The sequence below is a fragment of the Streptopelia decaocto genome (assembly GCF_964273445.1).
Source record: "Streptopelia decaocto genome assembly, chromosome: 27".
Classification (NCBI taxonomy): domain Eukaryota; kingdom Metazoa; phylum Chordata; class Aves; order Columbiformes; family Columbidae; genus Streptopelia; species Streptopelia decaocto.
In genome coordinates, this window is record NC_138682.1 from 1,521,378 (window position 1) to 2,078,705 (window position 557,328).

At 53.0% G+C, this 557,328-nt stretch overlaps 20 protein-coding genes and 1 long non-coding RNA gene across 44 annotated transcripts; 14 read left to right on the forward strand and 7 right to left on the reverse strand.

The window, feature by feature from the left end:
* Positions 1-7,688: 7,688 nt before the first annotated feature.
* Positions 7,689-18,265, forward strand: SLC48A1 (solute carrier family 48 member 1). The gene is made up of 3 exons (XM_082073713.1): positions 7,689-7,855; positions 17,012-17,179; positions 17,794-18,265. The coding sequence occupies exons 1-3, from the start codon at positions 7,717-7,719 to the stop codon at positions 17,928-17,930; spliced, it is 444 nt and encodes a 147-aa protein (XP_081929839.1). The 5' UTR covers positions 7,689-7,716; the 3' UTR covers positions 17,931-18,265.
* Positions 18,266-35,207: 16,942 nt separating this feature from the next.
* Positions 35,208-41,453, forward strand: LOC309450566 (twist-related protein 2-like). The gene is made up of 2 exons (XM_082073522.1): positions 35,208-35,820; positions 41,324-41,453. Exon 1 carries the CDS (start codon positions 35,329-35,331, stop codon positions 35,812-35,814), a length of 486 nt encoding a protein of 161 aa, XP_081929648.1. The 5' UTR covers positions 35,208-35,328; the 3' UTR covers positions 35,815-35,820; positions 41,324-41,453.
* Positions 41,454-46,587: 5,134 nt separating this feature from the next.
* On the reverse strand, positions 46,588-136,587 carry HDAC7 (histone deacetylase 7). 8 transcript variants are annotated; one of them, XM_082073486.1, is made up of 26 exons: positions 136,479-136,505; positions 135,895-136,002; positions 64,761-64,957; positions 63,025-63,115; positions 61,942-62,053; positions 61,269-61,384; positions 60,980-61,102; positions 60,251-60,360; positions 59,130-59,246; positions 58,718-58,916; positions 57,609-57,817; positions 57,117-57,326; positions 55,950-56,175; positions 55,332-55,465; positions 54,362-54,482; positions 54,114-54,163; positions 52,773-52,880; positions 50,853-50,908; positions 50,578-50,665; positions 50,213-50,332; positions 49,155-49,252; positions 48,946-49,064; positions 48,348-48,481; positions 48,159-48,243; positions 47,419-47,557; positions 46,588-46,726 (listed from the first exon to the last, which is right to left on the reverse strand). In XM_082073486.1, the coding sequence occupies exons 2-26, from the start codon at positions 135,911-135,913 to the stop codon at positions 46,681-46,683; spliced, it is 3,027 nt and encodes a 1,008-aa protein (XP_081929612.1). In that variant the 5' UTR covers positions 135,914-136,002; positions 136,479-136,505; the 3' UTR covers positions 46,588-46,680. The 8 variants fall into 8 exon arrangements, 7 of the variants coding, with proteins under 7 accessions (XP_081929612.1, XP_081929611.1, XP_081929614.1 ...); XM_082073485.1 differs by lacking the exons at positions 135,895-136,002; positions 136,479-136,505 and adding exons at positions 100,536-100,715; positions 100,843-100,988; XM_082073488.1 differs by lacking the exon at positions 135,895-136,002 and having other exon boundaries at positions 136,479-136,587.
* Positions 136,588-157,119: 20,532 nt separating this feature from the next.
* RACGAP1 (Rac GTPase activating protein 1) lies at positions 157,120-165,669 on the reverse strand. 3 transcript variants are annotated; one of them, XM_082073759.1, is made up of 17 exons: positions 165,553-165,669; positions 164,185-164,273; positions 163,753-163,955; positions 163,263-163,399; positions 162,988-163,057; positions 162,715-162,768; positions 161,920-161,997; positions 161,665-161,782; positions 161,355-161,485; positions 160,973-161,137; positions 160,222-160,317; positions 159,783-159,981; positions 159,349-159,454; positions 159,005-159,141; positions 158,718-158,849; positions 158,355-158,463; positions 157,120-158,058 (listed from the first exon to the last, which is right to left on the reverse strand). In XM_082073759.1, the coding sequence occupies exons 2-17, from the start codon at positions 164,267-164,269 to the stop codon at positions 157,983-157,985; spliced, it is 1,896 nt and encodes a 631-aa protein (XP_081929885.1). In that variant the 5' UTR covers positions 164,270-164,273; positions 165,553-165,669; the 3' UTR covers positions 157,120-157,982. The 3 variants fall into 3 exon arrangements, with proteins under 3 accessions (XP_081929885.1, XP_081929887.1, XP_081929886.1); XM_082073761.1 differs by having other exon boundaries at positions 164,185-164,269; positions 165,553-165,577; XM_082073760.1 differs by lacking the exon at positions 165,553-165,669 and adding an exon at positions 165,118-165,480.
* Positions 165,670-180,816: 15,147 nt separating this feature from the next.
* On the forward strand, positions 180,817-199,664 carry ASIC1 (acid sensing ion channel subunit 1; the record flags this gene model as incomplete). 3 transcript variants are annotated; one of them, XM_082073449.1, is made up of 11 exons in its annotated part: positions 180,817-181,187; positions 182,128-182,323; positions 196,739-196,889; positions 197,475-197,602; positions 197,788-197,938; positions 198,030-198,086; positions 198,167-198,320; positions 198,406-198,497; positions 198,703-198,782; positions 198,894-198,998; positions 199,215-199,664. In XM_082073449.1, the coding sequence occupies 11 exons, from the start codon at positions 180,823-180,825 to the stop codon at positions 199,317-199,319; spliced, it is 1,584 nt and encodes a 527-aa protein (XP_081929575.1). In that variant the 3' UTR covers positions 199,320-199,664. The 3 variants fall into 3 exon arrangements, with proteins under 3 accessions (XP_081929575.1, XP_081929573.1, XP_081929574.1); XM_082073447.1 differs by having other exon boundaries at positions 180,826-181,187; positions 182,128-182,389; positions 196,688-196,889; XM_082073448.1 differs by lacking the exons at positions 180,817-181,187; positions 182,128-182,323 and adding an exon at positions 195,382-196,008.
* A 6,379-nt stretch (positions 199,665-206,043) lies between these two features.
* Positions 206,044-214,540, forward strand: SMARCD1 (SWI/SNF related BAF chromatin remodeling complex subunit D1). The gene is made up of 13 exons (XM_082073452.1): positions 206,044-206,229; positions 206,342-206,526; positions 208,677-208,719; positions 208,816-208,938; positions 209,789-209,911; positions 210,401-210,517; positions 210,846-210,947; positions 211,028-211,189; positions 211,297-211,394; positions 211,791-211,926; positions 212,271-212,393; positions 212,634-212,735; positions 212,958-214,540. The coding sequence occupies exons 1-13, from the start codon at positions 206,065-206,067 to the stop codon at positions 213,009-213,011; spliced, it is 1,533 nt and encodes a 510-aa protein (XP_081929578.1). The 5' UTR covers positions 206,044-206,064; the 3' UTR covers positions 213,012-214,540.
* An 834-nt stretch (positions 214,541-215,374) lies between these two features.
* On the forward strand, positions 215,375-221,239 carry GPD1 (glycerol-3-phosphate dehydrogenase 1). The gene is made up of 8 exons (XM_082073454.1): positions 215,375-215,491; positions 215,611-215,788; positions 216,314-216,454; positions 216,780-216,918; positions 217,772-217,884; positions 218,546-218,779; positions 219,374-219,480; positions 219,745-221,239. Exons 1-8 carry the CDS (start codon positions 215,451-215,453, stop codon positions 219,839-219,841), a joined length of 1,050 nt encoding a protein of 349 aa, XP_081929580.1. The 5' UTR covers positions 215,375-215,450; the 3' UTR covers positions 219,842-221,239.
* A 2,271-nt stretch (positions 221,240-223,510) lies between these two features.
* Positions 223,511-223,993, forward strand: COX14 (cytochrome c oxidase assembly factor COX14). The gene is made up of 2 exons (XM_082073460.1): positions 223,511-223,590; positions 223,748-223,993. The coding sequence occupies exon 2, from the start codon at positions 223,756-223,758 to the stop codon at positions 223,912-223,914; it is 159 nt and encodes a 52-aa protein (XP_081929586.1). The 5' UTR covers positions 223,511-223,590; positions 223,748-223,755; the 3' UTR covers positions 223,915-223,993.
* A 338-nt stretch (positions 223,994-224,331) lies between these two features.
* Positions 224,332-243,546, reverse strand: CERS5 (ceramide synthase 5). The gene is made up of 10 exons (XM_082073459.1): positions 243,321-243,546; positions 238,393-238,498; positions 234,840-234,970; positions 234,193-234,250; positions 232,693-232,743; positions 232,130-232,222; positions 231,196-231,324; positions 230,814-230,920; positions 228,406-228,562; positions 224,332-225,617 (listed from the first exon to the last, which is right to left on the reverse strand). The coding sequence occupies exons 1-10, from the start codon at positions 243,509-243,511 to the stop codon at positions 225,465-225,467; spliced, it is 1,176 nt and encodes a 391-aa protein (XP_081929585.1). The 5' UTR covers positions 243,512-243,546; the 3' UTR covers positions 224,332-225,464.
* Positions 243,547-246,027: 2,481 nt separating this feature from the next.
* On the reverse strand, positions 246,028-272,461 carry LIMA1 (LIM domain and actin binding 1). 3 transcript variants are annotated; one of them, XM_082073438.1, is made up of 11 exons: positions 272,367-272,461; positions 268,781-268,913; positions 266,652-266,697; positions 262,686-263,132; positions 258,968-259,076; positions 257,502-257,650; positions 255,285-255,392; positions 252,680-252,737; positions 251,907-252,022; positions 249,274-249,407; positions 246,028-248,236 (listed from the first exon to the last, which is right to left on the reverse strand). In XM_082073438.1, the coding sequence occupies exons 2-11, from the start codon at positions 268,897-268,899 to the stop codon at positions 247,234-247,236; spliced, it is 2,289 nt and encodes a 762-aa protein (XP_081929564.1). In that variant the 5' UTR covers positions 268,900-268,913; positions 272,367-272,461; the 3' UTR covers positions 246,028-247,233. The 3 variants fall into 3 exon arrangements, with proteins under 3 accessions (XP_081929564.1, XP_081929566.1, XP_081929565.1); XM_082073440.1 differs by lacking the exon at positions 262,686-263,132; XM_082073439.1 differs by lacking the exon at positions 255,285-255,392.
* A 120-nt stretch (positions 272,462-272,581) lies between these two features.
* LOC309450528 lies at positions 272,582-282,432 on the forward strand. 2 transcript variants are annotated; one of them, XR_014186080.1, is made up of 5 exons: positions 275,327-275,575; positions 275,876-276,005; positions 277,181-277,381; positions 280,333-280,515; positions 282,284-282,432. It is a non-coding gene; the product is annotated as an uncharacterized lncRNA (long non-coding RNA). The 2 variants fall into 2 exon arrangements; XR_014186079.1 differs by lacking the exons at positions 275,327-275,575; positions 275,876-276,005 and adding an exon at positions 272,582-272,685.
* Positions 282,433-283,373: 941 nt separating this feature from the next.
* Positions 283,374-304,413, forward strand: LARP4 (La ribonucleoprotein 4). 5 transcript variants are annotated; one of them, XM_082073444.1, is made up of 17 exons: positions 283,406-283,534; positions 287,914-288,080; positions 288,281-288,428; positions 289,906-290,064; positions 290,386-290,461; positions 290,796-290,932; positions 291,142-291,245; positions 291,961-292,071; positions 292,413-292,466; positions 292,997-293,206; positions 293,642-293,745; positions 296,708-296,941; positions 297,719-297,767; positions 297,960-298,118; positions 298,689-298,810; positions 299,510-299,675; positions 299,840-304,413. In XM_082073444.1, the coding sequence occupies exons 2-17, from the start codon at positions 288,075-288,077 to the stop codon at positions 300,173-300,175; spliced, it is 2,175 nt and encodes a 724-aa protein (XP_081929570.1). In that variant the 5' UTR covers positions 283,406-283,534; positions 287,914-288,074; the 3' UTR covers positions 300,176-304,413. The 5 variants fall into 5 exon arrangements, with proteins under 5 accessions (XP_081929568.1, XP_081929569.1, XP_081929570.1 ...); XM_082073445.1 differs by having other exon boundaries at positions 288,284-288,428; XM_082073442.1 differs by lacking the exon at positions 287,914-288,080 and having other exon boundaries at positions 283,374-283,534.
* Positions 304,414-305,289: 876 nt separating this feature from the next.
* DIP2B (disco interacting protein 2 homolog B) lies at positions 305,290-374,650 on the forward strand. 5 transcript variants are annotated; one of them, XR_014186077.1, is made up of 39 exons: positions 305,290-305,486; positions 333,485-333,556; positions 339,753-339,893; positions 340,836-340,961; positions 342,493-342,705; positions 344,877-345,020; positions 346,228-346,347; positions 346,938-347,135; positions 347,786-347,877; positions 348,352-348,462; positions 349,451-349,574; positions 350,090-350,199; positions 351,470-351,572; positions 352,505-352,569; positions 352,824-352,917; positions 353,583-353,702; positions 354,497-354,611; positions 355,899-356,038; positions 356,242-356,378; positions 356,661-356,741; positions 357,204-357,331; positions 358,064-358,178; positions 359,113-359,314; positions 360,403-360,512; positions 360,642-360,722; positions 361,255-361,378; positions 362,026-362,147; positions 362,698-362,809; positions 363,222-363,331; positions 364,167-364,297; positions 364,824-364,992; positions 365,875-366,045; positions 366,486-366,547; positions 366,636-366,693; positions 367,227-367,301; positions 368,490-368,667; positions 368,753-368,876; positions 370,420-373,665; positions 373,702-374,650. XR_014186077.1 is itself a non-coding variant. In XM_082073432.1 (38 exons), exons 1-38 carry the CDS (start codon positions 305,399-305,401, stop codon positions 370,670-370,672), a joined length of 4,719 nt encoding a protein of 1,572 aa, XP_081929558.1. In that variant the 5' UTR covers positions 305,290-305,398; the 3' UTR covers positions 370,673-374,650. The 5 variants fall into 5 exon arrangements, 3 of the variants coding, with proteins under 3 accessions (XP_081929558.1, XP_081929559.1, XP_081929560.1); XR_014186078.1 differs by having other exon boundaries at positions 373,822-374,650; XM_082073432.1 differs by having other exon boundaries at positions 370,420-374,650.
* Positions 374,651-377,395: 2,745 nt separating this feature from the next.
* ATF1 (activating transcription factor 1) lies at positions 377,396-389,575 on the forward strand. Of its 2 annotated transcripts, XM_082073456.1 has the most exons (8): positions 377,397-377,634; positions 380,893-380,994; positions 382,122-382,250; positions 383,513-383,613; positions 384,998-385,128; positions 385,837-386,016; positions 386,100-386,259; positions 387,088-389,575. In XM_082073456.1, exons 2-8 carry the CDS (start codon positions 380,896-380,898, stop codon positions 387,230-387,232), a joined length of 945 nt encoding a protein of 314 aa, XP_081929582.1. In that variant the 5' UTR covers positions 377,397-377,634; positions 380,893-380,895; the 3' UTR covers positions 387,233-389,575. The 2 variants fall into 2 exon arrangements, with proteins under 2 accessions (XP_081929583.1, XP_081929582.1); XM_082073457.1 differs by lacking the exon at positions 380,893-380,994 and having other exon boundaries at positions 377,396-377,634.
* A 173-nt stretch (positions 389,576-389,748) lies between these two features.
* On the reverse strand, positions 389,749-396,725 carry TMPRSS12 (transmembrane serine protease 12). Its single transcript, XM_082073455.1, has 5 exons — positions 395,526-396,725; positions 394,111-394,309; positions 392,026-392,297; positions 391,178-391,320; positions 389,749-390,355 (listed from the first exon to the last, which is right to left on the reverse strand). Exons 1-5 carry the CDS (start codon positions 395,620-395,622, stop codon positions 390,119-390,121), a joined length of 948 nt encoding a protein of 315 aa, XP_081929581.1. The 5' UTR covers positions 395,623-396,725; the 3' UTR covers positions 389,749-390,118.
* A 142-nt stretch (positions 396,726-396,867) lies between these two features.
* On the reverse strand, positions 396,868-400,655 carry TMT1A (thiol methyltransferase 1A). Its single transcript, XM_082073458.1, has 2 exons — positions 399,139-400,655; positions 396,868-397,485 (listed from the first exon to the last, which is right to left on the reverse strand). The coding sequence occupies exons 1-2, from the start codon at positions 399,640-399,642 to the stop codon at positions 397,249-397,251; spliced, it is 741 nt and encodes a 246-aa protein (XP_081929584.1). The 5' UTR covers positions 399,643-400,655; the 3' UTR covers positions 396,868-397,248.
* Positions 400,656-403,836: 3,181 nt separating this feature from the next.
* On the forward strand, positions 403,837-461,245 carry SCN8A (sodium voltage-gated channel alpha subunit 8). Its single transcript, XM_082073431.1, has 27 exons — positions 403,837-403,949; positions 415,819-416,148; positions 423,515-423,632; positions 424,564-424,654; positions 424,853-424,981; positions 427,565-427,656; positions 431,576-431,797; positions 432,438-432,501; positions 432,901-433,042; positions 433,508-433,711; positions 434,208-434,495; positions 435,523-435,882; positions 437,245-437,380; positions 439,129-439,367; positions 440,025-440,198; positions 441,056-441,412; positions 442,572-443,042; positions 443,400-443,517; positions 445,213-445,367; positions 446,059-446,232; positions 450,979-451,101; positions 454,208-454,492; positions 455,611-455,664; positions 456,420-456,557; positions 457,160-457,264; positions 457,980-458,250; positions 459,130-461,245. Exons 2-27 carry the CDS (start codon positions 415,873-415,875, stop codon positions 460,275-460,277), a joined length of 5,934 nt encoding a protein of 1,977 aa, XP_081929557.1. The 5' UTR covers positions 403,837-403,949; positions 415,819-415,872; the 3' UTR covers positions 460,278-461,245.
* Positions 461,246-472,155: 10,910 nt separating this feature from the next.
* On the reverse strand, positions 472,156-475,923 carry FIGNL2 (fidgetin like 2; the record flags this gene model as incomplete). Its single annotated transcript, XM_082073441.1, has 1 exon — positions 472,156-475,923. One exon carries the CDS (start codon positions 475,921-475,923, stop codon positions 473,722-473,724), a length of 2,202 nt encoding a protein of 733 aa, XP_081929567.1. The 3' UTR covers positions 472,156-473,721.
* A 44,131-nt stretch (positions 475,924-520,054) lies between these two features.
* On the forward strand, positions 520,055-522,826 carry ANKRD33 (ankyrin repeat domain 33; the record flags this gene model as incomplete). Its single annotated transcript, XM_082073705.1, has 4 exons — positions 520,055-520,363; positions 520,631-520,760; positions 521,210-521,350; positions 522,048-522,826. The coding sequence occupies 4 exons, from the start codon at positions 520,055-520,057 to the stop codon at positions 522,824-522,826; spliced, it is 1,359 nt and encodes a 452-aa protein (XP_081929831.1).
* A 4,748-nt stretch (positions 522,827-527,574) lies between these two features.
* ACVRL1 (activin A receptor like type 1) lies at positions 527,575-537,648 on the forward strand. The gene is made up of 10 exons (XM_082073453.1): positions 527,575-527,903; positions 530,910-530,980; positions 532,631-532,855; positions 533,248-533,447; positions 533,558-533,657; positions 533,966-534,112; positions 534,186-534,461; positions 535,150-535,347; positions 536,418-536,548; positions 536,637-537,648. Exons 2-10 carry the CDS (start codon positions 530,914-530,916, stop codon positions 536,769-536,771), a joined length of 1,479 nt encoding a protein of 492 aa, XP_081929579.1. The 5' UTR covers positions 527,575-527,903; positions 530,910-530,913; the 3' UTR covers positions 536,772-537,648.
* Positions 537,649-540,362: 2,714 nt separating this feature from the next.
* Positions 540,363-556,261, forward strand: ACVR1B (activin A receptor type 1B). Its single transcript, XM_082073450.1, has 9 exons — positions 540,363-540,492; positions 548,374-548,613; positions 549,356-549,604; positions 550,731-550,961; positions 551,303-551,470; positions 551,906-552,062; positions 552,536-552,660; positions 553,232-553,362; positions 553,528-556,261. Exons 1-9 carry the CDS (start codon positions 540,381-540,383, stop codon positions 553,651-553,653), a joined length of 1,539 nt encoding a protein of 512 aa, XP_081929576.1. The 5' UTR covers positions 540,363-540,380; the 3' UTR covers positions 553,654-556,261.
* Positions 556,262-557,328: the final 1,067 nt, after the last annotated feature.

The following is a 557,328-nucleotide window of genomic DNA, read 5'->3' on the forward strand; positions in this document are numbered from 1 at the left end:
GAGGAGGAGGAAGAGGCCTGAGGAAGGCAGGAGGCTCTTGGAGCAGCGTGTTCCCCGGGGCAGCTGCGCCCCAGCGGCTTCGGGTGCAGATGCAGCACAGCACGGCGAGGAGGTGACACCTGCCTTGGCCCCAGCAAGGGCTGCGGGCGGTTCCTCCTCTTCCCCCGCATCTTGGCTGATGCTGTCCCCACCCCACCCCAGCCCATCCCACCCCACTCCATACCCAACTCCATCCCACCCCACTCCACCCCATCCCATCCCACTCCATACCCAGTTTCATCCCACCCCATCCCATCCCACCCCACCCCATCCTACCCCATCCCACCCCACTCCATACCTAATTCCACCCCACCCCATCCCCACCGTCCCACCCCATCCCCACCATTCCACCCCATCCCATCCCTTCCCATCCCACCCCACCCCATCCCACCCCATCCCATCCCACCCCACCCCACCCCATCCCATCCCACCCCACCCCACCCCACCCCACCCCATCCCATCCCATCCCATCCCATCCCATCCCATCCCATCCCATCCCATACAGTCCCCACCATCCCATCCCATCCCATCCCATCCCATCCCACCCCAACCCACTCCATACCCAATTCTATCCCACCCCATCCCACCCCACTCCATACCCAGTTTCATCCCACCCCACCCCATCCCATCCCACCCCACCCCACTCCATACCTAATTCCACCCCACCCAATCCCCACCGTCCCACCCCATCCCTTCCCACCCCATCCCTTCCCATCCCATCCCACCCCATTCCACCCCATGCCATCTGATCCCATCCCCACTATCCCCACTATCCCATCCCATCCCACCTCATCCAATCCCCACTATCCCATCCCATCCCATCCCATCCCTTCCCATCCCCACCATCCCATCCCACCCCAGCCCAGTTTAGACCCAGCAATGACAGGTGCCCCCCCCACCAAACCACTCTCCCTGCCCCTCCGCTGCTGTCTCTGCTTCCTCCCACCCTGCATTCCTGGGAACGGCTCCCAGCCCGGCCAGAGTTTAAAAGACTTTCCGAGGTTGTTGCTGGTTCAGCTGTGCTGGCTGAACAGCGCCGAGCGGCCCCGCTCACTCGGGACGCAGAACGATGCGTGGGGTGGGGATTCTCCACATGGACCCCACAGCCTCTGTGGATGTTCCTGGAGGTCCGAATCCCTCAGGAAATCAGGTGTTACCATCCCGTCATGGAGCAGCGCACAGCCCAGCGTCTCCAGGATGTGCGGGATGTCACTCAGGCGGTTCGGAGAAGGGAACGGAGCTGGTGAGGGGCTGGAGCACAAGTGTGATGGGAGCGGCTGAGGGAGCTGGGGGGTTCAGCTGGAGAACAGGAGCTGAGGGGAGACCTTCTGATCTCTGAACTGCCTGAAAGGAGCTTGGAGCATGGAGGGGGTTGGTCTGTGCTCCCAAGTGATAAAACAAGAGGAAACGGCCTCAAGTTGCACCAGGGGAGGTTGAGGTTGGATCTTGGGGAACAATTTCTTCCCCAAAGGGCTGTGGGGCATTGAACAGGCTGCCCAGGGCAGTGCTGGAGTCACCATCCCTGGAGGGTTGGACAGACAGACATGAGGTTCTCAGGACATGGGGCAGTGCCAGGGGTGGGTTAATGTTTGGACTCTATGAGCTTGAGGGGCTTTTCTACCCAAAATGATTCTACAGCTCCATGATTCTATGATGGCAGAGGTGTCTGGGCCAGTGTGGAAGAACCCAGCACCCAGCACCCTGCTCCTGCACCCACACTCCTCCCCTGCGGCTTTTCCAGGTGCAGAAATGCCGGAGGTTTCCTGCCGTGCCGGGTCAGTGGCGGCGGCCGCAGGGACACGTTTCCAACAGGCTGCACCGGCTGCCCGGGTCTGGTTTGCTTCGAGCAGCGAGCTCCTGCCTCGCCGTAAAACGCAAACAGAGCAGCTCTGCGTTATCCAGCTCCTTATCTCTGTATTTAACTTGCTTATTTGATCCGTGCTTGAATAATAATTAATCTCCCGGAGGAGGAAAGCCCGGCCCCATGGAAATGCGCCTTCCGTGCGGAGCGTGTTCAGCCGCGGGGACCTGCTGGTGACTTTGCAGAGGGAGAGTTTTGGGCTGCTGCTCCCGGGTCATTCCCAGTGAAACTGGGGGTGCTGGTGTGGGTGCAAATGGTTGCTTGACCCCATCAGTGCTCAGACCTTCAGTGGGGTGGGCTGGGAATGATGCACATCCCTTAAAATCTTTCAGATCTGTGTGTTTCAGCCGCTGTCACCAACACCCCCAAGTCCTTGTCCACTGGGCAGCTTTCCATCCGCTCTTTGCATCTTGGAGCATCCCCTGGCCAGCATGGGATGCAGAGTCACCAAGGTCCCTCCTCTGTCCCCAAGCACATACGCGATGGCAGGACCCGCGTTCTCACCGCTCAGACACAGCTTTGTGCTGACTAATGAACAGAAATTCATTCTGCAGCAACCAGGGGCGACGCCACAGACCCAGATTTGCTTATTAAATGCTGAATCGCAACATTGGAGATTTGGACCTGGTTGTTAATGACCCCAGGAACATCCTACAGAGGAACCACAGGCGCAAAATGCCGGAAGCTGCGCTCCCTCCTGCAACCGTCACCCCAAATTAGAATTACCATTACCATTACCATTGCCATTACTATTACCATTACCATTACCATTACCATTACTATTTATTACTGTTGCTATTGCTATTGCTATTGCTATTGCTATTGCTATTACTATTACTATTACTATTACTATTACTATTGCTATTGCTATTGCTATTGCTATTACTATTACTATTACTATTTATTACTATTACCATTGCTATTGCTATTACTACTGCTATTACTATTATTATTACTATTAAGTACTATTACTATTAATTGCTATTACTATTGCTATTACTATTACTACTACTATTACTATTACTGTTGCTTACTATTACTATTAATTACTATTACTATTACAGTTTACTATTAGTATTACAGTCTTACTGAGACACTTGGCATCAAATAATCCTTGGATTTATTTGGCATGATTTATAATTTCATAAGAGGTTCCGCTTCTGCACTTTATCTCCTAATTGGTGCCGAATTGGCAGCACTTCTAGAATTAACACAAGCTATCATATGCTTGATTTTTGTTGTTGAAAACAGCTATCAATATTATATTAGCTGTTTAGCTGTAACTATAGCCATATAATCCATTTTAGGATCATGGGTTGTAGCTTGAGCAGGACTGTTCTGGCATGGAAGTGACGCTGCTGTGTAAGGAAGGAGATGGGGAAGGGAGATCTGAGTCTCGCAGGCAGTTGCGTTTCCTACACCTTTAATTACCCTTTCTGAGCGTGATGCGTCTTGTTCACCAGGTATTTCCATACCCGGTTTGCTTCTCCCAAGTCTTCCTGAAACCTGATGCCCAGATTTGCGTCTCGCGGAGCTGTAAGCACCTCAGATCTGGCTCCAGCGAGGGTTTAGCATCAGCCCTGCAGAAAACGGCGGCTTCACCTCCCTTGGCAGCCAAACCAGCTCAGAATGAACAATCAGTGATGCGGTTGGTCTAGAAGTGGCAGATTTCACCTGGGAAAATCAAGATGAAATGAAGTTCTTGGCTGCATTGGGTTTTGCAGGCAGCTCCCCCAGCTCATCCAAAGCCAGCTGGGACACATGGACACAGACCTGGGACAGACTGACACAGACCTGGGACAGACTGACAGACATGGGACATACAGACACAGACCTGGGACACACAGAGACAGACATGGGATGCACAGACACAGACTTGGGACAGACTGACAGACCTGGGACACACAGAGACAGACATGGGCACACAGACACAGAACTGGGACACACAGACACAGACCTGGGACGCACCGACACAGACATGGGACAGACTGACAGACATGGGACATACAGACACAGACCTGGGACACACAGAGACAGACATGGGATGCACAGACACAGACTTGGGACAGACTGACAGACCTGGGACACACAGAGACAGACATGGGCACACAGACACAGAACTGGGACACACAGACACAGACCTGGGACGCACCGACACAGACATGGGACAGACTGACAGACATGGGACATACAGACACAGACCTGGGACACACAGATACAGACATGGGATGCACAGACACAGACTTGGGACAGACTGACAGACATAGGACATACAGAGACAGACCTGGGACAGACCGACATGGACCTGGGACATACTGACACAGACCTGGGACAGACTGACACGGACCTGGGACATACTGACACAGACTTGGGACACACTGACACAGACGTGGGACAGACTGACACAGGCCTGGGTGCTGGGGGACCCCATGGCCAATGTCCCCCAGCTCTCGAGTCTCATCTGGTGGCCTGTTCTTCACACAGGAGAGTCGTTTCCTTCCCATCAGCGGAGGTGAAGGAGCACAAGAGTGGATTTCTTTAGAAATCAGTGCGCATTACATCCAGGAGGCCACTTTATTCCACTTTCAAAGCAGCATTTACTCTTTCCCGGTAGTTACCCACATTGATGTCCTGTTGTTTTCTCCGGGAACAGCTCAAGGTCTCCCAAATGTATCACCCACCCCCCGTTCTACCCACTCGTGATCTCCAGATCCATCCCGCAGCCTTTTAAAAGACACCTTGACCATCTCTGAGGTTGGTCTATGCGACAGACCCACTCCCCAAAACCCGCTCCCCTTATTATATCACCCCAAACCCTTCTGGATGACTTTCTACCCTGGCCTGATCTTCCCTAAATGATCCATTTGAACCTTGGTTGTCTCTAAAAACCAGACTATCTTGTTTCTGACGAGCTAGGAAAGGTTTTCTACCCGTAAAGAATCATTCCACAACATCTATTTGTCTTTGGCAGCAGCCATGCGGGCAGACTCAGCACAGACGAGACATTGCAGAAGTCACCTCCAAATTTCTGCTGGGCAATTGGCAGAAAGTAGGTGTGAGAAGTTTGGGCAGAGACAAAGACGATGGGGCTGATTTTACGTGTTTTGACACGGAATAGCTGACAGGCGTTTGCTGACGCCGCTTATTGTGCTTTCAGGTGTGTGCACACAGCGCCTGAATTACCGCGATCGCTGCGAGGGGTGTCAGGGTTCTGCAGGTCTAAAGGCTTTTATGTCACTAACTTCATGTCCCTCCCCAGCCAAAAAGGTCTTTGCAGCCGTCCATCCAAGGGCACCTGGTATTTGAGTATTTGAAGGACGGTGCTCAGCCCTGGGGTGCGTCAGGATGAGACCTTTTGCTGCTGAACTCAAATGAGCCGCAGGATCGCCCGTGTTTTCACCAGTGACCGTGACCGTGTTCAGCACCTCGGGCGCGAGGTGTGTGCGGGATAACGTCCCGTGGTTCCTCCGAGCCCTGCGGTGACATCCCCCGTGAATTTTCCGGTTCTTCAGCCAAGAATGTGATAAGGTCACACTGCATAAACATGTTCTCTGCTCTCAGAGCCCTTGACCTGCTCTTGAACTGGTGGAGCTGTGTCCTCAGCCACCTCTTTCAAGCCTGGTGAACGTCAACCATCATAGACATGAAATAACTGCCCGCATCATGGCATCCTCCAAAAAATGAGGACCTTCCAGATAGGATCACAGAGTAGTTTGGGTGGGAAGGGACCCTCAAAGCTCATCTAGTCTTGTTCAATCTAAATAAAAGTCTTAGGGATGTGTAACAGCAACCTTGAGCACCTACAAGGAGGTTACGGAGAAGATGGGATGAGGTTCTTCATGGTGGTTCAGGGCAGGGATGGGGTGGGATGATATTGGGTATGGAATTGGGTATGGAATTGGGGTGGGGTGGGATGGGAAGGGGCGGGGTGGTGGGGACGGGGTGGGGTGGGATGGGGTGGGGTGGGATGGGGTGGAATGGTGGGGATGGGGTGGGACGGTGGGGATGGGGTGGGGTGGAATTAGGTATGGAGTGGGGTGGGATGGGGTAGGATGGGGTGGGTTGAATACAGAGAGGTTCACAGAGGGGTTCACCTCGATTTCTGGGGTCAGTTTTGGGCCCCTCATGCCAAGAACGACCTTGAGGTGCTGGAGTGAGTTGAGAGAAGGGAATGGAGCTGGGGAAGGTGCTGGAGAAGGAGGTTGAGGTTGGAAATTTGGGATAATCTCTTCCCCAAAGGGCTGTGGGGCATTGAACAGGCTGCCCAGGGCAGTGCTGGAGTCACCATCCCTGGAGGGTTGGACAGACGGACATGAGGTTCTCAGGACATGGGGTAGTCCCAGGTTTGGGTTATGGTTGGACTCCATGATCTTGAGGGGCTTTTCCAATGAAAACGATTCTCTGGTTCTGTTCTCTGAGTTTCTGGAAGGGAAAGCAGCTGCTGCCACCTAGAGCAGGGACTCCCCCACGGCCGGTCGCAGCGGCCAAGCTGCACTTCCCCAGGCCTGGAAAGATCATCTCGGTAGAGCCTGAACCCGGAAAATTAAGGAAAGAACATTACGAGCCGGACTAGAGCAAGTAATGGGTTCCCAGGCCCTGGGCAGAGCGTCCGTCCTTGAGCGGCAGACGATGCGTCGCTTGCATAAGCGCAATTAATAATTGATTCGAAATGAGTGGAAAACGCCCATTCTCGTCTCCATCCCCGCTGCAAGTTTCTGCCCCCCTGGGTGTGAGTGTGGCCAAACCTGGCCGGCAGAAAATGAAAAAATGGTTAAAAAAACAAACCGAACTCCTCCAAAAATGGAAAAAAAAGAGAACAGAAAACCCCCAAAACTATCTAAGAACTTTTATTAGGTGTCCTCAAAACCACAATCCCACAACTGAGCAGGACGGTGCTGGGGGAAGAAGGAAACTCCCCAAGAGAGGAAGTGAAAGCTGCATGAGAATGTCCCCAAACCCATCTCCCAGTGTCCCCATGTCCTCGTGCCTCCTGTGTCCCCCATTCCCCCCCTGTCCATGTCCCTCCCAGTGCCTCCATGTTCCCCTGTGTCCCCACCTTCGTGTCCCCAATCCCCCAGGTCCCCGTGCCCTCCATGTGTCTTTTGTGTCCCCTGATGTCCCCACACCTCAACGTCTCCATGCCTCCATGTCCCCGTGTCCCCAACTCTGCGTCCCCATGCCCCCATATCCACCCCATGTCCCGTCGTGTCCCCGCACCCCCCATGTCCACCCCGTGTCCCCACTCCCTCCTATATCCACCCTGTCCCCTCAACCCTGCGTCCCCACACCCCACATGTCCCCCTGTGTCCCCTGTGTCCCCACACCCCCCTGTGCCCGTGTCCCTGTGTCCCGTGTCCCCCCGTGACTCCACACTCCCTGTGTCCACCTGTCCCGTGTCCTTCTGTGTCCCCGGGTCCCGTGTCCCCCCATCCCGTGTCCCCCTGTGTCCCCGGGTCCCGCGTCCCCCTGTCCCCATACATTCCCCGTGTCCCCACACTCCCCGTGTCCCCTGTCCCCATACATTCCCCGTGTCCCCACACTCCCCGTGTCCCCTGTCCCCATACATTCCCCGTGCCCCCACACTCCCCGTGTCCCTCTGTCCCCATATATTCCCCGTGTCCCCACACTCCCCGTGTCCCCCCGTGTCCCTACATCCCCCATGTCCCCTCGTGTCCCCACACCCCCCATACCCTCCGTATCCCCCCGCCCCGCCCTCCCCACGCCTCCCCTGGGTCCCCCCGTCCGCCAGGGGGCGCGGGGTGGCGGGGCGGGGCCTGTGCGGCGCGCTGGGCGGGGCCGGGCGGCTCAGCGCTCTGATGGCGGTGAGCCGGGCGCTCGCCGTCCGTCTGGCCTACGCGGCCACCGGCGCCCTCATGGGCTTCTCGGTCTTCTTCACCTGGAGCCTGGCGCCGGCCTTCCGCCAGCCCGCCACGGCGGCGGCCGGGGGGCTCTCGGGTACGCGGGGGCGGCGGGAAGGGCGGCGGGAAGCGGGGGGGGAGGTCGGGGAGCCGCCACCTGAGGTAACTCCCGCCTGAGGTAACTCCCGCCTGAGGTAACGCCCGCCTGAGGTGCTGAGGAGGGTGTGAAGTGGGGGGGGGGCACCCCTATTAGCGCCTTTCTGTGGGGAAAACGGGCTGGGGAGGGCGGGGCGGGCTTCGAGGGTTATTATTATTAAGTGACGAGCAATTAAGGACAGTAATTTAAGTTCAGGTACCCCCCACCCTGCGTGGGACACGTTAACTGTATCTCTACTCATCCCTTAGGAAACAGGAAAGTATTTGGGTGTTTTATAACCTCGGTGCTAGTGAAGATGGATTTGTTCTGGTCTTCACCTTGATCCCAAGAAGGTTTTTGCAACATGTAGCAAACTTGTTGTTTGTGGTGGGGTCGCTTTAGTTCGTAGTTGTGTGTAACTCGCAGTGTTATGGAGGGAAAACCTCTGGAAATTTGAGGCTTAAATTGTGTGTGGCCGGTGTTGGTAATGAGAAGGATTTTATTTTAAACTTACAGTTAAAAGCGTTTCCTGGTAAAAGTTTGGTCTGGCAACCTATATTTACATGTGCTTTGTATTTCCAGGAAAGATAAATACCAGCCTCCTGTTTATACGCACTGAAAGCGTCTGTGCCAGGCGGTGTGAAACAGGGATTTGGGCTGCTTGTACAGGCCAGAAGCTGTAAACTGCGCCTTAAAATCCCCTGAAATCAATGAGATTCAGATGCCCCCATTGTTTTTGAGTCTTGGTTAATTAGTGGGTTGGAGCAGAACATCATCCTCTCTCGGTTTGTCAGCAACTCACGTGTTTCTCTGGCTGAATGCCTGGAGGAAGGGCAGAAAGTGAAGTTAAACTTTGTCAATAATCTGGCTTATTTTTGGTATATGAGCAGCACCAGCGCTCCCATGTATGTCGAGGTATTTACTGCACCATCAGGTGCAGAGTTGTGGTTTTCTCTCTGCTTCCTCTCCCTCCAAAGAGCTTTAATTCCAGCTGGAATTTGACACCTCGCTTTACTTGGTGGCAGGAGGAAAGTGGGACTTTTGTGCCCCAGAAATGCACATGAAAATAACAAATAGTTGTTTTATGCCACACGCATGTGCTGCCTTTGTGTTCACAGAGGAATTTCGGAGGTCTGTGCTCTAGAAGGGGGCAGGTGAGAAAGCAGAGGGACGAACCACCCAATACTTTCCGAGCTGAAGTTTAGAGTGTTGTCTGCAGGGAGAACGAGGTTTGTGCGCTGGTTAATTCAGTCTAATTAAGATAATAAGGAGAAAGGTAAGCAAGAAACCAAAAAAAATGGTCATTCATTAGGTTGGACTCTATGAATTTGTGCGATTTTTGCTTTGAAAGGTCTGAAATGGCTATAGGTGGAGTCACAGTAGGATCATAAAGGCTGAAGAACAGATGAAGAAATGTGTGTTTTGGGGTCAGACAAAGCTGATATAGGGGCTTCCTGTTGTGTTAAATTCTTGGCTGCTTTTTCCTGCCCTTCCACTTTTTCACAGCTTGCGTGGGTAGAAATAAGTGGGTGCTTGTTTAGTCATGGAGGAGTAGCCAAAATAAGAAAGAAATCTACATTTTTTTTCTGTGTATCGAAGCTAAGGCCGCTTATTCGCCAAAGAAAGATTGTTCTAAGGGAAAAATCACAGTGCGTAGGAGGTTTGTTTAATGCTCAGACACTGCGGATACTTCAGTCTCAGGTGTTCAGGGCGTTCACTGGGTTTGTTTCTGGCATTAAATCATCCGTTTTTTTATTGTCGTGTGCTAATTCATACTTATTTTTACTGGCAGAGGATGTTTGCACGTGTTTATCTGTTTTTAACTCTGGTTTTTGCATCCCCTGTGTGTTTGTTGTTGCTTTTCTCTTGCGTGTTGGTGTTGATGGGCCTTTGGTTTGTCTGGGACGTGTGTTTTAATGTGTTTATCCATATATTTCCTCTCTTTAAGAAAGTCCCACTGATTCCTGTCTCATTAGAAGTCTCTTTGTAATCAGTTTCTTTATCTTTTGCTTATCTTCTAGAGAAGATTTCCTGCTACGTTTTGCATTGAAACCCGCCCTCCGCTGCAACTTGTATGAACTCTCCCTCACTCTGATACATCTAAAGTAAAGCCTTAGGTATTTCTGTACTCCAAATTTGAGCATTAAAGTCCTGTGGAGGGAAAATTGCCACATACTGATGAGTCTGTAACTAGAGCCCTGAGTTACCTCTAGTTATAAAACCAGAACCGTGTAATTTAAGGTGCTGAGCAAACGACCTTTCCAGTCTTTCCGGTTGGCTTTTGTAATAATAAACTCGCCACACAATGCTGAGTAAAGTCAACTCGCTCATCCCCCGCATCTTAAACGTGCCTCGGGGGGTGCATACTTGGGAATTTGGGGATCTTCCTAGATCAGACACAGACCTTGTGTATCATACCCTTGTTTCAAGCAGAAACACCCAGTTGAGCACCCCGATAACCTGAGGGACAGCAACTTCTTCATTGACTGATCACAGGACCCTGAAATCATTCCAGACTTAATACCGACTGTCTCAGTGCTTTGCCGTTTCATTTTGATCCAGTCACAGTGACTTTTATAATTTACTGCTTGTTTGTATGTTTGACCTTCTCCCCTCGCTGCCTTAAATTAATATTTTTTATTTTAAGTAGGTCATGAATCTCTGAGCAACTGATGTTTTCATTCTGCCAGAGGCAGTTTAAAAGAGAAGAAAGCAATTAAATTATGCCAGGATGTATCCAGCCCTTTCCTGAGTGGCTTTTAATGTTCTTGTGTGTGTATCTTCTCTTTAAATGTAATAGAAAATTGGGGGGAAGAGTTCTGCTCTAAACAGACTTTATTGGCTGTTTCCAAGCTGCGCAGATATTTCTGGTAAAATATGGAGCTTGTGCTTCGCAAATATAAAGCGGAGCAGTATTAAAGCAGCTGCAGAGGAGATGAAACACAAAACGCGCTTTTCAGATGCTTGAACCTTCAGAAATATGTGATCAGTGAAAGCAGTAAAAGCTTGTTTATGCTGAACACAGTAGCTGTTGTATATAAAAGCAGGGACGCTCTGAAGACTCTGATAATTAATCTACCTTGCAGATAGTTAATATATTTATGGCTTATTCCCTCTCCAGGGCTGGGCTCACGTGGCTGAAAAGCGTGGCGGTTATGTAAAGCAGTTTTAAATGTTTGGATTTGCGTATAAACCACGGTGTATTGTTCGACTAAGGGTTGGTTTGTGACCGCTTGAGCTCATCCTCTTAAGGAATGGAGAAAAGAGAAGAAAAGCACGTTAAAAAATGCAGAAAAGCCCACGCGTGGTTCATGCTTCATCAGAACTCAGTTAAGTTGCGAGGAGAGAATGAGTCCCCCGCAAGTGCTGCTGATGTGCTGGAAAATAGGTTGTTTTCATCTTTACCGTGGCTGGTAGAGGCGCAGAGCGCCCGAAATCTCTCAATCTTGTTTCCTGCCTCCAAAAGCGGCTGCGCACAGTGAACGGCTGCACAACAACAAGCTGCAGCGCCAGGTTTCTCTGTGCTTTATTTCTTCTCCCGAGCTGCTTTCCTCCAAACCCAAACGTCCTGGAATAGCAAAGCCCTCGCTCGCACGTGTTCAGAGGGAAATATTGCCAAGCGCAAACCAGTTTTCACTAGAATGCTCCAAAGGCTCCTTCTCCTCGGAGAGCTGTTTTCCTAAAATATAGTGTTGATCCCCAGCTATTTTGGCAGAGGAGCTGGTGAAGAAAACCCATTTTTAACCTCTTCCAAATCCAGCTGGTTTGGCTTTAGCTCCCGGAAGAAAACATTTTACCCTTTCAGGGAGTCAACCCCACAAGACAAAGTCTTAATAATGTAGAAGTAGCAAAAAAATTGAATTAGCAAAGCTCAGGTTCCTTTTAGAGTCTGTATTTCTAACACGTAATAGTGTGTAAACAGCCGGAAAGTGACCGAAGGCTTTGTAAGCGCTCTGAAAAAGTTACAACTGATCGCGCCAGACTTTATATTTTCCAGGGCTATACAAGTTATTTTTAATCTTAATTTTTATTGTCATTTTGTTTGCCTTCATCTTCCGCCATCAATGCACATTTTGAACTTCAGAGGGTGTTATTGCAGAATAGCTTCAAGTATGTGTTTGCTTGAGTGTTTTTTCTATGTTTTGGCCTCCGTTGCACATTTGTTGTCTTTTCCTAGAATCTGCAACAGCCGTGTGCGTCGTACACGCTGTCCTGGCGCGTTCGGCCGCTCCCACAGCTGGGCTGTTGTTCCCCGTCAACAACGCCACTTGTTTGGGAGCGGAGAATCGCTCCGTGCTGATCGGGGGGCTGAGAAAACCTTTTGTTTGTCACACTTGGTGGTTTTTATGTTCGGAGAAGAGGAAAGTTTTGTTTCCCCCGAGCTCACGTTCTGCCAAACTTTCCGAAGAGCTTATCAAAATATTTAGATATTAGTGGTTTTCTGTGCCAGGTTACTGAGGGCGAGATGGCTTTTGAACTCGCCTTTTAGAATTTATTTCAACTTGTTCCAAGTGTGCTGTAAGGTTTTTTTATGTTATGTCTTTACAAAATACCTGTTAACTGGTGTTTAAAAACCCCTTCTGTTTAAAAACCCATGTCTGTCCCTGTGTTTCAGATGCACTCATGGTTGTTGTTCGGGCCAGTTTCCTTTTCCTGGAGCTTTGTGTCCTTGGGATAATTAGTTTTTGATTTACAAGTAACTTTCCCTTTGCTCTGCACTGGAGATCCCTTGATTGTGTCTTACTGAGCGGCTCTTATTTTAGGGTAATTCCAGCCATGATGTGTGGAGTAAATGCTCCACGACAAACGTTTCTCCGATTTTTTGGATGTTATTTTAAGCAGGTGTAACCGGAGCTACCAAAGCACCGTTGCTGCTCTAGAGCTACATCTGCAGGTTCAGGTTTTGCTTCCATTCTACTGGAGAATACAACAGTAGTTGTGGAGAAGGAGGGGATTTGGGGGAATAATTTGAGGGGAAAGTAACCAAGAACCCCCCCTAAACCCACCAACAATCCCCCAGTTAATAATTCCAGACTTTAAATAAGGCAGAGCTTTTATTTCCTATTCCAGTCAAGCCCGTTTCAGTTGTTGAGCTGAACAAGTTGTTGCTGTGTTACCCATGTGGGTTTGTGTTAAACCTTTGGCTCTTGGGGTCTACAAAGTGCGAGATTTTGCATTAAATAAAAACACTCGTGCGGTTTTCATTTCTCTGTGATAATGAAAGTCTTCTCTGGAAATCTACGACTAATTTGTTCTTCTCTCCCCTTAGCTTATATACATTGGTGAACAAGAGGTGATTTTTCTTTTCCTGAGCCCAATTTCACTTAAATTAAACGTGAATCAAGTGTTCCATTCCAGCGCTCGTGGGCACTTTTCCTCTGGAGTTAATTAGAAATAGTGTGGGGCTTTTCCCTTGTTCTGAGCAGCACTGGTGGGTTTCAGGTGTGATCTCACAAGCTCAGGACGAGCAAATTAAGCAATTCAGAAGCAAGTCCTCCTCTCATTTCTCCTACTTGTCCATGAACACCTCATGCTGATGCTTTTTGTGCCGGCGTTGATGTTTTTCGGTGTTGCGAGCTGCTTTAACTTGTTGGGATGCTTTTATACTATTTTAGAAAAATAAAAAGAAGAAGAATCAACTGAGAGCCTCACCGAAGGACCCAAGAGCTGTAGGGGTGCGAGGGAGAGGAGACAAACGAGCTGGAGGAAACTCCTTTTCCCCCAGTTTCACGGTAACGAACTTGACATTGGCTGAGCTGCCCATGAAAGGACACCCCATGTTTAACAACCATGCGAGTGAACTCCATGGTGAAGTTGTCACAAGGTTGTGGTTTTTTTGCTTAGTCATGTGTGAGGCAGCGAGTGAAGAATTAACCGAACACACGTTTCCCAAATAGCTACATTTTGAGTGCTGGATCAGGCTTTTGGGGCAGGGGAAGGAGGAGGGTCAGGCCTGGCAGCGAGGGGACGATCAAGTGACAGCTCATGTGGACCTGTCACAGCACTTTTGGTGGGAAACACCAGCGACTTGACTCAGCAGTTCCAATAAAATGTGCCAAGTCATCTGAAAGCACCCAGGCCAGGGAAGCAGCTGCTTTGCTGACTGCAGAACGCAAGTTCCCCGTTTTTTTTTGAGGTCGAGCTTGCTAGAGCACGAGCTTAAAGGTAATACCCAGCGGAGGAAGTGGTTGTTTAAGGAGCTGAGCGCTGGGCTTTTCTACCAAATCCTGCGGCAGGATTTTTGAACATTAAAATTTCTGGAGCCAGAAAACGCAATTAGATTTTGCTTAAATACAGCGAGTGCGGCCAGATGAAGTAACGGGCTGATTCTGCTTTTCCTGTTCAATAAGAAGTCCGTGAGCTCCGTTTGTCCTGGATATCAGCACTTTCCCCCCCAGCTTTTTAGTTTTTTAGCTTTTGTCTTTGCTTTTATTTGGTTCTTCTTTTGAAGGTTTGTCTTTTTCCCACCCATCTCTTTTGTGGGCCGCTCCAGAGGGTATTTTAACTTCCTTTGGCCCATCCCAAGACACCAAAATGCCAAAAGCATTGTCAGGATTCTTCTGGAATGGATTCCGTGTGTCCTCAGCTCAATTTGAGGTGCCCCAGCTGTTGTCTGTGTGAGAAATGAGCTGAGAGGTCCTTGGGAGCCAAAAATCCAAATCCAGTGGGTTTGTGCAGCTCTGCTCATCTCTCATTTTGACGCAGTTGTTTTCCTCTGTGCTCTGTTAAGCCTTGGGAAGCTTTGCTTATAATAACCGTATCCAGTATCAAATGAGCTCTGGCAAGACTTGACTGTCCTTAGTATTAAAATATTTATCTTGTAGTGGGCAAGGCTGAGTTTTGCTTCCTTTGATGTCGAGAAGAAGCCGCAGAGGGAGGTCTGTGTTATTGCAGGGTACCATATAAAGCAGCCTGGCATTTTAGCGGTGGCATAATTATTATTATTATATTTATTTATTTTTTTCCCCTGCTGCCTTTAAAATAAAATCTAGAGAGGTGGCAGCAGCAAAGGAGAAACACAAACCGGTTCGTTGCGCCACTGGAGGTTCCAATTTCAGAAGCGCCGCCGCGGTCTTTGCCAAAATGAGTCAAATGTTTTAAGCCTGGAAATGGCTCTAACTATAGATTGAGAGAGTGGCTTACAGAATCACAGAATGGACTGGGTTGGAAAAGACCTCAGAGACCATCAAGTCTAACCCTTGGTCCAACTCCAGTACATTGACTAGATCATGGCACTAAGCGCCATGTCCAATCTGAGTTTAAAAACCTCCAGGACGGTGAGTCCAGCACCTCCCTGGGCAGCCATTCCAATGCCTGACCACTCTCTGCACAGAATTGCTTTCTAATCTCCAGCCTCAATTTCCCCTGGCAGAGTTGAAGCCCATGGCCCCTTGTCCTATTGCTGATGCCTGGGAGAAGAGCCCAATCCCCACCTGGCTGGAACTGCCCTTCAGGTAGTTCTAGAGAGTGCTGAGCTCAGCTCTGAGCCTCCTCTTCTCCAGACTAAACAAGCCCAGCTCCCTCAGCCTCTCTCCATAGGGCTTGTGTTCAATCCCTTCCCCAGTCTTGTTGCTCTTCTCTGGACCCGCTCCAGCACTTCAATCTCTTTCCTGAGCTGAGGGGCCCAGAACCGACCACAATACTCCAGGTGTGCAGAGCACAGGGGAAGCATCACTGCCCCTGTCCTGCTGACCACGCTGGTTTGGATACAGGACAGGACACCATTGGCCTTCTTGGCCACCTGGGCACACTGGTGGCTCATGTTGAGCTTCCTGTCCATTAGTCCCCCAGGTCCCTTTCTGCCTGACTGCTCTCCAGCCACTCTGTGCCCAGCCTGGAGCGCTGCAGGGAGATTTAGTAGCGCTTAAGGAGATTTGGTCATAGTCTTCAGCCCTGCGACTTAAGCAGAGGAGCAGCTTGCTCTAATTGGAGGTGGTGAGGGGTTGTAAATGGGGAATGACAGGTGGGTTATAAAAACCTGGGGCTTCGAAACACAAACAGTTTGTACATTGAGCACCTCTTGGAGGTTTTCTGAAGTGTGGTGAAAAGGTGGCAGGTTTTAGGACAAGTTTAGGGAAGAACATGTTGTTTTTCCCTATATCAGGTGCTATTTATTGTTACTTGGATGGTTTCATCCCTTTTATTCCTCCTTTTTGATGAGAGAGTTGGGATTTGGTTACGGACTAGTCACCTAAGCTTAGGCAAATGCCTTTTGCTCTTCCTACTAAAGCCGTAGTAAATCTGACTCTTCTTAAAAAACAGTATGTATGTATAAACTGTACATGCTCAGATATTTGTCTGGTTGTGTAATCCAGACATTTCTGGCCTAGGCCCAAAAGCACAGCGTTGGATGTAGGCCACCTTAAACCCTTAGTGCTTTGTCATAAGTGGGAATTGTACATACAAATCATCTGGGAGGTGAAATTCTGCGCCTCGTTATGTGAAATTCTTGAAGCATTCGGAGTTTTGTATAAATTGACTCTTTATGAGGTTAATTAGGGCTATGTTGGAGGTAGTGGGTGTGATGTGAGCGCGTAACAGGTCCTGGATGTCTTGATTTGGGTGTCTAAAATGAGCCGTGCTCTTCGTCGTTGTTTCTGTATGTAAAGGGGCCGCCCGGCTGTGGGGGAGAGGTGCAGGAATTCTTGGCTTGTGGCGTGTAAGGTGGTACGGAGAATTAAATAAAAGTGCACTGAGCGTACGTCAAATGGGTCTGCATGAAACAGGAAAACCAACAAGTTATTCCAGGGAATCATTTGATGAGCGAAGTCATTGACTCATTTTGGTTGGAAGGGCCCTGTAAGATCGTTGAGTCCACCCGTAATGTAACTCCAGCGCTAAACCACATCCCTAAGAACCTCAAGGCCTTTCTGTGCTCGTCTGGGATCAGGATTTGTGTCTTAGAGCCTAAAACCTGGGGTATGGGGTGGTCGGGAGAGCGGTGCCTACACAGAGAGCAGTTTACTCTGTATTTCCCCTCTTTGCGGAGGACACGGCCACAAACATTGGCATTATTTGGCACTTTGGGTGGGGGTTTTTGATGAGATTTACATTAATTAGCCAGGTTTGGGTGTTGCGGTGCCCAGTACTGATTGCCCTTGCTGTCTGATCGAGCAGGTGTTCTGGCGCTCTGGGCCCTAATCACGCATGTGATGTATGTGCAGGATTACTGGAGGACCTGGTTAAAAGGGCTGAGGTTCTTCCTCTTCATCGGGATCCTCTTCTCAGCCCTCTCCGTGGTGGGATTCTGCGCATTCCTCGTTCTGGCCATCACCAAACACCAGTGTAAGTATCCGGGAAGAGGCAACTGGGAGAAACAACTTTTTCCAGTGTTGTTTTCCTCTAGGAACTTGTATGAGTATGCTAAAACTTTTTATCAAGTTGCAAGCTTGCTTCTGTGTTCTGTTCCAGTAACCAGGTTGAAGTGCACCAGTGTTACTTATTAAATATCAGCCGCGATGATCGATAAAAGCATTTTTAGGAGGAAGATGTGTTTTATTTCCTCTGTTTTCCTCCCAGATGTGTAGATTTGTCTCCCCTTGCTGTGGTGGGGGAGAAATTAAGGCCTGGGGGTTGAGGTTGGTTTCTTGAGTTGCACGTTTCTGCCATGCAGGAATTTACACCAACTCCATCCTTTGGGCCCCAAGAAAGGAGGTTTTGGGGTGGCCAAGTGGGTGATCTTCATATCCCGAGAGATAACAGTGACTTTGTGAGTGACCAGAACATTCTCCTGTGGCAGAGATGAGGAAATTTTACAGTCGGAGTCGAGAGCGCTGGGATTAAGACACAAGATCTTTACATGCAGGTTGAAAAACTCCCAGGAATGCGGGGCCGAGTTGGGTTCTTTCTAGTGGGATAAATGGGATTTTAAAATGTATCTGTATCCTTTTCTCCCCTAGCCCTGACTGATCCCAGGAGCTACTACCTGTCGTGCGTCTGGAGTTTCATGTCCCTGAAATGGGCCTTCCTGCTCAGTTTGTACGCGTACCGGTACCGGAACGAGTTCGCGGACGTCAGTATCCTCGGTGACTTCTAACACTTGGACTTCAATCCTCGCAGAAGGTGCTGGAGGTTCGAGTTGCCCCCCGAGGGCACGATGCACGCGAGAGGCGTACGAGAGGCGGCGAAGGAACCCACGCAGGGCCGCTTGGTTTGTCTGTCTGCAGTAGGGGGCTTTTCCTAATTGCTTTTACTCACCTCTTTAAAATGTGGCTCACAGTGTCAGTCTCGTCTTTCTGTAACGTCCCGGGGAGTCCCTGTGAGGCGCCAGACGCCGTCTGCTCGCACACGGCACACGCTTAGCGTTGCGACAAAATCCAGGGGGGGCTTTTAGGTGGAGGGAGGTCCCATAGGTTCATGCAGCACCCAAAACATCTCATCCTGGGGAGCAAAGCCGGTGGGAGCCACAGATATGTGCAGCAAAGAACCCTCTGCGTGAAAGTGGGTTCTTTGTGTTGCTCCTTGAAGAGGGAAATGAGCTTTTATTTGCGGCAGGAGGTCCCTGTGTACCTGCCAGCCAGTGCCCCGCGTCATCCAGGGGTTTTTTGACCCGTTGTACACAAAGTCATCTTTCTCTCCTCTGGATGAGCCCCGATGGCCAGACCAACAACAGAGAAACCCTCGTCACGTCGGGGCTCTGTCAGAGGTGGGCAACGTTGCTTCTGCCTGCTGCCCAGGAACATCTTTAAAAAGGAACTTCATACCATATTTAACACTCCAGCGTGTAGTCAGGTGTTTGAGTCAAAGATGTGCCGGGCAAAGCCTCACCTACCCGAGCCTCTGCGGAAATGTGAATATGATTCATCTAAAACTGCAAATCTTTTGGTAGGCAGGGCTGTGTTTCCTTTTTGCTCAGTCTGAAGGAGTCTCCCAGTTCTGCGCGTCCCTGGGCGCTGCTGGAGCCTCCGCAAACTCCTTTTTGGAGGAATTGTTTTGTAGTTGGGTGACAGGTCCTGCTCAGGGGTTTGTGGCCGTGTGAGGTGTGAGCAGAAGGTTCTATGTGCTGTTGCCAGCCCAGCTTGTTCTTGTGCCACACAAAACCCAGCCTGTCCCTTCTCTTACATATCCCAGCATCGCGCTCTGGCTTAGCGGTGACCAAATCCCTCCCTGCGCTCAGAGGTTCCATCCACACCTGTGCTGCTCCGTGTTTTGCAGTGGAAAGTGAGTTCTGCAAGCACACGGCAGTTCATTCAAGCTGGGGAGAGACTTGGGGAGTGTTTGACACCATGGGGAGAGACTTGGGGAGTGTTTGACACCACCCCTCCATCGCATCCCCCCGTTTCTTGGGTAGGAAGATCCTCGAGTGACTTAACTAGACCAAGGAACATCTTTAGGTCAGTGTATAACCCGAGGTCAGAGCCAACTTTTGCCAGGGGACCTGCTGGAGTCACTAAACCCAGACTAAGGCTGCAAATGCAAAAATACTCTTAATTAGGAGATTAACACTCAGCTTTTAAATACTAAAATCCCCCTTCCTGCTGACGTGGGGCTGCCAACCTGCCCGGCCAGGGACGAAATAGCTCATCTCTCTTCTCTGTGAAGTTTGCAAGTGGTTTTAGCGTTGGTCGTTTCAAGAAGCCATCTCTTCGCTTATGTTTCCCCCCACACAACGCTGCCCACGCGTTTGCGGGGCCGGTACAAGCCCCGGTGCCGATATTGGGGTGTCCTTGTCAGGCTGATGGAGCTCTGCTACACCTCACAGCAAAACATTATCCCTCTTTGTCATTAAATGATGCCACTGGCATCTCGTAGCGGCTCCTTTCTTGGGCACGTGTCCCATCAGCTCACCCCGGAGTGTTTTAAAGTTGATTTTTGTGACTGTAAATTCGCCTACAAACAGCTCACTGAATCGAACCTGTTTTCTCCCTGACGTGTTTTAGCACTGGAATTTATACTAGCATCTCAGCTTTTTAAAAGATGGTGTGTGTAAATATCTATTTTTACATTGTTTCTGCTTCATTTGCAAGCTCAGTGTCAGACCCGGTCCTGCGGTGGGGTGGTGGAATTCACAGCGGGGCTCACTTGTGTGTATCCCAGTGTCTCCTTGTACTAAACGACACTATAACCTGTACGTGACACCACAGTGAGAGCAGAAATACAGCGTCTTTCTCACCAAACCGGCGTCCGGCGTGATTTTTCCTTCTCAAGCGGTTCAGTTCTGGCTCTCTCCTTTCCTTGGTGTCGGTCTGCGGGAGCATCGCTCTTTGTGGGAAGGACAGGGCTGAGTTGTACAGAATATTTTGCTTTTTGGGGCCCCAGCCCTGTCGCTCTCTGTATTCGCACCTTTATCAGCACCCTCAGCATTGAAATCCACAGGTGGTGATGGTTTTTTTCTGTCACAAATCCCTTCGCACTTTGGGACTTTAAGCTGTTATTTTTGCTGTTAGAATGACACAGTCCCGGTCTCTTTTATCCTTCTCACCGTCTCTCTCAGAACGTGCTGTAACTGTGTGTTAATTAACCTGGTGACGATCCAGCCACCCGAGGCAGCTCTTTGGTTTATTTTCCTCCGATTTCTCTTGCCGTGTCCGCAGCCTGAAGAGACAGCGCAGGCGCTCGCTGGTCTCATCCGGGTGGATCAGCCACGTTTCAGCCAAGCTCTGTCCATCTGGAGGAGGAGTTGGAACTCACCCATCGATTTCCCAAAGGGTGGAGAGAACGGGATGCTGGAGCTTGTGATTTTTTTCGTGGGATTCTAGTGGTCGCTGGCTGTGGTGAGAGCCTGTTTGGTGCTGGTGGTATCTGGCCAGGCTCAGATTGGTGGGGATGATGCATTTGCTGTCGCAATCTCCGAGCATGGGGTCCTGTACTGGGGGCATCTGCACAGCCGGTGGTGCTGGTGGAGGGACCCGTTCTGCATAGAGTCACAGAATCATTTTGGGTGGAAAAGCCCCTCAAGATCATCGAGTCCAACCGTTCCCCACCCCTGGCACTGCCCCATGTCCTGAGAACCTCATGTCCGTCTGTCCAACCCTCCAGGGATGGTGACTCCAGCACTGCCCTGGGCAGCCTGTTCAATGCCCCACAGCCCTTTGGGGAAGAAATTGTTCCCCAGCTCCAACCTCAACCTCCCCTGGTGCAACTTGAGGCCGTTTCCTCTGCTCCTGGCGCTTGTTCCTTGGAAAAAGGGAAGGACCCATCCTGTGTGGAGGGACCCGGCACTGTCACCCAAGGGTGGAGCAACCTCTCCTGGATTCACACAGGTGTAAATCCCGGCACCTGTAGGTGAGATTCTCAAATCCTCTCCAGCTCTCGGTGCACGGAGACTTCAGCCCGGAGAACAGGAGCTGAGGAGAGACCTTCTTGTTCTCTGCAACTGCCCAAAAGGTTGGAGCCAGGATGGGTCGGGTTCTGCTCCCACTGAACAAGCGATGGGATGAGGCCCGGAGCACCCATGGGTGCAGGGTGGGCAGTAGCCAGCGGAGGGCAGCAGTGGCCCGGCCATGGCTTGGGCAGGGGGAGCTGGGGCCACCCCCAGGACCAAGATCTTCATCCCTGTGACACCCACGTCACCGGGATGTTTGTCCAGCTGAGGGGTCTTTGGGGCTGCACCCCACCAGCTCCCACCCTGGTGACCCCACTGTCCCTTTTCCTGCAGCCTGGGATCTGCAGAAATCTGTGTTTCACACCTGTGCCCCGGCCCAGGGTGACAGGAGGGTCTGGAGGGACAATGAGCAACCACCACGGGACATTTTGGGGCTCCCCTTCCCTCGCCGGGGTCTCGCAGACGGCTCTGGGAGCTGCTCCCGGCACCGCTCCCAGCTCATTTGTGCTGAAATCCCAGCTGGTTTTGTTCTGCTGAGGAGCCACCGAGTCTCTGCCATCGACCGGGAGGTGACAAGGCTGACAGCATGGTGGCACGTGCACCCAGGGACCCCACGTGAGCCCTTCCTGGGTGGACACCAGGGGATTTCTCCCACTAGCCCCGTCTCCTGTGTCAGATCCAAGGGCTGAACTCAGAGCTGCAGCAGGTCCAGCACTGCGTCACCACAATCTGGGGGTGTCCCCTGGGCTGGGGGCTGCGCAGAGGCCACACAGCATGGTCCTGCAGAGCCTCTCGCTGGCTTTCCTGCCATGGGATGCTCAGGAGTGCAGGTGGGATCTAGAATGAGAAGAAATGGCCCCAAGTTGCACCAGGGGAGGTTGAGGTTGGATCTGGGGAACAATTTCTTCTCCAAAGGGCTGTGGGGCATTGAACAGGCTGCCCAGGGCAGTGCTGGAGTCACCATCCCTGGAGGTCTGGACAGACAGACATGAGGTTCTCAGGACATGGGGCAGGGACAGGGGTGGGAAACAGTTGGACTCTATGGTTGTGAGGGGCATCACCCTGGCCAGCGGGCGCTGAGCATCCTCCTGCACCCAAACCCACCTCCGAAGAGCCACGTCCAGCAGCTCCGGCGAGTCTCATCTGCCGAGGCCTCCGCGTCTGGCGGGGCTGCAGCGCTCGAAGCCTTTGAAACGCCGCTTCCGTCCTCCCCACATCTTGAAAGCAGATTGCCAAAATGCAAAAAATCTGTTGTTTTTGTTCGTCTTGCTTTGAATATCTTCAAGAGCTGCTCAGGCAGGAAGGTGGGATCAGGGCCACCGATACGGGCAAGTAACAGACCCTCTGGGAGGGGCCGAGACCCTGAGCCCAGGACGGTGTTGGAGACCAGTGGTGTGCTGGGACTGGGCTGCAGGTAGAGCTGTGATTCGCAGCAGCCTCCTTCCCACACCAAAGCTCCTCTGCGCACCCCAACCCACGTGTCAGACCCAGCAGATGCTGCTTTGAATAATTCCTTTTGCTGCCAGGTGATGTGAAACCTGCTGCTCCTCCAACTAAGTGGAAACCGGGCAGTTGCGTGAAAAAGGTCCTGTTGGATGGTAAAGCCTGGCCTAACCTGAGAGTGGGGTTGGGATCACTTTGGGAGCCTGCAGGTAGAGAAGGGATCTCGTGACACAATGATGGACTCAAGTCTGAGCAGCAGGAGCTGCTCAGGGTTTTAGATCCGTGTGAAACCTCTGCTCTTGTATCCTGGCATTGGAGGAATGAGGAGGTAATTCGGGTTGGGCTGCTGCCCTGCCAGGCTTAGAGCAGCGGCTGGAAACCTCCCCAGCGAGGAGAAGCTTTGTCCTCCTGGTGAGGCCAAACCTCAAATCCTGGGGGCAGTTTTGGGTCCCTCACGCCAAGAAAGAGCTTGAGGTGCTGGAGCGAGTGGAGAGAAGGGAACGGAGCTGGTGAGCGGCTGAGGGAGCTGGGGGGTTCATCTGGAGACCAGGAGCTGAGGGGAGACCTTCTGATCTCTGAACTGCCTGAAAGGAGCTTGGAGCATGGAGGGGGTTGGTCTGTGCTCTCAAGTGATAAAACAAGAGGAAACGGCCTCAAGTTGCGCCAGGGGAGGTTGAGGTTGGATATTAGGAAGAAATTCTTCATGGAAAGGGTTGTGGGGCATTGAACAGGCTGCCCAGGGCAGTGCTGGAGTCACCATCCCTGGAGGGTTGGACAGACGGACGTGAGGTTCTCAGGACAGGGGGCAGTGCTGGGGGTGGGTAAGGGTTGGACTCAATCTTGAGTGGTTTTTCCAAGCAAAATGATTCTGTGCTTTCACAAGTGTTGCGGGTTGTGGGTCGGGGTCCTGAGCGGTGCGGTGTCACCGCTCAGCAGAGCAGCCCAGCCCTGCAGACCCACCCGCATGCCCGGTCGCTGCAGTTCCTTGCAGCAGCGCCGCCCGCCCCGCGAGGAGGGAGCCGACTCAGCACATATTTGCTCTTTGTTTACTGGCTGTTGCTTGTAAAAACAGAAAATCCCCCAAATACCATTTTAATCGCTGCAGCCCTTGCACGCAACGTCGCGCTCGGAGCAGGATGGAGCTGGATGCCATCGAGCGCTGGTGGGGCGAGGTGCAGCAAGCGTGGGGTGGGTTTGGACACCAAGGAGGGGTTGGGTAGCGCTGGATGAGGCTGATGCAGGTGGCAGGGATGGGTCAGCATGGAACAGCATCCCGGAGGGCTGAACAGATGAGGTTCTCAGGGACGTGGGGCAGTGCCAGGGGTGGATTAATGTTCGGACTCGAGCTTGAGGGGCTTTTCCAACCAAAATGATCCTGTGATTCTATGGGACGGTGCTGGACGGGATGGCAGAAGGTCACAGTGGATGTGGTGAGGTGGGTTGGCCTTGGATGAGGCAGGTGGGGATGGTGTGTGGCATGGCCAGTGTAGGTTAAAACAATAAAATAAGGCCAGAAAAGGATCTTTTGGAAGTCTTTGGTCTGGCACCTTCCTCACAGAAGGGACAACTATCCAGCTCCGTTCCTGAGTCTGGGTCTGGATGGGATGGAGAGGACAGGACAACCATGGCAAGGAGGAGCCCCTGCCTGAGACCCAGAGGTGTCCTGTTGCTCCCAGATGCCACATCTCATGTGGGATGGGTGCTGGACGTGATCCCAGGCCAGGTCCTCCTGGGCATCACCCACGTCCTGCCAGGCTGCTGCTCTTCCCAAGGGAACTGATGATCCTGCCTGGTGCTGCTCACGAGCCAGCAGGCAGAGCTGGCGGTTGGTAAAAATTAGCAGTGGGATTAAAAGTCCCCAGCTGAGCTGATTGAGTGTTGGGCTAGGCTCAGCAAAGCCAGAGCTGGGAGGCAGCCATGGGCTGAGGGGGGGAGGTTGAACATCACACACAGAACTGGGAATAGTTATTTTTAGGACATCTTTCAGTTTGGAGAACGACCAAGCGAGTAAAACGGTTCAATATGGTTCCAATATTTAACGAGGAGGCTGAAAATTGCCGGGTCGAAGTGGAGGATCTGGGAAGAGCCTTTGAGATAATATTTATGGAGCGCAACGATGTGCAGCCAAAAGGAGCCAAACCTCAGCTTTGCAAAGAGGTTATTGATGGTCCTGGCACCTCTGTGGAGGTTCCTCTGAGTTCGGAGCTGCCTCGAGGACCCTGCTCCTCCCCTGGGCTTGGAGCTGAGCAGCAGCTCCTCATGGAAGAATCATTGCTTGTCTTCCTCCTAAACCAGGAGTGAAAGAGGAAATAAATGAAGAAAGGCCTAAAAAAGCCACGAATGAGCTGGAATAATCATTGTGGAGTCAAACACAATGGCAAACAAAGCGGCGAGCGATGAAACGGGTGCCCGTCCCCGAGATGTCCCACCAGATCCTGTTTACTCGGCGCGGCTGGAACCGTCCCATGGATCCAGCGCCAGGACGTGGCTCTCGGCCCGCGGCTCCTCCACACGGTTCGGTGGTTTAAAGGCCTCGTGGGGGAGAAATCATTCTGGGAATAATTCTATTAAAAACCCTGTGGGTTGGTGGCGAGGTCCCGAAGCCGAGGGCTCCAGAGCTGAAAATCAACCCTTGAAAAATTCTCCCTTGTCTGCTCTGATCTTTTGGCACATCCAGGTCTTGTGCTCAGATGCTCGGATCCTCCTCTCCTTTGCGTTCTAGTGAATCTGCGTCACTTGCAAATCGCTTTTGGCTTCCTCCTGGTTTTCAAGCAAATGCAAACTGTAAGAAAGTCTGTCCCCAACCAGGCCCTGGGTGACCCCAAGCCAGTGACAATGGCTCCATGACAGCCCCACATCTCCCCTTTCGCCCATTCCTTCCCCAGTTAAAACCCCTTTTCTCGTTAACCTACGGAGCAATTTGTCAAGTGTGTTAATGAAGTCCAGACAGGAGATCTCCTGCACGGCCCGTGTTCAGAAGGCGACTTCTGATCAAAGACAATTATTGAGTGAGCCCAAGCTGAGCTGCTCCTCTGCCGTTTTAATCCAGTTATCTGCCTGGTTTTGGAGATGTGGCAGAGGCGTGACTGACCCGTCCTGGGGACAGAGGGACGCATGGGTTGAACTCTCCAAGTCATCTCAGCTGCAGTTTTATATGACTCAACCTTTTATCACGGCTGAAATCTCTGAATTGAACTCATGACTGATTTGGAAGTGGATGAAGCACAATGTGTCCATGTAGGAACCGCTTGACATAGACACAGTCGGAGGGACTTGGTGGCCAGTCCTTTCTGCTTCTCAATGCTCAAATCAGCTCGGTGACATCCCTGATTCTTCTGCTCCCTTGGGCTCCTCTGCCCATTTAGGTGCCTGTGTTTGCACAACTCTGCTGGTATGTCTCCAAACATTTACACACCTCCCCAGCCTTTATCTCTTGGGCAGCCACGCGGGTTCATACGCCCTCACCAACCCGTTTGATGTTGACTGTGTCTCCATCCTGGGCTCAGACCAGCTCAGGTTTGACGCTGGGTCACCCCATCCCAGGCACAGAGTGGGGAGAGGGGACAATCCCGGGGTGTTTGGGGGTACTGGGGCACTGCAGCCCATCTGTGCATGTGTTCCCGGACAAGCAGTTTGATCCCGTCCTCCTCCTGCTCTGCAGCACATCCCCTTTTTTAATAAACCCCTTGAAGTCATCTCCAGATTTTGCAGCTCATGCCCTCGCCTTTCCCTCCTTTAAATCTGACTTGGAAGCTTTTAGCTGATACATTAGCCCAATAAAGCCCAACAATTGGAGAGAAACCCAATCCTACCCCCACCCTGCCCCCTCCTTCGCCATCGAGATCAAACGGGTTTTAATCGGAATAGAATTTCCTTTGACCAAATGAGTAAAATCTGTCGCTCGCATCCGCCCAGCCAGCCGCTCAGCCCTGGGCTGTGTATCTGTGCTTGGTGCAGGACCCAAAATCTCCCCTTTCTGCTCATCCCATCCACTGCCAGTCCCGGCTGGACAGAACATCCTCACTCGTGGCTTTGTCACCTCCGAGGGACAGTGGGGTCCTGCTGAGCCGCACCCGGAGCCATCCCCCTGGTGATACAGAGGATGTGAGCACCATCCTGAGCTGCTGGAGGGTCTGATGTCCTCGTGGTGCGCTCAGAGACGGGGACACGACGTGCTGTGGGTGACCGGCACATCCTGGCCATGCGGCTACTTAGCAAAGTCCCTCTGCAAGGGAAAGCTCCTGCCATGGCGCTCAGGAAATGGGCCTCAAACCCGGCTCCAAAGCACCAGCAACTCGTTCCAGGCGCAGAGGGGAGAGTTTCCTTTCATCTCCAGCCAGGAGTTTAACCGGCCCTTTCGTCTCCCCCCTAGACGGGGCTTTGAAGGTTTGCAGGGTCCTCCCACATGTGCTGCTGGGGCTGGGAGCGGGAGGGTGGAAAGCGGCACGGGAGAAAAGTGTCCTTCCCATCGGGAGATGCCCAAATGGGGCAACCGGAGGGGCTCCTGCAAACCACCCTCACCCTGGATGCTCATGGAGAGTGTCCAGGGACTGGGGATGTCCATGGGCTGGAGCAGCGGGACACGTCGTCCCATGAGTCTCCTGGTGGCTTTGGAGTTCGGCAGAGTCTCTTCCTCAGGCAGCTTAAAGGTTTTGGAGCTCTTGGAGGCTGAGATGCCACCTCCTGCTTCACCAGGCTTTGGTTTGGTCAATCTGCCTCCTGCCCACGAGTGTGCTGTGGGGATGGCAGAGGTGGTTGCAGAGATGGAGTTTGGTTCTCACCAGCAGCAAAGTGTCACTGATGTGGGGCAGGGTCACAGCTCTGAGCACCCTCTGCTCCAGCATCACTCAACCCCCCTTCTCCAAAGTCCTTCACGCTCTTTTTGGCCTTCCATGATAACCGACCAGGACACAGGGTGGTGGTGATGGAGGGTGATGCTAATGGGTCTAAGAGGCTATGGGTGGGAGAGGGCCCATCCTGTCCTCTCCTATCCCACCCAAGTCTGTCCTAAGATGTTGCTCTTAACTCTGCTTGGCCAAGCATGGCCCAGCTGGGACCTGTAGGAAGCCACCAGGCTCTGAAGTTCAGCCACTAACTCGCTCCAAGATGCCGGTGGTTTCCATGAGCGTGGACTCGCATGCAGAGCCGCGTGATGAAGACCCAACGTGTTGGCTTTCCCGAGACCCCTTTTTCCTCCATCCCTTGGCCTGGCGCGGCTCCGCTTTGGCCTGTGGCTCCAAGGGAGGAGATGCAGAGAACTGAGTCAGCTTTGAGCGCCTACAGAGTTGCTCACATGAGAACAACTCGGCGTTCTTTGGGATGTGCGTCATCGGTGTCATCCGTCTGTCTGATCTGGGCTTTTGTGGCCTTGTCCAGCTGGTGGGCTTTGCGACATTTAGAGGAAAACTGTTCTTAAATGGTTGTGTATTGAATGTGTGTGTCCCTTTTTTGCTTCCCTGCTTCTGCTTGCCCCCAGGAAGAAAAACACACATTTTTTTACCCATTTTCACTCCTTCCCAATTCCTGAACCTGAATCTCTGGTTGATTTACTGTGAGCAGGAGCACAAGGGACCAAGATAGCTTGGTTGCTGCTTAGGAGTAAGACCAAGTGAAATGTCTCCTCCCATCTGGAGAAGATGCTCTGGGACAGGGACCCCCTGGGGCAAATTCAACCTCTGCTCTTCTAACACCTTCTTGCACAGATTTTTCCAGAGGCTGTTTTGCTCACAGATGAAACAAAACCTGCCATAAATGTTTGTCTTGTTGCTAATGGCAGTTTCGAGCTTCGCTTTCCCACAAACGCCTGAGCTGATGCTGGAGGATCGCGTGGCTCTCGGCATGGGACAGATGGAGGTCGGGATGGCTTCGAGTTGCTGGATCTTCTCCAGTTCTCTGCAGAGGGAAATAATTGTAGAGGAGTAGGAGAAGTAACTGGGGGAGGAGACCTGTGGGACACAACACGTCCCTCAGCATCAAGGCAAAGTCCAGCACCTACACAACAAGCCTCTCAGTGCTTCCTGCTCCATTGAGACCTACATTGCACCAGGGGAGGTTGAGGTTGGATTTGGGGAACAATTTCTTCCCCAAAGGGCTGTGGGGCATTGAACAGGCTGCCCAGGGCAGTGCTGGAGTCACCATCCCTGGAGGGTTGGACAGACGGACATGAGGTTCTCAGGACATGGAGTAGTACCAAGGTTGGGTTAACAATTGGGCTTGATGAGCTTGAGGAGCTTTTCCAACCAAAATGATTCTGTATTCTATGATTCTATCTCCCACACCTCTAGACCTGATTAAAGCCAGGCCTGTCCTGACCTCCCAGGAGCTCATCCGGCTGTGACACGGCCTTTCTTTGCTGCCACCCTCCTGGCACCCAGCAAACAGGGAGCAAGGGGCTCTCGAACCTCAATGAGAGGTGCCCAGAGAGGTGGTGGCTGAAGCATCCCTGGAGACATCCCAGGCCAGGCTGGACGGGGCTCTGAGCACCCTGAGCTGCTGAAGATGTCCCTGCTCATGGCAGGGGTGGGTAAGGTGACAGTTGAAGGTCCCTTCAACCCAAACCCTTCTGTGATTCTGTGATTCTATGAAGCTGGATGCACGATAGCCTGAAACAGAGGCATGAGCACAGGGTGAGCCACAGATGAACCATCCTAAGGGTCAGGAAAAGGCAGGAACGGGCTGTCACAGAACCCAGGGGTGCAGCCTCCAAAAAGAAGAATGACTGAATTTCCTCTTGTGAGCTCCCACACTTTGGAAACTGCTTTTGTGGCATTCACAGCTGCAAGACGGGGCTTTGCTGCCTTTGTGGGGTGAAGCAGACCTGGAGCGGGGGGCTCAGGTGGCATTTACACGTTCAGAAAGGATTAAGTCCTGAAGCTCCATAGGAGCAGAAGATGAGCCTTTGGTTTCCCTTCCAGACTGGACTGGAGGCTGTGGGATCTCCCGTCTGGAAGTGACTCATGGCAGGAGCAGCTCAGCTGATGCACGAGGTGATGGGGAGATGCTGCTGACCCAGCCACAGCCCTCAGAGTCCGTTTTCCATCTGACAGTGAGTCACTGGCCTCTCATCCTTGCGTTAATGGTGCTGGCCCAGGTTCAGCTGGGTACTGGGAAGCACTGGGGTGAAATGCAGAGCTCTTGGTCAAGCCCGCACCTGCAAGGTGCCCACAGCACGTGTTTCCTTGGCCTCAAGCGCATGGAGCAAACCTGGGGCATCACGGTTCACCACACAAACCTGCTCTTGAGTCACAAATCTGGGTGGCTCCAGCTGGAGCCAGGAGAATCACAGAAACATGGAAACATTTTGGTTGGAAAAGACCCTCAGGATCATCAAGTCAAACCCTCAACCCAACACCGGCACTAACCCATGGCCTCAAGTTGCACCAGGGGGGTTGAGGTTGGAAATTTGGGATAATTTCTTCCCCAAAGGGCCATGGGGCATTGAATAGGCTGCCCAGGGCAGTGCTGGAGTCACCATCCCTAGAGGATTGAACAGATGGAGATGGGGTTCTCAGGGACTTGGGTCAGTGCCAGGGGTGGGAAATGGTTGGACTCGATGATCTTGAGGGTCTTTCCCAACCAAAATGATTCTCTGATTCTAGGAAGAGCAACAGCTTGTGTTGACCTTTTCTTACCAGCAGGAAAGCAGATCCTGGGAGGGCTGAGCCACTCTGGCGTTGCCTGGGACTGATGCAAACTCAAGGGCAGAGCAAGGTCACAGTCGCAGGCAGTGCTGGGTTTCCTAAGCAGGGCTGTGGAGGGTTCGGCTGGGCTGTGGTGCCCAGGGGGGACCCCATGGCACTTGGCTCCCCCCGAGCACCAGGGCTGGGCTGGAGGTTGCCTTGATGGGAACGATTGGGCTGGTGGGGAGAGTGTGGAGGCTCTTGGCAGTGGGACCCAGAACACGGCGTTTTGCTCCTTTGATGGCCAGATGGAAACAGATGGGGAAGAAAAAAAACCAAACTCAAAAAACTTTCACGTGTAAAAATTAACTGGAACAGGCTGGTCGTCAGTGTGGGGTGGCGGTTGGCATGTGCAGGCGGCACGTGGGACATCCCTCCGTCGCTCAGCCCCAGTGCCGCAGCTCATCCCATTGCCCCGTCCCACGGCTCCGCTCCGGCGATGGGACAAATCCACGGAGAAAACACCACGACTCGCTCCCAGTCTCCCCAGTCACACCACTGGCCAGCCCCATCCACCACCCCCGTCCCTTCTGCCCCCCTGCTCGCGTTGCGTTTTGCTGGGGAACATCTTTTAGTTCTTAAAAAGTTCAGCGAGTTCCAGGAACGTTATGTCACTTTGACAAGGAAATGAACGGCGAGGCCATCAATCAGAGCTGCCGGCGCGGGGATCAAAGGACCCCGCAGCGCTCGAGCCGCCTTTTACAGCCAGAGCCCTGCACGATCCCCCTCGCCCATATTCCCCGCGGTTGCTGCAGCAACAGCACGCTACAGCGGATGCTTCACATTTTTATTCGCACCACACATGTTTCCACTCTAACGCCGCAATAACGAGAAAAACCTGCGAAACCAAAGCTGCTTCCCCAGCCTCCAGGGGCAGCGGCTATTCCTGGCTCCCTTTAATGTTCTCAATTTATTAGCGTTATCCTCTTTTTTTTTTCTTTTCACGCAGGATAAAACAGATTATTTTTGTCCTCCCTAACAAAGAAAAGGAGCTCTTCATCGAGGCTCAGCCTCTGATTTTGTACCCAGAATTATTTGCAGGCGTAACCAGGTCCTGTGCCATCAAAGCGACGTAGTCGGCAGCACCGGGCTCACACATGGACCGTGTTATCCCTGCGCAGCCCCGATTCACCAGCATGTAAACCTGGGGTGGAGCTGGGGGTGGCACTTCCTCAGCTTCCCCGGCTCCAAAATGGCATTTGCACCCAGAGCATGATGTACGTCCTGTCCCAGCCCCGCTCTACCCGCTGAGGACGAGTCATTTGGTCTGTGAAGGTTGTTTGGGTTGGACCCGGCTTTCTCGGCCGCCCTTCTTTACATTGTCATAGCAGATGGTTTATGCACACACAACAAATCATGAGTTTGATGTTTCCCCCAAGCCCAAGGATGCAGAAAACTCCTGCCCACCATCCTTATACTGTGGTGGTGGAGGTTCAGCTCCATACTGGGCTCTTCTCCAGCCTTTGTGAACCCCCTGAGACCTCCTGCCACATCCACCCAGCTCAGTTTGTTCCACAAGGGCAGGGCAGATCCTCCTGCTCTAGATCCAACCCAGAAAAGCCCAAAGATGGGGCATGACCTGTGAATAAGAAGGAAATGTCTATAATTGTTTTCTATTTGAGATGTGAAGTGGTTCCTCTACGGTCCTGTGGGGTGTCCTGAGTGGGACGAGGCTGGACCGGTTCTTCAGACCATGCGGAGAGTAACCACCTCTTGTTCTGATGGCCCATCCCTGAAGACCTGTGGCAGATGGAGAGTGGCCAAGACGTCACAGATGAACAGTCGGACATTTGTGTGAGCCGGTGAGTTGTGCTAAAAGGAGAGGAGGAACCGTTCATGCCAAAGCTCAGCTCTCCTGGGCCCGAAGGGGAAGCCTGGTCCTTCATGGGGACAGCACAGGGTGGAGGGGGGATCTCCAGGGGTTTTGGAGACCAGGTTGTGGAGAAGACCGAAAGGGCTTGGCTGGTTTTACAGCCAAGCAGATCATAGAATAGTTTGGGTTGGAAGGGACCTTCAGAAGCCATCTAACCCAACCCCTGCTACGAGCAGGGACAGGTGGCAGAGGGGGTGGACACATCCAGAACCAAAGGCTGGTGAAGAGCATCTCCAGGCGGTGTGAGGCTCAGAAACAGGCTCAGGCTGACCAAGATGAGCTTCCAGCCCACCAAAGGACGTGGCTTTGAGGGGACCCCTTTCTAAAGAAACCTTGGCTCCCACCTCAACCCCATGAAAGATCTTCCATTTGAGGTCCCACAGTCTCTCTGAAGCTACTGATGTGCCTCAGCCCTGTTTTTCCAGGCCATGGACTTCCTCCTCCCTCGATCTCCTCCCACACTTGGTTTGTAGTACCCTTGCTTGCTTTCTTTCACCTTCCTTTCTTTCCAAAGTGCAAAGTGGCCCCTCAGGAGCCCTACAAACCATCTTCCAGGCTCAGATCTGCTGAGGACAACCCAGCAAGGGAGAAATTTCCTATGAAAACTGAAAAATAAGCTGTTCAAGAAAGATGGATGAGGGGAGAGAAGGTGGGCAGAGGGGCAGGGATATGGTGGGAATTCAAATCTTCCATCTGGTGGCTTCTCACTAGGCTTTTATTTTATTCTCCACATATTTAAGGTCTGAATTTTTCACTGATCTGTCAAAACGAGGACTATAAAACCCCCAGCTAGCTGGAAAAGCAAAGTTATTGAAACCAGTGTGGTGACTCGTGACCTTTCCATGAGAAGTTTATATTAATATTCTTCAAAAAAAAATACACTCATTGAAAGAACAAGTTGAAATGTTTAAGGAAAAAAATACTCTCACCACAAAACATCCAAATCTGGGTAAAAAAAGCAATCGGGGTTGCTTCGCTGATCCTTCCTGCAGATCAAAGCTCATTGTGTTTCTCCTTTTGCTCAAGGATATCAGCAACAATACCAAACCTCACTCCCTTTGGCCAAAACCATTCGCCAGCGAAATTAAATTAAACTTTTCTTTTTTTTTAAAAAAAAGGAAAACAATTAAAATAAAATAAAAATAACCCCCAGGCCCCAGCCCGTGCCTCAGCTGGTGTTAATTGGCAGCTCCCCAGCCCTTGGTAGGGCTGAGCTGCTCCCCAAGCGCGGGATCAGAGGATGCTGGGTCTTGCCTAAATCCAGCCCTCCCTGGGGGATATTTTTCCTCGCCCTTTGTTTTCTCTCGCTTTCCCAGGGTCCTGTGATCTATTGTCTTTCAGCATTACGAACATCTGATATTAGTCGCTGTCTTGACAACGCTCGCGTGTGAGTAACGTGTTGAGCTGACGTCCTGCCGGCTTCGGCGAGGAGAAGGGGCGAAGCCACCAGGCTCCATCCCGCATCTGAATATCAACCTGTTTCTGAGCATTTTTTGTTTCTTTAAGCAATATTGGGTGTTTTTCACAGATCAGTTTGCTGTTAGTTCCCATCTGTGGCTACTGCCAGCTCTGGCAAGTTGATCCTTGGGAAGATGGGGCTGAGACAAAGCCTTGTTGTGTCCAAAACCATAGAATCAGAGAATCGTTTTGGTTGGAAAAGCCCCTCAAGATCATCGAGCGCTGATGGACAACAGGACACACGGGTCAGCAAGGCCGGGCAGGTCTATGGAGCGCGTTTATGAAAAATAACTCATAGCTGAGCTTGAATTGAGGTTTTTCTACTGGAAATAAGTGTAGTTTGCTTGAGCAATGTTGGCCAAATTGCTTGTTCTTATTCAGTCACACTCCAAAGAGGAGAGAGGCCATTGATCATCCATCCGTCCATCCTTCCATCCATCCATCCTTCCATCCATCCTTCCTTCCATCCTTCCTTCCATCCTTCCTTCCATCCATCCATCCATCCATTCATCCATCCTTCCATCCATCCATCCATCCATCCATCCATCCATCCTTCTTTCCTTCCTTCCTTCCATCCATCCTTCCATCCTTCCATCCTTCCATCCATCCATCCAACCATCCATCCATCCGTCCATCCATCTGTCCATCCTTCCATCCATTCATCCATCCATCCTTCCTTCCTTCCTTCCATCCATTCATCCTTCCTTCCTTCCTTCCTTCCTTCCTTCCTTCCTTCCTTCCTTCCTTCCTTCCTTCCTTCCTTCCAACCATCCATCCATCCGTCTGTCCATCCATCCAACCATCCCTCCATCCATCTATCTATCCATCCATCCATCTATTCATCCAACCCTCCACATTTCTGGCAGTCTACAATAGCCCTTACTATATGGATGGAAGCCAATAGCCATGCACCATCATATTCCTCTCAAAAAAATATGGCAGCTACTGCAGATCGAGACGGAGGAACAGGCCCGGACTCTTCCTGGCTGGATCCATGGCCAGTCCTATGCCTGATTTCCCAAGCTCATTTTGAATTATGCCATTGCTCAAGAGCAGTATGGATGCCTATTGCTGTTGCCTCTTCCTCTGGACTCAGAGAATACCCATATGGCTCACTAAAACATCCATTGCTCCGCATTTCCACTTGAATCTCTTATAGATAAAAGTCTCCTATTGCAAACTGGGCAAGTGAATATTTCTGGCTGGTTTTGCAGGGTCAACTGGGCTTAAAAGAGAAAAATAAAATTTAAAAAAAAGACTGTAAATCATAAAAGCCTTCCCTGAACTGCCTGGTGGGCGCTACATTAGCATAGGCGATGTCCCCTGCCATCCGGGCAGCAGGCAGGGGAATCTGTGCCGGAGGGCTTGGGGGTGTCGGTGGAGGAGGGAGGAAATCTGGAACCCATAAGCTCCACTGATGTTTGCGTTACCTTGCACGGCTGCATTGGTCTGCGCCTGGTCCGCCCACGGGGCTCCTTGCCCTATCAGCAAGAGCCCTTCCCCAAAGTTATCCGAACGCCCTCCTCTCCGTAACCCAAAGGAAAAGCCAACCGAGCTCCTTGGAGGGCTCGGCGAGGCTTGGGAGGGTTGGGGAGGCTGGAGGGTGGATGCTCCAGGCTGCACCTCCGGAGCTGCTCCCCAGGCCACCTCGCCGATGCGCTGTGGCCGGTGCATCTCGTGACACCCCAGAGCCCTTCGCCCGCAAGGTGACAAGAAGATGAAAGAAGAAAACATGTGCCCGGATTCCCCAGAAGGCAGCCTGGTCACCAGCGAGGAGGAAGGCGAGCGGCTGCACAAGAAATGTCACCGCAAGCGCGGCCAGGGGCACAAGGCGGCCGAGGAGTGCGGCGTCCCCTCGCCGCAGGGCAAGCGGAGCAAGCGCAGCCCCGTCCCCCCGTCCTTTGAGGACATGCACACGCAGCGGGTGATCGCCAACGTGCGGGAGCGCCAGCGGACCCAGTCGCTCAACGACGCCTTCGCCGAGCTGCGGAAGATCATCCCCACGCTGCCCTCCGACAAGCTGAGCAAGATCCAGACCCTCAAGCTGGCCGCCCGCTACATAGACTTCTTGTACCAGGTCCTGCAGAGCGATGAGCTGGACCACAAGATCACCAGCTGCAACTACCTGGCCCACGAGAGGCTCAGCTACGCCTTCTCCGTCTGGAGGATGGAAGGGGCTTGGTCCATGTCCGCATCCCACTGAGCCAGGGTACGTATCGCCGACACCTCCCTCGCTCCTGCATCCTTTACGCATCTCCCCAGCTTTTTTCCTCGTGGGGAAATGCACAGCAGCCGCCCCCTCCTCGTTCTCCACATGCAAATGATTTGCTTTAACGAACCCCAGACGCTGGTGGTTGGAGGAGGTGGCGATTCCCAACCTCGCTGGGGCTGGTGGGACATTGCAGGGGGTTGAGAAATGGAGCCCTAAAGTGACTGAGCTCATTTAGTGGGGTCTGGTCCAGGGCAGGCTAGTGAAAGGTTTAAAATCAGGGCTTAAAGAGCTGATTTATCCTCCCATGGTAAGCCGGGAGGGGACATAAATCAGCAGACACCCTCCTGAATGTGTTTGGGTCACCGAGGTGTCAAAACCACACGAGCGAGACCAGGGCGGCTGCTGCCGCTCCCCCCGTGTGAAGAGCCCAGCCTTGTCCTTGTCACCCGGTGACGCCGGCAGCTGTTCCCCAAAGCTGTTGGGTGGCCCAGGACCCCCATCCTGCCCGGTTTCCTCCTGTTCCTCCCCTAAAGCACTGCAGACGAGTTGGGATCCGTGATCCCTTTGGATCTATCGGCCTCCGATGCTGCAGGGAATAAAACACCGAGAAAAGATGCTGGGGCAGCGAGGTTTGTGTGCACCCCGTGTTTGATGTGCTCAGCACCACCCAGCCCCCACCTGAGCATCCTTCTAACCAGCAGCAAAGCTGCTGAGAGAGGGTTCAATCCTGTTTTCAGTGGTTTGGGTCCTATTGGGCTGGGAGAAATTTGGGACAGGGAGAGAAGGCTCAGCTACGTCGTAACATTTCCTGCAGCCCGCGAGCGGGAGCAGAGAGCTCTGGAGGATGTTCCCAAGCTGTGGACTTTGGGAACACTTCATGGGAGCCCCTGAGTGTCCCCACTGTCCCCTAAACAGGTTCAGGGCTTCTGACTTTCCTTGTATCCGCTCCGGTGTCAGTGTGAGAGACCCCTGGCTCCTCCGAAGAAACCAACGGCACTCTGATTATTCTTGCACCATTAGTGGTGGAAAGACCTTTTTCTTGTTGTTTTCTGTGAGCTGTTGGGGTCAGCCCCATAGCACCCTCCTTGCGCCCCATTTCTCCTCCTGAGCAGTCTTACTGCAGCCCTGATTCTGTGTATGAACCCGGGTGCAGCATCATTTATAACACAAGGGACACTAGACCCTGTGATGAGAACTGCTGGGGGGGTGCAAGACCCTGATTTAAGCCACGCTGACCCCCAGCCTGGGAGGGACCGGTGCGATGCTGCAGCCCAACGTGACCCCACCGGTCCCCACCTCATCACAGCCGCTCTGGGGAAAAGTAGAGTGTGGAAAAACAAATAATATCTGCTCTCCACCCTGGTCTTCCGTTCTGAAAGACCAGAGGGAGAAGAAAAGGGAGGAAAGTGCCTTTCTGAGACAAAATAAATGGTACTATATTCTGCAAAGTGGCCCAGGTGGTGCCCAGGCACGGGGGGACCCTTTGCTGTGGCCAATGTCCCCTTTCCCAGCACCACTGACCCCAAAGCCTTTGGGCTTTGCCCTGAATTTCAGGCCAGATCTGTAGATGTAGGTGCAGCCGGTGCCAACCAGCTCCCGGGGGGATTTCATTTAAGTATAAGCCTCATTTAAGTATAAGCCACATTTAACCTCTCATTTTCCTACAAACCTTGCTGAGATCTAACCTACAGGAAAGCAGCCAGTTTTCTAAACCCGTGTATAGACCTCAATTATTTGGGGCAGACCTGGTGGTTTAAAACTGCAGGCCTGTCCTAGTTGGGAGCAGGATTATGGCCCTTTTGCTGTGGCTTGGGGCTGCTGGGTCACCTTCCCCTTGGGGACAGACACAGGGACACGTTTGGCCACTTGGAGGGGCCAAGAAGCCGCCAGGAGCAGCCGGGATGCGGAGCCCCCCAGGCAGAGCAAGCGCCCGTGTCCCCCCATCACCTCCATCACCCTCCCCGGGCATCGTATTTTTGCAGCGCTGGGGGTGTTGCAGTTTGCAGCGGGGTGATCCTGGTTTTTGGGATACGGGATGCTCCGTGCCCTCTCCCAAAAGACAGCCCGGCAGGAACGTGGGTTTCTTGGGTGGACGGTTTTGAAGAGCTCCAGCGTTGTGCTGTGCTGATGAGCCGTGCGCTTCATTAAAGCCGCACTAAAGCCGTGGAGAAGGTTTAGGGTTCCTGAGCCTCCTCCCCATCGCCCCCACACACGTGTCGGGTCCCGGTTGCATGTGTGGGCTGATGCACAGCTCCACATCCAGCCATTGACATGTGGACCTGTTTATTTAAGCTGAGTGCTTGGCAGGAATTATGTTCCTGTGATAAAACAGAGGAGTTAAAGACCCTTAGTGATCTTAAAGACCTCTCTGCTAGATGAAAAAGCCTCCGTGTAAAACCCCTCGTGTCCTGTGAACACGATGCTCTCCGTGTGCTGGTTCATATTGACCCCGAGCAGCTCCGGTACTTGCCTTGAGGCACAGCATCCTCCAGCTGAATGGTTATTAATCTGCTTTGTGTCGACCCGCAGCGGTATTCGGGTACCAATTAGCAACTCCCTAACTAGGCAGGGAAGCGTCAGGAGGAGGATTTGCTAAGCAAAGGCCTAAAAGTGGGAATAACCACAGGGGAAGCGATGCTGGGGCTGGAAAGGCTGCGTCTCTCTTTCCCGTAAGTGAATTAACCCAGTGGGACTGTAATTTTATAATGTAAAGCAGCTAATGGCTGCTGCGAGGGCCGGCGTACTGGTCTGCACTGGAACCCAGCCTATTAAATATCAAAGGGCGCTGAATAGCTGGATGTGGATGTGCCCTTGTTAACCAGGAGACATCATCCGGGGAAAGAGGGACTGAGCCCTCAGGCGAGAGAAATAACGTTTGAAGTCTCCCAAGCTCACGCTTTTGCAGCAGAGTCTTGAGCACATTAAGATGGTTTCTTTTCCTGCTGGAGGAGAAAATGAGGCTGGAAGCGCTGGGGGGAAAAGGCTGGTGGAGTTGTAAGGGGTGATTTTCCTTGCCCTTCATTTGTCTGCCTGGATTTATTGTCTTTCTCGCGTTGCCCTCACTTAATTGTCTCTCCTGAAAGACCTTGGATAATCTTCCCTTTGGGGACTCTTGCTTGGAGTCTGCTTTGTCTGGTGGATGTTTCATTTTCCTTTATTTATCAATACGTGTCACTGCAACGTATTAAAGGAGCTTGGGGGAGCTCCCTTCCCCATTCAGATCTGCTCAGAAAAATGTGTATAAAGCATCATCCGCTTCAAAAAGCTGCGATCGCCCTGCAGCCTGGCAGGAAAGCACAGTCCTGTCCCGGCTCGGTCCTTTAAAAGCACCAAGTGGGTCCATTCACTGGTTAAACTGGCCAAGGTAGACCTGGGCCCCCAGGCTGGGTGGCAGCAAGGCTGGGATTTGGCAGGAAACACCTCACTTTTGCTTTTGGTTTGAGCTCTCAGAATGACAACGAGTGTCCCAAATCCTGGGAAATTTGTGCCTGGGCGATTTCTCTTCCTCCCGTTGGGCTCAGGGCTGACGTTACGTGCCAGCCCCGCTCCCATCGTGTGCTCCGGTGGGATGCTGATGGGATTTGCTCCGGTTTAGAGGCCAGAAGTTTCCTCCAAAGGCTGCTCCATCTCCTCCAAAAAGCACAGAGCTGGTGTAGCATTTGCCGCAGCCTCTGCAAGGTGGACAGGTAGGAGAGGAGATATTTGGGGCCTTTAAGGCTCCAGCTTTGGTGCCCCAGCGCAGGAGGAGCTGCCCTGGATGAGGGATGCGGGACAGCCCCCAAAATCCCAGAGCTGAGCTCATTCATCAGCTCCAGGAGAACAGGAGCTGAGGGGAGAGTGGATGATCTTGAGGGGCTTTTCCATCCAAAATGATTCTCTGATTCTATGATTTTGGACATGACAAGGCTTTGTCTCAGCCCCATCCCTCTCCATGTCCCTTGGCGGGAGAGCATCCAGCACAAGGACACGTCAAAGAGGAGATGGAGCTGCCATTAATTTCACCATTGAAAAACCTTTTTTCTAGCAAAAACTTCCACTTTCCTATTAAATACAGAAGAACTCACCCCTGACCCTGCCAGGGGGACCAGGCTCCTGTATATCACAGCAAGGCAGGCTCTAGGTATCACTCAGGATTAGTTAAAACAGAGATAAAATGACACAGCCAGCCCTCAGGAGCATTAAAATGGGCTGGCTGGGTCTCAGCTGCCCTCGCTCAGCCCAGAGGAACAAAACGAGCCCGGATTTCATCGCGGAGTATCAGGGGAAGGCACCTGGGATCCGAGGGGGAACGAAGGGAATGCGTTAACGAGATGGACTTTGCTTTAATTTCCTTTTATAGGGCTGTATGTGCGTGGAGACGAGGGTGTTAATGCAGCGTGGGGAGGAAGGGTGGTCGCGGCCGGGGCGCTGGGGACGGGCTCACCCCAATGTGTCCCCCGGCTCCGCGGTCGGGTCCCCGTGAATGTCCGTCCCCGCGCTTCGCACACTCAGAGCAGAGCTGGTCTCCTCTGGAGCCTCCCGCAACCTTCAAAATCCTGCCGTGAGCGCATTATTTGGTGTTAAACCTCGTTGATTTGAGACATGGCTGTGCCGTGGGGCAAGGGGAGATCATTAAGTTTTATCCGAGCTGGGTTGAGATGCTCGTGGCTGTTTCTCGCACCCCAGTGCTGGGCAAAGTGGGCATGAGCCTTTTTGGCTGCCCGTCGTGCCCTTGAGCACTGGGATGTGCACAACACCCATCACAGACCTTTCGGACCGTGGTCCCGAAGGTTCAGCGATGGGATGTGTCGGGTTTTGGGGGTTTTTGCTCTCTCTGCCCCATCCTGCCGGCCCGTCTGCGTTACCGCGGCCGTGCCCGGGGTGAACTACCAGAGCTTTGTGATTTATTCCTCTCCAGGCTCCTCTCCGGAGAGTTAAATTCTCTGTGATTGCGCAAGGAAGGGCTGGAACAGCAGGAGGCAAAGCGGGGGGGTGGAATAAAACCAGAGAGCTGGGGGTGGTGGGGAGGAAGCCCAGGGATGGCAAAATGAAGCCGTTGCCCCACCAAGCTCCGCTCCCCCCATGCCCGGTGCCTCAAGAGCTGCCGGAGCCGATTCCAACCTCACCCGGCCCTTGCAGACGTTCCCTGCCCGGGGTCGGGATCAGGCTGTGTCTCTGGTTCACCGGCCACGTTCCCGGCTCCATGTTGGTGTCCGGTGGTGGCTGCAGGAAAAGGGATGAGCCGTTCGGCTGTTTCCCTTCTCCGTGCTCGCTCTGCTCCTAGAGCAGCATATTTGGGTAAAAAGCTGTGATTTTTTGAATGCTTACAGTCTCGGGCTCAGGTATGGGGATGTTTCCCTGCGGCTGCGGGGAAGTCTGCGAATGCGAAGCACGAAGGCTCAGGAGCCAGAAACCAAAGGCGGCTCGGCCCCCGCCGGCTTCCCGCTCGAGCGCCGGATTTTGGGATGAGCCAAACCGTGGGTGACTTGGCAACCGGGCTGACCCTTCTGTGTCCCCTCAGGTCGCCTCCGCCTCAAGGGAAACGCGCAGCAGCACCGCGGCGCCCGGCCCGGCCACCCCGCGCTCCTCCAGCACCCGAAAACCAGCGGCAGCGCCCCGGCGAGCAGGAGAGAACCAGCCCCATCTGTCCCCTCCCGTCCCCTCGCCCGGGGCTGCTCTGACCCCCCAAACCCCAGGACTGGGGCAGAGGGACCCGAACCAGGAACCAAACCAGGACCCGAACCAGGAACCAAACCAGGACCCGAACCAGGAACCAAACCAGGATCCGAACCAGGAACCAAACCAGGACCTGAACCAGGAACCAAACCAGGACCCGAACCAGGACCCGGGTGGTTTTGCTCGGAACCAGCTTGGTTGGATGCTGCCTGTGAAATGCTTTAAGGAGTAATTTATTTTTGACTTGTAGGTAAGAAATAGTTGAGTTATCCACCCCCATCCCCAGCCTGCGGGGAAGCCGACGTCCCCATCTCAGTGGCCGATGTCCCCATCTCAGTGGCCAACGTCCCCATCTCAGTGGCCAACGTCCCCATCTCGGTGGGCTCAATCCTCTGTGCATCCCCCCGCTGCCTGCGGCCAGGACACGTCCCGCTGGGACGATGGGGACAACTCGAGCCCTCCCTGGTCCCTGCAGCCTCCCAGAGCTCCCCAGGGACGTGGCGACGCGGCGCCCGAGGGTCCGGCCGAGGATGGAGCACAGACCCCGGCACCGTTTTGCTTTATCAAACCCCGGAGCTCGGCGCCGCGATGACGCTGAATGTCGGAGCTGCTGCCTGGCGAGCAGAGCTGGTTTTGGGGGGCTGATGAACCCCACAATGAGCCCCGTGGCACACGACACCCCCCACTCGTTCGTACCGCATGGACATGGTGTAAAATCAGCCTCTCTGTTGGAAGAAATTTGAAATGATTAGAAAATAAGGCTGGAGATATTATGCAGAGCCCTTCCCTCTGCCCTGTGAGAATGGGGCGGGTTGGGGTAATTCCAGGGGGATTCAGGTTCTTTTGGGGGTGAGAAGGAGTTGGGGGGATGCTGGGGGATGACAAAGGGATGTCGGGGTGTCCGGACAATCCCAATAAATCCAAGGGGGAATTTTCCAGCGTTCCATCCATTCGTTTCCCAAGGAAATGCTGCTGCCACGCGGCCACCCGCACCCTCCATCGGCGCCGCTGCTCCGAGGGTTTTATTCAAATTGGGTGGAGAATCAGGTATTTTTGCTCATTATAGCACAGAAAGCGGGGGGAAAAGTCCCTGTAAGCGCGGCCGCGACAGCGCGCAACCGAAAACGACCCGCGTGGGAGAGAAGTGTTACAAGTGACTCAACAGCCGGGTTTCAATTAGTGCTCAGGCTTAATTAGACACCGGAGAATCCAACGAGAAGCGGCAGCAAGGCTCAGGCTACCTTTTCCTATAAAATCCTCCATTATTAGATATACCAGGAGTGAATTTCATGCTCCGGGGAGCTGAGCGCAGCCTGTAAAAAGATCTGAATGTGCTAAACCAAATAAAGGTTCTGTTCAAAATGGGGTTGCAGAGGGATTCGTGAACCACATCGGTAATTAAACCTCCCTTAGAAACATAAATTTCCTTCCAAAAAAATAAAACGTGCTTTAAAAATAAAGAGTAAACGCCTCTTTCTAGGGTCAGGCTTCCAACGCTATTTTTTTTAAGTATATTTTTTTAAATTATTTTTAAGTAACATTTGGTTGAATCTTTTTATTTATTTATTTATTTATTTATTTATTTATTTATTTATTTATATATATATATATATATATATTGATTTATATAAAAATGAGTGAAATGTCAGCCCTGAGGGAGGAACAATGATTTGAACCAAGGGCTTTTTGATTCTCACAGTCATGATAATTGTTACTATTATCACAGACACAGTGAATTTTGGAGAAAAGGTGTTTGGGGCAAGGAGGGACGGATATAGAGACGTTCTGGCCCTTCAAACCTCCATGGGTTGTGCAGGAAACCCCCAGTAAACCCCGTCCCCAGGGGCCAGGCCCCCAACGTGACACTGGGTGTCCCTCGGCCATGATGCCACGTGGCTTTTCCTGCCACCCCAACAACCTTCACCATCAGCTGGGACAAGCGAGTGATGTTTGGGGTCCCGGTGCCCATTTGGGGGGTCCCGGTCTCCATTTCCCAAATGGAGGGTGCTCAGTTGGGACATTTGGGGATGGACACAGGGACGGCTGCGGTGGGAGCTTCTGGAGCTGGAGATGATCATGATGGGACAATCTGCCTGATGTTCTGCTCTTCAGAGCCTGGTGAGGTTCCTTCCTCCATAGAACCATTTTGGTTGGAAAAGACCTTTAAGACTAAGTCCAACTATTAACCCAACCGGGCTTGGGTTGTCCTGAGAACCTCATGTCCGTCTGTCCAACCCTCCAGGGATGGTGACTCCAGCACTGCCCTGGGCAGCCTGTTCAATGCCCCACAACCCTTTCCATGAAGAATTTCTTCCTAACATCCAACCTCAACCTTCCTTTGCTCAACTTGAGGCCGTTTCCTCTTGTTTTATCACTTGGGAGCACAGACCAACCCCCTCCACGCTCCAAGCTCCTTTCAGGCAGTTCAGAGATCAGAAGGTCTCCCCTCAGCTCCTGTTCTCCAGCTGAACCCCCCAGCTCCCTCAGCTGCTCCATCACACTTGTGCTCTAACCCAGATGCGGGGGGAGCACCCATAAAGTGACACCCCCACCCATCCCTGCACCCATGGGGACCCCATCACCTCCTCCAGCCACCCCACTGGGCAGATTCCACTGAAATGAGTGTTTGTGGGGGACCTGTGGACAAAGAGGTGTCACCCCCCGCAGAGGGGGGACCCTTCCAAGCCAACACATCATTCTGCTAGAACAAAACCCAGTTATGTCATGAACACCCACGTCTCACCAACGTAGCATTTGGTTCCATCTCCGGGGTTGAAGCCGCAAGTGCCACATCCTGGGAGCTGTTGGGGACATTGGCCATGGGGGGGTGACACAGGGGAGCCAAGGGGCTGCCTGGGGATTCAGGTTGGGTGACCCACCACACGGGGGGTGCAGGGTGGGGATATTGGGGCCACCAGCCCAGACTGGGTGACGCTTATCAGGCTGGGATGGGCCAGCCCTTCAATTAATGAGCTTAATTAATCACAATGTTGGGTTTTTTTTTTTTTCCTTTGGTATCTTGCCCAGAGGAAACCTGAAAATGTTAAATGCTGAAGAAGTTAAGATGTGAGGAAATAAGTATTTTGGGGGACATTTCCCCTGATTTAAGGCAATAACAGCTCCCACGGTCACCCAGAGCTTCCTCCTGGGGGAAACTGAGGCACAAACATGGAGCTTTGGGCTCCTTTGCGCCAGCACAGCTCCTGAATGGCACCAACCCACTGGGAGAACTGGGCTGAGGTTGGGACTGGGCTGGGGAGGGAAACTGAGGCAGGGGGACGGAGGGATGGGGGTACCGGGACTGCAGGGGTGGGCACTGGGGAAGGGGTGGTGACCGGCGCCGGTTTGGGGACACCAGAAACACCCCAGTGCCACTTGGTGACGGGTCCGTCCCACCACCCCAGAGCCCACCCGGGTGGGGGACACCCACAGGACAGAGGGACAGAGCCACGGAAGGGGACAGGACCCCCCAAGCCAGGCTGCGGAGAACAAAAGAGGTTTGGGGAGGGAGCTTTTGAACCCCTTCCTGCCCAGGCTGTCCCACCGCAGTGTGACACCCCCTCCTGCAGGGTCCCCCCCGCAGCACAGGACAAGCGCGGCTGCCCCAGCCCTGGGTGTGAGGGTGAAGCCACGGGGGGGGTACCATGGTGTCACCCGCTCACAAAGGATCCCGCGCCCCCCCTGGTCCCTGTGTCCTGCTGGGCGCTGGGGGCCACAGAAATGGTTCATTCTTCCAAGGTCCGTCCTTTTGATTTCTCCTTCTTTGATATTTTTTATTCATTTTTTTACAAAATCTCCCCCCTGTGCCTGCGGCCGGGACTCGGCCACCCCCGAGCCCCCCAGGGCCCAGCGCCCCGTCCGTCCCCTCCTCCCCAGCCCAGCTGTCCCCAAACCCAGCACTGCAACACCCCGCCGGGGACGTGTCCCCATGGGGCGACACGGGGACGGGCTCGTGGAGCAACGAGCCACACGATGCGCTGTGAGATGGGACAAAGGTAAATCGAGAGGGACACCTCATTCTGGGGGGGGTCACTCTGCCGCTGTCACCCCAGGGTGGCCCGAGACAGGCGCCGCATCGCCGGGGTGTCCCAAACCTGAGGGTGACGGGACTCAATTTGAGCTCTGATAGAGAAGAGGAGCCTGTTGGGGTGCTGGGGGTGCAGCTGCAGGATGGGGGGCTGGAAGACAGCTGGGGCGTCCCTGCTTTGGGGATCACAGGGGTCGACACCATCCAGATCCTCAGGGCAGGGGGTGGCGAAAGGACTCAAGGCACCTCGGTAAGTCCACGCGAGGAGGCGCTTGTCCCCGACGTCCCCACGGGACGACGAGCACGACGGGTCACGTTAGCACACGGCAAGTGTGTATAGTGCAAATCAGAGCCCCGCAGCAGGGTTAGTGGTTCGGACGTCCCGCGGGTGCCATCCCGGGCGCTGCGGACGCTCCAGCGCTCGCTCTTCCCCGGCTCTGGGCACCGGTCACAACGGTCCGAACCTCCCTCGTGCACAACGAGGTCACAGCCCATGTCACCGTCACTTTGTGCCCCACCAGAGGAAGGGGAGGCAGGACACAAGACACAGAGTGTCCCCCCCCAGGCAAAACTGCTGCTCAAAGGCTGGCGAGGAGCTCTGGGTGGCTTGAACCGCCTGCAATGTCCATCCCAACGCCCACCCCCTTCCCCAGGTGAGGACGGTCCCAGGAGAAGGGCAGGTGAGGGTGAGGTGACAGTTGAAGGTCCCTTCAACCCAAACCCTTCTATGATTCTATGATGGACAGCATCACCTCTTCTCCACCATCACGGCCACCGAGAGGGAGGCCAAGGCTGTGACTGTCTCCACCTCTTCTGCCTCGTGGTGCTGAGCCTCCAGGGGTGCGGAGGCCTCTCCTGTGTGTCCCCAGAGGGGTGGCAGGTCCCGCCGGTTGGGGACTGATGGCCGGCACGGGCTGGGTTTGCGCAGCCACGCTGTGCAGGGGAGTCCATGGTTCTCCATCGGTCCTGAGCAGGAGGACACCGTGCAGGTGGCCGCAGGAACGTCCCCGCTGGGAGACCCGCAGAGGTGGCAGCTCTGGGCCGGCCGTTTCAGGACCGTGACTTGGGGAGTGAGGACGACGTGGCAAATGGGAAGCCAGGAATGAAGAGCGAGCGCTGGGCTCAGCAGAGTCCAGCCGTGTCCTGGAGGCAGGGGAGCAGAGAATCACTGCTCATCACTGGTTCATGGGCTCCTCTTCCTCCATCGGCTCGTCCTGTGGCCTGAAACGGGGAAATACGACACATGAGAGGGGGAGGAGACCCGTGGGACACAACGTGTCCCCTCAGCATCAAGGCAAAGTCCAGCACCTACACAACAAGCCTCTCAGTGTTTCCTGCTCCATTGAGACCTACATTGCACCAGGGGAGGTTGAGGTTGGATCTGGGGAACAATTTCTTCCCCAAAGGGCTGTGGGGCATTGAACAGGCTGCCCAGGGCAGTGCTGGAGTCACCATCCCTGGAGGGTTGGACAGACGGACATGAGGTTCTCAGGACATGGGGTAGTACCGAGCCTGAGTTAATGGTTGGACTTGATGATCTTGAGGGGCTTTTCCAATCAAAATGATTCTGTGATTCTATGATTCTATCTCCCACACCTCTAGGCCTGCTTAAGCCAGGCCTGTCCTGACCTCCCAGGAGCTCATCCGGCTGTGACACGGCCTTTCTTTGCTGCCACCCCCCTGGCACCCAGCAAACAGGGAGCGAGGGGCTCTCGAACTCCCAGGATCAATGAGAGGTGCCCAGAGAGGTGGTGGCTGAACCATCCCTGGAGACATCCCAGGCCAGGCTGGACGGGGCTCTGAGCACCCTGAGCTGCTGAAGATGTCCCTGCTCATGGCAGGGGTGGGTAAGGTGACAGTTGAAGGTCCCTTCAACCCAAACCCTTCTATGATTCCATGATGGACAGCATCACCTCTTCTCCACCATCACGGCCACCGAGAGGGAGGCCAAGGCTGTGACTGTCTCCACCTCTTCTGCCTCGTGGTGCTGAGCCTCCAGGAAGGAGCAGCCCAGCTTGGAAGCAAAGCGCTGCACGGCCACCCAGTATTTACCTGCAGGAGAAGAAAAACTTGGGAGCTGCCAGGATAGGGATCATCCCAGGTCTCCAGGCTTCCCTGGCAGTGAATGCACACAGGGGTATCACCCTCCCATGAGGAGGAGGATGAAGAAGGGCTCCAGTGGGGTCTCGAATGCCAGATGTCCCCGTGGAAGTCATGGGGATTATTGGAGAGGGAAGAAAATGCCAACATGTGGCCCTTTCATGTTTAGTGTGGAGAACAGGAGCTGAGGGGAGACCTTCTGATCTCTGAACTGCCTGAAAGGAGCTTGGAGCCAGGGGGTCAGGCTCTGCTCCCCAGGAACAAGCGCCAGGAGCAGAGGAAACGGCCTCAAGTTGCACCAGGGGAGGTTGAGGTTGGATCTGGGAACAATTTCTTCCCCAAAGGGCTGTGGGGCATTGAACAGGCTGCCCAGGGCAGTGCTGGAGTCACCATCCCTGGAGGGCTGGACAGATGGACATGAGGTTCTCAGGACATGGGGCAGTGCCGGGGGTGGGGAACGGTTGGACTCCATGAGCCTGAGGGGCTTTCCCAACCAAAATGATTCTGATTCTCTAATTCTACTTAACGGAGCCCTCAGCCCCGGGACACTCACTCTGGACCTGGATCACCGTTTCCAAGGAGCGCACGGCGTTGGGGTTGGGTTTCTGCCTCATGCTTTCTTCTGGGAGAGGCTCCAGCTGCCGAAGGAGGACACCGGGGTCAGCAGGAGGGAGCTGTGCCCGGGGCCCGGCTCACAGCTCCGCTACAGCCCCACGGCCGCCACCCCAGCCCCAGCGCTCACCTCGTTTCCCAGCAAGGCCGACACGCAGGCCTCAGATGCATCGCAGATGGCCGTAAGGTCATGGCCACCTTCCAGCGCGAGGACCACGGCTCCACCAGCCAGACTCATCAGCTGCTTCGTCATGTAGCCAAAGCCTGGAGGGGGAAAGCCCAAGTGACGGTTGTCACCCTCCCTGCCCAAAACGCTGGGGCCTTGGCACTTGCTGCTGGTACAACCCCAAAGATCTCGTGATGGGACAAGGGGAGATGGTTTTAAACTAAAAGAGGGAGATTCAGGCTGGATAAAAGGCAATTGTTGGCCCTGAGGGTGGTGAGAGCCTGGCCCAGGTTGGCCAGAGAGGTGGTGGCTGAACCATCCCTGGAGACATCCCAGGCCAGGCTGGACGGGGCTCTGAGCACCCTGAGCTGCTGAAGATGTCCCTGCTCATGGCACAAGGTGACATTTGAAGGTCCCTTCAACCCAAACCACTCTGTGATTTCTTGATCCTACGATCCTCCCCGGCTCCCTGGGTATCTGCCACCCCTCCACCATGGTCCCAGTGTGGGTGGGCGGTGGGAACGACCCCCCTGAGCCACCAGTGCTGGTTCCACCTCCTTACATTTAGCAGAGACTTTGTAGCCGCCCAGGGGCGGGGGGTGACCGTCAGCCGCGTCAAAGCCGGCCGACACCAGCACCACATCGGGCGAGAATTCGTGTGCGATCGGCATCACCACCGTCCTGCAGGGGCGGGAAATAAGAGGTTTTAAGCGCTGGTTCGGCCTGACACCGAGAGAAAGAGGAGCCGGGCAGGAACACGAGGAATGGTACCTGAAAGCAGCCAGATACTCCGGGTCACCCATGGGGGGGTCGAGCCCTCCAGTCCAGGCTACATTGACATTAAATCCCTCACCAGGGCCAGCACCAACCTGTGAGAGATCCAGGACAGCGGTGAGGGGCTGGATGTGACCCACGAGGACACCGGGACAGCGGCTGGAGCGGCTCTATCACTGCCGGGCTCTGGGGAGGGAGCACCGAGTGTTCCCGACCCCCCGCCCGGTGCCGCGGGACCCCTGGGGTTTGCAAAGCTGAGGAGCTGTGGGTGTTGCTAAATAGGCCGAAAGCCCAGAGCATGAGCCCTACCAGAAAGTTAATACCAGCCTAATAACAGATGAGATGTCTGGGAGTAACGACCTTTCAATCGTAGAACAAAACCTATCCCAGAATTGAGAAGTCAACCGCGGACTGTTGATTATCTAGTGATTAGTGCCGAATTTTGTGGATGTGCTTGAGCTGAAGTCAACTTTACTCTTCATTTTTTAATAAAATCTTAATTTTTACATTTAATTTAATGAATTAATCATTTTAATACCAAAACACAGCTCCTTGTTAAAGGCTGCCTGCCTCCAGAAGACCCCTACTCACTGAGCTTGTGCAGTAAAACCAATGTGATATACCTTGTATGCAAATACTGTAACCGATCAGCCCTACAGAACTGCCCTGAGGGCGGGTATATTGTGGATTTTGTATAAATGATCGAGACTTGGTATCACCGAGATGCTGGTTTGATGCGGCATCCAGACTCGGACAACTCCGTAATAAAATCAGCATCTCCGTGTGCAGAATTAGCGCGCACGCTGGGTAAAGAACCTCGTTTAGGGACAATGTGGGGATGTCCTGACACTTCCCAGACCTCGCAGCCATCGGTCACCGTCCCCGCGGGCTCTGCAGCGAGGGGGTGAACCAGGATGGGGCATCGATGGGAAACGAGCCCCCAAGGCACCGACACAACACCAGCGCTGCTCAAAGGTTTGTGCCGCGCTCTGTCACCGTCACCCGGTGTCCCCATCACCCGGTGTCCCCATGGACCTCGCAGCCTGTCTTTGTACCTCGTCGGCGGCCCCGCTGCCGGGGAAGAAGTTGCCATCATCGTGACGATGCAAAGAGATGTAGAGAACGTCGGGGTCTCTGTAGAAGATCTGCTGAGTCCCGTTGCCGTGGTGAACGTCCTGGAGGGAGAGGAATTGGGAAAACCTGTTTTACAGTCTTCTGGGTGATTTAACAGCCTAAGGGAGCTGGAAGCAGCCGGATCTCTCCCCTGCTCCAGGGTCGCCCGTCCCAGGAGCTGCTCCTGCTCCCCCATCCTGACACCGGGGGGGTCCCGGCCCAAAGGTGGGTTTGATGCTCCCCAGTCCAGCTCCAAAGCAGAGCGGGGAGGAGCCGCGGACGCCCCGGGAGGCGCCGGGGAACTCACCCAGTCCACGATGAGGATCTTGCCGAGCTTCCCTTTCTGTTGCAGCTGCCTGGCGGCGATGGCCACCGAGTTAAAGAAGCAGAATCCCCTGCAAAGAGGGAGCGGTTAGAGCCCTGGGGCTCACAGCCCTGCCACCCAACCCACGTCCTCCCATCTCCCGCTGGCCCACCGGTGGCTCCTGGGGAGGTCAGTCTGGAGCAATCAGTGATTTTAAGGCAATAAACTGCTTTTTGGGGGTTTCAGAACCCCACAGCTCAGGAGGTGCTTATCCTTACATGGCAGTGGAAGGATCCGCGTGATGTCCGGGTGGCCGCACCACAGCAAAGCCGTTCTGGGGACAAAGAGAAGGGGGGTGATCAGAGCTGCTGTCCCCGGTGAAGCAGGGGGATCCCCTTTAAGAGGCCGTAGCCCCTCAAGTGCTGAATAATACAACAGGTGAGCTCACAGAGGGCTCAGCAGGTATGTGCAGGTGTACTTGAGTGTCTCATTGACTATCCAGAGGTTATATATTGAATAACAAGATCAAATATGTATACACTTTTACACAAATAATACCCATGTAAACTGGTACACAAATTCCACTGCTGCCACTATCTGGAGAGATACATATCACAGTATCACAGTATCACAGTATGTTTGGGATTGGAAGGGACCTCAAAAGATCATCTAGTCCAATCCCCCTGCTGGAGCAGGAACACCTAGGTGAGGTCGCACAGGAACATGTCCAGGCGGGTTTTGAACGCCTCCAGAGAAGGAGACTCCACAACCTCCCTGGGCAGCCTGTTCCAGTGCTCTGTCACCCTCACTGAGAAGAAGTTTCTTCTCAAATTTAAGTGGAACCTCTTGTGTTCCAGCTTGATCCCATTACCCCTTGTCTTATCATTGTTTGCCACTGAGAAGAGTCTGGCTCCATCCTCATGGCACTCACCCTTTATATATTTATAAACATTAATAAGGTCCCCCCTTAGTCTCCTCTTCTCCAAACTAAAGAGCCCCAGCTCCCTCAGCCTTTCTTCATAAGGGAGGTGCTCCACTCCCTTAATCATCTTCGTTGACCTACGCTGGACCCTCTCCAGCAGTTCCCTGTCCTTCTTGAACTGAGGGGCCCAGAACTGGACACAATATTCCAGATGTGGTCTCACCAGGGCGGAGTAGAGGGGAAGGAGGACCTCTCTCGATCTACTAACCACCCCCCTTCTAATACACCCCAGGATGCCATTGGCCTTCCTGGCCACAAGGGCACAGTGCTGGCTCATGGTCATCCTGTTGTCCACCAGGACCCCCAGGTCCCTTTCCCCTACACTGCTCTCTAATATGTAATCTCCCAACCTATACTGGAACCTGGGGTTGTTCCTGCCCAGATGCAGGACTCTACACTTGTCCTTGTTAAATTTCATCAGGTTATTCCCTGCCCAGCTCTCCAGCCTGTCCAGGTCCCGCTGGATGGCAGCACAGCCCTCCGGCGTGTCAGCCACTCCTCCTAGCTTGGTGTCATCAGCAAACTTGCTGATAGTACACTCAATTCCCTCGTCCAAGTCGTTAATGAATATATTGAATAATATTGGCCCCAGCACTGACCCTTGGGGCACTCCACTAGATACTGGCCTCCAACTAGACTCCGCACCATTGACTACCACTCTCTGGCTTCTCTCCCTAAGCCAGTTTGCAACCCACCTCACTACTCTATTGTCTAGACCACACCTCCTCAACTTAGCTGTGAGGATGCTGTGGGAGACTGTGTCAAAGATATATGTATGTATGTGTGTGTATATATAGATATCTAATTGTGTGTGTGTATATACATCCATTTTTTAAAACGAATATGCATGTTTCTTCAATACACTGAGGCTTGTAGTAATAAATGAAATCTGCTGTATTAGTATGCATAGTTTTTCTATGCTTTGTTTTTGCTTTCTGATCTGTGAATGATGGGAAAAATCTGCTTAGAAAGTAGCGTCCCATTCTCTGTTTTCTCCTCGCATTCCTTGGTTTGTTGGTTTTATTATGTTATCGGTAACAAGTGAAGCACAGACTGCACCTCTGGAAAGGCTGCGTGACCAGTTGCGCTGAAAAGCCCTGCAAATCTGTATTTAGAACCCAAGGCTACGATGTGTATTCTGCCCAGGTTTTTCCTGCTGATTTGTCTCTCTCTACTTTTCCCCTGTTTTCTCTTGCTGTGGTTTTGGTAGCCCTACCTTCAGCTCCCTGGTGGCCACCTTGAAGGCCAGCTCGGTGACGCTGCCGGCGGCCCAGCGCGCGGCGTTGGAGGAGTGCAGCTCGTTCCAGATGGTATCGCTGTCCACCTACGAGCAAGGGGACCGGTCAGACGGCGACGGGGCACAGGACGTCTCGCCACGGGGCCCACGCTTGGGGCTGGGGGCTGAAGTCCCATCCAGGGCACCGTGGGCAACCTCACGCGCAATGGGGCGAGTTCCCCGGCAGCTGGTCCGTCAGCCCCAGCCCCACACGGAGCATCTCCCCCTGCACCCGGGGGGCTGGAAGGAGTGAGTGCGAAAATGCTCGTTACCTTCTTTATCTTATTTTATTGTTTAACCCAACATCTTGGTTTGATCAGGATCACGTCAAGGGCCGAGCCAGAGCCGGAAAACTCAAGTCTCTTCTGATCAAGTCCATGTGTGTGAGCCAAAGTCAAAGCCCATGGCTGGGGCAGCTCCGGACCCCCCCAGCCTTCGGGGCGCGGGCCAGAGGAGGGCAGGGAGGGGGAGCAGAGCGGGGAAAGTAGATGCAAACGGGGCTGAGAAGAGCTGGTGCCCAGCAGCGGGGGCAAGGAGAGGAGAAGAACCAGAAGAGGCAGCAGGAAGGCAATGGAGTGAGACCCGTCCTGCAAGAGAGAGAGAAGGACAGAGACAGGGGGAGAGAGGAGAAGAGGAGAACGCAGTGAATGGAGAGAAACCAGGGCTGCAAGCTGGGAAAGGAGAGGCCACGACATGTCTGCATGGAGGTGGTGAGATGCTGTCCCTCCCTTAATAGGGACCACGGCTTCCGCCAGCCGTTCTTTCCCCTCTAACGCCTCGGGCTGTTAGAAATCGCTGTGATGGGCTTTGGGTGCTGGGTCCCCTGGAGTAAGGAGGCACGAAGGATCCTGGATGATCTCCAGAGGTCCCTTCCAACCCCAACCATTCTGTGATTCTGTGACCCTCTTTGAGGGGTGTGATGCTCAGGACCATCCCGAGGACAGGGGGAAGCTCTGGTACAAGGACATCTTGCCCGCAGATGGTGTCCCCACCTCAGCCTGCCCAAGCACAGGCTTCGGGAGCTCCTTCTCCACTCAAGCCCACGAGGGTTCAGAAAGAACAAGCCCGTCCAAAACCAGAGATGCTCAGAGGTGGTGGATGAACCATCCCTGGAGACACCCCAGGCCAGGCTGAACGGGGCTCTGAGCAGCCTGAGCTGCTGAAGATGACCCTGCTCATGGCAGGGGGTTGATAAGGTGACATTTGAACGTCCCTTGAACCAAAACTATTCTGTGATTCTAGATTCTATTAAACCAGCCAAAGCAGAGCTGGAGCACTTACCCCCACCCCTCCGCAGGGCAGCATGACGAACATCCGCTGCGACAGGATCCCTGTGAAGAGAAGGGACAGAGCTGAGAATGTGGGGATGGTGGGACAGGGGCGCTCACAGGGGTACCAGGAGGGAGGTTTGGCCAATCCAGCCCCCAGAGAGCTGCTTGCAGGGGTCCCCAGGGCTGAGGGTGCCCCAGGACCCGGTGTGGGTGTGTGGGCAGGGACAGGCAGAGGTGAGGACACAGTTGGGGACTCACCCGCCAGCTTCCCGTTGTCCAGTTTGAGGCGGTTGAGGGGGTTGGTGCCGTAGAGGAAGACGTGGCGCTCGGTGTGGACGCACTGCAGCTCTTCCAGGGTGGCTTTGCGTCCCCGCAGACACTGCGGCACAGAGGGGCTGTGACTGAGCTGCTCTGCCACCCCCGGCCTCCCGGGGTGGACGTGGCACGTCCCCATGTACCAGCACAGCCACGCCGTGTGTCTCCGCAGCCGCGGAGGCAGCTGCAAGGCTGAGCACCCCATTCTTGCATTGGGTTTGAACTTGAGGACCCTACTTCTTGCATTGGGTTTGAACTTGAGGACCCTACTTCTTGCACTGGGTTTGAACTTGAGGACCCTACTTCTTGCACTAGGTTTGAACTTGAAGACTCTACCTCTTGCACTGGGTTTGAACTTGAGGACCCTACTTCTTGCATTGGGTTTGAACTTGAGGACCCTACTTCTTGCACTGGGTTTGAATTTGAGGACCCTACTTCTTGCATTGGGTTTGAACTTGAGGACCCTACTTCTTGCATTGGGTTTGAACTTGAGGACCCTACTTCTTGCACTGGGTTTGAACTTAAGGGTCCCTCGTGTTCAGGCAGAGATCAAGCAGGAAACTGCAGCATGGTCCCTATGTGGACCAGTCAGCCCAGTTAGCGCAGGGCAAGGTTTCTAACAGACTGACTGGTGTTCCCTCAGCTGACAGGGGGGGTTAAGGTGACATTTGAAGATCTCTTCAACCCAATCCCTCCTGTGATTCTCTCATCTGCCACTGGAGCAGCTTCCAGCTGCCATCCCAAGCTGGAGATGGTCAGATCAGCGTACTCCGACTTAGCACTGCCAGCAAAGGACAAGTCCAAGCCCTCTGGATAATGAGGCTGAGGAGATCTGGGAGCAAAAGGGATGGAGGTGGGAGCAGGATTCCCCATCGCACCATGAGATCTGCTCGCCCCGGCATCCCCCACTCACTTCGCACTGGCTGCGCAGCCCCCGCTCCTGCAGCCGCGACCAGATGCTCTGGATCCTGCCCGCGTGCTCCGGGTGGTTGCTGTTGTCGCCGCACGAGCACTGGTGTTTGAGCATCACCGAGTCGTAAACCAGCCCTGCAACGCACACAGAGACCTGCTGGCCCGAGACAGGACCGGACACCCAGCGCTTGACACTTCTGACCCTAATTCAGCTCCTTTTCAGGGGCTGGCTGAGACTTTTAACATCTGGAATGATTTGGTTGGACTGAAACGCCTTCCTCAAACCACAGGAGCCTCTGTCCCGACATGACTGAATATGTAAGCCTCTGTCCCAACCTGCCATGGATATGTAAGAGAGACGAACCTCGCCAGCATCACCGGACCAGGATGGCAGCCAAGGGGTCAGATGGGCAAATCCTCTTGGAAAAGCCACCTTAGATAAGGAGAAGGGGCTCCTCATGGCTCGCTCTGCTCTTTTTGCAGCCAACCAGAGCACTCCCAAGCATTTATCAGTCCAGAAGTGACTGAGACTGATGCTAAGCTGCCCCTGGGCATTGTCACCTCCCGCCCAGCTCTTGTCCCCAGCCCAGCTGTGACAGTCCCACATGAAGGACCATACCTGTGGTGAAGTGCTGCTTGGCTGGCTGCTCCTGCACGGGCAGGGAAAGCGTCTTGGAGGCCGTGTCCTGGGCAGGAAGGGAGATGGTGGCGGTGGCAGGAGATGACTGGGCCCTGGAGAGGGGTCTGTGCCCCGCGTGGATGGTGGGGACCATGGGGGGGTCGGCCAAGGGCTGTCGCTTGAGGAGCTGCTGCTGCACACGCTGGTAGGAATCCCAGAGATAGGCCTGATGGAGAGAGGTGAGGATGAGCACCTGGAGGAAGGCACCAGAGCAGCATCCCCTGGCCTGGGGAAGGGACCCCTGTGCTGGGCACCCTCCCAGGGTCCGGATCCGACAGCCTCCTCCGTGCTGGGGGGCTGGGAGGGGGTTTGCAGGAGCTGCGATGCGTCATGGAGCATCTGCTGCTCTCTGCTGGTTTGGTCCCGCAGTGCTGTGCAGCCCCACTGCGGGCCCAGCAATGTGGGGACAGTATCCAGCAATTTGGGGACAGTATCCAGCAACTGGGGGGTGATATCCAGCAATGTGGGGACAGTATCCAGCAATTTGGGGACAGTATCCAGCAACTGGGGGGTGATATCCAGCAATGTGGGGACAGTATCCAGCAACTGGGGGGTGATATCCAGCAATGTGGGGATGGTACCCAGCAATGTGGAGATGATATCCAGCAACTGAGGGATGATGTCCAGCAATGTGGGGATGATATCTAGAAATCTGGGGATGGCATCCAGCAATTTTGAGACGATATCCAGCAATCTCAGGATGATATCCATCTATCTGGGGATGCTCCCAGCAATTTGGGGATGGTACCCAGCAATTTGGAGATGATATGCAGCAATTGGGGGGGATGATATCTAGCAATTTGGGAATGATAACCAGCAATGTGGGGATTGCTCCCAGCAATGTGGGAATTGCTCCCAGCAATGTGGGGATGATATCCATCAATTTGGGGACGATAACCAGCAATTGGGGGATGATATCCATCAATCTGGGGACGATATCCAGCAATCAGGGGACGATGCCCAGCCTTGCTGACAGCAGGAGTGGCTGCAGCTCTAGTCCCTGGCCATTTTGGCCACCTGGGCACATGCCGGCTCCTTGTGGCCAGAAGGGACAGGGCAGCTCCATCGGGCAGCCCGCATCCTCCCAGCTCTGCCAGCCCTTGGTACCTGCTGCAGCACAAGCTCCTCCTGAGGCTGCATCAGCTTCTGCGTCCTCTCGGGCTCCTTCACGCCGCTCCCCGGCCGTGGCGGCTCCACGCGTGTCCTCGCCGGGTCGCTGCTCTCAGCCCCGGCCTCCGGGAGCGTCCCCTCGGCCTCCATGTCCTCCGAGGAGGGGATCTGCCGCAGACGGGGCTTCTCGCTGGATTTAGTCATGCGCTGCGGCCGGAGGGGTCACAAATGAGCAGAGGGAGGTGGCAGGACACAGGGCGGGCTGAGAGGGTCGTGGGGGTGGTGGGACATCTCGGGGAAGGAGCACGAGGGATGCGGGAGCCAAGGAAGCTGAGCAGATTGCTGCTGCAGGTCTGGTGAGGCAGCATCTCATGTGGCTTGGCCCTGGACATCTGGGACTTGCCACCAGCAGGAGGGACGTCACCCTGCGCCCTTGCAGCATCTGTCACCCGCAGCCTCACAGCCCCAGTCTGGGTGCCCATGACTTACCTTGCCCAGATGCGTCTGCTGCTTGAGCCGCTCCAGGAACTGGGTGTGATGCTGCTGGTACACCAGTTGCTGCTGGATGGCCTTGGGGTTCTGGGGCAGCGGCTCCGAGCGGGTCCTGCCCAGGGGTTTGTGATGGCCCGGGAGCGACAGGCGCTCTGCCGAGATGAGCGAGGGGGCGAAGGAGAAGGGGACGGTCCCCAGACCTGGCACTGGAGGGGACAGGAGGGACAGGTGAGGGGTGGCATTGTCCGCTGGGCAGACGTGACATCCTGCAGAGCTCTCGGTCCACACCATGCAAGCAGCCACTGTTTGCGCCCACACAGACCGTCTCCTGACAGCCCCAAAAATGACCGTGACCCAGCCCCAGAGCCCGATATCTGGCAGGGTAGGATGGGTGGGCTATGTCTTTATGGCTCACATCCTTCTGTCCCTATCGCTTTGGCTCTGGGGACAGGATCTGCCTGACCTCAGTCATCTCAGTCCCTGCTCAGCTTCATCCTCAATGGGAGAAGCTTCCTCCTCTATTGGTGTCACAGAGCAGGGAGAGATGGAGCCAGGAATGAGCATGAAGGAGCCAATTCTCTTCCAGCTACAGTCAAAGTGGATTTTTTCTGTACTTTGAGGTGCCAGAGCCCTGGAACAAGCTGCCCAGAGCGGGTGTGGAGCCTCCTCCTCTGGGGACATTCAAACCCGCCTGGACGTGACCCTGTGTGATCTGCTCCGGTGACCCTGAGTTAGCAGAGGTTGGACTGGGGGATCTCCAGAGGCACCTCCAGAGGGAAGAGACGCTCAAGATCATTGAGTCCAACCCCTGGCACTGCCCCATGTCCTGAGAACCTCATGTCCGTCTGTCCAGCCCTCCAGGGATGGTGACTCCAGCACTGCCCTGGGCAGCCTGTTCAATGCCCCACAGCCCTTTGGGGAAGAAATTGTTCCCCAGCTCCAACCTCAACCTCCCCTGGTGCAACTTGAGGCTGTTTCCTCTCGTCCTGTCACTTGTTACATGGGACAAAGCTACTCCCTCAGCTCCAGCTCACGGGAAGGCAATGGATAAAGCAAAGCTCTGCGCTGAGCCAGTGCTGACATGTGTTCCTGGGCTCGACACTTACCTGCCACCAGCGGAGCGTGGGTGACCGAGGGCTCGAGGATGATGACGGGCTGGAGCCGGGGGGACAAGGGGCTCCCGGCCTCGTGCTGCTCCAAGCTAGGCGGCAGGAACATGGGCGAGTGCGTGCCCGCGAGGACGGGTCCGTTCAGCACGGGCACCCGGTGCGCCAGGCTGGAGAGGGGCCGGCGATCTGCCTCCCCCTGCAGAGAGGAGGAGGAGGACGGGGTTAGCGATGGGCTGTGACACAGCACAGGGAGGGGACGGCGTGTCCTCCCCATGCCCACGGGCAGCAGCTGTGAATGCTCAGAGCCAGCGCACGCTCGGCGTTACCCCAGAACCAAAGGAAAGGGCTTCCCCTGCCCCACAGGGAGACTCTGCCCAGTCCTGGGGCTCCCTACAACCTGGCTACCTACCCTGGCGCTAGTGGTAGCCGGCAATCCCAGCGTGATGGCGGGAAGGGAGGCCGCGCTCTGCAGGGCAAACTGGGCCAGGGAGCTCTCCTGCAGCATCAGGCGCTGGGCCAGGGGTGTCTGCACCAAACACAGTCCATCAGTGTCCTGCTCCGGGGGAGCTCGGCAGGGAATGGGCAGGAGAGGGTGGCTGAGCCCCAGCTGCCCTGAGAACACTTGGGCTGGGGCAAGGGACACTGGGGACCCATGGGGACAGCACACAGAATCATTTCCATAGAATCATAGAATCGTTTTGTTTGGAAGACACGCTCAGGATCATCGAGTCCAACCATTCCCCACCTCTGGCACTGCCCCATGTCCTGAGAACCTCATGTCCGTCTGTCCAACCCTCCAGGGATGGTGACTCCAGCACTGCCCTGGGCAGCCTGTTCAATGCCCAACAGCCCTTTGGGAAAGAAATTGTTCCCCACATCCAACCTCAACCTCCCCTGGCGCAACTTGAGGCCGTTTCCTCTTGTTTTATCACTTGGGAGCACAGACCAACCCCCTCCATGCTCCAAGCTCCTTTCAGGCAGTTCAGAGATCAGAAGGTCTCCCCTCAGCTCCTGTTCTCCAGCTGAACCCCCCAGGTTCCTCAGCCGCTCCATCATACTTGTGCTCCAGCCCCTCACGAGCTCCGTTCCCTTCTCTCCACTCGCTCCAGCACCTCAAGCTCTTTCTTGGTGTGAGGGGCCCAAAACTGCCCCCAGGATTGGTGGTTTGGCCTCCCCAGGTCCCAGCACAGGGACGGTCACTGCCCTGGGCCTGCTGGCCACACCAGTGCTGGGACCAGCCAGGATGCTGGTGGCTTTTTGGCCACCTGTGCACACGCTGGCTCTTGTCCCACTAGGGGACAAGAAATTCACACTGATACGGAGGACAGTGCATCAGGAGCAGCGCTGGGCCAGACAGGACATCCCACCATGCAGGGAGAGCGGGACAAAGGGCAGCAGGGGCTGGAGGGGCACAGGGGCGGGTGCTACATTTCCCTGAGCACAGGGTGGGAGGGGGGGATCAGCACCCAACCCGGGGGTCAGGAAGCCCCAAACCACAAGATCTCTGGGTGCGGGGCTGTCGGAGCTCACCTCGTGGGTCATGCCGGGGGCTGCGGGGAGGGCCCCGTGCTCGGTGGGGAGGCTGTCGTTGGGGGAGCTGCAGCCGGACACGGGGGTGCTGCTGCTGCTTGGGGAGGAGTCTGCACAAGGGAGAGAACCATAGAAGCATAAAGTAATTTGGGTTGAAGGGACCTTCAAATGCCACCTTATCCACCATGAGCAGGGACATCGTCACCAGCTCAGGGTGCTCAGAGCCCCGTCCAGCCTGGCCTGGGATGTCTCCAGGGATGCTTCCTCCACCACCTCTCTGGCCAACCTGGGCCAGGCTCTCACCACCCTCAGGGCAACAATTGCCTTTTATCCAGCCTGAATCTCCCTCCTTGAGTTTAAAACCATCACCCATTGTCCTATCACAACAGGCCCTGCTCAAAAGTCTGTCCCTATCTTTCTTTAGGCCCCTTTTAAGCACTGAAAAGCTGCACTAAGGTCTCCCCGAACTTCTCTTCTCCAGCTGAACACCCCAACTCTCTCAGCCGTTCCTCCCAGCAGAGCTGCTCCAGCCTCGCATCATTTCTGTGGCCCTAAAATACAGGTGATGGGTACAAGAACCCAGAGAAGGGCTGCACAGCCCCAGCCCTCACAGCCTCCCCTCCCTCTAAAAGCTTCTCAGTGCCCCGCAAGGGCCAAACTGCAGCCCAGAGCAGCTCCAGCCTGGCCCCAAGGTCACCCCAACCCATGCCCCGGTGTCACCGTCCTCACCGATGGCCTCGGGCGGCCGCCTCTTCAGCGAGGGGGGAGCGCTCTCCTTCCGCGTCAGGGGGTTCTTGCGTCGGTCGAGGCACTTCCTGGGCTTGCATCGCACCTTCAGGTTGGGCTCGGACGCTGCCAGCAGATCAGGGGGTTAGTCCCAGCCCCATCGCTGATATCGCTAAAGCTGGGCTGGCTTTGTGGGGCCAGAACAGCCCCTTCCCAGCTCCAGCCGTCCCCTGAGAGCGGGCAGTGAGGGCAAAGCGGTGGGACGGGGACGCTGTTGTCCCCAGGGCCTTACCCGTCTTCCGCAGTGGAAAATGCTCCGGGGGGTCAAGAGAAGTGCTGGGGACGGGGGGCAGGAAGGTGCTGAGCACCGGAGGGGACGGGCCCTCGGCGTCCAGAGGCTCCGGAGTCCTATGGGGAGAAACCACCTTGTCAGAGACCTTTCCACCACGGGCCACCCCGTGACACCCTCTGGCCTTTCCCTGGCATGGGACAGTCGCTCTGCCTGTGGCCACAAAGGTTTGTCTTGTCGCTTGCCACAAGCCCCTACAGAAGGGGATCCGGATCTGCCTTGTCTGGGAACTAAAGACATGAAGCCTGATGGTGCTTTTTAGGTCTTGAGTTGGATAAGTCCAACAAAGTGAAGGAAAACAACGTGGGGGGAGATTCATCTACCTCCTGCAGACATGGAACCAGGCTACCTCACCCCACCAGACATGAGCTAAATGGAATCTCTAAGGCCCAGGAAGCAGAAGATATCGAAAAGATCTTGCTCATGATAATGAGGCACCACAGGCTGCCCAGGGCAGTGGTGGAGTCACCATCCCTGGAGGGGTTTAAAAGGCGTTTAGATGAGGTTCTCAGGGACATGGTTTAGTGCTGGAGTTGGGTGAGGTTGTGCTTGGACTTGATGATCCTGAGGGTCTCTTCCAGCTGAAATGATTCTACGGAGGATGCCCTTGTTTTACCTGTACGGCATGGCTGAAGGGTTGGGGTTGCTGGTCCTCTCCAGAGCTGCCTGCTGCTTCTTCAGGATGACCTCAGCCAGCTTCTGCTTCACCACCGTGCTGGCCACAGCACCTGCAGAGACAGCAGAGCACGCTGAGCTGAGAGCCAGCGCAGAGCACGGCAAAGGACCCCGCAGACCTGAGCGTGGCCACACAAGTCACACCAGGATGGCTGGAGACCCCTATGAGCGCAAAGACACCGAGAAAACCCCGTGAAGATCAAAGTCAGGGTTGGCTCAGGGAGATGAAGGTCAGCTGGGACTACTGGAGGTTCCCAGAGGGTCGGGGAAGTGTCACTGTCCCACACATCACCAGCGAGTCCCAGCTGCAGATCTCACAGAATCCCAGAGTGTCAGGGGTTGAAGGGCCCTGGAAAGCTCATCCAGTGCAATCCCCCCATGGAGCAGGAACACCCAGATGAGGTTCCACAGGAACCAGGCGGGTTGGAATGTCTGCAGAGAAGGAGACTCCACAACCCCCCTGGACTGGCACTAGATGGCGCAGGGACATCGCAGCCCGACCGGGTTATCAAACGTTTCTGCCCAGCGGGGGGGGACCCCCCAGCCTCTCCCCACCGCCACGGGGCTCCAGCTCAGGAGGCAAATTCACACCCAGCCACAAGCACCATCTACTCGGGCAGCACCACCGCGGTGGCCACAGGGCACAAACCAAGATGACCACAGAGATTTATTGTGACCACCCGTGCAAAAGGACAAAGGACAAACACCAGCCAGGCCAAGGAGGCCCCAAAAAATCATTGCCAGCTGCTAAGTGCCACTTGCTGCCCAGAGGGACCAGATGTCCCCACGGACACCAAGCTGCTCGCACATTGCGGCTCAGCTTGATGCGCAGGACAGAGCTGCTCAGCGGTGCGGACACCGCCACACACCTTTAGACCAAGAGAAGGCAGAGCTTGGGCTGGCTAAGGGCAGAACCACCTTCTGACACCCTAAACTCCATCCCTCTGTGAGCCGAGTCCCCTTGGTTTGGGGACGCGGCTCTTCGGGTGGCGACGCGCGCTCAGTAGACACACAAGGCTCTTACTTCGCTTGCTCTTGTCCTTATTGAGGATCTGTCGCAGCTCCTGCTCCTGCTGCCCCGGTTCAGCTTCGCGGTGCGGGGACTCCATGGTGACCTGCGAGGGGACAGGGACATCAGCACCAGGGTACTCAGAATCACCCAGAGCCCTCCCACGACGACACGGTGACGGAGCGTGTCTGAAACGTCTGTTATGTCATTTTTGGAAACCCGATGGGCAGCCCTGGCCGACGAGAACATGTTGTTTCATCGCGGCGAAGCGGCCGCATCGTTGTCTCCAGAGACGCTCTCCCCAGGGACATCGTAAAACTCAAACCAGTCTGTTTCAACCTGCTGCCTTTCCTGCGTGTTTTGACAAATCTGTAGCGAGGGCATGTTGTAATTCACCGAAAAATAAAAATATGGTTGACTAAAAAGAGGAAAAAATAAAACACTATACTAAAAGTTCGGATTTTGGTGTTTTCCAGAGCTGAAGATTTCAGGGATGATCCCATCTCACAGGAAGCACAACCAGCTCTAAGGGCACAACCAGCTCGAAGGACACAACCAGCTCTAAGGACACAACCGTTGTGGCAGCAGCAGCATCTTGGTGTGGCCTAAGCCCAGTGGGATCCCCCCGGGGCTCCCAGACAAGGATACTGGGACAGTGAGCCCGTGACAGGCGCTGGGAGCCGGGCTGGTGCTCGGGGGCAGAGCACATGGGTGGGAGAAGTGGATCGAGCTGGGTTTTAGTCCGGAGGAGATGGGGTCCAAATGTATCCTGTGCCACCCAAGGGTCATGGAGCAGATGGAGCCGGGACCCTCCGAGGGGCACAGAGAAAGGATGAGCATCAATGACAGGAGAGAAATCCAAGCCGGACAAGGAAGAGCTTGAGGTGCTGGAGCGAGTTCAGAGAAGGGAACGGAGCTGGTGAGGGGCTGGAGAAGGACGGTGAGGTTGGATCTTGGGAACAATTTCTTCCCCAAAGGGCTGTGGGGCATTGAACAGGCTGCCCAGGGCAGTGCTGGAGTCACCATCCCTGGAGGGTGGGACAGACGGACATGAGGTTCTCAGGACATGGGGCAGTGCCAGGGGTGGGTTATGGTTGGACTCAATGAGCTTGAGGGGCTTTTCCAACCAGAATGATTCTGTGACTCTATGACAGTGACGGGGGGTGATCTCTGTGCTTAGAGATGGTCACATCTCACCTGGACGTGGACCCCTCAAGCTGAGCCTGCTCTAAGCAGGACCCTGCGCAGGAACAATCCCATCTAAACCTTGCTGGAATTCTGTGACAATGCGGAGTCCGGCAGCAGAGGCTGTCAGGGCAGGGGCGCCATTCTGGGTGACACTCAGGAATGTCACTGAAGCCTTCGCAGAAAAGCAAAGGAGCTTGTAGAGCGAGCGAGCTGCGCAGCAGATCACAGATGCCAGGCACAGACCACAGACCTGGCCTTGGCAGGATGGAGATTAGGCCTGAAATAAGGACATAAACCCCCCACCTGACTCCCTAACTGGCCTGTTTGTGTCAGAGAGGTCCCTGTGCTGGCTATAAAAAGCATTACAGGGAAAAGAAGGAATTCACCTATTTTAGTGTTGGGATTTCCAGCCTCTTAATCCCTGCCAGAGATGGGAGCTTGGGCAAAGCCAGCCCTGACGCACAGCACCACGAGCTACATGCTTTAGGGGGGCAAAATGAATTCTTCCAAGTGCCCATTACCCCCCACAGGCACTAGAAAAGCGGGTGCAGGTCCCCTCGTACCCTGACGTGCTGATGGGCGAGCTGCTCCACTTGCTGTTGGTGCAGGCTGGCGAGGAAGAGCTGGTGCTGCAGCTGCTGCGTGTGCTTCAGAGCCAGCAGAGCCGTGTCCGAGCCGGGCTTGACGACGCGCTGCCCGATGCGCAGGTCCATGGGGACGGTCTGGGGCACCCGCGGGGAGGTGCACGGGGTCACGGCAGCTGTGGAGACACAAAGGGGGATACGGCTCAGTCCCTGGCTGGCTCACATCACCCCGCTAAGGAGGGAAAGCATCAGGATGGGGCTCGGGGGCATCCCGATGAAGTGGCGCCTTGCTGTTGAGAAGGTTTGCCGCACGCCATTGAGCGCCTGCAGAAAGCTTCCTCCATCAACCCCCTGCAGCGCTCCAGGCTGGGTGCAGAGTGGCTGCAGAGCAGTCGGGCAGAAAGGGACCTGGGGGACTAATGGACAGGAAGCTCAACATGAGCCACCAGTGTGCCCAGGTGGCCAAGAAGGCCAATGGTGTCCTGGCCTGTATCCAAACCAGCGTGGTCAGCAGGACCAGGACAGTGACCCTTCCCCTGTGCTCTGCACTGGGGAGGCCACACCTGGAGTATTGTGGTCAGTTCTGGGCCCCTCAGCTCAGGAAAGAGATTGAAGTGCTGGAGCGGGTCCAGAGAAGAGCAACAAGACTGGGGAAGGGATTGAACACGAGCCCTATGGGGAGAGGCTGAGGGAGCTGGGCTTGTTTAGTCTGGAGAAGAGGAGGCTCAGAGCTGAGCTCAGCACTCTCTAGAACTACCTGAAGGGCAGTTCCAGCCAGGTGGGGATTGGGCTCTTCTCCCAGGCATCAGCAATAGGACAAGGGGCCATGGGCTTCAACTCTGCCAGGGGAAATTGAGGCTGGAGATTAGAAAGCAATTCTGTGCAGAGAGTGGTCAGGATTGGAATGGCTGCCCAGGGAGGTGCTGGACTCACCGTCCTGGAGGTTTTTAAACTGAGATTGGACATGGCGCTTAGTGCCATGATCTAGTCAATGGACTGGAGTTGGACCAAGGGTTGGACTGGATGTCCCCACAACGACACCGACAACAGCCTCGATTACACGGAGCACCTGCTGCAGCAGGGGGGTTATTTTCACCTCACAAAGCCTGGCTTAATTTACCCTGCATGTGCCATGGTCCAGCGCAAAGTAGAGCTGGTCACTCCAACAAAGGGAAGACAAACCTGCAGAAAAGGCGCCCGGCCAAGGGTGGGAACGGGCGGGTGGGCAGGAAATTCAGCACAAGAAGATGCTGCAAGGGGTATAAGGCCACTGCGCCCTGAGAGCAAATTGTTTTCCAAAAGCAGTTTCAATGAAAAAAAAAAAAAAACAACAAAACCAACAAAACCACCACCAGAACCAAATGCAAATGTTGTTATACAGACGGAGAACCACACCCTGTGCAGTTCAAACCCCAACGGCATCGGGGAGCGTGTGCTGGCGGCTGCAATGTTGCGGGAGGAATCTCTGCAGCTCCCACCCCAGCACGCAGCATTTACACAGCGTTTACACAGCATTTACACAGCATTTACACAGCATTTACACAGCATTTACACATTCCATGTGTCCCAAGCAGGGAAAATCCCCTCTGGATGATGGCAAACGCTTCCCAGCTCGATTCTCCAGGACAGAAACAGCCCCGAGCTCAGAGAAGCACCTGATGTTCCCAGGAAGCCCCGTCACAGGGTTTAGCCCATTCTCTCTCCATCTCGCTGATAACAGCCCGGGATTTAATTTGTCTCTGGCTAATTAGCTCTAATTGCTCCGCCCTGCCTGCCCTGCTGTGATACAGAGATTGAAGGAGATTAACAGCCGCAGCCCAAAAGCCACCGAGCTCCTGTGCCCCGTTGTCACTGAGTCGATGCAACAAGATGGGCAGGATGAGCCCCACAGGCCCCTTCGAGCATCAGGCACCAAAAAAGCAGATGAGCACATTCCAGCTGCGTTTTTATGAGCAAACAAGAGTCTAAAAGTGAAGTTCCCCTCATCAGGAAGCCCCCAAGTCTTCTACCTGCCCTTCGACTCCTGCGCAAAGCCGGGGGTCCCAAAAAGGCCGATGTCCTCCCCGGGGGTGACAATTTGTCCCCAAGAGGCTGCAGCGCTTGGTTCCGTCTCCTCGCAGGAGGCCGGACCCATCAAAAACCTCCCCAAAGGGCCTCAGGTCTTGCTAAACATCAGCGATTCTGAAGGGCACAAGCGATAAGCTGCGCCGTCACCTCCTGCTTGTCACCTCCCGCGTGTTCCCACCTCCCGGTGATGAGGAGGAGGGAAAAAACCCCCTGGGGATGAAGGCAGCGCTGCTAACGGACGTGCCGGGCCGCTGGCAGCCGGACAAGGACAGGCTGTAACGAGCACATTTCGGGGTGGGAAAAAGGGATTTTCTGACAGCTCCCAGCCCAAAGCTCCTTCGCGTGACGCCGCCGATCTGATCTGCAGGGACTTGCAGAAGCTCAGCTGGCCCTCGGTCCCCTCCAGCCAAACGTCAGGGAGCCGGGGAGCGCCGCGGGGACCACGTCGGGGGCGGCTCTGAGATGCTGAGGCTCCTTAAACGCAGGAGCATCATTTGGAGGGGAAAAGTGGGGTGTGAGGAGGAAGGGACCAGCCCACCAAGCCACAGCCGCCGTCCTCGGAGCCGATGGCATCCAGAGCAGAGTTGTCACGGCCATCCTCTGCTTGTCATGCTCACGGGGAGCTCCCGTCGCCTTGTTCACCCCATCAGCAGCATCCTCAGGGCCACTCCAGCACCTCCCTGGGGCAAAAGGGAGCGAGAAGGTCCTGGGGGCAACCCCGGGGATGGAGGGGGTGACGGGGACCGTGGCGCAGAGCCGAGGGGGCAGGCACTGGGAATCTCTCTACCTCATCTGTTCGAGTCTTTTTAAAAACAAACTCCGCAGCAGCGGAAGATGAGAAGTGGGAGGGGACGCGTGTGCCGGGGGAGGCCAAGCGGCCAGAAAAACAACTCTCCAGCGCTCGCCCCGCGCCAGGAAAAAGGCCGTCGAGCGTCCCCGCGGTCAGAGCAGCAGGGCCGGGAGATGGTGGTGGCAGCGGGGACCCTGGTGCCACCGCGGTCCCCAGCGCCGAGCAGCGGTGACACGGAGCACCCCGCTGCGCCGGGCCCTGCGGCGCTGGGGACGTTTTGGCACAACGGGGCTGTTCAGGAGGTGGGACAGAGGGAAGATGGGATGAAAAGAAGGTCCCAGGGGAGCAGGGACTGGCCTGGAGAGCCCTGGGGTGACATGGGCATCCCAGCCTGTGCAAAGCCCCAATTTAGTGTCGCTTTAGCAGGGGCTAAAGCCACAGAACTCAGGGCAGTTTTCCAGAGCTCAGAAACGCTGCTTCACACGCCGAGTGCCAGGGTGGAGAGGGACAAGGACCGGCCCGGGACGGTGGCACCGCGAGCGCAGCCCAGCCCCTGGGCAGGAGCCTCGGCCACTGTCCCCATGCCGGGTCCCCTCGGGCGTGTGGCACCTGTGGGGATGCTCCATGTCCCCCCGCGCCAACCCGGGCTCCAGCACCCCCAGGCCCCTCGCAAAGCCCGTCCTGCCCTGGGAGCTCTTTGTTTCTGCCGTGACCTCCCGCTGCAGCTTGAATTCATTTGGGGTTTGATGCCGGGACCTTCGCCAAGAGTTACAGTAAACAACCCCCCTCCCTGCAGCCTCCGATGCTCACACATGATTCTGGGGCAGGCAGCCAGGCCAGCAGCTCCTCCTCTTCCTCTCACCCGAGGAAGGCCAGAAGCACGGCCCCATGAGGGCTCCTGGGGGGCTGTCCCCCTCCCCAAGCCAGCCAGGTCCTAGAGGAACCCATAAAAACCACCAGCACCATGACACGTGGCAACAGAGAGGCTGGGATTGGGGTGTATGGACTGGGATGGCTGGGCTGAGACTGGGATGCTCAGGCTGGGACCGGGATGCACGGCTTGAGACTGGGATGCTTGGGCTGGGACTGTGTAACCTCATCTGGGTGTTCCTGCTCCATGGGGGGATTGCACTGGATGAGCTTTCCAGGTCCCTCCCAACCCCTGACATTCTGGGATTCTGGGATTCAGCAGCCACCACATCACCAACAGCCACCACGTCACCAGAATCCACCGTGTCACCAGTGGCCACCACGTCACCAGGAGCCAGTGTCACCAGCAGCGACCATATCACCAGTAGCCACCACATCACCAGCAGCCACCACGTCACCAGTAGCCACCACGTCACCAGTGGCCACCACGTCACCAGTGGCCACCATGTCACCAGCAGCGACCACGTCACCAGGAGCCAGTGTCACCAGCAGCAACCATATCACCAGTAGCCACTATGTCACCAGTAGCCACCACGTCACCAGCAGCCCCCATGTCACCAGCAGCCCCCGTGTTACCAACTGCCACCACGTCACCAGCAGCTGTGTCACCAGCAGCCACCACGTCACCAGCAGCCCCCGTGTCACCAACAGCCACCACGTCACCACAGCCCCTGTGTCACCAGCGGCCACCACGTCACCAGCAGCGCACTGGGACGGGGCAGCGCTCACTGCGCAAACGGCTTTGCCAACGACCCTGCCATGAAAACCCAGCAAACTCATCCTCTCTGCAAAGACACGACGCCTCCTCCCTCTCGTCCTTCCTTCTGCTAAATAAATCACTAATTGCAAAGCTGATCTGATCATCCCGAAGATGCCAGGAGGTATTTGGGCAGGATCAGCCCCTCTCCCGGACAGGGGGTGACGATTCCTACTCGCACCACGTGTCCCGGCAGCAAAGCAGAAGCACCAGGGACATCATGTCGGTTGTTCTTCTGGGTCACCTCACGCAGCCAAATCTGCCTGGGAGGAAAACGCCGCAACGCCAGCGAACCGGGAGGTGAAGCGAAGCACAAACCACCCGGCACCAGGGCAGGCGGCACCTTCCTGGTGAGATTGCGACACGGCGAGGAGACGCTTCAGCGCAGGGTCCCACCCCGGCGTGCCCTGGGAAAGCCTCCGGCATCGCCAGCACCAGCGCCAGCCCTGTGCTCACCAACCCGGCGTTTTCCAGGCTGCCGGCGCGGGGAAAACAGCCGAAGCACTCCAAGAGCCCACGTGCTCACCGGAGAGGTGTCGGGGGGACACGGAGCGCGGGTGCAGATGGCAACGGGCGCTTTGCAAACAGACAAACAGCTCTCGGAGTCCTGCTGAGCTTTTGGGCAGGGTGGGAGCTGGTGGGAGCCAGTTCCATAGGCTGGAGAGGGTAAATCCGGTGCTTTGGTTGCTCCCCGAAAGGGAATCACCAAGAGCACCGGTCACGCTGCTGCTCTCAGACAGACAGACACCCCCCCCAAAAAAAAAACAAGCAGTGGAGAAATCTTTCCTTTGGCATTTCCTGATTTTTTTTTAAGAGGCGAGATCAGCCGACAGCTGCGCTTAGAAAAGAGGCAAATAAAGCCAAAAAAGCAAACAAACCAGGGCAGGCAGATGATTAAGGAACAAACCAGTCATGTTTGAACTACGCCTTGCAGAGCATCCCCGCAGCATCACAGCCTGCAGCATCCCTGCAGCATCCCTACCTCTATCCCTGTAGCATCCCTGCAGCATCCCTGCAGCATCCCTACCTGCATCCCCGTAGCATCCCTGCAGCGCCCCTGCCTGCATCCCTGCCTGCATCCCTGTCTGCATACCTGCAGCATCCCTGCCTGCATCCCCGCAGCATCCCTGCCTGCATCCCTGCCTGTGAGGCCACCGCACACAGCAACGAGCTTTGTCTGAGGCCGAGCAGCAGTTAAAGGCAGTTGCTTAAAGCAAAACAAACCAAAACAAAACCCAAGTTTCCCATCTTCTGTTGATTAGCCGTGAAAGGTTCAGAGTTCAGCCGGGTTGAAGAATGCGGGTGATTAAAAACATTCCTCTTTAATAAAAGGAAAAGGTCTTCTCCAGAGCCGCCGCACAAGGAAGAAAAAATTAGCTGGAGGGAATTTGTTCAAATTAAAAACACTTAAAGAAGAAACCACACTAAAAGGACTATGTTGAAATAACACGAATATCACAAAGGCAGAGCTGGAGAAATAGGAAATCCCAGAGTCGGGGTACCTCGCGTAACCTCACCCGGCTCCTGGGGTTTCATTACGAGCCCAAATGTTGCGCTCCCCTCAAAGATGAGCAAAAACAATGACACCCCGGTATCGCTGCTCGGGGATGGTGGGGACCCCGAGCCGGTGCTCCCTACCTCCACCTGCCCCCGCGTTCCTGGGGGGGTTTCTCGCAGGACCCCGCAGAACGGGAGGATTTGGGGCGTTCTCCCGGTTCCCCGGCTGCAGCGAGGGGCGCCCGCAGCGTCCCGCCCGAGCCCTGAGAACAGATGGTGCTGGGGGAAGATGTCATGCTGGAGCGCTCGGTTGCCAAGCTGTGATAACTCTTTCTGGAGCACGTTCGCTGCGAGTTCCAAGGGCTTGAAGAACTGGCCAGATGTGGGTGGATCCCTCTCCTCCCTACCAGACATCAAATTCCAAAACAAGAACAGGCTGATGCTTCTCTATGCAAAGCCCCCGAGAGTTTTTCCACAAGGGTAAAACTGTATTTTTCGACTCCGATTCTCGCAGATTTCCTTCTGCAGCACGTTTGCGGAACAGCTTGGAGCCGGGCGGTGATTCAAGGTTGGCAACGTTGCCGTTGCATCACAAAACCAGCTCATGCACCAGGATGAAAAGCGACACACCTGAAACCACCCAGACTACGCACATCCACCTGCGAGCAAAGCGCATTACCGAGGTATTTCAAGGCCATAAATCAGAAAACGCTCTGTTGGAGCCTGCAAACGAGATGAACATCAGGCCTCGGGAAGCAGATCGGGGCGAGATATTCCCCCGATTACTCGCGCTGGTTATTTGCGGCTCATGACCTTTGAGTCAGACGTTTAATCGCCCTCCCTGCAATTTTCTCCCCGCAAATGTTTGTAGTTAGAGTTGAAATTCATGACTCCGGGACTTATAAAATCTCTGGGTGCCCTCAGGCCAACCCGCGCTCCGGGGACACGGGGGGAAAAGCTTCGTACCTGGATCGCTGATGGTTTTAATGCTCCAGCCCTCACCCCAATATCGGTGTTTGCATCATCAGAGATGCAGGACGCGCTATACGTTCCCACAGCATCCATATGGAGCAGAAAGCTCCGCTGCCGAAGGACGACGCACAGTGAACCCTTCAGCACTAAATAACTCAAGGATGGAAGTGGTCCGGCTGTGTTTCCAGTGGAAATGAGGGGGATTGAATAGACCCTCATTGCACGGCCGGGTCTGCGTGGGGGTTTTGGATGCGCTGTTGGTGGGACCAGCAGATCCACGCAGGTGGGGAGGGTTTGGTGCCTGTTTAAGGCAGGTTTTCCACACGCTCTCAAATCCCCATTGCAAGCGTTTTCCCTCCAGGGCGAAGCTGCTCAAGAGGTTCCCAACCTAACTCTGCATCACGCCAAATTCCCCCAAAGCCCTGAGCCGTAAAACCGGACTCAACTTCACCTCCGGCAGTGCTTAAACCACCAAACACCTTCCTTCACGCTCGTGTACGGCTCCCAGAGGAGACGGAGCAACTTGCAAACGTCTCCTCTCCCAGGGAATCACAGAATCATTTCGGTTGGAAAAGCACATTTGGGTTGGGGACAGCACATAGAATCATTTCCATAGAATCATAGAATCGTTTTGGTTGGAAGACACGCTCAGGATCATCGAGTCCAACCATTCCCCACCCCTGGCACTGCCCCATGTCCTGAGAACCTCATGTCCGTCTGTCCAACCCTCCAGGGATGGTGACTCCAGCACTGCCCTGGGCAGCCTGTTCAATGCCCAACAGCCCTTTGGGGAAGAAATTGTTCCTAAATCCAACCTCAACCTCCCCTGGTGCAACTTGAGGCCGTTTCCTCTTGTTTTATCACTTGGGAGCACAGACCAACCCCCTCCATGCTCCAAGCTCCTTTCAGGCAGTTCAGAGATCAGAAGGTCTCCCCTCAGCTCCTGTTCTCCAGCTGAACCCCCCAGCTCCCTCAGCCGCTCCATCACACTTGTGCTCCAGCCCCTCACCAGCTCCGTTCCCTTCTCTCCACTCGCTCCAGCACCTCAAGCTCTTTCTTGGCGTGAGGGCCCAAAACTGCCCCCAGGATTGGCGGTTTGGCCTCCCCAGGTCCCAGCACAGGGACGGTCACTGCCCTGGGCCTGCTGGCCACACCAGTGCTGGGACCAGCCACGATGCCGGTGGCTTTTTGGCCACCTGGGCACACGCTGGCTCACGTTCAGCCCACTAGGGGACAAGAAATTCACACTAAGCTTTTTAACCTCCAAAGCCTTTTGAAAACCCCCGCAGCACCCAAGCGGAGGCAAAACCTGCCCTGCAAACCTGGCGAGAGGTTTCGAATCCAGATTTGAGCTCATTCGCCCACAGGAACCCACGGGCACCGCGCTGCAGAGGGAGCTGGGCACAGGCAGAGCTGAACCACGCGGCGGCTGCGGTTTCACCAACGATCCCAGCACGAGGAATAGAATAATTTCAGGTGGAAAAGAAATGAACCCCGTCCCGGCCGTGCCCTGATGTCCAGCACCATCCGCCGCGCCTACGCGGGCCGATACGTGCGTGCTCGTGCGCATCTCAAGCAATTAAGTAAATAAATGGTGTTTGTACCGGTTTCTCTGCAGAAGGATCAGGTCCCCGTGCCACACGGCTTGAGCGTGGGCAGCAGGAGGTGGGACTGAGGAGCTCATCTCCTGTAACCACAGCCGGGACACAAGGGACAGCAAGTGGGCTCCATCCTCACCTCTGGCACAGCTGGAAAGCTCTGGCACAGCTGGAAAGCTCTGGCAGTCATTTCCTGGCAGCAGTTGCATCCTCCCACCCTCACCGGTCACAGCCCCATCCCCAACAGCAGCAGCAGCCCCGGGGAGGATGCTGTGCGGAGGAGGGCAAGGTATCCCCAGGAAACCTCGCAGCAACCGCCGCTTCCTCCGAAACGGGGAAATTCAGCACCAAAGGGCTGCGTTGAAGGAAAGCCAAGGTTGGCTGGCGGCACCTCGTGCTCCCCAGAGCAGCGTAGGCAGCTTCTGCTCATGGAAACTCCCGAGATTCGGGAAAAGTCATCACATCCCAGAAGGGAAACATCCCCCATAGCGCACAGCCCACCCCGGTGGGTTCGTTCCCTTCCAACCACCCTCAACTGGTCACAGCCCACCTGGGGAATGAGCTGTTAGAGAGCAGCGTAGGGGAAAGGGAGCTGGGGGTCCTGGGGACAGCAGGGTGACCATGAGCCAGCACTGGGCCCGTGTGGCCAGGAAGCCAATGGGACCTGGGGGGGGTTAGAAGGGGGTGGTCAGTAGGTCAGAGAGGTTCTCCTGCCCCTCTGCTCTGCCCTGGGGAGACCACACCTGGAATCTTGTGTCCAGTTGTGGCCCCTCAGTTCCAGCAGGACAGGGAACTGCTGCAGAGAGTCCAGCGCAGCCACCAAGATGCTGGAGGGAGTGGAGCATCTCCCGTGTGAGGAAAGGCTGAGGGAGCTGGGGCTCTGGAGCTGGACAAGAGGACACTGAGGGGGGACTCATTCATGGGGATCAATATGGAAAGGGGGAGTGTCAGGAGGATGGAGCCAGGCTCTTCTGGGTGACAACCAGGGACAGGACAAGGGGCAATGGGTGCAAACTGGAACACAGGAGGTTCCACTTAAATACGAGAAGAAACTTGTTCATGGTGAGGGTGGCAGAGCCTGGCCCAGGCTGCCCAGGGGGCTGTGGAGTCTCCTTCTCTGCAGACATTCCAACCCGCCTGGTTCCTGTGTAACCTCATCTGGGTGTTCCTGCTCCATGGGGGGATTGCACTGGATGAGCTTTCCAGGTCCCTCCAACCCCTGACACTCTGGGATTCTGGGATTCCCTGCTCCAGAGCCACCAGCACACCGTGCTGTCCCCAGTCAGGCGACGGAGAAGCTGCAGATCCTCCAGGGGCTCCCCAAAGCCTTTCTCTGCAGCGGGTCCACGCTCCCCCAGCCCTGCAACTGCACCCCTGCAGGGCTCCAACCCCATGTCACCGGCGCGTCCTCTCCTTGGGGACACAGGGTGAGGGTTTGCGGCGTGAAACCCTAAATATGCCAAGGCCTGCGGGCAAAGCCGAATGAGGATTATAGGCCACATCTCCAGGCAAGGAAACCTCCCCGCTCTGCCTGAACTGGAACAACATGGTGTCTCTTACCAGCCCCATCTTCTCCCTGGACCAGGCTTTGGGCAAGAGGCAACAGTCCCATCTAGAGCCTCAGCATCACCTCCCTCCCTTCAGCCACCACGGATCTTCTTTGGAGAGAGGCTTTGGCACTTTATCCGGCAAAAGAAGCTCCTCCGGGTCTCTCTTCTCCAAGATGCCAAGAGCGGCAGAGCCGTGCGGCAGCGCCGGAGCTCCCGGGAAGCAGCGAGCACCCACTTGGCACAGGACGCCTTGTCTTTCCCCGCCGGGGCTGGTTACATCAGCACGAGAGGATGCGGCCGGCGTGCCAAGGGAAGCGGAGGAGAGATCAAACGATTAGCCGAACCTCTCCTCAATTACCACCCGTTTGCATAAGCGGAGGAGAACATTCCCAACCGGTTTGGACGGCACGTCGAAGGGCTCGTCGGCAGCTCTGCCCTGCACCGTGGGGCTGGTGGGGGAATCATAGAAGGGTCTGGGTTGAAGGGACCTTCAAATGTCACCTTATGCCATGAGCAGGGACATCTTCAGCAGCTCAGGGTGCTCAGAGCCCCGTCCAGCCTGGCCTGGGATGTCTCCAGGGATGCTTCATCCACCACCTCTCTGGCCAACCTGGGCCAGGCTCTCACCACCCTCAGGGCCAACAATTTCATCCTAATAAGGATAACCTAGTCTAAATCTCGCCTCCTTGAGTTTAAAACCATCCCCCCTTGTCCTATCGCAACAGGCCCTGCTCAAAAGTCTGTCCCCATCTTTCTTCAGGCCCCTTTTAAGCACGGAAAGGCCGCACTAAGGTCTCCCCGGAGCTTCTCTTCCCCAGCTGAACCCCCCAACTCTCAGCAAAACCTCCGTCCCCTCGGCTCAAACCCACAACCTGCTTTGCCTCTCCCCACCAGCGAAGGGTCAGGGCTGCACAGGGGCTGCTGTCACCAGCGCCACAGCTCAGCCCTGACATTAATTCATTTAATTGCTTCGTGCAGCTCAGCGAGAGCCCAGTTTGACTCATACACCTCCAGGGAAGAGCTCGAGGCTCCGAAGCGGCGTCTTGCTTGATCTGCAGGCGCTGAGACAAAACGGCCAGGCTCCCACAATACCCACTCGCAGCCAGTGACTACTCGAGGGGACCTGCCCATTAATTGGAGCCTCTCTGTGTGCTGCGGAGAAGGAAATCCCTTTGGCAAACGCTGGCCGAGCTCCAGGGCTGGGCTGGAAGGCAGATTCGCTCATGAAAAGACAATTTAAAAAGAAAAAACAAACAAAACTTAAGGCCCGATACAATGCAGAGAACAAGGAGATGAGAGAAACCCCGGTGGTCCCAGCAATATGGGAAAGGGGCACAAACAGAAGTTCCCGACTGCTGAACCACCATCAGCAAAGGCACAACGGGAGTTCAGCCCAAACCTTGCGCTGAATTTCAACGCTGTCAGGCTCAGCTTTGCCCTGCGGGGCCTGGGGACAGCGCTGTCCCCAACCACCCCCCGGCCCAGCGTCCCCTCCAGTCAGAGACGCGGGGTTTAGGACGAGGGTTATTTATATGTGGGAGGAAGGAAGCTGCGACATTTGCAGTTTCCTGCACAAACACACTTGTGGCCCCATCGCTGCGGGGCCGCCTGGCGCTGCCTCCCCTACCTGGGTGCTCGTGGAGAGGCCAGGAGAGCACGGCCCTTGGCTCAACATCATCTGTGCAGCTGGGCAAGGCGCAAGCATCCATCCTTAACGCAGAGGGGGCTGGAATGTGCCTGGATCCAACAAGCCCCTCTGCCACACCATGGGGACAGCGGTGACAGCCACCCGGTGGGAAATGTGGGTGCGCGCAAGCTGCTGGGAAGAGATCCGTGATGCTGAAATCCAGGGAATGCCACCCAGGCTGGAAAAGCGACAAGAAACAGCGCAGCCGAGTCATCGGGGAGGACAATAAAGGTGATGAAAGGAGTGGAGCATCTCCCGTGTGAGGAAAGGCTGAGGGAGCTGGGGCTCTGGAGCTGGACAAGAGGACACTGAGGGGGGACTCATTCCTGGGGATCAATATGGAAAGGGGGAGTGTCAGGAGGATGGAGCCAGGCTCTGCTGGTGACAACCAGTGACAGGACAAGGGGCAATGGGTGCAAACTGGAACACAGGAGGTTCCACTTAAATCTGAGCAGAAACTTGTTCGTGGTGAGGGTGGCAGAGCCTGGCCCAGGCTGCCCAGGGGGTTGTGGAGTCTCCTTCTCTGCAGACATTCCAACCCGCCTGGTTCCTGTGGAACCTCATCTGGGTGTTCCTGCTCCACGGGGGGATTGCACTGGATGAGCTTTCCAGGGCCCTTCAACCCCTGACATTCTGGGGTTCTGGGTCTCTGTGAGCGCTGGGGCTGCAGAAACGCCAGGAGGACCCGGTGTCCTGCACGCAGGTGGAGCCCGCCCGGGGAAAACAGGGAAGGGAGGGACCTGGGAGGGGAACGCGGGGGCCCCGAGGCCGCCCAAGCGCCCGGCGGGGACGATGGTGCAGCGGGGTGTGTGCTGACACTGCTAATCCCACAAGGAGAGCTCATTCTGCCGCTGAGCCATGCAAATATATGGGAAAAAAGGAAAATAAATAAACAGACTAAGCACCACGGTGAGCCCAGCGCAGCGGCGTTAACCTCACACACCGAGGAATCAGTGTCGGAGTTGGGATTTGAGCCCTCGGTGCCGCTCTGGGTCAGACCTGGTGTCAGCTCAGCCTCATCCAGGACTCTTAAAGTCACTTTGTGTTGGAACAAACAACAGCGCTTGGCTGGGTGCTCAGTGCAAAGCTGACCGGGATTCACCTCAGAATCCCAGAGTGTCAGGGGGTGAAGGGCCCTGGAAAGCTCATCCAGTGCAATCCCCCCATGGAGCAGGAACACCCAGATGAGGTTCCACAGGAACCAGGCGGGTTGGAATGTCTGCAGAGAAGGAGACTCCACAACCCCCTGGGCAGCCTGGGCCAGGCTCTGCCACCCTCACCACGAACAAGTTTCTGCTCAGATTTAAGCGGAACCTCCTGTGTTCCAGTTTGCACCCATTGCCCCTTGTCCTGTCCCTGGTTGTCACCAGAAGAGCCTGGCTCCATCCTCCTGACACTCCCCCTTTCCATATTGATCCCCAGGAATGAGTCCCCCCTCAGTCTCCTCTTGTCCAGCTCCAGAGCCCCAGCTCCCTCAGCCTTTCCTCACACGGGAGATGCTCCACTCCCTCCAGCATCTTGGTGGCTGCGCTGGACTCTCTGCAGCAGTTCCCTGTCCTGCTGGAGCTGAGGGGCCACAACTGGACACAATATTCCATATTCCACCTCCACGTGAAACGACGCTCATGCATGACCCACCCAACACAAACCGCTCGGCAACGTCCGCAGGGGACGTGCCCGCCCTCTGTCGCACTCACCCCCAGACGTCATCGCGTCCCTCCAAACCCTCGCGGCTCAATGTACTTGCAGAGCAGAGCCCCAAAACGTGACGGCACCAGGCGAGGCACCCAGCGGGCGATGGGAGCCCCAGAATGGGCTCTGCCGGTGGTTGCGAACGCAGGCGCGGCCGCTCGCCACACCCGGCGGTTCTCACGGCGAGCGCCAGCCTTGGCAAAGCGCTGGGCCCGCTGGCAGCCGGCCCCGTCACACTCATTAAACGCAATTAAAGCGGAGCGGGTGTTCCCACCTCCCGCTGCACCCCGCTTTGGGGGATGTATCGCTTTTAGACAAAATAAACAGGGAGGTTTTGCGTGGGCTCGGGCAGGTGGTTGGCACCCGGCAGCAGGTGGAAATGTCAAAGTCTGCGGCGGGGAAGCAAAAGCCACGGCGGAGCGGACATGGAGTCATTTTGGTTGGAAAAGACCCTTAAGATAATCGAGTCCAACCATAACCTGGATCCAGCGCTCAAGCTGGGCGGCTAAACCTTCCACTCCAACCCCCTGTGCTGCGGCATCTCCCGGAGACAAACACAAACCCTTTTCTGCTCTGCAAATGGGAACAGGCAATAAGAGAGACCATAACGCAGCTCACACCACAGTTTGCTCATATTGAAAAGGGGGAAAACTTCTGCCCCAGCCTAAAGTGTTTTATTGCATAAGCTCCTCTGGAGTGATTTCTAAGCTGGTTTAAGGAAGAATTTGCTATCCTGCTGCATTCTCTGCCTCCCTATGACCACAAAAAGGAGGAAGGAGACAGCTGAGCCGTCTCCTCCTCCATCCACGCACCCTCCACTCCCTTGCAAACCCCGCACGGGGCGGCCGATGCCAACACAACGGGACACGCGGGGCCAGAACCTCGGGGAGGATTAAACCGCCGAGAAAACACAAGCGAGGTCGTCACCCCGACCCCCTGGAGCCTGCGGGTCGCTGGTGTTTCTCGCTAAGGCTCCATCGCCCTGGTACCGCCACACACCCCCCGTCAGCTCCCGGGGTTCCTGGCGGGTTACACGGGCTGGCCTGACCCCGGGCTTTGTCAGGGACGTTCGGTAGCTCCAAATTGGGGTGTAGAGGGTGTCCCCGGGGGTGGTACCATGCACAGGGGATGCTGCTCGAGGAGGATGAAACAGCCGCGTCGTGTCCCCATCGACAAGCCAAGGAAACAAGGCAAAAGGGATCCGTGAAGTTTTCTGCTCCCCCATGGAAAAACCAGCAGCGCTGCTGAGTCCTGGGTCTGTCCCGGGACAGACTCAACACCAGCATTTGATATGTGGGATTGAACTGAGACTCTTCTGGCTGTCCCGAGGTGATCGCAGCTGAGCTGGGAGCCAGTGCAGGAAGAAATGGGCTTTTCCCAGTTTGGATCCTACCAGGAAGCACTAATCACCCCAGTAAAACTGGTAAAACTCTCCCATACAATCAAACCCTAAGAGATGCGTCATGGGCGATTCCTCCTCCCTTGAACAAAGGCAGAGGTGTGGCCGAGACCTTTGCTTTAAACGTTTGGGGTTTACTGGTGCTAAAGGGATTTAGCCAGAGCAAATTAAGATCATTTCCCATCTTAATTAATTCTGCTTTCGCTTCCTGGCACGTGGCCTCGTCCGGCACAACGAGGAGGCTCCGCTTTGCACGGCCATAGAGGTCGGTGATGGGCGAAAACACAGGCAGGACCCTGCAGCGTTTCGTTGCCATCATCAGAGCCCTGTCCACAAGACGAAGAACTAAAATAATCCCCCCTCAAAAGCCAGAACCCCCTTTCACGGCCATATTGCTCCATCGCAAAGCGAGGGGTGACATTCCCCATTCCCCAGCGCACACTTCTAATGTGTCCAGAGGCACCTGAAACCATCCCCACCGAGGGTCGTCGCACCCCTGCAGCAACACCTCCACACACACGTCCCCACCACGACACGCAGCTCGGGGTGTTTATAACATCAAGATCCCTCTTTCCCTTCCCAAAATACCTTAATGTTGAGCGCCAGCAATGTCACCACACCGCACCGCTGGGGTGGTGGAGGCAGCAGCATCTCCCCCGGCGTCGCCGAGCACCACGGATCCAGCTAAAAGCCACGTTGCAGAGTTATGTCGACGGAGCTCCGAGCGCGGGAGGACGCATCTGAGCCCGCGGGACAAGGCGCATCTCCGCTGCCAAGACTGTGCAGAGGAGGGGAGACCCCGGGGACGGCTCCGGCCACGGCGCATCAGCCCCCTGACCTGGGCGGAGCGGGACGGCGCTTGGAAAAGCAGCGATTGTGCTTATTGCGCAAGGGCCGGGGAGAAAAAAAAAGCCTCTCCCCGCCCACCCCACATCCCTTTGAGGCAAAAAGGAAGAAGGCTGGAAACATCCTTCCTCTCCTGCGGACAATGCGATGGAAATAGCACGGGAGGAGCGGTGGCGGGGCCGCGGCGGTGGCCGGCGGCAAGGAGCTGCGCGCGGCTCCGGCTTCCTGCCATTGTCCCCAGCGCTGTCCCCGCTGTTGTCCCAGTCACGGCTGAGCCATGCACGGCTGCACACCCAGTCGGCAAACCCCAAAGTTGTCCCTTTGCCCCAAAGGACCGGCCCCGAAATGCAAACCCATCACAGCCGCAGGCACAGCCGCTGCATCTCCCTTTACCCAGGACGAGTTTTAGATTGAGCCTGAAACTCAGGGAAACGCGGCGATCGCCGCTGGAAACCAAAGTCTTTGCAAACGCGGTGATAAAATCCACTCCTGAGACCCGTGGGATTTTCCACTGCCGGGAAATCAAAATAACAAGGCAGCAGAAGATGCTTGATCTGGACACAGAAACAAAGCCCCCAGGGAGCAAGTTCCACCCTAAATTCCTCTTTTCTCCTCCAAATGGGAGGTGCACGTGTCCAGGCTGCTCCAGCACACACGTCAGCAGCCGGAAAAACCCGCGAGGACCAACGCGCGCCCGGGTGTGATGCAGCTCGAGCCGCCTCTTGTCTTGGAGGGTTTTGCAGGACACTGCTTGCAGCCCTTTCTTCATGGTCGAGGTGGTGATAGAAACTGTTTTTCTTATTAAAAAATATATATATAGCTCTATTAAAAATATATATCTATACCTCTATTAAAAAGGCTTGAGATGCTTTAGTACCTGAGCTATTTCAGGACTGGCATCACCTAAATAAGCATCACAGGATTAGCAACACAACATCAGACCCAGCGCTCCCCGCAGCCTCCAAGGGCCACAGCAGGGACAGAACCAGGAGGGAGAGCAGGACGGACGATGCCACACGTCCCTGTGCCCCCCCGGCCACCACCCACGGGCCCCACCGAGCCCACCGGAGCAGGGGGACGAGCCCTGTGCCCACCGGTCGCTCTTTACCTCCCAAAAAGTGGGGCCAGATGCTCCTGGAGCCGCCAGCATCGCTCTGGACCGACATTACTCCGCTCCCCAAAAACTCCCACGTGCATTCTTGCCCCCATTGATGCATTAAAAACCATCATCCTGCAAGCAAATATAGAAATATCACATCCTCGCCGCTAAAAATCCACCCAACAGCGGCGGCTCTAACGCAGACACGTAGGAAAGCTTGATTTTTGGAGCAACCAAGTTAGTTCGCGCAACATCCTTAAGAGTTTTGGTTATCGACTGTGAGAAATGCAGTTGTGATTCGTGCTGAGATGTTTAATGTTTACAGGTAGAACCAAATGGGGCACGGACTCTGAACTTGGAAAAGGGAAAGGTGGTTGAGTTCTATGTAAAAAGTTATGAAACTTGCTTAGGAAGTTATATTAATAGAGGGAACTAAGATTTTAAGGGTTAAGCAACTATATAATAAGGGCCTACTAACAAGCTAACATTTTAAACCACATCATTAATATCTAGTTTAGAGCTGTATGTAACTAATTGTGCTAAAAAAGCAGGATTTCATTCAATGCCGAGATAAGAAGTTTTACAGCACCAGCTGCAACCTTGAGGAGACAAGATACCCAAGATTTACAGCAAAAAGGGGGCGCCAGGCTGGTTTTGGTCAATTTGGCAGCTCGGGTTCCAGCCAGTTCCTCCTAATGAGCCAAAGGTACAAAGTCCACTGTGACGAAGCTGAAGGAGCTTCATCCAAAGACCCCAAAGACCCTCCTCAAATTCACCAAGTGACCCTGCACAGGGAACAGGGGAGGGACAAGGAGGGGAATATGGAAATGGTTCTCTGAGACTCATTTTAATAACAAGCGGGAAAGGTCATGAATATGTAGAGACATTTCTGGGGTCATTATGAATATGTAATACCATACTGTATTTAAGCACACTTCTTATTGTTAAAAGTTGGGGGGAGCGAATCCCCCGCGCACCCAGCGCTGTTTTGCTTATGCTCTAACGAACACGAGTTTAAAGAATACAATTAAGGAATTGGATTAAAAGTTGTTTATCCATAGAAAAAAATGTAAGTTATTTATTTCATCGACGTGCTGCGGCGTTAAACGCCAGCGCTGAACTTGCCTTCCCCTCCTCGCTGCGCTGGGGGGTTTTGGGGCCGTTACGCATCTGCCGGCGCGGGAGGAGCGCGGCGCGGGAGGAGCGCGGCGCGGGAGGAGCGCGGCGCGGGAGGAGCGCGGCGCGGGAGGAGCGCGGCGCGGGAGGAGCGCGGCGCGGGAGGAGCGCGGCGCGGGAGGAGCGCGGCGCGGGAGGAGCGCGGCGCGGGAGGAGCGCGCCGCCGGAGGAGCGCGCCGCCGGAGGAGCGCGCCGCCGGAGGAGCGCGCCGCCCCGGCGCTGCCCTCGCACACGGGACGGCGAGCGGGATCCAGCCTGGGAGGGGCTGCTCACCGGCCTCACTTGACGCGTTCCAGCTCCACGCCAAGCGGCGCCGCGGGAAAAGGGGTCACGATCGCGCCGGGGCGCGGGGAGAACGGCCGCGGGCTCCACCGCCAGGGAAAAGCACTTTGCACGCTCCTTTTGCACAGTTTGCATGTTCCTTTTGCACAGTTTGCACGCTCCTTTTGCACAAGCACTTTGTACGCTTCTTTTACACAGTTTGCACACTCCTTTTGCATAGTTTACACGCTCCTTTTGCACAAGCACTTTGTACGCTTCTTTTGCACAGTTTGCATACTCCTTTTACACAGCTCATGTGCTCCTTTTGCACATGCACTTTGCACGCTCCTTTTACATAGTTTGCATGTTCCTTTTGCACAGCTTGCACGCTCCTTTTACACAGTTTGCACGCTCCTTTTGCACAAGCACTTTGTACGCTTCTTTCGCACAGTTTGCACGCTTCTTTTGCGCAGTTTGCACACTCCTTTTACACAGCTCACATGCTCCTTTCACACAAGCAGTTTGCACGCTCCTTTTGCACAAGCAGCCTGCACACTCCTTTTGCACAGTTTGCACGCTCCTTTTGCACAAGCAGCCTGCACGCTCCTTTTGCACAGTTTGCACGCTCCTTTTGCACAAGCAGCCTGCACGCTCCTTTTGCACAGTTTGCACGCTCCTTTTGCACAAGCAGCCTGCACGCTCCTTTTGCACAGTTTGCACGCTCCTTTTGCACAAGCAGCCTGCCCACTCCTTTTGCACAACCACTTTTGCATGCTCTTTTTGCACAGTTTGCACGCTCCTTTTGCACACCCACTTTCGCATGCTCCTTTGGCACGGTTTGCATGCTCCTTTTGCAATTTGCACGCTCCCTTTGCACAGATGCATGCTCCTTTTGCACAGGTGCACGCTCCCTTTGCACAGATGCACGCTCCCTTTGCACAGGTGCACGCTCCTTTTGCACAGGTGCACGCTCCTTTTGCACAGGTGCACGCTCCTTTGGCACGGTTTGCACGCTCCTTTTGCACAGGTGCACGCTCCTTTTGCACAGTTTGCACGCTCCTTTTGCACAACCACTTTGCGCTCTTGCCCCCCAAGGGAAGAGCCACGGGTGCCCTGGGTGGCAGGAGCGCTGCTGCGCCTCCCGTCCCCCTCCCCGCTCCTGCCCGTCCCCCCTGTGCACTCCGGAGGGGTCTCAGCCTGAACCTCATCCTTGGACAGGGAAGATCTCTACGCAAGCTCGGCCTCCCGTGTTTGTGCTAACGCACTGGACGCTCCCACCCAGCTGGGACCGGGCGCTCGATCCAATTTCGTTGCTCAGAAAATCGCATGGGAGGTGCGAGGAATGCGCCGGGTCCCTTCCAGCTCCAGGCGGGAACCCTGGCTCCTGCCCTAGGAGAGAGAAAACCCACGGGCAAGGGGATGTCGGTCCTTCCAGCAGCTCCCCGGAGAGGTGCCCGATGTGGTGATGCACCCACCATCCAACACAGAACACCACGCTCATCCCTCGCCCCACAGGCATCGCTTTGGGGACCCCTCACCCCCAAATAAACCGGCCTCTGGAGGAGGTTGGGGCTGAGCGGTCACACTGGCATCCCCAAAACGTGGCAAACTCCTGCTTATCACCGCGAAGGCGGCGAGGCTGTAAACACGGCCGCGGCGAATAGACGGTGCATAACTCATTCACCCACCTCCCCTTCTCCCCAAAACAAAACACACACCCAGAAACAGAAGGAAAGCAGTCGGGAACAACCCGACAGTAATTCAACAACTATTTTGAGCGGTTTCAATCCCAGAGGAGGCTGCTCTGCCCTCGGCCGCATCCCCGCGCCGCCCCGGCGCTGCCCGGTGCCCCTTGGCCATCCCGTGCCCGGCGCCGGTGGCCCAGCTTGCCAGGCCCGTTTTCCCCTCATTTCATACCGTCTGCATCTCAGCTGGCACCTCAGTGCGAAGGCAACGCCAGATTTTCCTCCGCTGAGCCAACGCGCTTGGAAACACATGACGACTTCAGCAGATTAATTGGAAACACAGCCTGGGTGTTGCAATCCCAGGAATGACTCCAATTTCAGGAAGAAATGTTTTCATCTCGAGCTGGGAGCAGTCACCCAAGTGGAAGGGCGCATTTTTGTTGCTGTAGCTCACCCGTCCCCGGTGTGCGGGCGGTGGGACGAACGGCGCATCCCAGCCCGGCGGGGCCGATGCGCCGGCGCTTGCGTCACCGGGGACCCGCTGCTGGGATTCCTGACGCTCCCGGCGCGCTGGAGAGGGACAGCCCGAGGTTTTCCAACCTCCACCTCCCTTTGCAGCTCTTTGTTGCTCCTGATGGGGTCTGCAGCCTCCTGTGCTGACAGCAAGAGGTGGGAGAACAAGAGGGGACGTGAGGGTCCCCTGTTGCGGGTCGTCATTGCTCTGCAGAGGGATCTGGACCAGCTGGATCGATGGGCTGAGATCAGTTGTCTGAGGTTCAACAAGAGCAAGTGCCGGGTCCGGCACTTGGGTCACAACAACCCCATGAACGCTGCAGCTGGAAAAGGTCCTGGGGGTGCTGGTGCCAGCGGCTGAACATGAGCCAGCGTGTGCACAGGTGGCCAAGAGGCCACCAGCATCCTGGCTGGTCCCAGCACTGGTGTGGCCAGCAGGCCCAGGGCAGTGACCGTCCCTGTGCTGGAACTGGGGAGGCCAAACCGCCAATCCTGGGGGCAGTTTTGGGCCCTCGCGCCAAGAAAGAGCTTGAGGTGCTGGAGCGAGTGGAGAGAAGGGAACGGAGTTGGTGAGGGGCTGGAGAAGGAGGCTGAGGTTGGATCTGGAGAACAATTCCTTCCCAAAGGGCTGTGGGGCATTGAACAGGCTGCCCAGGGCAGAGCTGGAGTCACCATCCCCGGAGGGTTGGACAGATGGACATGAGGTTCCTTTACTGCGCAACTCTTGCATCTCCCCCACACACACATGGGAACTCTCACCCTGCAGAGTCCCAAACTCGGCTTCTGCTGGAGGACACGGGCTTGGGGAGCTCAAGGATTCCATTTCTGAGGTGACTCTTACTCTATGTCCTCAGCCGTGCTGGAGGAATCACAGAATCACTGGGTTGGAAAAGCCCTCAGAGACCATCCAGTCCAACCCTTGGTCCAACTCCAGTCCATTGACTAGATCATGGCACTAAGTGCCATGTCCAATCTCAGTTTAAAAACCTCCAGGACGGTGAGTCCAGCACCTCCCTGGGCAGCCATTCCAATCCTGACCACTCTCTGCACAGAATTGCTTTCTAATCTCCAGCCTCAATTTCCCCTGGCAGAGTTGAAGCCCATGGCCCCTTGTCCTATTGCTGATGCCTGGGAGAAGAGCCCAATCCCCCCCTGGCTGGAACTGCCCTTCAGGTAATTATAGAGAGTGCTGAGCTCAGCTCTGAGCCTCCTCTTCTCCAGACTAAACACCAACCACCAGCTCAGCTCAGCTCCCTAAAGTCAAGCTCAAGGAATGAACTTGAAGGAAGGACCAATTCCCGCAGTGCAGGTCCTGGACCAAACTTGCCAGAGGCTGAAGATAAATCCCCATAAGACCATTCGCTCCATCTAGTGGCAAAGCATTCCTCTGCTCCCATCTTATTTCCCCCCCGCTTCTACAGCAACAACTCTCCCCTTTCCAAGAGTTTCACCATCAGTTTGCTCAGCCGCCTTTGCTGCCAACCTCCCATGCTCTCTTAGGTGGTCCCTCCGCAGCCATCGCAACTCTTGATCTCCTCCCTTCGCTGCCAAAATTAAAAAGCTCTTTTGCAGCTCGGCTTCCCCGCTCCCAAAGCTCCGGGTGATAAGGGAAGGAGAAAAGCTGGTCTATCCACCCTCGGAGCCCTGGCGGGGAAGTCTGCTCTGATATCACAGAATCCCAGAGTGTCAGGGGTTGAAGGGACCTGGAAAGCTCATCCAGTGCAATCCCCCCATGGAGCAGGAACACCCAGATGAGGTTCCACAGGAACCAGGCGGGTTGGAATGTCTGCAGAGAAGGAGACTCCACAACCCCCTGGGCAGCCTGGGCCAGGCTCTGCCACCCTCACCACCAACAAGTTTCTGCTCATATTTAGTGGAACCTCCTGTGTTCCAGTTTGCACCCATTGCCCCTTGTCCTGTCCCTGGTTGTCACCAGAAGAGCCTGGCTCCATCCTCCTGACACTCCCCCTTTCCATCTTGATCCCCAGGAATGAGTCCCCCCTCAGTGTCCTCTTGTCCAGCTCCAGAGCCCCAGCTCCCTCAGCCTTTCCTCACACGGGAGATGCTCCACTCCCTCCAGCATCTTGGTGGCTGCGCTGGACTCTCTCCAGCAGTTCCCTGTCCTGCTGGAACTGAGGGGCCACAACTGGACACAAGATTCCAGGTGTGGTCTCCCCAGGGCAGAGCAGAGGGGCAGGAGAACCTCTCTGACCCACTGACCACCCCCTTCTAACCCACCCCAGGTCCCATTGGCTTCCTGGCCACAAGGGCCCAGTGCTGGCTCATGGTCACCCTGCTGTCCCCAGGACCCTGCCAGGGCTCCCCACAACCCAAGCCGAGCTGCACGGTCTGCAGAAAGGACACGCCGCTGGAGAAAAAACAAACTGCAAATGGGGAGCACAGGGCTGGGTTCAGCGAGCTCCCAAAAGGGACAGAGGGACAGGAGGTGACCCCAGTCTCCCCCACAGAGCGATGCCCGGGTGAGCTCCTGGCTTGGCTGAGGCACCACAGGGGAGCGGGCAGCGATGCGGAGCTCACAGCGAGCAGGCACAGCCCCTCGGCAGCGATGGAGGCTGCGATGGCAGCTCGATAACAAGTATTTTTATCTTCCCGGCTCAATCAGCTCCTGCAGGCTGGGTTCGTGCCAGCTTCGCCTCCTCCTCCAGCTGCTTGGCCGCTCCTTTCAGCAAAGCTTTGCCAGAGCCGGATACCGACGGGAGCGGGTGCACCCGCAGCACCGAGCTGCACAAACCCTTCCCGCAACCCCACTGCCCCGCTCCGGCCTTCAGTCCTGCCCCAAAACCAATTCTGTGCCTTGTAGCGCTTTTTGTGCCCGAAAGCCACAATCCCAACCAGGTTGTGATTTCTGCTCCCTGCCATAAAGTTCATAACCCCTTTCCGATTCGGTGAAATAAGAATTTCCGGACGTGGAGGAGCTGCGAACGCCACCGTCCCCTGCTCTGCACCCAACGCACCGCGCGGTGCCACTCGCTGCCGGGTCTCCGCTTCCCACATCAGCCACGGCAATTTCAGGGCACTCTTTAATTAAGATTCTTGGAGACAACGTGCCAGATGGCTTCCTAAAAACACAAATCTGCTGGAAACTATTCACCCGTGGGCAAACCCTGGCCTCAAAGTCACGCAATCATAGCCTTTCTGATATTAATTTAGATATTCTGAGCAAATAAAGCCACCAGGTTTTGTAAGGAGATGCCATGTAGGGAGATGTGCTCATCCCAGAGCCTGCTGTGAGATCTGTATTTGGGTATCCCTATCTCTCCAACCGGGAGATCAGGGTGATAATGCTACGTACAGCGGAAAAGCAACGGGCAGCACAGAACTGGGAACGTCTCTTCTGAACTGGGGTGCTGTGTCAGACCGGTCAGTGGGCGGGTGAGCGTTGGCAAAGTCTCGTCTCTCATTCCCAGGGTCAGGAATGCCCAAGAGCTGCTGTGAGGACGTGAACATGGAAGTCATAGAATCACAGAAGGGTTTGAGTTGAAGGGACCTTCAAATGTCACCTTATGCCATGAGCAGGGACATCTTCAGCAGCTCAGGGTGCTCAGAGCCCCGTCCAGCCTGGCCTGGGATGTCTCCAGGGATGGTTCATCCACCACCTCTCTGGCCAACCTGGGCCAGGCTCTCACCACCCTCAGGGCCAACAATTGCCTTTTATCCAGCCTGAATCTCCCTCCTTTAGTTTAAAACCATCACCCCTTGTCCTATCTCAACACGCCCTGCTCAAAAGTCTGTCCCCATCTTTCTTATCAGCCCCTTTTAAGAGCTACAGGGATGACAACATCTCCTTACTCCCACTTGGTGCTTCTTGACATGGTTTAGTGCCAGTTATGGCCCCTTTTAAGGCCCCTTTTAAGGTCTCCAGGTTCTGCAGGATCTCGGGAGGCAGCAGAAGGGAGGACACGCGGATTTGTGCAGATCCAGCACACACCCAAACCCGAAGCAGGCCTAACCCACAAATCCTTCTGCGAGTTTCTCTGTCCCACCTCCAGATGTGCCAGCACCCTGCACCCCTCCCAGGCTTCTCCTCCGACACACCCTCCACCTTCTTCGCTCGCTTGACACGTCGTCCCAGACACGTCTGCGTGGTGTGAAACGGCCGCTCCGTGCCAGCATCCCAAGCGCTCCAGCGGGGCCGCAGCCAAGCGCTATCACTTGTTCCCATCGCCGTCACAGGCCATCGTCATCCAGTCTGGGCTGCGGCAGAAGGGAGACTGAACCTCCACCCAACCAGCGTGGTTACTCACGAGCAAGCCAGGTCCAACAAGACATCCAACCCTGACGGCAAGGTCCCACCAAGGGAAAATGTATCAAAAATCCTCCCAGCTCCTTGATCTCGACAGATCTTTCAAGGGTTCATCATCATCACTGTTACAAACCCACACCTCCAAACACAAACAGAAGAGGCGGCCAAGAAAACAGAGAGGAACCGCAAATGAGACTTGTGGATCTCCGGCCAGGGAAGGAGCAGACTCCAGACATCTCCCCCGGGATTCCCTTCTGTGTCGTCTGACACGAGAAGAGATCAGACGTGGTGGTGCTGGGACTGTTCATGTGTGATGGACGCAGCCAACACAGAACCCACAAGCCGACCTCTGCCCCAACACATCGCTGGTTTGGTCCGTCAGCTCAATGATTGATGCCTTGAGTCTCCTTTGAGGAATAACCAGCTTGAGCTTCACCATCTCCTCTCCCTGCAAGGCAGAACCTACATTTTTTGCAGATTTGAGTCTCCTCCATTGAGTCATCGCCTTTTCTAAAGTAGATAGTACAGTTCTGGCCGCAGCATTAAGACCACTCAAAGCATCACGAGCTACAGGGATGACAACAAACTCCTACTTGATGCTTCTTGACATGGTTTAGTGCCAGTTAAGTTATGGGTGGACTCGATCTTGAAAGTGTCTTCCAACCAAAACGATTCTGTGACTCCGTGGAGCCTCCAACCCTGGTCAGTTCTTTTTGAGGACTTTAATGGATAGGGATGTTCTTTCAAGGATTTTCATGGCTGTTGACCCATGACAAAGAAATGTCTACCAGCAAAAACAGCAAGAAGTCCGCGGTCCCACACATGTAGAGACAGAGGGCAAAGGATGCCCAGGAGAGAAAAGCCATAGGAACATCTTCACTGCTCAGCTGCATCCGCAACCGGAGCACTTTGCAGCTACAGATCATCACCATAGCACTCTTAGTCTTCACATGGACTAAACCCAAGTTTATCCTCGCAGGGAAGAAGATTAACACTCACCTGCGGCATTTACAGAGACACCAAGAAGCGCAGAGCTTCCATCAGAATGGGGTTCCTCAGGGTGCTGCTCACGCCAGAATTGGGGTCACCTTGCAGCAAACCCTCTCGGTGGCAGGTGAGGCATAGAGCCACAACTCCCTTCTTGGTTACAACACTATCTGTATTTATTTAATCAGAGGAGCCACGTGGTGCGACCGAAGTGCCACAGCGTGTCTCAGGAGTCCCTAAAAATGAGCGTGGCCGGTCGGGGGGCAGAACCGGGCGCTGCGGGACACGCTGGGAGGTGCCTGCAAAAGCCGAATGGCACCAGAACCCCCAGCAAGCCCTTATCTCATCTGGGATATACGTGACGTGCCCCATTTCCCAGTCGGTCTTGAAAAATAAAGCTCCGGAGTCAGACTTGAGGGTAAGATCCAAATCCACCAGCTCCAGCTGTGATTCATCTGCCAGAGTCGACATTTCAGTGCAGATGTCTGAGCTGGCTGCGGAGCCGGCAGCAATAATCCCGTCACAGACATCCTAAACCGGGGCAGTTTGTCTGTCCTGGCAGCAATTCCTTCTGCCCAGAGAGCAGCAACGCGTGGGTCAGGCTCAGATGTAAATGCCATCACTCCAGACACCTAAAACTCGGGGAATTAAACCCAAAGTGTGCCGCTCCCAAGAAGCAAGTGGCAGCTGTTGGTTGCACTGATCTCCTCTCCTCCAAACCTATGCACAGCCCAGACGACCGGTGCAGCTCCCTTTAAGCAAAGTGCCCTAAACGCGTGTTGAAATCCCCCATGAAGCATTCCCACCGCGACCGTTTCGTTTGTGACCGTTTCACAACTTCTCCGAGACATAAGGAGTTTAACCAAAGCCCGCCCTGCGATTTAAAGGAACTTTTTAAGGCTCCGAAGCTACCAGAAAACCAAACCCACAGCCTGAAGATGCTTAATGTCCTCCAGGCATGAGAAACCCTGCGGTGTAACAGCACGTGGGGGTCTGAGCAGAAAGATGCTCTGAGCATCTTTGAAAGCTGGAACTGAGTGCAAACTGCCTGTTCCCTCTCTCTGAGCACCCGCAGATTTGGGGGTAGGGCACATGTCATTTTCTACCACAAAACCAGCTCCAGGTCCCATGGCCACGGCCATGTGTCGGGCGCTTGCAGGTGCTCCGTGTCCATACAGGTGTACGCTGGGGATGTTTGCCTTCCCGGGCGTTTATCTCCGGGCTGTGTCTGCACACAAGCTTATCTCCGAGGAGAGGGCGTGTTGCTCCGGCACACACTCGTATCTCGAGGTTCGTGGGCCTTGCTCCGCGTGGGCGAGCGTACCTGCGGCTCGGTATCCGCGCCGGCCTCGGCATCTCGGCGCTGGACCCACAGGAGCGCTCCTGCTCCTCTCCGTCCTTTTCCCAGCTTAGCCCCAGTCTCCCTTTTTCCACTGGAAAATGCAGCAGCTCTTACGCGGAGGGATGGGTGGGAAGGGCAGAGCAGGGATGGTGGGACCTCATGGAGGAGCAGTGACCCCAATGGACGTGTCTGAGGTCTCCCCACAACCTCTCTCGACACAACAACCTCAGAAAGAGCCCAAATTTCTATGTAAAAACCTCATATTTTACCACCTCACCCCAGGTCTCTCGTTCACAGAGGGGACAAGTAATTTGACCACAGAATCATTTGGGTTGGAAAAGCCCCTCAAGTTCATCGAGTCCAACCATAACCCACCCCTGGCACTGCCCCATGTCCTGAGAACCTCATGTCCGTCTGTCCAACCCTGCAGGGATGGTGACTCCAGCACTGCCCTGGGCAGCCTGTTCAATGCCTGACAGCCCTTTGGGGAAGGAATTATCCCAAATTTCCAACCTCAACCTCCTTCTACAGCCCCTTCCCCAGCTCCATTCCCTTCTCCGAACTCACTCCAGCACCTCAAGGTGTTTCTTGGCATGAAGGGCCCAAAACTGCCCCCAAGATTCAAGGCTCGTCTAATGTGACCAAACCCTCCGGAGAAATGTCCCCAGCACATCCCCACCACTGGCCCTGTCCTGGCCCGGGGCTGCAGACCAAGGCCACCCCAGTCCTGGGAAGGGAATCACTTGCTCTCACATCCCCGCAGCGTCGTTTGGAGACTCGTTCTCCCCCGCATGCACCAGCACTGCTCAGCAATCCAGACACGCTCCCCCCAGCACTTCCCGATCGCTCCGCGTCTTCCCAAAACACCCCGAACAAGCCGCGGCGGAGGCTCCGGCGGCGCAGCCGGGGGAAGGACGGCTCCGGGCTCCCAGACAGCGCTCTCGGCAGCGCCCCGGGATGTTTGCTTTTTTCACAACACCGGGAGACTGAGTCACGGGCAGCCTCCCCGTAGCCCGCGCTCGCCCCCGTGCCATCGCCCGGCTGCTGGGGCGCGTCGGCGCTCGTCTTACCCAAAACACAGCTCCGGCTCCCACTGCGCACACTCGACCCTCTCGCCGGGCTCGGCAGCTCTGAACCTGCCGAAACGCGGCCGCCGGGAAACTCCTCTTCTGGCAGAGCTCCCGAGCCAACGCAGCTCGTGGATTCGTTGCTTCAGATCGAGCCGGTCTCCTCTAATTTGCCCAAGAGCCCTCGGTCTCTTACACCCACAAGTTCAGCTGTCACGGGCTGTGGGAAACCTCAGCTTTGGAAACGCTGCATTGACAGTGATGCAACTCGGGAGACATTCGTCGTCTGAAGTTGTTTTTAAGGGGGAGAGGTGGATTATCGAGCCTGGATTAGGAATTGACCCTTAAAGCAGACGGCGGTGGCCAAGTGTTCGCCTCGCAGCCTCCCCGAGCTGTAACCCAACCTCCCTTCCTCTCCCTCCCCCTCAGCCCCCGGCCCTTTGCTCGCACGGTTCCTGCAATTCCTGGCCCTGGGCTCCGATGCGTTGCACAGTTTCCGCCACCATCTGGGCTCCATTTAGGGGAGCTGATGTTTTTCACAGGGCTGTAATCTAAACTTTGGTATTGAGTTTACATCTCGCATACCAGCGTCTCACCACCGAGCCTGGCCACGCAGAACGGGGCGTCCCGGCTGCCAGGCTCCGTCGCACCGCAGGACGACGCCGGTGGCTCCGCGTACCTGGGAATTGTGCTGCCATGAAGGCAGAAGACCGAGAATCAGGGATCCATGTGCATAAACCACATATAGATCCAGCCAAACACTGACCCTGCCGATGGACGTGAGCTGGGAGAGCCCAACAAGCTGGGAATCTGGTCAGTGTCCCCCGGGAGCTGGGGAGGCTGCAGATGGGAGTCAAAGCCCTAGATCAGCATTATCCAAGCTCCATCTCTAGCAGCAGGAAATTCTCCTAATTTTTGGCCTTAAACCCTACCCTTATCTCCATGCAGACACTGCAGAGTCTCTCAGGTCCTGCGAGCGGTGACAGAGGGTGCTCTGGAGGCAGTTAACGGTCACCAAGAGCCATCGGGAGCAGATGAGCATCCACTGGAGCTCTGCTTGACCCAGACCGAGCAGATACAACCTCTGAATCCACGTTCGACCTCAATCTCTGCCAGCAGCAACCCCAAACAGCCCCCAGTGTCCCACCGGAGCCCCTGCAAGCCATGGCTGTGGAGCAAGCAAGGACGATGAGACACAAAGGGACGGTCCCTTCCCGAGCTTGTCCTCTTGACGCACGGGCACGCTCGTCCTCTCTGCTTGCAAACCGACAACCCAGAGCGTGGCTCCAACCTCTTCCAAAGCAAAGTTTGCTTGTGAATTCAACAGAGTACAAGAGGCTGGAAACAGCACTGGTGTCCCCCATTATGTGTCACATTGGCTCAGGCTACGAGCAAGTTTAGTCTCCTCAGTGCCCACCAAGGAGACCAAGGTCGGACATCCCCTTGTGCTGCCACCTCCCGAGCACCTGGTGCCCTCTCCCCATTGCGATTTCTCACCTCCCGAGCACCTGGCACCCTCTCTCCATCGCGATTTCTCTCCCCATCATGATTTCTCACCTCCAGGGGGTTCCCAAGTCTCACCTGCCAAGGCAGCTGGACCCAGGCACCATCTCCAAGGGCCGGAGCTTACGGAGGAGAACAACAGATACCCATATGCTGTTATAGGAGAAGAGCGGATACCCATATGCTGTTATAGGAGACGAGCGGATACCCATATGCTGTTATCTCTGCTGAGAAACCAACTTTAGCAAGCGCTGTTCTAGGTGGAGAAGAAGAGGGGTACAGCTGGGAAAGCCTGGGGGGCTGGAGATGTGAGTCTAGGAAGCAGAAGCAAGTCAGGGCCCGGCAAGGACGCGCTGTGGCTTATGCGCTGTCTGCTCCATCACCGCTTGCCTTCAAAACACAGCACAGACGCCATCGGAACAACTACACTGTTCAGAGAAGGACAAGGTCCTTCAGCAGCACCGTCAAGTTTGCAGCCTGTGCCACAGGGGTGGGACAGCCGGGATGCTTTGGGCAGCAAGATCTGTGCTCCCAGGAGCAGACCAGGACAACTACATAGACTGAGCTGCCACCAGCCTGCTCTCCACCCCCTTAGGCTCCCGCTCCAGCATATATTAAACAGACATCAAAATGCACAAAGCGTCTCCAGCGCGGCACTGCTCAGCGCTCTCCTTTCCCAGACCGGTGCTCTATTAAACATCAGCGTCTCCCATCTCAAATCCACCTATTCCCTGCAAACTGAGAGCAGATTCGCTCAGCCAGGATGACTGACCCACCGCACAAGGCTCCCGACCCAGGGCTGCCTGCACACAGGCAACAACCAGCCACCGGCCCAACGCGGGATGTCGGAGCCACAAGTAAATGCGGGCGGCACAGTAACCCCAGCTGCGTGCAAGCCCTCACCACGGCAGTACATGGGAGAGAAAAGCCAGCCGAAACGCTAAACAACGCGGGCGAGGTGCTGCGTTTGCCCAGGGGCTGGCACGGCGGCTCCTCCGCGAGACACCGGCTCTCCAGCCCCCCCGGTTACCGATGCAGCCGCTGCCAAAACAGTTTGCCAACGGGCACAACTGTTTTTCCAAGAGCAGATCGCGGGCTGTACAGTTGGCCTGAGCGCTGCCCCCAGGGACCCCGCAGGACCCCCAGGTGCCCCCCGGGATCCCGACACGTCCACACCAGCCTCCTCCACCTTCCTCCAGAGCCCCAGGCAGCGTCCCGAGCGGCGGCTCCGCGATCCCCGCCGGGTAGCCAAGATGGCTCGGTCCCAGCAATCCACGAGGCTCAGCCAAACCCAAAAAATAATGTTTTCATACTTTGACTTTTCAGGCAGGATTTAGTCATTTGTGGACACGAGGGCTTGGCAGCACCGCGCTGCCTCCACTTACCTACTCCAGCGAGCAGCTGTTTACAACGGCAGAGCCTTGGAGATGGAAGGATTGTGATTTAATCCAGGTGAATTATTCCTGCGCCCTTCACGGAGCATCCAGCCCACGAGGAAGGGGGGATTCAGCATCCACGCACACCCATCGCGTTCAGCGTGATGGACCCGCCGCACGAGACACGTCGCAGCACAACCAACCTCCCGCAAGCCCAGCCGGGACTTTTGCCCCATCTACCTAATGGCTAAAAAATTAGTTCTAGGCAGAAAAGCCAAACCCTCTCTGAGTACACTCGCTTTAAAGAGGCAGAGTGGCTGAGACCTGGTCTGTCATACTAGAAAAGCAGGTTCCAGCCCTGGCTTTATAAGGGTTGTAACGAGCCCTGTTTGCTTAGCCCTGCCTGGCACAGGCACGGAGACCAGAAGGTGACTGGTAACCAGTACAGGCTCGTGGTGGTTTAGCTGGGGGAATCCCTCAGAAACCCTCTGTGCAACAATCCCACTTCAGCATCCCGCACAACACCTCCAAAATTCCATATTTAAGGTGGAAAGGGTCTCTGGGTTATCTTCCCCTGCATCTCTTCGCTCTCCTCGAGCTCCACGAGCACAGGCAGGTGCCTTCAAGCTCTGGAGAAGATAGACATGCAGTTTATCCATCGGGGTTTGAAGGAAAGAGCTTACACGGAACTCAGGCAATGGCTTCTGCCACCACACAACCTTATTATGCCACCACCATTACCAGCGACTGCTTGGTCCCTCAGCCTGGACCTTATCTTAGGCCTAAACTCACCTTCCAAGCATCGCAAGAGCCTTGGCCAGAGTGAGCCCAGCTCTAGGGAGCTTGGGGAAGAAGGCAGGAGAAGACCTTGGTGACAACCCACGACCCTCCATACACCCCGATACATTGTGCAGGAGCTACCGGCCCAGCTCCGAGCAGCCGGGACAACCTGGGATCTTCTGCAGGGGAGTCAAAGTGCAACGAGCCCTTGAATGAGGAGCCGACGTCTCCTTTAATCCCCTAATTCTTCTTATTGAGTCAACAGCAAGGTTTGCCCTTGCTACCATGTAAAGGACAGAGCCATCTTCACCTCCCAAGGCCTGGCCCACTGGAACGGATGGTTTTGTCCTTGTCGTCGATGTCTTACAGTACAGAAGCCACCACGTCCCTCTATTTGTCACAACAGCCTTGGGTATGGGATGAGACAACAGGTTACGAACACACGAAGGAAGCTCCACCAATACCTCCAGTCTGCAAGAGCGCGGTGGCTCCAGCGTCACAGCAGGCAAATGGTTTTATCCAACCATGGAGCCAAAACCTCCCCGCAACACCTGAGGGATGGGCAGGCTCTGCGGCACAGAATAACAAAATGAAGGGGAAATTGCAAGAAGCTAGGAGGAGTTTATCACCATCGCATCATGAGTGTCCATGATGCTTGGGATGAGCTCTGACAAGCAGAGGACACGAGCTGGGAAGAGGACTTGGCTGCAGGAGGGTGGCCAAGGCTCATCATACCCCAGCATCTCCTCCGAACCACTAAACAACCCCAGATCTGCTGGCACAACCTCCGTTACAGTTAAACAGGGTGCCTCTCCATGCAGAGAGAGGATAAACCGGGTCTAATCTAGAGTGCCAGAAGACAGGAGGGGAGAAAAACCGTCCCGTTCATCTCAGCAGAACATTAGCTGTGGTGCAAGTCCCCACCTTAGTGTCAGATTAAAACTTTTCAGGCACGAGCCCAAGGCTTATCTGCCGCTCCCCTCCCTCCTCCCACGGTTCTGCTATTAAACCAACTAACGCTACTTATCTACAAATCCTGCCTCTTAAACCAGCAAAGCCACACCACGGCTGGCGGTGTTGACACTCCACCGTGTCCCTTTGCCGAAGCGGAGAGCCCAAGGGGACGCTCCCCGCAGACCATGCACCGGCTGCCTTCAGAGCTGATCACCACGATGTGGGGCTCACCACGGCGCAGGTCCCACCGCTATGTGGGTCCCACCATGACGGAGGTCACTCCATGACGTGGGTCCCACTGCCACAATGTGGATCCCACCACCATGATGCAGGTCCAACGACGATGTGCATCCAACCGCCACAATGCAGATCTCGCCACCACATTGTGGGTCCCACCATGACATGGGTCCCACCGCCATGATGTGGGTCCCACCACCATGACATGGGTCCCACTGCCATGATGTGGGTCCCACCGCCATGATGCAGATCCAACAACAATGTGGGTCCCACCACCATGATGCAAGGTCCAACCACAATGTGGGTGCCACCACCATGATGCAGATCCAACAATAATGTGGGTGCCACCACCATGATGCAGATCCAACAACAATGTGGGTCCCACCACCATGATGCAGGTCCAGACACAATGTGGGTCCCACCACCATGATGCGGGTGCCACCACGACATGGGCCCAACCATCATGATGCAGGTCCTGTCACCACAAAGTGTGTTCCACCATGATGCAGGTCCAAACACAATGTGGGTCCCACCACCATGATGCAGGTCCAAACACAATGTGGGTCCCACCACCATGATGCAGGTCCAACCACAATGTGGGTGCCACCACCATGATGCGGGTGCCACCACGACATGGGCCCAACCATCATGATGCAGGTCCTGTCACCACAAAGTGTGTTCCACCATGATGCAGGGTCCCACTGCCACGATGTGGGACCCACCACCATGATGCAGGTCCAAACACAGTTTGGGTCCCACCACCATGATGCGGGTCCCACAGCCACCATGTGGGTCCAACCATCACGATGCAGGTCCCGCCACCACCATGTGGGTCCCACCATGACGCGGGTCCCACCATTATGTGAGTCCCACCACCATGATGCGGGTCCCACTACAATCTGGGACCCACCACAATGTGGGTCCCACCATGACACAGGTCCCACTACAATGTGGGACCCACCGTCATGATGTGGGTCCCACCGCCACGATGTGGATCCCACCACGATGCTCTGCAGCCAGCACCCGCATTTTCACAGGGCGATCAAACCACTCAAAGCATCCCAAAGGCCGAATTTCCACAGGAGCCCATCACAAAGCCGGCATGGAGCAAACCTTCAAGGAAAGGAAGCTATTCCAGAGCTGTGCTTCGGAACCAAGCGTGGGATAAAGCTCGGAGAGCCACAGGAAGAATCAACTGAGGCCGCCCGCGGATCAGCAGCACAAACCCATTAAGGTCCAGCCACTGGCAGAAGTTCTTCACCCAGGAGCCTCCGTGCCCTCCGGGCAGAGTCCTCGCAGCAGTTGTACAGCTGTCCCGAATTTTAAAGACAGATAAGGCTCAAATGATTCATTCAGCGTAAACCTTTATTTGTTCTTGCTTACCCAGAAGGAGCCAGCAGCTGCTAATGCTGAACTGGGCCGGCTCCCAAGCGCAAAGGCCTGCAAAAATGAGCTTAAGGAGGAACCGATTGCCCAAAGAGCAATCCTGGAAGAGGGAGCTAGAAAGAGGGAGCGCAGCGCGGCGCGGGAGGAAGAGGAAGCCAGAGAGCACCTAAAAATAAATCTTAAAAAAAGCAGGCGGGCGCAGGACAAAGGCCTCGCCTGCACGTGACCGCTCCCCGCGGCGCAGGCAGGATGCGGACTCGGCACACAACAGCGGCGCCCCAGCAACCCCACGTACGGAGCCCCAACCGCCGCGCAGCGCACGGCGGAGCCGCGGCCGACACCTCGCGGCCCCGGGACGGGCTCGTTTCTCCCGCGCTGTAAATCCCTGGGGTGCAGGATGCTGCTCCTGCCCGTGCCCTGTGCACAGCATCCTTGTCCCCATGTCCCCACGCTGTCCCCTCTCCCACTTATGGGTGCAGCTCAGCCCCTGCTTGCACAGCGCCAGCAGCAGCCCCCCATCCCCATGTCCCCTGTCCCCATGCTGTCCCTGTCCCCACGCTGTCCCCATGTCCCCACACTGTCCCCTGTGCCACTCACGGGTGCAGCTCAGCCCCTGCTTGCGCAGCCCCAGCAGCAGCGCCGCGCACACGTTGCAATACACGGGCCGGTTAAAATGCTTCAGCCGCCACCGGTGCTGCCCCTCGTCCTTCAAGTGCTGGGGGGGGCACACTAGGGGGGTCAGAGCCAGGCCTGGGGGGGTCACTGCGCAGTGACACCCCCCGACTCACCCCCTCCAGGCCCAGCAGCACCAGCAGTGGGACGTTGGTTACCCCCCCCCGCAGCCACTCAGCCAGGGACACCATCCCGCTGGGTGCAAATCCATCTAAGCCGGCAGCACACAGTTTTAACGATAGTTTGAACACGTTAAAGGCATTTAAACGAAGCCTAGAAAACAAGACGCCTCCCCAAAAGCGCTCTCAAAAATATTCAAGTCCTGCTGAAGGACTAGTGAGGGGTCCCTCTGCAGCCATTTGGGCAGCACCTTCCCCAGGTCTGAGCAAGAGCTGGTGAGTAAATGGCAAGTTCCCAATGAAACAGCCAGAACTGGCTGAGCGGAGAACAGATGAGCCTGTCCTGTGTTTGCTGGTACAACCGGGACCGCTCCGAGCTGGGACTCACAGGCAACGAAAACCACAAAGCCCTTAACCTGTCCCGGTGTTGCCGTGCGTGAACCATCCATCCCGAACCACGCTGCCGTGTGCACCTTCGGCTGACACCCAACGCATCAGGAGCGCACGGAAAGAAAAGAAAATCCCCCAGGGATGGGAAAGGCACTTACGGGACGGGCCGAACATCACCAGCGCGGCGGAGATCTCCAGCGCCGGTAAAGGGCTCTGAGAACACCCAGCTAGTTCCGCTCTCGCGAAGCCGCCGCTCCGCATCCCACATTCACTTCTGCTTCGCTCCCTCCACGCGCGGATCCGCTCATCGGTGCGGCACTAAAACGCATCTGATAAAGCTGCCGGTAGATGGGTCGGATGCAACGGGCCCTTAACAGACTCTTGCGCACTGAGTCATCCCGCTGCTGAGCCTTCTGCCTCCTCCGGAGCGTGTACGGGCTCCGGCAACTCCTATTTCATACTCACAGACACGCGGATCTCTTTTTGAGCGCGTAAGGCTCAAGCCGTCGCTTCAAAGCTGCCTTGAAAAGCAAACAAAGCTCCTGCATGCCATGAGTTTGCTGGTCTTTACCCTACGGTCCTTGAACTCATGACTACTGAGTAAGGCGGCTTGCTCAGCTACCCAGCCAGCTAAGAATAGAGACCTTGAAGTGAAACCTAATGGGATTGGCAGCTATTTTGAGCGCACTCGGCCGGCGGGGCAGCGTGACATAAGAGGATATAAAGAGGAAACTCTGCACAACAACTCTCACCTCACCGAGATAGATTCGGGTAGCAGGAGGCAGAGCCACCGCTGTCTCCGCGCCGCTTCGCCGGCTCGTTCTTCCGAACCGGAGCCATGGGTCTGCAGGGTGACGCCGAGCGGGTCGTCCCTGGCACAGCACCGGCCTCACGGTGCCCTGAGCATCCGCAGAACCGGCTGAACCCATTAAGAAGTGCATCTCCCAGCCTGGCATCCAGCAACATCCCAAACCGCCCGCCGCGCTTCCCACGCCGAGCAGAGCGTGTTCCCACATGTTCAGCCTGCCCAGAAACCTCCGTGGAGCTGCTGTGACCAAGGGCTCGGACACGGCCGAGCCTCAAAGGGAGTTAACACAACCAAAGCAATCAGACCGAGCACCCACAAACCCCAAACTCCCTTTGCTTTCTGCCTTCACGGCTCTCCAGCGTAGACAAAAAGCGTTGCGGCCGTGCCCAGTCACCAGATGTGTTTAAGAAAGATCTGGTCTCGGTTAGCAACCAGCATTAAGATTAATGTAAGGAAATTTAAAGGGCAATCCTCGGAGCGTATTTGATTTCAAGCCTTAGATACTGGGAAAACAAACATACCAGCTACACTTTCTGGAAATCAAACTCGCCACCTGAAACTGGTCCCTGCAGCGGCTCTTTGCTCGTTTGTGCTGCGTCCACCTCGTCATTGCGTGGATTTGAACACTCATGATGCCAAAACCTAAAACTGTGTTTTCTACTGTCTTTGGGACAGGAGCAGGAACTGACAGTCTAGAGTGCTAATAACTGAATTCCCCAAACCCACGAGCCTGGCCTGTTATAAAAACATCCTCCAAAACTTACACAGGGCATCCGAGGGAACGCGGCACCTCCAACCCCGGCGTCATCCAGACAGCAACCGCTTATTAAGGCCTCTGCCCAACCGCCTGTATTAAACCACGCTTTCAAAGAGCCCGAGCGCTCTGAATCAAGATCAAAAGCCGCAGATTTGCTTAATGCTGCAGTTCAATTATCAGAGCGGCGTGAGGCAGCGCTGCCGGCCCCTCTGCCCGCCCCACGGCGGCAGGTGACAGCCGGGTGGCTGCAGGGACCCAGACGGGTCTGGGAGTTTTATGAGGCTTCGATGAGCCACAAAGAACCGCGTCTGCTCTCAGGCTTGGTGTCTGTGGGAGCAATTTTCGAGGAAAATGAACCATACTGTAAGTTTGGCTACCAGCACATCCACATCCTTCTACCGCTGCAGCGAGGGGCTGGTGCAACCTTAGAAGAAGGAAAAAGAGGCAGGCAGGATCCTGAGCCCAGCAGATATGATCCTGAGCCCAGCAGACATGACCCTGAGCCCAGCAGAACCCAGGAGACGAGCCCTGCAGAGGCTCCTGCATCCACATGCTCTGTAGCATCCGCAAAACAGTCAATCCTCCATCCCCTCCATCGCCGGGACTGCAAGGAGCCACGCGCCGGTCCCCACCGCAGCCCTGGGACAAGGACAGTGAGGCCAGAGGACCAAGGCTCAGCCCATGGGATGGCAGAAAGGACACAGCAAAAGCCGTGTCTGCGCAGGGATGGGAAGCAGGATGGTGCTTCTCCTCTGCTCGGGGCTGCGGAGGGAGCAGGGACACGCTCCCACCCCACTGACGGCCTCTCCACGTGAATATCCCCACCCTGCAGCCATGAGAAGATCATCCTGGCAAGCAGGCGCTTCCACTGGCCTCTCAAGTGTTGCTGAAGGCAGCTGGGTGAGGAAAAGAGTCTATGGCAGGAACAGAAGAGACTCTTTTCACTTGGTAGTTGCAGCCCCAGGCTACGTATGGAAACACATCCTCTGAATCTAAGTGCATCAAGCCACGAGCAAAGCTGGAGAATTTACATAAGCCTTGAAGTTTAGGATACACATAAAGGAAGAAATTCCGAGAGCAACCCTCCGCTTTGGCTTGAGCCATCGCTGGGAAGCGACATTCTCCACATTTTCTGTGCTGCCCAAGGCTTCGCTCTTACGCAAGGGCGGCTTTTGAGAAAGCAGCCTCCGCACCGACATTGTTTTCCCCTCCGTTGCGTAAGAGATTCTCCTTCCGTGAACACCCCCCGGGAGAACCGACCCCAGCGCCGCGTCCTGACTCCCCCCTGCAGCACCACGGAGCTGGTTCCTCCCCCCGGCAGCTGTCCCGGTGTCCTGTGTCCACCCTCCATGGAGCTGAACTCTTGCAGGACCACAGGATGCTCCTTGGACCCACTGCTGGCTTTTGGAGAAGCAGGTGACCCAGGTGACAGGCTGACATCCCTCCAGCTACAACCGGAACACAAACCAGCTCAGGACACCTTCCTATTTTATTTCTATCAACTCCCACCACACTCCTCGCCGAGGGCTGATGTGCCTTGGCACGAATTCCTCCTCCAAGGTGAGTCTGGGATATTTCCAATGTCAGTTCAACAAGCGCTATGGGCTCCATTCGCTATTTATAGTTTGACAACTGGGACAATGCCACCCAAGCATCCCAGCTCCGCTTGTTCTGGCTAAACTCAAACCCAAACGGTTGAATCCTGCACAACATACAGAGCTGCCTAAACTCAACACACATCCATTCAGCGTTAGCAACTGCTGCTATATCTGGAAGACACTTTCAAGGGAAGACAGAGCTCTCCAAGGCAGAGAAAGAAAACAAACCCTTTGCCTGCATTCTGCAGGACAGCACCGCTCTCCTAAGCTTCCTCGGCTTGACAAAACCCAAGTTTTTCTGCTAAAAAGTTAACGTTAAAAGCATTAGTGACTCACACCCCAGCAGCTCCTGCACGTCCCATGAACATCCCTCTGAAAGCTTCACGACAGCACCGCGTCACGCAGCAAACGTACCAACCCAGACCTTCTCCAAGTGATGAAATCGCCCCTACCAGCCCTGCTCTTCAGCAAAAAGCCCGAACGCACCCAAAGAGGAGCAGGATGGCACAAAACCAACCACGTGCATCATCACGGCACCAACGGAGGCAGGAAAACGTCAGAGCCATTCGGCGGGGCTGCAGGGTGTCAGGAGTATTTTTAGGGCTGTCTCGCCGGTATATGAGACACCAAGCGGGAGCCGAACCGCACGGGGGCCCAGTCACAGCCCTCCCAGCTGCAACCAGCCCGTTTGAACCCGGCAAAGCCAGGACACGCTTCTCTGGCTGTTTGTCACCTCCCCCATTTTGCCAACGCCACAAAAGTCAGCAAAGAAGCTGCTAAAAGGAAGCTGGCAAAGCCGGAACCGGGACAGGATGCATTCCTGCCTTCGGGGAGCATTGCTGGGTAATGAGACACAGGCAGCGGGGAGGACTCAGCGCCGCGCAGGACTGACTCACCGACCTGCGCTGTCCTGTCCCTCCGCGCAGGAGCAGCTACGGGGCTGGACGGAGATCAAAAGGTAATAAATCAGATCAGAAAAAACAAAGGGCTTGATGTTGGGAGATCAAAGAGGAGACTCGCACACCTCCCTGGCGACTGCAGGCGACGGGGCAGAGGAGCTGCCTTGTTTCGGAGCGTTGCCAACACACTTGTTGGGTTTTACCCCTCCCCAAGGTCCCAGCTGTTAAATACATGATTGCAAGATCTCTCTTAAAAAAGAGCACATACATCACTACTTGAATAGGAAAAAGGCTGAAAATCTGAGCCGCAGACTCCAAACACACAGCGTCTCTTTTTTACTGACATTTTCAAACCTCATTTTTCTTTCAACAGCTTCTAAACGGTTCAGGTTTTGCAGCGCTGGATTTCAGCTTCCCGAGAGTGGTTCCTATGCCAGTGTCCCACGGTGGGAGAACCACTTGTACCCCAAAGCCATTGGTGTGGCCACTCACATCCTTAGAAGACTTTAAGCAACCAACTTGTGTTCCCGACAGCAGATATAACCTGGGTCTTTACTCCAATCCCCAGCACAGCCAAGCGTGAACACAGAAACCAGGGCCGGAGTCATGACGCTCACCCTCCAGCCTCCACAGGCCCGAATTCCCCATCCCTGCCAGAGGCGCAACACAAATCAGGACCCACGATCTCATGAGGACGTGAAGTTTATCGCTTCGCTAGTCGAGATATAACACTGTGTCGCATTGAAATGCCTCTACCGGATCAGAACTGCGCTGGGTTGTGCCAACCCAAAGCACACGCCCCGTGCAGCATCTTCATCCTCCCGCTGTCCTAGGATGAGTCCATGCCCTGTCCATTCCCAAATGACACATCCAAAAGGTTTAGGACCCTGTTCAGGACAGGTCTAACCTCATTACCAACCCATGTACTGAGCTCCCAGCCTCGCTGCGAGCACTTTTGCTGCCATTTTCACGCTCCCACTTCCTGCTCACATCAGGCAGACGAGTAGGAAGTGCTGAAATCCTCCGATCCTCGCTGCAAACCAGGAAGCGCCGGAGATCCCCGGAGAAAGGCTGCGATTTCCAGGCCAAAACGCTCTGCAAACATCTGGTCAGAGGCATCGCATCCGGACCCTCAAAGAGCGGGGCCCACCCCCCCATCCTCCCCGAGCGCGACGCTGGAACAAACACGGGGCAGAAACCACTTACTGCTCATCCAGTTGGGCACAAACTACCGTACGGTCCAAATCCCAGGGCTGTTTGCTTCCCACGACAAGCGACACCGCGTCTCTCCTGCGCACGGAGCCAAGTCCAGGCTGGGAGCGCATCTCAACGCCGCCTCCGCAGGAGCCTCCCCACGTCCCATTACTCAGCGGAGCCTCGCGACGTGCCCAAATCCCAGATAACACCATTACCGTGGAAAAAGGTGTGGGAAGAGCTGCTTTTTGGGACGCTGGGGATTGCCAGCAAAGGGCAAATCTTGGACAGCTCGCTGATCTGTGGGCTGCGTTGGCTGGTACGCTCAGTCTCCAGGCTACTCGGGGTATCAAACAGCTTTTTTCCCAGCGCGGCTGCTCACGCCCTTTCTCAATAAGGTATTTAGTGAGAAAGAGAGATGCCTTTGCAGCAAACGCACCTTAAGGAGGATGAAACGCAGCAGAGCTGTTAGTGCCCTTATAGCCTCGCTCCCCGCAAGCGCCAGCTGATCGTCAGGAGGGAAAGGTGACAGGATTAGAAGAAAAACACTCCAGCAAACAGGCTCGAGTTTACGTATCTAAACACACACTCTGCAGATGCAAAAAGTCGGGGACTCAGGAGCCTGGAGTCTCTCCCTTGGCTCCAGCAGGTTGCCCAGGATGACCCCCCCAGCACACACAGGTGTTGGCGTGGGACAACGTCTCACCCGGGGCGGATCAGCTGCTCCCTAAGCCACCGCCACCCGGTGCGTCCCCGGGCGGCAGCCCCGGCTCTCGGCACCTGGGGCTGTCGGACGCTCCATCGCCCAGAGCTGGGAATGCCACACACCATCCCACGCTACGCACACCGATACCGGAGTGAAAGCCCAGCCAGCACCTCTGCATCGATACGGGGGCACCAGCACCTCTGCATCGATACGGGGGCACCAGCACCTCTACATCAATACGGGGACACCAGCACCTCTGCATCGATACGGGGGCAACAGCACCTCTGCATCGATACGGGGACACCAGCACCTCTGCATCAATACGGGGGCACCAGCACCTCTACATCAATACGGGGACACCAGCACCTCTACATCAATACGGGGACACCAGCACCTCTACATCAATACGGGGGGCACCAGCACCTCTGCATCGATACGGGGGCACCAGCACCTCTGCATCGATACGGGGGGCACCAGCACCTCTGCATCGATACGGGGACACCAGCACCTCTGCATCGATACGGGGGCACCAGCACCTCTGCATCGATACGGGGGCAACAGCACCTCTGCATCGATACGGGGGCAACAGCACCTCTGCATCGATATGGGGGCACCAGCATCTCTGCATCGATACGGGGGGCACCAGCACCTCTGCATCGATACGGGGGGCACCAGCACCTCTGCATCGATACGGGGGCACCAGCACCTCTGCATCGATACGGGGGCACCAGCATCTCTGCATCGATATGGGGGCACCAGCATCTCTGCATCGATACGGGGGCACCAGCACCTCTGCATCGATACGGGGGCACCAGCACCTCTGCATCGATATGGGGGGCACCAGCACCTCTCCATCAATATGGGGGCACCAGCACCTCTGCATCGATACGGGGGCACCAGCACCTCTCCATCAATATGGGGGGCACCAGCACCTCTCCATCAATATGGGGGCACCAGCACCTCTGCATCGATACGGGGGCACCAGCACCTCTCCATCAATACGGGGGGCACCAGCACCTCTGCATCAATACGGGGGGCACCAGCACCTCTGCATCGATATGGGGGGCACCAGCACCTCTGCATCGATACGGGGGGCACCAGCACCTCTGCATCGATACGGGGGCACCAGCACCTCTGCATCGATGCGGGGGGCACCAGCACCTCTGCATCGATACGGGGGGCACCAGCACCTCTGCATCGATATGGGGGCACCAGCACCTCTGCATCGATACGGGGGCACCAGCACCTCTCCATCAATATGGGGGGCACCAGCACCTCTCCATCAATATGGGGGCACCAGCACCTCTGCATCGATACGGGGGCACCAGCACCTCTCCATCAATACGGGGGGCACCAGCACCTCTGCATCAATACGGGGGGCACCAGCACCTCTGCATCGATACGGGGGGTAACAGCACCTCTGCATCGATACGGGGGCACCAGCACCTCTCCATCAATACGGGGGGCACCAGCACCTCTGCATCAATACGGGGGGCACCAGCACCTCTGCATCGATACGGGGGCACCAGCACCTCTGCATCGATATGGGGGGCACCAGCACCTCTGCATCGATACGGGGGGCACCAGCACCTCTGCATCGATATGGGGGCACCAGCACCTCTCCATCAATATGGGGGGCACCAGCACCTCTCCATCGATATGGGGGGCACCAGCACCTCTCCATCGATATGGGGGGCACCAGCACCCCCAGCCAGCCTGTCCGGTGGCTGCAGACCCCACGGCAGATGCTTTGGGGCTCCATTGCCCCCAGGGAGCGAGACCCCCTGATGCAGCCCAGCCAGCTCCTGGTGCCCCACAGGGCCTGGGGTCAGGGTCCCCATTCACAGGGCGGCTTTGGGGGTGCAAGGCCAGGGAGGGGGGTGAGCAGAGGGGCAGACAACTCCCGCCGGGAGCGCGGGGGAAGCGGGGCCAGCCCTGGGGAGGCCGCTGCTCCATGGGGATGGGGGCGCAGCCCCGAGGGAGCCTCTCAGTCCCCAACGGGGATGGGGGGTCGGCGCGGGAGGGGCCTGTGCTGAATGGATGGCGGTTCGACCCCCGGGGAGGCCTGTAAGCCCACCCGGGGATGCGGGCTCAGTCCCGGGGTGGCCTCTAAGCCCTCCCGGGGGTGGGGGGCCCGGCCCGGGGGAGGCCTCCTACCCCCCCGTGGGTGACAGCGCGGCCCCGTCCCCGCCGCCCCGGTGCCTACCTGGGGCGGGCCCGGGCTGCGGACAAAGGCGAGGCCGGGGCGTCCGCGGGCTCCGGCGGCGGAGCGGGAGCGGGGAGGCGGCCCCGGCCGGGCCGCGCTGGGCGGCGGGCGCGGGGCTCCGCGGGCGGCTCGGGCTCCACCTGCGCCGCCGCCGCCGCACCGGAACCGGGCGGGGAGGAGCGGCCCGGCCCGGCCCACGGCGCGGTGTCTGCGGGCGGCGCCGCCCCGCGGCCAATGGCGCCGCCGCCGCCCCCGGGGCTGGGCCGGGCCGGGCCGAACCGCGCCCTCCGCCGGCACCGCCCCGCGGGGACCGGCCCGGGGATCCTGCGCTTCGGGCGGAACCGGCCGCTGAGGACAAAACGGGGCTCGCCGAGCCGTGTTCTGCAGCCGGTGTGGGGGTGTAACCCCCCCCCGCCGGCACCTCCCGTGCACCGGGGTGCCCGTGGCCTTGGCTCGGGCTCTGCCGCTCAGGGCGATGCTCTGGGATGATGCTACAGGGTGCCCGGGCTCATGGTGATGCCCTGGGATGATGCTCTGGGGTACCCAGACACCACTGTTCACGGCAATACCATGGGATGATGCTCTGGGGTACCCGGGCACTGCTGCTCATGGTGATGCCGCAGGTTGATGCTCCAGGGTACCCGGGCACTGCTGCTCATGGCGATGCCCTGGGATGATGCTACAGGGTGCCCGGGCTCATGGTGATGCCCTGGGATGATGCTCTGGGGTACCCAGACACCACTGTTCACGGCAATACCATGGGATGATGCTCTGGGGTACCCGGGCACTGCTGCTCATGGTGATGCCGCAGGTTGATGCTCCAGGGTACCCGGGCACTGCCATTCACAGTGATGTCGCAGGATGACGCTCTAGGGTACCCGGGCACTGCTACTCATGGCAATGCCCTGGGATGATGCTACAGGGTACCCGGGCACTGCTGTTCATGGCATTGCCCTGGGATGATGCTCCGGGGTGCCCAGGCACTGCTCTTCATGGCAATACCGTGGGAAGATGCTCCAGAGTTCCCAGGCACTGCTATTTGTGGCAATGCCCTGGGATGATGCTCCAGGGTGCCCAGGCACTGCTGTTCCATCCCTACAGCCCCTGGGCACCCTCAGCCTTCCCCCATGCCCCATGCACACACCGGCTCGGCGCTGCGAGCTGCTGCAAAGCGGGCAGAAAAGCATCGTCTAGAGCACGAGGAAGAGCAGGGCAGAGCCCCAGCGACAGCTCCGCGGGGTGGACAACACCCCCAAAATCCTTAAAAACATTCGCAGGTGTCTGGTGCCTTTGTAGCGTCGCTCTGCATGAGCTGCGTTTTGCTTGGACATGTGATGCTATCCTTGGTTTACGTGCTTCCTTCAAATGGTGACAAGTTCTATCTTAACGTTTTGTTTCTTTTTAACATCACAAAAAAGCCCCTCAGTGAGGCACTTGCTGAATTTAACCCCTCAAGGGTTGAATGGCTCCAACCCACCACATTTGGTCCCACCAAACTGATCCTGCAGCTGCCAGAGAAGCTTCGCTACCGCCTACAAATCCCAGATAGAGAAAATGTGAGGGGCAGGCTGGTTACATACAGGAACTTAAGAAACTGCCTCTTGCAGCAAGAGCTCTTTGGTAAGAAGCTCTGTCATTTCTGCAGCTTTTAGCTCGCTTCCCAAAGCTCAGGCACGACGCTGCTCTTTGCTAGAGAGTCGGGTACGATTCACAGACTCGTTTAGAGAGGAAAAACTAGGAATTGCACATTTTAAATCTGCAGCTGGACCCTAAGCCCAGACTTATTAAGTTTTGGAAAACACACTTCCACCTCAGATTTACTGACAAACTCCGAAATCTAAAGGATGTAAAGCTGAAAACGCGGGGCTGTGTGTGGCGGATTGGTGGGTTTCCTGCCTGTTTCCTTGGGACTCGGTCACCAATGACAAGTCCTTTCACGTGGCCACATCGTTTGGATTTGATGCATCTGGCTGTTAAAAAATAAGGTGGCTCCAGAAAGATACGGGATGTGCAAGCAGGAAGGAGCCGTGAGGCTTGCCAGCCTTTTCTACTGTGATTTATATTAGTCTTAAGTGTATTCTCTTTGAAAATTAGATGCTATTCACCCATTAATATGTTAATATATAGAGTAGAACTGCTTCAACAGGAGGCACGGTGAGCAGCTTGCTCCAGCAATCCCTCAGCCGAGTGGTTAGAAAGACCCAGGAGGGGTGGGAATATGGTTCAAATCCTTGTTGCTAGAAGCCAAATCCTGACCCTGAGTCTCCTCCATCCTGGGTGAGTGTGCAAGACACCAGACTATGAGAAATGGGGCAGCAAAGATGCTGGCGCAAGGCCCTAACCTGAGGAGAGCTTTGAAAAGCTAATTGGAGATAGGCACATCCGCATAGCCCCGAGGAAAACGCCGAAATTGCATCAAATTGCAGGCTCAGACACACCTTTCATGTTCCCCAGTGACTCGTTCTGCTGTCAGGGCTCTCCCATCATCTCTGCATGAGCTCCTCCCAGGGGAAACTGGGGCTGGGAGGGGGCAAATGAGCCCAAGAGAATGAGCCAAATTCAGAGAGAAGGAGATGACACTCAGGGCCTTCAAATCCTATTTAAAGACGGGGTGATATCACCCCAGGTTTCCTTAGTGAGCGCGGTGCGAGCGGCCGCGACGGTGGTTATTTGGCTGCTCTGCAAGGGGACAGCTGCATTTCCAGGAAATCCAACGCACGGGGAATTCTCTGCCCGCTGAGTGACACTTCTCTTTTCCAAAGAAGAAATCACTTCAGACGCGGAGCAAAATCCCATCTCATCCCACAGCGAGGAGACCCGATGGAGCCGCCGCTCAGCTCCAGCATCCTGCACCTCCGGAGATCAATCGGTGCGGAGGGAGCAAGATAAACACCCAAACACGGGTGAGCAGGGGCTGGTTTGCTGAGCTATTTTGCTCGTTCTTACACTACCAGAACAGAATTTGGGAAGTTACAGATGAAGCGTGCACGCATGCACATGGGCTGGCACGGTCGTAAGCCCCAGTGACCAAGTGGTTATTTTTGCCACTCTCTGAACCCAAGAGGCTCAAACTGCAGCCGCACACGGTGCATCTCACTTTTGGGGCTTTCTCTTTCCCTTTCATTTACGCCAGTTTTCTTCTGGATTGGTGTTTTCACCCCCTTTCATTTCCAAACTCTCAAAATCGCATCCATCCAGAGTTTCCTCTTGGAAACTCTCGGCGGAAGCTCGAGATGCATGACCCAAACAGCACCTGGTAGCGGTTCATCGAATCACAGAACGGTTTGGGTTGAAGGGACATTCAAATGTCACCTTATGCCATGAGCAGGGACATCTTCAGCAGCTCAGGGTGCTCAGAGGGGTCCAGCCTGGCCTGGGATGTCTCCAGGGATGCTTCATCCACCACCTCTCTGGCCAACCTGGGCCAGGCTCTCACCACCCTCAGCATCAAAAATTCCTCCCTCAGTCCGTAGCAAAGACAGAGGGAGGAGACAAAGGCTTTTTTAGTGACTCATAATTACTGAGGTTCCATTTAATGCCTCTCTGATTTGGAAATGAACACCGAGACAGAAGCGCTAGTCATTTAAGATGGTTGCAAATGAATCCCAAACTGAAGCTGGAGGAGATAAGGGGGAAACCTCAGCATCGGAGGGGAAGGAGCATTGACATCCTTCATTTCATGACCTGCAAAAGTGCTGATCATTCCCCAAACTGGCGAAGGAGCCAGGACACGGTTAGAGGCGCAGACCCCCCCACCAAAATATGCATAAATTTGCATATTACTCAGTGAAGCCAACCAAAGGTGGGACCGGTGGGGACTGTTCTCTATGGTTTACATTGCGCAGGGTTTCACCCTCTCCATCGAGCTCTTTTCCCTGTTTGGTGACCTAAATTCCCTTCAATTTGTCCTCCAAGAAGGCTCGAACACACTGGGAAGGGCGAGCTGGGGGTTGGCTCCACCAGCCCCTCCATCCCTGCAGATCGCTCCCCATCCCCGTATAACCCATGGGAACCCACCCCGGGCAGCCTGCAGGAAGCTGGTGTCTTTTCCAAAATAACAGCTCAAATAAAACTTTAGATTTGAGGCGGGCTGAAAACTGGAGCTTTTCTGGTCTTTGTGTTCAGCCTTGAAACCTGTGAATTTTTTCACATTCACATTTTTAAGAAACAGCAGCCTGGCTTCTCCTGTTATAACCCCATTCAAAATTTCCTGTACACATAGAACAAAACCCACCTCCAGGAGCAAAAATACCCCATCGAGCCCTTTCTCCGCCCAGGTGAACAAAGCTCAGGCTGGATCTATCGGGGAATTGAACCAGCTGGCAGCCTGGGGTCACTCCGGATCATTCAACCAAGATTATTTTGGAAGCGCAGCCAGTATTTTTAGCCTGGAAAGCAAGGCGCCGCTTCCCTTTCTTGAGTCTCCCCTCCCTTGCAGAGCAGTGCCAGCAAAGCTGGGGGGGCCATGTGCGGAACCTGCTGCGTGTTGTGAAAGAAACGGGTTATTTTGATCGGCGGAGATGAATGTGCTTCACCCCCACGTGTTGTGCAACCCTCGGGCTGCTGGTGGAGGTGACAAAGACGCTCAAGGCTGCCCGGGCTCGTCTGAGCTCCCCAGCAAGCGGGGACGTTTCCTGCGACATCCCCGTGTGGGCTCGGCCCCAAAGCTCTGGGTGCAGGAGACCCAGGGAAGGTCTTGGTTTGGCTGGGAGGGGGAAGGAGGGTGGGCAGTGGTGGCACTTCCCAACCAAAGCCTTTGCCGAGTGGCTGGATGTGCTTTTTCTAGTGTCCCCCCAGCACACCTGAGTGGTGCAGCCAGGTAGAGAGAGCTGGAAAATGGGAGGAGAGGGCTGGGAATGATGTAGAATCACAATCGTTTTGGTTGGAAAAGCCCCTCAAGATCATCAAGTCCAAGCGTTCCCCCAGCCCAGCACTGCCCCATGTCCTGAGAACCTCATGTCCGTCTGTCCAACCCTCCAGGGATGGTGACTCCAGCACTGCCCTGGGCAGCCTGTTCAATGCCCACAGCCCTTTGGGGAAGGAATTGTTCCCCAGATCCAACCTCAACCTCCCCTGGCGCAACTTGAGGCCGTTTCCTCTTGTTTTATCACTTGGGAGCACAGACCAACCCCCTCCATGCTCCAAGCTCCTTTCAGGCAGTTCAGAGATCAGAAGGTCTCCCCTCAGCTCCTGTTCTCCAGCTGAACCCCCCAGCTCCCTCAGCCGCTCCATCACACTTGTGCTCCAGCCCCTCACCAGCTTCATATATGGGGGTTCACTAGTTTCCCCCAAACCCCCCAGCGCAGGGCTGCCCTGTCCCCCTGCCGCAGCCTCTGTGCCCACGGGAACATCTGGGACAGCGAGAGGCCACGTAGGTGGTGGCTGCGGCAGGTGAGGAGTGACGGCGGTTTCGATCAGACGAGAGCAACGATCCCCGGAGGAGAAGCGTCCTCTGACGTGTGCTTGGCTCCCCGGCCCGCCCCGCTTGATGCAGCCGCGCTGGGAACCTGGGCCAGTGCCAGCGTGTTCCTGGCACGGGGCTGTCCCAGCCCTGGGAACAGAAAACTCCTGGTATCTCCACAGTGGCAACCAGGAGCCCTCATCTCCCGTGTGAGGAAAGGCTGAGGGAGCTGGGGCTCTGGAGCTGGACAAGAGGAGACTGAGGGGGGACTCATTCCTGGGGATCAAGATGGAAAGGGGGAGTGTCAGGAGGATGGAGCCAGGCTCTTCTGGTGACAACCAGTGACAGGACAAGGGGCAATGGGTGCAAACTGGAACACAGGAGGTTCCACTTAAATTTGAGCAGAAACTTGTTGGTGGTGAGGGTGGCAGAGCCTGGCCCAGGCTGCCCAGGGGGTTGTGGAGTCTCCTTCTGTGCAGACATTCCAACCCGCCTGGTTCCTGTGTAACCTCAGCTGGGTGTTCCTGCTCCATGGGGGGATTGCACTGGATGAGCTTTGAGGTCCCTCCCAACCCCTGACACTCTGGGATTCTGTGATCCCCCAGCTACTCCCACCATCCCCCGGGCACAGGGATCCCACTGATCATGGGGAGAAACATGGTAAAATTAGGGAAACAACCTGGTAAAATTAGGGATGCAGCAGCCAGCTTTTCCCACTCCCCCCAGGACTGATAGCATCCCCAGAGCTCCGTTATCACCTACACAAAAAGTCTGTGTCAGCATAAGAGGGGACCCATGGCCTTGGGGACAGCCCAGCATCATGCAGCAGCGGGACCGGCTGACCCAGCAAGCAGGCAGGTGGTGGGCGAGTTGCTGACTTGGGCACAAGAGCATTTGATTCTTTTTTTATGATGTTCTGATGTACGATAGGGGAGCAGCAACTCACACCCTGCATTGGGCAACGCGCGGCCGGGCTGGGCTGGAGGTGCCGAGTGGAGCTTTGGGTAAACAGAGACTGAGCAGTGGGTGATGGATGGGGTCTTTGGGTTTGTGTTCCTTATCTCAGAATCATCTTGGTTGGAAAAGACCCTCAAGATCATCAAGCCCAACCATAACTCACCCCTGGCTCTGCCCCATGTCCTGAGAACCTCATGTCCGTCTGTCCAACCCTTCCAGGGATGGTGACTCCAGCACTGCCCTGGGCAGCCTGTTCAATGCCCCACAGCCCTTTGGGGAAGAAATTGTTCCCAAGATCCAACCTCAACCTCCTTCTCCAGCCCCTCACCAGCTCCGTTCCCTTCTCTCCACTCGCTCCAGCACCTCAAGCTCTTTCTTGGCACGAGGGCCCAAAACTGCCCCAGGATTGGCGGTTTGGCCTCCCCAGGTGCCAGCACAGGGACGGTCACTGCCCTGGGCCTGCTGGCCACACCAGTGCTGGGACCAGCCAGGATGCTGGTGGCTTTTTGGCCACACACTGGGTCACATTCAGCTGGCTGAAGGGACCTTCAAACGTCACGTAGTCCAACCCTCAGCTCTACAATTGAAGGAAATGGGGCCAGACAAGGGGCTGAGCATGTCCTGGCCATGCTGGGCAAGCGTTAGCCCACTCCCAGTGCAGTTTTGACCCCAGTTTTGGCCTGGAAATGCCAGGCATGGATGGAGATGCTCAGCAGAGCCCAGTGTTTAAACTTTGTGACTTCCATTCAGCGCATGTAAAACTATTCATATTTAAATGCAAAAGGCTGGCAGCGTGCAAACACTCTGCATACAGGAACTCGTATAATAAACAGGTTTTCTCCTCCACAGGCCCTTGTCTTGCACCACCTTTGTGGATCCACCCTCTGTACGGATCCAGCTGGGACCATCGGGGGCCCCACAGCCCCAATCAGGCAGCGAGGTGGCTTTGAACTGCACAATAACATTTGTTGGTTTGTTTTAAATAGACACTCCTTGAATAAGACCCACAAAAATACCTTCGCCGCCTTGCTGCCGAGCGTGAAACCACAGCACAAAGAGGAACCAGCCACGTTAGAAAAAATCAGAAATCAAAAATAATCACACTTCTGTTGGCCTGTTTTACCCTCCCGGTGGTGTTAGAGCCGCTGCAGGTTGTGCAAAGGGAAGGGGCGATGCCAGGGGGGGTTTGCTCCGTGCCTACAGCCCCCAAGCCCCACAACCTTCCCCTGCTGCTCTCGTGGGGCTTTCGCCCGGCCCCAGGGGAGAGAAAAACATTCGTTTTAAAAACAGGAAAATGTGATTGTAAAACCACAACAATGGGCTGGGGAAGGAGCCGGAGTAGCTCTCAATTTAGCTTTCGAAACAGCTTTCCAGTTGACTAAATATTTCTGCAGCGAGCCCTGGCCGCGCTCCCGCGCCGCGCGCCCTCTCCCGACTCCGGCAACTAATGCAATAGCTCGGTGGTTTCATCATTTCCCTGAGAGCTGGGTCCCAATTCTGAACCTCCAATTTCAAGCCTCTCCGGTGGGATTTGCATCCCCAGAGTGGGTTCCTCACCGCCCCTTCCCTGCAAAGCAAAGCACAGCCCGACTTCTACTGGATTTTCTGTAGACTTCTGCCTTTTTAACAGATCATTAAAAGCAACTCCAGTGTGGCAAGCACGCGAAAGCCCATCGCATCTATACATCGACCGCTACCCGCTCTTCTTTGCCTCTTTCATTAGAGAAGCTCGGACCAAACAGTTTGACAGAAAGGGGCCGTAGAAGTTTATGGCAGTTTGCAAATGTCACCACCTGAGCGACTGGAAAATGGTTATTTCCCTTTCAAATGCCCAGAGGGTTCGGATCCAGATAAAGAAATAATAGCTGCCAAAAATGTGTTTCCCTAAACACCCGGAGAATGAACAAAACCTCTGGCAGGCTCTGGGTGCTGCTCTGGGCCGCTGGGCACGCTGGCAGCAGAGCTGGTAGCCCACCTTGTGGTGTGACACCCATGGCCACCGGTCCCGAGTCCCCCTGGGTCACCCTGCCAGCCTGTCCCGCACCTACAGCCAAAACCAGCTCTTCTGCTCCCCTCGGGGGGGTTTGGGGACCAGCAAAGCACCCCGGGCTCTCTTCTATGAAAATTCTGCCCATTTCCAACGCATTCCCCAGATATTCTCTACTGCACTTGTCCACGATGGCTGTGAACACTTCCAGTAGAGCTATTTTTAAAAGCTGATCCTTATACAATAAGCAATGTAGTTGAGGTTTCATTGAGCAACGCTCCGGCACACTGTGGTCGCTGTTACACGGGTGCTGCCCTCACGTGCGCTTCAAACACAACACAACCATTTTTAAGGCTTCGTTTTACCAATTGCAACCTCACCATCCCCATGACTGCGTGATTACTCATCCTTCATATTCCAAGTAATCAGTTGAAAACCATCCTGTTTTGATTAAAATAAAGGCCCCCCCTAAACTCCAAATAACAAGATGTGGCTGCAAGATGAGGGTTTGGCTCTGCCCACGGTTGCAGAGCAAGGAGCTGAGTTCAGAGACGCCTTTTCTGGACAACGACAATTCATCCAAACCCGTCATTTCCCAAGAAACACAGAGAAAGAGCAGCTGGGGATCAAGTTCTGAAATCACCACCAAAAGAGCTTTTATTTGCCAAGTCTGCACCTTTTCAGGTTTCCTTTGCTCGAGGCTCCAAGCTCATGCTCAGCCCTAGAAGGGTTTGTTTTCTGACACATGGGATATCAACCCATCAAGAAAGAGTTAAAGAGACCTTTTTAGCCTTTTTATCCTACCCATAGGGACCTTCCAGGTTTTTGGTGCAGAGCTCAAAAACATCCATGGTAAGAACGACCCCGTCTGTGCGGTGGAAGCTTTGACCACCAGCTTCCTGGCTTCACACCTCTAAGTAACGTGGTTTTAATAACATTAAGTACAAGAGCCACCGTCCGTTTCTGTGCCTTCAACAGCCCTGTGAAATAACGCTCTTCAGCCCACATAATATGTAAATTCTGCTTATTTTAGGTATTTTCCATCAAGAACTACAGAGCCCACAAACCCTCCAGAACTGCCCATGGGATCAGCACAACCAAAACTGTTACAAATGCCACAAAGGAGCCTCGTTTTTTTGGAGTTCATACGTGAAACCAACATCCTTCAAAGGCTTCAGCCCTTCTAGGGCCACACTGCTATCCAAGGGTTTGCACCAGCATCTGATAGGTCAAGTGCAGCCCATTAACAAAAGCTGATTACCTCTGATATAAAAGGATTTTCAAGCAAATATCTTGTGCTTATTTTTTCCCTACAGCTTTAATTGAAGCTTTTAATTACCCTGGAGCACCCTCAGTGGCTTGGAACACTTCAGTACTTGCCTTGTGAGCATCTTTGGCTGCTTTTCACACTCAGTTCCTTCCCTATCTCCTCCAAAGAAGCATTTGGCCCCACTGCCGTAGGCGGGGAACAAAGACAACCCTGAAAACAGCTCATAACTGATGATGCTTTAATATAAGAGGAAAGAGTGGGTGAAAGAAGAGAGGGGTTTCTGCATCTCTCTCCTGCTCCTTGCTGACTTTAATTAGCTCTATTTGCACTAATTGTTGACCATGACCAGGCAGTGCTGGCTCCAGCTGTAGATAATCATCATAGAATGTCCTGAGTTGGATGTGACCCACCAGGATCATCAAGTCCAACAGAGAACAACCCCAAAGGTGCTTTCTTGGCCTGGAGGTGGTTGTAGGAACCCTGGGACTGAAAACCTTCTTGCTGCATGAGGTCTACAAAGTTCCTCCACCTCCCTCCTCACTTCTCAACAGCATCTCATCACATGTAGAGCTTGGTTTTCATTTGTGCTGTGTCCTCTCCCCCTCCTTCTTTTCTCACTACCCCGCTCAGAGCCAGGGGATGAGACGCTTGAAACACGATTGTCCCCACCAAGGTCAACCATCCAAAAGTCATGTCAGATGCCTCCAGATCATGAGATTGAGATTTAAGGGTCCCGTTACTTTAAAAGCACCAGCTCTTCCAGTTTCCGTCCTGGTTTCTGAGGCATCTAGGGCACCCTGGGCACGTGCTTCACGTTTCTCTACAGCCCAGGGAAACAAAACCAGTTGGTTTTAGTTGGAAATTCCCAAGCTGGGTTGTGGGAGCATTACACCCGTTTCAGCACTTTTGATGTAGGACAAAACTCAACAAATTATTCCATCACAGCTTCCCTCCTCCTAACCGTGGTGTCATCACCTGCGTGTTTCTATCTTGATGCAATTCTCCAACATTCTCAGAAAATTCTCCAAAATAGAAAGAGAGGAAGGAAGTCCCAAGAGAAGAAGGAAGAGCTGTAATACCTGTGTTGGGATGCAGAAAGTGGAGAGATGCTCCCTATGTCCTGGCTCCAGCCACTCGGTCCAGGCCAGGGCTCTGCAAGGTGAATACTGGTGTGTGGATAAAAACTTGTGTGTGTAACATAAGCAAAACATGCAGCTATTGTATATTGTTATGATTTAGCACCACAGAGCTGGAGCCTCAGGTGAGCTCACATCCACCAAAGCCACCCATACTGTGGGTCATAGGACAACACAATGTCCACAGTGCAGCGCACACGAGGGTCTTGAGGAGCAGCAACGAGAACTTCATGCTTTGAAGGTGAAAACCTGTAACCGAGCGTCTCGCCTGGAAGTTGCGGAGCTCTGGTGTCCTGGAGGAGCTGGTGCAGCGTTCTGCGCATCTACACCCAACCTTGTCACCTGGAAGAGGGGAACTGTCCCCAGCGGCTGGGAGGCTGTCACCTGCTGTATGGTGAGCAAACCAGGGGAACACGAGCAAGAACCACCTGTGCTGTTGGCCATTCCCCTCTTGGCCGATGTCCACCAGGAGATTATTAAGCCCTTCACTACGGCCTGGCCACCAGAGCATCTCTCAGCTCCTTCAAATACAAGAGGCTGGACCAGCTCGGGGCTGGAGATGCTGACCTAGGGCTGTCCCAGCGAGCGCAGGCAGGAATAACACAGCACGCACAAAAATGGGTCAGCCGGACTAAAAATCCCCAACTCCCCGTGTGCTCAGGGGATGGTCCGGGTCACAAGGCACAGGAGCTACAACCACAGCACACGCCGACCCTGTTTCCTGAGAAACGCTACCCAGGCTCTTGAGCAGCTCGCTCGGCAGTAAACAAGACGCAAAACCAAGTCTGAACAACCCATCGGAGCCTCCTTCTCTCCATGCCTTGCCACCTCCACCTCTCCGCATCCTCCTGAGCAGCTCAGGCCAGGAGACGCCTCGAACCACCCAAGCAGCGACGGTGACAATCACAGCAACGCAACAGAGACGTTCAGCAAAGAGCAGAAGATAACAAGCCCAAAGACATGTTAAAACACAAAAGATATGTTGGATGAGAGTCGCCTGGAGAAGACGAGCGTACCTTTGTTGTCAGCGCTCATCTGCCCGGCCAGAGCTGCCCCTTAGGTTTCCGTCCCTCTTTTTGCCGCGGTGCATGTGACGGTCCCCAAGCAGAGCAGCTCTTTAGTGTGGTCTGCGCCGTGTGTGGCAAGGAGCCCCAGCCCTGCTCTCGAGCTTTCTTCTCGGTGCAGTTTCCATGCTCGGTTTCAGAATGACGACCTCTGATGCGGCGCTGCCGCGGGCAGCGGCTCGCTCTCTCGCACAAGTGGGTTTATCTCGCATCCTTTCATTTTACTCTCACACCCAGCTGGGGGCCAATTGGTTTCAAAATCAAATGAAGCTGCCAGAAGCTCTTGGGACTCGACCAACCTTTTGCAAATGCTTTGAGACGTCGCAGAAAATGGCCTGTTTCCATGAATGTTCATGCTGGTGTAATTGGTCACCCGGGGATTCCCGGACAATGAATGTCCCGGGAGCAGATGCAACAAGATGCCCAGTTTTATATCTGGGTGGTGCGGGGAGACTAAAATTGGAGCAGCTTCGGAGCCACCCACACTGACCCAGGAAGGGCAAAATCCCTCACTTGGAGAATTTACAACCTAAAGCTCAGATTTCCAAGTGGCAGCGGACACCCACGCAAACGAAGGGCCGGTCCCAGTTAACAAGACAGACAAAAAGAGAAAGGAAACGCTGTCCCCCCATTCTGCAAGAGGGATGAGCATAATGACCTTGCTCAAGGGCACCAGGGAGTCTGTAACAAAAGCAAGAATTGCCCCAAATCTCCATTCGGCATCTCAGAGCACCAGTATCATCCTCCCTATGCTTGGCGGCCGTTCCCTCAGTGCAATATTTACGGTGAGCGGGCGATTCTGCAGCCGGCCCCGCCGGGATGCGGCTCTGCCTTGGGAGCAGATGGAGGACCCATGGAATGAATTAAGACTTTGGCACGGGTGGCTGGTGATGGGAAGACCTGGAGGTTATTGCTGCTGCTGTAGCAGCGAGATGGCCCGTGGTGGGACCCCAAGGAGGAAGCCAAGAACAAGAGGGTGATTTTACAAACCGTCCTTGTTCAAAATAGCCGGAGGGAGAGAACCTGGACCGGTTCTTCTGCAGGCAAGGGCACCGCGGTCAGACAATGGAGCCACACTGGCGAAAATTCGTTTTCTCCCCGTAATTGTCCTTCTGTTCACAAATCGCTAATGTGCGCTTTTAGTCTAAGTAGATTTTATTTTAGGTTAAAGGCAAATAGCAAATCAGGAGAGAGCCCGAAGTGAAGTTTCCATGAGGCAGAAGGTTCGTCTGTCTCCCCTGCTGTGGAATGACTTGACTCCCACCAAGCGACAGATCTTACCCAGGAAGGACCATGCGACTGGAAGTTGTTACCAGGGCCATTAAGTCCAGGGCAATGAACTAAGTAACATGGTGAAAATTGTCCCCAGCTGTCCAGTTGCCATGTCCCTACTCCTGGAGCATTCCCCACTGCGGCATTTATTGCTTGAGAGTCAAAGCCCCCAACTAGAACTTGGTACACGAAGAAGAGAAATTGAGGGCACATGCAGCAACGGCACCTCTGTTATTTTTGGGGGATACAACTAGCAAGCAAAAGCACCCAGTCCCCTGAGTGAAGCTTAGGAAGACCCAAATCCAACACTGTCTCTGAGAAAACACAGGGATTCGCTCTCATGAGTAACATAACTTGAGTCAATATGATTTTCCTCCTCTTTACATCGTCAAGGTGAAGACTGGAGAAAAGACCAGACGTTCCCCAACAGAAAAAGCTTATAAGAACTATAGGGTCAAATTATCTTCTTATGCAACACCCCTGCAACTTTTTAAAATGTAAAGCTGTAGGACATAAATCAACCACTAACTGCCTGGGGTTAAAGAGAAACTTCCTCTCGTTAGCAACCTATTGCATAAGTGCCTGAAGCTCCTGTCTTCTGAAATCTCTGTTAGAACGGGGTTGACTGGACTCTGGGGCTGTTGGGCTGAGTCTTTCTGTTCCTTTCTGTGCCCTTTTGCTCTGACCCATCTTGCTGTCTCCTCCCTGAGCATCGGGGAGGAGATACAAAGTCAGCAGCTCAATGAAACCTGCGGTTGGTCCCACCACCTTCGCGTCCCCATTTTCTGAGCCCTGCTCTAAGGACTGAGCACTTTAGCACCTTCCTAGGTCTGACTCAGGTCATATGTGAGCATTGTCGACAGTTTTCCACGTGCAATCTGTTCCTGCTGTCCTGGAGAAAGGCTGGAAAAGGCTCCTGGGTCAGGCACTTGCTTACCCTGGGGATGCGAGTGGGAAACCACAGCGGGACGCTGCTCAGGAATACACGGCAGCATTTCTGAGCCCACCATGCGGCTGCCACCACCCCACCATCCCCGGGGAGCCAAGTGGTGCCAACACGCTGCTCCCTCCGCCTATTGTAAGAACTTGCTACAGAACCCCCTGTGAGCCCAAGCTGGGGTCCCAGTACAGACACTGGATGAGAAGCAGCAGCTCAGGGCTGTTCAGCATCTCCCGGAGCCTGTGGTGACACATCCCCACCCACCCACCAAGCGCCGGGTCCAGAGCCGGCCACCAAAGTCCCCAAAAATCCCCGTCCTCATAGAGGCTGTTCCTGCTTTGCTTCCCACCCTCCGCAGCCTCCCCCAGCCCATCACTGGCACAAACTGATTTCCACCAGCCATTTCTGCTTGAAATTTACATTTTAACCCTTGCCTTACTCCGCCCTCCCACTCAATAAACCAGGACCAAAGAGAAACCGCTGCAAGTGGCAGCCACCAGACTTTGTGGCACCACATTATGCCAGAAAAACCATGCGGGGGTCGGGAAAGAAGGTGCTTTGGGTGTTCCCCCGGCTGCCCCGTGCCATGGGATACGTGAGAGCCCGGCGCCGGGGCTGGTGTTGACTCGCTGTTTGTTTGGTGACTGTTCTGCTCCGGTTATTTTTAGCTGGTGACGCCTGGGGTATTTCGCTTCAGGACGTCCGGTCTGAGCTTCTTTCTGGGAATCCCATGTTCTCTAATTGTAAACAGCCCCATTCAGTTGCTCGCGAGCGCGAGAGGCCCCGCTGATGCGGCGGGGCTGTCAGGTGTGAGTCAAACAGGAAGCCGCCGCTGCGCAGGCGAGGGAGGTTTTAGCCGTGAAAAAGCGCCCTCGATTAACTCTCAGCTCCTGGCCCCACAGCCCAGCCCCCTGCGAGCCGATCGCCCATTGAGCCGTGAACCGGGGGGTTCAGGATGCTGGTAAAATACTGGCCCAGGTTGCCATGGCAGCACAGGGGCGCAGAATCACAGAATAGTTTGGGTTGAAGGGACCTTCAAATGTCACCTTATGCCATGAGCAGGGACATCTTCAGCAGCTCAGGGTGCTCAGAGCCCCGTCCAGCCTGGCCTGGGATGTCTCCAGGGATGCTTCATCCACCACCTCTCTGGCCAACCTGGGCCAGGCTCTCACCACCCTCAGGGCCAACAATTGCCTTTTATCCAGCCTGAATCTCCCTCCTTGAGCTTAAAACCATCACACCTTGTTCTATTGTTCTATCGCAACAGGCGCTGCTCAGAAGTCTGTCCCCAGATGGTGGAAAGGATGCGATGTAAAGGCAGAATCCCACGTCTTTATGTTCAGGCATCACTGGATGATGCGCACCAACAGATGTACTAAAAACAGCACCAAAAATACCCATTTCTGTCCCCAGCGACACGGGTCAGCCCCCCCACCATGCCAGGGTCCAAACAGCAGCAATCACACCATGGGACTCCCACTGTCCACCCTTCACAGCTGCTCTAGAGGTCGCAAATAATGGCAACATAACAACGGTCGCAAGTATCCTGTTTATCCCATTAGTGCTTTATCCCTATTTTCCACCTTCTTACATATGGGAGCCTGAGAAAACCTTGCAACGGGAGTTTTGCTCATACAACCAGACTCTGCCAGAGCTTGTTCAGCTGGAAGAACCTGGGACCACGGACTTTACTACCTGGTTGCCGCTCCCTCCTCCCCTGCCACCCCTTTCCCCGAGCTCAAAATACCAGTAGGAATTGAACCAGGTTAGAAAATAACTCCTTAGTGTCTGAGGCTGATGGATTCATGGCAGAGAGCAACGTTTTCCAAAGGGGCCGAGGGTAGGATGTTGTAAAGTAGCTAAATCTGGGAGGAACATGAGTCATGCTGAGCATCCAGAGGGACGGCGGCTTCCAAGGCACCTCGGCACGCAGGAAAAGCTCCCCGTGCGCGGAGCGGCGCTGCCGGAGCTGTGGGGCATGTGCGGAGCTGCGCCCGTCTCTTATCTGACTCATTTTGGTGTCTCAGGGGAAACCCTGGCATCGATAACCAGCGCTCCGCTCCCTGCCTCCGCGTTCGCTAACCGAAATCTGGCGTCTATTTTTAACCCCGCAACGCCCACGGGGAGCGGGGGGAGCCGGTGCAGCGGGCCGGCCGGCACCGGTGGCTCGGGACTGTGTCACCGCGGTGTCACCGGCTCTGAGCTGGCTCGTGCCGGTGTTTACCGGGGTGATTTGACGGCGGCGTTGGCACGTTGTCAAGCAAAGTGAGACCAAAACAAGTCACGCAGGCACTTTCCGTGCTCCGTGCCGGCACCGTGCCCCCGGATGGGGTACGCAAAACCGAAAGACTCCAACTTCTTACTTTCCAGCACATCCCCCGGATGAGCGTGGTGTTCAACCTGCTCGTCGCTGCTGTTTTCTGAGGGTCTTGTGCAAAAGGCGACACGTGGCAGAGAGGTGACCAAGCTGGAAAAAGCCTCCAGGTTTGCAATGAGCTTCAGATGAGGGAGTGGAAACCAAATTCAGGTCACGCCGCTGTTTGAGGGTCGTTTTCTTGTTGGTATTGACTTGCCCTGTGCTCAGGGTGTACGCGGGCACACAGCAACCAGACCGCTGCAAATGTGCAGCGAGGCGCAGACACGCAGCAACGTGAACCACGGAACAATCCGGGGTGGAAGGGAACTCAAAAGATCATCTGGTCCAACATTTCATGGGAAAGGGAGCCAAGAAAATTTATCCAGCGCACAGGTCGGTCGTGTCTTGGAAACCTCTAGAGATGGGTGCTCTGCCACATCTTTGGGGAGGTTGTTCCAGTGAATGATTGTTCTTACTCTAAAAAAATTATATCAAGACGAAAGGGAAACGTGTGGTGTGGAGGCAGTATATGAAATATTCTAAGGAAGAGAGAAAAATGGTGTTTATGGAGACTATTCAAAGAAAGCAGTCAAATAAAACCCCTTATTTTTGTTACTTCAGAAAGTACGGGTGACAGCCTGAGCTATTCGTGAAGGAGGAAAAGCAAGGCGAAGGGATATTTCAATAACAGACGGTATATTGATGGTAAAATCATTAATTTCTATCTCCATCTCTGCCTTTCGGTAGTTCTGTGAAAGGTGGTGCAGGACGAAACATCATCAGGCCACTGAGAGCACAGCAAGAAGACGCTTTGCTGCCTTCCCCCTTCCTTATTTTCTTCCCAAATGGCAAAACCTCGAGGCTCTTTGGTCACGTCACAGCTCGTCCGTCCACGGGCTCTCAGCCGCTCTGCCTGGCAACAGCGAGAAAAGCAGCGCTCTGGTTCCGCAGCCAAACCGAGAGCAGGAAGGGCAGGGGCGAGACAGCCCGCGCCGGAGCCGCTGCCGCGGAGCCGCTGCAGCGAGGTGACGCACGTCCCGGCCCGGGTGACGATCTCAAGCTTGGCCCTGCCGCGGATTTGGAAGGGAAGTCGCAGCCGAGGTTGGCAAAGCCGCCGGCTGCTTCAGGTGTTCGTGGGGATTGTTTTGTTCCTTCTGCGCGGAGGGAGAGGATCCAGACGGGCTTTGCGCGCAGGGCAGGACACCTCCTGCTTGGTTTTGGAGGGGTGAAGCTTCCAGATGGCCCCCCCAGGGAAACACCTCCGCTCCCAAACGTTGTGGGTGAGAAGAGAGAGTCTGGTTGTAATTCCTGCCTAAACAAAGGCTGCGTTTAAGCAGCGTCCCATCCTGTGAGAGTCGGTCCGAAGATGGAGCGGTATTTGCCCCTTGGCGTTTCGGTTGCCTTAATTTTGCGCTTCGAGATCAATGTAAAAGAACCATCATGAGTCCATCACTGACTCATCGCACACATCACCTTGGGATGATACCTGATGTTTCCTCTCCAAAGCCCCACACTGTCTTTGATAATCATTGATTCTGGGACAGTTTTTTCTGGTTTTAGGAAGATTTATGTGGCCAAGGCTCCCAAATGCTTTTGCTCCTCTCCCTGCACATTGCAGCCCCCGGAGCAGCGTGAGCTTGTAGCTTGGGTAGGAGATGCATTCAATCCTCTCTGACTGCTCCAAGAACCCCTATGGACCATTTTCTACCTCTGCTTAAAGCCTCATCCAGATTTTCTGCCTCGTGCCCAGGAACCGGCTTAAATGCTTCAGGTCGCCCCTCCTCCAGGGCATTTCAGACCAAAGCAGAAATCTCAGCAGCCCAGAAATAACTCCAGAGACATAAATCAGCCTCACAACCCCAAGAAATAGGTCCCCATTTCCCCACGCTGGGCAGCCTATGACAAGGGTGAGTTGTCCCCCATCCCCGGTTCCCGCTCCGTTGCGGGGATGTGCTGTAAAACCTTCATTTCCTGACACACATGGGATGAGGCCAAGGGGTCGTGTTTTGGACAACCTGGCGTTTCCATGGCAACCGGCGATGATGTCAGCGCCGTGCGATGATCGGAAGGGGCCTGGGGAATGGAGAGCTCTCCAGGAACGAGGCGGGAGAGGAGGCTGGGATGGTGGAGAACGGAGCTGCGGGACAGCAGCCTGCGCGATGTTTTCCTTGGATGGCTCGTGAGCTCCACAGACCAGAGACCATTCTGCCTCCTTCTTCCTCCTCCAGCTCCCATCCCTCTGTACATCCCCCAGTGTTTCATCCCCCTGCGGCCAAACAGCCCCGACCAGCTGCTCTTGCACAACACCGGCTAAAACTTCCGACCATCTTCTCTCCCAACCATCTTCCCTCCCGTGCACGGGTGTTTGCAGGATTAATCCCTCCCAGCCTTCTCCGCTCCCCCTTCCCCTGACATTTCGCTCCCCACTTTGTTGCTACAGCCGCTCTCCTTCCCGTCGCAAATTCCCTCCCTGCAGGGGAGCCCCTTTACAACAGCAAAATAATTAAAACCTCGGGCAGACAAGTATGTGCGGCGCTGACGGTCGGCATCTGTCGCCGTGGGGCAGTTTGGCGGCACGCATGCAGCCATGTCCGTCTGTCTGTCCGGGCTTCCTGTGGCCAGAGCCATCTGATCCCGCAGCGCATCACCCCCGGGCATCGCGCTGTGGTGGAGCCCTATGTGGGATTTAGCTCCTTCATGCTCCCAGGATAAACACATGGAGACAAAACATCCCCGTGTGTATGGAGCTGCCAAGGAGCCGCTGTTATTCCTATTTGTGATATGATGGAAAAGCCTAAATGTCTCTTTTCCACCCCAGGAACACCTGTCTGGGCATCGGCTCAAACTCCATCCCCAAACCCTGTGAGATGCTTCATAGGACTGACCTGGACACGCGGTCACAGTCAGAGAGGGAACGAGACTGGTTGGAATTGCAGAGATGAGAAATGAGCTGCCTGAGCTCACAGAGCAGCTGGGAAACACCATTGACAGTGGGCAGAGACTGCGAACAGCCATTTGTCACTGATTTAATTGGTAACTGCCAATACAATTTTCACCCGCTGCATCCTCAGGGGATGCAGCTGCCTAAAGGTCCTTTGAGCACAGCGAACAAACAGGCAGCTAAACCTGCCAGGTTTGATCCGGGTCTCGGTTTTAACTCCTTGTTCATGTGATGCTGGGCAAGTGGTTTAAATGACCTGTTACAAATACACCTCCCGTGACTGTAAATGACATATTATCCCATAAACAAAAAGAAATACCCAAGGATTTCACCACAAGGCACATACCAACAAAACAGTGGTTAAAGACTGGCGAGATTTGCAAAGAAACCGGGTGCTTGTGGATGCCAATCTGCACCGAGTGAGGTCCATAAAGGAAGATACAATTGTGCTGCCTGTGGTAACACATCATTATTGTCAAATAACTGTCGAAACTCAATGCGTTGAGTCACAGGAGGCTCGGCGGCAGCACCAAGACACCACAGCCGCTGTCTTGCCTGCGTTTTGGACCCCACCAGATTTCAACCTAAACCGGATTGTTTTCAGCAAACAGCATCATCCCGTGTGCTCAGTCACCGCGTGTTGACTCAGGGATGTCTCTGCGCATCCTTCCTATGGACACCCAGCACCACTCGCAGCGGGGAGAAAGGAAAAATAACAGAGAGAAACAAAACAAAACGACAACACGCAAGACCTTCCAAAAACGCTGCCCGAAAAGTGAACACTCAGCAGAGCGAGGTTTCCTGCGCAGTGAGAGTTGGCCGGGGAGCGGGCAGGAAATCGGAGTTTCCTGCCTGCAGAGGAAGCGCCGATCGGCTGCCCCTGATCAAAAACAAACAGCACTTCAATTAAACAAACAAAGGACCGAAAACTTCAGCAGCTCGCGGCCTGGGTCAGCTCGAAAACGCGGCCAAAAATAAGAGGCTTTGTGACCTTGAAAAGGTCCTGGTCGCCTTCCCTGTGCGGTGATGCTGCGGATGCAGGAGGGATCCGGCACCTCCTGGCTGGGTCCTGGTGGGCGCTGCTGTCCCAGGAACCTGCCACCCCTGGGAATGGAAGAAGTGGCCTCCAGTGATGTCCCAGGAACCTGCCACCCTTGGGAATGGAAGAGGTGGCCTCCAGCCTTTGTCCCAGGAACCTGCCACCCTTGGGAATGGAAGAAGTGGCCTCCAGCCTTTGTCCCAGGAACCTGCCACCCTTGGGAATGGAAGAGGTGGCCTCCAGCCTCTGTCCCAGGAACCTGCCACCCTTGGGAATGGAAGAGGTGGCCTCCAGCCTCTGTCCCAGGAATGTGCCACCCTTGGGAATGGAAGAAGTGGCCTCCAGTGATGTCCCAGGAACCTGCCACCCTTGGGAATGGAAGAAGTGGCCTCCAGTGATGTCCCAGGAACGTGCCACCCTTGGGAATGGAAGAAGCGGCCTCCAGTGATGTCCCAGGAACCTGCCACCCCTGGGAATGGAAGAAGTGGCCTCCAGTGATGTCCCAGGAACGTGCCACCCTTGGGAATGGAAGAAGTGGCCTCCAGTGATGTCCCCAACCACGAGTTTGGTGACAGATCGCTACCGACAGCCAGAGCTGCTCACCCCACATCCCGCGGTGCTGCAGGCGACGCAGGACCCCCAGCTTCATTCAAAGAAGCTCCTGCTCCAGCCTTGCAGCTCTGAAGGGAAGATTGAGGAGCATTTGCACAAGGACGGCGCAGGAACTCGGTGCCGTCTGACCCTCCAGATGACATGGAACCCACCTCCCGTCTCCCCGGCCGCAGGGGCCGTTTAAATCTCAGCTCTGGCAGAAGCTCCTTCCTGCCCCAGACCCATCTCAGACGCCCGTGACTTTGTTTGGGCTTTAAGCCAGGTCCCCGTGTCTGGTCTCTACTTTGCTCGTCTCAGTTTTGGTTTGAGATTTAGTTTCATGTGCAGGAATGTTTCCTTTTCTGATCTGCTGCAGAGATTTGTTGTTGTTTTTGTTCTAATGCAGATTCACTTGTCTTGAGAATAATGAATCCAGGAAACGGGAAGGGGGATCCTTTATTATTACATTTGCACAGAGCAGGGTTTATAGTCCCGGCGCTATAAATCATCCCTAGGAGCTACGCAGCAATATGATCTTGAGCCTCTCAGCATTTACCTCCAGTAAAGGGGCCAGAGGATGCTGGGGGCTGCGAAATGCCCAGGAATCTCTGAGCGTTTTTCCAACTTGCTGAAAACCTTTTGTCTGGACAAATCACAGCGAAGAGATGGATCTGAAAAGTCAGCGGGATTCATCAGTGTGCGCTCGGTGCCAGGAGGAGCAGACGCTGCTGCACTATTTATCAAGTGAGTTATAGGGTCTGGGTCTCACTGAATGAATCACCAAAACTCAATGGATTTAAAGCGCAGGCACGAAGAGGTGGAGGAAATCATTTTGCTTCAAACCCAAAGCCGCAGGATGTCTCCAACTCAAAATCTATCTCTGGAAAGCCTATATTCCCTTCAAAGCTATGCTCTTGTCCCCAAAACAAGCCTTTTCCTCCCTGTGAGACTATCTGCCAGGTTCTCCAGCCTGGTGTCCGTCCATCCATCCAGCCCAGGGTCCTCTAAGCTGAGCCCTGAAGCTCCAACATTCTGCACAAGCCTGGTGCTCTGGGCTTTTCCAAAGCCACGCTGGCCAGAAAAACCACCCTCCCAGTGTGAAAGAAACAAAGAGAACAGGGTTGTCCTGGGACTTTGTGTTTGAAAGGGAACGCTTTTCTCCGTCTCGCTGAGCACGCTTGACGACACGGCGAGAAATACGGTTCAAGAACAAAGGCCAGCGAGCGGTTACCAGGGAGGAGCAGGAAAAAAGGCTCCAGCAGGATGAACCGCGGTGTTACCTGCCTCCCGGCCTGCTGGGGACCAGCAGAAGCCACAGGTTGGTGGCCCAGGGTTGCGGCAGCACCAGCGGGACCTGGTGACCTCAGGGACAGGCTGCATCTCCTCCTCTCCCTCCATTCCAGGGGTGCAAGCGGCAGCACCTCGAGTCCCGACACCCTCGGCTGTGGGTTTGCACGGGTCCCGCAAAGCTGGGGATGGGTTTTGCAGAGCCGCACGCTCAGCGATTTCTTTTCTTCAGTGCGTTCTGCATGTGAAAGATGCCAAAGCAACAGCAAATTAGATCCGACCGCGGGCTGAGAGAATCACTATTCCAGAGTCACCGATAGCCCTACAACAGTCTTGGACGGCAAATATAAGGGGTGGGGGAGCATTTGTGGCCACAAGGGTCTTCCTGTGTGGCCACCACAGAAAAACTCATCATTCAGCAGTTTGGTGGTATTATAACAATCAGGTGCGGCCATCACAAATTCGCTGGATGTTTGAAGCTCAGGCAAGATTGTTTTTGCCTCACCTGGTTTGTTCGGTGGGGGGAAAAAGAGTTTATCTGTTTTCTAGCATTATAGCTGCTCACTGGTTCTATTTGCCTTTAAAGTAAACTTTCCCGATCAATTAACCAAGCCCAATTAATACATATTTATAGTCCATCTTCCTGACGATGTAAACGCAATGCACAGCTGGGTCTGTCCAGGAGAGATGTCAAGGGAAAAGTGTCACTGTGTGAGGAAAGGGTGAGGGAGCTGGGGCTCTGGAGCTGGACAAGAGGAGACTGAGGGGGGACTCATTCCTGGGGATCAATATGGAAAGGGGGAGTGTCAGGAGGATGGAGCCAGGCTCTTCTGGTGACAACCAGTGACAGGACAAGGGGCAATGGGTGCAAACTGGAACACAAGAGGTTCCACTGAAAGATGAGCAGAAACTTGTTGGTGGTGAGGGTGGCAGAGCCTGGCCCAGGCTGCCCAGGGGGTTGTGGAGTCTCCTTCTGTGCAGACATTCCAACCCGCCTGGTTCCTGTGTAACCTCATCTGGGTGTTCCTGCTCCATGGGGGGATTGAACTGGATGAGCTTTCCAGGTCCCTTCAACCCCTGACACTCTGGGATTCTGTCCTTGTGGATCCCTTCCAACTCAGGACATTCTATGATTCTACAATGCCAAGAAGCTACATCAAGTGGAACAGAGAAGTTGTGGAGTCTCCTCTGCAGACATTCCAAACCCACCTGGACATGACCCTGTGTGATCTACTCAAGGTGAACCTGTTTTAGCAGGTGGGTTGGACTAGACGATCTCCAGAGGTCCCTTCAACCCCAACCAGTCTGCGACTCTGTGATCCCACTGGTCCCTCCCACCCTTTCCCATTCTGCCCACTGGTGTGACATCGGGGCTGTGGGGGGACGGCTGGGGCAGCACCGATGACGGCAGCGATCCCTTGCCAAAACATCCCAGCAGGGACAATACACACGGGCCGAGTGCCAGGACACGGTCTGAATACAGAAGGAACGGCCTCTCTGGGCGTTCGCGCTCTGAGCGCTCCCGTCTGAGTCTTTTTTAAACAACGTCTGGTCCTTCCTCCTGCAGAATTGCACCCTGGCCTGGCGGATAAAAGGGTTGCTGATGCTGTTCCATCCCTTGCTGGAAAAACACATGCAACATCCCTGGAAAGTTGATTGCTAATATGGAAACGCTGGCCAATTTCCTCGTTGTGCAAGAGCCAAGAACACAGATGAGCTCCTGGAGGCTGCTATGGGGGGAATGTGGGCACAGAGGTTGGGGGGGACTGTCAATGGCAGTAAAGTTCTCATCTCTTCCTGAAAAATCAAGGGAACACAATTATGCCTCTGAAAAGCTCCATTAAATCCGAAAGCTTCATCTCCATTTATATTAACACGTCAGCTGCTGCTGGAAAAACGCCGGTCGCAGGCAGTAGCACAACAGCTCCGGAGGTTTCCTCCTGCCGCAGACCTGAGGTCTGCTCAGTGTCAGCTCTGGAGATGCTCATTTCACCTCATTCTGCTATTTAAAACCCAATTTAACCAACTCCTTCAACTTAGTCAATGATATTTAACGTGAACGTTGCTTCCCTTATGTTGATGGGCTCTGATCCTCCCTGGTGTGGAGTGAACCTGTTTGTGTCCATCTAGCCTGGTGTCCACCCCTGAGCATAAGAACGCACTGTGCTCCAACAGCTACCTGAACCAACAGAGAACCCCGGACCACCTGAGTAATGCTTGAAGGAGTAAAAAACCTGTTCATTTATACCTCCTTTGATTGTTCCCTGTTTCTAAGGTCCCAGATCACACTTGTTTTTTTGACTGCCATATTATAGCAGAAACAGCCACTAGGTTTCCTCTTCCAAAGGCTCCTGTAGCCTCTTCAAGGCATCGCTTCCTAAAACGCAGCTCATACAATACAGCAAATAAGCCCTACAAGTACAGTGGGCAGCATCAGCATTCCTGTTGTCCAAAAGAATCAGGTCAGGTGAAGTCACAGTAAAGACACAGCTGTGAATTTTACCTGCCCTGGCATCCTATTGGGCCCTATGGGAGAAGAGGGACATGTCCTCCCAGTTACCCGGGTGGTGGCCAAATCCTGCCCAGACTCATTTTCCTATAACAGATCCAGCTGTCAGCATCTGGCCTGCTTCTTCTGTTCTCAGCTGTAGTCTTCCAGTGTTTTCTACCACAAAAAAAAAAAATCATCACATTGTTTGCATGTGCCCATGTTTACCCCATCAATCTGAATGTCCCTTTATCAGCCCTCTTTCCTCTTTTTGCTTTTCTTGTCTTTTCCATGTCCAAGTCACCAGTTGCTTCTCCTAAAGCCCCTAACAGGAGGACCCAACTTATTCGGGTTAGAAGTGTACATCAAATATCTCCTCTTAGCTAAGAGGAACATTCCCAGCAGAGCATCCTCCTCCAGTCTTTACCATGACCCACCTCAAGGAGCTCAGACACCCTGGGGTATTTCCTAGGGTGAGATACTGTTTCCTATAAATCATATTTCAGCGCAGACACCAGACACTGGAGACAGATGGAGACAAAGAGGAGATGTTCAAAGAGAGGGCACCGAGACACAGGGGTCATTAGATAACAGCATCTGGGCACTATTTAATTGCATGTCATCGACTTCTCAACCTGCGGGTCATTCCACTTCACGGTGTCTCTGGTGGGGAAGCCTGAAAGAGCATCTGTTCCAACCAAAATGATTCTGAGACTTCCCCCCAAGGCCATTTGGTCCCACCAGCACGTTCATGGTCCCTCTCAGCAGCAGCACTATGGCCGCTTGTGGTGTTGGTGTCGTTAACCAGATTGCTGAGCTAACATCAAGCAACTGTGTTTAAAAACAAACACGTAAAGCCCAGTTTAACCACACTGCAATCACACAAGTTCAGTGACAGAAGCTAACGGGCAGCTGAGAAACGGGAAAAGCGGCAGAATTGCTGCAGCACCTCCCAAAAGCAGCTATTGCCGCATCTCAATGGTTTTCCCTACTCTGCTTTTTCAAGCTCCGGTGGTTACCAGTCTGCTAAGCAACATGCCAAACACACCAACATTTCTCTTCGGTGCACAATATTCCCCATTTGCTGAGGTACATCTCGTACGACTGTCCTTAGCCCAAATTGTATGCAGCCCATATGCATCACCTACAACGCGCATCACCTACAACGCGCATCACCCACAACGCGCATCACCTACAACGCGCATCACCATCGTTTTCCCCCCATTCCCCTAAGTAACATGAAGGTAGGGAACACATTTCAAGTTATTCAGCAGCGAGAGGAGCCACTAAAGTGAGAGAGGGGACGTTTTGACCTTAGGCATCCTTCAGAGTCATCGTCCCTGCTCCTTTGCTCCCACTGTCACCCGGGCACCACAAGCCAAATAAGTTTGCATTAATGGTGAAGGCAAAGGGAGGGACCAGCAGCAGTGAGAACGTCGGAGCATGCGAGAGCTTGGGGAACGCAAACACCTCGAAAGGAAGATCTCACAAGACGAGCCTGTTTTAGCCCTTTGCAAAGGCCTGGAAAGGAGCAGCGGGGAAGCGCCCGGAGCACTGGGCTGTTCTGGTGGACATCGAGTGGAGCAAGTGTCCTGGGAAGCTGCTCCGGAGGACGAGCTGGCAGGTTTACAACACGCTTTTTTTGGCAGCGTACAATCCCCTGGGAAGATCTTAAAGATTTATCTGGGACAGGCCTTCTTGTCCATCACCATCTCCCATGTGAATCCGTTACAGTTTCCTGGGAGGGTAAGACTGGGACCCCATATTGGAAGTTGTACATCAGGCAGCGGCTTCATCGCTCATCCCAAATTCCCTTTATTAACGTCCATCACATGCTGCTGACATGTCCTGTGTTTTTGCCTCCTGCTTTTTGTGCAGGAAACAATCTAAACATATAACTCGGACAAAACTACACTCCAGATAACACCCTTTACAACGACAACACACGCTGAGCCCCTGTCTGCTTTCTGCGGTCCCCAGCACGGAGCACGAGTTCCCCATGCCCTGCACCAAGCAGAAATTCCCCCCGCGCTCCAGCCCGTCTCTCACCATTTAAAACCGACTGGAAAATTCCTACCAGGCCGTTCAAGGCAAGAGAGCAGAAACGCCAGGGACGGCGGCAGGAAGGTCCGCGGCATCCGCACCACGCAGCCCCCCCCCCAAAACCAGCGCCCCTGGACCCTGGAGGCGTCCCCACCCAGCGCCGCTCCAAGCTCCGCTTTCGGCATCGCCCCCAGGCTGCGCAGCCCCAAAGCTGGGGGAAGATCTCCCTCCCTGCTCAGAGTCGTGCCGGATTGCATCATATTTGTTTTCCTTTGCCTTTGAGATCAGGATTCCTCCCACCTTGACAGCCGGGTTGTGCTCGGTCTCACGAGGAGGGGAGCTGGAGGGTGCCCCAAATCCAAAGCTCCTCCAGCACCCGTGTCCGATGGGATGGGGACAGCGTTAGCGCTCTCTTGGGTGGGCTTCAAGAGTTCTAACGTTTACAGCACCTGCGCTTGTGCTGTGCGATACCTCAGGACCCCGACGCTGCCGGGACGGACACACGGACACGAGCACCCACCGGAACGGCCGCGTTTGCAGACGCAGTGAGCGGCAGAGTCACTAGCAGGCTACTCACCCTGGCTTTGTCCTTGCATCCAGAGGAATTAAAGCCCTTGGAGATGAGGTCTCATTGTTCAAGATGTGCGTAAGGGAGGCAGCTGCTTTCTTTATATCTCAAGATACACTAAAGTTCAGGAAGAGAGAGAGAGAGAAAGAGAGGGGACGGCGAAAGGGGAGGGACTGAGAGAAGGGCCCAGAGGCCGTATAGAATGACAATGGAAGGAAATGCTTTATCAAACCTAGAAAGCCAACCCTGTCCTGGGAACACAGAGGGAGGAAAAAAAATAAAGAAGAAAAAGAATAAAAGAAACTTGCAGAAGAAAAGCAAGTTCGGCCGCCCCGGGTTCCTCCCTTGGCAGCACAACCCTCCTCCCCAGCCCCTCTCTCCCTAACACAATGCGAGCCGGTGAAAGCCGTCAGGCTCAAACACTTTTCTCATTAAACAGAGAGAAGTTGCAGTTCTTAAAAAAAAAAAAAATAATAATAATAAAATAAAGCCAACAACCAAACCCTGCCCGGGAATGGGAATGTGACGCTCTTCCCCCTCCCCCGGCTCCGGCCGTCCAAGTTTCTATGAGTCAAACGTTTGCAATGTGTTACCGAAATGTTAGCAAGCTGGAATGCGGCATCCGAGAGGCTTTAGCTAATAAAACTTTTGTTTGTTGGCGGGCAGAGAGTGTCACCGGCAGAGAATTCGGTTCTTCTTCTTCTGGCCTTTGTTTTTCCCCTCCGTGTCCTGCCCGGAGAGGGTTAAGTGTTGTGCAAACTGGGGGTGGCGTTAACCCAGCGCTCCGGTCCCCAAGAAAAGGCGAATTGCTCTGCAAAGCAAGAGACGGGGGGAAACAATCTGACAGAGCAGGTGGGAATCTGAGCACTGGAGAGAAATTAAGTTGTACAGCATCCAAATGCACAGTTAGGGACAGAGTAGCTACTGAAACACGAGCTCCCAGACACAGACTTTGAGATTTTAGGGTCAGAAAAGCGCTGTTTCCTCATCGGACAGTCCTCACGTTTGTCCCAAGATATAAACTTCCATCTGAGACAACCAGTTGCTGGGCCCGCATTTATATAGAGTTTTCCAGAAGCATTTGCACACAATCATCTCATTTTTATCCTCAATAATCTCAAAGCCTAACAAGGAACACTTTTCTTTAATGATGTCAAATCATCACCCAAACCGGTGTCTTTCCTTAGTGTTTGATTGCACCTGGCTTTAACTTTATTGTTGTTATGCATTATTATCCTTTTTAAATCTAGCCAAATCCAGTGTTTTTCACTACATACATGGTTGAATAATGGGTTGAGAGGCTGCTGGGTTTTGATGTATTGAACGGATAAAGTTCCTTCAATATCCTACTACAATCACACTCTCTCCTGTTCCCACTCCACGACGAGCTGATCGCTGCCCTATTTGAAGCCGTCCTGCCCTCCAAGGATTTGTATGGGGAAAAATACACCCATTTCAAACATGAAGTCAGCCGCGATCAGGAAAACAACTCTAATCTGAAGACTTCATTTTGAATTTGCTCAGAAAAGTTAAGCCGGCTGCTTATAAGGTGCTAAATACTGTTATATTTATAACGCTGGGTGAAAGTTTCAAAAGCACGGAACTCGTTTAGATGCTGATATCTAATTTTTGGTGATGTTTTCAGCACTTAGAAAGCAAAGTGTGGGAGGTTGAGGGGTTCCCCTCTGCTCACGCCAGACGGGACGTTCTGTTGTGTGCCAGTTCTCGGCTCCATTCCCACTGCTGTCCCCCCACTCCCCGAGGATCTTGGTCTCATCACCCACCTTCTACTGCTCACCCCTCCACTTCAATCGAGGAGAACCGCTGGTGTTTGTGCAAAAGGCTGAGGGATGCAGATGGAGCATCCTCCACTAGATCAGTGGGGAATTTGGGCCATAGCACAAGAGTTTTGCCCCTCGGAGCTTTTGAGCATCTCATGGTGGGAGCACAGCCTGGTCTGAGAAGGGTTCCTGAGGATGGCGAGGGCGAGAAGGAAAGTAGGAGATTGGGGGAGAATCAGAGGGACTGTCCATCTTCAGTGCTTGCAAGCCTTCGTCTTTCCAGAAGGTGGCTCCTTCTGTTGGGGATTCCCAGCCCCAAACCACTTCCAAGTCTTGTAGCCTTCACCTTTCTGAAGGAGCTTGTCTTCAGGGTCCAGCTCAGGAGGAAGATAATAACACTCTTCCTGCCTCACCCATTGCCACCCCAAATGTCTCTTTTGATAACAGCCGTTGGCCTAACGAGGAGGCCAAGCTTCAGGTTTCGCCTCTGTCTGAGGGAAGGAAAACCCCCAGCAGGGTCCTCCCGGGAGCCGTACAAAGGGATGGACCCTCCTCGTCCCCTGGAGCTGCCCCGCTCTGTGCAGGGGGTGCATGACCCCTCCCGAGAGCCGAGTCCGGGCTCCCTGCCCTGTGTCTGGATCATAATCAACCTGTCCCGGCTATTTCCAGCCCAAGCACAAATCATCCTTTAATGCCAACTGAAGCAACGTCAGTGGCAAAGAGGTAGCATGATGGTCCTTCCACAACTTCTAAACCCCAAGTGATGCCAGTCCTGCCCCAGCAGGAAGGTGCGAAGTCCTGAGACTAGAAACAGCTCAAGTCTTTTCAAAAGCAAAAGCTTTGTTTTGCCATTGCAAGGATGAATGAGAAAATTGCTTATTTGTCCTCACAACTGTCAGCAACAGCAGAGCAAGTTCTGGAAGGGATCTGGGGGGATCCATCAGACTGAGAAAGCTGAACTGAGGGCTGATTTGTGCCCTAAAGGACAAGGCACATCAGTGCAGTCCTACCCCGGAGAAACCCCACTGGTAATAAACTGTTCTTGGGGTTTTTCTGACTCTGTTGTCAGATAAAAGAACATGATAAACTGAAAGAGGAAAAAAGGACAAATAACAATCATGGGGAAAGGAAATGGCCGAGGCAAAGATGTGCTTAGGAGAGAGTCTGGCAAGCAGCCACACAGGATCGAGTGTCCCCAAACAGGATCACTCAAGCTCTGGGCCCCAGCCAAGTTTTTATAACGAGTGACAAACTTTTACCTAGTTGGATATCTGCATCATTTGCATGTTAGGTGTGAGGACACAGAGGGGGCTGCCAGAAGCAGAGTTGTTTAAAGGCCAGGCAGAGATAAGAGATACCGCCTGGTTTAACAAAGAGACATTTCCATATCTAAGGAAGTGAGGCAATCCTGTCTAATTAGGAAGACTGACCAAAGCCTCCCAGGAGAATGAAAGAGGGTGAAAGATGAAAATCTTTGTGTTTCAAAGGCAGAGGAGACCAGCCAGGAAAGCTCCTGTTCTACCAACTGTAGAACCCAAAAGACGTTGCGTGGCAGCAGATATGATGATGGATCTAAGGAGGTTCCTGGAGGTGTCCATGGTGGGAGATGTGCTGAGGGGTGAGGGATGGCCACCCAAAGTCAGTTCTGTCCCAAAGAAGTTCTGTCTGTGTCAGAGGCACCTGAAGCCAAAGGCAAACTCTGAACGTGACTCCAGGACAGACAGACAGCTGGATAAGAACAGTCGCTGGGCAGGAACAACCCCAGGTTCCAGTGTAAGTTGGGGAATGACCCATTAGAGAGCAGCGCAGGGGAAAGGGAGCTGGGGGTCCTGGGGACAGCAGGGTGACCATGAGCCAGCACTGGGCCCTTGTGGCCAGGAAGCCAATGGGACCTGGGGTGGGTTAGAAGGGGGGGGTCAGTAGGTCAGAGAGGTTCTCCTGCCCCTCTGCTCTGCCCTGGGGAGACCACACCTGGAATCTTGTGTCCAGTTGTGGCCCCTCAGTTCCAGCAGGACAGGGAACTGCTGGAGAGAGTCCAGCGCAGCCACCAAGATGCTGGAGGGAGTGGAGCATCTCCCGTGTGAGGAAAGGCTGAGGGAGCTGGGGCTCTGGAGCTGGACAAGAGGACACTGAGGGGGGACTCATTCCTGGGGATCAAGATGGAAAGGGGGAGTGTCAGGAGGATGGAGCCAGGCTCTGCTGGTGACAACCAGTGACAGGACAAGGGGCAATGGGTACAAACTGGAGCACAAGAGGTTCCACTTAAATTTGAGCAGAAACTTGTTCGTGGTGAGGGTGGCAGAGCCTGGCCCAGGCTGCCCAGGGGGTTGTGGAGTCTCCTTCTCTGGAGGTGGGAACAACCAGGGATGGAGCGGGCAGCGATCAGGGCTTTCAGGAGCCATCCGTGACCCATCCTCTGAAGAAAAGCATATGCTGACTCCTTTGAACTCCTGAAGTTGTGCAAATGCTAAGCCGCAGCACTCTAATCTGTGCTGGCATTTTCCAAGAGCTCTTCTTCAAGCCCTTATCATGAACAAGAAAAAAACCAACAACCCTCCACACATTCCAGCGGGTCCCGAAATCCCCAGCTATGTACAGAGCTCTCCCAAAGGGAAATCTTCACGTAGTCCACGAGTGCTTATTTGCCATTCATACGGCTGTCTTGTGGGTTCACCCTCCTGTATTTGAGGATGTACATGGAAAGGAGGAACCCCAGAATTTCAGGGGAACTGTAAGCTAGCGCAGAGGAATGTAAAGATGCACATGGAGAATAATCACACCACGCAGGAATGACTATTTCTTCCTTATACTTAGTCTAAATCTACCCCGGTTTAGTTTAAAACCATTAACAAGGACAAGAGCTTGGTCTTGGCTTCCAGCAGCCACAATCCTGCTCTCACATCACCCAAGATCCACCTCCCTGCCCCAAGGGTGAGCGGAGAAGGGAACCACCAGACACTGAACAGACCATCGGCGGCTTAAGAGCTGTAGGAGCAGCATCAGTGGGCGCTGCGGGATGTGTGAGGCAGGGGGAGGAGAGCGGCCCGGAGCCGCATCTCTCCATAGAAGGCAGGAAATGAGCAGGTTTGTTTCTTCAGGAGGAGAAGAGTTATGTCTGCAAGTCACGCCAGCTAAAAATACTCCGAGCTGTTGAGGACCAGGGTATACGAGAAAGGTCACTTGGGAGAGACACCGCAGGGTGCTGGGTGCTCGTGTCTGGAGGGAAGGGGACGATGCCACGTGTGTGTGACACTATGGCCCCTGTACAGCCCCTGCAGGTGAGACCCTGGGGTGCCATTCAGCAGAGCCAAGCAGCAAGATTGGGGAGCCCAAGACACACCAAAGTGGGTGCTCTCCGAACCCTGCCCACCTGGTTTGGCCCTTGTTTGAGGTTCCGAAGTGAACACAACAGCTTGGATCAACCTGTTTGTTGATAATTAGCACACAAAGTCATTCAGCCTGGAGAATAGAAGCTCTGGGGAGACCTTAGTGTGGCCTTTCTGTGCTTAAAAAGGGCCTAAAGAAAGATGGGGACAGACTTTTGAGCAGGGCCTGTTGCGATAGGACAAGGGGTGATGGTTTTAAACTCAAGGAGGTGAGGTTTAGACTAGGTAATAAGGATGAAATTGTCCCTGAGGGTGGTGAGAGCCTGGCCCAGGTTGGCCAGAGAGGTGGTGGATGAACCATCCCTGAGACATCCCAGGCCAGGCTGGACGGGGCTCTGAGCACCCTGAGCTGCTGACGATGTCCCTGTCATGGCAGGGGGGGCACTGGGGAGCTGGGACGGTCCCTTCAACACAAACCCTTCTGTGATTCTAAGAAAAAGAGTCCTCTTAGTGGGGTGAGCAGTTCAGCAGCGGCAGGTGCAGAACAGGAGCGCCAGGTTGAGGTTGAAGCTCTCCGAGCCTCACCGGGGAGGGGTGAGCTCGCTCGCCACAAACCTCCCGCTCAGGCAGCCCTTCGGTTGGAAGCTCCTTCCTTTGCAGATGAACCCCTTGATCTCCGCTCCCCCTCTGCTCCTTCTCACCGAATCTGGCCGGCGCGCAGCACACCTGACTGCGGGTGCCCGCGCCAGCAGCTGCCGAAACCGCAGCGAGAACGCAGGCGGCACCCCCCTCCTGCGCTCGAGAACAAACCCGAGCCACGCTGTTCTCACCCCGAGCTCTCCTGGCAAACAGGAAGCTACGATCAAGGGTGGAAGAGCAAGTTCATGGGGTTTTGGGTAACACCAGGAACACCTGCGGTGATGGGGAAGAAACGCCAGGTAAACACATGCATCTGGGTTTACCTGGCCAGCTCAGACATTGACATCTGTATCCAAAGGAGGGGATGAGCTGAGCACTTGCATTCCCCTCCCTGAGCTTTGTCTTCAAGCGAAACGTTAAACTGATGCACCAGCTGCCAGAGCAGCAGCTCAGGTGCGAGTGGCTGTTGCTGGAGCTGCCGTTGTAGCCAGGGAGACAAATGGATGAAGAGCCGAGTGATTAGTGCCAGTAATGAGCATCCTCCATGCCAGCACTGCGCCAACCATAACCAGGTCCTTGTAGCCAGTCATCGTCCCTTGGAGATGGAAGATCCTTCTGCCCCACAATGCTCCTTCCACCTCTGAACTCCTCCAGGAACATGGAATAAATCCATCTAGGAGGGATGTCCCCAGCTAAGGGTGTCCAGGCGCAACTTATGACAACCTCATTGCAATTTATTGCACAGGAGACAGGGACTGTCTGTACGCTGATGGAAAGAGAGCAGGAGCAAGTGTTGTGCCCGGGAAATGTGAGTGAGTCCGATAAAAACCTGTTTTGCAGTGAGATACACTCGGCTGTGGAACCATCTGCCCAGGGAAAGTCTAGAGGGGAAAGTGATCGGTTTAAATAAATTGATATTAAACAGTACAAATGCCTAAGGAAACATGCACCCAGCGACACCCAGGTAGGTTATACTTGTGTAAAAATGCCGGCGCTGATTTGAGAGCAGAACTTATCAAAATTAAATGCACCTACAGCTCCAGCGGGTTTCTTCTTTCCCGGTCCCCATTTGCACCACTCAGAAGGGATTTAACCCCTTGTTTTGGTGCTTCCATCTCAATCTCATGTGCAGGCGGGAGAGAGAGAATGGGGAGATTGATTGATTGTGCAAATCCCTACTCAGGAGGAGAAATTAGATTTACTGAGGCCAGAGGTACTAAAGAGCTTGGACAGGAATTTGCACTAAACCTTTGACACACAAGACATTTCCCTTTCTGGCCAAGACAAACAAAGGAAGGAAGTGTCTGGGACTTTTAAAGCGACCTAGTGGAGACAGGTAAGGGCAGATAAGGGCTGAAGGAAGAGTGGGTTGGCTAAGGGAAGTATCTAGTTTTAAAGGTTTGTTTGAGTCCTTAGTATTCTGCAAATCAGACTTAGAGGGGGGCGAACAGCCCGGGAAAGAACTGCATCCAATGGGACAAACAGCCGAACGTCCCCGAAGTGCTGAGCACAGGGTTTCTGTTCACCCTCCACTTGTTCTCTTGTTCCACATACTTTGCAAAGTTGTATGTGCCCAACGCTTATCCCATGACTAAGGCTTATGGGGTCTCGATGCTCGTTAGCTGAGCACCATCGGGCTCTGTAACGTCTCAAATGATGCAGGTGCCTGGGTGATGTTTGCCTGTAGGATCCTACAATTTCGCAGCTTTATTGCATGGTGTAAAAGCATATTGTCCTTTTCCAGCACCTGTTCAGATTGTTGAATAAAAAGAACAGTTGGAGCAGTTCCTGCCCTGCAAGTAGGGAAAAAAACAACAACAAAGCACTATATGGTTGTGAAAGATGGAGGGATTGGCATGAAAAAGCATGATTAATGGATTAGCTCTTCTGTTCTCTGTCCACTCGTGTTGGGGACATGGGGGATTCTCATGTTTTCAGTGCTGGGAATGGGACAAGCAAGGAGCTTTTTGTGGGACAGCGGTCAGGATTTCACAGAATCACAGAACCGACTGGGTTGGAAAAGCCCTCAGAGACCATCAAGTCCAACCCTTGGTCCAACTCCAGTCCGTTTACTAGATCATGGCACTAAGCGCCATGTCCAATCTCAGTTTAAAAACCTCCAGGACGGTGAGTCCAGCACCTCCCTGGGCAGCCATTCCAATCCTGACCACTCTCTCTGCACAGAATTGCTTTCTCATCTCCAGCCTCAATTTCCCCTGGCAGAGTTGAAGCCCATGGCCCCTTGTCCTATTGCTGATGCCTGGGAGAAGAGCCCAATCGCCCCCTGGCTGGAACTGCCCTTCAGGTAGTTCTAGAGAGTGCTGAGCTCAGCTCTAAGCCTCCTCCAGACTAAACAAGCCCAGCTCCCTCAGCCTCTCCCCATAGGGTTTGTGCTCAAGGAGACCTGGCTCATCCTCAGCCACAGCATCTCTGCCCGGTCTGAGGGCCCCTGCACCCCCCACTGCGGTGGGACATCGGGCATCGCTCCAGCATAGATGCAAACAATAAATACCCTTCACAATTTAACATCACCGATTCCTCACCCCAGCAGCAAATGATTGCTAGAAGACTGTCCCTGCCAACAGACTTAAAAAGCAAGGGTTAACCTTGCCTGCGGAGGGTTAATTTTCCTCTCAGGGTTCCGGTTTCTCCTTGGAATCACCTGTGTTGTGAGAGCCGACTCCACAGCTCACCTGCACGCGTCCATTTTGGCCTCAGCTCTTTCCATTCTCCGCAAAATCGTTCTATTTAATTTTTAACCCTTTTTCTTGCTCGGGAAGCAACGCAACAATATCAAGTGGCTCATAGCAAGAAGCTGATGTTCCTACAGTGCCACAGGCTCACAGATCCTGCTCCTTGCTCTTATCCTGTCATTAAATATTAATCAAACACCTGCGCTGGGACTGGTCTCGCTGGCCAGGGCTGCCAGAGTTTGGCCAGGCGCTGTGCTGAGGTTCTTCCGCACGTCCAGTCCGAGGTTGTGAAAACAAAGCTGCTGCTTTCTGGGTTATTTTTAAAGCGAGCTGGACAAATAAACTTTTCCTACCCAGAACGGTCAAGGTTATGAATCCATAGTTCTCCTTTCCTATGGGGATCTTGTTTGTGACTCATTCCCGGCAGCCGCTCGGGGGCTTCCAGTCCGTGAGCTGGAAGCGATGAAGCTTTACAAAGGGAGGAATGGCTTGGCAGAGGCAGCCCAAGGCTCCCTGCAAAGACCGAGACCACTCCACCCTCGTTTGTTACTGTTCAGCAAAGACCTGCACAGAAAAACCATCTGTAACGCATGCACATTGTTTTAAAAACCAAGAAAACCCAATGGCTGGAGCACCATCTTGAGGCAGCTTCTGGAAGCTGGATGAAAAGAGAACCATAAATCATTTTGGTTGGAAAAGCCCCTCAAGATCATCAAGTCCAACCATTCCCCAGCCCTGGCACTGCCCCACGTCCTGAGAACCTCATGTCCGTCTGTCCAACCCTGCAGGGATGGTGACTCCAGCACTGCCCTGGGCAGCCTGTTCAATGCCCCACAGCCCTTTGGGGAAGAAATTGTTCCCCACATCCAACCTCAACCTCTTTCTCCAGCCCCTTCCCCAGCTCCATTCTCTTCTCTCAACTCACTCCAGCACCTCAAGGGCTTTCTCGACATGAGGAGCCCAAAGGTGACCTCAGGATTGGAGGTTTGGCCTCCCCAGTGCCCATGTGGGTGCCCCTTGGTGAGCACTGCTCAGGGTGACATGGACACATCACCGGGGAGCCATGGAGCTCCCATCCCACCCATAACTACCAGGATGCAGCGCAACCTTGCGATTCAAGGTCCTGATCCCATCCTTCCTTTCTCCGACCTTGTAACCCTGGACAAAGTCTGTCACTGGACGTGCTCCCGTGCCATCAGCTCATCTGGCAGGTGGCCTCAAGATGAGGTTTGTCCACCACCAGCCCCTAGAAACCAGGAGGGAATCCCCTGAACCCTCTTTTCCCTCTGCTGACTCCGATCTGTGTGCTGACGTCCTCTGCGACCACGGTGCAGCTTTTTGCCCGTGTCCCCGTGCTCTTCGTTAGCGCTTGTCACTGCAGCGCAGGTGACGTACCTGAAATTAGGAACTGCTTCTCCATTGCTTTTCCAGAAATACTTGGTTTGTTATTATTGTGCTTGATTCGTTATTGATTTTTCGAAGATTCCCTTTCAAGAACCAGACTAAGAGTCTGCCTATATCTTCTGCTGGCTTTGACCGCAACCTTATTATCCCACTCTATCTTTTTGGACAGGGCAGAGTGCTGCTTCTGTTTGCTCTCTGAAAGTACAGACTATTATATATTTTAATTCTGCTGATGCTGAAAAGAGCTACGATTTCTACAAAGTGTGTGCCCTGACATGTCCCACAACTCAAGGCCCAGCAAGCTGAGCTCTGCGGCATTCAGTGAAGAGGCTGGAATTGGTTTGTTTTGGTTGGCTGGGGTTTTTTTGGTGAGGATTTCACAGAATCACAGAATGGACTGGGTTGGAAAAGACCTCAGAGACCATCCAGTCCAACCCTTGGTCCAACTCCAGTCCATTGACTAGATCATGGCACTAAGCGCCATGTCCAATCTCAGTTTCAAAACCTCCAGGACGGTGAGTCCAGCACCTCCCTGGGCAGCCATTCCAATCCTGACCACTCTCTGCACAGAATTGCTTTCTCATCTCCAGCCTCAATTTCCCCTGGCAGAGTTGAAGCCCATGGCCCCTTGTCCTATTGCTGATGCCTGGGAGAAGAGCCCAATCCCCACCTGGCTGGAACTGCCCTTCAGGTAGTTCTAGAGAGTGCTGAGCTCAGCTCTAAGCCTCCTCTTCTCCAGACTGAACAAGCCCAGCTCCCTCAGCCTCTCCCCATAGGACTTGTGTTCAATCCCTTCCCCAGTCTTGTTGCTCTTCTCTGGACCCGCTCCAGCACTTCAATCTCTTTCCTGACCTGAGGGGCCAGAACTGACCACAACACTCCAGGTGTGGCCTCCCCAATGCAGAGCACAGGGGAAGGGTCACTGCCCTGGTCCTGCTGACCACGCTGGTTTGGATACAGGGATTTGCTTTCTGTAATCTGACCGCTCAGGTTGATCACAATGACAACTCGATTTTTCAATATGCCCAAGTCCATGATCAGCTTTCCCAGCGGTTGATCAAGGTTCCCCACGCAATGAGTCAACTCTCTGTTGCCGATTCCTGGGGAATTCTTACCAAATATTGCACAGGTTTAGAAAAGCTTTAGCCTTGCTGTGTGTGTCCTACACTTCGAGGCCACTTTGAGAAGCTCCCCCTTTCAAGAGGGGGTTAACAGTGGGTGATACGTCTCCAAGTGTTGTTTTTCTCTCTATGTCCTATGTTCACAATATTAAATACTTCCTTCCCCTTTGGCCCTGGAGGCTGCTCCGAAAGCTGGAAGCTCAGCGTCTGTTTGAGCGGGGGCCTCTCTATCACCAGAAATCTGCTTATCTGCAGCTCAAAGGAAATTCTGCTTGGCTGATGTGTTCCAGCTCCGGATGAAACGCCTTCTTCACCCGCCGAGAGTTTCATAACCGAGGGGCCGAGCGAAAGAGCCGCTCGGGAGCGCCGGCTGTGGAAATAATCAGGAGTTCTTGTTTCACGCAGTCAGCGATTGCGGGGCCAAAGGCACCACTGGGATCACCCGAGCACCACGGGGCTCGATCAAAGCCTTTAGGACGAGAGATTTCGGGACTTTGGTGCTTTAGAGAGAGGGGGTTGAGGGAGTCAATAAACACATGGGGAGAAAGGTCCTGAAGACGAAACATCAAATGAAATCCCCTCAGATTAAATACGACCACAAGGGCTCAATTAAACCACTAGAAGGGCAGGTTTAAGAGCTCAGTTATGTTGGAAAGGGGGAGTTTTATATTTCCAAGTGTCTTGGGGCACGGAGCCGGCTCTCCATGCTGTTCTAGAAATAAACCACTCGGGAAGGCTCTGACAGCCCCGTCAGCGCTTCAGGTGCTTCGAACTGAAGAAAAGGGAAAAAACACAAGAAGATAAAGTCTTCATGGGCCACCTGGGTGCCAAGAGACCCTGGAGAAGCCTTTGGCCAAGCAGCAGACACAACGGCAGCGTCCACCGTGGTTGGACCGAGTTGTGTCCACAGATATGGACTACAAAGGTGCTATAAACAACATGAGTGTCACACGTTTCTTCTTGTTTGATTCTACATATATCTGGAGCCGCTAAACCAGCTGGTGGGATGGTGCTGGGAGATATCCAGAGCGCCGTGTCTTTGCCGTGCACCAGTGACAGTTGTTGGCTGAGATATGTCCTGGATGAGAACAAGCATGAGGAGGAAAATTGTTGTCCCTGAGGGTGGTGAGAGCCTGGCCCAGGTTGGCCAGAGAGGTGGTGGATGAAGCATCCCTGGAGACATCCCAGGCCAGGCTGGACGGGGCTCTGAGCACCCTGAGCTGCTGAAGATGTCCCTGCTCATGGCATAAGGTGACATTTGAAGGTCCCTTCAACCCAAACTCTCCTGTGATTCTAAGTAGAAGCGAATCTTCCAGGAGATGCTAAAAGCACTTGGAATACAGCTGTCCTGGTGAGATGTCTCATAGAGGATGAAGCTGTTGGGTGAGAAACAGCCCACTTAAGCACTTGATGGAGAAGTGAGCAGGGAGCTGTCTTCTCCCTGGGTGGAAATTATGGTTTATATAAAACCATTTCACCTCTGTCGCTCTGTTTCCTGAAAGCTGATGGAGGAACAGTCAGAATTAAGGAGTGATAGAGTTTGTTTTCTTTTTCTAGAAGACACTGCGTATTTTTACTCTCCCCCTTCTCCTTTTGTGTGTGTGTTTAGATAAAGCCAGGACAAAAAGACTTCGCTGGATTGGTTCCAAGTTAAAGCCCAAGCAAACAAGCTTCAACCTTCAAGGCGAAGAGGCTCAGCGGGTTGTCATCCAACCCGGTTTTGCTCGCGCAGGAAATCACATCACGTAATCTCTTGTTTGTGACTTTGGCCAAGGTTGGAACCCGTGTCAGCGGGGTGAACGGACCTTTCAGAGGACACAGAACTCGACGGAACGGGGATTCTTCAGAGATGGGTTTGCACGAGGTTCCATCCCTGTTGAGGAGAGCAGGCGCCAGGCTCAGGCTGAGCTATTTCTCCATGAATTAACCCTTTTAGGAGCATCCTTCTGCCTGTAGCTGCTTTGCACTACAACTTTGTTATCTTTAACTAGTTAAAATTGCTGACAGCTTCTTTAAAAAAATACATGAACTTTTTCTTGTAGTCTTACGGCAATTAAAATTATACTCTTTTCCAAAATATCTAGAGAAGCCTCCAGCGATAGAGGTGAGAAAGAAATATCCTCCCGCCCAATCAAGGACCAGATGCATCATTCCTGATACGTCTTTTACCTGCTCTTAGAAAACTTGCTTTACTTTTATCCTTCTGCTTTGCAAGGAAACCACTGAAAATCCTCCGCGAAGGGCTCATCGCAGTCTTGGATCCACACTGGGGTGGTTCTATCTGAACTGTGTTTCTTTACCATGTGGAGCAGCGTCAAAAGCCATAAAACTGTATTTACTGCCTCTTCTTGGAGGGCAGCGCTCAGAACATCGTTGTAAAAGTAAATGATCTTCGCTTGCGATGGTCGGGTCTTGCCAAATGAGTGTTGCCTGTTCCTCATTTCCTTTGGTGTCCTTCTCTAGGTGCTGACAAATGACGCGATTAACTGCTGCTTCCACTGCATTCTCAGATCCCAACACAACATAATTCTCTCCTCATCTTCACTCTCCTTTCCAAGAGAAACCTTTGGCATTTTTCTGACCATTTTCCATGGCTTCCTTCTCAGCTTTCTCCTTCCTGCTGAGTGAATTTAATCTTGCCCAGATAACCTGAAAGTATATAGAGAATATAAGTGCTTTCTAGTCTGTTCTTTCCTTACTGCATTAAGATTTCTTCCCTCTTTACCACACATCAGTTATGAGGCTTATCTGATCAATAACCCTTTGAAGTTAATCTGACATATTTTGACCTTCTTTGCGTTACCCATTATCAGCTTCTTCTCTTGAGAAAGACTTGGATCTGGTCTTTCCTTGGCCTCCCCTCTCCACATACACAAATTTCTCCATTACTTATTGCTGAAATAATCTCCTACCCAAGGAAGACTCAGCTACAGTTCATCTCAGCTACACCCAGAATAACAGGTTGTCCTGAACTGGCTGGTCACAGATGTTTGATGGCCCTTTTATTTTGCTTCTATAAGCTCAGCCACATTTCAGAACACTTACATTCTTTAAACCCACATTAAACACCTAAAGATTCCACTGGGGAGGATCTTCTCACTCAAACTCACCCACAGCTGCTGTTATCTAGTCCAAGTGTCCCTCGTTCTAGTTGTTTCTAAGTTGTGCAGGGAAAAGGCTCATCCTTCTACATCTGTATTAATTAACACATTGTTTAAATCATCCGCTGACTATTATTCTTTCTTTCTACTTGTTATGTTGGGTTGTCATCACTCCAGCTTTTCTTCTTTTCCTATCTCTTTGGCTCAGAACTTCGCCTATTACTGCTGCAATATTATCGAAAACTCAATATCACAATTTCTCATCACTTTTATGCCACAATAGTCAGACCACGTACGTTTGGGCTGCTGGAATCAGAGGATGTGATTTTCCCTCGTGTCCTGTGTTGCAGCAGTTAACAACCCTGCAAATCCTCTTGCACCGTTTCCTCCGCTCCGGAACTGGGATGCAGCAAACCCGACCACAGTCCTGCCGGCCTCCTCCAGCTCCAGAGCAACGCAGGAGCTGCTGGGATGAAGGATCATGGAATCACAGATGGTTTGGGTTGAAGGGACCTTCAAATGTCACCTTACCCACCCCTGCCATGAGCAGGGACATCTTCAGCAGCTCAGGGTGCTCAGAGCCCCGTCCAGCCTGGCCTGGGATGTCTCCAGGGATGCTTCATCCACCACCTCTCTGGCCAACCTGGGCCAGGCTCTCACCACCCTCAGGGACAATTTCATCCTTATTACCTAGTCTAAACCTCACCTCCTTTAGTTTAAACCATCACCCCTTGTCCTATCTCAACAGGCCCTGCTCAAAAGTCTGTCCCCATCTTTCTTCAGGCCCCTTTTAAGCACGGAAAGGCCGCACTAAGGTCTCCCCGGAGCTTCTCTTCCCCAGCTGAACACCCCAACTCTCTCAGCCGTTCCTCCCCCAGAGCTGCTCCAGCCTCGCATCATTTCTGCGGCTCCTCTGGCCCCTCTCCAGCAGGTCCAGGTCTGTCCTGTGCTCAGGACCCCAGAGCTGGACGCGGTGCCCGGGGGGTCTCACAGAGCGGAGCAGAGGGGACAATCCCCTCCCTCCACCTGCTGCCCACGGGGCTGGGGATGCAGCCAAGATAAGATTGGCCTTTTGGGCTCATAGTTCTCTGGATCCAAACTATTCCGTGTGCCCAGCAGGGCTGGGTTTGCTGCTCTCCACAACCAAGCCCCAGCGCAGACCCTCCTGCTCAGGAGTTTCCCAGCCTCGCCGAGTGGCAAAAGTGGGTTTATCAGCACATCAGAGCAGTTGGAAGACAGTTGAGTGTCTCCTGAGGTGCTGATAGAAGGGAAGGCTCTGCTCATGGAGATAAGAAGCCCCCACTGAGGAGCCAGGGGAGTTCGTTGGTATCAGAGCGTCTTCCAGTGCTTTGCAGACGCGGCCTTTGAACGTGCGAGGCGGTCACGTAGCCAGCAGGCACCAGGGGCCGTGTTTTTGAGGTCAGTTAACTGAACCCCTCGCTATCATCTCTTTTCTTTTCCCAAGAGTTATTTTGCTCTTGTTGATCAAGCCTTCGCACTGACCTCATTGGCTCACCAAGCTGTAAACAGTTGAATCCTCGTCTTTTTGGGGATAGATTATAGGTGCTTCAGGAAGGTGTTTCAGCCTAAGATTTTGAACCGCTTAGAGACCGGTTAGAGACGCAGTTTTGTAACCATCTGCCGTCCAGTTTGGGTGAAATCAAGTGTGTCTGGAGTGAATCCATCCCTGCATCATCCCGCGGCAGCAAATCCAGTCTCTGATGGTTACATGGCGTCTGATGCTCGTATGTTAGTGAAGCTGAATGTCTAACCCACCTTTATCTGGAGGAACTCAATAGATCTCATTTCCAGTGTTGGGTAATTTGGGTGAGTGTAAAAATCAGGGAGGCTGGTGGTTGTTAGATATTCAAAGCACTTGAAAGCAAGGAGCTCAAATATTTTGGTGAGGTAGAGGTTGTTTTTGCACAGTGCTGCTCTTACAGTTTCAGTATATGTTATACGGAAAAGAATAGTTCCTTTTTCACATCAAACTTGCTGCCCAGTCACTTTCTTGGGCCCTTCCTCGCTCATTGTGAAGGATGAATGCCCAGCACGGGCAGCTCGTGCTCTCAAAGATCCCCGTCTGTTTTCCACCCCAAGGGAAACCGCCCCATTTCCAACTATAGGTCATTACATCCAACTATAGGGAGAGGGGAGGGAAGTCGGAATATTGTTAAAATCGGAATATTGTTAAAAAATAATCCAGCTACAAGGCAGAAACCTAAAATCGGTGCAAAAGCGCAGCTGTTAGTTCCCAAGCTGGAGCGAGAACGGTGGAAACCCTCTGCCATCTGCTGACACAAAACTCCACAGCAGAGTCTATTATAAGGTGGTCGCTTCCAGCCACAAACAGCAGGAGAAAATAAGCATCTTTAAAGCATATGAGCCCTTGTCTAGGAGAAACACTATGTATTTTGGTCTAGTAAAAGCCACTACAAACCTTTGCACGTCTGACTTCTGAGAACGGGGACACCAGAGGCTTTTCTCAGCATAACTCTTGGCCAGGGGTTGTACAATGTAAATCAAATAAATACTTCTGTGCAGGTATCGATATATTGGCAAAACTGCGCTTTTCGCAGCTGGAGGAGCGTGTACATGCAGAACTGCAAGTAGCAGAGTCAATACGACCTGAAAAGGTATAAGAGAAGCTTAAACCTTTTTGTTACCTGCTCTTACTCGTGGCAGCCTCACCTGCACGTCCGTGCCAAGGATGAAGTTTGAGGCAACTCACAGGAGAAAGGTTTTAAATACTCAGGTGGGGCTCAAGCTTTGTCAGGAAATCCGGCTGCTGCACCTCGGTGTATTTTCAGTTCTGGCCTTTGCTCCTCAGCTGAAGCTCCTTGAAATGTCCCAACCCTGCGGTCACTTTTTTCAGGTAAACAGCATTTCCAGGCTCTTTCTTGCTTCATGTTGCAAACCCGTTTTGGGGTTCAGAGCCCCTTCCTTGTGCCCAAGAAAGGCTCAGAGGCTGGATTTCTGTTCTTCCTTTTCCTGCGTGATAAACAGCTCTGAACCTGCTGCACTGGCTGCGTTTCCTAAGCAGTTCATTTGGTCTTCTAATCACAGAATCACGGAATGGAGTGGGTTAGAAAAGACCTCAGAGACCATCAAGTCCAACCCTTGGTCCAACTCCAGTCCATTGACTAGATCATGGCACTAAGCGCCATGTCCAATCTCAGTTTAAAAACCTCCAGGCCGGTTAGTCCAGCACCTCCCCGGGCAGCCATTCCAATGCCTGAATGCTTATTTATTTCTCTGGACCCTGCCACCTATCTACCCATAGATTATCAGAAATACTATATGACAAAAACGCAGATAAAACCCAGGGCTTGGCCATAGTGTCTGACCCAGGAACAGCAGCAAACAGTGGTGGGTGAAGGAACAGACTTGATGGGAAGAAAAGCACATTTGTTTCCAAGACACGAAGGGGCGAGAGGGCCGAGCTGGTTCAAGCCTCCCCAGCAGAGGAACTTCACGACAGACAAGTGTTTTTCCAAACTCGGGAAACGTCTGGGCCAATAAACCAGGATTTCCTTTCAATCAGCCCAGAGAATTCGATCAGCATTATTTGATGTAACATCATTGTTTTGGAGCCCAGGACTGTTTTCAAGCTGTCTCCAAAGCTATTTGTATTTTTCTTCTCTGCATCTTATTGCAGCTCTTTGGCTTTTCCTTCCCCCCGTTTATCTTTCACAACACCAAGCCTTGCCTGTGCTTCCTGTTTGGCTGCGCGGTTCGGAGTTTTCTCATTTGCTGTTATTTTTGACTTGCATCCAAAGCTTTGTATGATATTAATAGCTGTTTCACAGAACCGTAATCTTCCTCAAACCAGTACTAATATTAGCAGAAGAGCCAAGAACCGCTGGCCTGAGGGACTTCAGTTCTGGATTTCTCCTCCGTTCTGCCAGTGCTGCCCACAACCCTGCGGAACCAGAACATCTGTCTGTCACCCACATCCCTGCTCAGCCCCTGGCCCAGGGAACCAGAACATCTGTCTGTCACCCACATCCCTGCTCAGCCCCTGGCCCAGGGAACCAGAACATCTGTCTGTCACCCACATCCCTGCTCAGCCCCTGGCCCAGGGAACCAGAACATCTGTCTGTCACCCACATCCCTGCTCAGCCCCTGGCCCAGGGAACCAGAACATCTGTCACTTGCATGGCCCCATCCCAACCGCAGAGGAGCAGCTTGTGCAAGGCAAAGTGCACGTAAAGACGATGCTTGCGTGAGGATTTGAGGATTAGAACTTACTGGCAGTCTAATTAGTGTCTCAGGGTGTTGAGTTTGCATGGCCAGGGGTGGTTTCCCCCATATCTGAGAGGAAACACCAGCTGCTGCCAAGATGGACCTGGCACAGGCCGAGCCCATCGGTGATGGTGGCAGCACATCTGGGGTAACAAATTTTAAAAGGAGGGGAAAAAACAGCTGTGCAACTGCAGCTGAAGAGAGGAGTGAGGATATGTGAGAGAACTAACTGCAGATACAAGGGCCATGGAGGAGGGGCAGGAGCTGCTCCTGGTGCCAGAGCAGATTCCCCTGAAGCCTGTGGTGAAGACCCTGGTGCCCCCGCAGCCATGGAGGGGAAGGGTGGAGCAGATCCCCACGTACAGCCTGGGGAGGTCAATGGTGGAACAGGTAGTAGAATCGTTTTGGTTGGAAAAGCCCCTCAAGATCATCAAACTGTTACCCCAGCACTGCCCCATGTCCTGGGAACCTCATGTCCGTCTGTCCAACCCTCAAGGGGTGGTGACTCCAGCACTGCCCTGGGCAGCCTGTTCAACGCCCCACAGATCCAACCTCAACCTCCCCTGGCGCAACTTGAGGCCATTTCCTCTCATCTCTCCACTCGCTCCAGCACCTCAAGCTCTTTCTTGGCGTGAGGGGCCCAAAACTGCCCCCAGGATTGGCGCTTTGGCCTCCCCAGGTCCCAGCACAGGGACGGTCACTGCCCTGGGCCTGCTGGCCACACCTCTTGGCCACCTGTGCACACGCTGGCTCATGTTCAGCCGCTGGCACCAACACCCCCAGGGCCTTTTCCAGCCGCTCTTCCCCAGCTGCAGCGTTCACGGGGTTGATGTGACCCCAGTGCAGGACCCACACTGGAGCAGTTCCTGGAGAAGTGCATCCCAGAGGAAGGACTCACTTTGGAGAAGTTCATGGAGAACTGGCTCCTGTGGGAGGGACCCCAGGCTGGAGCAGAGGAAGAGTGCGAAGAGTCCTCCTGGGAAGAGGAAGGAGCAGCAGATACGTGAGATGAACTGACCACAACCCCCATTCCCGTCCCCCTGCAGTGCTCGCGGGGAGGAGGTGGAGAACTTGGGAGTGAAGTTGAGCAAGCGATCACTTACCAGCCATCCGGTTACAGCAGCACTAGAAACTAATATCCAGCTTACTCCATCTCCAGCAAAGGTCTTTATTAATAGGGAAAAAAAGATAAAATAGACAGAAGTATGTTCCCTCCTTCCTTAGCATCCTGAGGGGGGGAATTATATTGCTGGGCTTTTTCTTCTTCACCGGGAGAAATATGAGGATAAGATTGACGGTTTCTTCCTCTTCAGTTTAGGGTCTATTTTGGGTTATTTTTTAATGTCTTTTCTCTTCCTTCCTATACTTGAATCTTTCTTCACAGAGTTGCAATTTCATGTCACATCAAGATACCCATCTATGTTTTACCTCTGTTTTTAGTGTCACCTGTGTCCTCCAGTGACCAGTCATCGATCCCCGATGAGGCGCAGCCACTGGCCCTCAGTTACACAAAACTATGCAAATTTAAATTTTAATGTTCTGGAAATCAATTAGGTAACAGCCACCTTGTTGCTAGGCAGTTGTGTTACAGGTAAACAAGCTAAACAAAGCACAGGGAAGTTCCAGGCAGGTCAGGACAGACCCAGATGAAATCCAGCTGATGGTCCCAGTGCCAGAGTCCTATGGAGCCTTTTACAGATAATAGCAACGCTGGATTTACATTCTCCTCCCTCTGGCGCCTCAGCCCCGGTACTTTCTAACATCCAGCAGGACTCCAGGGCTGAGTTCAGATCCTGCTGCTCAGAGCACCGTGTTTCCCTTCTCATTTATCCAGACCCCAGGCCCATTTTGTGAAGCAGCTCAAGACAGGGAGAGCAGGACACTTTTCCTCGTTTCCAGTTTTCCCAGTTTCGTTTCCCTCGAGACAAATTGATTACTCAGACAGAAGGAAGTAGCCTCTCTATTTAAGGCTCAGTCAATAAATGACAGACTCTGACCTGCCCGGTGGAAGAGACGCAGCTCAAGCCATCACTCCACACCTTAGAGTTGCTGTAGATCAGAATTAAGTGCTGCACGAGAAATTAACTCCCTTCAATTATCAGAATTCTGTCCTTTGTAACCAATAAGGAGGTGGCTTCCTCCATGAGATCACTGACTGCTGAGGGGTCTCGCTGGGGGCGAAGCAATTGGCCTGTCCAATTGCATTAAATGCAAATGTAGCAAGAGCTCGCTGCCGATTAAGGAGCATATAGATGTGATTATATCCGCATTAATCCTTTGAAGCGTGTGCGTGCTTGTCCCTGCCTGAACATACTGAACAGAGGGTTTGCTTCCCTGCACTGGTACCTGCTTAAGAGGAATCACTATAAACAACATACTCAGCCCTATTTCTGGGGCCAAACTGAGGTTTTTAATATTCCTTGATCAATAACTACTTCAAAATTCTTTTCCAAGTGATTTCACCCGTGTGACAACTGGCATCTCTTTGCAGCCTAAAGCAACCAGAGCGTGGATCGCCAGAGATAAACCCTTTCTTCAGTTTTCACTGCCATTCCCCCAGGCTCACGTTAGGTCTGGCTTTGTCTCTGGCGTGTCCCGTCTACTTTTGGACTCAATGATCCTGAGGGGCTCTTCCAACTAAAACAATACTATGATTCTACTCAGTGGAACTTCCCGGCGGGCACAGGTGGGCACACACGCCCCCCCCAGCATCGCAGCCGTGTTCCCAAGCACTGGCAGGGCCGCTGTGCCCAGCAGGTGCTGGTGACTTGCAGGGTGTCCCCAAACCCCACCTGGAGCCATGGGGACCAAGGCAGATGTCCCTCAGCAAACTCCCCCCCAACATCACAGCACCACGGTCTCCCACAACAGGCCCTGCTTAAAACTCTACAGCACGCGCAAAAAGCATGAGCCAGAGTCCAGAATCACATAGAACGTAATGATTTACCGAACTGCACAGATTAGGACAGTATTCCAAAGCTCAATAAAAACAGCCGCTTTATAAACTTCAGTACATATTCCACAAGTCTTTTGACGCAGCACTGGGCAAGGTTACACATCCCCATGTGGGAAAACAGGGACTCCCAAAAGCAAGGGTGCTATTAAACTACCCTCATTCCTCTCACCAGTGTGAGCAGCACTAGTAACTCATTTAGACAACCCAGGAATCCTCTGGGTTTGCATCTACAAAATTTTCCCCTTGTAAACAAGGATCTGGAACTGTTTCTTTAGAAAAAGCCACAGTCGCTCCGGCAGTTCGTTAAGCAGAGCATCGTTAGCCCATCAGAGAAATGCCACACTGCCATCCTCAGGACTACGGGCTGCACAACCACAGCCCCGGTCAAGAATTACAGACCTGTGCGCTGTTGGAACGACTGGATTCGAACAAAGTTCAATCGGTTTTCAAGCTGCAGTGACAACCCAATGTGGAGTTTCAAAAAACAAGAACTAAAACTACATGTGATCCCTGTACGACCGTTCCACTTCATATGGCTAGAGGACCGGATGCTATGGAAAAGTGTCAGTGAGTTCCTCTAGCAGATTTAATTAACGCTTAAAACACACCCTGCTAGTTACTTTCTTCACCAATACTAAATACAGCACAGCATTAGTTAATAAAAATACATTGCACAATAAAATCCCATTAAAAGTCTCAGTTAAGCTGAAAGATAAAAGGAAAAGAATCGTATTACATAAGCTGCCGAGGGCCGCGGTGAGGACTTGCGCTTATTGTACTCATGCATATCGGTGTGCAAACGCTGGGATGGCACTAGCACCCAGGTCCACGTCACTTCAGCAGAGGAGAGGAAAAGAAGTTGCCCTGATGCCCCAGCTGGGTTGTTGACTTGCTTTTGCTCCCAAATCTAGTTCAAGAGAAGTAGAAAAATATCAGGTTTGGATATGGGATACAGAGATGTAACATTTTTCCTTTCCCAGGGGTCATTCACTCAAGTTTTACCCACCTCCTCTCCCTACCACAAGATGATGCGCGTTAATAATTACACACTGTTACTACAGCACTGACTGAGGGAGAGCTGATGGATTAGTAAAACCAGGCCAGTCCCAGAACTGGGTCCAAATGTCTATTTTTCGTTCTCATTGAACACCCAAAGCACCCACAGCCATCCCAACATCTCTGATAGCACCCAGGGGCGCTTACCTGGGGGTGGTTTTGCTGAAGGTAGCACGGACCCTCTGGGACAGGGAACTGGACGACGGCGTCTTGCAGAGCTGGTGCTCCGGCGTGGTGAGGGGTCCAAGCATGCTCACTGTCAAAAAGAAAGAGGCAGTGAAGTGAGCAACATGAGGACAGCTGAAGTTTTCATTGCCATGCAATGAGCATTAGATATTCCCTAGCATCTGTCAAATACACTAGACAAATCTGCTATTTCCTGGCACGCTTTTCTTCCCTCTTCCTCCATAAAACATGCAGGGATGGTCAACTCCAACAGTCTCACAAGCAGCTTTGATTGAGGGTCATTATTTTTCATACAGCAGTTGCACAGAAGCACCCAGGGGTTACCTTTAGCATCTGGTGTCTGCGGAGTGGAGTAGGCATTGACGTTCTCAATGACATGCGCTGGGTCAATGTTTTCTTGCTCCACCATCATCAGCTGGCTCCAGTAATCCATCGGTAGCAGCAGAAGTCGCTCCACTACCTACAGAGACACCGCGAGTAGCCGATGTCACAAGCCAGCACGCAGCTTTGACGCACTGACACCAGACAGGCACTGCCTCAGCTCCCTCTGATCATTCATTTAAATTCCTTACAATGGGATATATTCCCTTGAGTCCGTCCTTTCTGCTGACCTACCTTGGGCTGCCGCTTAGTGTCTTGCAGGAGCGTCATAGGGTCAGGATCAGGTACCGCATGGGCAACTATTGTGGGGCCAAACACCTTGGCCAAGTTGGTAATGTCCATTTTAGTCTCTGGGCTCTGAGCCACCCTGTATTAAAAGAAAATTAAGACAGAATGTAGCTGCTCCACTTCACTTGTCATACAATTCCCCCATCCCACACTCATTTGAGTCTCTGAACAAGCAGGTTTTCTCTAGAATTAGGGTTTTGTGCTCACAACCAGTAACAAGAACCAATTAGAGACAGCACCAGTGGCAACATCGCTCTTTCAGAACTACCGGTCCACTTGAACCTACCTCTGCAGGTGGATCATGAGGAAAGCCAGGGTGTCCCTGTTGGCCTGAGGAAGTTCCCCAACTGCTTGGTACATCGCAGCGATACTGTTGTCCTCATCTGAGATTTCTGGGGAAAAGAAACGTTTAGACCTCAGAAAATAGTCCCAGAGGCAGAGCTGCAGCGTTCCCCTCACAGCAATGGCTGCGCGACAAACAAGGAAGCCAGAAACTTCATATGCCCTTGTAATATTTTTCGTATCCTGCCAGGACACCAAACAATAGAATTTGTTTCTTTTCTCTTCCAAAACAGCACAGCAAAGAGAGGTTTCCTCAGCATATTGCACATCATCAACACAGCTGCAAGTGCAAGGGCTCCATGGAGCACACACGACAGCTAAACCTGCGACCATCAAGCCTAAGGAAAGGGTTGGAGACGTCATTTCACAACTCCTTACCTGCAGCTTCCATAAAAGTCTTGTTTAACCGGAAAGTGAGAAGAGGTTCTTTCAGGTTGCGCAGGAAGTCCTTGAGGAGGCCGCAGATAGCGTGGATATCATCCACTTTGCTGAGCAAAGGAATCGTTTTTCCTCTAAGGAACTTCTCTTTCAGTTCCCTCACTGTCTTGTCGCAGCCCGATATCCGATAAAGGCCCGTCTGGAACAGAAAACGGGCCTTAACGGCAGAACATCAACTGTGCACACAAAGCTGACATTCTTCTGCTCCCACTTTCTCTCCACACCTGAGCACTCTACACAGACACTGTTGCTCACTCACAGTCACCCACTGAGCAGCACTATCCGCACCATAAATAAGAGATATTTAGGTTAACGATTTGTTTCCCTAACACCGCAACCCATTTCATTAGCGCTGTTTCACACCTTGTTTTCTTTTTACCTCATGCAGCCCTCGCTGCTCGATCTCATTAACACAGTGCACTATGATGGAAGGGATCATTGGAGGAGTGGAAGGGACAAAGTCCATCAAGGTCCCCTGAGAGACAGAAGGGAAAATAAGAAAAAAAAGATGCTCAGTCTTCAAGACATGGAAAATACTCTCTCGGGAATTAAAAAACAAGCATTTCTTCTTCGTCCTCAGCCCAGAGATTCGTAGAATCAGTTTGGTGGGAATAGACCCTCAAAATCATGGAGTCCAAGAGTTAACCCACCCCTGGCACTGCCCCATGTCCCTGAGAACCTCATGTCCGTCTGTCCAACCCTCCAGGGCTGGTGACTCCACCACTGCCCTGGGCAGCTTGTTCAATGCCCCACAGCCCTTTTCAGGAAGAAATTGTTCCCAAGATCCAATCTCAACCTCCCCAGCACAACCTGAGGACGTTTCCTCTCGTCCTGGCACTTGTTCCTTGGGAGCAGATGCCAAAAACCTCTGTGCCACAAGAGCGACACTACGCCCATCAGCACAACGCTGCAGGATTCTTACTCAGAGCTGCCATGTTCACAACTCACCACCCTCCTTACGTGGCATCCCCACCAACCCACTTTTCAAATGATACATTAGCAAGTTTGTTGGTGTTTTATTAGGCCCCTCTGAGCAACAGGAGCTCTCCTGTAGAAAGGAGACTTGTTGGAGCCTAAACACACTCCAGCTCTAACCAAACATGAGCCCCGAGCTCACCCTCCAGCCTCACCTCGCCGATTCTGACCGGAGTCCCTGTCAGGGTGGGGATGCAGGGGAGAGGACAGCGGTCCCGACACTCCGGGTGAGTGACCACACGGCAATCTCTGCACTTCAGGGAGATTTTCCCAAATTTTACTCTCTTTCCACACGGAACACATGATTCCGGCTTGATAACCTAATGATTCAAAGCATATAGATAGGAAGAGATTAGTGCAATGTAGCAACTCAGCAGGACTCAGATTGGCCAGCCACATGGGATGATATATTCCACAATCTATGCAGGTAACAGTTAATATAGACTTGAGACACAACGGCCAGTAGCTTCTTTATATCCCACACCTTTAAAAATGGAAGGAGTTGCTTTCTCAAGTTCCTCCTGCCTGCAAACCTACCGTCTTGGAAACAAAGTCGTGCAGCCTCACTCCCCCATTGTTCTGCGGGGTGCTAGAGCCATCAGTCTCCGCTTTGGACTCCAGCGCCTTGCTGCCCAAGCTCGACTCGCTGTTCCAAGGCTGCAAAGGACCTTAAAGAGAGAAGGGGAGGAGCGTTGACCAAACGGAATCACCCCTTGCGTAACCTTTGCTTCAAAGCAAGCGCATTGTAAAGCACAGGCAGCTGCGGGGTCCTGGAGGAAGGTCAGTGTAAAAATTTGGGATAGAGTAGCTGCTTCAGGACTAGGACAAAGGGAGATGTGACACCCACCGCTCTTCCTGCGGCTGTTCAGACCGTAAGGCACAGTCTGGATAGTAGAAATGGCTTCAATTGGGCCACCGTCACTGGGGACCATGACAGTTGTCTTTGCTACTATGGATTCATTTCCCTGTAATGAGAAACACACAGTTGGTGACAGCAATACTGACATGATGTGGGATTTTTCTAGTTTGTTGGCCCCAGAAACAGGTGTGCAGTATGACCAACCGCTTTAAACCCACACAAACCCAGCTGGAACCACCATACCTGGTCCACCGTGGAGCTGATTGATCTGGATTTCTTCTGAGGACCTGGTGGGCCTTCAATGAACTGCCTGGAAGACCGCTGAAAAGAGACGGTATGTTTGTCTATGTGGCAGGTATGCCGTTAATTTGGTGTAGTCCTAGTTCAGTATAAGGACTGAACAATTGTCTGCACACATCACAGATGCGTTAAGTTCTTCCCTGGTATCTGTTCTTCATGGCAACCTTGAAGTTGTCATGAAGTATCAAGAGGCTTCAACATACTGCTTTTTTCAAATAATTTTCCTAGCCAGCTTCATAATCCAGTTCAGAGAAAAGAAAGAAAGGAGAAGGGGAAAAAGAAGAAAAAAAGAGGCAACTAAGCAAGTCCCAGACTTTGTTAGTGATGATTTCAGGCTGTCCTTTCCCACCTGTGCCTACTGCACACTAACAGCAGATGAGAACAAGCACAAGCTCCTTTACAGAACAGAAAACAATATTCACTTCCGACATGATTTTCCCTAATCGGGTAGCTGTTAGTAACCTTCAAAGGTGCTTTCTTGCAAACTCTAGGCCACAACAGAACAAGATGCACAGAACTCCACAGTCATTGTCAGTAGGAAAACAACATCATCAGAATTAACTTTCAATCTAAATCCACACAGCAGGTCTGAATTACAGCGGAAGCACATCCAGCTGAAGTTTGATTGCGATTCGCAGCTCAGACCTCATTCCAGGTGGCTGCGAGATGAGAGATGGTGACATTGTGTCAGCTAAGGCTAACAATGGAATCTATTTGAGGGGGAAGAACCGAACATACCCGCTTCTCTCTCCTTTTCAGCCTGACAGTTTTCACCACCGAGGAATCCCAGTCCTGTGGGAAATACACAACGCTGGTTAGTTCTGTGTAAATACCACACAGCCCCTGGCCAGGACTTTCATTACGTTTTAGCCCATAGTGCACCAGAGAAATGTAAAGCAGCTCTACCAGTTGAATACCACAGCGATCTAAACACAAGGGGTCTCCAGAGATTAACCCACACCCCTAAGGCTTGACAGGGGAGGAAAACTTTAGAACTTGGAGTTACATTACCAGTGATTCATCGGTCTTGTCAAAGCTGATGTCTGACAGAATTGAGCCAGATTCATCTATTGTAGACAGCCTAAAAATCAAAAAATAAAGGAAACTTGTGTTAGTTTGGCTTTTAGTCAGCCATGGTTCCAGAACAATCTTACTGACTCAGAAGAGTTGCGTTTCAAACTGGAATAAAACTGAAAACTCTGTTGAGATGGGTGAAGCGTGTATCACAAAGGCACGTGGCTGGATTGATATTTGACACTTGTGTTGCTCAGACATACGTCACTTACCTTTTGTTGCCTGTACTGCCAAGGGAAGCCTGCGGCCTGTTCAGAAAGGCGAGGGCAGACTTCTGTTCCTCGCTTAGCTGAATGCTCCCAGACGCATCACACATGAGCAGCTCTCGAATGAGTTGTATTTGCCGCTCCTGTAAAGGGAGATTAACACCAGAAGCCGTCACAGGACAAACTGTGTTTAATTACAGTATGAACCAAGCTGAAGTGTGCAAGATACCACACAGACAGGCTCTCAGAACTCATGTCAATAGGCCGCTAACAGTTGCAAAGCCTGTGTTCGGACAAACAGCAGCCAGCCGCCTTTTTCCAGACCAAAGCAGGACATTACGATGAGGGACGCAGCCAATTTGTTGTTGTTAAGTCTTTTTCCTCCCCAGTAAAAAAGTTACAGTAAGTGCCAGTCCTTATTTTCCACAGATCACTGCAATTTAATCACCTGTCTCCACACTCTAAAGAGCTCAGTGGTAAGAAAGGAATTACTCACCAGCTTTTCACAGTCCATTTCAGCTTTTTGCCTTCGTTTGATCTCCACATCCACTTGATTACGAGCATGTTTCAGTTTCACATCCAAAGCGCTACGTTCAGCTTCAGTTTTCATGAGAAGATCTTTGTACCTGACAAGCTCGTGCTCCGTTTTCTGCCATTTTTTCCGGTACTCTTCAAAGTTCTTGGCTAACTGGATAAACTCTGGACAGAAAACGCAAACATCTTTAGCTGCCCAGGCACACAGACGAGCTGCAGCAGCCTTCCTTTCACTGCCAGTAGATATCTATTAATATGACAATGGAAAACCCCTCAAATCTGGCTACCTGTAGCAGTCTTATCACCCACAAATCATCAATAACAGCTAATAATGTTTGTGTGTTTATAACTTCATAGGAAACACAGCACAATCCACTTGAGAAAGAGAACTTACGGCATAGGTTCCCTTCGCTTAAAACTTCAGCCTGGCGCATAAGTTGATCATACAGGCTCCTCAAGTTCAGCATCGAGGTCTCCATCTTCCTGCCAAGAAAACAGAGCTAAATAAACAGCCCAGCCCTTTCTTCCCACCTCCCGACAGAAAACCGCATTACCAGCCCAAAGAAAAGCGAATTAGCTTCAGAATTAATGGGGTTTTTTTTGAGTTTTAGAAGCTGAACAAACCAAGATGCATTAACAGTTATGGTTTATGGAGATATACGGATTTAAATTCTTTCCTAGGGAATGAAGATCTTCACCGCTCCAGTTTAGGGCCAGCAGAGCCACAGAGAGCAGCATCATTGTTTCAAATAACCTCCAGTTTAATACAGAGGCTCAGAACTCAAGGCAAGATGAGGGACCCCAAATCATTGTCCTTCTGGAAGGTGCAGAACACAGCTCGTGCCCTGTCTACTAATAACTTGGCACTATATAGGCCACCAAAAATCTGCAAGTTCTCAGAGCTTCGTGAGATAAAAATAGGAGCAACGTTCCGAGGAATTTTAATATAGTTTTAAATTTAGCTGCATTTCAAGTTACAGCTCCCACCGCAAATAGCTGTTAAAATTCCAACACTCAGCACGTTTTCCTCAAACAGCAGCAACAATGGCGTAAACAGAAGCAACGAAGAGGAAAGTCTCCAGCTCAGCAACACAGAAATGACTTTGTTAATACCAGAGGTTGCTGGGGAACACGGGGCAGCCTGGACTGAGAACCCTGCACCAGCAGCAGGTGCTGATGAAGCTGGGAGAGGTGCCAGGAGGACAACACAGAGTCCCAGAATGTCAGGGGTGGGAAGGGACCTCGAAAGCTCACCCAGGATGAGGTTATACAGGAAGGCACCCGCTTAACACTGAGGCAGTGCCATGGAAAGCTTCAAAGTACTCACAGTTACAGGCGCAGAGACGTCTTGGGGATTTCCACAATACGTGGACTACAAGGTGTAGAAGAGCTCTCTACTAAAAGCCCCTTTTCTGCTGTTCGTAGTCTATTAATTTATGGCAAAAGGCGCCTCAACAGCTTCGTGCCTTAATTACCAGGCCCACGACCCTTTGCCCCGCGCCCAACTCGGCGGTAGAAGCCGGGGAGGGAGAAAGAACGAGGCCGGGGCACCCAGAGCTGCCGGGGGCAGCGAGGGAAAGGCCTCTGAGGAAACGGGCGCCGGGCCCGCCCGGGGCGCCGGCTGGGCAGCGCCCCGCGGCCGGGGAGAGGGCCCCGGGGCCCGGGCGAGGCCCGGGATGGGACACTGGGAGTCGGGGAAAGGCCCAGGACCGGGGAGTGACCGGGACCCGCCGTTTTCCCTCAGCGCCCCCCGCACACTCACCTGGGCCGCCGGCCCGACGCGAGCTCCGGCTGCAACCGCCCAGCCCAACCGCCCCGCACTTCGGTTTGAATCCCTGCCGCCCAGCCAATCCCAGCGTGCTCCCCACCCTCCCGGCCTCTCATTGGCTCCGTTCACCGGGCGGCTGAAGCCAAACTAGCGCCATGTCTGCTGAGGGTGTGGTCTCTCAACTCCACTCCCCGGCGCGGGGGCGGGCGGTGGCCCGAAAGGGCGCGTGATGACGCCGGCCAGGCGCCATCTTTACTGTTGGTTGCCGGCTCCAACGAGCGTTGCTTAGCAACAGAGCGGGCGGGGACGCCGGCAAGGCCCAGGCCCCCCGAAACCATGGGCCCAAGCGCGGCCATCGGCACCAGAGCGGCTGTTTTGGGGAGAAAACACTGTTTACAGTCCAAAACCCGGTTGTGATTTTAAGGAAAGCCGTTGGCACACGGTACAGTGGGCCTGAGCCCACCGGCGCTGGTTCTGCAGAGCTCTGTAAGGCCTGCACAAAGTGCTGGATGCAACCCATAGCTGATTTATTAATAGAGCATTGATACTTCACCGGGAGGCAGTTTATTAAGTGTTTTGTTTCAGAAATATGATGCCTCGACTGATTTTTGTCTCTGAAACGTTGATCCATCCTGCATGCCAAAAGGCAGAGCCCTATTTCGAGCCGTGTACGAATCTTCCATTTGCAGACGTTTAATATGCAAACCGATAAAACACAAACCAAAACCCAACAATTACAAGAAGCAAAGCCACATAATCATAAAATAACAATGTGTTTTAATCTTTTAAATCTGAAACAAAACAGCGGGTAATTGAAGAATGGCTATTAGCAATTAGAAAGCGGAACTAAATGCTTAAAATTGGTAAGTGGAGAAGAGGGTTCGTAAAGCAGATTGCTAACACCCAGCTGCTTTTCAGAACTCCTTTATTTAGGTTATATAGTCTGCTTTAACTTAATTAATAATAATTAATTCATAATAGATTGTAAAAAGCCTCAAGGTCCTCTGAAAAGTAAACATTAATGAGGTTTCCTTGAGGACGATAGTCAAAATTATCTACATTTTATAGGGGAAGTGAGGCCCAGAAGAGACACGGTTCATCCTCCGAGGGAATGGTGAAGCAGAAGAAAAGCACTAACCTTGATATTTGACCTTGGAGCACAGAAAATCACCCAAAAAGCCCAATTTTCCCCAGTTTGGGAAGCAAGTTGAAGGCTGATAGTTACACCTGGCTCTGCCAAGAGCCTCTTGTACCTTCACATCACTTCTCGCACACCCATTTTTGAGGAGGTTCAGCTATTTCGGTGCCAGCCCCGGGGCCTCCCGCAGCTCCTGTCTGTAATTAAATCTTCACAGCTAAGATGTCTCTATTGGCAGATCATATTTATAGGCAGGCGAGTTGTTTTAGTGTCATTCTTGAGAGTTAAGGAGGCTTTTGCTCATAAGCAAATTCTCCGCTCTTTTAAATTGTCACCCGCAATCTCGCGCCAATAAAAAGGCGCATTATTTTAGATGATTGCCCCCATGGTGCTTGTAGTGAGTTACTGCGTTAGGTACCGGCTTTCGGTGTTGCGCAAATTAGATTTCTTCCATATGTGCTCAAGACGCTGTAGGTCCAAATCCTTTGAAACATGATGGGAGAAGCTCGAAGGGCGGTAGGAAAGGGGGTACCCAAAATAAACCCCATGATGTGCCGTGGACACGGCAAATGGACCGAACCCCTCGGCACACGCCGCTTGCTCCCTCCCAACCCTGGTCTCTAAATGCTTCATAGAGTTCTTCTTTCCTTCTTCCTGACTGGTGCGTGGTGACGGCAGAGAGGTCAGAAGCACCTTTCATCTATAGCTTTATTTCAAGGGAGAAGAAAAGGCATAAAGATTGAGGGCCTTTTCAGGAGCCGCTTTATTGCAAAGTAATTATATTCTCTTTTGTTTGTGTCGGGGAGGGGAGGCAGAAGCCTTGAAATGTCTCATCTGGGAAACCGTTAATAGAATTTATGCTAATTTGATGATTCCGGCGATTACTGGCGGAAGCACTTCACATTTTCAGGCAGCAGAAATTCTCCTCCAGTTCCTCTCGCTCCGTTGGGTCTTTAGCCCATTCGCCTCCTCCATCCACCGGCTCCTCCTTTCCCGGCCGGTGCTCGTGGACCCCACGATGCGACCGGAATTTTGGCTTAAGGCGACGCCGATGGGCTTGCTGGCGACCCCGTGCTTCGATGTTTTGGGGCAAGATGCAATGAAATCAGCCCCAGCGCCTTGCCCTGCGATAACAAACCTTTTCCCTCCCAGCCTCATCTTCTGGTGGAGCTTTGCAAACACAAATGTCTCTGCCCAGCTCCTGCCTAATTAACTCCAGAATTGCAAACCCATTTGTGCAGCTTTGTGCTCAGGGGAAGCCTTTATTAAAGTTCCTTTTAATCCAAAACCAGTTAGAGCGCCATGGTCTCCATGAACAGTCATTCAAGCAAAAAAAGGGGGAAAAGAAAGCAGAACTAGAAACTTTAAGATGACAACCTTTTTCCAGGGGGTGCGGGGAAAGGGAAAACAATTATCTTAGGTGCATTTCTCTTGATGCGTTAATACAGCATAGGTTTAAAAAGGAATGATTCGGTAGCATGAGGAAAATACCCATGAGGCTGAGCAGGGGGGCAGGATGGGTTCAATCAGAGGCAGCTGGACATTTTGGGGGATAAATGTGCCGCAGGCCGGCAGATGGCATCAGGCTCATGTTGCTGGGCGGGAGCTGTGGGGCCTCGGCCATCGCTCAGCATTGCAATTATTTCCCATTGCATCGCCGAGGAGGGTACAAAAGGAGCCGGGCTTGTGCCGTCGCTCCAAACCAGGTTCATCTGTGACCTGCGGGATCCTGCGATGACTCCTCCGGCAGTGCCCGGCATCCCCTTGGATGGGATCAGCCAAACCGCGGCAACACGCGGTCTGTCCTCACAGCGAAACGGTGCATTAATGTCAGCAGAGAAGCCGCGGCCTCACCCTGAACTCCTTAAAAAACAATGGGAGTCTCTATTGCCTTCATCTGGCTTTTAATGAATGACCTCTTGTCGCCGGGAGCTGCGTGCGGTGACAAAGGACCTTTGTGGGCTGATATTTATGATTTCATTTGAGTCGGGGAGTAAGCTAAGAGAGAGGGCAGGAAAATAAGAGCTGAGCTGATGTTTCCTGCTCTAAACTCAAGGGATCTTTATCTACTTTTTGTATTAATACAGTTGTCATCTCTTAAATATTTGACCAACACAGCCGCAAACGCTCCAGCGCTGCAAGGACGCGCAGGTCGCGCTTGGTGCCAAAGGAATGACTCCACTCTCCCGAGCCCCACACATTCCTTTGGGCCCTAATACCAGGGGAGGGGGAAGGTTCTGCGTTTCCCTAGTGCCCCCCTATAATTGCGGACACATCGAGCTGTGCTGTGACAGCCCGTGACCTGCTCGCAGCCCCGGGCCGAGCGCGGCCGCCGCATCCGAGCGTCCCTCCCCGCGCCAGCAACTTGCCAACGCTGATAAATGTTTTGCCTTTTTCCTTCGGCGGGCCTCAGCGGTGGATTAAGCAGCTGGGAGTCTGGAGTGAGAGCGCATCCCCTTCTCCTTTGCCATGCAAACAGAGAAAATTAATCTTCCAGCTTCCTCTGATATTTGGGCTGAATTACAAGCTGGGAGCGGAGATAACGGGCGGGCGAAAGGAAGGTGCAGGTAGAGCGGAGAGCCGGGTGCTTGGCACAGGCCTTTGTCCGTGCAGATAACGGCTCTGCTCCCCGCGTCATGCATAATTCACCAGCGCTGCCTCTCACCTCCATCCCGGTCATCCCTCTCTTGGCTTTCACGGCTCTTCTCCTACAGAAACTGGAAGGTTTCCTGCCCAACGAGCCCACGCGTGTTGGGTGCGGAAGCACGTTCTGCGTGCGAAGGGAACACGCGTGTGCGTCCAGAGACGCGGCACAACGCGCAAACCGCGGCTGCGGTGCCGTCTCTGCAGGTTTGCCCTGGGACGAGGGAAAGGGACGTTATCCCGTTATCCCTCTGCTGTTGGAACTGGGGTACGATGCTGTCACGGCGGCGCTGGGACCGGCCACCGGTGTCCTGCACGCAGCTGGGCAATAGCGATTCAATTAAACCAACCAGCACATCACCCTCCGCAAGGGCCTCGTGCGCGATTTCGTATGCCCATCACATCCCAGCTCCGCTGAGCACGCTACCTCCCTCAATCCCGCTGATGTTATAGCTGGACAGAGGTTACATCCTTTGGGATACCAACCCCAGCATTAACAGACACCAACTGCATTTTATGTGGTCGATCATCCGGCGGCTGCTCTGTACCGTTCCTGACAGATCTGTGCCATCCGAAGCGGAAAAGCCATGGAGGTTTTCCAGAGCCGCCGAGAGTTTCTTTCCCAGAACAAAGCAGAAATAACCCCGGTCACCCCCAGCAAAACAGTGAACATAGACACCTGCTTAATTATTTTTCGCTTTGTAAAAGGAAGCAGTGCCTTGAGTTTAATAACCACTGCTTGGGAGTAATTGGGGCGATTATTGTATGGCCCAGGGGGAAAATTGCAGCTTGTTATCTCCAGGGAGTAGCATTAGAATCCAGCAGATAATAAGAACGTTATTTGTTGCACTTTAGATGACATTTCTTATGGATTTAGAAGCGATAGTGATCAAACCATGTTGTCAGAGCCACCCCCAAACTGGGGAATCCGGAGACCTATAAGATAAACAGCATCTGAAGCTGCTCGGGACGGCTGCTTTTCCAGCAGGACAGCACGAGCACCAGCCCTACGTGCCGCATTTGAGCTCAAACGCTCCCAGATCTGAGCATCACTCATCTCTTTTTTAAGTTGATCTTCTCATGAGAGAGATGACACTCAGGATGCTGCACGAGAGGTCGCAAAGGGGGGATATCAGCTCTAGCAGGTGCCGCCAACCAGATCTATACACAGCGATAAGGTTTGCTGAGACCTTCCCTCCTCTCTTTCCCCTCCCCACCCCAATCGATAGCCTCTGCTTGTCCTCTCGCCTGCAGCAGCCCTGAAATTTGAGGCTCGGTCGGGAGCGACGCTCACACGCTGCTGCAGCATCGGGATGTTTGTCTGCGTGGTCTCGCTGAGACCACCAGCTCCGGGCATCCTCCTGGGGTCACCACCATCGCTGGGGAGCTCCCATTGGTGTTATGCTCCCCGTATGATGTTTGTGCACCATCCGGCAGCAGCTTTCAGCTCCTAGAGGGTTTCTGAGCTGGGGGAGTCAGTTCCAGCAAAGCCAGACCTAGAGAGTGGGCAAGATGCAGCTCAACCCCCAGCGATGCCTCCCAAACACTCTCCCTTCTCTTGGCACCCCAAGCTCTGCTCATCCAGCCTGGCCAAAGGGATGGAAAGAGGATTTTTAGCAGGGCTAAGCCCAGCCAGAGCCTCTGATGCTCTCTGTACCGTATGTCACCTGCAGCGGAGCGTCCCCAAATCCTGGTTTGGGCTCATGGGTGACGTGGTGGCACCTCAGCACCCGCACGGTGCCAGCAAAGATCCTGCCAGACCCAGCAGAGCGCTGAGCCAAGACAAGCTCTGCTATCGATCCCTTAATCAATGACAATTCAAGGCCTGGAAATGACAGTGCCTTTCTGATCCCACCCAAAGCCGGGCTCAGCGAGGAGCGAGCTCACGCCGAGGTTTAGCAATAATCCGAAGCAGAGACGGGAAGAGCCGCTCTTGCAGCAGGTGGGTTGTTTAACAAATTGAACACATAACGAGACAAAAGGCGCAGAGGAAGGAGATCTGGCGGGACTGGACCTTTATCTCCAGCACGTTGGCAGCCAAATCTTTGTGCAACATTTATCAAGGGTGAGCGGGCAGGAGAATTGGCAGTCGATGCACAAGTGAGGAATTAAACCTCCACCGTCCTTATCTCCCAGGCTGATACGCAAGGGGAGGGGTGGACGGGAGCTGCAAGCCAGCCCGTGGCAATCGGGTTTGAAACCGTTTGCGGATTTAACGAGTCTAAACTTTATTAGCTCAGCTTACGGGGAGCAGAGCTGAAGCACCAAGGAGGGCAAGACAGCACATCCGCGTCCTCAGGCTGCCGGAGCCAAGCGCGCTGCCTCGGGCAGGTATTTCGGCTGGAAAGTCCCTCGCGTCCCCGCACCGCTCGGGGGGACACAGCAAAGCCGCCCCAAAGGTCTCCCAAGCCCAGTTCAAATGCACTCAAAGCAGGGAGTTTAGGAGCTGCTAGTCTTTCTCTCCCTATTTTGCTCGGCAGTGAGAAAAAAGGCAGAAGGATGCTCTGCCCTCGGGTATATTCACATTTTCACAGCTGTCTCATGGAGAGCATCATACCTGGCCCTTTGCAGGTGAATACGCCTCGGGAGACAGAGCCAGGAAAACGGCAGGGAAATGCATGGATACGACCTCAATAATATCCGCACAGCTCCGAGCGGCTCCGCCGAGGGATTTTGCGGGTGAATCGTCCCCAGGGAGGGCGGCTCAGCTCCCCCCGCGGCCCCGGCCCCGCGGCTCCCGCCGCTGCAGATGGCGAGCGAAGGGCGGCATCGTCTCCACCGTCCCCTGGGAATCCCCAGCGCTCACATAACGTGCTGGTAATTAACTCACTTATTGGCTTTGCTTTTGCTGAGATTGCACGTTCAAGATGGGCTCCATCTGCTCCTTGCACGGGCTCGGCTGCCGGGGGAGGGTGGCAAACCCCCTCACTTATAACGAGAGAAACGTGTCGTTTCTATAAAGGCAGGATAACGATAAGGCCACGTTGGGGACCAGCAGCAGAACCTCTGACGCTGGTTGTGGGTCCAGGCTGCCCAACCCCACCACCCTTTCATCACAAGCTGGTGCCAACCAGCCTCTTCCCCAGGCACCCACCCGGCCATCATTAAACTGTTTTAGGGGATTTGCATCTCTCCATTTAATTTCTCTTCGAGGCAAATAAGAGCACAAGAAGCCAAGTGGGACCTCATTTTTGGAGATGCTGTGCTGCTGCATGTCGGGCGGCTGCTGGGAGGAAGACGCACTGATCTATATGCCTGGAGCGTATAGCGCTGTATTCCCTCCCTGCACAACACAATTCCTCCTGGAGAAATGGGACACAAACACGGAGGAGCAGCAATGCCGGAGGAACTCCCAGCTACAGCCCTTCCCAGGCAGGTTCCCCCTTTGCTTCCCATAAATCCTCCCCAGGTTATTCCAGCCGCTGTCACGGAGCCGCAGCAGCAAATCTCAGCTCAGCTCGGAGCAAAGAGCACGTGGCGCTCGCCGGGTCCCCCAGCACCCATCTGCACCGCCTTTGTCTCCTCAGCCTTTCAGCGCCGCTTTTCCTCCTCTCTGCTGCAAAGAAACGCATTAGTTGCAACATTGCTTTAATTTGTTTGCCAGCTTTCCGAGAGCGGGGCGGCTCGCAGCTCCCATCGGTGCTGTTTGGAGGATGTTTGCACGCCGGCAGCGTTAACCCTTTGGCTCCTGGAGCGTGTTTGAACGCCCAGGACACACGAGCTGCCGTTTCCATTGCGGCTCCGCGGTGCTCGGGGCCGTGGGGAACGCGATGGGGGGATCCGTTTCCCCTTCCAGCCACCCTCAGCGTTTCCTTAACGAGATGAGTTCTGTTGTGACCACAACCAGTGTCAGAGGGAATAAAAGACGACGTGATCTGGATGGGCTCTGTGGCAGCGACAAGGACACGGGGACAAGCAGCCGCCAGCAACGCCAGGGCAGCGCAGGCAGGGAAATGGGATGAGCAGAGCGGCGCGGGGGACGGGCTGGTGCTGCACGTTGCACGTCCCAAAATCTCACCTCAGTGTGCACACGCAATCACAGAATCATTTTGGTTGGAAAAGCCCCTCAAGATCATTGAGTCCAACCATAACCCACCCCAGCACTGCCCCATGTCCTGAGAACCTCATGTCTGTCTGTCCAACCCTCCAGGGATGGTGACTCCAGCACTGCCCTGGGCAGCCTGTTCAATGCCCCACAGCCCTTTGGGGAAGAAATTGTTCCCCACATCCAACCTCAACCTCCCCTGGTGCAACTTGAGGCCATTTCCTCTCCTCCTGGTGCTTGTTCATTGGCAGAAGAGACCAACGCCTTCCATGCTACGACCTCCATGGCTGTGCCTGCCCATGGCTTGGGACCGCAGTGACGTGTTCCTTTGCTGGCCACATCAGCAGGAACATCTGCAGCCACCAACAGCACGGGGCTTTTCTTCTCATGGAGCTCCCAAACAGCTTCATCTTCTTGTGGGAAACTGCAGCGGGTCTGTGGAATCCTTGACAGAAAATATGGGAGTAGAGATCAGCCTTGAAGATATTAAGATTTACCCTTGAGAAGAATGGGAGTAAAGGAGTATCCAGAGATATGGAGATGTACCTGTGAGAGACAAGGGGATAGAAGAATAACATGGATGACAGCAAAATTAACCAATGAGATGTTAGTGCTGTAACTTGTAATCAATAGTGAAAAGACACATGAACTGGTAGAATTGTATAAAAATGCACTTGTAGCAATAAATGGCACCTATTACTTTCATCTTGAAAGAACTTGGTCCATGTCGTTTGTCCATCTCAACCGCGACATCTTCTGATACAGAAATCAGAGCAGCAAAGCGAGCAAGGAGGGGTGGCCGGTGGCTTCGAGCAGCGCTGTGGAACCACTGGCAACCGCACAGAGCCCCGCTTGACCCAGCCATGGCCCGTCATCCTGGGAAAGGAGTGTCTGACCCCTGCCCCACACTGCCAGGTGTGGGTCCTGTCCAGCCCGAGCATCCCCAGCCCCTGGGCTGCGTGTGTCCCACACAAGAGGCTTTTCCTAAAACCAGGGAGGGTGGCGGAGCCAGCCCAGGTGGAGCCGGTGCACGGGGAAAGCGTTTCAGGACAGTTGTGGAGCAGCAGTGGTGGTTTCGCGTTGCCTCACGCTAATTGCTTGAGCTAATGAAGCCGCACGCTCAGCGCAGTGACTTTCCATCCGCCTTTGGTTTGCGATGCACCGTTCGCAACTCCGGAAAGCTGCAGCTGATCAATCGCAAGGTTTCCGGGATGGCGAAAGGGTAGAAATGGCCCTGAAGTGGCTGTAAATAAAACCCAGCAGCCTAGAGCGGGCGAGGGGCACCCAGATGCAAGAGGAGTGGCTGGAGGATATCCCAGATATTCAAACCAAGAATGCAAAGTCTTAGTGCACGGACACAGCGACGCGGTTCTTCCCAAGGTGATGGCAAGGAGTTGCAGGGCCTGTGGAGTTCATCTCATCATTTTGGGACAATTCCTGCTGCCAAAGCCCCAGGAGAGCCCGAGCCACCTTCCCCATCGCTCTCCATGTCTCCAGGTCCCCCGCAGCCCAGCTGCAAAGTGCCTGGTTGTTAAGTGATCCAGCGCCCTTTTTATCCCGAGCACGGTTCTGAAGGTTTAAATAGAACGATATCAAAATAAAAGATAATTGTTGAGAAAGATGAATAGGGGGGATGAAAAAAAAAACACATCAGCATGGAGGAACTCTTGTCTAATTTCTCACCCACGCAGAGCACAGCGATATTAGTGCCTTCAACTCTGGTTCGTAAAAGCTTTCATGGCTTTATTACCAGCTCCCTGAACAGCTTGTCCTTTTAATAAGCCGAGCATATCCAGACAGCGTATCTGCCCATGGGAGATCCCATCAGGATGTGGTTAATCCAGGCGGAAATAGCACAGAGCATCATTGCGCTCACCTGAGCAAGGAAACCCTTCTCTGAGGCAGGAAAAGGTTAAAAACACCCCAAAATTCAAGGGGGAGAGTGAGAGGAGCCACCTCTCCACCAGGGCATCGCCGCTGTGGCGGTGGCACCCGATTAATCGGCGCTGCCGGGTGTCCTCGCCTTCCCCGTCATCCTCGCTCTCCACAGCCGCCGGCTTTGGCCACGGAGGCCTTTAATTATCCAAACTGCTGCCCCTCACAAAATTAAATACCGCTGAGGATGACTCAGTGTTTAATGGACTGGCGGCTCCTCGCGCCGGGAGAGCCAAGCGGGTGCGAGCGAGAGCGCGGCACAACACGGCATAAATCAGACAGAGACACTCTGCACGGGGGCGAGCGACCCAGCAGCCGGAGCGGGGACACCAGCGAACTGCTGCTTTTCAATATACTCGCAGTTTTGCTCAGGATAACCCCGTCGGTAACTCCTGCGAGCCCGGCGCGGCGGCTCAACACTTTGCATCTGCTGCAACTTGGGCGACGGGGACACGTTTGATTGAGAAATCCCGTGGGACCGCTCGGCTGCTCGTGGTGGGTTCTCGTTCCTCAGGGTTTAGATGCTGTGGTCTCCTTGGGAAAGATCTCAGAAATGGTCAGGCGTGGTTTAAACAGCAAGAGCAAACAGGAACCAAAAGATGCAACACAAGGCTTATTTCTTCCTTCGTTTGCCAGCCCGGGACAGGGACTTGCCCCGGGCCAGCTGGAGCCAGCGATGGCAATAAGCAGGTCTGCTAATAGGCTCGTTAGTCTCACCAAGATGCTGAGGCTGTGGCTTCCAGCAGATAATTAACGGTGTGCTCATCAATTAGGAAGCCCTGGACCTCTACCAGGACCTGTGTGGAGGCAACAGAGCTGCCCTTGTTTGGGAGCTGGAGCAAAGCGATGCCTCAAGGAGCAGCAATGGGGACCAGAAGTGGTACCCAGCCCCCTGCATCCCCAGCATCCCCCTAACGCCAGAGCTACCCCAACAGCGAGGAAGGCACGTGTAAAAAGTCCTAGTACAGCCCCACAGTGCCTCATTTGAATACAATTTACTGTTGCTAACAATGCTGATGGTTATTTCCCCAAGCTAGAAAGTGTTTGGCCCCAAAATGGGCTCCTGGAAGCAATTTCAGATGAGCAATCTGTAATACCGGAGCTGATGGAAGCAATTTGCAACCCATTAGCAGAGATCAGCTGTGAAGTTATTTTACATGTCGCTCAGCTCAGGTTCCAGGGGTCTTGAGGGTTTTTCTCCCTCTGCCCTGGAATTTCTGGCCAGGATGGGCTGCGGACACCAAACCTGCCCTGCAAAACCCATCAGTACCAAAGGGTTAGAGCAACGCAGGGCAAACAACAGCCCCATTGTCCCAACGAGCAGCCGGACACCAAAGCGCTGTCCCCATGGCCCTGGCAGAGCGGAAAGGGCTGTGTGGCACTCCACGTTGGTGGCCTTTTAATTAAAACTCTCACCTTAAATACACAAAGCAATCCTGGAGATCGCAGGGTCAGAGCCGTCACATCCAGAGAAGGGAAGCGGCCCTGCCCAGCACCCACAGTATTTAATAGAGCATTATGAACCAAATTGCCTCCTGCGCAGCAGCTGGGCAGCGGGTGCAGATAAAGAAGCAATTTGCAAGCTAAGGCTGCCTCAACCGAGGGAGTAATAGCAGGGCATAACCCCAAAAAAGCACGGAAAATCATCTCTCACCCGTTCTTGCAAACCCATCCTTGCCCTGGGGACCCTCTTGACCTGCAGATGCTCTTCCAAGAAGCAGGTTGGAGGTTTGTTTCCGTAACAGAGGCGAGCATTGCGGACCGGGGACAAACGTTGCTCGGAAAGCAAGAAAAATAGTTCCAGGACTTGTGTTGTCCCTTGGGTTCATCTCCCGAGGTGTTCCCAAGAAACAGCAGCGCTGCCTGTCTGTTGGAGCCTGTGCTGGGAGCCTCAGCGCTGCAGCACCTTCCCTTAATTACTTTTTTTCCATGCTAATTGGATCTGGGTGTGCCTGAGGGGAGCCCTGGCTGCTGGATCTGAGCTCCCGGTTTGCACGGGAAAGATATGGCCACAGCAGCTCACCTCTTCTTCTTCTTCTTCATCATCATCATAATCTTCTTCTTCATCATCATCTTCTTCATCATAATCTTCTTCTTCTTCTTCTTCTTCTTCCTCTTCCTCCTCCTCTTCCTCTTCCTCCTCCTCCTCCTTCTTCTTCTTCTTCCTCCCTCCTCTCCTCCTTCTTCTTCTTCTTCTTCTTCTTCTTCTTCATACCCCACTACCCATCACTCTCAGTTCCCAGCCCAACCCTTGGGTACCGGCCTCTGTACCTCTGTCTCGCTCAATTATCAATCAATTATCACCTGGGGCTAATTATGAGCTCCACACCCATCCCACAGCCCTCAGCTGGCCCCCGCTGCCTCTTCCCAGCAGGAATCAACACAACCCTCACGTGGTTCCCCCAAAAAATAACACGGAAATGCTCGCGCTCCCCACGCTCCACTCGACTCCAAGGATGCAGCTGCATCCTTCCTGGCCGGGGGCCAGTGGCGAGGAAGTTTCCTCCAACCGCTCGCCTCCTCCTCGGCTCCTACAGAAAAGGGTTTCGGGGCCCCACTGGCCCCCCAAGGCCCCCAGAAAGTGCATTTTGCAGCCAGGGTGGCTCGGAGATGCTGAGCCACTTCCCTGGGGCTTCTCGTGCTGTGGGAAGTGAGGGTTTGCGAGAATGGCCACGTGCGCATCCTCTCCGGCCTGAAACCCCATCCCTCCCTGTGTGCAGCCCGGCTGCTGCCGGTGGATTCGCTGTCAATAAAACCACTGCAGAGAATGACTTGTCATCTGGAAGAAGGAAAAAGGAAGGGAGGGAGGAAAATAAAAACACAACCCCTTTTAAAATGTTGTTATCCCTTATCCAAGCAGCACATCCTTCTCCAGGGCTCCATCAGGAGCCCGAATTAGAGGGCGATCACCAGGCGGTTGTCGTCCAGGCACGGAGCGGTGCCGCCGCGCTGCAGAACGGAGCGGGGAAGGGAAAGGCAGAGCTGGTGCCAACTGGGGATGCTAAAGCCACTTCCCCGGCCTTGTAGCCATGTTTCCAAGTGCTGGCAGGGCCATCCCTGTGCCCAGCGGTGACCAAGGGAGGACAGTGGCTCACGGGGGTGTCCCTGGGCCCCATCTCCCCCCAGATGTCCCCCAGCAAAACCCCAAGTTCCTGCTCCAATGAAGAATGGGTGAGGACCCAGTTTGGGAGAGGACGTTCCAGAAAAGGAGCAAACCAAGTGTGTCCAGGATGGGATTTGGAAACAAGGTCCAAACACCTGATGCTGCTGCACCCTTACCTGCCCATGCTCCCATTAGCCCCAGCTCTGGCAGGGACAGTGAACTGGGAGGGCAGGGACAAAGCTTGTGGGAACAACCGCAGGGTCTGGCTGTCCCTCTCCAACATCCTGCTTGTAAAGGACACGGAAACACGCTTTTCCATTTGACTGCAGTCGCCTCATTGGGAGCAGCGGGCAGGCGCCTGCAGGGCAGAGGTCTGCAGGGGGTGTGTGTCCCCAGCGCGGCTCCGGTGACGAGGACACCCCGTTCTCTAGGCAGTCATGGGGAGCAGATGGAGGTGAGGCCCAGCTGGGGATGCTGCGGTGCTGGGGGGAAACGGGCAGCGCTGGGAAACCCTCGTGCTTTGCCCTGCGGGGAGAGGGTGGTGAGAGCCTGGCCCAGGTTGGCCAGAGAGGTGGTGGATGAAGCATCCCTGGAGACATCCCAGGCCAGGCTGGACGGGGCTCTGAGCACCCTGAGCTGCTGAAGATGTCCCTGCTCATGGCAGGGGGGGCACTGGGGGAGCTGGGACGGTCCCTTCAACCCAAACCCTTCTCTGATTCTATTCTGTGAGTATAAGAAGAGCACCCAGCACCCCGTCCCTCCTGCCCCGGGCAGCACCCTGAGGACCACAGCACCTTCCTGAAGACTCTGTACGTGGCAGAAAGCAAATCGCTGGGACAGGAGCAGCACGTCCTGCGCGGGGCAGGAGCCCAGCGTCTCCGGCAGGGTCTCGCCCCCATCGTGGCGAGCATCGTGCTGGGCACCGCGCTGCAGCGAGGAGCGGGGCCGTACCAGGACAGACCTCGAGGGACCGCGGTGTCCTGGCCACACAGGGCTAGAAGGCACCCACCTCCAGTTCTCCCAAAATGACCAGCCCAAGCGTGTCCGAGCACCCGTCCCGGTGCTGGGGCCACCCATGGGTGCAGCCTGTGAGGGCAGCGGAGGCCGTGGCAGGCAGAGCGGGGTCAGGGCTGTTTGGGGGGGCTCCAGCAGAGCGAGGAGCCGGAGCATCGCTGGCGGCGCGGGGGGATGGGAGCAGCACACGCACACACACGTTACCCACATGCACACGCCAGCAGCACCAACAGCCCCTGCCAGCAGCCTGCAATCGCTGAGCGCCCCGCTCCTCCTCCTCCTCCTCCTCCTCCACCTCCTCCTCCTTCTCTTCCTCCTCCTCGCTGCCCACCGGCCTGCAGCATCCCTCCGGCCCCACCAGCGCACAGACAATGACTTCATGCGGATTATGCATCTGAAGAAATCAGCAGCTCGCAGATAGCCCCAGGGGGAGGTATCCATGTGTTTGGCAGGGACGCAGCCTCCCGCTCGCCTCCCTTCTCCCCCTCTTTCCTCCCGGCACCCGGCAGCTGCCTCCTCCCCGCCGATGGTCGCCTTCGGTCCCCCCGCACGGCGCTGAGCGAGGCCCCGGCGCATCCCACGCTTGCACCAAGGTACCGCCGAGGCTATTTTTATTCACCCTCTTCTTTTCCGATTCGCCCGCCGAGCTCGGTGCCTCTTCGCACCCTCCGTGCTCGCACGGCTCCCGCTCCCATCGTCTTCCCACCCAGCAGCGAGAGGTGGAGGGAGGCTCGTCCCAGCCCCGTCACCCGCGTCGCAGCGCTAACGCGGAGCAGAAGACGCGGAGCTCCGGCCCTGAGCCCAGGTTTGCATCTTCCATTCCTTCGGCTATTTGTGGATGCGCCGGTGCCATTCGGGGGAGGCGGAGGGGGGACCGGGGAGGGGGGACAATGGGAGGGGTGGAGACGGTGGGGTGCTGGGGGGGACACGGCACGCCGGCCCTGCCGTGGGATGGGGAGGGCAGAGATGAGGTGGGAGGGGAGGAAATGCAAAAGGCTGCACCCAAATAAATAGATATAGGTATAGATATATAGATATAGATATAGATATAGATATAGATATAGATATATAGATATAGATATAGATATATAGATATAGATATAGATATATAGATATAGATATATAGATATATAGATAGAGATATAGAGATAGAGATATATAGATATACATCTATGTGTGTATATATACATATATGTAGGTTTGGGGTGAAGAGCAGGGCATGGCAAAGCATCTGCCCCACACAAGGGCAGCCGGGCATGTCCCCAGCGCCCCGTGCAGGGGTGTCACGGGCTGGGCAGTAGCAGCACCCCCAAAACTGCCCCAGCACCAGGCACCCATGGGCTCTTTCCTCGGCAGAGTGGCCACCCCGGGGTGCCGGCGCGGACCATGATGGACCTGAAGGTGGACGAGGAGGAGGTGGACAGCGGGCACCCGGTGAGCATCCAGGCCTTCGCCAGCAGCTCCACCCTGCACGGGCTCTCGCACATCTTCTCGTACGAGCGGCTGTCGCTGAAGCGCGTGGTCTGGGCGCTGTGTTTCCTGGGCTCGCTGGCGCTGCTCGCCCTCGTCTGCACCAACCGCATCCAGTACTACTTCCTCTACCCCCACGTCACCAAGCTGGACGAGGTGGCGGCCACCAGGCTCACCTTCCCCGCCGTCACCTTCTGCAACCTCAACGAGTTCCGCTTCAGCCGGGTGACCAAGAACGACCTGTACCACGCCGGCGAGCTCCTCGCCCTGCTCAACAACAGGTGGGTGCCGGTGCTCTGAGGTGTCCCTAGGTGACATCTCCATGTGCAGGTCACCACGTGTGGCCCCGGTCACCCCGCCAGCCCCGTGCAGTGAGCAGCAGAGACGTGCGCTCCATGACTGCGTGGGCGGCATCTCCTTATTCTCCGCGAGGAAGCAGGTTCTGAGTTAGTTCAGCTCCGCAGCTGGATGCGGCCGCTGTGCGGCACCGCTGGCAGCCGAGAGTGAGGAGCCAGCAGGTCCTGCTCGCTCCTGGGCATGTGGCTTCCATGCTGGAGCTGTGCTGGACCGCTCTGGCATGTGTGGCTCCTGTCCTGGGTGCACAGCACATGCAGCAAGGCCAGGGTGACCCTGGGGTGCTTGTGGGGCAGATCCAGCACGCACAGCTCCAGCACCGCATCCTGGGTGCCTGATACGCGCAGCGAGGCCAGGAGTGCCAGCAGGTGAGGCCACCGAGTGTCACCCACACCAGGACAAGAGATCAGTGCCATCCCACAAGCCATGGGACCCTGCAGTCACAGGGTTCATGGGGAAGCTCCTTGTCTCCCCATCCCATCCCACCCCGTCCCGTCCCATCCCACCCCATCCCATCCCATCCCATCCCATCCCATCCCATCCCATCCCATCCCATCCCATCCCATCCCATCCCATCATCCGTCCCCATCCCATCCCGGTTGTAGCAGCTCCCTGGTGGGATGGGTTTGGTACGTGGCCACTGTCCAGCTTCTCCTCCTCACCCATCCTCCTGCCACCTCTCACGTGCCTCTGGGCCACCTTGTGCTGTGACAAGCTCTGAAAATGCCACGTGCACAGTGCCTGGGATGTTGCTGAGCCCACACCAGGGTCAGGGCAGAAGTAGCTCATGTGAAGCCCAAACGACCTTCACCAGCGGGAACAACCACTACGGTCAGGCCTGATCCTCTCCTTGCCCTTTCCCCTAAGATACGAGATCCCGGACACCCAGACCGCCGATGAGAAGCAGCTGGAAATCCTGCAGGACAAGGCGAACTTCCGAAACTTCAAGCCCAAACCTTTTAACATGCTGGAGTTTTACGACCGGGCCGGTCACGACATCCGGGAGATGCTGCTGTCCTGCTTCTTCCGCGGGGAGCAATGCGCCCCCGAAGACTTCAAAGTGGTGAGTGCCCCCGCAGCCCCAGCCCCACAGCCCGAATCCCCCCGCGAGGAGGGCGTTTGTCTGTCCGTAGCCGCTCCTGCCTCCTTTCAGCTCGGAAGGGACTGGTGTCAGCTTTGTTAAGGGGTTGCCAGGTGATGCTGTTGGTTTTAGAGCTCCGGGTGCTCCCCAGGAGCGGGTGCTGGTTGGTGCGGCTGCCCAGCGTGCTCCCGCATGGGTGAAGCTCCCCGGGATCACTTGGGCTCTGCAGAGCATGGTCGTGCATGCCAGGCTGGAAACCTCGCGCTGGAAACCGCAGCGTGGTGAGGAGGCACCAGTGGAAAAGCAGGGAGAGCCGCGGCGGTGGCCGCTGGGTCCCGAGGGCCCCCTGGGGACAGCAGGTCCCGGTGGCACAGCACAGCGTCGAGCCCCGACACGGAGCTTGTGTCTCGCGCTGGTGCAGGGACCCAGTGCACAATAAAGCCTTTATCCCCCCGCGGCTGCCGCTCCCCCGTCCAGCTGGGAATTACACAGTGCCGGCTATTCGGGTGCTGCCTAATAAATTCGGCAGCCAGGGTGGCTGTTTGCAAGGTGGCTCCGGTGCGAAGCGCGCGGCTCCGTGGTGTTCGGGGTCCCTGTCCTGGGGACATCCCGCTGGCATCCTCGGTCAAGTGAGGACAAAGCCAAGGAATCAGCTGGGTGTCCGTGGAGCTGCTGCCCAGGTCCCAGCACAATTCGGGTGATTTTAATCGTCTGCATTAAGTTCTCGTGATGGGCTCTTTACATAGAGCAGCTCTGTGTTGTCAACCGTCAGGCGTTTTATTTGTTAAATGGAGGCAAGTTGCAGCCAGGGGAAGCTGAACCTTCTCTGTTGGGGCTGGCGAGCTGGTCCCAGCCTGTGCGTGGCCACCATCCAGATTCGATACTGAGCTCTTCCCAGTGCACGTCGTGTCTTCTGTGCCGAAACATCCTCAGGGACCCTCATCCCAGCTCCAAATCCCTCCATCCTCATCCCTCCATCCATCAGGGTGCAAACACCCTGCTTTCCACGTACCCTCCAACCAGCAAAGGCAAAATAACCTCGCAGCTGGTTTGTTATTCCTGCCTGGATTATTCCTTGCGAGCAGGTTGGGGTGATTTAATGGATTTGATTAGGAAAAGCTGGCTCTGTGCTGTATTTCTGTTACTCTTTGGGTTCCCCTTACAGCCTTGTGCGGGCAGGTCTGCGCGTGGGGCTGGGACGGTGCCGCCGACATGGGGAACCACGGAGCAGTTTAGGAACCCTTTGCCCTGGCCCTGCGGGGGTCTCGGGGTTCACAGAAGCTTTTTGGGGGGTTGTTTGACAGGTTAATTCCCGCCACCTTGCTGCTCCCTCCTCCCAGCTCAGCCCAGCCTGTGCTGGGCTCGGTGACACCGGTCGAGCCTGGTGGGTGCTGGGGACCGTCACCCAGTGATGACCCCTTGTCCCCCAGCCGCGCCGCCCCCACGGGGGTCCCACAATCGCGTGCCAGGGAGCAGGGGCCACGTTCACCTCTGCATTTTGGGAAGCATCATCCAGCCTCAAGCGGGTGGTTTTGCAGCCGGCGCTGCCCCCCTCTTCCTGCTGATTCAGAGATGCTGTGTGTGCAGAGAGGCCTCGCTGGGGACGGGGTTTGGGCTGCCCAGACCCCCCAGGCTGGGGGAGCTGCCTGCATGCAGGGATGCCTGTCGGTCCCCTCCCTGCGCCCGTCCCCTTCGCAGCCGTTTAAACTCAGTGTGGTGGCCGATGGGGACAGTTGGGGCCGACGGGGACAGCGGGGACCATGGGGACAGCCGGGCGATGCTGGCTGCATGCTGATGCTGGCCAGCGCAGGAGGCGACGGAAGGACCGCGGCTCTGCCGCCCGACGCGCCGCGGCTGCCGCGTTATTGGTCCCCGGCAGAAATGAGGGCTCGGGGGGAGACGCGGTAAATGTAAATGAGGGGCTGCCGTAACCGAAATGTAAATAGCCAGGGTGACAATGAGGTAGCAGGAGCTGCCTCCCGCTCGCATCCCACCTCCTCTTGCATCCCGCATCATCACCAGGCCACGTCAGGGGGTCCCTGGTGTTGTTCGTCCCCCTCCATGTCCACCCCTGGCCGGTGCAGCGCAAGCCTGGGTGCTCCCAGCAGCAGCCGTATGCAGGATCAGAGAATCACAGAGTCATTTTGCTTAGGAGAGACCTTTAAGATCATCGAGTCCAACTGTTAACCCAACACTGCCCAGTCAGCCTCTAAACCATGTCCCTAAGAACCTCATCTCCACGTCTGTTAAACACGCAGGGATGTTCTAAGGGCAGAGGTGGAGCTGGGAGGGCTTGGACTCGTCCTGTATGGGGGACTGAACCCTCTCAGAAGACCCAGAGAGAAGGAGCTGGCCCAGCCCTGCTCTGCCCTGGCTCCTCACAGCCCCTCCTGCACCAGGGGGGGTCTGGCAGCCACCAAATCCCCGTCTGCACCTGTACAGGACAGGGAGGAGGATGCCAAGGGGGAGGATGCACAGGGAGGAGGATGCAAATGGGGAGGATGCACAGGGAGAAGGATGCAAAGGGGGAGGATGCACAGGGAGAAGGATGCACAGGGCAGGGAGGATGCACAAGGAGGAGGATGCACAGCGTGGGGTGGGGGACAAGGATGCCCGGGGACATGCAGCCGTGTCCTCACCCCAGCTCCTAAAATCCTGGCACAGCCTTAAAGCCCAGAGGAAAAAACACCAGACTGAGGGGCAAGTCCTGACCCCCGCCAAGGCACGGCCTTTCCAGCCCTGAGCGACACAGATGAGGATGTCCCTGTCACCAGGGCTGTCCCCAGAGCCTCATCCCCACAGCAACATGCATGGGATGGGCAGGGGGCAGCCGCCCAGCTCCCCTTTGCATGACAGGGGGAATCACCCTCCCTGTCACCTCCGTTTCGGGACCACGCTCCTCGCTGTGCTTATTAGCAGCGGAGATCGATGTTTCATGCTTTGCTACTTCATTATTTATAAGTTCGAGCCCTCGCTTCACTGCGGGAGCACACGGCCCCGCCAGCTCCCAGCTTGCGTCTCCTCTCCCCCCGCAGCCTCGCTCGCTCCCCATCCATCCGCTCCATCCCCAGCCAGGGAAAAGCCCAGGGATCTTGCCTCTGGCCTCTACACCCCATTAATTCTCTTTCCATCCCAGGGAAAAAGGAGAAATCAGAGGAGAAGCTTCCCCTCCACACCCCAGTATGGCCCATGGGACAGAAACTGGGGCTGCACCATGTAAAACCAGCACTAAACCTTGGGACGGTGCCCTGTGCTTGTGGCAGCTCTTTTGGGGGGTCGGTGCAGCCGGGGGTGACGCGAGAAGCCGTGTCTGGCACGGTGCAACGTCCCTTTGCAGTTTTGCATTCACACACCCGCCAGCCTGTCCCCGGGGAGAGTCGCGTCCCCAGCTCCCGTCACTGAGCTGGGAGCCCTGGGCAGCGCGCACGGGACATTCTCAATAAACCACAGAGGATTAAGACCTCTGGACCATTTCCATGAGGCTCCGGGGCTGAGCTGGCACTGGGGAGAATTGAGTTTGACATGGAGATCATGCTGCTGACTTTTGCATTGGATTCTGCAGCCTCTGCCCTGGAAATACCGAGTACGCAGAGAAAGAGCAAGGAAGGGAATAGGAATGGTCTGGAGTGACCCCAGCAAACCATGACCACAGTCCTCCTCACCCCTGGAGCAATGCAGGAGCTGCTGGGATGGAGGTCATAGAACTGTAGAATCACAGAATAGTTTGGGTTGAAGGGACCTTCAAATGTCACCTTATGCCATGAGCAGGGACATCTTCAGCAGCTCAGGGTGCTCAGAGCCCCGTCCAGCCTGGCCTGGGATGTCTCCAGGGATGGTTCATCCACCACCTCTCTGGCCAACCTGGGCCAGGCTCTCACCACCCTCAGGACCAACATTATCCTTATTACCCAGCCCAAATCTCTCCTCTCTTAGTTTAAAACCATCACCCCTTGTCCTATCTCAACAGGCCCTGCTCAAAAGTCTGTCCCCATCTTTCTTCAGGCCCCTTTTAAGCACTGAAAGGCCGCACTAAGGTCTCCCCAGAGCTTCTCTTCCCCAGCTGAACACCTCAACTCTCTCAGCCGTTCCTCCCAGCAGAGCTGCTCCAGCCTCGCATCATCATGGATGGATGGATGGATCCAGCAGCATCTCGCTGTGCCCCACATCACCCCACTGCACCCCACTGAGCCTCTCCACTGCCCCCTGAACACCATTGCACCTTGGGGAACCCCACTGAATCCCCCTAGGTCCTACTGTGCCTCTCTGCACCCCACTGTGCTCCCTGTACCCCACTAAACCCCAATGCGAACCTCCCTGTACCCCCAAATCCTCTCTGCACCCCGAGCTCCCTGCTCAGCCCCCAGCCGGCTGCATTTGGGCTCAACTCTTGCCCCCCCAGAATCCCCCCTGAAAAACAACCCTTGTGCCATTCACACCTGCCCTGTTGGTGGGTACCGGGGTGTCCTCCAGCACCCATGGGAGCTCGGAGGGAGGGTGCGATGGGACACCCTCATACTGCTGCTCTCAGGGTTCTCAACCATGGGATGCTCCTGGTCTCCCTGCTCCACCGCAACCCCCAGGGACCCCAGCACCCGTGGGGGGCCCCAGGCGTCCTCCCAATGGCCGTCGCAAGCCCGGCGGCCCCGCGGCGAGCAGAGCTCCCCCGCCGTGCAGCGTTAGTGGATAATCATAGAGCCGGAGTGAAAAGCATCTCCAACACAGCTGGAGAGACCAGGCGCGGGAATTACTGATACCCAGATATTTCCTGGAGCTTTAGGCACTTAATAAACAAACCGCATGGGCCCAGCTGGCTCTGGAAAAACAACTTGGGGACCAGGTGTGGGCAGCAGGGCCGGCTGCTGGCCCCAAAAAGTGTTGTCCTTCTGGTTTGGGGCTGGTCCGCATGGCACACGGAGCCGTGGCAGCTCCCACCGCAGCGCCTGGCGGAGCCGGCGCATTTACAAATTCTGTAAGACATTCAAGTGATTTATGTAAATCACTTTTTAAAGTGGCACACGGGTTCCTAAATAACTTATAAGTGTTTGAAACTGCTCGCGTGTATCCGTTATTTCTGAGCAGCGATCCACCTCCAGCATCCCAGCCCTTCTCCCCAGGGCCCATCGCCACCTGTATCATCCACAAACTCCTGGCCGGGCTCACCCTCCATATCGGCCTCTTTCTGCTGTCAAACAGCAGCATCGTTTGACCCCAAAGGCTGCATCATTTTCCAGACAAATGAAGCAAACCCAGTGGGACGTGGGCTGCCTGGTGCAAAATAATTGGAGGTGATGGAGCAGAGGAGCAGTCGCTGATGGGACCGCAGCCGTTTGCTGGTGGGGACTCGGCTCTCCTGGGAAACACAGCGGGCTGGGATCACCCTGACTCCATCGGCAGCTCCCAGCCTGTCAAGTATCACGGTGTTTTGCTCAAAGCAAATGATGCAGAAAGCAGCCGTGAGGCGTTTAGCCCTCAGGTGCGGAGCAGAGACGCCGGCGAGCGTTGCTCCGCAGCTGCATCCTTTCCCCAGCCTCATCCAGCTTTTCCAGCCGCGGCCACGAGCATTGGGGATCCCTCAGCTGCTTGTGGCTCCGCTCACCCCACGCTGACACCAACACAGCGACACCAACTCTCATTTGAAGGCGGATGCATTTCACGCTCACTTTGCAGCGGGACGGTGACGCCGCGGTGCGGCTCCGGCGCCGTCCCTGCGCAGGATCAACCCCACCAGACCCACCACCACCTCGGCCAGGCTGGAGCAGAAACGGGTCAGGAACAAGAGGGCTGAGGACATCGGCGCCGGGCACAGCGGGAGGCCAACGCGTGCCTCTGCATCGCAGCCGCTTCATTAGCAGCTCTGCAACGGAGCAGGTGAATCGTTTAGCGCCTGGAACCTCGAAGCTCTGAGCAACATCGCTCCCGCCCGAGCAGGCGATTAGGAAAGGAGAGAGAAGGACACGCAGGAGCGACACCAGGTCCCCCCAGGGGTCATTTAGTCCTTGGCCTGGCCCAGGGGGGATGTCCAACCCCAGCAGCGGGCGCCCAGCTGTGCACACCTGGACACACCGTGCACACCTGGAGCGCTTTGCACAGCCAGAAGTGTCCTGCATACCCAGAGCACTTTGCACACGCAGATGCACCGTGCATACCCGGAGCGCTTTGCACACCTGGAGCATTTGCACACCCAGAGGTGTCATGCACACCCAGATGCACTGTGCATACCCGGAGCACTTTGCACACCCAGAGGTGTCGTGCACACCCAGAGCACTTTGCACACGCAGATGCACCGTGCATACCCGGAGCGCTTTGCACACCCAGAGGTGTCACGCAAACCCAGAGCACTTTGCACACGCAGATGCACCGTGCATACCCGGAGCACTTTGCACACCCGGAGGTGTCACGCACACCCAGAGCACTTTGCACACGCAGATGCACCATGCATACCCGGAGCACTTTGCACACCCAGAGGTGTCGTGCACACCCAGAGCACTTTGCACACGCAGATGCACCGTGCATACCCGGAGCGCTTTGCACACCTGGAGCATTTGCACACCCAGAGGTGTCGTGCATACCCGGAGCACTTTGCACACGCAGATGCACCGTGCATACCCGGAGCGCTTTGCACACCTGGAGCATTTGCACACCCAGAGGTGTCACGCACACCCAGAGCACTTTGCACACACAGATGCACCGTGCATACCCGGAGCACTTTGCACACGCAGATGCACCGTGCATACCCAGAGCACTTTGCACACCCAGAAGTGTCCTGCATACCCAGAGCACTTTGCACACGCAGATGCACCGTGCATACCCGGAGCGCTTTGCACACCTGGAGCACTTTGCACACCCAGAGGTGTCATGCCAAGAACTCACAGCAGCTCAGATGCACCTCAGGCCATTCCTGCTCCTCTTGCGATGCCTTTGCACATAAAGAATCATTAACAAATGAATTATTAATTATCATTAATATGGTTTAATGGCATCTGTGGCTGCTGGAAGAGATGAGGAGGCTTTTGAGCGCTCTCCGGCTGCGATGGAGGGAAGGATGTCCCAGCTGGGTGCCCTGGGCACATGCTCCCAACCACCACCAGCATATGGGAATTTTCCAAATCCATCTTCTTTAATGTCCCTGTAGCATTTATCACAGCCCCAGCCAGGCACACGGCGCCTCCTCCAACCACAGGTATTGGGAAGAATCCACCCAGGAAACCTTCTGGTCCCATTTTGCGTCTCTGCCCCCGTGTCAAACAGGGAGCAGCCGGGGCGGAGGGGCCAGGAGCTGCAGGATACAGAGATGGCCACAGGGAGATCCAGGAAATTAACTGTCTCAAGGCATTTTGCCTCAGTTTTAATTTATCTGGCGTTTCATAGACACCTTTGCTTTATCGCCCGCAGAGACCCTGGCCGGAGCCGGGGCTCTCCGCAGCATCACCGTGATTCCCGAAACAACCGTGACTCACCAAGCTTCTCACCATCTTATTTATTTATACAGGCCCTGACACTTGGATATTAGAACCTTTTCTTTATGTTTTTGAGGCCTTTTTTTGGCTGCACGAAGCATTTGGTGCGTTTACATCCAGGCTTTTACCACAAGGACAGAGAGCATGGGATGGGGCAGGGGCTTCCCTCTCACCCTCCAGTTTATTGGGGGGTTTAAGCTCCTTCTCCTTCTTCTCCAGCAGCACCAAAACCTGATGGAGTGACGGGGAGACCCATCCAGAGCAGCAACACGCTGGGGCCGTGTAACCACCCTGCTTGGATTAGATTAGATTTGAAAACCGTGATGCGTGCAGAGCCGGAGCGAGCGAAGGCAGCAAGAAAACCAGATAGGAATACCATTTTCTTCCCCCCCCCCCCCGAACAATAAAACCGTCAGCTTGAATCCGCTTGCACAAACCATCTAAGCAATTGTGAAGGATGTCGGAAAAAATTGCAACCTGCTTATGGGTAATTTGTGATCGGCAGGAAACACGGAAAGGCATCGGGACAAGTGTTGGCACAGAATAATCCCGGCTGCCCCTTGGCAGCATCTCCCAGTGGTCCCAATGACCCCTCCATGGCACGAGGGGACACGGCGACAGGTAAATCACCCGGAAAGCTCCATGCATTACAAACTGTTCCAACTATAAGAGCGTTAATAGAGCCCCAGCAAGAAGGAGAAGGCGGCTGTGGGAGCCGTGGAAGCGGATGCACGAACGGGCTCGGCTCCAGGTACACGCTCAATGGCCAGGGGGTGCGGGGGGTCCCAGCTGAGCCCCCCAGAGACCCCAAACCAGCGGGGCTGTGGGTGGCCCCTGCACCCGGAGCAGCGACCACAGCACCCGCTGGGCAGCGCTGGCCCAGGGAAGCTTTGAAAGATTAATGGAGTTTAAATGGAAGCGTTTGGAGAGGAGATAAGGCTCGGCTGATACGAAATCATATGGAACACGGGGAGCCAGGGAGGCCCCAGGCCCGTAATGAAGTCCACTTAGCGCATTACTCACCATAATGTGCTTTTTATTAAAGTCCTGCGCTGCAGACGCCGGGGCTGCAGCCGATAAGGGGGACGGGATGCCCCAGGGACCCCTCTAACCTGAACCCTGCCACCAAAAGCAGCCGGGACGGAGCACACCAGCCCTGCACAGTCCCAAAAAGGGTCATTCGGCTTCCCGTGTGAACCGGGATGGGGCTCCCGCATCACCCAGCGCCGCAGCATCGCTGGTCCCCATGGCTGGGGCTGAGCTACCCAGGCCCGCGGGGCCGGGGTGGAGAGGAGGCGGAGGTGGGGAATAATACAGAGCAAAAAACTCCTTTTTAATCATCAATTTTTCTGCATTAGAATGTGACATGCTAATCCACTGTGAAGCGTCTAATCTGGGGGATAAAGGGCCGGATAACACAAGCTGTGGCTGGCTTGGCCGGTGGAGCGAGCGGAGGCAAGGTGGCAGCATCTGATAAGGGGCAGCAGGATTAGTCCCGGCAGCCGCGCCGGCACCGGGGCAATCCCACCGCGCTCGGCTGCCCCGGCTGTGCCCTCACCGGGGTGGGGAGCGACTTGAGCTGTCCCAGAGGGGCTCATCCTGCCCAGCGCAGCTCCAGGAGCCGCACAGCACATCGCAAACCTCATTTTTCTCCCCTTTGATGCAACGCACCCGCTGCGTGGTACCCAAACATCCATCCCCTAAATCATCCTCCCAGTCGCACCCATCTCATCCCTCCCCACCAGTTGCTCCAGGCACCCCAGGGGTGATAGAGGTGGCTCAGCAGCGCCCAGTGACAAAACCAAGCGGGTCCAGCTCCCGGGGGCTCTTTCTGTGACAGCCTCCCCGGGGCTGGGCTGGGATAACAGAGCTTGCAATGTTGTTTTCTCCTCGCCTCCTCGGGGATTGGTTTATCTCTATGAATAACTCCATCCCGGCTTTGATCTCCTCTGCCATTAAAGCGTGACAGGCTGTGAAATGTGCTGTTGCTGCCGTCAAATCCCCCTCCCGCTCCCCCCCTCCGCACTCCCCCGCTCCGGGGAACCTCCTTTCCCAGGCCCGTGATGAGCTGCAGAGCAGCGAGCGGGGCCGAACCGCCCCGGGACAGCGGCCAAACGCTATTCCGGAGCCAGGAAAATCAGGCTCCTTCCACCATCCCGCATCCCTGGCTGCAGCACTGGGGGCCACCGAGCATCCCTGGTCCTAAGCGGCGGGTCGGGGTGCAGCGGCATCATCCCAACACGCGCCGCCACGGGGGCTGATGTCACGGCTAATTTTAGCATCCCCCGTCCCTCTCCCCCGCCAAAGCTTTACCTGAGAGAGGGTAAAAATAACTCCTGGTGAGGGAGGAGCTGGAACAAGCCCAAGGACTCCTCCAGCATCTCCAAAACTCGCACAAACCAGGACAGCACCCCCCTGCCCGCAACGTGGGGACACGGCCATGGCTTGTCCCCAGCTGGGGAGTCAGGACGTGCTCCCAAGTGCCGGTGCCACCGTGCTCCTGGCTGTCCCCAGTCACCTTCACCCCGGCTCGGGTGTCAGCTCGAGGACAGGTGGTGGTAACCGGAGCCAGGGCCGCCTTGGTCCTCCCGCTGCTGGGAACCGGCTCCAACACACTCCACGAACTGCTTAAGCTGAACGAGGCAGGTTAATGGCCCCAGCTGATGATGGAGTGTTTTCATTACAGCATCTCCCTCTCCCTGCTGCAATCGCTCCCGAGAAGACACATTAAACCTCCCCCCGCTGTGGGAGCAGCTCAGCCCCTCGCTCACACCATCAGGGACTCCCTGGGCAGCTAAACAAACCCCTTCAGGCTTCTCTTCCATTTTCCTTCTCCTCTCCCTCCTACAGACATCGCACAGAAACTCCCAGAGCTGGGGAATGCCGGGAATCCCACCCGACCCCCGCCAGCACCAACCTGCGCGCTCCTGCCCAAAGCAGCGACCTCCAGCACCAGCCTGTGTGTGATCATCCCAGTTTGCTCCCAGCTTGTTCCCCCAGGGCTGAGCCAGCATGATACCCCAAAACCCCCTCCCAGGTGGAGCCCTGATGCCTTTATAGCCCCGCACTGCCCACAGTGCGGCTGCAGCTCGTTTCTGTCAAAGGCAAAGGGCTGGGATGTGACCCGGTCATAGGATCATAGAGTTACAGAAGGGTTTGGGTTGAAGGGACCTTCAAATGTCACCTTATGCCATGAGCAGGGACATCTTCAGCAGCTCAGGGTGCTCAGAGCCCCGTCCAGCCTGGCCTGGGATGTCTCCAGGGATGGTTCAGCCACCACCTCTCTGGCCAACCTGGGCCAGGCTCTCACCACCCTCAGGGCAACAATTGCCTTTTATCCAGCCTGAATCTCCCTCCTTTAGTTTAAAACCATCGCCCCTTGTCCTATCTCAACAGGTCCTGCCCAAAAGTCTGTCCCCATCTTTCTTTAAGCCCATTTTAAGTCTGGAAAGGCCGCACTAAGGTCTCCCCGGAGCTTCTCTTCCCCAGCTGAACACCCCAACTCTCTCAGCCGTTCCTCCCCCAGAGCTGCTCCAGCCTCGCATCATTTCTGTGGCTCCTCTGGCCCCTCTCCAGCAGGTCCAGGTCTGTCCTGTGCTCAGGACCCCAGAGCTGGACGCGGTGCCCGGGGGGTCTCACAGAGCGGAGCAGAGGGGACAATCCCCTCCCTCCATGACACCATCTCCTTCATGACATGGGGGTTCCCAGCTCCCCAACCCTCCTTCCTGGCCCCATTTTCCAGGTTGAGTTTCCAGCTCAGACTCTCTGGCACGACCTTGCTCTCGGCTTTATGAAATTTCATCCCATGGCTCTGGCGCTCGTCCCCAAGGTCACCCGCCTTTTCTCCCCGGTGCTGATTGTGTCCGCAGCCTTGTGGCAACTGCCACTGTCCCTCTTACACAAGGGCCACATTGGGAATATTGAGCTTTAGGAGCCCCAGAAGGGAACCCCGAGGGACAGCCGGCTGTCACATCACTGGTCGTAACCTCTGTCCTGGCTGAGCCCGCCCTGGCAGGGATCCCCAGCACACACCCTGCCCGTTACACCGACATCACTTGCTTGGGAAGACCAAATAATTTTGCACCAGTATCAGATCAGATTTGTGCGGGTTTCTGGGTTGCATTTGTCTGCCTGGTTTGGTGGTGCCCATATCCACGAGTCAGGATGCGCCTGGGGACTGGGGAAGGAGGCACCCGGGCATCAGCAAAACCCCCCACCCAGCTCCTGCGCATCGAGGCGCTGCCGTATTTAGATGCTCCCCTTCCCCTTGGGCCAGCGATGGCGGCTGCGGTGCCAGGATGGGGCTGGAGATTGTTCTGTGGTCACATCGGATGCTTTTACGAAGTGCTGAGCGCAGGAAAACAGCAAACCGCAACAGGGGCCGTGCTGCTGCAGGGCTGCAGGGCTGCAGGAGGAGAAGCCTTTGCTCCAGCAGCCAGCCCGGCCACCAGCTCCATCCCACCGCCCAGCACCAGCGCTGCCTCCCCAGGACCCCCAGCCGCTCAGCATGAGTCCTGGACACCGTCCCCGGGGAAGCCACAGCTGCCCGGCTCCCCTGGGGATCCGGAGCGTGAGATGACGCACCCTGAGGAGTCATCGCATGAACCATGGCAGCGCCCGAATCCTGCCGAAAACAGCTCTGGCTTGGAGGAGGATGGACCTGGCGCCACTCAGGATGTGGCACCACTCGGGACATGACACCGCTCAGGACGTGACACCGCTCAGGGTGGGACGTCGCCTTCACCGGGTGTCCCCGCGCACGCTGCCGCCCCGCGGTGCAGGAAGACGAGCCTGCGGGGACGGGTGCCACCAGGGCTGGAGGAGAACGAGGAGAGCTTGGGAGCACCACAGCATCCTTCCACCCCCCGGCACGACCCAGCAGGACGGTGTCACGGGCGTTTTGGGTAAACCTCTGGCTCCAGCTGTCTCGATGAAGATCGCATTGAGCCCGGCAAACCCGGCATATGGCGGCTGCGGAAACAGCCCGGAGCCTGGCAGGGAGCGCCTGGCCGGAGCAGCCGGTCGGGCTGCCAGGGCCATGCAGGCCTGCAGCGAGGATGGAGGATGCAGGCGGGCAGCACGCTGGGGGCTGCGCACACACTTGTGCACACACTTGTGCACACACTTGTGCAAATTGTGTTTGCCGGAGCTGGTGGGTCCTCGGGCAGCACCGGGAGCTCCCGGGATGTTGGTGCCTCTGGAGCCGCTGTGCCTCTGCTCCATCCTGCAGCCACAGCCGCCCGGTCCCAGGGGACCCCGGGAGCCCGCAGAACCGCCCCTCGCTCCTCCTCTCCTCCTGCTCCTGAAATACCCTCCTCTCGCGTCCCGCTGAGCATCCCTCTGCTCCTCGCTCCCGCTTGCCTCTCGCTCCTTTTCCCTTCTCCGTTTCTCCTCCCTGAACTTGCCCCTTGCTCCTTCCCTGCTCTCCCTCAACCCCTTTTCCCCACACCCGAACACACAGACCCACCGTCGCAGACCCCCAGGCTGTGGCAGGGAGGGGGTCAGGACCTCCACACTGGAGCCAGGACCCCCACACCAGAGCTGGGACCCCCCACACCAGAGCCGGGACCCCCACGCTGGACAATGCCCCTCCAGATATTCTGCACCATCTCCTTCTCCAGCGAGGAAGGACCAAGAGACGCCGATACCACCGGGAGGGGAGAGGACAGAGCGGATGAGTTCCTGTACGGGCACGAGGAGGATGAAGAAGAGGAAGAAGACACAAGGGCAGCAGCCACAGACTTTGTGGCCTTTGCCAGCAGCTGCACCCTGCACGGGCTGAGCCACATCTTTGTGGAGGGCAGCCTGGGCGCCCGGCAGGCGCTCTGGGCGGTCGCCTTCCTCCTCTCCCTCTCCGTCTTCCTCTACCAGGTGGCCGACCGCATCGTCTACTACCTGGAGTACCACCACGTCACGCTGCTCAGCGAGGACGAGAGCCCCGAGATGACCTTCCCCGCCGTCACCTTCTGCAACATCAACCGCGTGCGGGTCTCGCAGCTCAGCCACGAGGACCTGCTCTACCTCGCTCCCCTGGTTGACTACGAGCCCGGGATGGAGCTGGGCTTTTCCCCAGCCCAGCCCAGCCCCGGGGACGAGGACGAGCCCCTAAATTTGTATGGGTTTTTTAACCGCACTTGCCACCAGCTGGAGGACATGCTGCTGAGCTGCAGCTACCGCGGCGAGCGCTGCGGCCCCGGCGACTTTGCGGCGGTGAGTAGCCCCGGGACGGCCGGGCAGCAGGAGCAGCTCCGGGTGCACCGTGCTGGATCCGGCACAGTGGGTGACGCTGTCCTTGGCAGTTCGCTCAGCCACAGGCTGATATTTCACCCTCATCCACCGGCGCCTGGGTGTCTTGCTGGAGATGGGGACGGCACCGGCTGCGGGACATGGAGAGAGAGCAGCCCCAGGGTTGTGTTTGAGGAGGTGGCCAGCATCTCCATCCCGGTGTCACCAGCGCCCGTGGGGCACCGAACACTCGGCAGACGGTCTGGCAGCGGCTCAGTGGCCTGGAGTCGTGCCGGCTGCTGGAGGTGTTGGCTGGAACGGCCGAGGAGGGACGGGGGTTCAGGATCCTGATTGCTCCCATCCTCTGCAGGGCTGGGAAGGGCTTGAGGCAGGCGCTGGTGTGGAGCTGAGCGCTGTCTCGGGAGGTTGGGGCTGCCGTGGGGTCTGTGGGGTTTAGGTGCAAAGTATCTCTGAGTCAGCACCGTTCCTGTGCCCATCGCCTTGGTGGGGGACGTCTCCTCCTCTACCGCGGCAAGGACGGGCAGTTCCAACAGCAAGAGACGCTGCATAGGGCACCAGCCAGGGTCGCATTATCCCCCAGGCGGGGGCTGGCGGTGTCTGGAGGTGACGGTGCCCCCCCTGCTCCGTGCCGTGGTCCTGGCAGCAGTTTGGTGCTGGCAGAGGGTCCCGGCTCAGCCCCGTGTCCTCTCCGCAGGTCTTCACGCGCTACGGGAAGTGCTACACCTTCAACGCGGGGCAGGACGGGAAGCCCCGGCTCATCACCATGAAGGGGGGCACTGGGAACGGCCTGGAGATCATGCTGGACATTCAGCAGGACGAATACCTGCCGGTGTGGGGGGAAACAGGTAAAACAGCACCCCAGCAGCTGTCCCGCAATCCCCTTGTCAACGGCTCCTGGGTGCTCCCCAGCCCCTTCCCACCTCCCCACTCCACGGGTCCATGTCCCTCAGGCTCTCTCCTCTTCCCTCCTTCCATTTCTCATCACTTTGGGTCCTTTTCTTCCCTTTTTCCTCCTTGTCTTTGCTCTTCGCCATGGCAACTCCCCATCAGTTTAGACAGGCAGCCACCACTTGTTTATAAATAGAGGCAAACGCTTTCCCTGCCACTCTCCCCGGGTGCTGGAGCGGGAGGGTCAGAGGGGACAAGGACACGAGGTAGCAAATGGATGGATGGATGGATGGATGGATGGATAGATAGATGGATGGATGGATGGATGGATGGATAGATAGATGGATGGATGGATGGATAGATGGATGGATGGATGGATGGATAGATGGATGGATGGATGGATAGATGGATGGATGGATGGATGGATGGACGAACACGGGACTGAATTCGCCAGGGGAAGGGTGGGAGACAGGAGAGGTTTGGGACCCCTCGCAGCAGGGCTGGGTACAGCCCCGTGCTCACCCCGCTCCCCTGTGCCGCAGACGAGACCTCGTTCGAAGCCGGGATCAAGGTGCAGATCCACAGCCAGGACGAGCCGCCGCTCATCGACCAGCTGGGCTTTGGGGTGGCCCCCGGCTTCCAGACCTTCGTGTCCTGCCAGGAGCAGCGGGTAGGGGCCGAGGGGAGCCTGGGGGTCCCCTCCATCTCCGGGCTGTGGGCCAGACCTGCCGTGGGACACGGACCCTCCTCCCCGTGCTCCCCACCCCATGTGGGATAGAGAGGGGGACCCAGCCCTGAGGACCGACGCAGCGAGGGTGTCGGGGGGCTGCTCTCCTCACTCCTGGCTTCTCGCAGCTCATCTACCTGCCGCCTCCCTGGGGTGACTGCAAGGCCACGGCGGGCGACTCGGAGTTTTACGACACCTACAGCATCACCGCCTGCCGCATCGACTGCGAGACCCGCTACCTGGTGGAGAACTGCAACTGCCGCATGGTGCACATGCCCGGTGAGCCCCGCGCGCCGCCGGCTCCCGTTCCCCCCGCGCTCAGCCCGCCGGCGCCAGCCCACCGGGAACACCCGCTTTGTCTCTCCCGCAGGGGATGCCCCTTATTGCACCCCGGAGCAGTACAAGGAGTGCGCAGATCCCGCCTTAGGTGAGGCTGCCTGGCCCCGGGAGACCGAGCGGTGGGTGTTGGGTTTGTCCATCTCTCCATCTCCTTCTCTCCCTGCACAGATTTCCTGGTGGAGAAGGACAACGAGTACTGCGTCTGCGAAATGCCCTGCAACGTCACCCGCTACGCCAAAGAGCTCTCCATGGTGAAGATCCCCAGCAAAGCCTCCGCCAAGTACCTGGCCAAGAAGTACAACAAGTCGGAGCAGTACATCGGGTAACGCGCTGCGACCGCGGGGACGGGGCAGCATCTTGTCGCTCCTTCCCAAACCTCAGCCTGACCCCGCTCATGTCCTGCACAGGGAGAACATCCTGGTGCTGGATATCTTCTTCGAAGCCCTGAACTACGAGACGATCGAGCAGAAGAAGGCGTACGAGGTGGCTGGCTTGCTGGGTGAGTGTTGGGGGCTGTGCTGGGGACCCCATGGCAGCACCTGGTTAGCATCTCCAACAAGTTGGTCTCATGTTGTCCCTGTGCACCCTGATCCCAAAAGCCGGGCATCTCAGGGGCTGGTCACGGCGGTGACGACTTCTGCCCGTTCTCTGCTCCCTCTGCCACCAGACGCCAGACCTGACCCCCACTTCCCTCTCCTCTGCAGGCGACATTGGGGGGCAGATGGGGCTGTTCATCGGGGCCAGTATCCTCACAGTACTGGAGCTGTTTGACTACGCCTACGAGGTGAGTGTTTCTGCTCAGAGGGCCCGGGTTGTCCTGGAGCACCGAAACGCTTGCGTGGGACGTGGGGCAGAGCCCATGAGCCCCCACGGAGCTGGAATCTGGCTCTGGCAGGTGATAAAGCACCGGCTGTGCCGGCGGGGCAAGTGCCACAAGAACCACAAGAGGAACAACACGGACAAGGGCGTCGCGCTGAGCATGGACGACGTGAAACGCCATGTAAGTGCCGGGCACATCACAGGAGCTGCCGGTCCCCCCACGCAGCCCAGACGCTGCCACAGATGTGCCGTGGGGTGGGGGTCACCGTTTTGGGGACCGCCTGGGACGGGAGCGGAGGCAGCGGACAGGGATGCTGTGGGGAGCCAGGACTCGGTCCCTGCGGGGGTCTGGGTGGAACCGATGCCCCCAGCGCCCTGTCCACCTTCTGCCCCGCAGAACCCCTGCGAAAGCATACGGGGCCACCCGGCAGGCATGACGTACGCAGCCAACATCCTACCTCACCACCCGGCCCGGGGCACCTTTGAGGACTTCACCTGCTAACCGACGTCTGGATGTACAACCTGAGCTACCAAAGCCCTCCGGAGAGCTGCCCTCCTCCCTGCCAGCGCCAGCGGAGAGACACATCCAGGGGACATTGCTCCTCGCCACGGTGGGACACGGACAAGAGCGACGGCCTCGGATTGCGGGGCAGGCGGCCGGGCCAGGTCGGTTCACGCTCGAACCCGGCGCGTGGCCCCCGCGGCAGCTGCTCGGCGCCTGCCCCGCGACTTCAGAGACTCGAGGACGCTCCGGCGCGGCCGTCCCCGCGGCGCGGGGAGCGACACGCACAGCGGGCTGGGGCACGGGCCTGCCCCGTCCCCCCCTCGGCTCCCCTCGGCCTTTTTAACTAGAAACCCAGAAGCCAAGAAGAAGCAGCCGTTCGGCCGCAGAGTCTCCATCCACAGCCCTGTCCGTCTGTCTGTCCATCGTCTCCATGCCTATCCTGCTCCAAAGCCTTGGCCGGCGCTTGCTGGGACCCCGGTTCACCGAGGAGCCCCGTGGCGTGTCCCCGGGTGGTCCCAGGGGAGCCTCGCTGTCCCTCGGCACCGCGGTGGCCCATGGCACTCCCGGCCGTTCCACGCGCACGAGGACGGGGCACCTCCACCTCTCCAAAACGTCTTCCTCGGCACCCTGCCCCCCGAGCTCGCTGGGAGCCCCACGGGGACCCAGCCGGGGGTGGCATTGAAGACCCCCCACCCGGGCACCCGCATCGGGTTGGACGATGGTCGGCCTCCCTGCCCCTCTCCCGGGCTCCTGGCCAGCACCAGCCCCGCTCCGCAGCCCCTCTGTCCCCAGGGAACCTGGGGTTCCCCGTGCGGCCCCCAAAAACAGCCATTCTCGGGGAGAAAGGCGGAAGGAAAGCTCCGGGCCCCTAATTTGGCTGCGGCCACCAGCGCAGCTCGGCCAGGGCCACCACGAGGGACAGCCCCGCGGCCCCGCTTCGCCACAGGAGCCCCAGCCCCGTGAGGGTTGGGAGGTTGAGGGACCCCCCATGGCACAGGGTGCTCTGGTCCACGGGGCCGTAGGTTCCCCCCACACTGAACCCCCCGCTGAAGCAGCAGCTGCCCCCAGGAACCACCCGCTGGCTCCTGCCCTGGGGCGGCCGCTGCTCCCCCCGTCACCGTCCCCTCCCGGCACGCGGGGTCCGGCACCAGCCCCGTCTCCGCCCCCCGCGCCCGCAAGCGCCGCAACATTTCGCTCTGGGGTCAGTGGAAATTGGCCCCCCCGGCCCCAGCCCCCCAGGCCCCACACGTCAAGCCAGATCCCTCCCAGGGCCGAAGTGCTACTTATCTTTAAGAGCTTTTGCAATAAGTCTTTTTAGTGATTATTCTTTCCAAACGGCGGTTTTGGTTTGATGATTGTCATTATTATTATTATTGTTATTATTATTTGCTTCCTGACCAAAATTAGGAACTGGGGGTCAGTCCTTTGTATCCAGCGATCACCCAAAGATAACGGGTCGGCCACATCCATAAATTTTCTTATGGATTTCTCCTAATGTTTCATTGCGTTTCATTTATTTATTTTCTTCCTTTCTCTTTCCCATTCAAGCTTTTAAAGATGGGGCTGGGATTTCACCTTGACGCTCACCTGTTGACCCATACACTTTTGCGTTTGTTTCTATTATGTCATCCGCATTTTATATTTCTTATATATAATATATATGACTATATATATATGTGTACATATATATATATATCTCTATATATGCATCATACCAGTGTAGATACCCATCTAGAAGCATTTAGGCCTTGTTCTTGTGCCATTCTTTTTTTCTGTTACTGATCTCTGAATGCCTTCAAGTGTATAAAGTGTTGAATTCTCTCTGGTATCTGTACTATGTACACACATTTTCATAGGAAGCACAATACGATGACAGATGCATTGTACATCAATACCTGCTACTCTTAACGGTGATATAAAGAATGATATAAACTCCGAACGCTGAGCTTTTCTCTCTCGCTGAGCTGCGGGAAATGGTCCCCAAGGAGGTGCCGGTGGGGACGGTGGCAGCTCGGGGTGTTCTTGAAGGTGGCACCGAAATCCCGGAGCCAAACGCGAAAGGAAGGGGGGAGCATAAAGCTCCGCTCCAGACTTCCAGTCCTGTCTCAATGTGCACACAAATCCAGCAACACCAAGCGGATGGGGAACGGAGCCACGTTAAAGGAACATTTTGGGAGGGTGGGAGCTGGTTTTTGATCTCAAGCAGGAGGAGAATGAGCATCCGCACAGCTGCTAATGACTGAACACCTCTGTGCTTTGGGACGGACGCGGGAGATTCAGCAGAAACGAGTCACCAGCGTGACCATCGCCTGGTTTGAATTTAACGGAGCTCGCACCGTCTGCAAACACGCTTTTGTGTCCTAAAATTGCCCAGCGACAAAAGAGCAAAAGTAACCCGCCAGATGCAACGCTGGGCATCCAAAAAAAGCCCTCTGGACCCCATGGGGGCTGAATAATAGTGAGTGGGGAGGGAAGACTGAAATGCCAAACTCCCGCTGGTCACTTGGCTCCGGCCACGTCCCTGTTGCTCCTGGAAATGGCAGACGGGTGTTTTGCATTTAAAGCAGAACGGTCTGACTGCTATTCTGGTCCTTCCCTGCCAGAGCTGGTGCTACAAAGGCCACAGGGTGGGCTTTGAATAGGAACGAGATAATATAGCTGAGCCCAGAAGGGAGTTAATGAACCTAAATTAATTGCGGGCAGGCACTGTGAGTAGCCGGAGCAGCTGATGGTGTCGCTCCCTCCACCCACAGCAGCTCCCGGTGCAGGGGGCAGGCGGTGACCCCGGCTCTGCAAGCTCTAATCTCTTCCACAGCTCCCCATTAACCTGCCAGGCTGTGCTGGGAGCAGCTCGGCCCCTCCAGCTGTCACAGCCGAGGTTTCTGCTGCCGGTTTGTGAGCCTGGAACGCGCGGCCAGGGAGGCGTCTGCGCCCCAAAGCTGCACAGCCCGTGGGGAAGCCAGACAGGACATCAGCGGGAGCAGCTCTGGGATGTGAAGTGGAAAAGCTGCACATTATCAGGCTCAAGTTGCACCAGAAAAGGTCGAGGTTGGATCTGGGGAACAATTTCTTCCCCAAAGGGCTGTGGGGCATTGAACAGGCTGCCCAGGGCAGTGCTGGAGTCGCCATCCCTGGAGGGTTGGACAGGCAGAGATGTCTCAGGGAAAAGGTTTAGTCCTAGATTAAGGTTCTGGTTGAACTCGTGATCTTCAGGGTCTCTTCCAACCACAATGATTCTGTGGTTCTGTGTGTGCGCTGCAGGCAGCGTGTGTACATCCACGTCTCACTCCGCAGCGCGAGGCTCACGCTGTGCACAAGACAGGGAGTTAATTACATTTCACAGGAAGCATCTCTGACGATCCACGTGAGGACGGGCTGTGATACACCTCAGCCCGAGATACTGGGAAGCACCTGCTCGCACAGCGCTGTGTTCACCGTGCGGATCGTGCGGCTGCTGGAACCCTACGGAGCGAGGATTCATCATGCAACGCGCATAGAGCCACGGCGGAGATAGCATCACCTCTTCTCCCTGGCAATAACTCCCAGATACCACTTGCTCGCTGCTACCGCTGCCAGCAGAAACAGGCGCTGAGATATAATTACACAGTCCTGGATGCTGTTGGGCTGCCTGGAGCCAGCGCCACACTGGGTGGGGATGGAGGTTTCAGCGGAGCTGCAGGTGCAGGAAAATGAAGGTGCACGGGGTAGCGTTTCACAAACCGTTTCCACTGGGAGGAGTGAAGCAACCAAACCCTCAGGGCAGAGGAAAGGAGAAAGGACAAGTGTAAGGAGACACTGCGCCAGGGAAAACGGGGGTATTTTATGCCTGTGTTTCTTACAAAATGTGGCTGGTACAAGGGGACAAAGAGGACGGGTTAGAGAGTGTCCCTGGGGACAGAGCCCTGAGGTCGCTCTCATAGAATCAGAGAAGGATTTGGGTTGAAGGGACCTCCCCAGCTCCCCCAGTGCCACCCCTGCCATGAGCAGGGACATCTTCAGCAGCTCAGGGTGCTCAGAGCCCCGTCCAGCCTGGCCTGGGATGTCTCCAGGGATGGTTCATCCACCCCCTCTCTGGCCAACCTGGGCCAGGCTCTCACCACCCTCAGGGCCAACAATTGCCTTTTATCCAGCCTGAATCTCCTCTCTTTTAGTTTAAAACCATCACCCCTTGTCCTATCGCAACAGGCCCTGCTCAAAAGTCTGTCCCCATCTTTCTTTAAGCCCATTTTAAGTCTGGAAAGGCCACACTAAGGTCTCCCCGGAGCTTCTCTTCCCAGCTGAACACCCCAACTCTCTCAGCCGTTCCTCCCCCAGAGCTGCTCCAGCCTCGCATCATTTCTGCGGCTCCTCTGGCCCCTCTCCAGCAGGTCCAGGTCTGTCCTGTGCTCAGGACCCCAGAGCTGGACGCGGTGCCCGGGGGGTCTCACAGAGCGGAGCAGAGGGGACAATCCCCTCCCTGCACCTGCTGCCCACGGGGCTGGGGATGCAGCCCAGGGTACCACTGAGCTGGTGCCAGCGCACGTTGCCGACTCACGTCCCATCTATGACCCCCAGAGCCCCAAATCTCCCCAGGGCTGCTCTCTAGTGATACGGGGTCTCTCCAGACCCTGTCACTCACCTGCTCCCTGCACAAGCTGAGCAGCTCCCCAGGTCTCACCTCCCTCTCCCCACTTCTCAGGGCAGCCCTTGCTTTCTGTCACCCCACCGCGCTTCGTGTGTCCCCCCCGGAGCCAGGCAGCTTGCCCGCCTGCCCAAAAGCTCCTGCCAGGCTTTCAGGCTCAGTCCAAGTCGCATCTGAACAATACAGAGCAGATAAGTTCCACCGCTATTCCTCCCCATGAATATTTCATCAGGCTGCCGGGCGCCAAGCCTGTCGGAGGTGGCATTAAATTAACTGCACGGACACATGGATGCTGAGACAACAGTTAACAGCCGCGCTCAAAGCTTTGTGTTTTTCATCAGGAACTGCCGTATCTGGCAGAAAAGGTGCCAACACATCCCCACTTCTTTGCTCAGTCACCAACGCCACTCGCTCCTCAGAACAGCCTCCAAAAGGACCCATGATGGTCATTAATTGCTTAATTAATACTTGTGGTGTGGCTGCTCATGGATTAATGCTGGCTGGATTCGCGTCCCTTTTTATCTCCAAGGGTAAGTGCTCCGGGGAATAGCGAACTTAATGCTAATACTTGCAGAAAGTGGCCTTTAATTCTAGCATCGTGCTTGCTGTAGCAACCCAAGTCACTGTCAAGGGAGACAGGAACCATCTTCGTGGGTGCTCAGCCTAAATCTGAACAAACTGACTCCACTCATGTCCATTTGTGCCCCCAGGGGTTTGTTTCTTTTGGTGTTAAGGACGGTGGTTCTGGTGGGAGGCGTTAGTGCTGCATCTTCACCCTGGGGCAGGCGAAGCCGCTTCCCCAGCACATCCCTGAGCAGACGAGGCCTCAGGAGCAGCATCTCCTACAACAGGCACGTATTTATACCCACAAATGCTCAGTTGTGGCCCGGTGAGCACAGAATCACAGAATCACAGAATCGACTGGGTTGGAAAAGCCCTCAGAGACCATCAAGTCCAACCCTTGGTCCAGCTCCAGTCCATTGACTAGATCATGGCACTAAGCGCCATGTCCAATCTCAGTTTCAAAACCTCCAGGACGGTGAGTCCAGCACCTCCCTGGGCAGCCATTCCAATGCCTGACCACTCTCTGCACAGAATTGCTTTCTAATCTCCAGCCTCAATTTCCCCTGGCAGAGTTGAAGCCCATGGCCCCTTGTCCTATTGCTGATGCCTGGGAGAAGAGCCCAATCCCCCCCTGGCTGGAACTGCCCTTCAGGTAGTTCTAGAGAGTGCTGAGCTCAGCTCTAAGCCTCCTCTTCTCCAGACTAAACAAGCCCAGCTCCCTCAGCCTCTCCCCATAGGGCTTGTGCTCAAGTCCCTTCACCAGGGCTGACGCCCCAGCCCTCCTCGACCCCGAGGGCTGCGCTGGGAACCAGGACCGCAGAGCAGGATGCGGCGTCCGCTGAGGGAGGCGACGAGTCCCTGACACACCCGGATGCAGCCCCATGGCTGCTGGGGGGGATTCGGGGAGCTGCAAATCCTCCTGCAGGTGGTTTTGCGGATCAGAGCCCCCAGCGCACCTGCAGCCTCTCCCACCGTGTTCCCAACACCCCCCCACGGCCTTTGCGTCCTGCTGGGCTCCCCAGGAACATTGTCCCCAGGGCCCTGCACCCCAAAAACAACTCACACAGCCCCTGCACCCCAAAAACAACTCACACAGCCCCCGCACCCCCAGGACCCATCGAAGGATGGGGACAGACTTTTGAGCAGGGCCTGTTGTGATAGGACAAGGGGTGATGGTTTTAAACTAAAAGAGGGAGATTCAGGCTGGATAAAAGGCAATTGTTGTCCCTGAGGGCGGTGAGAGCCTGGCCCAGGTTGGCCAGAGAGGTGGTGGATGAAGCGACCCTGGAGACATCCCAGGCCAGGCTGGACGGGGCTCTGAGCACCCTGAGCTGCTGAAGATGTCCCTGCTCATGGCATAAGGTGACATTTGAAGGTCCCTCCAGCCCAAACCATCTGTAATTCTGTGAAAACCCGCTCCCCGCCGCACCCCCCAGCGTGCGCTTCCACCCCGGCAGAGGGCGCCGGTTGTGGGCGGGGCCTCTCTAGCGCAGCACCTGCGCGGGCTCTCTATGACCAACTTCCGGTTCCGGCCCGCTCCCCTTTGTGCTGGAGAAGATGGCGGCGCGGGCGGGATTCCAGTCGGTCACTCCCAGCGCCGGCGGGGCCGCCGCTGCCGGGGCCGCCGCGCTGGGCCCGGGCACCCCGGGCGGGCCGGTGCGCATGGGCCCGGCTCCCGGCCAGGGCCTGTACCGCTCCCCGCTGCCGGGAGCCGCCTACCCGGTGAGGCGGAGGAGGGGCCGGCGGGGCGGGGCGGGCGGGAGCGGGGGCGGCGGGGCCGGGGCCGGGCCGGCCCCTCCCGGCGGGCGCTGGAGCGCTGTGCTTCTCTCCGCAGCGCCCCGGGATGTTGCCGGGCAGCCGGCTGGCGCCGCAGGGCCCGGCCATGGGCCCGCCCGGCTACGGGAGCCCCGCGGTGCGGCCCGGGATGGCGCAGCCCGGCCTGGACCAGGCCCGCAAGCGGCCGGCGCCGCAGCAGCTCCAGCAGGTGCAGCCGCAGCCCGTGCCCAACCGCAACCACAAGTAAGGGCCGCATCGCGGGCTGGGGACAGCCCGGGGCATCCCTGGGCAGCGGGGACATCCCTGGGCAGCGGGGACATCCCCAAGGGGGGAGACATCCCTGGGCAGTGGGGACATCCCGGGGGGTGGAGACATCCCTGGGCAGTGGGGACATCCCTGGGCAGTGGGGACATCCCTGGGCAGTGGGGACATCCCTGGGCAGTGGGGACATCCCTGGGCAATGGGGACATCCCCAAGGGTGGGGGCATCCCTGGGCAGTGGGGACATCCCCAAGGGTGGGGGCATCCCTGGGCAGTGGGGACATCCCTGGGCAGTGGGGACATCCCTGGGCAGTGGGGACATCCCCAAGAGGGGGGACATCCCCAAGGGGGGAGACATCCCTGGGCAGTGGGGACATCCCTGGGCAGTGGGGACATCCCTGGGCAGTGGGGACATCCCCAAGAGGGGGGACATCCCCAAGGGGGGAGACATCCCTGGGCAGTGGGGACATCCCTGGGCAGTGGGGGCATCCCTGGGCAGTGGGGACATCCCCAAGAGGGGGGACATCCCTGGGCAGTGGGGACATCCTTGGGCAACGGTGGCATCCCAGGACAGTGGGGGACATCCCGGGGAGCAGGAACGTCACTGGGCGGCAGGGACATCCTGGGCAACGGGGACATCCATGGGCATCAGGGACACCTGGGCAGCGGGCACATCCCTGGGCAATGGGTGACATGGTGGGGCAGCAGTGGCATCCCTGGACAGTGGGGACATTTCTGGGCAGCAGGGGACATTCCGGGGAGCAGGGGTGTCGCTGGGTGGCAGGGACATCCTGGGCAACAGGGGCATCTCAGAGAGTGGGGATATCCATGGGCAGCAGGGACACCCAGGGAGTGGGGACATTCCTGAGCAATAGGTGACATCCCGAGACAGTGGGGACATCCCTGGGCAGCAGTGGACATCCTGGGCAATGGGGACATCCCAGGAAGTCGGGACATCTGTGGGTAACAAGGACACCTGCGGAGTGGGGACATCCTGGGGAGCTGGGACATCTTGGGGCATCTCTGGGCAGTGGGTGGCATCCTGGGTCAGTCAGGGACATCCCTGGGCAGTGGTGACATCCCTGGGCAGTGGTGACATCCCTGGGCAATGGGGACATCTGTGGGCAACAGGGGCACTCAGGAAGTGGGGACATTCCTGAGCAATTGGTGACATCCCAGGGCAATGAGGACATCCCTGGGTGGCAGGGACATCCTGGGTGATGGCAACACTCCTGGGCAATGGGGACATCCCAGGGAGTGGGGGTGTCTGTGGGCAACAGGGACACCTGGGGAGTGGGGACATTGCTGAGCAATGGTGACATCCTGGGGAGCAGGGACGTCCCTGGAGAGCAGGGATGTCTTGGGGCGTCTCTGGGCGCTGGAGTGGCTCGGGGCATCTGGGGTCACCCCCAGGCTGGGACACAGACACGTTGTGTGTCTGTCCCCTGGGCCCCATGGGGAGACACGGGTTTGGGGGGTGGGCAGTACCCCAAAATCATAGACCGAGCGGTAAGTCCTGGCTGAATCGGGGTCTGTACTGGGCTTGGGGCAGCGTCAGGTGCCAGCTCCGTGTAACCGGCCAGCAGTGCTGAGCGGGCAGAGCTGTTCTCTTGGGCTCCATGCCACGCTTGGGCTGCTCCTGGCTCCTCATGGGTGCTGAAAGGGACATCACCTTTCCTGGGACGCTCCTCTGGGAGCTTCCAGCGGGTGAAAGTGCAACACACAGCAGTTAGACAAGAGCAGCTTGACATTTCTGGCAGTATAACATGATGCTGCAGTAACCCTGGTCATTCATCCCTTGATTTAAAATGCATCTCCTCACAGAGTCAATCTAAAGCTAATTGAGGCCGGCGAGTCGCTTTGTTTCGGCGTTGTGCCAGCACGCCCTTTCCAACTTGGCGTAACCCGGCTCTCCGAGCTCTCGCAGGGGCTGTGACACGTCGGGGTGGTCACGCTGCTGTGGCTCTGTCAGCTCCGCAGTGACAACGAGCATCCCTGAAAACGAGAGCCCAAGAGCAGCATCCCGCAGCACCAAACCGGGGAATAACCCAGCGTCTGAGCAAACGCCTACAGTTAATTTGCACAAAGCAGTTGCCATTTTAACACCTCTGTGTGCGTTTTCTTCCCTAACAGCGCTAAAAAGAAGAAGATGGCTGACAAAATTCTACCTCAGCGGGTGAGTGGTGCGGGCAGCGGCAGCCGCTGTCGGTACGAGGGAGCCGGGGAAGCGTTGGCTGTGCTGACGGTGATTTGCGTTCTTGCTTGGCTGTAGATTCGTGAACTTGTACCCGAGTCTCAGGCCTACATGGACTTGTTGGCTTTTGAAAGGAAATTGGACCAGACGATCATGAGGAAACGCTTGGATATCCAGGAGGCTTTGAAGCGACCCATTAAGGTAGGAGGTTGGTTGTAGTTATCGTAGTTTGTAGTTACCGTAACTGAAGTTTGGAGGCTCCCGCTTTACTGACAACAGCAGGAGGGTACTGAAGCTCGGGCTGTGTCCCTGTACACGTGGCGTATCAGAAATTATAATCCTCCAGACTTGACCAAGGAGTGGAACCAGAAATGCCTCTTTCAAAGAATCACAGAATCATTTTGGTTTGAAAAGCCCCTCAAGATCATCGAGTCCAAGCATCCTCCACCCCTGTCCCTGCCCCATGTCCTGAGAACCTCATGTCCGTCTGTCCAACCCTCCAGGAATGGTGACTCCAGCACTGCCCTGGGCAGCCTGTTCAATGCCCCACAGCCCTTTGGGGAAGAAATTGTTCCTAAATCCAACCTCAACCTCCCCTGGTGCAACTTGAGGCCGTTTCCTCTGCTCCTGGCGCTTGTTCCTGGGGAGCAGAGCCCGACCCCCCCTGGCTCCAGCACTGCCCTGGGCAGCCTGTTCAATGCCCCACAGCCCTTTGGGGAAGAAATTGTTCCTAAATCCAACCTCAACCTCCCCTGGTGCAACTTGAGGCCGTTTCCTCTGCTCCTGGCGCTTGTTCCTGGGGAGCAGAGCCCGACCCCCCCTGGCTCCAAGCTCCTTTCAGGCAGTTCAGAGATCAGAAGGTCTCCCCTCAGCTCCTGTTCTCCAGCTGAACCCCCCAGGTCCCTCAGCCGCTCCATCACACTTGTGCCCCTCACCAGCTCCATTCCCTTCTCTCAACTCCTTGCCCTGGGAGAGGGGGAATAGGAGGCAGCTGCAGGATACTTAGCCCTTTATTTCAGAATTAACATTGAGCTGATGCTTTTTCTCTCAGCAAAAACGAAAGCTGCGTATTTTTATCTCCAATACCTTCAATCCAGCCAAGTCAGACGCAGAGGACGGCGAAGGAACAGTCGCCTCCTGGGAGCTGCGGGTGGAGGGACGGCTGCTGGAAGATGTAAGTGTGACATACCCAACCACAGAGGTGACTTTATGGATCTGGAATTGGCGATGAAACCAGTTTCTTAGTGTCTGAGGCTGTAGCTAAGGGCTTGATATCCTCCTTCATCTCTGTTTCCCAAGGAGTCTGATGGTGAAGAGACCGAGAGCCCAATTTGGAGAGCGCTGGGTGTCCCTGTGGCAGGACATGAGTTATACAAAGTTCTTGTAGCTTTAAGAATAAATGGTGAGAGCAGCTCAGTGGCGCGTGTGTCCCCTGGCACTAAGAACCAGGACACTCGCGCTGTGCGTAACCGCTGAGTGATTTAATACCCGCAAGCTCGTCTTCACCTCCAGTCTTTCACTTTCTGACTTGGAACTCAATTTTCAAGCACGTGTTGGTGAACGTAGGTGTTCGGAACTTGAAGGAACGCTGTTGTGCACAGTGGTTGCGCTTGAGTGCTGAGACTCGTTGTCCTAACGCTTTTCCTTCCTGTGTTGCTTGCAGTCTGCTCTGTCCAAGTATGATGCCACCAAGCAGAAAAGAAAGTTCTCATCCTTCTTTAAATCTCTGGTCATTGAACTTGATAAAGACCTGTATGGCCCTGACAATCACCTGGTAGAGGTGAGCTTCTTTTTGCTGCGTTACCTCTAAAAATGGGTTGGTGTTCCAGCAGACAGGGTTGAAATATCATGTGTAGCTTGAGATTTGGGGATGCTTGAGGCCTGAACAAGTTTCTGGGAGCCAGGAGCTCTTTAGTTCTTATCTTGGCTTTTCCTTTGACTCGCCAGGGCTTTGAACAAATGTATTAACTCTTGTTTCAAGCTGTAAGCGGGAATAAGGTGAATGTTCTCAAGGTGGGTGGGATTTACTGGCCATCTTGTGGGTGCCAAGCAGCAGGAGCAAGGAGAACCAAGCCCATGGGTGCTTCTAAACGGCCTCTCCTGTTCAGTGGCACAGAACAGCTACGACTCAGGAGACAGATGGCTTCCAGGTGAAGAGGCCGGGGGACGTCAACGTGCGCTGTACCGTCCTCCTGATGCTGGATTACCAGGTGAGACGCGGTGGCGGCGCACAGCGTGTGCTGCTGGCGGCGTGTGCGGCTGCCTCACCTCACTGTGCTTCTTGGTTCAGCCTCCCCAGTTCAAACTGGATCCCCGCTTGGCTCGTCTGCTGGGGATTCACACTCAGACCCGGCCAGTGATCATCCAGGCCTTGTGGCAATACATCAAGACCCACAAGCTGCAGGATCCCCACGAGCGGGAGTACGTCATCTGCGACAAATACCTGCAGCAGGTAACGGCGGCTGAACAAGCGACTGTTTGGGGTTTTCTTTGTCAGCAGCCGGCGATCGCTGGTGCTGAGCTCCCGCTCCCTTCCTTAGCCCTGTGTTTCTGTCGCAGATATTTGAATCTCAGCGGATGAAGTTCTCCGAAATCCCACAAAGACTTCACGCCTTGCTTATGCCCCCAGAACCGATCATCATTAATCACGTCATCAGGTGAGACTGGGCCGCTTGACTTGGTATTTCTCAAAAGAGTGGGAGGGATGGAATGATGCTGGCGCAGGAAAACGATGTAACATCTTCTGATCTTGAGCAGCGGTTTGTGCGTTGCCTGTGATTGTTTCAGTGCACGAGAACAGCCGCCTCTTGTGTTTACCGCGTTCCGTTGTCACAGGGCGCTCCCACGGTCGTGCTGTCCCTTGCGTTACACATCTCTAGATAGAAATCTGCTCGGAGCGACCGCTTGTGCTGCAAAGCCATCGCTGCTTGGTGGCAGAGCTGACGCTCACACCAGCCTGACTTGTCCCTGCTCTATGTCACCCTAGAGGAGCCACAATTTGGTGCTTTCTTGAGCTACTCGCTTATTTTGACTTGTTTTGTGGCTATCCCTAGTGTGGACCCAAACGACCAGAAGAAAACAGCCTGCTATGACATCGACGTGGAAGTGGACGATACCTTGAAAACTCAGATGAATTCTTTTCTGCTCTCCACAGCCAGTCAGCAGGAAATTGCTGCTCTGGATAACAAGGTAGGAATTGCTCCTCCGTTCTGCTCCCTCCTCGTGCTGGGTGGGAAAGTGTTTCTGGAGCAGATGAGCCCTGAACAGGACAGTTCAGCTTTGCTCTCTCGTGCATTTGGAAGCTGGAGTGGGGTCAGCCACGCGTGAAAACAGGTGCCTTTACCTGGAAGCAAATGGTGAGTGGGAAAACTGGTAATATTTAGAGCAGGAAAGTGGGAATTGCAGATCACCTCTGACGGGTATGAGTCAAACAGGGAGTATAAGAATTTGCCTTTGTGTGTTTGGTCTCCCGATGTTTCTGGCTGACTTTTTCCCCTATTCAGCAGTTTAGTTGCTTTGCTTATCTCCTTCAGATTCATGAAACAATAGAGACAATTAACCAGCTGAAGACGCAGCGTGAGTTCATGCTGAGCTTTGCCCGAGATCCTCAGGGCTTCATCAACGACTGGCTCCAGTCCCAGTGCCGAGATTTAAAGGTAAAAGCTTTGTCTTGTGTGGAAGGTGGATCCAGTCACACGCTTCCCTCATTATAACCAGCTCCCACAGAGAGGGAGGCAATTTCCTGCTCAGAGAGCAGGGCTGGAATTGGAGTCGAGCGCAAGAACCTGACCTGACTGTACCGACCCTTTTTGAGGAAGGGGGAGTGAGCGTGGGTTTGCTCAGCGCAGCCGGAGCTGCTGCACTCCCTGAGCTCTTTTGTCCTTTGTGCTCTGCAGACAATGACTGACGTTGTTGGGAATCCTGAAGAGGAGCGCAGAGCTGAGTTCTACTTCCAGCCGTGGGCGCAGGAAGCAGTCTGCAGATACTTCTACTCCAAGGTGAGCGGCCCCGAGCTGGGGTCCCTCTCCACCCAGGTGGCTCAGGGTACCTGTCTCTCCTTGCTGATGTGGAAAGTGGCAGTGCCAAGTGTCACTTGTGGACACTGCCGATGCATCTTGGTTCTAGTTTGAGGCCCCCCCCGCTTTCCAGCTGGGTCACGGGGATGCTGTGGTGCTGCAGCACCCAGGATGTTAACGCTGCGGCTCTGGCTTCTCTCGCAGGTGCAGCAGAGGCGGCAGGAGCTGGAGCAGGCGCTGGGAATCCGTAACACATAGGCTGCTCGGCTCCTCCCGGGCCAGAAGGCATCGCGGTATTTGTGGAGACCGCTGCAGAGTTCGCTGTTCAGGCTCACACAATCCCACTCCGGCAGCGAGACCATCGTTATTCATCCTGGCATTGTCCCTCTTGGGGCAGCTCCAGGACACCTGGGATCTTCTGGAGTGTGACAAGCAGACAGGCTCCAACAAACACACATTTCTACCTGGTTTTCTTCCTGACTGTTGCCTTGTCAGCCGCAAGGCTTCCGAGAGCCTCCCTGTGACTCCGCGTTGCCCGTAGTGTCCCCGTAGCCAGTACGACCGCTGACTTGGAGCCTTTCTCACATTCAGAAACCACAGCCTGTTCTTCCCCAACTGGTGGCACACGTGAGACCTGGATCTGCGCTAAGGGGGCAGTTCTGTGGCCGGTCTCCTCCCCGCCTCGTTTCACAGCAAGGAGCCGTGGGCAGGATGCCGCGAGCTGACATACCTCCCTGCCCTCCTTCGCTGCTGCACCGGGCTGCCTCACGGGTCACTCTCCTTGAAGAAGTTACTGGACTGTGTAGAGAATCGCTTCTTCCCTTCTCCCTCTTTCCCTTTGTGTTCTTTGACAGATCCCTGCTGGGATCACAGGGGACATGAGCTTCCTGCTGGGACGTGGAAGCACCGGAGCGCTGGGACTTGTCTGTGCTTCACAAGACTGACACTTGCGGTTCCAGCAAGTCACTCACGTCCTTCTTTTCCCTGTAGCAGCAGCTGCCCGGCGCAATCGTGCATTGTGGGCTCATTCCTTTGGGACGCTTGTCCTGTGTCACTTGTGGGGACCAGAGGCTCCTTGGTGTGAATCTGAGGGTGTCACGGGACAGTCCTGGGGAGCAGATGGAGCTCCAAGCATGCGCGAGTTCACAGGTGTTTCTGTGCTGAAGCTCCTGTGGTTTTTAGTCCAGTTTAGGTTCTGAGGCTGCCCTAAGGCCCAGCATGGTTCAGGAATGTACAAGTAGCTTTTATCTACCGTGAGGAGCAGCAGCCCAACTGCCTCTTCACGTAATGAATTACTAGTGAACTAGCGGTCAGGGCTACGAGTGGCTTCTGACCCTGATCTCAGTATTTCTGCTCGGGACTGTAACCCAAACAGACTCAAAGTTGATCAGATTGTCTTGGAACAGCTGCAACGTCATGTTACTGACAAACCGCCTCATCCCTACACCCAGCTTTGGGGTGGTTGTGATGAATTTGGGAGCCTGGGTGGCCCTACTCCATGTGCCTGTGTTATACATGTCTGTGAGTAATAGACTCACCGTCCCTTCTTTGCCCCCTTACAAAACGGCTCCTCTGTGGCGTTGGGGAGACGGTCTCGGTGCTGGTGAAGCAGCCCCTGGCTCCTCAGGGTCCTCACACGTGAAGGATGCTGCGTAGGCAAACAGCTGATGCAGAGTAACTGCTTTTCTTAACGGAATATTCTGGTTTTTGCCATGGACCAAAACTTTTTTTTGTACTGTATCCTTGTAGACGTCACCCAGTTTTAATAAAAGCCTCCTGTGAAGGAAGGTGTCCTGCGTCCTCCCTCCTTGCTGGATGACACTTCATGGACTTGCCCGGGAAGGGACAAGGTTGTCACCTCCCTTTTTTCAATGTGACAAAGCCAGCTGAGTTAAGAGACCGGAGAGAAAATGTTCTTCATGTTTTGTCCTTTTATAGAGAGCCTTTCACTGTAAGGATCTCAGCTTGTAGAGCCTGCTGAGCCTTTGCAAAGTGCTTTTGTGGTAAGGAAAGTCACTTGAGCAGAACTGGGAATCCAGTGGTTGAGCTGCTGATAAGATCTGGATGGCCCAGTTTCCGCACTTGCTGCCTTACGGAACCGTGACAGCCGGTTACAGGCCCATGGGAGGAAACGTTAAAAGTTTGCATATAAGGGTTTAAAACTACACAAAAGGGGCATTGCTCTCTTCATCCTGCCTTGTTTATAGAAATACAAGTGTCATGCTTTCCAGGTTGCAAGAGAAAGGGATCCTCTGGACAGAAGAAGGGGCAGTGCTTAAATCTGCTGCTTCAATTTGTGAGATTAGGGCAGGAGTTGTGACCTGGAGCTGCAACCAGGTGATTCACATCTTACTCAAGGGGGAAAAAAACCCAACAAATCTTAGGAAGCAGGGAAAATACATGCAGAAAAAGGGCAAGAGAAGCTCAGCAGTCGCACCTGCCGGCTCTGCTGGGGTTTGGGATCTGTGTTGTCTCCCTTGGGGAGCGGTTTGTGCCGCAGCACGGCCCCGCGCTGCTGCCGCCGGAACAAGGGGCGGCTCTGCTGCCCCAGGGCTCGGTGCCCGGTTCCCCAGGGCTCGGTGCCCGTTCCCCGGGGCCGAGGCGGAGCTGGAGGCGGGATGGGGCGGCCCCTGCTCCGAGTGCCCTTGAAATAGCAGCCGTGGGCTCAGCGCCGCGCACTGCCCGGCTCCCCGCACCATGGGTGGCAAGAAGGTTTGCATCGTGGGCTCTGGGAACTGGTGAGCACCCGCTGCCCGGGCACCCGCGTCCCGTCCTCCCCGGTGCCCCACGGTACTGGGATTCACCAGGACACCTGTGCGAGTGAGCTGGTGCCCACGGCTCCGCTCTGCCCACGCAGGGGCTCGGCCATTGCCAAGATCGCCGGCAGCAACGCGGCGCGGCTGAGCACCTTCGAGAACCAGGTGAACATGTGGGTGCTGGAGGAGGAGGTGGGCGGCCGGCGCCTCACCGACATCATCAACACGGAGCATGAAAATGTCAAATACCTGCCAGGGCACAAGCTGCCCCCCAACTTGGTGAGTGTGGCCCGGCCGTGGCCTTTGCTGGCGCCGACAGCCGGGCTGTGCTGAGAGGTAATAAATAACCGTGCTGGGAGCTGCCGGAGCCCGGCTGTCCTGGGGATGCACCGGGCTGCAGGGGACTTGGTGACACCCTCCTGGTGACCTTGATCTGTGCTTGGCCGAGCTGCGGCCCTGGCTGCTCCGCTGCCCCCGTTTTGGCATCCCGCAGCCTGGGCTTGAGGCCACGGAGCTGCCACGGAGCTGGCACCACCGCAGCACGTGGAGAGCGTGTGGGACCGGCTGCCCCTCGCTGAGCTCCTCGGAATGACCCCGGTTCTCTGCACCATGTTGATGGGAGCAGCTCGGGCTCTACACCAGCCCCTCTTCCCCACCAGCCCTCATTGGGATGTGAAGCTCATTGCGGTGACTTTGTAGCCCCCAGCAGTTTCTCTCCAGCCCCTGCTCCCCCCGTCCCGGGCTCAGGACACACAGCACAACTTTGGACACAACTCCCTGCTGTGACGGTGCCGCTCTCCTCAGGTGGCAGAGCCAGACCTGCTGAAAGCCTGTGCTGGGGCCGACATCCTTCTCTTCGTGGTGCCCCATCAGTTCATCGGCAAAGTCTGCGACCAGCTCAAGGGCCACGTGAAGAAAGACGCAATCGGGATGTCGCTCATCAAGGTGTGAGCAGCACTGGGCCGGGGGGGTTAACTGGGAGCAGCCTGGCCTGGAGGGGCTGCAAAGGGAATCCTGGGGTTTGGGGGCAGAAATGGGGCTCCAGGGTTGTGGGGAGGGTGGGAAGGGGGGGCAAAGTCTTTGAGGGGTTTTGGTGGAGAAGGGTGAGGGTGTGCGGGGATCGGGGCGTGGGGAGGGGCGGGTGCAGCTGAGCACTGGGGTTGTTGGGATGAGTTGGACCATCGCGGCGCAGGGGGTGATGGGGTCGGGGCAGGTGGGGCCACGTCTCAGGGGGGGCAGGTGCTCAACTCTGTCCCTGCTCGTCCCCCAGGGGGTGGATGAAGGACCAGACGGGCTCAGGCTGATCTCAGACATCATCCACGAAAAGCTGGGAATCGAGATGAGTGTCCTCATGGGGGCCAACATCGCTAATGAAGTGGCAGACGAGAAGTTCTGCGAAACGACCATCGGTAAGGAGCCGACACCCCACCTCGTTAGCAGCCTTCGTTTCTGACGAGCAGGACGAGGCAAAGGGGTGAACACGGTGCAGCTTGAGCTACTGCCGGCCCTATTTCCCTGCAGCGGCCACGAGGCTCCATAGGAGCTGGATGAACTAAGTCACATGGTTTACGATGTGTTTGCTCGCTTCACTAAGAACAGTTGTGTGTCTAACAGCTCTCACCAGCACAGACTCTGAGCAGAAGGTAAAAAGGGGTGGATGGTCAGAGACCCTTTAGGAAATAGAGTTCCTACCTTCATTTCCTTGCGCTTCAGGGTCGCTCACCTGGATCTCATGTTTTTACCAACCAGGGCCGCTTGAAAGTTCATCTGGTGACTGTTCCTAACGCAGGCACAGCAGCCAAAACCAACAGAAGGGTTTGCTGGGTTAGAAGTTACGGGATTCAAAGCGTATTTTAAAGCAAAGCAAACACGCAGAGGTGGGAGCAGAACAGGCTTTCGTGAGCGCACAGAAACGCTCTCACGCAGGACGTTGCAGGAACAGGGCGAACAGCAGCCTCCAAACCCAAATTTGCCACCTCCAAAGATGCTTTTAATCTACTGGGCATATCAGTTCTGTCTTGCTTGACAAAGCAGGAGGGATTGTCCCCAGCTCCTGCGAATTCCAAGGTTGAACCTTGCTCGTTTACCCGGCAATGTGTGCTTGGCACTTTGTGGACCTGCAAATGTTTAGCAAGGTCCATCCGTTGGGCAATAGGTTCCTCTGCAAGGGCTGTGCTGCAGGAACGCACCATGGGGCAGGAGAGCACGGTCCGGCCTCAGGGTCACCCCCATCATCTTCCTCCTCTCCCTTTGTCTCATGAGGCTGCAAGAACCCGCAGCACGGGCTGACACTGAAGGAGCTGATGCAGACGCCGAACTTCCGCGTGACGGTGGTGCAGGAGGCCGACACCGTCGAGATCTGCGGGGCTCTCAAGGTGAGGGAGCTGATCACCGCGGTTCGAAGGTCTCGCTTAGAGCTGGTGGTTCTGCAGAGCTCTGCGGGGAGCGCTGGGGAGGAGGCTGACGGTGGAATGAACCCCGTGGGATTTTGCGCTGAGAGCGTTGGATCAAAGGCCAGACTGTGGATGTGACCTGCTCAGGGTGTCGGGGCTGGAGAACAGGAGCTGAGGGGAGACCTTCCGATCTCTGAACTGCCTGAAAGGAGCTTGGAGCCAGGGGGGTCGGGCTCTGCTCCCCAGGAACAAGCGCCAGGAGCAGAGGAAACGGCCTCAAGTTGCACCAGCGGAGGCTGAGGTTGGATTTGGGAACAATTTCTTCCCCAAAGGGCTGTGGGGCATTGAACAGGCTGCCCAGGGCAGTGCTGGAGTCACCATCCCTGGAGGGTTGGACAGACGGACATGAGGTTCTCAGGACATGGGGCAGTGCTGGGGTGGGGAATGGTTGGAGTCCATGAGCTTGAGGGGCTTTTCCAACCATATATGATTCTATGATTCAGCTGCTGGGAGGGCTGATGGTCGCTGGCATAGGCAGGGACAGGCAGGAGCCGCGCTTGGGATCACACAGGCAGCACGTGGACACAGCAAAGCCTTGAGCTCCGTTGGGAACAGATCCCTCCACGCTGCTGCTGTTTTTCAGAACATTGTGGCTGTAGGGGCTGGTTTCTGTGATGGGCTCGGCTACGGTGACAACACGAAGGCTGCTGTGATCCGTCTGGGGCTGATGGAGATGATCGGCTTCGCCAAACTCTTCTGTAAGGGCCCCGTCACCCCCTCCACCTTCTTGGAGAGCTGCGGGGTCGCTGACCTCATCACCACCTGCTACGGGGGCCGCAACCGCAAGGTGGCCGAGGCTTTTGCCAAGACTGGGAAGGTGAGTGGAGCACATTGATACCCTGGGCTGTGTCCCCAGCCCCGTGGGCAGCAGGTGCAGGGAGGGGATTGTCCCCTCTGCTCCGCTCTGTGAGACCCCCCGGGCACCGCGTCCAGCTCTGGGGTCCTGAGCACAGGACAGACCTGGACCTGCTGGAGAGGGGCCAGAGGAGCCGCAGAAATGATGCGAGGCTGGAGCAGCTCTGGGGGAGGAACGGCTGAGAGAGTTGGGGTGTTCAGCTGGGAAGAGAAGCTCCGGGGAGACCTTAGTGCGGCCTTTCCGTGCTTAAAAGGGGCCTGAAGAAAGATGGGGACAGACTTTTGAGCAGGGCCTGTTGAGATAGGACAAGGGGTGATGGTTTTAAACTAAAAGAGGGAGATTCAGGCTGGATAAAAGGCAATTGTTGGCCCTGAGGGTGGTGAGAGCCTGGCCCAGGTTGGCCAGAGAGGTGGTGGATGAAGCATCCCTGGAGACATCCCAGGCCAGGCTGGACGGGGCTCTGAGCACCCTGAGCTGCTGAAGATGTCCCTGCTCATGGCAGGTGGAGTTTTCAGGGTCCAGCTCCCTCACTGTCTCACTGCTGGGTTCTTTCAGACTATTGAGCAGCTGGAGAAGGAGATGCTGAATGGGCAGAAGCTGCAGGGTCCCGCGACGGCTGCTGAGCTGCATCGCATCCTGAAAATGAAGAATGCCGTGGAGAAGTGAGTGCTGTCATCATCTCCCTTGGCTGCTCCTCTGGGGTGCAGCTGGGATCTTTCCCGCTGCTGTGGGAGGGGAAACCCACCCAAAATGTCTCTGCTGTTGGGGTCAATCTCTGTGCTGCCCGCACCAAACCAGCTGGGCAGGGCTGGCCTGTCGGATGAGGCACCATCCACTGTCCCCCCTGCCCGGGGCTCCTGCGTGTCACAGCAGAATCGAGGCGCTCTGACCTACCAGCTCTGCTGACTTTGTTCATCCACCCCCAGGTTCCCGCTCTTCACAGCCGTGTACCAGATCTGCTACGAGGGCAAACCTGTCACCGATATCATCAAGTGTCTCCAGAACCACCCCGAGCACAACTAAGTGGGCTCTGCCTGCCAAACCACGGATCCTGCCGGGATGAACAGGGAGCTCCTGCCCGCACCAGCCTGCTGCTGCTACAGCTTTGCGAGGAGTCCGGATTTTCCGGGAGCCTTTGCCGCGTGCTGGAAGGGCAGAGGTTCCTTTTCTCAGCCCTGGGCGCCGCCAGCCTGAGCAGAGGTACCTGCTGATCTCCCTCTCTCTTCAAAGGGCTCGTTTCTCTTCTGCCGCTGTCTCGGGTCTGCCCTGAGTGGGTCCGAGCGTCTTCCTCCCTTCAGTTTCTCTTGCTGTGATGGATTTGGTTCTTGGAGGGACTCTGCCAGGCCACCCTGCTCGATACAGGCTGTGCAGGGGACACTGCCTGTGAGCACAAGTTTGCTTTGAGCCCCACGGGGCCACCGTGCGCGGTACCAGCCCTTTCCTGCTTGCTGCTCTCGCTTTGGGCTTAAGTGTCTCGTGGAGAGGACGCAGTTCCCCGCCAGGTTCCATCAGGGCGAGCGAAGCTCCTACGGACTTTCAAAGGGGCTGAGAATCGCTCTTCTTCTGAAGAAGCTCCAGCACAGGAGATCGTGTTCTCTGCCACCCTGTCGTGTGCTGCTTCCCCAGGCGCCACCAGCTGCCGCTGCCCAGCGGAACAGCCAACGCTTCACGTGCGCGGGCAGCCCCGCCGTGAGACTTTATTTACTTTACTTTGATTTTTTTGCTCTCATAATCAAACCTGGCCCCTGGGGAACTCCCCTGTTGTCACGGATTTGCCTGTGCTAATTCCATGCCCGCCGGCCATCCCCAAACAGCCCTTTGTCCCTCCTGTCAGTTTGTCCTCTGGCTTTGGCAACGCAGGGACCAACTGCCCCCACGTCCTTCTGAGCAGCTGGCAGAGCGTGACCCTTGGCAGCGCACCTGACAAAGGGTCACGTTGCTTTTAGATGAATGATCCACAGCAGCTTTTTGCCATTTGCTCCAGTCTGTGCCTCAGCCTGGTCTTTGCTTCTACCTGTGGCTTTTTAGCAGCTGAGGATGCAGGTTGCACATTTCATTTTCCCCGCTGCCCCTCCTGTGAGGGTCTGGAAGCTGCACAAGGGGCAGCCATGGACACGTGAGTACAGGGAGGCCTCCAGCATCACAGGACGGGGCAGAGGTCTTGCGCTGTGCTTTTGAAACTCGCCCCTTGTCCGGCTGGGCACCACGTGCCTCTGAGTTGGCTCCCTCGGCTCCTGTTTGCTCAGGCCAGCGTGTCCGGCGGGTCACTGATCCCTGGCTGGGCTGGCGGGCTCGAGCTGCTGCAGGTCCCGCTGTCCAAGCCCCGTTCTGGCTCCCGGTGCCAATGTGTCTCTGACTCACCGTATACTTCACGAACATTTAAAATAATAATAAACTCAGAGAGGAGAGTGGAGACGCGCACCTTGCTCTGTGGCTCCAGTGCATCATTGTCTTTGGTTTGGTGGCTGCTGGGCTCGCTGAGGGCGCAGAACGGGGCTCTGTCATGGCTCGGCGCCCTCGTGTGCTGTCCCACAACCAGCAGGAATGTCCCTGCTCAGTCACAACACACCACAGTGTCCCTCTTGCCTTTTCCCAGCAGCAGTTCCAGTGTCAAGGCTTGGCTGCGGGACCAAAGAGGGTTGGGATTGTGATGTTGGACTGGGTACAGAATCCCAGCTCTGCAGGAGCTGGGCCAGGACCCCACTGTGCCACACGTACCCCAGGTCTCCCCTTCCCTGATGTCTTGGCTTCTTTGGACATGCCGCGTTGTTTTATTCATCTCTTCCCAGCTGCTTTTCCCTCGTCCCCATCTTTCTTTGAAATGCATCTCATACTGTGTGACCTTTGAGGACTCCTAGCCCTCCGCTCAGCCTCTTGCTAGGGGAATTTAATCTGCTGGCGCTGCAGTTGTTTCTGTACCTTTTATTAGACACGCTTTCTCACTAGGCACCCTACGACCTTTAAATTTCACTGAGCTATCGTACAGAAAGTAGCCAGCATCAGCTTCCTCTGCTGAGGGACTTTATTGAGGCTGGAGGAGGATAAAGGAAGCCCAGCGTGTTCCTGCAGGGCTGGCACAACTTCTTATTCCCTTTGTCTTGAAGCACGTCAGGAATCCCAGCTCAAGTGCTTGGACGCGAGGCTCAGAGAGGCGAGAGGGTCTCAGTTCTCCCTTGACGTGTTGCAGTCTCTCACCCTGGCTAAACTCACACCAGCACCTGCCCGAAGCTGCAGCAGGATCCAGAGCTGTGTTTTGGAGTCGTGTTTAGCTGTTAACCCGTTTGCTGTGGAAGTGCTTCGCACATCCCTCCCGGTGTGGGTTTGTCCAGCGCTCGGTGCCACCGGCATTGCCGCATCCCGTGTCTGCCGGAGCCCCAGCTCTCACCTGGGGCGGCCAACGCGCAGGTCTCTTGCTTTTAGACACCCCCCCTGCCTTGCAGCAGCGCTGGCGATCACGAGCTATAAAAAGTCTTCCCTTTGCCATTTGGAGTTAAGTTCCGCAGCCTCAGCACATCCAGGCACTGCGGCCGCGGGAGCTGGGGAAGGGACCAGGGGGGTGGCCGGACTGTCACAGCCCCAGCGGTGACAGAGCCCTCGGAGCAGCGTGTGACAGAATCCAAGTGCTGTAGGGAGCTCTGGGGAGAGCGGCCTCGCTGACACGGCTGCTGTGGCGCTTCGAGGGGCATGGCCGCCTCACGGGCTGGTGTGGGAGGGACCCCGGGATCTGCGACAGGGCCTCAGGGCCTTCGCTCCAACCCAGGCTGGAGGGAGGTGCTGAGGGGAGCGGGGGGGGCACAGCCCATGGCCGCCATGACCCAAGGGAGGGGTCTGGAGCATCTTTCTGCTGAGGAGAAACTGAGAGAGCTGGGGCTGTTTGACTGGAGAAGAGAAGCTGAGAGGGATCTGATCAATAGGATCAATATCTCTATGATTCCATTCTGTGAGAGCTGAGCCTGTTCAGCTGGAGAAGAGAAGCTGAGAGGGATCTGATCAATAGGATCAACATCTCTATGATTCCATTCTGTGAGAGCTGAGCCTGTTCAGCTTGGAGAAGCTGAGAGGGATCTGATCAATAGGATCAACATCTCTATGATTCCATTCTGTGAGATCTGAGCCTGTTCAGCTGGAGAAGAGAAGCTGAGAGGGATCTGATCAATGGGATCAATGTCTACGATTCCATCCTGTGAGATCTGAGCCTGTTCAGCCTGGAGAAGAGAAGCTGAGAGGGATTTGATCAATATCTCTATGATTCAATTCTGTGAGATCTGAGTCTGTTCAGCTGGAGAAGAGAAGCTGAGAGGGATCTTCTTATTGATGCTGATCAATATCTCAGGGTGGGTGCCAGAGGATGGACCAGACTGTTCAGTGGTGCCCGACGCCAGGGTGAGGGGCAACGGGCACAGACTGAAACTCAGGGGGCTCCATCTGAACATGAGGAGAAACTTCTTTGCTGGGAGGTGCCAGAGCCTGGCCCAGGCTGCCCAGAGCGGGTGTGGAGTCTCCTTCTCTGAGACATTCAAACCCGCTTGGACCGACGCTGTGCGATCCACTCTGGTGACCCCCAGAGGTCCCTTCACCCCAATTCTGCGGGTCTGTGACAGCGCGGCGGCGCCGCCTCCCCCCCGCCAGGGGGCGCTCTCTGCTGAGCTTTCCCGCCTCCGCCGACTCCACCTCCCGGCAGGCACAGTGATCCCTCACGTGACACCCGGGGGCGGGGCGCTGACCGGAAGCGGAGCGGAGCAGCGCGGGTGTCACCGGAGCCGAGGCCGCAGGTAACGGGACCGGGGTAACGGGCCCGGCGGAACCGGGCGGGTCGGGGAGCGGGCCCGGCGGACCCAGCGGGTCTTGGAGCGGACCGGGCGGGTCGGGGAGCGGGCCCGGCGGGTCGGGGGGGGCCCCGGCCCCGCTCACCGCCGCCTTGTGTTGCAGGCGCAGCCATGGTGTCCGCCAAGCAGCTGGCCGATTTCGGCTACAAGGCGTTCTCCGGCTCCATGATGCTGCTGACGGTGTACGGCGGGTACCTGTGCAGCGTCCGCGCCTACCGGCTGCTCCAGCGCCGCCGGGAGCGGCAGACGGCCCCGGGGTCCGGCAGCTGAGGGCGCCCCGGGGCCGGTGCCGCCCGTCCCGGCCGGGGGCAGCGGGGAAGCACCAATAAAACCGTGTGAAAACCCGCAAGTTTGGTGCCGCGTGGTGTTAAAATCGCAGATCGGGGAGTGCAACCGTCAACTCCCCCCTGTCCCCGAGAACCTCGTCTGTCCAACCCTCCGGGGTGGTGACTCCAGCACTGCCCTGGGCAGCCTGTTCAATGCCCCTTTGCAAAATAAATTGTTCCCCAGATCCAACCTCAACCTCCCCTGGTGCAGCTTGAGGCTGTTTCCCCTCATCACTTACCCAAACCAGCTCCCCGTTGGTCTTACAACGGTGCTTCGCAGGGGCTCCACATCAACCAGAACCAGAGAGGAGGGGCAGCCCCACTCCTTGGTTTTATTTCCTTGAGATGAAACATATTGACGGAGTTTCTGAAGCATCTTTTAATCAGAAATAAGAGTAAAAAAAAAAAAACGGTAACAACTCAAGAGGTTTCCAGAAATTCTGCTCATGATTGAGTCTGGTCCTTCCATTGCCCCCAAGTACCATTGAGTAAAAAAAATACAAACCAGCAAAGCCTAAAGTGTGGCCGCCCCGCCAGCCCATGATTCCTCTGCACGGTCGCAAAATCAGAGCAACATCCGCTCTGCCCCGACCGAAACAGCAGGTTCTGTTTAACACCAGGTTCTGTTTAACACTAGATTCGGTTTAACACCAGGTTCGGTTTAACACCAGGTTCGGTTTAACACCAGCACTGGTCCCCCCTCAGCTCAGGCTCTGGCTCAGCCAACTGTGTCCAATAGGTCTAGAAACACCTTCAAAACCACAACTTGCAACAGAAAAGAAGTTTTAAAAGGCATGTATTGTGAGAGTTGTCTCAGGGGCAAGAAACCACCCCCCCTCCCCCATTTCGGAAGGCGGTAATCAAGACTTCAGAGGGGCTCGCAGCACCAAAATCGGCAGCAAACGCTGGCCTGGTCCCTCATGACAGCAGAGATACTTTAGCTACAGTCGCCGTGGCGCACAGGGCGAGTTGAGCGGCGCTGCTGCTGTAGAACAGTCCGACTCAAAGCTCGCAGCAGGACTGAGAACACGAACAGGAGTCTCTGCTGCAGGCGGGGAGCTGCGCCTGGAACCGCGGCCCCGCGCTCTCCCGCGGTTTGTGGAGTGCACCGAACCCGCTGCGCCGGAGCAACCGTCACCGAAACGGCACCGGGACCCCTCCTGCGCTCAGCAGCCAAACCTGTTCCGCCTTGAGTTGATCCTGGTCAAAACCGGTTTGTCACAAACAAAGATACCTCTGCAAATATCGCTGGGACTAAGACTGAAGTACAAAATGGCTTAAAGTGAAATCTGTGGCTTTGTTTTTGCCCCAAGTCATCAGCTTGATCCCTTCTGTCGCGCAAAGCCTCTGACTGGTCTGGATTGTGGCCGTTTCGGATTTGCTGGAGGTTTCTGGGGAAGGGGTATCTTGATTAAAGATCACTCGGGAATGTGGAGCTCAACACATCTAGATATTTAAAGACAAGTTCGTGTTTGCTCAAGGCCAACGCGCAGCTTATTCCTCCTCTGTCCACTGCCCGCTGGCCACGTGGCCGTTGCTGCGGTTGGAGCCGTTACTTGAAGTGCTCAGAACTCCTTTTGTGCTGTTAGAGGTGACGTCCTCCTCTTCAGAGCTGCTCTCCACATCGCTGCGGTCATCTTTGGATACCTAAACACGGCAAATGACATTTGGGAGTGGAAAGGGAAGAAGGGAAGATGAAAAAAAACCCCCAACCAAACAAAAAAATGGCAGAAAACAGTAGTTAGGAGGTTGTGTCCATGTGATTAAGCAGTTGCCTTCTACATTTGACCTGAATCACTTCAAACTCACAAGGAGGAACCTGTCACCACATAGAGAATGCAAGACACAGATACTGAAAATGACAGTTTGGGACTACGAGTTCCATTTTCCAACTACTTTGCACATCGGTGAAAGCGCCACACTTGGTTTGCTCTCACCACACCAGAGGACGATACAGACCTTTGGTTGGTCTTGTCTTCCAAGACCTGCATTCTAGATGGGTTAAAGGTCACTTTTCCAAACAACACATTTGTTTTGAATCAAAGAACTCCTCACACCATAATCATCAGTGGGTATGATGACTTATGTATCAGTTTCAGAGAGAACATTTTGTCCTACAGGGAGTGGCTTTGATAATTTAAAAATTAACCAGCTATATTTATCAGATCACTGTTTGCACAAAGTGCTTCCCCCATTCTCACAGCTTGTGGTTCGTAGATGAGAATTCGTTTACGAGCAAAAGCCTGTTCAGACGGCACAACAAAGACGCCCATCCAATCCAGCAAACACCCGCTCCGGAGCAGAAGGAGCATCTCAGCCTGGAGTTCTGGATTTACTTTACAGGGCTGTGCCTTTAGTTAAAACCCCGACTGCAAACCCAGCGGAGTTTGGTTTGTACTTGGGATTTTGAAGCTTGCGAAGCAGATCCAGGCGCATGTTGCTGCTCCGGGTGCCGCAGGAGGGACCGTCCAGCACAGGCGGGGAAGGGAAGGGATCCTAAGCCCGGCCCAAAGCGCAAACAAGCGCCTCGGTTGGTGGCGAAAAGCCAGAGCCATAAACTCCGCGGTGCCGAGCAGCGAGTGCGCGAACAGCCCGTGCACTGTGCACCCCAAGCCAGGCTCTCCGCACTGCCGCCTTCACAACTAATAACCTTAATTTACTTAACGAGCAAGCGCTTTGCTGCAGCGAGCACCTTCCCGAGGATTCGGGGATTTCATTCTTGCCTTGAGTTGGGGTTTGGGCTTTTGAACAGCACCAGGCAGGAGGGTTTTGAACTCAAGGGAAGATCTGGCAGCAAGTCAGGGCAAGTTAATGATCTCCAGGGTTGGTTTTGACGGGCCTGTTGGACGAACTGGCTTCTATCTGTCACCAGAACTTTGGATATCCTTCCCCGCCTCTCCTGCTGTGTTGGAAGTTCGAAGGGTCACTGGCAGGAAGCAGAAATCCCTTTAAATTTTTCCCATTATTTGGAGGACAGGTTGCTGTTCTCCTTTTTGCATTTTCCCCTCTCCTCTTCCACTCAGCACTGTGCTAATGAGCAGATATCAGAGTCCCTGTGGGCGTATTAAAGCAGAAAGGTGAAGGTCGTGCAGCCAGCTAACAGCAGATAAGAACAACCCCCAGGATACTGCTTTGACCTTTGGAAAAACGTGCATTTTAGCATTCTGCCAGAACCAGCACAGCATCAGCCGGGGAAAGAAACACTTTAAGCAAAGGCACCAGCCATCTAAAGCCCCAAGGCCACAGCTTTGCTTTTGTCTTTGCCTGGAAACAACCACAGATGCGTTTCAGTGAACAAACAGATCGCACTTACATGCAAAGGATGAAACTGTCCAGCTCCCATCTGGCACAGAGAAAAGGAGGGAGGAAAAGAATGAAGAAGACAGAGCTTAAAGTCCTTTTTCTGGCTAGGTCACCTGGACAGGAGAGAACCAAGGAAAGGGAAAAGATGTAGAACTCAGGATACAGGAACAGCCGCACAGACAGAAAATCAGACATTTGCAGTAGCAGCTGTGGGGAACAGATAAAGATCACGTGCGTACCCTGAAACGTGCATTCTGACAATCACTGCCACAGACAACGGCGAGAGAAGTATTTTTCAAGGTTACATTCCATGTGGCAGCTAAGAAGTCAAAATCAGGTACAGCTCAGAATACCAAATTTCTGACTTGAAAAAGCATTTGTGCTATGAAATCGCTGTTGTGCTCTGGTAGCTGTGACGGAAGTGGCTTCTCTGGATGGGTAGGCTGGGTGTCAAATTAATTCCTAGATTGGCTTGTCCCGCCTCATCCCGCTGCAGCTGAACCGCAGCTTTTGGCTCAGCAAGTGAGCACTGTTCACTTTCGGGGTGCTCTCTGCTGGTAACCAGCGGCTGCAGTTTCACCCTCCCTCTGCCTAAGACTCCCAACATGAATTAAGATTAAAATACTCATGACTGAAGCTGGATTGCACCCCATTATCCCCGTGACAACACTCAAACCATTGCTGAGAACTGCTCTGCACACCTGGCTTGTACCAAGCCAGACGCGCGTTAGCGCTAACGAGTTGAAGATGCGTAACCCTCATCACAGCCTGAGAACCAACTGAGGCTGGAAAACATCCTGTATGATTGTCCAAAAAAGAGCCTACTACCACCTTAAACTGCAAAAACGAAGCACATAAGTTTGTCATCATCATTATTATTACAACATTGGAATGTACTGGAAAATGGGGTGATTCCCCTGCACGACCAGAATGTCCTCTCGAGAGCGGCCTTGCCTTTGGACATACCCAGCAAATTGTCTGCAGAGCAACAAGGCAAAAGCTGCTGTTTTACAAAACGCTCCTGGTGCGAGTACCTCAAAATCTCGTACCGGCCCTCACCAAAGGGCCTGGTTTCTCATGATCACTTAACAGGGCTTGTAGGAGAGGCCCCAAAGCGGCCACCTGGTCTTACCTTTCCCCGCACGAGGGCTTTGTAGGCAGTGCGAACGATGAGATAGGACCAGATGACGTGCAGGACCTGCAGTGTCACCAGGAGCCCGTTGAACAGCCACCACGAAGGGTAAGGACCGATCAGCTCCCAGCTTTCAAACAGGGTTGTATTCAAAATCCTAAAAGAGACCCAGAAACACATTTTAGATCGGCTGTGCCGGTAAGATGGCTTCCAGCTCTATATTAAGATGACCGGCCAGATGCACAACGGTTTGTATCCCACTGAAGCGTCTGTTGCTTTGCTCCTGTCAGAGCCGCGATGCAGTTTCTCTCTTGCCAGAGTCAGGAGACAGATTAAAGCTAATTAGAAACATTTGAACTGAGCAGCCAACAGGAGATGTGAACGCTCTGCAATGTGGTTACACAGCCGGATCCGCTGCCAATTTGCTTCATAAAAGCACAAGCATTTGTAATAACTTTACAGGAAGTGATGTCAAGCTGCACTGGTCACCAAAACAACCATGAACGCGTTGATACTTGTGCAGCCTTCACCCATATTTAAGGATCAGGAAGGAATTTTGTTCCCAGTAGACCCTCCTCCCTGTGCTCTATTCTCTTCCCTCAGATTTTTATAGATTCCTCCTGCCAAGCTGGAACAAGAAACCGCTTTATGGACAAAGCTTTGTGTTTTTCATTCATTGCTGTTTTGCTGTTCTTGTCTCTGGGAGTTATTGCCGGTACTTCAGTAATTTAATAAACACTGTAGATTTTATGAAGTAGAGAGGTATGGAGAGACCTTTAAAGATGCCAGTAATTTTACACGGCTTTTATTGTTTCACAAGAAAAACAAGCCGCTCAAAGAACTACCCAAGTCCCCCAAAATGCAGCTACGGAAACATCTAACTCACAGCTTATGGATGAAATAAATACAATTCCAGAGATCTGTGGATGTTTTGTGCTGCTAATTAGGGAATATACGTGAAATGAAATAGCATAGGGTCTGCAAACTTGCCAGATTTCTCTGCAAAGTTGAGGAATTACATTACAGCCAGTGGAAAATATATTAAAGATTTAAAGGGCTGCTGAGCAATCGTGTGATGCAAGAACATGACCTCATGACAGACAAGAGCAATAAAAACAATGGCAGCTATCTCATCTGTCACTGGAAGGGGCCTGGGAAGACACAGCGATTAAAGCTCTTCCTTATCCAGGCCCCTTTGGTGCATTTACTGGAAAACAAGCAAGAGCTTTAATTGCAGGCCTGATACCAAAGCCTAAGTATTGTTCCTGCCAATCGTCAAGGCACCCAAAAAGAATGGGAGCGCAAGCTGTCCCTTGCCTGGGAAATAAATATACGCAGTAAAACCGAAATAAACTTAAGTAATAATCAGGTGTGAGCAAATTTTCACCACAGTCTTTCAACAGAAACAAGAAGTGGATAACGGCTCATCAAGAGAACCACCTCACCAAGCCTGAGCTATTGAAGACAGGCTGAGAGGGTTGGGGTGTTCAGCTGGAGAAGAGAAGCTCCGGGGAGACCTTAGTGCGGCCTTTTCAGACTTAAAAAGGGGCCTAAAGAAAGATGGGACAGACTTTTGAGCAGGGCCTGTTGTGATAGGACAAGGGGGGATGGTTTTAAACTCAAGGAGGGAGATTCAGGCTGGATAAAAGGCAATTGTTGCCCTGAGGGTGGTGAGAGCCTGGCCCGGGTTGGCCAGAGAGGTGGTGGATGAAGCATCCCTGGAGACATCCCAGGCCAGGCTGGACGGGGCTCTGAGCACCCTGAGCTGGTGAAGATGTCCCTGTCATGGCAGGGGGGGCACTGGGGGGGCTGGGACGGTCCCCTCAACCCAAATTATTCCATGATTCTATGCGATGAGAGGCAATCTCATTACAGCGTGATTAGCTAAAAGCCATTTAGCCAGGGTTTCAACTCCCAAGAAACCCAAGACCTATTTCAGTCTCTGAACAGTCACGACACAAGCACAGGACACGAGTGTCATAAGAATCAGAAACTGCTGCGATGACTAAGCCAGATACTCAAAAAAAACCCCCAAACTTACCTCAAGAGACTATGCCTCACTTGTAACTACTTCCAAAAGTTCTTAAGAGAAGCAAACAACGCTTGGAGTGTTTCAGAGCAGCCAGCGGCTGCCTTGGCTCCAGCTCCCGCGCGCTGTCACCGCTGTGCAGGAGCGGGGCCAGCTGTGCTTTGGGAGTCTGAACGCTTTTCATGCTCCCTCCGCTGGCTGTTGAGAAGCTTTTCTTCATCTACCTCATGGACCATACTGGTCTGAACGGCGTTTGGGTTGTCTGCAGCTTCATGTTGCCTTAAGGGACAGGCTGGAGTGCTCGCAGGGGGTCTAAATACAAAGGTTTTGCTTAAAGGATTGGAAGAACAAATAAAATCTTACAGCTTGAGGTGCTTACCAGAAAGGATAAATGCCCAACCGTGTAACAATGAATACGACACCAAAGAGCATGAAGAAAGCATCACATAGACGTTGGTACTTGGCATAATTGGCCAGCTTTGCAGCCTAAAAGAGACAAGAAACATGAGAATATTATTCCCTTTGTGCGCTCGTGTAATTACCAGGCTGTAGAGCTTCAAAAACCCTTCAAGCCATCACATTTGCAAGGAGTTTGGAACATTTAGGGATTATTCTCAGCGCTAAAGCGGTTCTGAAGAAAAGCTGACAAGGCAGGATCAGCAGCGCAAGTTTTATGGCATATTTAATGCAGTTTATCAGGAATGGGAAAGGCAGCTCGCTCCTCTGAGACCGCACTGGCAAAGATGGGAAAGGAAACTCACCTCTAACAGAAAATCTGATGCGTCGTGGAGGCACAGCACCAGAGTTCCAACCCGCACCATGTTATTCATGTAAGAGAATGTAATGAGACCAATTGTTGCCAAATGATGGACGAACATAATCAGGAAGTCCTGGAAATAGGGAAAAAAATAATGAAGAATCTTTGGCTGTCAAACAGTGGGGAACATAATTCACTTTGGTAAAGGCAGAGTACAAAATTCAACATAATAAACAGTAGCATAGATGCTGTTAATCACTCTCTTTCTGCAGCTCCAAGATATTCTGCAATGCCTCACCTGCTAATATTGTACAGAAAAAAATCCCAGGCCAATGTTCTTTCTGAACAGTCAATGCAAGAACTGGGCTCATTTGCTCCTTTGCACTTTGTACAACAGAAGCAATAAACCATGATTTACTACGAACTGTTTTCCAACAGCAACAATAAGCCAAACCCTGGAACGCAGCGCAACGGAATTGGATTCCGGCAATTGCGACCAGTCATCATTCTGCTACACACACGAAAAACTCCTTTCCAAACAACATTTATTATTGCTTTGTGTTTGTCATTTTCTCAGCCAGCTCAGCAAGGTACTATATGAGCATTTCATTTTCAGCTTTTCTTGCAAGCTTTCTAATTAAATTTGCATTTGATGCAATTATTGAGTAACTTTTTATTGGGAGGTATTGAGTGACCGTTCTTTCCCTGGGAGGTGAAAGGGACACTCAAGGATACAGCGGGTTGTGTATCAGCCTCGCTCCTCCCTCTTCCCCAGGGCTGGGCAGTGATTAGAGAAGGAGGCAGACTACACAAAGATGGGAATGAGGAAGAAAACACAGATATTACTGTGCTTTAACTTTACTGGCCAGGCACGCTCACATTTTTTGGCAATCCTATCTATTTAGCAAAGCAATCAGTGCAATTGTGCTTCATCTCACCTTCCGTTTAATGTCTGTAAACTGAGAAAACATAAGAGACCAGTAGAAGGCCAGCTCCAAGATATAATAATAATAAAGCCTGGATGTTAGAGGCTGGAAAACAACGATAGCACAGTTAGAAGACAAATACTTCAAAATGTACATTAAAATCAACATTTTCCTTCTTTCCCATCCCACTCTGTTTCTTTAGAATACCGACGTGTACGTTAAAAGATCCAGAATTAAGGTTTAGTAAAAACAAGCTTGAGCACCAGACATCTTACTCTGGGCTTAGTCACACATACTTGTGTGTTTGAGCTTTATTCACAAGGAGCAAGATTCCCCTGTCGGTATTTACAGCTCCTACTGGATTAGAAAAGCACAGACTGGTTGAGCTCCACACAACCAGACAGCATGAAAACAACACTGTAAATAAGTTACCAGTATAATTTTATGCATGATTTATGCAGCATCCACCCCACGGAATAACAAAAAACACACAAGTCTGAGTTTCAATCTGCTACCATTAACAAAACACCACCCAGAATTGTACAAAAAGCTGCAATCTGGTGTTTCTCTCCTACCTGAAAAGGGTAGTTGTACCAGCACTGTCGTGTGTCCCAAAACCAGGGTGCCTAAAAAGTACAAGGTAAGTTATAATTCTGGTTTTATTTTCTTCCCAATCACGTAAGGCAGTTGAGCACCACAGTGCTGTTTGGCTGCAATCTCCAGCAGTTCCCTGTCCTTCTGGAACTGAGGGACCACAACTGGACACAATATTCCAGATGTGGTCTCACCAGGGCACAGTAGAGGGGCAGGAGTCTGTGTCAAATGCTTCACTCAAGTCAAGGAAGATCACATCCACCGCTCTGCCATCATCCATCCGTCTTGTTATGTCCTCATCAAAGTCAATGAGGTTGGTCAAGCACGACTTCCCCTTGGTGAAGCCATGTTGACTGCCCCTAATGACCCTCTTATCCCTGATATGCATTGAGATGGCACCAAGGAGAAGTTGTTCCATCAGTTTCCCAGGGATGGAGGTGAGGCTGACCGGTCTAGAGTTCCCCGGGTCCTCCTTCTTGCCCTTTTTGAAGACTGGAGTGACATTTGCTTTCCTCCAGTCCTCAGGCACCTCTCCCGTTTCCCAAGACTTGGCAAAGATGATGGAGAGCGGTCCAGCAGTGACCTCAGCCAGCTCCCTCAGCACCCGCGGGTGCATCCCATCCGGACCCATGGATTTATGGGTGTCCAGGTTGCCTGACTGCTCCCTAACCCAGTCCTCACCAACCCAGGCAAACTCCTCATTGTCCTGCCTTCCCCTGGGGCCTCAGCGGTGCGGGATCCTCAGGACAGCCCCCGGCAGAGCAGACACAGACAAAGAAGGCGTTCAGTAACTCTGCCTTCTCTGTGTCTTCTGTCACCAGGGTACCCACCTCGTTCCTCAGTGGGCCTACATTGCCTCTGGTGTTAGTTTTATCTGCCACGTATTGGAAAAAGCTCTTCTTGTTGTCCTTGACCCCCCTCGCCAGACTGAATTCTAAGGAGGCCTCAGCTTTCCTAGTTGCCTCCCTATACCCTCTGACAACAGCCTTATATTCTCCCCAAGTGGCCAGCCCCTCCTTCCATGATCTATAAACTCTCCTCTTCCACTTGAGCATCCCCAGCAGTTCCCTGTTTAACCACGCAGGTCTCCTGGCTCCCTTCCTTGACTTCTATGTGTCGGGATGCTCTGATCTTGTGCCTGGTAGAAACAGTCCCTGAACATCAACCAACTATCTTGCGCCCCTTTACCTTCAAGCAGCCTTACCCATGGGATTTTCCCCAGCAATTGCCTGAAAAGGCCAAAGTTTGCCCTGCTGAAATCCAGGGTTGCAATTCTGCTTGCTGTCCTGCTCCTGCCACAGGAGATCCTGAACTCCACCATCTCATGGTTGCTGCGACCAAGGCAGCTCTCAACCTTTACCGCTTCAACCAGCCCCTCGTTAGTGAGGATGAGGTCCAGCAGGACACCTCTCCTAGTTGGCTCCTCCACCCTTTACATCAGAAAGTTATTGTCAAGAGATAGAGGGGGAGACAGAACTCACCGTCCAGAGGAACCTGAGTCCATAAAAAAATATACTTAAATAAAATGTAAACCTCCACCTGGAAAGAGAAGCAAAAATTCAACTCAGAAATAGCTTCTGGTTAACATTTGTAACAACAACTGAAAAGCTTTCGCCTGTCAATGGGTAATCCTTCATTTTTAAACGTTTAATGTAAGAATAAACCTATTTAAGAGTTTTCACACCACACACTAGTTTGCATCAACAGCAACGTTTGAAATAAAGCTCAGAGTGAACATGCACCATTCATATGTTTTAATATACAATAAGATAACAAGAAAAGTCCTTGTTATCCAGAAGGTATCCTAATAAATGTATTTGTCCCTCTTACCTTGTGGCTTTAAGTAGACAAAACCACACTGGGGGGAAGAATTAAGATGAAGAAAGTTACTGGAAAGGAGAGAAAGCAGCACAGAAGAAATAAGTCAGGAAAAGTATTCAGATGCTACTACACTAACAGAAGTAAATGCAAGCGTTCAGGAGGAGATAAAGAACAAAAGAATGAAGTGAAATGAAATTAAAAACCCCAAGACACCAGCTTAAATCAGCAGGTGAGCAGTTTCAGTTCGAAAAGAACACACAGCTGGAGTTTAAGATGAAGCCACATCTTGGCCTCTGCACAAACATACATGCTCTCACAGAACTTGGTGAGGGTGGTGGGTTTGTCCTGGTTCCTCCGCTGCCGAAACCAGCGCTGGATCTTTCGAACGTCCCAGTCCAGCTGCTTTGACAGGCCTTCTAACCTTTTTCCATCTGGAGACTGAGGGGGAAATGAAACAAGGGTCATTTCTGCTGCTTCTCAACCTGCTTTCAGTCCGAGAACCCTCTGGACTATGATAGAAATACAAAAACCGCACACTAGGAAGGCACTACACCCAGACTAGAAGCAGGAACCCATCGCCACAAATATTAATTCAAGTTTAGTCCTCATAAGCCACTAATTACTTAATGACTCAGAATGCTTTTGGTTTAACATTTCCTCATCTATTTCATCATTCGACAGCACGTCACGACAAAGAACGCAATTGTTCTGTTTCTTAATTTGGGGGGAGGAGGTTTTAAAATGTCCTGTCCGACCTGTGAGAACTTGCACATCAATTCAAACAGTCCAGAACTCGGGAAGATCAAAGCTGAACACACGGAACGTTGCTACTCACTGCAAGTTTAAGGAAACTTTAAAGTGAAAGTCAGTTTAACACACCAGATATGTGAATAATCCCAAAGCGCATCATAGAGACGGTGTTATTTCTGTTATCTAAGTTTATGAAGAAAATTAAATTGATCTAGAGTGATCTCCCTTGACTTGAGTGAGGGATTTGACACCGTCTCCCACAGCATCCTCACACTGAACTGAGGGAGTGCGGCTGGATGAGCGGGGAGTGAGGTGACTGCGAACTGGTGAAGGGAAGAAGCCAGAGAGTCGTGGTCAATGGGCAGAGTCCAGTTGGGGCCTGTACCCAGTGCAGAGCCTCAGGGGCAGTGCTGGGGCCGGTATTATTCAATATATTCATCAATGATTTGGACGAGGGAATAGAGTGACTGTCAGCAGGTTTGCTGGTGACACCGAGCTGGGAGGAGTGGGTGACACTGGAAGCTGTGCTGCCTTCAGAGACCTGGACAGGCTGGAGAGCTGGGCGGGGAAAAAATTAATGAAATAGAACAAGGGCAAGTGTAGAGTCTTGAATGTGGGCAGGAACAACCCCAGGTTCAGTGTGAGTTGGGGAATGAGCTGTTAGAGAGCAGCGTAGGGGAAAGGGAGCTGGGGGTCCTGGGGACAGCAGGGTGACCATGAGCCAGCACTGGGCCCTTGTGGCCAGGAAGCCAATGGGACCTGGGGTGGGTTAGAAGGGGGGGGTCAGTAGGTCAGAAAGGTTCTCCTGCCCCTCTGCTCTGCCCTGGGGAGACCACACCTGGAATCTTGTGTCCAGTTGTGGCCCCTCAGTTCCAGCAGGACAGGGAACTGCTGCAGAGAGTCCAGCGCAGCCACCAAGATGCTGGAGGGAGTGGAGCATCTCCCGTGTGAGGAAAGGCTGAGGGAGCTGGGGCTCTGGAGCTGGACAAGAGGAGACTGAGGGGGGACTCATTCCTGGGGATCAATATGGAAAGGGGGAGTGTCAGGAGGATGGAGCCAGGCTCTTCTGGGTGACAGCCAGTGACAGGACAAGGGGCAATGGGTGCAACTTAAATTTGAGCAGAAACTGCTTCTCAGTAAGGGTGACAGAACACTGGCCCAGGCTGCCCAGGGGGTTGTGGAGTCTCCTTCTCTGCAGACATTCCAACCCGCCTGGTTCCTGTGTAACCTCATCTGGGTGTTCCTGCTCCAGCGGGGGGGTTGGACATTCTGGGATGCTGTGATTTTCATTACTAAGACCACGACTTTCCTGTAATTCCATCACAACCAGATCGTGCTGCACTTTACTGGGCTTTAATGGTTTGGGCTCCCTGGCACGTCTGCATTGGAAGTGAATTTACCTCAATGGTGGATTTTCAGTGCTCCGATTTCAGAAAAGCAATGAAATCCTTCCCCTGCAGCAGTGCTGCCCCACATTGGGAATCTCCAAACCCAAGAGCAGACACTCGCACATCAGTTCAGTTACATGCAGCTCTGTTTTCATTAACTGGATACATCTTGCACATTAATTTCAAGGACATCCTCCCCACAAACGGCATCAAATCATCGGGACTTTCCAGTTCATACGTCATTCCAAATACCTCGAAACTTTAACATTCCCATGAGGAGAGTGCTAGTGAGGTTTTTAGAGCCTTTCACTTCCATTCACTGAGTACTTTATCTCTTCCACTCAGGATGAAGTTCAGCATCACCACATCAGAACATAAAACCCTCTGTTTAATTATATTTAACTCAAATCTATCATGGTGCCTGCCTGAATTTCACTGTCAACGTTCAACAGAGCACAGACAGCTCGAATTCTGTAATTCTGAAGTGAAGAACTGTCAGCTTAAGTGAGAGAAAGGCCATGAAACAACCAAAAGAAACACCTACTGGCAATAGAACACAGAGCCATGGACTGAACACTTCCCCTAAACAACTGGTGTTGTCCAATTCCACAGCAGACAGCACAAAGAAGAGGAAAGAATTCCCACAACTGGTCAATAAAACCAGCAAAAGAACAGATCTCAAGGAAAAGAGCAGCACTTTTCCAATAGAACGTGAAAGATACTGGGAAATTTCTTGTTGAACCGAGAATTACCACTTGCTACAATTTGCACAAAGGCAGGGAACTAAAGGAAGGAACCTTGTACCTTTCTAAAAAGAGAACAGTTTTTATTAAAGACTCTTCTGTGTGCAAAAGCATAGGCCAGCCATTTTTTTCTCTCCTACAAGAAGGATGTGCCAGAGGCAAAGAAAAATAAGAAAGGGCACACAGTGTACGTGCACAGCGTGAAATGCATTTCACAGAATCCCAGAGAATCCCAGAATGTCAGGGGTTGGAAGGGACCTGGAAAGCTCATCCAGTGCAATCCCCCCATGGAGCAGGAACACCCAGATGAGGTTACACAGGAACCAGGCGGGTTGGAATGTCTGCAGAGAAGGAGACTCCACAACCCCCTGGGCAGCCTGGGCCAGGCTCTGCCACCCTCACCATGAACAAGTTTCTTCTCAAATTTAAGTGGAACCTCCTGTGTTCCAGTTTGCACCCATTGCCCCTTGTCCTGTCACTGGTTGTCACCCAGAAGAGCCTGGCTCCATCCTCCTGACACTCCCCCTTTCCATATTGATCCCCAGGAATGAGTCCCCCCTCAGTCTCCTCTTGTCCAGCTCCAGAGCCCCAGCTCCCTCAGCCTTTCCTCACACGGGAGATGCTCCACTCCCTCCAGCATCTTGGTGGCTGCGCTGGACTCTCTCCAGCAGTTCCCTGTCCTGCTGGAACTGAGGGGCCACAACTGGACACAAGATTCCAGGTGTGGTCTCCCCAGGGCAGAGCAGAGGGGCAGGAGAACCTCTCTGACCTACTGACCACCCCCTTCTAATCCCCCCCAGGTCCCATTGGCTTCCTGGCCACAAGGGCCCAGTGCTGGCTCATGGTCACCCTGCTGTCCCCAGGACCCCCAGCTCCCTTTCCCCAAACTTCTCTCAAACTACAAAAGTGGAAGCAAAAAGCTGCCTCATATTCCTACTTTCAGGTGTCTGTTTCCAGCAGAATTAGAAGCAGGACTCACCTTGGTGATGGATGTAAACACTTTCTCTAAAATTGCATTGGGCTGAGCTCTGTGAGGTCCACTGTCTTGAATGCCGAGTTTTATGGCACATGGCTTAGCAATAAACCTGAAAAAGTTCCAAAGAAAGAGTCAGATTAAAACAAGATCCTTATTTCCCTCCTCTGCTTAAATCACAAGGAGCCCAACCTGTCACCAGCTGCAAAACATATTCTAAAAGCTTTTGAACATTTGTACTCACTTCGCTTAAAGAAACTTAACAGGTGAAGTAATATATTGTATTAGTGCAAGTGGTAATTGCAGACAGCACACAGAGTACGCGTAGCTAAAATAAAAAGTTAAATCTGAATGTCCTTGGCTTATAAGGATCAGAATGTGTTCCCCCGAGTGATTCTCATGACTGGGAAATAAAATAATACATCACTGATAGGAAACCTCGTAGCCCTATAAACAAAATGCTGCATTTCCAGAAGGCGTCCCCGTGTCACACAGCTCAGAAAAAAGGGAACTTCAAGCCACCCAGTTCCTAAAAGACGCAGTTTTTGGGGTGGTTTTTATGGCTTCGTGAAAAATGAAGTGTCTTGTTTCCTCCAGGAGAGTGAGGAAGATGTAAGAAGTTACTCAGTGTGACACCCGAGATCGCAGGGTTCCCTCGGTCCTGTGTCCACGGGGTATTCCAAAAGCTGGTCCAACACTTGGTGAATTTTGTAGCACGGACACTCTGAAAACGAGCCTGGTTTTGCAACTAAAACAAATACATACGTGTTCAAAACTTAGGAAGTTTCGACGCACCTTTGTGTCTAAACAAGCGCGGGATTTGAAGGAAAACACACGTGTTACCTGAAGGTGTGAATTGTTCTCCTGTTGGTGAGCAAGAAAGGGCAGTTTCAAGAAGCAATTTCTATTATTTTTTTAATCAATTATTTTGAGAGTGAGCAAAGGACCTGGTTCTCAGCCCAGTTTTGAAAAGGACCCAATACTTGCATCACTCAATCTATTTTGCTTTGAAACAGAGATTGTTTCAAAGACAACAAATTACACACGCGAGCTCCATTTACAAGACTCGGTGCCATCGAGCACACAATGCTGCTTTTCCCAACCACCCTATTTGTTTCCAGTTCTCCTTGTGTCTAAAAGAAGATTAAAATCCAGGAAAACCAGGAGTATAAATGCTCCGATGGCAATAATTCTCAGGAGCACATCGCTAGTGCTTCGGTACCAAATACGTACAGCTTTTGGTTTTGGAACAGATCCAGGTTGCGGGGTTTTCCCCTTGAGAAATTACAGATCGCGACTAATCCCAAAGCAACTCCCCTGCTCTCAGACAATATTAAAGCAACAGACACTGCGGCCCCGGGTTTCACTGTTCCGCTTCACTTCTTCAGACGTCCTGTTCATTTCAACAGGGAGAGCTTAAAAAAATAATAAAATATTAAAAAAAAAAATACAAAGGAAAGGGTGATTTCCTTTGAGCTCGGCTCAAAAGGCTCGCGGCTTCCTCTATAGACTACCAGCCAGAAAGCATGGCCTGATGTTATGAAATACTTTGGCCAGACCCCCATAAAAGTGTCCATCTTTAGACTCTTCTTCCCTACAGGATGTACCGCAACAGCAAAGCGGCACATGTGCAATTACAGGATGCCGATTATTTTTATTTCATTTTCTGGGACATAGTGCTTACAGCTCTATTAAATATACATATATATATATATATCCTGGCCTGAAGATACTTGGTTTGCGCTGGTTTCCTCAAGTAAGGGAGGAGACCTGAAAAATCTACATATCTGCATGTTCAGTTAATTTATAGCTCAGCAGATTTTTTAAGAACAAGTAAAGGAGAGAAGGAGTGGTTAAGAAAGCTCATAGGGATCCATACAAAGTTTTAGCATCAAGGAGAGAAGAAACAGCAGCTCCTCGGAAAAAAAGGTGTAGAAATAATTGACTTAAAGATTAGAAAAAACCCCCACAAAACCTTGTATGAAACTGTTCCTGAGTTATAGGCTTCCTTAACTAGCAGGCCTAGGGAAAAATACCGAGAACAAAAAATCTGCATAGCAATAGCAGTTAAACACCAAAAAAAGGCTGCCCAGGTTTGCATTCTTGGGGATACTCAAAACCGAACAGCACAGGACCATGAGCAACCTGACTTGGCTAAACCACTGGTCTTGTTTTGGGGAAAGGACAGGACAAGGTGACCTGCAGAGGTCCCTTTTAATCTAAATTATTTTATGATTCCACATAAATCTTAACGGCGGCAACTATTCCCAAGGTCGGCTTACTGCCACACCTTCCCAGCACAGAATTATCATCACTTAAACACTTGCGTTACACTTTTCTAAGCAGGTATCTGCTCACCAGTTCAAGTCACACCTACCGAGCTCCCCTTTGCACGCTGGTTATTAAGACAAACTCATTCTGACACCAACACCAGTTTCCAAGTACACAGACTCAGATGTTATAACAAACATTGCACTTCACAAACCCAAAGGCAGAATCCTTTACGGAACATTCACTTTGGTGACTCTCTATTACAGCTCTGAAAAGGAAGAACAATCTGTGAAATAGTAAGATTTTTAAAGTAGTTTCTCTGTGTTAAGAAAAAAACCACCTCTTTTCACAACTGTCCCTAATTTTCCTGACAGATCTGATAAAGTAACATCTAAAATCACTTTTTCCTGCCCCACAGCTTGAGCACAAGCTGCAGATTCTTCCTCAGACCTGGAGAGTAACAGCGTATCTGTCACCAAAGGGCATTCCAGTGTCATTTTATTACACACTTCATATGAATAACAGGCTCCAGGTTTCCACAGATACCTGGGGTTTGGGGTTTTTTTTGTGTCTACAGTGAGACAAGATGCGTAGGGAAAAATAAGGGCAAGTATAAGCAAGAAAAAACAATAAAACCCCACAAGTTTGGTTTTATTATTTCTTCTTGCCTGCACAAAAGTGCATCCCCCTGTCACTGAGTCTTCACCTTCCTCTATGAGTTTTGCCTCATCTCCACAGTCACGTACTTCCCACAGACAGCCCGAATCAGCCTAACGAACATTCTACCACCATCATGACGCAAAGGTTAATTTATAGGAGCGTTCGCTCACAAATATGCGTCAGCCTTACGAGTGTCAGTGTCACAAAAGCGCTTCCTCACGCTGAAGATCTACAGCAAAAAGGAGAGAGAGAAGAACAAAATTAAGAGAGGCTACAACAAAAGCGCCGCGCAAGTATAGAATTCAAGTTGTGAGTCATTGCCAAATGTGTGTCAAGGAAGATACCTGACACAATCAGCCCCAAAGCCTCAATCGGGGTATTTGCACAACAGTTTATGAAGACAAATCGGAACTTTTATGACATGTTCAGAGTGGCAGGAGGAAAGAGAAAAGCGTTTCTTACAAAAAACGGTCTTTCAAAATCAGCAAGACCAGAAAGTACCCTGGATGTCGCCCTCACAAGCTGCTTTCACTTCAGGCCACCATCAAGACACGCTATAGCAAAGACAGAGCTGAAAAAAGGAACGAGCCTCTCAGGAACGGAGCCACGGTCTCTAGTTTTACCTCCCTAAATTAACACTGCGAAAGGAATTTCACAAACCAGGTAGATAATTGCCACCACGAGGACTGTGTTATTAGGTGAGGTAGGATGTCCTGGATCTCTCCTATCATCCCACACTCCAGAGAATCTGCTGCTCTTCTTCTCCAGACTAAGACACCTGAACTAAAGAGCACTGGGAAAGCGAGACCTTCCTATAACATCCCTCTCAGGGGATCGTTCTGTCTCACAACCTCCCTTCCTTGGCTGTTGGCAAGTGTGAACATTTGGCCAAGCTGCCGTGAGATTTTGGCACCGCCACGTGTGTTCCTGGGTCCTCGGCACCGGTTTGAGCTGCCAGGAGTTTTCTGGAGGAAAAGAAATAGAGCCTCAAATTCCTCTCTCACCCTGCTGAGCTGCTTCATTTTTCTCCACGGTTTGCTTATCTTTTTACTTTACATCAGTTCCCTCTTCTTATTTAATTTCTAAAAGCTCAGGCAAATTCACACTTCTTACAGAAAACCCGCAAAACGAAACCAACTTGATTCCTACTCACTTGAGTCCTACAGCCCTTTTCACGCTTAGAAGTACTTCTGCCTTTTCAATGGGGAAATTTAAGATTAAATCAATGTTTAATGAACTACCTGAACAGGAATACAAGGTGTCTCGCTCTGCTTCACCTAACGGTTTTCCTAAATAAGCCGCTTTAGTAATTAGCATCTATGTCACCCACACATTCTGCCCTGCATAAGATACACATCGCGGGGAGGATAAACCTCTGCCCCGGGGAACAGTTTATATCAGATGCCTCTGAACGCTTAAGTAAATGAGAAATTACACCTGTTTATGGGCAGACAGGATGATCCGCACACACTTCCGTCATGCAAAGGGATCCACAAATTGTTTAATAATACACCAGGCCATGAGAACAAGTCCTGTTTCCTCAAGCAGGAACTCGCAAGGGAAGCCCAAGAAAAGGCAGAGCAGCCACACAGCAAAGCGGCCGCCGAGCAGCAGGTTCTCCAACAAAAGTGAACTCCCCAAACTCTTTTCTTGTGTTACCTCAGCACCGGAGGAGCCCCCGGGGATCCAAACCCAGGGGACAGAGCGGCCCTGCGGGCTCGCGTGTGTCGTGACAGACACACAGAACCCCCGGACGGGTCTCCAGGGGCACGATGTCCCGTTTCCACGCAAAAAAGGGAGAGCCCGCCACGGCCTGAGCGGAAGCGCCTCAAGGCTGAGGGGCCGGGGGACCCGCCCGCTCCGGGCCCGGGGCCGCCGCTCCCCGCCCGCGTTGCTAAGAGACACCGGCGGCCTCGAGCCCCGAGCAGGGAGCGGGCCCTCCCGGCCGCCCCCGGCCCCCGCTGCCCTGGGGGAGCCCCCGGCGGGGGCGGGCCCGCGCTCACCTCTCGAAGAGCAGCCGCACGGCGAAGATGCCGAGCGCCAGCGGGAAGGCGGAGAGGACGTGGCCCGCCCGCGGGTACTGCAAACCGCTGCCCGGCGGGCCCGGCTCCCCGGCCAGGTCCGCCCACGTCACGTTGTGCGGCAGCCAGAACCGCTCGTTCCAAAACCAGGCCCGCAGCGCCGCCGCCGCCATCTTCCGCTGCCTCCCCTCCCTCCGCCTCCCTCCCGGCGGCCGCAGCTCAGGCGGCCACCGCAGCCGACGCGGGGCGGCCCCGCCAACCGGCGCCGCCCTCCCTCCTCCCCGCCCCCACCCCACCCCCGGCGGCGAGGACGCATGCGCAGGCCAGGAGCGGAGAGGCGGGGCTTGGCGGAGCCACGCCCCCGTCGCGGACCGTTAGCTCGGAGCAGGCGCGGTGCGGGGCCGCGCGCGCTCGCTCGCGCCGCCGCCTCAGGCGGTCGGGGGCGCCACGGGCGGCTCGTCACGCGCCTCCCGGGGGTTTCCACCAACAGAGGCGGGTTGTTCTGACTGAAAAAAAGTCCTCAGACGGTCTGTAATGGGCCCGAAAACACGCGGTGCTGAGGGGAGTCCGGTCTCCCCGCGCAGGAAGGTGCCCGCCCGAGCCTGAGCAGCGCTGAGGCGGCGGGTTGTAGTCGGTCCCGGTGCAAAAACCACCTCCCGCGCAGCCCTGAGGGGCGGATTCTCAGAATGTCAGGGGTTGAAGGGACCTGGAAAGCTCATCCAGTGCAATCCCCCCATGGAGCAGGAACACCCAGATGAGGTTCCACAGGAACCAGGCGGGTTGGAATGTCTGCAGAGAAGGAGACTCCACAACCCCCTGGGCAGCCTGGGCCAGGCTCTGCCACCCTCACCACCAACAAGTTTCTGCTCAGATTTAAGTGGAACCTCCTGTGTTCCAGTTTGCACCCATTGCCCCTTGTCCTGTCACTGGTTGTCACCAGAAGAGCCTGGCTCCATCCTCCTGACACTCCCCCTTTCCATATTGATCCCCAGGAATGAGTCCCCCCTCAGTGTCCTCTTGTCCAGCTCCAGAGCCCCAGCTCCCTCAGCCTTTCCTCACACGGGAGATGCTCCACTCCCTCCAGCATCTTGGTGGCTGCGCTGGACTCTCTCCAGCAGTTCCCTGTCCTGCTGGAGCTGAGGGGCCACAACTGGACGCAATATCCAGATGTGGACACAATATTCCAGATGTGGTCTCACAGGGGCTCAGAGCCCTTTCTCACACCTGAGGGGAAGGGCCCAAGAGCTGCCAGCAGGACAGTGAAACCTCTCATACAAATAGTTTATGGTAAGATACCAAAGCTTAGTTTTACTAACGTTAATAGTGATGTTGTTTAACATTTAAGCGCAAAACAGAGAGCGGGGGGCACCCAGGTTGGAAAAGATGTTCCTTAGAGCTTTTGAAACATTCAGAAAAAAATTGTGGTTTAGCTTGAGGGGATGAGTGTTACCAAGTAACAAAGGTTTTCAATCAAGGTCTCAAACTCTACAGGTGGTCAGCACCAACTTCCTTGTACATTGTAGCAAAGGATTCATCTTTCATATAATAGCTCTTTTGGCACCTGTCCAGTTAAGAGCAAATTAACCAGCCCATTAAGCACTCAAATACTACGATAACTGATAGATTCAAGGGCAGGCTAGTTGGTGATGTTAACTTCTTTGGTTTTAAATCAACAGCTTTATTTAAAAGTAGCGCTTGTGCTAGTTTCTCCTTGAAGATGTTCAGCCCGTCTGAGTGAACAGTGAGAGTCCTTGTATCTCAGAGTTTCACAGACGCCTCATATTGAACCACAACTAATGATGTAAAACATCAAAGTCTCTGGTAACTGCAGCCAGTATTGCTTTAGGGTCATGTAACTGGGGAAGCGTTGTAAAATTCAATTGCGTTTCCTAAGAAACAAACAGACATATTCAATAAACCCAAGTCCACCAAACAATCTTCTCTTCCTTTTCAAATACACTTAGCACAATTTCCAGTGAGAAAGGTCTCCAATTGCTTAGTAATTTGAGGAAATGGAACACCAAATGCATTTTGTTAGGAAGAGATAGAGGTTACAGAAACCACCGTGTGCTCGCAGGTCAGCTCGCTGAGTTTTGCAGCACCTCTATCAGTACAAATCAAGCCTTAACTTCTCACTTAAAAAGAAATAAAAATTAGCAGCAGGTTGTACACCACATGACGTGCAACTGCTAACACCTCCCAGAAGGTTCACTCTTCTCCTTCCCCTATATATTAATATATGTTGTACACACGTGCTGCTGGACACCTGCATTTCCTCAAGGTCTCAGCCCCATCCATCCCAACTAAACCCACCTTAGGCTTAAGTGAAGATAACCCCAATACAAAGCAGCTTATAGAAAGGGGGAAAAAAACACTAAGCCCTTAGTTGTGCTCAGCTACCATGCCCAAGAAGCACCTGAAGTCAGGAACAGGAGTGTAAAACACCTGCACATCCTTATTTCTTTTCCCCATCCTGTATTGATCCCTCTCCCACACGCTCTTGCCTGAGAGCACAGTCTGACTGTCAAGCAGAAAATGGACACACAGTGTCACCTAGTGGCACCAGAAAAATCACTGTCTGGTCTCCAGCTTCTAGTGGAACACGGGTTTTTCACCCAGCTTCTCCCGTTGTCTTTTTCAAACGCCACCTCTTTGTGCAACGAGTACAAATCCACTCTTCAGACTTAAATTTTAATGTAAATGACCAAACTTTATTGAAGGTTTTGGAGTTAGCAAGACTGTTAAGAAAGCAGGATATTTTACACCTCAAGTATAGTTAAGAGCTAATTCTCATGAGAATACAGTACAAATAAAAGCTAATATAAAAGGGCATCCTCCTCCCACCGTTCAAGATTTCATTATTTGTAAAATATATGAAGTCAAGTTTAAAAATGTACTAAGCTTCAATGCTAGCAATCAGAAAGTTTAACTCTTCCAAAGGTTTTATTCCAGAGATTCTTGCAACGCAGCGGAATTTCACAGCCATAACGGAAAGATTGACGGCAGCTTGATACAAGTGAGATTTCAAAGTCGTCGAAAGGCCTTAAAAATATCATCTGCAGTTTCAAAGGAATGATGATGAACTCCGAGTAAACAAAAACCAAAAGACAACACCACTTCAAATGCGTATGAAATGCAAAAGTAATGCCCTGCAGGCTACTGCCAAAGTGTTGACTTGTCCTCAAAGAGATCTGTCAATCAGCACAGCTTCTGGATTAGCACTAAAATACGTACGTTCCCGCGACAGGCACACCATTCCAGTCGAAAAGAGAAAAATAAAGGGATTTGGGAGCCTTCAATTGATCACAGACAGGTTTGAGAAAGAAAAGCCACATTCCACTCTGTTTAAGATGCCTTCGTTGTTGGACACTAAGCACATGTTTTCATTATTAAAAAAAAAAAAATCCAGTTGTGCCCTTTACATGTATTAAAGTGCATCAAGTCACCACTTGGAAAGCAGGCCAGAAAGTCCCTTTGAAATTGGTCCCTAAGCGCTGCAGTAGCATCTGGAGTGGTAAAACAGCGGTCTAACAACAGCCTGTTTCACAGCACCATGGCGAGTACAGTGAAATTCCAGAAATTGATAGTGAAATACATACTGAAGCTCCAAGAGGATAAGACGGTAGGAGCACAGAACAGCTCTGCTCTCGTGCTGGGGACAGAGTTACCTGTTGAAGCTGTCCCACAGCCACAGCCTTGTTTCCATGCGCCTAAATATACTCTTTGCAGGCTTCTGGAGTATTTTTCTAGTTGAGATAATTTGTACAGAGGATTCCCTTAATGTCGATGTGCAGTATAGCATCGCTTTTGTGGAGGACAGCTGTTTGTTAAAGCTAAAATCACCAATTTAAAAAGGCCCAGCACCTTGCAACAAGTTTTCTAGTAAAAGGCCAATTTATTCTTCATCATCATCTTCATAGTAACGATTCCGTTTGATCTGTTCTTCCACTGACAGATCTTCCATATCTTCACCCTCCCAGAAACCAACATCTTGGGATTTGCGATTCTGGTTAGGAGATGATTCCTTAGCAGTCAAGACATTGGCTAAGTTGGAATGTTTAGGAGAATTTGGCTCAAGGAGTTCTTCACTTGGAATTTCCTGCTCTTCCGTGGTGTGTTCTTCCTCATCTGTGTCTGCATTCACCTGGCCATTTTCTACAAGATTGTGCTCCGCTGTTTTGATACCAGCCAGTTCCCGTTCTTCCTCTACGTTTTGCTCTTCAGCATTCTGGATCTTCCTATTCTCAACCTTCTTTTCTTTTTGCTTTTTGTCTACCATGACCTCTCTCTCCAGTTCCTCACTTCTTTTCAGCATGTCTCTCTCTGCCTTAGGAGGAGAAGATGAATTCTCTGATTTTTGGCCTTTCACAGATACTGTTCTAAACGAGGCTGCGACTGTAAAGGGACGGCTCCTTTCCTTCAGCGAGGAAGATCTTCTTAACTTTTTGAGATCCAGATCCACGTCCTCCAGCACATCTGGCTTGGATGTCTCTTCTTCCGGGGGCCATTTGGGTTTGAACACTTTGATGCCCTCATCTAAGGCACTTCCCTGAACACTTTGGTCAGACGGAGGCGGCCAGGCAATCCTGAGCTTCTTTGTCTCTGCTGGTCTCTCTTCTCTTTCAGGCAAAGCCGAAGCTTTTGCTTCCATACTTGCTGCCAGAACTCCAACTTTTGCAATCGGGGCGTCCTCTACTCCTGAGCTTTGCGGATTTTCTGTTGCATTTACACCATGGACACTTTTCTCTGGGGATTCTTCACATTCAGTTTTGCCTGCCCATAATTCCTTATGCTGTTTGTGTCCAAAGCCTTCATCATAATTGCCTTTAGATTTGAAGAGCTGATTGAAGTGAGGCTTGCAGTAAATAGTTCCTCGCAGAGATGCGTATGTCCCAAGACTGTTCAGGAAAATACAAAGTCAAATGTTAGTATTCTGTGTCTCAGCCACCCAGAGAGGTGTATATTTTATTTATGTTACTGATCAGGTTCAATTCCAGTCTCCCCACGTGTTCAGAAGAGACAAGCCTTCAGCTTTCATGAGATTGTATGGCTCTCTTTTCAAACATCAGGTGTTCTTTACAAAGCTGAACATTATATTTTTCCCCACCTAAAAGTACATAAAGAGTTTAAAAATAGACTGTACCAAGTGTAAAAGCCCCTGGCAGGACTAGGACTGTATCACCACTGCTACACTCCTCTCCAGTTCACTGAATTATCATTACCTTCAGCTCAGCTAAGCCTGGATGGCATCACAGGATCACAGAATCACAGATGGTTTGGGTTGAAGGGACCTTCACATGTCACCTTACCCACCCCTGCCATGAGCAGGGACATCTTCAGCAGCTCAGGGTGCTCAGAGCCCCGTCCAGCCTGGCCTGGGATGTCTCCAGGGATGCTTCAGCCACCACCTCTCTGGCCAACCTGGGCCAGGCTCTCACCACCCTCAGGGACAACAATTGCCTTTTATCCAGCCTAAATCTCCTCTCTTTTAGTTTAAAACCATCACCCCTTGTCCTATCACAACAGGCCCTGCTTAAAAGTCTGTCCCCATCTTTCTTCAGGCCCCTTTTAAGCACTGAAAGGCCGCACTAAGGTCTCCCCGGAGCTTCTCTTCCCAGCTGAACACCCCAACTCTCTCAGCCGTTCCTCCCCCAGAGCTGCTCCAGCCTCGCATCATTTCTGCGGCTCCTCTGGCCCCTCTCCAGCAGGTCCAGGTCTGTCCTGTGCTCAGGACCCCAGAGCTGGACGCGGTGCCCGGGGGGTCTCACAGAGCAGAGCAGAGGGGACAATCCCCTCCCTCCACCTGCTGCCCACAGGGCTGGGGATGCAGCCCAGGGTACCACTGATCTGATACCAGCACATGTTGCTGGCTCATCCAGCTCAGAAGGGGAACCTACACATCCTGGACGGCAGCCGAGCAGAGCAGCGTGTTTACCTGAGTTTACTGTTGCAATAGGAGCAGCGGAAACAGCTGATGTGAAACACCTGCTTGTTGGCAAGGAGCCTTTCCATGGGGTACACAGTCTTCTGACACCCAACACAGGTTTCCTTCATTGGCAACTGAAATTTCTGCAGGAAGAAGAGAAAGCTTGTTAACTGGAAAATGAATCAGCCGCTGGGGGACTTGGCTGGGTTCATGCAGAGTTCTCAGAAAAACTGCAGCTATTCACTTTCTGCAACTCAGTGCTAATTACGGTAGAGCGGGTTCTGGTGGGCAGCGAGTGAGCAAGAGGCTGTGGCAGGATTGCTGGGGTTTGACAGCCTGCCAAGGTTTTGCCCCAGTGCATTCCACTGCTGCAGCATCACAACTTGAACAACGGTCGAGAAGGAACAATGAAAATACCAGAACTTTGACTGAGCCAGCTCCCAAACAGCTGTCTAATCTATTTCTGCAAAGTCATTTTTGCTTGGTAGGAAAATGATGAAGAGCCATTCAGGTAAATGATAGGCAGTATGAGACTTATGGAAGTAAAAAAATAGTATGGAAAAAGAGCTGAAATAACCTCAAAATAAAAGGTGGAAGGGGGAAGGAGTGAAACAGGCTGCTCAGCAGTTTGAAATTATGCATTTTTGCTTAATTCTTAAAGAAACAGGCAATGGTCTGAGCACAAATGCAGGCAGCAGGAAACTCTTCTGACTCTATTGGTAAGCAACGCCAGTTCTATCGCAAAGAAACTCCACTCAAGTTTCAGGACACGCAGCCCTCAAATTCACTCAAGACTTCAAGTGAGGAGGTTAAACAGCTCAAATTGTTTATGTGTTCACTAAGAGAATTTCCTGGGAGTTTACTGCAAGAGTAAACTGAAATGCTGAGGAGTCAAGTGTCACTGCCGCGCTGCATGGGAACAACTTCACATTTTATTTCTCTGACAGCATCAAGGAAGCAAGTACATCGTCTGTGAAAAAAGGTCACTTGATGCCATTCACTTCTTAGAATCCTGGCCCATAGCGAATACACTTTAAAGGCAAAATTAAATAACTTAGAGTTGAAAACTTGGCAATCTCGGGCTGTGTTGATTCCAACTACTTTAGCAGCAGGGTAAAAAGTGCCTACGCTCCGTATCTTGGGTCTGCACGGGTACTTTGGTATTGTAACTTTTCTTTGACAAAGAGTTACCTGCCATGTACTTACGAAAAAGCTTTATGGAAAAATATGATGGGCCAAATAAAAACAGGAAGGTCACAGGAAGACATAATTACAGCAATTTATTTATAACGGACTAGAAACAATGGTCAGGCAATAAAAGTTACAATAGGTGAGGGACGGATTGCTGAAGACAGAGCCAGCTCAAGTCAGTTGGTCACAACCATAAAGTTTGCTGCCAATTTAATTCCAGTTTAATCGGTATTTCAATTTTGCTAAGGCATTGCTTGACATTAGAGTAGATTAAAGTTCTAATGACAGCTTGACCACCAAAAGTTCAGAGTTCCTTTGGAAAAAATATTCCCCATTTCTAGGTGCTGCCAAAACTGTATATGAATTCTGAATTTCGAGTCTAAATGAAATCACAAACGATTAGTTTACTGATGCAAACAGAAATCTAATCACCCACGTGTTCCACAGGGAGCAAGGCAGCAACAATTTGGTTGCCCATCGGGAATTAAATCGCCCTGAAATGTCAGTTTTGCGAGGTGACATTAGGGCGCTGGCGTGTGCTCTGCAATGCGCATCCCCAGGGAAGAACGGGAACTTACTTGGATAACGATCAGCCCTACGGCTGATGGAGAGGCCTTTGGGGTGTGAAGAGAAAGGAACTCCAGGCATACTACAAATAGGAGCTACAGGAGGAAGGCGAGGCCCAATAAATACAAAAAGACTGGAGAGAAAGCTGAGAGTTGAGCTCACATTAGGAGGGAAGCAGAAGGCAGGAGTAGAGGTTAGGAACCGAGAGCAGGAAACAGAAGCTGGAAGAGACAAATTGGAACCTTACATGAATAAACAGCATCTGGGTTGCTATCTTGGCGTCTAAAGCACTAACAAGGTAGAGCACTAAAATGGTTCTAATACTAGAGAGAGCACAAAGGACCAAGAACACAGGTTGTGTGCATCTGAGACTACAGAAAGGCTACAGGCAGCTCTAATCTGGCATTAATACTCCAGCACACGAGGAAGCCGCATCTCGCTGGGCTTCGGGAGGTCAGTGCTGCTCCTCCCAAAGATGAGGAAACAACAAAAGCCCAGTTGTTTCCTCAGGAGTGAGCCAGGAAGTCTGTGGCAGCCCAGGGAACAGGCATCCTAACTGCAGGCAGCACACATGACATGCACAGTGTGATCAAAACCTTCAGTACTGCTGTATCTCTAATAACATTAGCAAATATATTCCTACCCAAGAAGTTCTTCATCTGCTTTATAGCTCCCGCTAAAGAAAACGTAACATTAAAGACTCATTACTCAGAACACCAAACTCAATCTCTGTGGAGTCACCACCTTACTATAAAGTTGCTCCCACTTGCAGTTACCCTGGGAGCAGCGGGAAGAGGAGGGTGCAAAGCCAAGTCCCTACTGCAGGCTCTAAAGTGAGTTGGTTTTAACCAGCACCAATGGTTGAGAAGAAAAGGCTGCTTTACCTTCACTGCTTTAGGCAGAGACGCATCCGTCTGGCCAGCTGGTTTAGAACCGGAGTTTTGCTGCTTTGTGCTCACAGGTTTCTGACCTTCTGTCTCGCTCTCCAAGTTTTGTCCAACTAAGGGAGCGGAGGAGGAAGAAAAGGCAATGACAATGATTTTAAAACTATGGAAACCTCCTAAGACCAAAGAGCAATCCTACCAGCTAAGGGCTAACACATCTGCTATTAAACCTTTAGACCTTGATATTCAAACATGATCATTGCAGCTTTTCTTATTTACCAGGAAAGTTAAGTTGATAATGTAAAGAAAACTAATACAGGGGAATCCAACATCTAACCTGCAGGAACCGTTCTTCGGTTCTTCAAAGCGCTCGTGTGTGGGCTTGAATTTAGGTGTAAAGCAAAGGCAACATGAGAACATGGTTACGCACTTTACTGAATAAGACCTTGTGTATCTCTGGACAACACCAAAGACATTTGGTAAGTGTCCTGCATTAATAATTAAGTACTTCAGCCTATAGTAGTTGCCAGAGCTGTACTTAAATGTGTTCAATCACAGCAAACGAGTTACAGATGTCTTATAATTATAATTGCAAATGATCCACCCAACCTGAAATAAATTCTTATCAAGTTGGAGTTAGGCACGGGACAGATTTTTAGTACAAGACAGCTTTCATTTGGGTCCAATTCATCATTTGACAGGATAATTGGTAATTGGTGCTTCTCCTCAGCCACGGCCTTTGCTCCTGTTGAGGCAGGAGAACAAGGACCTACCATTGCCGTCCTCTAGAAGAGCAGAGTGGAAAGCCAAGCTGTTCTCCCCTCCAGAAACCTGCAGGAGAATATGAGACAATGAACACCTCTGACCTTCTGAAGTCTCAATAATCATGACCACAGCAAAACAGGCAGTTGGAAGCACTGAACAGGAAGAGACTGGTCACACTGGGGTGCACATGAAGCTGCTTTTGTTTCAGAAGGCACGAGGCAAAGTCCAGCTGACTGCCCAGGATGTTTAGACATCTGACGTTCTCAGGTTGAGACAAGATGTAACAAGATGAACTGCAAATCGTCACTTTAATGATTGAAAGGTCCATTGCAAGCAACTGAAGTTTGCAAATTAATGAGGTAATGAGGAGACAAGTCACTTATATTAACATATTCCCACCTACTGAAAAAAATAACACCAAGCGCTGGGAAGTGCTTCAGCATGGCCATGTGTGGCAGAATGCAAATGATTTTAAAACTATGGAAACCTTCACTTCCTAAGACCAAAGAGCAATCCTACCAGCTAAGGGCTAACGCATCTGCTATTAAACCTTTAGACCTCAATATTCAAACATGATCATTCTAGCTTAGGGGAAAGCTAGCTTTCCCCTCTCTCCTTAGATATGGAAGGAGTGGACACATCTCCCTCTCTCTCTGCTGCTTGGGGCCAACAGCTTCTTTTGTTTGGCCCCAGAGCCCCCTGGCCAGGGCCGTTAAGAGAGAGGAGAGGGAGCGCCGAGGCGCCATGGCCAGTGTGGGGGTGTTTGGAGGCTTCAGGGGCACCCACAGCCAGGGTGGGGGTGCGGAGAAGCTTCTGGAATGCCCACAGTCCATCTGATCAGGCTATAAAATGGGATTCTCGCCGAGGCTCTGCCCCTTGCGCGGGTCTCTTGGAGTTACGAGCTGAGCCGCTGCCGCCACTGCCCCCCCGGGACGGAGACTCCGCTTGTCCTGCCGCCACGAGTGTGAGTAAACTAACCCTCGCGGGACTGCGCGTGTATCTACTTTCCATACACATCTGCACATGTATTTATACTTTCTGTGCACATTTGCACACGTACTTTCCGTGCTCAATATGAGCACGTGTACAAATTAATCCTCGCAGAATCGCGAGTGTATCTTCCTCCCGTGCTTCCACATAAGCACGTGTAACATTCCATGCACATTTGCACGTGTATTTCCCCTCGCAGGATTGCGAGTGTATTATAAATCTACCCCCACAGAATCACGGGTGTACACTTTCCGTGCTCACTACGAGTACGTGTGTCCCTTTACAATAACCCCACACCGTGTCCATGCAGTGTGGACTCTTCCCGGACTCAGGCCGGCTCCGGCGTTGTTTTGGTGAAGCCACGTCCATGCACTCTCTGGACCGCCTGTTGTATTAGTTGCTGCCCCTTCATAATTTTCCTCAACTGATATCCGAACCTGTATTCAAGTCCATTTTGCAGTGCTACAACCCCGTTTCTCACCGGTTTAATACAAGTTGTTTTGGACCCTGTTGTCCCTTAAACTAACCTTGAGGACACCGTGGCTGTTGAGTCACACATCTGGCTACTACATCTTCCACAGATTCAGTGTGAAAAACGACAAGTTAGAAAGTTTCTTTCATTTCCTTTTCCCCAGAGGATTCCCATTTCTGACATTACTAGTAGCAGTTTTAATTAGGCTTGTTTCCAAAGTTCATCACGTCATTTCATAAGGACAGTCCCGGCTCTCAGCGCCCTATTCAGCTTCTTTATTGCACCTGGACTCTTCAACAAGTCCCTTCCCAATTACAGCCGAACACAAGACATCTCATTCAAATCTCCCCTTCAACAACAGGGATATGTTCTGATTTAACAGGTGTTCTTTTAATTAACGCACCTTTGAGCGCAGAGCGGCCCTGCCCAGCCGCACACAAGCTGCTCAGCTGCCGGGAGGAGCAGCTGAAAGCAGCACTTTGGCCCCTTGCCCACCAAGGCTGGAAAGCTCTCAAAGCCCCCCTGGCATTCGGCTGCCACGTGCTGGGAACGGCTGGGACACACAGTACCCCGGTTCTTATTCAGCTACTTTTATCCCGTCTGCTGTCCCCGGTTTAGCCTACAAAGGCTTGAGCGTGCTTTATTATCTCTAATTCACAGAGTAATTTAGTCTCAATTTGCAGCTGAGGCTCAAAACTGGGAGCAAACCCAAGCTGGCGTTCTCAGTTACCTTCATCAAAATTTAGCCGCTAAATGCAGAAGAAACAAGGACAAACTCCTTTTACTTGTGTCACGCAAACCAAAAAAAAACCCAACACAAACACCAAAAATCCACAAATAAAACAAATACAGGCACGTCATTACTGAAAGAACAGGGGAACGCCCCAAGAAAACTTAAAATGTGTCTCAAGATATTCTCTAGGACTGCTTAAAGTCTTCACAGAGACTTGATTGGTTATAATTCTGATACAGTCTAAAAAACAGTCTAAAAATCAATTTTAAAAAATACATATCAGGAATTCTGCAGCATGTCAATAACCTGCTCGTATTCCATTTCTAGATGGCATGTGGAATAAGTCCACCAGCTGTGCTTCTACAACAAGTTTTGGTTAAAGTGAAGCCCTTGAGCTTCTCCAGCGTGAGCATCTTACCTTGTCCCCATCCTGACGGGACACGGAGTCCTCAGCACCTGGCGGCACATTCTCCTTCTGCTCACATCTGTAATTCTTGCGGTCACTGTCACTGCCTTGAATCTCATTCTAAAGAATAAAGCGCTTGAAAGTTGACGGGTTCTTTTCCCCTAGGAATGTACTTGCTTTGTTTTTCTTAAAATCTTTTAAAACTCTTTTCCTAGTATATACAGTGATAAAAGAAAGGCCATAAAATCTATATGAACTTGGTAAGTGATACATACTAATGAAGAACTATGATGGGGCTGTGGAATTTTACCGTGCTCCATGGAAGCAATGCCAGCACTTACTGAGGGGTTTCTTCTTGAAAAACTGACTTGTTTAAGAGTTCCACAAAAGAATCTTTCAGACTTCAAAAGAAAAACCCAGTGAAACCTCGTGTTTTCTTTATTGCCATAGGATACAAGATAATTGGAGAGAGACACGTGCCTTTCACAAGGCATCTCCTCTGTAACGAGGAAGAGAAACGACCAACTGCCAGCACCAGCGTCTTAGCGGATTTTATAAACAGGTCTGCACAAAACCAAACACCTCTAACAGGTATGTAATTGAATATTACAATTCAAATGTATTAATCTCTAAACATGCTGTCCATCGTCTCACCCTCCCCTTCCCGCATCACTTGCAATGCATAGAAACCATTGCTCATCAGCCAGACTCTAACAAAGCGCCCAGCAGTTTAATCCAGGCCTAATTACCCCATGTGCCCTCAAAAATCACAGAATCCCAGAATGTCAGGGGTTTGAAGGGACCTGGAAAGCTCACCCAGTGCAATCCCCCCATGGAGCAGGAACACCCAGACGAGGTTACACAGGAAGGTGTCCAGGCAGGTTTTGAATGTCTCCAGAATAGGAGATTCCACAACCTTTACCTTGCTGAAATCCAGGGTTGCAATTCTGCTCGCTGTCCTGCTCCTGCCACATGAGATCCTGAACTCCACCATCTCATGGTCGCTGCGACTAAGGCAGTTCTCAACCTTTACCGCTTCAACCAGCCCCTCCTTGTCAGTGAGGATGAGGTCCAGCAGGGCACCTCTCCCAGTCGGCTCCTCCACCCTTTGCATCAGAAAGTTATCGCCAAGGCACTGGAGGAACCTCCTGGACCGTGGCTGGTTGGCCGAGTCATCCTTCCAACAACCATCAGGGAAGTTCAAATCCCCCAGCACAACCAGGGCCTGTGACTGTGCGGCTGCTCTCAGCTGTCTGGAGAGGCCTCATCAACTTCCTCACCCTGATCTGGTGCCTATAATAGACGCCCACAATAGTATCACCCCTGCCAGCCTGCTCCTTAATTCTCACCCACAGACTCTCAACTCGCTCCTCATCCGTGCCTGGACAATACTCAACACATTGTAGGTGTTCCCTCACACAAAGAGCAACTCCACCAGCACGCCTGGCTGGCCTGTCTTTCCTGAAAAGGACACAGCCATCCATGGCCACATTCCAGCCATGTGTGCTGTCCCACCATGTCTCCGTAATTGCCACCAGGTCATCATCTCCTGCCCTAACACAGGTTAAAGCCCTGCCTGTAGCACCATTCCTGGAGCCAATTGTTCACAGAGTGAATTTTTCTATTCCCTCCCATATCATCACCCAAAACTGGAAGGAGGGAACAGAAAATCACTTGAGCCCCAGACTCATCTCCTGATCAAGTATCTGCAAAACTGGCATAAGTTCATTTACTGCAAGAATCGAACTGGGTTTGGATAATGGGTGAGAAGAGTTGAAGGGAGGTGAAAGGCAAAAGGGAGGAAAACTGACTGGAGATCAGCAGGCCAAACCATCAGGGTTCTATACATTCTATGACACTGAAAGTCGCTCCATCTTGCTGTGCCTCAGTTTCCCTCAGCTTCTAGCTAATGTTGAATACAGGATGGAGTTTGGTTGGTCGTGTTGTTTTTAAACAAACATGCAGAGACCTACCAACATGCAGAAAGAAAAAGAATGCCAGCTATGTTTCAGAAGGGTTCCAGCAATTAATTCCTTGGAAAATTTCCCAGATTACTCCAGGAAGATGCAAATACTTATTTCTTCCTGCAGTAGGTAGAGGCAAATCTTCACTAGAAATTACTCCTACGGCCACAAAGGAGATGGCATTATCTTCAAAGAGCCTGGTTTCCATAAGATCTTCCGGCTGGGACAAAAGTTCATTTCTACGCAAGCCAAAGAACGGACTCACCGTAGTGCTGGGGCCGGTGGAGCTGCCCTGCTTGGACACGGCTGCCTGGTACTTCGCCAGCCGATCCTTGATCGACGTTTCCGTCAAGCGAGGCATCTCCAGGCTCTTCTTGCTCTCGGCCTTCTCTGGGCTGAGCGCTGGACTATTATCTACAAGATGCCCCAGAAAAAGAGCTCCATAAATAAAGGGCGACGTTCAGCGACACCAGCAGAGTTGCCTACAGAAAGATTTACAAATCCCATCCCTTCACCGCTCCCAAGACCATAGAAATTCCAGATCTGAAAAGCGCAGAAATGCTTCAAAAACTTCTGCTCCAAATCTCGCCATTAATCCAGCAAGTTGCAGAAGTAGTATCTTCACCAGATGCAGCGTCCAGCCAGTGGTCTCAGACATAATGAGAGCAAATAGTTTTAACCTTGAAGATTGTTTTACTGTTATTGTCAAATGCAAGCAGCTGCTACAGTGGCTAAATGGAAACGTACCCAATTCCTGTAGCGGAATCATTGTCAAAGTCTTTTGGGGAAAACATGGGAAGCGAGGAAGGAAGTCGCACCTGCCACTTCCACCTCCTCTATGGAAATGATTTATCACGACATGTTACAGGTGAGGATCTCAAGAACAAACACGTTATGAAATAATTCCCTTTAGTCTCGCAGGATCATTTGAGGCATCTGGTTTTAACTCAAGAGGAAAGAAATAGGTGCCCATCTCCGGACTCTTAGAACTACGCCCCATTTCTTGCCATCCATCTCTCACTTTTGCTGTCAGACGTTAGCAAATTGGTTTCAAAAGCCAACTCCTGTGACCGCTCTGCTATCTGACTTCCTTCTACAATGGTCAGGTCTCCAGTAACAGCTTAATTGTCCAATAAAGCATGATTAAAAAAAGACCTTTCACTAGCTAGTGGCCTTGAATGACTAAAAAGCTGCACGAGTCATTAAGGTCCCTCTTGGGGACAATAAACAATCATAAGCAGTTCTTGCCGTTCCCGTATCGCTCAAATAAGGACACAACGTGCATCTCTAAACAGCAAGATTAATATTAGCCATAGGCTGAAAACACAAAAGATTGTGAATGCTTTGTTAAAAGAGAGTCTCCAAACATATGAAAAGGACATAATTTTGCTCAGGTTGTAAGTCTGTCTGTAATTACCCGTGGCTGGAGAAGGGATGAGAACGAAAGCCAGAGGGAAGAAGGCACATGGTCTGGCTGTTCACTACCTTCTCAATTAGTCTATTAGAAGCGGTTCTAGAATTAAGACACAGGAAAAACCAGGTTCCGTTCCTGAACTCACTGGTTATCTCCTGTGCCTCCGTTTCCCATGCTCAAGGGTATAATGCTTTAAAATCCACAGCAGGACTTAAGTCACTAAATGTGATGTTCCCACAGGCCTTACAGATGGAAGATGGCTGCGCTTCCCTCCATTTCGGAAAAAACAACCTCCCCAAACCGCGAGCTTTACTGACCTGATGTACTACGGCTCTTCTCCCCTTGGCCAACATCGAAGTCCTCCGAAGAGAGGCTGTTTTCAGAAATCCTCCTGCCCCCCGCCGGCTTCCTGGGCTCCCTGGGGACCTGCAGAGACAAGACCCACCTATCGGCTGCTGGGACAAACCCAGCTTGTCGCATATAATCCGTTAAGATGCACAGGTGTCACTAGCAAATCTGCTTTACTGGAATAAACAAGTCTAGCAGGTGACATCTTATTTAACCAATATCAAGTTTGATCACAGAATACCTGACCCTGTCACCTGGAAAACACTTTCTTGGAGAGGGCGGCGGATGCGCTTTGACCAGTTATCTTTGTGGAAAAGTCAGAGAAGCACAGGACTGAGCTATCACAAGTTCACACTGATCTGCAGCGACAGGAAGGAGAATAAATACTGTTGTACTAAAAGTTATCTAAAGTTACTTGTTTTGATTTGGATAGCTCGTGTGTTTCGTACCAAATAATTCCCTAATTAGGTCTGATAAGGCTGAAGCTTAAGCAGGAGAGTGCCAGAGATAAATATTCTTGGATATCCCGGATAATCAGTCTACACGAGGCCGCGGTGCTGGACACAATGACACAGATGCTCTGGCCTCCTCAATCTCATTTCACACTCATTCATTGAGACCAGCTCCCCAAAATCTAACGCTCAAAGAAACTGCGAAAAGACATTTCAGCAGCTTTAATAAATACTCATGAAGTGCAGAGTTTAATTTGACTTCATCAAGGTGAGTTGTTTGCACACCTGAAAGTCAACCTATAAAATACTAGAAGGTGATAGACCTTTGTTCCCTCCCCGGGAAGAGTTAAATCAGAGGCAGCTGGAAATGCAGATGGAGGTTAACGCAGGGAGGTTTGGCAAGATGCTCCAACCACACATCCCCCCGCCCCAACTTCCAAGAAGTTTCTTAACTGCCGGTCACCAAACTGAAGGAAATTCCAAAGATATATTTTAACAGAACTGCACTGTAAGATAATCACTGTGAAAAATCAGGCTGCTTCGGCACACAAAATCTCAGCTTCACCAGGAAAAGAGAAAGCAGCTGGAAAGCCTCTTTTTCCATTAGCCTGAGAAATATTTTCTATTTCTGTGGTTTAAGCCTTCGGTAACTTTTCTTGCTGGAAAAGAGCTTAGCTATGACAAGGCTTTTCCTTCCCCGGAGTGTGTCCAGGGTTCAGTTTGGGAGTGTCTGCACACTTGTACGGACTCGCAGATTCCCCATTCTGCGCAAACTGGCCTTCGATTACTCTTATTCTACCTGTGTCTGCTTTTATGTCACCTCCAGCCCACAACTCAGACACTTCTCATTCCAAGGGTCTCACTTTTGACTGGTGGACAAAGATGATTATTGGCAGAATACACTTGAAGACAAGATCCTTTGAGGACGCAAACCCCATGTTTATTACCCACTTGAGTATCTTGACACAGAATCAACACACTGACCACTGGGTGATTATAGTGACACCTTCACCTGGAGAGATCCCTGACTCCCAGTCTTATTCATTTCCCCCTCAGTTTACAGCCACAACTCCCACGTCACAGCCTGTAAATGAGATAAAATACTCACGTCTGGAAAGCCCCGAGGTTCTAAGACAAAAGAGGTGGGTGCAGAGGCACCACAAACAGCGTTCACAGCGTTTCGCCCGCGGCGCAAAGAGTCGTTGGGCAAGAGACCAAATAAAAGCTACACCTACTCCATTCAGTACTGACTGTGTCAAATGTGACCTCGCACACCACGTTGGCTACGCAAGACAGTAAGTTTTTACCTTAAAGGAAAACCAGAAACCAACCTGGAGGGGACTTTTAAAGAAGTATTTTAGATCTGCTTGCTCGCTCTTCTGATCTTCCTTGAGTCCGCTGTCGCTATCACTTACAGGAAGAATTCTTTGAAGCTGATAAAAGACCTGATGTTCAGCCTTAGCTTTGTGCTGAGCCTATTTAGACCGACATTCCTGACTATAACACGGTTAGTGCATTTTTTTCCAGGAAGACACAACAAATTAAGATCTGCCTTGTGTCTCAATTGCAGAAGACGGAGCAAGATCTGAAGGACTAAATGAATAAACTAGGAGGTTTTGCTCATAACCCTGAATACAGGTTTCTTTAGGGCGGGCGATTGAGTCAGGAAATCCAGGCTCTAATCTGGATTCTTGTCACAGCCTTGCCCAGCAACCAGAAAAGTCCTTTTATCTTTACTGCCATGAAGTTACAGCCACTTCGTTTATACAGATGTTTGTCAGCAAAGCTCTGACAGCACTTCTACCTTAAGTCTTAAGAAAATACCAAGGAAAAGGGCTGTTTCTCAGCTACATTTATGGTTGGACTCGATGATCTTAAAGGTCTTTTCCAACCTAAGTGATTCTATGACACCTTGTTGCACTTAAACCAGGGGTTTATCAATGGGCAGAGCTCATAAATGAAGAGGCAACTTGCAGTTACCCAAATTGACACCATTGCTTAGTGAAAAAACCCCATAGCTCCAAACACCACCCGCAGATAAACTCCCAGAACCACAGATCTTACCATAGTGCTTTCTAACTACAAAGACACCCCCTCTGATTTATTCCCCAGGTGAAGATAAAGTCACTTGGAGCCCATCTGCTCAACGGTTCCTTCCTGTGGAATCCAGCCCCATGGACCCTGCAGCAGGAGGTGAGAGCAGCGCTATCGGGAGATCGCGATAGCGCGACAAAACCCACCAAAATCCTCATGAAATCGCGACATACAGCCCCAAAACTCACTTTTTATCGCAGAAACGCTCATGTGAAGCCTGTAGTCAAACCAACTTTTGTCCCAAAACGTGCTCGTTTTGCTCAATGCTGCAAGAAAACCACTCGCAGCCAAACAAAGCCAGAACTATAGGAAACTATGAGAAAACTGGAAAATCCACCAGCATCAAGGCCCCGGGACTATGTTGCAAGTCACCAGCATATGCAACTCATTTTCTAGTTAAGCAATTCTCCCCCGGGACACAGTCTGCAGTCCACATGCAGGATCAGATTTCATGAGCAGTTGTAGGAAAATGCAAGCCCTGTGCATTTGCAAGTCAAAACTCGTGAAGGCAGGAGCTTGTCTGGCTATCTCTGCTTATTTTTTCCCCCCGTGAGGATTCTTTTTTCGATAAGAAACATTTGTTAAGATAGGAAGATGAGAGACCAGCAGGAAAAGATGGGAGTATTTCACAGCACATATCTATGTGCATATTCTGTGACTCACATACTGATAGATATATAAAAACCCCTCTGAATTCTGGCAGCGCTTCCATCTCAACTGTACCCGCCCGGGACTGTTGAGCTCACTTCAAACAGTTATTCTTTTATATATATAAAAATATATACATATATATATATATATTTACACAATTCATGTTTACATAACTCATCTTAATCTTCAGAAAATACATAAACCACCCCAACTTAAAAAAGAAAACATTCCGTACTTATTTTTCTCTTCTAGCCCCTTCACGGGCAAATTAACTTTACAATCAAAAATAGCACAGCCCCAAGCACTCTGCACATATTTGTGTAGCTCAAATAAGTTATTAACACCAGCTTCATTATGTTTCAAGTAAAACAATGCCTACAACTATTTGCAGAGTCAAGAGTTGGGAGCCACTCCCTCCACGGACTTTTCTTGGTGCCGGAGGGGCAGCGGAGTTTAGTTTCTCTCAAGATCCGAAGGGACAGACCCTTACCTTGCTCTGAGCCGCTTCCCCCTTCTCAAACATCATCTTGAGCTTGTTCAGCGGGACGCTGTATTTCTCGATCTTCCCCGAAGAGTCGGCGCTTTCGCTGCCTTCGGGCTTTTCCACGTCCCTGGGCTCTCGCAGGCAGTTTTCCATTGGAGCGCTCTCCACCGAGTGGCTTCTGGACGTCGTGCTGTCCCCAGCGGGACAGGGCTGGATGCCCGAAGGGGCCCGGGTGGCCGCGGTGGCACCAGCCCCCGGGTTTGGCTCCGTCCCTGGGGGGGACGTGGGGCTGCTCCCCGCTGCTCCGGCGCTGCCGACCTTGCGCCGAACCTCAGCGCAGCTGCTTCGCGGCGTTTCCTTCGCAGGCTCCTCTCCCAGCGCTGGGTTCTCCCACTTCTTCTTGAGTACGCTCAGATTCCCCCTTCTTAAGTGAGGGGGAAGATTTTCTGCGCTCTGCAAAGAACAAGAAGTTAATTCCAGTTATGTGGCTGATGAAGCATTAAAGCACTTCCTTTCTCCGCCAAAGGAAGTTCAAGGCTCAGCGCTGAGCGCAGCTCTCTGCTCTTTCAGACAGCTGTGAATAGTTACAACTGTGCCACATGGAGAAAGCATCCAGGATAGCAGAGGAAGGAGGGGGGAGAAGAGAAAAATCAGGAGCTAAAGCAGGAAGTGAGCAAACAGGATGGCCTTATAAGGAAAAAGGGAGTCCAGCTCTAATGAGTTAAATGCCACACAAAAGGCCTGAATCCACATATGGGGGAGTGGGGACCAGAATCCACACGTGGGGAGAGGGGACCAGAATCCACACGTGGGGGAGTGGGGACCAGAATCCACACGTGGGGGAGTGGGGACCAGAATCTACACATGGGGAGAGGGGACCAGAATCCACACGTGGGGGAGTGGGGACCAGAATCCACACGTGGGGAGAGGGGACCAGAATCCACACGTGGGGAGAGGGGACCAGAATCCACACGTGGGGGAGAGGGGACCAGAATCCACACGTGGGGGAGTAGGGACCAGAATCCACACGTGGGGGAGAGGGGACCAGAATCCACACGTGGGGAGAGGGGACCAGAATCCACACGTGGGGAGAGGGGACCAGAATCCACACGTGGGGGAGTGGGGACCAGAATCCACACGTGGGGAGAGGGGACCAGAATCCACACGTGGGGAGAGGGGACCAGAATCCACACGTGGGGAGAGGGGACCAGAATCCACACGTGGGGAGAGGGGACCAGAATCTACACGTGGGGAGAGGGGACCAGAATCCACACATGGGGAGAGGGGACCAGAATCTACACATACAGAAGGGGACCAGAATCCACACGTGGGGAGTGGGGACCAGAATCCACACGTGGGGGAGAGGGGACCAGAATCTACACATACAGAAGGGGACCAGAATCCACACGTGGGGAGTGGGGACCAGAATCCACACGTGGGGGAGTGGGGACCAGAATCTACACATGGAGAAGGGGACCAGAATCCACACGTGGGGAGAGGGGACCAGAATCCACACGTGGGGAGAGGGGACCAGAATCCACACTTGGGGGAGAGGGGACCAGAATCCACACATGGGGAGAGGGGACAAGAATCCACACATTGGGGAGAGGGGACCAGAATCCACACGTGGGGAGAGAGGACCAGAATCCACACGTGGGGAGAGAGGACCAGAATCCACACGTGGGGAGAGAGGACCAGAATCTACACATACAGAAGGGGACCAGAATCCACACATGGGGAGAGGGGACCAGAATCCACACGTGGGGAGAGGGGACCAGAATCTACACATTGGGGAGAGGGGACCAGAATCCACATGTGGGGGAGTGGGGACCAGAATCCCCCCGAGGGTCTCCAGCCCCAGGACACGCAGGCAGCAATGCAGGCAGCAATGCAGGCAGCAATGCAGGCAGCAGCACCAGCAGCCAGAGCGGGGCTGGGTGGGGCTGCAAACTCTGCAATGTCTTGCAGCTGCTTCAGGACACAACAATTAACAGCCCTTCCAAAAAGCTCCAGATGAGCTCTCAGAAGCCCCTGCTTTGCTGGAGCTGTGTATTGCTACTGTCAGTTAACAGTAGCGTTTGAGTTACAAGAGTCAATGGCAATACATGGAGCAGCAGTTCCTCTCGTATTCAAGCGCTTTTCAGGCTCGTTTTGCTTACGAGTCGTTACCTCTCCCCGGAGTAACAGAGCGGCCCGTGTTTGATTCATTCACATCTCACACCAGCCACCACTGCGCTGCTGTTCTGTCCCTTATGGAGACCCCTACGTATCGAACCCACTGCAAGTGGAGCAGGTCTGCAAGGCTTATAGGAATTAAACAGGATTAGCAGCTATATTAGGATTTAAGTCTCTCACCCTATTACTCTTCTGGTCACATTTTGAACACTGCTTTGCAAATTAACTTGAATCCACCTAGACTTCAAAAAAAGATCGGCTTGCTGACCGCGGTTATAAGAAAGTACTAAAGTTAGAAGGCGAATGTTGGAATATAACAGAAGTACTGAAATTGTGCAGCGGGTTTCCACAGGAACATGTCTGGATGTGGCACCTGCGGGGTCCCGGATACTTCACACCACCAGCCATTCTTGCTTGAGTTTTGCCTGTTCCCTGATCACACAATCCATGAAGAAATTGTAAGACTGGAGAGTAATTTTTAGAATGCTTATTTTATCCCGAACAGGAAAAGAATGACTCCCCGAACACTAAAGAGATCGAGGCAGCGTGGTCTGACAAAGACTGACTTACCCAGATATCCTGAAACTATCGGTAGGCTTTTTAAATAAAAACTAAACAGAGGATCTGCTTACACAAAAACCTGCAATCGCAGTGCCTGGTGTGCCGGGCAGCGTCCCCTGACCAGACCAGGGCGAGCAGTGCAGGTACAGAGGGAATGTGAGGCTGTACCGTCCAGAAACAACGACGGTACCATCCAAAAATGGTGGCTGTACCATCCAGAAACGATGTACCACCCAAACACGATGGCTGTACCATCCAGAAACGATGTACCACCCAAACACGATGGCTGTACCATCCAGAAATGAGGTACCACCCAAACACAATGGCTGTACCATCCAGAAATGAGGTACCACCCAAACACAATGGCTGTACCATCCAGAAATGAGGTACCACCCAAACACAATGGCTGTACCATCCAGAAATGATGAAGGTACCATCCAAACATGATGGCTGTACCATCCAGAAATGAGGTACCACCCAAACATGATGTACCACCCAAACATGATGGCTGTACCATCCAGAAATGATGAAGGTACCATTCAAACATGGTGGCTGTACCATCCAGAAATGATGAAGGTACCACCCAAACACGGTGGCTGTACCATCCAGAAACGATGTACCACCCAAACATGATGGCTGTACCATCCAGAAATGAGGTACCACCCAAACACGATGGCTGTACCACCCAAACACGATGTACCACCCAAACACGATGGCTGTACCATCCAGAAATGATGTACCACCCAAACATGGTGTCTCTCCCCCACCCAGGGGTGTCTGGAGCCCTGAAAGCCCTTCAGAAAACATCCCCCTTAACGCATTCTCCAGCCATCAAAGACACACGTTAGATTTCCGAGAGGCTGGCAGCTTCGCTTAAGCAGGCTCTTGAACCTGGTTAAGAAAGGCAGAGGTACCACACGACCGCCGGCAGCTCAGGACAAAGCGGTGAATATTCAAGTGTGCGGTTGACTCCTTGTGCTCAGGAGTGAACCAGTGACTCAACACATCGCTGTGGGCAAGGCGCTTGGTTTTCCTCCCTTTCATTCACACCGGGAAAGGGCAGGAGGAGCGAGTCAAAAGCAAACACTCCGCCTAAGCCAAGTTTGCTGTAGGATACACGGCAGCGAGTTTGATATTCACCAAATCAACCGCCACAGCAACGCTGCGTGTAGCTGATCTGTTCTGCTTGCATTGCATGAGCTGACCTGTTCTTATTGCCCAAAAACAAATACTCACACTTCTTTTCTTCTCAGCAGTGGCTTCTTCAGCTGCTTTCTGATACCTTCAAGATGCAGGAGAAAAAGGAAAAGAACAGTTTTTAGCCAGAATAGTGAATGCTCTTGAAGACAGGTATGAATTCCCCCCCCCAAGCACTTCCCAGACCTCCCGAATAAAAGCAGAGGCTGGAAAACCAGCAGCAAATAACACCAGAACAATGCAAAGCCACTGATACATTTTAAGTCACGCCGTTTACAATAATAGCACACATTAATATTTTTCATTACCCAAGCACTCTAATTCTCCAACACGGTTTACCTTGGAATAGCTGTATTGTCTCCGCCACCCAGCTGTCTGCTGTGCCCCCTTGCAGGAATAACTCAGCTATTTATACAGCAGCTGCGGAACCGTAACAAATTACAGCTTGGCATACGCAGAAAATCCACATAAGTGCCAGTTTATTTTACTCCGCTGGGTTGTAAACGGCACCGATTCAGCAGTTGCCTCCCGAGCAGCTGAACCGTCCCAGCAGTAATCACAGCCCTGCGCAGATAAGCCACCCTGGATCATGAATCAAAGTCCTTTAAGAAGCTCTAGAAAACTCCGGGCAACCTGCAGCCCACGCCAGGGCTCGTCAAAGGCGCTAATTGGTCGGATGGGACGCGTTGCGCTGTTTGTAAGCGGAGCGCTGCTTTTTAAAGAGATCACCCAACGTCTGCTTGGGAAAATGATGTTTGTGTCTCTCTTATCTGTGGAATTCTGCTTTTGATACAACTGGGAATATGTTACAGGAAGTAAGTGATGCACTAATATAATAGTCATTAGCTTCAGACTAAATAATTGCTGGTATCAAACCAATAACTAATGCATATCACAGGCTCAGTTCCTTCAAGGAAAAAGGTCCTTATGTGCAGATCCCTGCTTTATTACTAATTTTTCTTTATATCAATTCATTTTTCCCTGATGTGTATTATATCCTCCTATGTAGATTTCCCCTCTTGTTACGATATAAAGTAGACAAATTGCACCCTTAATTTCTGCTCTTCAACCTGCATTTACTGTACAGACCGAATGCTAACGGAGTGTAGCTGGCCCTCTTGAATCAATACAAATATATTAACCTATGTCTCTGTGCTATAAAGGGTCCAAAATTTGCGTGTGACGTGCTGCGAGATGGACTTATGGAGGAAGAGGGATCAACAGAGACACGGGGATGAGAGTGAAGAACCGCACTGAAAACAACCCGGGGTGGCCAAATCCCCATTGGCACCGCTGGTCACATCTCTGCTCTGACAGAACTGACCATCTAAACACTATCTGGAACAGAAAAATGTCCTCATAATCAAATATTTAGGTAACAGCAATTTAGAAGAACTCTGCTCCTCCCTGCGAGTGTCAGTGTTGGCAAAGCCCGTAAGCAGGACGGTGTTTTCCCAAGGAACCGACGCTGCTTATGCAGCGGGACGCCACTTGATTAAGGAATAGCAGTTTGGATTATTTCCAGTAAGCCCTTTTCAAAGGATTATCAACATCTAGCAAGATGACCAGGTTCTGTAATCAAGCTTCAATGAGTGAATAAATTACCTTAACAAGAGCGGTCAAAGCAAGCAGCTTTTCCCTTGGACACAGTACTTAAAGGGTAACTTAAAGAGTCCAGATTGCAACTGTCTTTCCCCTATAGACTTCATAAAGTTTCTCCCACACTCAAGATTTCAATACTGCAAAACTCCATCGCAGTGAGAACGACCATTTCTAACTGGTCTCCAATAAACCGATAAAGCGCTACCGCTACATTTTATAGTACCAGGCAGGAAACGCCGTGTTAACAGAGAAACCTGCGTAACATTCTGCGATTCTGCGTGATGAAATGGCAATAGCCTCCTACATCCCGCTACTCTGCCCTCAAACACAACTGCAATTTGTAGTTGGACAGAAAACATTCTATTTTCTGCCAGCAGAAAGCAAAAAGATATGATCATCCTGAATGCTGAATCAATATAATGTCAGCACTAAAATTTGCCCAAACCAGAAACTCAAATGCCTACGGAGCTGCGTTATTTTTAAGAAGCAAAGCAAGTGTTGGTGGTGTTGAGGGTTCCAGCTGTGAGTCTCAGGGCAGCTGGTGCTCAGCAGCCTCCAGCACTTACTTGGAGAACCGCTCCAGCAGGGCCGACGACTTGTTCCTGTTGACTAGAGAAAGCTCTTTCGCAGTGATTTTCAAAGACTGTGAAGTCCACTGTCTTCTATTAAACGGGGACGGCTCCATCGTATTGCCAATACCTGTTCAGGAAGGAAGTAGAGTGTCAGTAATACGAATTATGTGAGCAGAAAGGTAAATCACAAAGGGATTTTGATACTCAATCACCACCCAGGTGCTCCCGGCGTGCTAGAGCCACCGAGCCCTGATCATTCGGGAATGAATCCCAGAGTGTCAGGGGTTGAAGGGACCTGGAAAGCTCATCCAGCGCAATCCCCCCATGGAGCAGGAACACCCAGATGAGGTTACACAGGAACCAGGCGGGTTGGAATGTCTGCAGAGAAGGAGACTCCACAACCCCCTGGGCAGCCTGGGCCAGGCTCTGCCACCCTCACCACGAACAAGTTTCTGCTCAGATTTCAGTGGAACCTCCTGTGTTCCAGTTTGCACCCATTGCCCCTTGTCCTGTCCCTGGTTGTCACCAGAAGAGCCTGGCTCCATCCTCCTGACACTCCCCCTTTCCATCTTGATCCCCAGGAATGAGTCCCCCCTCAGTGTCCTCTTGTCCAGCTCCAGCGCCCCAGCTCCCTCAGCCTTTCCTCACTTGCTCCACTCCCTCCAGCATCTTCATCGCCCTGCACTGGACTCTCTCATCTCGTCCATCAACCAACTCAGAAAAAAAAAAAGGATCATATTAAAACTATCATTTCCTCTGCAGATGCCATTGAGATGGTGCCGCTGATAAAACACCGGCCACAATGAGAAGCCTCAAGGCAGGAGTGAGACGCGCTGTGATTGAGGACGCGAACGTGAAGCTCTGTGTTTCCTCCGGGCTCCAGGAAGCCCTAATATGCCCTCTCTTGTTCTGGTTTCTAAACCAAATGTGCTGGCGTTTATGTAAGAAGGCTGGAGTTATGAAACCTAAGAGGATGTAATTCCTATGCAAACATTTTTCATTCACTCTTGTGCTGTTCATTCTTAACGCAGCAGCCGCTTCCTCTGGGAGCTGAAACGCGTCTTGTGTTCAGGGAGGCAGCTGTAAACCTCGCGTTGCCATCGCCATCAGTTACCTAAAGGAATAGTTTTAACTACCCTGTCCTGTTATAAACGGGAAGAGATGTTGTACAGCTTCTCCCCACAGAAGCCAGCAAGACTATATCAGATTTTTATGGTTTTTTACATACTTAGTTTCACGGAGGAGGAAAGGAGGGGAGGTTAATTTAAGGAGTTCACTGATAAGACCAAAATAAAGCTTGTGGGGCAACGCCTTTCCCTTTTTCCCCTTTCTTTTATCCCCGTCACACAATGCCCGCAGCAAGCGCACTGACCATCCTGCAACGCCAACACCAGGCAGGCTGAGCTCTTTCGCACGTTTTCCATCCATTTCCTTAACTGATTTGCACCGTGGAAGCCTGAGCATAGGTCGCACTGTAAAGGGAAGCACCTTAAGACGACTTAAGAACAGTCAAACGTAGGAAAAGAACATATTTCTGGAATGCGGCTGCTCAGAAACGACAAAGACTCGGGATTCTGTAACGCCTCAGCCCAGAAGAATTTGGCTGCGGCAAGAACTGAGCTGCAGCAAGCGGCATCTCGCTGGCTCCGAGTCCCAGCGCTTCCCTCCCCGCTGCTGCAGACAACACGGAGACGGCGCTGTCCTGGGGGCACAGGAGGAGATTGAGACCTTCTCTACCATTCCGTAATTCACCTGATGTCACGGAGAGAACGCCACGCCGTGCCAGCACGCGTTCTGTCGAGACAGCGATTTAGATGGCGCTTTGAGATGGACAGTCACGCTGGATTTTCGTGGAGATATTGAAACATACTGGAACTCATCGGCGTTACAGTTCCAGTTGCGGCTTCAGACCCGCATCTCCCGCTCCGGGCGGTCCCTGAAGTGCTGCCCCTTCCCATGGGCACGAGAAACTCGGATACTTTCTGAAATTCCGCCTTTAGCACCGAGTTCCCCTCGTCTGTGAAGCTGCAAACTCTCCATGTGGCTGCCTTAAAATAGTTATCGACCCGTGCCAGCTGCACAACGATCACCCGCAAAGGAAAAGCATCTCATTAGAATATAAGAGGAGCGTGCAATTTTCTCCCTTTTTAAAAAGCATGTTGCACATGGAAATAAACGAGCACTTCTATGATTACAGGACGCCGTCCCTCGTGGGGATGCCCAGCAGCAAGCATTTAGCATACGGATTTAATAAAGCCACAGAAATACATAGAGATTACAGAAAGAATTGACTTCTGAAAAATACGCCCCCATTCAAAAGAAAATGTGAATCGGCTGTGTAACGCTACCGTTTAAACTCCGCTTTATGATTAATCTTGAGCCAACAAGAGATCACCTGGAGCCCCACTCTGCAGTTTAAATGGCCTTTGACAACACGGAGCCCGTTCTGCCGGGAACAGTCGCAGGGTTTCACTATTCCCTTGGCAGAGATAACAGGTCGCTCATTGACACACACCTTACAGCTTCAGTAAAACACCAAGACAACAAAATCCAGCTGAATTGTTCCGAAAATAAGCCGGGTTTGATGCCCAGACATTCCACTGCAGCTCTTTGTGGACGCATTTTCTCCCCATTGTTTTTGTTCCGTTTCCCTACCATTTTCTCCACTAAAGCCACATTAAGACAATCAGGCCTGTTTTGGCAAAAAAAAACCCTCTTTATAAAGGCAGCAGCTACTGCTCAGATGTTCAAATGGAAAGTTAAGAAGCATATTTGGAATCTTAGTCACTAGAAAAGACAGAAACCAGAACACTGAGATGCCCTGAAACTCGTGCTCCCACATTTTTAGCACCATTCCACATCCTTAGCACTTTCCCCTACGTTCATACTTCCATATCCAAATATCTCTGTCCTTTTTTTGCTGCTTCTTCTGAATAATTTATTCCAATCCATTTCAGGAAATAGCCCTGTATCGTACGTATTAAGATTTAAAAGAGGTCATGAGCATCCTGCACATTGCAGGAGGGGACGGGAACCCAGAACAAGGTGTTGAGAGGAGCGGGGCTGAGATTTAACCACAAAATGCACCAAATCTGGTGAAATAAAAGTGAAATAAAAACCCGCATATCTGCATAGGTCCTGAAGGAAGAACTTTCTATAGGCGCCTGCCCCAGAGTGGCACAGGGTGGTTTATTAGAGGTGGTTAAAGCGTCGGCAGGACCCTGTGACAATTCCCGACAATTGCAGAGGCGGCCCCGCATCCCCCCCCGCACCGGGAGCACCGGCCGAGCCCTCAAACACCTGACGGGCCCCGCACCGAGCAGCGGCGGGACGGGGCTGGCCCGCCTCGCCCCCCCAGCCCGCGCCAGCCCGCAGAGCCCCCGGGCCCCCCTCCCGGGGGCTGGGGAGGGGGCGCCCGGCTCCGAGCTGCCTCTGCGGCGGGTCCCGGGCTGCGGGCACCGGCACAGCCCACGGCCCAGCGGGAGCCCCGGGAGGAGATCCCGCTCTGAGCAGCCCCGCACCGACAGGACCCCCCCGTCCCGTCCCCGCCGCCCGCTCGTGCCCCCCCCACCCCACGCACCTGCGGCGGCCGGAGGCGGGTCCCGCACACCTGTCGCGGCCGAGGCGGTGACTGCCCCTCCGCGCCAGCGGCGGCGCTGGGCACCCGCGGCAGCCCCGCCCCCGGCCCCGCCCCGCCGCCTCAGGACACGCCCCCTCGCTGGTGGTGTCTCCATGGCGCATGCGCATCCCCCCCACCCCGCCCGCCTCTGCCGCCGCTTCCCGCCCTTTTCGCGGCCGCGCTGAGGGGGCGGCTGCTCGAGGCCGAGGCCGCTGGGGGGGGGAGCGGGGGTCTGTGCCCTTTTCGCTCCCCGCTCCGTGCTGCGGTGTCCTGGCAGTTGGTATGTACAGCCCTGAGCGTACGAGGGTGGGTTGGGGGCCCACGGGCTCCTCCCGAGTTGCTGAGGTGGGGGTGAAGGGGCTCAGGGCAGTGGCTCCTCACCACTGCTGGAAACGGCCCCGTGTTCTGGCCTTGCCTGTGATGGGAACGGCTGGGCTGTGAGAACGGGCTGTGTGCTGAGAGGAAGGAACCCCAGAGTGTCAGGGGTGGAAGGGCCCTGGAAAGCTCATCCAGTGCAATCCCCCCATGGAGCAGGAACACCCAGATGAGGTTCCACAGGAACCAGGCGGGTTGGAATGTCTGCAGAGAAGGAGACTCCACAACCCCCTGGGCAGCCTGGGCCAGGCTCTGCCACCCTCACCACGAACAAGTTTCTGCTCAGATTTAAGTGGAACCTCCTGTGTTCCAGTTTGCACCCATTGCCCCTTGTCCTGTCACTGGTTGTCACCAGAAGAGCCTGGCTCCATCCTCCTGACACTCACCCTTTCCGTATTGATCCCCAGGAATGAGTCCCCCCTCAGTGTCCTCTTGTCCAGCTCCAGAGCCCCAGCTCCCTCAGCCTTTCCTCACACGGGAGATGCTCCACTCCCTGCAGCATCTTGGTGGCTGCGCTGGACTCTCTCCAGCAGTTCCCTGTCCTGCTGGAACTGAGGGGCCACAACTGGACACAAGATTCCAGGTGTGGTCTCCCCAGGGCAGAGCAGAGGGGCAGGAGAACCTCTCTGACCTACTGACCACCCCCTTCTAACCCCCCCCAGGTCCCATTGGCTTCCTGGCCACAAGGGCCCAGTGCTGGCTCATGGTCACCCTGCTGTCCCCAGGACCCCCACTCTCTTCTGCCCGTGCTGGGGTCCCCTGCAGACTTGGTTTGTTTGGAAACAAGAAGAAGGGTTTTCAGCAGCCAAGCGAGATAACCTGCATTCCTGAGATGCTGGAAAGTTTGTCTATCTTTGTTAGCGTGACACGAGTGCTTGCTCTCCAGCCAGTGCTGCAGCTCCTCAAGATGTTTATCTGACAAGTGGACTTTCAGGAACAGCTTTAGGTGTTTCATTTTATTTCTATGTTATTCATAATGTGTAAAGTACTGACTTACCAAGTTTAAAAAAAAAGAGAAAAGCAGGTAATTGGTGCTATAGCTCAGTCTCCCTGCTGCTGTTAATCAGGCCAAGAGTTTAACGTGGCCTTTGTCAGAGCCACAGTTTGTGTATCCTTCGAGCTGTGTGGAATTCCCAGCCTGTTCTGTGCTGTGGAGCAGCTAAAGTGACCAGTTAAAATTACCACACTGCTCTCGTTTTTATGGCAGTCTCAGCACTGACATGTGAAATTCACTCATTCCAGTAAAAAGCCCGAATTATGGCCCAGAAAATACATCAACTTTGTAAATACAGGCGTTGTGGCTTAAACGAACAACAGAGCGACCCGTGTGCGGGAGCTGTGTCCAGGTGGAGCAGATGGGACACTGTTACTAGGGCATGTCAGATAAACTTCCATGTGCTGTTATTAAATGCGTGACTCGTACAGGAAATTGCATGTTTATCTGGGTTAGTGAGCAGGACAGCCCGGTTGGATTCTCCTGCCGGAGCAGAGGTACCTGCTGCCATTTCAGACCCCTCAGCGGCACGGGACATCGGCACTGGACCGGAACACCACGGCGCATCCAAATGACACCAGACACTGGTGTTTAGGCAGCTTGAGCAAGACATTCCTGCTCTACCACTGTGCAGCCTCATCCACAGAAATGCTGCAGTGATTTAATGGTTATACAGAAAATATTATTTCAATATAAGTTTCTCCCCAAGGAAAACTATCCTCACTCTATTTTTCCCCGAATCCTAGTTTTCTGAATGTGACTTGATCATTATATGGAATAAGTTGACATTTTGACCTGCAATATATTTCGTTTGCGTATATGGTTACAACCTGTGGACAGGAACTTCCAACATAAGGCATTATTCACTCAGAGAAAGGAGGAGCGCACTTTAATTGGTGATATCTTTAAAACGCTGGAAAATATTTTCTTAAATATATGATTCTATATTGAATTAAATGAAATATGTAAAACTACATCTAATAGTGCTGTTTGGGCAAGCACATGAGCTGGGGTGCTGACGCTGTTCTGTTTGCCTCTTTGGCACCCTGAATGTAGTAGAGATGTTACAGGGTGTGTCTGTGCCCCTTCAGCAGCTGTTTATGGACCTGTTGCTTGGGAATTTATGTAGAATCACAGAATCATTTGGGTTGGAAAAGCCCCTCAAGATCATGGAGTCCAACCATAACCCACCCCTGGCACTGCCCCATGTCCTGAGAACCTCATGTCCGTCTGTCCAACCCTCCAGGGATGGTGACTCCAGCACTGCCCTGGGCAGCCTGTTCAATGCCCCACAGCCCTTTGGGGAAGAAATTGTTCCTAAATCCAACCTCAACCTCCCCTGGCGCAACTTGAGGTTGTTTCCTCTTTTCCTAACCCCCTTTAAACTTAAATTATCTCTACAGTCTTTTGTGACACTAAGTTCCAGACTTGTGTTAAAAACTGGTTTAAACTAATCTTGTCGTTTCTAAGCGTGCCTCCCCATTCTTCTGTAGCAGGATTCTGTGAATATTGAGTCTGCATTCACTTCTCCTGCCGTCCTGACTTTGTAAACCTCAGTAAGATCCTCCTCAGCCACTTTCTTAATCAAAGAGTCCCAGCCTTTCCGATTGCTCCTTATTAAAGCAGCTCATCGCTCCCCTCCTCTGCACCTTCTGGAGCTCCATCGCGTTCTTGAGCAGCTGAGGATTTGTCACGGCAGCGAGGGCTTTGGCCTCACCTCGGTGTTTGTGGCCAAAGCAGCTGACATTCACCAGGCTTTTGCGGCTGCTGTCGCACCCTGAGCCGGCGGCTTCAGAGACGGGTCAGTGACGATGCCCCGATCGCTTTCCAGAGTGGCAGCTGACAGCTCTGAGCTCAGCGCCGCTTTAAAATGTGTTTCCTGGTGGTTTGGTAAGAGGTTGTTGTGAATTGCAGGTATAAAGGGTGACAGGTCAATAAGATATGAACAGCCTGTTCCGGGAAATAATCTCAGGTATAATTATTAACACATTTATAGTGTTTGTTTCTTTCCTAGTCCTACTCCTAGATCAACAGATTGCAACTCCCCTAGTAGATTTATACCAGAGTGGGAAATTCAAAGAAATATTTTCTGTCTTCTCAGTCCTCCCTTTTGGATGTTTCTTCTGCTCCTTGCTGCTGGCGTAGTGGTGCTTCCTGAGGAGTCCACGTTCTCTGGCTGATTCTCCAATTGTTGGGGTGGCCGAACTTCCTACACAAGAGGCCCAGATGGGGTACGGCAGCTGCTGGAGAAACACCATGTGCTGTGGACAACGCTCAGACACCCACATGGCTCTTTTCTTTCTTTTATTTTTTGAGATCTCCACCCAACCAGTGAACCTCATGTGACCCCTCCCAACAGCACTACTGCTTTGTTTAATCAGTGATTAAACTGGAATTTTCCTTCCATTTCCCAACACTCTCTGTCAATCCTTACATTCCCCTTTTGTTTTTCAGTAAAGCCAAGGCAGTATAAAAGTACAACCACCATGGCATAACGTCACTAAGGAGGCATCACACATCCCTATGAGATGTGGCGACGTGTCTCTTAAATCTAAATTACTGCCCAAGTGCCACTGCCAGGCCCTGGGGCCATTGCTGAGCTCTGTTCAGACAGGTCCCATTGCTCCTTCCAACAGCACGTGTGTCACCTCCACCAGGAAGAACAAAACCTGAACTCTGCGATCCTACAACAGCACCACAGGTTTTCACTGCAGCTTTTTTCCATGTTTTCCTTTTAAAATATATTTCTTGTTTTCTAACCACCAGTGAGTGCAGAGCTGAATATCACGTAATGATTCCCTGAGCTCTTTCCTGAGCCAGAACAGTTAACTTTGACCCCCATTCTTGTCTAATTAGAGTTAGGCTTGCTTTGCTCCCGCATCTTCCTACTCGGTAGCGTTTCGTTTTGCTGTCAGTTTGAATGCTCGCGTACTTTGTGTCGTGAGATCCTTCTCTGGCTCTGCCCACTTTGTGTATCCTGAATAATTTTGTAACCTCAGTAAACTTGGACATTTCATTGTTCACCTCTTTCCCCAGCTCGTCAATGACCATATTGTACAATTCAGGTCTTGGTACAGGTGTGTGCTTTATTATAGCACTACGTGTTGGAGGCTTATGAAACAAAAGCTGCTGTTCCTGACGAAGGAATCCCAACCTCCAGCACAGCAACACTGTTTTCTAGCGGTACCAGCTTCATCTCTCCCCCATGTGTTGCAAACCCCTCTTTGTTTGCCGGTAACTTTAACCAGGCAGTTGCTCACTGTGAGCTCTTTCATTCTCAGACACTCACAGTTGCTTCTTTTTCTTGAATTACAGAATTCGTTCAGCCCTCTTGGGGACTGAGAGAGATATTGGATCCACCTGCTGAACGCAGTTATGGATTTCTTCCCTTTTGTGTGCATTTCAGGTTATCACAAAGGCAACAAATGGAAGGGATGGATAGATTTCCTGCAGGATGGATGTTCCCTGTGGGACAAAGCCAGAACTGAATCGTTCTCGTAGAGCCCTTTCCTGGCAGCTCGTGGCACCAGCGGTTGGAGCTCTGGCCTTCGGAGCCTGTAAACCTGGGTTCCCACCCAAGAGGTTCTACTGGGCAGCCCTCAAACCGGTGAGTAATTCTTCACCACTAATCTGGTGGTTTGGGTTTGCATCTCCCTGATTAGCACTCATTAGGTGACTCTTGCATTAATAGAAGTTCAGGAAGTACCATCCCCACTTTACAATGGGCGAAGTGAGGAACAGGAATCTGAAATTGCTGTTGAGTAACCAGTGCCAGAGCTGGGGCTGAAGTCTGGGGTCCTAGCCCTACCTTTTAGGCATTAGATGCTCTTTCTCACCGAGACAGTTTAAATGTTCTTGGGAAGAAGAATGAGAGATGGAGGAGGAGTGCAAAAACGCAGGCGGCTCCGCTGTGCTCGTTTGGAGATCATTGATAACAATATTTGCCAAACAACTAATTAGTTTTTCCTTATTTATGGTGCCAATTTATCTTCCTGAGTTGGTGTTTGCAGCAAAGTGCAGGGCTGGGGAGACAAACTGCTTAATGCCACTGGTTTTATCCATCTCTTTCCTGGAGTTTATCAGATGTTTTCAGGCCCTTTGGACTTAATTGAGTTTGGAAAGGCACAATTGCTGACCTGACCGCTGAGGTTCTGTCACCACCGCAGCTTCTGGCGAAGCAAAACGTCTCCTGCCAGAAGCCGAGTCTCAGATGCCTTTTGCTAAATCGGGGGTTTCTGGTGGAGTTAAACATTAACATCCTGCACAGCTCCCATGTGTTCAAGGTCCAAGCGGGAAGCGGTGCTGAGTCAGCCTGGCAGCCGCGTTTCCTGCTCCAGCTCTGGCCTGCGTGATTCACTCGCTCCTCCTCTCTGCCTGGAAGTCTTAGTCCTGATGGAACCGCGACAAGGCGGCAGAGGGACATTTCAGCTACTTTGCACCGCACCATCGGAGATCAGCCCCTGATAACCTCATACCCGGGCGGGTTTCCTGCCTGGCCTACGAGGACTGGGTACCAAAAACCACCCCTGAGCTGCAGGAGAGTTTCCTTCAGCTGTTAAAGCCACCATGCTCATGCCACGGCAGGGCCGTGCTCCTTCCCGGCAGCGCTGGGCTGGGAATTCACAGGGCAGCTGCTTCTTGTCTTGCTGTTCCCTGCGCAGATTGCTTTTACACGGGCACTTTAAAGAGAAACGTAAATCCTGTTAATTGGGGCAGTTTGAAAAGCACGGCCGAGTCGCAGGAAGGAGGGCAGGCAGAGTGGAGAGCTGGTTTATTGAATTTTATTGCCACAGTACATAAACTCTGGCCCTGCCAAGTGTTTGGGTGTAACCGGAGTGTGACATGGGCTGTCCCTGGGAGCTGCAGCTCCGTGCTGTTCGCCTGCGCTGAACTGCGTTGGAATGAGACCCAGCGACCGCTGCTCCTCAGCTCAGAGGCTGCCCGAGGCACCCACCCCACGCTGGTGGGACTTAATTTTGCCTGGAAAGCAAATCGTTTACTCCAGCATCGATGGAAGTTTGTGAAAACGCAACTGCACAATCTCTGCTGAGCTCAGACCTAGAAATGGAGCCAAAAGTCTGGCTGGCTTTGGATAAAACTTCACTGTGGTTACAGGCGTCAGGGGATCTTGTGATGGTGCAGCTGATCTTTCCAACATCCAGCGTTCTTGCGTTAGGCTTCTCCTGCTGCACAATAACACGTTTAGAGTTCAAAACATCGTCTCCTTGCTAGGGTTGGCATTTATTGATAGCAGAATTATCGGTCAGGAGGTGCTGATGAAACTCCTCTGCCTGTGTTCCTGATTCTCCCAGGCTTCTTCCCAGCGTGCCAGCACATCCACAAAGCCTCCAGCATCCTCAGCAGAGGGATTTCTAAACAGACACAGCTTCTCCCTCCAGCACAAAGGCGCTCGCTCGCCTTCCTGCTCGGGCCAGCGTGCCACGTCTGTCTGTTCCTCAAGTGGTGGCTTCTCAGTCCAGTGAATTAAGGGGGGAAATCAGGTCTAAGCTGGACTCGGCCCCTTTGAGACTTGTTGACAGAGAAATGTATGCCTTGAAACTGCTTGAAAAGAACTGCAGGGAGGGAGGAGAGCAGGGAAGTGTCGGCTGTGAGCTGCCGCCCTCTCCCGAGATCTCCTCCCGCCGGGAGCGCGGCCCCGGCTCTGCCGCCACCTCGGGACTGGCGGGCACAGAGTCAGCTGCTCTGCCGCAGGGTTCGTCCTCTGCATAGATGAAAGGAAAGTGGTTTGGGGTCCAAATGTATCTCATGGCTTTGGAGAAGAATTAAAGCCAGATGTTTCCAGCAGGCCTGCTGAGACCAGTCTTTGCTGACATCTTTACCAAGGAGGCCCAGCCTGTGGCTGCAGAGCTCCATGCTGGGAACACCCTGTCATCCCAGAGGCTCCGCTGGTTGCTGGAGGCGCTGCTGTCCGGCAGAGCCGCGGCAGAGCCAGTGCTGCCAGCTCTATAGCTATTCAGCGTTTAAAAATGGTTATTCCTTGCTGCTAATGGTGACGGCTGCAAGGGTATAGTGACCAGAGCAGAGCACCTTTGGATGACAAAAAGTGGCGCAGAGCCGGGGTCAGCTCTCGTTTCAGACACAACGCTGTGTGTCGTGGTTAACGGAGCACAGAACATCATCCCTGTCCCAGGCCGGAGCTTGGACAGACCGACAGACAGGAAAAGCTTTTGCTGCCCAGAGATTTCATCAGAACCAGGGAGAAGGTGTTTTATTCTTGCATCATGTGGCGTTTGCATTCAGCTGTGCCTGAATTGAACTAATAACCATTCCGCTGTGGGTAGAACAGAGGTAAAATACTCGGAAAAGGGAAACGGAATCCTCGCTGCAGCGCAATCGGGGAGGGAGCAGCGTTTCCCACTTCGCGAGGGAGTAACCAAAACCTCGGGACCGCTGGGTGTGCGGTTCCAGCTCACACCCAGATGTAATTAATCTTTTTGCCAGCGTAGCTGCTCCGGGCTCCCGACTACAATAGGTTTTGCTCTTTTGCGTTTGTCAGTCTGCCTGGTGGTGATAACATTCAACTTCTGGCCTCTTAAGGATGAATTCCTGATGCTGTGCCCTCAGCGCTACCTCGAGGTGGAGTTTCCTCTTGCGAAATCAAGCGGGTGCTGAAAATGTCCTGTTGGCTGCGGTGCCTGGGAAAGGCTTTGCTGGCTGGTTTAGGTGGACGTGTCATGGTCATCGTCTTCCTCCCGCCCCGTCCCAGCTGCTCGAGAACAGGTGAGATGCCCCTGAGATCCCGTTCGCTGTTTTCTGAGGAGTAAATGATAAATTCAGAAGGTGCACTCAAAGCAAGCAAAAATAAACGGAGCAGAGGAAAGTTAGGCGGCAGGAAATCCCAGTTTTTACTGGCATCCGCTCATATCAGATAATTTGACCTGTAACAACAAATAAATCCCACTGTAGTCTGCTTCCCCAAAGCTGGCCAAGTGACCGCAGTGAGAAAAGGAGCTTTGTGCCGTGCCCTTCGTTTGTTGTCGCAATATCACGTCTCGTGCCAGTGTGTGTATCGATTCATTCTGCTCCGGACCGTCACGGACAGAAGGCGCAATTGTTTGTGCGCGATTCAAACGCGGCTGTCGAGAGGAGCCCGGCCGGACCGCGAGCTCCGCGCTGCATGGAGGCCGAGGAAAATTGTTTGTCTCGCCACCCTCCTGTAAGTTAACGGTTGCTGGTGACTAATGGGAAAGAAACTTCGCCCCGGTGTAAACACAAACATGGTTTTAGTTGCCTGCCAGATAGGTATGAACGTTACCTGATTGTAGCGCGTTCTGTGGCTTGAATTGTGTCATTTCTGCATTGCTCCCGTAGAAAACAGAGGATTATTGTTCCGAAGGATGAGTTATTTACTAGCTCTATGGACTGGGGCTGCCTCTCCACCCCATCTGCACTTGAAGCTGATGGACTGGCCGTGTCTCGCTGGTGTCCCTGGCACCCACCGCTTGACACCTCAGTGCAATGGCAGGTCTGGGCAGAACCAGCTTCAGGAAAATTAGCGCTAATTTACATCCCATCAGGGCCTGGCTGCAGGATCCTGAGCTCCCGTAGGATACCCTGCCACTCAGCAGGGCTCAAAATGAAGCTCAGAACTATTTTGTGCCGCGTTTTCTCTATTGCTTTGATAGCTCCGGTTAAAGCAATGGGCACGCTAAAAATTAATGAGCAGATTTGGAGATAAAGAGCTCTGTAAAACAGGGATAATACTTAACTGCTTCACAGGGGGCGTGAGGATTAACGAGTTAATGTTCGCAAAGTGCTTTGAAGATGAAAAGTGCTCAGTCTGATGGCATCTGGTGGGTGAAGGAGATGAGAAGGAAGAAGAGGTTCTCGATTCCTTGCTGTAACTACCAGGAACAAGGTTTCGCTAAATGTCAGAATAAATAACGATCCAAACTGGTTTTGCTCCGCGCTGTCCCTGGCGGTTTGTAGTCAGGCAGAAGATGAGTTTCCAGAACAGATTCCGCAGTCTGTAATTAGTCACTTCTTATTTATTCTGCTTGAAGTTATTTCTTCGCCTTCTCCTCCTTCACTCGCCTTTTCTTTCGTTCGCGTGTCTGGGAGACGCTGGTGGGCGAAGCGCCCGCGGGACCTGCCAGCTGGGCCGGCACTTTGCACCGCAGCTTGTGCCACCGCTCCTAATCTCTTCAGCGGACCCTGATTATTGCGCTGCCTCTTAAACACCCCCAATTTGCTAGAGAGTAATTACAGGGAACGGCGTTAAGCAGCGTCTGGGTTCCCATGGTGGGCAAGCGGCAGAGATTTGTGGCAACATCGCCCTGACGGGGACTCTGGGGACTGAAAACTGTGTCCTGCACCCAAACCAAACCCCCTCTGAAACGTCTTAGTTCTTTAACAGAATATTTCTTGATCACCTGAAACCCCTCAACAACCCCGGTTCCCCATAACTGGCTGTAATAAGTTTTGTGGATCTTGCCCTGTTGCTCTGAAGTGAAACGGTTTCAAAGCTGTTTGGTTTTTTTCCTTGCAGAATCCCCTCCGTTCTCCAGGGCGGGAGCTGAGGCACCAGCGAGCAGGATTCTCGTGTTCGGAGCTTCCGCTGGGTGAGATTTGGCCCTTTCTGCGTCCGCCTGACACCGATCTCAATGTCACTGCAACGTGAATATTAAATGTGCAAAACACAGAATAAACAGCTCAGGTTCCCATGGGCTCAACCACGAACGTGGAGGTGAGTCAATGTGTTCAGTTTTGGGCCACTCACGCCAAGAAAGAGCTTGAGGTGATGGAGCGAGTTGAGAGAGCGGAAGGGGCTGGAGCACAAGTGTGATGGAGCGGCTGAGGGACGTGGGGGGTTCAGCTGGAGAACAGGAGCTGAGGGGAGACCTTCTGATCTCTGAACTGCCTGAAAGGAGCTTGGAGCCAGGGGGGTCGGGCTCTGCTCCCCAGGAACAAGCGCCAGGAGCAGAGGAAACGGCCTCAAGTTGCACCAGGGGAGGTTGAGGTTGGATCTGGGGAACAATTTCTTCCCCAAAGGGCTGTGGGGCATTGAACAGGCTGCCCAGGGCAGTGCTGGAGTCACCATCCCTGGAGGGTTGGACAGACGGACATGAGGTTCTCAGGACATGGGGCAGTGCCGGGGGTGGGGAACGGTTGGACTCCGTGATCCTGAGGGGCTTTTCCACCCAAAATGACCGTGTGACCCTGAGATCCGCTCCGCTCCGCCCGCTCCGCGCACAGCGGGCACCGGCTCAGCGCTGCCCCTGCGGGCAGAGCCCGAAAGAGGGAAAATCGGGGGGAAAAAAAGCCGCCGGCCGGTGGGTGCGCAGTCTGGGGAGGCGCGGGGGGAGCAGAGAGACCCGCGTGATTTTTGTGGAAGAAAAAAGTATTTTGGGTTCTTAAATTCGCAAACCTGAACCCCCAGGGACCCCCAGAACCGCCCCCGCTCCCTGGATCAGCCCATCCGGCCCGCGGGGGGCGCCCTCCCCCCCGCGCAGCGCGGCAGCGGCGCGCCCCCTGCTGGAGTGGTTCCTTCCCCCCCCCCCCTCCCGCTCCGCGCAGGGAATGGGCCGGCCCGCTCCCGCCCGTGCCCCGGAAGCGCTCGGTGCGCTGCGGAAGAGGCGGCGGGCGGGCGGGCGCTGGCGGCGGCAGCGGGAGGCGGAGCCGGAGCCGGCCCGTCCTGACCGCTGGGCTGGCGCGGCCGCCGCCGGGCAGCGCGGAGCGCGGCGCGGATCGCGGGCCCGCCGGCCTGGGCGCGGGCGGCAGGATGCTGCTGTTCGTGGAGGTGCGGCGGGGCGGCGCGGGGCCGGGCCATGTGGCGGGGAGGCCGAGCACGCCGCGCCGGGGGGAGGGGACGGGGCTGACACAGCAAATCTGGGGGCGGCGGCCGCGGGCCCGGCGGGCGGGGGGGGGGGGGCTCGGCGCTCTGGAACGTTCCGCCGGTGCCGGGGCCTCCGCGCGGGGGCGGTGAAAGGCACCGCGGTGACCTTCGGGAGCCGCCGCGCCGCGGCCTGCGGTGAAGGTGACGCGGGCCCGGGGCCCCGCTCGGCGGCGGGCGGGACCCGCGGGGCCTCCCGCGCCCCGGGGAGGGCGGCGGGGAGCGGAGCGGCGCTGGCACCGGGGAGCGCTCGGCACCGCGTGGCCGCGCGTCCGGATGGGCCCGTGCGGGCGGGTGCGGGAAACACGTTAATGAGGCACCTGCGGCGGAGCGGCGCGGCCGGTACCGAGCGCAGCGCGGGGGGGCCGGGACGCGGCTGCGAGTCCCCGGGCGCGGAGGTGACCTCGTGTCCCCGTGTCCCCCGCTCCGCGCGGCGGGGGGGCGCGCGTTGCCCCGGCCGGTGCTTCCCCGTTAACGGCGACTCACGGGATTCGCTGAAGCCGTTTCAGCGTTTGCCGTTCGGACGCCGGTAACCGCGCTGCTGCTGCTTTAAGCTTCGCAGTAAGTTTTGTCCCAAAAGTGCACGAGGCAGCCAGGTGCGGGTTAATTAAGCGATAATTGAGGGAATTGAAATGGTGCGTTCAGCTCAGGTGCGGGGCTCATCTGTTACATCAACGGATATTCCGCAGTTACAAACCTCGCGTCAAACTCGTTTTCACCGGGGCCGCACCAGCCTCGCGGTTGCCTTCAAAGGGCCGAATGTAATTTAAATAAATCCTAATTAAATCAGCTTGGGAAGCACCTTTTCCTTCTTAAATAATTGCCTCAGTTATCAGCTGAACGTCACTTGATTTGTACTGAGCTGGGAAAAATCACATTGTGAACACGGAGTGGCGGGTCTTAAGAATTGGGTTGGATGGTGTTGAACTGGGAGGGGAACTGGTGGGGGTGGCAGATGAGGTTCTGGAAGCCGCTCGAGGGGCGCGGGGCAGCGTGGCTGGTGCTCAGCGAAGCCTCTTAGGGCACGAACCTGCCTTGGTGGCTTTGTGTGATCTCCACCTTCTGCTGACAGCGTTGCGAGCTGGTTTGTGTGATCTGCGCTCAGGAAGCGTCAGTAATGTTTGATTTTGAGTTGCTGAGGACAGTCCAGGCTTTCTGAAGGTGCCTTTTCGCTGCCAGGACAGGGAACTTGAGCTCTTGACCAGGTGCTCTGAAACCCAGTGGTCGGCTGTTCAGAACCAGACCGTGGCTTTTTACTTTTGGGGTTCCCTGAAAAATGAGGCACAGAACCAGGTTGTGTTGGAAATGCAGAGGCTTTCGGGCAGATTAACAGACTTGTTTTAGCTGCCAGCGTTATATTTTAGCTTTAACTGAAGCGTGCACGTGGTGATTGTGAATTGATTCCTTCGCGGTGCGCACGGTGGAATTCTGTGTTCCTTGAGTATCAATAAAACCTTCCTGCAGTGAGGGAACGGTGTTGCGCTCCGGCTGGTGTTCATGCGTTAATGTTTGGGGTAGGTCTTGTTTCTCGCTTGCTGTTTGACAATTGATAATTGTGAGGAATGTAATTGCTAATGTCTTGCTCTGTGCTTTGCTTGGTTGGATACACGTTCCCAATTCAATATATTAGTGATTGAAATCTGTGCACCTCAGGTGGGTGAAACGCTGCCCTAATTGTTGCCAGCTGGAAAAGCAGGACTAGAAAAACCTCCTTTTAGCAGGTGAGGCTTCCTGCAGCCCCAGGTGCCAAACCCCACATTGTCACACAGAAGCCGTGGCGCCACCGTCCCACGGCCCAGCGGGATCCGATGAGGAAACACGCCGTGTTCAGCGCGGGGAGCTCGTGCCGCCGTTAACGCATTTTGCGCGTTCCCTGGGCCGTTCGGAGCGCTGAGCCGCTGTGTCTTTGTCCCGCGGGCAGTTCCCCAGCTCTACCTGTTCCTTTTGGGGGTGCAGCAGCGTTCTCTCTCTCGGTTTGTTTCACAGCCTGGCTCAGCTCTGCAAAGGTGCCGGGTAACGGCGCTGGCGCGTGGCCGAGGCCACCGCAGACGCCGCGTCCCCCGGCCAGCACCAGGCTGCTCTTTGCCAACCTCCCGTAGGTTTGCTGACCTTCGGGGTTTTTCCGTCTGCTTCTGGAAAATGATCAGATTCTCACAAGTTTTATTAAATTCTCTTCTAGATTTTTCACTGAGATTCCCTTTCAGAGGGAAATCGGTCACAAGGTTTTGTTTGCAGGATAATTTGAATTAAAATAGAATGCGTTAAAAGAAACTCTGAGTACTTTTTTTGTTGGCTTAATTGCATTTGTTAAATGTAATTTAGGCTGTTACAATAAGAAAAATACTCTTTGCCATCCTTTCAGAAGGAGCGAAATGCTTCCATAGGTGATTTTGAAGAGAATCTTTGCTCCGCGTTTGCTGAAATTGGTGTCAGCTCACGGCCACCAGCGAGTGCTCCCAACCTTTGTCACTCTGTAAAGCTTTAACCTCGGCATGAAAGTTCCCGATAGCAGCTGGGAGGATTGTCGCGCAGCCAATCAAACGTGCTCGGGGTTCGTTAGCTTCAGTTAAATAAGCAAGAATTGATATTTTGGCCTTGTGTTCAGAAGCGGCGCCGCTCCTGGAGCCCAGCGGGCTGGATTGGAGGGACATTTTTCCTCTCCGGTCCAGTCTCGCTGTTGAGATGCGACATCAGGGCTGGGTCTCGCCAACCCGCGCTCCACGTCGCGCGGTGTTTCTAGAATCCATGGGCAGCCCATGCTGCCTCAGGTCTGCGGTTCAGCCCTGGGATTAATAGATCTGTTCATCGCTTTATCAGCCCAAATCTGTTTAGTTTCTTTGCGCTTTTCACTTGAACCCGCGATTTCTGTGTTACCACGTGTGTCTTTTGGTGTTTGCCGAAGTGAGTCACGTCATCCGCCATGCTCTGAGTTGCTTTTTCCTTCCGATCCCCTTCAGCAGCGCAGTGAACTCCCCGAAGACTTTCGGTTTCGCTTTATCTTTCTTATTCCTTACAATCACTTTCAGCTTGAGCTAAACCTCAAGACGTAAGGTGTGAGACAGTGTTTATTTCTAGAAAATAATGAATCATCTCCTGGACGTGCCTTTTTGCTGTGATGAAATGTGAATTCAGGTTTCCATGCTGCTGGGTCTGTGTGTCCCGGGTCACCAGCAGCTGAACCGCTTTGACAGTGACACTACGGGGGTGAAACAGGTTCTGAGGTTGTTCTGGTGGAGAACAACTACTCTGAAAACTAAAGGGAAGCGTGTGTGTCCTTTCACACTGAACTCTTTCGGGTTTTTCTGTTTCTTCTGCTGAGGTTGACAAGAGGAAAACTAAGTTGCTGTGTGGGTTCAGTCGCAAAGAAGGCCTTGCAAAAACTGCTTTGTCTTTTCTTCTCTCCTGGTGGTCTCGAACCTCTCCAGTGTCTGGAGGCTTTTTGTTAGGGAGTTTGGGCTTCTCCTCGCAGCAAATAGCTTTGGAACAAGGTGTGACCTTGGCAGAGGAATTATCTCTAAAGCTGTTGCAACCACTTCCTTATCCTTTTGCTTTACGTTTGAGGCCTGGGAGCACAAACCGCTCCTGCATTTCAGAACACAGGGGCCGGTCTCCGAAACACCAGACTCCCCTCTTTGTGAGACGGGAGCTGTGATTAATGACTTTCACCTTTTACACTCACACAAATGGCGCGAGCGAGGTGGGCTGTTCAGTGTCTGAAGGAACCTGTTTGGGGGGAACTGTATTAGTTGCTTGGAGGGTGTTGGAAAATCTTGGGAGGAGAATTTTTGCAAAAGACGGGTTTTCTTGCTTGAGTTTTAGAGCAAAAGCCGTTATGACATTTCTCTCTGCTCTTGCTGGATTACTGGGCTCCTTAATCTGAGCAGCTCTCAGAAGGGACTTCGGAGGGCACCGTCTTTTGCTGTAGAAAGGTTGGATCCAACACTTTCGCTCATCTGGCGCATTGTTTGCCCTCTTACTCTAATTACGGTCCTCGTTGCACCGTCTCCAAGTGAGACGATGCTGTTCCCCGCTCCCAGCGGGCTGGGATGGCGCGTGTGTTTGTCTTGGCGCTTTGAAAACTTTAATCTCCTCGGTTACAAGTTTAAGTCGATTATTAGCGCACCCTGATGCGTATAAGATGTAGGTGAAGTCTGGGGAAACGGGGCGGTGCTCAGGTAAGTCCCTGGCATAGCGTAGGTGATGCTTGGTTAGCATAGATGTCACTAATTCAGTAAATCATTAGTTTCTTCTCCTTGAAATATTTTTTCTTTTACCTTCCTTTCTAGGAAGGGGTCTGGAGGAGGGAAAAGGTCCCTTTGTGGTGACAGGGGACTGGAGCATTATGACAGTCGAGGCTTTAAAAGCTCGTGAGTTCCCCTGACGGCCAGGCGCGTCCTCTGCTGGTGCTGTGGATGTCAATAAAGAGGGGTTGGAGGCAACACTTCTCATGGAGGTAGAACTGAAATACTCAGAAAATACCGTGGGTTTTCCTGTTTTGATTAATGCAAAATCACTTAGGTGTTTAATAGCCGGTTAGACACTTGAGATGTGGAACTCTGTAGAAAAATCACTAAATTCACCTAGATTGTCTGGCTTGACTTGTAAAGCGTCTTTGGGTTGTTTTGCCTAATCAAAGCGTTCTGGTCTCTCCAGCAGGTAACATCGAAAGGCGCCGGCTTAAACCCCAACGCAAAAGTGTGGCAGGAAGCGCCCCAGGGGAGCGGCGAGGCTGTGCCGCCGACAAATGGCGCAGAGCACTCGTGGCAAGAGCCGGCGGCTGCGCAAGGGACGCACGGCGAGGGTGAGATGTCGCGATCAAAGCCAGCGGGACACGGGCCTTGCTGGGCGGCGCTGAGCGTTCAGCGCCGAGAAGGAACGTCCTGCTCTTGTCCTCGAGGTTGTTAGTGCTGAGGTAGCAACAAATACGAAATGAATGGTTTGTAGAGATGATAGGTCTGACCGTGAGGGACTTGGACAGGACACCCGCGCGGGTGACAGGACCCGAGGGGCCCGGTGATGACCGAGTAACGCGCTAAGAGGGAAACAAGGTGCTAAATGTGTAGAAATGGATTCACGACTTGTCTCGTTTACCATCGCTGCACTTTAGTATCCGCTTGACCCCGTGAACAGGAAGATACGATCTGAGGGCCCCCATGTCCTGGGAGATCGCCGAGGTGCTGGAGAACTGTTAGAAGTGTTTGCACTGGAGTAGGAGCTGCAGGTGTCTGATCAGCTCCTGTCCCTTTGCTCCGTATTCCATTTCCATCCCTGTTTTCCATCCTTGCCACACGGTCAGTCCTGTCACCAGAAATGGTTTCACTCTTCTGATTTGGCTTAAGAGTTGATATGAAGCCAACTGTATAGCTGAGGTTACTCAAAATACAACAGAGGCCTGTTAGGAAGGAGATTCCCTGGAAAAAGGTTTAGGAAAAGCTGGGGGATAAAGAAGGGAGGGTTCAGTTTGTGTGGCCCTGCCGAAAGTTTGTGGTAAGTCAGCAGAAGTGGAGAGAGAGCACTGAGTTTGTGCACTGGCTGAGAGAAACTCCTTTGTCTCCTCGTAACAATATGAAGCGATCATGGCAGTGTCAGCTGCTGGAAAATCCAAGGCAGTTTTTCCATGTACGTTGTTCTTGCTTTTAAGCAGTTTCCGATGTAGATAGATGAATCGTAGCTCTTCTCAAGGTATATTTTAGTGGATTCATCGTTAGGGAGGAGATCTGGCAGAACAGCTGGGTTCTTTTTTTTTTGAACAATCTCCTTTGCCTGACTGATTAAACTAAAATTGCGCTTGTTTCGATCTCAAGCAGCTGTTGTGAAGACTGAGATGAGGTGTCCTGCACAGGAGCTGAGCAGTTCCAATGGCCTTCCACTGTGGTTTATAGCACCCACTAGATGCTCCCGAGTCCTTTCTGTACATAAGAACCGTGTAATGTGTTGAAGTGATATAAGCTAGTGCTTTGTTTTTAGGGACCTCGTTTAAATATTTCACATTTCAGATGGCAAGCCTGCTTTTCCATCCTCTGCCACTTCGGAGGATCTTACAGTTTCACAATCCCTTATTTACTTATCTCTGAGACTCTAGTGCCAACCAGAGATCTGAAGCTGGAGAGGCAGGAGGTGCTGCCCAGGACACAGTGGGCGCTGAAAGTCCGAGAAACGTCGACTAAGTCTGAGGACTTGGAGTTTAGAGCATTCTCGAGTATTTGTTTTAATGTTGGTAGCCAAAATATTTCAAATAGAAGATATTCTGAAGCTTACAGTAGGTTTTCCTCTGCCAGGTAACATCGAGATTTCAGAGGACGGCTGCAAGCAGTATGAAGTGATGTACTCCCCGTCTTGCGAAGCCACAAGAAATGGCACAGGAGTTGACGAAGCATCTGCAAATGGAATTGTCCTGGCGACCGAAGATCTTGGATACCAAATCTACGAAGTGTCTGGTGAGTGTCCGCGTTGGAACAGCACCGGCGGGATCTGCAGTCTCGAGTCTGCTGCAGTTCCTATGGGGCTTGTAAAGCCTGATCAGGAACTTTGAGATGTTCCGTTCGGTGCGTTTTCGAGAAGGTCCAACCCACCCAGAGCACGTGGCCAAGGAGGTGGAATCTGTGGGATCCAAGTCACTTGGAGAGGGCGCGGGATGAGAATGTCTCCTCTTGGTCTTACCCAGAAGGATTCCATCTTTTATTGTACAATAAAACGTGTTCTTGTGCTGTATTCCAACTGTGAAACTGAGATCTGATGGTACCTGTGGTAACTTTCAGGTGACGGCAACTCTGCTGTGTCCACAGAAGACATTAGAGAATGTTTGAAAAAACAACTTGAATTCTGCTTCTCACGGTACAGTACAGTTAATTCAGCTTTGCATAAATGCTGTATTGAAAGTGTTGACAAATTTTTCTCCTCTTTTTGCTTTTGTCTTCATAAAAACATTAACTGTGAGTGAGTTGGTTGCGAAATGAAACAAGATCCAGCGAGACCAGGATAGGCTGGAGAGTTGGGCGGGGAAAATTTTAATTAAACATAACAAGGGCAAGTGTAGAGTTTTGAATCTGGGCAGGAACGTTTTAGCTTGAGTTAGTTGTGAACGGTATGGGTGAATATTGAAGTCTGCACTTATCCTGTTGCTTTGAGTTCAGGATTTTTATAAAGTAGCGAACTTGTGTCTTTGTAGTGAGAATCTTTCCAAGGATCTCTACTTGATGTCTCAAATGGACAGTGATCAGTTTGTTCCCATCTGGACAATTGCCAACATGGAAGGTATTAAGAAGCTGACAACCGATATGGACCTTATTCTGGAAGTTTTGCGATGTAAGTCGGGGCGTTTGGCGGCTGCTCTAACAGAACAAAGAGTCCTTCCTTGCTCTAGAGAAACACGTTGGTCTCCTTGCTGGTTCTTGCCTGTTAAATGGTGAAGGAGCCTCGTTCTGCAGGGGTTGGGTAATGGAGTCTAATCCTGCTGAGATGTTTTGCAGCGCACAGTGTCCGGTATTAATCCAGCTTTTGGGTTTGAATTTTAGCTTCTCCTATGGTACAAGTGGATGAGAGAGGGGAGAAAGTCAGACCAAACCACAAACGATGTATTATCATCCTCCGCGAGATCCCCGAAACAACACCTATAGAGGTAAGTACGCAGAAAAGAAAGAAAGAAGAGCCTGTTGGACGTGTTGCTTAGAAAGTCAGCTGTTATTGAATTTGATGAAACACAGGTATTTTTATTGTAAAACATGCAAGTAATTTTTTTCTGCCTGGCTGTATAGTCAAAAAAGCCAAAGCAAAAACTATTGTCCCTTCCAATTATTTACTAATGTATTAAGATTGCTCTGATTAAGCTTTTTCCCACCCAAAATTGAGCTGGCTGGGTTCTTTTTGAAGTTTGAACTAGTCTCTCTTTCTGATCCAAAAGTAAAATCAGTGCAGGGCACAGCTTGGAGTTCAGGCTGGATTTCTGTCAGTGGTGACTTTCCTTAGAGTCAGACAGTGGGTTTGGCAGCAAGAAACGTCACTAAACATTTACATTCATTGGGACCGGTGTGAGCTGAGCTCATTATGCTCAGAGAAGGGCGGATAATAAAATTCCTCCTGATATTTGGCTCCCGGAATGATTTAGTTCTTTGTTTTTTCAAGTTGTACCACAGGGTGTTTGTCTCCCAGCATTTTAATGAGTCCTTTTAATGCAAACACTCAACACCTGCTTTGCCCTCTATTATTGCAAAGCTGTGCGGTTGCCTTGATTTAGACATATTTCTTAGATTGTTCTTATCTAGTGACTCTCCCGACCTAAAACGTAAACCCATGTTGGTTTAGTGTCCCCTCACCTGGCTTTTCCTCTCCCTTAGGAGGTGAAGGCTCTGTTTAAAAATGAAAACTGCCCCAAAGTGATAAGCTGTGAGTTTGCTCACAACAACAACTGGTACGTTACATTCCAGTCAGACACAGATGCACAACAGGTAAGGCTGCTCTCCACCAGTTTTGTTTTTCACGCTTCTCCTCAAAAGAAGCGCCTGCCTGCTTCCTGCTAAAAGAAATGTCTGTTTGCTCAGCTCCCTTGTGGTGTTTGAAGACGTTACTGGCAAATTTGAGTTAACAGAGAAAGAAGTTGAGAGTTTTATGTGATTCACTTGTCTGTCTCTTGCCTCAGTACTGTGGCCGTGACTGGCATTAGAAGTGTTAATTAATTTAGCCGGGCTAATGGGGAAGCACGTTGCTGTTCATGTTAAATCACGTCCCTTCCTTTGAGAAGCACAGTTTTATCAAGATATTCTAATGTCGATCTTTTTCATATCCGCAGGCGTTTAAATACTTAAGGGAAGAAGTGAAAACCTTTCAGGGCAAGCCAGTTATGGTAAGCTGCTTTAGCCGTGGTTTCTGTTTGAGTTGTTTGTTGTTTCTGTTGCAGTGGTAATGGGGGGAAGCAGAGGAAGGTTGGGAGCTTGAATGAGGTCGCGCTTTGAAACGTGACAGTTGAGCGGGTGCTGGTTGTTGGCGGGGTGGGATCCATTCCTGTTCACCCTCCCCAGGGTGTGCTGTGCAGATCTCAGACAGGAGGGACTCTTGTCCTCGGGAATCTCTCCCTTGATCTACAAATCAGGCTGAATCACACTCTGTACCGCGCGAGGAACTGTCAAAATGGGCATCTGGGCAGTTCCTGCTATAGAGAGCAGCGTTTATCCAAAACGTGCTGGATTCTCCAGCTAAAGCAGCTTGTACCTTCCCTTTACACGCTGTGAGAACGTCATCCCTGTTGATTTTTATCAGAGTCTTTATTTGAACGCAGCCATCAACCTGCTTCCTCTTCACGTCCCTTCTTGGTAGGCAAGAAAGATTCCATGTTCTGCTTCTCCTTTTCCCCCAATGTGATTTACTATTTTTCAGGCAAGGATAAAAGCCATCAACACGTTTTTTGCTAAGAATGGTTACCGGGTGGTGGATTCCAGTGTGTACACGCAGCCGGTTCAAACACAAGCACAGTTTGCCTCCCCGCTGTTCATGCAGCCTGTATATAGTCCTCAGCAGTACTCGATTTACAGCATCGTGCCTCAGACGTGGTCTCCAAATCCCGCACCTTACTTTGAAACACCACTGGTGAGTGAGAGCCGGCCCAAAAATCAGGAATAGGGGCAGTGGGCTTTTCAGCTGCAGGTTTTCTAGTCAGAGCCCGGTGGTTTAGGATACGTGGTGTTATGTCGTGGACCTGATTCAGCGAGGCTGCCAGAGGGGCCGCTTGTCTCACCGTTGGCTGCCGTTTCTCTAAAGCAATTTTGGGGTGAAATTCCATTATGCGGTAGCTTGTGTTACTGGAAGAGACTTGGAGCTCTTGCGAGAAGCAGGACGCTGATGCTGGAGTAGATGTGCAGACTGTAAACCTGGTGCGGTTTTCTCTTTAGTAGTAAGTTTACAACACGCTAGATCTGGTAACTGAGCGTTGAAGTACAAACAATTACCGCTGAAGCTGATCTCATAAAACTGCAAACGTTTTTCTTTGTAGTTCAGCCATTGAGACTGTTCTGTCTGTTGCAGGCCCCCTTTCCTAACGGTGGATTTGTGAATGGCTTTAATACACCAGGATCATATAAAACAAATGCTGCTTCTTTGAGTATAGGTCGCCCATTCCATAGAAATCGGTAAGATAGCTCTGTGCATTGTTTGCTCTCAGATCTTACAGTGTGGAGATCCTGAAGTGTTCTTGGGAAATGCGGTGCCTTCCGACGGGACTAAGTTACTTATTTTCTGTATCAAATATGTGTGACATTTTTCAACTTGATTTCTAAAATTCAAATCAAGCTGGCAGCTTAAGATCCTAAAATAACAGACATATGTGGTGGAGAGAGCAAAGGTAACTCCTTTAAAAGCCTCAGAGGAATTTCTGCAGACAAATAAATAACTTCCTCTTAAGGTAATACTTCTAATGATGTTTGTTATACGTGGATTATAAACTCCCGCAGCACCGGCGTAAGCTTTTCCTGCTGTGCGATTAGTCTGGCAGAGCCGTTCACGCAGCTCGGCGCCGCGTGCCCTGGCTGCTGGATGCTCAGCTGCTTGATGCTGAGGCTGTTACTGGAATTTATTTGCTTTATCCACGTCTTTCCTGATAACTGTAAGGACTCCGATACAAACACCGGGGAGGAGGAAACAGCTTTGTATTTGCTGGAACAGTACTCTGTAAATACAATGGAGTAGTAATGTGTTTGTGGGGGTGGAAATTGGTTTATTCGCAAGCTCTTTTACTGTGTTCAGCACGCGGGCTGGGAGCACGGGAGCTGCTTTTTATACCGTTTGAAAAGTCGGCTGCCGGGGCCATGGGTGGGTTGTGATGCGGTTCAGGTTCGCGGCTGCTGGCAGAGGGTGAACTGGAGAACTTGGTCTGCGGTGACTGAGCGGAGTCGCAGCTCAGGCTGTGGAGCTGGTGGTGACTACACCGAGAGCTGCCCAGCTCCCGGCTGGTTCTTAAACTGTGCACCAACTTAAAGCCTGTAAAACTCTCCTGTATATGAATCCTCCCAGAAGTGTGGATGCTGAAACTGTGCAAGAGTTGTTTGTACCCAAACACTAACATTTTGAAATGCCCACATGTTCACTGTATAATCCTTAAGCTTTCGAAACTCTTCTGGTTACATGTAGACTTCCATTTGTAAAACTTGAGTCTTTGTGAGGTTACAGCTTGAGGGCTGAGTGTGTGCAGATTCTGCTGCTCTGTCTTGGTTGGTTGATCTTTCCTGCCAGTCTTGCAGTGCTCTGCTTTTGTGGAAATAAACCTTCCTATCGGGGAAGCAGATTCCGCAGGGTTCGGGAGGCAGAGCCTCGTTGTTCGGCCCAGTGATGATCAAGTATCGCGCTAAGAGAGAACAGGTCCAGCAGTCGGTTGTCGGGCAGCCTGCGCTCCACGCTTTTCCTTCTCTTTGCTCTCTCACTCCATCTCTCCTTCTCTCTGCTTGTTTTTCCTTCCTTCTTTTTCCTTGTCTTTTCTGCTTTGCTCTTCTGCCCAGACAAGATTGTGGCCTTCTCAATGACGGGTAAGATTATGAGATCTGAGGGCTGAATAATGACCTGAGAATCTCCATTGTGAAGAACAAATGGAACAAACCAGAAGAACTTAGTTTGTGTGACTTGATGTGTTTTGTCATACAGGCAGTTAACAGTTAAGGGCTGGATCTTTCTCTGTAGCTAAACATTTGTTTAAGCCTGTCATATTTATTTTGTTGCAACATCCTTGTGGGAAAGGAAAATTAAGTCTTTGTAACAGAGAATCCTCAGTGCTGGTATTGGTTAAATTGATATTTTTCTATCCAGCTATCTAAAAGGTAACTTAAAATGCCTTTGGTAAACCAGATGAATTTGACCACTGAAAACCGGCTTATTAAAAGCTGAATTTTGTTCTACTTTCTGGTGACACGTGAAATGCTGCAAAACTTTCAGCTTCAGTCGCAAGGCTCTGGAGAAGCCCATCAGATAGTGGGGCTGGTATTTAAAAGACCAGAGGACGATGGCTGAACAAAGGGAGGAATCTGCTGCCGCTCCGGCCGCGTCTCGTACCGCTCTTCTGATGTAGTGCTGGCAAATGAGAACTTGTCATTCGTTGAATTCTCTTCCTTTTCCTTACTTTTCCTCCCGACTTAAATTCTCTGGCCAACTGGAAGGGAACAAGTTTGTTGGTGGAAGCTGGAAGGAAACGACCCCTTTGTTAGGCAGTCTGGGGTCTGTGGCATCCACAGTGTGCAAAATCCTCCTCCTGTCCCTAAATTATGAGATATATACATAGATATGTATAGTTTAAGGTCCTTGCCTTGCTTGCTGAAACTGGTTGGGACAGCGTGGATGAGACAGCGAGGTGCAGAGGTGGAAAATACCTCTAAGGTACCTGAATGCTGCTCCAGAAAACTGTTCCACGTTACGGTAGGTCAGAGTTTTTCTGGGTAGCTGTGCGTTTAAGTCTTGCAGACACACTGAGCGTGCCCGGCTGCAGCTGCGTCCAAAGGCAATAACGGCTTTAATGCTGAATAATCAGTTGCTGGGTGCAATGGCCGGGGTGCTGTAACTGCAGAGTCGGTGTTGGATCAGAACAGTGAGCCCCACGTCAGGCGTGTGGGGCAGTGGGATCTCAGCTGTCCCTGTGTCTCTCCCCTGCTCCCTTCAGCCTATTTAGTTGTCACTGGCTCCTTGTTTCAATTCAGGTTTTTTTTGCTTGTGGCCAGATCAATTTGTTCCTCAGGCTTGGCTTAAGTTCTCCAGGTCACTTTCCAATACCGTGTGAGGAATCCTTTTCTTCTGGCTCTCCTACAACCTTAGCTTTGGGGTTTTTTGGGGTGGTTAGTTTTGGTGTTTTGGTATCTGTTGAGCAGTGATCTCAATGTTTTCTTCAAACAGCAGCGCTTGACAGGAGCAGAGGTTAACAAAATGGGTAGATGGAGGTGAGGAAGAACAATCCATTCTTGACAAATGTGTGTAGGGAACAACTTCTCTAGTGCAGCTCCAGTACTCGCTGACCTGCTCCTTTCCTGTCAGCTGCAAATGAACTGCAGCTGGTAGCGGTTTTGTGTCCTGTTGGTTAAACTCCGGCTCACACCACTGCCGCTCTGTGTCCTGCAGCGTGAAGCCTCATTTCCGATCATCCAACAGCTCAGAACACGCTGCGGAGGGTCCAGCTGCTGTCGGCACCATGTCTGTGGGGGACGGACCGCTGAGCAGAACCAGCGCGAGGAATTTTGTTATGGAGCGACATAACAGCGCGTTAACTGCGCCCCAAGACCAAGGTTATTCCCAGAAGGATTCTCCTACCGCACAGATGGAGCAGAACGGAGATTACGGCATTGGCAGGGGCAGGTAAAGAACCGCGTGCGCTGCTTTGTGCTCCAACGCAACAGTGTAGTTGAGTTGTGGTGTTGGAGGCTCAAATGACTTGTATGAGCCAAAGTTCATCAACCGCTGGCACAATACGTATTTCCGTAGAGACTGACCAGTGGAAAACTATCATTCAAATAAACCAGGTGTGATAAATACTTAACTGGGAGCATGTTTCCTGCTCAGCTGCCCAGCTGGTCGTTGTTCTGACAGGTACCTTGCAGTGAGATAGTGAGGTGTCCGTATTTCAAAAGAACTGCCTGGTTTGTGTCCAGAATTAAAACAGTCGCCGAAGTAAAGTGGGTATTTGTATTGCTGTAAATAATAAACAAATCCTCAGTTGGGGAATTTGATGCTCCTAAATGTTATAAGATCAACTGTTTATCATTTGCCTGTTGACTCAGTGTTTAGACACTTAAAAATAAGTGACCATATGAGAAATCAGATGAATAAGCTTATTACTATAAAAATACAGGATGCTATTCTATAAATTGTAGTCTGTGCTTGTTCAAATACAATGCTCTAGGGTTCCTCCTCTACGGGTAGAGAAAAGAACTTGTTGCCCATATTTGCCCCGTTCCGGGGTGTAAGAGCTTTGACCCCTCCTGGAGATGGGAACGTCCCCGAGCTGTATCTGGAGAAGCACCGGGAGGCTGCTGGGACCCCCTGCCCCAGGTTCCCTTTGTGCGGACGAGCGTGCACTTCGGTGATGTCAATGCGCTTACTGACTTGTTTTGGGGTGGTTTTTTGCCTTTACAGGAGGAACGTTTTCAGAGGGCGGAGGAGACGAGAAGATGAGCGGGTTTCAGTAAGTTCCACTTCCCTTCTTGCGAGGAGCTGCGCAAAGCGCAGTGCGTTGGCTTTGTGTTGAGCAAACGAATAGCGTAGTCCTTCCATTCTCAGCTCATATTGTGGGTAGTCAGTGTTTCTAGGTAATTCCTTGCTCAGTGCTTTAATACTGGGTGTTAATACTCTATTAATGAGTATTTTCCTCCTCCAGAGACCTCAGCTTTCAACAGAAACAAAGACTCAGACACCAAAGTTTGACTTGCTAGCATCGAATTTCCCACCTTTGCCTGGCAGCACAGCAAAAATCCCGGGAGAGCCCGTGCTGGAGAGCAGGATGTCCGATGTGGTTAAAGGAGTCTGCAAAGAAAAGGTACCCGCTCTTGGCTCTGGCGCGCACAGGGATACACGTGTGCTGTGTGTCGAAAGACCAGTTTCTCTTAGAGCTACACATTCGAATGCTTTAAGCCTAAACGTCCTACTACGTTTGATAATAGTGCATCTTCTGTCTTTCTGTTCTTGGATTTCCTTGGCTTTCTGTGGGTATTTAGCTGACGGTCCTGTAATTACGCAGCTGTAAGCTCGGTGCTGTTTTGGAATAAAGCAGCCAGTGAGGAGTGGTGGCTGGTGAAGCAGGAGGAGTTTGTGTTAGTGTGGCCAAGAGCTTTTTCCAAACGAGTCTGTTATTTGCACTGGTGGGACTGGGCGTTGATCATTCGGGTGATACAACTTTGCTTCTTGTTTTATCCTCTATTTGTTTTGCCCATGTAAAGAGTGATTGCTTTAGAGGAGATGCTCCAAAATAAGTAGATTTCCTATAATCAGGACTTGAGCAGCCTTTGCAAATATTCCACTTCTCAGATGTCTTGAAGTGGCATATTGAGGAGCTATTTCAGCACATCTGCGATCTTGCCACGTTTTGCAACTTATGTTTTCTGTACAGGAAAGCAAAGATTTGCTGCCCAGCAGTCCAGCTCCTGCTCAGGAAGAACAGACGCACAGCACTGTTCAGCAGCCCGTGACAAGCGCGAGCTCACCAAACCAGACTGAAGCTGTGGTGTTAAGGTATGTGGTGTGTGGAGAATATCAGGCTGTTGTCAGAGGGTGTAGGGAGGCAACTAGGAAAGCTAAGGCCTCCTTAGAATTAAACCTGGCGAAGAGGGGTCAAGGACAACAGAAAGAGCTTTTTCCAATACGTGGCAGATAAAACTAACAGCAGAGACAATGCAGGCCCACTGATGAATGAGGTGGGTGCCCTGGTGACAGAAGACACAGAGAAGGCAGAGTTACTGAACGCCTTCTTTGTCTGTGTCTGCTCTGCCGGGGGCTGTCCTGAGGATCCCGCACCGCTGAGGCCCCAGGGGAAGGCAGGACAATGAGGAGTTTGCCTGGGTTGGTGAGGACTGGGTTAGGGAGCAGTCAGGCAACCTGGACACCCATAAATCCATGGGTCTGGATGGGATGCACCCGCGGGTGCTGAGGGAGCTGGCTGAGGTCGTTGCTGGACCGCTCTCCATCATCTTTGCCAAGTCTTGGGAAACAGGAGAGGTGCCTGAGGACTGGAGGAAAGCAAATGTCACTCCAGTCTTCAAAAAGGGCAAGAAGGAGGACCCGGGGAACTCCAGACCGGTCAGCATCCCTGGGAAACTGATGGAACGACTTCAACTTGGTGCCATCAAAGAAAGAAAATACCTTGTCAGACCTTGTCAGACGTTGATTTTTGTGGGAGTAGGCCTTACTGTTAAATTGTTCTTGATTTAACAGCACAGTTCAGCCAGACAGCAAACCAGAAGAAGCGACTGCTCAGAAAGAGGTCGCCAGCCACGCTTCCCCGCCGCAGTGCGCATCTCCTGTCAGCGCCGCGAAGCCGCCAAGGACAAACACCACGTCACCTTCCAGCGCAGGCGCAGCTCCCGCGCTGTCGCTGCAGGTGAGGCCGAGCGCAGGGAGAGCCTGGGGAGCGGGGCAGCTTTTTCTGCGTGAAATGCTGTTGCCACAGCTGTGGTGCTGTCGCTCACTGGACGTTCGCAGTCGTACTGGGGTGGTCTGGTTATTCTGGTCTGTAAACCTTGCTCTTCTCCCTTGGTCCCAAAGGAGCCGCGCAAGCTCAGTTACGCCGAAGTTTGCCAGAAGCCCCCGAAGGAGCCGCCTCCAGTTCCTGTTCAGCCTCTTAGGGAGCATCGCACCAACATAGTTCCCCCTGCCAAAACTGAAGAGAACGGCACAGCCGAGAAGGCTCCGGAGAAGGCGCACGACAAGGTTGAAGGTCGAATGAAGGATTATTCTGGGTTCCGAGGCAACGGGCCGCCCAGGGGAGCTGCTGGGAAAATCAGGGAACAGAGGCGCCAGTTTGGACGCAGATCATCGCCTCAGGGAGCGCCGCGGCGTGTCGGCAAGGAGCAGTACGTGCCACCCCGGTCACCAAAGTAACGCTTGGCCAGCCAATTATTCTCTATTTAATTGGAGCTGTGGACTAATAAGCAGCAAAGGAGACTGAGAAAGAAGTATTCGTGAAGGGGAATACTGAACTGGAGCGTGGCTTGTGTGGAGAAGTTGTGGAGGGTCCCAAAATTCATCTCTAAAAGTGATTTCACAAATGCTGGAGGATTCCAATCAATATAAATATAGAGATTATAATTTTTGTATTTTTGTTTTTAATTTGCAGAGGGTTTCCTGCTTGAAATCAGTTTTGGGGTTGTGAACTAGCATTTTGACAAAGTGAAAGAATATGAGTTGACAAATTAACCTGTCCCTCGGTGTAGGAGGAAAAGGCTAAGAGAATATTATTTTTGAAAAATGAGCATTTCTGTAAAATTAGAACTTTTTTTAAGCTATTTAACCTTTGGCTTGTCGGGTGATGTGTCTGCCATCGATGGCCTTGCACTGCAGAGCACATCGGCAGCGTGTGAGTGGAGTGAGTGCAGCCAGATACTGTTGTCGTGACTTAGTCACCGATGATGAAAACTGAATGTACTACTGTAGTAAACTTTGTGTTTCCAGCTTGAAGTATCGTCTCTTGACCTTCCTAATAATTAATTCAGCAAGGTTTTTAAACTCTAATTTTTACAGGATACTGGACTGTAGGTCAGAGCACATGGACAGGAACAACTGTCTTCTAGATGCAATTGGAAGGAGGCGGAAGGGAGCAAGTCAGAATTTTTCATTTGCCCTTTTTCCTCCCCTCCTTTTGAGGGCAACTTCTTAGCTTTGGTGGGGTTTTTTTTGGTGTTTTGTTTTCCTTGCTTGTTGCTTTCTCTAATCTCTTTATTACAGACTTTAGTGCGTTTATCTCGGTGTGTTTTCCAGAGGCGGGCCCAGCGTAGCGCTGATGGATCGCAGTATGTGACGTTAGCCTGGAATCGCAGGTGGAACCCTGGGCAGGTTGTTCCGCGAGTCCCCCAGGGCCACTGTTTCTATACATCTAATATATAAACCAAACGCTGGCGAATCAGAGCTGTGGCTGGATTTTGTGTATACTGACGGAGCGGTGTGTTCTGGAGCAGGGTGCTGATGCTGTATACTAGAAATCGGGCGTTGTATCCACTGGGAACTCGCTGTTTGCAGCTGATGTAGTAGCAACTGACTTTTTTGAACTGTTTAAAGTGGAACTGAAGGTAAAGAGTTAAACGAACCCCTCGTGTTCAGAGGAGCTACTTGAAAGGTAGCGTCTTGCCTAGCTGTATGCTGACTGAATTGCAACACTATTCTGTAGTTCGTGTTCGAGTTTAAAGGTGATTACCATAACGACACAAGTAGGAGAATTCAGTGCATTAATCTGCCAAAATCAGCATGCCAGGGTTCAAAGTTCTGTATAAAGCGTTAGGGAAAAGTAGCTTCCAGCAGTAAGAATAACACCTTTTTTTTTTTCCTTCTTCTTTTTTTAGTGAATAACAAGTGTACAAATTTCAAGTTGTAAGTTGTGAACACTGGAAAACTCAATTGTGATATATACCATGCACACCTTAGTAATATATGCTAGTGTTGCCATTAGAATGAATGTAAGTGGCAGTTAAAAGAACTGTGAACATTTTCATCTTCTGATTTCTTAGCCAGATAACCCTTGGCGGCTTCTTCCTCAGTAGGCATTCGCTATCAACTGCTTTGAGAACACTCATATCTATTTTTATAAATATATATAAAGCCAGAGTTGTCATTTCTCTAACTTATTATTCAGCTTGGCAATTGCTTTGATTTGATTCATAACACGATATAATGTATTTATGCAGTTAACTGTTCATTTCTACGCATGTTATATATATACACATATATATATAAAGAGAACCAAAATCATTATTCACTTTTAAACTACCTGTACTGGGTTTGGGAGGTGTTTTTCTTTTAATTTAGTAAAAATTTGTCGATCACATTTACAGTTTAGGGATGCTTACAGACCCCTTCTCCATTTATTTTGATAACGCTACATTTGTTGGAATGATAGAAATTGAAATATTTTTAAAGTGTTAAAGTTCTGAATGCGATTAATTCCAAGTTAATTTTAAGTCATTTTAAAGGCTCTAAACAATGACTGCGAACTGGAAAAAACCAAACCTGTGCGATAGTCGGAGATCTTGAGGATAGATTGGCGCTGTCGTTGGGACGCCAAGAGCTGCGTTTGCTGTCCCGAGCGCGGGCTCTTTGTGCAGAGGTGGGTGCAGATGTTCATCGCTGGCCTCCGTGGTAAAGCAGAGCTCAGAGTGTCAATTTTTAACAATTGCGAAATGTAACTTCATTTCTTAGATGTAGAAAAAAAAGAAATGACCCACAGTTCCGTCATTTTGTGTTCGGGGGTTGGAAAAGCTCGGCCGCGGCGAGGACACGCGCTGTGTGCGTTTCCAACGGCAGCTTCTGCCTCTTGAGCGGATGCTCATAAGTCTGTAAACCCGTCGGCTTTTTCCAGCATATCCAAACCTTTCTCAGATTAGGGCGCTCGCAATTATTAATTTAGTACCTGCGTGCAAGGATTTAACGTTAGCATTTCCCTCTTCCCCCTCCCCACTGCCATTTATAACGTGGGGTTTGGTTTTATTCCTCTTATTCTTTCTGGGGAAGGGCAGGGGAATAACCAAGTCCATCTAAAGGCTGTGAAAGCCCCAGTGACGCTGTCCTTGTCCGCTCGGAGCAACACGCAGCAGTTCGCGTTCCTTCTCGCTCGCTTACACGTGATGTAAAGACAAACTTTCCTACTCTGCTGATATTAAATACCAGAAGGTGCAAAACACATGTCACTTTGAGTTTTATGAGCTGTGACTTGGTTTGGGAATGGTTGACTTTTGGTAGCTGCAAAAGTAGACGCCCCCAGTTAAGTTCTTTTCCAAGTTAGTGTGCATGGAAAAGATTGGGCCACACGCTTGTGCTGGGGGGTGAAAGGAGGAGTAATTATTTGCATGTGATAGTAAAATGAAAATGCAAAAAGTTTCTTTTGATTTCTAAGATTTAAGTTAGTTTTCTAGTATCTTACATTCCTGCTATCTTTGGGTTTTGTTCGAGTTAGCCTGGCACAGTATGATGGTGCAGTTTTAGCAGTAGGTTTAAATAAAAGAAAATAAAATTAAAAAAGACAAAAAAATAACTCTATTAACCAGAAGAGAAAGATGATACTGTGGCAGATCAGTAGCAAATAAGTGACTTAACTGATGCTTTACTGTAGTTAAATAGCTATGGCCTTACTACTTTGTCGATATCAGCTTAATTGTCTTGAAATGTCCGCTCTTTTTACTGTCTCCCAAGTGAGTGTTCACCTGGGGTAAAATATCTGGTATGTACAGATGATATTTTAAATTTGTAAAATGCGCCATTGTATTACAGACGATGCAACAGAAATGCACTTCGGGGGGAAATTGCTTCTGATAAGTTCTTTTGTAAATCCTTGATTACTACAGATATGCAATAGAGTTTTTGTTTCTAATTTTGATATTTCCTTCTGAACCATAAGATTGTTGCCATTAATCTGAATGATTTATCATGCTCTTTGTGTGTATATATTACATATAGTCTGAGCTTCCTTTAGGATGGTACATAATTTTGGTTTGTTGTAGTATTTTAGTTGGCTCTTCTCTTAAGTGCCTTTAGCAGGGGCACTTCAAGAGGTTCATTGAGTCTGTTTTTAATGTACAGTTGGGAGGACTTGAAATGGAGTTAAAGCAACTTATTTCTGAAAAAAAATCCATCTGCGACCTAACCTGTAACAACTTTAAAATTTTATATTTAAGAACCAGAGGTTTATTTTTATGGAGCTTCAGTTATGGATACAGTTTCCAAAAAATGCAACTTCAGATGTAAACAGACTGTGCATAAATGGGTTTTGTTCTAATTTTTATAGAATACAAAATATTCAGATAATATATTGAGCTCACCTTGTTCCTCCCGGATGAATCCAGCTTCCCCTTGGCATTTTCGATCTCTCTTCAACATGGAGAAAACAGCAACCGCTCTGGCTTCTCTACTTGTCTGTTCTGGTATCTTCCTGTTGTCCAAACTGTCCAAAACAAAAAAAAATTTGTGTAAAGTAGGTTCATGCTTTAAATGTTAAAATGATAATACATGTATTTGTATTTGTTTTTGACATTGCCAAGGTGCTATGGGAAATTGAAATAACAGTTAGAAAAATAAAGCTGATTTAAAAGGAAAAAAAAAAAAAAACACACCAAAAAACTCACAACCCAATCAAACCACCCGCGTTCCTACTTGCCCTGTGTTGCTGGTGTGAGGTTGAAGGGGCTGATTCTCCATTGTCCTGGGTGCAAGCACTTCAGTAAATATTAATTGCTTTCCCCTGCCCCCGATCTTTGGGTTTTTTCCCCCCGATCTTTGGGTTTTTTCCCCCTGATCTTTGGGTTTTTTCCCCCAATCTTTGGGTTTTTTCCCCCAATCTTTGGGTTTTTTCCCCCCAATCTTTGGGTTTTTTCCCCCAATCTTTGGGGTTTTTCCCCCCGATCTTTGGGTTTTTTCCCCCGATCCTGCCCCGGTGCTGGATGGATCCGGTGGGGCTGTGGTGCGGGGGGCGGCCGGAGCCCCAGCCCTGTCAGAGCCCCCTCGGCCGCCTCTGAGGAGCCGAGTTTGAGGTAAACTTTGTGAACCGGGACAAACAAAGCGCTGTTGTGGGTGTGGGGCTCGGTCTGAGCGCCGTTTGGGGGTGTCCTCCCCTGAAGGAGGGGGGATCCCCCCCTGGACGGGTCCCCTCCCCGCGGTGCCGCCCCCTCAGACACCTGAGGGAAGCGGCTCGCGCCGCGGGCAGCGCGGGAAGCGGCGGCTCCTCCTGAGGGGAGAGCGGCGGCTCCTCCTGAGGGGAGCGCGGCGGGCTCGCGGTCCTGCGGAGCGGGCTCTGCGCCGCCCGCCCCGTCAGGAGCGCTCCGCACTGCACCGCTGCGGGCGGTGGAGAAGCGGGTCTCGGCGCGAACGGCTCCGCTGTGTGTGTGTGTGCGGGGGAAGCGGCGGAGGGTGCGAGGCGAGCGGCGGGGCTGCCGGGCCGGGCCGCGGGGGGGCGCGCGGGGGCGGCGGGGCGGGCGCACCGCCCCGTCACGTGACGGCGGCGCTGCGCTCACCATGGCGGAGGTGGCGGCCGCTCCCGCTGCGCCCGCGATCCGGAGCCCCCGGCGCTGAGCCGGAGCCGCGCCGAGCCCGCGGCCGGACCCGTCTGTTCCCCCTCCGTCCGCCATGGCCGAGCCGCTGGCCGCGGGCGTCTCCTCGCTGCCCCGCGAGGTCCGTGAGCAGCTGGCCGAGCTGGAGCTGGAGCTCTCGGAAGGTGAGGAGCGCCGGGCCGCGCCGGGATCCCGCCCGCCCTGCCCTGCCCTGCCCGCGGGGCGCCGGCCCGGCTGCCACGGCCTCCCGTGGCCCGGCCGGGGGAAGGCTCCGTGTGAGGGAGCCGAGAGGTGGGGGGGGAGCGAGGCTTGACGGGGCTTTGTGGGAGCGGAGGCCCGGGGCGCGGGTCGGGGTGCGTGAGGGGCCGGGAGGCGCCGGGTGAGGGGTCGGGAGTGGGGGGGGAGTGTGTCTGTGAGGGGCCGGGGGACGCGTGTGTTTGTGTGCGGGGCCCGGGGGGCTCCGTGTGCGGGGTCGGGAGTTGGGGGTGCGGATGAGGCTCTGGGGTGCGTGTGTGTGGCGGTGCGGGGGCAGGATGAGCCCTGCGGGCCGGGGGGAGCGAGTGCGGGGCCCTGGGTGTGTGCGGGGGGTCCCCTGAGCCGGGGGTCCCTCTGCCCCTCGCACCGTTTTCCTTCTTGTGGCCTCTTTTCTGGAGTTTCCCAGTTAAGGATGTGGAGTGGGAGGGAGAAACAGCCGGTAGTGGGGGAGCCGAAGGAACTTGGGACACATCATGAAGACATACCGGGTGTTTTTTCCACTTTCTGAATAAGTTCTTTTGCGTAGGCATCATGGGGACAGAGCATGCGCTTTTTTTTTTTTTTGTTTCCTTTTTTGCATGGGTATGTCTTTGTTTCCTAGCGCTTCAAATGCTGTTCTCAATATAGCTTTGTTGTAAAGTTCCCTTGTGAAGCCAGAGGGCGAGGGACGAAGCCGCGGGTGAAGGTTGCAGAGCAGGTACCTGCATTTTGCATATCTTTCCATTTCCTGCTCCATCAGCGCTCACAACTCGATGCCATCGCCTGGCTTCTCAGGAAGGTTTCTGCACGGTTGCAATAATCTCTCTCAGCGTTAATAAAAATCAAGTTGCAGTAGCATCTTCCTTTACTCCGTCACTTTGTGCCAGAACATGGAGTGTATCCAGGAGACCTATTGACTGTTTTGAAGAGCAGGAATCAATCCACCGCGCTAGGTGCTGTATAAAAAAGGCCATGGTAGTGCTTTCTTAACGCAGCTTGTTTGTAGTTCAGCTTCTCATGTTGGCTGTTTGGGGGTTTTTTGTCGAATGTTTTTCAGATATACTTTCTGTAAACATTTAACCAAAGTGATAACGCTATCTGGTGTTTGGTTTTGGGTACTCGGTGATAACAAAGAAACGAGGAACATTCTCTTGCGTTGCTCAAAATGCAATATGAACATCGTTGTGTTTCGGGGTTTTTTTAAGAATTTACTGAATGTTTTAGGCGTTTGCCTGTGTTTGCTGAAACTTGTTTCTTGTGCTACTGAGCGTCTATTATAGTTTGTAATATACAGTACTGCAAACTTAAAAAATCCCTTTGCTGTGACATTGTGCTAATCTTTAACAAGCTTCTCTAATAGCTTAAACTTCAGTGTTAGAGTGAAGTTTTCCATGTTACATAAGCAAGTATCTGAATATTAAATCCGCTGCCACTTCGTGGATTTAATACTCCATTTTTTTCATATGCATGTTATGGATTTGTTTGTGCAAATCAGTTTTTCTGTCAGAAAACTGAGTATGGAAACATATTTCACGGTATCTCGTTGCTGAGATAGCTGAGGTCTGACCTGTAAAGGAGCCGAGTGAGTCAGTGAGGTAATGTCATTGTACAGTTCTTGAAAAATACGCCCTAGTTTGAGGCCTAAGCTTAAAGATTTGAAGGTGTATGGGTGCATTGTTCAACTAGATACAACTATGGACCGTATATAGTAAACAATATTGAATAGAAGCATTTTATTGCAAATGGCAGTAATGCTGCATGTTTAACTGATTAGTTGTTGCTCAGATAAGAACACTTGATCCTTTTTTTCCCCACCCCCTTCTTGCAGCTTGAGTGTTTGCTATGGAAGGGTTTGTGTTGGGTTTTCTGGGTGAGAACACGTCGCTTTTGGAGCAGGAGAGGATCTGCGTCTGCAGTGGGTTCATACGAGCAGCGCGGGGGCAGGAACCTGATAAAGGATGAGGAGTCCCCGGGTTTGGAATGGAAGATGGACTCAAACGCAGGAGACAGCAGGTTAGGAGCAAAACCACATTGTGTGCTGAGCCTCACCGGGAGCTTTACCATGAACCACCACGCTGGGGAGAATCGCTGACAACACGGGGGAAATATAGTATTAAAATCTTATCTGGTGTTATGCTTGTGAAAGATGCGGCATCAGCAAGTAGGATGCAAAGTGGAACGGGTTTGGTTTAATGGTTGCTTAAAATAGAAATCATAGTTTGCAATGATGAGACTTTGCTGAGGAACAATCTGTGCGGACAGAGCAACAGGACTAATTATCCCTCTGCCGTCCCTGGGCGATTCCTCACCGTGGTCAGCAGGGAGGTCACGGTGGTCCCGTTTCTGAGTGCGCTGAAAATGTGGCAGCAAAACGCTGGAATGTGTTTGGGAAGCAGCGCTTGTTTATTAATCAACAGCAATTGCATTTCTTGGGTTTTTTTTTTTTTTAGTTTTTTATTGTGTGTCTTTGGTGATTGGTTTGAGTCCAACTCATTATTTCGAAGTGTAGATAAGAAATCAGTTGTCTTCTGTCAATGTGAAGTATGTTATACCCTGTCATGGAGGCACCTCGAGGTTAGTGAAAGTGACAACAGGGTCCAAAACAACTTGTATTAAACCGGTGAAAAACGGGGTTGTAGCACTGCAAAAGGGACTTGAATACAGGTTCGGATATCAGTTGAGGAAAATTATTAAGGGGCAGCAACTAATACAACAGGCGGTCCACAGAGTGCATGGACATGGCTTCACCAAAACAACGCCGGAGCCGGCCCTGAGTCCGGGAAGAGTCCACACTGCGTGAACACGGTGTGGGGTTGTTGTAAAGGGACACACGTACTCGTAGTGAGCACGGAAAGTGTACACCCGCGATTCTGCGAGGGTAGATTTATAATACACTCGCAATCCTGCGAGGGGAAATACATGTGCAAATGTGCACGGAATATCACACATGCTTATGTGGAAGCACGGGAGGAAAATACACTCGCGATTCTGCGAGGATTTATTTATACACGTGCTCGTATTGAGCACGGAAAGTACATGTGCAAATGTGCACGGAAAGTATAAATACATGTGCAGATGTGCACAGAAAGTAGATACACGCGCAATCCCGCGAGGGTTAGTTTACTCACACCCGTGGCGGCAGGACAAGCGGAGTCTCCGTCCCGGGGGGGCAGTGGCGGCAGCGGCTCAGCTCGTAACTCCAAGAGACCCGCGCAAGGGGCAGAGCCTCGGCGAGAATCCCATTTTATAGCCTGATCAGATGGACTGTGGGCATTCCAGAAGCTTCTCCGCACCCCCACCCTGGCTGTGGGTGCCCCTGAAGCCTCCAAACACCCCCACACTGGCCATGGCGCCTCGGCGCTCCCTCTCCTCTCTCTTAACAGCCCTGGCCAGGGGGCTCTGGGGCCAAACAAAAGAAGCTGTTGGCCCCAAGCAGCAGAGAGAGAGGGAGATGTGTCTACTCCTTCCATATCTAAGGAGGGAGGAGGAGAGATAGGGGTTTGCATTCTGCCACAATCCACCCAATGACTACAGGTCGCGCTCTGGGCCCGCTTGTCTCTCAGGGAGTCGAGCGCTCTCCTAAAGAGCTTATTTGGCTGCTGGTTTTTGTTTGACTACGGTAATTATCTTGTCTGGTGTTTTTAACTGGTAAAGGGACCTTAGTGGAGTGAACTTCAGCTTGTGAGATCCATGAAAGCCTGAGGTAAGGGGGAAACTCCACCTGGCAGGAATGAGGAATTCCCCTGGTAGCAGCTGAGGCCTTGAACATGATTTCGGTTGTTTCTGGGTGACGTGACAGGGTCATCATATCATTGCTCTTGCTTCACGTACAGAAGGAGCTGGTTTCTGTTTGCTTTTCTAGTTAAACATACATTTGGCTGTCTGGTTTGCCATTGTGCGTGGGTGTTTCTGTGAATGGCTTCGTGCACCTGCGTTCGCTCCTTTTAAAGCCGATTGTCTCTCACCGAAGAACTGTCTGCAGAGAAAAGCTTTGTGTTAGCGCTTTCAGGAGCTGAAGAAATAGCAAGGATGTGTGGAAAAAGTAGGATCAGCAAAACAGTTGAAACCCAGGCCTGAAGGCCAGCCAAATAGGATAGAACCTTTCTGGAAGAAAACATGTTGACTCCAGCAAGTGGGTAGAGTCTTTATTTTCTTTGGCTTGAAAATTTCCTGTGGAATCACGGTATTTTTCTGTTCTTTCAAAAATTGTGCGTTTCAGTTTTCATTCTTTTGATTGCCAGGCGCCTGTCAAAAGTAGGTGAGGACCTTTTTAATAGATTAAGTAGCTGAAGCGCAGGATTCAAATAAATTAGAGTCAAAGGAAGGAACAGTCGGAGTCAGGACTGGCTGTGTGGATTTTGCTGAGCGGGCAGGAAGGTTTCACTTCAGTTTCTTCCCTGCGATTCCGAGGGGAACTGTGGCTGTAGCACAGAAAAGGTGGACGAAAAGTTTATGAACATAAGCAAGTTGGATCTGATTGTCTTAGCAGGACTTACAGGTGGGTTTTGTGCATTTATGCAGCATGTTACCCACAAGTCTTGTGTTAGGCAAGACTAGTAATGGGAAAGTTTTTATGTTGCTTGTTAATTTACCTGCGGGACCGCCAGCTGATGGGTACCAAATCTACTGAGAAATCTGTGTATGGCTTTGCCATGTGCTCCGAAATGCATAAAAACCCTTTTGCAGCACGTCATAGGGAGCTGTTTACCCAAATTCAGAGATGATTGTGCCTGCCTTGTTTGGCTTTACAAAGGTTCTGATAAGAGCCTTCACTTCAGATGATATTGTGTTTTCTTGAGCCTTACAACCCAGGATAACGTGGTGCAATGTCTGCAGCTCACAGGAAAAGGAAATGCAGCTCAAGTTACCAGCAAGAGAAGCGAAATAACAAATGTATCATCAAACAGAAGGTCCGTAAGATGATGTTAAATTTATACTATGCAGCTGTTCAAAGCAGAATGACTCAAACGGTTAATGGCTTGGAGAGAGTGAGTTAAACGCAAATATTGAAGGAAATACTTTGGCTGCTGCGAGCGGGAGTGGAGTTTACTGTTGGTACCTAATGGAGCCGTGTAAAGGTGGTGGAGAAGAGGAAGGGCTTTGGAGCATCCAGGCTGGGGTAATAAGTGAAAGCATGTGCATATTTTTGTGTTGTCCCTCTTGCACTTAGGAAATGAGGAAGGGGCTCGGGGCTATTTTTGAAAGCTCTGACCCTTCCCCTTGGGGAGAGGAGGAAATTAGAGGCTTTAAAGAGAGTTCTTCACCTCCTCCCCAGTGGCTTCTCTGAAGCATTGCTGGCGTTAGAACCAGTTCTCCTCGGCTGGGCGGAGGGGACATCTGCTAACAATGATTCCTGCTTGGGTTTTCATCATTCTTCCTACTTTAGTACGGCTCATATTTGCAATTTCAGCTGGATACTCAGGCTGGAAATGCTAATCAGACCTGTTAGCCTGACACATCTGCGCTAAAGCCGCATTCGCTGTTCTTCTTGTGGTGTCCTAGATAACTGATCTTCTATTTTCTATTTTAAATTCTGTAGCATGAAATATTGAGCAGTAAATGTGATGGATGGTGGCGTAACTGCATGGAGCCGGATTGCTGGTCCTCGAAATGTGCATCTAACTAGACCATACTTGGAGCTCTGTAGGAAAGCGTGAATGTGGAGGTCCCCTCGTGTTCGTAGTTCATTGTTGTGGAAAGGGTGATGGGCTCCTTCCTGATTCCCTTTATCTGATTAGTGTTTGTCATGAAGTTTTCTATTCATTGGATTTATCATGTTTATTCAGTGGCAAGTTTCAGAAGCCAAAGAGTGAACTAATGGTGAGCAGTCCCAGAGGCGCAAGCAGAAGCTGAATAGTATCCGGTTTTCATTTGTTTCAAATACAATGTTCAGATAATTTCTTACAACGGTTTTCTTTAAACTGTGTCTCTCAAAGTTATAAAAAGCATTTCCTGACTCTTCCAGCGAGTTGCTCGGCTGCTTTTTGGACCTGGATTAAGAGAGAGAGGAGTTGAAGCATTCCTCTGTTAGGGTTGATCCAATCCAAAATTTTCCTTGGGGTTTATGAAATCAGGGGAGAGTCATCAGGCCAGGATGTCTCATTCTATTAATTAGAATGGAGGACTCTTCAATTTGCAGCCTGTGTGAGGAAGCAGCGATTTATGGCTAACGGATGCTCTGCAGGCAGCGGCATTCCATCTGCTACACGGATTTTCCCATTGCGTTTTGATGAAAAGTCTTGGGAAAGGCCTCACACCTGTATTTCTCATTCTGGATAGTGCTTGCCAGTGCTGGGTTGTTGCTCTCGCCTGGACTTTTTTTGGAGTAAAACACCTATTTTTATCAGCTTGCATTTTTCCAAACTTCAAAGCTGAGCGTTTCTGAAACGCTTCTTAGAATAAAGGCAGGAGAGATTATGTTTATACCGGAGATAGTCAATGTAATAGTAACTGAACTTTCCTCGCTGCTTTGTGAGCAAATACCTTTTTATTTAGTGTAACTTAAGCTGATTAAAAGAAAGAATTTTTTTTAAAAACTTGCTCAAAGTTTTAGCACTTCTCTGCCAACATCAACCTTTTCTAATTCATGTTGCCTTGAGAAATGCTGACACAAACTAGGTCTTTTGGGGCTTAGAATCCCCCGGGGACCGGAGCCCGCGGAGCCCACAGGGTGTACATACATTAATATATTTTGGGAACCCTGCGAGTTGGTGCCGCAGCGCCCGGCAGCTGAGCCTCTCGAATCACTCCCCAGCAGCCAGGGAACCTGCTTTCCCCAGCCTGTGTCCCTGGGGAGCACGACCGACCCGGGGAATTGTATCCCCGCCTGATAAAATTAGGTCTTCTGTAATCTCTCGCGGAACAGCCGGATGGCTGGCTGCCTCGAAAAACATATGTTTTAATGCAGGAATAATGCATTCCATTGAGGATGGCTGTAGCCGTGGGAGCTGGTTGACTCGGTGGATAAAGCGCTCCCGTTTTGCCTCTGGGATCAGGGCTCATGGCAGACGTCAGGTCTAAAGTGCAACCGTGGAAAAGGATTGTTTGGCATGGTTTTCTTGTCTTTTAATAGGGATGTTGTTTTTATGCCTTAGTTCTAAAGGAGTACAAGAACTAAACCGCCTGATTATTGGAAATAAAGCATAAATTCGAAAGAAGAGGAGCTAGCGCAGGTATTTCTAGATTGTAGCTCACTTTGCTTTGAGAAAATTTATTTAGGAATAGCAATGTTAGTGTTCCTTTAATACAAGTTTCTAATGATTTCTCTGAGAGCGGCGCAGGTAACCTGCTGGGGGAGATTCTGCGTTGCGGCCGCCCCTGCTCACACGGCTCCCTGCACCGGCACCGCGGCCACGCGCGGCTCCGCAGCGCAGACGGAGCCGCGTGCTGCTGGGATCCATCATCGTGCCGTCCCAGCTGCTCCGTTTCATTACAGGAAGCTCAGAATAAGGATTTTCCCACTCGTGGTTTTCCGTATGAGCAGTGGCTGTAGGTGCCGCGAGGGTGGACTGTGGGTGAGCAGGGGGTGTCGAGCTGTGCTGGTGGGAGTGGGAAGGGGTGACTGGGACAAGCCGTGGGACAAGCCATGGGACACCTCAGAAGTGCTCAGGATAAGTCGTGACAGGACTGTTGGTTGGCAGGATGCAGGTTAAAGTGGGAATGAAGCAGCAGTTGAAGCACAAGACAAGAGCTGAGAGGTTTGGTTTCAGGCCCTGTCTCTGCGTGGCTTCGTTACGTAGCTCTGCAGCCGCCGTTCCAGAAAGGGTGGTCGGGTGAGGACGTGTTCAAGAAGGTTTTGTGTTGTCTGCTGTCCCACCTGCACCTTAACACATCAACTCTTCACTCAGAGTGCTGATTAATCTTTGACATGAGGAGTCATTTCGATATGAGCACCTTTTCTGGAAATACTGCGGTTTGCTCGCTGAGAACAGCAGCGAACGCGTGTGTGTCAGTACGGAACTCCTGATAAGACTGTTTTCTTTGCCTAGTGGTTGCGTCTTCATCATCACCTTTCACTGTAATTACCGGCCCAGCCGTGGAAGCTTTGAGTGCTTCTCTGGAAACAATGATCACATAGATAAGCTGACCAGCCAAAAGAAACCCCGAGGAGGGGCAGGAGGCTTTGAAGTTTTCTGCTTACTCTCTAGAAAGAGGTATGAGCAAAGTTAACAAACGCTTGGAAGAGGTCACTCTTTGCCTTTCTGTCAAGAGGCGCGATGTGGAGCTCGCCGGTTCTGTGCTGCAGAGCAGCGGCTGAATTCCCGCTCGCCGTGTGTGTTGTCACTGCTGAGGACAAGGAGAGTGACTCCGAAAAGCTGGGAAGTGACATGGCACATTCCAGCCCACGGTTACTCACCAGCGATGGGAGCAGAGTCAGGGGATCCGAGCAGGAGATAAAAGGTTCTTGATCCTCAGCAGCTCTGGTAGAGGAATAAACAGATTTGCAGCTATTAACCTATACTGGCTTATTTATTTTTTCCTCCCCTTAATTAAATGGAAAATGCCTACTGAAGGTGTTCAATTTCTGGCATTAAAGAAAAAAAAAGGGTTGTCATATGTCCCATGGGGTGGTTCTAGCAAGGTACTGGTGGCTGGCAAAAATACTGATAAAAATGAAGGCTGAAACCTGTCTTGTGTTACAAAAGGTAGATCTCATGGTAGCAAAGCACTCATGTAAATGTTTCTTGAGACTGAGACCTGTGTTTATTCTCAGGGCAGAAACTTTAAGTGATCCCTTGCGGATTAAAAAAAAAAAAAAAAAGAACAATTCTTATTGTAACTGGAATGAAAACCTCCGTACTCGCGCCGTTCGGGATTGGAAACGCCGCAGTGAAAAGGGGGAAGTGTTGTCATTGTCCGTCGGGAGCCAGGAAGCCGAGATGCACAGAGGTGAGTCGCTCGCTGCACAAACTGGGCACGGACCTGAGACCTTGTGATGCTCAGCCCTCTGCTCCGTAGGCGAGGATACGTTATCGCTTGCAAAGGAACAGGCTTTGAAACGTGCAGGGTGATAATTAGTAAATGGCTGTCTAGTTGGAGGCCTGTATCCAGTGCAGAGCCTCAGGGGGCAGTGCTGGGGCCGGTGTTATTCAATATATTCATCAATGATTTGGACGAGGGAACAGAGTGACTGTCAGCAGGTTTGCTGGTGACACCAAGCTGGGAGGAGTGGGTGACACTGGAAGCTGTGCTGCCATCAGAGCCCTGGACAGGCTGGAGAGCTGGGCGGGAACAATTTAATGAAATAGAACAAGGGCAAGTGTAGAGTCTTGAATCTGGGCAGGAACAACCCCAGGTTCAGTGTGAGTTGGGGAATGAGCTGTTAGAGAGCAGCGTAGGGGAAAGGGAGCTGGGGGTCCTGGGGACAGCAGGGTGACCATGAGCCAGCACTGGGCCCTTGTGGCCCGGAAGCCAATGGGACCTGGGGTGGGTTAGAAGGGGGGGGTCAGTAGGTCAGAGAGGTTCTCCTGCCCCTCTGCTCTGCCCTGGGGAGACCACACCTGGAATCTTGTGGCCAGCTGTGGCCCCTCAGTTCCAGCAGGACAGGGAGGTGGCAGAGCCTGGCCCAGGCTGCCCAGGGGGTTGTGGAGTCTCCTTCTGTGCAGACATTCCAACCCGCCTGGTTCCTGTGTAACCTCATCTGGGTGTTCCTGCTCCATGGGGGGATTGACCTGGATGAGCTTTCCAGGGCCCTCCAACCCCTGACATTCTGTGACTCTGTGATGTGTGTACAGTGTGCCCAGAGTTTGCAGGTTCCTCTGCAAGTTCAGGTAATCTGAAGTTTAGCTGTGATGCTGATACTTTTGGTTGAGTACATACTGATTCAAACCAGCTGTATTTGTGGAATTTGTCCTCTCGGCTTTAAATTCTTGCGTCCACCTTGAAAATATCCTGAATTTATAAAGTCCTGTGGTGCAGAAAAAAGTCAATTATTGAGTCCCAAGCAGGGAGAATCGTGGATGAAGACAAAGCAAATGAGTCAGATATAAATAATCCTATTATGTCTTGGCTGCAGCCACACCTAGAAACCCTGAACAAACATTGCTCTTCTGCTTAGTTATTCCTGTGTTTGATACACTTTACTTGTTAAGTCCTGTTTTAAAATTGCAGCATGTAAAAATTGTGTAGGACTGGTCACCACCAGTGTTAAATACCTACAAACATTGCTTTAGTAATTCTGACAGAGACACGAATGCCTGTGCTGGAACATAGTTAATTTGGTCTCATAATTCCCCCAAATCAGAAAAAGATACAATCCTGAAGCTGGCGTTGCCTTTAAGGCTTTCAAGGCCATTATTTTTCGCACTAGGCCTTTAAAAAAAAGTCTGTCTGGAACAGCGAACAGGAAGATGTAATTACCCTTTGGCTTTTGTGTATCAAAACGTCGCTCATTGTACAGAGCTTTGGTAAAACGCTTTTAGTAGTATCTGGTTATAGCGTGGAAGCCCTAAAGAAAAGCGTTTGGATCTAGCAAAATCATACTTGGTGTATTATGATTGCTGTCGTGTATCTTACTCGGTAATTACTCACCTAATAGCACGCGTCTCTTTCATGGTGGATAAGCTGACTTTTAATAAATTTGAATGAAGCTGTTTTTCAGATGAGACTTGAAGAAAAAAGCGAAGTGAGACCCTTCTCCTCCCTCCTCTGATTCTAATTCTTCTGTTGTAGCTCCTGGAAAGGTCATCCTGACGTCTCCTCTAAGTGTGTCACTAATCCCAAGGGGTTTTAACAGAGGTTAGGGTTTGGTTTTTGGTTCTTGTCCAGACATTGGTCTGCATTGTTCTGCTGTCCTTTGGGCTCGTACGTGGCCTGTGAACTGTGATCCTCCGGCTCCAAAGGGCCGTAGAGATCTGTGTTACGCACACTCACCCGCAGCGATCCTCGGATCAGCAGTGCTGCAGCGGGACAGCTCGCGATATTCAACCCATTCGTTCCCCTGGGATGTGAAGGTGATTTCTGGTGTTGAACCTGCTGGGGAAAGCCAAATGGAAATGAAGGTTCGTGTAGTGGCAGCTCTTCGGGGGCTTATTTCTGGAGGCTCACTCTCATCTGCACTGAGTCTGCAGCAGAGGTGACACTTCCTTCTCTCCCCCTTTCTAGAGATGTGAATGGATTCAGCAAAGCAACAAGGGAGGGGACACAAAGGAAGGTGGGTGGTGACACGTTCTCCATGCCATGCGGGATGCCATAACGTGGCCTCTTCTCTTAAGAAAACAACTCCATCTCACAGTCTCTAGTTTGAAATTACAGAACACCTTCCTGTGAACAGCAAAGCGGCGTTAAAGACGCAGACAAGTTGTACAGCACTGCAGGCACACTCTGCCAGCAGAGACACAGCTATTTGGGCAGAAGGATAAAAGGAAAGACTTGGCATGGGGAACCGGGGAAGGAGTAAATAGTCTTCTATTAGAATTGAGTTTGGCTTCAGGTTATGGAAGTTCTGGCAGCGGTACAGCTTAGAGTGTTCGCTGCTTTCTGTTGCTCTTGCCGTGCAAAGTGACAGCCTCTCGGTTGTGCTGGTGCATCTGCTCCGGGCTCTGTCTGCGGATCTGGATTGAGGAGCTGACGGGCTTAATAAAATGACCGGTGACCATTTGACATCCTGAGAGGGCAGCCCATGGTACTGCTGCTGTCTGAGAAAGGAACTGGTGAGGTGGAGAGACCTGGGAGGTGCAAGAGCTGTTGTTCTTTTTCTGTAGTTCTGCTCTCTTCTTAACTCACTAAACCAGTTAATGTTGGAGCTTTGAACATATTGTCTGCTGTGTAAGTGTTACATACTGTTAGATACGTAAATGAGAAAGACTGTGCTGGTTGTTCCAGGGAGTTCCCTCATGGAGGGGAAAAGCTGACTTGGGTTTCCTGTGATACCCTTCACCTCCGATTGTGCAGGGCGCACATTCAGAGCCGCCCGCGTTATCTATGGATGGAGGCACATATGAAAAGGAAGACGGCAGCTTGCCAATTGCTCAAAGCCTTTGTTAGAGACTAAAGGAAACCTGCACCCATTTAGGCACTAGTGCAGCCCCAGGGGCTTTCTTGGCCTCGTATGTAAAGAAGGTGAAGGCAGCCGCATGGAAATGATCGCACGCTTTTGCATGTCAGTCTACATTAGGTCTTCAGGCCCTGGTTGTTGTGTTCGAATGCTGGGATGTTGAGCTTAGTTCGCAGCATTTTCATCCTGCGGGGCTGTCAGAATAGCACTGAACCCATCTGTCGAAAGTCAACCATGAGGGAAAGTATCTTGCTTGCAAAACCGGTCTGTTATTGAGCTGCCGGGAGCCCGTACGTGAGTTCGCTGTGATCGCAAGGAAGGAGATGTCTGCGCTGGTCAGGCTCTGCTGCCTCCGCCGTGGCTGGTTTCTCCCTGTGATAAATCCCTCATTCACAGTGCCGTGTGCTGAAATAAAAAGGAGAGACAACCTCCAGTTGATTTTGAACCGGCGCAACCAAGCAAGTTAGAAATGGGCACGTTTTGGCGCTCAAATCTGCACTTCCTCTGCACAAAACAAAGCTTTGGGAGCCGTTTGGAGCTGCTGGGCCAGTCTGATCAGGGTGCTGGGTGCAGTGGGTGCAGCGCTGGCTGCTGTCCTCGCGTGCTTGGCTTCAGCACACTGCATTTCTAAGCTAGGGTTTGGGGTTTTTTCCTTTTAGAGCTTTTAACATGAAATATTCAGTCATATCTGTGTGCAGCACAACCGATACAGGTACCAGAGAGTTCGGTGTCAGGCTCTGAGCACATCTTGCATTTATGGCTTCTATGCGTTCATGTATTTTCACAGCCATTTTCGCTACCTGAGCGTGACGTTGGGGTTGCGGGAGGAATGTTGGTGTGTCTTCCAGCAGAATTAGCGTGGGCTGAAGGACACACCTCTCTGGGGGTTCTTGGATGGAGTCTGAGGTGCTGTAGCCCCCAAGGTGTTTTTAGGGGTGCTCCAGAGTGGCTGTCGCTGAAGAGGCTGGTCCACATTGCGTTTGGTAGGAAGAGCTAAGCCGGGATACCCAAAGGAATGTATTCTATTTCTACAGTTTTTGTACAGCACTGTCTTACTCTTCGAAATGCCCAGTGCTTATGAAATGACCCTATTGTACAAGGGCTGTTGAAGAGAAGTGGTTGCTTTATTTCCCAAACCTCAGAATTTTTCTGAAGAGACTATTACGCAGCGTGGCACAAATTTTACTTATATGAAACATATGGAGTCAGCAGACAAGCCTTACCGAACAAATTGGAGGGCAGGAATCCAAACCGATGCCTTCTCCGAGGTTCCGCTCAATTGCAGGCTTTCTATTAGGACTTTAATTCTTTAGGTTCTCTTTCTTATCAGAATATCTTGTCCTAAATTATTGCTTTCAACACATCCTTAGCCCATCCTGTTTCCCCGTAGCCCCCTAATTGTGCAGTACTGTCTGTGGTGTTTCAGGTTGCTATAGAAAGGCTGTTATGCTTGTAGTTGAAAGCAAAGCCCGCTATGAATAGAATCTGTGACCTCTGCGTACCCACAGACGACTCCAAGATGAGCTGAATTTAACACCTTTGTCAGGTGTAGCTTTTGTTAAATTTTGTCTTGGGTTTTAGTTTGGTTGGGGTTTTTTTCTAGACATTCCAGAATTGTATATTCTTTAATTTTGCTTGTCCGTGCCTGGGGAGAAATCAGGTACCACTTCAGGAGTGCAAGAACCAGAGAGTTCCAAGTCTTGCGCTTCTGTTTTAGATGAGTAAGTTGGAGGCCTTGTTCTCTTTTGCATAGTGATCAAAACAGGCTAATGCTGTTAGAATTCAGTCCTAATGGGAAATAGAGTAATAAAGATTAGTCTGTTATTTAAAGTAATTCTGCTTAAACCTTTGTGAGATTGGCTATTGCGAAGAGAAACTGCACAGTCACCTTTGCTTTAAATGTGTTGCAGAATGAAAAATCCAAATATGATCTCACTCTCATTAATATTAAGTAACTGATGTCATAATTCAATTAAAAGGTTTTTTAGGAGCTTTTGGCGAGTCATTCCAGGTTGTTATTAAGACCTGACTGACGAAGCATCATTAAATTGGAGGGAATGGGGGTTCTCTGTTAAGTAACCGGATGATAAGGGAGCATCTCAACAAAATACCTGATTCACAGATCCAATCAACCCAACCCAACCCACACGGGGCAGCAGAGTCAAAGCACAATTCTGAAGTAGAGTTGAATATATTCCCCTAGCGCACTTGTCTGTCCAGGTACCCGGCCTGGAGACGGGTGTCCTGAATACGCACCAGAGCGGCGCTTCAGAGGCAGCGATTCTAACGTGTTCTTCACAGTTTTTCTTATTGTATTGATTAGAACTGTAATGCCAGTGCGGGTTTGATAACCTTTTGTCTCTGCTTTTCACCAGCTGGCATTCAAACAATTCACTGTTGTTGCTTGTTTACTACGAATGCATTTTGCTTTTTCACACAGTTCCCAACCTGCACATCCAGAGCTCGGCTTGTTTTCGGGTTTATTCACAATTCCATGCAGGCAGCACTGTTTGCAAGAAGCCTTTCATCTCTAGCTCTGGGCTACACAGAACCGGAGTGGCAAAGGCGACTTGTGTTTTTGTACTGCCTTCATCATTTTCACAATATTAATATTTAATTTCGGCTTTTTAAAGCTTTTAGCAGATTTGTCGGGCTTTCTTCCCTGTGATAGTGCATGTGAGGACAGCTCGAGAGAGCATTCTGATTAACTTCCAACGTGGAAAGTGGTTTCATTTATTCTGATTTATGACTGAGAGACTTTCAAGAAGCTCATCCTGTTCTGTAAGTAACTTCGCCATGACCTTAACCAGAAAATAGATCCAGCAGCTTTGCCTTTTCTCCAGCTCGATTCCAGCCAAGCAAACACTGCGTCCCACCCCAGTGACACCTTTTCTTGCCCATAAAACCAGTCGGGATTGTCTCTCTCCAGTGGAAAACGGCTGCGAGACCGATGCTGAATCACGGGTGATCTTGCCACAACAAATCCTTCTGTCCCAGCCCTGTGGTGCTTTCACACAAGCAGGAGGTTTAGGTAACAAGGAGTGTTTTCCCTTCATTAGGACTGAAACGTGGTTATTTACACTGCTGTTACGTGCTTAGAAATTTTATATAAATGCTATTTCATATTTTCAACCTGGTTTTGTGATAAATTGGATCTTGGAGAGGTTGTTGGTGCAAATACTCCGTGACGTTTTTACCTGTTACGAGACACAAAGTTTCTTCTCTTCTGAATTCAAGGGAAGAGCACACAGATGCGGTGCAGGCAGCTTGTCCTTCAGTCCGTGAACAACATTTGGAAGCGGTTTGGAGATGGTTGTTTTCCCGGTGCGGCCGTTGGGCGCTGCGCTCGCGTGGTCTCGCTTGGGCCTGCGCGGGAGCTGATGCTCCGAGCTGCGACCGAGTCCCGCTTGGAGCCTCCTGAAACCTGCTCTTCGCGATTCAAGATGGAAACAACAAAGGGGAAACGTGGTTGCGTCCTGGCCCCCGGCACAGGCCGGTTTTGTTCCCCAGTTGATGTTTGTTTCCGGTTGGCTGGTGTTTGCTGGGTCAGTGGGTCTGTTGTTGAAAAGAATTTGATTACGGCTAACTCTGTCTTTTGATACTTTAATGCTGAATTTACCAACAAGAGGGTTTCATTTGCTTGCTGAAAGCTGTGTCATTTCTAGAGGAGCATGTTTGTTTTTCTTCCCTTTTCATTATAAATAAACCACCGTGAGTTTATTTCCACTGTCTCGGGTGTCTCTGGCCTTCCTGGGAACAGAGTGCAGCATCAAAATCAAACAGAACAACTTGGAGAAGGTTGTATTGAGGTGTTTGCTTACCCAACAAAGCCGTATTTGCTCAATGTGCCAGGTGCATTGGGTGCTCATGTGTGTCCTGGTGTGGTAGCTTTGCTTTCCAGAAGGGACGTACCTTGTGTATTAACCCTGTCACTGGCCTGGCCCGAGGACACCGGCTGGAACGCGCAGATTTTCAGAGCAATGCGCAACGCTAAAGCAGCTTTATGGAAACGCTGGCCTAGGTAGACCGGGACTAGCGAGGAATTGGGCTGAGATGTTTCCTCAGCCTCTATCTAGACTGTGAGATTGGAGTTGGGCGCAAACAAAGCAGCGATTGTCCGGAGCTTCGTGCCACCCTCGGCTCTTTGTTCTGTTCACAGCCTCCGTTCCCCACTACTGAGAACTTCAGACAGGGTGTTCTGGAGTCATTCGTTGTGATTACTCTGCTGTTACCATCTGCTTGATTTTTCACTCTTGAAAAATTAACAAGAAAGAAATTTTCTCATGTAGAGTTTGACGATGCGAGTGTTTGAGGAGAAAATGTGATCTCGGAGCTTTTTAACGAGTTTGCAGTGACAAGGCTGCAAGCTCTTTTGTTCGTTTTATTTGCACTCTTCTTCTTTTAGTCAAGTTGCTGACTGTGTGCTCTTAAATAATCCTACTGATGTCTCCACACTTCCTTCCCTCTACAAGTACGACATTTGAGAATTCAGTTTATTTAAATTGGAAAAGGAGCTGTCGCACCCTTAGAGAGGCCACAGTAGGGAAGTTCCCTGTGAGCAGTAATTGTGGCTTTGTAGACAGCTTGTTGAATCCGACCTTTTTTTACCTTTAAGCCTGTTTGTTTAGGTTCAAGGTCCGCTGCTGTCGGTGTAGAAAGGATGCTTGTCCTCACAGTTTTGTGGAAATGTATGATGATGGTGCCGACATACTGATACGAGGCAAAAAAAATCCACGTGTTAGGATCTTGTCACTTTGGAACATCCCCCTTCTAACCCACCCCAGGTCCCATTGGCTTCCTGGCCACAAGGGCCCAGTGCTGGCTCATGGTCACCCTGCTGTCCCCAGGACCCCCAGCTCCCTTTCCCCTACGCTGCTCTCTAACAGCTCATTCCCCAACTTACACTGGAACCTGGGGTTGTTCCTGCCCAGATTCAAGACTCTACACTTTCCCTTGTTCTATTTCATTAATTTTTTCCCCGCCCAGCTCTCCAGCCTGTCCAGGTCTCTGATGGCAGCACAGCTTCCAGTGTCACCCACTCCTCCCAGCTTGGTGTCACCAGCAAACCTGCGACAGTCACTCTATTCCCTCGTCCAAATCATTGATGAATATATTGAATAACACCGGCCCCAGCACTGCCCCTGAGGCTCTGCACTGGGTACAGGCCCCAACTGGACTCTGCCCATTGACCACGACTCTCTGGCTTCTTCCCTTCACCAGTTCGCAGTCACCTCACTCCCCGCTCATCCAGCCCGCACTCCCTCAGTTCAGTGTGAGGATGCTGTGGGAGATGGTGTCAAATGCCTCACTCAAGTCAAGGGAGATCACGTCCACCGCTCTGCCATCATCCATCCACCTTGTTATGTCCTCAGAAAAGTCAATGATGTTGGTCAAGCACGACTTCCCCTTGGTGAAGCCATGCTGACTGCCCCTAATGACCCTCTTATCCCTGATATGCATTGAGATGGCACCAAGGAGAAGTCATTCCACCAGTTTCCCAGGGATGGAGGTGAGGCTGACTGGTCTGGAGTTCCCCGGGTCCTCCTTCCTGCCCTTTTTGAAGACTGCAGTGACATTTGCTTTCCTCCAGTCCTCAGGCACCTCTCCCGTTTCCCAAGACTTGGCAAAGATGATGGAGAGTGGTCCAGCAGCGACCTCAGCCAGCTCCCTCAGCACCCGCGGGTGCATCCCATCTGGACCCATGGATTTATGGGTGTCCAGGTTGCCCGACTGCTCCCTAACCCAGTCACACACGGCTTAAAGGCTTTTACATGGGAAGGCTCTTGCCACATCCTGCTCTGCAGCCTCTAAACAAAGCGCTTCTGAAGCAGACGCTGACTTTTTTTAGCGCGCCGAAAGAGCCGCGCACAGAAGCCGTTCCTGGCGTGATCCTTCTTGTAAAGAGCATTGCAGCTGACAGAATAATGGCTTTTCTTGGGCCTGCTGGTGACACGCCAACACGGTTTCCCTAGCAGTGAAATTCCTGCAGAAGCCGTGGTTGCTGATGTCAACACAACTGAAAGCCAAACACTCAGCTCGGGCCTGGATCTGCTGCCACACAGTGCAGTTTTCTTCTGCTCTTTCTTTGTCAATCTGCTTTCCCAAGCTTGTCACCAACTTGGACGGGTTGTTCTCTTCAATCCAGAACAGACGGGAGCCTGTACAGACGGGATCGCTCCGCGGGGCAGCTTCCCATTAACCTGCACGTCGCTCTGGTTTTGTAGCAACGCGTTTAGGCTGGAGGTGGGGTTGTTTTAAATTATCATACCGTGTGCAGAACGCGTTTAAGCTTATTTAACAAAGTGCTTCGGTTCCCAGTAGCCGGACACACAAGAAATGAACAGCAGCACCAGGAGCAGCTTTCGAGCTGCTCATTGAGCCGTTCCCCCACTTTTGTCAGGTACGTTCTGCACTTTGGTGGGAATCTCCACAAATCAAATTACTGGTGTCGCACGCTAATTCCAGGCTGGGTAAAAGATTAATAATTGTATTGCTTTAACTCTTAAGTAGTGGAATCCTCCTATGGTGACTAATACTGTTTAAGTCTCTTGGAATAATGCTGTCAAATGACTGTGGTTTGTGTTTTGGATTTGGGAAAAACAACGGGGTTCGCTCTATTGAGTAAAATGGGAGCGACGTCCTTATGAATACACACGTGGTGCCACCTCTTTGGGAACTCCAGGGTAGGAGGCATGTGGGAAAACATGCGATGGGCGTCTCGCCTCTTTAGCTTTGAAAAATTCGTTCTTACGATTGATTTTTTTTAATTTGAATTGATTTCTTTTGTTTGAGGAGCGATCTTTGAAGTGCTAATGCTTTCCGCGAGATATCTGTCTTTGTTTCACCATACATAATCATCGAGCTCATCGCGCTGTGATTTGGAAAAGCATTTCCCATCTGGATCGCTGTAATTATCGCGCTGCCGTGCGGTGCGACGCGCCAACGAGGTTCGTGCTGCGTTAACACTGCGATTAAAGGAACATCAGAGTTGCGTTTCCTACCTGAACGCTTTGTGCGAGAAGCGCTACGTTTGATTCATAGATAGGGGAATAATTGCTCTAAACTTCTTCTATTCATGCAGCTTATTCAAGAATCTAGAATTGAATTGGGAAAAGTCCCTTCTCCTCCTGTTCTCCAGAGCCGAGGTGCAGAATAAGCACCAGGGCCTGTTTGGTTTCATCGAACACCTCGCCTGGAAGCTGTTGTGTTGCCGAGGGCTTAAAGCTTTGCAAATCCACCTTTAATCAATCCCCACGTTTGTCAGAGCCCCAGCCCGTCCCTGAACGCTCTTTACTGCCCAAGGGAAAACCTCATTTGCCTTTCTAATTGTGGGTGGCTATCTACGTGCTTCTTCAATATTTTGCAGCGTGATGCTGAGTTCCCTTTGGGTGCCTGCGTTTTTTTGCTTGTTTTATTTTGATTCCTGAGCTAAAACCAGGCTTAATTTGGCAAATCACCCGTCCACGCTGGTCTGGCTTGTGGAGAAAGCGCGTCCGGTTTAGAACAGACAGGGTTTCAGTGTGTGATCCGGTGTGGTTGGGCTGGACCAGCAGCTCCCAGGGGAAGGTTATCGGCGCTTGCCGGCCCAATAATTCCCTCTGTACCTGCAGGAAGCCGGTGCTGTACCTGGTGCTGAATAAGGGCTGAATCACAGTCCCTCCTGCATCAAGTTGAGTCATTTCCTGGGAAACCTGGTGCAGAGGGCGGCTGAGCGATGTGCCGGGGATTAAATATACGGGAATTTCTGCTGCTTAGTCAGAAAAGAGAATTATTCCAGGCAGAATCGCTTCATCTGGGGTTTCTAAGTGCGTTGTGAGTTGTCTTGCTTTACTCAGCCAAGCAGTCTGAGCTGCTTCATGCGTACGTGTAGGTGACGCTGCGGGTTTCTCCTTTAGCCGCCGGGTTCATGCGGAACCGCTGTTACCGACGCTGTCGAACGCTCCTACGGCGCGTTCTTCTCATCGACTACTTACTAAAAACATTTCTCTTGAGTAGCTTTTGTAAAATCCTATTTGTGACCAAGCCTTGGGTTTGTGCCTTTTTTAGCACTCAGAAGGGAAATGCATTTTTTCCCTATGATAACTTGTAGCTATTTAAAATATATATATATATATATTTTTTCCCCCCAGGATGGGGTCATATGTAAGATTTATTGTTTGTATACTGGATTAAGCTGTTTATGTGCACGTGCTGATTTTGTGGGTAACTTGTAACATTTATATGGCTTCACTTTGCAGCGGATCTTGTATAAAGTTGACTTCAGTGGTTGTATTTTGCTAGAGGCCTGTATTTAGTAGGGTTATCCGCATTAACAGAATTTAGTGATGTATTTAAAGGTTTTAAAGGGTCATCTTCAAGAGTTTTTGGAACCTTTAAAAACCCATTTTTCCCTATTGTTAGAGCAGACTTTACCCATGCGTGGACAACATGGTTTGAGTTCATATCCCCTGTCCTTGTGTCCCACTTGTGACCTGAAACGCAACGTCCCTCTGGCCTTTTGATTCTTACAGACCAATGAATGGACATCCCTGGGACACCTGGGCAGTGGGGACATCCCTGGGCAATGGGTGACATCGTGGGGCAACAGTGGCATCCCTGGACAGTGGGGACATTCCAGGGAGCAGGGACGTCGCTGGATGGCAGGGACATCCTGGGCAACGGGGACATCCCAGAGAGTGGGGACATTCCTGAGCAATAGGTGACATCCCGAGACAGTGGGGACATCCCTGGGCAGCAGTGGACATCCTGGGCAATGGGGACATTCCAGGGAGTCGGGACATCTGTGGACAACCGGGACACCTGGGGAGTGGGGACATCCCCGGGTGGTGGGGACATCCCGGGGAGCTGGGACATCCTGGGGCATCCCTGAGCAACGGGTGGCATCCCTGAGCAACGGGTGGCATCCCGGGTCAGTGGGGACATCCCTGGGCAATGGGTGACATCCCTGAGCAACGGGTGACATCCCGGGTCAGTGGGGACATCCCTGGGTTGAAAATTGGCTTTCGTAGTCATGGGAGCGACATCCTGGGGAAGGAACGAAGCCGAGAACAGCCGGGTGACGCTGATCTGCAACCCCACGTGGTCACAAGTGGGAACGTCCCCAAGTCTGCTCAGAGAGAACAATCAACATGAGTGTAGCACAGCTACCAGAGGCTCTTTTGCTTACAGTTTACCCTTCCACGCGTTTTTTAGCATCACTCTGCAAACTCGTTTTGCTGACCCCGGATAGCGCCGTTTTCAGCAGGAATGGTGATGAATTACCGTGTGTTTTTGTGGGTTATTTTTTTGCGAGGAAGGGAGGATCTCCAGCTCAAGTCGACCCGGTGCCGCGTCCTTCGCGTTGGTCGCCCCTGCCCACGCGCACCAAGGAGACCCAGCTCTGTCCTGAGCTCACCCAGCGGGATGACGCCTCACATATGGCAGCTGAGATTAGTGCCCGTCACACACGGGCCGGGCGGGTGAACCGAGGACACTGGATCATCCGCAGCTCCGAAACCCCGCTGCAAGGTACAGGAGGTTCTTCAGTCTCGTTTCAGCAGTTGGATTTATTGTTTCAAGGCAAAACAAAAATTAAAAAGGCATCAGGCACACCGTGACTTGCAGTAAAATGCACCTTGTGACCTTAAACGCCCCAGAGCTGCGAGTGTTGCAGCCTGTGCACCCCATAGACACGCAAAATCCGAACCTTGAATTGCATTCTTGCGAAATAACACGCGTTGAGATTAAAATAGTTTTAATTCGGTAAAGCAACATTCATAAGCCTTTAGAAAAGATTTTTTGAAGCTGTGGAACAGAGTCCCCACAGTGTTGGAGCCAAGGGGGCTTGTACTGTGTGTATAAATTAATCTGTCTGTGAAACTTTTAGTACTGAAACTGTAGCAGTATAATGCTCGCGCTTAACAAACGGAGCTTTGTCAGACCTGCTGGTTTTTTCAGTAGCTTATTCATATTCTTAATGGGCACAGAATTGTGCTGTTAAAGGGAAAGTGCGAAGCACAAACCTGTTGTGTTTGTTTTCCTTAAGGTTTGGGTTTGGTTTGTTGGGAGGCGATATATGGAGCATGGCCTTTATTTCTTTCAAGAAACCAGTTTTTTCTGGCACGCTCTCTGGTTTGCAGCCCTTGGTATTGTCTTCACGGAGGAAACCTGATATACAGCTTCCCGGGAGGAAGGAGGAGGGAACCTCCGAACCTGCATCATCCTTTGGCCTCAAACAGAAAGAGGCGATTGTCTAAACTTGTCTCCAACACCATTTTTGCGCTGGAGTTGCAGCCAAGGAGCATTAGGAGTGCGAGAGCAACAGCTACAGCCTGTTTGAACACAGCCTTGGAATAAAGGGGTGATGTTGGCTTTGGGTTGAGGACGCCCCAGCTTTGGGAAAACCATTGGGGACGGGGCCGTCTGGAAGTCACCGGCGCTCCGGGAAGTGGCAGAAAAATGAGATCTAGTTGCAAAATAAATAAATGAGCGGCGACAGCGTTTGTTAGGGAAGTGCTGAACTAATTGCTTTGCTATTGCTTTTCTGCCGAGGCTGAAGTGCTGAAGTGCATACCTGGGTTTCTCCAACACCACCTGCCGCTCCCAAACGTGCTCGAGGGACCTTATTTGGAAGTGGCACGTGGCGAAGCACCATTGCGGGCTCACAGCTGCGCTCCTGGGGCTCAGCACCTGCAGTTTGGGGGCTGTTTCTGGTCAGGGACAGGAAACCCCAGATCAAGCTCTGCAAAACCAGTGTGTGTTTCGTTCTTTCCGAGCGAGCTGGAGGTGACCCAATGGCAGGAAGGCGTTGCTGTCAGACGGGGGGAGCAGGAAGAAAGGCAAAGCCATCAGGTCACTTCTAGGGGTGAGACCTGAAAAGAAGACGCAGTGATCATAGAATTTATTTCCTCCTTCTTGTTACAATCTTCTTAGAGTATTTGCTGTTAATTAACGGAGTTGCTTTCATTGTTTTGGGGCTAATGGATGTACTAGAAGCATTTCCGTGATTCTCTGTTAACATAAACTGCTCGAAACAGATTGTTTTTTAAAAAATGCCTACAAACTGCTTTCAAATTTGAATCTTTTGCTTGATACAGCCAAGTCTTTGGAGGCTTTGTTGGGAGATGCTGTGCTCTATGTGATCATTTTCCTTAATTTCTCCACTGTAGTAATTATGGTTTTGTTGGACAGTAAATGATTCAGTGTTCTCGTTCCATGGGGGAAGGGGAGGAAGGATGTTGAAAGAGCAGCATTGTCTGCGCGTAGCAGGATTAGCTGGTGTTACCACCTTGCACTGATTGAGCCGCGCTGTTCGGAACAGATCATCGGCTCTAATTGCTGAAGAGCAGCCCGGAGCCTCCTGGAGCTCCTCTGCTGCATTAGTTGAATGTAGGTGGAGCATCCCGGCTGCTTGGAGATCCCTGGGCTTCCCCTGCTCCTCTTGCACCCTCAGCCGTCAGAACATCCAGCTTGGATTTGTGTGATGACAATCCCTTCTCGTTTCCTCGCCAGAAATCAGAATCAGATGAAAAAGGAAGCGTAGAAGCCAGTTTTTGCTTTCTTTTCCCCTCTAGTGAATTCTGCTTCTCCAACCTACTTGGATTCAAACAAGCAGGACCTCTTGGATTTCAACACAGAGGTGTCTGCAGTCAGGATTATTGTCCAGCTATTTCAAGTGAGGAAACATGGTTGTCCCTTGATTAAACTTGTCTTGTTTCTGCAAGCCGTAAATCCGGGGTTATTTCCTACTCTGAATCCACAGAACAGCATCTCTTACATATTTGCAAGACCTGCTGTGTCTTGAAAAGTAGGATTTCTTTAAATTCTTCTTATAAAACTGCTTAGCTCACACTCACATCTCCTTAAAAATAACCCTGAAGATTCCAAACGTCGCATTTTGAACCACTGGCAAAGATCGTGGCATCAAATAGTCCTGCAGATAGTGGCGAAAGGGTCTTGACTGGCAAACTCCACGTGGAGGGTATAGATCCATATAGACCCCCCTGCACAGAACTGTAGCTGGAGAGGCCAGAATATCTCAGCGCTAAGTGGGTTTGGTTGTAATTTCACTCCTCGGAATGAACAAACCATTTCAGAGCTGAATTGTCGGCTCTTGTCTGCCTTGCTGCCGCTTTCCTTGCAGTGCCGGCTCTTGCGCTGTGGTTCTTGGGTTGTATTTGCAGCTCTTTGGAAGAGCTGAGGGTTGTGATTTCCCGGGTTTCTGGAGCAGTGGCTGGTGGGGAGATCTGCAGCCCCATTGTCTCAGGTCTCTTCCCGTTGCTGTGATTGATGCTGCTCGCTGAGGAAGCGTGCGCTCGCCGTCGGATCTTTGTGTTTCCTGTGGATCACCAGGACGGGGCGGAAGAAAATTCCTCTCCTGGCGAATCTTTGGTTTGTGTCTCAGTGGACTGAGACCAAATTTGGATTATGACCAGAGAGAAGAGGCTTTGTACGATAAATCCATTCCGGGCATGCACTATATTAAAGGGACATTTGCTTCCAACACTTGAGGTGCGAATTTGGGCACAACTGTTGTGGTTGTAGTAACCGGATCAGACCCAGCGCTGCAGGCGAGTCCCAGCAACACATCACCCTTATTTCTCTTCTCCCCATTGGACTAGTTGGAACTTTCCTGCTCTTGCCAAATGGCATTAGGGGGTTTATTTTTTTATTAGAGAACCCTTTTTTCCAAGCAATAATGTAAATGATCTGCATCCCATGGTAGGGATGCAAATAGTGGGGTTTGGCCTGAGTTACCGCCTTGTTTTTCCGTAGTATCTCGCCTTAACTTCCAATTTCCCAACGCAGATCATAGTGCTTGTGTTCCTGTGATAATAGATATATTTTTTCTTGGTAGGATATTAGTGTGGAGCAAGTGATTAGAAACCCAGCACATAAACCAGAATGCGATGCTACCGGTGCGCTGGTGTGTGTTTGTAAGCCGCTGGTATTCCGTAGTAATTCCAACAATTTTCTGTGGCAAATGTCTCATTATATATAGCACGTTATCACCAACGTCAAAAGTCCAATTAAATCTTGTGGAGCCATTAATCACAAAATAACAAGCTAAACAAATCTGTGGGTTGGTTTACAAGGACAATTCCCTCCCCTTTTGGAGCAGGTCTATTTTCCTGCTCCCTTTGCTGCCCAAATGAACCAGCGTGGGGAATTCAATCTGCCTCCGAGAACCAAGAGGCAAATCTCCCACAAGCTGCTGAATTTTGTAGCTCCTGCAATTGATAAAAACATGATCCCTTTGGCTCGTGCTTGTCGTGTGGCTGTTTTGGAAGGTGCCGGCATGCCTGTCTGGTGAGCTGGATCCATTGCACTGAGCTACCGACTGCAATCAGGCATTAGAATGAATGCTTTGCTCAGCATTTGGGTGCTTCACGGATATTCTCATTTTCAGCTGCTGGGTTGGTTTGGGCTTGTTGGGGCCTGACTCACCCGTGGGGGCAGAGGAGCGAGATCGGTTCTGTGTGTGAACGAGCACCCACCGCTTCAGTTTCGGGTGACCCCGTGTTCGACTGTCCATGCAAAGCAGTGAAGCCCTTTCCCTTGCCAAACGAAATCACCGTCAGAACCAAAACAGCTGGTTAGCCAGAGTGTTCTTGCAGGGACGCTGGTTGTGTTGGGGCTTAGAGCCTAAACCCTGCGATCGCCAGTTGGGACAGCAAATACAGCAGCTAATACTCTGTTCTTGCAAAAGTCAGAGTCACGGTGAAGAAAGCACACTGTCTGTGATCACCAGTTTCTTGTCATAGGCTTAATTTTAACTTGAGAAGTAATAGCAAATAAATGTGTTTTCTTATTGCTGTGTGTTTGATCGCTTGCAATCTTTTGTCCCTGAGAGATCTCAAGGCATATCATGGATAAGAGGGTCATTATGGGCAGTCAGCATGGCTTCACCAAGGGGAAGTCGTGCTTGACCAACCTCATGGACTTTGCTGAGGACATAACAAGGTGGATGGATGATGGCAGAGCGGTGGACGTGATCTCCCTTGACTTGAGTGAGGCATTGACACCGTCTCCCACAGCATCCTCACACTGAACTGAGGGAGTGCGGGCTGGATGAGCGGGGAGTGAGGTGACTGCGAACTGGCTGGAGGGAAGAAGCCAGAGAGTCGTGGTCAATGGGCAGAACCCAGTTGATCCTGTATCCAGTGCAGAGCCTCAGGGACAGTGCTGGGGCCGGTGTTATTCAATATATACATCAATGATTTGGACGAGGGAATAGAGTGACTGTCAGCAGGTTTGCTGGTGACACCAAGCTGGGAGGAGTGGGTGACACTGGAAGCTGTGCTGCCATCAGAGACCTGGACAGGCTGGAGACCTGGGTGGGGAAAAATGTAATGAAATAGGACAAGAGCAGGTGTAGAGTCTTGAATGTGGGCAGGAACAACCCCAGGTTCCAGTGTAAATTGGGGAATGAGCTGTTAGAGAGCAGCGTAGGGGAAAGGGAGCTGGGGGTCCTGGGGACAGCAGGGTGACCATGAGCCAGCACTGGGCCCTTGTGGCCAGGAAGCCAATGGGACCTGGGGTGGGTTAGAAGGGGGGGGTCAGTAGGTCAGAGAGGTTCTCCTGCCCCTCTGCTCTGCCCTGGGGAGACCACACCTGGAATCTTGTGTCCAGCTGTGGCCCCTCAGTTCCAGCAGGACAGGGAACTGCTGGAGAGAGTCCAGCGCAGCCACCAAGATGCTGGAGGGAGTGGAGCATCTCCCGTGTGAGGAAAGGCTGAGGGAGCTGGGGCTCTGGAGCTGGACAAGAGGACACTGAGGGGGGACTCGTTCCTGGGGATCAATATGGAAAGGGGGAGTGTCAGGAGGATGGAGCCAGGCTCTTCTGGTGACAACCAGTGACAGGACAAGGGGCAATGGGTGCAAACTGGAACACAGGAGGTTCTACTTCAATATGAGCAGAAACTTGTTCATGGTGAGGGTGGCAGAGCCTGGCCCAGGCTGCCCAGGGGGTTGTGGAGTCTCCTTCTCTGCAGACATTCCAACCCGCCTGGTTCCTGTGTAACCTCATCTGGGTGTTCCTGCTCCATGGGGGGATTGCACTGGATGAGCTTCCCAGGTCCCTTCCAACCCCTGACATTCTGGGATTCTGAGATAAGATGTAACAAGTGTGGGTCAGGCTTGAAATGCTGCAGGGCTTTTTGTTTTAATCCCTTCAAGGTTTCGGTCTTTCTTGTGGTTCTGATGCGACGCGAGAAATTAAACCAGAAGACAGCAGCCAGATGGTTCATCTCCAGGATCAGACAGATTAGGGGGTTTTAAAAAGGAAAAAGTTTACCAAGACTTCTTCTTTTCTGGAGTTGTTTCTGCGGAGCTCAGCCTGCGAGCAGTGGGCAGGCGGTGGAGCTGCAGCTGCCGCCAGCCTGAAAACCCATGGCCCCCCAGCTTATTGTCAATGAACAGCAAATAGACACGATGAGAAGTCGGATTTCTGGACCGCGGGGTGTTCTTGCCGGGCAGCAGCGTACGAGTCGAGTCTTTTACTGTTTTGTAGAGGCGCTCTGAGTGTCTGCAGTGGACTCGCTTTATTTGCCAAAAGCTGTTCTCCAATTGCTTAGTTTAAGACGAGGCTCTGAGTTTGTGCTTTGCCCCGTTGTTTGGGAATCGTTTCGTTTCGTTGGCTTTTGTGGTCACCGAATATTTTCATACACTCTGAGTTTCCCTTTTTAGGTTTTCATGGCTTTGATATTCCATTTAGATAGCTGTTCTGATTCAAATTCTTGCATTTAAATAGTGTGTAGTGCATATCTCTGATCCCAAGGGAAAGTACAGGGGTTCTGTAATACGGAAGCTTTGAAATCCTAATGTACTTGCATTTGTTTGGTCTCTGATTTTCTTCAGCAGATGCATTGCGGCCTTCAAGTGGAACCTTCACGTCACTGAAAAGAAAAGTGAAAAATGAGGAGGTGATTAAATGAGTTTTCTTTCCTTGTTTCAGGGGACATCACGCAGAAGGGGTATGAGAAGAAGAGAGCGAAGCTGCTGGCTCCCTATGTTCCACAGCCACAAGGTAGGTCCTTGTTTCTGCTGGTCTGGGAACCTTATGGAGCCACCACATTCGAGGGACCCGTGGAGGGGAGCGCTGAGCTTCGTTTGCCGACTCTTGACTCTCAGCCGTGTTTCTGGAGCCAATAATTCCGCCGTGGAGGCTGCGTGGGTGCCATATGTTGCCTTGAGTCGGCTGGTTCGTATTGAACTGCAGGGAACTGGGACTAGTATTATTCAATATATTCATCAATGATTTGGAGGAGGGAATAGAGTGACTGTCAGCAGGTTTGCTGGTGACACCGAGCTGGGAGGAGTGGGTGACACTGGAAGCTGTGCTGCCATCAGAGACCTGGACAGGCTGGAGAGCTGGGCAGGGAAACATTTAATGAAATAGAACAAGGGCAAGTGTAGAGTCTTGAATCTGGGCAGGAACAACCCCAGGTTCAGTGTAAGTTGGGGAATGAGCTGTTAGAGAGCAGCGTAGGGGAAAGGGAGCTGGGGGTCCTGGGGACAGCAGGGTGACCATGAGCCAGCACTGGGCCCTTGTGGCCAGGAAGCCAATGGGACCTGGGGTGGGTTAGAAGGGGGGGGTCAGTAGGTCAGAGAGGTTCTCCTGCCCCTCTGCTCTGCCCTGGGGAGACCACACCTGGAATCTTGTGTCCAGTTGTGGCCCCTCAGTTCCAGCAGGACAGGGAACTGCTGGAGAGAGTCCAGCGCAGCCACCAAGATGCTGGAGGGAATGGAGCATCTCCCGTGTGAGGAAAGGCTGAGGGAGCTGGGGCTCTGGAGCTGGACAAGAGGACACTGAGGGGGGACTCATTCCTGGGGATCAGTATGGAAAGGGGGAGTGTCAGGAGGATGGAGCCAGGCTCTTCTGGTGACAACCAGTGACAGGACAAGGGGCAGTGGGTGCAAACTGGAACACAGGAGGTTCCACTGAAATCTGAGCAGAAACTTGCTCCTGGTGAGGGTGGCAGAGCCTGGCCCAGGCTGCCCAGGGGGTTGTGGAGTCTCCTTCTCTGCAGACATTCCAACCCGCCTGGTTCCTGTGGAACCTCATCTGGGTGTTCCTGCTCCATGGGGGGATTGCACTGGATGAGCTTTCCAGGGCCCTTCAACCCCTGATATTCTGGGATTCTGCGATTGCTGGTAGCTCAGAGCCATTCACGTCTCTGCAGAGCGCTCTGTGTTTCAACACTCTCTGTGCCCTGACTTATCTCCCACGTGCATAAATCACCTCCCACTCCCTTGTCAGCTGAGAACTCGAGGGCTTTGAGTTGGTTGTGAAGTGCGAGGTCCTCAGGAATCCTTGAAACCTTCTTAAAAATGGACACGGTGCAGAGTCAGTCTGTACCGTGTCCTTTCAACCACCCGAATTCCCTGTTGGAGAAACATCAGGATTTCTGTAATTTGTTAGTTTGTTTTGCCAAAGTAGCTGAATTCGTGTATTTCATTTACATCCGTTTCTTTCGGTTCTAAGATCCTTCGTGGTGCAGCTGATTGCGTGTAGGATAATTAGATATAATTGTAAACTGAAGGACATGGCTGAAAGTATGCTCAGTAATTATTAGGGGGATGCTTACCCAAAATAATTGCGCTACTGATGTACCGAGATGCTAAACCATTAAAAACTAATGTGTCTGGCTCTTGCAGCGTGGGGACTGAATGGGGACGACAGGCAGTCGTGAGTGGGCTTACTGTAATTTACTGGGACTGAACTACTGCCAGAAAGTGAAGGCTCAAAGTGCTTTTATTGACCGTCAGCGCTGCATCCGCTGGGGAAGATCGTCGAGGATTTTTTCTTACTTCTGCTGAAATGACAGCGGTTCGCGTGCCCGAGAAGCACAGAAGGACTGGACCCTGGTGCTTGTGTCCCTGTTCTCCTCCATCCCTGTTGTTTCTCAGTGTTGTTTTGCTCATGTACTCAACAAAAGCTGGTTCCTGTTCTCTTGCGCAACACTTATTGCCATAGCGGGTGCTTTCTGTACAAAAGAACAGTGTATTCTGCCTGAGCTGCCGCAGCAGAGGTTGCAAGGCAAGCAAAAAATAGATCTTAGCCTTCAAATGTGAGATTTTGTTACCAACAGCTCTCTGTGTCCTCAGGACTGCCTCCCTGAACCAGGATGTAACAGGAATCTCTGCTTGGTTACCTTTGTATCAAATCTCTGTTATTTAGAATCATTTCATTTCTGTTGGAGGAGACCCTCAGGATCATGGAGTCCAACCATAACCCAATTCCAGCACTAAACCGTGGCCCTGAACCTCGTCTGAGCGCCTTTTAAACCCCTCTGGGGATGGTGACTCCAGCACTGCCCTGGGCAGCCTCTTCAATGCCCCACAGCCCTTTGGGGAAGAAATCATCCCAAATTTCCAACCTCAACCTCCCCTGGCGCAACTTGAGGCCTTTTCCTCTTGTTTTATCACTTGGGAGCACAGACCAACCCCCTCCATGCCCCAACCTCCTTTTAAAGAAACCACAAAGTCATACACAAGACTAATCCCTCTTTATGGTCTTTAGGAGCAGGTATTTGTTAAGCAGGGTTTACAACCTCAGTCCAACCTGCGTACCTGTGGAGATCTTGAGCCTCGGGAGGAAACGTGGGTGTTCTGGGCCAAACTCGCTCCCGTCCCGTCCTTTTGATCCCGTGCCCCTCGTGCCTGTCGCTCCACATGCATGTTTGGTTTGGTTCAGAAAACATTGTGTCATTAGGAGGGGGGGGAAGCATTTGGCAGGACTGTCTGTGGCCCTGCTATTTTAATTGTCGCTCTTTTGAAAGCTGCAGAATGACCGGAGTTCAGGAAGAGACACAGGCTGGTAGGTCACCAATTAAGGCAGCGTTTTGAGTGCCGTTCTGGCTCAGCGTGTTCTGTACTTTACATCCCCTGTATCTGGGAATCACCCGTTGTAAAAACCCCATTGGAGTCACGCATGAGAGATTCAGAATCGGGTCACCTTGTTAATGGGAAGAAAATTAATGTAGCGCACAAGAAGATCAACAAAATATTTACTGCTGGCATTAGCGCATCGCGCTTTTCCAGGCACCTTCCTGACGTGAGCTCGCGTATCGTCTCCATCTCATCGACGTGCGGTGATGACGACACATCAGGGCACGTCAGCCCTATAGTTTGGGAGACTCCTATTGCTAAACCCGTGCTCCGTTCACATTGCCTCTGGGAGCTTGCCTCGTTATTCTAGAGTTAAGGCAACGATGTTAATTACCTAAAGATACATGTTTTCCTGGTGCCACATCCATTTTTGTAAATGGAAGCGGCCGCACCGGGGGCTTTGAGGACAGAACATGCTCTGAACAGCATCCCAGGCCGCGCGTGTTGGGCGACGCTGCTGATGTCGCTGGTGTTTACGCCTATTTTAAAAGATGCAATACCATGTTATTTCCTTTTTCTATCCTGCAAAATGGTCTTTGGATGGGCAGACGAGCTGCTCTGCTTAGAAACTAATGCCAGTTAGAAAACTTATTGCATCCTTCAAAAGCAAATAGTTTTGAATGTCTCCGTAGATTCAGGTCCCGCAGAAGCTGCAGGGTTGTCACAAAGGGAACGCTGAACAAGTCACTCGGCTGCTGCTTTGTTGTAGAACTGTGATTTACTGCAGCTGTTCACGTCGCCAACACCGTGAGCTTATTACAACGTGTTATTATGTCACAGCGAAATATGGTGTGTTGTGTCACCGAGACGCGTCCGATCCCTCTGTAAACGGGATGTTGTGTTTCCCTGCTGAGCAGACGAGGACTTAAAAGAGAGAACTGAATATGAACTTAATAATTCATTTAAAATAGTGTTAAATCTGCTGCTGACATCTAGTGGGTACTGGATTCGAAAATACACGTGTGATCAGAAAGGGTTCAGCTCCTCTTCTCAGCCTGTGAAGTTCTCTTTGCATCAAAATAAAACTCTCTTGGTTTTGGTGAAGGCAAATATGTGCTACAAAGGTTCAATTCGTTACCATTGAAGTGTGTTCCAGAGTGACGGCAAGGGGACACAAACAGGTTCTTTCGGCTGCGGTTACACTGACATTTTGAATGGAAAATCTTGCTCTGAAGTCCAGGTCTTCCAGTTCACAGGATCCCAGAATGTCAGGGGTTGAAGGGACCTGGAAAGCTCATCCAGCGCAATCCCCCCATGGAGCAGGAACACCCAGATGAGGTTACACAGGAACCAGGCGGGTTGGAATGTCTGCAGAGAAGGAGACTCCACAACCCCCTGGGCAGCCTGGGCCAGGCTCTGCCACCCTCACCACGAACAAGTTTCTTCCCATATTTAAGTGGAACCTCTTGTGTTCCAGTTTGCACCCATTGCCCCTTGTCCTGTCCCTGGTTGTCACCAGAAGAGCCTGGCTCCATCCTCCTGACACTGCCCCTTTCCATCTTGATCCCCAGGAATGAGTCCCCCCTCAGTGTCCTCTTGTCCAGCTCCAGAGCCCCAGCTCCCTCAGCCTTTCCTCACACGGGAGATGCTCCACTCCCTCCAGCATCTTGGTGGCTGCGCTGGACTCTCTGCAGCAGTTCCCTGTCCTGCTGGAACTGAGGGGCCACAACTGGACACAAGATTCCAGGTGTGGTCAATTGTCACATCCTGCACATAAACCACAGGAGTCTCTTTGCCATCCTACTTTTAGTGCCACTGGCACAGGGGATGGTCCTATTTTGATAAGGAAATACTGTGTTATATGCTACGATACCCAAAAAATACCGGTGAAAACTGTTTATCCCCTAATACAGTTTGAGAATTTCTGGCTAGCAGAGTGTGTTCTTTTGACTAGAAATAAAGGTTCTGAATTTTTGGCACGAGAGTTCAGAGTCATTAATCCATAAGGAGCGCGATGCCCCCGCACTCTCTGATTTTTCCGTGTAGCGCTGCCTTAAGCAGGTCGTTTGCTGGAATACTCAACATCCTGCTCTTCAGTTTGTTGGTACAGGAGCCAGTTGGAGATTTGGGCAGCTCATTAGGTGCGATTGGCTGGAACTGCGGGTTCCCCGAGCTCCAGGCGCTTGCCTGGCGCCATTTACCCGCAACCACACACCCCAGAGCGCTCGGCCTGGAACCGGAGCCGGGACTTGTGGTTTCCTCCTCATTTCTCTAATCCTTTGGTAGTTTGTGGGGACTGGTAAGCGGCGCGTGTTTAGATGACACACTCGCTGGTCCTTTTGCATGACTCGAGGTGACGATCTGAAGGTAATTACGGCGACTTGACCTTTTGGGTCCCACAGATTCATTTTCGAATGGAAACTCCAGTAGCGACGATTCCTCCCATCAATTTCTTAGCAGATTTTCTATTTAATTCCCTTTATTCCTGGGAAAACCGAACTTTTCCAGGATGCTGAAGCCCCTCTTGATGTGCTGGAAGGAGCCAGACGCAGGACAATTAGTGGTCTCATTGGTTTTATAATTAATGGGAGCAGCAGAGGCTGGTGTGGTGTTGGTTTTCCTGTCAATAACGCACGCTGGTCAGTGCAACGCGGTAACAAACGCGGCTTCTCAATGTATTTTTCTGTGGGTTTGCTCTCCTTCACAACTCAATTTTAATGATTTATTGCATCACCCGAGCCCCTTGTTGTGCCCATAGGAGGAAACCGGTGTAAATGGCTTTGAGCTCTAAAAGCAATTTACATACATCACTTTAACACAAGTTAAACTGCTAATTCTCTTCCGCCTTAACGCGATGATGAGAAGATGGTGCAGTCCTGTTCCCATTGGAAACGTGGCAAAATAGGGAGTAAACTGTACAGATACCGAGTCACAAAACATTGACGTTCGTTGTAAATGGAAGTGTAGGACTTACCTGCTTTATCTACTATTTATCAACATTTCTCCGACTCTTATCGCCTCTGGGTTTGTATTTTGTAATGAGTTTTTAAAGGTCACTTAATCACCCTTAAATTATGTGAAATTGTGTATTATGGCACCTGCTTCAGATTTGCTGGGAATTCTCTTAATTCAAGTGCCCAACAACCCCTCAAAAAGCAAAAAGCTGGAAAAAACTCACAAGAATAAGGTCAAAGAAGGATATATCTTAACTGATAATTGGATATATATAATTGTGTATCATTGGGAAGTTGTACTCATGTACTAATTAGATCCACTTCACTACAAGAAGGGAGAAAAAAAAGGAGGAATCCTGTAATTATCTGGTGAAAGAGAAAAGTGTGGTCCCCAAAAGCTGCTGTTCCCCTCTCAGAGAACCGTGGGCTGTTTTCCAGGGGTGGATCCAGCGCCGCAGAAGGAATCCAGGACTCCGATGCCCGTTCCCGCTGCAGCTCCAGCCTCAGCGTCCTCCTCATCCTCCTCCAAGTTCCACCGAGCGCGCTCAGGGGGAGCCCGAGATGAACGTTACCGATCAGGTAAGGACGAGAGCTCCCCGGGGAGTCCTGGCGATGGGGAACAACCCACCGTGTCCTCTCAAGGCGGGTCAAGCTTATTATTTGTCCACTGATGGAAAGTCCTACCTTGGTAGGACCTTGTATAAAAACCTGTCACTCGTAGCTGCTGAATCCAAAAAATACAGAGTAGAAAAAGCAAATCACTTTTTGCCACCTTGATTTTCTGGCCTGGTTGCACCTATTCAGTGTTCACCACGACCGTGGCCGTAGGTACCAGATTGGGTGAAGTGACGGGTAATAATTTGTCCGGGAGTTGGTGCTTGCTGTGCACATCTGGGGCCAGTGTTACTCAATATATTCATCAATGATTTGGACGAGGGAATAGAGTGACTGTCAGGAGGTTTGCTGGTGACACCAAGCTGGGAGGAGTGGGTGACACTGGAAGCTGTGCTGCCATCAGAGACCTGGACAGGCTGGAGAGCTGGGTGGGAACAATTTAATGAAATAGAACAAGGGCAAGTGTAGAGTCTTGAATGTGGGCAGGAACAACCCCAGGTTCCAGTGTAAATTGGGGAATGAGCTGTTAGAGAGCAGCGTAGGGGAAAGGGAGCTGGGGGTCCTGGAGACAGCAGGGTGACCATGAGCCAGCACTGGGCCCTTGTGGCCAGGAAGCCAATGGGACCTGGGGGGGGTTAGAAGGGGGTGGTCAGTAGGTCAGAGAGGTTCTCCTGCCCCTCTGCTCTGCCCTGGGGAGACCACACCTGGAATCTTGTGTCCAGTTGTGGCCCCTCAGTTCCAGCAGGACAGGGAACTGCTGGAGAGAGTCCAGCGCAGCCACCAAGATGCTGGAGGGAAAACGGGGAATTAATTGCATCAATATAGATGCTAGCGGTGGTTACATGTGTGTAAGCCTCGCGTGGTTTAATTCTGCTGCGAAGCTGAGTCTGAGCGTCCCCTGCGCAGATATCCACACGGAGGCGGTTCAGGCGGCGCTGGCCAAGCACAAGGAGCAGAAGATGGCCCTGCCCATGCCAACCAAGAGACGCTCCACGTTCGTTCAGTCCCCCGCGGATGCCTGCACCCCCCCAGGTGAGGTCCTCGCAGTCCGGGGGGTGTTTGGGGATCAGCAGTGACAGTTCCCAAATCAACCTGCCGGAATATTCCAGCTTCTGAGCACGTTTGCGGGGAGGCCGTTACTCCATCGCTCTCTTGCTGCCTTCGAACAGCTGCTTGTTTGGTGGAGCTGCCGTTAGGGCTGTGAAAGTGACTCCTGGGAGCTCTGAAAGAACCAACTGGCAGGAGCTGAGCAGGATTTCTGGGCTGAGGCTTCTTTTGCTCCCCTCACACCAGTTTTGGTTGCATAATTCACCTCTTGATTTTAAGGTTCAATATTCATCGTACAGGTAAAGGCTTTGCAATGATGTCCCTTTCTGGGTAAGGACCCTGGAGGAGCCCTGTGGGATTCGGGACTTGCAGGATTTTCCTTCCCAACCCTTCCCGTGTAATGGCTGCAGGAAAACACCTGGGATAAGGCGGCGCCTGTTACGGTGCATGCGCATCAGATGGCAACAACCCTCTCTGCTTTCAAGCAGCTGTATGCACTGGCTTAAAAATGACTGTGTGTAATTTTTGGCAGTGACTTGTCTGTTGTCTCTCGTGCAGAAGCATCACAGCCATTTGGATCGATGACGTCGCCTGAAGATGATGAATTCATGTCTCATTGTGAATTCATCTCTCTGAAACCGCTCTGCTCGCCCTCCCCACTCACAGCTATTCCTTTCCCTCCTTTTTTCTCCATCCTGTTTTCCTTTCCCCCGGGGGCTGCTGCATGTTCCTGGTGTCTGCTTGGGTCTCAGCTTCGTACTAACTAGGCCAGGACTAGAGCACGTTCTGAGTGGCTCTCCCCACATAAAGCTCAGGTCTGGAATCAGTCAATTCTGCAGCTCCTGACCATATTATAGTAGTTGGATTTACAACTAAAGTACAGGCAGACAATCACTTTGAAGAACACGTGAATTTTAGGGCAAAGCCCAAATGCTCATATTTAGCACTGTACGACTTCAGATACTAAGTCGTTATTTTCTTCATGGTGAATAATGAGGAGAGACAAGGGATTTGCTCTCTCGGAAATGCGGGATGCAGTTCCTTGTAGTTTCCCCTGTTTTGTTTTGGGGTGGGTTGGTTGGTTGGTTGTTTTCCCTGCACTGGAAAGAGGCCCATTTAGAATACCAGACAAAAGCATTTTCTCAAGTGGCCTTGGCACACGCGTTCCTGCAAATTTTCAGCTTTGACACTGATACTGACCCCTTTCCATTTCCGAATTAGCAAAGTTAGGCAACACAGCATCTGGTATTACAGAATACGAGCAGAAAAGCAACGAGGGATAAGTTGGAGAAGGCAGGGGAAGGATTCTTGCCTGAGGACGGGACTCTTGTGCAAAACACGAGGGGTAAACGTGTTCACCTCGGAGCCGTCTGCTGCTTTAACTCCTGGTTTGGCCAATGTAACCTTGTTAAAGAATAAAATCCTCATGCTGTTGATGTGCGAACCGGCCGGAGAGCGTGTTCAGTGCCATGTGCTTTCCCGAAGCAGCTGGATTTTCTTTTCTGCTTTCACACAGACACGTCTTCCGCATCCGAGGACGAGGGCTCGCTAAGGCGCCAGGCTGCTCTTTCTGCTGCATTGCATCAGAGCTTACAGAATGCTGAGTCTTGGATCAACCGATCTATTCAGGGGTCATCCACATCCTCATCAGCATCTTCTACACTTTCCCATGGAGAAGGCAAAGGGACCAGTGGGTCACTAGCTGATGTATTTGCCAATACTCGAATAGGTAGGAGATGGGTATGAACAGAAAAATCGCTTCGAGTTCAGTTTGTGTTAATAAAGGCAGAGTTGAGGGAAATTCAGACCAAGAGCTTAGTTAGTTCTGATGGAGCTCGCTGGGATTTGGTGGAGTTGCACCATCACGATGCTTTTTTTCCTTCCGAATTTCAGAATATTGAGTTGGTTGAAAAAGTGGGGAGCAGGAGCTTATGGAAGCACAAGAGACTCCAGGGGGTGTTGATGGGCTCCGTAGGCACCACCTTTTTGTATATTGTGTCGCTTATGTCTCCAGCTTTTGGAAGCCACTGTGTGTACAAAGCTGCCGTATGCAAGTAGCGTTTGGCATCCGTGTCCTATGGAAACCACAGGGGCATCTTTGCCTATCGAGGGGGGAAACGCTGCGTTTGAACATTTTCATTTTGCTATAAGCCCGAATGGTTTATTGTTTGTGTTAGATTAAAAAAAACACCCAAAACAAAACACAAACAGCCGTGTATTTGAACAAACGAACACGCAATTGCAAAAAAACGGCTATAGCAGAGTAAAGATTTCACACAGATCTTTCATGACAAGTCTGAGAAATACTCAGAGCATCCCCATATTGAGAAGATGGAGCAAGATCTCCACGTCTGGATCCCCCGGGCTCAGTTTTCTGAGGCTCTGAGGTGTTCCTGCTGCTGATGCTTCTGTATGAAATGGCCAGTTTGGTTTTGCTCGGTGTACGTCTGTCCTTTGATCCGCTGTTCAGGTTGTCACCGCAGCTCAGGCCATGTCTGTATTTTGTGTGCTCTCTGCTTTCGCTTAACTCGTTTGGGGCAAGCAGTGCATAGAAGTGCTGGTGGTTTCAGCTGTTTCCCTTCTATTTTTTAATGGCTGTTATTTTTGGTTTCGTTTTATTTTTGCTGGGATGCAAGTGGGAAAAGTGGGGAAACTGCTCATAAAATGTAGTCGATATAATCAATGTGTCTTTGAAGCAGAGAGGCTGGTTTTAATTGGAGCACGCAGCAAGCTACGTTACCTTTTGTAATGAATTACGGTAATCTAGCTTTTCACCTACACAATACTAATCTAATTAGTATTTTATGCAAAAGAGAGGTTTTAAATCTTTGGAATTGTATTTGCCGTGTAGATGCCACATCCATCCCGTGCTAACACCTGATGTAAATGAATAGGAACTCTCCCGTATGCAATTTTATATGTATTTTATATAGAGAGAGTTGGAGTTGTACAAAATCCGGGTCCTTTCTAGTGAGCTCAGAGGTTCAATCCATGAGGAACATTCCTTGCTGCTGGGTCTCCAAAGCGATGCAGAAATGGAATGATTCCACATCTGGCTTCTTTCACACTCCAACATAGCTTCAGAATTGTTGCTTTTTTCCTTCCTAAGCAACAGTTGCTGGTTCTGTTAAGCCAGAACAGAATATTCTTGCCCATCAGGTGACTGAGCCTGCTGCGTTGGAGAAATAAATCCCACGTAAGCAAAAATCGCTTGTTTAAGAGAAAGTTAATGAGAGAATTACTGGAATATGCAGATTTCCGTGCAGTTTGGGGCCCACGACCTTGTCTATAAAGCAAAACAGTGTCTTGCAACTTAAAGCAAAAAATAAAAGACGCAGCTTGCTCTGTTCATTAGTTTTTAAGTTGATTATTTAGCTGCTGGACAAGCTTATACTGTGTAGCCACTGAGCTGGAAGAAATTGAAGCGCAACCTGAATTGTGCTGATCTGCTTTAGTCGGTGGCCTCCGCATGGTTTGGTTCGGAAAGCGCTCACCCACAAACCGGTTCAACAGTGTCGTTCTAGCAGAGATTCCTGCTGGGAATTGAGTGGGGAATTGGGAATCTGGGGATCGAGTGTTTCAGAGCTCACGTGGCTCTCCAAACGTGTTGATTTTTTACAGTGCTGAGGATCAAGAGGTTGAGCTTGATTGGAAGGTCAGAGACCGAGAACAGGAACGGATGAACCGCTCATCTTGTGCCTTCGTTTTCTGTTTTCCAGAACAGATAACGTGCACCTCCTAGAGCTCCTTAGTATTTAGGAAGCGGTGTGTTTAATCAGAGCTCCCCTACATTCAACCCATTAAATTCTTAAGATTGTTGGTAACAGGTAACTAACGCTTTGCTTGTTCCACCTGACAATCAAAGGTATGTGTTAATTGCCATTTTCTCCCTTCTTTTAGAAAACGTCTCCGTTCCCCCCGATGTCACAGCAACTACCTCGTGTTCCTCAGCGCGCCCGGCAGCCATCGACCTCCCTCCGGCGGGGATCGTCAAGGGCATGCACAAGGGATCCAACCGCTCCAGCCTCATGGACACCGCCGACGGTACGGACCCTCCGAGCCGGTAGATAGAGCCGTGCTGAGCTGGGAGAACAAACCTCCTGGTTTAAGTTCAGCCCATTGAAGCGCTTCACAAATTTGCAGTGGTTACGGCATCGGCGTTAACGCCTTCCCGTGCCGCGCATTGACACCAACGCTGCAGCAGTTGTCTGTTGCGTGCCGAACTGGGGAAAATTGTGGCGTTTTCTCCTCTCTGATGCTTTTTAAGAAAAAAAGTTACAAGTGCATAGGTAGGCTGATTGTTTTTAAAAGCTTTTGTCCTAGAATCCCTCAAAGGAAAGGTAAGATGAATGAAACGATTTAATTCTCAACTGTAATTAAGCTTCCATGGAGCTGATACACTCAGTCCAAGCTGGTTGGCGTAAAGCTTTGTGCAGAGGGGTCACATCAGTGGTTCTGCTCTGGTTGTGTGTCCCCTCTGCCGACAGCCCAGCCGCACACTGATCGGTGACGGTGGCTCATCGGTACCGGTGGCTCATCGGTACCGGTGGCTCATCGATACCGGTGGCTCATCGGTACCGGTGGCTCATCGGTACCGGTGGCCCATCGGTACCGGTGGCTCATCGATACCGGTGGCCCATCGGTACTGGTGGCTCATCGGTACTGGTGGCTCATCGGTACTGGTGGCCCATCGGTACTGGTGGCCCATCGGTACTGGTGGCCCATCGGTACTGGTGGCCCATCGGTACTGGTGGCCCATCGCTACCGGTGGCTCATTGATACCGGTGGCTCATCAGTACTGGTGGCTCATCAGTACTGGTGGCTCATTGATACCGGTGGCTCATCGGTACCGGTGGCTCATCGGTACTGGTGGCTCATTGATACCGGTGGCTCATCGGTACTGGTGGCTCATTGATACCGGTGGCTCGTCGGTACCGGTGGCCCATCGAGAACCACAGGCGGGCACAGAGCTGCAGGCCGGGCTTGACAACAAGTGCCCTGTGTCAGGGGCAGGTGGAAACCAGACTTTGAAGGGAGGAAATGCTTCAAAATGAATGTCTATTACTAGCATTTTCTGAGCACTGAGTTAATACAGAACTGATATATCACTTACTAATATTGTCCTGCACTGGCACAACCTTTAATAATGGAGTGGGGGCAGCAAGAGAAGGATCCTCCGATGGAGGGAGGCAGGATGTGAATGGTAACAGGGATGCCGAACGCTTTGATTAGACAAGATCTCTCCATCCAGGTGTTCCCGTGAGCAGTCGAGTCTCCACGAAAATTCAGCAGTTGCTTAACACCTTGAAAAGACCTAAAAGGCCACCCCTGAAAGAATTTTTTGTGGATGATTTTGAAGAAATTGTGGAAGGTAATAGCATCAAATAGTGAGTTTTATGAATCATTTGCTATAAGTACACTCATCTGCACGGTGCTGAATTTCTTTATGCAGCTGGTGTTGAAGTTGACTCTGGTTTGCTCTTTGCAGCCTGTCAGGAACAGTCTGATACAAACCCAGTGGTTGAAGTCATTGCCTGTACTGCCAAGCTTTGAGTGGCCTCCTCAACGCTAAACTTCCCACAATAACTACAGTTTCTTACCGAAAATATTTCACTAGATTTTTAAACCCTCTTCATTCACTTAGGCTACTCGAATTTCCCAAAAGGGATCGTCTTTACTGGTAATTTCATTACAAACTGATTTTGTAAGATTGTTTTTCTTTTCTCCAATTCTGGGTTCCTTTCCTTCCTCTTAAACCAACTACCTTTTAAGAGCACCTTAGGAGACTATGTCCGTGATGTTTTGTTTTGTGCAGGGCTTCCTAGGAAATGAATTGTGATAGGGCTTGTTAACCCTAAAGGTGATGAGGAAAAGCCTTTGTTTTCAGCGCATCTTTCCAGCTTAACTGTCTGGTAATAAATGGGCAAAGATGAACCGGAAACATTATGGAATTGTCTTCAGTTCCGCAGCCTGACCCCAACCAGCCCAAGCCCGAGGGCCGGCAGATGATGCCCGTGAAGGGGGAACCCCTGGGAGTTGTTTGTAACTGGCCTCCTGCCTTGGAAGCAGCTCTGCAGCGCTGGGGAACCACGCAGGCGAAGTGCCCCTGTCTGACAGCACTGGATGTTACGGGAAAACCAGTTTATACCCTCACATATGGTGAGTTGAGCCGCAGCTGCCGTTGCTGAACTGCTCCGAAAGAGCAGCGGTGGATCGTGGAATCACAGGAGGGTTTGGGTTGAAGGGACCTTCAAATGTCACCTTATGCCATGAGCAGGGACATCTTCAGCAGCTCAGGGTGCTCAGAGCCCCGTCCAGCCTGGCCTGGGATGTCTCCAGGGATGCTTCAGCCACCACCTCTCTGGCCAACCTGGGCCAGGCTCTCACCACCCTCAGGGCCAACAATTGCCTTTTATCCAGCCTGAATCTCCCTCTTTTAGTTTAAAACCATCCCCCCTTGTCCTATCTCAACAGGTCCTGCTCAAAAGTCTGTCCCCATCTTTCTTTAGGCCCCTTTTTAAGTCTGAAAAGGCCGCACTAAGGTCTCCCCGGAGCTTCTCTTCCCCAGCTGAACACCCCAACTTTCCAGCCATTCCTCCCAGCAGAGCTGCTCCAGCCTCGCAGCAGATAGAACACACGGGGTTGTTGGTCTTGGTGCGGTTGCACACACCTTCCTGGGTTTGGAGAGCTTTGTAGACAAAGTGGCGTAAGCGAAACAGAGTACACGGCTGTAGGTGGTCAAAGCAGCCAAGACCTGAAACATTCTCTTGTGTGCTCGGTTGTGCAAATCTCTCTTCTTTGTGTTCCAGGCAAACTGTGGAGCAGAAGTCTCAAGCTGGCCTACACGCTGCTTAATAAACTGGGGACCAAAAATGAACCTGTGTTAAAACCTGGAGATAGGGTAATGAGTTTGGGACTATCTGGTTCAACCTCTGAAATAAAAAGAGGGTTTTGGGGGGCTGCAACGTACCACAGACACTATATTCTTGTTCTTTTAATAGCAAGACTCTTACCCCAGGGACAGGCTATTTGGGAAAGAAACCTCTGTGGTTTTTCTGGCTGCTCTGTAAGCAGCTTCTTGGCTCTGGGCTTTGAAATACAGCTGAGGAAGAGCCTTGCATGTCTGAGAGAAAACCAGTTTTAGACATATGTGCATGTGTTTTAGACATGTATGTGCATGTGCATCTTCATGCATGTGGGCCCCAGGGAACGCTGACGTACCAGATATTCCATGGGAGAGCGAGCGCTTGGAGGTGCCCTGTGAAAAATGCCGTGGTAGAATGTGAAATAACACCAAGTTTCCTGACTGTTAGTCGCTATAGAGCTGAACTCCGCGATTTTTTTTCAACTAACAAACCATTTCTGTGAATTGCAGGTAGCCCTCGTTTATCCCAACAATGACCCGGTCATGTTCATGGTGGCGTTTTACGGCTGTCTCCTGGCAGAAGTCATACCAGTGCCTATCGAGGTACCTCTTACCAGAAAGGTAACGTTGATGGGGTGAGAGGAGCTGATGTGGGATGAAAACCAAGTCGGACCATCCACCTCTGAGGGTGTTTCACAGCATCCGCCTTCTCTGTAGCAACACAGTGTGCGAGCCCTTTGCGAACCTGCAAGAGCTGTTTGAAAATGGAAAAACGTATTGACCAGAGCGCTGTGCTCAGCAACTGGAGATGTCAATTCACCTAAACGCTGTAGTCTTCGTTCTGTTATTGCAGATAATATCGTGGTTCTGCCCCTGATTGGTGTGAAGGGCTCTCGTTTAGCATCTTCCGTTCTTTTATTTCACTGGAGGCTGAAGGTGCCGAGTATTTCTGAACACTTCTGGGCGCTCTTTGTAAATTCCCGGCCCAACAAAGAGTTTTCATTACCCTTACCGGAATTTTTGCAATATTGCCTTATTATTGCCATGTCAAGAACTGCCTAAAACTATCGATTTCGTAAGAGGTATCAAAAGCAACAGGATAATGGCAAACATATGGCAAGAGAGATGGTAATGGACCGGTGAGCTAGTCTGGTAATACTGTGGGAGTCAGAGCTTTGCTCTCATTTGTCTGCAACGTGACAACTGCTACAGCAACCAAATACAAAATTAAAACTTCTCCCAATCAGATTTTGTGATGCCTTATCACTTGTCTACAGACTTTTATTGCCTTGTAGGTACGTCTCCGCTTTCACCCAGCGGGCCTTTGTGCTGGATATGTAGAATATCATCTTCCAAAATGCATTATAATGCAACTTGGAAGCGATTCTGTTCATCCCTGCCAGCAGGAGGTTGTCACTTGAGTTTCAGACCATTGCCAGGCATTGGGTGTAGGCAGAGAAGGACAAAGCGAAGGAGAGAGTCTGGGCATGGGTTGTGTTGTCTTTTTCCTTCCCTGTGTGATCCGTGGTGTTACCAGCCCTGGGGTTTTGCTAAGGGGAAAGGTGATTTATGTCCCGTATAAACAGGAATGACGTTTTCCCTCTCCCAGGACGCCGGCGGGCAGCAGATCGGCTTTCTGCTGGGAAGCTGTGGCATTGCTTTGGCCCTCACCACTGAAGTTTGCCTGAAAGGGCTCCCAAAAACCCAAAACGGAGAAATCGTGCAATTTAAAGGTTAGATTGGGCTATACACTTGCTTTTGATCGTATTTTTCATATAGCTGAGCTGTCTGAAGGTAGCTGGCAGAAGCCTGAATGCATTTTGGGAGTGCAAAGGGCTTTTCTGCTGGCATCGCTTACCTGTTGCTTTGCGCATGTGGTGTAGATCGATCCTTGTGTCCGACAGAACCGCTTTGTTGTTCTGGAAGTCACAATGGACCCACCTTAGGAGCCAGGGTTGTCCTCAGATCCCTTCAGGGGCGTTTGCCCGTTCAGAAGCAGTTTTGTTAATGATACAACAAGCTATATTTAGAAGTACCGCGGGGATCTTTCCTGCGCAGAGGAAGCGCCGCGTCGCCCACTGAGCTCCTGATGAGAAACGAGATGAACCTTCTGGCTGGTTGCTTGGCTCGGTATTCTGCTTGTGTAACTCATCTTGGACAGACGATGGGGGTTCAGTGTATTCTTGAAGAATAGAAATCCCTCAATAAATAAACTGGTATTAATATTCCACTTTAATTTTGGCTCTAGGTTGGCCCAGACTCAAATGGGTTGTGACAGATTCAAAATATCTCTCCAAATCTCCCAAGGACTGGCAGCCCAACATCTCAGCTGCAGGAACTGAGCCAGCGTACATTGAGGTAAGCAGGGAATGGGGAATAGAAAGTAGTTGCCATGAGCTGAGTTTAATGTTCTAATCACCAGAGAGGTAATACTTTCACCTCACTGCCTTAAACTGCCCATTTCTAGCTGCTGAAACAAGACTTCGCTGTGTACAACCTGCCGTGAGGCTTATTTTAGTTTTGAATACCTTTGTGGCCTTGAGCACGGCTCAAAATGATTTGGAGAACGTTGCTCTTGTTCCAGAAAAGCTGGTAATTGGACAACGGAGCTCTCCAAGATTACACAGATCTCTGAAAATACTTCAGCCAACGGCATTTTGAATTTTCTGTTCATCCTGGCAGAGCTTATTGTCGTTTGTAGAGCGCAGTGACGCGGCTTCTAGAAATCCCAGAATCCCAGAATGTCCAGGGTTGGAAGGGACCTGGAAAGCTCATCCAGTGCAATCCCCCCATGGAGCAGGAACACCCAGCTGAGGTTACACAGGAACCAGGCGGGTTGGAATGTCTGCAGAGAAGGAGACTCCACAACCCCCTGGGCAGCCTGGGCCAGGCTCTGCCACCCTCACCACGAACAAGTTTCTGCTCAGATTTAAGCGGAACCTCCTGTGTTCCAGTTTGCACCCATTGCCCCTTGTCCTGTCACTGGTTGTCACCAGAAGAACCTGGCTCCATCCTCCTGACACTGCCCCTTTCCATATTGATCCCCAGGAACGAGTCCCCCCTCAGTGTCCTCTTGTCCAGCTCCAGAGCCCCAGCTCCCTCAGCCTTTCCTCACCCGGGAGATGCTCCACTCCCTCCAGCATCTTGGTGGCTGCGCTGGACTCTCTCCAGCAGTTCCCTGTCCTGCTGGAGCTGAGGGGCCACAACTGGACACAAGATTCCGGGAAGAGTACACACTTGCCTCAACATTGTGCATAGTCTTCATTCATCAGTACGGCCGAGTTCTTTTTCTGCATCTCAGCTTTGACACTAAAGTTATTTCAGGTTCTATACATTCTTCTTTACATTATGGTCTTTGTTTCCCTCCTGGTTCTCATACCCATGTGCTAGAAGACAGCAACACAGGACCACAGGGCATGCACACATTCCAGTTCAGTTTCTAAACTATTTTATATATCATACTGAGTAAGTGAACCTTGCTGCTGCCTTTCTACAAGCTGCTACTGTTTTGAGCGTGTCTCAGCAGCTTTAGGGAAACAAAATGTTATTTAATATGGACTTTATGATTTAATTTCCTTCGTATGTGGGACCCGGAGTCCCACCCTGACTGTTTTTTGTCCCTCTGCAGTACAAGACGAGCAAAGAGGGCAGCGTGATGGGCGTCACGGTGTCGCGGGTGGCCATGCTGTCCCACTGCCAAGCCTTGTCCCAAGCCTGCAACTATTCTGAAGGTGGGTGGTGGCACAGAAACATCAAAGGAACGAAGGTTCAGTGACATAATTTCCAGTGGTTGCTTCTCATATTTTCAACTGTCTATGAGTAACCAATACACAATAGTATCCACTTCTGTCTGTAACCTTTTCGATCCGAAACGGCGCCGTCTTCGTTGCCGTAGTGCAGAGGAGTAAAAAGTGGGATTTGCATCGTGTCTGGAAAGTGAACAAGTGTGTTCTGATGAATCAAAAAGGGAGTAAATGAATCAAAAGTGGAACATTCTGCAGCGAGCTGCCGTCTCACTGTACTGATCATACATTAAAATGCCTTTCCAAACTTTGGTTCTTGAGAGTGTGTGTAAACCTCAAAGCGCCTCTTGCATTAACTGGTTCTGTACTGGTCACAGGAGGCTTTTTGGATAACCCAGAAATGGAGATTGCAAATTGCTGCTGGGAGTACAGCGAGTTCTGCTCTAGGATATGCTTTTAGTCCGGTCTACCTTGTAAATCAAGCTAATTTATATATCCATGGCTGCGAGTTGATTTTTAGAGCTGTATGTGATAGTAGTTTAAAATGCAGAGTTTGGGAAGAAGCTGTCACTGTAATTCCATCTCTCCCGGAGTCGGTGGTTGAGTGATGTGCTCTGTTCTCTTCCCCTGCTCATGCAGAATGAGGTCAGGGCCCTTTCTGTGCTGCTGATGTACAGTACAGGCTGCAATGGAATTTTTTTGCGGCTTTCTGGGATGTGTTTTCCCTCTCTTAGATGCGTTCAGTTGCGTTATTTTGCATAACAAGGAGCTCTGACTAGTAAAACACATCAGACAAACAAGGCTGTGAACTCCGTGCGTTCCTCCGGGCGCAGATCTGACCGATTCAGATGTCAGATTCCGACGTGTGCAGATTCCGTCCTGCCACATTTCACCTCAAAACTACAACTTTGTTTTTCCAGGTGAAACGATAGTGAATGTTTTGGATTTTAAGAAGGATGCGGGGTTGTGGCACGGCATTCTGACGGTGAGTTGAGCCTGGACGGGCTTTCTGAAGCATTTCACCCTTTTCATTGCAACGTTTGAGGAGATTGACCTGTTAAGTCAACCATTTCTCTCCCATGTCAATCTGCAACTCGCAGTGGGAAGTGTAGGAGCATCCTCAGAAACCTCACTGTGAATTCACGGTGGGGTAGAGGCTGATGGGGAGCGAGCGCGACTCTGGTTCTGCTCTGTAATAGGTTTTGTGAGCCCTTTTCTAAATCTTTTTCTGCTTTTCAGAATGTAATGAACAAACTGCACACGATCAGCGTGCCCTACTCGGTGATGAAAACCTGCCCGCTCTCCTGGGTGCAGAGAGTTCACGCCCACAAAGGTAACTGTGAATCACAGAATGGACTGGGTTGGAAAAGCCCTCAGAGACCATCCAGTCCAACCCTTGGTCCAACTCCAGTCCATTGACTAGATCATGGCACTAAGCGCCATGTCCAATCTCAGCTTAAAAACCTCCAGGGCCAGTGAGTCCAGCACCTCCCTGGGTTCCACAACTTCAGCTTGAACTTCTCAGGATAAACGAGAGAGGGGCCTTAAAACCTCAAGCTCTTTAGAGCCTGTCTTGCTCTTCCATGACGATCCCAAGGGCCAAATCTCTCATTTATTTCTAAAAATGCCCAAAGTCCTAATGCCATGTGAATGGCAGCGAACTTGACGGGGCCCTCGTGACCCGTGTGTTTGGAGCCAGTGCCTTTTATGAGACCAAGCACAGAGTTGAGCGCAGGAAGGTGCGTTGATCCGCAGTCCTGCAGATGCTGACAGTGATTTCTGCATTCTGGAGGAGCGGCTGCAGCGCTGACCACCCCGGCATGGGCGGATGCTGTTGTGTGTCGGGGTTTGCTGTTCCTGCAGGCTCAATTAATTAAAGTCGCTTGCTTCAGTGAGAATTTTCTCATTTGGGAGTGTTGGACTGTGTACTCTTATGAAAATGCGTCATGAAAAGCTTTTGTGTGTCCTTAAACATTTTCTTTTTGTGTTGGTTCGCAGCAAAAGTCGCTTTAGTCAAGTGTCGAGACTTGCACTGGGCTATGATGGCCCATCGAGACCAAAGAGACGTCAGTTTGAGCTCCCTGCGCATGCTGATCGTAACCGATGGTGCAAATCCTTGTGAGTATGGTGCAAATCCTTGCGAGTATGCTGCAAATCCTTGTGACCGTGCCCGTCCTGCTGCTTTTAGGAGGGGGATTTCTCAGCCAGCTCTCTGACCAGGCTCAAGCTTAACTCCTTTTGTAGAACCTTGCAAGCAGATTTCAGCTGGGGACGCAGAGCGTTGGGTTGTGGTGCTCGAGCACCAGGGCAGGGGGATTTCTGCGCTTTCATCCTTTTGAGCATGAGCTGTGGAAGACACTGCAAAGTAAGAAACAGCAGAGTGGAATGGGGAACTTGTATGTGAAACAGAATTCCGGTAGATTGGGTTTAATTTGCTCACAGGGGGTGAAGTAAAAGGCTTTTAAGAAGAACTTTGAAGGGGGGAAAAAATCCCCAGAAAAATCTGCAAGGAATGCTGTTAGTGAAAAGGCTTAAAGAGCGTTTGTCTGGATGGCAGCAGCTGGAAGGAATGCTTGGTCTGCTCAGACCTGGTTTGGTTACGTGTGCTGCATGGAAACCGAGCCTACAGATGTGCACTAATGGTTGGAGGTTTGGAAAGTATTTGGAGCCTGTTGTTGTACCGTGAGGATGTAACAACACTGAAGCAAACTGGGGGAGAGAAGTAGAGTTATTCCAGAGAATGCGCCTCTTCCCAAGTCCCATTCAGTAGGCACTTGTAGTTGCTATTTTGGAAGTGATACAGAAAATATACTCTGTAAATACACTGTATTTATTTCTAGGTTATTTTACAGACAATTTTTTAAATCAAATTATGTAAAGACGTAGTGGCCTATTTTCTTCCTTTTCTCCAGGGTCCGTGTCCTCGTGCGATGCCTTCCTGAGCTTGTTTCAGAGCCACGGGCTGAAGCCAGAGGCCATTTGTCCCTGCGCCACATCTCCAGAAGCGATGACTATTGCCATACGGAGGTACGGGCATGCGGCGTCGCACTGTTTCCTAGATGAAGCCATCCAGGCTGAGCTTTGTTCACACATCGCTTGCTCATAGTTGACTTAAGCGTGCAATAAGCTCCACTGGCATTTACTGTGTGCGCTCAGGTATTCAAGTTTTAAGTTGTTAAACATTTATCTTAAGATACGAGCGTGTTTTTCCCTCCGTGTGACGGCTCAGCAGTGCCTGTAGGAACTGTGCCCTGCTTTGTCCCGCTCCTGATTGACACAGCTAGCATGGATTCTTGAGGCTGAGATTACAGAATCACAGAATCACAGAATGTCAGGGGTTGGAGGGACCTGGAAAGCTCATCCAGTGCAATCCCCCCATGGAGCAGGAACACCCAGATGAGGTTCCACAGGAACCAGGCGGGTTGGAATGTCTGCAGAGAAGGAGACTCCACAACCCCCTGGGCAGCCTGGGCCAGGCTCTGCCACCCTCACCACCAACAAGTTTCTTCTCAGATTTAAGTGGAACCTCCTGTGTTCCAGTTTGCATCCATTGCCCCTTGTCCTGTCCCTGGTTGTCACCCAGAAGAGCCTGGCTCCATCCTCCTGACACTCCCCCTTTCCATACTGATCCCCAGGAATGAGTCCCCCCTCAGTCTCCTCTTGTCCAGCTCCAGAGCCCCAGCTCCCTCAGCCTTTCCTCACACGGGAGATGCTCCACTCCCTCCAGCATCTTGGTGGCTGCGCTGGACTCTCTCCAGCAGTTCCCTGTCCTGCTGGAACTGAGGGGCCACAGCTGGACACAAGATTCCAGGTGTGGTCTCCCCAGGGCAGAGCAGAGGGGCAGGAGAACCTCTCTGACCTACTGACCCCCCCCTTCTAACCCACCCCAGGTCCCATTGGCTTCCTGGCCACAAGGGCCCAGTGCTGGCTCATGGTCACCCTGCTGTCCCCAGGACCCCCAGCTCCCTTTCACCTACACTGCTCTCTAATAGGTCTCTAAATTTGCTGCCACTTTGGACAGTCGTTTCCATAGCCCATTTCTGCCCATTGCTGTATCAGGCCTGGGAGCGGGTGTTTAACACGGCACGAGGCAAAGAGCTGGAAGAAGAGTTGCACTTGCCAAGAATACAGTTTGAAGCACTGATCAACGCGGCTTTTCCAGGAGCAATCCCTACCGCCATCCCACAGTTTGAAATCTGTTATGCAAAGAAGAGACACTGCAATATGCATTTTTCAGTTGCTGCGCTAGCTTCATCTGAGTCTAATAATAGCCTGTGTGTCTGATGTAGCGTATTGATTTTGTGTCCTTCGCAGGCCTGGGGTCCCCGGGGCATCTTTGCCTGGCAGAGCCATCCTGTCCATGAACGGGCTGAGTTTTGGTGTGATTCGCGTCAACACTGAAGATAAAAACTCTGCTCTTACTGTCCAGGATGTCGGGCACGTAATGCCAGGAGGTAAAGACGTGCAGGAGGCTCCTATGAGACCGTTTGTGAATGGTCTGAGCAAAAGAACCGATCAGTGTTCTCTCCGCGGTTCGGCCTCAGCTCTGGGGCGGGTTGGACGGTCCCTGCGGTGTCAGATCTGTCACCGTTAAACGTGTCGGTTCTTTTCCAAGGCAAATCTCGGGGGTTATTTAACAGCGCGTCGTTTCTCCCAGGGATGATGTGCATAGTGAAACCTGACGGGCCACCGCAGCTCTGCAAAACAGACGAGATCGGGGAAATCTGCGTTAGCTCCAGAGCGGGGGGAATGATGTATTATGGGCTGGCGGGGGTGACCAAGAACACATTTGAGGTATGTACCTGAGAACGCATCTCTCCCTGTTTCCTGTGTAGAACTGGTAGCCATGTATAGTCTCATGGTTTTGTAACTTATTTTAAAGAGATACCTTGAAAAACTCTTCACAGTTGGATACATTCAGTGCTCCCCTTTATAAAGGTCTCCAATGACTCTACCGAGGATTCCCTCCCCTTCTCCTCATCCCTTCACGTGCATATAGCGCAATTCTCCGTGAGGGGAATGGTTTTCTATCCTCGGGCAAATGCGCTTTCCTTCCACGTCGTCCTTGCGTTGCAGGTCATCCCGGTGAACGCGGCGGGCTCTCCGGTGGGCGACGTGCCCTTCGTCCGCTCCGGCTTGCTGGGCTTCGTTGGACCTGTACGTAATTAACGCACGTCTGGAGCTCGCGCTGCTCTATTCTTTTGTTCCTGCTAGTGGCCTTCTGTGTGTAACAGAAAAGCATTTGGGTACAGAAATATGTGTGAGGATGGTTTGCTGTGCATAAGACAAGCTCCTGGATTTGCCTGAGCCAGTAGGAACCTTTGCTTTTCCATCACATTATTGTTACGGTGCCTTCCTGTGTTGCTTGTTGCATTTTTAGATTGCCAACTCTTCTAAAACCAAGTGTAAGAAGCTTCTTGTGTGGCAGTTCTGCTGCAGTGTCTTATCTCACCAATGCTTCTCCTGGTTTAGCCATAAATAATGTAATTTAAAGAGAAGGAAAATGTCTTTTCTACAAATTCCATTGATCTAGCCGTAGTTAGGAAATGAGCCAATCACCAAAGATATTTGAATATGCGCTTTATCAAGGTTAATCACAGATACCGTTTTCTCTTTCAGGGCAGTTTGGTGTTTGTGGTTGGGAAGATGGACGGACTGCTGATGGTCAGTGGCCGCAGACACAACGCCGACGACATCGTAGCAACCGGCTTGGCGGTAGAATCCATAAAAACAGTTTACAGAGGAAGGTTAGCAAAATAAACCTTCCCCCCCCATCAGCTTCTCTGTGTAATATAAAAAAATGGGATCTTTAGTATGATGTCTGATTTCTCTGCAGTAATTGCTTTGTTTGGGTAGCTCAGGTAAAGTGAATATGGTTTGGTTTAGATGATAATTGGCCTGATCCTGCCCAGTACGGGTGTGTTGTCCCCTCTGTCCTGTCTGGTGTTTCATCAGGTTAGGGGAAGGAATCAAGTAACAAGATAAGTCACCTGGAGGATTTAATTGTCGGTAGGATTCCCGTTGAGGTCTCTGCACTCAGCTGCTGGCCGGGAGAGTTTCATTCATGTCCAGAGATACTTAATTTGATGTAGCAGTTGCGGATATGATTTTCTGGCTGCTCGGGCAGGGTTGGAGCTCGTGTTGCTAAGGGTTAACAGGAGATCTCAAGCTCCCCACCCCATGTAGATACTTTAAAGCTTTCATTGCACTGGTGATTTGCCACGGGTTGGAACGGAAACGTGACAGCAGGTTGAGAGGGCAGGGGACTGCACTATGTAGGAGTTTCATCAGAAGGTGGGATGAATCCCTTATATCATAAAGTCTTTCCTTTTTGACTCAATCTGAATCATCTAATATTTTTTCTCCCTTTGTCCCATATGTTTTTTTTACGAGTTCTGTCTTCAATCTGTTTTCTTGGCTTCCTATTCCCAAGCAGTAAAACTGGAGTTTGTGCCAATGCGCTCTCCCCTTTCCCTCAGGATTGCCGTGTTCTCCGTGTCCGTCTTCTACGACGAGAGGATCGTGGTGGTCGCGGAGCAGCGGCCGGACGCGTCCGAGGAGGACAGCTTCCAGTGGATGAGCCGCGTGCTGCAGGTGAGCCCGGTACCGTGGGTGACACGGTCACTTTGTGCCGTTTCCTCGGCGCGGGGGCAGATCAGGGGCCGTGGACGTGCCCCAGATGGAAGGAGTGGCGGCTCCTCATCCCTCTTGGCACCCGGTATTCTCGCAGGGTCACAAGCTGGGTACATCTGCTATGTACAAGCTGTTGTGTTATGTCCTGAAGCTCTTGGGAAAGCGGCTGCGCCACAAAATAGCGGCGGCTCTGCCGGAGCGGTCGGTGTTAAGCCAGCAAGGTGACTGCGTAGGGACGCCCTCAGCACTGCAAAGCAGATCCAGTGCTCAAGTTTAAGAGTTCTGCTTTGAATCTTGGATCGTGCTGGTGCTCAAAGTTACACTTTAAAGCCACTCTTATCTTCCGAGATTCATTTTCAGTAAGCAGAGAAAGGTTTAAAGAGCTGAATGAGTGTGGTCCTAGGAAAGCAGAACGAGTAGTGGATCCCTGCATTGCACGTATGACCTCAGGAGTGATGTTTCAGGTTGAGAAGTATGCAAACTGGGGAGGAAAATCAGGGAAGTACCTGGTGGTCTGAATAATGGATGAGATGCCTGAACGCTGAGGTGGACAAAAAGGGAACAGAGTGTGATGGTTCAGAGGAGACAGATGGATGAAAACCTGAGATCAAAATCGTATGATTCATCAAGCAACTGTGTATATTTGGGGAGTTTGGTCATGAAATATTTAAAAAAGGGATTTCTTGTGTATAAAATGGGCTATGAAGGCAGGGGTGCTAACAAGCACTTAACTCTTGCCATAGGGGTCGCTGGTGTGACAGAGGTGAAGTGGAATTAATCTTCCTTTACAGATTTGCTCCCCAGTACCTTATAAAAGCAGGAATTTATCTTGCAGCACATCAGTGCAGACTGTCCCCGGTTGTACAATTGCAGCGACCGTCTCTCCTTTCTCCAGGCCATTGACAGCATTCACCAAGTGGGTGTATATTGCCTCGCTCTTGTGCCAGCCAACACCTTGCCAAAAACTCCGCTGGGAGGGATCCACATCTCTCAGACCAAACAGCACTTTCTGGAGGGCTCTCTGCACCCCTGCAACATCCTCATGTGCCCGCACACGTGTGTGACGAACTTGCCAAAACCCAGGCAGAAACAACCAGGTAACGCGAGCCCCTTTTGTTCAGCATTGGTGAACTGAACTCACAATCTGAGACCTGGGAAGGCGTGGGATGCCTCCGACACCAAGTGTCCTCCTGGGGGGACACCAGAGCTTGTCTTCTGGCTGGGCCATGTTTCACAGAATCACAGAATCACACAGAATCCCAGAATGACAGGAGTTGGAGGGACCTGGAAAGCTCATCCAGTGCAATCCCCCCATGGAGCAGGAACACCCAGCTGAGGTTCCACAGGAACCAGGCGGGTTGGAATGTCTGCAGAGAAGGAGACTCCACAACCCCCTGGGCAGCCTGGGCCAGGCTCTGCCACCCTCACCACCAACAAGTTTCTTCTCAGATTTAAGTGGAACCTCCTGTGTTCCAGTTTGAACCCGTTGCCCCTTGTCCTGTCACTGGTTGTCACCCAGAAGAGCCTGGCTCCATCCTCCTGACACTCCCCCTTTCCATATTGATCCCCAGGAATGAGTCCCCCCTCAGTGTCCTCTTGTCCAGCTCCAGAGCCCCAGCTCCCTCAGCCTTTCCTCACCCGGGAGATGCTCCACTCCCTCCAGCATCTTGGTGGCTGCGCTGGACTCTCTCCAGCAGTTCCCTGTCCTGCTGGAACTGAGGGGCCCAGAACTGGACACAAGATTCCAGGTGTGGTCTCCCCAGGGCAGAGCAGAGGGGCAGGAGAACCTCTCTGACCTACTGACCACCCCCTTCTAACCCACCCCAGGTCCCATTGGCTTCCTGGCCACAAGGGCCCAGTGCTGGCTCATGGTCACCCGGCTGTCCCCAGGACCCCCAGCTCCCTTTCCCCTGCACTGCTCTCTAATAGCTCATTCCCCTATTATATGTGTTACATGCTTCCTTTTGCATGTGTTGTCAGTCAGGAATGTTGATTCCTACCTTTAACTCCTTGGGATTCTCTCCACTGATTCATTCATGTCTCAATCCCTTCTGAACTCTGTCAGGCAGGTTTCATGACCTCCTTGCGTCCATCCCCAGGAGCAGTGGGATCCTACAGACATGCTCTAGTTCCTTTGTGTTTGCATTACAAGCCCGTGTTCCATGTGGCTGCTCTTTCCCAACAGGCGTTGGCCCTGCCTCTGTGATGGTGGGGAACCTGGTTGCTGGGAAGCGCATTGCTCAAGCCTCTGGAAGAGACCTTGGTCAAATAGAAGACAACGATTTAGTTAAAAAGGTAAATCAGTAGTTACTACAGCTAGAGAATGGGAAAGAATTTACCCTGCAGCTGAATGCCAAGCACATAGAGCTGCCTCTGAAGTACAAGTAATTAAATACTATTTTAATTACTGCCTCTCTGTTTCAGCACCAGTTCCTGACAGAGGTGTTACAGTGGAGAGCTCAAGCAACTCCTGACCACCCGCTCTTCCTTTTATTAAATGCCAAGGTACAGTCAGTGCTGACTTGTTGGTTTTTAAGGTCCTCAGCATGTTATTCAGCGCAAGTTTGAGACTGTGGTTAAAATCTTTTGCCCCCTCCAGCATCCTCTATTTACTCTTTCTATCAGATTTTGCCCATGGATTTATAACTTAAAATTTGAACCTATAGGTCACTTCATCTAAATGCCTGTCATGCTTCAATGCTTCATTTTAAAACTGAGCATGTTTGTAGGTCCCACTGGTTCCTGTATCATTTAATGGTGTATCCCTGTTGAGTATATTCTGGCAAGGTTCTGGGGCAAGAAGACCTGAACTGGCTCCTGGAAGGTAGCATTTGCTAGAGCAGCTCTAACTCCATCGCTATCTTTTTGACACCGTAGTGGATAAACGGCTCACTGAATGCCAGCAGCCTATAGGTCTAGATTACTCGTAGCTATAGACTGACACTAGCAAGCGAGGTTGGTTTATTTTTCGCAGCAGCCGTTCTACTGTCCCGTGTTGTGCCAGGCCTGGTTTAGAGCATTTGTGTCTCCTTTCAAGGGCACCACTGTGTGCACAGCCACCTGCCTTCAGCTGCACAAAAAAGCCGAGAGGATTGCGTCAGTTCTGTGTGACAAAGGCCATCTCAACGCGGGAGACAATGTGGTGCTTCTTTATCCTCCTGGTAAGCAAGTTTTAATAACGACTGCGTCCCAGTGTGGAAGTGCAGCCTGGGCTTCCCTTGAGAGCTGGAAATACAGGAGAGATCCTTGAAACAGCGAGACCTTAGGGCCTGCAGAACGCTCCCATCCAGTTCTGCCTCTATCAGGACTTGAACTTGGATTCCACAGAGTTTTGGAAAAGCCAATTTGTACCTTCTCCCTCCTGGCTGGGTCTTGCTGTGCTTAGATTAAAAACTTAGAGACTTGTGTGGTTATCTGGAACGATAGTTCACTGCAAAACTGCATGTGCTGAGAAACGCGCCCGTCACCCGACCAGAGACTCCTCAGCTCCCGCTCTGGTCACATCTTGTTTGTCTGAAGCCGCGTTGCCAGTTGGCGGCTTTTCATCCAGGGCAAGCACGGGGAGAAGTGACTTTTGAGTCATTTGACACTTGGTTTTCTGTGTGGTCGGCCTTCTCCCCTTTCCCAAGCTTTCTGAGCTTCCTGGTCGTGCTGCCCGCAGCGCCTGGACTGCCCGTGTTGCACTCGGTGCTGTTAAAGTCTTGCGTTTTTACCTTCTAATGGAAATTATAACCGGTGCTTGGAGGAAAAGAGCTCGGGGAAAGGCTGGCGTCAGCGTCCCGCACTACAGCCTGTCGTGTCCTTGCAGGCATTGAGCTCATCACCGCGTTCTATGGCTGCTTGTACGCTGGCTGCATCCCCGTGACCGTGCGACCGCCCCACGCTCAGAGCCTCACAGCTACGCTGCCCACTGTGCGAATGATCGTGGAAGTGAGTAACGGGGCCGGAGCGCTCGCTTCGGCCTCCCAGACCCGTGGTCAACACCCCCGTGCAAACGGTTGGCGTGACAGCGGCGGCCGAAGCACGTCTTGTAACCCAGGGACAGGGTTTTCACTCATAAAATGCAAGAACCGCCTCTCCTGTGGCAAAGCAAATTGCTGTAAGAGTTTTCCGAGGGATACTAACGTGGTGTTACCCCCTAACATTTCACATTGATGCTCCTTATGGCTGGGCAAGCACAAATCCTGCTCTCAGTGATTTCCCAAGCCCAGCGACCAGGAAGGACCCATGAGGGAGAGCGCTAGATGTAGACAAGCCATATTCTCACCTGCTTTAAAGGTCCTGCCGTGATTATTTGCATCTTAGCCTCTATTTGGGCTTTTAGTGAAGGAAGAGTAGAGAGCTGCGTTGCAAAAGCCAAAGAAATTACTGCAAGTCTGCTGAGGGAAGTTGGCTACAGATGTAAAATACACTCTGAACATCAAATCTTGCCAGGGCGACGTGCTTTTGTTGTTTTGTTAGTAAGTGTTTCTCTTTTCAGGTCAGCAAAGCCGCCTGTATCCTCACGACGCAGACCTTGATGCGGCTGCTGCGCTCCAGGGAGGCGGCTGCTGCCGTGGACGTGAAAACCTGGCCAACCATCATCGACACAGGTGCGCTCCACACACCGCAAAGCTTCTTCAGGCTCTGTGCGGGGTCACCGTGGCCTCCAAAGGGACTGTCCCCCATTTCGATGCCAACTGGATGGCTCTGAAGAGTTGTTTTAATATCTAGAAAAAATATTCGAGATATAAGCGAGGTCTGACCTTGTTTAGTGACATCTCTTTTGCATTCGTTGAGCTATACATGGAAAATACTTTTACGGAAAAGCCACATCCCAGACACCTGTTAATTTCCTTTAGACAAGAGCGAGTTGCTCTTTTCTCCCTTTTCTAGTCCCCCTCTTCTGGAAAGAGAAATAATACAAAGCCTTCTGGTCCATCTCAGTCTCTAAAGTTGTGTTCTCCTTTCAAATACCGGTTCGGTAATCAAAAGCTTAACCACGTTTGCTCTTTTCTCGTACAGATGACTTGCCCAGGAAGCGGCTGGCTCAGATCTATAAGCCCCCTACTCCTGAAATGTTGGCATATCTAGATTTCAGTGTTTCCACAACAGGCATGCTCACAGGAGTCAAGGTACAGTACCATGTTTTTAGAAGGTGGGGTTTGCAGTGGCCTGTCTTTGGTTGATATTCTGAATCTCTCCCCTCGAGCTCCACTGTTGTAGCTTAAATATAGACCTCGCTTTTCCTCCGGTAAAGCTGTGGATTCTGATAGAGGATGAGTGTGACTGTGCTGAGGAGTTGGCTCTGCAGTGTAGGAAGACGGAACTGCGCTGCTGCCTCCCGCTGGCGCTGCAGCGAGCGATGCACAGAGCAGCAACGCAGCCGGCAGAGGAGAGACTAAGAAATGGAAGCCTTAGACTGTCCTTAGTGATGGGCTGCGTTGGGAGTCAGATGCCTGAAGCTTTGAAGCTGTTGGTGTCACAGTTTCTGGTTCTGCAAATTCTTCCCCAAAGAGCGTTGAACAGGCTGCCCAGGGCAGTGCTGGAGCCACCATCCCTGGAGGGTTGGACAGACGGACATGAGGTTCAGGACATGGGGCAGGGACAGGGGTTGGTTATGGTTGGACTCCATGATCTTGAGGGGCTTTTCCAACCACAATGATTCTGCGATTCTATCTCCTCCCTCCTCTCCCACGTCTCTCCACCTCCCTCTGCCGCTGGAGATACGAGACCAGGAGATGAGGTTCTCAGGCCATGGGGCAGCGCTGGGGTGGGGAACAGCTGGACTCGCTAATCTTAAAGGTGTTTTCCAACCAAAGTGATTCTGAGCTCTCCATCTGCTCCGGAAGGGAAGAAAACCACAGTTTCTGGAGAAGTGTTCTCAAGGCAAACGTGTCTTTATTGTCACCTGTCTGGTGGAGCCGCGGCGGGGTGTCCCTGACGCGCAGTCGCTGTCCTGTCTTGCAGATGTCCCACGCCGCGGTGAGCGGCCTCTGCAGGGCCATCAAGCTGCAGTGCGAGCTCTACTCCTCGCGGCAGATCGCCATCTGTCTCGACCCCTACTGTGGCCTGGGGTTTGTGCTCTGGTGCCTTTGCAGGTACGACTGGAGGGGGGAGAGAGGAAAAGATGAACTCTTGGCTGGTTATAAATGGGAAATGCCAGTCCGTGTCTTTATCTGTTGTAAATCACCCACAGATATGTTGACATGACTAATTTACAATAAGGAGAGAATTTGTCTTTGACCTGCCAATAATACGTTCCCTTCTCCTGCAGATTAGCAAGATGTTATCCTGTCTCGATTACGTGTATTTGTGCTGCCAAATATTCCTGGCTCCAGAATGTTTCTCTTGCCTTTCTTCCTTGATTATATGTTGCAATAAGGGAGTTTTCTTTCTGTAAACTGTGTGGTCGAGCCAGTTCTCTTCCACTCTGCGTGTGCACATTTGCATGTGTATCAATTGTTATTCTTGTACAGTAAATTGTATTTGTAAAATTATGTTGCTACAGAAGGGGGGAATTGGAGCTATTATCAGTTGGCCTCGGAGTTCTACAACCAGTAAATATTAATTTAAAGATAACTACACGCTACACAAAAATGTTTTCCTCCTCAATGTTCTTCACAGTGTGTATTCTGGACACCAGTCAATTTTAATTCCTCCTATGGAGCTGGAATCCAACCTTTTTCTCTGGTTATCTACTGTCAGCCAGTACAAAATAAGGGACACTTTCTGTTCCTATTCAGTCATGGAACTGTGCACAAAGGGACTTGGAAACCAAGTTGAAATATTAAAGGTAAGAAATGTTAACTGAGTGTCGTGTTCCATAAATGAAGGAGCCGTGGCAGCGGAGCGCAGCGATGCGGCTGTTAGTGCAGCGGTTTGCGTGGTGCGCTGCTCGCCAGCCCACAGCTCGCTCAAAAAGCCACAACAAAACTGTTTGCGGCCCTGGGAAGTGAAAAGGGTGGGAATGGAGGAGGGTGCAGCGCAGCGCTGGAGCCGCCTGTGTGACGGGCTGCGGAGGAGGCTCCGAGCACACGCCACGCGCTAAACGGAGCCGTTTGCTCCTTGGGGATGAGAGGAAGGGATAAAACCTGCAGAAAACATTTGAGGTGGCTTCTTGCGTGGGGTGTGCTGCCATAAACTGAAACAGTGGGCGCCGTCTATGGGTCACTTGTTGTGTTGGTGGCACAGGGGTGTCAGCTCTGGGTTGAACCACCAGGAAAAGAGAGGAACACAGATTGCAACAGCTGCCCAGCGCCGTTCAGCACATTCATGACCATGTCTAGAAATAACAACGGATTCCGGTCCCAGTTTTGTTGAGGACTCTGTAATCCCACTAAATGACTTTACTCTCCCTTGGTTTGGTTTCTCTCTATATAAATAGTGAATAACAGACGTAATCTTTGCACTGTGGGAACACGCGATGCGACGTTGGGTAGCAGAGGAGGAAGCGCTGTTAATGCGTATTTTGTTCTAGCAGTATTTCTACACTCTGGTCAAACGCATAATGACAAATAGCTGAAAAAAGGAAACCATTTGAATACAAGAACAGGGTTTGTCCTACATTTCTTACATGATTTATTTAGGATTCCAGGGATGAGAAGCAAACGTCGCTGCTCGTGAGGGCACAGAGGTAACTAACACAGTCCTTTGTGCTCATTTACGCCTTTTCCAGGCCCGAGGAATCAACCTGTCCTGCGTCCGCACCTGCGTGGTGGTTGCGGAGGAGCGGCCGCGCGTCTCCCTCACTCACTCCTTCTCCAAGCTCTTCAAAGACATCGGCCTGTCCTCCCGCGCCGTCAGCACCACCTTCGGCTCCAGAGTCAACGTCGCCATCTGTTTGCAGGTAACCCGGCGCCTCCCAGCGCGTCTACACTGGCGCCACATTTCCAGATTCCCTTGTAATGGTCAAATTCCCTCCTGCGTTAGCACAGCGCGGCATCTCCTTGTGGGAACAGCTGGCACAAGATTTAAGCAACTCCTCTTGTTTTCAACTGCCAGATTGTATCACAGATGCTCGAAACAACCGGAATGCGCTATTAGAGAACAGTTTATTTCTGTATATACAGTGACGGGTGGCTCAGAGCGCTCGGCGTTCCCCCTGCCCCACAAACCCCCCACACTAAGAAAACAGCCCTTAGTGCGACTGCAGAGAGGGGGAAATTGGAACAGGAATTTATTGCCAGTAAGAAACCCCTGGAAACGTTCATGAGCGCAGGCAGAAGTTACCCCGGCTTCTGTAGATACGTTAAGCTTTGGGTTTGTTTCTTCACGTTAACTCTTCAGGGAACGTCCGGGCCTGACCCCACCACGGTCTACGTGGATCTGAAGTCCTTGAGACATGACAGGTACAGTACGTTTATTTATCACTATCACACCTCTCAGGAGATTTCAGCTCTTTTTCCTTTGCCCTGACCATGTTTTCTTTACTTCCAGAGTGCGGCTGGTGGAAAGGGGAGCCCCGCAAAGCCTTCTGCTTTCCGAATCGGGGAAGGTAATTCATGTTATGACACGGGGACGCGACGCACGGCGCTTTTTACACCCCTTATGCTGCACACGTGTAGCCTTGTGGTGTGAGAACGGTGGTTACACCGTTCCTCCTGTTGATTTAAGAGCACGTTTTGCTGAAGCGATTGGGAGAACTAGTTCTGTTGACAGTAAATGAACCGTAGCAAAAGTGTTGGCTCTCGTATCCTTGAAACCGGCATGTGTTTGAGATTTACGGGAGCTCTTATTCCCTTCTTTAAACGGATGAACAAAAAGGTGTTCCACAGTAGTTTTTAACATTGAATTCTGCAAAATGAAGGCCTAACAACACCGACAGGTCTAGAATCCCTCGCGCTGTGGCTCTCGAGTTGTGAAATACAGCGAGTGTACTTCAGGGTCCATGGGCTGGTGTGTTTTACACCCGCTTGTCCTTCCTCCAGCTGAAATCCTGCTTTTCCATAGCTAAATGAACAGCCTTTGCATTTCAGTTGTATGGCAAGATAATTCATACATGGATTACGTATTTCTTGTGATCTTTAGATCCTGCCTGGAGTCAAGGTGGTCATTGTTAATCCTGAGACCAAAGGGCCTCTTGGAGATTCTCATCTCGGGGAGGTAAGCGCGGATTCCGCTCTTCAAGCAGCTTCTGCTTGTGCTGTATTTTATTGTTCAATTAGGTGATACCCACAGGCCTTTTTGAGCTGAATTCTTGCTGCAGCGCTCACATTTTGGGTGTGTTACTTTACCATCAAGTGTAAAGAAAAAGCCAAACAGCAAGGAAGGCTCATTCCGCTCTCAATCTTGCATAACTGGCTTCCAAATAATCTAATGTACATTCTCTTGCTTGCACACCGGTATGTTTGATCTGTGCTGATAGATGATCAATTGTTGGACCTCACATGTTGATTTCCTGGGCTAATCCTCAGCTTGCAGTTCTCAGGAGGGTAGATCTGCACAACGCGTTTTTAAGGTTCCACAGGATATTTGGAGGTTCGAGCTAAACGCAAAACCTTTTTGGATCTGGAAAACCTTAGATAGAGACAGGAGCTTCTTGGTGCACTTTGTCATCTGCTTCATTTTCACTCTCAACAGACACTCTGTTTTTGTAGCGTTCTCCCCCTTTCCTCCTCCTCCTTTCCTCCTCCTTTCCTCCTCCTTTCCTCCTCCTTTCCTCTTCCTTTCCTCTTCCTCCTTTCCTCCCTTCCTCCTCCCTTCCTCCTCCCTTCCTCCCCCTTTCCTACTTCTCCTTTCCTACTTCTCCTTTCCTACTTCTCCTTTCCTACTTCTCCTTTCCTACTCCTCCTTTCCTACTCCTCCTTTCCTACTCCTCCCTTCCTCCTCCCTTCCTCCTCCCTTCCTCCTCCCTTCCTCCTCCCTTCCTCCTCCCTTCCTCCTCCCTTCCTCCTCCCTTCCTCCTCCCTTCCTCCCCCTTTCCCCCTCCTCCTTTCCTCCTCCCCTCCTCCTCCTCCTTTCCTCCTCCCTTCCTCCTCCTCCTTTCCTCCTCCCTTCCTCCTCCCTTCCTCCCCCTTTCCCCCTCCTCCTTTCCTCCTCCTTTCCTCCTCCTTTCCTCCTCCTTTCCTCCTCCTTTCCTCCTCCTTTCCTCCTCCTTTCCTCCTCCTTTCCTCCTCCTTTCCTCCTCCTTTCCTCCTCCTTTCCTCCTCCTTTCCTCCTCCTTTCCTCCTCCTTTCCTCCTCCCTTTCTCCTCCTTTCCTCCTCCTCCTCCTTTCCTCCTCCTCCTTTCCTCCCCCCTTTCCTCCCCCCTTTCCTCCCCCTTTCCTCTGACGGTTCTTCCCTTCTCTCCAGATCTGGGTGAACAGCCCTCACACGGCCAGCGGCTACTACACCATCTACGACAACGAAACCCTGCAGGCCGATCATTTCAACACGCGCCTGAGCTTTGGCGACGCGGCGCAGACGCTCTGGGCTCGCACCGGCTACCTCGGCTTCGTCCGGCGGACGGAGCTCACGGCCGCCAGCGGAGGTACCGCAGAAATCAGTCTTTATTTCCCCTCAATTCCCTTCCTTGGGTGGCGTTTCCCAGCCCGTCTCCCATCTCTCCTCCCCAGAGCGCCACGACGCGCTGTACGTCGTCGGAGCCCTGGATGAAACCCTGGAGCTGAGGGGCCTGCGCTACCACCCCATCGACATCGAGACGTCCGTGTCGCGGACGCACAGGAGCATCGCCGAATGGTAAAACAGCGTAGGGTTTCATAGAAAATATAAGGCAAATTCAGATAGTTTCTTGTGTTCCCATCAGCAAGTCACGCACCTCGTTTCCCACCTGTAGATGGGAATAACATTGGGCTGACTGACTCAGTGTTTTCTCACGAGCTGTAATTCCAAATAGAAGCGATGATTTCCTGCTGTGTGGTGTAAAGAACCGTTTCAGGTTGAGGCGGTGGAGGCTGCGCTGGTTGTACGTCCCGCGGCAGCACCGGCGGGTGTTGGAGCTGATAACGACACATCAGGACTGGGCTGGGAGCTGGGGATGTGGAGATGCAGCCCAGGGCCAGGGGGAAGAACTGTAAACTGGGCAGCTTTGTGTCTGCGAAAATAACCGGGGCTTCTGTTCGCTGCTTTTCTTTGTTGGCTTCTTTTCCTCCTCTTTCTTCCCCCCCTCTTTCTCTTTCCTTTTCCCCCCCTCTTTCCTTTCCCCCCCCCTTTCCTTCCTGTCCCTTTCCTTCCCCCCCCTTCCTTTCCCCACCTCTTTCCTTCCCCACCTCTTTCCTTCCCCCCGTCTTTCCCTCCCCTTTCCTTTACCCCCCCTCTTTCCTTCCCCCCCCTTCCTTTCCCCCCCTCTTTCCTTCCCCCTCTTTCCTTCTCCTCCCTTTCCTTTCCCCCCATCTTTCCTTTTCCCCCCCCTTTCCTTCTCCTCCCTTTCCTTTTCCCCCCCTCTTTCCTTTCCCCCCCTCTTTCCTTTCCCCCCCTCTTTCCTTTCCCCCCCTCTTTCCTTTCCCCCCCTCTTTCCTTTCCCCCCCTCTTTCCTTTCCCCCCCTCTTTCCTTTCCCCCCCTCTTTCCTTTCCCCCCCCCTTTCCTTCCCCCCCCTTTCCTTCCCCCCCCCTTTCCTTCCCCCCCTTCCTTTCCCCCCCTCTTTCCTTCCCCCTCTTTCCTTTTCCCCCCTCTTTCCTTCCCCCTCTTTCCTTTTCCCCCCTCTTTCCTTTTCCCCCCTCTTTCCTTTTCCCCCCCTCTTTCCTTTTCCCCCCCTCTTTCCTTCCCCCCCCCTTTCCTTCCCCCCCCTCTTTCCTTTCCTCCCCTCTTTCCTTTCCTCCCCTCTTTCCTTTTCCCCCCTCTTTCCTTCCCCCCCCCTTTCCTTCCCCCCCCTTTCCTTCCCCCCCCTTTCCTTCCCCCCCCTTTCCTTCCCCCCGCCTTTCCTTTCCCCCCCCTTTCCTTCCCCGCCTCTTTCCTTTCCCCCCCTCTTTCCTTTCCCCCCCTCTTTCCTTCCCCCCCCCTTTCCTTTTCCCCCTCTCTTTCCTTCCCCCCCATTCCTTTCCCCCCTCTTTCCTTCGCCCCCCTTTCTTTTCCCCCCCTTCCTCCCCCTTTCCCCCCCATTTCTCCCCCGTTTCTCCCCTCCTTCTCCCTTCTTTCCCCCCTCTTCCTTTTTGTTCTTTTCTCCCCTTCCTCTCTCCCCTTCCTCTCCCCCTCTTCCTCTCTCTTCCCACTTCCCTCCCCCTTATTGTTTCTCCCTGTTTTTTCCTTCCCCCCCATTTTCCCTCCCGATTCCCCGTTTCCCAGCGCCGTGTTCACCTGGACCAACCTGCTGGTGGTGGTGGTGGAGCTGTGCGGCTGCGAGCAGGAGGCGCTGGACCTGGTCCCGCTGGTGACCAACGTGGTGCTGGAGGAGCACTACCTGATCGTGGGCGTGGTGGTGGTGGTGGATCCCGGCGTCATCCCCATCAACTCCCGAGGGGAGAAGCAGCGCATGCACCTGCGCGACAGCTTCCTGGCCGATCAGTTGGACCCCATCTACGTCGCCTACAACATGTAACGTACGTGGGGAGCCACTTGGGAGCTGCGGGACCACCGAGCGCCCCGGGGCGGCTGGAGAAACCAAGCTGGTGAATACTAATACTTGAGCTCGCTGCCACGTTCCCTTCATCTCACCCTGTGCTGTTAAGATCTCGTTCACTACCGACGGACACGAGGAAATGTGGTAGCCAATGGCAAACCTTGGTAACAGTTTACTGAAATATTAGCTTTATAGAAAACGCAAAGTTGACAAGTGTGTGAGCTACAAAACTCCTAAGGCCTTTACAGTAGTGTTACTTTTTTCATCTGTTGTACATATTTGTATTTTTATCTAATCCTGGTTTAGGATTCTATAAGGGGAGGGTTTATTTAGGTAAGATAATAAACTATTAAGAAAAGGGTCATCAGAGTTCTGCAGTTCCCTGCTATCTAATGTACTTTGCAGCTGTTCATTCCACGGGATCACACGGCTTATTTAAAATTGTACCATGACCAAATCAATAACTTACGGAATCTAAGAGTTACTTATTCATATAGATATTTCTTGAATTTAAAAAGAATTTTGCCTATATTTTAAATATGTAAATATTATTATACATAATTCACTTAGATAGAAGATTAACTTGGATAACGATGACAGCTGAAGGTAGAAATTTTTAAGGACTTTAAGTAACTTTTGTGGTCCTGAGCCTAATTATGTTTGGTTAGAAAAACTAACATGAGATACGCGCATCTTCCACCAGGTTTCTCATTCCCGTACGTCGTCTTTTCTCGCGGTCGGAAACGCGTCGCAGCGCGTAGCAACCTCTGAGTTTTCATTTCTAAAAGATGCAGAATTGAAACGTTCCCACGGAATTGGGTGGAAATCGCAGCGCGAGTCCAAAATACTGAGCTGAGCGGCAGCGGCAGCCTAACCCTAACTCTAACCCTGACCCTGAACCTAACCTTAATCCTGACCCTGACCCTGACCCTAGCCCAACCCTGACGCTAACCCTGACCCTAACCTGACCCTGACCTGACCCCGACCCTAACCTGACCCTAACCTGACCCTAACCCCGACCCTGACCCTGACCTGACCCTGACCCTAACCTGACTCTGACCCTGACCCTGACCCTAACCTGACCCTAACCTGACCCTAACCCTGACCTGACCCTGACCTGACCCTGACCCTAACCCCGACCCTAACCTGACCCCGACCCTAACCTGACCCTGACCCCAACCCTAACCTGACCCTAACCCCTACCCTCACCCTGACCCTGACCCTGATTCCGACCCTAACCTGACCCCAACCCCGACCCCAACCCTGACCTGACCCTGACCCTGAGCTCTGTCCCACCTGGGCCTGGAAGGCAAAACAAAACCCTTTGGATGGACACACGGTGACATTCACTGTTTGGAATAATGACCAAATTCCCCCTCGGTAGAACAAGAAATGGTAGAATTGGGCTTTAAACCGGGAGGCAACAGCCCAGGCTGCAATCAGGACAAAGAATGAGATCATTCTGCGCTTCAAGTGGAATGAAATTTCTCTTTTGTAGGAGGAAGCGCAAAAATGAGACAGAGCAGTTCTGGTAAGAACATCGTTAAATACCTGTGAAAATGAATAACCCCGCCCTCAAAATAAGCTTTGACTCCCAATGACCTGTATTTCACCCAACACGCTTTTTAAGAACAATTAAATTCCTATGGATGCTAAGGAAATATTTTGGAAGCAATAAGAGCCGAGACCAGACGCCGCAACAGGTTTGAGTGAAAATGCTCCACGTTACCTCATATAGTTTGTAGGCGCTTTGTTAAGGTTCATGAGCTGAACTGCGGAGCCCCCGTGGAGCAGAACCTGGTGTATCCATCCTGTTTTGTCCTTGCAATCCTCCCGCCTTCTGTTAGTTGATTTTGCTGAAAAACAGGAAAAAACTAGTGAATGATATTTGGAAGAATTTAGGATTGATGGAGAAACTGGGGGTTCTTATGGCAAGTCTGGATTTAAGGGCTCTCTGCAGATTCTTCAATGACAGGGGCACGTTCTGTCCCTGCCGCAGCCCCCGTGGGTGCGACCGCAGGGCGTTGTTGTGGCCGCAGCCGAAACACCATCTGCTTTATTAATGTGTGTCCTGAAATACCAACGCCTGAAGGCTTTAATATCTTTAGTTTTAACGCACTGGCCGCAGGGAAGCCCCCAGAATTCTCCCTTCTCCGCCAGCAGAGTCTTGTTCTCACACGTTACACGTCACTTGAGTTTGGGTTTTCTTGCACGCAAAGTGCAGCCTCATTGTGCCCGTTTCAGATTCTGATGGTCTTGACCTTTTTCTTACTCAAGACTTTAGATCAGTTATTTTGACAAATCTGGAGTGGATTTTAAGCCCAGTTCTAGGCTTGTCTTTTTTTCCTGGCAGCTGCGTGTATGAGCTGGATCGAGGCGCGTTTCTGAAATGGCATTTTTGAGTGACGTTGGATTCTTTCGTGGGGTTTTTTCCCCTCATTTATTCTTTGGCCGGGTATTGATCATTCCTTGCGGTTTGGGTTTATCTCCCAAGTTTACCGTGTGCTCTTTACTCTGGTGTGTCGCGTTCTCCGGGTCACAGAACTGGTCCTGCCCATGGGACGAGATAACGTTCCATTGCTGGCGGTCGGTAAGTGACACGGTCAGTAAGTGACACGGTCAGTAAGTGACACGGAGCAGCTGCCCCGGTTCTAATTTATCGGCACCACGAGCAGCCCCGGAGAGGAGAAACTGCAGAGCTGCAAGTCTACAAGTCCTGATTCTCGCCCCATTTCCCGGCCGTGTCCCTCCGTCCTCTGTCAATGAGACAAAATCCCCCAACAAGGTAACGAACCGCACAGCACCAGCCACTCAAACATATTTTTCTCCTTGGAAATTGGGGGCAGTTTGTGCTTCCACCCTGCTGGATGGTGACGTGGTGTCGCAGGCAGGGACCGTTTTGCTTTAGGACGGTTTCTTGTTTGCAAACTGGGATAAACCCCAGAAAATTGGCACGGATGGCGCCTGTTGGGGTTCGGAGTCGGATGCTGCTCCCGAATCCAGTTCAGATTCAGGTGCTGCTCCCAAATCCAGTTCAGACTCAGATGCTGCTCCCAAATCCAGTTCAGACTCGGGTGCTGCTCCCAAATCCAGTTCAGACTCGGGTGCTGCTCCCAAATCCAGTTCAGATTCAGGTGCTGCTCCCAAATCCAGTTCTGACTCGGGTGCTGCTCCTGAATCCAGTTCAGACTCAGATGCTGCTCCCAAATCCAGTTCAGACCCAGGTGCTGCTCCCAAATCCAGTTCAGACTCAGATGCTGCTCCCAAGTCCAGTTCAGACTCGGGTGCTGCTCCCAAATCCAGTTCAGACTCGGGTGCTGCTCCCAAATCCAGTTCAGACTCGGGTGCTGCTCCCGAATCCAGTTCAGACTCAGATGCTGCTCCCAAGTCCAGTTCACACCCAGGTGCTGCTCCCAAATCCAGTTCAGACCCAGGTGCTTTTCCCACATGCAGTTTTGCTCTCGAGCCGCAGACTCGGCCTCTCCCCCCAGTTCGGTTTTGCAGCTTCTCCAGTTGCAAAAGGTGAATTATCCACCCATGGGGTTCCAAGCGAACAGCTGCAGCGAAACTGAAACATCAGGAATCCTTAACACTTGGAACTAAACTGGTTTGTATGTCGTACTGTTTTTCAATATTCTCTAAGGAAAATATGTGGGCACAGGTCATTTTAAGATTTGCACTGCGATTTCTGACTTAAATAAATGCAATTGCGACGTGTCACACTCACTGTCCTAAAAACAAGGTTGTAAAATTTTAGCCCTATCTGCAATTTTTCTTTAATTTCTGTCGACCATCGTCACGTTCAGACTACAGCATTATGTAATTATGTATAAAGTTTTTATTTATTTAAAATTAGCTTAGATATTCATTTTTCAATTTAACATCGGGCTGGACGGTGTTCCATTAACTCATCGATTGTGTTTCCTTTGTCTTGTGTTAATAAATATTGATGCCTGATTGCTCGCTTGGTTCTTCAGTTGCTGTTTCTCTGACATTTATATTTTAAGGAACTAAAATGCTGTTTAGTGTTTATCCTGGTGAAAGGGAGGAACTGTAGGGGTGTTTGCAAACATTTTACATCATTTGTGTGTAGGAATATAAAATATGGAGCTTGTACCTGCAGCTCTGGGCTGTTCAGCTCTTGAAACCAGAGTTAGACCTGAGCTCAAACACTGAGGACTAGATGGAGTTATTAAGCATGACCTAACCATATTTAATTTATTTTAAATATTCATAAATGGTAAGATATCATTTAGGCTGTGCGGCCATCCAGAGACCTGGACAGGCTGGAGAGCTGGGCGGGGGAGAAATTTAATGAAATAGAAGAAGGGCAAGTGTAGAGTCTTGAATGTGGGCAGGAACAACCCCAGGTTCCAGTGTAAGTTGGGGAATGAGCTGTTAGAGAGCAGCGTAGGGGAAAGGGAGCTGGGGGTCCTGGGGACAGCAGGGTGACCATGAGCCAGCACTGGGCCCTTGTGGCCAGGAAGCCAATGGGACCTGGGGTGGGTTAGAAGGGGGGGGTCAGTAGGTCAGAGAGGTTCTCCTGCCCCTCTGCTCTGCCTGGGGAGACCACACCTGGAATCTTGTGTCCAGTTGTGGCCCCTCAGCTCCAGCAGGACAGGGAACTGCTGCAGAGAGTCCAGCGCAGCCACCAAGATGCTGCAGGGAGTGGAGCATCTCCCGTGTGAGGAAAGGCTGAGGGAGCTGGGGCTCTGGAGCTGGACAAGAGGAGACTGAGGGGGGACTCATTGCTGGGGATCAAGATGGAAAGGGGGAGTGTCAGGAGGATGGAGCCAGGCTCTTCTGGTGACAACCAGTGACAGGACAAGGGGCAATGGGTGCAAACTGGAACACAGGAGGTTCCACTGAAATCTGAGCAGAAACTTGTTCGTGGTGAGGGTGGCAGAGCCTGGCCCAGGCTGCCCAGGGGGTTGTGGAGTCTCCTTCTCTGCAGACATTCCAACCCGCCTGGTTCCTGTGGAACCTCATCTGGGTGTTCCTGCTCCATGGGGGGATTGCACTGGATGAGCTTTCCAGGTCCCTCCAACCCCTGACACTCTGGGATCCTGTGCAGTGCCACCAAGGTGTAATTTAACATTATAATCTAACCCCAGCTGCTGTGTCTGTGTCCATAGACACGTTATTTGCTACAAATGATCTGTATAAATTTTACCGTGGTATCCTCTGAAAACGTTTCATTTTCACTAAATCTTTCCTGTATTTTATAATTATTTGTGTAATACTGAGAAAACTCCTTAAAAAAATTGCTTTGAATTGTTGTGTGAATCGAGGTTTGTCAGGGGATCGGAGCCAGGATTTATCACAAATAAATCATCTCCCATTATTAATTAGTTTGACTTTACGTAGATGAAACGTTCGGTAAAACAAGACAGAACTGGGGGGGCTGCAGGGAGGTAAAACTCAAATAAATGTTGAAAACTGCGAATGAAATAATAGGGAGGGGGGGAAAGTTACACTAAAGCTTTAATTAAAAGTGATTTTAATATAATCTTGTCTGGGATGAGTTGGGAGACGCTGAAAATCCTGGGACGGGTTTCCAGTTGTGCTGGGGATCACCTGGGTTTGGGTGTTATAGGAAATCGCCTGGTTTGTTTTATAGGAAATTACCTGGTTTGTTTTATAGGAAGTTACCTGGTTTGTTTTAGAGGAAATTACCTGGTTTGTGTTTTATAGGAAATTACCTGGTTTGCTTTATAGGAAAGTACCTGGTTTGTGTTTTAGAGGAAAGTACCTGGTTTGTGTTTTAGAGGAAATTACCTGGTGTGTTTTAGAGGAAGTTACCTGGTTTGTTTTATAGGAAATCACCTAGTTTGTGTTTTAGAGGAAATTACCTGGTTTGTTTTAGAGGAAATTACCTGGTTTGCTTTATAGGAAATTACCTGGTTTGTGTTTTAGAGGAAATTACCTGGTTTGTGTTTTATAGGAAGTTACCTGGTGTGTTTTATAGGAAATTACCTGGTTTGCTTTATAGGAAATCACCTGGTTTGTGTTTTAGAGGAAATCACCTGGTTTGTTTTATAGGAAGTTACCTGGTTTGTTTCATAGGAAGTTACCTGGTTTGTGTTTTATAGGAAGTTACCTGGTTTGTTTCATAGGAAGTTACCTGGTTTCTGTTTTATAGGAAGTTACATGGTTTGTTTTATAGGAAATTACCTGTTTTTTGTTTTATAGGAAGTTACTTGGTTTGTGTTTTATAGGAAGTTTCCTGGTTTGTTTTATAGGAAGTTACCTGTTTTTTGTTTTATAGGAAGTTTCCTGGTTTGTTTTCAGGTCTCGCTGTGACCCCGCGGCCGCGGTTCCGGCCGCACCAACGTTCCGCAGCCCGGACCGACCCGTCCATGCCCCGTTCGCCGCCCGACGCTCCCGCTCAGCGCCGCGGCTGCTCTGGGGTTAAACATAAAACCAAAGCAGCTGGAGGTCACGGAACACCCGTCTCCCCGGCCCTCGGCGGCCACCACGGGCCCCAGGAGGGGGTGAAATCCGCCCCGCCGCGCCGTGGGACGCTCTGTGTGCGGCGCTCTGTGGGACCCGCGTTCCCGTCGAGGGTAACGGGAGATAATTGTGTTTCCTCGGGGGCGACCGCCCCCCGGTCCCCGCGGGGCCTGCGCCGGGGCCTGCGCGGGCCGCTAGAGGCGCCTTGTCGCCCCCGCAGCGGCCGCTCTGCCGCGCCTCTCTATGGTATGGCGGTTGGAAACCTCCGGGTGGAGGCGGCGCCAAAGCGGGCGCTCTAGCCTCCGCCCGCGGGGCTCTACGCTGCGGGAACTCTATGGTGGGGATTTCTAGGCGAGGCCTCCGCGGGGACTCTATGGTCGCAGCCCGAGCGCCCCGCGCGGCCCCGCCGTGTTTGCGATGCCGCCGGCGCCGCTTTCCTGAGGCGGCGGCTCCGCTCCCCGCGCGCGCCCACCGGCGGGGCCTCTGAGGTAAGAGCGGCCGCGCCGAGTCACGGGCGGGCGGGGAGGCCGCCCTGGGCCCGCCCGCCCCGGCCCGTCCCTTCCCTTCCCCTCGGCCCGCGCCGGGCCCGGAGCGGCCGCCCCCGCCGGGCCCTGCAGGCCGCGCCGCTCCCTCCGCCCGGCCGGGGCCCCCTCGCTCCTTCCCGGGGGTTGTTCCGCCGGGCCCGGGGCTCCGCGCGGCCTGGGCGCCGGGAGAGGCCGCGGCCGGGCCCGCTCCGCCCCGGCCGCTGGTTCCCCGGGGCCCGGCGGCGGCTCCGAGCTCTCGGTAGCGGCTTCAGCCCCGTTCGGCGCCGCTGACAGCGGCCGTTTCCTCCCCCGACCCCCGGAGACCGACCCGTGGAAAACAACCATTAGTCCTTAATGGCGGGATTACCTGTTTTCCATTAATTTCGCCCGAACGCTGGTTTCTGTGTCGTCCAGCACTGCGAGTGTCGGGCCCATTCGAGGCAACTGGATGCAAATGGTTTGTAAATGATCTCAGCGATATTTTCCTCTCATAAATAGCGAGACCTCTTATGTCCGTACAACATATACACTTATTTTTGAAGCCGCTCGTCACGGGAACGTTCCCTGAGCCGGGGGCGAGTGGAATGAAACACGTTCGGAAAGCGCTGAAGGGGCTGAAGGGGTTTGAGGGGCTGTTCTGGGGGTGCAGGACGGATCCGGAGGCTCCTCGGTTGGTTCCCGGTTGAACCGGGAGGTGCCTTTGCCTCTATACCCCCTCAGATGGTTTAAACCATCCCGTTGGGGCCGTTGCTGCTCACGATGTCTCCACATGCACCATCTCTTTGGCATTTTAGGATATTTTCCATGCTGGAAAAAAAAATGGAGTTCTGTCCAACTTCTGGATGAACAAACTTTCCCCAAGTGCCTTAATAGCAAAATTAATTATATAAGATTTTAGCTTCTGTAGCTGGTGAAAGCGGCTTATTTTGAGGTGCTAAGGAACCCCAAATTTCACCAGATGAGTACGATTTCACCGAGTGTTTTAAATCACTTTGCGTAATTTGTGTATGTCAGTAGTTGACCCTTATTATTTAGCATTTGAGAATAAAATTCTGCGTCTGGTATTCTTTATAAAGTCTTTTAACAACCTCGCTTGCCTCTTACAATGTTTGAGCACTGAAATACCACCCAGGCCTTTCCTGTGCTACACACACAAGGGCAGAACGAGGCGGTTTCATCCTCCTTGCTCTCGCTCCACGGCTCCTCTTTGCCGCTTTTCTATTCTGTTATCTCGTCCTTCACCTCCTGATGACGCTTTGAGGTTCCAGCCGAGGCTGGGAATCGTGATTTTAGTCTTTTTATGAGCGTTTAAGTGGGGAAAACCACCGTGCTGGGTGATCTGCGTTGCAAACGGGCAGAAACAAAATGTGAATGATGAGAGAGATTGAGGCGAAGAGCGATTCCCGCTCCGATCTCCTTCGGGTCGTTGCTTCTCAGGATGTCTCCAAATGCACCATCTCTTTGGCATTTTACAATATTTTTTAATGAGGATTAAAGTTGTGGGTTTTCTTGTTTATTTTTTAATTGATTCTCCTCAGTCATTTAGTTTTGGGGTTTGTTTTTGCGTGCGTGGTTCTTGAGCGGTCGCTTAAACTAAGGAACGTGGTATTAGGGGATATATATGAGCTTCGGGTGATAAATTAAACTTGCCTAATAAAATCAAGTGTCGCTTTTCTGGGTTCCCCCCGTCTGTACTCGGCGACGTGTAAAACTCTTCACCCAAAGCCCATTTCGCTAAACACTTATTCCACATTGGAAGCAGCTTTATCTGCGGTGGAAAAACCTGAAACCCTGATATATTTTCCATAAGACGCAATACCAATTTTCACCTCATTAAAACCCCTCGCTAAGTCTTTTTTTATTAATACTATTTTACTAAAAGCCAGATCAATATTTAATTGAATAGCACAGAGCAAGCGGAGATGAATTAAACTCACAAACCCTATTTATAACGGGAAATACTTTATCTTTGGTTCCTGTAAGTTGGACTTCACACCTGCGCGAGGAGGCTCAGCAGAAACCTTTGCGCTTTCTCCCCGCGTTGTTTATTTTGGGTGGTTTCATTGTTTCTCACAGGCTGTTCTGAGTGTTTCCCGGGACGATAACGCAGCGAAACCGGAGGGCGAGGGAGCCGGGGGGTGCTTCAGCGCTACAGAAATGAATGGGGCGCTTCGGTAGCGTTGGAAATGTATTTGAACTTGTGCTGTTGCCCGGGTTTCGGTTTGACAGCGCCGTGTTTACTTCGCGGGGGTACAAAATGTAGATTTATACAAAAACTCAAAGTATTTTAGGTGGCGTGCGAAGCTGCATCCCTTTTACATGCTTGTTCATTCTGCGCTTTTATAGCTTTGACATACTTGAATTACTCCAGGTTTAAGGCGTTTGTTGCTGCCGCAGAGGACACGGTTTGGGTATCAGTTTTCTCTCCACAAAGTCCCGTTTCTGTGATTTCTCGAGGAGTTTTGTGCCCGACGAGGTTCTGCTCTGGTTGACTTTTCACCGTCGGCCGGGCGAGCGCTGCGGTTTATCTCAGCGGGGAAAAATCAATGACTCACATTTCCACAGAAAGAGCCGTCATTTCCAGTCTCATAGCAACTGTCCTTGCCACAGCTTCAAACCTTCTGTGACAAAACCTTGAACGCTCTCCCATCATCTCTCGGTGCTCGCGGCTGGTCCACCCACTCACCCACCTCAACTCGTTTGAATCAGTAAACCCCCCGTGCTGGAGCCGCGATGCTGTCAAGACATGTTGGATCTTAGAGACGAGCGTTGCTGACTGTATTCTGTGGAGACTTTGGCAGGGTTTAAAGCACTGCTTTGATTTTCAACCCGTTTTGTTTCTATACACCCTCAGATGGTTTAAAATAGGGTTAGCTGGGAGTTGGGTAAAATATTCTTGCAAGTTATTTTCCTTGGAGCAAGATATTCCTTGGTATAAACGCTTCCTCTTGGTTTTCCTTTTAGATTTGATGTCTTGGTTTCTTTTCCCTAAAACCCAGGGAATTCAGTAGATACGTTTGACAGTAAAACTTCAGCTCGGACAGCGGGCGTCTGACCCCTCTGGTGACAAAACCCGCTGCACTAATAGAAAGTGATGTCCAAGAATGAATTAAAAACATCCAAAATAAGAGTAAAAACACGCACGGGGGTTGTGCAAAGCGTCGGTGGGAGGCGGGCGCTGTGCGGAGCTGTCGGTGACGGGGTGGAACTGGTTTTCCGCAGGTGATGATGGAAGAGGTGAGCAAGAGCAGCAGCACCGGCCCCGCGACGCCGCCGCAGACCGGGCAGGGCTCAGCCCTGCAGCTCTCGCACATCAGCACGCAGGTAAAGCCGACGCAGCGTTAACGACGTGGCTCGCGTTCAAAAGACACAAATGAATTTTCGTGCTCGTGCAATGCAAAAATGCAGCCCGGTTTGTATATCAGACATACATCTAAATCATCGTCGAGCTGGCGCGTGGGAGATGCCGAGTCGTGGATTAAGGATCTAAGCTTCACCTTTTGGTTTTTTTTTCAGAAAAAGTATTTACAGCTCCTTTTGTAGCGCTGGTGATCCCGGGTGCTCAGCACCATGGAGACACTGGGATGTTAGCCCAACACATATGTTATTAATGTAATAAATCATATCACGTTGGAAATTTGACATACTTAGCTACGTGGTAACGTGGCTTTCAAAGCTTTAGCCTGAATTCAACTTTCTGAATCTGAAGGAGCATCTTTTGGGGTAAAATCTGCTCCCGCGGCGCCGCCCCGTGAAACGGGGAAATTTGGCCGCTCGTCCACTGTTCACCCCATGGAGGAAAAGGAGATTTGGGTGGAAAATTTGGATCAGTGCCCGAGGCAAAGACAGGGTAGAAAATCCACAAATGTCCTGCGAACTGGCTGGAGGGAAGAAGCCGGAGAGTCGTGGTCAATGGGCAGAGTCCAGTTGATCCTGTATCCAGTGCAGAGCCTCAGGGGGCAGTGCTGGGGCCGCTGTTATTCAATATATTCATCAGTGATTTGGACGAGGGAATAGAGTGACTGTCAGCAGGTTTGCTGGTGACACCAAGCTGGGAGGAGTGGGTGACACTGGGAGCTGTGCTGCCATCAGAGACCTGGACAGGCTGCAGAGCTGGGCAGGGCCGTGGGGCTTTGTGTGCGTGTGCCGGAGCTGGACAAGCGTGGCCGTGCTCGACAGGGTCATTCTGCAGAATTCTGCTTCGCCGGCCTTCATGTAGAACTGCCTGAATTTAGGCAGCGTTTTAATCTTCTGCACATAACGCTGCATATTTGATTTTCCCCCTAAGTCAAATGATTGTTTCAGCCTTTTTCTTACGTATCTCAAAAACATTCATCTTTAAAGGACGCTTTCTGTGACTTCATACAAGCTTCTGCTGGTGCGTGTTCTCCGCTGATTTTCCAACGTGTCTGTACACGACCCTTTTGTTAACGGTTTTGTGCTTGTTGCAGATGTCTCTGAGAGGTCCTGCCCCCCTGACGGTCGTTCAGCTGCCTGGAGAGCAGGTCCAGGTGCAGGGAGTCATCCAAACGGCTCAGTCCTCCTCCGTCATCCACTCCCCCCAGGTGCAGACAGTGCAGGTAACGCGGGACGGCTGGGAAATCACCGACAAGCCTCATTTACGTGTGGGAAAAGACTCAGAAAGGCTGGTCCGAGTCAGCTGCTCCAGCACGGCGGGTCTGGCCCTGCTGGGAGATGTCGAGCAATCCGGTATTTTGGGGATACATCGCTCTTGATGGTTGGTTAGGCTTGAAATCATTTGTAGCGCTAAATTTGCCTTTGGAGTTGAAATTAAACTATTTAGTGAAATGAAACTTTATAGAAATAACGCAAACCCCCAGCTGTTCGTGCTCTTAACAGGCGAGCGGTGTGTTTTATAGCCAAATACAAATAAATAACACCGTAACGCATTTCCAGCTGTCGTCGTGCTGTGACATCGCAGCACGGAAAAGCAAACCCGTCCTCTTTGCTGTTTTACTGGACTATCCTTAGAGTCTCCGCTGATCCCTTTCCTATCATCACGTTCTCATTGCAGTGTCCCCACTGTATTCTTTCATTTATTCTGTAATATATGAACGTTGTGGCCTTTTTGCTCAAAGGGGAAAAAGAAGTAACAGCTGAGCAGCTTTTGAAAGCTGTTGATAGTAGGTTGGTCTCTGTGGCAGCAGCTGAGAACTGTTTTTCCCAGAGCTGTGCGCGTTCTTCTTGATTTTTTGTTGCCGGCACACAAATAAATGCTTTGTTAGCTCGTATTTAAATGGAGCATCAGAGAAAAATCTCACACTTGCCAACTGGGTGAGGATACGGAGAAAAATAGAGCTGATGCTTTGCGTGTTTACTCCCTGAAATGCTGCTGCCTTAAGTATTATTTTCATTTGACTCTTGTGTTCTGACCAACAAAAGACGCTGCTCTGTCTACACAGAAGGTTTTGGGTGTTTGATGTTTGTCCCTGTGCTCAACACGTGTTCCTGTGCCGATCGCTGGTGGTTTAATGTTTCCGAATTGATGAACCCTCCCTTAATCCAGCACGAACAGTTTCACATGGGGATGTTTTCCAGCTTTTAATAGTTTGGGAGGATTTCTTGAGCATTTTTTTTTGAGGGGGGTGGTCTCATTGTGACCTCCCTAACGTGACGGTGTTTGGTAAGTGCTGGAAGCAGCACTGGAACCACCAATCTAACATTCTTTTGGTAATGAGCTGCATTTGGGTTGTTCTCATGCAGCTTTAGCTCAACATACAATTAAAATGTGTCACCTCTTCTGGGTGTTTCTCGAACGTGTACCAGATAACCACATGGAATACATATATATATATACATATATAGATATATATATTTTTAGGTATCTTCTTTGTCTGAGAGTGACGATTCCCAGGACTCCTCAGACAGCATTGGCTCTTCACAGAAAGCTCGGGGCATCTTAGCTCGTCGTCCATCTTACCGGTAAGTACCGCATGTCATATATCTTGTATTTTTGTTTGAAACCAAGAACAACTTTCAATAGCTTCATATATTCTATCAACCTCTAAGTTTTCTTTCTCTCGAAACACGTGCTGGATCCGTTCATGGGGTCAATGTTTTGAGGATGTTGTATTAGATACGAGGAAACTTTGACTTAACTGGAGAACAGTTTCAACACCGTGTGGTAGAGAGAAAATGATTTGTCCGCTCTAATTTTACTCAGTTATTCTACTGAAATGAGTGTGATCAAACGCCACGTCCTAGCTTTTCAAATAGCAAAGTTGTTAGAAACTTAACACAGAATTTAGTGGTTTTTACAATAATATTCTGAAAGGTTGAAGAGTTTATGTACTTACCCACCAGTCTGGTCTGTCATTCCTGTTCCCACTTCTGCCGCGGCTTTTCATTATTTGAATGTTTTATCCGCTCTTCTCGGCGCTTTCTGATGGCTTTATCTCATCTTGAGTTATGTACCAGCACAAATAATTCAGGAGGAATTGGATTATTTTGCATGCAGTCAGAAATGATGGTAGAAAAGAGCAATTCTGAATAGCCAGGCCAGGAAAACACGAACCGTAAGCGGAGCTTCCGTGGGAGAAATCTGTAATCAAACCTTGTCAGTTCTGCTTTTCTCTTCATTTCACTGCCACTAATTCATCATTTGCCCCTGGGGAAAGATGCGTAAAATTGATATTTCCAGTGGTTCTTCTATTAAATAGGGAGGTGTCTGTTTTTCGTAGGTGTTTGTTAGAGGACAGGGCTTGTTTGAGCTCCGCAAGGGCTGTTAAATGCGGAAAGGTAAAGTCTCGCTGTGCACTGGAAGAGCAAAAGATCTCATTTTTAAACCTTCCTATAGTCATCTCCTCCTTTTGAGCTTATTCTCAAACTGGTTTTAATCTGATATACAAAGCCTATTCTTGCAAGATTTAGAGGATCAAGTTGTAAATCAGAAATATCTCTTAATTTGCCAGTTATCCCCGGAAAATGTTTCTGGTGGAAACTCTGATGTGGTTTGTGCAGAACTGAAACGGTGCAGGGTTTATACCCCCCGAAATGTCTGAGACTTCTAGAGGAGAACGACTGAAAATCTGGAATTCATGCTGATTTGCACATATTTATAAATCAGTAGCTGACTTGAATTGCTCTCAGCTCATAAAATGATTCAATATTTAAATAAAAATTAGACTATAGAAACTACAGAAATGGAAGTACAAGAGTTTAAGGCAGTCACCTCAGCGTTAATTCAAAAACCTGCTGTGCATCAAAATAATACCAAATAGGGAGAGTTGTTTGTAACTGTTGTTGCAGTAATTTGTAATGGGTTTTGCTTGGTTTTAGAGTTGATAAAGAAGCTCTTGTTTTACAGAAAAATTCTGAAAGATCTTTCTTCTGAAGAAACACGCAACAGAAAAGGGGATGAGGAGAGTCCGGGCGTCTCCACCGTTACATCCATGTCCGTTCCCACCCCCATCTACCAGACCAGCACCGGACAGTACAGTACGTTACACTAAATACGTGCCCAACTGGACACATTTTTAACTCAACTTGCCTCAAAATACAGATTTCTGTTTGTTACATAGTTGACTAAGGTGAAACTCAAAAGGTTTGCTTATTTATGTAACGGTTGATAAAGTTATTAAGGTCTGTTGGAAATAGACGGGTATCTAAAGACTCCAGATAAATTGGATGCTTCATTATCTCAATATTCGCACGTTAAGACACAATGTTTGAAGGGGAGCGTTAGGAAATAGCTGAGGGGAGACCTTCTGATCTCTGAACTGCCTGAAAGGAGCTTGGAGCCAGGGGGGTCGGGCTCTGCTCCCCAGGAACAAGCGCCAGGAGCAGAGGAAACGGCCTCAAGTTGCACCAGGGGAGGTTGAGGTTGGAAATTTGGGATAATTTCTTCCCCCAAGGGCTGTGGGGCATTGAACAGGCTGCCCAGGGCAGTGCTGGAGTCACCATCCCTGGAGGGTTGGACAGACGGACATGAGGTTCTCAGGGACAACCCAGCCAAGGTTGGGTTAACAGTCGGACTCAATGATCTCGAGGGGCTTTTCCACCCAAAATGATTCTATGACTCTGTTTTTCAGCAGTGGAGTCAGATGTACAGCCTACAGATTGACCCCTATCTGTGTGTATATATATATATATATATCATAACGTACAACTACAAATATTTTTGTGCTTGTTCCTTTTGCTTTGAAGTCGCCATCGCTGCCAACGGTTTGCAGCTGGCCAGCCCGGGCACAGACGACGTGCAGGGGCTGCAGACGCTGACCATGACAAACGCCAGCGGCGCCCAGCCCGGCACGACAATCCTGCAGTACGCACAGACGTCCGACGGGCAGCAGATCCTCGTACCCAGCAACCAGGTGGTGGTGCAGAGTAAGTAACACCTTCTGGAAACTCCAACAGCCTTCGCTTGCGTAAGCGGGACGTTCTGACGTGTTGCGCTGTTATCGCGACAGCTGCCTCGGGAGACATGCAGACGTACCAGATCCGCACCACGCCGACCACCGCGGCCCTGCCGCAGACCGTGGTCATGACGTCGCCCGTCACCCTGACCTCGCAGACAAGTAAGACAGATGATCCACAGCTGAAACGAGAAATAAGGTTGATGAAGAACAGGTAAGTGCTTTGATTTGTTAGTTCAGTGTTCTGAAATAGAACTGCAGAGGACAGTTCCTGAGATCAGCTGGTCGGAGGCAGCTCGGCAGGTCCCGATTAAGCAAAATCTTCGAGGTACAGAGAAGCTGTTTTTTGGGGTTTTTTTTTCTCTCAATTGGGCACTTTCGTTCTCAAGAGACCCAGCAGCTCTCGTCAGCCCTTGCGAGAGCAGCAGACGTGGAGTGGGCGTTACTGCGGCGAGGGCGTTACTGCGTCCAGTTGTGGCCCCTCAGTTCCAGCAGGACAGGGAACTGCTGCAGAGAGTCCAGCGCAGCCACCAAGATGCTGCAGGGAGTGGAGCATCTCCCGTGTGAGGAAAGGCTGAGGGAGCTGGGGCTCTGGAGCTGGACAAGAGGAGACTGAGGGGGGACTCATTCCTGGGGATCAATATGGAAAGGGGGAGTGTCAGGAGGATGGAGCCAGGCTCTTCTGGGTGACAACCAATGGTAGGACGAGGGGCAGTGGGTGCGAACTGGAACACAGGAGGTTCCACTTAAATCTGAGCAGAAACTTGTTCGTGGTGAGGGTGTCAGAGCCTGGCCCAGGCTGCCCAGGGGGTTGTGGAGTCTCCTTCTCTGCAGACATTCCAACCCGCCTGGTTCCTGTGGAACCTCATCTGGGTGTTCCTGCTCCATGGGGGATTGCACTGGATGAGCTTTCCAGGTCCCTTCAACCCTGACATTCTGGGATTCTGTGACAAATTACAAGTCTTGAGAGCTGACTTCATCGGTGTGGTGTCCAACAACCGCAGATTGGAAAGAAACCATCGCTTCTGCTTGTCTGTTCCAGGGAAGCCGCTCGCGAATGTCGTCGGAAGAAGAAAGAGTACGTGAAATGTCTGGAAAATCGTGTCGCAGTCCTGGAAAATCAGAACAAAACTCTAATTGAGGAGCTAAAAACTTTGAAAGATCTTTACTGTCATAAAAGCGTGTAAGCAAAGAAGGTAAAACTTTGGTGGACTGTTGAAATTTCAGAGGAGAAATGGTTTTTTTTTATACTGAATTTTTTAAACTAGATGAAAGGTCAAAAATGAAACTTTTCTACCTAGATTTCACAACTTAAAGACGATATAGATTTTATTTACAACATGTTGGTGACAAAGTACAAAAAGGAAACGAGAAAACCTCACCCAAATTCCTGCTGGCACAACTGGAAACTTTATCAGGTCAAGATCGCGGCTCCAGCCAAAGGTGATGGGAATTCCTTGGAAAATCTCTCCAAATGCCTCTTGTAATGGAGGCGAAATTTGGTGACGGTAAAAACGTGGATGAAATGGAGTCCTTGCCATAGTTGACATTGTTAGCAACATTTATAACCAGTATACGTTTTGATTTCTTACTCTTTTTCAATCCTTTTTCTGCGTTATTTGTATGTAAATATTTTTATTGTAACCTGTAAGTTGTTATTTACAGGTGCAGATGATAAAGAAAAAGAAGCGAATACTTTGCGAGAGGTATAAATTATGTTGTTTCTCAGCTGAGAGTTTAAGACGTTGGGGTTTCTTTCTTCAGTGTTTGCTGTGTCGATGGAACTTGGATCTGCAGAAGCAGCGAGAGGCAGCGACAACGTCTCCGGCCCATGAAATAAGGTGTCGGTGACTTATTGTAAGAGAATTCAACACATCCATTTATTTTATATGGCACGGTAGCTGAACATCTCTAATTGGCAAATTAATGGCATGAGGATGATTAAATTAAACACGCATCGCTGCTTCTGTCTGGAGATCCTACTGTGCTTTGGTACATTCAAACCAAATAGAGGAAGGATACAATGAAAGAATTGAAGTTATATACCAAAGGGTTAATGAGGTTCTAATATATGCTTTATACGGCGAAAGTCGTGCGAGATTTCCGGCCTAATTTTGTACGGTAGGTGATATTTTGCAAAGTACTGATATCTTTGTAAGAAAATATTCTATTGAAAACAGGTAGATGGTTGGTATATTTTGTAGCTAAATGGTGATCTTTGCAAATTCCGAAATTGAGTTTCTATACGTATTTTGGCAGTTTCTATATTTCATTTTAGTAAACAAATGAAATATTTTGTGAAGCAGATTTTCAAGCGTATATTTTTATGGGTAGTCCAAAGTCAATGAGATCCTCTTTGGCGTGCGAGGTATTTGAATTCATTTTGTATGTCTATAGGCAACTTGCAAAAAAAGTGGATCCTAAAGGGTATTGGGAAAAGAAGAAAACTATAAAATAAAACAAGAGAGATCAGGGCTTTTTATTCCCCACCGTTGATAATATCTGCACATTAGATCCGATCGCTCTCGGAGATTCTAGTTTGGATGATTGTGTTTCAGGTGAAAATTCAACGTTTGAGGCGATGGGGACTGGTTTGGGTGCGGAATCCCCGCTCTTGGGGATTCCCAAACGCCACCCGGGGGTCCCGGCCGACCTCGGCGGTTCTGGGACACCAGACCCGCATCTTGAATGAATCACAACGACACTATTTGCCACGGGCGGGATTGAATCCGCGTCCGGTTCTGGCAGCGGGAATCGCGCTCTGGATTTGCCCTCCCCAGGTGTTGGAGCTCCGTGTGTGTGTCGTGCTGGCGCAGATCGGGATGAACTCAACCCGCGCTCGCTCCCCCGTGTGAAACGCTTCCCCTACGGTGGTTTTTATTTTACTCACTTTTGGACTTCTTAGCAAGCAGAGCTCTTTGCAGATGGGAGGAGAATGTCGGCATTCCACAATCATGTTAGTAGGCTATAAATCTGTATTTCTTTTGGAAGTTTCCAAATTGTTACGGACACGATCAACCATCTGTTTTCTTTAGGCCACGCTGGAGTCTACGTTTGTGTTCACGAATGTGTCGCAAACTTTTGTTGCACGTCCAAACTAATCAGGTTGAGGCAGTCCCAGTGGGGAGCTGCTCCAGAAGAGGCGTTTGGTGGCTCTGTCAGTGGAATTTCAGGTGGCAAATTCTGTATTGGGCAAGTGAAACAGTTTTAGTGCTGCCAGACATCACAGGAGTCCATTCTGCTCTTCAAATAGTGGTTTCGGAAGGGCAGCTTCTTTTTCATCATGGAAATATTAAACAGTAACATGAGTTTGCTCTTTCAGTGATCACTGCTGATTTTGGATTTACTTCAAAATCTTGATTGTAAGAGGGTAAAATCTGTATCCCGAGGGTAAGAGATGTGGTGGCCAATTCTGCTCTGCTGGTTGTTTCCAAACACAAGTACCTGCTCTATATGAATTGTAAATATTTGTTGAAACAATTAGATGGTTGCAAATTTTGACCTTGGTAAATAAAGTCGCCAAAATCTAATTCCGCTGTTCCTGATTTATTTGTCATGAATGTAGCGGCGCGGTGGTTCTGGCCAAGGGTGCGTACGTGCCGCGGGATCGGGTCTTTTAGTCTGTGGAACAGCACCCAGAGATGTTTTAGCCGATGGGTCCTTTCAGCAGGCAGAGTAATAACTTGTTTGTGTGTGAATTTTGGTCATCACTCAAGATAATTAGTGGAGAAGAGCTTTTTCTGCAGGTTTCTTTCTCCTTTTCAGGTTTCAGTGAGCTGGGCCACTGCCAACCGAACACTCTGTGTGTTCACCCAGCAGAGGGAGCATCTGCCTTCTGCATCACCAACCAGTCCTGCAGCTTCTGAGAGCTGGAACAGCAGAGAAACAGAGTTAGGAAAAGAAAAAGAAAGTCTCTTCAGTTGGTAACACTTCTATATTAAATTGCATTAATAGGCCCAAGGCTGTTACAGTTTTTTCTATGGTTAGTGCGGATATCAGCGACAGAAAACGAGAATAGAATTGCAAACACGACTTTTGCTCTTAGATTTATTCTGAAACAGGAGTCAGCTCGTCTACGCAAGTACCACACGTATCAGAGTCAGGAGGATGGTGAGTGTAGCGCTCGCCGGATTCGCAGCCTTGTTGATGATCAGAAGTTCCATATTTATCCACGTTCTGTATTGAGACAGACGGACATAGATCCCAGGAAACTTTGGTCGGCCGCAGCCGACCCCAAAACTCGCGATGCCGACCAGGTAGTGCTTCTTGGTGGCGGGGTGGTAGCACGCCAGGGGCCCACCGCTGTCTCCCTGCGGATAACACCAGAAAACGCCCTGACAAATCTTCCCTTTAGGAAACGGGGTAGAATTAAGTCAGAAATGCCGCCACACAGACAAATGAAGATAAAATGTGGTGCTGGGTGACTGACCTCGGCTGGAATTCCGTCCTGTGTCAGTGTCTTTAACCAAAGTCCTGTTGTTGGTTTTGTTTTTGCGCCTTTGCCATCTAAGGTTTGTCTCCCTGAACTTCCTTGTCGGTTAATATGAGAAAATACCGCCCAGACAATGTGTAAGTCCCAAGAAACGTGGCGATGGATGCGCAACCCTCAATCTTTGCCGTATCGCCGGCTTTAAAGGAAAACCGAGGGAAGCAGGACGCGTACCAGGCAAAGTGCTTAGGAATACATTATGGTTTTTAATTATAAATGTATTGCAGCCGTGGCCCAGCTTGTGCATGATGGTGCTTTTGACCTACAAATTGTCTTTTCTGAGGAAAAGCAGCAGATCGCTCAGCATTCAAATAAAAATCTTGCCATTTCACTGAACCAACGCTGCTGCCCTTTCAAAAGCATCGAAACAGGCGAGATGCTGCCGTGCTTCACACGGCACCGATGTACATGTGGATCTACACGTATGTTCGTGTGATATTTATCGACATCTTTGTGGCGAGTGTGGTGTAAGTTTGCCTACTTTTCCCTTTGTTAATTGAATTCTCCGAGGGTGTTTTTGCGGTGTGTTTTTGCTTTGCAATCCCCACCTCGCCCCTGTTTCCGGTTACGACGCTTCTCGTGCGGTTGGACGTGTTTTCCGCGTAGCGTTTGTGCCGTTTCCGTTCGTGACGCCGGTTCTCACCTGGCAGGTGTCGACGCCTCCGGTGCGGGAGCCGGCGCAGAGCATGTTGCTGTTCACCAGCCCCCCGTAGGCGTCCGAGCTGTTACACACGCTGGAAGGGATGATTTCCACTTGTGCTTCTTTTAACACAGACGAGGTTTTACCTTGAATGCAAGACACCATATAGAAAGGTAAAACATTTATGCTGGTGCGTGTAGCGATTCTTACTGTGCTTTTTTTTAACCTGTTTAGCGCGTTCGAGTGTGTTTATGTGATACAGATTGTGCCGGTGTCTAACGGGTTTAAACTGAAGCGGGTTAAGGATTTACAGACTCGGATGTGACGGTATTTTTGTGGTTCTGATTCTGAAGAAACAGGGATGATAAGGGCGCTGCTCGCTCGCTCGGAATGTCAGAGGTGAGCGATGGAGCCCCCGTGGCGCCGCGGAACTGCCTCGCCCACCCACATCGTCCGGGGTTTGCGCTCCTTGGGGTTAATGAGGGAATTTGAGGGAGCGCAGCCATTTGTACAACACACAGGAAGGTTCAGAATTGTTTGGTTTTCAATGGAAAAGCTTTTTCTAGCAGACAACACTGAGTAGCTGTACCACAAATCCCAAAGTCAGGCTAGTTTATTTTCCTTTTTCTGTGTTATGCTTGGAAGAAAGGCCTGAAAATGGTTTTGGTTACACACAGGTTGGTCTAATATTTCAGTGGCAAACCCACCGAAAGCAGCTCATTGCAGAAGGATTTCATGATGCGATGAGATGATAACCTGACCCAATTCAGCTCTCGGTGAGCTAGAGGGACTGGAACCCTCTATTAGTTTTGTAGCTTATCATTTGATGGACGGCACAAGCGAATTCTTACCTTTCTCTTCCGTCCGTCCCCAGCCGCTGATGAAACACAGCGTTTCGTTGGCGATGTGGGGGTACAGGTGGGCGGGCGGGAAGCAGATGGGCTGGATGTAGTCGCTGAAGCGGACGCGGTAACTGAGCTCAAACACCGCGATGTCATTTTCAAACGTTTCTCTCTTGAATTCCGGATGCACAGTGATGCTTCGGATTCTTCTCTTTACCGCGTGTTTGCCGTATCTCCAAAGGTTGTTCATGCCCAGAACAGCTCGCCAGTAATATGGGTCACTAGGAGAGAATTCACATACTATTTTTACAATGATGTTCAAGTAAATACGTTTCTTGATGGCATCGCTTTAACCGATTGTTTTACTCTTGGCTTTTGCACCTTTAGGAATATACATTGAAAATTCTGTAGGCAAGATTTTCTGGAAGAAATGTGGCTAAATATGGTGGTTCTGGCCGTTAAGGTGAATTCGGATTAAGGATTTCTCAGATTTTGCTTCCCAGGAGATATTCACTTGAAATGATAAAAACATGGATTTATTTTGCAGAAAGGAAGTAGGTTTATATCCTCAATGCTCATAGACTGTGCTTGTACCTGGATTTGGGAAATCCATTAACCAGAAGTTACACATAATGAATATCAACTTAATATTAAATTTAGAAATAGGGCCAGAGGCATTCAGGCCTAATTTCTATTCAAGTACGTTGAAAAAATCTTTACTAGTATTGAGGATTTCATTTGGCCTGTGGTGATCAAAGGGCAGGCTATAAAATTCAGATTAACCTGCAAAATTCTCCAGAGCGTAAGATAAAAATTAACTGGATTAATTGCGATTTGCCTCTCTAAATTAATGTTTGTAAAAGGAGTTGATCTAACGAAGTCATGCTGAGTGATCAAATTCAAAGTTCAGGGATTTTTACAGTCACTATGAACTGCCAGGAACAACTCTGCAGATTTTGCAACGGTCAAAACCAACAGCGATCGGCTGAAACGCAGCGGAGGAGCTGAAGTACAATTACAAGGCCTGTTTGAAGGAGTTTTTACCCCCAACCTGATCAAAATGTCACCTAGATCAAAACCAAATGACCCTTTATTAAAAATAACAAAGATGGTTCAGGACCAAGCCAGAAACACGCATCGAAGGCCTCTCAGCGGTGACTTACAAAGATGTAACTTTGATCCTGTGCTGGGCTGGCAGCACAAACTGTCACAGCAAAGGTGACGCGGTCGTATCCGAGTGCTGTGAGGCGGGAACGTGAACAGCTGTGATGGAGTGTGGGGATCCCTGGAGAAATCCTTGTCCACAGTGAACCAGACACAGGCAGAAGATCCCTTGAGTTAATAGTTAGGGGTTTTTTTTATTTTTAATTTTTTTTTCTGCCTACTGGGCTGTTTCGTGTGCTCCTACAGCCTCCTGGGATCCCCCATGGCTGTGCCAAAGGTAGTAGCTCAGACATGTACTCTGATCCTCACAGAGCTACCACTCCTCTTGGCATTCACTTCATAAATAAGCCTGCAGAACAGCCCATACGAACAAAGATGATACTTTGCACTTAGATCTTTCCAGGCAGGAAGGAAAGGAGAGAGGAAACCTGACAACCAATGGTAAGAAAAGCGTTAATGGGTTCAAACTGGAACACAAGAGGTTCCACTTAAATTTGAGAAGAAAGTTCCTCCTGGTGAGGGTGGCAGAGCCTGGCCCAGGCTGCCCAGGGGGTTGTGGAGTCTCCTTCTCTGCAGACATTCCAACCCGCCTGGTTCCTGTGTAACCTCAGCTGGGTGTTCCTGCTCCATGGGGGGATTGCACTGGATGAGCTTTCCAGGTCCCTCCAACCCCTGACACTCTGGGATTCTGTAACTTTCTTTAGATCAGGTAGCTTCTCTGCTACTCCTAATGCTTTACCGAAATCAAGATAGACCACACGCGCTGCTTGACCATCATCCCTCCACCTGCTTATGTCATAAAAGGCCACGAGGTTGGTTAAGCACGACTTCCCCTTGGTGAAGCCACGCTGAGCGCCCCAATCACCCTCTTCTCCTCGCTCCACCTTGAGACAGCTCCCTTGTGCTTAACGAGCGCGCAGGACCACGCACCTCCTGCCCGTGACGCAGTGTCCGGCGGTCAGCACGGCCCTGTCGGTGATCAGCACCCCTCCGCAGACGTGCGTGTGCGGGGCGCCGGAGGGGCGCAGCTGCAGGCTGACGGACCAGGGCCAGGCGCCCGCCCGCGCGTCCTGCCCGCCCACCACCCGCGAGCCCGACGGCCCGTCCAGCAGCGGCCGCTCCCCGCACTCTGCAAAACACAACAGGCGTTAGTGCGGCTTGTGCTGCGCCGGCGCCGTTGGGTTCTCGGTCAGGCCACAGCGTTAACGCCGCAGGACTCTGGGTGTTGGCAGCAGGAGCTTCTGCAGATCCCTGGGGCTGTTGCCTCAAGTTGCGTGAGATGCGTTTCATAGGAGAGAATAGAATCATTTCAGTTGGAAGAGACTGGAAGAGCAACAAGACTGGTGAAGGGACTTGAGCATAAGACCTATGGGGAGAGGCTGAGGAAGCTGGGGTTGTTTAGTCTAGAGAAGAGGAGGCTTAGAGGTGACCTCATCGCTCTCTATAATTACCTGAAGGGCAGTTCTAGCCAGGTGGGGATTGGGCTCTTCTCCCAGGCAGTTAGCAATAGGACAAGGGGCCATGGGCTTCAACTCTGCCAGGGGAAATTTAGGCTGGATATTAGAAAGAAACTCTTTACAGAGAGAGTGGTCAGGCATTGGAATGGCTGCCCAGGGAGGTGCTGGACTCGCCGTCCCTGGAGGTTTTTAAACTGAGATTGGACATGGCGCTTAGTGCCATGATCTAGTCAATGGACTGGAGTTGGACCAAGGGTTGGACTCGATGATCTCTGAGGGCTTTTCCAACCCAGCCCATTCTGTGATTCTGTGATTCTGTGATTCTCACGATCATCGAGTTGAACCATAACCCAACGCCAGCACTAAACCATGTCCCTAAACCTCGTCTAAATGCCTTTTAAATCCCTTCAGGGATGGTGACTCCACCACTGCCCTGGGCAGCCTGTTCAATGCCCGACAGCCTGTTCAATGCCCCACAGCCCTTTCCATGAAGAATTACTTCCTAATATCCAACCTCAACCTCCCCTGGCGCAACCTGAGGCCGTTTCCTCTTGTTTTATCACTTGGGAGCACAGCCCAACCCCCTCCATGCTCCAAGCTCCTTTCAGGCAGGTGGAGACAGCACTCAGGTCTCCCCTCATCCTGGTTACAGGTGTATTTCTGGTGTCTGGATTTCTTGTGCACACTGAGGGTGAGTGGGTTCCACTCACTGCTGCTTTGTGAGTCCGTATGGCCGAGGAGCAGGTGAAGTTTCCCTGTGTCTGTGGGTGCCCAGGGGCCACCCCGCCCCGTCCCCCTTCCCTCCCCCGCCCCGCCCGCCCTCTCAGCCCCTTCCACCCCCCGCCACGGCCCTTCCGCGTCCCCCTCGCCCCGGCCCGGCCCCGGTACCCTCAGGCTCGGGCCCCAGGGCCTCCACCCGGGGCACGACGCTCGCCAGGACCAGCAGCCGGAGCAGCCGGGCGGCCGTGAAGCGGCCCCACCACATCCTGCCTCGAGGGGACAAAATGGCGGCGGGGCCGGCCCGGCGCGCGCCGGCGGCGCCAACGGCCCCTGAGGCGGCACCAACGGCTCTGAGGCGGCGGCGGCTCCGCAAGAAACCGCCCGAGTTAAACGTTTAACGTTAAACACGCGGCTTTTTAATGTTCTGCTCGGTAGTCAACGCTGTTAGATGCGGGGAGGGCGCAGCAGCAGGCAAGTGACCGAGAGGCTTCGGGAGCTGTTACCTGGGGAAGCAACGTGTGACTGACTGACTGACTGACTGACTGACTGACTGACCGCCCGCCCCCACACACCCTCTACACACCCTCTTTTTTATTCTCCTCCGCCCCCCCGCGGTTTTTTTCTCTGTTTTTTTTTGTTTGTTTGTTTGTTTTCGTAAATAAACAGCTTGCTACTGAGTGAAAGTTCAGAGTTAGGGGGTCGTATCCGAGCGCTGTGAGGCGGGAACGTGAACAGCTGTGATGGAGTGTGGGGATCCCTGGAGAAATCCTTGTCCACAGTGAACCAGACACAGGCAGAAGATCCCTTGAGTTAATAGTTAGGGGGTTTTTTTATTTTTAATTTTTTTTTCTGCCTACTGGGCTGTTTCGTGTGCTCCTACAGCCTCCTGGGATCCCCCATGGCTGTGCTGTGCTGGGTCAGCAGCGCAAAAGCTTCATAGATGTTCAGAAAACTGACCCTCTTGTGAGAAATGCAGCTGTGATTCGTGCTGAGATGTTTAATGTTTACAGGTATAACCAAATGAGACACGGACTCTGAACTTGGAAAAGGGAAAGGGGGTTGAGTTCTATGTAAAAAGTTAGGAAACTTGTTTAGGAAGTTATATTGATAGAGGGAACTAATGTTTTAAGGGTTAAGCAACTATGTAATAAGGGCCTACTAACAAGCGAACATTTTAAACCACATCATTAATATCTAGTTTAGAGCTGTATGTAACTAATTGTGCTAAAAAAGCAGGATTTCATTAAATGCCGACATAAGAAGTTTTACAGCACCAGCTGCAACCTTGAGGAGACAAAACAGCCAAGATTTACAGCAAAAAGGGGGCGCCAGGCTGGTTTTGGTCGGTTTGGCAGCTCGGGTTCCAGCCAGTTCCTCCCAATGAGCCAAAGGTACAAAGTCCACTGTGACGAAGCTGAAGGAGCTTCATCCAAAGACCCTAAAGACCCTCCTCAAATTCACCAAGTGACCCTGCGCAGGGAACAGGGGAGGGGCAAGGAGGGAATATGGAAATGGTTCTGAGACTCATTTTAATAACAAGCGGGAAAGGTCATGAATATGTAGAGGCGTTTCTGGGGTCATGATGAATATGCGATACTGTGATACGGTATTTAAGCACACTTCTTATTGTTAAAAGTTGGGGGGAGCGAATCCCCCGCGCACCCAGCGCTGTTTTGCTAATGCTCTAATGAACACATGTTTAAAGAATACAATTAAGGAATTGGATTAAACATTATTTATCCATAGAAAAAGCGTAAGTTAGTTATTTCACTCTCTACCCATTTGATGCTTCAATCAGAAAATTAATTAAAGCCTTTCACCATTTAACCTATATTTGGGTTAGCTTATGCTGTGCGATATTGGTTATGTGAAGGACTTTCTGTGGGGTGAGTTACTTGACGGCGAAGCCAATGATGTGCGGCTCGATGGGCATCCAGGGCATGGCGATGCGGATGTGCCGGACGCTGAGCTTCGAGAACGCGGCCTCTTCCAGGTCCCTCCAGATCTCCCTCGTCAGGCAACACCCGGCGAAGACGAGCTTCCAAGTCGGGTGGTAGATCTGCTGCCAAAAATACTTCCAGCTGGAGTGGTCGGCGGCCACGTGCTCTAAGAAATAGAAGGCGCCTCCCTGGGGAAAACAAAGTTGTTTCAGAGAGTGGCCCTGAGTGCTGGGGGGAGCTGGGGCTCTTTGGTTTGGGGGAGACTGAGGGGTGACCTCATTAATGGTTATAAATATATAAAGGGTGAGTGTCAGGATGGAGCTAGGCTCTTCTCGGTGATATATGGTTGGAGGCCGGTTGGAGAGCAGCGTAGGGGAAAGGGAGCTGGGGGTCCTGGGGACAGCAGGGTGACCATGAGCCAGCACTGGGCCCTTGTGGCCAGGAAGCCAATGGGACCTGGGGTGGGTTAGAAGGGGGGGGTCAGTAGGTCAGAGAGGTTCTCCTGCCCCTCTGCTCTGCCCTGGGGAGACCACACCTGGAATCTTGTGTCCAGTTGTGGCCCCTCAGTTCCAGCAGGACAGGGAACTGCTGGAGAGAGTCCAGCGCAGCCACCAAGATGCTGGAGGGAGTGGAGCATCTCCCGTGTGAGGAAAGGCTGAGGGAGCTGGGGCTCTGGAGCTGGACAAGAGGAGACTGAGGGGGGACTCACTACTGGGGATCAATATGGAAAGGGGGAGTGTCAGGAGGATGCAGCCAGGCTCTTCTGGTGACAACCAGTGACAGGACAAGGGGCAATGGGTGCAAACTGGAACACAGGAGGTTCCACTTAAATATGAGAAGAAACTTGTTCCTGGTGAGGGTGGCAGAGCCTGGCCCAGGCTGCCCAGGGGGTTGTGGAGTCTCCTTCTCTGCAGACATTCCAACCCACCTGGTTCCTGTGTAACCTCAGCTGGGTGTTCCTGCTCCATGGGGGGATTGCACTGGATGAGCTTTCCAGGTCCCTTCACCCCCTGACACTCTGGGATCCTGTGTCACTGATCTGAACCCTCCATCCCCCTCTTCAAACACCGACCCCACGTGTGCAGTTCGCTCACTGGTCTCTGTTCTCCCACCCTTTCCTCTCCCGCTTTTCACTCTCGTGTCCATTGGAATGAACATAAGCAGATAACTTGCAAAAGACTGAAAATGCCTATTGAAAGAGCATGCAGGCTGTACCTACTATTTGATATTACTTTTAAAATAATTTCTTGTCTTTTTGCCTCAAATGCAGTTGCTAGGATGTTGTTTGTTTCAAAGGAAACTAACAGAAATGTATTAATCCTACTGAGACTCATCAGTTTTTACAACCCAGCGCATTGTCTTGAAAATGCCATTTCAAAGTCCATAGCAAAAATACCCCAACAAAACAGCTTTTTAAATCTCTAGCTTGATTAGTATCCTCCAGGGAATGAAGGCGTTTAGACTGATTTGCTCATACAGGTCGATCAGCCCCGGTTCTAAGAGGCTCGAGCAGTTTATTTGAAACGCAGGCTCCTGATCAGAGCTTCCCACCCTAAGCACATCTGGTGTGTGCAGGGAGGGGACGGGACCACGGAACCAGTTCTGCTTTAAACGATAGAACGGAATTACTTATCAATTTAGTAGCAGTTCTATGTGATTTTTCGGCTTTGACTTACAGGACAAACTGACTCGCGTGTTGCTCCTTTGTACCATTTAGCCGAGCAGAGCGGTTGTAGGGAAGTAAACTAAGTGTGGTGTGTAAGCTTTTAAAAGTTTTGTTTTGCTTTTCTTTTGGAAGCGGCGACAAGGGTAATAACAAAACGTCGTCCTGGGATACTCACGGGCCGCAGCACTCGCAGCACCTCCCTGAGCACGGCGCTGACGTCCCGCACGGAGCAGAGGACCAGGGTGCAGACCACGGCGTCCACGGAGCCGCTGGGCACGGCGCGCAGGTCTTCCGCGGCGGCCTCCAGGAACCGCTCGTAGCGCAGGTGCTGGTTCTTGCTCATGCTCTTCGAAAGGCCTTGCTGGAAGTTGGGGTTGATGTCGGTGCACGTGACTCTGCAGCCCGGCGGGTAGAACTGGAAGTTGACGCCAGTGCCGGTCCCGATCTCCAGCAGCTTCAGCTCTCCCGAGGGGCTCGCGAAGTCGGGGAGGTTACGGAAAAGCTCCTGTTTGTGCTTCTTGGCTTTCCCCTCGTGAATTGCAGAAAGCTTCTCTAAGAAGAAAGGAAAAAATACCTTCTTGCAGAAGGGCTCCCATATGCCCAGGAAGGCCAGCAGGTAGACGGGCATGGCCAGCAGCGCCACGCAGGCGCGCAGGCAGAGCACACTGGCCGCCGCCATCGCGGGGCAGAGCGTCCGTTCCGAGCTAAACTAACTCTTCTGTGCCTTAAAACCTTTGAAATTCAGGCAGAGCTGCATTCGTGTGCTTGCCGGGTTCCTCTTGAAGTGCATTCAGCTCCTGGCACTGATCTGGTGGCTTTAAAGCTGATTTCAAAGGCAGGGAAGGGACTGCATACCAAAGAGGGACCGGGCGTCCCAGCGCCGGCACAGGACGAGCTGCCAGTCCCTTATGTAACGGGGGAGCTGAATAGAACAACTTTGTGTGTAACCGCTGGCAAAATGCCACAAAACGCCCTCATTTGGTGTTTGGTGGTTTCAGGTTACTGAACATATCTCTTAAAGCCACCGCGTGGTGTTTTTAGTGGACGGGAGGAATTGTATCTGAACTCTGGGCTTGCTGCAGGCATTTCATTAGGAATTGGATCAACATTTCATTTAAAATGCATTTGTGTAAGAGTTAATTTACCTCCCTGTTGTAATTAGCTGGTCTGTGACATGCTCTGTGCCCTCTGTGCAACAGCAGTTTTCAGTCTTTGCACTTTGTGGACACCAAAAACACTTTAAAATGCACAGTGGGGCTCCTTTGCCGTGAATGAGCTTGCTTTGCTTGTTGTGTTTGGTGGGAATCACGGAACGGAGAGAAACGATTAATTCTGTATCATCTGCGTAAAGTATATGGCTCAGTTTTATTAACTTGGTAAGCTTGAGTCAGCAATGAACGGTCTGTTCTGTGCTATACGCATTCTTTAAAATGTTTGCAACTTTGCAGTCACCAGCGCTTGGTAGCCGTGTGGATCAACCCCTACATTAATTGAGCAGAGCATTAATTGCTCAGCTCCAGGTGAGTCTGGTGCAGGGAAAGGAGGGGACTTAAATCCCTGTTGTGAACCGTATTGGAGAGTTTATGTTTCCTCTTGAGCGATGGGTTGTCCCATGAGTTGCCTCCTCCCTCTAGTGGTAATAAAGTGCCTATAAAATCCAGCATTGAGCAGCATCGTTATTAAACTGCTTTATTAACGAGCTCTGTCGCACCTTCGTACCTCCACCTTGTGGCAGCTGCATTTCAGAAATAAAGACGAACAACAGGAATTACTTTCTGCGTGGATTAGTTGGATGTGTATGGAGCACAAAACAGAGTCATTAGTGCATTGTTATAATCTGCGTCGGGTTTTGGTTCCTTGCTGCAATACTGCGGGAAAGCGCAGGACAGGTGAACGGTGGCTGGGGCCGGTGTTATTCAATATATTCATCAATGATTTGGACGAGGGAACAGAGTGACTGTCAGCAGGTTTGCTGGTGACACCAAGCTGGGAGGAGTGGGTGACACTGGAAGCTGTGCTGCCATCAGAGACCTGGACAGGCTGGAGAGCTGGGCGGGGAAAAAATTAATGAAATAGAACAAGGGCAAGTGTAGAGTCTTGAATGTGGGCAGGAACAACCCCAGGGTCCAGTGTAAGTTGGGGAATGAGCTGTTAGAGAGCAGCGTAGGGGAAAGGGAGCTGGGGGTCCTGGGGACAGCAGGGTGACCATGAGCCAGCACTGGGCCCTTGTGGCCAGGAAGCCAATGGGACCTGGGGTGGGTTAGAAGGGGGTGGTCAGTAGGTCAGAGAGGTTCTCCTGCCCCTCTGCTCTGCCCTGGGGAGACCACACCTGGAATCTTGTGTCCAGTTGTGGCCCCTCAGTTCCAGCAGGACAGGGAACTGCTGGAGAGAGTCCAGCGCAGCCACCAAGATGCTGGAGGGAGTGGAGCATCTCCCGTGTGAGGAAAGGCTGAGGGAGCTGGGGCTCTGGAGCTGGACAAGAGGAGACTGAGGGGGGACTCATTCCTGGGGATCAATATGGAAAGGGGGAGTGTCAGGAGGATGGAGCCAGGCTCTTCTGGGTGACAACCAGTGATAGGACAAGGGGCAATGGGTGCAAACTGGAACACAGGAGGTTCCACTGAAATCTGAGCAGAAACTTGTTCGTGGTGAGGGTGGCAGAGCCTGGCCCAGGCTGCCCAGGGGGTTGTGGAGTCTCCTTCTCTGCAGACATTCCAACCCGCCTGGTTCCTGTGGAACCTCATCTGGGTGTTCCTGCTCCATGGGGGGATTGCACTGGATGAGCTTTCCAGGTCCCTCCAACCCCTGACACTCTGGGCTCCTGTGACGATGGCCTGTCCCAGCAACCTAGCTATTGCTTTATCTGTAGGTGATACAGAGCTTGTGAAGAACATCATCCACTTGTGTAACAACAGGATTGCACCCGTCATAAAGTATTTTAGACCATAGTTTAAATTCCATAGTGGTCCCAGCTACCGAACGTTGTTCGGCTCCGTGCGCGGTGCCCGTTCCAGCCGGGTGTGAGTGCAGGAGCACAGGCCCCGTGCGCTTTGCACCGATGTTGATCCCTGTCCCCAAACCTGGGGACTGAGGAGGCAACTTGGCGCTTACAAAGGGAAGCGAGGGCTGGAATGGTGCAATAAGGAAAAGGCAGTATCCTTATCAAGCATATTTTCTATTTTGTCCTGTACAGAGCTGCTGTGTGCTCCTTAAAGGGCCAGCGCTGCGTAGTAATTGCTCACGTCAAGAATTACCTTCATTCTCTTGCCTGAGTTCTGGGTGCTTTCGTTCTCTTGTATCCCAAGCAAGGGGTTTATGGTTTCCATCAGCCGCTTTTACTGGCTTTGCTGTTGTTTCCAGTGGCTGCAGTTGCGTTAGTTTGGAAACACTTTTGGACCCCAGTGTGCTCATTTTCGGAGCGTTCCCTTCGTCCTGCGGGATGATGAACTGGACAATGGCTGCAAAAATACAACTCTGTGTAGGGATTATGCTGAACTCTGTGGATCGAGGCTGTGCCAGGGCCGCACAGGTCATTAGGAACTTGGGTTTTGTTGCACTCCCTCATTTCCATCCCGCTCCAGCACCTTTACTGCGTTAACTTTTGATTGGTTATGGCTTGAGATACCCACACTTTATCGGTTGCATCTGCCCTTGTGTTACAGCAGGGCAGCCCCATAGAAGTCAGCGATGCAACCTGGGCAGGTTGGGTTCCTGTGTTATTTCTAAAGCAAAACTCCCAAAGCTCCGAGATTGAAAACTCTGCAAAGAGGACATTTCTGCAAGGGGATGCGTTTTATTTTCTAACCTCGTAACAGTGTTTCAGGTTGTTCTTTCAGCAACGCGGGCAATGGAGAACAAGAACGACATAACAGTAAAAATTGATCCTAAAGTTGCAGGCATGAAATTATAGGCATAAATTCTATGTATAAAGGAGGAGTTGTCTCTTAACTGAAGAAGGGTAACTTGGGTCAATTATTAGCACTCTTATTCACTCTTTCACTGGAAAAAAAACAAGAAATGTGCATTTCCAATGGGGTTGTAGCTGAGAACAGTGTTCCATAGGAAATTCCAAGCTCTTCAGTGGGCTCCACAGCTCCCAGAAAAGGACCTCTGGGAAGAATCTGCTGGTGCTGGTGGCGATTAGAAGGAAGAAGCCAACACCGTGCTCAGATGTATCGGACGCAGACATAAATGCCATTTTGGCACTTTATTTCCTTTGTAAAATCTTTGTGTTTCCATGTAGCGCGGGGACGAGGTCACAGAGCTCCCCTTGGCAATGCAATCTGTGATGTGCGTGGCCATTCAAAGTTTCAGCTTATCCTGAAACTTAAATATATATATATATATATATATATATATGTATGTGTACCTGGTAGAAGTCTTCCTTTTGCTCCCTTGATCTGTCACAGGTCGCACCGTGTGTTTTTTAAGGGACTTTTGCGCTTATTTCCGCAGCCCGTTCTGCGTGGATGGCAAATCAGACTGAGGTGAAAATCTGCCCTGAGCAAAGTTCGACCCGATCCTTAGAAATTGTTGGTTTGAGCCGCAGTCCCTCGGTTTGCTGCCGGTGGCGGCTCGGTGGGACCGGTACCGGCTGGGCAGGCCCCGCTCCTCCCTGGGCGACCGGCGCGGCTCAACAAAGCTCGGCTTAACCTGGCGGGAAGCGCCGGTGGGCTCCCCGCCCAGGCGGGGCTCAGCTCCGCAGGCTCGGTGGGCAGCGGCCCCTCCTGGGGTGGGGGGATCCGCGGCGCTGTGGCGGGTTTTTTAGGCTTCGTTTCCCGCGTTCCCCCCGCAGCCGCGCGGGAGTTTTGGCGCGCTCCGCGCGCCCCCTGGCGGCGCGGCGGGGCGGGGCAGGGGGCGGGGGGGCGCGGGCAGCGCAGGCAGCGCAGCCACCAAGATGGCGACAACCGCAGTTCCTCCTGCAGCTCCCCCACCTCCGCAGTCCAGCAACGCCTTGCGGGAGACGCGCTAAGTGCAGCGGCCACAGTAAGTTGCGGCCCCGGCGCGGGGGTTCCCAGCCTGTGCTCCCCGGCTTTTTCATTTCTTTCGTTTTAATTCATCCCCCCCCACGCCGGGCGGGGGCTTTGCCGCAGAGCGGTTTTCCAGCAGCTCTTGGCTTGCGTGGGGAGCGCTCTGGGGTGCAGCCCGGAGCCGGCTGGGGGGGCCGGGGGAACCCCCGCCCCAAATCCGCCTGCAGTGAGGGGGGGCCCGGCAGCCTCTCCCCTCCCCACCCTGCGGAGGAGACTTCGCCCGTTCGCTCAGGGAGGGGGTGCCGAGGTGTCCCCGCTGCTCTCCCCATCACCGCGGGGTCCCGGCGCAGCCCCACCGGGGAGGCTCCATCCCCCGGTGCCCCCGCTCCGGCCGAGCTCCCCCGCCAAGTGGGGGGGGGTCCCAGCCCCCAACCGGCCGCGGCCTCGGCTCCGCGTCCCCCGGCCGGTGCCGGGAGGGGGGATCTCCCGCTGCACCCCTGGGCCCGGAGTTCCCTTTGGGCACCTTCCCCACCCCCCCCAGCCCGGGGGGCGCTCGGGCCCCTTCTCCCAGGCCCGAAATTGGGGGCTGTGCTCTTTGTCTGCATTGTGGGGAGGGAGAGCCGGAGTTCTCCCGTCCCTTCCCCCCGCAGCCCTCGCTGCAGAGCCGGTCCGGCCCCCCCCCCGCTCAGCATCCCAGCCCCGCTGCCAGGGGAGGGGGCAGCTTGGACTTTTATGGGGGAGATGGCCGGGGGGGGCTTTGAGGCTCCATCCCGACCCAGATGTTGGCATCGCGGTTTGCGCTCTTGCTTCGTTCCACCGCACAGACTTGGGGGAAATGCAGTTTTATGTGTTTTTCCTTCCTGGGGAGATGGAATTGCATGTTCACAAGCTTTTTTTCTATTAAAAATCTGGGTGTCTTCTTCCCCTCCCCCCCCCCCTCCCCGCTCCTTTCTGGTGCAAATGCTGCCCAGCTGATGTGGGGGTGGGGAAGCTGGAAGATGCTCCACAGCAGAAGCTGCAGATGATCCGAGGCAAAGTCTGAAAGTCCGTGGGGAAGGGGAGCGCGTGTGAGCGGAAAACCGGGGGGCGAGGAGCCGGGAGCCCCGCGCTGCGGTTCGCAGGGGGATCCCGCCCGCGGTAGGTCCGTGTGTGCCGGGGATCCCGGGAGATCTGCCCAGGTGGGGCCGCTTTCTGGGGTGCTGGTTGTATCTCTGTATCATGTAACGTGGGAGCACTGCAGCATTCCACCCCCCCCGTGACCCCTATGTCCTCATTTCACACTGGGGAGGGTTTAATGATGGGGAACGAGGGTGTTGTAGGAGCCCGGCGGAGGCGAGAAGGGAGCGGGCGTTACATCGGTTGTGTCCGCACGGGCGGTGGTGCCGGGTCCCGCTCCGGCGGGAGGCGACGCCGAAATATTCCCGCATGGGAATCCCTATTTTTCCATCTGTGTTGGTGGCGGACGCTCTTCCCAAAGGAGCTCGTGGTGCTGGGGGGGGTCACCAACCCCAACGGTGGCCCGGGGGGGGCAAGTCTGGTGTTCCCGGTCAGTCCGGCGGTGCCGGGAACAGCCGCGCTGGGGCCGCTTCCCGAGCAGCCGGTTCCCGGTACCACCCCCCCAGGGCCGGGGTCCCTCAGGCCCCCCCCCCCCCCCATATCTCCCCATTTTTCAGGTGCAGTTATGTAAATTTGGGGAAGCGGTTCGTCACCTATAAATAGCCGCTGGCGCTGTAAAGCGACCGGAGAGGAGTTGATGCGTTTTAGGGTAATAACGGAGCGGTCGGTGCATTTTCCGTGCGGTGAAATTCCAGGCCTCCCGGAGCTCAGCCCCTCGTGTTTCCCATCTGCTGTGTTTAGAAAGTCCCTGTTCTTACGTGTGGGGACGCTTAAATAAAACGATTTACCTGCAAGAATGTTTAAATAAAATGATTATCATGATTACGATTAACAAATTAAAACGATTAACGGCGTGACCAAAGGGCTACTCCATCCTTTTTCACACGTTTCAGCGCTTTACAGTGTCATTCACCCTGGGGGAGAGGACCTGGACCTGTTACAAAGAATTTAACCAGTTATATAAGCCGATACGTATGGCTCGTATCTAGATCATGGTATAGATATTGTGGAACGAGTCTAATTATGTGATTATTTTGTGACCAGAGGGGGAAAGCTGCGTTTCTAACGCACAGGAGAGCGATTGCGTATTGCAAGGAATTGAGTGTGGACTTGATTCTCGGCTAAAGGCGGTGAAATAAAACAGAATCAAAGTCGGCGCGGAGTGAAAATTAAGCGGCTTGAACATCCAAATTGTAGCGTTATCCTCCTTTCTGTTGCTGTGTCCGCGTCCCTCGGTGGGTTTGCTGGGCATGTTCAGCAGCTTCTTCATGACGATGAACTTTCCGCGTCGGTTGGTCCGTCCTGTTTGTCAATGGCCGCGGTGCCGCGTTCTGCCCATTCACCATCGATCGGCCGCGACTGCCATTGACAGCAACAAATACCCCGGGATCGATCAGTTATCGTTGCGTGCAAAATAAATGGTTGGGGTTAAAGCAGATGCGATGAAATAACAAAAGCAAAGCGCCGGAGTTGGGAATGAGGGTGGGGAAAATAATCTGGGAAACCACAGAGAGGAAATTGCGTGCGGTGGCTCCTGTTGGTGGAGCAGGGAGCTTGTCATCGTCGGGCTGTTGGCTTAAGAGGGGCTCGGATATAACCAAAATCTCACATCTTCCCCTTATGGTTCATTATTTCACTTGTGTGCAGAGGGGACGGTCGTGAAGCTGGAGAATAAAATAAAGAAAAGGTGGGTTCCTGCTGCAGAATCACAGGATGGACTGGGTTGGAGGAGCCCTCAGAGACCATCCAGTCCAAGCCTTGGTCCAACTCCAGTCCATTGACTAGATCATGGCACTAAGCGCCATGTCCAATCTGAGTTTAAAAACCTCCAGGGCCGGTGAGTCCAGCACCTCCCTGGGCAGCCATTCCAATCCTGACCACTCTCTGCACAGAATTGCTTTCTAATCTCCAGCCTCAATTTCCCCTGGCAGAGTTGAAGCCCATGGCCCCTTGTCCTATTGCTGATGCCTGGGAGAAGAGCCCAATCCCCACCTGGCTGGAACTGCCCTTCAGGTAGTTCTAGAGAGTGCTGAGCTCAGCTCTAAGCCTCCTCTTCTCCAGACTGAACAAGCCCAGCTCCCTCAGCCTCTCCCCATAGGGCTTGTGCTCAATCCCTTCCCCAGTCTTGTTGCTCTTCTCTGGACCCGCTCCAGCACTTCAATCTCTTTCCTGAGCTGAGGGGCCAGAACTGACCACAATACTCCAGGTGTGGCCTCCCCAGTGCAGAGCACAGGGGAAGGGTCACTGCCCTGGTCCTGCTGACCACGCTGGTTTGGATACAGGCCAGGATCCCATTGGCCTTCTTGGCCACCTGGGCACACTGGTGGCTCCTGTTGAGCTTCCTGTCCATTAGTCCCCCCAGGTCCCTTCAAAACCCTCCCTGACACCAGCTGGGATTCCAGGCTGGGTTTTGACACTTCGCTGGGTCTTCTGGCTTAGGAAAGCCTGGGTTTAAATCTGTTCTGGAGTTATAGGAACTTCTGCCTCCTCTTCACTCCGTCTTGTCCTGCAACAAACTCCTATTCCTGCCGAATGGAGCACATCAGCTTTCGGGGTGTGAAGTGCAGCCGGTAGGGACTGGACTGTAGCAAAATTATGAAAATTGCTCCTTTCTGAAGAAAAAAAAAGGTCTTAAATAGCAAGATTTTTGCCTTTTGAAATGGCTGAAAGTCCCGTTCTGTGTTAGTTGTGCTGCAGAAGGTGTGAGGAGTTTATCAACACAGTGTTTTGAGCAGCCAGTTTAGGGAAGATCTTTCAAAAACCAACCAGCAGTAACGTGTTCGTTGGTGAGTAGCGTATAATGCGTTGTGAGCTTTACAGCGAGCGGCCTTACATTTACATAAATAAAACCTTCATTTTGTTTCCCCTTGGTATGTATACACGGTCACTTATTTTTACTAGAACTCCCATATGGATTTTAAAAGCAAATGAAATCCACATGCGTTTATTTGGGGCGTGCTCTGAAACCATCACGCTTGCCCCCAGGGGAGAGCTGGGATCGGAAGCTCCGACTTTGGGGCGAACTCAGGAATATCTGGCGCTTCTGGCGCTGGGTTTTGGGGAATAATGCTTGAAAAACAGGGCAGTTGAAGCGAATCACAAATAGCTCATGTGTGTCCGGCCAGGCCTGTAGCAAGAATATTGTCGCTGTGCAATCAGGAAGGATCAAAAGTTGAATTCTGTGGAAATCAAGAGGTGTCAATGCTTGATATCGTTAAAAATCAGGCTGGTTCTAGGGGCTGAACTCGTGATAAAGCAGCGTGGAGTTACAGCTGGATCACAGCTCCTTAGGCCGTTTGTGTGGATTTCACCCACCTTAGTGATTTAATGGGATTTAAGTGATGCACAGGCCCCTTATATATTTGTACCCAGGTGGGAAAGTGCTCTGGAAACATGGGGCTGAGTGAGAAATGCTGCTGTTCCAATGCTGCTCCAGTGGCGTTTCCAGCAGGTGAACTTTTTATTGAGTGGTGAAATCAGTGGCGTTAAAACCATTAGGAATGGTTGAATTGCTACATCTGCATCTTTGGTGAGATGTTGGGGAGGGTGAGGTTCGTCTCATCAGAGGGGAGATGCGCGGGGTAGTGAGAAAAGGTGATGAAGACAACGTAACTGGAGACGCGGGGCTGTGTGAACATCATGAGGTTCAACAAGGCCAAGTTCAAGGTCCTGCCCGTGGGTTGGGCAACCTCCAGTGTCCATCCATGGTGGGATGGGGGATGCAGAGCAGCCCTGTAGGGATTTGGGGCGCTGGGGGTCATAGATGGGACATGAGCCGGTGATGTGCTGGCACCAGATCAGTGGTACCCTGGGCTGCATCCCCAGCCCTGTGGGCAGCAGGTGCAGGGAGGGGATTGTCCCCTCTGCTCCGCTCTGTGAGACCCCCCGGGCACCGCGTCCAGCTCTGGGGTCCTGAGCACAGGACAGACCTGGACCTGCTGGAGAGGGGCCAGAGGAGCCGCAGAAATGATGCGAGGCTGGAGCAGCTCTGGGGGAGGAACGGCTGAGAGAGCTGGGGTGTTCAGCTGGGAAGAGAAGCTCCGGGGAGACCTTAGTGCGGCCTTTCAGTGCTTAAAAGGGGCCTGAAGAAAGATGGGGACAGACTTTTGAGCAGGGCCTGTTGTGACAGGACAAGGGGGGATGGTTTTAAACTAAAAGAGGGGAGATTAGGACAACAAAGATGCTGGAGGGAGTGGAGCATCTCCCGGGTGAGGAAAGGCTGAGGGAGCTGGGGCTCTGGAGCTGGACAAGAGGAGACTGAGGGGGGACTCATTCCTGGGGATCAATACGGAAAGGGGGAGTGTCAGGAGGATGGAGCCAGGCTCTTCTGGGTGACAACCAGGGACAGGACAAGGGGCAATGGGTGCAAACTGGAACACAGGAGGTTCCACTTAAATTTGAGCAGAAACTTGTTCGTGGTGAGGGTGGCAGAGCCTGGCCCAGGCTGCCCAGGGGGTTGTGGAGTCTCCTTCTCTGCAGACATTCCAACCCGCCTGGTTCCTGTGGAACCTCATCTGGGTGTTCCTGCTCCATGGGGGGATTGCACTGGATGAGCTTTCCAGGGCCCTTTCAACCCCTGACATTCTGGGATTCAGGCTGGATAAAAGGCAATTGTTGGCCCTGAGGGTGGTGAGAGCCTGGCCCAGGTTGGCCAGAGAGGTGGTGGATGAAGCATCCCTGGAGACATCCCAGGCCAGGCTGGACGGGGCTCTGAGCACCCTGAGCTGCTGAAGATGTCCCTGCTCATGGCATAAGGTGACATTTGAAGGTCCCTTCAACCCAAACTATTCTGTGATTCCATGAACTCATAAGGAAACCCCAGGCCTGCATGGGCTGTATTCCAGAACATTGCAGAAATTCTGAAAACTGTTGTGTGAGAGGAGAGAACTGGAAGGGGGGTTGTTTGTTGTCCTCATTTTCATATTTGTACCATTTATAATCATACCACAACATCACATGAATTCCTCCCGAATTATTTTACATTGCATAATTATTGTACAGAGTAACTGTTACCTTGCTCCTATTTTATGCGTCGCCGATAGGCTGAGTGAACCGAACACGGAATGAAATTCAAGTTAGTGTCTTAACTATCGCACGGTAACTATTTTGGATCATTCCTTGGTTAGAAATTGTGCTTTCAGAGGGGAAGCTCAAGTGCTGCGCTTGAACTTGCGTCATCTGGACGAGTCTCCATGTTCCCAGGTGATAAACACCAGTTGCCTTTGGGTGACGGCGAACAGGGATTCACTCTCTTTTTGTCCTTCTAACTCACTAAGTGACACTAAAGAAGTTGTGGTGCTACTGGTAGGGACTGGAAACCCCCGCACTACTACATCTTTTAGTTTCTCAGGTTTTTATTAAAGCGTCTTTAAATATTAATACATCTAATACGTTCCTGTTGCTTTGGGTTGCTGCTGAGCTTCTGTCTCCTCCAGATGTTTCCGTTCAGTGGGTGTTCAAGTTCAGTTCTGCAACTTCTATTCCAAGAGCCAAACCCCTTTCTTGCCCTTGAACTTGAGCGTCGAGCGCCCGGGAAGCATCTGCATTATCTTATATAGGATGGGCCAGCGACAGACCCATAGGTGTTGCTTCCAAATGGAAATATCTCCTCTTCCTTCTCCTTCACGGCGTCAAACGTGATGCAGAATTCCAGAGGACTGTACAAAATTCACCTCGAAGGGACCGAAAGACGTTCTGTGAACCATCGAATCGCGCAAATTAATAAGCGGAGAAATGTATTAAAGCGAAGATATCGCCTCAAAAGTGGTTTTTAATTTATTTTGACAATCAGCCTGAATAATTGACTAGAATATTTCATAATGTACCAGTAAATGGGCTGCTGGGAACACTTAGAAAAAAATCATTAAGTCTCAGCAACTGGGCACCTCAGTACAACGTTGGTATTTTTGATTTCTGGTGTGAAATCTTGGATCTTTGCATCTTTACACACGTATTATTTCAATGTGGCCCCAGGGAGCTCCATGTGGTGACAGTGCGGGTGACAGTGACAAGTCCCGGTGTCCCCTGAGGTCCCAGCGCTTCCCATCAGCTCCCAGTTCCCCGCTGGTTTCCAGCTTCATTGGTCTCAAAATCAAATAACTAGATAGTGCCTGATGTTTTGTGAACACCCTCTAGTAACTGATTTAAATACACACACACAAAAGGAATGAAAAGCAGCTTGTGCTCTCGGTTGTGATTCCCGTAGCGGGTGTGATTCCTGTGGAGGTTGTGATTGATTCCCGTAGCGGGTGTGATTCCCGTAGCGGGTGTGATTCCCGTAGCGGGTGTGATTGATTCCTGTAGCGGGTATGATTCCTGTAGAGGTTGTGATTCCCGTAGCGGGTGTGATTGATTCCCGTAGCGGGTGTGATTCCTGTAGAGGTTGTGATTCCCGTAGCGGGTGTGATTGATTCCCGTAGCGGGTGTGATTCCTGTAGAGGTTGTGATTCCTGTAGAGGTTGTGATTCCTGTAGCGGGTGTGATTCCTGTAGCGGGTGTGATTCCTGTAGAGGTTGTGATTCCTGTAGCGGGTGTGATTCCTGTAGAGGTTGTGATTCCTGTAGCGGGTGTGATTCCTGTAGGGGTTGTGATTCCTGTAGCGGGTGTGATTCCTGTAAGGGTTGTGATTCCTGTAGCGGGTGTGATTCCTGTAGAGGTTGTGATTCCTACAGCAGGAAGTTTTACCAAAATAGACCGAGTCTGAATTCAACCCAGAAACAGATGTGCTGACGCCCTTGTTGTATGCGGCTGCTTTGGGGCTTTTTATATTATTAGTAGTAGTAGTATTAGTATTACTAGTCTCCTTCCTTCCTTCCTTCCTTCCTTCCTTCCTTCCTTCCTTCCTTCCTTCCTTCCTTCCTTCCTTCCTTCCTTCCTTCCTTCCTTCCTTCCTTCCTTCCTTCCTTCCTTCCTTCCTTCCTTCCTTCCTTCCTTCCTCTTCCTTCCCTTCCTCCTCTTCCTTTCCTTCCTCCTCTTCCTTTCCTTCCTCCTCCTCCTTTCCTTCCTCCTCCTTCTTTCCTTCCTCCTCCTCCTTCTTTCCTTCCTCCTCCTCCTTCTTTCCTTCCTCTTCCCCCTCCTTCTTTCCTTCCTCTTCCCCCTCCTTCTTTCCTTCCTCTTCCTCCTCCTTCTTTCCTTCCTCCTCCTCCTCCTTCTTTCCTTCCTCCTCCTCCTCCTTCTTTCCTTCCTCCTCCTTCTTTCCTTCCTCCTCCTCCTCCTTCTTTCCTTCCTCCTCCTCCTCCTTCTTTCCTTCCTCTTCCTCCTCCTTCTTTCCTTCCTCCTCCTCCTCCTTCTTTCCTTCCTCCTCCCCCTCCTTCTTTCCTTCCTCCTCCCCCTCCTTCTTTCCTTCCTCCTCCCCCTCCTTCTTTCCTTCCTCCTCCCCCTCCTTCTTTCCTTCCTCCTCCTCCTCCTTCTTTCCTTCCTTCCTCCTCCTTCTTTCCTTCCTCCTCCTCCTCCTTCTTTCCTTCCTTCCTCCTCCTTCTTTCCTTCCTTCCTCCTTCTCCTCCTTCCTTCTTATCATTATTTAGCAGATGTTCATGCTCTCTCAACTTACCCCATTCTTCCCACAAACACTGAAAACCCTTCCTGGTGAATACCAACAGACATTTAACAAATATTATCATATCCTCACCTGAAAAGGTGTTGTTATTGAGCTTTTCTTCCCACCGAGACCCCGGTGAATCCTGCGAGCAGAAACCCTTGATACTCCCACCATTTAGATATTTTTTAATGCAACAAACTTTCTGAAATATTCTGGGTGGTTCTGTCGATGGCAAAGGTGGAGACTGGGGGTCATGGTGAGAACATCAGAGATACCAAACCTGCTCAGTGGGTCTGAATTAAGGAATTCAATAGACATCACATTCAACGTTCCATCGCCATCCTTCACTCTTTCCTTTTTTGTGCCGTGTCCCTGCGCTACTTTGGTTTCTAATTCCAGCCCGTCCATATTTATCTGTGCCATTCAATTAGACCACATCCCCATCGCTGCCGTAGACTTTCACAGTATGTGGGAAATTTGGTAATTAAACGCATGCAAATGCTGCAAGAATAGAATAAATTAATTTCTCCTTCATACCAGCATGCTGTTCCGTGATGTTTTTGGAGATAATATGACCGAGACACTGGCTTTGCTTCCCCCTCTTGCCACGTTTTTGAATCTTTATTATTACTCTAGAAACACCCGGTTGGGTTTATATGACAAAATCCCAGGGTAGTTACATAAGGAGAGGGGTTTACATTTGAATTCTTTTGGCTCTGGATAAAACCTGAGATAGAAACAGCGTTTAAATGGACAGGTGCGGTGCAGCTTTGGGTCTGTAAAGCACCTTGGGTGTGTAAACGGTTCAGGAATCACCCGAAACCGCTTGGAGGGGCTGTTTAAATACAACGTTGTGGCGTTTGGACCCCCCGGTGCTGAGTGACAGGCTGGGATGTCCGGGTGCTGGTAGGAAAGGACTCTGTGAAACCCGCGCTGGGGTTGATCATGGAACCCACAGGCAGGTTGATTCGGGGTATCGGGACGTGCCCGTTGCTGGGGTTGGTGAGCGTGTCCTTAACATGGGACGGTTTCGGTGACCAGTTCTGCCCCGGGAGAACACAAAGGGCCAAGGGCTGGGAAGCCGCTTGGTGGCTAATATGCTAAACCAGCTAAATTTTAACGATTCAACCCTGTATTGTAGTTCACAAGCAATTTGAAAGTCATTCTGCTCGCAGAGGCTCCTTAATACCCATTTTGACGCCGTGCGTGTGGCTGAACCGCTGATCCTTTCCCCTCGCTAAGCGGCCGTGCGGCGCGGAGCCTTTCGCTTGTTCCCGTGCCGGAACCTCGTGGTTGTTTTACGTTCCTGTGGGGTTGTGGCCGCGTCGGGCGCGCGGGGCCGCGTCCCCTGCAGCGCTCACCGCAGTGCTGCCGCACCGGCGGCTCCGGCGCCCGAGCAGCCCCCGGCGGCTCCAGCGCTCCGAGCAGCTCCCGGTGGCTCCGGCGCCCCGAGCAACCCCCGGCAGCTCCAGTGCCTCAAGCAGCCCCCGGCGGCTCCGGCGCCCCGAGCAGCCCCCGGTGCCTCGGCAATGCTGTTTGTTCTCAGCTCGCCCGAGCGAGGCTTCGGCAAAAGGTGCCGGAGGGTTTGGAAGCAGCTGGATGGGGTGAAACGGAGCCTCGGAGTAACTCGTGTGTTATAGAGACGTAACTTGCAGGCGTTGCCGTTGCGCTCGGCGAGAGGCTTTTACAATCGCTTCATTCTTAGTGCTTGAGAATGAATAGAAACCCTGGTAATTAGATGCAAGAGGAAAGGGCGCGATTTGACCTCCTGGAGCGGAGATGTGACCCCACTGGGTCCGGTCATGGGGATGCCCGTGTCATTAAGGAAACTGCTCATTAACTACCATAATTAACATCTGGTAGGACGCGAAGGAGCATGTTTTTCAGAACTCAGTGTATATTGGCCCCAAGTTTCCCCTCGTGTTACGCACATTAAGAGAAGCACTTTGCTAAACGCCTCGTTAGCTGGGGGAGGAACGAGCTGCCCTCGTTACATGAGGCCGAACACCTTGATCCTGGGATAGGCCTGACTTGGAATTTTTAGCTAATATCAATTTTTTAGCTAATACTAATTTTTAATCTAATAATCAGTTTTTATCTGATAATGTTTTGATCTAATAATCAGTTTGCTAGAGAGCAATGGTTGGTAGAATAACTTCCGCAGGTAAGCACTGCTTTGGATAAAATTGCTTTTGTGAACCATTTCTGTCGTCGAGTAGAGTTTGTGTTTAGGAGATCGGGGTGTTGGGGACCCGGGTCTGTGTGTCCGTCTGTCTGTGGTGTAAAACAGTGAAGGGCAAGGACAGGGAAACAGGTAATAATGGGGGGGACAGGATGGAATGGGCAGGGACGTGCAGGTTCCTGCAATGTCCAGCACTTGCGCATCTGCCCGTAGCTCATATGGGGACTGAAGAGCATCAATTCTGCTTTTCTGACTCCGGGAGGACTTGAAGAGGCTTTGGATCTTCCTCGCTTTCCGCTTTTCCATCTAGAGCAGTCAGGCAGAAAGGGACCTGGGGGACTAATGGACAGGAAGCTCAACATGAGCCACCAGTGTGCCCAGGTGGCCAAGAAGGCCAATGGTATCCTGTCCTGTATCCAAACAGCGTGGTCAGCAGGACAAGGGCAGTGACCCTTCCCCTGTGCTCTGCACTGGGGAGGCCACACCCCAAGTATTGTGGTCAGTTCTGGCCCCTCAGCTCAGGAAAGAGATTGAAGCGCTGGAGCGGGTCCAGAGAAGAGCAACAAGACTGGGGAAGGGATTGAACACAAGCCCTATGGAGAGAGGCTGAGGGAGCTGGGCTTGTTCAGTCTGGAGAAGAGGAGGCTTAGAGCTGAGCTCAGCACTCTCTGGAACTACCTGAAGGGCAGTTCCAGCCAGGTGGGGATTGGGCTCTTCTCCCAGGCATCAGCAATAGGACAAGGGGCCATGGGCTTCAACTCTGCCAGGGGAAATTGAGGCTGGAGATGAGAAAGCAATTCTGTGCAGAGAGTGGTCAGGATTGGAATGGCTGCCCAGGGAGGTGCTGGACTCACCGTCCTGGAGGTTTGTAAACTGAGATTGGACATGGCGCTTAGTGCCATGATCTAGTGAATGAACCGGAGTTGGACCAAGGGTTGGACTGGATGATCTCTGAGGGCTCTTCCAACCCCGTCGATTCTGTGATTCTGTGATTCTGTGATCTGTTTTTTGCAGCGATTGACGTTGTCCCTTTGCTCTTTGCCCCTGTAGAGCTGAGCTGTCCGGGGAGCGCCACCACTAAAGAAGCTGCTGCAGGATGAAAAGATGGCAGCGCGGCTGCTCGCACCACCAGGCCCCGATAGTTTTAAACCCTTCACTCCGGAATCTCTGGCCAACATCGAGAAACACATCGCGGAGCTAAAAAAGAAGCAGCGCCCGAAGCAAGACAGCAGCCACCGCGACGACGATGAAGACAGCAAACCAAAACCAAACAGTGACCTCGAGGCGGGGAAGAATTTGCCTTTCATCTACGGGGACATCCCCAAAGGCCTGGTTGCTGTTCCGCTGGAGGACTTTGACCCTTATTACATGACCCAGAAAGTGAGTCTGCAAGAAAGACGTCGCTAAACCGCCTTTTTCATAGGAAATGGCAGGTTTGGGTGTGGGTTGAGTAGATGGCAAAGAATGGAGGCGCTGGATGGGGCTCGTTTGGTTTGCTTTATGTTTTTCTTTGAGGTTTAATAGGGGTGATGAGATGGATCTTTAAGCACCTGAGTTAGGAGAACAAGGTCTGGAAACTGAAAATAGATCAAGTTGTGCTAATGTGCCCATTTTAACCATGAGGGCAATAAGAATCATTTAATTACAGGATGACGGTAACTGTTTTAAGTATGTATTTCATTACTGGCGTGGAATTCAGTTAAGAAATGAAGTGGTGAGTAAACAAAGACTGTGCTGGAAATGGAGGGGAAGGATCTCCTGGTGAAATAAGGCAAAGCGCAGTCACTGATTTTCTTAAAACTCAGGTTCTTTTCTACTGTTTTTCTTGGCTTTCTTTGATAGAAATTGAATTTGAGATCGTTACCAACTGTAACTCACCTGTGCCGCTTGAGAAGCCAGAGGTTTGACCATGTGAGCCAGCACTGGACCCTTGTGGCCAGGAAGCCAATGGGACCTGGGGTGGGTTAGAAGGGGGTGGTCAGTGGGTCAGAGAGGTTCTCCTGCCCCTCTGCTCTGCCCTTGGAAAAAGGGTTTAGTTCAGATACTATCAGAATACACTTGGGGAACATATATCCATATATATATGTATATAATATATACAGCCATAGCACCCTGAGAATACCCGATCTGGGAAGCTAAGCAGGGTCGGGCCCGTTTGGTACTTGGATGGGAGACCAGCTGGGAATCCCGGGTGCTGTGGGCTGAGCCAGCACTGGACCCTTGTGGCCAGGAAGCCAATGGGACCTGGGGGGGGTTAGAAGGGGGTGGTCAGTAGGTCAGAGAGGTTCTCCTGCCCCTCTGCTCTGCCCTGGGGAGACCACACCTGGAATCTTGTGTCCAGCTGTGGCCCCTCAGTTCCAGCAGGACAGGGAGGTGGCAGAGCCTGGCCCAGGCTGCCCAGGGGGTTGTGGAGTCTCCTTCTCTGCAGACATTCCAACCCGCCTGGTTCCTGTGTAACCTCATCTGGGTGTTCCTGCTCCATGGGGGGATTGCACTGGATGAGCTTTCCAGGTCCCTCCAACCCCTGACACTCTGGGATTCTGTGATGTCACCATTCAAAGTTGGGCAGAGTGGGTGCTCTGGCACATCAGCGCGTGGTCATAGGTGACGTTGGGTTGGGACGGACATTCCTTGTCACGCTCAGAGGCGATTCTGTGACTGGCAGAGCATTATTCTATGAAACCAACTGAATTTGCCGCTAGCGTTGGGTATAACTGATCTTGTTCTGCATTCACACTAGTGAAATTAATGCTTATTTGTTGTGTCGGTGGTGCCAGCAGCGCGGGTACCGGCTTCGGAATATGGTGATTGGCGTGTGTTGGACACCGGGCAGGCTGGTGCTCGGTGGGTGCTGTGTTGAAGCTGCTCTTGCTGCTGAGAAGGCAGCTGGTGGTTTCCCTCACAAATATGTTCTCTTTAGGAACTATTTTCTCTTTATTAAGCAAATCTGGTGTTGCCTGGATTTGGTGTGGGCAAACTATGGAAAAAAGAGCCAGGTAACCGACTCAGACATTGGAACAGGCAGTGGTGTCAGCGTCCATGGAGGGGTTTACAAGGCGTTTAGATTAAGCTTAGGGACATGGGTTGGGTTATGGGTGGACTCGATGATCCTGAGGGTCAATTCCAACCGAAATGACTCTATGATCCTATGAAGTGCAGTTCCCTGGATCCCTTTGGTTCGTGGCCGCTCGCGCCCAACCGAAGTGTCATGGAACACCCATGCGGTGCCATCCACCGCATCTCCAGAAGGGACCAAACGTTCCTGAGCGTGAGATGCTGAGGAGCTGCAGGTGGAGGGGAAGGTTCTGGAGATGCTGCTCTGCAAAGGAGCCTCGTTCTTCCCAACGCCGGATCCACATCCTACCAGCCCCGTTTCCTTCGCGGCGCCTCCGGTGCCGCGATCGCCGAGGTGTGTGCCGCTTCAAACTTCCCACAAATAAGCTTTTTTAAGGCCATTCAATAAGCCGCTTCTCTGAATCGTGGGGAATTGCGGATCTGCTTGAATCATGGGAAGTTTTCCAAGATTTCTCTTTCCTTTTTTCCTCTCCGGCATTTGCCAGAAGCTTTTGCATCACGGCTCTTGTAACGCAGACGTACGGCATCCATAGGAACGAGTCAGCTGGTCGCTTTTCCTTGCGGTAGGACGCAGTGATCTTGGTTTATCTAAGGAAACTGAACTTTCCAGTGGCCTGTTAATTGATATTTAAAGGAGAAACAGTGTGACCTAGAAACAGAACCTGGGTACAGGAGTCGAAGCTCCTGAATTTGGGGCCCAGCCCTGCAAGCGCTTTTGGCCGAGCTGCTTCTTTTTGCCCCGTTTCATTGTCCAAAATGGGAGTCGTGACTCTCGGGAGAATTGGTGAGTCACTGTTTTGCTATTTGCAAAACAATCGTGGAAAAACTCTCTCTGGTACTTACAGAAAGACAAAAAGGAGCTAAATTAGCCCCAAAATCTACTACCTGTGAGCAATCACCTTCCAGTTCCTGGCCTGGAGCGCATGGTTGAAGCAGGTACATGAACCTCCTTGTGCAAACAGAACTTGGGAACCTACCCATGTGAGCATCCCCATGTTCCCGCAATGTCACCATTTACGAGGCAATAGAAGGATATTCTGGGAGCTGAGACCGTATATAAGCTCAGGTGGGTTCAATTCAAGGGACAAATCAGTTGTAGGGTCTGAGGATCAGACCCATCAGCGGGTTTTGCGTTTCACCGACATCACGGGAAGCATCAGGACCATCCCAAAAATCCACCTTTTCTCCTCATTTCCATACACTTTTTTCAGGTTTTGCTTGTTTCGTGTTACTTTTCTTCCGCTCTATCTCTCCAAAGGGATTGGTAAGAGTAAGCAGAATGTTTTATTTAAGTCAGGAATGTTTTATTCGATAAATATAAAAAACGTTGAGGGTTTTTCCTACTTGCAGTGAGTTCAAAGCAAGAACAAAATGTGGCAGATCCTTTTTTCCCCATCGGATTTTCAATGGTGAAGAATAAGTTACTGAGAAACAATAAATTTATCCTCTTGTGCGGGGGGATGGAGAAATAAATATGAAGGAAAGACACCTCCATGAGCCAAAATATTGGAAAATATCTTGCGTTGACGTTTAATTCTGTTCATACGTCTTCACCCTATGGAGCGCCGGAGCTCCCTGTACATTCATTCTGACAATATCTGCGTTGAAGGAGCTTGCTCAGGTTTCAGCACAAAGTCGCCGCTCTGTTGATGCTGAGACTAAGGCAGTCGCCACTCGCCGCTGCAGGAATACGGGTCCATATGTTCTCGGGCTCTTCATAGAGCTGGTTTGGTTTTTTCTGCAATCTTCTGCCCACTCCTCCTCACTTTTCAGCCATTACAGAAGCGGAGTGGTTTAAATCTCCATAGAACCGAGTGCTTTTTGCCACCGTTGTCGCGCTCCCCAGCACAGCTGCTTCAACGCACTGTTTTACAAATAGATGTAGAGAAGGCTTATCTTTTATGATCTGACTTCTTCTTATATCCCTGAACCCCAGGCTGGTTGGGCTGCAGGACCTCTGGAGATCCCCCAGCCCCAGAGCGGATCACACAGGGTCACCAGAGCGGATCACACAGGGTCACCAGAGCGGATCACACAGGGTCACCAAAGCAGATCACACAGGTGGGTCCAGGGGGTTTGAATGTCTCAGAGAAGGAGACTCCACACCCGCTCTGGGCAGCCTGGGCCAGGCTCCGGCACCTCCCAGCAAAGACGTTTCTCATGTTCAGATGGAGCCTCCTGTGTTTGTCTGTGCCCGTTGCCCCTCACCCTGGCGTCGGGCACCACTGAACAGAGTCTGGTCCATCCTCTGACACCCACCCTGAGATATTGATCCCGTTGGTCACATCCCTCTCCAGCTGAGCAGGCCCAGCTGTCTCAGTGTCTCTTCATAAGATGCTCTATGCCGCTCAGTATCTTCGTAGCTACCGCTGGATTCCCTCCAGTAATTCCTTGTCCTTCTTCAACTGGGGGGGCCCAGACCTGGCCCCAGTTTTGCAGATGGCAGAGCAGAGCGGGAGGAACAACCTCCCTGACCTGCTGCCCACGCTCTTCTCAATGCCCCCCAGGTACCGTTGGCTTCTTGGCCACATTGGTGACTCACGGTCAACCTGTTGTTGACCAGAACTCAAGGTCCTTCTCTGCAGCGCTGTGTCCCAGCACGTCACCCCAACCTGTGCTGGTGCCGGCGGTTGTTCCTCCCCAGGTGCAGGACCCTCTGCTTGTCGACCTTCATCAGGTTCTTCTGCCCCGTCCAGCCTGTCCAGGTCTCTGGGTGGCAGCACAGCCTCTTGGTATCATCAGCAAACTTGAGGGTGCACTCGGTCTGTTCATCCAGATCATTGACGAACAGGTTGAACAGAACCAGACCCAACACTGAGCCCTGGGGATCCCCACTAACTACAGGTAAACCAGACTCTGCACCATTGATCACAGCCCTCCAGGCTCTGCCCTCCAGCCTGTTCATCATCATCCCGAGCTTGATATGAGCGGGTTGTGAGACGGTGTCGCAGGCCTTGCTGAACTAAAAGCACAACATTTCTGAGGTCTCTGTGAAGCGCAGGTTCCAGCCAACTTTAAGTGGCCAGAAGAGCCTTTTTCACAACCCTTTAGCAACCAACTGAGGCTTTGGGAAGTTCAACCAGGCTCCGGCTTGTAGAAGGCGGCTGCAAAATGCCGTTCTCCAGGTATCGCCTTGCGTCAAGTTCTGAGCTTCGCCTCAGCAGATCTTAAAAGGGCTTAAGGACGTTCTTGGACCTGACCCAGCAAACGTTTTAAGAGCAGGCAGCCATTTTGAACTGGGGTTTGAATATGTCAGCAGCAGAAAGAACAACTAAGGTGAGGCTTTAAATTGCCGAACGCTTTTTGGCTTTTGTGCTCTCCTTTCTACTGATGAGACCAAGAGAAGACTTGCCCAGGGTTTTAGGAGTTACCCAGGGGAACCAGAGCTCTTGGAACCGTCAGAATCGATGAGCAGATGGGAACGTAAAGCACTTTCCTGGTGTTGGAGCTGCACCAAGCCCAGTTAGGACGGGCTTTGGACATGGGAATAAGTTCAACAAGCGTTATGGTCCAAAAAGAGAAACCTGGGCAGGGCGTGGAAGAGCTGCTGTTACCACAGGGAACGCCCCATTTCTGCGTTGATCCTTGTGAAACGGCTGCTGAAAATGCGCGTTTCCATGTTTTCACTCAAGGAAAGAGTCTCTGAGCGTCCATACGGAGCAGCCGACACCCGCCTTCCCAACCAGGCCTGGCTCGCTCTCCTAGGACAGGCCTAAAGTCTTTGGGTTGGAGTGTCACGCGCAGGCCTGTGTCTCCGTGTAAAGCATTCTTGGTTTATTCTTGGCCTTGAATCACTTTGGTTGGAAAAGCCCCACAAGATCATCGAGTCCAACCGTTCCCCATGTCCTGAGAACCTCATGTCCGTCTGTCCAACCCTCCGGGGATGGTGACTCCAGCACTGCCCTGGGCAGCCTGTTCAATGCCCCACAGCCCTTTGGGGAAGAAATTGTTCCCCAGACCCATCTTGCTGAGCTGTATCTGAGCCGGCCTCCCACAGGGATTGTTTTCCCCGTGTAGACACAATGAACCTGAACCACCTCACAGAACAACCGTGGGGGGTTTGGGGAAATTTCTTCGGCCCCTGTGCCCACATCATGTTCAGCACAGTCACAGCGGCGATTTCATCGCTTAAAAGGTGGTGTAGATCTTAAATCTTCACAAGCGGTGCCCGTGAGCATCCCGGAGCGGTGGGTCCTGCTCCGACGCCTTTGCGGGCGACAGCGGGAGATTTAAACAGGACCCGTGTGAGACTTGGGTAGTTTGTGGTGTCAGGGAAGGACAGACAGGCGGCTCTTAGAATGGGGCGTCCCGTCACCGCTCCGTGATGCGCAGCTTTGAAAAACCGATGGCCTTTTAGATCGTTGTTCCAACGCTCTTGATGCTGCAATTTAAGAGCCGCCCAGGATTGGCTTTAAAGCGCTTTTCTTGGGAGATGCATTAGTGGTTGTGCTAACTAATGCTTCTCGCTTAGTGCCGAACCGCGATCCGATTTGATTTCCTTTTCAAATAATTTACTGTTTAATTGTCTCATGTAGCAGAATGAGCTCCAAGCTAGTATTAAAGTCGGTTTTGATTTTGCCGCTCCAGATGTGTGTGATTCTCCCAGTGCTTTCTGATGTGGGAGATGAAACCATGATGACCATGAGCCAGCACTGGGCCCTTGTGGCCAGGAAGCCAATGGGACCTGGGGTGGGTTAGAAGGGGGTGGTCAGTAGGTCAGAGAGGTTCTCCTGCCCCTCTGCTCTGCCCTGGGGAGACCACACCTGGAATCTTGTGTCCAGTTGTGGCCCCTCAGTTCCAGCAGGACAGGGAACTGCTGGAGAGAGTCCAGCGCAGCCACCAAGATGCTGGAGGGAGTGGAGCATCTCCCGTGTGAGGAAAGGCTGAGGGAGCTGGGGCTCTGGAGCTGGACAAGAGGACACTGAGGGGGGACTCATTCCTGGGGATCAATATGGAAAGGGGGAGTGTCAGGAGGATGGAGCCAGGCTCTTCTGGTGACAACCAGGGACAGGACAAGGGGCAACGGGTGCAAACTGGAACACAGGAGGTTCCGCTTAAATCTGAGCAGAAACTTGTTGGTGGTGAGGGTGGCAGAGCCTGGCCCAGGCTGCCCAGGGGGTTGTGGAGTCTCCTTCTCTGCAGACATTCCAACCCGCCTGGTTCCTGTGGAACCTCATCTGGGTGTTCCTGCTCCATGGGGGGATTGACCTGGATGAGCTTTCCAGGTCCCTCCAATCCCTGACACTCTGGGATTCTGTGAAACAGCATCTGGTGATGGAGAGATAAGATCAATCCTGCCTAACGTTTCCAGATTCATTCCACAGGTCCCGTGTAAAGTAACGTCTCGCTAATTAAAGGCAATGAGAGCTCAAGGAGTTGGTGCGACGACACAGAATGTGCCCAAAATGGCCTTCGGGCCTGGGTTTTTCTCTGTTAGTGCTTCTACCACGTGTGCGCTCACATGGGATATTTTGCTGCTGCTCTCTCTGGGGTGTTTAACAGAACGGATGGTTTGGAGCAGAATTATCCGTGGTCACCGGCAGGTGTGTTTTATCCTCACAGGAGTTCATTAAGGAGATTATTGTTTTGTGACCATGAAAGTTGCTGCTCTTTAACACTTTGATTTCCATGCATTAACTCTCCCTTCCTCTCTCTCTTTGTGTCTCCACAGACCTTTGTAGTCCTAAACAGAGGGAAAACACTCTTCCGATTTAGTGCCACACCTGCCTTGTACATTTTAAGTCCTTTTAATCTGTTTAGAAGAATAGCTATTAAAATTTTGATACATTCATATCCTTTTCATGACCGAGTTCTTTAGCCGATGTGTATTCATTGACAAATCCCATCCCTGTTGTCTCGTTGCTGGGTTCCAATGGTGTCTATGAATTATGGTGCCAAACCAGCCTCAGAGTCTATACAAAAACCCACTGTTTTGCCTTAAAAATGTGCTTCTTTGGGCAAGGAAACATTTGGTTGATTTTCCCTGCTCAATTGTATTTATTTGTGTCCGTCCTCAGTGCGCAGAAGTTTGGGAGCCAAGTTGATTTAAGGTTTTGCTTCATGTGAAGAGTTGAGCTCTAACCAGCCGCTAAACCTGTTCAATAGAAATGGTTAAATACAATTAGTAGCTGGAAAAGCACCTTAGATGTAATTAGGTGCTAATTTCTTGCCCTTTTGGCATCTCTCAAACTTCCTTCTAATGGCAAAGCTGTTCCAAAATGTTCCCGGGTTGAGCTTCCCAACCATCAGCTGGTATTAGAGATAAATAGGAGTATATTGGATGAGCTGCCCTGCTTATTAATTGATGTGTAGGAAGTGCCTCTGGAACGGAAACGTCTTCATTTTGGTTTTAGAGGCTTCGCTTCCCGCATCTAAGGTGATTTTTGGGGGGTCTAAGGTGATTTTTGGGGGGTCTAAGGTGGTTTGGGGGGCTCTAAGGTGATTTTTGGGGGTCTCTAAGGTGATTTTTGGGGGCTCTAAGGTGACTTTTGGGCAGCTCTAAGGTGATTTTTAGGGGTCTGAGGTGACTTTTGGGGGCTCTAAGGTGATATTTGGGAGCCCTAAGGTGATATTTGGGGGGCTCTGAGGTGATTTTTGGGGGCTCTGAGGTGATTTTTGGGTCTCTAAGGTGATATTTGGGGAGCCCTAAGGTGATTTTGGGGGCTCTGGGGTGCTGTAAAGAGCCACACGAGCGTCCCGTTGATCCTTGACTCTGTCCCACAGTATTTAGCATGATCATTATGTGCACTATTTTGACCAACTGTGTATTCATGACTTTTAGTAACCCACCCGAATGGTCCAAGAATGTGGAGTAAGTAACGCTTCTTGTGCTTTAAAATCTCCTAATTCTGTTGTTTTATACCACGAACTCTGTTCCCACTCACATTTTAGTTAATACGAATACAAACCGCCTTTTAGAGCCACTGTTTTTACCCAAAAGTGTTTGTAATTCATTCTTCTCCCCACTAAACCGACACCTTCACCACCCTCTTCGATCTCCTCGCCGCAGATACACGTTCACCGGGATTTACACGTTTGAATCGCTCGTGAAGATCATCGCGCGCGGTTTCTGTATAGACGGCTTCACCTTCCTGCGCGACCCGTGGAACTGGCTGGATTTCAGCGTCATCATGATGGCGTAAGTGGCGTTTACGCCTTATTTCGGCTCTTTGTGGCACACGGGGGGTGGGATGAGACCTCGGGAACAGGGTGGGTGTGCAAGGAGAGAATCAGTGAAGGAAAACTCACAGAATCACAGAATCGACTGGGTTGGAAGAGCCCTCAGAGATCATCCAGTCCAACCCTTGGTCCAACTCCAGTCCATTGACTAGATCATGGCACTAAGCGCCATGTCCAATCTCAGTTTAAAAACCTCCAGGACGGTGAGTCCAGCACCTCCCTGGGCAGCCATTCCAATCCTGACCACTCTCTGCACAGAATTGCTTTCTCATCTCCAGCCTCAATTTCCCCTGGCAGAGTTGAAGCCCATGGCCCCTTGTCCTATTGCTGATGCCTGGGAGAAGAGCCCAATCCCCCCCTGGCTGGAACTGCCCTTCAGGTAGTTCTAGAGAGTGCTGAGCTCAGCTCTAAGCCTCCTCTTCTCCAGACTAAACAAGCCCAGCTCCCTCAGCCTCTCCCCATAGGGCTTGTGTTCAACCCCTTCCCCAGTCGTGTTGCTCTTCTCTGGACCCGCTCCAGCACTTCAATCTCTTTCCTGAGCTGAGGGGCCCAGAACTGACCACAACACTCCAGGTGTGGCCTCCCCAGTGCAGAGCACAGGGGAAGGGTCACTGCCCTTGTCCTGCTGACCACGCTGTTTGGATACAGGACAGGACACCATTGGCCTTCTTGGCCACCTGGGCACACTTGGCTCATGTTGAGCTTCCTGTCCATTAGTCCCCCAGGTCCCTTTCTGCCCGACTGCTCTGCAGCCACTCTGCGCCCAGCCTGGAGCGCTGCAGGGGGTTGTTGTGGCCAAAGTGCAGCACCCAGCACTTGCCCTTGTTGAACTTCATCCCATTGGAATCAGCCCATTTTTCCAGTCTATCCAGACCCCTCTGCAGAGCCTCCTGCCTTCCAGCAGCTCCACACTCCCTCCCAACTTGGTGTGATTCACTCAAGTGAATCCCCAATCTTGCTTGATTTTCCGAAGGGAAGCGGTAACCTGGCGCAGTCACACGTTGAAAATGCAGCTTCGTGGAGTCGCTGCTGCAAAAACCATCATTTTCCCTAAACTGCCGGTATTAATAACACACTTTATAACAGCGCCTGGCATTGCAGGTTGCCCATGTGTTTAAACACAACACTGGGAGCCAAACGGGTTGAAATTCTCGTCCCTCTTGGGCTTGTGCATTCAGATTGAGCACCATTAACCCACTCAATGAAGGTGCAATGGCAGAAAGGATATGCGATGTTTTCCTTCCTCGTTCTCTCCTGCCCGTGTTGCTCTGATGAGGGATCCTGGGGTGTCTGAGCTCACAGATAACCAGGAGATGCACAGATTTCTGGGTCTTCCCTTCATTGCATAAAGCGCCTCGTCGGGGCTGCATTCTGCAGCTAAGACGGCTGTTTCTGCTCTTTTCCTACATGCTTTTTAGCCATCTATTAAAACATATGCAAAGAGTTGGACATTGTACCTAAAACGCAAACATAAACGGGGTCTGCACAGTGTAAACTCCCCCGTTCCGTGCACACAGACCCACAAATTGGTTATTTCCTTTGTTTCTTGCTAAACTCACAAGTAACAGCTCGCCAGCTTTACAAGGCCCAGCGCATTGATCTTAATGCGCTAAACCTCCAGCTGCTCCGACTCCGTCGCTCCTCATTCCCAATGAGGTTGCCCATACACTTCAAACACAACCTATTTTTGCGTGGCAAGGGCTGGAACACGCCTGTGCATTATTTAGATCCTTTTTATGAAGCACTCAAGGCCTTTCTGCACCGGGAAGGAGCTTGAATACTGTGCATTTCTTCCTTTATATATACCCTGTTTGCTTTCTGACAGCACAGAGGAAATAATCTATTCCAAGCCGTGGTAAAATACAACTCAGGCTCTTACTGAGCCCCTTATCCTCTGTGTATCTCGGGTTTAAGAAGGGGATGATCGTTCCTACCTGTGGCTGGGGCAGGTGGTGCAGGGTACACACCAAGGATGCTGATCAAAGCAAAGATGATCGTGCTTTACTAAAACCATGAATAAACCCGAAACCACTGACCCGAGGGGGTGTCACCGCGTCTCCTCAAACACTGACAGCCGTACAGTTTCATTCTGTAGCAATAGCGTTACATTTTCAAGTCCTATCCAGGCGAGAGCGCCAGTGTCTGAGCTGGACCTTGCAGTGGGGAGACACTTAAACTGTGTTCTGGCTCTGAAATTGTCCGTCTCTCCCTTTTAAACGCTAATCCTAGAGCATTTTTAACTGACGAGCTGTTTCCTGCAAGCAAACAACTGTGTGAAAAGGACGGTGACCCCGACGGTGCCATTAACTCTGGTTTAATTCTGCAGGTATATAACAGAGTTTGTAAACCTAGGCAATGTTTCAGCTCTGCGCACTTTCAGGGTTCTGAGAGCTTTGAAAACTATTTCTGTAATCCCAGGTAAGGTTGGTGTTAGCTGTGGGTGCCGGCCTGTGAGTGCCGTATTGCTCTGTCTGTACTCGGTGGTGGATTTCGGTGTGTGTTTTGTCACTGTGTTCTCTGTGTGTGACCTCCCTCATTGCAGATATGTCACAGAGTTTGTGGACCTGGGGAATGTCTCTGCATTGAGAACTTTCAGAGTTCTCCGAGCTTTGAAAACTATCTCTGTTATTCCAGGTGAGAACCGTTAAGCGTTAAAGGCTGGTTTGCGTGTATCTGTTTCCCGTATCTCCCGTTCTTCCCGCATCGCTTATTCCTCAGAAATGGCACTGGGGTATTTTTGATGGGCTTTGCAGTCTGTATAAACTGTTGGAAATTACGGCTTTTGGGCCATCAAATTATGGGATGGACAGCCTGCTGTGCTCCTTTATCTACGTACACATGTGGCTATTTGATCTCCGAAATAAAGCCAGGCCTAAAGTTTAGTTCCGGATCAATAAAGGGTCAGGCACTCCCTTGCTCCTCAGGCTGAGTCATCCCATTATCACCAGCGTTCCTGATGGAACAAGTTCATAAAGCAAGCGAGCAAAACCCCACCAAGATTAAACGTTTTTGCGTGAGGCTGCGTCAGGTACGTGGGGTCAGCTCGTGTTTGATCTGACGCCGCTCACCCCGCCTCTGGCTTCAGAAAAACGCAGGTTGGGATCCACCGAGTCAAGCGGAGCTTTGGCCTTACCAAGGTTTGCGTTTGTGGTGGAACCGGTTGGCGGCTGATTATTCCTGCCCGGTTCCGGTGCTGCGCAAAGCTGGGCTTTGCAGGACCAGCGCTTCCAAAGCCGCCTCTAGACTCAGTCTGGGTGTCAGGGTGAGCGATGTCCCTTCCTCTGTCCCGAGAGACTCACGGACTGAGGATGGGATTCCCATCCTGAATTCCTGCCTAAAAAGCCCCGTGCAGATGGGTCCTCAATTTTAAGCTCAAGCTCAAGACTCAGTTTTCACATGTGCAGCTTTCCAGTTTTCAGGTGCTCGACCTGTCTTGGGGTAGGCACCCTAAATAACCACTTAATGAGTGTTGCTCTTCTATTTCTTTGTGCTTTCCTAATGCATTAAGTTATAATGGTTCTTTTGCTTTCTCAGGCTATATACATTGCCAGACAACAGCCTATGGAACTCCTGTCCCATTGCAGACTGCTAAACCCATCAGCTGCACAGGGCTGTTGTGCATGATGTTAAGTGGCTCCTGCTTTCCTTGCACCGAACGAGGCTGCTACAACAACCTCCTTACTTAGCGCCCCTTGATGTTCGCCAGCGCACCCCCAAAGAGCAAAAGCTCGTTGCTAATTGCAGTTCGCAGTGCACTGGAGGGACCCGAAGGGGTTCACCGCCTCGCCCAAACAAGAGCATCCCTGTTAAGAGCAGTTTGCTCTGCGTTTCGCTTCCCAAAGTGAAGGCGACGCAGGTTGCTGGGCTCAAAATTGATGGAGTTGCCCCTTTATTTCCAATGAATCTGAGCCCGTCCTGTGCTTCTCACTAACGGCACAGTTTGCTGGGTTATTGAAGGGATGCTTTGCTGGGTTATTAAAGGGATGGTTTGCTGGGTTATTAAAGGGATGCTTTGCTGGGTTATTAAAGGGATGGTTTGCTGGACACTTGTTAAAGGGCTGATTTGCTGCCGCAGCCGGGGGATCCAGTTTTAGCGCTGGACACACTGAGCACGTCTGTAAAGGGCAGAATTGGGGTTATTTGTGCCCCCAGGCTCTGGGACCCCCGCAGCATTCGTGATTAACAACACGAAGAGTATAAAGCAGTTGTGGAAAAGCCTTTTTGGCTTATTTAACATGAATTTAGGCACAGAATGTTCTTTATGGGCTTTAGTGCTATCACGTCTCAGGGAATAAGTGATTTTTAGAATATACTTCATATTAAAATACAAAGGGATTCCACCTCTGCCTCAGCGCGTGTAACAGGAGGGGAGTTTGAACACTGAGCGAATGAGAAAATCGTCTTAGTGCTACAATCAGGACTAACGATCAGTAATTAATTGGAATTGTCCTCAGCGTGGTTTTCAGACAAGATAAAAATGGGAAACGCTACCAGAACATTACATGACCCAACATTCCACGTCGGCAGCCGGTCTGTGTGGGTTCGTGTGACACGAGTGGCACCGATGAGCTAAAATATAGACGTATTTATTTCACTTTACGGCTTGGCGGACCATACGAAACTCTACGGTGGTCTAAAGATATTGTTTAATTGGCTCCGGAGTTAATGGTGTTTGAATTGCCCGTCACACCCCCATTAAACAGGGACACGCAGGCTTGAGCGGCGCCTTGTTAAAACTGATTTGCTGCTTGTGCCTGGACTGGGGACACTCTTGCTGCCAGTTTATCCCCTTGGTTCAACCCCCTATTTACCTTGAAATACTTGGGCATCCATGAAAAGTTTTGAAGATTGAAATAAAATACATTAAAAAAATTATTCCTCCGGAAGAATTCCTTTTTACCGATGGATTTTGGATCTGGGTGTTCCTGGTGCGGGTCAGACCTGTGTTGTGTGGGAAGGTTTATTGCAGGCTGGGATCTGAACAGCCCCAAGTTCCGCTGGATCTATCATTTATTTGTTTTGTTTCCCCCTTCCCCACTCACTTGTAGACATAAGGTCATCCCGTTTAACAGCAGAAAGGCTGATTTAAGGGCTGTAACACCGTGTTATGTCCTTATCCCCAAATCCTTGCTTGTCCAGATCAGCGTTAGTGCTGTGTTCTTGCCCCGGTTCACGGTGGCTCCTGTTACACACCAGCTTGGGTGGCAGAGCACAGAATCACAGCATGGACTGGGTTGGAAAAGCCCTCAGAGACCATCCAGTCCAACCCTTGGTCCAACTCCAGTCCATTGACTAGATCATGGCACTAAGCGCCATGTCCAATCTCAGCTTAAAAACCTCCAGGACGGTGAGTCCAGCACCTCCCTGGGCAGCCATTCCAATCCTGACCACTCTCTGCACAGAATTGCTTTCTAATCTCCAGCCTAAACTTAAGTTTAAGCCCCCTTGTCCTATTGCTGATGCCTGGGAGAAGAGCCCAGTCCCCACCTGGCTGGAACTGCCCTTCAGGTAGTTCTAGAGAGTGCTGAGCTCAGCTCTAAGTCTCCTCCAGACTAAACAAGCCCTCAGCAGGATTCTTGGCTTATGCCTGAGTTTAGTTTTATGAATATTAGTGAGCTTTGCCTATTAACGATCCCGACGGCCTCGGTAACGCGCTCTGGCCGAAATCCAAACCCCACCATCCCAACCAAGCGCTTCAGCTCCCACAGGGAAAGGGGACGCGCGGGACCGTTTCAGTTCGAAGCTTCAGGTGTAGAGCAGTTCAACAGGTATTTGCTCTTTTTAGGTTGTATTTTTGGCCAATAAGCCAGGTTTAAACCCAACTAAACACATCCACGGGGAGGTTTGTAGCAGCGTTATCTGGATTTAATGTCTGTTGAGACAAAGCAATGACTCCCGAGTGCTTGGGTGTTCTGAGCGATGGGGTGATAGAAGACTATGGGCAAAATAGAAGAGTTCACCAATACGTAGCAGTTCCAATTCCAATTGAGGGTAAGGAAGGAGAGGTATCAACCATAAAACAATTCAGAAGGGAAAGGTTTCCAGGCAGAAATGGAAACAGATAAACAGAGAGATTGAAGAGCTTCAAGATTTAAGAACAAGGAAAAAGAAGAGTTACGTATGGAATGGCAAGACATGAGATTATAGGCAGTGAGTATTGCAGCACGCAGGATGCAAGCTGATCAAAGCCAAGAAAAGTTCATCATATGGCCTTATACTTTTAATAAATTACCACTCCCTGTTTGTAGATGTTTCATCAGGGTTTTAATTGATGCTTAATGCATATTTCCTCAGCCCATCCCTATCTCCCGCACAATGTACATCAGCCACTATTGAACTGTTAACTGGGAAATGGGCTGAGGGCCGGTTGGTGTTTTGCTCTGTTCCAACCATCGAGCTCAGTTCATCCATCCCCTTCATCGTACTGTGTGGGGAAACCCGAACACGCGTGGCGGTTCCCAGGAACCCGCCGCTTCATAGCAACATGTATTGGGCTTTTCGGTGCCTTTTCCCCCTGTGGGAGTGATCTCTAGTCTCGTTTGCTCCTCCGCAGGCCTGAAGACCATCGTGGGCGCCCTGATCCAGTCGGTGAAGAAGCTGTCGGACGTCATGATCCTCACGGTGTTCTGCCTCAGCGTCTTCGCGCTCATCGGCCTGCAGCTCTTCATGGGCAACCTGAGGAACAAGTGCGTCATCTGGCCCATTAACGTCAACGAGACTTTCCTGGATAACGGCTCCAAGGGCTTCGACTGGGAGGAATACACCAACAATATGTGTAGGTATTTCTGTCCCTAAAAACGCCTCGTTTGGCTTAACGCCGCAGACCAGGATTGCTGACCTGCCTTATAGTGTGATGTGCCCAGCTTGGCGTGGGAAAACCCCCTTCCTCGGGTGTTTTTAGAACCCTGTTAAGGTGTTTCTGGTTGGGTTCGTCCTTTCAACAAGTCTTGGCTGCGCATTTTTAGCCATTTTACCAAAAGTGCATCTTTTTCTGTTTTGTTTCTGATTAAAACGCGATTAAACGTGGTCAATGGGAAGTAACTGCCTGTGCAGATCCCTGTGCTGGGTGACAGAGAACACACGGGAGGTTGTTGGTCCCGCAGGATTTCGGAGCTGAAATGATGCTGTGGGTGACCAAGGAACCACCCTCTGAGCTTTTGGGACTTAATTTCCTCCTCCCTTCTCACAGCTGGTTTAAAACCTTTATCCAAAATGCTGCCCTGACTTCCAGAACGGGGTTTAAACTCAGGCACAGTTAGTGGAGCTGGTGTTGTTTAAAGCTGAGTTGGTTTACTGATATATTTATCAGTAGGGGATGCAGAGGGCTCTTAAGTGAAGGTTTTTCTAGCGCTGTATGTTAAATCCTCTACCTCCATATGTGTGCGCGTCTAATCTTTTCTTCTTATCTTCTTCAGCCAATTTTTACATCATTCCTGGCGCCCCTGATCCTTTGCTCTGTGGTAACAGCTCAGACGCAGGGTGAGTGTTGAGCTTTATTGAAATTGGAGACTCTTAATTACCATTGACGTTGGCTAATGGCGGCAGAACCTTTGGAATATTTCCTTGTTGCTTCCTTCGTTATTCCATATATAAAAGCTTTCGCATTTCTTAATCTAATTATTAATCCCTGCTCGACTAAGACAAGGCAAGCTGGCATTTCCATGTCATCTCAGGAGGCAGTTGCATCTAATGATCATTACGAGATTATTTCCCGCTGAATCGAATCATAAGAAGCATCCGAGAAGTAGGGATGGAGGTTCCGAAATGCAAACGTTGGATGTGCTGTTGCCTCCGCTTGGGTTTTCACCCCGTCCTGCAGCTCTGAAGACCTGGCAGAACCTGGTCCATGTCCTCAAGTGTCTGTTGTCTCGTTCGCAGGCAATGTCCGGAGGGTTACACGTGCATGAAAGCGGGACGGAACCCCAACTACGGTTACACAAGCTTCGACACGTTCAGCTGGGCTTTCCTGGCTTTATTTCGCCTTATGACTCAGGACTTTTGGGAAAACTTGTATCAATTAGTAAGTAAACACTTTGCTTCAGCGTTCTAGAACATGAGGATTGGGGACAAGACAGGGAAGGAAAAGGTGATGGGCTTTGTATTTTCCTCTTGTCTGAATGAGTAACTACAAGTAAAGGCACCAGGAAGATGTTCCGTGTTTCCCTGTAACCTGAGGATGGTTTGGGGACCTTCCTGCGTGGCTTTTCCTCTCTTTGCTTTTGTTTTAAGGGAGTCGAAGCGTCGAGTGTGACGCTGTCCTGAACCGTTTTCAGTTTGCGTCTGTTGGATGTTCCCTTAGAGAAGAAGGGCAACATCACCTTTGTGTTGATGGCTGAGGAATGTGCAGTGTCCTAGTGCTTTGCACTATGTTCAATCAATTTTCTTAGAAGCATTCAGGTCAAGAAACTTGGGGTCAGTTCCGCGCTGTCACTCTGACGTTGCTTTCCCCTTTTCTCTTCCCTCTACCCTATTTTTCTACTTCCAGACCTTACGAGCAGCAGGAAAAACCTACATGATCTTCTTTGTCCTGGTGATCTTCGTGGGCTCGTTCTACCTGGTCAACCTGATTTTGGCCGTGGTGGCCATGGCCTATGAGGAGCAGAACCAGGCCACGCTGGAGGAGGCCGAGCAGAAGGAGGCGGAATTCAAGGCCATGTTAGAGCAACTGAAAAAGCAGCAGGAAGAACAGGTGAGTGTTTCGTTTGCATTTTCTTTTTTGATGCTTCTACATATTTGAAGGTTTATTTGCCTATTGTTACAGAGCAGTGATGTATAATAAAACAACACAGCAATGCCGTGGCTGGTTTGCTCTGGCACCGCATCAGTTGACGTTGTGCGTTGTCTCTTCTCTGCTGCTGTTTTTTCTGTATTATATGCAGAAAACTCTTCCATTAAGGAAATTTTAAGTGTTCCCAGAGTTCCTGGGTAAGGGTGGGAATATCTTTGCAAGACAGACAAGTAAATCTTTGCTGGTCCTTTATCAAATGCTTATAACAAAGCTGAGGGACTGAGATTTTACCACCTCCAACAAGTAGTCTAGAAAAAGTTTTACAAGTCCTGGCTGCAAGTTTCTTCCAAGAGAATGAATAAGCATCTCAATCCTGTCCCAAAGACTTGTATTAAGCTTTCTTAAAGCAGAAAACAGAGTATTAATCGTGGTAAATGTGATCTGTTTCTCCGCACAGGCGGCTGCCATGGTCACCTCAGCAGGGACGGTGTCTGAGGATGCGGTGGAGGATGACGGAGGGGGGAGGATGTCGCGGAGCTCCTCCGAGATCTCCAAACTCAGTTCCAAGAGCGCCAAGGAGCGTCGGAACAGGAGGAAGAAACGAAAGGACAAGGAGCTGTCGGAAGGAGACGAGAAGTGTGACAACGAGAAGGTGTTCAAGTCTGAGTCTGAGGACGGCATGAGGAGGAAAGCGTTCCGGCTCCCGGATAACAGGCTGGGAAGGAAATTTTCCATCATGAACCAGGTAGTTTTAATTTCCTTCGCTAACGGTTATGCTTGCTTGGAGTCAGGATCATATTCTAGTTTAGATCCTGATTAGCATGTTGTCGAGGGTTTAGATTGCGGGGTGACAATGAAACCCTGGCAGATGTATTGTTAACCTCTTCTCCCCACCCCACTTCCCCCTTTTGCCCCTCCCTCTCCCCCCTTCCACTCAGCACAGGCGATCGGGAGGGAAAGAAGGACAGAGAGAAGAGAGGTGGAAAAATTAAAGATGTTTTACTAATGCTACTAATAAGAATAGAGAAAATAATACAAAATATACAAAACCAGTCTTGAAAGTCTCAGCAACTGCAGGGCAGGCACCCAAAGTCCTGGACTGGACTCTGCAGCCAACTGGAGCTGGATTCAGTCTCTCACTAGGGCTCAGTTCTCAGGGGCGACCAGCAAGATCCTCTCCTAAGGTCGGCCATAAGCAGAAGGGAAAAAAGAGATGAGATCTTCGTGGTCTCCCACTTTTATATGAAGTATTCACGTGAATGGAATGTTATACACAGTTGGTCAGTTTCTTGGTCACTTGTTTCTCGTCGCCCCTCTCGCGAGATGTCCATCCATGCTTATCAATAAGTTCGCATTCCATTGCTAGGTTTACCAAAACATGTGTCTGGTTCTCCAGGAAAATGCAGTTAATATGAAGCTTTAGCTGACAGGCAAATTCACTGAAAGAGAAACTTGTTTTTAACAAAACCAGGACACATGTCAAAGGAATTTGCCCACTGTCTTAAACTTGCGGCGGATCAGGAGGACGCGTGAGGCCCAACTTTGCACACACTTACCCCACCATAAATGGTTCTGCGAGTCGTGCGTCTGACCAGATCACTGTGGCTCAGCCAGCCAAGGGTGAACAGCTCTTGAAGCGCAGCTGGCGATGGGTGGTGATGGTTCGCGTAGACCTGGAGAGGAGCAGAAACACTTGAGCAGCGCTTGGCGCCCTGCGCCGCTTTGTTCCGCGCTCCTCACGCTGTTGTCGTTCTCTCTTTTCTCCCTCCCAGTCTCTCCTCAGCATCCCAGGCTCCCCTTTTCTCTCCCGCCACAACAGCAAGAGCAGCATCTTCAGCTACAAAGGCCGATTCTGTGACCCGGTCTCGGAGAACGAGTTTGCGGACGACGAGCACAGCACGGTGGAGGAGAGCGAAGGCCGCAGGGACTCCCTCTTCATCCCCATCCGCGGCCGGGACCGCAGGAGCAGCTACAGCGGCTACAGCGGCTACAGCCAAGGCAGCCGCTCCTCGCGGATCTTCCCCAACCTGCGGCGGAGCGTGAAGAGGAACAGCACGGTGGACTGTAACGGCGTGGTGTCCCTCATCGGCGGCCCGCCCTCCAGCATGCCCGGGGGACGCCTGCTGCCCGAGGTGAGCGCAGATACGGCGGCTCCGAGGAGGGTGTGAGGGGGGATGAGGGGGTAGCCCAGGCTTGGACTCTGGGACTCTGTCCTCGCCTCCTGTTCCGAACGCCGCCCCGCAAGCGAAGTGCGGGTTGAGAGTCTGTGCGTCTGTGTGAGCGCAGGCGATAACAACCCCAGGTTCCAGTGTGAGCTGGGGAATGAGCTGTTGGAGAGCAGCGTAGGGGAAAGGGAGCTGGGGGTCCTGGGGACAGCAGGGTGACCATGAGCCAGCACTGGGCCCTTGTGGCCAGGAAGCCAATGGGACCTGGGGTGGGTTAGAAGGGGGTGGTCAGTAGGTCAGAGAGGTTCTCCTGCCCCTCTGCTCTGCCCTGGGGAGACCACACCTGGAATATTGTGTCCAGCTGTGGCCCCTCAGTTCCAGCAGCACAGGGAACTGCTGGAGAGAGTCCAGCGCAGCCACCAAGATGCTGGAGGGAGTGGAGCATCTCCCGTGTGAGGAAAGGCTGAGGGAGCTGGGGCTCTGGAGCTGGACAAGAGGAGACTGAGGGGGGACTCATTCCTGGGGATCAATATGGAAAGGGGGAGTGTCAGGAGGATGGAGCCAGGCTCTTCTGGTGACAACCAATGATAGGACAAGGGGCAATGGGTGCAAACTGGAACACAGGAGGTTCCACTTAAATCTGAGCAGAAACTTGTTCGTGGTGAGGGTGGCAGAGCCTGGCCCAGGCTGCCCAGGGGCTTGTGGAGTCTCCTTCTCTGCAGACATTCCAACCCGCCTGGTTCCTGTGGAACCTCATCTGGGTGTTCCTGCTCCATGAGGGGATTGCACTGGATGGGCTTTCCAGGTCCCTCCCAACCCCTGATATTCTGGGATTCTGTGATAAAGTCAGGATGGGATTAAACAGCTTGTGCTTTAATGTCCCTTTTCTTTTCTCCTCACACCCGCTGACCCTCCTCCTCCTCCCTCTGCTTCCTGGGAAAAGCTACGTTTGGGATTGAGTCCTTAATTCAAGGACTAATTATAGTAGGAGCCTTGGTGCATGTCGGGGCAGTTCATAAGGAGCGTTAAAGCGTGGGAATGGGGAAACCAGCCAAAGTTGCAAGTGTTCTCCACAAAAAAGATAAAACATTTGAGGGTTTAAAGGGCAATAGAAACCATCCTTTAGCGCTCACTGAATTTTGCAAGGGAAGCTGTTGGTAACATAAGGATTTTTTGTTTTGGCACTTACATAATACAGGAAAGTGAGAAGGATGGCGGGAACAAAGGTCATTTTCTCTCTTGGGCACACGTGCCATATTTCTAGGCTGATAGCACGTAAAATACTGGGAAGACGCGGAGTTTGTATTAATCAGCGTATGAATTTTGCAGGGTACGACTGAGATCGAGATTAGAAAGAAACCCGGCGGGTCTCTCTTGGTCTCGATGGATCAGGTGAACGCGTCCTACGGAAGGAAGGACCGAACCAACAGCGTGATGACCGGCTTGACCAACACCCTTGTGGAGGGTGGGTATGGCTGGAAGCGGCCGTTTGGGGTTTGCCAGCCCGTAGGGATCGGTTGCCCTCTCGTGGTGTGTTGTAGGAAGACAGAGGAGCCCGTAGGAGGGTTCACATCACATCTGCCCTGGGTTCCGTGTGCCGGCCCCTCTGCTTGTCACAGAATGCGGGTACTACCGTGTGTCCACTCGCTTGCCCGCGACAATGTCGAATGGTGATGCTGATCTTCACGGGATGGCTCCGGAGTGGGCAGGGGGATGGAAACGACGTATGGGATGGGGAGCGTGGGTTCGGGTCAGGCCCCGTCTGCTCGGGCGAGTGCTGCACAGCAGAGATGCGTTTGGAGCCCGGGGTGCCGGAACGTGCCGGCGCTTCCCACAGACACGGTTCAGCCATCCCTGGTACGTCTTCACGTAGCGGTTTTGCCTAAACCCGCTTCTTTTGAGTCATTAGTGACACAGAAGTATCTATTAGGCTTTAATTGCATTTGCATCTGAATTATATAGATACAGAGGTAAAGACAACAAAGAGTTGTTGTTTTACAATAATGAATATGCAGAGTAGAATGTCCATAAGTAAAATGAGGTCTGATGCGGGTGTTCTGTCTCCCGCCGGCTCCCAAGGGCTGGAGGGACCCTCCTTTGCCTCCAGGCCGTGGGAGTAAAGGATTTAAGCTCCACTAAGAGCTGCGATGTGGCAGCTGTGGAAGAGAACGGACAGCGCACCCAGACGAGCTTTCCCAAAATGTGATGCGGGAGCCAGCGAGAATGTACCAACAGCAGCCATACGAGGTTGATGATCTCAAATTCCTGCTGTCTCCTGCAATCAAACTGTATAAAACTAAATATACTTAGAAACAGCGAGGTTCTGCCGCTGCCTCCCTCCCGCGCAAACGCCTACGGGGCTCCGGTGCCTCGGGTTTAACTTTAGAAATGCCAAGGCAACTGAATCCCAAGCAACCGGAGAACCAATGAGGAGCAGAGCGCAGCGGTCCTTTCCCTACCCGTGCACATAGAAACCTTCAGCAGGAACGGCTGGGTAACCTCGCATGGAGCTGTTGCAAGTCAAAGAACGCAGGGGGAACTCCTCATCTTTCTTTTTCATTCCCCCTGAGTACTTGAAATAAGCCGGTTTGGAAAGAAACCACACGCAGCATTTGATTTCTGTCAATGGACGCGGTTTGTCTTAATCAGGTTATTCGTGCTAAAAACCCATTGCGGCGTTATGTCATTTATTTCCTCTTTTAGACCGTGTCTGCGTTCAGCGCCGAATTCATTAAAGTTATTTAAAAACCGGCACCAAAGGCGGTTTAGAATCTGTAACTTCAATTAAACCGTTTTACCTTGATCAGTTCTGAGTTCAATGTAGTTGATGTATAATAATTTGGATGAAATCAGAGGATCCACGTGGGGCTGTCGGGTCAGAGCTGCAGTTCCCAGTCACCTCGTGCGGACGTGATGGGTATGAGGGAGAAGTCGGTGAAGCTCAGGACAAAGACTTTTTGTGGCCATTTGCACAATTGGCCGTGGACTTGACCAATTCATGGCTTAGTAACTCTTTGTTTTAAGCTATTGCCAATCCTGGAGTTTTGAGTGTTATACATACATACGGCAAAATGTATCTCAAACCCAAGAATATTGAATTATTGTGCAAGCAGGGGACACAAGGCACTATTTGAGCCGTGCGGAGCATCAGATGGACCCAGCAGCGTTAGAGGTGAGGCCTGAACCTGTTGCTGTTCTGTTTTGTCCCCGCAGAGCTGGAGGAGTCGCAGCGCAAGTGTCCCCCTTGCTGGTACAAATTTGCCAACACGTTCTTGATCTGGGAATGCCACCCGTACTGGATCAAGCTGAAGGAGATAGTGAACTTAATAGTCATGGATCCTTTTGTTGACTTGGCCATCACCATCTGTATTGTGCTGAACACGCTGTTCATGGCCATGGAGCACCATCCTATGACCCCGGAGTTTGAACACGTGCTCTCCGTGGGAAATCTGGTAAGAAATAGGCCTTACATAGAGTCGTAGAATTATTTTGGTTGGAAAAGACCTTTAAGATCATGGAGTCCCAACCATTCACACACCCTTCGCACTGCCCCGTGTCCTGAGAACCTCATGTCCGTCTGTCCAACCCTCCAGGGATGGTGACTCCAGCACTGCCCTGGGCAGCCTGTTCAATGCCCCACAGCCCTTTGGGGAAGAAATTGTTCCCCAGATCCAATCTAAACCTCTTTCTCCGGCCCCTTCCCCAGCTCTGTTCCCTCCTCTCAAGGTGCTTCTTGGTGCAAGGGGCCCAAAACTGCGCCCAGGATTCGAGGTTTGGCCTCCCCAGTGCCCGGTCCAGATCCGCTCCTGGGATGATACTTGTTAATACGGACTTAGACTAAAACAGCGGCTGTTCCGGGCTCTGGGGGACACGGAGCAGCGTGAACTCGCCCTGGCCGTGCTCTGTTTGCTCAGGGTGCGCTTGCCTGGTCAGGATTCATTTCTGTTAATTCCTGGTATACACCTGAGTAGCTCGGTGACACTTGTGCTGCATCGGGGGACAAACGACTGCTCAGCCAAGGCTGCAGTGTGAGTCGACCTGACAAACGGCTTCGTTCGATCAGCAGATGAACAGAAGCAAAACTTTGCCTGGTCTTTGTCTCTCTCCAGGTCTTCACTGGAATTTTCACAGCAGAAATGTTCCTGAAGCTCATTGCCATGGATCCCTACTATTATTTCCAGGAAGGCTGGAACATCTTTGATGGGTTTATTGTCTCCCTCAGTTTAATGGAGCTGAGTCTAGCAGACGTGGAAGGACTTTCCGTGCTGCGATCTTTCCGATTGGTATTTCATTTTCCATATTCCATATTCCTGTTTGAATGTTGCTGTCTTGGGGCTTCTGGAAAGCTTTTTAAAGGCCAAGCCCACTTTGGGTTTGGTTTTGGGGAGGACAGGGGTGGGATAGTGTTATATTTTCGGTCTCTTCTTGCTTCACAACTGCTGTTTATGAGATGTGAGCAACAGCCCATGGGCGATATTTTGGTGGGGAGCACTTAATGTGGATGGAGATGAACCATCTTAGAATGCACCCCTTCCTTCATGTGGTCAAATTGGGTAGGTTGTATGTTACAGTACAATGGAAGTGCTGAATACCTACAGCCTTCAATTAAATTAAATGATGAAAACTTCGGGTTAGATTTTTGGGTGCAGAGAACCACAACTGCGGTCAGATTTTCCAAGGAGCTCCTGCTTATATCCAGCTTCAGAAATTGTGTCTCCAAATGAGATTCTCTGGAAATTAAACTTTGATTGTGTGTGGTGGGTAGGGCAGGAAAACGAGTCCTTTGTTCCAGAGGAAAATGAGAAGCATTCGGGAAAGAAAAGTAAATTGTTGTGATGCGCACCCTTCACATAAATCCCCTTGTTCCTTAATGGTGCGAAGTTTGCAGAGCAAAAAGCAGCTCAGTGTCAAAGGAGATCACTGGGGGTTGGGTAACGAGGTGCAAAGCACAAGAGGCCAAATCGAAGGAGAAATTCAGCATTCCTTGTGCCCACTGACTTCAGCAGCAGAAACACGGGCTTACGTTCCCATAAAACACAAGCCGGTTGACGTTTAGAAAGTTCGGCCTGATTTTCCTCTCTAAGATGAAATTAAGCGTCATTTTTCTGGTTTGTGGTGTTTTTTTGGGTTTGTTTTATAGCTGAGAGTCTTCAAACTGGCCAAGTCCTGGCCCACTCTGAACATGCTGATCAAAATCATCGGTAACTCAGTGGGCGCTTTGGGGAACTTGACCTTGGTGCTGGCCATCATCGTCTTCATCTTCGCCGTGGTGGGCATGCAGCTCTTCGGCAAAAACTACAAGGAGTGTGTCTGCAAGATCAATCCGGAGTGTGAGCTACCCCGCTGGCACATGCACGATTTCTTCCACTCCTTCCTTATTGTCTTCCGTGTGTTGTGTGGGGAATGGATTGAGACCATGTGGGATTGTATGGAAGTGGCGGGCCAGGCCATGTGCTTGATTGTCTTCATGATGGTCATGGTCATCGGAAATTTAGTGGTCAGTAAATGGTTACTGATGGGCTTTCTTGGTTGCCTCTGGGTGGGGTAGAACGTGGGGAGACCACTGGACTTGGGGAGTCTCTTGGGGTCCTTCGTGGCCTCTGATGTATGAACAGTCCTGTTGACTTTGTGTCCTGGTCTCTTCCTTTCCCCTTATCTTTCCAATCATCTTTCCGATCTAAAGGAAAGGGATGGCGGGAAGTGAGGGGATAACAGGGAGCGTCTGCCATGGTTTATTGCCGCCTTGCCTTAAACCTTGATGCTTTGGTAGCGCAATATTAAAGATGCGATTTCCCTGATAAGGCCCGTCAACAGTTGCCCACAAATAAGGTGTCCAAGCCCTTTGCGACAAAAGCTGGAGGCACAAAACCCTCAGTCAAAGGAGACAGGCCCACACTTGGCCTGGGGGCGTAAAAGCAGCTTAAAAGGAGCAAAACCTGGCTTTTCAAATGCCAGGAGAGGAAAGAATTAGATATGCAGGGGAAGGTCCTGAAGTGTTAAAATCAAGTTGGACGTTTCCTCTAAGATCTGCCCGCTGGCTCGATCACGGGATGGCGCTGTGTGTGGGAATGGGCTGGAGCAGCTCCCCGGCCTGGTGTGCGGGAGCTTAGGCTGGATCAGGATGGTTCCTTCTGGGCTTAAATTTTAGGAAGAAAAAAGCTATGGAGGAAAATGTAAGAATGACATAAACAGTTGCATGTCTTAAAAGCAGTGGTGAGAGCTCTCTCTGAAAGGGCTCATCTCACCAAGAGGTTTTGACAACATAAATCCTGGCGACTATCACTAGGGCAAGGAAGTAGAGCTGGGAGCGATCGCCCAAAATGCCTGGATTTGGCGCACGTCATTCGAGCCAGAGGTGGGACTCCAGTTGAACTTGGCAGCTGCTCAAATCCCTCTCTAATATCTGCAGTCAGAGCCCCTTTTTCCTGTCCCGAAGCGGCCGGGACCAGGCGGTTGTGCTGCGGGGGCTTCCCCGCGCATGGAACGTGTTGCGGGAGCAGCATCTTGTTCCTTGAGGCCTCCGCAGGTCTGCGGGACACCGGAGCTGCTCCTCGGTGTGTTCGGAGACTCTGCAGGTGGTTTAAACCCTCGTATTCAGCTGTAGAAACGTGACCCCCGTGTGTCAGCTCTGCCAAGCGTGACCTCTTCTCTTTCAGGTGCTGAACCTCTTCTTGGCCTTGCTCCTGAGCTCCTTCAGCGCCGACAACCTGGCAGCGACAGACGACGACGGGGAGATGAACAACCTGCAGATTTCCGTCATCCGCATCAAGAAGGGCATCGCCTGGACCAAGGCGAAAGTGCGCGAGTTCATGCAGGCTCATTTCAAGCAGAGAGAGGCGGATGAGGTCAAACCCTTGGACGAGCTCTATGACAAGAAGGTGAACTGCATCGCTAACCACACGGGCGCCGACATCAACAGAGACATTGATTTTCAGAAGAACGGCAACGGCACGACGAGCGGAATCGGGAGCAGCGTGGAGAAGTACATCATAGATGAAGATCACATGTCGTTCATCAATAACCCCAATCTCACCGTCCGGGTGCCTATTGCTGTAGGTGAATCGGATTTTGAAAACCTCAACACGGAAGATTTCAGCAGTGATACAGATCCTGATGGCAGCAAAGAGGTAGGAGGAAACGCTACATATTCATTCGGTCATTTGACCCTCGTGTGTCTGGAAGCATCTTGGGAGGGAGAACTAGATAGTCCAGCACAAGACTTCGGTTTATAATGTTGACTTTGCACTCGAAACAGAAGTTTCTTGTGCTATGGAGAGCCACATATAAATATATATAATATAAATACTTCATGCTGTCTGTCCTGTTAACATGAGATGCAAAGTGGGTCAGGATCTTAACAAGGTGAATTTAGGAAACAACTTCCATTGCAGTAAATCTGGGGAACGTCTTGCTGAGTCACCACAAAGTCTGATATTTGTTGGGAATTAATTATAGATTGGATTGGGTTTTATTTTGTATCCAAGAAACTAGATGACACCAGCTCCTCTGAAGGCAGCACCATCGATATAAAGCCCGAGGTGGAAGAAGTCCCCGTGGAGGCACCGGAGGAGTATCTGGACCCAGACGCCTGTTTCACGGAAGGTAAGAGGACTCTGATGGTAGAAAGAAGCCTCTGAGATGTTACCGGGACCTGTGGCTGCTGTAAACTTACTTACCTTAAGCTTAGGGTTCAGTCTAGATCAAGGCTGGCCCTCAGCTTATTTTGAGACCCTTCTTGGACCCTGCATCGCAGGGGAACTAGTTTAGAAGAAGTTGCAAATGAAGGCCTTGGAGATGTAGCTGCCATTGCCATGACCAAGGGCATGTGGAGGATTCGTACGACTGAGAAGCAGAACAATCAAGGCCTTTGACACCGCATCTCACAGCATCTCCTGGAGAAGCTGCGGCTCATGGCCAGGATGGGTGGACTCTGCGATGGATAAAGAACTGGCCCAAATTGTTGTGGTGAATGGAGACAGATCCCGTTGTTGACCGATCACAAGTGGTGTCCCCAGGGCTCAGTATTGGGGCCAGTTCTCTTTAATCTCTTGATCAGTTATCTAGATGAGAGGATGAAGTGCACCCTGAGTAACTTTGCAGATGACACCAAATTGGGTGGAGTGTTGATCTGCGGGAGGGTGGGAAGGATCTCCTGAGGGATCTGGATCGATGGGCTGAGGCCAATTGTCTGAGGGTCAACAAGGGCAAGTGTGGGTCCTGCACCGGGGTCACAACAACCCCATGGACGCTGCAGCTGGGGAAGAGCGGCTGGAAAAGGCCCTGGGGGTGTTGGTGCCAGCGGCTGAACATGAGCCAGCGTGTGCACAGGTGGCCAAGAGGCCACCAGCATCCTGGCTGGGACCAGCACTGGTGTGGCCAGCAGGCCCAGGGCAGTGACCGTCCCTGTGCTGGAACTGGGGAGGCCAAACCGCCAATCCTGGGGGCAGTTTTGGGCCCCTCACGCCAAGAAAGAGCTTGAGGTGCTGGAGCGAGTGGAGAGAAGGGAACGGAGCTGGTGAGGGGCTGGAGCACAAGTGTGATGGAGCGGCTGAGGGACCTGGGGGGTTCAGCTGGAGAACAGGAGCTGAGGGGAGACCTTCTGATCTCTGAACTGCCTGAAAGGAGCTTGGAGCCAGGGGGGTCGGGCTCTGCTCCCCAGGAACAAGCGCCAGGAGCAGAGGAAACAGCCTCAAGTTGCGCCAGGGGAGGTTGAGGTTGGATCTTGAGAACAATTTCTTCCCCAAAGGGCTGTGGGGCATTGAACAGGCTGCCCAGGGCAGTGCTGGAGTCACCATCCCTGGAGGGGTTTAAAAGGCGTTTTAGACGAGGTTTAGGGCCAGGGTTTAGTGCTGGAGTTGGGTTATGGTTGGACTCGATCCTGAGGGTCTCTTCCAACTGGAATGATTCTATGAACCTGGCTTCAAGTCGAGTTTTTTCCTCTCTGTCGCTGGCCTCGGTGTCTTTCAGGAGCTGATCCGTTACAGGTATTCCCATGGCAAAGATGTTTTAAATGGTTCAAGGTTATTTTATCAGCAAGTTTTCCATTCCTCTTCTGTCAAGTGCCTGGATTCCTCACCAAGTACAACGAGCTTAATCTGCTCAGGAATTGATGTTAGTTCAGGTGCCCAGTGGTGAAAGGAACCATCAAATACTCAAGAAAACGGGAGTTTTAACTGAAAATCAGCGTTTTTAAATAGAATTGGCATCAAAACTGCTTCTAGACAATGCCAGTTTTACGTTCCTACGTTATTTTGTTGTTGCCTAAGGCAATGGGGGCTCGTTCTGTCCCCGTTGCAGGTTGCATGCAGCGCTGCAAGTGCTGCCAGGTGAACATTGAGGAGGGGCTGGGCAAGTCGTGGTGGACCCTGCGCAAAACGTGTTTCCTGATCGTGGAGCACAACTGGTTTGAGACGTTCATCATCTTCATGATCCTCCTGAGCAGCGGCGCCCTGGTGAGTCAGACAGACGCCGCGTCGCTCGGCCACGTCCATCGAGTGTTATTCGGGAAAGGGGTCCGGAGGAGATGGGGTGAAGCAGCAAGCTGGGGGGATTTCTGCTTGGAAAACCAACCAGCTCCATGGTGGTGGGTACAAAAGCCTTTATTTAATGATTTTCATTTAGTTTAAATTAAGAATAAAGACCAAAAGCCTGCAAATCTGGGTTCTGATCATAGCTTGCCTAGGAACGTGAAGGTTTTGGACAAAGCCGGCCTGTATCTATGTCTCATTTCACCTTCCTTTCCCTTTGCTCACTTTCCCATCTCTGCAGAACTTCTTGGCCTTATAGTGTCACATAGACACAACTCTCTATATTATGTATATATGATATAATTATATCATAATCACTATATTTGCTTTCATGCAGTACACCCAGTGTTTACAGATGGGATCATACAACTTGAAGCCACCTTAGGAGCTTCAGGCCAGAAGTCCCCACCAATCCATATCCCGCAACCTGGTTTTCTCTACCAGCGCAGCTTTCATAGTAATTAACACTCTGATTGCCAGTTAACTCGGCCCTTTTGGATGTGCTGAGCTGCAGAGAAAACCCGCTTGTGTGTGTTATCGTAGTGACAGCAGTTGCTGAAGGTTTAGATATAAAATGGAATAAAATCCCGTATAACGACACCTTGTTATTTCCCAGGCTTTTGAGGATATTTACATAGAGCAGAGGAAAACCATCCGGACCATCCTGGAGTACGCGGACAAGGTCTTCACGTACATCTTCATCCTGGAGATGCTGCTCAAGTGGTGTGCGTACGGCTTCGTCAAGTTCTTCACCAACGCCTGGTGCTGGCTGGATTTCCTCATCGTGGCTGTATGTATCCTCTCCTCATTTCTGGGTGGAAAACAAAACGGGAGGTAGAAAAAACGCCGGGGTAATGTTTTCTCTGGAGAAATGTCCTCACCGAATCGTGTGGTTCGTGAGGATTTAGTCTCGGGTATCTGTGCGTTTCCAAAACAAGGGTGAAACCCTTGAGCCCTTTGAGTATTGCTGGTGTTTCCCCTACAATTTCTGCCTCAGAGACACTTTTGCTCCGCTGAAAAGGTTATTTTGAAGGGTCTGCACACAGGTTGAGCTGCTGGATGGTGTTAACAGTGAGAGCGCTTGTGCAGGTGCGATATTCCTCGGTGACACCTTCTGTAATCAATTATTTGCATTATTAACCATGATGAGACAGGCAGAATCTTCCCATCCTACCACGTTCTGAGCGCTGGGTGCGGATAGTTGTGCAAACTTGAGTAGTTTGAAAGCGTATTATGCAAAACGAAGCTCAACGTCATCCTTCTGTTAACAAGATGTAATGGCCACGAGAGAAAAAGCAGGATCATATCAAACCAGAAGGTTTGGTGAGCAGAGATCGCAGCGTGAACGAGGGACGCGGACGGGCTGGGATTCCTCTGCCGAGGGAGAATACATTGGAAAATTAAGTCAATAGAGGTGTTGGTAATAAATTTGGCTCTGAAGCACAGCAAAGGCATTTAAAATAAATGGAATTTATGCTGTCAAAAGCGGCAGAAAGTGTTGGAATTCAATAGGACTCAAAGTGCGAAGAATTTCAAACCAAGGAACTTTAGAATCCCAAGTGCTTGGAGTCTTAAAACATTTCAGCGCGTCCCGTTGTGAATCAGTGTCCTTAGTGAATGCCCCAGGCGAGAATAAAACCCCTTCTGCTCTGCCCTGGGGAGACCACACCTGGAATCTTGTGTCCAGTTGTGGCCCCTCAGTTCCAGCAGGACAGGGAACTGCTGGAGAGAGTCCAGCGCAGCCACCAAGATGCTGGAGGGAGTGGAGCATCTCCCGTGGGAGGAAAGGCTGAGGGAGCTGGGGCTCTGGAGCTGGACAAGAGGACACTGAGGGGGGACTCATTCCTGGGGATCAATATGGAAAGGGTGAGTGTCAGGAGGATGGAGCCAGGCTCTTCTGGTGACAACCAGGGACAGGACAAGGGGCAATGGGTGCAAACTGGAACACAGGAGGTTCCACTGAAATCTGAGCAGAAACTTGTTCGTGGTGAGGGTGGCAGAGCCTGGCCCAGGCTGCCCAGGGGGTTGTGGAGTCTCCTTCTGTGCAGACATTCCAACCCGCCTGGTTCCTGTGTAACCTCATCTGGGTGTTCCTGCTCCATGGGGGGATTGCACTGGATGAGCTTTCCAGGTCCCTTCCAACCCCTGACACTCTGGGATTCTGTGAAATTGTTCTAAGCTTCTTGTTTGGACCATTTTGAATACGATTCAGTTATGACAAGTCGCTGCACAGTGACATTATCACTTGGAAATACTTCTGAGTAGGCGGAGGAACTGTGCTTGGAACCCAGGGCAGGAGTGACTGGAGAGGTCCTATAGACATCTAGAAAATTTCCTATAGAAAACTGCATTTTAATTATTTTTTAAGTCCTCTGTGATCCCCTTAACACCTTTCTTGAAGTATTAATTTCTGATAAATGACCCCGTGCCCGTCCCGCTTTTGAGGAGAGCGTTCCAGCAGAGGCAATTCTTTGGGGTATTGAATTAAAGAGCCGACCAGCAGCCGAGCACAGAAATAGCGTTGCCAGGCGTTCTGCTTCACAGTGTGAGTTGAGTTCCAGCCGTTGGGAGCAAAGTGCAGTTTAATTGTCAGATTTGGTGCACGTTTTGTTTTCATCCCGAGTACCTGGTTGCTGGGGGAGTAAAGATAAGGACCCTCCCTATCAGGTAACACATTGGAACGAGCGCATGTGGCCCAGGGCTTGAGGAAAATTCCTCTTTTCACTTGGTGTCTCAGGCAGGAGAGCGGCAAAATGTGCAAAAATATGCATTTGAGATGCCAAAATATCACTCAGCAAGATTGCAGCTATTCGTTAAATCAAGCTTCTTTTTGACAAATTTTTAATGTGACGCAAATGGGGTTCGAGTGAAGTCAGGCTGGCAGAATAAGCCTTTGTGTGATAACAGTGCTCTTGAATGGTATTTTCCAGGTTTGCTAGCGTTGGCAAATAACCCTCCTCTGAGCCCCAAAGCTTGCTGGGTGTATTGGTGAAGACAGAGTCTTTTTCTGGGTCATACGAAGGCTCGTGCTCTGCGGTCAATGTGGGATTCCCTTTGTCAGCCATCGGTGCTGCGCTCTGTCCCAGAGAATCAAACTCAAAAGCCCCATGAAAGTTAAGCCAGGCTTTAGCGGGTTGATTTACTGCAGACCGAGTCGTTATCCCAAGGGAAGCAGCTGTAAAAGTGATGATTCGGTGTGCTATATTTACAGGGTAAACCGCTGTGGTTCTTTGTTTATGGCCTCTGATCCCATCCGCATTTTGGAATTCGGGAGCAGGAATTCCATGGCCCCACGTTGCCGTGGGCTCCATCCCGTCCTAATTAGGCCCATCACAAAGACTTTGTCATAAACCTCTGGGACACCCGGCGCGTTTGAATCGGTGTCCGTTTAAAATCAGAAAACCCCATGGAAAACCAGAGCACGTTGCCATATATCGTGGCCATTTACCTTGGGGCAGATCTGGAGACAGAAGCGGCATGAAGCACAGGCACAAGCATTAAAATAAGATGAAATAATATAAAGTGATAAGAAAAAGATAAGATGAACATTTTCCCTCATGCTCCTGCATTTGAAATCTGGTCCTGGAATGTGTGGAATAACGAGCATCATTATAATTCATTTCACGTTATTATCTTAATATCCATTTTTAAATAATAAATAGGAAGTGGCCTATTCTGAGAATTAACCTGAAAATCCCACCTGTTCTAAGAGGAGGTCTCATGTTTGTCCATTATTTGTTGCAGTATATTGATGTCTTGTTTTTTTCCCGTAAGAAAGGTTGACATATCTGGTTCTTATCTGTGTCTGTAATGTGATCCCGGCCAAAAGCAGAGAATAGTGGGATGCTGGCGCAGTGGTGTCTGTAGATATTATTCACAAATGGCCAAGTCATATCTGATCTAAAGCATTTTCGTTGGCTCGCGTCGGAACGGACGGCGGCCCCGAACACACGGGCCAGCTCCAAAAGTAGATGGTTTTAGGCTATTGGTAACACAGGGTTTAATCCTGCGGACGCTGAGCCGCGCTTGGTACCGCTGCTCAAGGATATTGGGTAGTTCAGAGGGGTAGAGCCGAAATGGAAATAGAAATGGGGTTGTTCCCAGTGGTAGGAGCCTGTCGAGGGTTTGATTGCGGGGTGACAGTAAAACTGTGGCAGGTGTATTGTTAACCTCTTTGACCCCGCACTCTTCCCCCTTCCCACAGGTAATTGGGAGGGAAAGAAGGACAGAGAGGAGGAAAAATTAAAATGTTTTACTAATGCTACTAATAAATATAGAGAAAATAATACAAAATATACAAAACCCATCTTGAAAGTCCCGGCAACTGCAGGGCAGGCACCCGAAGTCCCGGACTGGACTCTGCAGCCAATGGAACTGGATTCAGTCTGTCACTAGGCCTCAGTTCACAGGGATGACTAGCAAGGTCCTCTCCTAATGTTGACCATAAGGAAAAGGGACGAGATCCTTGTGATCTCCCACTTTTATACGAAGTATCCACGTGAATGGATGAGCGGGGAGTGAGGTGACTGCGAACTGGCTGGAGGGAAGAAGCCAGAGAGTTGTGGTCAATGGGCAGAGTCCAGTTGAGGCCTGGATCCAGTGTGTTCTATACTATACTATTCTATACTATATTCTATACTATTCTATACTCAGTTGGTCACTTTTTGGTCACCCGTTTCTGCCCCTCTCACGAGATGTGCATCCATTCTTATCAATGGCCTCTCATTCCATTGCTGTGTTTACCAAAACACGTATCTGGCTTTTCAGGAAGATGCAGCTAATACGAAGCTTTAGCTGACAGGCAAATTCACTCCAAGAGAAACGTGTTTTTAACAAACCCACGCCAGAGCCCCAGCAGCCCCGCAGCCCCTGCGCACGGCGGGAGTGAGCCCGGCCATCCTCATCCTCGGGGCCGCTGGGTGTTGCAGGCAGAGCGAGCGTCCCCGTCCTCGGGCGCCGGGCGGCAGGAGGTGGACCCGGCCGCTCCAGCGCCGCGGGTGACGGGGTTGGCGTTGGTGTGTTTGAGACAGCGTGGCAGCGGCACACTCGGCTCAGCCCCAGCATCGCGAGACGAGTTGAGCGCAGTTTGTGCAGTGTGTGTATTTATCTGTATTCTTTCCCATAGGTACCTTTAACATTTGTCTGGCTTAAGTTTAATGGGAGCCGCTGGGATCCTGCAGACAGTAAAGGGCGAGGGTAAGGTTTTTGTCATCGTTTGGGCTCTTCCTTCGACAGACCCCTTCTCCGTCTGTGTGTCTCTGCCTCTCTCTCACTTCTCTTTCCCCTCTGTTCTTTTCTTACGCCTTTCTCAACCACATTATTTCCTTCCAGGTCGTTTCAGTCAAGTGAAGTAGGCAGCTGGTGTCATGTCTTCGGTATTTGCTCTGGGGGCCGCCCAGGCTGGTAGTCTGGGCTGGGCAATCAGCGCTAGGGGATTCGTTCTAACAGTCTGGAACCTTTTCTTTCTTTTTCTTTTTTTTTTTTTTTGTTTTTTCTTTCTTTCTTTCTGTTTTTTTGTTTTCTATTTTCTGTGTAGGTCTCTTTAGTCAGCCTTATAGCTAATGCCCTGGGCTACTCGGAACTAGGTGCCATAAAGTCCCTTAGGACACTAAGAGCTTTGAGGCCTTTAAGAGCGTTGTCCCGATTTGAGGGGATGAGGGTAAGATGCCATTAGCAGCTGATCCTTCTGCATGCCTGTGGAGCGGTTTTTTTTAAGCATGCTAGAACTGATCAAAACTGGTGGAAAGAACAAATCAATCATAATAATAATAATAATAATAATAATAAAAACTCCCAAGAGAATCATGATGCAGCTGCTGACTCGATCACCTCGACCGTGGATGCCCCCTCACCCGCCCACCGCTGCACCCTCCCCTCCTAAGAAAGGGAGATGCATTCAGCTGCCTCATTACATTAATTACTGGCCCAAACCACGTGCCATTTGTAGACAACGTTTAACACTTGGCTGTTCTCATTTAGCCTGGCTTTGACCTCTAGCATCCGAGGGGGCTTCTCAGCTGTGGTTTATTTTGATCTAGGGAGAATCACCAGGTGCAAAGAAGCAGAATTGGAACCAGCTGGGTGTCTCCAGCCCCTCTAGGTGTTGGCCGCTGGTGGAATTGGATTGAAAGCCTGTATCAGAGGGGTTGTTTTAAAAACGCAGTCTGCCCGCAGGGGGGGAAAAGGCTGTTTCCTTTCTCAGATCACTGCAGGAAGGGCCTGGCGGGGAGCGCAGCTCTTTGACAAAAAGCCTTTGGTTTAATTCCTCTTGTTGCACCTTGTTGTTCTCGGTCCAGTCCGGCGGGACTGGAAGCCTTGTCTGACAGTGCAGCTTTTCCTCCCCACTCCCCCCTGTCCCCTCGCTTTACGGTCCCTGTCCTGTCGCTGCGGAACCGGCACCGAAGCACAAGCAAAGCATTGAACTTAACGAGCTTTCCTCAAATTGGTAGACAGCACCACTGCCTTGGGGATTTGCAATTATTGCAGCGCCTCGTTACTTTGCCACCGATACCCTCTATTTTGGTGCTTTTTTTTTTTCGGTTTGGGACTGAAATAGTCTCGTAAGAACACGCAAAAAATCTGGTTTTGTTCAGTAAAGGGCACGTTGTATTAATGGGTTTCCCAGCTGCACTTAGAACAAGAAAGTAGGTCTTGTGTGCTAAATCCCAGTTAGCTCACAATTAGAGATATTACAAGAGATAAAATGATGTATTTAAAAAGAATAGGGAAGAGAATAGAAGCCGCAGTTTTACTTGAGAGTGTGACTGGAGCGATTCACCTGCACCCTTCTGCTCCCCCTTGAATTTGCTGCAGCGTAACTGGGCACAAAACAGCGACGGAGACTCGATGGGCTGAGCATGAACCCTCAAATTCCACCGGAATTTCTTTATAAAGAGATAAATGGCATCATCACAAATCCAAAGGGGGTTCTTGCTTCCCTAATACGTTATCCCGCTGTCATTTCTTTGTGTCAGTTTGCTTAATTCTAAACTTGATTCTATAATACAGGCACAAAGGATGAAAACTTTTCCGTCGGCACAAAGCCAGAGCTTATTCTGGGCTGGGATCAGGAAAAGACCCAGCACTAAAGCTGTAGATATTAAAGGCTATTTTTAAGCCGTGATTTCTAAGGCACAATCTGGAAATTTCATGCTTAAATTGAGGGACTTCAGCCCCGTTAGTTACCTAAACCTAATGATTTTCCTTCGTTTTGACCCGAAGACAAGCGTTGCTGCCCCGTATCACCAGAACAATTCTTCCGAGCCCGAGAACAGAGATCCAAAATGCCTTTGCAAAGGCAACAGAAAATGTAGTTCTTTGCTTTTCTCTACTCCATAGCAATGTGCATTTCCAAGAGCTTGCTCTGCTCTTCAGTCGTTCAGGGAGTTGTCAGTAATGCTGTGAAACGTGCATGCAATCTCAGTCCGCACACAAAAGCCATGTTCCTCCTCTCAGCTCTTTTTGCCGTATAAATTGAACGCCATCCAAGCGATGGCATTTCGGGAGGATATGACGCTTCTTCCGCTTGAAGAATAAACCAGCGTTTTGATATCTGAAGGATCTTAACCCAAAAAGGCGCAGCGCTGGTCAGCAGCCGAGCGACCCGTTGGGGTGAAGGCAGAACAAAGCCTGACTCTAATCTGGGTCTTTACACCTCCCTGGGTACGCAGTGATGAATTAACAGCATCATTTAGCAGTTGGGATGCTAATTAATGTCTAGATGACCCTTGTCTTCGATTTTCCGTCCTGCTGAGGGTGCAGGACAAGCAGGACAAGGTGGTTTCATCCAGCAGAGGGGACACTGGGGACCCTTGAGGACCCCGAGTCGCCGTGGCGTGGATTTGCCTTTCAAAACTAAGACAAAGGCGTAAAACCAGATTCCGTTCGCCTATTAACGGAATCTAAATTAGATCACTATAAAAGGTTTAATATCCTGCTGACCTAACTCTTCAACAGCTGATGGTGTCCATTGTGTCACACGTTGGCCGGGGATGCTCCCGAACTCCACGAGGCTGAAATGAGATGGCGGAAGATCCGAGCTCTGACAGACCCCGCGTTTGCCGCCGTTTGGAGGAAGGAACATGGCTTTTCTGTCCTCTGGAGCCTGCTCAGCATGCTCAGCTGTCTGCCTGACACACCGCGACTGGCCTTGCTTCAGCACAAATAGAACCTCGATGTTAACGGCGACTCACTGCTTAGTTTGACCAGAGCACCGCTGGGCCTGGGCCTGTCCCCACCGCAGCCGGCGCCACCGCGGTTGCGGGTGAGCTCGGTGGGAGCAGGAGCCGGGCTTGGAAGTGATAACAGCCTTGTTTGCAAGTGGGGAATGGCCGTAAGGGCCACTGGCTGATAAATCCCTGAGGAAAAGTCTCCTCCAACGCGGCTCTGAGAAAACCGTAGCTTAGGAGCCTGGTTGGAACTGAGAAGAGAGTCTGAGCCTCACTCCGTGATGTCCCCTCTCCCTTTTGGCAACTGAAATTCTTTCAAATGATTGTTTAACCAAAGGGGCACCAATCCAAAATCCAACCCTGTAAATCCGACAAGCCGGCCTGTTTTATTGGACAAAACGGCGCTTCACGGGTGGCTTTGAAGCAGAATCTTTGCCCGCTTGGCCTAAGTTCACTGCCAACTTCTGCGTGGAGTAACCGCCACCGATCCGTCAGTGGCCTTACCCCCAATTCCCCCCCCAAAAACAGCTGTATTGATGCTCGCTGTTCCTGCCTCGTGTTTTATACTGAAACTTTTTCCCACCCCTTCCAACACAGGTGGTTGTCAACGCCTTGGTTGGCGCTATCCCTTCCATTATGAATGTGTTGTTGGTCTGCCTTATCTTCTGGCTGATTTTCAGCATTATGGGGGTTAACCTGTTTGCCGGGAAATATCATTACTGCTTTAATGAAACAGCTGAGCAGCGCTTTGAAGTAGAAATTGTTAACAACAAGACAGACTGCGAAGCGCTGATGCCACCCAACTCCACCGAGATTCGATGGAAGAACGTGAAAATTAACTTTGACAACGTTGGGGCAGGATATCTGGCTCTTCTGCAAGTCGTAAGTTTTGCTTTCGCCACCTCCCTGGTTAGTAATGGGGAACACAAGCTGCTCCTCGTGCCTCGTGCCTCCTTCCCTCTCCCCGTGAAAGGCAGCGTCCCATTAACCCCACTCGGGTTTGGGTCTAGAATAGAATTGCCGTTCCCAGCACGGCAAGTTGCCCCAGCTCTGCTTTTCAAAGAGTCTCCAACCTTCCATGGGACAACAGTAAACCTGGTTAGATTGACTTAGATTTAGTCCGTTTAGATTCATTCAATTTTAGATTCATTCAATTTTAGATTCATTCAATTTTAGATTCATTCAATTTTAGATTCATTCAATTTTAGATTCATTCCACTTTACATTCATTCCATTTAGATTCATTCCATTTAGGTTCATTCCATTTTAGATTGATTCCATTTTAGATCCATTCCGTTTAGATCCATTCCGTTTAGATTCAGTCCATTTTAGATCCATTCCATTTAGGTTCATTCCACTTAGATCCATTCCGTTTAGGTTCATTCCACTTAGATCCATTCCGCTTAGATTCATTCCATTTTAGATCCATTCTGTTTAGATCCATTCCATTCAGATCCATTCCGTCTAGATCCATTCCGTTTAGATCCATTCCATTTAGATCCATTCCATTTAGGTTCATTCCACTTAGATCCATTCTGTTTAGGTTCATTCCGTTTAGATCCATTCCGTTTAGGTTCATTCCACTAAGATCCATTCCGCTTAGATCCATTCCATTTTAGATCCATTCCGCTTGGATCCATTCCGTTCGGATCCATTCCATTTAGATCCATTCCGTTTAGATCCATTCCGCTCGGATCCATTCCGTTCAGATCCATTCCACTTAGATCCATTCCATTCAGATTCTTTCCATTCAGATCCATTCCGTTCAGATCCATTCCATTTAGATCCATTCCATTTAGATCCATTCCGTTCAGATCCATTCCGTTCAGATTCTTTCCATTCAGATCCATTCTGTTCAGATCCATTCCGTTTAGATCCATTCCATTTAGATTCAACAAAAAGAGGAATATTTAAGGGATATTAAGTTCACTATACAGAGGCACAAGTCAGACTTATTCTTTTCCTTCGGGCGAATTCTGAACGTGTGTTTTCTTTCCCAGGCTACGTTCAAGGGCTGGATGGACATCATGTATGCGGCAGTAGACTCCAGAAAGGTAAAGCTGCTCACGCACAAACTCACCTCCCAATGTTTCACTCTGCTGTTTCGCTTGGGTAAAATCAAGAGGAAAAACGGTAGAACTCTTCTTATGTTGCGGGTTTAATGCTGCGATTGTTTCATTTGCTCTGTCAGGGCGATAAGTTAAATGACGCTCAAGAAAATCCCCAAAAAGGCCGAGTTCTGGTTGCTTTGGGGGCAGGGAAACTCCTGCTGGAGTAGAAATAGTGAAGAGAGGAGTACGGTGAAGCTGTTTCATCATCAGAATGAATCACAGGGAGGAATTAGCTCCAGGGTCCTGCCTGAACCTGGAGCGGGAGCCAGAGCTTCGGTTTGACTCCAGTTTGAATGGTGTCTGGCTTGGAGCTCTTTCTTCAGGCACTTTTGTCCGTAATCGTCCTCTTCAGAAGAACAAACAATGTCTTGACTTGGACAGTGCTTGTCATTAAAATGATCATTTCCTTTGCGATTTGCAAACCGATTATTCGTTTTATGGGCGCTGACCTCACCTACGGGGAAAATCAGTTTAAACGGTAGCGTGTTATATTTCTGAGTGTTAGATTGCCATCCTCCTGGTACATACGTACAATATACATGCATATACTTTAAACAGTGTGACATGGTTTTCCATATATAACTACGGCTTTATGAAGCACGATGCCTTCCATGGGCATCTTGGAATCATGACCGATCTCATTTTGACTCTATTGGTCTTTGAAATGTCATTTCTTTCTCTTTTCATCTCCCATTCAGCAAGAACAGCAGCCCAAGTATGAGGACAACATTTACATGTACATATATTTTGTTATCTTCATTATCTTCGGCTCCTTTTTCACCCTGAACTTGTTCATTGGCGTCATCATCGACAACTTCAATCAACAAAAGAAAAAGATAAGTGCTGTGTGTTTGCTGATTCGAGGGGAACGTTGAGTCTGGGGTTCTGTGATGGGGTTTTCTGCAAATTAAAGGCCAAGGACCCTCAGTTTGGCGCACAATCCTCCCTTTTGAGAGCTTTGGCTGCAGAACCCCTGTGTTTCTTGCATCGCCCCACCGAGACCGGCACAACAGGCTCATGTAAAACTCTTCAGATGTTTTCCCCAGACTACATTTTCACGCATTTCTGGTTTGGGGTTTATTTTTATTGCCTTGACTAAAATATACAGATTGGGAATAAGGTGTATTCCTTGGCCCTCCCTTAGATACTGATTGTTTTCTCTGTAAGCCAAGCTGAGGGTTTGCACAGAACTGTTGGTCGCAAAGGAGACAGAGGGGATGAGAAAGGAGGTCGTGCAATAAATATTAATGGGCAAAATCCTCCCTTTTCCTTCAAGGAAAATCAGTTCGCCTTGGGTATGAGTGTAAGCTCCTTCTGTCTGAAATAGCTGCCACCAGCTTCCCATATGGCAGGTGTCCTCCTGACTTAGCTGGGATGTTGTTCCTTTTCCTCCTGGTGGACGAGCCGATTGTAACCAGTTTTCCTTTTGCCCCTTTACTTTGGAGGTCAAGATATTTTCATGACAGAAGAACAGAAGAAGTACTATAATGCCATGAAAAAACTGGGCTCAAAGAAGCCTCAGAAACCTATTCCCCGACCTCTGGTGAGTATGTTATAAAGGGAATTCACTCAAAGCAAAACAGCCCTGCAGAGAAGGTTTCAAAGGAGCCGCGGCTCCAAGAGCGTCCCTTGTTCTGGACTCCGCATCCCCTTGTTCTTGTTGTTCAAGTATGAGCTGAGAGCTTAAAACGCTACAGCTGTGGTTGTTGTTAATCAGTTGGATCACTCGAGTCCACCAAACAATCTGAAAGCACCCGTGTGGCTGCGAGGCTGTAGATGGAGAGCGGGAGCCCTCCTGGTGTTGGTGAGCGGAGCTCTGGATGTTGAGGTTCTAGCTCAGGAACTCTGGATGTTGAGGTTCTAGCTCGGGAGCTCTGGATGTTGAGGTTCTAGCTCGGGAGCTCTGGATGTTGAGGTTCTAGCTCAGGAGCTCTGGATGTTGAGGTTCTAGCTCTGCAGCCATCAGCACCGCGAGGTGGACCCGGCTGCGTCCTCCACTTGTGAACCCAAGGGCATCACCTGCCTGTGGTCCCAACAACGAGGGAAATATGCTGGTAACAGGGCTGTGGTGGCACGTTCGGGGTATAAATAAGAGCATTTTCCTGCCTTTTCCATAATTGTGGCTGGAGTTCACCTTCAAAGCTCCATAAGATACTGCGTCCTCATCCCTGTTTCCACCAACAGTGAAATAACTCGTTAATTAACAGTAGGCTGTGGTTGAAACTAGTTTGGTTCATCGTCTCTCTCCTGTTGCACAGAACCGCATTCAAGGAGCCGTCTTTGACTTTGTGACTCAGCAAGCGTTTGATATTGTCATCATGATGCTCATTTGCCTCAACATGGTGACCATGATGGTGGAGACGGACACGCAAAGCAAGCAGATGGAGGACATCCTGTACTGGATCAACTTCGTGTTTGTCATCTTCTTCACCTGTGAGTGTGTGCTGAAGATGTTCGCCTTGCGGCACTATTATTTCACCATCGGGTGGAACATTTTTGACTTCGTGGTTGTGATTCTGTCCATCGTGGGTAAGTGCGACATCAGTTAGAGGTCTGTGAGTGTTTGCAGAGTAGAGCACGTTCGTGTCTTTGAGGGGGATATAGCGCTAGCAGGACTTCTGCCTTCTCTTTTTAGCCTTCTGAAGAGATTGTGGCAGGATTTGGCAGCTTGACTAATGCACCCTCATCCCTCTGTTCCATCTTTCATTTACAGTTGTATGGAGTAAGACGCTTGACAATTACTGTCCCTGTCTTTAAAACCAGAACGTTTACTCACCTCATCAGAATGTTATAATGCTTACTAACCACTGCAAATAGCATTGCAGCGCTTCCTACATCAGCACGGGATTCGCACTCTCATTTTCACTTCAGTTGAATGTTGAATCAACCAGTTTCCTCCAACAGGTTTTTGGGTTTTAGCAGCTAATCTGTAAAACATGTACAACCTCACAGATACAACAGGGTCGCTCAGCTCTGCCCAGGAATACTGACAAAGCACCGACATTTAGAGACTGTCCTGCAGTCTAAAACGGCTTGAAATAAGATTTATCTTACATTTTAGCACCTTCAAAATAGAGTCCGTAGCCTGATTCCCGTGGCAGGGTTAGGCACCCAGAGCGAGACACCTCCAAGAAACATCTCATCCATCCTTGTCCAGCTGTACCTGCCCCCCTCTCCGTTTAGGAAACTATTTAGGGAGCCAGAGCGGCCAGCTAAGACTTACCTGCCTGAAGGTGAGACCTCTCGATCACATAGAGTCGTTTTGGTTGGAAAAGACCTTTAAGATCATGGAGTCCAACCAAAAATCTGGCCGAGGCGCTCTGCGCGCCCCGTCCCTTGACTAGGTTCAGAAGAAGCAGCAGACCGCACATCTCCATGGTCACACTTGTCCCTTCTCTTCTTCTCTAGGAATGTTCCTGGCTGAAATCATTGAGAAGTATTTTGTGTCGCCCACTCTCTTCCGAGTCATCCGACTGGCTCGCATTGGACGTATCCTGCGTTTGATCAAAGGAGCCAAAGGAATCCGCACCTTGCTTTTTGCCTTAATGATGTCCTTGCCTGCCTTGTTCAACATCGGCCTCTTGCTCTTCTTGGTCATGTTCATCTTCTCCATCTTTGGCATGTCAAACTTTGCCTACGTCAAGCATGAGGCTGGCATAGACGATATGTTCAATTTTGAGACCTTTGGCAACAGCATGATCTGCTTGTTCCAGATCACCACGTCGGCTGGTTGGGACGGCCTGCTGCTGCCCATCCTGAACCGGCCGCCAGACTGCGACCTGGACAAGGAGCACCCTGGGAGCGGGTTTAAGGGGGATTGTGGGAACCCTTCGGTGGGGATATTTTTCTTTGTGAGTTACATCATCATCTCCTTCCTCATCGTGGTCAACATGTACATCGCCATCATCCTGGAGAACTTCAGCGTGGCGACGGAGGAGAGCGCGGACCCGCTGAGCGAGGACGACTTTGAGACCTTCTACGAGATCTGGGAGAAGTTCGACCCTGACGCCACCCAGTTCATAGAGTACAGCAAGCTGGCGGACTTTGCCGACGCTTTGGAGCATCCTCTCCGCGTCCCGAAACCCAACACCATCGAACTCATCGCCATGGACCTGCCGATGGTGAGTGGAGACAGGATCCACTGTTTGGACATCCTCTTTGCCTTCACCAAACGTGTCCTGGGGGACAGCGGGGAGCTGGATATACTGAGACAACAGATGGAGGAAAGATTTGTGGCGTCCAACCCTTCCAAAGTGTCTTATGAGCCCATCACGACGACGCTGCGGCGTAAGCAAGAAGAGGTGTCCGCGGTGGTTATCCAGAGGGCTTACAGGGCTCGTTTAGCAAGGCGAGGCTTTATTAGCCGTAGGCCCGTCTCTACTAAACTGGAAAACGGAGGAGCGAACAGGGAGAAGAAGGAAGGCACCCCCTCGACCGCGTCCCTCCCGTCCTACGACAGCGTCACCAAACCCGAGAAGGAGAAACAGCAGCGGGCGGAGGAAGGAAGACGAGAAAAGGCGAAAAGGCAAAAAGACGTCAGGGAATCCAAGTGTTGAGCTAAAAACCGTAGAGTTGTACAGATTTAAAACATTTGCGAGCGGAAAGATTGTTTACAGACTCTCGTGAAATATAGCGAAGTGCAGATCAGCTGTGGAGACACTTACCTGAAGATCTTATACCAAACATAGTCTGCTTACTGTGTGACAGTGTTGCATCTAAAGCAGTGACCTTCCACCTGGTGAGAGGACCCTTAAACAAACATTTAAACCCAAAAATAAGGAAAACCAAGGATTTTCTATCGTTTGGGCAGGTGGATACTGCATGTTCCACATCAGTCAATGCAACTTAGGACAAACACAGCAAAATAAACCACACACACACACACACACACACACACACACAAACACACAGAAAACCCGCTGCTGGGATTCATATATTTTCCAAAGCAGCCAAAAGCGGATTTTATTTTCCCATTTTGTTGATGATTCTTGAAAGAAAACGCAGAAGTCACCAAGTTAAAGGGTTTGTTCATGCAGAACTAGATTTGCATTTAGTTAAGCAGCAAAAAAAAAAAGGAAAAAAAAAAAAAAAACAGGAAAAAAAAAAGTTAAAACAAGTAAAACAACCAAAAAAAAAAAGAAACGAACCGCCCATTTAGCCCACGCCATTTAATTCTCATGGTTTATTTGGTATTGATTATCCGCATTCTACTTTCTCCATGGGCTTTATTTGGTTGGGGAGATGGGGTATCGGGTACCTTCAGCTCGGGCTGATTCCCCCCCACAAAAGTGCTCGTTCAGTGCATAGAAGCGATTTGCATGCGGGCATGCGGCGCCAGGCCCATGCATGAGGACCATCCGCCCAACGCCCCGACCCGCGGCGGCGCGGGGCCACGAACCCACTGCCCGCACCCTATTGGGAGAGGAACCTCAGCACCAATCCCGCCCTTCACCGGGATTTCCCAGTTCTTAGTGATTTTTCATAGACCCGCCAGTAGGAGGTAAAAACGACGGCAAAAAGAAAACGAGCAGATTAAATAATTGCGTGTGGATGTTTAGCAACTTGTCTTTCTTTTGTTTTTGCCATACGACCGTCTTTTTTTGCACATTGAAATAGAACAGACCGACACGCTGCTCTGGACCTCATCCGAGGGGAGGCGATCGAACCGAGGACGGCACTGTAAAACCAAACTTAGGGCTTAAGTACCACTCAGCGAGTTTATTTATATCCTGCAATATTCATCATTAATTATTCAGCCTCCATCCTGCAGCATAGACACGTTTCTTTTGATTTTTAGAGATAAGTGCTAAAAAATGTAGCGTCTTATCTCCACTTATACCCAAAGCAACCCCGGTCGCGGGGACGGGGACGTGACCGGCGGCGCCGGGTTGTCCCGAGTCCAGCGGGATTCCCATTCAGCCACGGGGTGGTTTTACCAACACCCTCGCCCCTTCTTCCCTTGGTACCAGTTTTTGCAGCTCTGCGCTTCGCCGCTGGTGGGTTCTATCGCCGAGGGCTCAAGCGCCAGCGCAGGGTGAAGAGCCGCCTCTCAGGTGCCTTCACTTCTTTCCCCCCATTTCTTACACCTTTCGTAGCGCGGCGACCAAACCGGCCCCGCGGGTTGGGTAGGAATCGGAGCTACCTCTTGCCAAGTCTCGCTGCGGCGGTAACCGATGCCACAAAAACATCGCGAGCCGAGTCCAACTGGGAATGTTCCTCCGTGACCAGGCTCGGGCATCCCCAGATCCTCTTTGTGGTGAGTTAAACCACCTCGCGGCCGCTGCTCTGGTTGAGATGGTTGAGCGGGGCCAGCGCGGGGCTTCTTAAGCCGGGCCTGTCGCGATGGGACAAGGGGTTTAAACGAAAAGAGGGAGATTCAGGCTGGACATGAGGGAGGAATTTTTTATGGTGAGGGTGGTGAGACACGGGGTGACATCCCGTCACATCATCGCGGCCTTTCTGGACTTAAACGCGGCCTAAGGAAAGATGGGGATAGACTTTTGAGCAGGGCCTGTTGCGATAGGACAAGGAGTGATGGTTTTAAGCTAAAGAGAGGAGATTCAGGCTGGATAAAAGGCAATTGTTGGCCCTGAGGGTGGTGAGAGCCTGGCCCAGGTTGGCCAGAGAGGTGGTGGATGAAGCATCCCTGGAGACATCCCAGGCCAGGCTGGACGGGGCTCTGAGCACCCTGAGCTGCTGAAGATGTCCCTGCTCATGGCACAAGGTGACATTTGACGGTCCCTTCAACCCAAACCTTCCTGTGACTCCATGATTCCCAAGGGCACGAGGCAGGTTGGAAGGAGATCGAGGGGGTCGGCGCAGGGGTTGAGCGTTGGGACGCAAACCGAGTTACGGGTACCCAGAACAGCAGGAGATAAACCCAACCCAAGGTGACGGGAGGATGAACCTCCGCCCGCATAACTCCCAACCCAGCAAACGCTTCAGAATGAATTAAACACACACAGAGCAGGAAGCCATCGAGCCATCTGTGCCACGTTGGCCCGGCCATCGCCGCGCCGGAACCTTCCCTGTCCCGCCAGCTCCCCACGCGCTCCTAGCATAGGATGTATAATAGCAAAGGGCAACGACATCCATATGTACAGGCTACACTGTAAACAGCACAAAGAAACAGAGAAACAGCTGAAAAGTGTGGTTGAACTTTTTAAGAGAATATTATAAATACTGTAATATATCATTTTATTTTATCGGCATGCCTTTTTGTAAATACAAAGAACTATCAAATAATAGAATGGCTTCTGGCTTATGCCATTGTCCATGTTTATTTTTATTTTTTTAATATTTTTTCTGTTTTCCTTAGATAGCCAGGAAATGCCCCCCCAAAGATGAAAAATAAATCAGCATTACCCCTTCAACTCGGTTCTGATAAAAGCTTTATCGCAAATGTATTTTGCAACAGCAAAATATCTATTTGTGGCGTTCCAATGTGCAATAAGTCGAGCACTTCTATGCAAGATTGGGCTAAACTTCATCATTGTTCTTAAGCTGGGCCCAAAGCCAACGCATAGGCGGGATTTCTGGTCTGCACTTGGGGTTGTGGGAATCACTTGAAGGTGTCAGATCATGACAAGTGGCTCTTCCCTTCCCGCTCATGAAATCCCCCCGTTTGGGCTGGTTTGGGATCCTGTTCTTCCCGGAGCGGTGGGGAGGGTGATAAACACCAGTTCAAGCTGCTTTATCCACTTGTCCGCCTCTTCTGAAACTATAGAAGCCAATGTTGAACAGAAATGGAAATAAACCCGTGATGTTCCATAGAGGCCACACCCGAGTTCCAATTATTTAATTTTCCGCCGAAAAATAATAATGTTAAAGCTGTAAAAGATCAATAGTGAAGATTAGTGTATTAGACATTGCATGGTGGCTCATAACGGTCTTACCCAACATGATTAACAATTAATTACTTTACTATAAGCCAAAAGAGAATCAAATAAATGTTACCCTTTTCACTGAACAAGGTAAGGTTGTCTCGGTGTCCCAATTATTTGACTGGTTCCATTCTCCCCGCCCTCCATCTCCTCCAGGTTTCACTCGAGGGCCTTTTTGGTGTGTTTGTAGGTGGAATGTGCGGCAGAGAGCAGAGGGAGCTGCGCTGGAAGGGACTTAGGCCTGGTATTAGCGGATGGTCCCCACGCTCAGCCTTATCCTGTGCTGGGTCCATGGGGACCGATGCTGTCGGGGTCGGTGTCACCGTCGGGGGTCAGTGTGGGTCCGTGGGGACCGGCGCTGACAGTGTCACTGGTGGGGTCAGTGTGGGTCCGTGGGGACCAGCGCTGACAGTGTCACCAGTGGGGTCAGTGTGGGTCCGTGGGGACCAGCGCTGACAGTGTCACCAGTGGGGTCATTGTGGGTCCGTGGGGACCAGCGCTGACAGTGTCACCAGTGGGGTCATTGTGGGTCCGTGGGGACCAGCGCTGACAGTGTCACCAGTGGGGTCATTGTGGGTCCGTGGGGACCAGCGCTGACAGTGTCACCAGTGGGGTCAGTGTGGGTCCGTGGGGACCAGCGCTGACAGTGTCACCAGTGGGGTCAGTGTGGGTCCATGGGGACCAGCGCTGACAGTGTCACCAGTGGGGTCATTGTGGGTCCGTGGGGACCAGTGCTGACAGTGTCACCATTGGGGTCAGTGTGGGTCCGTGGGGACCAGCGCTGACAGTGTCACCATTGGGGTCCGTGGGGACCAGCGCTGACAGTGTCACCAGTGGGGTCAGTGTGGGTCCGTGGGGGCCAGTGCTGACAGTGTCACCATTGGGGTCAGTGTGGGTCCGTGGGGACCGGCGCTGACAGTGTCACCAGTGGGGTCAGTGTCGGGGTCAGTCTCTGTGTGGGGCTCCATCCTGGGGACAAGTGGGTGTCCCGGACCAATCCAGCCCCACACACAGGGGACGGCTCCGCTGCCGGAGCTGCTCTGGCCAGGGAGGACTCTGCTCGGTGGCGTTTAACCCCGTAGCTGGTTATTTACACCGAAAATCACTTAAAAAGGAGCCAGAGCAGACCTGGAGCTGCCAGGGAGCCCTTGCCCAGCGGCCACCGGCCCTTGGGGACCTCCCGGTGTCACCCGCGCTTGGGCACATCAACACCAGACCCCCACCTCATGTCCCTGCTCTCCTGCATCAATACCCGCTGGGGTCCCCGGGCAGTGACAAGGACAGATCCATGGGGACCCTCCCCAGAGCCGTGGGGCCTTTGGGACTGAAGTTGGGGTGCAGCCAGCAGCAGGTGACACCCCCAGCCCAGCGTCCCCTCCGCTTGTCACCCAGAGCGTCACAAGCCCCGGGGACAGCTCTGCCGGGGCAGCTCAACCTCGACGTGTTGCGAGTCGAACGCCTGAGGATAGCACCTTAAAATTATTTTGCCTATTCAAGATTTTGGTCCAATTCATCCAACAATGGTGCTTAGCGAGGGCCGGACAGGGCGGGTGGCGCCTCACCGGGCTGAGGTGACAAGACCGGGTTGGGTTTATGTTGTTAAATGACGACTCGGCCCCCGGTCCCGATCTATCACCAGTACTCGTTCCCTACCTCACAGGGGTGTTGTGAGGCTTAATTAGCGACCGAGTGTAACGAATCAAAACCCACGGGCAGCAAGGTGTGCGGAGTCGGAGCTGGGCACCGGCGGGTGACAAAAGTGCTGCTACAACCATCCTGACCGGCCCAGCTCCCACCTCCCACCGCTGGGTCAACATTTTGCTCACGTAAACTGTTCATGACGCTGTTTTATTTCCCCCCCATGCTGTATTTGCTCCTGGGTTCTGTTCTCTGTTCCGTTTCACACGAAGGAAGGAGGAGGATGAAGGTGGCTGGGGAGGGAGGAGGAAGGTGATGGAGCAGCGGGCTGGGAGAACGATGTCTGAACCTTGAGTTCCTTTGTACTGTACATCTTTTTACTTTGGAATTTGCAATAAAGAGGTACGTCCATCTTGTTTTAACGACTTCTCCTGCCTGCCCTGTCATTCTGTTCCCTTTGCACAGCAGCAACCACCCTCCCCACACCCCGAAACTCCACCCGCCCAGCCCAGACTGGACTTCTGGACTAGGGAGGCTGGACTCTGGCGGTGGCTTTACAAAGTCGGGCTGATCTCAAGCTGGAGGTCCAGATCCAGGCTCTGCCGCTTTGGAGAACCTGGGGGAAAACGTCATGACTTGGAAACCCACGCAGTCTCAACACAAAGCTCGGCCTAGCGCCAGCATTCAGGCCTTTTGTGCTTTAGGGAGGCTCTGCTGGGAGGAACGGCTGAGAGAGTTGGGGTGTTCAGCTGAGAAGAGAAGTTCAAGGAGACCTTAGTGCGGCCTTTCCGTGCTTAAAAGGGGCCTGAAGAAAGATGGGGACAGACTTTTGAGCAGGGCCTGTTGAGACAGGACAAGGGGTGATGGTTTTAAACTAGGAGAGGAGAGATTGGGCTGGGTAATAAGGATAATGTTGTCCCTGAGGGTGGTGAGAGCCTGGCCCAGGTTGGCCAGAGGTGGTGGCTGAACCATCCCTGGAGACATCCCAGGCCAGGCTGGACGGGGCTCTGAGCACCCTGAGCTGCTGAAGATGTCCCTGCTCATGGCAGGGGTGGGTAAGGTGACATTTGAAGGTCCCTTCAACCCAAACCATCTGTGATTCTGTGATTCTGAATTGCACTAGGGAACATTTTCTGCCACGACCGCTCCCAGGAGCTCTGCAACCCCCTTTGGCTGTCGGAGCACCGGCCCTCCTTCCGCTCCAGAGTGAACGCCGTCATCCCTGCAGCTCGAACGCCGCCGGCGCGCGGTTCCGCTCCTCACCATCCCCAGCGCGGGCTGAGCTGCTCCCCGCGCTCCCGTGGCCGCAGCAGATGGCAAAACAGCCTCTTTTCCCCAGGAGCAGCGGCTCCAGGCCGGGGCGGCCGCTGAGCTCCGACCTGCGGTCGCTGAGCTCCGTGCCAGGAACCGGCTGCGCTGGCGCTTCACGAAACGACATTTTCTGAGGGCACTGGGTACAGTGAACTGTTCCTCAGGGTTATTCGTCCTTCTCTTTCTTCTCCAGCGCTCGCATGCCATTGGTTGCATTGATACGAGCCATTTCTTGATACAAAATGCAGTTCCCTGTCCTGCTGGAACTGAGGGGCCACAACTGGACACAATATTCCAGGTGTGGTCTCCCCAGGGCAGAGCAGAGGGGCAGGAGAACCTCTCTGACCTACTGACCACCCCCTTCTAACCCACCCCAGGTCCCATTGGCTTCCTGGCCACAAGGGCCCAGTGCTGGCTCATGGTCACCCTGCTGTCCCCAGGACCCCCAGCTCCCTTTCCCCTACGCTGCTCTCTAACAGCTCATTCCCCAACTTACACTGGAACCTGGGGTTGTTCCTGCCCACATTCAAGACTCTACACTTGCCCTTGTTCTATTTCATTAAATATTTCCCTGCCCAACTCTCCAGCCTGTCCTGGTCTCTGGATGGCAGCACAGCTTCCAGTGTCAGCCACTCCTCCCAGCAATAATAATGAGCAATAATAACGAGCATGCTAGCTATGGAAAAGAAGGTTTTTTAACTGCATGGAGAAAACTAACCCATTTTCAGTCAAACCAGCACACAAGGTTTTATTTGCTCTCATCTTCCCCCCCAGCAGCCTCTAGGAGATGCTCCAGTTCGGGTGCCACCGTCGCTTCAGGCGCGGCCGAGCGTTGCGCCCAGCGGCAGGAGAACACGGCAGCCACGGTGAACAGGACGGAGGCGACGAAGCCCCCGAGGATGCCGGAGACCAGGGGCACGAGCCAGCCCAGGAGGCTGCGGCTGTACGGGGGGGGCGGCCGCCTCTCGAAGCGCAGCCCCCCCAGCGGCGCCCTCCTGGCCCGCGTCCCGCCGTGCCCGCCGCCCTCCAGCAGCAGCGAGGACGTCAGGTGCTGCACGGAGCGGCCGTACTCCAGCACGTTCCTGCGCAGCTCCAGGCTCCTGTCCTGGTTCAGGACCTTCCCCAGCTCCCGCGCGATGTCGGGACGCCCGATTTCATCGAGGCCGCCGGCCAGCCGGTCCCACGTTGTCACCTCTCCCGCTGTCTCCAGCCAGTCCTGCAGAGCCTCCGAGCACTCCCGGGCGCTGCGGCGGCGCCGGGAGGAGCGGATGGGGTTGTTCTGCTCCGAGAGCTGCTCCAGCTCCTGCAGGACCTGGTCGGGCCGCGCCAGCTGCCCCTGGAGCCGGCGGCACTCGGAGGGCGACAGCAGCTCGGCGATGCGCCCGATGGTGTGACGGCCCACGTTGGCCGCCACCGTGTCCTCGCAGCGGCCACCCAGCACCAGCAAGAGCAGGATGAGTCCTGCGGGTACCAGCATCACTCGGGCGGCCCTCGGCATCGCGGTGTCCGAGGAACACGGAGCTGGCCCGGTCTGACCTCACAAGCCGGAGCATTCCAGGGGCACGTCCCTGTCCCCCATGCAACGGGATGCTGCGATCCTAACAGATTTCTTGATCTCAGTGAATTTGCAGAGCTGAAATGCATACACCGAGTGGAGAAGGGATGTCTAGAAGCTGCAATCAGAAACAAGGCGGCAAAAAAAACCCCAAAAGACCAAAAAAAAGAGCAGCTGAGCAGATCTACAGAGTGAAACCCCGTCCTAAATGCGCCGTACCCGCTGGTGGCAGCTGCTTCAGGGGTCTGGCCGTGGTTCTCTGGCCGTGTTTAGCCAGCTCGCCACCCCATAAGGTACCATGGGATCGAACTGAATGCAATTTCACTCACACTTGTACGTAAAAGCAAACACACGTGTTTCCCGGCCATGAGCGGTGCCTGATGTCTCCCTAGAAATCAAATTCCAGAATCCATGTCCCGCCCCAGGCTGAGCATCCCCTGTCCGCACCGCCGTGCCCAGCGCAGCCCCTCGCCTCCAGCCCAGCGCCCCCCTGTGTCCTCCCAGCACCCCCCAGCATCCTCCCAGCACCCTCCCTGTATTGTCCCAGTATCCTCCCAGCATCCTTCCCAGTATCGTCCCAGTATCCTCCCAGCATCCTCCCAGTACCCTCCCAGTATCCCTCCCAGCATCTTTCCCAGTATCCTCCCAGCATACTCCCTGTATCCTCCCAGCATCCTTCCCAGTAATCTCCCAACATCCCTCCCAGCATCTTTCCCAGTATCCTCCCAGAATCCTCCCAGTATCCTTCCCAGTATCCTCCCAGCCTCCTCCCAGTATCCTCCCATCCCCTCCATCCCTCCCAAGTTGGGTACCACACACTCACAGCACAGGGACATGGGAACACATTCAATGGGTCCTCGATTAACAGCAGAGCCAAACCAAGGGGCTGGAAATGTCTGCAAGGGGCTTCAGGGCACCTTCCCCCCCGGCAGGGATGTCTGTCCGTCCGTCCGTCCATCCATCCATCCATCCATCCATCCACCCATCCAGGACACCCTTTGTGTCCCACCCCCTCCTCACCCCCGGGACCCAGCTCCATCTTTCCCAGTATCCTCCCAGCATCCTCCCAGTATCCTCCCAGCATCCTTCCCAGTAACCTCCCAACATCCCTCCCAGCATCTTTCCCAGTATCCTCCCAGCATCCTGGGACCCAGCTCCATGGGGTCTGTCCCGGCTCAGCAGCCGCTGTCCCCCTGTCCTGCTGGCACTTTTGCAAGAGCTGGGTCATGGATGCTCCCCTGGGACGGCTCCACCACCTCCCGAAAGCCCCTCCCGCCCTTTCCCTTCCCAAGGAGGGGGCCCAGAGCCCCGCAGACCCCACTGGGAACCTGCATTTCCCTCTCCCACCCCAGATGGATGGAGCACGGGTTATGTTTCACCAAAGCGGTTTTGCTCGGGGCTCAAGCGAGGCCCCGTAACCACGAGGTGGCAATGCCGCCACGGCCCCGCGCTGCCATCGGGGTGACACAGATCACAGAACGTCAGGGGTTGAAGGGACCTCGGAAGCTCATGGTTTTCCCCGTCTGGACGGGCAGAGCGGGGCTGGACGCCCATATCCCGGGTGGGAAAAGCAGCTCGGTGAGGGGCTCCCGTCCCCATCCCGCTGCTTCGCAACAAAACCAACGCCACCGTCCCCTCCAAAAGTGACCCCCAACATCGCCAGACAAAGGCGCAAAACTCAAATGGGTTTAGGCACAGCGGTCCTGGAGAGGAGCTGAGTGGCCCTTTGCTGCAGGAGGAGGAGGAGGAGGAGGAGGAGGGAGCCTCCCAGCATCCTTCCCAATATCCTCCCAGTATCCTCCCAGCATCCTTCCCAGCATCCTCCCAGTATCCTCCCAGCATCCTTCCCAGTATCCTCCCTGTATCCTCCCAGCATCCTTCCCAGCATCCTCCCAGTATCCCTCCCAGCATCCTTCCCAGTATCCTCCCAGTATCCTCCCAGTATCCCTCCCAGCATCTTTCCCAGTATCCTCCCAGCATCCTCCCAGCATCCTCCCATCCCCTCCAGCCCTCCCAAGTTGGGTACCACACACTCACAGCACAGGGACATGGGAACACGTTGAATGGGTCCTCGATTAACAGCAGAGCCAAACCAAGGGGCTGGAAATCTCTGCCGGCTCACGACTCCACGGCCCAACCACCAAGTAATTTATTCATAACGCAGTAACCTCAGGGGTCCCAATAAAAGGCCGGAGCTGCTCATTGTTCCAGATGCGCCCGCACAAAGGCCCAGGGATGCCATCGTGCCCCCCCCGGTACGGGGAGATACAGCACCCGATTCCTCCCCCCACCTGCTCAAACACCCTGAACCCACCGCACTAATTGCCACAATAATTTCCATGGTGGGACCAGGGCTGCTCCCCAATATTGCTGATGGTCTAAACCCCAGACTGGGTGCAGAGATCGGACTGGGGGGGGGTTGGGGGGGGACACATTCATCAGTCTGTCCAACGCGCTTGAGAAAACAAACTAAGAAGGCGCCATGGGCTGGGAGCTGCTTTTCCCTTCGATTCCATCAGTAACAGCGGCAAAGGGGGAAAATCCATCCCCGGGGGGTGGGGGAGCCCCCAGGGACCAGCGTCCCCCTCCCGGGGTGACAGCGATGCTGGGGGACAGGGACACGGGGCCATGGACCGGCCATCTCCAGCCACATGGGGCTGGGGCGGGGGGAGGACGAAATCTGGATCCCCCCAATATCCCTAACAAGGGGGACACACCTGGACCCCTCAATATCCCTAATGAGGGGTGCAAATCTGGACCCCCCCCAATATCCCTAACAAGGGGGGGCACATCTGGACCCCCCAATATCCCTAATGAGGGGGGACACACTTGAAGCCCCCCATCACCTCTAATGAGGGGGGAACATTTGGACCTCCGTCTCCTCCCCCTCCCCATCCCTAATGAGGGGGGCGCATCTGGACCCCCCCATCAGGCCTAATAATGGGAGACACATCTGGACGCCCCCCATAACCGCTAACAAGGAGGGCACACTTGGACCCCCCCCCCAATATCCCTAATGAGGGGGACACACCTGGACCCCCCCCATATCCCCAACGAGGGGGGCACATCTGGACTCCCCCAGTATCCCTAATGAGGATGGCACATCTGGACACCCTAATATCCCTAACAAGGGGGGGGCACATCTCCATACCCCAATATCCCTAGTGAAGTGGGCACATCTGGACCCCCCAAATACCCCTAGTGAGGGGGGGACATCTGGACCCCCCAATATCCCTAATGAGGGGTGCAAATCTGGAATGCCCCCCAATATCCCTAACAAGGGGGGCACATTTGGACCCCCCCAATATCCCTAATGAGGGGGGATACACTTGAAGCTCCCATCACCTCTAATGAGGGGGGCACATCTGGACACCACCTGCCCCCACCCCCGAGCCCCATTATCCCTAATGAGGGGGCACATCTGGACCCCCATCACCCCTAATGATGGGGGTCACATCTGGACACCCCCAATATCCCTAACGAGGGGGGACACACTTGAAGCCCCCATCACCGCTAATGAGGGGGCACACCCAGACCCCCCAATATCCCTAACGAGGGGGGGCACATCTGGACACCCCAATATCCCTAATGAGGGGGGGGACACATCTGGACTCCCCCCTCACCCCTAATAAGAGGCACCTGAGCCCCCCATCACCCCTAATGAAGGAGCCATGCCAGGCCCCCCATCACCCCTAACAAGGCAGGGGGGCACCCCTGGACCCCCCAATATCCCTAATGAGGGGGGGGACACACTTGAAGCCCCCATCACCGCTAATGAGGGGGCACACCCGGACCCCCCAATATCCCTAATGAGGGAGGCACATCTGGACACCCCAATAATGCCCCATCCCCACCTCTGCAACATCCCAATGTCCCCCCTGTCCCCTGCAACACCCCCTACCCACAGCCACCCCCAAAATCTCTCCTTCCCCCCCATAAACCAGAACCCCCCAGGGCTGAAAAAGCCGGGGGGGGGACACAGCTCCAAGCCAAATGTTCAGGTAATCTCTTTAATACTGTGTAATATTTTCTTTTTAAAATACAGCATTTCTTGAGGTAGACCATTACAGCTCAAAAGCATCTTTCTTTTCTTTCTCAGACATTAATAAGACATGAATTAAATACTTTCATGTACAATATGTTGCAAAATGAGGTAGAAATGGTTACAGAGAGTGTACAAAGTCAAATATGATAATTATAATAATAATAATAATAAAAAGGCTTCAGGAATCCAGTACCACTTTTTGGAGGAAGCGGGTAGGGGGGAGACGTCTACCCCGCTAATGCCCTTTGCTGCCCGCCCGCTGCACCGCGGAATCGCGAATTAATGGGGAAAATGGCCCAAAGTGGGCAGGCGGCTCCTCCCATCATGGGGGGGACCCTGGGGGGGTTGTGTCCTCTCTGCCTGCGCAGACCCTGAGGTTCTGGGGGGGCTGCTCTGGGGCTGGGGGGGTGACCCTGGAGCAGCTGCCTCCCCCGGTACAACATAGAGCTCTAAAAACAAAGTAATAGTTTATTTAATTGGGAAATCAAAGCAACCCTATGTGGCGATGAGAAGGAAGGGGGGGGTCGGGGCGGGGGTGCATGGGGGGGTCTTGCTCTTGCAGTTTTGCATTGAGGAAGGGGGGGGTGAAACCCTGCAGCACCCGCGTGGCCTCTTTGTCACCCCATTCATTCCCCGTGCAAAACGGGCACCGGGAGGATCCCCCCCGCCCCCCCGGCCCCATCCGGGATGCGCTGGGAGATGCTGGAGGATGCTGGACCAGCCTGATCCAAAAAGTGGTGCCAGCGGCGGCTTCCGAACTACAGCACTACCACCCTTTCTGTTGCAGACACGTTACTCCACCAAACGCTACAATAACCATGTTAAACAAAAAAAAAACCCAAGAAATCAAATAAAATTATGGCATAATATACGTGAAAAGCACCCAAAATACATTCAACTTTCATCTTTGTAACAGCTTCAAGTTTTGTTTGTTTTACTTTTCTTTCTTCTTCCCGTCACCCTTTTTGGAAGCAAAAAACACGAGGCGGCTTTGTCCCAGGACAAATCTCTTTTTCCTTTGTTGAGAAGATAAAAAGAGTTATTAAAAACACATTCTTTTTCTTTTTCTGAGGTAATTCTTTTCCTGAGTAGTTAAAAAGAAACAAAAACCACAAAAAAAAATACTACATAGTTACAAAAATAAAACCAAAGTCTAGTATATTAAACAATCTACAGCATTTTACTCCAAAATCCCCTGGGTTTGTGTCCCCCCGCCCCGATCGAGGACGTCGCTCGTGCCCGTGCGAGGGGGCAGCTCTGCGTGAGACGCCCGAGGTATTTGTGTTGGGAACAATAAAAGCAATTAAAACCAATAATAATAACGGAGCCTCTGGGTAGACGGGGAGCTCGTGCATCCGAAGCCGGATCCTGAGGCGCCTCCGACCCCGCTCGCTGGTCCGGGGACGGATGGCCGGGGAAATAATAAATAGGTTATTCATCCTGAGTTCAGCGGGCTGCCGAGAAACCGAGAGGAGGAGAAGAGTCCGGAATAGCGAAGATGAGGGATGTGGCGCCGCCGGGGCGAGCGGGCGAACCGGAGCCCCCTCCGAACCTCGGCGCAGGGTCGGTCAGTGCCGGGTGCCGTACATCTTGTCCCACTCCAGGAGCAGGTCCAGGTCCTTGCGCGCGGCGGCCGGGCGCACCTTGCAGAACGCCCTCTCGAAGTCCTGGTAGGAGGTGGGCTGGAGCGCGCCCGGCAGCCCGCGCAGCGCGGCCGCCCCCGCCTGCTGGCACAGCTGCACCAGCTCGGCGCCCGAGAAGCGCTCGGTGCGCTGCACCAGGGACGCCATCTCCCTCTCGCTCAAGCAGGAGCTCTGCTGGAGCAGGGCCTGGTGCAGGATCTGCCGCCGGGCGATGCTGTCCGGCAGGGAGATGTAGAACCGCTTGGCGAAGCGCCGGTGAGAAGCTTCGTCCATGCTGCCGGGCCGGGAGGTGGTCCCGATGATGACCAAGTTCTGCTCGGATGAGGTAGACACGTTGTCCAGGTAGGAGAGGAGCTGCGACTTGAGGTTGCTCACTTGGCCGCCGTCCTCGCCGGCCCGGGCCACCAGCAAGGACTCGGCCTCGGTGATGAGCACCACGGCGGGCTGCCGGCAGCTGGCCACGAAGAACACGGTCTGCAGGATCTTCTCGGCTTCGGCTTTCCAGGTGGAGAGCAGGGTTGTCCCGCTGAGCTTCAGCAAGGTGGAGCCCAGCTGGGTGGAGATGCAGCGGCTCAGCAGGGTCTTCCCCGCGCCGCGGGGACCGAACAGCAGCACGGTCCGGGGCACGCGGCTCGCCCCGGTGTAGGCGCCGGGACGCAGGATGGGCCACACCAGCTCCTCCTCGATGGCGGCCTTCACGGAGACCTGCCCGGCGATGTCCGTCCACTGCACGGGCGGCCCCCGCTCCACCACCTTGGTGTTCACCAGCTCCAAGACCAGGGGGTCGACGTTCTTGGGTTGCTCCTCCACCGACGGGCTGCCGAAGAGCGGCGCTTTGGGGGGCAGCCGCAGCGGGAAGGGGGGACCCGGCTCAGCCGCCCGCTCCCCGTTGGCGAGGGGGGGGCTGAACTTCTCGAAGGGCTCTGCCGGCCGCAGCGGCGCGTCCCCGGCGCCATAAGGCGGCGAGACCACGCTCTTCATCGGCTGCCCGCTGTACTTGCCGCCGTGCTCCTCGGCGTTGCCGGCTCCCGCCGGCCGCTTCCCGGGCTTGAAGGCCACCTGGGGGGACTCGGCGCTGCCGCCGAAGCCGTTGCCCCGGCACTCGCCGTTGTCCGACATGGCGTAGGGGGACTTTGGCTGCTCGTAGCTGTATTTCCTATACCTGCCCTCCCCCTCGTCCTCCCCACCGGAGATGTCGAAAGCCTTCCTCTTCAAGGCACCCGCCGCCTCGGTGCCGAGGGGCGGCACGGACAGGGGGGCCAAGCCGGCGCCCTGGTAGCCATAGCTGGGGACGCCGGGCGGGCGGGTGGCGGGCGGCGGGGCCGGGATGGGGGTGGGCGCCGCGATGCCGGAGGGCAGGTAGGATGCGGAGGGGTGCGGGGGGTGGATGGTGCCGTATCCCGGCTGCGGGGGGTAGCTGCCGGCCGCGTAGTTGTACATGGGGCCGGAGGAGCCGTAGCCGGGCACCAGGGCGGGCGAGGGGTGCGGGGGCTGCAGGAGCCCTGAGCCATGCAGGGCGGGAGGGTGCGGGGGGGGCAGCGCTGCCGCGGGCTGGGTGCAGTAGCCGGAGGGCAAGTAGGTGCCGCTGTAGCCTGAGGGGTACTCCTGAGACGACCCGAGCCCGCCGGAGCCGGTGGTGGCTCCTCCGCAGGAGTTCCCGGGGTAGATGGGGTCGGCGAGGTTGGCGGACACCACCGGGGAGCCCCCGAGCCCGATGGCCCCGCCGCTGGGGGGGACGGCGGGCGGCACCACCCCCTTGGCGCCGGGGAGGCCATCGTGGATGGGGGTCAGGGGGTAGGTGCCATCAGACCCGTGCGCCACCGGCCAGGGCTCCCCGTCCCCCTTCTGCCCGTTAACCGGCCCGAAGGCTCCATCCCCGTAGCCGCTCAGCACCGGGCGCTCATAGGGCGCGTCCAGCACCCCCGAGTACTTCTCGGCGTACCTCTTGAGCAGGTTGGAGGCGGTGAGCGCCGAGATGTCGTCGTTGGCCCAGGCGTAGTTGAAGCGCTGGCGGGTGCTGGGGTAGAGCTCGGACTTGTGGGCCGGCGAGGAGGTGGTGGAGGAGACGTCGAGGTGCTGCTCTGGCCACTGGTTCAGGGACTGGGCATGCTCTGGTGACCAGTGCATCTTCGACAGACCTGCGGGGCACAGGACAGCGCGGTGAGGGCAGCGAGGCAGGGACGAGCCCCTCTTCTCATCGAGCGTCTCCAAAACCATCCATACCGCCCTGTCCCGGCCCACATCGCACCTCCCGACCACAATTACACTCGCGCTCTGCATTTTCCATGCAGGGACACCGGACGTGGAGCACAGTATAATGATCATATTATAATGCATATAATATTAATAGGATTAATATCTCGCCCCACTACCCCCGTCACAGTTCCCTCGCATCCCTGTCACCCCACAGCTCCACATCACGGGGATGCCGAGGTTGGTGTCACCCTCTCTTTCTCCAGCACCCAAACACCAGACGGCCCCCGGGCACACGCAGAGGGAGGTGACATTGTCCCCCATCCCCAGCGCTGGTCCCCACGTCCCCCCTCATCCCCAGCGCCCCAGGGGACACTTAAAGCGGGAGCCAGGAGGGACCTCATGCACCATCCACTCGCCTGGCTCAGCCTTTCAGCCACTTTGTGACCACAGCGCAATTAGATTACTTAATGCTTTAATTGACTTATATGGCATTTGTACTTCCACTCTGGATATCAAACTTCCACAAGAGGATTTAAATGGCGGCTTTGCGTGGCTTTATCCGGCATCCTCCCTGCATTTACTGGCCATTATTAAAGTGCTCCCGACAGATAACCGTGCAGACAGAGGCGGCCGGGACAGCCCGCGGGAAAGGGCCCTTTCTAATGACACAAAGGCGAACGCTGCCCAATAAACCTGCACTCCTGCGGCAGATTTCCCCGAGCTAGTAAAGGGAAAAACAAGGGTTTGGGTGACTTCAGGAGGAATAACACAAGGAACTAAAGCACCAGGAGTTTCCAGCTTTGCAGGTCCGACCACCGCTGCTTCTGCACCCCCGAAAAATCCAGGCTAAAAGTACAGACTGCAAATGGCGTGGGGGGGCGTGGGGAGCAGGATGGGTCAGGGAGGTAATGGGGAGGTGGCGGATTGCCCCACAGTTCCCATCGCACGGGGCTCAGGAGCATCAGGGCAGGAATGAGACGCCACCATCCCATGGGCGCCTCGCCCCGGCGTCCCTCCCGGAGACACCAGGACCTGGCACTGGGCAGCTCCGTGTCCGTCTGCTCCTGCAACACCGGGCAGCACGAGCTTCATGGCCGAGGGCAACACACCCCGAGGACAGACACAAACCACCGATGTCCAAGGAGCACGCAGGTTTCCCCCCAGTGCCCAAAGCTGAAAGTGGTGTCTAGAAATGAGCCTGGGGATGGGAATTGCATTTCTAAGAGGGTGGCAAGCGTGCGCCATGGCAGCGCGGGCTCCGCCGGTGTCCCCAACACCGGTCCTGTGCCAAACGGTGAAGCCGCTGCGAGAAGAGGAGCAGGGGCTGCACGGGCACAGAGCAAACCGAACAGTGGAAGGATCAGAGAATCACGGAGTCATTTGGGTTGGAAAAGCCCCTCAAGATCACCGAGTCCAATGTTTCCCCACCCCAGCACTGCCCCACGTCCTGAGAAACCCATCTCTGTCCAACCCAGGGATGGTGACTCCAGCACTGCCCTGGGCGCGGATGGAGAAGCGAACCCGCCTCCACCCACCCCCTTTAAAGACAGGATGCATGGGGGAGAAAAGAGCCCCAAAGCCCCCGAAAAGCCCGGCTGCACCCTGCAAAACCAGGCGGGGGGGGAGGGCCGGCGGGCAGGGAGAAGTTGTCAGGGGTTTGAAATGGGACGTGAATGAGGCGGCGGAGCGGGACAGATGTTTCAATGCTCCCTTGGCAGTGTGAGAAAATTACTGTCCAGTGACCAAATGGCCGGGCCGGTTCCCACCCTCGCTGCTGCCCATTATCCCCAGCACAAGACAAAGGCGGGCAGGGGGGGCTGGGCAGGGGAGAATCCTATTGTTCCCGCCCGCCCTAATTATGGAAATCTTGTTAATCTATTCAGCAGCGACTCTGAACTGGGCTTTTGTTCGGGGGCTTCTTAGCGGGGCGCACCGCCGAGGGTGTCCAACGGCTCGGCGTTGCGTGGGGATGGGGATGGGGTGCGCTCCCTCCTGCCGCCCCCCCGGGAAAAGCTCAGCCGGGGGATTTCAGGCTGTCCCAAGCAGCATCCCGGAGGGGTCGTCTTTCTTGAAGCACAGATAGATCATCCACAGCGCTCATACGCGGAGCACACCGCGTATGCACACACGCGTGTACGGGTATTCTATACGCGCCCGTCCCAGTGCCGTGTCCATGCAGTCGTCTCTAATGCTGATGCATAAAAACTCACGGCAAGATAGAGATGCCACAGGCAGCACATGCTGATGGCACAGCAACCCAGCATCCCTCGGGGATCGGGAGAGGGTTGGGATAGATTTAGTGGGCAAAGGAGAGGGAGCGCCTAAGAGCAAATGCGTTCAAGCTGGGGATGCGCTAAAGCCAGGGTGTTCAACTGAGGATGCGCTAAAGCCAGGGTGTTCAACTGAGGATGCGCTAAAGCCAGGGTGTTCAAGTTGAGGATGCACTAAAGCCAGGGTGTTCAAGCTGAGGATGCGCTAAAGCCAGGATGTTCAACTGAGGATGCGCTAAAGCCAGGGTAAGTTTTGGATGCGCTAAAGCCAGGGTGTTCAAGCTGAGGATGCACTAAAGCCAGGGTGTTCAAGCTGAGGATGCACTAAAGCCAAGGTGTTCAACTGAGGATGTGCTAAAGCCAGGGTGTTCAGACTGAGGATGCGCTAAAGCCAGGGTGTTCAAGCTGAGGATGCACTAAAGCCAAGGTGTTCAACTGAGGATGCGCTAAAGCCAGGGTGTTCAAGTTTTGGATGCACTAAAGCCAGGGTGTTCAACTGAGGATGCGCTAAAGCCAGGGTGTTCAACTGAGGATGCGCTAAAGCCAGGGTGTTCAACTGAGGATGCGCTAAAGCCAGGGTGTTCAGACTGAGGATGTGCTAAAGCCGGGGTGTTCAAGTTGAGGATGCACTAAAGCCAGGGTGTTCAACTGAGGATGCGCTAAAGCCAGGGTGTTCAACTGAGGATGCACTAAAGCCAGGGTGTTCAAGTTGAGGATGCACTAAAGCCAGGGTGTTCAAGTTGAGGATGCACTAAAGCCAGGGTGTTCAACTGAGGATGCGCTAAAGCCAGGGTGTTCAGACTGAGGATGCGCTAAAGCCAGGATGTTCAACTGAGGATGCGCTAAAGCCAGGATGTTCAACTGAGGATGCACTAAAGCCAGGGTGTTCAACTGAGGATGCGCTAAAGCCAGGGTGTTCAACTGAGGATGCACTAAAGCCAGGGTGTTCAGACTGAGGATGCACTAAAGCCAGGGTGTTCAACTGAGGATGCGCTAAAGCCAGGGTGTTCAAGTTTTGGATGCACTAAAGCCAGGGTGTTCAAGCTGAGGATGCACTAAAGCCAAGGTGTTCAACTGAGGATGCGCTAAAGCCAGGGTGTTCAACTGAGGATGCGCTAAAGCCAGGGTGTTCAACTGAGGATGCGCTAAAGCCAGGGTGTTCAGACTGAGGATGCGCTAAAGCCGGGGTGTTCAAGTTGAGGATGTGCTAAAGCCAGGGTGTTCAGACTGAGGATGCGCTAAAGCCAGGGTGTTCAGACTGAGGATGCGCTAAAGCCAGGATGTTCAACTGAGGATGCGCTAAAGCCAGGATGTTCAACTGAGGATGCACTAAAGCCAGGGTGTTCAACTGAGGATGCACTAAAGCCAGGGTGTTCAAGTTGAGGATGCACTAAAGCCAGGGTGTTCAACTGAGGATGCGCTAAAGCCAGGGTGTTCAACTGAGGATGCGCTAAAGCCAGGGTGTTCAACTGAGGATGCGCTAAATCCAGGGTGTTCAAGCTGAGGACACTTCGGCTCGCGGCGCAGGAACCCGCCGCCTCCGCGGTGCTTTGCTCGCACTGCCGCTGTCTCGCTGGTTCAAATGCTGACGGCTCCTTTTTCTGCAGAGCTGCCAGCTTGGAGGATTTATGCTCTTTTCAAAAGCCGTTGAGTTGTTTCATTATACTGCAGTTCCCCAGCAGCGCAGCCCGATGCAATCGGCTTCCCGGGCAGGGAGAGCCTGTCCCGCTTACAGGCGCTGCCTGTGTCCCCCCATTTTTAATTCTCCCATGTGCAAACTTTGGGCGTAGAGGGACCGAACCTGGATGCTGGGAGTCCCATCTCACAGCCTGGCCTTCACCAAGACTTCTCCTATCAGGATGTTCTGCACGACGGAGTTTCCGAGCTGGATTTTGCAGGACCGCAACCTCGCACCAATGCAGCATTGGCCACTGCAGCTGGACTTTGCACCCACGCAAAGATGCTGCAGGTTTTGCAGCAGCCGCAGTGATTCAAGGATAAAGTTGCTGGGGAAAGTGCAACGGCATCACCACGGGTCAGCTCGCAGCTATAAACGCGAATGATAACCCATGAAGATACTCACTGTGGACCCGAGGGCTGTGGCGATGGAATGTTTTAGCATTAACGCTGTGGATTATAGCAACGCTTCTGCACATTGATATGCACATTTAAGTCAGTTACCAGGCACCTCCAGTGAATCCAGAATAGGAAAAGTAGCCTGGCAGTGATTGAGACTGAGGGCAGAGCCGGTCCCAAAGCCAGGACTAGAGCAAGGAGAGCACAAAGCCATGCTTAGCCATGATAGAACCCAAGAGCAACACCTGGCAGCATTAGCAAAGGGTTTAGAATCATTGAATCATAATATTTGCCAAGGGCGAGAGGTTTAAATCCCCAGCCACCCCTGCAGGTCCGATTCCGGAGCACAAACAGTGAGTTTTCCAAGGCAAATTCAGGTTTGTTTGGCAAATCCATGGGGGAAAACTGCATTTCTTTGTCTGCCACATTCCCCATCCCCTCCTAAGCGGTGCCGACAAAGCGAAGGATGGTATTGCAATCAGAGCGGGGTCAATGTACATATGTTAAAAGGATTTAGGCGAACTCCCACCGTGCCCTCTCCCCACCCTCAGGAGAAACAACCGACGGCTCCAGCGTCCGCTCTGTCCACTCATATATCAAGTGCAGAGCAGCTGGACACCAGCACGAACCGGGAGTGACCAACGGGCCATCGTCCATCTGTCCTGCTCCAGCACCCGGCCAGCAAATGAAAGATTAATATGGATCCGCTAGCCTGGCAGCAGCTGAGCATCACCCATCTGTCACGGCCGGAGGAGACACCCTCCGCTAAATGTCACCACGAGGAAACTGCACGGGGTGCGCGGCCCTGGGAACCCCCGGACCGAAGGGATACGGCACTAAAACCCCGATATTGTTGATAATGAGATGATGGAGCCAGTGGGTTTGAGGAGTTTTGCTCCAGCTTTCAGTATAAGACGGATGGGAGAAAAAAGAAGCAATAAAAGGGACCTTAAAAAGATCAGCCTCTTTCTTGCTATTTGTGTTTTTCTTGATGTCACTTGTCCTCGGGTGTCATGGAGCGCTCAGGCCTGGGGAGATCTGGGAACCCACCATTGGGAACACGGGACAAAACTGCCCAACAATTCATTTGGGTCTAGAAACCCCTAAAAGGGGCTGGTCCAACCCCCCTTGCTCCAGGCTTCGAAGGGGAACGTCCATCCCGAAACATTAATTAACGCATTAATCCATCACTGCGTTGCCCACTCCTGGCCACGCTGCCGCTTCTCCTCCGGCAGACGCTCTCCTGCCCTGACCCACGTCATCTGTGGGACGTTCCGTGGGGTGACGTTCCAGATGGGATCCCCACCAGGTGCTGCCTGAAGGACCATTCTCAGGTGGGAAGGATTTTAGCAAGAGCATCACTGAGCCTTCAGGTCATTGAAGTCCATCAGCCCCCAAGGTCAACTCAGGGTGCAGGAGAAACCTCAGCTTGCCCTGGACGGGGGTTCCTCAGACCCCACCCAGGACTGAAGCCCTTCCCCAAAATCTCATTCCTTGACGTCAGACGAGCTCCCCGGGCCCAGCCCGTTTTTGGAGGATTACATTAGAGAAGAAAATCCATTTCTAATCAGCAGAACTATTTCCTCAAACAGACGTGGCCTCATCAAAAGGTCAGGGGGTCAAATGGATGCAATTTGCATGCAATCTGCATAACAACGGCCAAGCCAGCGAGGATGGCGAGTGCACCTTGGATGGCGAGTGCACCTTGGATAGCGAATGCACCTCGAAGCTCCGGGTCCCACCACCCGGCCCCACATGGGCAGCGGGACTTTGCCTCCAGTTTCTGCCTGGACACACAGGGGCTGGAGGATGCCGAGAGGTCAGAATGTTGCTTCTCCCCTTCGAGCTTGGCACAGATGAGCCCAGGGGCATCTCCTCCTCTGGCCCATGTAGAAACACACCATGTAAAACCACCTGCAGAGGTTCTGACTGTGCAGATGCACATTCACGTGGTGTATAGGAGGATGCAGAGAAATAGTCTGAAGGCATCTTGATAACATGTCCGTGCATCAAATGCTGGGTCCTGCACTTGGGTCACAAGAACCTCATGAAGGCTGGGGAAGAGCGGCTGGAAAAGGCCCTGGGGGTGTTGGTGCCAGCGGCTGAACATGAGCCAGCGTGTGCACAGGTGGCCAAGAGGCCACCAGCATCCTGGCTGGTCCCAGCACTGGTGTGGCCAGCAGGCCCAGGGCAGCGACCGTCCCTGTGCTGGGACCTGGGGAGGCCAAACCGCCAACCCTGGGGCAGTTCTGGGCCCCTCACGCCAAGAAAGAGCTTGAGGTGCTGGAGCGAGTGGAGAGAAGGGAACGGAGCTGGTGAGGGGCTGGAGCACAAGTGTGATGGAGCGGCTGAGGGAGCTGGGGGGTTCAGCTGGAGAACAGGAGCTGAGGGGAGACCTTCTGATCTCTGAACTGCCTGAAAGGAGCTTGGAGCATGGAGGGGGTTGGTCTGTGCTCCCAAGTGATAAAACAAGAGGAAACGGCCTCAAGTTGCACCAGGGGAGGTTGAAGTTGGATTTTGGGAACAATTTCTTCCCCAAAGGGCTGTGGGGCATTGAACAGGCTGCCCAGGGCAGTGCTGGAGTCACCATCCCTGGACGGTCGGACAGACGGACATGAGGTTCTCAGGGCATGGGGCAGTGCTGGGGTGGGTTATGGTTGGACTCGATGATCTTGAGGGACTTTCCCAACCAAAGTGATTCAGTGATTCTATGATCTCTGCACCTACAGAAGCCCCTTAGCAAAGGCTGTTCTGCCAGCACACAGATGGAAGCTGCTCTGCAAAACACCTTGGCCTGACCTCACTCCATTCCAAACCACCGCAAGCCACCTGGACTCACCACATCCCTTTGAGAGGGACTGTCCGACAACACCTGAACCGGCAGAAGGATGATCGGGGGGACCACGCTCCCCTGAGGGCCCCACGACACTGTGCAGAGGGATGTCGGTGGTGGTGGTGGGATGGCTGGAGGATGCAGCCCCTGGGACCTGTATATGATAATGGTGTAAGAAGTGAAGCCAATGCATGATGGGGCTGGACGCGGAGCCAGAGCACGGCTACACCGCGGGGACAACCCCAGCCCTGCTCACGCAGGGTCACCAGAGCAGATCGCACAGGGTCACCAGAGCAGATCACACAGGTGGGTCCAGGTGGGTTTGAATGTCTCAGAGAAGGAGACTCCACACCCGCTCTGGGCAGCCTGGGCCAGGCTCCGGCACCTCCCAGCAAAGACGTTTCCCCTCATGATGTTCAGATGGAGCCTCCTGTGTTTGTCTGTGCCCGTTGCCCCTCACCCTGGCGTCGGGCACCACTGAACAGAGTCTGGTCCATCCGCTGGCACCCACCCTGAGATATTGATCAGCATCAATAAGATCCCTCTCAGCTTCTCTCCTCCAGGCTGAACAGACTCAGATCTCACAGAATGGAATCACAGAATCACAGACTGTCCTGAGTTGCTGTCACTTTTTGTCTTCCCACAAGCACCTGGATGAAGGTCGTTAAATGCAGGAGATGCTTTGCTTTAGGGACTGGGTACCCCAAACCCTGCCCGAGTCCTCTCCTCTCCGGCTGTTTTTCCCGATGAAGCTCCAATAACGAACTCCCTGGGGGGCCAAAAGCCCCGGCAGGAGCCACCAGCCCCTGGTCTATCTTCTCCAATATCTGGCCCTGGGCCGGGGTCAGCGCCGGGGGCCGCGGCGGCCGGGCTGCAGCGGGGAGATAATGTGCCCCGTGCAGCAGAGCCTGTCCGCAGCGGCAGCAGCGATGCTCCGGCTCATCTCCTCCATGGAACGAATCAATCTTAATTAACTCTAATTCTGGGGAGCCTCCCAGCCCTATCCAGCAATGCACAAGGCGGTTGTATTTTCCGCCTCGGTGCCTTGCCGGCCAGCAGGGAACCCAGCAAAAACTCCTCTTCTCCATCATTTCTGCGCCTCCTTTCTCACGGGTCCCCGCGTGTCCCCGTCACGCACCCTGCGGGGTGGCAGCCCCCGTCCCCATGCCCTGCAGACCCCCCCACCGCCCTCGGCACCCGCGGCGTCACCCGCAGCCTCCGACCCGCGGCCGTTCCCGCGGAGCCGGGCTGGGGGAGGCCTCACTCCACGGCTTTTGTTTTCACAAGCCTTTTGACTCCCGGATTCTTTTTTAAACACCGCCTGGGCAGCCTGAAAAGCTGAGCTCCCTCCTGCACTCCATTCATTAATGGATTTTCCAGAAGTTCTCTTTTTTTGGCTCCTTTCTTTGCTGACACCGCGGCCCCGGGGGCTGCGGGTCCCCTGTGCCGCACGCCCGCGCTCGCACGCATGGACAGACAGACTTTGGGGACCGTGCGTGGAGCGGCCGCCCCCACAGTTCCCACCTTCTGTGCCCTGGGAGTCTGCACAGATACACGGCCATTATAATCCAATTATAACTATATACCATTATATAGCACAGGGTGCAAGCGTTTCAGCTGATGCTGCTCAAAGTGAATAAAAGGTTAAGGAATACCACGGCAGCACCGCCGTGGGGAGAAGTTTGGTGCCAGGCTGGCTCCGCGCGAGAGCGTATCGATCGGGGCAGCGCCGCTCCTGTCTCCTCCAGCTAATCCGGCGGCAGAAATAATTCATTTTCCTCCCTTTTCAGCAGCCGCTCATTAAAAAGTAATCACCTTGTAGGAGGAGGATATGAACAGCCCAAGGTCAGATCTGGAATGCTGTTATTTCTGGAGCGCGTACCTGGCTCGTGCCGAGCGCCGGCCCCAGCCCTGCCCCGCCGCTCGAGCTGCCGCCGATTAAGATGTAAATGGACGTATCTTTATATCAGCAGATATTCACATCTGGGAGCGCCAGCACCGAGCAGCCGCGTCGCGCCGCACCGACGTCGGTCCCACCGACCCCCAGCGCCCGAGGTGGAAAACAGGAGCAGGGCTTCAAAGGTACCTTCTAAATCTCATTATCTGGTGGCATCTGCAATAAATCTCCAGCTCACAGTTTATTTTTACATTGCTGGGACTTCACCGCAGCTGCTAAAAACCTGTTTTCCTAAGAGCGCGAAGCTGCAAAGTGTAACATGAAGAGGTGTCACCACCACGAGCAGCGTGTGCAAAGCCGGACTGTGGCACCTCACCAGCTCAGCTTGCCCCAAACCCATCCCGGGCACGACGTCCTGCCCGTCACCGTCACCAATGCACCGGGGGGTCGGGGTGCAGCGGGAGCCCCAGAAGGGACAGTGGGGTCTCGGAGCGGCCGGCACCGCCAGGTGTGGCAAAGTCCAACCTGCTCGCGGCACGTCGGCGTTCGAGCAGGTTTATGTTTGCAATGCATGACCCGATATGGTGTTGGAGGGAGGAGGTGACGCTCCGGGGACCGGCTGAGGACAGGGACGTGGCACAGGGGACAGGAGGCCAGACGGGGCCGGTCCCGGGATGTGGCAATTCCGGATGCAGCTACGGCGATGCCAGAATGGGCATGAAACCCCCCACATCTAAACCCTTCCCAGTTACAGCCGTAGTGGGGACGCTGCCGCGTCTCCTGCACAGCTGGGGAGCCCCGTGCCCCCCGATGACACGGTGCCAGACACAAGCGACACCCCGAGCATGGTGACCTGGATGTGCGGGACAAGCCCTTCAAAACACACTCAACCTCTCTAACCCCCTGCGCACAGCGCGGCCTCCCAGCACATCACCCCTGGCCTTTAATTACACATCTCCGCAGCCATTAGTCCTCTCGCCATCAATTACACCCGCATTACCCGCTCAGGGGGGCAGCAGGACGCCGGGGGCAGAGTCAAGGGCTTGGCAGACTCTTGCCAAGGGAAAGGAACGGCGTCTGATGGGAACGTCCCTTCGCCGCGGCACATAGAACACCCGGCAGCCCGTCCCGCCGCTCGGCAAACGCCCAAAGCATCGCCGAGCAAGATTAATCACAGGGAGGGGACCCGGGCGCCAGCGTCCCCGGGTGCCACGAGTCCCCTCCAGCGCGGTGCGGCCGCTGCACCTCTCATCTATTGACACAGCAAAGGCTTTGTGAGGAGCAGGCTCCTCTTGGGGCAGGGAGAAGGGTACTTATTCAGCTATTATTCAGCTTTTTTTTGTAGGCAAGACAAGTGTGGGTTAAAGTGCAATTTGTCTTGACATTAGTTTTCACTTTCTTGGGGGGGAAAAGAAATAGCGGCTCTTTTTCTGAGGGAAAACACTGGCCTGGGTGTCACAGCTCTGCGGCCCAGCATCCCGGCGGGAGCGCAGCACCACAACACAGGCCACGATGGCATCACTGTAATTCAGAGAATCACAGGATCAGTTTGGTTGGAAAAGCCCCTCAAGACCATCGAGTCCAACCATTCCCCACCCCTGTCCCTGCCCCATGTCCTGAGAACCTCATGTCCGTCTGTCCAGCCCTCCAGGGATGGTGACTCCAGCACTGCCCTGGGCAGCCTGTTCAATGCCCCACAGCCCTTTGGGGAAGAAATTGTTCCCAAAATCCAACCTCAACCTCCCCTGGCGCAACTTGAGGCCGTTTCCTCTGCTCCTGGCGCTTGTTCCTGGGGAGCAGAGCCCGACCCCCCTGGCTCCAAGCTCCTTTCAGGCAGTTCAGAGATCAGAAGGTCTCCCCTCAGCTCCTGTTCTCCAGCTGAACCCCCCAGGTCCCTCAGCCGCTCCATCACACTTGTGCTCCAGCCCCTCACCAGCTCCGTTCCCTTCTCTCCACTCGCTCCAGCACCTCAAGCTCTTTCTTGGTGTGAGGGGCCCAGAACTGCCCCCAGGATTGGCGGTTTGGCCTCCCCAGTACCAGCACAGGGACGGTCACTGCCCTGCTGACTGCAAATTAAATAAAAATATAAAAAATCAAATAAAAATGCCTGATTTTTCCATGAATGAGTTGTCCGTCCTCAGGAGAAAGGAACTGGGAAGAAAACCTTTAATTCGCCTCCCCTCCTGCTCTCAACCATAACTCGGCAGCATCCGCGAGGCCTTGGGTGGGTTTACTGGGCCCCCCATAAAGATCAGGGGTTGCTGATAAAGCCACCCAAGGCATGCGGCACTGGAGGAAAAATTGTGCTGGCGATCTGTACAATTTAACCAACATTAACTCCAGCTGATGACAGGACACAAGGCCAGGAGCGCGGTTTTACAACACCCTCGTCACACAGCAAAATAAACTTTGCCGTGGAGAGCGGCGCTGACTTTCAACTCCGGCTCCCGTCCCGAGGAGCAGCACCCGCTGCACATCCCAACGGGAAAAACACCACGATCCTGCCCAGGGCTCAACAGCATGAGGGAGAAAATGGGGGAGAGAATCCTTCTCAGCGCCCCGGAGCACAGGAACAAACCGAGTCCAAAGGAAAACCAACAGGAAAATGCACCAGGAGTAATCACAGCGACGAATTCGCGGCGGCAGGACCTGCCGAGGGGATCAACAGCTTCTCAGGGCTGGGAAGAACTGGTTCATTCCTGCCCAGCCGCTGATGTGGCAATGGGAATGTTCCTGTTTAATGTTAGTAAAGCCTGGTTTAGTCCCTATGGCTCCTTTGGTCGCGAACTGAGTGTCACCACTGGCACGTGTGTCCCCCAGGATGAGAGCGACGGATGCTCGGTGACACACGCGAGTGACTGAGCACCAGCAGCACCAGGGACGAGCTGCTAAACATGAACCAACACACCCAAAAAGAGAAGAAAAACATCTTTATTTTGCTAAAAAGCTCCAGGAGAACGAGCTGGAGCGGAGGGAGGGAGGGCGCCCAGCAAATGAGACACTCAAAGCGACCAACCCCGAGCTTTCCTGCACGCTGCAAAATTCCAGCTGACATCTGGCCAGATGTGATGGGATCTGCCCCGGGAGGACAAAAGGAGCCTCCCCCATGGACCTGTCAAAAGGGCAAAGCTCTGCTTCCAGCCATAGCATCATCAGAGCTCGGAAAATACAACCGAAAAGTGTTTACTACGGCACAAACGCGAGGGTCAGCGTCGCGCAAGGGTCACTGTCGCTTCTCCAGATGCATTAATGTCAGCTGGGGACATTCCCTCCAGGAATCCTCCCGCATCGAACTGCGGATTGAGGGAGGCGCGGAGAACCCAAACGACCAGAAAATCAGGGACAGAAGGGGGAAAGGACAATATTCGGCTATTTGCAGACAGATCTAGAGGCGGCATTGCTACCCCGAGGAACATCTCCTCAACTAGCACGACGCAAGAGTAATTAACGCAAATGAAGCCCGCAGCATCTGCAAATGCCAGCGAGACGCGGCACACGCTGCAGGGTCCTTCAAGGAATGTTTTAATGACAGAGGCGACGATACGCCGTGCAGAACCGTTTTATTCCTTCTCATCCACCGGCGCCGTTGCGGGATCCGGTATCGGCGTTGGAGGCGAATGCTCCCGGAGGCTTTTGTGTTCACCTTTCCCGCGGGGCAAGGAGGAGGCGAATGAAGCGACCTGATGGCCACTCCCTTGGCCTAAGGTTATGCCCTCGCATCTGTATTGGGCACCCAAAATAACAGCCTTTTATTCATTTTCCAGCAGCTACTGGCACCCCAGGAGCGGAGGATGGATGTGGGGTGAGGGCTCAACTTCCAGCCCCCTCAGGTGCCTCCATACAGGTGTGGGAGCCGCCTGATTTGGGAAACCACCACCCCTGCTCTCTACAAATCAGCATCATCCCCGGCCATCAACCAAATAAAGGTACCTGGAGCCTCAGCTGCACTGGGGGAGAAACCCATTGCTGGCCGGAGGCGTGAATCTGGTTCTTCAGCAACTGTTTGGTGTATTTCAGAGCACCCAGGGAAAGCTGCTTCGGAGAGCGCGCGGCGTTTATTCCATGTTTGAACTTGGGGGAATTAACTCTGATGGGATGCAAGAGGTTTGGGTTACGGGACCACGTCAAAGCAGCACCGAACCCAAGATGCTGTTAAAGCCCCAACCCAGATCTCAGAAGGGAGAAAAGAGCCGGGGAAGAGGGAGGGAGGAGAAAACACCAGCTCCAGATAAGCAATTGTTAACATGATCCATATGGTACACAACTTGGCTTTCTGTTTAACCAAAATGATAATGGCAAAAGGGAAGAATGCGGCGGGGGCTCGGCGGGAGAACAAAGGCGGCTGCGAAACCCTTCAGAGAAAACGAATGGTGAGCGGGGAACCCGCGGCTGCCCCGACACCCACCCGGCTCCCTCCTCCTCCTCCTCCTCCTCCGCTGAGCTTCGCAACTAAAACACGGAGCAGCGAGTAAAACTGCAGCTGTGAGCAATACAATTGGAACCAAAAATCTGACAAGTATTAACGGGGATGTTTTCATAATCAATAATCAACTTGAAATGTGAGCTGTGGCTTATTGGTGTAAACACCGAGCCCATTCCTGGCAGATTCGGGATGAATTCAGCCCTGGGTGTTTATGTTATTGCAGGATCCCGCGGCTTTCCGAGGAACACAATACAGTACGTGCCATTCATTATCCCCAGCGGTCCCCCAAGAGAAAATGTCAACACACTTCTGCTAAAGAGAGCTAAAATAAATGTTTAATGTGATAAACAACTCCCGGGCCCCGGCCTCCGCAGAAATGTTTAATTCAGAACCACCTCTAAGAGCAAACAGATGCCAGAGCCACACGCTGGCATCTGGCAACGGCGAAGCCAGTGTCCTGTCATCGCCATCGGCACCGCGGGGGCGCGGTGGAGGAAACCGGGGATAAACCGCGGCAATTCCCACGCACGGCATCGGTGAATCGGTCCTGAGTTGTTATTACCGTGTCCGCGCACCCTGTGTCCCGCTCACCACCGCGCACCCAAGTTCTCATGTGAATCCAGTTCAGCGCTCGCACCCCCGACCGCCGTTTGTCGCAAAACCGGGATCTAATTAATGATAACGTTCGTTTTCGTGATCCCAGATTGAAAACAGGAGTGATGCAAACCAGCACACAGCGGCTCCAAAAGCAGGCGGATTTATGCCGGAAGACACGGTATAAAGCTATTTCCAAACCTTTCTGTTTGGTTGTTGTTTGGTTGTTTGTTTTCCTCAAGTGCCTTTTGTCCCCCAAGTGGAAAAAGCACATTTCAACTAAACAAAAAAAAAAACCACAAAAACCAACAAAACGGAGACCATTCAGGCAAAGCTCCTAATTAAAAATCGCCATCAGCCCCCCCCAACGCCACGACTGTTTTGAAGGCGAGGGCTCCAGCGTGCGCCTGAAGAGCGACAGCCCAGGGGAGCGCGCATTGTTCCTGGGCGGCGGATGGACGGACGGACGGATGGACGGACGGACGGACGGATGGACGGACTGACGGACGGTGTCCCGCCCCGCACCGTGCGCACCCCCCCGGGCGCGGGAGCCGCCGGAGCGGCCGGGACCGGGCGCCCCCCGGGGCCACCCGCTGCGCTCCCCCGCCGCGGGCTCCGGCCGAGCGGGCTCATGTCAGGAGCACGTTTGCCTGGGGCTCCCGGAGCATTTCTGGGGAAAGGAGGGAGGGGAACGGCAAAGGCCAAAGCACCACCCCCCCCGGCCCCTCCGCTGCCCCCAGCAGCTCCCAATCTGCCTGTTTGCTCCCCAAAACCTCGTCTCGGCGGACGCGGGGCGGCTGGGAGCCGCCTCCACCGGGAGCCGCGGCATCCCCGGGAGCGCGGGGGATGGTCCGCGGGGCGCAGCCCCAGCCCTCCCCGCCTGCCCCCCGCCTGCCCCCGGCCCCCACTCACCTCCTCATGCCGGCGGGCCCTCAGCGCAGCCCGGCGGCGGGCGGCCGTGCGGGGCCCCGCATCCTGCCGCTGCCGCCCGGACAATGCGGGGCGGCGCGGCGGCCCGCGGGCGGCGGGGGCTGGGGCCGGCGCTGGGGCTGGGGCTGGGGCTGGGGCCGGGGCCGGGGCCGGTCCCCGCCCGCCGCCCACGGGCCCGCCCCTGCGCCGCGGCGGGGCGGAGCGGAGCGCGGCGGAGCGGAGCGGCCCCTCGGCCGCAGCGGGGGCGGGAGGAGGTGGGGGCGGCCCCGCGGCGAGCGCGGGGATGGAGCCGGCGCAGGCTGAGCTCCGGAGCCGCTGCCCGGTCGGGGCCGGGACAAAGGCAGAGCGGGGAGCGGGCAGCCGGGAGCGCGGCACCACAGCACCCTGCACCCCAGCACCCTGACCTCCTGCACCCCAGCATCCCAGCGCCCATGCACCCTCACCTCCTGCACCCCAGCACCCTGACCTCCTGCACCCCAGCATCCCAGCGCCCATGCACCCTCACCTCCTGCACCCCAGCACCCTGACCTCCTGCACCCCAGCATCCCAGCGCCCATGCACCCTCACCTCCTGCACCCCAGCACCCTGACCTCCTGCACCCCAGCACCCATGCACCCTCACCTCCTGCACCCCGGCATCCCAGTGCCTATGCACCCTGAATCCCTGTACCACAGAATTCCAGTGCCCATGCACCCCAGCCCTATGCACCCCAGAATCCCAGCACCTATACACCCTGAACCCTTGCACCCCAGCATCCCAGTGCCCATGCACCCTGACCTCCTGCACCCCAGCATCCCTGCACCCATGCACTCCAACCCCATGCACCCCAGAATCTCAGCACCTATACACCCCAAACCACTGCACCCCAGAATCCCAGCACCTATACACCCCTGCACCCCAGCATCCCAGTGCCCATGCACCCTGGCTTCCTGCACCCCAGCATCCCTGTATCCCAGCATTCCAGTACCCATGCACCCTGAACCCCTGCACCCCAGCATCCCTGCACCCATGCACCACAGCATCCCAGTACCCATGCACCCCAGCATTCCATTGCCCATGCACCCCAACCCCCTGCACCGCAGCACCTGGAACCCTGCTACCCCAGCATCTTTGCACCCCAGCCCCTTACACCCTGTACCCCTCTTCCAGAGCAGCCTCCAACATCCCTGCACCCTGGTCCCCAGCCCCCCAGCACCCCGACCCCTGCACCCCGCTCCGGCCCTGCCCGTACCCCCAGGACCCAGCTGTGTCCTGGGGGGAGCCCCGGGTGGCTCCTCAGCTGCTGCACCGCGCTCCGAGGAATCCCAAATACCTGGAATACTTTCCTACTATTAGTTTACGGTGCAAAAATGAAACAGTTGCCCCAAGGATACTGTGTCGATGGGAGGTGTACACAGGACAACCCGTTTATTAAGGCATTATCCACTCCTCTGAGAAATTTCAGGACCCCCACAGCCTTCGCTCAGGCCAGGATCAGCTGGGCTGGGGTGGCGGGTGATGCATTCCCTTCTCCAGGCCCCAAAATTCACCTTCTTTGGGTCATTTTGCACCCAGAACGTCCCGTAGCCTTTACTCTCCAAACCCCAGCTTCATTCTATTTAACCAGCTCAGGCTCTTCCCTGATGTAATCACATTACGGCGTTATTTCCCTCACATGGATGTTTTGTCATACCCCTCAGGGATTATGACACATCTTTCTTTTCAGGAGCAGGCGAGCGCTGCCTGTTCTGGGGCAGATGCTGGAGCCGCAGGAGCCTTCGCCCGGATCCACGAGCGATGCAGCTCAGCACCGAAGCCCAAGCGCTGGTGCCGAGCTGGAGCACTGGTTGGTTTGACCCGGCTGCAGTCCAGGCACGGGAATACTTCTCCATCTGGCCTGACAAACGCCTGGAAAGGACAAATTAATCAGATCTGAAGCTGAGAGCGGGGCAGCCCCGCTCGGGCAGAGCACGGCGAGGTGCACAGGGGTCCCCGCCCCATCATCCTATGGCCGCTGTCCTCGTCTCATCCCAATGACGAGGGCACTTCCAGGCACCGCTGGCTCAGGGCACAAAGCAGGGACAGCTCCAGAAGGGGCATCGTCTTGGCCTGAGCAATTTGATGCCATTTCACTAATTCTGGTTCTCCTGCCGAGACGAACTGTGGCAGCTTGTCGGTCCCTTCCCAGCGGCCGCTTCCAAGCGTCGCCCCGTCCGTGAGCGCGGCTGCTCCCACCTTGAATTCTCTCAGTCCGGCTTCTTTACGTGCAAAACGACTCCTGTTTTTCTTCCCCCCAGCTGCAACAATGCGCCATTGTGCGTTTTAATTTGGGTGTGACAAAGCAGCAGCCGTTATTTAACACGCGCTGGGAGCGTGCGTGGCCGTGGTGCTTAAACACTGGAGGCTCAGTTCTCCTCCAGCTTAAGCTTTAGGAGAGAGATTATGTGTCACGACCTGGCAGGGCTTCCCCATCTTCCCGTGTTGGTAGAAAACTGTTGGGTATTGGGGTTCCCGTTTTATCTCCACCACTAGATTTTTTGCCAGAGGAAAGTGCCTAAAAACTACCCCCCCCAAATCCAGGACCACCACCCACCCGCCGCTGTGTTCTCCTGGAAACCCGGTGCTGGGGGTGGATATCCTACGTTTAACAGGGAAAGGAATGAACTCGGCTTCTTGCTGCATCCCCGGGGTGCCTGGATGAGTCCCTTGTGTTCCCCCACCAGCGGAGGGAGAAGCGCAAATGGCAGCACCAAGAATGGATTTTGTCCAGTTGAGCCTCCCGCTCCCAGCGCTCTTGGGGTTTTACCACCCCGGTTGGGCACCCGATGAACACGGGAGCAGCTGTTGGAAAGAACATGGCACCTTCCTTGTCCGCATCCCCTCCCCACGGCACAGCGGGAGGCTCAGCGCCACCGCCGGGCACCGGCGAGCAGAGACCGCGCACATCGTTTCCCCACCAAGTTACCGCAGCCCTGAAACTCTCTGGGGGACACGGCCGGACCCCCCCCGGCTCCAAGCTCCTTTCAGGCAGTTCAGAGATCAGAAGGTCTCCCCTCAGCTCCTGTTCTCCAGCTGAACCCCCCAGCTCCCTCAGCCGCTCCATCACACTTGTGCTCCAGCCCCTCACCAGCTCCGTTCCCTTCTCTCCACTCGCTCCAGCACCTCAAGCTCTTTCTTGGCGTGAGGGGCCCAAAACTGCCCCCAGGATTGGCGGTTTGGCCTCCCCAGGTCCCAGCACAGGGACGGTCACTGCCCTGGGCCTGCTGGCCACACCAGTGCTGGGACCAGCCAGGATGCTGGTGGCCTCTTGGCCACCTGTGCACACGCTGGCTCATGTTCAGCCGCTGGCACCAACACCCCCAGGGCCTTTTCCAGCCGCTCTTCCCCAGCTGCAGCGTTCATGGGGTTGTTGTGACCCCGGTGCAGGACCCAGCACTCGGCACTTTTGAACCTCAGAAAATTGGGCTCATCGATCCAGATCCTCTGTAGATCCTTCCCACCCTCCCGCAGATCAACCCCCCACCCAGCTGGGTGCCGTTGGCAAACCGAGTGTGCACTCAATCCCCTCATCCAAATTAAGCTATGAAACAGAACCGGCCCAAACACTGAGCTCTGGGGAACAAGACTCGTGACCACGTGGATTAATTTGCCCCTGGTCACCCATCAGGCTCCAGCAGCAGCTCTTCCAGGCTGGGACATTCCAGCGTCACAGCACCGTGACTTCGGCTGCGAGCATCGCGGTGCTGCTGTCCCCAAAACAGTATCCAACCACACTAATCCTAGCACGCAATAAAATGAGCCTGACATTTACTGGGGTTCCAGTTTCACTGGGTATAAGCTGCCTTTTATTAAACTGGGAAGCCGGATTTCTAGCCCCGCTCGCAGAGTTCAAGCTCACCTCATTAGCCAAGGAAACGCTGGATGGGAACCGCAGGGTCATGCAATTTATTTTCACTAATCACTCCCCATGATTCCTTTAAAAAATAAACTCCTCATCAAAAGTCCGAATTCATTAATTATTCCTCTGTTTGATCAGCAATAGAAACCATCAGCAAAAATCTGTGCTGACACCTTCTTCTTAAAAACACTGGGGTTTCTCTTCTCCCACAGGGAAGCCGGCATTCCACCGCTCGCATTAGGCTCTAACGACCAAATATGATAATCCCGTTTTGGACATGTGATGCCTGATATTTTCTGCCGGTTCATGGAGGGGTGACATGTCCCCCCCCGGCGGGAGCAGCTGTGCCGGACTCGAAGTGCCCAACACGGCGCGAGAGGCATTAATTGAAGCGGCCTCTAATTATTTAATGTCCTTCTTCCCTAGGGATTGGGAAGAGCTATAAATTCCCACTACAAAGGGTTTAAAAGCTGGCCACCAGTCTGGGAGAGGGTGAGCTGAAGTGGTCGTGGTTCATCCCAGGATGGTGGGACAGGGTTTTTAGAATCACAGGAGGGTTTGGGTTGAAGGGACATTCAGATGTCACCTTATGCCATGAGCAGGGACATCTTCAGCAGCTCAGGGTGCTCAGAGCCCCGTCCAGCCTGGCCTGGGGTGTCTCCAGGGATGGTTCATCCACCACCTCTCTGGCCAACCTGGGCCAGGCTCTCACCACCCTCAGGGCCAACAATTGCCTTTTATCCAGCCTGAATCTCCCTCTTTTAGTTTAAAACCATCCCCCCTTGTCCTAACGCAACAGGCCCTGCTCAAAAGTCCGTCCCCAGATCTTTAGCTGGAAGGGAGATGCTGGAGATGAGATGCTGGACCAGGACCTGCCACAATGCTCCGTTTCAGAGAGCAACTCATTCCAGCTCTTAAAACTGAGCAGAACGATGGTTTATGGCCTCGCGGAGCTGGCGGTGACGTGGCAGGCGGCCGTTGAATCCCTGTGAATCATCACACCGGGATGAACGGGGTTATAAAGAGGTTTATCCCAGCCCCACTTGGCGGGCAGAGGGTTTTCTTGCAGGCCTGGAGACTCCACACCACGCTCGGGGCTGAAAGCTGTGGGGACCCCGAGAAACCTTCAGCAAAGGGGACCCCGAGAAACCTTTAAAGGGGACCCCAAGAAATCTTCAAAGGGGACCCCGAGAAACCTTCAGCAAAGGGGACCCCGAGAAACCTTTAAAGGGGACCCCAAGAAATCTTCAAAGGGGACCCCGAGAAACCTTCAGCAAAGGGGACCCCGAGAAACCTTTAAAGGGGACCCCGAGAAATCTTCAAAGGGGACCCCGAGAAACCTTCAGCAAAGGGGACCCCGAGAAACCTTCAAAGGGGACCCCAAGAAACCTTCAGCAAAGGGGACCCCGAGAAATCTTCAGCAAAGGGGACCCCGAGAAACCTTCAGCAAAGGGGACCCCGAGAAACCTTCAAAGGGGACCCCGAGAATTCTTCAAAGGGGACCCCAAGAAACCTTCAGCAAAGGGGACCCCAAGAAATCTTCAGCAAAGGGGACCCCGAGAAACCTTCAGCAAAGGGGACCCCAAGAAATCTTCAGCAAAGGGGACCCCTAGAAACCTTCAAAGGGGACCCCGAGAAATCTTCAGCAAAGGGGACCCCGAGAATCCTTCAAAGGGGACCCCAAGAAACCTTCAGCAAAGGGGACCCCGAGAAATCTTCAAAGGGGACCCCGAGAAACCTTCAGCAAAGGGGACCCCAAGAAACCTTCAAAGGGGACCCCGAGAAACCTTCAGCAAAGGAGACCCCGAGAATCCTTCAAAGGGGACCCCGAGAAATCTTCAGCAAAGGGGACCCCGAGAAACCTTCAAAGGGGACCCCGAGAAATCTTCAGCAAAGGGGACCCCGAGAAACCTTCAAAGGGGACCCCAAGAAACCTTCAGCAAAGGGGACCCCGAGAAACCTTTAAAGGGGACCCCGAGAAATCTTCAGCAAAGGGGACCCCGAGAAACCTTCAAAGGGGACCCCGAGAAATCTTCAGCAAAGGGGACCCCGAGAAACCTTCAAAGGGGACCACGAGAAACCTTCAGCAAAGGGGACCCCGAGAAACCTTTAAAGGGGACCCCGAGAAATCTTCAAAGGGGACCCCGAGAAACCTTCAGCAAAGGGGACCCCAAGAAACCTTCAAAGGGGACCCCAAGAAACCTTCAGCAAAGGGGACCCCGAGAAACCTTCAAAGGGGACCCCAAGAAACCTTCAGCAAAGGGGACCCTGAGAATCCTTCAAAGGGGACCACGAGAAACCTTCAGCAAAGGGGACCCCGAGAAACCTTTAAAGGGGACCCCAAGAAATCTTCAAAGGGGACCCCGAGAAACCTTCAGCAAAGGGGACCCCAAGAAACCTTCAGCAAAGGGGACCCCTCGCCAGGATACGTGCTGCAGTTTTCCAGGGCCTTCAGACCCTCTGAGGGCCCAGGACCCCGCTGGAAGCTCCACGTATAGGAATAAAACCTGCGGGCAGAGCGGATTATCCTGCTGGAACACGCTGCTTCGTGTCAGGGAGCAATTACCCTGATCCGCTGCCCTCCGGCCGAGCACTTAACTCTTCACACCTCCAAAAGCAGTAAAAGATGCAGCGCCGCAAAAAAAACATCACACAAACCCCACACTCCGTCTTTCCTGGGACGCGGCGGATTCCCAACAGGACGAGAGCCGAGGGGTCAGTGATGGGAGAGGAACCAGCTGCAAAGGGCTCTGAGCGCGGTTGGGTGCCAGCTCGGCTTTGGGCAGGCTGGAGACGCCCATTGGTGACATCCAGCCTGGGCTGGTATGGAGCATCAAGCCTGAAAATGCAGGTGTGAGATACCAGTTGTGCCAGTATAACCAGTTACAGAGGCTGGGTATAGGCCAGGCCTAACTGCAAATAGCAACAGAGTCAGTGCCCTTAGGAAGGAACGTTCTTTCCAGTGTGCAGATGGGGAAAATGAGGCCAAGAAGAGTTAAACAGTTGCCCACCAGCAAGTGATAAGGATGGGGACAGACCTTGCTTTGCCGGAGCCAGCACTGTGCCCACGGTGGCAACAGCCAGCAGTTGGCGATGCCAGTGTGTCCTCATGTCACGGTGTGTCCCCACATCATGGTGTGTCCCCATGTCACTGTGAGTTCCCACGTCACGGTGAGTCCCCATGTCACGGTGTGTCCCCATGTCACAGTGTGTCCCCACATCATGGTGTGTCCCCACGTCACGGTGAGTCCCCACATCATGGTGAGTCCCCACATCACGGTGAGTCCCCACATCACGGTGTGTCCCCACGTCACGGTGAGTCCCCACATCATGGTGAGTCCCCACATCACGGTGAGTCCCCACATCACGGTGTGTCCCCACATCACGGTGAGTCCCCACGTCACGGTGAGTCCCCACATCATGTTGAATCCCCACATCATGGTGAGTCCCCACATCATGTTGAATCCCCATATCACGGTGTGTCCCCACATCATGGTGTGTCCACATGTCACAGTGTGTCCCCACGTCACCGTGAGTTCCCACATCATGGTGAGTCCCCACATCATGTTGAATCCCCACGTCACGGTGTGTCCCCACGTCACGGTGTGTCCCCACGTCACGGTGTGTCCCCACGTCACGGTGAGTCCCCACATCATGTTGAGTCCCCACATCATGGTGAATCCCCACATCACAGTGTGTCCCCACATCACGGTGAGTCCCCACATCACGGTGTGTCCCCATGTCACAGTGAGTCCCCACGTCACGGTGAGTCCCCACATCATGTTGAGTCCCCGCATCATGTTGAGTCCCCACATCACAGTGTGTCCCCACATCACGGTGAGTCCCCACATCACGGTGTGTCCCCGGGAGCTGCTGTGGAGGGCAGGGAAGGGCTGGTGGTGCGATTTTTGGAAGCAGGTCTGGTGGGTCCCTCGGGTCCCTTTGGCTGCTGCCTGCGAAAAGCTGCCAAGCTGCACATCGGCTGCTCTTCATTCTCCCAAAGTTCCGGCAGCATGGACCCTGCGCCACCCCGGGACTGGCAGGAGGAAGGTGACCTGGTCCCACTGGCTTTGGATCCAGAGCCCGGGTTTTGTCACACCAGAAAAGCCACCCATCCCAGCGAGGGGCACCCGGGGGCACCCAGGACCCATGGGCGCGTGTCTGGCCGTGCCGGGGCGCCCGGCTCCGACCTCCCGCTCCAGCCACCCCCCGAGCCCCTTCTGGCAAAATGGGGAGGGGGAGGCGCTGGGACTCTGCCCATCACCCCACAGCACTCATTAAAAATCTTCCCAGGCCCCCAGCTCCCTCATTCAGCCAGACAACCATCAATCTACAAATTATTTTAAAGCACCATGCCAGAGCGGAAGGTTGATTTATGCCTTACAAGGCCCGAGCTATTTTCATTTGTCTGATTTATTAACGTTACATAAAATTACAGAGACCTGCTGATTTATGAGCGCTGGGGCTGCTGGATCCTCGTTGCTCGTGCTCTCTCCCGGGATTCGGGGATACCTGGTCCCAGCATCAAGATCCAAAGCACAACAGCTCATACCAGGGACGAGCTTCTGCTCACGTGCTTTTGGAAGCAAAGTCCTTCAGCTTCCAGAAGCTGCAATTTGCCTCTTGGAAATGGGTCTCCTGCTAATTAAGAGCTTGCACTGCATTTTTCAAGGGGATGATGCTTGTAAAGAAGCAGAAATCGGGGAAGGAGCTCGTGGCACAAGACTTAGTCTTGGTTTTAGCGATGAGAGATCCCTGTATTGTCACACATGAAGTATTGGAGCCGCCATGCCCTCATTTTTCAAGGGGATGGTGCTTGTAAAGAAGCAAAAATCGAGGAAGGAGCTTGTGGCACAAGACTTAGTCTTGGTTTTAGCGATGAGAGATCCTTGTATTGTCACACGTGAAGTATTGGAGCCGCCGTGCCCCCCCCGGCCCGAGCGCAGCCTCTGGTTCCAGAAAGCGCGGCTGGAGGGGGCGCGGGGCGATGTGGGGGCCCGGGACCCCCCCTCAGCCTCAGCCCAGAGCACAAAAGCAGTTTAACAGCTTCATCTCCCACATCTGGTTGTGCTTAAAATGCGTGTAGCTAATAGGGCTTTTTCCAGGCCAGCGCGAGCAGAGGGCTGGAGCGGGGCATCCCCGCTCCCGTTTGCAATTAAAGCGGCTCCTCCTCCCCAAGAGGTGAAGCTGCCTCAGTTCCCCTCTCTTTAACTAAATAACCACCAGCCGGCTGCTTTGCTCCCCACCGCGATGGAGAGGAGCAGCTGTGAGCCCCCGAGCATCACCCCCAGCACGGGGACCCCGTCACCCCAAACCGTGCGAAGACGGAGAAGGCAAAGGCTCCATTAGTGGCTTTATTTACCGAAAAGCTGCTCCCGGGGATAAACATGGCAGCCTGAGGATCCCGATCCATCCCCAGGAGGGTCCTCATGGGCTTATCTGTGCTGCGAGGCAGCAGGGAGACGACTCCGGTAGCTCTTTGTTTAGTCCAATTGTGTCAGGGAAATCGTAATTCAGCCCTAAAATCTCACCCCGGGGCGCACACGTCCCCTTATTAAAAAACTAAAATTAAATAAAATAAAAGCTCCGTGAGTGAGAACAGTTTGGGACATGGAGCTGCAGAGCGGCGCTGCCATGGGGCTTGGCACGGCCACCGATGCCAACCCGGCCGTGGGGTTTAATCCCCCGAACGCCCGATTTAGCGACAGAACCGGGGCCGCGCTCTGCACGCACAAAGGGAAAAGATTTATCTTGAGAGGCTAAATCCACTTAGAGGAGCTTTAGGGGCCATAAATTGATTGCTCAGGGGACGCGGCGACGGCAACAGGAAACAGCTCCATATTTACCGAGTGGTTTTCTCTGCGTCACGAAGCGCGCGATCCCCGAGCAGGAGCGCGGGTCTGAAACCGCAACGCTCATGGGGTGGGATTAAAGGAGGCGGCTGGACCCCCCAGCATCACCACGGCCATGGCAGCCCCATCAAACGGCCAAAAACCACCAGGATTTGGGGGCAATACATGAAATTAAACCCTTGTTAAAGGCAGGGAGGCGAGCTGAGCATCCCGGGGCTGCTGCTGCTGCTGCTTGGAAATAGGAGCTGGGGGCACAGCACCAAAATGCAACAAAACTGCACCAAGCGTAGGGATGTAACGCTCAGGATCAAACTCCCCTGTGAGGAGCAGCATCCTCACCAAAACGAGTGGAGCAAAACTCCTTTCATTCGACTCCTCTCTTCTTCCTAAGGCTGGTCCTTATTCTCGGCCAACGAGACATTTGCATCTCAAGCGAGAAATAGGGAGATTTTCTCCTGAAGGATTTGGTTGCGTGCGGCCGCCGGGAGGTCAAACCACAACCGCGCACCCCAGTGCGACCTCAGCACCATCGCGCTCTGACCCGTTTTCCCCTCCTTTGCAGAATATAGAGTACCATTTAAATAAAGACACTAATTTCCCCTGCACCGTTTTTGTTCCAGGGGCAGAAATTCCTCTGTGCGAGCGGCCCCAGTGCCGTTAAACACCACCCGAGCGGCCCCGGCTCCCGTGTTAAGCGGAGCGGAGCGACACAGCAACGGGTGCAGACGGGGCCGAGCGTGGGGATGGGATCTTGCAGCACGTTCCTCCCTGAGACACGGGGTGTGAGCGAACGCTGAAGCTCAGAGGGGCTTAATTTAAGCATGTGCTTAAAGCCATGGGGAGCCGAGCCAGGAGAAGGGGACAGGACACCAGGACATCCCACACGGGTGATAAAATCCCTTGGAAAACGCTGCAAAATCCCAGAGCATCCTCTGCAGATGCACCCAGTGCCTGGGGGGCACTCACAGCGGCGCTCCGGGGGGGGTTCAACTTCAGATAAATATCAATATTTTGTCATTAAAGGCTGTTTTGCCCCTTGCGTTTAACCCAGGCGGTTTCTAAACACTCCCAGCCCGCTTCCCCGCGCGGAGGCAAAGCCCCAACCGGCGCACAATGGAGTCTTGTTTCTGGTAACCCGAGATGCCTTCGTCCCAGCTCTTTAATTTTAGACTCCAACGCGCTTGCATTCCTCAGCACTACAATGGCAGATATTTATACTCTGGAATGCAGAGCCCGGTGCTAATTTAACAGGGCTGGGTAACCCAGGGGCTGCTCTCCAAGCCAGGCGCTCGCCGAGATAAAATTGGACCAGGCAGAGTTTTAGGGGTTTCAAATCTCTTGCGTTTGTTCGCCGGCCCCCTCGGAACCCCACAAAAGTTAAATGATGTTCCTTGCGATGGCACCGGCCACCTCACCCAGCAGATGGATGCGTGGACTGTGCTGGGTGGCATTGTCACACATTGTCACATTGGTCAGCCCCCCAGGAACAGGCTCTGACCTCTAACAGTGCAGGGTTCCAAACCCCAATGGTTCACCCAGACACGAGATGGACACGGGAGCCCACGCGGAGCACGAGGGACCTGCAGAGGCTGTTTGAGCTCATGACGCGGGACCTCTGGCTCGAGCTGATGTGACTGCGGAGAGTCCTGTGTCCCAGGTCTGCTGCAATGCCAAAACATCTCTCGTACAGCATGACATGACCGTCCTAGGAAGTCTTTTCTACTGTCCTCCTGGGGAAGGACTTTCTGGCTGGTCCAAGGGGGCCACTGGCTCACCAGGGCAGGTGGGATTTCAAGCTGTTCCTCTTGCTGAGCTATAACATCTGGGGAAATGAGGAAAGTCCCTCAACACGGCTGCCAAGGCTGGAGATGCTACAGGACCCTCACAGGAGTTTCAGCTTTGCTTTTCCCTCCGCCATGCCTCCATCCTTCCCATTGGGAGAAGACAAGGATGAAGCTTTCTTTGGGTGCTGGTGAACATCCCTGCCTGGACACCGGTTCCTGAAGAAGGGTACAGGGAATCATAGAATCACAGAATCATTTGGGTTGGAAAAGCCCCTCGAGATCATCAAGTCCAACCATTATCCCACCCCTGTCCCTGCCCTATGTCCTGAGAACCTCATGTCCGTCTGTCCAACCCTCCAGGGATGGTGACTCCAGCACTGCCCTGGGCAGCCTGTTCAATGCCCCACAGCCCTTTGGGGAAGAAATTGTTCCTAAATCCAACCTCAACCTCCCCTGGCGCAACCTGAGGCCGTTTCCTCTGCTCCTGGCGCTTGTTCCTGGGGAGCAGAGCCCGACCCCCCTGGCTCCAAGCTCCTTTCAGGCAGTTCAGAGATCAGAAGGTCTCCCCTCAGCTCCTGTTCTCCAGCTGAACCCCCCAGCTCCCTCAGTCTCCATCACACTTGTGCTCCAGCCCCTCACCAGCTCCGTTCCCTTCTCTCCACTCACTCCAGCACCTCAAGCTCCTTCTTGGCGTGAGGGGCCCAGAACTGCCCCCAGGATTGGCGGTTTGGCCTCCCCAGGTCCCAGCACAGGGACGGTCGCTGCCCTGGGCCTGCTGGCCACACCAGTGCTGGGACCAGCCAGGATGCTGGTGGCCTCTTGGCCACCTGTGCACACGCTGGCTCATGTTCAGCCGCTGGCACCAACACCCTCAGGTCCTTCTCCAGCTTTCCAGCCACTCTTCCCCATCAATGAACTCGGTTTCAGAGCCGCAGAGGTGGGGGCCGCGCGGCGTTACCCACTCGTGCGTGGAGGTGGAGGTGGAGGTGGAGGTGGAGGTGGTGGGAGCCTCGCTGACGCCTGCAAAGTGGTTCCAACTTGAGCAGGTCGGGGGGACGGCAGCTAATTGAGAGAGGAGCAGTATTAGCAGATAAGGGAAGAGGTCAGCACTGCAAAGCTAAATCCTTGACCTGTTATTTAAGAGGTCAGGCAGAGTTCAATAGACTACTCCAGGTCAATTCACTCAATTAAAATATTAAAAGTTCGAGGCAGGAGCACAGAGATGGAGGTTATTCCCCTCTCCTCCTCACAGGGGGAGAGAGATTAGGGATTATGTCAGTGGATCCTGGTGGGCAAGGGGACGTGCAATGGGAGAGAAGGTGTAGAGACTTATTCCCAAGTCTTTTAAGACAAAATCTTTGGCCATATCCCATGCTAGGGAATCCAACATGTATCAGAGCTTGTCCCAGACCCAGCAGCCCAGATCCTGTAAATGGCACAAGGGATAATAGAGGAGCATCCATGAAACCGCGTGTCCTCAGCCTCTTGCTGCACCGGCCACCTCCAGCCAACACATCCCACCACGAGCCCTCGCGATGGGAAGATCCCGTTCCCATCCCGACATCCCAACCACCGCTCAGCACTACTGAGAAATCCCATCCCCACCAGGGTCCTCCCCAGTACCCAATCTGGCTAAAAGACGGCTGGGATTTGGGCTGGGCTGGCAGGATAGGTGCAGAAGGTGATGGGGAGGTGGTTCTGCTGCTGAACCGAAGGGCCAGCACTGCCCAAGCGGCATCGCTGTGTACGAGCATCGACTGGAGAGCGGCTGCACCCACCCGTGCAGGTATCGGGGGATGAGAAGGATTCCCTGACGTTATTTTTTCTGCTTCCATGTGTTTCTGGGCTGCTCTGCTGATGGTGGCCCGGACACTCACAGCCGGAGCTCACAGGACGTGTCCAGCCTGCCGGCACAGCCCATAACCACCCACACCTCATCAAACGCGCTTCTCGCACCCTCCCCACACCCGCAGCCTCCTACGGCAACTCCAATTAATCTTTGTCATGGGGGAAAGCAAAAGGAGAGGGGACGGGGCATATAGATGCATCAGCAATTAATCTAATTCCATTTAATGGACAGAAGGGAAGGGACAGAGACGTTGCCTGGGACGACCCTGGACCCCAGCGGTGGCCAAGGCACGATGGCCACTGCTTCCGCGGACAGGAGTGGTGAGCGATTGATACCCCAATGCTGATGTACTTGGGGGAGATGATTATTCAGACCACAGAAACAGCATCTTTAAAATCACAACTCCCTCGTCCATCCCTATCGTAGACACATCTCCTTCGTTAGGAGTGGGGTAATGAGAACAGCACCCACAAGCTGCCTGCAGAGCTCCAGGACCAAGCAGTGAAGCAGGGATGACGTCCTCAAGAACTGGCCTGTCTTCCCATAAATATTTGAGGATAAGCTGTGATTCTTCTTCATCCCGCCCCAATATTTGACCAGCTCCAAGCTCGGCTGATAGGAACACATGGTCTCAGCAGCCAGGCTGTGGTCCCAGCTCCATCAGAAGAGCCAGTGCTGCTGAGGATTGAAAGCTGGCCAGATCTCATCATCCAGATGAAGAAAAGCAGGGTTCTGTCCCAGCTGGAGCGATGCCACCCAGAACTTGTGTCCGTGATGTCCCATTGTTGAGGAGCAAAGACTTTGTCCATGGTGGATGAACAAAGATTGCTCGTCTCCAAGTGGGTCTTGTGCCAAGCGAGCGCGCTTTATAAGAATAAATAAAAGCTTTCAGCAAAATTAGCAACAGAAGGAATAGATAAACACTAAGGAGATATTGACTTCTGTTGAGGTGAATGTCAAGATTTATTGACCTGGGGAGGTAAATATTGACCAAGGCAAAGCGAAGGTCAATAATTAGCTCAAGGGATGAAAAATCAACGCGCAATGAAACATGAACTCTGGGCGGGTGTTGTTACAGACGTTCGGAATGTCTCCGTTGAGGAACCTCTTGACTTTCTGCAAGACTTTTGGTTCGGTAGCAGAACTTCAAACACATTGTGGGTGTCCCTGCTGACCTCCAGAAACCAGGAGAGAACAACGGTGTTTTGATGAAGAAAGCCCTAAACCTGAAGATTCTACAATGCCAGGCCTTATAATTGGTTCATTTTTGGGAGAAGAAAGCGATGGGGCTGGATTTATACCAGTACTGATGTTGCTTGAATTTAGGACAAAGCACCAATTGTACGACAGTTTCTGGGCTTATGCAACTCCAGATTGGGTCCTTCTTGCCCATGGACCCATTGAGATGAAGCTTTTCTTCTGAGGAGCGATGGCTGGTCTGACACGCGGATGGCGGCGTGTCCACCCGCTCCGGTTCCACGCCAGAGCCCGCAGGTCTTCTCCAAGCTGCAGAAACACTCGTGGGTGTGGTTCAGAAGGCAGATGTGGAACCTCAAACCTCTTCCCTCCATAGGGTAACGAGTGGGGTCAAAAGCCCATTCACATAAACGTGTGAAGGGGAGGGAGGAACGTGCCGGGGCAGCTCGGCCAGCACGGAGCAGCCGTGGCCCAGCGGCTCCACCGCTTCCCCGCACCCCAAGGGTTTCCCATCCATCCAGCCGCATCCCACCTCTCCATCCAGTTCAACTCCTCCTGTCCCCAGTATTTGGGGGACACGAGGTGAGTTTTCGGTCCCCCCTGGGCAGTAAAAGCGGGGTGACCGCAGCAGCTCTCTCCCCTCCCCACTGCTATTTTCCATGCTTGGTTGAGTGCGGCACCTGGATCTGTTTTTCCCACAACAAGCCCCTGCAAGCAGCTGCCTCGTAAAAATCTCTTTATTGTTATTTCCCCCCCGTGCTCCGGGCAGTCCTGCCGGTGCCGTGGTTCACCGCGGCCGGGAGCCGGTGCTGTGGTTCATCGCGGCCGGGAGCCGGCACCTCCAGCAGCCGCGGCACCGGGCGGGCACAGACACTCGTGTCCTGCCCGATCCCGTGGCTCCGCTCGGACCGGCGAGCCCAAACCTCACCATAGCGTGGCCATGGCACACACAGGCAGCCGGTCCCCAGCATCATTCCCCGGTGAATCCGCACCAGCGGCAGGGAGGTGCCGCGTCCCCGGCTCCGGCACCGAAGGGAAACGCTGATGGCAGCGGGGCTGACACTTGATGGAAAGCAGAGCAAGATCTCCCTTGTCAAGAGCTTTTCTCACTCTGGTTGCAGTGCCCTGCACCCTGGCTGACCTCCATGTATACGAGAATAAATTAGTTAAGATAGAAGAAACACCCTCGTTAAGCTCTTCAGCATGAAACTGCAGCACGAGGGTTGTGCTGGGAGCTCATGGGCACCGGCGGATCACGTTGTCACAGAATTGTTTTGGTTGAAGAGACCCTCAAGATCATGGAGTCCAACCATAACCCACCCCAGCACTGCCCCATGGCCTGAGAACCTCATGTCCGTCTGTCCAGCCCTCCAGGGATGGTGACTCCAGCACTGCCCTGGGCAGCCTGTTCAATGCCCCACAGCCCTTTGGGGAAGAAATTATCCCAAATTTCCAACCTCAACCTCCCCTGGCGCAACTTGAGGTCATTTCCTCTCATCCTGTTTCTTGTTACTTGGGAGAGGAGACCAACACACTCCATGTTCCACCCTCCCTTCAGGTAGTTGTAGAGAGCAGAAGGATGGTGGTCCCGGTATGTCAAACCCTGGCTAATGGTCCAGATATGCAGGACATGGAGAAGATGGAGGAGATGGAGAAGATGGAGGAGATGGTGGAGATCTCCACCAGCAGGTAGAACATCCTTAATGAAACACCTTGTGCTGCTCAGCTCAACTTCCAGACATGTTTGGACTGGAAATCACTAATAAGCTCATTCTAGTGCTGCGTCTTCCTGAGCAGAGCCTGGTCACGGTGAAGCTGGGGTGAGGGCAAGTCTTCCCAAGCCTGTCCTTGCCCAGTTCCCTACTTGTGCAGCCACGTCCCCGGGGAGCGTGGGGCCGGGGCCGAGCAATCTGGCAGTAATTAGGCAGGGAAAGTCGAAACCCTGCTGGGTTGCTTCAGCCATCAATGTGTCACAGCTCCGAAGGGAGGTATTCCAAACGCCAAATTCAGATGTCATCAGCAATAACCTGATATACGTGCAAGGGCCAAGAGGCCCATCCATGGCACCGGCGTCACCGCCCCTGTCCTGGCTGCTGCCTGATTTCTCTCCTCTGAACTACATATGGCCAGAAAATATATTGGAAAGTTTAATTGACGTTGAGGGTGGTGGGTATCAGATATTTATCTGGGGCCAGGGAAGCCCAAACCATCCCTGAGATGTTGCCGTGGGTGTCCACTGTGTCTGTGGATGGAGCCAAAACCCTCAACAAGGTTCCTTCCCTCGGAGCTGCCGATGCCGGCGCTCCCTATGGCGTTATTAGAACGCCGATGGTGAGGGTGGAGGTGGTTTGACCTTGGAGAGATGAGCTCCGCTGCCATCCCTCCCCGTCCCCCCGCGCTGTAGCGAGGGGCTTTGCGATCTGTCAACGCTCCTGATGTGCCAGCAGAACGCGCTTTTTATCCAAAGTAATTCATTTAAAACCTATTAAATAATTCTTAAAAGACTGTTGTGGGCGTCTCGAGGAGCACCGGGAGGTGACCCGGGGTACAAACACCCTCGGGGTGTTCATCACACCCCCCCCCCGCAAAGGCTGCAAACCCTGATGGGACAGGGCAGGTCGCTCGGTCCATAGAGCAGCTATAGTGCCGGGGGGATGGTTCACGTCCCCGCGAAGCTCTGGTTTCATATCCCAAACCCAAAAGCGAACACCGGGGCTGCTTCCACCTCCTGCAAACCAAGCGGGGCGTTTCGAACCCCCCCGGCTGGGTGAGGGGGTCTCCCCTCCGGATCGGGGAGAGCGTGGAGGGTCTTGCATTGTTTTTTCCGCGTTCATAAATCACGGCTCTTTGTGGCCCCTTCCCCATGCATCGCACAATTCAGGTTGGGTTATAAATAGGATCCTGGGCTCTTTCAGGTTGATAAAGGCCAAGGGGGGTGGAGCAGCAGGGAGGCGTCACGACTACATAACACTTTCATTGCCCTGTCAAAATAAAGAATACCGGCGCTGCCGACCCCTTTTTTTGCAGCATATATCAGCCGGGCTTCTGACACCACATTTCAGGCCAAAATAGGGATTAAAAAGAAACCCACAAGGACTCCTCCCCCGATTTCCCAATGGGGCAGAGGCGCTGGCTGCCCAGCCCTGCGGCTGGGAACCCAGTCGCTGCTGGAACTCAATGGGGAGGACCCAAACAGGTGCCCTCTGCGTATGGTGGGACACCGGGACATTGGGACATCGGGACAGAGATGCTGGAGCTGCAGGAAGATGACCAGCCTGTGTTAGACCTTTGTCTCCTGACAGGGACAGGGGCAGAAATCCCTGGGGAGGGTGAGATGGCAGGAGGATGGATGGATGGATGGGTGGATGGATGGATGGGTGGGTGGGTGGGTGGGTGGATGGATGGGTGGGTGGGTGGGTGGATGGATGGATGGATGGATGGATGGATGGATGGAGGGATATATGAATGAATGGATGGTTGGATGGATGGATGGATGAATGAGTGGATGGATGGATGAGTGGATGGATGAGTGGATGGATGGATGGATGGATGAATGAGTGGATGGATGGATGAGTGGATGGATGGATGAGTGGATGGATGGATGGGTGGGTGGGTGGGTGGATGGATGGATGGATGGATAGATGGATGGATGGATGGATGAATGAGTGGATGGATGGATGGATGGATGGATGGATGAGTGGATGGACGGATGGATGGATGAATGGATGGTTGGATGGATGAATGGATGGTTGGATGGATGGATGGATGGTGCCACAGCTCTGGAGGGACAAGACGCAGCTGCTGTCCCACAGGCGGCCACAGCACAAGTCCCGTCCAAACTACCAATGCTGGAAAGGCTTAAATCGGAGCCCCCGTCCCACTGGGGTCCCTTAGGGTGAGTTTTGCACAGTGACAACATACAGTGCTGCCCACACCCGACCCGCAGAGCTTTTGGGAGGACCTGGAGCCACAGTAAGCGTGTCTGTATCCAGTACCCCTCTGACATATCGCACACATCCATCTCAGCTCTGTCACACCAGTGTCCTTGTCACAGCCTGTTAACGCACCAGACCACACTCAAACCTCGTCCCCAGACGTCCCAGGACATGGGGTCTTATCCATCGGTAGGCACCCCAGGTCACCTCCTCCTGCAGAGATGTCTCTCAGGGACCCCCATCAGGACCAAGCACCCCAAAGCCTCCCGCGCTGCCATTGTCACCAATGGCAGCGAGTCAGGGACAGGGACCGACCCCTGAACATGACGGAGGAGCCACCCCCAGCCGGGGTGTTGTGCTCCATCCTTTGGTGACAATGACAATCAGGGAGATCCATATTGGTGAAAGGGCAGGAGGGGATGATAGGGATGTTCAGAAGGGGATTGTGAGCAGGTGAGGTGGGTTTTTTCCTAACATCTCAGTGAAATAGCGTTAACAAAACCTTCCGGGCTTCTCATGGCAGGATGCTGGATAGAGTTCCCTGCTCACCCTTTGGCTGTTGCGTCGTTTAAACTACAAAATTAAGGACTGGAGAGAGAAAAAAATTAATAACAATTAAGAATATAAAGATGCCTGAGATCACTCCCAAGGATCTTGGTCTTCCTCTTGCCGGCAAGAAACGCTAAAAAGAAATGTGGGCGAGCGGCACTTCTGGAGAGGCCGGGCTGTGAGGAGCAGCCCTGAGGGTCCCCGGGGACGTGTGGGTCATGGCGCAGGGTTTGTCCCCATCGGGTGCAAGAGCTTCGGACCCAAAAGAGGTGCCACATCCCCCCCAGCCCTGCGCCCCCATTCCCAGATACAATGAGCCCCTTTACGAGGGCGAGAGGTTACCCCCAGCGAACCCCCGGCCGAGCCCAGGGACAAATCTGACACAGATCTGCCTTTAACAGCTCCAGTGATAAAAATGCCAGTTTATTGGAAACACATGGAGTATTTATAGGGGACATCAAAGCGGGAAGGAGGTTTACATAGCAACAGGCCAGATTAAGCAGAAGGCATCTGCTTTTTCGGCAGCCATGGGGCTCTCGGGAGGCACAATAAATTGGCGGCACACTGGCCCTTTCATTCCCTCCTTTGGGGAAAGCAAAGGTTGGCAAAACAAAATATAACCACATGCCCGGCCATGTAAAACATGACAGGAATGGGAGCGTCGGGTTACCGGCTGCACCCCGATGCACACCCGGGCTGGCCCAGGAGGCAGGAGGATGAATGACCGCGGATATTTGGTATCGGAGCCGCAAACGGCACCTCCAGTTCAGCTGTATTTGCCCCTCGTGTCCTTCATCCCAGGCTGGGGGTGGAATCTGGTGTCTCCCAACAGGGCGGCTCCTGGATGGAGATCATGTCGCCCACAAGCTGCCAGGCACGGGGTTTTCCTCTAAGTGCGGTTTATACAATCATAGAATTGGTCTGGTTGGAAAAGCCCCTCAGGGTCATCGAGTCCAACCATTCCCCACCCGTGTCCCTGCCCCATGTCCTGAACCTCATGTCCGTCTGTCCAACCCTCCAGGGATGGTGACTCCAGCACTGCCCTGGGCAGCCTGTTCAATGCCCCACAGCCCTTTGGGGAAGAAATTGTTCCCCACATCCAACCTCAACCTCCCCTGGTGCAACTTGAGGCCGTTTCCTCTTGTTTTATCACTTGGGAGCACAGACCAACCCCCTCCATGCTCCAAGCTCCTTTCAGGCAGTTCAGAGATCAGAAGGTCTCCCCTCAGCTTCTGTTCTCCAGCTGAACCCCCCAGCTCCCTCAGCCGCTCCATCACACTTGTGCTCCAGCCTCTCACCAGCTCCGTTCCCTTCTCTCCACTCACTCCTTTTCCCTGCCCAAAGTGCCTCATAAGCAGCTGTTTGTGGGTTTATCTGATCCTCAGGGTTCCCATGGGATGAGATGCAAGGGGACGTGGTGGCCTCTTGCTGGCGGGCAGCAGCATCTTCCAAGCCCATCTCCTGCTCAATGCAGCCAGCTCCCCTCGCAGCTCCATTCCTCAGTTTCCCCACTGATGTTCCCTACATGTCTGGTACCTATAGGGTTAACCCTGAAGCATTGCATGGGGGATGGTCTGGGGGTTCCATCAGCAATGGAAGGACTGGATGGTGAAGGTTTCATCCTGCGCCAAGGAGACTGCATGGCCGGGTGGTCCTGGGTGCATCGTGCTGATGTGGGTTTTATTTCAGCTCGAGAGCCTGAACTCGGCTGGCCGAGGGCTCACCCATGGCGACGCGGGGTTCCCATGCCGCAGTGCCTTGTGTTAATTAACCTTCCAAACACTCCAGCAATATTTGGCCAAATCTAATAAGGCAGCGCTGGCCGAGGGGCTGGGGGGGGATTGGCAATGCCTGGGGTCCAGGGGGGTCCCTGGGGCTGCAGATGCTGTTTGCAGTTTTCTGGTGCCCCCCATTACCACCATTTCCTTCACCCGATATTGGGGTTTGTCATCGTCACTGCCGTGATGAGCTGCGACCTCAGCCCACTCGCTGCTCAAAAAACATCCTGGAAAAAGCATAAAACCCCATTTTTCACCCAGGAACCTGCCCGGAGCAGCAGCATCCCACCCATCCGCGGGTGCTTTGGGGTAGAAACAGAAAACAAGAGCAAAACCATCTCCTTGTGTAGCCAGGACACAGGCAGCAGGAACTTACCCCCAGCATCCTCAGAAAGGGTTAATCCAGCGTGTGCTGGACATGGGGCGTTCACCATCCGAGAAGGGCCTGGGGAGCGATGATAAATAGTTGGGGACATCCCTTCCCCTCCGCCAGCGCCAGCGGGGCCCAGCTGGGCAGCAGCGGTACCCACCTCCCATCCATCATTTTCCGCTGGCCCTGTCACGTCTTGTAAATCACCCAACACGGCTCCATCCCCTGTCCCTCGTGTGTGTCCTGTCCCCTGTCCCTCCTGCATGTCCTATCCCTGGTCCCTGCTGCATCCTGTCCCTGGTCCCTCCTGCGTGTCCCTTCTCGTGCCACCCCACCCTTCCCGTCCACGCAGTGATGCTCAGGGCGGATGCGAGTCCCATCGCCGCTCTCTTTCTATTTATTGCCTGCACAATCAGATAACTTGACATTTATTTACACAGCCAGAGACCCGGCTCCTCCTTTAGCTCCGCCGCCCCGGGGCAGCTCTTGGGTTTCCAATGGCCCCTGTTTCTCCCCGGGCTCCAAAAGTGGAGAGCTCGGCTCGGGTTAAGCACCTTGGAAGTGGAGGAGTTTGGGAGGTTTATCTCAGCCCCTGGAGCTCATTTTCCCCTGGTCCAGGATTGTGCGGAGCTGCTGGAAAACCCATGAGCAGCATCAGCTGCGTTCGGTGGGGAGGGACCCGGCGTGAGGATGAGGATGAGTGTGCACAGCCGTGCATGCACGTGCTGCTACGAGATATCCACACGGCCGCTCCGAAAACAGCGTTTTATAAAGCTGGGGAAATACCTGCAAACGACACGGCTGGTTTTCCTGAAAGATGCGTTAAAAAGAGAAACCAATTACTTTGTTCACAGCGATGGGACCTTTGCTGCTGCGCTTGGGCTCGTTTCCAGAATTTCTTCCTCAGCTTCATGACTAAACGGGCCTCCCAAAATCAGGGTTTCGAGGGAAATCCTGAATATCGGGAATGCCGAACATCCCTGCTCCCGCATGGAGATGTGTGACCGTGAAGCCACTACAGTGTTACATCACCCTTACCCGGACCTGGGCTGTGCTTAAAGCCATTTCTATGGAGATTTGGGAAAGCTCAAGGATACAGAGACAACCAGGAAGATGCGCTGGAATAACGCCTGGACGGCCAGGGACACGGCTGGGGACAGGGACACCGGCGCTGGTGTGGTGGCCTTTACCTGCTGGGTAATCCCTTATTGTCCCGCTGCCTTGTAAAGGGCCTGATGGATAACGCTCATCACGAAGGGAGAGCGCGATGCCGTCACCTCGCCTCCCTCCCCGCGCCGCGATCCATCTTCTTTATAGCGAGTACCCGGGGCCGGCACCATCTGCGGCACCAGAAACACAATTACCGGCGAGGGGGGGAAGCCCCTCTCCTTCCAAATTTCATCGAGGCCTCGCAAAGCAACCCGAAATTACCCCACGCACACCAGGGACCTCACGCGGCACCGTCTCTCTTTAGCTATAATTACAGCCAGGGAATTAGCAAGTCTGATTTTCTCCCTCCTCTGACAAAAAAAAAGGGAGAAATTGAAATTGATCTCGGCTCGGGCGCTGGGCAGCTGTAATTTAATCAGAAAAGCCTCTCTCTTGGCATTTATTTATTCTTTTGAACCCCAAGGTACTAAATTAAAAAGGCCGGTGGTGGGGTGGGGAGAACAGCGGCCGTTTTGGGGACCCCACCGAGCATCTCACCAGCCCCTGGGTGCTGAGACCCCCTCGGGCGACCAGCAGCACCCCAGGGCTGGTTTGGCAACCTGGTCCCCGGGGCCCAATCCTGCACCTGGGGACACCCCCGATCCAGCGGCGCTTCCGTTTGGGTTTGGGGCTGTTTGCTGTGCTGGACTCAAAAAAAACAGGTAAACAGCAGAACTGTGATGTAAAAACCCTTTGAGCTGATGCTGCCGTTACAGGAGCAGAAAATAGGAAGAAATCGCTTCCAACAAACACACCCAGGTCCTGAATCACCTCCTCAGGCAGCAAAGCCGGGGCTGGATCCCCCTTTGCCCGCTCTGGGTTTGTGAAACTGTGTTAAACAAGGGAACAAAAGCCAGATTGATGTTTTATTTTGCATTATTTCCCTGCCAAAGAGAACTTCTTGCAGCCCTCGCCAACCCGCGAGCTGCAGAGGTAGCGCCCGCAGCCCCAGATAAGGCGGGTTATGGTCTTAACGTGTATTCGAGGTAAATCCCGGTGAAATCCCCCGGTTGCGAGCACGTGCTGGAGCGGGAGGTGTGCGGCTCCCCGCTCACCGCGTGTCACCCCGGGTGTGCTGGAGCGGCTCCAGGCAGCTCACAGGACAAGGGCTCATTGTCCCTGTCCCCAGCGCTCGAGTCCCCACGGGCAGCGGCTCCTCGAGGTGCTCGACCGAGCGTGACGGACGCACCGACCGCTTTGTCCTCGCTGGTGACAGAGGGTGACATTCCTCGGCACGGCAGGACCTGCCGCAGGATCCAAACCCCGCTTCAGGGCCTTTCTGTGCTTAAAAGGGGTCGGTGAGAAAGATGGGGACAGACTTTTGAGCAGGGCCTGTTGCGATAGGACAAGGGGGGATGGTTTTAAACTAAAAGAGGGAGATTCAGGCTGGATAAAAGGCAATTGTTGTCCTGAGGGTGGTGAGAGCCTGGCCCAGGTTGGCCAGAGAGGTGGTGGATGAAGCATCCCTGGAGACATCCCAGGCCAGGCTGGACGGGGCTCTGAGCACCCTGAGCTGCTGAAGATGTCCCTGCTCATGGCATAAGGTGACATCTGAAGGTCCCTTCAACCCAGACCCTTCTGTGATTCCACGATCCTGTGACTCTATGAACAGGGATGCAGGTAGCGGATGGTTTGGTCTCTGGCCAATGGGAAAGGCAGAGAGCGGGATTTGCACCCTTGGATCACGCTTGTGTTTGTACCGGTTTAACTGCCCTATTAACTGGGGCTGTGCTCTGTCTTGGGGTTTGTGTGACTCGCTCCTGTCTCCAAAGGATTCTGTGGACAGCACAGCCAAAAACCTGCCTGCAAACTGCCCGGGAAGTGCATTTGAGATACCTGTGCTGGAGTGTTCCCACAGATGTGCTCAAAGGCAGCGCTGTCTTGACTTTTGAGGAAAGAAGTATATAAAGAACTCCTTATATACCCCACTGGGGCTGCCACAGCAGGAACAGTCAGACATTCTCAGAGGGAATAGTCGGAGATTACATAATGATCAATGAATGGCCATGGCCTTTTCTGGGAAAAACTTTGTTCATGTCTGAAAACAAGATGGAGAAAAAGCTTTTCAGTGGAAGCAGAATGATCAGCATCACACCCACGCAATGGTTAGAAGTGGCTCCATTTCTATTCATTTAGATTGGATATTAGGAACAATTTCTTCCCCAAAGGGCTGTGGGGCATTGAACAGGCTGCCCAGGGCAGTGCTGGAGTCACCATCCCTGGAGGGTTGGACAGACGGACACGAGGTTCTCAGGCCATGGGGCAGTGCCAGGGGTGGGGAATGGTTGGACCCCACGATTTTGAGGGTCTTTTCCAACCAAAACAGTTCTGTGACTCTATGATTCACATGCAAACGCTGCTGCTGCCCCACCGAGCCCCAGCAAACTCCCGCTCCCTCCAGGTTTTGCTGCCTGTGCGGGAGCCGCGGTGGTCACAGCCGCCTGCCAGCACGACCGCCCTCGCGCCGCGGCGGCCACGTAAATCATGGCTTGACCCCAGGTTTGCACCGGCTGCCGGCCCTCTGCGAAGGGTTGGCCTTGTCATCTCGCACGGTGACACCCGCCACTGATTTACGGCCGGGTTGGGAGCGGGGCTGTGACACCTCCTCGCCCTCCCGCGGCGGCCGCGGCAGCACCCGGCCCTTTCCCTCCCGCTCCGCTCCTTCCCCGGCGTCACCCAAGTGGGGCTGGATGTGTCCGTGTCAGCAAAATGTGTCACCGTGTCCCCGCAGCCCTGTCCTGAGCACGGGGCAGGAGCCGCACTCGGCCGTGACCCGTCCCTGACCGCGGCGAGGGGAGCCAGGGCCAGGAGAGCCCGGCGGTGGGTTTAAATCAACGCCCTCCACTTCCCTTGCATGCTGAGTTATTGCGCCTGGTTTTGTGATGGAGATGACCAGGCGGTGAGGGATGAGTGACCTGGGCCAGACCACCGGGCTCGGCGCTCCCCACCGGACCCCGGCCCGGGGGTGAAAGATCAGGGCTGCCCCCAGCCCCTCCTGGACCCCCACCTGCGGGGATGCTCCTGAGCGTCAGCCGTGATTTAGTGCGTGCGGGTTCACCAGGAGAGCAGGCGATGCTTTGCTGATGGAGGAGCCGCTCTCAGCAGCGCATCCCCCAGCGAACCAGCCGGGTCCGGCGCTCTGGGCTTCTCCCCATGACCATTTCCACGTGGCGGCTGGATTATTCATCTCGGAGCTGCGCTTCCTCTGTGCAGGAAGCCGCTAAGGAACAGGTTCCCGGGCAGTGAGGCTCAGGTATGTACGGTGAAGCCTGAGAGGATGATGGCACATCTGGGAGGATGCCGTGACATCTGGAAGAGTGCTAGGACACCTGGGAGGATGTTGAGATGTCTGAGAAGACGCCATCACATCTGGAAGGATTCTATGACATCTGGGAGGGTGCCATGACATCTGGAAGGATGCTAGGACACCTGGGAGGATGTTGTGATGCCTGAGAAGATGCCATCACATCTGGAAGGATGCTATAACATCTGGGAGGATGCCATCACATCTGGGAAGACGCTATGAGGTCTGGGAGGATGTTATGACGTCCAGAAGGGGGGTGTCATCACGTCTGGAAGGACGCTATGACATCTGGGAGGATGTCTTGATGTCTGAGAAGATGCCATCGCATCTGGAAGGGTGCTGTGACATCTGGGAGGAGGATGCCATGACGTCCATATGCAAACTTCTTAAAAATTAAATAATAATAATAATAATTATTATTATAGCAATTTTTAGAAGACCTGACGGCAGCCTGCCCGCTGCCCTCTGAGATTCCGCACAGCCGTTCCGGCCGGTGCGTCCCGGGGGCCGGGGAGCCCTGGACCCGTTCGGCGCCGCCTCCTCCCGCGGGCTCCGGCATCCCCTGGTGGCAGCCGGTGGCTTTGCAAAGTCCCTCCAGCACCAACGGGCTCTGCAGGGAATGCCCCCGCTGCCACCCCGCCTGTCCCCTCCTCGGCTTGGCCGCCCCAGGGCTGCGGTTCAGCGAACGGGACCGCACCGAGCTGGGGGTAACCCCATCCCATCCAAAAGCACCAGCAAAGAGGGGAGGCCGGGGGGGCTGAGCCAGCACCCCACACCTTGTCCTTACACAACCGGCTCAGGGCCTCCTGCTTGCGGCAGGCGGCAGATTATGGCTCGGAGCTCCCCAGATAACTCCCTAAGCCCTAAATCTGCTCCCGGTCCTCTCCCGAGATAAGGCAATGTGGGAGGGTGGCTGTGGGACGGGAGGTGTCACACTGGGGTGACACGGCGCTGGTCGCATCATCCCACTGCTGCAGCAGGACCAGGGGCTCAAGCCCCGGGCGAGGGGCCAGGGGGGGTTCTTGGTGCTGCCATAGGGAAACCAGAACCCATTCACCGGCTTGGGGGGGTTTCCTGGGCAGGGTTTACCAGCCCCGTACCGAGGGGCCCGAGTGGGTCCTGGCGCCTGGTGTGGATGAGCACGGCCAAGGTGACACCAGGTCTGCAACGTTCAGCATCGGGATCCTGACGTTCAACATTGGGATCCTCATGTTTGACATCAGGATCCTCATGTTCGGCGTCAGGATTCTCATGTTTGGCACCGAGATCCTGATGTTCAGCATCAGGATCCTTGTGTTCAGCATCAGGATGCTGACATTCGGCATCGGGATGCTCACGTTTGGCATCAGGATCCTGACGCTCGGCATTGGGATCCGCATGTTCAATATCAGGATCCTCATGTCTGGCACTGAGATCCTCATGTTCAGCATCAGGATGCTGATGTTCAACATTAGGATCCTCGTGTTCAGCATCGGGATCCCGACGTTCAGCATCAGGATCCTGACATTTGGCATTGTGATCATCATGTGTGACATCGAGATCCTGATGTTCAGCATCAGGATCCTGATGTTCAGCATTAAGATCCTCATATTCGCCATCGGGATCCTGACGTTCAGCATCAGGTTCCTCAGCTCACATATCCCAGCAGGATGTGCCGAGCACAGAGGAAACAGCTGGGATCCTTCATCTGCTCCGTATTTCCATGTTCGAGCATGCAAAGTGACCTTTGGGACTCTGCCCTAATGGCTGCGGTAAATGGAGGACGTGGCCTCCCACGATCTGCTCTGGGACCCAATTCATGCCTTTTCGCCATGAAAATAGCTGATCGGGGGACTAAAAGTGCCCTTTCCCAGATCCCGCAGCCCAGCTGTGCCCTGGTCCTCAGAAAACATGTAAAACCAACCAAACCAAAAAAGCCTTTACAGATGAAGAAGGGGAGCAGTCGGGGTCCAGGCCGGATTCGGGAAACCAGTTTTTGCAGCTCCTCAGCTCAGAACTTGCCGGTGCCCTGAGGGCTTTGGGGTGGAGCTGGAGGCTCCAAAACACCTCGCAAGGAGGTTGCAGAGTTTATTTAATGCACCTGCACACTGTGCCCTTGCAGAACATTCCCCGGGCTTATATGAGCAGCACATTCACCTGCATATACAGGGAATCGAGGGGGTTTTGATTGAGCCGGTGGGGGCTGCTCAGCCAGCAGCATCTGACTGAGGTGAGTCAGGTATAAAAATACAGCCCCGGGCTCCCAGCGGCATCTCAGCTCAAGATGCTAAATCCAGCCCAAGCAGCCCTGATCCTGCTCAGGATGGATGGAGCCATTTTAAGCACCGGTTTAAATTAGGATATCTTGGCTGGCCGAGGCCACGTCAACGTGCAGGTTGTCACAGCTTTGGTGTCCAGAGGCCACCGCAGACCCGGAGCAGAAAATCCTTTCTCATTGCAAAGGGTGGGGGTGATTTTCCGCACTCTCCGCAATTGTTTGTCCTTGCTGTTGGAGCCGTGATGCTGCCCAGGCGAAGGGGGACCCGGGGGAAAGGTCTGAGCAGCCCCAGGTAAGACCAACGTGCGATGGAGGAGCGTCCCTCACCTCCAGAGGCCGTTTGGGATTCCTAAGACGGGTGGGAGAGTTTAATGGAATTGTGAAGGTTTCTGCCTTCCACAGCGCCAATCAATTAATGGTTGGCTTCTACTTAGAAGCAGAATGGTTTTACTTCTGCAGCTGGTCTGTCCCTGTAGCAGGGTGCTGGTCGCCCTGTGCCGCGGGGTTTAAGGGGCTCCCCTGGAGCCGGGCGCTGCTCTGGCCTCTATTCTCCTCTGCTTGGAGCTGGATTTAACCCTCCTCTCTGTATGCTGCTCCAGTTCTGCTGCTTGGAAAGCGCTTTGCAGCCTCTTTGATGCGCACCGGTCGGGTGGAGAGGGCTCAGACCCCAGCGTGTGGCATGAGGAGGGATGCATTGGCCATCCCTCCCGCCCCGGAGACATTCCCAATCACTCCACCCGCCTGGTTTCAATTCCTACACCATGCGGCATTTATCCACCTTCCAAACTCCCCCCGTTTTCTCCGCTCTGTGCTGGAGACGGTGCCGTGGGAGCTGCTCCTCCCCTGGGGTTTTGCAGCATCCAAACCCGGGTGCAAAGCGTTTGCACGGGGCAGAGGGTGGAAACGGGACCCCCGGGTGTGCCGGAGCCGGACAAGGCTTTCCAGCGGGATGAGGGACATGGAGCCCACGCGGTTCCCACGGCCGCTCTGTCTGCGCAGGAGGGAGTGAACGGCCCAGACTGTCCCCTCGTCCCCGGGAGCGGGTCCCAGGCTGAGCTCGCTCCCCCGGCCGGCCCGGATGACAGATGCCTGCGGTGATGGAGAACAAGCTGCAGCCCCCGCTCCCAGCCTGGATGCCTCCGACCCGGAGCTGCATTACGAGGAGGAAGAGGAGGAGGAGGAGGAGAAGTCGGAGCCCTCTGACACCAGCAGCATCTTGTCCGATGACTCCGTCTACCCTTGCTATGAGCTGTCCCCGGGGGCCGGCGGGGACGGGCACCTCAGCCTCTACCAGTGCTGTGCCAGGAACGATGCCAAGCTGGTGTGGGAGAAGCTGGAGCACGGGGTGACCCGGAGTGAGGCCACGGAGGTGGACACCAACGGGAGGGTGAGCGGCTGGGTGGGCACCCTGTGGAGCAGTGAGAGGATTTCCCCGCAATTGGCAAATCCTGAAGGGTGGTGGTTGGTAAAGCAGGCGAAGGAGGAGGGAGGGTCGTGGGTGCGATGGCTTTGACAAGGGCTGGGTCTCCTGGGATTGACCCCTTGGAGCAGAACCTCATCTGTCGTCCCACCCTGAAGGTGTTTGGTTTGGGGTGGGGGGCCATGGGGAGCAGCGCGGTGCGGGGGTGGTGCAGCGCTGCTGTCCCCTCTCCAGAACGGGCTGATGGTCGCCTGCTACAAGGGCTTTGTGGACATCGTGCCCCTGCTGCAGAAGTGCCCCTACCTGAATGTCAACCAGCAGGACAAGGATGGGAACACGGCCCTCATGATGGCAGCGCAGGCGGGTAGGCACCGCGCCCGCCCCGCCAGACCCCTCAAAGTGCTGTGACCCCAAAAAAACCCTAAACTGAGCCACTGGGAAAGCCAAGGGTCCCAAGGGATGTGACCTTCCCCATCTACCGTTGTAGAATCACAGGATCATTTGGGTTGGAAAAGCCCCTCAAGCTCATGGAGTCCAACCATAACCCACTCCCGGCACTGCCCCATGTCCTGAGAACCTCATGTCCGTCTGTCCAACCCTCCAGGGATGGTGACTCCAGCACTGCCCTGGGCAGCCTGTTCAATGCCCCACAGCCCTTCCCATGAAGAAATTTTTCAGTCCTGATCCCTCTAAGTTTCTGTGTCTTTGTCCTCACAAGATCCAGTTGCTAAATACTCTTTCCTCCAATGGGCACCAGCAGTTATCCCTCGTTAACTGTCGAAACTCTAACGCAGCTTCTCTCTGGCTGTTAAGGACACATCACCATCGTTAACTACCTCCTCAACTACTACCCCATGCTCGATGTGGACAAGCAAGACCCCCGCGGCCTAACGGCGCTGATGAAGGCCGCGGTGCAGGGGCGGCAGGACTGCGTGGCCGCGCTGCTCCTGGCCGGTGAGCGTCTCCCCGGGGACTCCCCCAGGTTATTTGGAAAGGGGTGACATTTCTGCTCGGCCCGTGCTCTGTGTTGGGACAGGGTGGGACACTGTAGTGATGCTGCAGCAGGAGCGTGGGCAACAGGTGGAGGGAGGGGATTGTCCCCTCTGCTCCGCTCTGTGAGACCCCCCGGGCACCGCGTCCAGCTCTGGGGTCCTGAGCACAGGACAGACCTGGACCTGCTGGAGAGGGGCCAGAGGAGCCGCAGAAATGATGCGAGGCTGGAGCAGCTCTGGGGGAGGAACGGCTGAGAGAGCTGGGGTGTTCAGCTGGGAAGAGAAGCTCCGGGGAGACCTTAGTGCGGCCTTTCAGTGCTTAAAAGGGGCCTGAAGAAAGATGGGGACAGACTTTTGAGCAGGGCCTGTTGAGATAGGACAAGGGGGGATGGTTTTAAACTAAAAGAGGAGAGATTTGGGCTAGGTAATTAGGATAATGTTGGTCCTGAGGGTGGTGAGAGCCTGGCCCAGGTTGGCCAGAGAGGTGGTGGATGAAGCATCCCTGGAGACATCCCAGGCCAGGCTGGACGGGGCTCTGAGCACCCTGAGCTGCTGAAGATGTCCCTGCTCATGACATAAGGTGACATTTGAAGGTCCCTTCAGCCCTAATCCTTCTCTGATTCTATGATTCCATGCTCTCTGCATCCTGGTGTCTCCAGGAGCTGACCTGCAGATGGTGGATCCCATCAAGGGGAAGACGGCCAGGGAATGGGCAAACTTCACAGGCCGATTCGAGACGACCGTGCGGATCCGGAGCCTCCTGCAGCGTCCACGAGCAGAGCAGTTCAGCACCCAGTACCGGCCCGAGTGGCCAGCCCTGGCCGAGCTGGTGGCCAAGGCCCTGAGCCCCAAATCCAGGGGCAAGAGGCTGTTGGAGAAGATCCAATCCATGTTCACCTTCAGATTCCCCCATGACCCCGAGGAGGACGGCGTGATGGACCACATGGTGAGGATGACCACGTCCCTCGCCAGCCCCTTCGTGGCCACCACTTGCCAAACTGTCTGCCCCGACAGCCCCCCCGAGGTGGGCAAGCACAGGTTGTCTGTGCCGGAGATCCTGGGGCAACATGTGGTGGATCCAGATGTTGAGCCAGACCCCCCCTCGTGCCCCAGCACCGGCGCATCCTCTTGCAACGGCCAAGCCATGTCGGAGATCCGGCTCCTGCCGCCGCGCCGGCCGGCCGGTGGCCTCCTGCGCCTCCTGCCCCTGCGCCTGCGCTGCGGGAACATCATCTTCCCCGGGGACCCCGTCCCAAAAATCAAAGTGAGCAAATCCTCCGACCCGCCCGCCTGCTCGAGGGAGCGGAGGCGCAGGGGGGGGGACAAGAACCTGCTGCAGCCGCCCAAGTGGCGGTACAAGGAGCTGAAGGAGGAGAAGAAAGCAGCCGAGGAGGGGAAGAGCGAGGAGAAAAAGAAGAAAAGGGGGAAGAAGCGCTAAGGGAGGAGGTGGCGGGGTGGGGGTGAGGTCCCTGCTGTCCCCTCAGACGTGTTTGCTTTTCTGGCACGGGGGTGGTTTCCTTCCCCGTGGGACAGTGGCACCCAAGGGAGGAGGATGCTGCGATGCTGAGATGTCCCAAGCCCTGTGGTCCCGGGTCCCCGACTCCCTGTCCAGCCCCTTGTCCTCAAGGGCGGCCACCCCGACCCGGCTGCGGTTGTGCTGAGTCTGATGTGCCGAGCCCCTGGCCAGCCGGGCTCTGGCTCTGCCAGGGAGCAGATCTGTGGCAGAAGGGCCCTTTTCCCTTCTTTTTTCCTTCTTTTCTTTTTCTTTCTTCCTTTTGTTTTTTTTTTTTAATGCCTCTTTGATCTTCCTGGAATCTTGATCTTGCAGCACGTGGCGGAACACGGCCATGCAAATTAAAATGGAAGCGGTTGCCATGTTAGCAGGATTGACTTGATGAATAAAGCTCAGGGCTGCTTGTTGGGCTGGCAGAGACACTTCCCCCTTGCTGCCAGTGTCCCCCCTCCACCCCGTCACCCGCTCGGTGACCCCAACAACCTGCCTGTTCCCAGGTCGCAGGTGGACAAGCAGAAGTTCAGCACGGGGAGGTATCTCGGTGCTGCAGGAGGGTCAGCAGGAGCTTTGGGTGCAAACACAGGGGGACCCAAACCTGGGGTGTCTGGGGGCTCCATCCCGGCTGCCCTATGGAGCTGGGGTGCTCGGAGAGGAGGCAGATTTTGTACTCCAGCGTTACCCAGGACAGGACCCAGTGGTCCCTGTCCCCAAGCAAACCACCCTCTGGGACCCCCCGCCTGCCCCGTGCAGCCCCCGGGACCCGCTGCTGCGGGAGCCGTGCAGCTGCTTGTGTGGTGGGTGCCCCCACACCCACGGGTGACACGTGCTGCAGCGGCAGCGAGATCCTGCTCCACATATTTCAAGCTGCTCTTAAATCCAGCTCCATCCCAGAGTGTGGGGAGGTGAAACTGGGGTGCTGGCCCCCCAAGCACCCGGGTTTGACCCGCAGAGAGAGCGACTGGCGGCGAGAGCTGCTGCAAGCACTAGTTATCCAGGTAAAGAATAACCCTTCCCAGAGCAGGATGGACACCCCTGCTTCACCACCCCCTTCCTCAGGGGTCTAATGCCCCCGCTCCCCTCCTGCCCCCCAATATTATGCAGAGCTCTGCCTTTCAGGGGGCACCAGGAGGTTCGAGCCAGGCTGTCAGCAGGTGGGGAAGGATGCTCGGCCGGGACGAGCTGCAACCGCCCCGTCTGTTCCCCCAGCCCTTGGCTGGCGCTGGGCTCGCCGGCACGTGGCCGCCCTCCCTCGCCAGCTCCCGGCGGCGGCTCGCAGATGAGCCGGGGGCGGATGGCACATGGAGCAGCCGTGGCACACGGCGTGCCAGCCCGGCTCCTGCCGAGCGGGGGGAAGGGAGAGCCGGGCTCCCGCCAGCCCCTCGTCCCCTTCCACTGCTGTGGGGACAGCTTGGTGACACCCTGAGGGACAGCCAGGTGTAGTCGCGGGGGTTCCAACAGCCGCCCGGGGATGCCTGCACCCTTCTGTGGGGGTGTTGGTGTGAGCAGCTGAACATGAGCCAGCGTGTGCACAGGTGGCCAAGAGGCCACCAGCATCCTGGCTGGTCCCAGCACTGGTGTGGCCAGCAGGCCCAGGGCAGCGACCGTCCCTGTGCTGGGACCTGGGGAGGCCAAACCGCCAATCCTGGGGGCAGTTTTGGGCCCTCACGCCAAGAAAGAGCTTGAGGTGCTGGAGCGAGTGGAGAGAAGGGAACGGAGCTGGTGAGGGGCTGGAGCACAAGTGTGATGGAGCGGCTGAGGGAGCTGGGGGGTTCAGCTGGAGAACAGGAGCTGAGGGGAGACCTTCTGATCTCTGAACTGCCTGAAAGGAGCTTGGAACCAGGGGGGGTCGGGCTCTGCTCCCCAGGAACAAGCGCCAGGAGCAGAGGAAACAGCCGCAAGTCGCACCAGGGGAGGTTGAGGTTGGATTTAGGAACAATTTCTTCCCCAAAGGGCTGTGGGGCATTGAACAGGCTGCCCAGGGCAGTGCTGGAGTCACCATCCCTGGAGGGCTGGACAGACGGACATGAGGTTCTCAGGACATGGGGCAGGGACAGGGGTGGGGAACGGTTGGACTCGATGATCTTGAGAGTCTGTTCCAACCCAAATGATTCCGTGTTTCTCTGAAGTCACAGCACCCAGCGATGAGCACCCAAGTGCTGGCGGAAAGTCTGGCTTTGGTCGAGGGGGTGGCGGGAGGTTGCGCCATGGCGGGCCGGGCCGGCGTGGGGCCGCGGTGCCGTCGGCGCTCAGCCCAGCGCCCGGCGGGTGCCCAGCCCGGCTGATTCAGCCCGTCTGCCCCAGCCCAGGGCTGGCACGGGGCAGGCATCACCCTGCCTGCGGCTCAGAGCGCCTGTGGGGGGTGGTGTGTTCATTAACAGTTTGATGTGTTCATTAACAGTTTGATGTGTTCATTAAGGTACCTCTACAGTGTGTCCCGGCTCTGGATGCTTTTCTACGGCGGCAGTGCCGCAGCTGCAGTCCACCATGGGGCTGCAACCTTCCCTGCCCTTTGAGCCACCTGGGATTAGGATGTAATATCTTTTAGCAGCTTTTAAGCAAGAATTTATCCCCCCAGTGACGATTATTGTTTAAAAAATGAAGCTGCGCCGTTTGGAAGATGAAAGCGCCGGGACCAAAGCAGCCGGCACCAATCTCACCAGAGAGCTGGCACGTTCGGCAAATTCCCACCTGCAGCCAGAAAAGTGGGTGCTGATACCCACCATGTGCCTGCACCCGGGGAAGGCAGCAGGGACACAGGAGCCATCCAGGAATAGTTCTGGGGGTCGCCGATCACCGGTCAGATCACTGAGACCTGCGCAGCGGAGCAGAGATGGTCACGGTGATAAAGCATCTGCAGGCACCGGCTTCCTCCCGGCGGCTCCTATCTGATGGAAACTGCCCGTTTCCCCCGCGCCGGCTCCGCAAACCTCCTGGCCCCGGCGCGGGCAAGGTCACGCGTGAAGGTCCCTTGTGTTTTATCCTGGTTTTGTGCTTTTGTTTGTTTAAACTTCCTAGATCATGGGCGATAGCGGGGGAGAGGCGACGGGCAAGACCTCAAAGCTTTGCAGCCGCGCTCGGCTCCCCCGGCGTGGGGAGGCTCCGGGTACCGGTTGGGTTCGTGGTGCAATTGGGGTTGGTGATGCAATGGGGAATGGACAGGTAAATGAGGCGCTAGGACTTCATGGCTTGGAAAGGCGCTGGAGGGAGAGGACGGGGACAGGAGGAGGGCAAAGCCACCAAGAGTGGGTGGCTGAAAGAAAACAACCCCAAAGTGGCAAAAGGGGAAGCGACAGTTCCGCTGCCGCAGCCCCGCTGGCCCCACACGTCCTGGGGAGAGGGAAGTGCCCGGCCCCCACCATGGGAACGGCCCCGCCGCCCGTGTCCCAGCGCCTGCTGCCACGGCAGCTCAAGGGCTGCGATGGGGATGATGGGGACAGGATGGTGGGAGGCACCGACCAAACCCCTTGGCCACGCCAGCCCTGCTCCGTGCCCACAGCCAGGCCAGAGCGTCCCTATGGGGTGACCATTCAGCAACACCCCCTGATGCAGCATTACACCCCGGGGGAGAAAACCTCCGCTGCCCCTCAGCACAGCACCCCAAACGTGTGGTGGCCAGCGCCAAATACCCAGGGAGCCTTTGGCTCTGCCGCTGTGCTCCTATGGCCATGAGGGATGGATGCTGGAGCGGGAGGGATGGCCAAGCACATCAAGGCCATTCCCACAGCGTCTCTCTGGACCATTCCCACCCACAGCACCATCAAAGCAACCAGCTGTGCTTCAGCCAAAGGCCTTTAGATGCTAAGGGAAGGAGACACCATGGACGTCCCACCATGAAGGGCTTGGCTTTGGTAGATGGAAGATTGGCCATGAGCAGGCAACATGCGCTTGCACATTGTGTGTGTGTGTAAAAGCCCAGATCAACCGGACCCTGGGCTGCATCCCCAGCCCCGTGGGCAGCAGGTGGAGGGAGGGGATTGTCCCCTCTGCTCCGCTCTGTGAGACCCCCCGGGCACCGCGTCCAGCTCTGGGGTCCTGAGCACAGGACAGACCTGGACCTGCTGGAGAGGGGCCAGAGGAGCCGCAGAAATGATGCGAGGCTGGAGCAGCTCTGGGGGAGGAACGGCTGAGAGAGTTGGGGTGTTCAGCTGGGAAGAGAAGCTCCGGGGAGACCTTAGTGCGGCCTTTCCATGCTTAAAAGGGGCCTGAAGAAAGATGGGGACAGACTTTTGAGCAGGGTCTGTTGAGACAGGACAAGGGGGGATGGTTTTAAACTAAAAGAGGAGAGATTTGGGCTGGGTAATAAGGATAATGTTGGTCCTGAGGGTGGTGAGAGCCTGGCCCAGGTTGGCCAGAGAGGTGGTGGATGAAGCATCCCTGGAGACATCCCAGGCCAGGCTGGACGGGGCTCTGAGCACCCTGGGCTGCTGAAGATGTCCCTGCTCATGGCATAAGGTGACATTTGAAGGTCCCTTCAACCCAAACCATCTGTGATTCTGTGAGACCGGTGGGAAAGAGCCCAGCGAAGGCCGGGGTGGGAGGAACAGGCCAGCGGAGCAACCAGGATGGAGCTGGGGCCGGTGCGCGGGAGGAAGGGCGGCCGGCCGTGGATGTGTGCTCAGCAATAGGAAATGCTTTATTAGCTGGGAGTGGTGGAGAGAAGCCAGGCAGGAAGAGGCAGTAATAAGAAACATTTTTTTGACTTCTCCCACATCCAGACCACAGAGCGTTTGCCAAGCAGCTGCATTCGGACAACAGGGCGGCTGAGCCCCCGCGGCCGCGCCACGGGGACGGACACACTTCCCTGCCGGGACAGGCGACGCAGCGGCCGCGGGAGCCGCCGCGGTGCCGGGACGGGCGGCGGGAGGGGAGCAGACCCATGAAGCTCCCCCAAGCCGGGGCGCACGGCACGGAGCGGAGCTGCCTGCGAGCCCGGCGCCGCGGCTGGGACAGCCTCGCCGGGGCCGGCAGAGCCGCGGGCGCCCGCGGGACGCGGATGCTGTAGGTGAGTGGGGATGCGCCACGCGCTCGCGGGGTCTGGGGCTGCACCGAGCTCAGCGCTTCCCTCCTGATTCACCCCAGAGCAGCCAAAATCAGAATTTGGCCCCATTTCCTTTGCATTTGGTGGGACGCCGGGGTTGACGTCAGTGTAGGAGAGGCTGGAATTGGGGCTCTGGCAGAGCCGGGAGCGTAACTCTGAATTTATACCAGTGCGGTAGTAGCAGGATCAGTCCCGAGTTCCTCGCTAAAGAGCTGAAATAATACGTGGCTGCTACTGAAAGCCTGGAGCTGACTTGGGAAATGGGGAATTTGGGTATATTTTGGAAAGGCAGGAGAAAAAGTGAAGGAAAGCTGACAGCTCCGCCATCCCGGAGCTGGAGCGAGGGTGACGGGGACCGAGGGCAGCGATGCCGCAGGACGCACCACCTCGACCAGCCCTGCTACAAAGCCAAGCCCTGGCTCCATCGCAGGAGGGGTGGGCAAGGAGACAAACAGCTGGTAAAGAGGCCCCGTTTTCAGAGAAAAGTGCTTAAAGCGAAGCTGGCACAAGCTCTGCCCCGCGGCTGGCATTCAAACCTGCCCCAAGGCCAGGGCAGGAACGGTCCCCTCGTCCCCGCTCTGCACGAGGAGCCGTGTGCGACACCGTCCCCACGGGGAGATGAACGCGAGCTGTGTTTGCTGCTCGCTTTGCACCTCTCGTGTACGGCACAGCGATGACCATCAGTGCGAGAGGGGCCGATGCGGCACAGAACACCCCTGTGGGTCCCTGACCTGGGTGTTGTGTCTGTGCCGGCTGCACCAGGGGGTCCAGAGGATGCTGCATCTGTGACCAAACCGCAGCTATGGGGTGGGGGTGGAAAACCTCCATCCGTTGCCCGAAACCAGGCTGACGCCTTGGGAGTCCACAGCAAAGCTCTTGCCACCTCCAGCATGGTCCATCCAGCCCTTGGGACCTGCGGCCAGTGCTGTCGGTGTCACCTCGTGTCCCCCCACCAGCGCTGCATGAGGGTCTCCAGTGTGTCTGGCTCCCCGCAAACAGGTGACACAGAGGACATGAGTCACAAGGCACGTCCTGTGCCGAAACCCCCCCGGGAACAGCAGAAACCGCAGGGGAGGGAGGAAGCACCGGGATTGCAAAGCTCCGCCGAGCTGCCCCGGTAAGGGACCCTCTTGCCATCCCAAGGACCCACCCCCTGGGCTGCCACCACCTCTGCTCCATCTCCCCCCAACAGCCCCTTTGCTTTTCTCTCCGTGGGATCAAGGGGAAATTCCCCTTTGTGGGGCTGCTCCGGACCCCCGGGCTGGCCAGCACTGCACCCCATTGCTCCCCAACACCTCTGCCAGCACTGCACCCCATTGCTCCCCGACACTTCTGCCAGCACCTGCACCCCATCCCAGAGGTTTTAATTGGGGTTTTGTTCCTTCTTGTGAAGCTGCTTCAAACCCCCGAGGGTGGAAGGATGTAACACAGAATGTGGCCGGGGAAGATGCTCCAGACCCCGGGAGGGTCCATGAGCTCCAGTGCAAGCAGGAGGGTGGAAGGTTGGGGACAGGGATGGGGACAAGGGGCTTGTTCGACCCACTGCAGAAGCACCCGGGATGTTTCTCCCATGGGATGCCAAGGACGGCTCTGGGTTCAGGTGCGAACGCTGGAAATCCCTGTGATGTTGTCACCTGTACAGCAAAGTTTTGGGTGAGACCTTGATCACTTTGTGTTTGGTGGCGAATGCCCCACAGCCGTCTAAGGGCTGGGGAGTTTATGGAGGGAACGCACCACCCAGGAGTCTCGGTTCCCCTTTAAAAAGGTGCATTTTGCAGCTCTCGGGGTTGCAAGGAGAAGCGGGAGCACCGGGAGGCTCGGGGAGCAGGAGCCTAGCGCCAGGGGAGTTTATTCTCTAACATAAAGCTGATCCTGGGCTATACAAGGGACCAACTGCTGGAGATCAGCCTGTGCATCGCTCCCGGCACAGGGTGCTCAGGACCAGACCCCGCTCCAACCCACGACCCTGTCACTGTTTCCAAGCAACAACCAAGTGAGCTATTTTGGGGAGGAAAAGCCCGTTTGGTGGGCGGCCGGAGCCCGCCTGGGTCGGCCACGTCCGCGTGTGCTCTCCAGGGCCGGGTTTGCGTGACTTCGCTTCCCCATCAAGGCCAGAATCTAAACAATCTTGATTCCTGTCCCGGCGGCCCTGGGCAGGGCTCCTTCAATTGCAGGAAACGGAGGCTTTGGCGTGTTTATGTCGGGAACCACAAAGAATGAGCCCAGGAGGGGCTGCGGAGCCGCGGCCGCCGCCGGCCGAGCTCTCGGCCATGTGAAAGGGGCAGCGATGCCGGCGCGGCGAGGGGTGGGGGCAGCGCCGGCTCCGCCGTGTTTGGTTTGGCAGAAATGTCCCTTTTAGAAGGAAAAAAAAAAAACAAAAAAAGAGAGAAAAATAGCCAAACTTCCCCAAAGGCCCAGCTGGGGAATTTTTGGCCGTCTATAGCGCCTCTGCTTGTGTCATTGATAACACATACAAAAGCCCCCCTGGGGCTGAGCCCTGGACCGTGGGCAGCTGCATTCAGCCCATCCCACGGCACGGGTCTTGCCAAACCTGGGATCTCCGGCAGTGCCGCGGCATCGCCGTGGCTGCCGAGCCCACGGGTCTGTCACCGGCCGTGGTTTTGCAGCGCGGGAGCCACAGGAATGGTGTGAAATGTGAGAGTCTGGATCTCTGGGATATGAGAAGGATGTTGGGGCAGCATGGACATGGCGATGTCTCCATGCCAGGGTGCTCGGGAGCGCCGTAGGGCTGTGCGGTGCGCAGTGCCGCGGTGGGGAGGTCCCCTGGGCTCAGCACATCTTGTGCTCCAGACCCTTTCCCAGCTCCATCGCTCTCCGTTCGCCCCCCTGGTTCCTTCCCAAAGCCCCCGTGGCTGCTCCCAACCCAGTAATGAGCCCCTCGGGGGGTTTCGGGGGCTTTGGGGCTGCAGGGGGTTTGGGGTGCTGCCTCTCACACTCTGCTCCCCGCAGGACGATGCCGTGCGGCGCCTGCAGCCGCGTGGTGCTGACACTGATGACCCTGTCCCTCGGCTTTGCCGCAGGTGAGTACCCAAACGATGCAGCTTGGCGGCTCTTTGCCACGCACAGGGGGGTTAAAACAAACCCTTGGGAATGTCATCGTTTTGCTCCAAATAAACCACTGCAGAGGGCGGCTGGTGCCTGCGCACCTTGAGCCTGCACCGAGGAAGATGGGGCACCCTGGGGACCCGCACCGTACCCTGCGAAGGGCTTCTCCCCTCCGGGACGGTGACCTGCCTCCAAGGGAGGATCTCAGCTTAATTAATTATGGTTCATCAAGTGCTTTGACGTCATGAGAGGGGAGATGGGGAAAACGCTTGCACACATGTGCTGGAAAACGTGTTTGCTCCCGGGGGTGACGGTGCTGATGGTGGGAGCGGGGATGAGATGCGTGTGGTCCCAGGAGAGCATCACAGTGACCTGGGGACAGACCCGGGCTGGTGCTTGTGCAGGGAGGACCGAAGCAGTGTGGGGTCTGCCAGGGAGGAGCAGCAGAGCTCAGGGAGGGGACAAGTCCCCACTGGGTCCCCGTCCCACCCCTGAGCCACCACCCCATGGCTCTGGGATGGGGCAGCCTTTGGGGCAGGGGGGCAACAGGGCTGCCCGCAGCCATCCGGCCCCTCGCTGCCGTCCGTCCGTCCCCTCGTCGCCATCCGTCTGGCTGCCCTCGCACTGAACTCACAGATTCCAGGAGGGATATTTTCTGCGCGAAAGGGCAGAGCTAAATCGGGAGGTTGGGAGCGTGGCTGCCCCTTGTGTCGCTCCGGCACCGCGGTGCAGGGAAGCGCCTTCGGGTGGCCGGAGGAAGCTCCAGGAAAGACCCTGGTTCGACACACAGCTCCCAAAATGCAGCTTCCCAGAGGCATCCGCTGGGGAGGCACCAGCTGAGGCTTTGGGGCTTTTGGCCCCATCCTGGATCCCGGGACCCAGCTCCCGCAGGCAGCCCCGGAGCAGGGGGCTCCCACACCCCCTGGGGCCCCGTGGGCAGGATCACAGAGTCACAGGAGGGTTTGGGTTGAAGGGACCTTCAAATGTCACCTTATGCCATGAGCAGGGACATCTGCACCAGCTCAGGGTGCTCAGAGCCCCGTCCAGCCTGGCCTGGGATGTCTCAGGGATGCTTCATCCACCACCTCTCTGGCCAACCTGGGCCAGGCTCTCACCACCCTCAGGGCCAACAATTGCCTTTTATCCAGCTGAATCTCCCTCTTTTAGTTTAAATCATCACCCCTTGTCCTAACTCAACAGGCCCTGCTCAAAAGTCTGTCCCCATCTTTCTTTAGGCCCCTTTTAAGCACTGAAAGGCCACTATGAGGCCACAGTAACAAGACAGGTTGTCACCCTGTGCATCCCAGTTAATCCCAGGTGTTGGGTTGGATGCGTTTTCCCTGCACGGTCCCTTCCCGGGGGTGCAGGGACAGGTGACCCCCAACCTCAGGGCTGGCACTTGTATCCCAGCCAGGAGCAAGCGACTCCCACCATGTCTCAGGATGCGCCGAGCACCTGCAGCCACCTTCCCCAGCCCGGATCACAGTGGTCCCAGGCTGCCCGCTCTCAAAATTCACTTCATGGGTCTTTAGGACAGATGTCACTGTCCCCAAAGCCACCAGCGCGCCCCAGGCAGGCAGCAGGGTGTCCCCGTGGCACAGCGTGTCCTCTCCTGGTGCCCGCAGACGAGCTGCTGTGTGCCTGCGACGTGCCGCACTGCAGCCTGCCCACCTGCACCGGCACCGTCTGCTTCGTCAGCAAGAGGAAGGAGGAGGGAACCATCACCCAGCACCGGGGCTGCTTCTCCCAGAACATCCTGGAGCACTGCCGCGCGACGGCGACGGAGCAGTACGGCACGAGGTGCTGCGAGTCCAGCATGTGCAACGCCGAGCTGGAGATCTTCCTGCCAGGTACGGGGCACGGTCCTCCTCGAGGAGCTGGGCAGGAGAGGGGCAGAGCTGCCAACGGGGCTGGAGTTGCGGTTGGGTCTCCAGACCATCCCCCTCCTCACTCAGCACCTCCAGGGTCACCCTTGCCCAGGTGGGACCAAGGTGAGATGTCCTTGTGTGTCTCTTCTTGGGCTGTGCCTGCAGAGTTGCCATCCATGGGGTTGACCCCAATGCAGAACCACCCTCCCCAGGTCCAAACTCAAGTAGCAAGACCTTCGTCCTCCCCAGTCCAAGCCCAAGTAGCAAGACTTCCATCCTTCCCAGTCCAAGCCCAGTCGCCAAGACCTCCACCCTCCCAGGTCCAAGGCCAAGCACCTCCTTCATACTCCCATCCATTGTTCCCTCCTCCCCAGGAGAAGAAGCCTTGGGAAAGGTGTCTTCCCTGCCCAACCTCCTCCTGATGATCTTCGTCCCGCTGCTCGCACTCCTCATCCTCGTGGCGCTCATGGTCCTCTTCTGCTGGAAGGTGGCCCAGCACCGCCACAAGACAAGCGATTTGGGAGACATGGACCTCATGCTGAAGACATCCATGATGGGAGACAGCACTTTGGAGGTGGGTGAGCTCTGGGGGGGACCCCGAATGCCCCCAAGGTGTGGGACAGAGGGACAAGTTGGGTGTGGGGTGGCCGCCGGGCTGACCCTGTTGTCACCATGGCTGTGCAGGACCTGCTGAACGATGACTGCACGACGGGCAGCGGCTCGGGGCTGCCCTTCCTCGTCCAGAGAACCGTGGCCCGGCAAATCACCCTGGTGGAGTGCGTGGGTACGGAGAGCGGTGGGGGGCTGCCCTGACCCCCCATGGTGCTCAGGCATGTGCCAGAGCCCTTCCCTGCAGCAGCTGATGGTGCCAGACCCGGGAGTGGGGGGCTGGACCCAACTGTTTCAGCGAAAACCCATAGAGACCCTCAGTTCTCCCCATCCTGCTGCCAGGGGAGGCAGCGAGCGGGTGGGTGGGTGGGTGGCAGTTGGCCAAGGTCAACGAGCCCTCCACCACCCCATTGCTGGTTCATCACGCTGGGTGCGGGGAGGGTGCTGGAGGGGCTGCGTGACACGGTGCCACGGCCACCGCAGGCAAAGGACGCTATGGCGAGGTGTGGCGAGGCGTGTGGCACGGGGAGAGCGTGGCCGTGAAGATCTTCTCCTCCCGGGACGAGCAGTCGTGGTTCCGTGAGACGGAGATCTACAACACCGTCCTGCTCCGGCACGACAACATCCTGGGTGAGTGGGGGGCCGGGGGGCCAGGGGGTGGCTGTGCGGCAGCTCCAAGCTCCTGACGTTTCTCCCCATCCAGGCTTCATCGCCTCTGACATGACGTCAAGGAACTCCAGCACCCAGCTCTGGCTCATCACCCACTACCACGAGAACGGCTCGCTCTACGACTACCTGCAGAGGACGGCGCTGGACGTGGAGACCTGCCTGGGCTTGGCCACCTCCATCATCTGCGGCCTCGTCCACCTCCACGTGGAGATCTTCGGCACCCAGGGCAAGCCCGCCATCGCCCACCGCGACCTGAAGAGCAGGAACATCTTGGTGAAAAGCAACCGGCAGTGCTGCATCGCAGACCTGGGTGAGATGCGGGTGGGATGCAGAACCTTGGGTACGTGGTACCCCAGAGATGTTGTAGCCAGGGATGTGGTACCCTGTGGATGTTGTACCTCAGGGATGTTGTATCCAGGGATGTGATACCCTGAGGATGTTGTACCCCAGGGATGTTGTAGCCAGGGATGTGGTACCCTGAGGATGTTGTACCTCAGGGATGTTGTATCCAGGGATGTGTTATCCTGAGGATGTTGTATCCAGGGATGTGGTACCCAGGGGTGTGGTACCCTGAGGATGTTGTACCCCAGGGATGTGGTACCCAGGGATGTGGTACCCAGGAAAGTTGTACTCCAGGGATGCAGTGCCCCAGGGATGTGGTACCCTGAGGATGTTGTACCCCAGGGATGTGGTACCCAGGAAAGTTGTACCCAGGAATGTTGTACTCCAGGGATGCAGTGCCCCAGGGATGTGGTACCCTGGGATGTGGCGCCCAGGGATGTTGTACCCCAGAGATGTTGTACCCCAGAGATGCAGTGCCCCAGGGAGGTGGTACTCCAGGGACATACCACCCCGGGGATGCAGAGCCCTAGGAACGCGCAACACTGGGTCTGTGCTACCCCAGGTATGCAGTACCTTGGGGATGTGGCAGCCCAGGGATGCAGCATCCTGGGGCTGCAGCACCAGCACAGCACTGAGCGGGGCCGGCATCCCTGCAGGGCTGGCCGTCATGCACTCCCAGGGCAGCGACTACCTGGACATCGGCAACAACCCCCGGGTGGGCACCAAGCGCTACATGGCCCCGGAGGTGCTGAGCGAGCAGATCCGCACCGACTGCTTCGAGTCCTACAAGAAGACGGACATCTGGGCGTACGGGCTGGTGCTCTGGGAGATCACCCGGCGGACGGTGGTGAACGGTGAGCAGCTCCCGGCTGGCCGCCGCGTTCCCGGCTCGGCTCCGCGCTCCCTCCCTCCTTCCCTCCTCTTTATGTTGTTTTTTTTTCTTTCCCTTCGCCCAGAAGATTAGCTGTAAATTATAAACACTGTAATCTAGTGTCAGCACCCGGCTCCCTGATTAAAGGGCCCATTAGACTCAATCAGCGCTTTGTTTGTTCAGCGCTGATTAGAAAACAAGCAGCGTGGAGCGCTGCCTGGAAGCCGGCCATGGCCAGGACCTCCGGCCGGCGCGGTTTGGCTGGGGGACAGTTGGGGACAGGGACAGGGTCCCCCACGCTATGGAGACGCCTCCTCAGGGCTGCCCAACCAGCAGCGCTCACCACCGGCAAAGTCCATTAGAAGCATTAATTAAATGGTGGGCGCTGGCGGATGAGGCAGGAGGTCCCCCCGAGGCGCAGTCTGGCTGGGATAATCTCATTTACTGCCTGGGGCTCCTTCAGATTAAACATTTACTCCAAATTACCAAAGCCATGTGCAGGGGATGACCTTCAGCCAGCTGGTTTTAACCCTTCCAGGCACCCTGAGCCTCCAGGATGGGCTGTGCGGCCCGTGCACGGCCCCAGGGTGTTGGGGACAGGGGCTGTAGGGGACCCCGAGGTTCAGGGGCCACCCCTCGGGCTGCAGGGTGCTGGTGGGTGCTCAGGCCAACCCAGAGAGGTTAAACCCTGCGGACATGCAGACATATGGAGGCACTAAGCGGAGATTAGCTGGGCCAGCTGGCGGGTTCACCACAGGGCTGTGAGGTGGCATCGGTGCCGGAGCCGTGGTTGATGCTGGAGCCGCTGCTGGTGCTCATGGTAGGGCTGGTGCTGGAGCCACCTCAGCCACCCTGTGCCGTCCTGGCGAGGCCTCGCGGTGCAGCCAGGGCTGGAGCCACAGCATCCCCGCCAATGCGGTGGGCAAATCGCACCGGCGATGCCCCCCATGCCCCCCAAGGCTGGGCGTGGGTGCGCCGCGCACCCCGCGATGCGCAGGGTGGGGGTGAACCCTGCGCCTCCCCCGCGGCCCTCACGCTGCCCCCCGCCCGCAGGCATCGTGGAGGAGTACCGACCGCCCTTCTTCGACGCCGTCCCCAGCGACCCCAGCTTCGAGGACATGAAGAAGGTGGTTTGCATCGACCAGCAGACCCCCGTGGTCCCCAACCGCCTCTTCTCCGACTCGGTGAGTCCTGGGGCTCACCCCTTCCCACCCCAAACCGCTGCTCCCCATCTAACCCTTCCATTTGCCCCCCTTCTTCTGCCTCCCCCAGGTTTTGTCTGCGCTGGCAAAGATCATGAAGGAGTGCTGGTACCAGAGCCCCTCGGCCCGCCTCACCGCCCTGCGCATCAAAAAGACGCTGAAAAAGCTCAATAACTCCCTGGAAAAGCCCAAACCAGAGCAGTGAGCACCAGACGCACACCGGAGCTGCTCACCGGCTGCACCGGGGACGGCGGCAAAGCCAACACCGAGACGGCTCCCTGGCACGGAGGGGATTTTGCTCGCAGCTCCTGCCTTTCCCGCCCCTCCTCGGTGCCTTTTGAATTTGCAACGAGGGGAAAAAATAGGAAGAAAAAAAAGAAGCAAGAGGGGAATCTTCCAGCCCGGTTATAAAAATACCCCCTGGATCTGTCACCCGACGCCGACGCGTCTCGTCTGCCCGGCGGGGTGGCAGCGGGTGCCAATATCCCACCCCGAGCGCCCGGCCAACGGCACCGCCGAGGGGTGAGCGGGCAGCGGAGCCGGCGCCGTCCCGCACCGCAGCCCCCGAGCCCGGGCGCGCACCCCAGGGCGGGCACACCGGCAGCGGGCGCTGCCCAAACCTGCCCGGCGCGCTGGCAGCGGGGACGCCGCGGGCTCGGCGGCGGCGGGAATTCCCCGGCAGGTCTGCGGTGCCCGGCGCGCCCCTCGCCGCAGGACGAGGTTCGGATGCCGCTGCCCCGGGGTCAGACCTGCACCCCAACACATCTCGGGGCTCCCCAGGACCAGGAGGTGCCAGCACTGAGAAGCGTCCCCCGTGCCGAGGCGGTGGCTCTTGTAGTGGTGGCCCCATCCTTCCCCTTGCTGAGCCCTTTTGGGCTTTGCCAACATTCTGGTGTTTTCCAGGGTGTTTCGGTGCACCCCAGCGCCAGCTCCAGCCCGCGCCGCTCACCGCCACCCCAAAACCACCCCGCGTTCGGGGCCGTTCAGATGGGAGCGGGATGTTCAGCAGAACCAGCTTCGCGCCTTACTCCATAATTATTTAATTATTAAGATTTAATATATTTAATAAAATGTAAAGCTATTTTATTGCTTAAGAGCTGCCAGACCTCCCCCGCCGGGCACCAGCCGATGCGGCAGGATGGGACCCCTCAGCCCAGTGCTTCTGCATGGCTCCAATAGGGTGCACACACTGCACATTGCACACACACACACACACTGCAATGGTGCACTGTGCACACACACTGCACATTGCACACACACACACACTGCAGTTGTACACTGCACACACACTGCACATTGCACACACACACACACACTGCAATGGTACACTGTGCACACGCACTGCACATTGCACACACACACACACTGCAATGGTACACTGTGCACACACACTGCACGTTGAACACACACACACACACTGCAATGGTACACTGTGCACACACACTGCACATTGCACACAAACACACACACTGCAATGGTGCACTGTGCACACACACTGCACATTGCACACGGTGCACACACACTGCACATTGCGCACACACACACACTGCAATGGTGCAGTGTGCACACACTGCACATTGCACACACACACACACACTGCAATGGTGCAGTGTGCACACACTGCACATTGCACACACACACACACTGCAGTTGTACACTGCACACACACTGCACATTGCACACACACACACACTGCAATGGTACACTGTGCACACACACTGCACATTGCACACACACACACACTGCAATGATGCAGTGTGCACACACACTGCACATTGCACACACACACACACACTGCAATGGTGCACTGTGCACACACTGCACATTGCACACACACACACTGCAATGGTGCACTGTGCACACACACTGCACATTGCACACACACACACACACTGCAATGGTGCACTGTGCACACACTGCACATTGCACACACACACACACACACTGCAATGGTGCACTGTGCACACTGCACATTGCACACACACACACACAGTGCAATGGTGCAGTGTGCACACACTCTGCACATTGCACACGGTGCACACACACTGCACATTGCACACACACACACACACTGCAATGGTGCACTGTGCACACACACTGCACATTGCACACACACACACTGCAATGGTGCACTGTGCACACGCACTGCACATTGCACACACACACACACTGCAATGGTACACTGTGCACACACACTGCACGTTGAACACACACACACACACACACTGCAATGGAACACTGCACACACACTGCACATTGCACACACACACACACTGCAATGGTGCACTGTGCACACTGCACATTGCACACACACACACACACTGCAATGGTGCACTGTGCACACACACTGCACATTGCACACTGCATGTGCACACACACTGCACACACTGCGCATTGCACACCATGCACACACACTGCACATTGCACACTGTGCACGCACCACATGTTGCACACACACTGCACATGGCACACTGCCCTATGCACACTGTGCACATACACATAGTGCACACCACAGGTTGCACACTGTGCACACACACTGCACACTCACTGCACATACAGTGCACATTGCACTGTGCACACACACACTGTATACACACTGTGTGTAGTGCACACACAGACCACACGTTGCACACTGTGCACACACACTGCACACACTGCACGTTGCACACCGTGCACACACACTGCTCAAACCGCACGTTGCACACTGTGCACACCCACTGCACATTGCACACACATCACACACTGCACACTGCCCCTTGCACACCGTGCACATACGCATGGTGCACACTACGGGTTGCACACTGTGCACACACACTGCACACTCACCGCACATGCACTGCACATCGCACACTGCACACACACCGTTTTGCACACGTACCGCATTGCACACACATTGCACACACACTGCACACACACTGCACATTGCACACTGTTGCACACACCACATGTTGCACATTGCACACTGCCCCTTGCACACTGTGCACATATGTATGGTGCACACTACGGGTTGCACACTGTGCACACACACTGCACATTGCACGCTGTGCTCACACACACACTGCACATCGCACACTGCCCCTTGCACACTGTGCACATACGCATGGTGCACACTATGAGTTGCACACTGTGCACACACACACACTGCACATTGCACGCTGCCGCTTGCACACCGTGCACATACGCATGGTGCACACCACAGGTTGCATGCTGTGCACACACACACACTGCACATCGCACACTGCCCCTTGCACACCGTGCACATACGCATGGTGCACACTATGGGTTGCACACTGTGCACACACACACACTGCACATCGCACACTGCCCCTTGCACACCGTGCACATCCGCATGGTGCACACTACGGGTTGCACACTGTGCACACACACTGCACACTGCACGCTGCGCTCACACACACACTGCCCATTGCACACACACACCACGTTGCACACTGCACACGCACGCTGCACACACCGCACGCTGCACACTGGGCACGCACATCTACTGCACGAAGCACACGCAAGAGGGCGTGCCCCGCACACCCCCCGCATGCACACTGGGCACGCACCCTCCCGACGGCGCGCGGCCGTGCGCGCACACTCCCTTTGCACACCTTTGCACACCCTTGCACATTTACTCGCCCGCGTCCCGCCCCGCTCCCGCCGGACACGCCCCTCCAAGGCGCGCGGCGCGGCCCGGCCCCTTTAAGGCTGGCCCCGCCTCTTTAAGGCTGGCCCCGCCCCCAGGCCGCGCGCCGGCGCTCGCCCCTCCCGCAGGCGCTGGCGGCCGCTCGGCACCGAGGCCGCGGCGCTCGCCATGGCCGCCCCGCAGCGCCCGCCGCCCCGCGCCCGCCCGGCCCCGCCGCCCGCCGCCGCCGCCGCCGTCCTGCTCGCCCTGCTCCTGGCCGGGGCGCTCGGCGGGGCCCGCGGTGAGTGGCGGCCCCCGGGCCCGGCCCGCACCGGCCACAACATGGCGGCCGCGCCGCCCCGCCCCCGCCCGGCGCCGTGAGGGAGCGGAGGGGGTGGGGGAGCCGGGGGGGGGGATCGTGAGGAGAAACGGGGGGCGGGGGGGGGGGGGGAAGGCGATGCGGGGGTGAGGGAGGCGGGGGGACCAAGAGCGAGCCCGGCCTGGGGGGGTGAGGTCGGCCCGGGGGGTGTGGGGGGAGGCTGAAGGGGAGGTTTGGGGGTGTGGGGGGCTGGGGGGGGGCAGGGGAGGGTGTTTCGGGGTGGGGAGAAGGAATAGGGGGGATGCGTGGGATGGGGGGGTCGGGCCTGCGGGGGTCCCAGGGGCCGTGTTGTGGAGGGGCCTTGGGACGGGGGGGCTGTGCCCTCCCGTTGTGTTTTGGGGGAACAGCAGCGACTGGGGATGGGGGGCTGGAGGGTGGGGGGTCCTGGGGGCACACGCTGACCTTGGCTTTGGCTGCGAGGAGAAGCGGGGTCTGCAGCCTGTCTGGGGGGGTCACGGGGGGAACTGGACATTTATGGGGGTCTGTGTGTGGTGGGGGTCAGCGGGGGTTTGGGGTTCAGCCCCCACTGCTGAGCCCGGTCAGACATCGGTTTGTGGCCACGGGGCTATTGACCCAGCTTGGTGGGGGGGGTGCTTGGGCAGCCCCCCATGTACCAAAGATTGCAGCGTGTGCTTAATATAGAGCCTCTTGGAATCTTGGGGTGGGGGGGGTGTTGTGGTTTGGTTTTTCAAGAAACCTTTTTAAACCCCTGCGCCTCTGGATTGGAACGACTGTCAATATTTGTTTGGAGGGAGGTGAGCGAGGGAAAACTCTTTGTTTGGGTTGTTTGTTCCGTGGCGATCCTTTCTCTTTACCTGGGGGGTGCGACCGCTGCCCTTTCCTGGGTGAAGAGCCCCAGGATTTTAAAGAGATTTTCCCCAGAGCCGGAGGGGCCTGAAGGGGCTCTGGGCACCTCTTGGTAGGGCTGGTACCAGCGGCTCCCCCAGCGTCCCAGGCTTCTCCGCACAGTCCATCCCTTTGGCTATCGAGGGCGATCGCTGCTTGTGTAACGCAGGTACCTGTTCCAACAGGAACCACACTGAGACGTTTTTCTCCTCCCCAGTCCTCTCGCTGTTGGTGTTATGTGTTACCAGCCGGCTGTCAGGACGTAATAACTTGTGTGCGTGCAGATCTGGACTTGTTAGCTGCAGAAAATGGCTTTAAACCCCACTAGGGCAGTGGGTTAGGTGTGTATTCGCGAGTCCTGTTGAATCTGGTAATTCAAGCGTGCTTTAGGGAAGAGTGGCTGGGCTTTGTTTTAAACCTAAAGTAAAACGCAGCCTTAGGAAGGTGCTTTGGCTTTTCTGTGCGGGAGCGAGCGCGACTCATCACTGCTCTCAGGTTTGCGCTTCGCATTTTACATACAGCTGGTGTTTATGAAGAAAATAAGCTCGACCTGGAAGCTCGACCGACTCTCGGCGCCTTTGATTTGGACTCCGTGTGCGGCTGTTGTTTCCGCGGGGTGTGCGCCGTGCGGTGTTGTTGGCGCGGTGCGGTTGGAGGTGTGAGCTCAGCCCTGCGAGGGAGGAGGGTGCGGAGCTGGGAGCAGGGGAATGTGAATTATTCGCTGCTGGAACAGCCCCGATGCCCCGTCCTCGTCCAACACGGGCTGTCCTTCCATTGTGCTTCATACAAGAGATCTTCACAGCTGCTTATTTCAGGGTGGGTGAGTAAAACATCCTGATTTGTGCGGTGCTGTGAAGCTGTGTGTGTCAACAGAGTAGAAAACACCCCCCCACACTCCTTTAAAATAAAAATAAAGGAAAATAAAAAGGGTGCCCGTGCAGGGATGTTACAGGGCGCTTGTAGGTAGGCTTTGTTTGCGTGATTGGAATCAAACACCGTGGGGAGCAATCTTGGTCCAGCACATTGTATTATTAACACTGGCTTAAAATATTTCCCCGGTTAAATCAGGCAAACTCCGTGTGGTCCGTAAGTTACATCTTACAACTTTCCAAGAAAGCCTTCTCTAACTGGAAATGAAAACCGGTGTCCAACAAGCATTCTTGAACTCCTTCAGCTCCTTGGCCAGACAGCTCGGGTGGTTTTTTCCCCGTCCGCTGCCAGCGGTGGATGCTCCGGAAACGGCGATTGCGAAAGGGGCGAAGTCAAACGTCAGTTCTCTTAACAGCAAGCAAAGTTCACTGGGTGTCGACCGCTGGAAATACGTTCTGGGCCGCACGGCCGGCGCGGTTTATCCGAGCAGAGCCAGCAGGAATCGCTCGTCTCGAGGGGAAAAGCTGCCATGGTATGACAGGGCTGAAACGCCGGCTGGTGCTGAGCTTGTAGTCATGTGGAGACCTCTTTGGTCCTGATTATTGAAGCCCCTGGTTTCCCAGCCTCCCTTCTCAGTGATTGTGGACCCATATGTTTCTCTTTTCATCAGAGAATCAGACTTTGCAGCATGTCAAAGCCCCTTGATGAAGGCTTGCTGCCTTCTGTGGGCTTCTTAAGTAACCTGCGGACTGCTGGCTGGTGGAGTTTAGACTGCACATTAAACAACGTGTTATTTAGATGCCAAAAAAGCTTGTGCCGGTTTCCCGAGAACACCCAGCGTGGGTTTTAAGCCTAGAAAACCGTGGGTAATGGTCTCTGCGGCTGCTTTGCCGTGTGGCTGTTCGCCGAACTTTCTGGTGGGGTATTGGTGGCTCCTAAACTGGTTTCCTAACAAATTAAACCACAAAATAGGTGTCAGACCAGAGCCTGGAGAGGGAGTTGGGAGCCATATGTCTGTTTGCTGAGTCGGAGAGCAACAGCAGCAGAAATGTCAAGGCTTCTCCTCCTAATTAACCTATTAATGATGAGACTCCTGTCAATTCGCGTAGTTAAAATTCATTTCGAAGCTCCCCTTTTGTGTTGCTTGAGTAGATGTGGGGAAAGTTCTTCACTTTAAAGGGCAATTTCTTCACTTGAAAGGTGAGAGCGCATTCTTCCCGCCTTGTTTTTTTCCATTCAGTTTGTTTTCTAGTCAGCCGCGATGTGTTCCTGGCAGGTCCAACCTGTGCCAGGGGACCGCAGCCAGCTTGAAAAAGTTGAGCCTCTTGTTTTCAGCTTTAAATATCCTGGTATAATTTTTAGTTTCTGGATGACTTGCCTGAAAGTGCTTTTTTCATACCACTTTGCAGCTAATTTTAACTCCGGTTCATGGAGCAGCAGCAGGTCAGTAGATTTCCTAAGCAGCAGCAAGGAGAGATGTTGAGATCCCAAAGCAAAGGAGAAGCTGATGGGGCAGCGAGATAGAGGGACGTAAATAATTGTTTTTAAAGCCTTCATCAGGTGGCTTTGAGCATTTTGAGGTTGTATGGCCAAAAGAGGAGCACGAAGGGACCAGACTCTATTCCCTTGCTGCAAGCGAATGGATTTTATCCCTAACCTGGGCTGAACACGCTCTGATAAAGGTTATTCTTTATTTCAGCACAGCATATAGCAAAACACCGCGAGGTATCCGAGCGTGTTTACACACGTCCCTCTTCATTATAGCATCTAAAGAAACAGCAAAGCTACAAACCCAATTGTTCTCCATTTCTCTCGCTGACATTATGCTGCTGCAGCATTAAAGCATCGCTACCAGATTGGGCCTCATTAAGTTAGGTGCTGTACAGAGACATAACAAATTGCAGCTCCTGTTGCAGAGCCTCGCGAAGGCTCAGAAGTCATTGTTCTCCCAGCCGCGATTCCAACTGTTGAAAAAGAACAGCAGCTCACAATCCCTGCAAAAATCTGTTTATCTGGTAAATAACGTGGGTGGTTATCGGCAATTTTACCAGTGATCATCTTCGGGTTAATTATCTTAATACGTCTTGATCAGGTAGTGTTTAGCCCTGAGAAGATGTCATCTTGCATAGCACAGCTTGGGGAGGTTTTGGTAAATGTGTTCTAAAAGGTGGTTAACACCATTCCATTAGATTTTGCTGTGAAACTTTCCCCTGTCTAGCTGCATAGACATCTTGACACATGCAATCCTGTGCGAGAATAAATATGTGCAAAATAAGCTCAGATAGTTGCCGGGGAAAAAAAAGAAATGTTCTTTGACTGTCAGAGCTTAATATTTTAGTCTCCCTGGAGCTCTGATCCACACCCCCCACCTGTTTGGATTGATTTGGTAAATACAAGGGACTTTTAATGGGGAAATTTGGTGCAAGATGGACTTGTCTTGTTTTCCTCTTGGTCATTAATGCAAAGCGATGCTGATACCCCCGTGCGCCTTGTAGAGCAGAAGCTCCTGTGGGCTCAGGGTGGGCACTTGGAGGAGCCCCAGCCCTGGCTGCCTTGGTCAGGGATCAAGCAGAGTTTGTCTTTTGGATTTTAGGGAAATAAAGACCTTATTGTAGTCTTAAAAGGGGTCAGTGAGAAAGATGGGGACAGACTTTTGAGCACGGCCTGTTGCGATAGGACAAGGGGGGATGGTTTTAAATTAAAGGAGAGGAGATTCATGCTGGATAAAAGGCAATTGTTGCCCTGAGGGTGGTGAGAGCCTGGCCCAGGTTGGCCAGAGAGGTGGTGGATGAAGCATCCCTGGAGACATCCCAGGCCAGGCTGGACGGGGCTCTGAGCACCCTGAGCTGCTGAAGATGTCCCTGCTCATGGCATAAGGTGACATTTGAAGGTCCCTTCAACCCAGACCCTCCTGTGATTGTATGGAAAGCGCTGAGGACCGGGCCGCTCGCTCCTGCCGTCGCTGCCACGACCGCCTTGGATTAAATCACAGCGAGGGCTTTGCTTCGGTATAAACACCAACCTGATCCATCCCCTCAGTGAGAACAAAGCTTTCATTCTGAGCATCTGCAGCTTCACGCTAGGCTTGTTTCAACAGCTTCTTGACAGGGTTGGGTTTGTCTCCCAGCAGAATATCAGCGTGCGGAGCAGATAGAGCCGGCTTCGCTGCCAAATTCCGCAGCACCTTCCCCGCAGCCTCACCCCGGGCGTTCTATCAGACCGCCCCGCTCTCTGAACCGCTCTTTTGTTTGCCTTCGCCCCATCGATTTGCTTCAGCCCAGTTAGTTTCTTTTATTAAGTAGATTATATGTTTTGCTCAATAGGAGCTTTTCTTCCCAAATCAAAAGAATGCTGGTGGCACGAAAAACGCTTCTTATTCACTCCTGTGTCCTTTTGCTTCGCCCAGGCGGTCCTGGCTGCTTTTGCAAGAGATACCCAGCGAGGGGCTCTGCATACCTGTCCGCTTTCTGACCCCCACCCAAGGGGAAACAACAACTGCTTTTTCCTCTTAGTCATACGAGAAGAATTTTCCCTTCTGGTTAATCACATCTGAAACGCCGGACCCGCACAGGTTGCCCCGTAATTCTCGCTGCGCTCTGGTAGGTGATGCCCGGGGAGGATATGGATGTAACCACATATCCTGGGCTTTTCCTTAAAGACATAAAGGCAGATTGGACTCCTGGCTGGTGCTGGTTTTCAGCTTCTACACAGGGGTCTGACCATCTTCCCTAAAATCTGCAAGTGCCTCCCTGCAGCCCGTTACGGACAGGAGCATCTGGCTGGGCCTTTAAGGGCCTCTCGTGGACGCTGTAGCAGAAGCACACGCGTGCTGAAAGCTTCATTTCCTTTGTTCACGCTGCTTTCCTTCCCGTATGGATTTTTGAGGTGCAAACCCAAGAGTTGCAGGTAAAAAAGAGCAGGGGGAAGGAATATCAGCACCGCGAGGTGCGATGGGGCCGGGGGCACATTCTGCTTTCTGTGCAGGGTCTTCTGACTCTGTCCCTGTGCACTGGGGCTCTGCTATCAGCCCAATGAAACTGAGCTGATACAACCAGCCCCTCTGCTTTCCCTCTCAAAATGATGCTTGGTTTCACGCCAGATATTTCAATAAGAACCGGTTTTATTAGTGCGCTGTTTTGCTACTTCTGAGCTTCTGGAAGCAAAACTGCCATAAGCTAAATCTCGGCTTTGAGACCTTAGAAATGAGTCGAACAGGAACCAGGTTTTGCTGTATCTAAATCAACTTGGAAAGAGCCCACTTGGTGAAATGTGTGTGGTTTAAATGTTTTTAATTCGTACCTTGAGTTTTTGATAAAGTAATCAAGGAGATGCTTTAAAACAGTTCCCTTTTAAGTCTGCTTGAAGGTAGGAATGTGCCCTGGCTGCTGTTTCTCATGTTTTCATAAAAACTCCATTATAACCAACCTTTGTTTCCCCAAGCATGTGTATTTTTCAGAAGAATTGTGTTTTCTGTGCTGACCACTGCTAAACGCTGCACTGGGAGCTCTTTGTCAGGTTGAACATCAGTGGGTTTTTTCCTTTCATTATAAAGTTTCCCCTTAAAAGCTGCAGAATTGGTGCTTCCAGCACTCTCAGCCCTTCTCCATATGGTTTGGTCTTGGGATATTCCCCTTCCTTTCTGTTCTGCATCCCGTGGCCTGTGCTAAGCACATAGTAATAAGCTACATTTGCTTTTTAAAGACATCTCATTTAACAGCTTTTTGTTTTTCTAATGGGCTTTGGAGTGCTGGTCCAAACCCCCCTGCATCTGCGTTCAGCTCGGCTGAAATAGCGCAGCTGGGAAACCAGGAGCGCAGCGTCCGGAGAGAATTAATAGTAATGCAATTAGCCTGATTTACCTAGAGATAAGACAAGAACCAGTCTCTCCCTCCTAAACCCACCCTGGAGTTGATCAGAACCTGCTTAGTTCTTGTTAAGCTCAAGGGAACTCTGCTGCGCTTAGACCCGGGACCAGGAGGCTTTTCCAGCACTGTGAATATCCTTGAATTCCAAGTGATGCTCCTTAATTTGCTGGAGATGGTGCGACCGAGGGTTCATTTCGTTCCCTGCGGGAGGTGCCCGACACACACCCCGCGGTGTCGACAGCGACGTCCCTTCATGTCCTTAACCCAAGAGGCTGCCAGGAACCGCATCCAGGATTTATTTCAGACCGCGGAGAGTTAACCGTGGCGCTCCTATCTTTTCAACCGCTTCTCCCAACCCTTTCTACCTGAAAGACCATTCTCGCAGCGGGTAAGTACATGTTCTGAATCCCTCCGGGGAAGCTGCAAGATCTGATGAAAGCTGAAGAAAACGCTGCTAAACAAGCCCCACCCTTCTTCTTGACATTGTTGGATTTGCTCTTTGTTCCCAAGGATGCCAGTGCCTGGGGATTTGCTTACAGTTTTTTAGGCAGCTTGAGAAAAGCACAATGACAGCTGGGAGGCGGAAAGATGTGGGAATCCGCCTTGGAGTTTCTCCTTCGTTCTGTACCCAAATCATCTTCATGGCGAGCAGGCGAAAAGCCAGGAATTTATTTGACCCAAGGTGGCATCTCGGAGCAGGAAAGCAGTTACTAAAGAAGTGACTGATCTAGTCGGGTGTAGCCCGCTCGGCTTGTGGAGTCGGTTTGAATTGGTTTTGTTTTGGCATCTGCCGACTCCTCGTTGTCTCGGGCGAGCTGGGGTGGTCGTCCCTCGCTAACGGGCTCCTGGTGGAGCTCAGGAAGCCTGGACAGCAGGTTTGGGTGGAATTGAGCCTGTCAGTTTGAGGAATTGTTTTATGTTGAATTCTGACGTTAGGTTGGGATTGGATCTTGGTAAAATCCAGCCTAGTTTGCAGGGGTGATGTGGGTCATCTCGGTTGCGTCAAGGGCCGTTTGGGCGGTCGCCTGGAAAGCTTTCTCTGCTTCCATGTTGTATTTTGCGCTTCATTTCGGTTCTTGTGGATCTGAAATACTGAGTATGACTTGTTTGGCTCCTAAAGTCTAATTCCTGAGTGAGAATTGCCCGTTCCCCCTAAACCGGGAAATTTAAAGAAGGGAGTTTTCTCCATCTCTAATAGATGGTGTTGGTTTGGTCTCTGCAGCTCTGACGTGTCTGTGCTCCGACTGCAAACAAGCCAACTCCACGTGTGAAACGGATGGCGCCTGCATGGTCTCGGTCTTCAACCTGGACGGCGTTAAACATCACGTTCGCACCTGCATTCCTGAAGCCAAATTGATTCCTGCCGGGAAACCCTTCTATTGCCTGAGTTCGGAAGATCTGCGGAATACTCACTGCTGCTACTCTGATTTCTGCAACAAAATCGATTTAATGGTTCCCAGCGGTGAGTAACGAGCTAAATAAATGGTGTGTTTGGAGTGGGGAGGAGAGCAGCTGTTTGGGACTGGGAATAAGGAGTTCTCAGCCCTGTTTTCACTTCTTCCCTGTGTGAACTTGAGCACTAGGTTTATTTCCTTGGTCTGTAAAGTGGAAATAATAACAAACTACTTCATATTAAAATGGGAAGTTGCTTGGACTCCCCTGTGGCCGACAAATCATCACCTGCCAATGAGCTTGTACTTTAGGGGAGGAGAAGCTGCCAAAGTTTAGGGCTTTTTTTTTCCCATTTGCACTCAGAAGCTCCATATTATGAGACTCCTCTTACCTTATCAGCCCTGCTGCCGCTATCCTACAAGCTCCTGAAAGCAGCAACAATATTCATCTACAATTAAATATAAGCTTGATGCGGCGGCCTCAGAGAGTTCAAACGGAAGGTAAAGTGCCGGCTGCTCTAGCAAACTCAGCCCAGAACAGGTTCCCATCCCAAGTACCGTAATCCCCGATCCCACAGTTGAAGCAGCATCTTCTTTTGGGGGTTTTAGTTGTAATTTGCCCGCCCGATGACTTGATCAGTCCCGTCTTAATTCTGTTATTTGATGTGTCTTCTACCATCCTGCAACAGCAAGCTAAAATTGTCCAGGCTCCAAAGGGATAATTAAAACACAAGATAAAGCCCTTAAAGAACGCTTGGAAAGGAGTGATAATTTTCTAAAAGCGTCTGTTTTTCTCCTCCCTTTCCTCTCAAGGACATCTGAAAGAAAACGAATCCCCGTCGAGCTGGGGTCCCGTGGAGCTGGTGGCCGTGATTGCCGGCCCCGTCTTCCTCGTGTTTGTCGTCATGATCATCCTCGTCTTTGTTTTTCACCACCACCAACGGGTCTATCACAACCGGCAGCGGCTGGACGTGGAAGACCCCTCTTGTGAAATGTGCCTGTCGAAGGATAAGACTTTGCAAGATCTCGTCTACGATCTTTCCACCTCTGGCTCTGGCTCAGGTACGAAGATATGACTGGAAATGACGAATGGCAACTTTTAATTGTAATAGTCTGCGCTGGGCTCCCGGTTGCCACAGCTCCGCGCGGCTCTGAGGCCGTTGCTTCGTCAGCCTCTTCAGGCTGCCTTGTTGTGAGTAATGTGGAGGGTGTTTTTTAACTTTAGTCATGCGGTAATCGCTGTAGCCACGGCCCCGTGTCAGCGTTCGGTGCTTAGGAGCAATAGTTCAACTCCTCCTTGTAGTTTTGTGTGGCTTTCCTCCTTTTCTGCGAGAGGATAACTCAAACGCTGCATCTATTTCAAATTTAGCCTTGGAACTGGCTTTGGGTTGGGAACGGACACGAAGAGCTGAGCTGCGGGGTGTTGGCTCAGAGGGGATGCAGGATGTCACCTGCACCAGAGCTGCCAGCACCATGGGAAATAGCCCAGCAGCTGAAAACGTTGCGGTGTCCAAATACTGCGTTTGCACAGCCCATTTCATCCCAAAGAATCTGTGTGTCTTCCAAAGCGAACGGACAACGTCCAGTGTTCGCTTTTGTAGCAATTAAAAGAAATCGTCCCCAGAACGGCTCAGGGAGTCATCGTTTTATTCGTGGCTTTCAACCGTGAAAGCAGTTCAGTTAAAATAAAAATTCAGGAGATGGAAACTGTAGGATAATCCACAGAGGCAGAGAATATAAAACCTGGTATTTGACCAGGGAATAAACCTTTAGCGCTGTATCTGCTATATATAAAATGTTTTGAGATCTCTTCTGAACGCAGTCTCGGCAGGAGCGTACGGGAGAGCCGGCAGCGACGTTAGGCCTCCTTTCTCAAGAGAAGTTCGGGGGGTTTTACTGCTTTTTGGCAGAGTCTGTCTTCAACGAGTTCCACTCTTTGCATATTCAGCCTAAAGTGACTTTGATCTGAGTTCCCCAGCTGCTCGTTGCCTCATCGCTGGTGCTTTGTGAGACACTTCAAAGCGAGACGCAGATGCTGCCCGAGCAGGAACTCCCGCTGTTGCCTGGTTTGGGTCTCAGGCTGCTGGTTGTTATCAAATGTAGAACCTTCTAGGTTTGGTGATGCTCTAGTGCGCACTCTGCGCTTTCGGGAGGTTCTTTTGGATTCACTCTTGCGTTTCGTCCGCAGGTTTGCCACTTTTTGTCCAGCGGACCGTGGCTCGGACGATTGTCCTTCAGGAGATCATCGGTAAAGGCCGCTTTGGTGAAGTGTGGCGCGGCCGGTGGCGCGGAGGCGACGTCGCTGTGAAGATCTTCTCTTCACGTGAGGAGCGCTCCTGGTTTAGGGAGGCAGAAATATATCAAACCGTTATGCTGCGACACGAGAACATCCTGGGGTTTATTGCCGCGGATAACAAAGGTAAAAAGGTCCTGAGAGCTGCGACTTCACCAGGGTGACACGGGAGGTGGCGTTTCTTTGCTTGGATTTACAATTAAATGCTTAAAAAAAACTGTTAGCATGCTTTACAAATAGCTACATATTTGAACGTTTCTTGCCAAAAGATGGTAGAATTACTGCTGGTGTTGAGAGGCATGATGGTGCATTAGCTGTAGCTTACAAAGCCGTGTTTTGCCTTAAAGTTCTCTACCTTATTTTCCCCTGTGTTGCCTGTTGAGCTGCAGCCTTACCCAGCAGTTCTCTGTACGACAAGGCTGCAAATGCTCAGTGGCTTTGCCATCTCTGTTTTGTCTCTGCTGCAGATAACGGAACGTGGACTCAGCTGTGGCTCGTCTCCGATTACCACGAGCACGGATCTCTCTTTGATTACCTTAATCGCTACACGGTGACTATCGAGGGGATGATCAAACTGGCCCTGTCCGCTGCCAGCGGGCTGGCCCACCTGCACATGGAGATTGTGGGGACTCAGGGTAAGATGAAAAGGTGCTGGGAGTTCTTTGGCGGGGAAGAATAAAGCAGAATTGATGTTCTGCACAACCTTGCGCTCCCTCCTGGGAGTTATATCAGCCTTTCTCATCCCCATCCAAAAACTGGTGCTACCTGGGTGGGATGTTAGTGCAGGCAACAGCGGAATTGTGAACTTAGATGCACATCAACGTGTCTGGTTTCTGGGACGATGGAGTTCAAGTCCCTCTTGAGGTCTGTGGGCGCTACTGCACCAGCAGTGCCTTTGCATGGCTGCCAGCGCCGCTCCGCTCTGCGCCCCAGCGAATCCAAACAGGAAAATGTGTTGCAACACCGAGAGTTTAACTAACGCCCTGAAATCCGGTCCTGCCTCTGCGCCAGTTTGACTAATAGATTTCACCAGACCTTGACCTCTGCTGCTTTTTGTTTTGCTCTGCTAGGAAAGCCTGGGATTGCTCACAGAGACTTGAAGTCCAAGAACATCTTGGTGAAGAAGAACGGCACATGTGCCATCGCCGACCTCGGGCTGGCTGTCCGGCACGATTCGGTTACAGATACGATTGATATTGCACCAAATCAAAGGGTCGGAACCAAACGGTAGGAGAACAGTGTTCTTGGCTGGCATTGGAAGGTGGCGGAGTGTGACTAGAGCAAGCGCCCGAGCTGCCGGTTGAGCACTGGTGACATTCTCTTAAGCATTTCCAAGTGTCAGCTTGTGCCGGGATTGGTGTTGAAGGTGCATCGGTACCTTTGTCTCCGGTGCCGCCAAGCTGGGAGGCGCAGGCCGGCTGCCTAAACGCAGCACCAGGGCGCTCATACAGTACTTGACAACCAGCTTGGCCTTCTCAAAAGCCTTTTGAGGCCTGATGAGCTTTTTGGATGTTTTTACCTCTTTCCCAACTTGCTATTCTTTTTTGAGTTCTTTGTTCACGCTGTTATTCCGTGGGGCCCGGTTCTGTTCTGATTAAGCTTTGTCTGCTGAGAAATGCTGTGTGGGTAAACTCGCCATTTATTATCTTCCAGGGAATCCCCTCTCCGGATTAACACACTGTTCCTTTTCTGTTCTGCAGATACATGGCCCCCGAAGTCTTGGATGAAACCATAAACATGAAGCATTTTGATTCATTTAAATGCGCCGATATCTACGCCTTGGGCTTGGTCTACTGGGAGATTGCTCGACGGTGCAACGCAGGAGGTAAAACCCTTCATGTAGCTGTGCCATCGGCTCGCTCCTGCATTTCCCAGCCTCGGTGGTTTTTATCTGGGGTGTTTGAGGTTTGGGGGGGACCCCAGAGAGCTGCGGGACGACGTTTTGCTACCGAGGGAGTGAACAGATTGAGTCACAACTACTGTTAAGACTGGCCCGTGTGAGTTAATGCTCCGCATGGTGGCTGATGTTCCTTTGGATGGAGTTTTGGTGCTGATTTGGTGGTGACCGACCCCGAATCAGGAGCGCAGCACTGCGGTGCGGGTCACAGCCCTTCTGCCTTCGGCTGGGTTGGATTCGCCGGCCCTGCCGTTGTGCTGGGTGTTGATCGCAGCGCGCTGACTCCGTTCCAGTTTGGGCAGCTGCATTTTATTTCCCTGAATTTTTCTTGTAAACTCGAGGCCCAGATTCTTCATTTCTGTTCTAAATAACTGCAAAGTGTTGACACGTCTCAGGAATGAGTCATGTAGCCCAAACCAGGACCAGTCTGCCTTCAGTGAGCGCCGTGCCAAGGATCCTTTCTCCCAGGAGCTGCATTTCTCCTTCTCTGCCTTTCCAGGTATCCATGAGGAGTATCAGCTTCCCTACTACGACCTTGTACCCTCTGATCCTTCTATTGAGGAGATGCGGAAGGTCGTATGTGATCAGAAATTACGGCCTAATATCCCCAACTGGTGGCAAAGCTACGAGGTAAGGTTTGCTTTCATCTTCACGTCCCCTTCCCCTCGCTGAGGTGAGTAAAGCTCCAGTTTTCGGAGGCGTGGAGGGGCCGTACCGGTGTCCGGGAGCCCGAGGTGGGCAGCGCTGCCGTGCGCCGTTGTTTCTTGCCTATACTTGCCGTTGTTTCTTGCCTAGGCGCTCCGGGTGATGGGTAAGATGATGCGAGAGTGCTGGTACGCCAACGGAGCGGCTCGACTCACCGCCCTCCGCATTAAGAAAACCCTCTCCCAGCTCAGTGTCCAGGAGGATGTGAAAATCTAAACCCTGAGCCCCAGCAGGAGGAAACTGCACAAAAACTGCCATGCTAGAGTAGACGTGTGACGGAGGCCTACCTCGTGTTTCTGCCCAATCTACTGCTACCAACCAGACAGCGTGACCTACAGGCTGCTCGGTGGGGTGACGGAGCCCTTCAAATTGCTCCCTTCCCTGCTTGGGTATGAAACAATCAGAAACCTTTTTACGATCAGCGTGAAGACTTGAGAGGGACTTAAACCTGAGGGATCTCAGCCATGACCGTAACTCTTTGTTTCTTTAACGGAAATCCCTGTAAAGTTCAGCGCGTGGCGGTTGAGGCGCCGGTGCTGGGAGTGGGAAGGGAAAGGGAAGGTTTTCTTGCCGTACTCTGAGGATGTTTTTCCAGGGACTGGCACGTTAATGCATTCGCAAAACAAATGGTGCTCCCTTCTGAGAGGCTGAGCCTGAACAGTTTTATCAGCTTCACGAAACCGTTTCCCTCCTTTTTCTTAAGCTTGAAAACAACCCCGTCGAAAAACTGCAATGGGACTGGCTGTCGGTGTGCGCGATGGTGTCTGCATGCGCGGGGCGCGCGTCCCTCTGCCTGCTCATCTCCTCCCGTAGCCGTGCGGCGTCCGCCCGGCGGGCGGCTCCTGTCTGTCCGTGCTTTCTGTGCATGTGCAAACCGCGAGTGTGTCCTTTGCTGTGTCCGAGCTGTGCGCGCTGGTGCTCCCCGTGCCGGGCGGCGAGCGTTGGCTTGGCCGGGGGAACGCAGAACGTCCCATGGGGTCGCCTCACTGCCACCCCCTCCCCTTTTTTTAAGAGAAAACAAACGAGGAACTTCACTTTGCTCCTGGAATCCAGGGTTTTTGATTTTGTCTTGAGCCCCTGGGGTTTGTAATTTTTTTGTAGGGTGGAAAAGAGACCTGAGGGGATGCGAGATGTGAGTCGGAGATAGAGCAGGGGCTGCGCCCGCAAGCAGAACCCCCCAATTCCCCACCCAGGGGCGTTGGGAGGCGGGCGCTGGATGAATAAAACAAACCCCCCGAGGGGCCCTGGGTTTGGAAATCCACCTTTTTACTGCACATCTCTAGATATAACCTGGAAGTGGCTGTGTAGAACTTGTTAGGGTGGGGGGTGCATGAGTTTTCTGATTAAATGCCAAATCAGGGTGAAGTAAGAGCTTTTGGGTGATGGCAGCACGGAACACAACGTGGGAAGTGCCGGTTTCGGTGGCTCGGTCCTTATCTCCGATGCGTAACTCTGAAGCCATAACTTTTAACTGGAGTGGTTTTGATTGTTATTTCTTTTTTTGAATTCTTATTTTCTGGGAGGGTCTGGATTTTAACTTTTTTTAATATTGTTAATTCTTTCTAAGAGAAGAAAATCAATCTCTAACGATTACCTCTTGACCTGTTTGTAAAGAAATCACTGAAAAGAACAAAAAAAAAGCCAACCAAATGCACACAGCTCGATTTACACTGGAACTGTTTCTACGCAAACCTCGCGCCTGCTCGGGGAGGTTGAGGTTTCATCTCAGCTCCGGCCACCGGGGTTAACTTTTGTTCTTGCTGTCCGTGTATCTGTCCACATGTCCGTCTGTCCCCAGACTCCCTATTGTGTGTGACTTTGTGTAGAAGCGAGGGGGGGGGGTGTTTGCATCGTGTTTTAGCCGGTGTGCGTCCCGGCTTTGTGATCGGCCGCCGTCCCTTCCCCGTTTGTCGTGACTCCAGAGGTGACCGTGTGTCTCCGGTACCGTCCGTCCCTCAACCAAACCCCTTTGCGTTTAGAAACCGAGGTGGCGGGCGCTTCACCCATCCCCTAAAGACTCTTCAGCTGCTGGTGATGGTCAAAGTCTTGGTGCCTGTGAACTAAACTGCCGTAGAACCCCCTGGCGCCGGTAGGTACGTCCGCCACGGGCTCCGGTTTCCCCGTACGAGCCTGGTGACCGCGCGGCTCTTCTCGAGGACGCTAAATCAGCTACGTAACCCGCGCTGGCTCCCTCCAACTGTAGCCACACATGCATCTGCCTCAGCGCCAAACCAAACAGCGGAGCGGCGCGGCCGCGGCGCCGCGGCGCGGCCCCGGCGCAAACAGCCTCGTTCGCGGAGAGATGCCGTGGCGAGGCGGTGGAAACCGAGAGAGGGATTTAGACGGGAACGCTGACTATGTAGCATTTCTACAGCACTTTTCATGCAACCACATGCCGGGGAGCTGCGGTGCTTACTTAGCTGACTGGTAGCAACCAAGAATCGCCGCCCGGCTGCGGCAGCGCTGGGAAAATGCAACGCTATGGAGTTGAGACGCCGCAGCGGCTCCAGAGCGGGGAGACGCCGGATACCCGATGGCAAACAGCGCCGGGGAGGCCGAGGTACGGAGCTTGTGCTTCTCGTCCGTGGCACAGGGTCAGCTCGTGGTACGCTGGCTTCGGAGCATCTCTTGGTACTTCTCTGCCCCTTCTCTTTGTTTGGTTTTGTATATTTTATTAGAAATGGACTGTAAAATAGCCACTTAGACACTTTACCTCTTCAGTATGCAAATGTAAATACGATGTAATATAGGAAATCTTTTGTTTAATATAAAAAAACGAGGCTGTCGATTTCTGCTGTACATTATTAAAAGTTGGTTTTATTCACGTGAGGTGTTGGAGGCTCTCGCCGTTTGCTGGGGGGGGTGGGAGCTGAGTGCTGAGGACCCTCAGAGCTTAGAGAAGCGTCTGGGGGGGCTCGTTCACCCGCAGCTCAAATAATCCCCCCAGGAATCCTGCTCAGCAAATCTTAATGTTGAATATCCCCCTTCTTGGTGGAGGTTCAGCTTCCATCAGGAGCAAAGGATGCGGCCGAGCAGGATTTCCGACCCACGGAGGGACGAGCAGCTGAAATTCGGTGATTTGGAGCGTGGGGGGGACATTGTGCAGCTCCACCTTGGGTCCCCGCGGCTTTTCCCATGATCGATCTTATTCCAAACTGCCCGGCGTCCCTGTGAAATCCTGTTTGCTCGGGGCAGCCGGCGCTGTGCAAGCTGCCCCCGCTAATTCTCCCTAATTAGAGCCTCCTGTGAACGAGCATGTTGTGAGCGGATCAAGGGGGAAAATCCGCCGGGCCCTGGGGTCCCGCGGGCTCAGACGGATGCTGGGGAGGGGGAACCACCATCTGGGCTCCGGCCCCTCCTCGATCTCCAGCTTTGTCTGCAGCCCCCGGGAAATCCAGGGAGCGGGTGAGGTGAGAATAACGGGTTTTTTAAAAGCAAAAATCATCTTCACCCCTCTTTTAAGAAATGTGATGGGACTGTGGTCTGGGCTGGTTTTGGCTGGGGGGGTGGTTGTTACCTGGGGAGCAGGATTTGGGGAGCAGGATGGTTCCCGATAGCGGGTTGTGGTTTGGTGGGCTCAGTCCTGGTTCCCAAGTGGAGCAGCTCAGCTCTGGGAGCGAACTTGCCTCCCCGTGACCCCCGTGGGCGGGTGGCTGGGCCGGAACGCCGGCGGGATTGTTACGAACTTGATTTCTTTTGGCAAATTTGAAATAAACATCTGGGCAAAACCCTCGGTTCCAGCTGGAAAATTCCTGCTGCGAGGGGCTGCCCGAACGCACAACGTGGCTGCGGCAGACGCGGCGGCTGCCTCCGGGAATTGTTCTTTCCCCCGTGTCCCCGTCCCCAGCGCGGGCAGAGCTCTTGCAGGAGCCGTTTAAATCCCGTTCGCCC

What these genes read in the sequence shown, in the direction of transcription:
- SLC48A1 (XM_082073713.1), top strand. Translation starts at nt 7,717, where the DNA reads ATGGCGGTGAGCCGGGCGCTCGCCGTCCGTCTGGCCTACGCGGCCACC. An exon ending in GGCGGCCGGGGGGCTCTCGG is followed by an intron (nt 7,856 to 17,011) that starts GTACGCGGGGGC and finishes CTGATCGAGCAG; the next exon opens with GTGTTCTGGCGCTCTGGGCC. An exon ending in GGCCATCACCAAACACCAGT is followed by an intron (nt 17,180 to 17,793) that starts GTAAGTATCCGG and finishes TTTCTCCCCTAG; the next exon opens with CCCTGACTGATCCCAGGAGC.
- LOC309450566 (XM_082073522.1), top strand. Translation starts at nt 35,329, where the DNA reads ATGAAAGAAGAAAACATGTGCCCGGATTCCCCAGAAGGCAGCCTGGTC.
- HDAC7 (XM_082073484.1), bottom strand. Translation starts at nt 100,638, where the DNA reads ATGCGGAGCGGCGGCTTCGCGAGAGCGGAACTAGCTGGGTGTTCTCAG. An exon ending in GGCTGCGCAGCCAGTGCGAA is followed by an intron (nt 54,483 to 55,331) that starts GTGAGTGGGGGA and finishes TCTGTGCCGCAG; the next exon opens with TGTCTGCGGGGACGCAAAGC. An exon ending in GAGTATCTGGCTGCTTTCAG is followed by an intron (nt 49,065 to 49,154) that starts GTACCATTCCTC and finishes CCGCCCCTGCAG; the next exon opens with GACGGTGGTGATGCCGATCG.
- RACGAP1 (XM_082073759.1), bottom strand. Translation starts at nt 164,269, where the DNA reads ATGGAGACCTCGATGCTGAACTTGAGGAGCCTGTATGATCAACTTATG. An exon ending in AAATGGACTGTGAAAAGCTG is followed by an intron (nt 163,400 to 163,752) that starts GTGAGTAATTCC and finishes CTCCCTTTACAG; the next exon opens with GAGCGGCAAATACAACTCAT. An exon ending in AGCAGCGAGGGCTGCATGAG is followed by an intron (nt 159,982 to 160,221) that starts GTAAAAAGAAAA and finishes TTTCTGTTCCAG; the next exon opens with ACGGGCCTTTATCGGATATC.
- SMARCD1 (XM_082073452.1), top strand. Translation starts at nt 206,065, where the DNA reads ATGGCGGCGCGGGCGGGATTCCAGTCGGTCACTCCCAGCGCCGGCGGG. An exon ending in TGCCGGGAGCCGCCTACCCG is followed by an intron (nt 206,230 to 206,341) that starts GTGAGGCGGAGG and finishes TTCTCTCCGCAG; the next exon opens with CGCCCCGGGATGTTGCCGGG. An exon ending in TTGCTGCTCTGGATAACAAG is followed by an intron (nt 211,927 to 212,270) that starts GTAGGAATTGCT and finishes TATCTCCTTCAG; the next exon opens with ATTCATGAAACAATAGAGAC.
- GPD1 (XM_082073454.1), top strand. Translation starts at nt 215,451, where the DNA reads ATGGGTGGCAAGAAGGTTTGCATCGTGGGCTCTGGGAACTG. An exon ending in AGATCTGCGGGGCTCTCAAG is followed by an intron (nt 217,885 to 218,545) that starts GTGAGGGAGCTG and finishes GCTGTTTTTCAG; the next exon opens with AACATTGTGGCTGTAGGGGC. An exon ending in ATGAAGAATGCCGTGGAGAA is followed by an intron (nt 219,481 to 219,744) that starts GTGAGTGCTGTC and finishes ATCCACCCCCAG; the next exon opens with GTTCCCGCTCTTCACAGCCG.
- COX14 (XM_082073460.1), top strand. Translation starts at nt 223,756, where the DNA reads ATGGTGTCCGCCAAGCAGCTGGCCGATTTCGGCTACAAGGCGTTCTCC.
- CERS5 (XM_082073459.1), bottom strand. Translation starts at nt 243,511, where the DNA reads ATGGCGGCGGCGGCGCTGCGGGCCTGGTTTTGGAACGAGCGGTTCTGG. An exon ending in GACTCAGGTTCCTCTGGACG is followed by an intron (nt 232,744 to 234,192) that starts GTGAGTTCTGTC and finishes TGTACTTTTTAG; the next exon opens with GCACCCTGGTTTTGGGACAC. An exon ending in TTACAGACATTAAACGGAAG is followed by an intron (nt 231,325 to 232,129) that starts GTGAGATGAAGC and finishes CCCTATTTCCAG; the next exon opens with GACTTCCTGATTATGTTCGT.
- LIMA1 (XM_082073438.1), bottom strand. Translation starts at nt 268,899, where the DNA reads ATGGAGCCGTCCCCGTTTAATAGAAGACAGTGGACTTCACAGTCTTTG. An exon ending in CTGCTGGAGCGGTTCTCCAA is followed by an intron (nt 266,698 to 268,780) that starts GTAAGTGCTGGA and finishes TGCATCTTGAAG; the next exon opens with GTATCAGAAAGCAGCTGAAG. An exon ending in TCTTCTAGAGGACGGCAATG is followed by an intron (nt 252,023 to 252,679) that starts GTAGGTCCTTGT and finishes CCGCTCCCTTAG; the next exon opens with TTGGACAAAACTTGGAGAGC.
- LARP4 (XM_082073442.1), top strand. An exon ending in TATTCTGGAAGTTTTGCGAT is followed by an intron (nt 290,933 to 291,141) that starts GTAAGTCGGGGC and finishes TTTGAATTTTAG; the next exon opens with CTTCTCCTATGGTACAAGTG. An exon ending in CCGAAACAACACCTATAGAG is followed by an intron (nt 291,246 to 291,960) that starts GTAAGTACGCAG and finishes CCTCTCCCTTAG; the next exon opens with GAGGTGAAGGCTCTGTTTAA.
- DIP2B (XM_082073432.1), top strand. Translation starts at nt 305,399, where the DNA reads ATGGCCGAGCCGCTGGCCGCGGGCGTCTCCTCGCTGCCCCGCGAGGTC. An exon ending in GGTGCTTCTTTATCCTCCTG is followed by an intron (nt 361,379 to 362,025) that starts GTAAGCAAGTTT and finishes GTGTCCTTGCAG; the next exon opens with GCATTGAGCTCATCACCGCG. An exon ending in TGCTTTCCGAATCGGGGAAG is followed by an intron (nt 366,694 to 367,226) that starts GTAATTCATGTT and finishes TGTGATCTTTAG; the next exon opens with ATCCTGCCTGGAGTCAAGGT.
- ATF1 (XM_082073456.1), top strand. Translation starts at nt 380,896, where the DNA reads ATGATGGAAGAGGTGAGCAAGAGCAGCAGCACCGGCCCCGCGACGCCG. An exon ending in TCTCGCACATCAGCACGCAG is followed by an intron (nt 380,995 to 382,121) that starts GTAAAGCCGACG and finishes TGCTTGTTGCAG; the next exon opens with ATGTCTCTGAGAGGTCCTGC. An exon ending in GCTCGTCGTCCATCTTACCG is followed by an intron (nt 383,614 to 384,997) that starts GTAAGTACCGCA and finishes CTTGTTTTACAG; the next exon opens with AAAAATTCTGAAAGATCTTT.
- TMPRSS12 (XM_082073455.1), bottom strand. Translation starts at nt 395,622, where the DNA reads ATGTGGTGGGGCCGCTTCACGGCCGCCCGGCTGCTCCGGCTGCTGGTC. An exon ending in CACTGCGTCACGGGCAGGAG is followed by an intron (nt 392,298 to 394,110) that starts GTGCGTGGTCCT and finishes ATTCTCTCCTAG; the next exon opens with TGACCCATATTACTGGCGAG. An exon ending in GAGGCGTCGACACCTGCCAG is followed by an intron (nt 390,356 to 391,177) that starts GTGAGAACCGGC and finishes TGTTATCCGCAG; the next exon opens with GGAGACAGCGGTGGGCCCCT.
- TMT1A (XM_082073458.1), bottom strand. Translation starts at nt 399,642, where the DNA reads ATGGCGGCGGCCAGTGTGCTCTGCCTGCGCGCCTGCGTGGCGCTGCTG. An exon ending in TGCTGCGAGTGCTGCGGCCC is followed by an intron (nt 397,486 to 399,138) that starts GTGAGTATCCCA and finishes TGTTTTCCCCAG; the next exon opens with GGAGGCGCCTTCTATTTCTT.
- SCN8A (XM_082073431.1), top strand. Translation starts at nt 415,873, where the DNA reads ATGGCAGCGCGGCTGCTCGCACCACCAGGCCCCGATAGTTTTAAACCC. An exon ending in GAATGGTCCAAGAATGTGGA is followed by an intron (nt 424,655 to 424,852) that starts GTAAGTAACGCT and finishes TCCTCGCCGCAG; the next exon opens with ATACACGTTCACCGGGATTT. An exon ending in CGGCAGTAGACTCCAGAAAG is followed by an intron (nt 455,665 to 456,419) that starts GTAAAGCTGCTC and finishes TCTCCCATTCAG; the next exon opens with CAAGAACAGCAGCCCAAGTA.
- ACVRL1 (XM_082073453.1), top strand. Translation starts at nt 530,914, where the DNA reads ATGCCGTGCGGCGCCTGCAGCCGCGTGGTGCTGACACTGATGACCCTG. An exon ending in CCGGCGGACGGTGGTGAACG is followed by an intron (nt 535,348 to 536,417) that starts GTGAGCAGCTCC and finishes CCCCGCCCGCAG; the next exon opens with GCATCGTGGAGGAGTACCGA. An exon ending in ACCGCCTCTTCTCCGACTCG is followed by an intron (nt 536,549 to 536,636) that starts GTGAGTCCTGGG and finishes TGCCTCCCCCAG; the next exon opens with GTTTTGTCTGCGCTGGCAAA.
- ACVR1B (XM_082073450.1), top strand. Translation starts at nt 540,381, where the DNA reads ATGGCCGCCCCGCAGCGCCCGCCGCCCCGCGCCCGCCCGGCCCCGCCG. An exon ending in TATTGCCGCGGATAACAAAG is followed by an intron (nt 550,962 to 551,302) that starts GTAAAAAGGTCC and finishes TCTCTGCTGCAG; the next exon opens with ATAACGGAACGTGGACTCAG. An exon ending in CAAAGGGTCGGAACCAAACG is followed by an intron (nt 552,063 to 552,535) that starts GTAGGAGAACAG and finishes TCTGTTCTGCAG; the next exon opens with ATACATGGCCCCCGAAGTCT.